General features: G+C 32.3%; 13 protein-coding genes and 2 long non-coding RNA genes across 20 annotated transcripts; 11 read left to right on the top strand and 4 right to left on the bottom strand.

Moving 5' to 3' along the window:
* Window positions 1-12,287: 12,287 nt before the first annotated feature.
* Window positions 12,288-244,367, top strand: cv-c (RhoGTPase activating protein). The gene is made up of 20 exons (XM_090113864.1): window positions 12,288-12,664; window positions 191,059-191,130; window positions 213,958-214,106; window positions 222,601-222,714; window positions 223,027-223,169; window positions 232,270-232,879; window positions 233,059-233,201; window positions 234,993-235,133; window positions 235,454-235,563; window positions 235,843-236,010; window positions 236,198-236,310; window positions 236,614-236,866; window positions 237,150-237,253; window positions 237,689-237,813; window positions 238,190-238,349; window positions 238,728-238,822; window positions 239,821-239,958; window positions 240,343-240,483; window positions 240,965-241,147; window positions 242,163-244,367. The coding sequence occupies exons 1-20, from the start codon at window positions 12,580-12,582 to the stop codon at window positions 242,275-242,277; spliced, it is 3,162 nt and encodes a 1,053-aa protein (XP_089969990.1). The 5' UTR covers window positions 12,288-12,579; the 3' UTR covers window positions 242,278-244,367.
* LOC149899768 (uncharacterized) lies at window positions 43,799-45,803 on the top strand. 2 transcript variants are annotated; one of them, XR_016457909.1, is made up of 3 exons: window positions 43,799-44,247; window positions 44,356-44,435; window positions 44,510-45,803. It is a non-coding gene; the product is annotated as an uncharacterized LOC149899768 (long non-coding RNA). The 2 variants fall into 2 exon arrangements; XR_016457910.1 differs by having other exon boundaries at window positions 44,374-44,435.
* Window positions 196,768-198,187, bottom strand: LOC149899769 (uncharacterized). Its single transcript, XR_016457896.1, has 3 exons — window positions 198,050-198,187; window positions 197,862-197,923; window positions 196,768-197,787 (listed from the first exon to the last, which is right to left on the bottom strand). It is a non-coding gene; the product is annotated as an uncharacterized LOC149899769 (long non-coding RNA).
* A 1,254-nt stretch (window positions 244,368-245,621) lies between the features above and the next one.
* LOC149899770 (putative glutathione-specific gamma-glutamylcyclotransferase 2) lies at window positions 245,622-257,212 on the top strand. The gene is made up of 3 exons (XM_090113890.1): window positions 245,622-246,133; window positions 248,363-248,398; window positions 256,277-257,212. The coding sequence occupies exons 1-3, from the start codon at window positions 245,879-245,881 to the stop codon at window positions 256,790-256,792; spliced, it is 807 nt and encodes a 268-aa protein (XP_089970016.1). The 5' UTR covers window positions 245,622-245,878; the 3' UTR covers window positions 256,793-257,212.
* Window positions 257,213-259,975: 2,763 nt separating this feature from the next.
* LOC149899771 (fibroblast growth factor receptor homolog 1-like) lies at window positions 259,976-327,117 on the bottom strand. Of its 2 annotated transcripts, none has more exons than XM_090113862.1 (15): window positions 326,943-327,117; window positions 304,098-304,242; window positions 270,362-270,518; window positions 269,286-269,407; window positions 267,925-268,200; window positions 267,335-267,526; window positions 266,372-266,589; window positions 265,952-266,087; window positions 265,233-265,489; window positions 264,138-264,375; window positions 263,572-263,761; window positions 263,288-263,399; window positions 262,250-262,443; window positions 261,612-261,749; window positions 259,976-260,498 (listed from the first exon to the last, which is right to left on the bottom strand). In XM_090113862.1, the coding sequence occupies exons 2-15, from the start codon at window positions 304,195-304,197 to the stop codon at window positions 260,294-260,296; spliced, it is 2,535 nt and encodes an 844-aa protein (XP_089969988.1). In that variant the 5' UTR covers window positions 304,198-304,242; window positions 326,943-327,117; the 3' UTR covers window positions 259,976-260,293. The 2 variants fall into 2 exon arrangements, with proteins under 2 accessions (XP_089969988.1, XP_089969989.1); XM_090113863.1 differs by lacking the exon at window positions 266,372-266,589 and adding an exon at window positions 267,033-267,235 and having other exon boundaries at window positions 259,978-260,498.
* A 28,033-nt stretch (window positions 327,118-355,150) lies between these two features.
* Syx13 (syntaxin 13) lies at window positions 355,151-364,866 on the top strand. Of its 3 annotated transcripts, none has more exons than XM_090113530.1 (6): window positions 355,151-355,290; window positions 356,626-356,851; window positions 359,493-359,658; window positions 360,393-360,521; window positions 361,516-361,654; window positions 362,454-364,866. In XM_090113530.1, exons 2-6 carry the CDS (start codon window positions 356,631-356,633, stop codon window positions 362,627-362,629), a joined length of 831 nt encoding a protein of 276 aa, XP_089969656.1. In that variant the 5' UTR covers window positions 355,151-355,290; window positions 356,626-356,630; the 3' UTR covers window positions 362,630-364,866. The 3 variants fall into 3 exon arrangements, with proteins under 3 accessions (XP_089969656.1, XP_089969657.1, XP_089969658.1); XM_090113531.1 differs by having other exon boundaries at window positions 355,214-355,403; XM_090113532.1 differs by having other exon boundaries at window positions 355,214-355,399.
* Window positions 364,867-368,065: 3,199 nt separating this feature from the next.
* Tfb1 (transcription factor B1) lies at window positions 368,066-378,727 on the bottom strand. The gene is made up of 12 exons (XM_090113690.1): window positions 378,711-378,727; window positions 378,163-378,617; window positions 376,067-376,268; window positions 375,298-375,434; window positions 374,234-374,435; window positions 373,493-373,598; window positions 372,823-372,948; window positions 372,152-372,382; window positions 371,161-371,259; window positions 370,023-370,149; window positions 369,006-369,220; window positions 368,066-368,281 (listed from the first exon to the last, which is right to left on the bottom strand). The coding sequence occupies exons 2-12, from the start codon at window positions 378,314-378,316 to the stop codon at window positions 368,159-368,161; spliced, it is 1,722 nt and encodes a 573-aa protein (XP_089969816.1). The 5' UTR covers window positions 378,317-378,617; window positions 378,711-378,727; the 3' UTR covers window positions 368,066-368,158.
* Window positions 378,728-379,463: 736 nt separating this feature from the next.
* On the top strand, window positions 379,464-384,026 carry Taf3 (TBP-associated factor 3). 2 transcript variants are annotated; one of them, XM_090113979.1, is made up of 2 exons: window positions 379,464-379,548; window positions 379,827-384,026. In XM_090113979.1, the coding sequence occupies exons 1-2, from the start codon at window positions 379,464-379,466 to the stop codon at window positions 383,324-383,326; spliced, it is 3,585 nt and encodes a 1,194-aa protein (XP_089970105.1). In that variant the 3' UTR covers window positions 383,327-384,026. The 2 variants fall into 2 exon arrangements, with proteins under 2 accessions (XP_089970105.1, XP_089970104.1); XM_090113978.1 differs by having other exon boundaries at window positions 379,534-379,671.
* Window positions 384,027-384,073: 47 nt separating this feature from the next.
* Window positions 384,074-387,091, bottom strand: Afg3l2 (AFG3 like matrix AAA peptidase subunit 2). The gene is made up of 2 exons (XM_090113980.1): window positions 385,473-387,091; window positions 384,074-385,201 (listed from the first exon to the last, which is right to left on the bottom strand). Exons 1-2 carry the CDS (start codon window positions 386,920-386,922, stop codon window positions 384,345-384,347), a joined length of 2,307 nt encoding a protein of 768 aa, XP_089970106.1. The 5' UTR covers window positions 386,923-387,091; the 3' UTR covers window positions 384,074-384,344.
* A 756-nt stretch (window positions 387,092-387,847) lies between these two features.
* Window positions 387,848-397,084, top strand: LOC149899776 (serine/threonine-protein kinase 40-like). The gene is made up of 7 exons (XM_090113790.1): window positions 387,848-388,507; window positions 389,258-389,491; window positions 390,216-390,348; window positions 391,172-391,352; window positions 393,091-393,184; window positions 393,666-393,839; window positions 394,971-397,084. The coding sequence occupies exons 1-7, from the start codon at window positions 388,022-388,024 to the stop codon at window positions 395,484-395,486; spliced, it is 1,818 nt and encodes a 605-aa protein (XP_089969916.1). The 5' UTR covers window positions 387,848-388,021; the 3' UTR covers window positions 395,487-397,084.
* A 40,340-nt stretch (window positions 397,085-437,424) lies between these two features.
* LOC149899777 (uncharacterized) lies at window positions 437,425-439,201 on the top strand. The gene is made up of 3 exons (XM_090114045.1): window positions 437,425-437,428; window positions 437,786-437,896; window positions 438,870-439,201. The coding sequence occupies exons 1-3, from the start codon at window positions 437,425-437,427 to the stop codon at window positions 439,049-439,051; spliced, it is 297 nt and encodes a 98-aa protein (XP_089970171.1). The 3' UTR covers window positions 439,052-439,201.
* Window positions 439,202-472,093: 32,892 nt separating this feature from the next.
* On the top strand, window positions 472,094-473,753 carry LOC149899778 (uncharacterized). Its single transcript, XM_090113759.1, has 4 exons — window positions 472,094-472,141; window positions 472,393-472,470; window positions 473,108-473,252; window positions 473,572-473,753. The coding sequence occupies exons 1-4, from the start codon at window positions 472,094-472,096 to the stop codon at window positions 473,751-473,753; spliced, it is 453 nt and encodes a 150-aa protein (XP_089969885.1).
* A 10,644-nt stretch (window positions 473,754-484,397) lies between these two features.
* On the top strand, window positions 484,398-486,781 carry LOC149899779 (uncharacterized). Its single transcript, XM_090114046.1, has 3 exons — window positions 484,398-484,553; window positions 485,675-485,810; window positions 486,612-486,781. Exons 1-3 carry the CDS (start codon window positions 484,398-484,400, stop codon window positions 486,779-486,781), a joined length of 462 nt encoding a protein of 153 aa, XP_089970172.1.
* Window positions 486,782-514,047: 27,266 nt separating this feature from the next.
* On the top strand, window positions 514,048-516,061 carry LOC149899780 (uncharacterized). Its single transcript, XM_090114047.1, has 2 exons — window positions 514,048-514,270; window positions 515,898-516,061. Exons 1-2 carry the CDS (start codon window positions 514,048-514,050, stop codon window positions 516,059-516,061), a joined length of 387 nt encoding a protein of 128 aa, XP_089970173.1.
* Window positions 516,062-545,139: 29,078 nt separating this feature from the next.
* Window positions 545,140-547,619, top strand: LOC149899781 (uncharacterized). The gene is made up of 3 exons (XM_090114048.1): window positions 545,140-545,215; window positions 546,580-546,791; window positions 547,434-547,619. Exons 1-3 carry the CDS (start codon window positions 545,140-545,142, stop codon window positions 547,617-547,619), a joined length of 474 nt encoding a protein of 157 aa, XP_089970174.1.
* The last annotated feature ends 29,097 nt before the right edge of the window (window positions 547,620-576,716 follow it).

The following is a 576,716-nucleotide window of genomic DNA, read 5'->3' on the forward strand; positions in this document are numbered from 1 at the left end:
TAGTCCTATAGCAATACGAGATAAGGAATTTTGTTCCAATAAATAAGTAAATGCCCGGCTATGTCGATTTTCATGCGCTTAAAAGGAGCTGAGCGCATAATTCCAAATGAGGTCATAGTTCAGGCTTATCTCAACGGGTGACACGTTATGTGAATTCAGTGTGTTTCAGAACAATTTACTGCAAGTATCGAAACTTCCTAATCTAATATCTATTATAAAGGCGAAAGTTTGTAAGGATGTATGGATGTATGGATGTTTGTTACTCTTTCACGTAAAAACTACTGAACCAATTACAATGAAATTTAGCACACATATAGAGGGTAACTTGGATTAACACATAGGATAGTTTTTATCCCGGAAATCCCACGGGAACGGGAACTATGCGGGTTTTCCTTTGCAAACGCGAGCGAAGCCGCGGGCGGAAATCTAGTATGGGAATATATCGCTTCGTGTTACACTTAAGATTGTACCAGATATACTATTGTTAGCAAGTTTACTATAACTTTATTGTCCTACTTTGCAACTGTTTATAACTCAACTGCAATGCCATCTGGCGAATGCAAGATGCTAGATTAGTCTGAATTATAAAAACACTTAAAAAACTTACATGCATGCTTGTACCTTAAGTGCTAGTATGGAGGGAGCTGTGACGTCACCGGAACGTGGTTTTATTCAAATTCGAATGCGACATCTAGTTGAATATGTATCTTTTATTACACTTGTCCTCTTTGAGGGGGAATTGTCATACAAAATTATAGACTCGTCGAATGATAAATGCCTGAAGTGAAATTTTTATTGTTATAGACGAGGAGCAGTATTTTTATTCAAGTGTTGATCGATATTTATGATCTTTTACCAATGATTTGTGAAGTCCCATTTCCCCCAGTGGGGTAAGGGGCAGATGCATTATATATATATATCTGTTTCGCTGATCTATTTTCTTTAGGGGCAAGTAGGTGATCAGCGTTCTGTGTCCTACCAGACCGAGACATTTTTTTCTTCGTCTCCACCGGGAATCGAACGCTCACGCGTCAACCACTGTACCAAGGAGGCGGTCAACCACCAATGATATAATACGTGGTAAATAATACATAATAAAGTCAATAGGCATGTTATAAATTTATCAGGAAGAGAATAAGCCATACCTAATTAATAAAAAATTCATTCGATCAATTTGAATGAAAGTCATCAATTACGATTCATTCAGTTAAACTTGTTTCTCAAAAATAAATGTTATGATATACCAATGAAAGAATATATAAAGATTTATTAATTTATTTAAATTTACTTACAATATAGTCTTGATGACACATTCAACGGATGAAGTTTCATATTTAATTAAATTTTAAAAGCGTAACGTGATAGCTGACTGAATATGATTCATTGTAAAGAATCGCATATGCTGGTCGCTAATTAATATGGAAATTTAGTATTTATAACACTCGTAGTACTAAAATACGAAATGTATTTTTCTAAGGATATCTCCAATGTTTTCTTTCTTCACATTGTAAAAACTTTTTTAATTTTTTAAATTGTGCTTAAATTTCTGTGCGTTCAGATTGTGATGCTTTCTTTTTACCTCTCTGCCTCATATTCTGGATTATTTTTACGAAGGAATGGAAACCAAACCCGTTAACGTTAATAAATACCTCACTACGTAAGTAGTAAAATATTGGATTCTAGAGTCAATTTATTTATATTTCGCCCGAGTGTACAAAAAGCCTTTTAACTCCGAAAATTACTTGTAATTTAATTGCCACAGTTTAGAACTAATATCAATCTATTCTGACGATAAAATTACAGATATCAGATTATAATAAAGGGAGACCCTTGGGAGACCATTATAAAAACAAAGCATATAAAAAGCAGCCACAAACGTATGCACCCATAATTAATAGGTCAATGTATTAATTAATTTTCAATGAATATATAATTTGCATACTAATTGAATACAAGTGATATATGGTTAAAATTTTCGAGGAAGGAACATCCCATATTTAGATTCAATTATCTTCTTAAATTAAATCATTTTGTATTTTAACGTAACCTTTGTGTAAAGGTTTGGACCTGAATGAAATAATATTTTAAGGGAGTATTATATTATAACTAGCAGCCCGCCCCGGCTTCGCCCGTGGTACATATGAAAAATAGATGTTGGCCGATTCTCAGACTTACCCGATATGCACAGAAAATTTCATGAGAATCGGTCCACCCGTTTCGGAGGAGTATGCAGACTAACATTGTGGCACGAAAATTTTATATATAAGATAATATACTGTACAAAAGAGAAGGTAACGTATGGACTGTTTTACGTATCGATTTTCAGTAGACATAGGTTTTTTTTTTATTAGATAGGGGATTTAATCGAAGACTCTTGATCACAGCTCTACCACTGTACTAAAGATATAATTATACATGTAACATGACAAATGACTAATACAAAACTTATTAATACAAGATTTAATAATTTATAATACTTTACGTAGATTGCTCAGTTTTATAGATAATTTTGCTCCGTCTGAGAACAAAATACATGAAGCAACGTACACTACAAATTTTGAACTTTCGTTTTTAAATAAGGTTTTATTTACATTTTTTAAATGTTCTAACAATAAATTTGAGTGCATTGTTTTAGACTCCAAATAACAAATATTCGTTTGTTGAATCGGAACAACAAATGTTTATCTATGAATGCATATTATGGTTCATTTGGTTTTGATAATTATGTTACGGTCATTGCCACGTATCTAAATGATACGATTAACTAAAATTATTACGTAACAAAACCGTTATTTAGAAGTAAAAAGTTTTGTTGCTTCTCTTTACGAAGCGTGAAGCGGTTTTACGATATTTTTTGCTCGCTTTTGTAGATTTTAATTATTTTATCTTATCTACACTTACTTTAATATTTTAAAGCTGAATTGACTGAAGAGTTGAGACTGATTCTGGTTAGACCGAAGAGTTTGTTTGAACACGCTAATCTCAGGAACTACTGGTCCGATTTGAAAAATTCTTTCGGTGTCAGATAGCCCATTTATCGAGGAAGGCTAAAGGCTATATATCATCACGCTAAGATCAATAGGAACGGAGCAATGCGCCAGAAACCACGGGGAACAGCTAGTTGAGTACCTAATATAAATATACTTACTGTGAATTGAATATTTGAACGTACCTATGTATATTGATAAATAATTAGCATACGTTTCAAAAAAACAATATATAATATTATTCATTATTTCATTGTCTATCATCATTCAATATAATCTGTCCCATTGCCTTTTATCAGTATTTTCAGTATAAAGAAATAAACTTTAAATATCGAGAATTCTCTTAAAAGCAATAAACTATTTGAACTATTTTTTTACTTTTATTTGATGTCAAGCACCCCTCGTTTTACAATCAAACTCTTGAACAATTATTTTCAATTCTTTTTGTATTTTTTTAGTTCAATTGATGCGTTTTTAGTTAACCATTTATTTCAACGTTCGTTTGAAACAAGCATTTTATTTATTTATTTAAATTGATTGAAGTTTAATCATTAACTTTTTGAAGAGTTATTAGGTTGTTTTATAATCTTCCACAATAAGCAGGTAAAGCAGAAAATAGCACTGAGAAGTTTATATGTATTTTTGGGAATTTTTACCGAGATTTTTCAAAAAATCTAAAGCATTGATTCTGGTTAGACTGCAATCGTGTTGTGGGTAATTTCACATCGTAATGAAAATGTAATTATTTGAATTTTTACCTTACCCGACACGATATGTCGACTAATATCGAAAATTCGATAACTTTTTTGATAAACCAATATGAATGAAGTTTTCATATACAATACAATACAAAAAAGATTTATTGCAACCAAACAACACAATGATAAGCTTATAGGTACATTCTAAGACACCATCAAAAAATATATCATCATACTTATGCTATGAACTCAGGAATATGTTACGTATTACAAATTTAAAAAGTTTAACTTATGTGAGAGCAGATGTTATCCAACAAGTAGGTATAAAGATCAATGGAGTCGTGTTTCCAGTCATAGAATAGGTCAAAATCGTCGCCTGAAATGGAGTAGTACATGACGTGACGGTATTGCCATGACGCGACCTTGTAATTTTACTCTCAATGCGCCTAAATAAGTTTAACATTTAGCATGGTATTTGTAGCGTATATCGATTGTATCCGATATCGTATCGGATAGTTTAAAAATACCCATTCTCCGACCAAATATAAAACATTTTCTATTTATGGATATAATTACTATAACTTGATGGTTATTAAGGTCTATAAAAATACCATATACGGAAGGCGCGCCATCAATTTGTGAAAGAATCAATGTTAAACTTTCTATAATAAAATAGTGTTGGCGAAATTTAATTAATTTAAAAGAAACTCCATTAAACTAATGAAGCTTGTAATTAAATTTAATAATTCATTATACAAAGTGGTGTAGTAGCGACGCGATGTGTTGAATATTGATTAAGTCACTTGAAATTTTAAGAATGTGAATATGATTTATCGTTTTTTTTTATCAGAAAGTATAGAGATTTGGAGAGTTTGGATAAGTAGTTGAGAAAAGCCTTATCATTTGAAAAACGACGTAAAGAAAGAAAGACTTTTCGTCCCCCGCTTCCCTTTTGGCTTTTTCATTATTTCTATATTTGTTAGTAAGCGATAGTTATAAATATTTTTTTTACCTCAGCAAAATGAATACTCAAACTATCCCGATACCTCCTTATATCTAGTAACTAGCTTTCCGCCAGCGGCTTCGCCCGCGTTTTCAAAGAAAAACCCGCATGTTCCCGTTTCCGTTGGATTTCCGGGATAAGACCTATCCTATGTGTTAATCCAAGTTACCCCTATATGTGTTCTAAATTTCATTGTAATCAGTAGTACGTGAAAGAGTAACAAACATACACACATACACATACATCTATCCTCACAAACTTTCGCATTCATAATATTAGTAGGATATATAGGGTGATAAATTACTTTATTTTTGTCATGTCACATGTGGCCCATCATTAACTAAAACAGCTACTAAAATAAGGTTTTACAATCCGAGGGTTTCCGTTGCCATGGTTACGTATATAATCAAATATTACCTAAATAAACAAAAGGGTGCCTCAGTTAATATTTTAGTTGGGTGTATGGTTTTCATAATGTTTAATCGTGGTTTTAGAATATCGGACTTAAACTTTGATTGTTAAGTTACGTAATATTTTAGTTCGTTATTTTATGGATCTATTATTATATTATAAGTTTAAGATAATAATTACATTAACAAATATGTTCTACCAGATATAAATGTAGGTATGTCTGTCTGAACGTCAAAAACTCAAAATTACTACAAAATGGATAGAGAGAAAATGGGTGGACTAATGCAAGGAAAATAGAGAGGTATAATTCATTATTTTTTTGTTATTTAGAAACACTTTAAGGCCTGTTAAAAATCCCTGAAAATAGGAAAGGGTTTTTTGGAAGAGAATTATACAAAACTAAAGAATTTTAACTACCTTAATATTGTTTCTATTATTTCCTTCCAAGTTTTTCTTTAGTCAGTCCCTGATTAAGTATAACTAATAATTTATTTTTCATAAAATCAATGTTCAGAATATTAATATGATTATAAAACTGTTTTCGGACGAAACCAATAAACACATTCATAAAAACTAGATAACTTTTATAGTTATCCATTCCCGCGCATAATTAAATTACCTATGCTAATATTTGAGAAAATGATTTATGTTTATACTTATCTATGCCCATTTAAAGATCTAAAAAATACCGACAAAACCAAAGATTACAGACGTTTAGAAGTCATTATATATTCGCGAAGAGCTTATTAGCGGTCGTATAAATTTTATTGATGGACCTACATGTCTCGTTTATATTGGAAAGCTAGATAGAGTTAGAAATCTTTTTTATTGATAAATTGCAGTGTTAAGGGGAAGCGAGTTTGTGGATGTATTTGTTGTGACTTGTGACAGCCGACAAACGGTACGGCATCAGTATCATAAGAAATAATTATTTTGTATGATGTTACGACTATAAATTAATATAAACGACGTGAAAAATGAAAATAAAAGGGTAAACTTTAATAAACATTTTTTTACCGGTCTTGACTCTTGTTAAAAAAGTAGCGCGTGTAAATAGTGATATTATGCAAATTTTTTACTAACTACCTTTTAATTATTAAATTCAATTTAAATTTGAAATATTTTAATTTAATTTGAATACTATTGATTAGTATTATCGCGTAATATAGCAATGTACGAGTAATGTAAAATCGGCGCGTTTAATCTTTATTACGCTCTGTATGTCTTCCCCTTAAGTAATGCGAAATTTCATATGAAATTCAATTTACTATCTAATTTACCAAGTCTTTCTATTTTGATTAACGACTGTTTCTATCACCCGTGTTTAGTGTCCAAGTTACTTTTTAAAACCATTTCTATACAATCGTTTATTTGTATGAAATATAATAAAAAATCCATTAGTTAAGATTTAGATTGAAATCAATTTAGTTTGATCTAAGCTATTCATAATTTATTGTGATTGATTTTTTGTATTTATTTACTTTTATTGGATTTTTATTTATGTTCGTTTAAATTTTAGTTGCTGTCAATTATATTGATGTTGTGGGTTATACAGTTAAATTTTAGTGTAGTAAGTTTTTGAATTCTTTGTTTCTTTTATTCAGTAATGTTATAAGAAACAAGAGCCATTCATCTAAAAACAAGCGAATTTAAACGAAAATTTAAATAAGTGTCACTAATTCATTTTCTTTACAGGCAAATAGATTAGCTTTATTATAAATTTTTCAGGTTTCAATCTATTATTATCTAATATGCACAATTAATTGCTGTTTTCTTTCTTTAAATAAAGAAATTTATAAAAAATAAGTATTGCAAAATGTTACAAATACATGAAGGTAAGTAGGTAATACGAACCTAAATGAAATGTTTTCTATTGAAAATTAACATAGTAGTACGAAATTCGAAGGGTCAAAGGTTCAAAAACTCTCAAATGTCATGTTTAATTCGTTTATTACCTAGGGTTCTACTAAAGTTTACGGAATGACCTTATGGTCGTAATTATCCAATAGCACCCTATAACGGAAGTAATGTTTTTTGCTCATGGCCAGCCCTAACCCTTACATTACGAAATATGCGTCATCATGTGGTTCAATCATAAGAACAAGCGATTTATTGAAACTTTAATAGAAATAAACCTCGATGATTTTACGTGTCCTTACTGTAGTCGATTTATTGTCAAGTTAAAGGCCACTTTTTAGATTTTACACAGGTACCATAAAAATATTTTCTACAATGTCATCCACTATGTTCATTATTCTTTTAATATACATTTCAGAGTGTACATGTAAACATTTATTTACCACTAGTGGTCCGCCCCGGCTTCGCTCGTGGTACATATTTCGCAATAAAAGGTAGCCTATGTCCTTTCTCGTCCTATCAAAATATCTCCATACCAAATTTCATGAAAATTGGTTCAGTAGTTTAGGCGTGATTGAGTAACAGACAGACAGACAGAGTTACTTTCGCATTTATAATATTAGTATGGATTCAACGATTCGAATGATTTTTTTTATAATTATTGCATTTAGCCGATATCAACGGAAACGTCAACGTTTAGCGTTTGTTCCACCGCTGGGCTTCCGGGTATATGGAATTAGGTTACTGGATGTGATTGATTAATTAAAGATATATATTATGTGATATTATGATGAACTTTAGCATGAGATATGTAGTTTAAATTGAATTTCTTATACTTGACTCTACATTTCAAACATTGTTCTTTATGCTGCTTCATATCACGTACTTATTAAATTTTTCTACACATTTTCATGTATAGTGTAATATTTAAACATATATTTTCCTTTTAAATCGCTACATCTCGTCCTGTGCACCACACAGGATCAATTTACGCGAGTCGCACGCGCCGCGTTTCCGAAATACGAGCTTTATGTAACGATGGATCGATTCACGGAAACTGCTGAATGCAACCCTTGCTTGACCGAAACTAGTTTTGATGTTCGATCTATTGAAGCCTGAAGCTTATGAGATGCATCTGCTTAGAAAGGGACACCACTTTCATATCCTAGTAATATAATAAACACAAAGTTTGTATGGATGTATTTGTTAGTGACTCTTTTACGCGAAAACAGATGATTGGATCTGTATGAAACACAGTTTACACAATAGGTAGACTAAGTACAGAGATAGTCTATTCTAGTCTGGATTAGCATATAGGCTGACTACTTTTTGCCTGCCCTACGTTCTAAGGTTCAGAACTGACACCTCGTTTTGCAATAAATGTAGAGTTCAAAATATTTGTAGCATTTCATTATTATAATAAGCATATTTGAAATTAATCTAACGTATATTATGTTAAGCGACGTTGTAAAAACGATTAAATTGATTTAGTTGCGTGGCGTATATTTATTTTATGTAAATGCTAGCAGAACCGGTAAAAGTTGATCTGCTAGTGCACCCTTATCACTTAGGGGTATAAAATTATTTACGACCGATTCGAAAATCAACAGAATATACACAAAAAACTTAATAAAAATATTCCAACCGTAGGAAAACGGAAAACTAAAATTTTGGTTGCAAATACTGTGACAATAAAATTTTATTCATATAGATGACTTATTTTAGAAACAGGTAGAGACGGGGCTGGTCACTAGTACATAAAAATATTCATAACTAGATTTCCGCCCGCGGCTTCGCCCGCGTTTTCAAAGGAAAACCCACATAGTTCCCGTTCCCGTGGGATTTCCGGGATAAAACCTATCCTATGTGTTAATCCAAGTTACACTCTATATGTGTGCTAAATTTCATTGTAATCAGTTCAGTAGTTTTTACGTGAAAGAGTAACAAACATCCATACATCCATACATCCATACATCTATACATCCTTACAAACTTTCGCCTTTATAATAGTACATATTAAGATATAACATGTTATAGCCTGGAGATATAACAGTAAACTATGCACTGTTTTTAGTACCGCATTAAATATGTTATTGATTGTACATACTTACTGTGTACTTAAAATTCCTTTCTCCATATAAGTATAGTTTTTATAGATATGTATGTATGTTTTTGACGTTCAAGGATCCTGTGAATCATCAACCTCGACATTTGGATACAATGAAGGTTGTCTCCCTTCCTTTTTGAAAAAATCTCATTTTTATTACAGGTACGTACTCGGTATTTATTATTCATAATTAGTGAACCTCATTATTTTATTTATCAATGAAAAATATGTAATATTACTATGATATATAAGTCCTTAGATTACAATAAAAGTCATTCTTGAAATGAGTACTTGGGTCAAGGGGCAGATACTATACTAATATATGTTCTGACATTTTTATGACTTTCATTACTAAAGTTTTTCTACTGTAATATTTTATCAATTTCATACTTTCCTTCTAATATTTTCAGAGCAAAACGGTTTATTTTGTTTGAATAAATCCTATTCAAACAAAATAAACCGTTTTGCTCTGAAAATGTATTATTTCTATCTATTAAAGCTAAGCTGGTAGCGCGTATAGAAATTAAAGACTTTTTAACGGATTTTAAACGCGATTTATTCATTCTATTATTTTCCCGACGTTTCGAACACTTTACAGCGAGCGTGGTCACGGGGAGACTGTCTCCCCGTGACCACCAATAATAGAATGAATAAATCGCGATTAAAATCCGTTAAAAAGTCTTTAATTTCTAAATGTATAATACTCGCGTAAAATCAAACATCAGAAAATACTGGTAGCGCGTAGCTACATTAAACTGTTTATAATTATATTTTAATATTATAATCGAACCCACATCAAGTGCAATATCTAAACGAAACCAATCGTTCAAAAACAAATACATAATACAATCGAAGGTCGAATCTGATTCAGTTGTGACGTCATCACCTAATTGATCAGACATGACCTTAGTATTCGGTATTTCCTAATTGTTTGTTTGCTTTGTTGTTAGCTCATACAATTTCACGACCTTAATAGAGGAATTTTCTAGTAAAATAGTTAAAAGGAAAAAAAACGATTTTAGAAAGAAACTAGCAAACGTATTTTCAGTGAACATAGCGTTGTTTTGTTATTTTCAGTTTATTATTTTTAAGCAGTACCTAATTATAAAGAGAAAGAAACCTTTTATATGGAGTAACATTATTTTGCAATATAATGTATTAATTTTCTTTACCCAGCTCTATATTTTCCACGAGTTTCTATATTATAATGTATAAATTAATTTACAATTTAGATATTGAAATCATTTATATACCTTTTTAATAATTGTTTAATTTTTGAAGTGAGTTCTATAGGCTCGTTGAGAGTAAAATTTCAAGATCGCGTCATGGCTATACCGTCACGTCATGGAGTAAGGCGACGATTTTGGTATCTTTGAATCTTGTCAAAGAAGTTTCACATCTTACACGTGTGCTCTTTTTTTTTCTTTAAAATATACTTAAATCTTCAAAAAGCACTACGTTTCTCTACAATCTCTTAATATGATGCAAGTTCCGAGTTCTAATTTGGAGATGTGGTAATGTTTGTGTGTTTGTTCGCGGCTCACTTTCCTCGTTTATTTGATAGTAATGTTTAATTAAGCTGATATCACTAACATTTTAAATCGGGTTACTTGTTTACGAAGAAATATGTATATTTTATAATGCGGTAGAGTGTAATAGCATAAATTCTATAGAATGTATGTTGAAAATCTGCGGTGTGATCGAAAATTAACTTAGGAAAACTTTAAGCAGGGTGCAGCATTATATATAGCATATTATATAATAGTAAATATTATAAACAGATTTAATATTATCAAATCTGTTTATAATATTTACTGGATATATAATATACTTATATTACTCAAATACCAATATATAATAGCTTAGTGAATAAAGAAATCCTTTTGATCTAAAACTTTATAAATAATTTAAGGTTTCTTAAACCTTTTACTATATATTACATACTAATCTTGGAAACTTAGCTGCTTTAATTTTACGTAGGCATATAAGTGCCGTATTGTTTGTTTCCCAAATATTAATAAATAAATAATTAATATATAAAGACTTGCTATAGAGGAAATATTTTTCGCATAGTGAATTCACAGGACTACCACGGTCTTCTTTTAATCAAAAATATATTTTATAGGCTTCATATTATGACGCAATGCCAACTGTACTCAAGAGAGAGTACTAGTTTTGTCAGTTTTTTGTATGAAAACCCAAATACTTACGATTTAACAAGTACTTATGAATATTTATTATTTCCGTATTTTTGCCATTAATTTTAATGATCCAAAGATTCTTCTACCGATAAGAATGGGCAAAAACTTGCTTGTAACTATTTCTTTGAATCGTGTTTTATAAAACTCTACATTATATTATGTACTTATCTTAAATTACCTGCCCAAAATAATATTTCACGAAAATGCTATTTTTAATTTTCTTACCTTTTGATCTTTTGTCATAACAATTAAATTCTATGAATTTTATGTAATCATATTAATTATACGCTATTTAATAACTCCTAAATTAATTAGGTATATAGTGAAGTGCTTCTAGCAAATATAAAAAGCTCTACACAAATTTTAAAATGCAAACATATGCAATTAGATGCCTAATCTGGGACTCTAGGTAGAGATTAAATTCAACTCAATAGAAATAGCTCAAAATAATGTTCTTTTCTTCTAGAAACTGTAGCAAGAACTATAAACGCTTTAGCAACAAAGGTCTGCTCTATTATAATGAATAGTTATAAAATATTAATGATTTCAATGCTAATTGCAACATACGTCCAGAATAAATCCATTATCATTGGTATTTAACAATTATGAGTCAATGATTTATGAGTTTACAACTCTATGAATTATGTACATTGTTTTTATTAATTTGTATTAAATTCCGCATACATCTCTTTAACCACATTTTTCATCCAATAAAATTATTTCCAGTAACAATAACTTTATACGATCCAAAACAAAGTGTTAGCGAGGAAGATGCATAAATCATCGTCAAATGATTCGATAAAATCGTTAAGCATCTTTAATTGGCAAGTAAAACACCCGCAAACCATTAAATCGGTTGCCAATGCAATAAAAATAATTTGGGATTGCACTTGCGACGTAATATTCGGCCGTCGCCCCGCGCTTTTAGGGTTGTGCGAATTCAATTGTAGTTATCGATGATTATGAATGTGATATAACGGCCCCCCGCTTAGTGGCACCATGTCGGTTAGTCAGTGTGCTACAGCGACGCCCGGCGCACGTGGCCCGTGATCGTGCGCAGCCAGTTCGTTCACCCCGACTTTACGATCGAAACGTCAACTGTCAAAAATTGACGGCAAGAACGATCGATTTTTCGTATTTCGAAAAAAAATCCCGTGTGGTATGGCGGCAGATTTTTTGTATGAATGATTGAAGCGCGAAAATGCTCAGGTTCCGCGTGGATTCGTGTTAGTGTTGTGATGATACGAGCATCGCTAGTGTTGTGTACTCGAATTGTGTTTTAGTGCTATTGTAATGCTGTTATCATGACACATTGATGTCGTACGAAGCTGATATGTCTATAATTAGCGAGCTGCGATGGCTGCAAGACGACGAGCTATTTGCTATATCCTTGCAGAACGGTAATTATGTTTTATCTATGTTAATGTTATATTGTTTCCAACCGAAATGACTCTATTACATTGATACTGCTCTTATCAAAGTCAAAGAGTTCAACTATTCGAGTATTCGGTGTGTTTAGAGTTATAGTAGAAAATTAGAAATCAATAAATTGATAAATAGTAGAGACATATGAGTATACATTCTTCATAAAAAGTCGTTAAAAGTAATAAATCTCACTGCCCTTGTCATCTTTTCTTCCTTAATAAATAAAATGGTCAAGTATAAAACCAATCGGAAATGAACATTTTTCTGCGCTTACGCAAATCAAGAATGAATCGATAACGTCATATATCATAAGCTTGAATTTTATTTTACCGGTTCTTGCAATGTCATGTGGTATCATCGTTTTATTTCCTATTAATTATGTTTGTCTCGAACATAAATTCAATAAATTTGAACGTTAAATATGTTTTTGTGAATCGGTAATTACATAATTTATGTCCAGATAGAGTGTGGTTATTTATAAAGCATATTTAAATATTATTATCCATTTAAACGTTGAGATAAGTACTTGAATATAGTCGAGAGGCAAACAGTTTTAATAATATACAAATAGGTGTTTATAACCTCGACCCGAGAGTAACCTTTGAACATCACTAATAATGAATTTTAGCGCTCTTGAAAAATACGATAGAATTTTAAATGATAGCGCAATTTTAGTCAATATTTATTTATCTTTGTTAACACTTTCGTTAATATTATGCAATTTAAATAGAGTTGATTTTTATATATTATAAATTTTGCGAAATACTTTCAAAATATCCGACACTACTGATTATAAATTTCAAGATACCTTTTTGCCGTAACAACAAAATACTTCATTCAATAAGATGATAAACTGTCTTCATGTGTGCAAAATTGAGTTTATTTTCAAATGACGAATTAAATATACATTGAGTCATTTCTCCATAGTACATATATTTATTTCTCTATAGAGTTTAATCGTTAAATATAAATAGAAACGGTAATTAAAGTCAGGTGGCGGTACGATGCAAACAAATAGGAAATAATGGCCAAGGTGAGCGAGATTCCGGTAACCACGAAACAGTAGATATCTCCGTTTATATCTGTATTAAATATTATATATATAATATAATGGACTCTCTTCATATTATATTTAGTTTAAATAGTATAGTTATATTATCTGCGAAATTAGTGAATCTTGTATAAGTATATAAGAAAAAATACACTTCAAAAATAATATATAATGGTTTTTGGAGGGAGGTGAAATGAAGAATAAAATAATTTAGGGCCGATTTTTCAATGCTTGGATAAAACTTATTCGTCAAATAATGTATAAAACTACCATTTTAAAAAGTATTCTAATTGCCCGTATTTGACAGTTTACGTGACATTTTAATATTATCGTGTAATACTTTATTGGACGGATAAGTTTTACCCAACCATTGAAAAATCGGCCCTTAATATAATAATTTAGAAATTTAAGAAAATAGAATAAAATAATTTAATAGAGCATTTGCATTATTTTTTAATACACGTACTTTTTCACTTTTTTTATTTAGGTATAGGTGCTCTATCATTAAAGCTATAATTTTATGATATCGTAATCATATCGTTTATTTTTATAAGATTTTATGTATTTTATGTTTTGCTTATAATATTATGTCATATTCAAAAACAAGAGAATAAAACGTTTCCACAAAAACTTACTGACTCCGATAAGGAAAATAAAATTAACAATGAACTAACTCTACAAGCAAGATTATTATAGAGATAATATTATTTCAAATTAAATGAATAAGCAGTAAATAATACAATAATAAGTAAATACGATCTGAATAAGAAAGAAGTCGAAAAGTAATAAGACAATTCGTTATTAGGCCGACGAATCCAATTAGTATCCACTAATTATTTATTTTTGTGTTAATGTAATAACTAATAAGGTATATGTTACCCAGGAGTGGATTACTGTTGGTTTTATTTCTTAATTATTTCTTCGACGAGTTCAAATATCAAAGAATACTAATATACAAATAATTACGTAATGACTAAATTTAATTTGAAATGAAATGAAATGAAATGCAATGAAATGAAATGAAAATAAGTTTAATATGGTCATAGGGAAAAAAAGATACAATTTAGTGTTAGTAAAAAAAGGAGCTTAAAAATATTAATAACTCTACCATAATAATTTCCAAACGATTCTCTTAAAGGATTCATTAAATGTTTGTTCGTAATATAAAAATACGTGTTCAGTAAAGTAGCTTTTTATTAGACGAATAAAATTGTTATTATTTGCTAGAATTAAAATAAAACATGATGCTATTATGATATTTAAAGTGTACATAGAGCTACGTCATCTGATGGTGTGACGCATGCTGCTTATAAGCATGACGTGTTGGTTAAACCTTATATTATTATAATGGTAAATATTATAGCTTAAACTTCAAAACAGCACTAGATACTCCTGTAAAAACCAAACTTTTATTTATTAAGTTTATATTGTTTATTAAGTATCTAATCCATACTTAATATTATAAATGCGAAAGTAACTCTGTCTGTCTGTCTGTTACTCAATCACGCCTGAACTACTGAACCAATTTGCATGGGTATAGATATATTTTGATACCCGAGAAAGGACATAGGATAGGTTTTATCCCGGAAATCCTACGGGAACGGGTTTTTCTCTGAAAACGCGGTCGAAGCCGCGGGCGGAAAGCTAGTAACTACATAATATTGTAAGGAACAAATATTATCACTACATAGTATAAAGCAAAGTCAGTATCGTAAATTATAGAATGAACTACGCAACCAAAACGCTACTGAATCAAAATAAATAAACCGCGCAAATTACTCCTCCAAATAACTGCTAGAAATCAATCAACAATCGTTCCTATTGTTCAGTCATAAACATAAAAATCTAACGTAGTAATGTTAAAGTAAACAAATTTGAAGTAATATTACACACTTTGTACATGTACCATAAGTATTAAAACAAGGTCATTTGAAATACTGAACTAAGTCGACAGCGATGTTCTTTGTTTGTTCATGATGTTCGAGTCTATAATTATTTACAACACCAAAATAAAGATACGAGAATTCGAAAAAGATGCGATCATAGATAATGATCAATGACATCATCGAATAATTACTTTGTAAGGAGATTGTATTTAACATAATTGGTACAACGCAATGAACAACGCAATGAACAACGCGTTTATTAGCACAAAAATCATGACTACAGACAGAAAATTATCATAACATAGTATAAAACAGTCGCTTCCTCTGTCCCTATATTATAAAAATGTAAGCATACCTAATACTACACAGCGGATTTTGATGCAGTTTTTTAATAGATAGAGCAAGGTTTATATGTATAATTTATTTAATTTTGGGCACAGCGGGCGAAGCCGCGGGCGGATAGCTAGTTAAGTTATGTACATTTGAATGTGTATAATGTTATCAATGAATCGTAAGATCAAAGTAAACAAAAATGATTGAGATTATATTCGCTGACGCTGAGATGTATCAAAATTTACCTCACTCACAGACTATCAACATCTCATAAAATATAATGTATATTGTTTGGTTACCTTGATAATTATCAGCACATAAGCGAATTTTCCATACAGTGTCCATTAGCTGATATGAATTTGTGAGTAGTCTAACATAACTCGCTTTGACATCAAATTATCCAGTGTCTTGGAAAGCTACAATGTAAATGCGTTGTGGAATGGCTCTCCTTAATTGAATTCCATCCATATTAATCTGTTGTTCACATCGTATACATTTACTGCTAAATACTTTGTTGTGTACACTTTAGTATTGATACCTTGTATGGTGCAATATAGTAAGTACCTACAGGTAAATTTGTTGCTGATAAAGCGAAATACTTAACAAATACATATTATATGTTTAACGATACAATTTTCTTCTTTTTTTTGCATTGAGAATAGGGAAGCGCTTGACCCCAATCTCGCCTAATGTTAAGCTGAGATGTGGTCTAAGATGGAACGCGCTTCCATAGAAGGTATCTGTTCTCTCTACACTTGCTCTACAGTTACTAATTTTAGAGGTATTAGAAAAACGTTCAATGGTATCATTTTTATATGCGAACTTAAAATTCATAGAAACAGAGAAATTGCCATTCCAAGATATGATGATCATGCATAACAACATTAATGCAGATAAAAATAGAAAACAGACTATAGAAACATACCATAAAAGCGAATTAAGCAAAATAAATAGTAAAGAAACGGATGTAGCATTTAAAATGAATACTCGAAACTATCTTGCTAATGTTAATGATGATGACTAAACCGCTGCAGGCGTTGTTGGCCAACATGAATTTGCGTATGAATCAAAAGCAGTAGACCCTATGTCAACGCATGAAGACATAAAATTGCATATCATTATAAAAGTTGATGATAACACTAGTATAAAATAAATAGGAAACGAAGTCGTTAAAATCGGTAACAGAGAATCGTCTAAGTAAGTGTGAGGTTGTACTCGGGAAGAAAATTACAGGGGTAATGATATAAAGATAGAAGTCGCTGCAAAATCCCAATGGTTAATGGACATACGGGTTTACATTTAGTGTAGTGTAAAATGTTATAGCGGGTAAGCTCCGATGATTACACGATCGAGCTGTAAATTAAGTTTGACTTTAAATATACGGTGGACGCCGCAAGGTGTAATTTACTTGGAAATATCATTTGTGTATTAACAAAGTTTGTCAAGCAGACTGTAATAATATAAGATATTGTTATGATGAAATGTTTAGTTTTTTAATGTTCTAGGTGTTCGTGATGCTACTACGTTTTTTGCGAAATGTTTGTAACCGTTGATTCGTAGGTGTTTGGGCAAACCACATTAGTTTTTATAGTATCAAAAAACATTACATCTGACTCTTTCTGCGTTTTTTTATACTTTAAATGATCTTTTTAATTTAAGATGGGTCTTTGATATTTTTTTTAGTTTCGATTGAAAAAACTGATTGAAATTAAACGTCTTTGTCTTTATGTCGATGTAAGTGCATTTTTATGTATGTGCATGATTTGAAAATACTTCTCATAGTAAAACTAATTTCCGGTTTCTCACCTGATTAACTACTTAAGAGGTTTTTAGTGTATTTACATTTAACGACACGACATTAAATATTGCAAGGATTTCCCTATCACTCGCCGTGTGATGTGAAAACAAAAACTACCGTAAATGTAAACAGCAATAAAATTAATTTATATTATCTGAGTCATGATAGAAAGGGAAATTTATTGTTTTGAATTTTTGTATTTTGTAGGGAAATTGTATTCTTTGTTACTCGGTATATAAACTATAGTATATCCATTTTTTTTAATAGATTAGTTTTTATTTCGTAAAATTCTTATCTTTGCTATTATAAATGCTAAATTGTGTTTGTTTGTCGGAATTTCACGTACTTTTTACCGCGCCGAAAAATATCACGAGAAGTTCCTTTGACCACACTAATTCCGAAACCGTGGGTGGAAAGCTAGTACGAAAATACAAATATCTTCTCCTCTAAGTATATAATATTTGTGTTTGTGTTCAATATAAGTGTGTGTATAAGTATAGAAGTAGGTACATGTAGTATATTGTAAATTTGTAACAGAGTAGCATTAGCCCGAAGGTTGCTCTAATCATGTGGGGTAACTCATTGAGCATGTGTCCAACATGATGATGTCACGTCGCGCTTAGCCGTTTCTGAATGGATAAGGCGATTCAGATTTATAGTACAGGAGGTGGTGATTAAAATATATTTATAATGTGTCCATAATTGTGAATAGTAGTAATGAAGTAGCTTTTTAGTAGGAAATTATATTATTATCGACAATTACATAGTCAAGTTGCACTAAATATAGGCACGAGAGATATACAGAAAATTAAAAATTATGAAATTAATTTAAAAACAGATGGTATAATATCAAGCGTCATAATGTCTATTATTTACCTTAGTGAGTAAATAAACCGAGGTGCTCTTTATGAAAACAGACGTTAATATTAAAAGATACAATATTTTTAAGTTTGACTCTTACGCTATACGCAAGAGTGTGTTAAATACATTAGCGCTACAATGTGTCCACATACGTCCATATTTCGAACATGTTATAATCGTTTAAAAGTATTACGATTTATTCTCTTGAATGATTCTTTAGTAATATTTATTTTTGTCGTAATATACGCCTTCTTAGTTATGTAGATTTTTGTGGTTTTAATGACGTAGCCATCTCAATTCTCAATGCTATTATGGCGAAATAATATTAAAATATTGTCCAATATTGTCTAGTGGTTTTGATAATAACACATAATAAGTACATTTGTAATCGAACAACAACGGATTCCTTCTCAAATAAAATAAAAATATAACCAATTATTTCGACCCAATTGTTTTAAAATTTTCGCTATTCCCAAACGTAAAAAAAAAAACTTTATATAATGATACATTCACATTTTCATCCCATAGGTACTAAATTCTGAACACCAATAAGGAAAATTGGATGTTAAGCCAATTAATAATATACGCCCCTGGAGTACACGATGTATAGTTAAGTACTTACATTCGCATTCTGCAGGATTAAACTCTAATCGCCTCTGCAATTAGCCTAAGAGTCGTGTACGAGAACGCATTATTCATATTAATGCTTCTTACTTGCAAACTGTTTTAACTTTTTGTAGCGTTTGACTTTGGCGGCGTTCGCTTGGCTCTAATTACCACTTATTACCTTTATGATTACTATAAATCACTGCGGTGTTTTAATATTTTATAGGTTATAATTTTTTGTCGATAAATAGTTTAATATTATTTTAATAGGTAGGTATTTAAACATAAAAAAATATTTAGTTTTTATACTCTAGAGTTATATTTAGTGCATGGTTAAATTTTTATACTTTTAAAATTTTACAATTTTTACCGACTCTACATTAGTAAAACAAAAAAAAATGTTCTATAGAAAGTACAAACACCCTAAGTAAATGTAAATATAGGTAAATTGAAGTATCTGTTTAGACTTATTGTATACTGGTATTAAAAAAAAAGATGTTTAACACACCTTAAAAAATAGATGGACGAAGTTATGTTGAGAAAAATTGTGTAATTGCTTGCAGTAAAGATCTTATTTAATTAGAACAATCTAAAAACAAACACACTTGCTCAGACATTACCTAATTCAAGAGGAAATATGTCATAACGTCAGTGGACAGCCTTATCTCGCTTTTTAATAACTGGGCTTTAGATAATTAAGAGAATATGGCGTGGGATGCTATCTTTATAAAAGATTAAGGCAGGAACACATGATATCTTTATTTTCTAGCATTACATTTATACAGAAAGTATAAGGAACATTATTAGTTATTTGCGTGTTTACAATTTGTAAAGCTTATTTTATGTTGATATTTTGGACTTTCATTTATCTAAAAATAAACAAAGTTCGTAGTTTTTCCCTTTTAGCGCCATTTGGAGAATGAAATGTTAATAATTCATGCCTCCATAGTAATCAAGAATTATTAAAAATTTATCAACAATCCATCTTTTCTGAGTGCCTTCTTTGTTGAACAAAAATATAGTTAAAAAAATCTAAGTATAAAATTCACTGCCAATTTAATTTGTCAGGAATTAAATAATCACTTACTTATTGTATTATCGTTTAAAACTGTTACTTGTACCACGTCCTGTGCATTTTTAAAGTATTTGTTATTTTACATAGGTAGAAACAGAATCTCTGTATCTTATTTCCATTATATTTGATGTACCTATAAAACTGAGTCGTGAAGTCAAAAATAAATATTTTTTGAAGTGAAACTTGACGTCATGGAGTAAGATATAGAGGGTGTCCCACTGTTGGTATACTAAGCTAAAAGGAGGTTTTGTATACGCTGAGTAATTCCAGACGCAGTTTTTTTTCAAATAGATGAATCCTTAAAACTCTCCATAACAAGCAACCCGCCCAGCTTTGCTACCAGCACGTGACCTATCGTTTAAGATTATAATTTCATAGACAAAATGCTCACATTAGTGAAGCGGTATATGCCGGGTGCGCGAAGATAGAGAAGAAAACATGGATCTCAGAAAAAATTAAAAAAATTTTTTTTGATGTAATTTTGTTGTTTAAGTATTTTTTACGTGATCACTTTATGCAAAACTACAATTCCCTTCGCGCTTAGTATGCCGATAGTGGGACACCCTGTATATTTTTAATTTGCCAAAGAAGTTTCACTCCTGACACATGTGCACATTGCGCTTTATTCTTATTATAGGATGTTTATTTCTATCAACAGTTTTATGTAATCTGTAAGTACGCACAGGAATCCATCTATGATGCATGTAATGTATGCAACTTCATTACCATAGGTTTGAAACCAGAGTCACGTCCCGAGATTCCTTTTTGTTTTACATTTCACTCTGACTTGTCTGGATATAGTGTTTGATTTATTTGTAAGTATTATAAATGTGTTTTTCTGTTGTAGGGACGTATTTGTGACTTATTTAGTAACAGTTTCCATTAATATACGTACAAGTACCTATCTAAAGTAGAGTAACATTTATTTATTTTTTATTAAGAGACAGTTAGTAACCTAACATGTGAAATTTTCTGTATTTATTAATATCACGTATAAGTAACTCGAATACTACGTTTAAAACAGTTTTTTACAAAATACAATGCATTTATTTTCAAATTAATAAATGCTAATACTTATATTCCATTTAAAATGTTTCGTTCATCTTCACGAAATTCCACAAACATAAGGCTTAGTCCACATATTTACTATTTACAAATTTCTTTGCACGCAGTGTGTTCACCGCTTTACGCGGTTGTTGACACCAGTCCGTTATCAATCAAGTTAGACGGAGCTGATAACAGATGCACCTGTGTACCACGCAAGATCGGTACTGGACTGGTCTTATTTATTTAATCATTAACATAGTTTAAAGATACTTAAAAATACGCTGAAACAAATTATTGTTGTGTCAGTGTCACCGATTGATAAGTGTACAAAGTTTGAATAAAATCTGTTTAAAGTGGGTCAAAATGGAATCTAAATGAGTTGGTTACATACAAACATACAGGTGAAGCTAATTAAAGCGTGTTAAAAAGAAAGACTCAAGAATTTATCCTGCATTGGCTGTGCCCCGTGGTTTTACCCGCATTGCTCCGCTCGTATTGGTCTAAGCGTGATGATATATAGCCTTCCTTGATAAATGGGCTATCCAACACCGAAAGAATTTGTCAAATCGGACCAGTAGTTCTTTAGATTAGCGCGTTCAAACTAACAAACTCTTCAGCTTTATAGAATTAAGTATAGATTTTATTCTGTTTGTAGCGTTTATAATGAGTAACGGTTTTGATATGTGATACTTGAATTTACGATTCACAACAGTTGATACGTTCTGTTAGAATAACAATCATTCTGTAAAATCGATATGGTTTGCGTTTGCATTAATTTTTTTTTATCATATTATAGTTATAAATACATTATTGTCGCAGGATTCTTCAGCTTCAATTAAACCAGCAAATACTTCAAATAACACTTTTATTAGTATTCTTCACATAAGTTATATAATATTCACAATTTGACAACGTGTGACGCGCGTCGCTGCTCTACGCATAGTCGCATATTGGCGCTCTCTCACCTCCTCTAAGCTTGCAAAGCCCTACGTCTAGGTACATTATATAGATAAATAATAATAGAACCTAACAACATGGACAACCTGGACAGTAATGGTAAAGATTTAAGGTATATATTTCGTATGGTAAAGGCTTTTTTTTTTAATCCGACGAGTATTTCATTGATGCAATGATATTCAATGTTTGTGGCAGGTAGATTAGCTGTGCCCGTAGTTTTACCCGCAGTGCTCCGTTCCTGTTGGTCATAAGTAAATATTACTCGATAAATGGGTTATCTACCACCGAAAGAGTTTTTCAAATCAGACCAGTAGTTCCTGAAATTGGCGTTCAAACAAACAACAAAATATCCTGTACTTTTAAAAATATTGAAATAAAAACTTGTATTTAATTAGTTAAGTTTACAAGACTATAAATTCCCACTTCCTCTTACGCAACGAGTGAATGATATTCGGCTCGTTATCTACAAATTAGCTTGATAGCCGCTGCATAGAGGGTTTATCAATGAAATTGTCCTATCAATTACTTTCCTTGTAATAAAAAGTTCATTAACCCCTTCATTAACTTTTGGGTATCTGTTCTGCGATAAGGGAATTAATGTAGTATTTATTTGAGTGGCTTTTTTACGTAGTGGTTACAGAAATTAGATACCTATTTGTAGGATTTTTCATATAATAAGTAAAAATTTTCAGGTTATGTTCGCAGCTTTGTGCTCTACATTGCATTGGGTTAATGTTTGATGCTTATTATCTACCTATTTAATATTTATACTTATTGTTCTACATACATTTAAATAATCTAATAGTTTTAAGAAATGAATGCTGACCTGTACCAAACAGTCCTTGCAGGTAGACAAAAAGGACGCGAGATTTGGAATGGAAGGATTTTTTTAACATTGATATTTACAGAACACGTAAAAAACATGGTTTATCTCGAAGTATTTGTAAATGCAAATGTGAAATAGAGCCATTATGTCTAGGTACCTACTTGTGTATGTTTGTTATTTGTATCATAATATATTGTATATTATAATCGCAGTATATAAATGATATCATCGACGTCACCACGAATACACAAATTGGTATGCATCCGACCTGACCCACATTGACTCAATGCCGCTCTCATCATATATTATTAACACGCCTACAAATACATTTATTTTGATACAGTAGCAATATTCTTTTAAAATAAATTTTGTATTTTTTTTTAAACAACTTGAATTTTTAAGATATTGCATAGCTTCTATCGCGGGCCTTGAGCGCGGGGACCGAATCCAGAAATTCCGTAACGGAAAAACCTCACGCTCCCCACTCCGACGGGCACGGAGGTGTGGCTTGAAGGCATAGCATGCAATAGCTTTACCGCGGCAGTCCCCGAGTGCCACACGTCTTTTTTTGCGGTTTCCTTCCAAAATCGTTTTGTCAACCTACTTAATTGAAATATGATTACGTTAGTATAAATAAATATATATTGCATAAAGTTTATCAATAAGAGTTTATTGTAAATTGTATAAAACACTTAAATGACACAATATCCAATTGGACGCACATTAAGATTAACTTTAATGTTATTTTTTACTTTCATGTATGTAATACTTAATTTTGGAAAATTACTTGGAAAGTAATTCAACCACATACATCAAAAGGTTATAATACGGTGGGTATGCAAAGAGAATCCCTCTAACATGTTTCAAATTGTGGACACAGCACATAACACAGATATAAGAATATAATTGCGTAGATGTCGCTATCAATATTTTAATCTAGATGTATTTCTAATAATTTCTTACGTAACGACATTAATGATGCTCTACCTAACTCTACCTTTTCTTATTCCTAGACTCCTTGTATTATTTTAGGTATCATAGTATGATGTAATAGTTTCCCTCATAAATATTATAAAGATAACAATGAAACAATGTACAATATATACTTTATTATAGAGGTAAGGTACAAAACGATGGCGAATAAAAGCTCAGCTTTTTTCAAAATGTATTCAATTCCTCAGTCAAAATATGTTCACCATACACTTTAATCTTCTAAATTACAAAATATTACTACAGCGAAATCAACGATTGCATGACGTCACATTTCAATGACTAAGCCATATCTAGGTTTACTAAATCTTTGGTGTCAAATGGTTAGCATATCTGACCCATTTTGGTGCTCAATGAAATCACATAGTATGTGGGACGCCACTGTTTACAAATGATCACAAAAGTTGGACAAATTGAACTATTGTAAGTGCTTGTAATTTATCAGAGTTGAGAGTAAAGATTTGTTCATATAAGTGGGACTGCTGTTTTATAGGTTATGTTTGCTTCTGATTATCTTTTATGCGGTTTAATTTGTTAAATATTTCATAATGTATGTCAAATACAATTTATTGAACTATCTCAACTTGTCTACATATTTTGGAGTGTGGCTGTTGAAGCTTCTTTATGCCCTTATTATCAAAATAACAATTACGTTAATTCTAATAAGACATATGTTTAATTGTGCATTGAGTGTTAATTCTATTAGAGTCAGCATATTGATTTCAGCGTAATTACTTTTTCAAATATTTATTAATTTATGTTTTTATAACTATAACAAAAACATGAGAGTTCAAAAATACTGACCAAAATGTAAACGTGTCTTTACTAAAACAATTCGCAGGGTTTAAATTACAATTCAGATTGAGATAACACTACGATAGTGAATTACATTTGTCCGCTCAGTATTTAGAAAGCCAAATATGAACAAAGCAACTGTCAAACGATTATCACAGTTCATTATTAATTATAATACAGCCATATTTGTTGTGGTTATCGATGGGCAGTCTGTGCTATTGTTAATCTATGACACGCTTTTTAGTGTAATTGATGTGGTTATACGCACACTTCATTCATTGTTGTTTTAGTATGTATCTTCTCTAATATATAAAAATGAATCGCAAAATGTGTTGGTAAGCGCATAACTCGAGAACGGCTGAACCGGTTTCGATAATTCTTTTTTTATTATATTCCTTGAAGTACGAGGATGGTTTTTATGTAGAGAAAACGTAAATATGTACCACGGGCGAAGCCGGGGCGGACCGCTAGTTTAAAATATAAATTATTTTGATATTTATAGAAGACGACAATTATTATGAATTACAATATACCTTTATTAAAATATTTTTAAATAGACTAAAAAAGGAAAGGGACATTTTTATTTTCTTTCTTTAGAAAATCATTGAAAAAGCTAACTAATTAATGAACAATTAAAACTTAATTATGTCGGGTAACGGTTAGTTTTTCCTTATATCAATTTCCATTTTATGAAAGATTCATCAACTTTACTCTTAAGCAGATTCAAAACGAGTTTATGATGAAAATTTAAGTATAATGGTATAATATACGACCTAATACTATGTCATATATTTTTGAGTGTCCCATAAAACTTTATTGTGCCAATAAACACTAAGTTCTGACTGTAAAATCAATTTATTATCTCGTGATATTTCATAATAAATTACGTTAAAATATATTTTATAAGAATGCTATAATAATGTTTTATTTTAATCCATCATCTTTGTTTAGAGAATTGACATCCTCGACGCAGTAGTATGACTACAAAGTTTTTAGTTGTAGGACAGGTTTTGAAACTGATAATATGTTACTTCGCATGAACCTGGTACATTGTCTGGATGCACGTAAATTTGGCACAAAGATGATATGGTAGAGTCGGGAAGACAACATATTGTAGTTTTTATCTCGTTTGCACGTCACTGAAGCCGCACGCTTAATCTAGATTAATTTACTCTGGTAGCTTGTAATGTCAACTGTGGAAATTCGCAAAAAATAAAAAAGACGTGTGGCACTCGGGGACTGCCGCGGTAAAACTATTGCATGCTATGCCTTCAAGCCACACCTCCGCACCCGTCGAAGTGGGGAGCGTGAGGTTTTTCGTTACTAAACTGGATTCGGTCCCCGCGCTCAAGGCCCGCCATAGAAGCTGTGTAATAGCTTAAAAAAACACTTATAAATTGCTTTTATCAATGATTGATCATACTTTTCTTTTCAATTTTTATTGCCTGACATATCTCATAACTTTTTAAATGATGAATAAGTGCATCCACAAAAAAGCTTGGCCCTATTAAATATTAGAGTATGCCATCATTAGCTAATGTTTTCCATCAACTCCCTGCGGACTCCAAGCCATCTGTTTATTTCTTGGAATAAAGCGTTTAATTCAAGATTTTACTGCAATATAAGTATGTGGTTATGAAACTTACAGAAGTGATTTCACAGTATCTATTGTGGTATTTATGAACATTACAGAAGTCGTAAGTACGGATTCAAGTGAAAAGTGTGATGTTTTAATCAGCATGTACAGTAGACTAATAAAAGTGGCTGTAAAAAAAATCAATCAGTAAATAGAATTAAAATATATAGGTTTTTATGTCATCAGGGAATCGGAGACTTTCCTTTTTGAATTTTTATATAAACTCGATAAACAAATATGTAACCATTTTAATGTAATAATAATCTGTGACTGTTTAGTTTTAGGTCATTGAGAAAACTTACTGAATCAGCGATACGGCAGAAGAATAACAACCAAATTTCATTATGATTCTACGCGTGAGAAACAACATCATAACTGGACTATGTATAAACACTTATTGAACTACATGACTAAAAAGTTGATATTGTAGATAACAAATTAAATTAATAGAGTTAGTTCAGCACGTGTGTTAAGGAAGTAATATAGTGATTTGTTTTACGCCTTGAACATGAAACCAACAGCTACTTAGTCCAGGTAAAGGTCCTGTTAAATTCCATAACGGTCACAGTACGTAAAATATTGGGACATTTATACAAAAGAGCAATTCGTTATATACCATATTATGGTGAAGTCGTGAATTCCCATGGAAAATATATTCAAAATGGGGTCAGAGTGTAGCTGTCCCTACTGTTATGGTTAAACTTGGTTCTTTGATTGCTAGATATGGCTTCAATGGTGACTCAGTTTTCGCCTTTAGGTATTACGGTATTTGAAGTGACTGTCGCTTAATATGGGATAAATAGACCACTCTTTAAGTGTATGTACTTGTATTTTATATCATAACTATACATTTAGATGACGGCTCAATAATTTTAGCGTAATATAGAGTTAAGGTAGGTTAAGATTATGAAAATAAGTAATAAATACTTATCTATATATTATTTGTAATTAATTATTAATAATAACAAGGCAAATTATTTTTAGAACTATAAATAATGTTTCAGACTGAAAATCAGCGCTGTTCAGGTGTTAAAACCCGACAGCATGGCTGAGTCTGACCCGTCTGCCATGTAAACTATTGTATGTTTTTTTTAGTAATATAAGTAGTTGTTATGTGTGTAACATGTGGCAATAAATATTTTTCTTTCTTTTCTTTTCTTTTTCTTTTTCATACTTTTTGTTAAATGTAAAATATGTTTGCTCAGTAAATAATTAAATATAGAGGTCACAACGAGTTTTAAATGTATTATGTATGTAGTGAGATTTCAGTAAGGTTCAGTAGGGTTGAAATATTATAAATTAATGTTAGTTCTCTGGGCTGTCTAGAGAAGCTTTAAGTTAGGGATGATATATAAATGTAAAATATGAGAGATTTAAAAGGAAATAAGTATTCATATTAAGAAAATTATGCGGTTTTGCTCATTTGAAGTATTACCCGCAAGCATTTATTGTATTTTAAATTAATAAATATTATAAAGAATTATTTTAATTCGGGAAAATCGTCCCAGACCAGTTAGTACGTAGTTCGTCGGCTAGTTGTTAAAATGATTTCCATTACATAAATGTCAAAGGGTAACCAATTTTCCCGTGAATGAAGCATTGATTTTCACACAAAACGTCAAGCTATAAACTGCATTTGGCAGCCCTATTAACCTCTAAAAGGTACAATATAAGTCGTGGTTACGCCTGTTAAATGAACATTGCTTTGCTTTATAGAAACAATGTTTTAACTCACACGGTACTCGGAATGCTACCTCAAATTATTATAATACCCCTGAGGCTTTTTCACAAAACCCTTCACAATCTTCTGTAAACTCGATGGTACTGTTGAGCATCGAAAATGAAGAAATCCATAAAATTATTTGCAATCTTAAAGACAAATGTGCTGTTGGCTGGGATGGGATACCCACATCTGTCCTTAAATCTGCGAGGCATGTACTCGTCCCTATTCTATGTCACGTTTTTAACCTTTCTATCTCAAAAGGCATATTTCCAACTGTTTTTAAGAGAGCTGTTGTCCACCCGATCTTCAAGAGTGGAGATAGAGATAGTGTCTCTAATTACCGCCCAATATCTGTGCTTTCAGCTATTTCTAAAATCTTCGAAAAAGTGCTAAATAATAGGCTCCTTACTTTTCTGAACTCTAATAATGTACTTTCAAAAAACCAATTCGGTTTTAGACGTGGCCTATCCACAGAAGATGCATTGTTATCTTTGACTAATAGCATTATTAATAATTTTGAACAAAAAATGAAATCTGTCACTCTTTTTTTGGACCTTTCTAAAGCATTTGACACTGTCTCTATCTATATTCTTTTATCTAAATTGGAACGCTGTGGTATTCGAGGCTCTGTTCTAGATATTTTTACAAGTTATCTTTCTGAACGTACGCAGTGTGTAGTTATTAATGATATTCTTAGTGAGCTTGCACCAGTTACTTTTGGCGTACCACAGGGTAGCGTTTTAGGACCTACCCTGTTTCTCATTTACATAAATGATCTATGTAACATGACTATCAACAACTGTCAAATAATTTCGTATGCCGATGATACTGCCTTGATTATCCATGCCCGAACTTGGGAGGAGGTTCGAAGTGTCGCTGAAAATGCCCTAAATATTATTCAAGAGTGGCTCCGACAAAACCTTCTTACTCTAAATATTGTTAAAAGTAAATACATAACTTTTGCCCCGAAACTTTCTTCTTTGCCCCCCTCAAGTTTCAACATATCCGCCCATGATTGTCTCAAGACCGACCCTTGTGTTCAATGCAATTGTATGAGTCTTGAAAAGGCCACTAGCTTGAGATATCTGGGTGTCACAATTGACCAAACGTTCTCGTGGAAGCAACAGATTGATACTGTGTGCTCAAAAATCAGAAAACTAGCATATGTGTTTAAACGCCTCAGAGGAGTCCTAGATTTGTGTTACTTAAAAAATGTTTACTATGCATTGATTCAGTCGGTTACCTCTTATTGCATAACATCCTGGGGAGGTTGTGTCAAATCGTTGATGATACGACTGGAACGAGCCCAACGGGCTATCCTCAAAGCTCTCGTTAACAAACCTCTCCGCTATCCAACCACCGAATTATATGCCCTTTGCCAAGTTCTTACCGTAAGACAATTGTTTATTCTCAAAGTTGTTTTGAGGAAGCACTCAGATACCGTGTATGACTCAGACTTCATAAATTCTAGGCGCAGAAACGACAGGGTTTGTGTTATTAAATTTCGAAGAACAGCAGTAGCTAGTCGCCACTATCCTTTCATTAGTTCTTGTATCTACAATAAAATTAATCGGGTCCTTAATATTTACCCACTTTGTCACCATAAGCTAAAGACAATACTTCTTAAATGGCTTTTATCCCTCTCCTATGAAAAAACTGAAGAAATTATTAAAACCACCATCTAAACTTCTACATTCCTCACACACCTCTACACAACTTACATAATCTCGCTCTCACATATACACACACACACATACAATCTCACACTCTCACATATACATATACACACCTGCACATTTATGTCTTTTTAAATTTGTGTAATCGTCTTACTTACTTTTATTGTTTTCTTGTGTTTTTCTTTTGGAATTATTACTGTAAAAATGTTAGTCACTGGAACTTCTAATGTATGGAGGCGGGCGTTGGCATCTGTGCCACAGCTTTTTTAAGCTTTTATAGGTGCCATCGTTCATAAAGTTTTTTGTATCTGTGTTTTTATTGTTCCAAATAAAGAATTTTGAATTTTTGAATTTTTTTTGAACTATTTCAAACCAAAATTAGTACCTAGAGGACATTATGAAAGACATTCTAAATTGTATTGGCATGTAATTACTAATTATTCAAGTTAACTTTCATACTCACTTAGTAGTGACTTTATTGTAGCCGTTTAATTAAGAGACTAGGTAGGCTATTATTTGATTAGGTAATTTAAGAATGATTTGGTTTTTGATAAATCAAATCCTTTTAAAGAAGTAGGTACAAAGAATCAAAGATTTTATAGGAAGAAAAAAACATAACACGTAAAATCACTTGATGGTTTTATCATACGATTTACAGAATTATTAAACTACTTACGAAATGATTGTAAAATACAGAAAGATTTCACTTCCCAACTCATCATCATCAGCCCATAATATACGTTCCCACTGCTGGGACACGGGCCTGCTATGAGAGTACATCCACCACGCTAGCCAGATGCGAATTGACAGATGTCACATATCATCAAACTTTTGATTCTTCAATATCCAACAAAAATCAGTTTTAAAACTTTCGAATATCTTCGAGAACTTCGTCATACCGACAAGGAAATGCCAATAAAATATAAGTGGTCCCAAACGATATCAGCATCTAAACATTTCAATAGAGCTAGTAATTTGTATCGTTATCAATTTTAGGTGAATTTATGCTATTGGCGTTTCAATAGTTGATTACAAAAGCCCTTAATGTTGTTTACGATACAATGCTTTTCATGGTTGCTTAACTATAGGTATTTTATGACTTGATATAATGAGGTGAAGAAATAAGGATTGTTTGTTTAAAAGAAAAAATGGACTAATTTAAAATTTTAGTAGATCGGGGAAATGGGGATGAGGCTAATTTCTAAAGTAAAAATAAATATATGAAAATATACAGGTTTAATATAAATAACATTCATATTTTTTAACATTCATTTTATTAACCTCAAGTTGTGTACTGATTTCATATTATTAGATTTACTCCTTCTTTTGAGAATTCGTAATCATCACCATCATTATCATCGGCCCATATTCGTTCCCACTGCTGGGACACGGGCCTTCTATGAGGGTACAGGCCATAATCCACCACGCTGGCCAAGTGCGGGTTGGCGGATGACACGTCATGTCGTTGAACTTTTGATTCTTCGACATGTCGGTTTCCTCACGATGTTGTTCTTCACCGTTCGAGCAGTAGCGATGTTATAAATTATATAAATATTCGAAATAACTATATAATATAATTATTTAAGTAGTTTTCATAATGTGATTAAATTATACACACGAGGAAGCTTTATGTCGTGTTTAATTAAATATGATATCCACGTGTAGTTCAGATAAATGAAGCTATATTACTCTACGTCATAGTATATCTACTTACTACTTACTATACCGACATAAATAAGTTTTATTAATAATTAATAAAAAGTTATTTTTAAGAAGAAGTAATGAGAAGAAGCAGGGTCCACAGGGTTTCTGGGCAAAACTGGCGACAACGAGCGAACGACCGGCCTCAGTAGCGTGCCATGACTGAAGCCTATGTCCAGCAGTGGACAAATATAGGCTGATCATGATGATGAAGATGAATGAGAAAAAATTAAAAGGAGTGTGGCACTCGGGGACTGCAGCGGTAAAGCTATTGCATAGCATGCCTTCAAGCCACACCTCCGAGCCCGTCGGAGTTTTTTTTCGTTAAGAGCGTGAGGTTTTTTCGTTACGGAATTTCTCGATTCGGTCTCCGCGCTCAAGGCCCGCGATAGAAGCTATGCAATAGCTTAAAAAATAACTTCTTACTATCTAACACATTTCCATTTTATATTTTAAAGTTCGATACCATATTATTTTCTACTACTACAGTCAGAACTACATATAGAAAAACACGTATGCCTACTATTAGGTAAAAATATTGTTACTCGAAAACAATAATAAAAATAAATGGCGCTTGAAATCTCAAACAAGTTAACATTCCATGGAAACCATTATAAAATTCATATTAAATAGCGTGAATTCATTAATAAGTGGTTTGCATGCAAATTGTGGCACGCCGGACAATCTAAATGGGCTTTTAAATATTTCGTAAATTATGCAAGGAGCTTAGATTGGTTCATAATAGTGTTGATACATTAATTATTATACCAAGTAGCAATGAAAGAGATAAAAATAAATACTGTAAAGCCTATATTAGTGAGTCGTATAAAATGATAATATGAGAAACAATAAGGGAAATTTATTGTTAGTTTTGATGATCTTCCATTTGCAATATTAAAAAATTCTTCATAGGTTTTTAGATATTTGTACAGAACAAAATATCATCATCGTCTGATCATTTAACAAGATTTAATAGTCTACATGTAGTCATCTATATGTAACATTTACAATCTTGTTTATCGGTTGAATAATTTCCCTAAATTTGTATGTTTGTAGGAGGCAATCTCGGGAACTCCTGAGTCCTGGACTGTACACACTTTCACTATCTAATAATAGAAAGCTTCGCTATCTTCAATTGCTATAAGACATATTTTATTTTGATAAACGTCAATGAGTTGCGCGGGTGGAAAGCCAGGAGAGAACTATTTGTTACAAAAATGATCATTTCAATCGTTTGTAGATACATAAATTTATTTTTGATGCCACATTTCGATATTTACATATCTATACTAATATTATAAAGCTGAAGAGTTTGTTTGTTTGTTTGAACGCGCTAATCTCAGGAACTGCTGGTCCGATTTGAAAAATTATTTCGGTGTTAGATAGCCCATTTATCGAGGAAGGCTAGGCTATATATGATCACGCTAAGACCAACAGGAGCGAAGCAACGCGGGTAAAACTGCGGGGCACAACTAGTCTCATAAAAATAGTCGGCTCTTTAATATAAAACTAACCTCATAAGTTGTTAGATAAAGATCGCTCATTAGACGTAAAGGAAACATAAGTAGTATAAAATGTTTATCTAATTCAGTTTCCACTCAATTAGGACGTGTAATCTCTTTGGTTTGTCTTTATGTTCGTCTATCACAGAGCTATTTGATTTTTATAGAATATAAAATAATGCCGTGTGTCCGAAAAAGTCATGATATTTACAAAGTGCATGCCATCTATAACTTTTGTCATGAAATCTACATCGTAATACGAAAAACATTGTTTATATTTATCGATAGTATATTATATCATTTCTTCAATGTTCTTATTCTAAAGACATGTTTCACTGGACTATTTTGTTGCATAAAGTGGGATAGATAGTCAAAAGTTGTAAAAAAAAGTCCCCAAAGGATCTTAACAAGTAAGTAAGTACAAAATCGTGTTAAAGATATTCTTATCGTTTGAATCATATCACACACGAAAAAGTAGAAACTCAAGTCTATGTCGGTCTAGATGTAGGTTTATTAAGTCGACATTGTCAAAGGTCGACACACTGGATTCCACGAAACAGGTTACTAGTTGCCGCTTATACTATGTGCTTTGTTTTTATTGCTAGTGATGTGACCTTCATCGTAATGACTGCGCTAAATGTTGGCACAGCACTATGGGTGAAAATTTTAAGGTATGGATGGGTTACGGAGTACCTTATGTCCAAATTGGATTCTAGTCAAAGAAAAACCTGCATAATTCTCGTTCCTGTTGGATATTCGGGATAAAACCTATCCTATGTCCTTTCTAAGGTCTCAATTAGCTATCCCTGTACCCAATTAGACATTCTAAAAACTATATTTCGTATGTAGATCACGCCCCAAGTATTCTTTAAAAAAATATTCAATGTACAGTTACGATTTTATCATATAAATATAGATTATATAAAACACATAATAATACGAATAAAAGGAAAACCGACACACTGAGCAACCAAAAGTAGAAATGTCACCGAATCCTTATTCCTTACATATACTAACGTAAAAAATATGATTATATTTTAAAATAAATTCAATTATTTATTCAATGAATCTTCATTTCAGCTCTTATTTATTCACAATTTTTTGGCCGACATTCGAGGTTCACTTTTTGCCAATTAACGAGAACCTCTGTTACTTTTGTGTCTTCATTTTACTCAAACTCTGTTTTAATGAATAAAACAATAGCTGTTGTATAATTGTGAATCAATAATAGCAATATTCATGTGCTTCTGCATGTTTTAAAACATTCCGACCATTAGAGTTAACTTGGTAAGCACTATTTGCACCAATGTTTAATATTATAACCTACAGTTTATGAGTTGTGGTTCAAATTTGGGTGGCGAGATAATATTCAAACTCTACAAAACCAAATCAAATCAAATTGTCAAAAAATACAAAAAAAAAGTTTTGGGAAGCGGATAACTCGGAGAACAGATAAACCGATTTCGTTAATTCTTATTTTATAATATTCCCTGAAGTACGAGGATGGTTATAATTTATTATAGCCAGACGTATTGTTGGTAGGTATAATATCTTATATATAAAATTCTCGTGTCACAATGTTAGTCTGCATACTCCTCCGAAACGGGTGGACCGATTCTCATGAAATTTTCTGTGCATATCGGGTAAGTCTGAGAATCGGCCAACATCTATTTTTCATATGTACCACGGGCGAAGCCGGGGCGGACCGCTAGTCTTATATATAAAATTCTCGTGTCACAATGTTAGTCTGCATACTCCTCCGAAACGGGTGGACCGATTCTCATGAAATTTTCTGTGCATATCGGGTAAGTCTGAGAATCGGCCAACATCTATTTTTCATATGTACCACGGGCGAAGCCGGGGCGGGCCGCTAGTCTTATATATAAAATTCTCGTGTCACAATGTTAGTCTGCATACTCCTGCGAAACGGGTGGACCGATTCTCATGAAATTTTCTGTGCATATCGGGTAAGTCTGAGAATCGGCCAACATCTATTTTTCATATGTACCACGGGCGAAGCCGGGGCGGGCCGCTAGTATCTTTATGTTATTTATATAATGTATTATTTTTATTATCTTAGTCAACTAGATTGTTAGTGTTGTGTTACAAACACTCATATAAATTAATACAATTAACCAGACATAAAATGTTCAAGACAAAATATTACGATCTAGTTACATCATTAAGTTTCACAAACTTATTGTTATTTGTTACCAACGTTCACACGTATCATATAAGTGAATTTCACTATTTGGGCAACTTTCCACACAAATTAACGCCTGCTAGAGAAAACAATGTATCGTAAAACTATATTTTCCCGCGGTTTCGCTTTTCTATTGATTTTATTCTATGGAGCAATTAGTTGGTATATTTTCGAGAACTATAATATTGTTTTGTGTAAAGGAAAGTATCAGGTACAAATTGAGTACAAGCATGTACAAGAATAGTTTTGATCTGTCGAAAATTTATTCGTAAACTACCTGCGCTTCGCGGTTTCACCTACGTGGCTCCGCTCCTGTTGGTCTTAGCGTAATGATATTAACTTATGGCCTTCCTCGATAAATAGCCTATCTAACACCGAAAGAATTTTTCAAATCGGACCAATAGTTCCTGAGATTAGCGCGTTCAAACAAACAAACTCTTCAGCTATATAATATTAGTATATTAGTATACAAAGACATAAATAGTATCTATTTGTCCCTGGTTCGCAACTACAGAACTTAAGTTTACTATGTACCTAGTCGTTTATATATTTGGTTACACACATGTACATTGAAATGTGTACGTTCGTTAATATTTACCAAGCTAGGTGAAAATGTGAAGCGTATGTTTGCAATTCATTTCACTTGTTTGTGCCGAAAGTGTGTGTAATTCGGATTGTAATTTATTTGCTTGCCAGTAGAAAGTGCGAATTTTTGATGGTCCTTGTGTGTATTGGGTTCTCGTAATGTTAATTTTGATGTGGGCTGATGTTTACACACGTAATGTATTACTCAATGAGGAATCATTTAGTAAGTGTGAAGAATAATTACTCTAAAGTGCTTACATTTCGAATAAAATGATATGAGCAGTATATCACGTCTGTAATTTCTTATATCAAAAATATAAGTAAGTTTCTTCCTAAGCCTGCATATTTTAATAACACAAATAAAGGTAAATTAACTAATTATTTGCGTAATTTTGAGGAAAATATCATAATTTGCGTAGAATACATTATCATTTCTGGATTTACTTACATATCACGGAAGCAAACTACCCAAAAAGTTCCTAAAACAAAAACGTTTTCCATTTAGATTCAAAATGTTCTGGAATCTTCAAGAAATACCTAAAAGATACATAAGAAGAACATAAATACATAAGAAGAAGATAAATAAGAAGTACCTTCATACGTATATAACCTAAGTATATACCTATATAGGTAACACATACAGGTGAGAATCCTACGATACAATCTTACTTTCAGTCGCTTTAAATCAATTAATCGTACCTATTGGAGCGCTGCCCGATGTTATTTTTGCAATTGCAAATCAAATATCGTATATATAATTTTATTTTGCTCCAGGGTGGTCTAAATATTTATGAGGTCTTATTTTAGAAGCTCATATAGAATCAATGCGTCTACGCTTGAGATTTATTTATATCCTTGCAAAAACGTTTAGAGTACACGCAACTTTGTTTTGCATTTTTATTGTTGTGTTTATTTCTTATTGAGTTAGATCACACATTACGATAGAGAAACCATATATTAATTATTAATACAAAGGTATATGTACTTTATTTCCTCGAAACAATATGTAAACTTACATAGGTAAGTAGATATATGAAAAACAAAATGTTTTTCAGTGATTTCAAATATCGTTTCTTCATATCATAAAAGTGAAGTCCCGTGTCCCCGTAGTGGGGTAAGGGGCAGATGCATTATTCATACATCTGTTTCACTGATCGATTTTCTTTAGGGACAAGTAGGTGATCAGCCTTCTGTGTCCTGCCAGACCGAGACATTTTTTTTTTCTTCGTCTCCACTGGGAATCGAACCCAGGACCCCTCGGTTCTACGCTCACGCGTCAACCACTGTACCAAGGAGGCGGTCAATATATTCTTCATATCATACTGTACTGTTATACCTGTCGATAATTTTGTTATTATTTTCATAACTTTGTTCTATAAAATACACCTTATAATTTTAACTACAAAAATAGTAAATTGCACTCCGAGTCCGAGCCGTGACCGAACGAAAACTTTTAATAATATTTGCTGGGCCAATTATTTTCATGAAAGTGGTAATTAATTTTATACTTCCTAGGTTTTGCAATTTTAATGCAATGCTTTCTGAAATAACTTTTGCATCCGTCCATTTTGTCTGGTGATTTTGAACATTAAACAAATGTAAGCAATATTAGAAACCAATACATTTTTTTATAATATTTTAATCTTCTTGTTTATTTTGTTTGTTGTTACACACAACATGTAAAATAACTGTGTGTTATGGCGTGCAGTTTTCAGCGCTATAACTGAACATCGAAAAATATCTGCTACTAGCTGTGCCCCGCGGTTTTACCCGCAGTGCTCCGCTCCTGTTGGGCTCGCTCCCGTGATGATATATAGCCTCAAGCTTTCCTCGATAAATGGACTATCTAATACCGAAGGAATTCTTCAAATCGGATCAGTAGTTCCTGAAATTAGCGCGTTCAAACAAACAAACAAACTTTTCAGCTTTATAATATTAGTGTAGATATTTGAAAGAAAGAAAAAAAAAACATTTATTATGCACGTAAGTGCAAATAAAATTTGATACATGACACTTTTACTACGCGGATGAAGCCAGAAACTCCATACTACAACTATGTATCCATAGCTTTAAAATTAAACGTATTCACAACACACTACGTGTAGACAAAGCATTACTTCCTCGTATGAATCCTTCATTAATTCATTCACGTGTGAATATTAATGCTTCTCCGTCACGATTAGTCATTACTCAGGTTTAGCTTTTCGTGATTACGACTTTGCTTGTCATAGCAGACTGTAACACGTGGGTTTATAATGTCTGGATAGTATTATGATTTTCTTTTTTCTGTTTCTTAGATAAAAAAAATAGATTAATTTACTCGGTTTTTAAGTAGATCTTTACAAACAAACTTACAAACAAACAAAGGTAGAAATGTGACCTTTACATTTAACATTACAAAACAAATTTCCGCTCAAAATATTCTTCTGTCATAATATTTGTTGTGATATTTGAAATTCAATTCAATATAATAAATAATAGTTACCATAATATAACATCTACATTGTATAAAACAAAGTCGAATATGTCCGTCTCTATATACCTACAGCTATGCTTAAATCTTTAAAACTACGCAACATATTTTGATGTGTTTTTTTAGTAGATAGAGTGATTCAAGAGGAAGGTTTTTGTATATTTTTTTTAAGTTTTAGACTACGCGGATGAAGCCGTGGGCGGAAAGCTAGTTAAGATATTATTTTTTAAGCGCATCCAGTACTCTATATTTATAAAATCACGAACAGGTTTAATTCTACTTTGAAACATAATATTCGACATTGAGACGTCAAATCGATAATTTCGTAATTCGTTTATTAATTTACATGCAAGTTATCGGTTTACTTAAGTGAATGCTTAATAGTAGTGAGAAAAGCTGTCTCTGCATACTTATTAAGTTAAAATGACGCTTTAATTGTATTATTATTTTCTTTTTACTTATTCCAGTGAGTAGTATAATTGATATTAAGAATGCAGTCCAACTTCCTGTTCATATTATGAACGTAGAAAATAAAGTTCATTTTTGCTTCTGAATGACTCCGAAACGGATGGAGGGGTGTTGATATTATTTACTTTTTATCATATTATTGTGGATGACCTAAAATGACTCATCGTTCGATTTTTTGATTAGTATAGTATTAAGTTCATGTATTACGTGACGTAATATAATATTCTTTGCAATGTTTGAAACGTTGTTGTAAACATTTTTAATGACTAATAGTTAAAATATGGAAATGTGTTTAGGTATTAATTTTAAGGTGCAGTTGGTATAGTTTATGATTTATGTTTAGTCGGCGTTTAAAGCGTATTTTATTTATGATTGTTTTTTTGTTATTTTTTGTATAATACTTTATTGGAATGCATCCAGTACTCTATATCTGCAGTTTATAAAATCACGAATATTGTACATAAATAAATGTAATTTCAACGACTTATTATACAAATCTTTGGATGTGTATGAAATATTTAATTTTTGATCATAAGAAATGGGTACACCCTGTCGAAAGTTCTGAGGTAATAAATCCAAAAAATAGTGTCGTATTGAGAACCTACTTTTTCAAAGTCGGTTGAAATCTACAGTTTCATAGAATTAGCAGCTAAAAAAGTGTTAATTTGACATTAAACATATAATGATGCGGTCGTTTAGTTCCGGGGAGCACTTTCAAAAATTTCGCTTCACTACGTGATTGAGCGCTCAATGTCAACATTTTTGTTGCTCCGTTTTTGGGGTTCCGTGGGGACAAACGAAAACCAAAAATTTGTTCGGAACCTAATAAATAGAATAAATTCTAATAAGTATACAGTCGCATGATAAATCAGTTACTTATCACGTTATTTTATAAAACATGAAATACTTAAGTATGTTTATGTTAATTTTTACTGTTTTATATAATGAAGTACATAATATGTATTAGCTCTCATGATGATTAAAAATAACAATTAAAAAACAACACAAAAAATAGAGACAATACGAGGACCGAATTTTTAATGATATCTAAATAATATCTTTTAACTAACATGTTTTTATGAAAGAGGGTACAAACCTACTTACAGAACCCATTGGTCACGATTCCGACTCGCACTTAGCCGGTTTTATTGGAAATTATATACTGTAGTATGTAAAGAATTTGACTTTCTTACGTTGGAATCTTCATTGCGGTCAAAATATTATTTTTCTTGACATAAATGAAACAAGTTTCTTTTGGTGATATAACGATTGATTTAACTAGTGATTGCCTACAGCTTTACTTGCGACTGTTGCTTCATTTGAGCCATACGTTCTTTAAATCCGCTTTTGGTTCACTCACGCGTTTGATGAATCTTTCTCAGATTTGTATTCTTATTTAAGTACATATATTATTTTAACACTTCACAGTGTATTGAGAGTAATTGCCATGGGATAGCAAAATAATAATAATTTTAACTTTTGACTGATCCACGCTCGTTTTATATAGGTACCTACTCGTACCTAAACTCTTGCATTTATAACGAAAATATATACCTTACATGTACCTTTGAAGTAATTTTTATTCCATATATTTAGTTATACAGGAAGCCTTTTAATATTATTATGAACTTCGATTTAAGCTACTCCATCTACGAGACAAAAAAAGTTAACAATTGAAAATCAACTCCAATTCTTCAGATTATAACATTACCGAAAAAAAAACACATCATATTATCCTTACATAACAGATCTATTTTACACCTTATTCCTTTGAAAAAAAGTGTATTTTTAAACAAACTAAATTTTGATCCTCCGTACTTAATATGCAGATAATGTAAAAAAGGCGAATGTATAATTTAGAAGCTACATATAAAACGAATATGGTGTTCATTTGTATTTATCCGTGTTACTTCAGAATAATATCTGTGGCTGAGTCATAGGTCATTAAACATATGTTTTAATTTTTTCTGGAATGACCGACTTTATGGTAGGTTATTAATAGAGCGTTATAAATGAAGTTAAATTCTAACACATTGTTCTTTGTATATTTTTAATAAATAAGGTCATGACTCATGACGATCTCACATCTCACATCTTCAATCATAGACCAACTTGACCTAGGAAATAAGTGTTTAACTGTCTTTCTGGACCTAAAAAAGGCCTTCGATACCGTCTCTTTTCCCACTCTTGTTCACAAATTAGAGCGTGTAGGAATTCGGGGAACACCTCTTAAATTGTTAACGGATTATTTATTAAACCGCACCCAAAGAGTTAAAATTGATAATCAAGTGAGTCGGGATATGGACATTACTTTTGGTGTACCCCAGGGTAGTGTCCTTGGCCCGACTCTGTTTCTAATTTACATTAACGATCTTACTAACCTTCCTATTGATGGTGGTAAAATCATTTCGTACGCAGATGACACCGCTATAGTGTTTTCTGGGCGCTCATGGAATATGGTGTACTCAATTGCTCAACTGGGTCTCTCAAAGATTTATGATTGGCTTAAATTGAATCTACTTACATTAAACATTAAAAAAACGAATTATATTTGTTTCTCAATTAACAATAGAATTCAACCTAATAATAACTTTTCTTTAAAACTTCATGAATGTAATAATATAAATAACTTGAATTGTAATTGTAATTTAATTGAAAAAGTTTCCTTTACTAAATATTTAGGCATAATCTTAGATTATCGCCTCTCTTGGTATTGCCATCTAGACTATATTAATGAAAGAACCCGAAAATTTATATGGATTTTTAAAATGTTAAGACATATAACCACTCCTGAACTCATTAACCAAATTTATAAATCTCTTGTGCAATCTGTAATTAACTATTGTATCCCTATATGGGGTGGAGCAAATAAAACTAAACTCTTGGACGTGGAACGTGGCCATCGTTGTCTACTTAAAGTGATGTACTTTAAACCGCGAAGGTTTTCAACCTCGCACTGTGTTTCATTAGATCAAAAAAATTTCCCTGTGCTGTTTATTGTATTTATCGATCAAGGGATGTATTTTTAATGTAAGAGTAGAACACCCACGTGTCAATTTCTTATACTTTATTTTAAAAAAAATGACAAACTTTAGGTGAATTTTTCATGAAATATATTGAAATGTATTCTGAAATCGTAACTGTCTAAGATATTTATTTTAAATAAATATAGACTTATAAAGCATCTTTGGGCGCATATTATCCAGTTTTTATTTTTTGAAAACTACCTCCGAATACCGAGAAATATATTTTTTTCAGATTTTCGTTTTTATTTTTTTTCTCCCTAAAAACGCAAAAGTGCGGCTTGTCACTAGCATAGAATTATTGCTCGTAATAAGGCCTATCACTCATAAAAAAACCACGCCGCACTATTGCGGTTTTTAGAAGGAATCCAATTTCTAAACATAGTGTAAGGGTTGTCAATAAATTTGACCATCATTCTTTTTATTTTGTTTTGTACTATATTTTTTACCATATTACAATAAATGAGATATTTAGGCAGGAAATCTAATGACCTGCTTGGGGAACCTTTTTTTAATTTTTTTTATTTATACTAATTTTTTTTAAATAAATAAATATTATAGGACATTATTACAATTAATATACAGGGTTACTTGTAAAACACCAGCAACCTCGCAGGACAAGATAGCTAACATCATAAGTAACAACATTTGTTCTACGACTTTTGGCATAACGCAATAAATTATTTTTAAATGATTTTTTAAACTTTTATTGTACTCTCCTTACATTTGTAAGTCTATGTTCTATTCATTATCGGATGGACGACGCGACGCCCCCTTCCCCCTCTCGTTCGCTTTTTGTTTACGTAATTTTTGGGAGGCGTAGAGTTTATAATATTCAGACGGAAAATTAAATGAATATTTATTTTTGTATGAAAATAAAATCTAACAAATTATCAAAAGTCGTAGAACAAATGTTGTTACTTATGATGTTAGCTATCTTGTCCTGCGAGGTTGCCGGTGTTTTACAAGTAACCCTGTATAAATTCGGGCTTGCGATGTGATAAGTATGTAAGTTATATCTCTTTTTATTCCTTGTATATCCACACTTAGAAAAAAAAAACTGGTTTGACCTTTTGGCGACAACCCTATATTGTGTTTTTTGACCTTTTTGAAAATAGCGTATTATTCCCGAAAACCGCAATAGTGCGGCGTGGTTTTTTTATGAGTGATAGGCCTTATTACGAGCAATAATTCTATGCTAGTGACAAGCCGCACTTTTGCGTTTTTAGGGAGAAAAAAAATAAAAACGAAAATCTGAAAAAAATATATTTCTCGGTATTCGGAGGTAGTTTTCAAAAAATAAAAACTGGATAATATGCGCCCAAAGATGCTTTATAAGTCTATATTTATTTAAAATAAATATCTTAGACAGTTACTATTTCAGAATACATTTCAATATTTTTCATGAAAAATTCACCTAAAGTTTGTCATTTTTTTAAAAATAAAGTATAAGAAATTGACACGTGGGTGTTCTACTCTTACATTATAAATACATCCCTTGATCGATAAATACAATAAACAGCACAGGGAAATTTTTTTGATCTAATGAAACACAGTGCCTCGGAACTATATAAAATCTGCGATGTTCTAACAGTTAGACAGTTGTACATTCTTTTGGTTACTACTAAAATTCGTAAAATGGCTCCTTTTGACAAATCAACTGAAAATAGAAGGAGAAAGAAAGACGTTTTTAACACTATATGTACTAAAACAGTTTTTGCTAAACACCAATTTAAAGCAAGGTCCATCTACCTCTATAATCGTCTTAAGGTGATGAATTAATTTTTCTAACATTTACGGCCCTTTTCAAACCTTCGTAATTTTTATATTATTAAAGTTGTCATGATGAAAATTCTTGACAAGAAAGTTCAATAGTAACACAATACGTCTACCGTTTTAGAAACATGATTCCATGATATTTTCTCGATAGAAAAAAAATACAAAGTTATCATTGTTATTTTTTTTTAATCTCTGGCATCTTCAAAATAACAAACGTAAAGTTACGACTTTTTGGATATTAACTATAAAATATACAACCTATACGTCTACCGTGTTAGAATTTTGAAATATGCGATGGTTTTGAAATAAACAAGAAATACTTGAAATTAGCGCGCGACCAGCCAATATATCGAGAGCCGCCCTGTACCTTCCTACCCCGATCGCTGCACGAGTCATTCCCGCTACGGCCGTCACACGGGGAACTTGTGTCGCTCGCGCAATCGTAAAAAAGGGTGATAACACGATAAGACAAAATGAGACAAATGGGGACAATAAAGAAAATAAGAAGAAGAAACATAAAGGTTGGAGGAAAAAGAATGCTTACAATTGGAACAAATTAATGAAGTAAGTTGGTTTTATTTTAAATTTGATGATAATTGTATTATAGACGATGTTTGATATGTACCCCTGTTTTAAGTACATAACGAATGTGAAAGATTTTTTCATTTATAGCATAAATAATCTGTTCAGAAATCCGGAATCCAGAAGGAAAATAAACCCACTGATTGTTCACAATGTGAATCCACTCCTTCGTAAGTACCTTTATTCAGTCAAAAATGTATGTTATCAAAGCTCTACTGGTTTTATCGTATGATTCCATTTTTAGCAAAAAGCAACAAAGTGCAAAGAAATAAAAAATCATGGTGAACTTAGTGGAAGTATGGTGGACATAATATGGAACAGGAGCTCATTGGAGTAGTATTATATTTAAAAAAAATACGAAATAATTTCAAGAATTACATTTCTTAGAAGGTGGTAGATAAGTATGTTGTATAAAGAATTTGATGTTGATATTTATTTCATTTATACTTACTACACCTGTGCGGGAAATTGCTTAGTAATAAAACAGGTTTGTATTCATATTTACATAGTAATGTGAGTTTTCATTTCGAAAAATTTTGTGTAAGTACATATATTACATTGAGTTCCTGGGTGATCTGGAAACACAATTGGGCCCGGAAGATGGCGCTGCAGTCACTCCTCCTAATGACATGAACCGATTTGGATGAATATTTGTGTGCACATTTCATTTTTGTGGGATGATTGGTTGATTCGCTTTCACATTAGCTAATATTATGTATTTTTGTTGTTAGAAAGTAAACTTAATTTAATGTTTATAATACATTATTATTGGTATAAATAAGCCAGTATGTTCGTCTCACATTGCTGTACCTGCCTACCTACCCTACCAGGGCCTAACTTTGTTCTGGCTATTTTATTTTGATTATTTGTAATGAATAATTACAATTATAATAGAGTGCAAAAAATAAATACATGCGTCAATATATTTTGTGTTTTTTTTAAACAATTTTTTTATTTAAAAAAATATCATTCCGACCGCGGCTTTGCCCGCGTGGAATTAGATTATATCGTGAATTCTGTCTTATCCCACAGAAGTGTTCAGTTCGGATAAAAAGTATCCTATGTGTAAATCCAGGCAATTAGCTATATTTTATCAAAATTGGTAATGTAGTCTTGACGTGATTAAGTAACAACTAACAAAAAAATATACAAATTAACATCCAAAGTTTCGCATCAGTTTTACTGTATTAGTGATATCTTCCACTCTTGACTTTGACTGAGAAGAATTAGGGTTTATAACTTCTTTCAGAAATATTACCTTTCATTTCTGGGCATGACGTAATATCTACGTCAGCATCAAATTCTATCTAAATCCATTCAGTAGTCCGCGTTATTGAGTACCATTTCATTTTTTCAGAGTAACAATATTTTTTGTTATTTTAAAGATTATTTATAACCTGTATTATTTTGTAATAAAGTAAACATTACGAAATAATAATAATTATTAATAATGTCTAAGTAGTTGTTAAAAAGAAGATTATTTGTTTATAAGCAAGAAAATAAAACCAATAAATCAACAATTAAATATATGTATAAGAATATTATAACTATTTATTTATTATTATTTATTTTATTTAACACTTTAATAATTGTACAGAAGCCTTAGAACTACTTACACAATACACATAGAACAGAGTACAACTATTTTGGCGGCCTTATCACTTAATAGTGATCTCTTCCAGGCAACCACGGTAAAAGGTAAACAAGCAAAAAGATCACTAATTGGCGGGACGAGAACAGAAAAAGAATAATTAATAGCAAGAAAACAAAAAAAAAAATAATAATATATATCTACCTTAAATAATACATATCCATATACAATATCACATATACTATACATATACATACACAATATATAAATATACATATACATAAATAAAATAAACAGATATACATACCAATTACATATTATATATAATAAACATAAATAAATATATACTTAGAGGGAAACACACTGATATTGAATAAGATAAAATTGTTATACGAATACCATCTATATCTAATACAGAGTACCACGTACATATTGTAACATAATGAAAATATGAAAGAAAAATAAAAAGTTAATAAAATATTACTGGTCCGGATCAGCAGCGGAAAGAAAATGTTGTCGCACAAGATTTTTAAAACCCGAAGGGGTCTGGGCTTGACGAATATTTAATGGCAGAGAGTTCCATAACTTAACTGATATCGCTGCAAAAGACTTGCCATAAAAATTTGTGCGTCGGCTTGGAACACGCAAGATGAGTCTATCCTCAGAGCGAAGTGAGTAGCTTTCACTGTGCAAGAAGGAAAAATTGGACTTGAGGTAGGAAGGAGCGGAGGGATTAAAAAGGATACGGAACAGTAGTTGCAAATAGTGTAGATTCCGGCGAAGTCGGATAGGGAGCCACTTGAGCCTTTTCCTGAAAGAAGAAACGTGGTCATATTTTCGAAGGCCGAAAATAAATCTAATACAGAAATTTTGGAGACGCTCAAGTTTATCAAGATGCTCGACTGCTAAATCAGGAAAACATGCATCTGCGTAATCAAGTATAGGAAGGAGAAGGGATTGTGCTAGCGTAATTTTGGTAGGAATAGGCAAGAAGTTACGAAGCCGCCGGAGCGTAGCAGAAGCAGCATAGATCCTACGGCTTAATTCCTGAATATGGTGAGACCAGGACAAGGTTTGGTCAAAAACCACACCTAAGTTTCTAACTACCGTTTTGTAAGGTATAACAACGTCACCGATTTTGATGTTTGGCAAAATACCCCAGTCGATTTCCGAAATTAGATAAGGACTACCGATTATGATGACATTGCTTTTAGCTGGGTTGAGTTTTAGTCCAAATTCGTTACACCAGCTGGTTATGTTAGCTAATTCGGAATTGGAAAAATGGATAGCCATAGGTAAGTCAGCAAGGGAGGACTGGGTGTAAATCTGTAAGTCGTCAGCATACATATGGTACAGAGACGTCAGCCGGGAACATAAGGAGTTAATGAAGATGGAAAAGAGGAGAGGAGACAAAACGCCGCCCTGAGGCACACCGGCAGAGACCGCACACCAAGATGAGTACTTAGTATCCACCAAGATACGCTGCCTCCGGCCGTGTAGGTAGGAATGGAACCAGTCAATTACGGAAGGAGAAATGTTAAGAACACGCAGCAGACCCAGCAGTACGTCAAAGTCCACAGTTGTAAAAGCGTTGCTGAAATCTAAAAGAGTAAGTACTGTGAGCTGCTTATTGTCCATACCAGCACGAATATCGTCAGTAACCTTGACCAGGGCTGTAGTCGTACTATGACCGGGACGGAATCCGGATTGAAAATCACTAAGGATATTATGTTTGTTCAGGAAAGAGGTAAGTTGCTGATGTATTATACGTTCAAGGACTTTGGATAGGAAAGGTAATATGGAAATTGGACGGAAATCTGAAAAGGAATTCGGGTTGGATTTTTTGGGTAAAGGGATGACTTGAGCATCTTTCCAAACAGTTGGGAGTGTACCGGTGGACATGGAGAAGTTCAGAATGTGAGTAAGGGAGGGAATAATGATATCAAGGATGGGAATGATCATAGTACGGCTAACAAGGTCACAGCCAACAGCATTTGATGAGATGGACAATATGTGTTTCTTAACATCCCGTTCGGAGACTTGCTTAAAAAGGAAAGGAGGATAAGCAGGAGTAGGAAAGGTGGAGAGGTTTTTGAGAGTACGGTGTTTCATATTGGGGTCAAGCGAGGAGGATGATGTAAAGTGCATATTGAGTTGGCTTATATCAATAGTATTAGGAAAAGCATTAGACTCTTTACCAATCCCCAAGCTTTTCAGAAATTTCCAATTTGTACCTGAATCACCGCTCTCAAGGGATTTGTGGATATGGCGTCGCTGAGCGTCTCTACACAATACATTGCAACGATTACGTATCCTATTATACTTTGCCCGCGCTTCATCCGTTTGTGCGGTTTTTAACTTAGACTTGGCACGGTTTCTTTTTAAAGAAAGAGATTTTAATTCCGGAGTAAGCCAAGGTGCCGGTGTGTGCTTCTTTTTGACAGGTCGGAGTGGCGCAAATTTGTCGTATAGATTTAAAACAAATGTGTTGAATAAGGAGACTTTCTCATCTATAGACTGCGCATCAAACACCTCTTCCCATCTAATGTTATGCGCATCGCAGCGAAGCAAATTCACGTCCATTCCCCCAAAATTACGCAGCAAAATGGTAGACGGTTTAAGTTTCGGAGAATGGAGCTTGTAGGAAAGGTAAATGAGGTCATGAAAGGAAAAAGCATCGGCTGAACACTGACCATGCTTGGATATGAAGTTGGGTAAGGAGACTATCATTAGGTCAAGTAGAGAAGGATTGCAGCCAGGAAAGTAGTGAGTTGGATTTGAGGAAAGGGCATGGAGATTGTGGGAATTCAGGATGGAAAGCAGCTTATTACTACGGCTATCACCTTTAAGCAGACAAGTGTTGAAATCACCCATGAAAATTAAATGCTCATATTGGGGAGAGAGGTAATCTACAAGGGTTTCGAAGGAGGAAAAGTAATCTATGGAGAGAGAAGGACAATAAAAAACACCAAGAAGGATTTTAGCTTGCGGCAAAAGGACTTCAATAAGGAGATGTTCAGTGGAAGAAGCAGGAGGAGGTTGCGAGGAAGAGCAAATTAATTTAAACGGAATGTGAGAGCGAAGGTAGATAGCTACTCCACCACCGCCCTTGCCAACACGATCATTGCGTATAAGGTGAAAGCCGGGGAGAGAATAAGCTGAGGAGGAATGACACGGCTTGAGCCAGGATTCTGATACAAGGATGGCATGGATATTACTTGATATAAACGATGAAAGCATGTCGGGATAATGTGCCGGAATACTTTGCGCATTAATATGGATGGTATTAAAGTTTTTAGGGACGTTGTTGAAAAAGGAGTCAAGGGTAGCATCTAGAGGAGGGGAAATAGCACTGTGAAAACTATCATCACTACTGAGAGATGAATTGGACCAGTGTGAGAAAAGATCATCATTAAAATTCAAATTTGTATCGACTGACATTTAAATATAAATAAATAAAAAGTATATATATAAATAATAAATAAGTTATATACTAAAATTTCTTATAATAAATAAAAAAAAAAAAAAATAATAATAATATAGATTAAAATTAAGCAAATATTATTTTTATGCAAGTTCACGCTTGGTTACCTTGTACCCACCTTTACAGTTATAACAATTTAGAGCATAATATATAAACCGTTAATTGACTCAAAAATGATATATATAAACTTAAAAAAAGAATAAAAAGAAATAAAAAATAATAATAATTAAGAGCAGTACGATTAGCAAGGATTATACTGTATAGCTGATATAGTCTATGGTAGTAACAACTTAGGACAAATGACAAACGACATTTGACAGCTGACATAAAGTAACAAATGAATAACAACAACAAGTGACAGTCCAAAGTCCAAACTTATAACATAGAAATAATTAAAACTTGAAACATTTTGTGAATACCTCATATTTACAGTTTAAAAAAAAAAATAAGTTATGATGAAAGAAATTACAGATTGGATAGATTCAATAAGAACAGCAAGTTAATTGATATAATTAAAGAGGTAGTCAGAGAGAAAAGATGATTTAAATAGTGAGAGAACTTGAACATTGAATAAAACCGAACAAATTTACTGTTAGGACAATCACTTAGCTCTTGTTGGCCTCCTAGAGCGTGATACACCCCTGATGGGTTTTGAAGGGTCACCAGAGGACGTTGAAGCACTTGGATGAGCCTTGTTACTTTCTGCCGCACTGGAGGGGATGTTCTTGAGGTCACCCATACTATCCACACGGTGGCGGACTCCGTCAGCAGCCATAACAAAGATCCTACCATCCCTGGTCCAGCACTTGGGCACTCCAAACTGATTTCTGGCAGCCATGAAGATTTCATGCCGACCCTTGGTCAAGAATTCAGATAGTGTAATACCCGAACCCTTGAACTTTGTCTTGGAGGACCAGATCTGTTGTTTCATTTGAAGTTCCCGAAATTTGATAAGAACAGGTCTAGGTTTGCCTTCCTTAATTGAGCCCATCCGATGGCAGCGGCTGATGTCATTACCAGACAGTTGGGATGCATTTAAGTGTTTGGATATAGCAGCAATAGTGACAGAGGTTGAGTTTTCATCCCTGCCTTCGGGTATTCCATGCACCAAAAGAATTTTGCGCCTGTATTTCATCTCCAGGTTGTCGTGCAATTGAGTCAGAGCATCAACTTGAGCCTGCAGACACTGAAGCGAGGTTACAACGAACGCTCGGAAAGCAGTGAAATCTGATGCTAGTCTTGATGGAGGACTAGCCAAGGATGAAGTAGTGCTGGTCTTCTGCAGATCGTTTTGGAACTCCATCATATTTATTTATTTATTTATTTATTCTTTATTGTACATTAGGTTTAATCTTATTTTATAATATCTTAATGGATTTAAATGTACAAAAGGCGGCCTTATGGCTCTAAGCCATCTCTGCCAGGCAACCTTCAGGTAAAGGACAGAGCATAATATTATACCAAAGGCTAGGAAGCCAAATAACTAATAAATTTAAAATAATTAATTTGAAGAAAAAAAAAATAATAATAATAATAAAATAAAAATAAAGCACAACGTCACACATAATTTATAAATACAACATAAATTTATATATAAAAATTACTTATATTTATATACATATAAAATGCATAAACATAATTATACATAAGATTACAATATATAAATACTTCACTATAAATAGATAACATACATACTATATATACATACTATACAAAATATACAATATACATATAATATACAATATACATACAATATTTATATAGATAGATAGTAGTCTTTAAGCATTTTTTTAAAGGATCTTATCGTCTGGGCGCCACGAATCGTTTCAGGAAGGGCATTCCATAAACGGATACCCGATACAGTAAACGATGTACCGAATAATTTACTACCATGCACAGGAAAACGGAGTAGAAAGTTATTAGAGGATCGGAGAGTATAGGATTCAGAAGCAAGGTAATGGAAATTGGATTTCAAGTAGGAGGGAGTACTGGGATGAAAAAGAATGGAATAGAGGAGATGGAGAGTGTGAGCATTCCGACGCAGGCGTATAGGTAGCCACTTGAGCTTCTTGCGAAATTCTGACACGTGATCAAATTTACGTAGACCATATATAAATCTGATGCAGAAATTTTGCAATCGTTCAAGTTTATTGAGCTGATCTTCGCTCAGGTTCGTGTAACAAGAGTCCGCGTAGTCTAAAAGGGGAAGGAGAAGGGATTGAGCTAGCATAACTTTGGTGGGTATAGGCAAGAAACGACTCAAGCGCTTCAAAGAGTTTGCGGCAGCAAATACTCTTTTACTAACTGCTTTGACTTGAGGCACCCATGATAACACCTCGTCGAAAGTTATGCCTAGATTTTTTACTTCAGAACTATAGGGTATGACAATTCCATTCAAGTGCACAGGGGGTAAATCGGCCCAGCTTATTTTTGAGCGGAGTTGTGGACTTCCAATTATAATGACTTGACTTTTGCGTGGGTTGATCTGAATTCCAAAAAGTGTACTCCACTTACTGATGGAAGCTAAATCAGTGTTGGTCGCTCTGATAGCCTCCGGCAGAGACCCTGCGTCTGAGTGAGTGTAAATTTGAAGATCATCTGCATACATATGGTAGAGAGACGTTATATGAGGAGTCAAAGAATTTATGAAAATGGCAAAAAGGAGTGGAGACAACACGCCACCCTGTGGTACACCAGCAACGAGATTACACCACGATGAATATTGATCATCATTCATAATACGCTGCCGACGACCAATCAGGTAACTACGAAACCAATCAATTGCCGAAGGAGAGATATTAATAGATTTTAGCAAACTCAACAGGATTTCAAAGTCAACGGAGTTAAAAGCTTGACTGAAGTCTAACAATGTTAGAACTGTGAGATGCTGCTTGTCCATACTTAAACGAATATCATCGGCGACTTTGACTAGGGCAGTTACCGTGCTATGACCAGGGCGGAAACCGGACTGGTAAGGACTTAGGATGTTGTGACTGTACAAGAACTGGCTCAACTGTTTATGAATTAAGCGTTCCAGTACTTTGGACAGAAAAGGTAGGATAGAGATAGGACGATACTCATTGAAGGATGTTGGATTGTTTTTTTTAGGTAGGGGGATGACATGAGCATCTTTCCAGATGGACGGGAAGCTGTGGGACGTAATGGAAAAGTTGAGGATGTGAGTAATGATGGAATCAATTATATCAAGGATTGGGATGATCATGTTACGGCAAATGCGGTCAGTGCCAACGGCCTTCGAAGTTATGGACAAGATAATCTTCTTAACATCACCAATCAACCAACCACATACGTTTATTAAAAGTCTCAGACATTTGAGCAACAGATTGTTTAATAGACTCCATAGTGACAAAGTGAAGTAAAGTTTATATAGTTGAGATTGTATTATTTAAGAGCTCTTTTTATGTAGTTTTGAAGGAAAAAGTACAGGTGAGTATATTAGACACTTTAAAGCATAGTTTGATAAAAGTTATTAATATTAATTAAAAAATAAATTTGGGAGCAATTTAAAACACGTGTTTATTTATTTTCTGCCTACCGCCGAAAAAAGTACCGCCGAAAAACTATATGACGACTCCATACATGTTTGTCCCGAGTCGGCCAGCGGCAGCGCGGCGAGTTTGCAAGAATGACTTCGCGCACACCCGCGTTCGCGATAGCGAGCTATTAGACTCCGCCCGCCAAGCAGTAGATTTTTTTTTTTGTGTATCGTCTTAATAATATTTTGGATATTCATAGACTTAATCATCGTGATTTTAAAAAAACAGTTATTCATTATTTAAAAACACTTTCCTATGAGGATACTGAGGCGCTTTTACACTACATTAAATAATATTCTGTAATAGCTTAAACATACCCAAACACACACACACACACACACACACACACACACACACACTCACACACACGAACGCACGCACACACACACGCACGCACGCACACACACACACACACACTCACTCACTTATACACGCACACGTATTATATTTGTAAACTTTAGTTAAGGAAGAGCGGGTCCTCCTGACACAGGTTTTTGTAAACTTACTAGGAGGACTCATCCACTTTCTGTTTTTGAAAATTGTGTGTATGAAATAAATATATTTTTCATTTTTTTCATTTTCATCTGATGATTTTTATTATTATTATTAATTTACTAGCGGTCCGCCCCGGCTTCGCCCGTGGTACATATTTACGTTTTCTCTACATAAAAACCATCCTCGTACTTCAAGGAATATAATAAAAAAAGAATTACCGAAATCGGTTCAGCCGTTCTCGAGTTATGCGCTTACCAACACATTTTGCGATTCATTTTTATATATAAAGACTAGCGGTCCGCCCCGGCTTCGCCCGTGGTACATATTTATGTTTTCTTTACATAAGAACCATCCTGGGACTTCAAGGAATATAATAAAAAAAGAACTATCGAAATCGGTCCACCCGTTCTCGAGTTAGGTATGCGCTTACCAACACATTTTGCGATTCATTTTTATATATAAGAATTGGTACAACTTTGCAAACTATGGGCGTTTTAAAAAATTTTTGGAACGTTATTTTTTTGATTTTATGACAATAGAGCAACTACCTCTCCGATGTGTGCAAAAACACCTAGAGTCACTATTTAAAACTTCAAACTTAAAAATTGATGGATTCGTTTTGTTTATTAAAGACAAAATATCATAGAATAGTAGGTATGTTTCAATATAACAAAAATATAATATTTTATGCTAGATTGACCTCAAACTACAGAGCATAATGTATGTATTTTACGATACCTTTTTCTAGTAAAGGAGGGATAATACAAAATTAACATAAAATATCTTTACAGTCATTAATTACAAAATTTACAACTCAATTAATGACTCATTAACTCCACAAAGAACACAAAGAATTACTTCCTTGTGTAATTAATGAATATCTTAATTTGGTATCGAATAGACAGTAAAATATCGATTAATGTCCTTTTTGTTCGTAAAATAAAGTTTTTACGGTTATTCCGTATGCGTCATTAATTTATGAAACTATTTAACTATACCTATAACTTTTCGCTTACAAAGAAATAGTAATAAAAGAAGAAATAGTAGTAAAATATAAAACAACGTCAGGCTAAAGTTATAGAGGGCTAGACGGATTTTTACGATCCTTAATTTGTAGGTTTTGTCTTCGTTTACAAGAATAACTATCATAATTCATACGATAAAAACATTTACGATGAAAATTCGTGAGAATTCCAAATAAAGGATTCTTAGTAGGTACATGATTGGATATCATAGAGCAATTTATTATTAAGAAGTAGGTACATAGATTTGTTACAATTATTATCGACTAGATTGCCGCCCGCGGCTTCGCCCGCGTTTGCAAAGGAAAACCCGCATAGTTCCCGTTCCCGTGGGATTTCCGGGATAAAAACTATGCTATGTGTTAATCCAAGTTACCCTCTATATGTGTGCTAAATTTCATTGTAATCGGTTCAGTAGTTTTTACGTGAAAGAGTAACAAACATCCATACATCCATACATCCATACATCCATACATCCTTACAAACTTTCGCCTTTATAATATATATTAGAATATTAGATCTATTTTGGAAATATAATTTTTTATTCAATTAAAACTTTAATAGAGTTCTGACTCTGTACAAACAGGAAACCTAACAACTACTTACAGAAAAAGTAGAGTATCTACCTACATTTTGAACTTGTACATTAGTACTCGTCAAAATTTATGGAAAATAGAATAATAGACTAGATATAGGTAATTAATAATCTCAATCAATCTCAATATTATTTTTAACATTTTAAGGAAACTGGGACAATCCATACTCTCTCGTTAAATGTTGTTGTATTCCCACTGAAAAGAGATACCTATATGTATTTCTGATTGCGTTAAATTATCACATAAAGTAGTGAAAGCCACATTGTTTATTTCAATAACGACAACATTATTTTAATTTTTACGATAACCTCGTAATGTAACATCATTATTTAAAACTCAACCGTTTTCGAGTGAATATTACCATACATACATATTTATTTCTCATACAATCAATACGATGCCCAAAACTTTAACATTTGTGAATAATGTATCGACAACCATTTTTGTATTGAACAGATGTTTTCTTGACATTTAAACCATATTTTAATCTTCTTATTTGCTGCTGTGTATGCTTATGTAAGGGCCGATTTTTCAATGCTTGGATAAAACTTATTCGTCGAATAATGTATAAAACTACCATTTTAAAAACGTATTATAATTGCCCGTATTTGACAGTTTACGTGACATTTTAATATTATCGTGTAATACTTTATTGGACAGATAAGTTTTATCCAAGCATTGAAAAATCGGCCCTAAATGGAATTAAATTCATCTTTAAATACACGCATTTTCTGTGTTGTGTAATGTTCGAATTACAGTAAGTATAGGTATTTTTTTATAAAATTTCGTAAAATAGGTACCTACCTACTAATTACATAATACATTGAGGCTAAATATAACAAGAGTTTTACTTTCGGTTTAGCATCGATGGTATAATTAAATCTTATGTGATAATTGACCTAACAACGTATTTATATTTTGATTAAAATTGTTCCTAATCCTAATTTATTTTAAATTGCTATCGTTGATAAATACGGATTAACTTTCACATCTAAATTATAAATTAATTTAATAGCTAAAACTAATATGTATTTTATGAATAAGGTTGCTTAAGCACTGAACTATAATTTGTCCGTATTTATTGCAGTTATAAGCTGATATAATTATATGATAATTTAAAGAAATACTCCATTTACTGTTACATAATTACACTGTTACATATTAATTTCATAGCTTGGTCTATAATTTATTTTATTAAACAAACTTTGGCTAAACATTTCGATTCTTATGCATTAATGAACCAATTGCTGGCGGGTAACAACAAATTACGATCTATCTTGTGATATATTTACGCATAAATAGTTCTTAACGCTTTGCAATAAATACTATGATATCCTGCACGTATTTGCTCTGGGAATGTTGATGAGTGTATGTAATAACAAGAAGGCATAAACTTTTAACGGCTCCGAAGTTATAACAAGCTAAAATACAGCTATAAAAGTTACTTGTATAATTAAATGCATATGAACTCATTGTGGAAGGGTAGCATGATCTACCTATCTATACTAATATTATAAAGAGGAAAGGTTTGTATGTATGTATGTATGGTTTTCACGCATAAACTACTGGACCGATTTTGATGAAATTTGGCACAAATAATCTTTAGACCTACTCGGGCGAAGCCGGGGCGGACCGCTAGTACTAATAATAAAAAGCTGAAGAGTTTGTTAGCTTAAACGCGCTTATCTCAGGAACCACAGCTCTGATTTGAACAATTGTTTCACTTTAATAGAAAAATAAAGAATAGTCCATTTATTGAGGGTGGATATAGATAGCATCACGGCAAGACAAATAGGAGCGGAACAATGCGGGTAAAACCGCGGGGCACAGTTGTATAATAATATTAAGCAACTTTTTCATGTCAGTTGAAAACTCTATTGAACTGCGAATCATTAGAGCAAACACAATTTAAAAAATATAAAAGCAAGCGAGAATAGTATAGGTTATAAATACTACTGTCTTTCATTCTTTATTGACAAAACACCTTTAACTATATAGCTCTTTAATATTAGTCCTTACCACGGTGTTTAATAAATAAATAGTTATTATAATTAATAGCATAAGAATAAAAACACGTTTCAATGCATTAGATCGTGCCAATGTATTTTTTTTTTCTGTCTATATCTTATATCGATTTCCTCTTCCGGCTCGAGAGTACTTAATGAATTTGAACAAATCGTGATAATATTACCTACATAATAGTTTTATTTAAATTATATATTGGCAACAAGTTAAAGATAAAAAATTATTTGAAACCAGAAATGGTCACGTGTAGATAATATGCAAATTTTGCTGACTATTACCTAAATTAAACAATCAAAACTTATAGTTGGTTTATTTAAATAGAAGAAACTTCTCACCCTCCCGGACCGATATATTTTTGGTAATCTTTAAATAAGATATAACCTATGTCCTATATTATTATTTAGGTAAAACATAAAAATACGACAAGCCGTTTGGGCTCTCAGAAACATACATACGCTTGAAAAACATAATACTCCTTCTGTCCCAGACGTGTTCTGTCCAACCCTGGGTTCTTGTCCTTTACGTTGAACATTATACTATTATGTATTTTATTTATTAATGAGGTTCTTAACTAAAAGTTAAGCGACTGTTCTCACGCGATACTCTAGCCGAACATGTCTTTCACTCAAACTGATTGATATTCACCAAAAAGTTCATATGATTTATCAATTGTACAGTTACGAATCCCACGCACAGCCAGCTGATTCTACTAGATTCAAGGTTATACCGGAATAAGGAATGTGGTACAACTCGTTTTATTCGCACTTTGTTTTCTAATGTTATTGTTTGTGTAATTAATCCTATTTCTATACTAATATCATAAATGCGAAAGTTTGTGAGGATGGATGTATATGTATGTTTGTTACTCTTTCACACAAATACTACTGAACCGATTACAATTAAATTTAGCACACATATAGAGGGTAACTTTAATTAATATATATGATAGGTTTTATCCCGGTTATCCCACGGGAACGGGAAATATGCGGGTTTTTATTTGAAAACGCGGGCGAATCTCGGGCAGAAATCTAGTATATTATAATAAACAGTCGTTTGATAAGACAATGAGATTTGTTTAATCTGTTTTATATTTTATGTTAATTATATTTTTGCACTTCACGCTTTTAGATTCTCCTTTATTATATTTTGTTGATTGTTTAAAAGTATACCCTATCTCTGAGACACAATATATCGAACAATAAAATTATCTACAAATGCATAGGTAATTTCTAAAGTGACCTTTTACCTTCAAACAAAGAAAGAAAGAAAGAAACGAAAAGAAGAAGTTTGTTTGGCTGTTTTTTTTTGGCAATAAATTTCTTTTCTTTCTTTCTTTCTTTCAAACAAGCTTTTAAACTTGAAATAGAGTTCTTTAGCTATTTATTTAAATTCTTTAAAACATTATTCTCAAGTTGAATAGTTATTCAATAAGAGTCTATTAACCTCACAAGTAAGTGCTCTTGCATTTGCAATTTAAATGTATGTACTTGTAAAGGTACTGCTTAATATTTCTTTTAAAACCTTTCAATTTTGTATGAATCACGTTTCTTTTGTTCAACTACATTAATTCGTTTTTAAAACAATCGTTGAAAGGTCATTTGTTCACGTGTACTTATAAGTATAGCTATAATTATGTTGTTACTAGATTTCCTGCCGCGGCTTCGCCCGCGTTTTCAAAGGAAAACCCGCATAGTTCCCGTTCCCGGGGGATTTCCGGGATAAAACCTATCCTATATGTTAATCCAAGTTACCCTCTATATGTGTGTTAAATTTCATTGTAATGGGTTCAGTAGTATTTGCGTGAGAGAGTAACGAACACACACACACATCCTCACAAATTTTCGCATTTATAATATTAGTAGGATGTTATTGTTGCATCTAGGTATGATAAAAAATTAAATATCATTTTGTTGTGTCAAATCAAAAAGCTTAGCTAAAGAATTATTTCTGTACAGTTCTGTATATAATGTTTGTTTCGGCTCATCATTGAAACATTTTGTTGCATACTATTATGTCATCAAGGTTCATAATATTATTATAACCAACATAAGTAATATGTAATATAAACTTACAAATAATGAAATAAATAAAAAATTACGTGCTTTCATAATTTTTAACCCTCTCATTTCCCATAATAAAAGTATTTCAGTCTATATAATTTTGAAAAACTTTCGATATAAAAGGCATAATCAACTTTATTTGATTTTACTTTGTAAAAACCGCAATTTAGAATCCATTAGAACTTTTCTTAATTGTCATTATTGTGTTTTCTTCTTGAAAGAAAACCTTTTAGAAATTATTACAACACTGCTGCTAATTATTATTATTTGGTATTTATTAATTAAAGTTAACGTTTCTTTCATTCAAATCGGTTCAGTAGATTTTGCGTGTCTGAGAAACAGATATACTTGATTCATGGTTCATATAAAACTTCCCATATTTTGTATTAGAAACTATCATTCAGTTTAGGAACTATGAATATATTGTATTTCAAATAAAAATTATGGTAAATAATTAATTGTTTAAAACACAAAAAATGCTGCATTGAACCCCGCATTAGGTTCTTCTGCGTTGTGGGGTTCAATCTTCTTTACATACAAATTACATAAAACATAATAATTAAGTACATTAAAACGCTTTATACCTCGATATTTAGTTGGAATATTCAAATAACTCCAATTAAAGTAGTAATTATAAATACGGTGTAAAAATAACATCAAAATGCTCCCACAAAGTGGCTTATCATGCTATTAACCACACTATTAACGATGCAGTCACGAGGATAATTTCTTTGAAGGTCACAATTGTACCTAATGACACTAATAATTAAGTGTTAAATTACACGCAGCATTGTAGTCTCGCAGGTTCAGTGGTTAGCATGAATACAGATCGGTCTCAGGTTCGAATCCTGTGAAAGAAATTTTTTTCAAAGTTATAGTAGCTATTGTTATACTTCCATGAAAATAAATAATTACAGTAGTCAGCACAGAACATTTTAGTATAACATTGAATTCTATTTTTCTCCAATTATACGGGAACCTCCTTGCTGCATTTGGAAATAACAATTATTATCAGGTCTAATCGCTAGAATAGTCCTGTCTGTGGTGATGGGCCGATCCCAGTACAATTTGGCACAATTATTATTGTTAACATTCTTCTATATTTAAAATCTCTGAAACACAATAACTATACTCTAATTAAGTCTAAATATCAATAGCCTAATCTTTGTGCAGATCGTAATATAATCATACAAATAAAAGTAATTAATCTTCAACATCTGACAACACGACCTCATCTTTCATTTCAATCAAGACATGGACCTTGGGAAAACTAGAAATAAAGCAAAAAGATCACATTACATACATATCTCTCGTTCAACGAAGCTAAACAAGTGAACATAGAAAGTGAACGAATTGAATTACAGTTTATTAAGGTTATATTTTATAATGAGACCTGTGATTCTGTTTTGTAACATTTAATATAGACTACAGGCCCATGTTGAAAAAATTATTGGGTGATTTGAACCACCAGGTGACCTACCGTCATATACCGTCATACAACTACAAGTGACGGCATAGTGCTGAATCTTATTATTTTATGCTCATATATCGTTCTACATTGGTCACCTGCAGGTGGTTCAAATGACCCATAATTTTTTCAACATGGGCCTGTAGCTGTAGTCTAATACACACACTAAGCAATCTGATTCGGAAAAGATCAAGGCATAAATAATGTTTCAGAATACATCTCAGGAACTACTGGTCCGATTTGAAAAATTTTCAAAAATTCAATTTCAATTTTAAAATTTCGGTGTTAGATAGCCCATTGATCGAGGAAGGCTATAGGGCATAGGCTATATATCATCACGTTAAGACCAACAGGGGCGAAGCCATGCGGTTGAAACCGCGAAGCGCAGCTAGTAACTAAAATATATAAAGAGATTCACAAATGCCTGTCCCTGGAATTACAATGTTGACATCAAATTTCTAATAGCGCAAACTTTATTTATCAGGGACATTTATGAAATAATTAAACTTTAAAATATATTGAGGAATTAGAAAAGATCTATTTGTTAATAAAGAAACACGGTCGTTTATTTCTCTAGTCCCTAGTTTTCCTAAATTAAATACTTAAACAAAATTTATTTTATTTCCTTGAAGACAGAGCAATCTACGTAAGTCAACATTAACTTATGTAGATTGAAGACAACTTTTCCATTCGCAAATACTTTTAAATGTACATCGTTCTAAAACAGTAGATACCTGTTTGATCTTATATTTTAACTTAATTTAATTGAAAAAATAGGGAATGAAAATACACAATTAATTATTTTAATATTATTATGACACTTTACTATCAGTTGGTGTTGATTGGTCTTTTCTCTGATTTTTAAATAGTTATTTGAAAAAATAACAATATAAATTGCTCACGTTTTTATTTAAATTGCGAACCGTCCATCCTACATTTTTTTATTTTAAGCTATTGCATAGCTTCTATCGCGGGCCTTGAGCGCGGGGACCGAATCGAGAAATTCCGTAACGAAAAACCTCACGCTCCCCACTCCGACGGGCTCTGAGGTGTGGCTTGAAGGCATGCTATGCAATAGCTTTACCGCGGCAGTCCCCGAGTGCCACACGTCTTTTTTCTTTTTCTAATCGTATTTGTCGCATCCTCAACTCTCCTCTTAAAACAGTATATAAAATAAAATGTTTATCTAAAAACATATAACAGAAAACCATTCAACACCTGTGCTAACGAAGTTTGTTAGCGTTTAGCCACTGTTTCTTACATAAGTATTGTTTGTTCGTAGGAAAGAATTTACATGTGTTCTGACGATGTAACGTTATGACTTATTCAAAGGAATCGTTAATTGTATACTTAAATTTCAATGTACATTCTCAACAAAAATGAACAGATATTTTGTATTTATTCTGCCCAGAAGCATGTAAAATTATTTCAAGATATTATATTTTTTAGTTCTACTCAAACATTATTTTAATCAAGTAGGTATATCGTAGGTATATACTTAAATTATGACTATCTCGATTCACGACGATTTTCACAAGGACTCAAATATGTCGAAAATTAGAAGAAAACCTTAAATTACATAGGTATCGATGCAAGTAGTCTCTAACAATACCTAATTATAATATTATTATAGATTTTATAATAAACTAGCGGTCCGCCCCGGCTTCGCCCGTGGTACATAATATTTACGTTTTCTCTACATAAGAACCATCCTCGTACTTCAAGGAATATAATAAAAAAAGAATTATCGAAATCGGTTCAGCCGTTCTCGAGTTATGCGCTTACCATCACATTTTGCGATTCATTTGTATATATAAAGACTAGGTAGGTATCTGTTTACTAAACTACAACCAAATCAGTTTCTAATATCAGCATTCAAAGTTTTCTGATTAACTCAATCTCAAAGTCATTGACCGTAGTCTAAGTACAGCACCTATGCAATGGTAAATAATTTGTGTTTTTAAATTACTTCAACCGGAAAATAACGGACGCCTATTTGTTTCACTGGGAACGGTTTTTCATTGTCAGTACTGATTCGTTTTACAGTGACAGATTGGTAGATTGCTTATTGCTGGCTCTGTTCATTGTTATAGATTTATCTAAAATCAAATTATCAAAGTTAAAATCAAAAACATAGTAATCTTTTAATGTCTGCGTAACGTTTAACATAGGTACTCTATTATAGCCGATTTTGACAGATTGTTGGCTTATCTGTTAGTTAATATGACAAATAATTAATGAAAATATGCGTAAAAGTTGAAATAAATTGCGAAACCCATCAGCAAAGACCAACTCGCCCTTAAAGTTTCTCCTAGCAAGGGTCATTAATCAAAAAGTTTTTATCAAAAACTAATAATAATTAATAATAATTAATCAAAAACTCATATTATAGTCTAAATTTCATAATATAATAGGTGTTATTGGAATATTATTTAATGGATTATACATTTTTTTTATTCATAATCCTGTTTGATTTAAATTAAGGCGATTTTTTATATAAAAAAATGCACACATCATATATTTAGAAGACGTACGTGAGCTAAACCATGGAGGAAAAGTATTCCAAAGCTTACGCAGAGATGAAATCTGGTATTTGCCCGTTGATATTTTAGTGTGATGACGTCATCGGGAATTATAGAAACCCTTATAAGTTTCAGATGCATTCTTGATACCGGATGCGTAGTAAAATTTGTCGAGAGAGCTTCCATCCGTTGAAGATGAAAATAGTTCGAAGAAATCCATTTAAATAGTTTCACTACTTCTTTAATTAAAAGTATGTTTTTGTTTAGATAATATCAATTGAAATATTATGATGAGAATGAGATATAGAGTAATTTATTTAATTATTTAGAAAGTAAAATAATTATAAACATAAAATTTTACTTTACACTTAATTATTTCAAAATATGTTTACGTAATTAAAAATTATAAAATTGCATGATTGCAAGTTTTGAACAGCACTGCAGATATACATAAAATTGAATCCAGACACAGCTTTATTTTGATGACAGCTCTAGCTGTTTTAGGAAAGTGGGCTTTCCTGAAAAAATGACAGAAAGGTTATTATATTATATTACAGAATCATCTTAAATGAATAATAATATAATTGTAATTAAAATAAAACGCATCAATCATTAATTAAAATTACAACACATCTTTCAACAATTTTAATAAAATTCATAAAACAGTTTCTCTATCTCTCCAATATATTATCCTAAGTACATCAATTTATTGTTAATCCTACCATCTTAAAGTTGTTAAAAATACTTAATAAAGTAACGTTATAACTAGTAACTATTGGCAAGTAAAACAAACTAATGACTAACACCGGAACGAGAGCATTGTGTGGTGAAACAATGAAAAAATAATAGCAACAGTACGTACAAGAAAATTGGGTAAAGAAACGCAATCCGCTCCAAATCTTAGCCCCAATGATGCAATGATTGCTAGTGATGTTCTGGTATCGGTATTTTTAACGATATCGATGTTTTTAAAATCGTAGTTTCTGATATCGATAGTTTTAGTGATATCGATGTTTTTAACTAATCTAATGCTTTTATCTTTTTACAGGTAAGAATTATATTTCCCTGACCTGGATGTTCGGTTGGTACGTTATAATTAGAGCTTATGTTTCTATTGTAATAGAAGTAAATTACAGCTTTAATATTTGCTCTTGAATAAGGAATATGTTACGTAAACAATAATTAATTCTATTGTCTACGTATAAACGTGTAAGTACTTGAAACGGTAATTTGCGTTCAAAATTTACATTTTTATTATATTTTATGTTGTTTTTATGCTAATTCATAATCGTTCCATTTAAATTATGGTCTACCACAGTTCACAAGATTGCAAAAGTTTTACTTTAACAAGATCATTTTATTAAAATCTCAGTAAGTAGTTGTACTAGATATTTTTATACAGTCCTATAGTGTGGCTAAACTTTACCATTCGTTAAAATTGTTTTTATTGAATCGAAACATTTATTGTTTACTAATTTACAAATTTATCGGCAATTCTGCAAACAATAAGAAACTGCAAAATACTGCCATTAGTTGCACCAAATGTACACACTATCGATAAACATGACACATCCCTAAGTTCAAAGTTGACCTATATCGTTTTAAAACACGCTTCCTCGTCTCACAATCGCCTACTGTTCGAGTGTTGTGCCGTAACAAGTATTTGGGTCGATGACATTCGGTTTCGGTAACTGTGATGTCAAGTACATGTATTGCTCTTTATTTACATCTAATATTACTGGTAAATGCCAAGTTTTGGTAGTTTGGTTATAGAAAAATGCTGAGTAGATTTTGGTGTTATTATTTTATGAAGATGTCAGATAGAGTATATACAGGTTGGTTATTGGTTAGGCGAAAACGTATTTTGTATAATAAATAATAATATTATAAATTAGTATGTAAGAGCTTTTTTTATATTATGACTGTAAATCTTTTTCAGTAATTATAGAAATGCTCTAATTTAGGCAACATTTATAAGCATACTTAGTAAACCAACTAACACAAACATTTAAACCATTTGAAGTAAACATAGTAACAACGCATATTTCAAAATGTACGCTATAGGTCAATAAATTTAATAAATTAATCCGCATTAAACAATACTTCAGATAGAGTGAAATTCGATACGTATTCATTGCTCTACTCTATTGTCCAATAAAATGTTTAACAGAGACAATATGTTAGATAAGGCAAAGTAATAATATACCGTATACAATTTCTAGGGATAATAATTTTTGATCTATGTTGCAACATTGTTGAATTTTGTATTAGGGCGATCTCATAGCGTATCTGTTACAAATTACAATGCAAATGGGAAATTATGAAACTTTTGTGGTTTCTAAAAGTGCAATATTTTTCATTTAAATAGTATACATTAAAAAATGGTTTAAAATGTGACTTTAACGAGATATTATTAATCATGTCAATTGAAAAATTAAATAAGTAATTAGGTACTTGGCTGTGGCATAGATTAAAAAAAAATTGGGTTTAAAATGTGACATATTAACTTGAACGTGATATAACACGCCAATTGAAGAATTTAATAAGTAGGTACTTAGGCTACTTTTAATAGCGTTATACTATCTTTCTCCCACGTAAAGTGTAAGTTGTTTTCATGTAAACAAATATTAATCTATAATCGTTTTAAGATAGTACTAATTACCTATAATTAATGACCTTTTAATGTACAGTTTTTTAAATAAACAGATAGTAGGTATCTACCTATGTTATAAATCAAACATTATCTATACATACTGTCAAAATAATACCACAGTATAAAATTTACGATACTGTACGTAGTGTTATAAGCCACGGATAACAATATTGTTCCCTGCTACTTGGTTATCTATGACAATAGACATCAGGCTATATTTTATGTACATTATCATCAAGGTACATTGTATAAGGATTCAATTGATAACACTCGATCATAAAGACAGCTTTTAGCTCTATTCATAATGTATTCATCATTGAGAATATTGATATGTAATACATTGTTATTTATGACTTTATTTATGAGTCACTAGATTTCCGCCCGCGGCTTCGCCCGCGTTTTCAAAGGAAAACCCGCATAGTTCCCGTTCCCGTGGGATTTCCGGGATAAAACCTATCCTATGTGTTAATCCAAGTTACCCTCTATATGTGTGCTAAATTTCATTGTAATCGGTTCAGTAGTTTTTACGTGAAAGAGTTACAAACATCCATACATCCATACATCCATACATCCATACATCCTTACAAACTTTCGCCTTTATAATAATATGTATTAGATATTGGAATATATTTGGGTCACACAGAATATGTATATTAAAACAATTATTAATATGTAAAGTTTTTGAAATTATTAAGTTTCTAGTCCTTTGACAAACGCTTGAAGCATATGCGAAAAAATGTCATTTAGTAAAATAATGACAATTATTATGGTCCGGGAGCCAGCAGCAGATTTTATGACCAAGTTCCTCTCAAGCGGTAATTAGTAAAATGCATCAAAGTATAGTATTATGAAGCCTCGTGAACGTCAGCTGGAGCTCGGTTGGGGGGAAGAGCGGTTGTAGCCTCCCGTATCAGCTGACGGTTTTTCCACCAAGATACAGCCAGCTGACATATATATTTATCCACAGTTACATATAAGCTATCATCAGGTAAATTTTTGTTTGAGAGGAAATAACGGAAAATAAATTTTTCTTTAAATTTAACTTTCATGTTCGAGACTCCAGCTGACGTATAATACACCATGTTGTAACCAGCTGACTATTTTTTTTCGTTGAGATATTGGGTTAGCTACAATTTGACAAACTTTTAGCTGAGAGGAAATGAATGAATGAATGTATTTTTTTTTCCTATGTGCGTGGGAGGCTACAACCGCTCACCCCCCCAACCGAGCGCCAGCTGACGTTCACGAGGCTTTATAATACTATACTCTCATGCGTCTGACGAATTATCTCTTGAGAGGAAATAGTTAACCAAATTTGCACCTGGCTCCCTAACCATTATGAAATTCATTAACGTATACGTTGTAATACGTAGATATATGTTAAATGTTTCATGCTCTTGTAAATATTTATTTGAATTTCTTAATTCATATTTCAAGTAAAATATCTGTGCAATATCTTCACAGATTGTACCATAAAATCCATACTAATATTATAAATGCGAAAGTAACTCTGTCTGTCTGTCTGTCTGTTACTCAATCACGCCTAAACTACTGAACCAATTTGCATGAAATTTGGTATGTAGATATTTTGATACCTGAGAAAGGACATAGGCTACCTTTTATTGCGAAATATGTACCACGGGCGAAGCTGGGGCGGACCACTAGTATACTATAAAATATAACTTTCCTAATGATTTTCTACTTTCCAACGCCTGTCATATTCCCCTTGTTAACGTTGGAAATGTCAAGTTGTTAAATAACTAATTGTGTTTTAAATATACAGAGTAATTTTATTTATTTTGCATTGTCGAGTACTGGGCTTAATGGACTACAATATAAGTTGTGTGCTACTCTGTGACATGTTTTGCTTCCCGGTATCATTTGGAAAGTAAATTTTCTATTATTATCTTGTAGAAAGTTTAATTCTATATTTTGCACCTTTTCTGCCAAAACATGCCTTTTTAGCCGACTTTTAAAAAAAGGAGGAGGTTGTCAATTCGCCTGACAATTTCGTACTACGAAAACTCTTTGTTTCTTAACTACTTTACCAAAAAAGCTTGATTGGGAATTTTATCATATCTCCAATATAAATATATCAATTCCAAAAACCATCTTCCTGGATAAAACTTTAAAATTCTTGAATAATGTCAAAAATATTGTCGCAGTCGGTTAAAAATATGCAGACAAACATTGGTATCACATGACATTCACACAGAATACAGATATGTAGTTTAAGACTCCAAGTACTTGTCTCAGTTATTTAAAGCGGTCCCTTAAATATTGACTCGTCAGTTACTCAACACTTGTTAACATCAAAATAAATATACCGTATTTATAATGACGTCATATTGAGTTTGCACGACCTTAAGCTAACCCCGCGGTTCGACTTGATTATCGAACAATTGTATCAATTTATACGTGATTCTAATCTGGATCTGCTTTAGAGGTCACTGTTATACAGATTTCTATTCTTTATTATTGTTTGAAGGACATTTTTTCGTCACGATTGTAAGGTTTCTATTGCTGTGTACTTTAATGGTAGAAAAAATGATAATTTTATGTATAACTTGCGTTTTTATGGCAGCAAAGCACATGCTATTACATAGCCGAAATGTTAGATTGCACAAGTAACAAATTACGTTCTTCCACAGTAAATTTTATAACACATAAATCAATGTATGCAACTGTAGATAAATCCACAATTTCCAATAATTCGTCGAAGCCACATAATAATTTTTGTAAATCAAGTGAAACATCGCGCAAAGACGCGCCGGCCTTTGATGTGTTGCGCAAACAAATAATTCCGAATCCAAGATGGCCGACGTCACTGCATCAAGTTGTCACTTCAATTACGAAAGGTGGTACTTAGCACGCGCATCACACTGTTATTAATACCGATGATAATCGACTTTATAAATTGTCATCGGATATCGTGTTGAAAACCACACGAGTAATTGTCGTTTTAATTAATGCACTTTTGAGAATTTTTGACAAATGATGCTTGGTTGCGAAATGTTGATTTGTTTTTATTTTTGCATTTATATTTTATGTATAAACTGATACCTAGCATGTATAACTTTGTTTAAAGTGAAACTTCTTTATCAGGGGTTGGAAAAAAATTTAGTGTAACATTTTTTCGTTAGGCGTGACATTTTTCCGTTACGCGCCATCTTTTTCTTATCCCTACCACGCGTGGTTCGACGTATTTCTGTAAAGTTGCATATAGTAAATTATTTTTTTGAAAAATAAGGTCATTAAGAAGTTTCACTTCTTACGTGTGTACACTAGTACACGCACACATTTTTGAAGTGAAACTTCTTTATCGGGGTTGGACAAAAATATAGTGTAACATTTTTGCGTTACGCCGTACGCGTGACATTTTTGCGTTACACCGTACGCGTGACATTTTTGCGTTACGCCGTACGCCTGACATTTTTGCGTTACGCCATACTCGTGACATTTTTAAGGTCATAAAGAAGTTTCACTTCTTACGTGTGTTAGTGTGTCTAGTTCACGCATACATTTTTAGGGTTCCGTAGCCAAAATGGCAAAAACGGAACCCTTATAGTTTCGTCATGTCCGTCTGTCCGTCTGTCCGTCTGTCCGTCTGTCACAGCCGATTTACTCGGAAACTATAAGTACTACAGTGATGAAATTTGATGGGAATATGTGTTGTATGAACCGCTACAAAAATATGACACTAAATAGTAAAAAAAAGAATTGGGGGTGGGGCCCCCCATACATGTAACTGAGGGATGAAATTTTTTTTTTCGATGTACATACCCGTGTGGGGTATCAATGGAAAGGTCTTTTAAAATGATATAAAGTTTTCTAAAAAACATTTTTCTTAAAGTGAACGGTTTTTGAGATATCAGCTCTCAAAGTCGTAAAAAGTATGTCCCCCCCCCTCTATTTTTATAACTACGGGGTATAAAATTCTAAAAAAAATAGAGGTGATGCATGCTAATTAACTCTTTCAACGATTTTTGGTTTGATCAAAGTATCTCTTATAGTTTTTGAGATAGGTTGATTTAACTGTAATTTATTATATTTGCTGCTACGGAACCCTTTGTGCGCGAGCCCGACTCGCACTTGGCCGGTTTTTTATTTTTATAGATAAATGTGTATTAATATAAAAATAAATACTTAGTTGATTATTGTTTTTAGGCATTTGTCACCAATGCTCTACATGTAATTTTAATTTCATGAAATATAATACTTAATATATCCATTTTCTAGACTCACAATTGAAAAATTGGTGAATATTGAATAATAAAGAATTCCGTAACATACTGTTAAATTATTACCATTGTGACATAAACAAAAGCATTCAATACAACACACCGTAAAATTGCCACCATAAAAAATCAGCCGGTTGAATGGCAACGAATTTTTTAAGTCAGTAAGCGAGTTTATTCAATTACGTTTTACGGTCATAGTGGCAACACTGAACTGTACTGCGTTTTGATTTATCGCTTCGTTTATTCTCGAGTTATTGTAGTGGGCAACACTAACGGTGTATAGTAGGGCTTGTTATAATTTGTTTTGGTGTGGATATTTATGACACTGTTTAAGCAGTGGATTTCTGCTATTAAGTTACTGGTGCAAATGTAGATTGTTTAGGAGGGCAATAACGGTTCTGAGTTATTTCTTATTTTAGTACTTATTAGCTGATTCGAATTGGATATAATTATTTTTGTTGAATAGTCAATTAATCGGTTAAGTATATAGGTATATTGTTTTATCACAGTAGGACTAGTTATAGAAGCAGTTTAAAAATCAGAGCACAGCTAATGATATCAATAACTTCACATAGGTACCTAGTACCTACATACCTAAACAGTGAAGTATGAAAGTACCATTCATCTGAAGAGTCTCTTATAAGTACTCAATTATACTTCCAAACCCAAACTGAAGTAATGTTGTAATAACTATAGAAATAACGTTAAGTTTTAGAAATACCATTGAAATGAAAATTATATATCACATAATCATTTTTCGATCCGATCTCAAAATTTACAATGAACAAATTCACGAATGAACATTCCAACCTCCACAGCTAGATGCAGTTGTATTGCTTCACGTCGTGTGGGAGCATGTGTTGGACTATAATTATACCATAATAACACGTGTTCGTGTGTCTGTGTGTTCTGTATTTTAACAATAGTATGGAATGTGATATTATTCTTTAGGTAATGGATTTTCATGTTTTTCTATGGATTGGAAAGTTTGGGAGATATGTGTATCGTGATCCGATTTTCTCGTCCTAGGACGGTACAATTTACTAGGAATACTTTAATACAATAGTTCCAGATGGTACTACTCATCTTCTTACCAATTCATTCGACCATAATATTATTATACTTCTGACTTAAGACGATGTTGAAGCTAATCTTCTTTCTTATATATAAAAATGAATCGCAAAATGTGTTGGTAAGCGCATAACTCGAACCGATTTCGATAATTCTTTTTTTATTATATTCCTTGAAGTACGAGGATGGTTTTTATGTAGAGAAAACGTAAATATGTACCTACCACGGGCGAAGCCGGGGCGGACCGCTAGTCTTATATATAAAAATGAATCGCAAAATGTGTTGGTATTTGGTAAGCGCATAACTCGAGAACGGCTGAACCAATTTCGATAATTCTTTTTTTAATATATTCCTTGAAGTACGAGGATGGTTTTTATGTAGAGAAAACGTAAATATGTACCACGGGCGAAGCCGGGGCGGACCGCTAGTTATTAAATAAAAAGCTACCGAATATATCAAACATTCGATCGGTGATGTTTAAACGTAAATATTACTCAGCAAAAAGAGCGGCAACAACAAATTATCAATATGACAGCTGTCAAAATTCTGTTAACAGCACTCGGGACTTATAAGGCCGATGTTTCGTAACGGCCATATGGCCCAATGCGCCTACAGTTTTTCGTAATAGTCTATTTTTATTAGTCCATTTTGTATGTGAAATAACCCTTTCCTATGATAGTTTACATATGCCATACGTTGTATCATGTATGGTTTCTTAAACAATGGATAAGATTTGGTTGAGAATGGTACAACGGTAGTTTTAGGACTGATTCCTAAAAGCACAGACTAATAATAATATACTACGTATACAACTAAAAGAAATCCTGAATAAAATGTAATATTCTGTAAAGATTATAGATGCATTTAGAAGGCAATACTTAAGGGAATAGAAAGCAGATAAATAAATAGTTACTTTTTCAAGGAGTTCTGAAAGTCGAAGTCTATATTATCAATGTCACTTATTGAACAGGATTTATCTTTACAGCCACTATTTATGTTTACGTAAAAGGCATTATTTTCCCATCATCTCTCAAAATATCAAAGAGTAGGTGCACCAGCGTTCACGCAGTTATGAATCGTCTGTTTACAATAATATAGGCTATATTTGTTTCACTTAGGACCTGCATAAAAATGTGTCGGCGTGGGATAGAGGAGATCGTGTCATGAATGCATAATATGACGTCATTGTATCGAGATCTAAGATGCGTGGTATCTGATTAAGCTCTGCTCTCTAAGGCATGGCCGTGAACGGTTCATACACTTTGGGATCTATTGTAAATATTGTATTAAGTAGACGTTCAACGCCTGCGGTTATGAATGGGTGACGTAATGTTATATACAATAGATTGTTGATTTATGTTTGTATCGTGTGTTTGACTTGTAGGACTGGTGGACACGATGTTAGACCTTCGTCACATCTGTTTCATTCCAGGATCAGATTATGTTGACATTCACTTTATGGAATTTTTCAGAGACAGTCTGAAGTTTGGATTTGTGCTTCTGTTAACAAAGTGTGTTCCCTGTTTATTAAAAGTGCAGTAGATTGGATTTAAAATCTCATGGGAGCTTTTAGCTTGCGTTTTAACATCGTCCTTATTCTTGTCCCTTTTGATTCTAACACTAAATTCCTTCAGGTCCTTGCAAATTGGTATGTCCATTAAATTAGTTAATCGGAATTCAATTGCGCAAAGAGAGTTTGACACAATAATAAGAATGTCTTAAATTTCACAGCACGTAACAAATAGTGGGAACAAAACTGCATTGTTAGTGACTACGAAACACGACATTCCAGCCACCTGTACTTCGGCAAACTCGTTCAAGGATTTTGGCGGTGAAATTCCTTATACTTTTATCAGGAAGTATATTTTTTGAAGAAACGTTTTGTTCGTCAAGATCTTGAATGAATGCTGAAATTTACATCATGGGCATCATTTATTTATTATTGGTCATGACGCCAGAGAAATTGGCTATCGAATGCAATGAAAGATCATGTTTGGAGAACACTAGAGTTAACTATTATAAGATTTTGAAGGAAGTTCTACAGATAAGAGGATATAACAAAATTAATTATTTATGACTGTCCTCTTCGACCGGGAGATACTGACACAAAATTTCGAGTCATTTGTAACAGGATGGCGGTTCTACAGGGGTCTTAGTACGCAATGACAAAAAGAAAAACGATGGTGTGAACACTGGTACCGGCGGCTTAATCGCGTGGGCGTTAGTCGAACTCGTCGTAAAAAAAGCGAAAGTCAAACGATTTGTAACACAAAAATTTTAGAATTTACCGATAGCCCATAAAAAAGAAGTAGGCGGTAGTGTCATGCCATACTTTTCCGGTGTGACTTACAGCCCGCCATACCGACGCAAATGTGTTGATTTAAAAAAAAACAATTCAACCATTTGTACCAGGCTAACTTTTGCACAGGTAACCATCGTCGTGTAGCCATTTACGAAAATCATCATACCATACTTTTCGGACGATTCCAAATGGTCGCCATACCGCCGAAAATCTGCAAAAATTTTTTTTTTCGCCAAACTTTTTGTACCAGTATTGCATTTGGATTTTTGGAGAGTATTTGATAAAATGTGACCATTATTATATTTGCCATACTTCTAGTAGGGGGAAAAAGTACTGCCATACTTCATAAATAAATTTATTATTAATTTATAGAAGTGAAGATTTCTACCACCTAGATCTTTGAAATTTTGTATTTATATTTGTTGAACCTCAAACTTATAGGAAAGATTAATGCCATACTGTTACAAATCGTTCAAAATACGAATAAAATCATACAATTAAAAAAAATCTTATACACATTCGCCACCTCCCACAGGTATGGCATTATCACACTTCTATTTATAATCATTCAGGAGTTGTTGAAAAAAAATTTTGGGTGTTACAAATGGTTCGGCGAAAAAAAAAATTTGCAGATTTTCGGCGGTATGGCGACCATTTGGAATCGTCCGAAAAGTATGGCATGGCGATTTTCGTAAATGGCTGCACGACGATGGTTACCTGTGCAAATGTTAGCCTGGTACAAATGGTTGAATTGTTTTTTTTAAATCAACACATTCGCGTCGGTATGGCGGGCTGTAAGTCACACCGGAAAAGTATGGCATGACACTACCGCCTACTTCTTTTTTATGGGCTTTCGGTAAATTCTAAAATTTTTGTGTTACAAATCGTTTGACTTCGCTATTTTTCCGACGAGTTCGACTAACGCCCACGCGACTAAGCCGCCGGTACCAGCGTTCACACCATCGTTTTTCTTTTTGTCATTGCGTACTAAGACCCCTGTAGAACCGCCATCCTGTTACAAATGACTCGAAATTTTGTGTCAGTATCTCCCGGTCTATGTTGCAGCGGCTCTTGACTCTTTTTTATTGACTTCATTTTAGTCTGTCGGAGTGCTATTTTCCCATCGTCAATCAAAATTTCGTGGAAATATCGCTTGGAATAAACAAACAGGATATAGACAGACAGAGAATTATTATAAAAATTGTTTCTGGTATCTTTAGCTTGTGAAAAAACAGCTATTACGACAGAGACACCTACATTTTAAATTTACGAATCTAGATTTGGAACACCCATTAATCAGAAGTAGAAGACTGAAGGACATCACTAATGTACAATAATTTATTCGCTTTGTTTGTTGAAATACCGTCATGTTCGAGTATGTTGGTATCGCCGCATCTATATTAGTCCATTTCTGTCAAACCGTGGGCCGACAAAGCGGTATGCGCACTGCTTTTGAATTTTAAATTCATTTAATCATCTAAAGGGCCGATACTGGTTTCAATTTCTCCGTATTCGAAGCAATAAAGATGATTTGATACTGACCTAGTTTTATGGGTGTTCTTCATATTTGCGGAATTTCGGTTTTATCGCATTAACTGGTTTGCAGATCGCAAAAATGTTTATTGTGATCTCGTATGCGATCAGATAAGGTATTAATTGCTGTGTTTAATGTTGTATCGTTAAAATTATCAAGAACTTATGTTTGTAGGACATTGAGTATTTATGAGAATATTTAATGTAGAACCGAAGCAATTTGAAGACATTCAACTTAAATTGTAACATAATATATTCCTGTAAATCGTTATTAAACTAAATGAGATTTTTTTTTTTTGTAATTTTCTCTTACCTAATTCAATTTAAACTTTTCAACAAGACCATAGATACATCCGTGACACGACACAAACGTTGCATTGAAAGTAAAAATACTGTCCATTCACAACAAAGCCGAGGTCACAGTACAGTTGAAAATCATTTTTCTCGTCTAACTGGACTTGTCAACGTATTGTTGTGTGACTTTAAGGCCATTTCAGATGGTGGCATTTGCAAGTATTATTTATGACCCGGATTGACCGCGGGTAAAAAGTATCAGAAATTCCGTAGCTGGTGATATTTCCAAAATTGTTTGTGGATGTTGGTGTTGTGGATAATTTTACATTACTAAAAAAAAATATAAATATTGTAAAGGATGAACAATCTCGTTGATTTAAGTCTAACAATCAGATCCTCAAAATGGTATAATTATAAAGTCCTAAAAAAATCACTAAAATTTACGCTGAATTGTCTTTTAAATTAAAAGTTTCAGGACTGACCTATTTAGATATCGTCTCTAAGTCATGGCGTGATTATATCAATTTTTCCAAATACCTCATATTATATACAACGTTATAATCTTTTTATACTTCTAGAAGGTTTAAACAATAATATCTAATACTCTCTATTAAAATCAACTGTTTAACATGGACAGACGTGACAATTATATAAGAATTAAGAACTAATTGCTATTTCCTTTGATAATAATCATGTGTCCCGCATCACGTCATGCGGGTTTTATCTTTGGCAGAAATCTACATGAATATTAGTTCATCCATTCCCTAGTTGCATAACTGTGTGCAAGAAGTGTTCTTTAAAGTAATAATTAATTTATAGGTACAGGAACTACGTAGCATAATATATGGTTATGTAATTTTTATATGCTGTTATATACAATAAGTAATTATACTTTTTAATTAGTATTAAAACTTTAATGTTTCCACATTGTTTTGTCTTCGCTTACGTAGTTAAAGTGTAATATTTATAGCTTATTTAAGAATAGAAACGACTGCAAGTTTTGCTGTATGGTTTAATAAGGAAAGGGTGTTCGCACTGATTTATATTTTATATATTTTACGTAACGTCAAGAAGTATTAATATTAAAATATTCAGCGTAAGTAATTTTAACATTACACCTAGATTTCCAGTGAAGATAAAATTTGTTAAAGTTGTAACTTATGGAAATATATAGCTACTTGAATGATTGTCTATACTATATTAACATGGTAACTGTAACATGGGAAAGAAAAAATTATATTATTATACTGGCTGGTCTGTTTTATTGCGATAAAGTTCTAGGTACTAAATTTTTCCAAATAATTACATTTCTATTCTATTACAATACTATGTTATTACTTGTAGAATTTTTTACATTATTATAAGTCAAAGCTTGCCTCAAATTTTAATAAGTCACAATGCGTACAACCGTTCTGAAAGACCTTCGTACAATCGTCGATCCCAGATCTAACGGGACCACATTGCGTAACAGTGTTTTTGCTATTGGTAGTGAATTTTTAATAGAACCTTCATTGTTAAGTATTGGTTACAATAGAACAGATCATAGATATAGTTCGGTAAACATCAAGACGTGTTTTCATAGTAATATACAATAATTTGCTTCGTTGATAGATGGCTTTCGTGACGTTGCGATTTTAAGGTTCAAAGTGTTAAGGCCCCTCTTCACAATGGGCAGCGTTGGCCCAACAAATGATCGTCGATGTTTCCCATTACGGCGATTATGATTTAGCATCTACAATGATGGCCGATTAATTGATTTTAGACATAGACCCTCTACACTATCGTGATTGCCTCTACTGGCCCAACGCTGCCAATTGTGAAGATGGCCCAATACGTTGAAATTACGTGGTAATATGTAATTAGATACAATGACCTTTGACAGAACAGGTTAAAATAAATAGACATCGCTTCTGATAGCGTAATGGATTGGTTGGCATTCGAAAAGATTGATTAAGTCTTGCCGATTGCGCATGTCAAAGGTAGTTACGCGTGTTTTTTTTTTATTTGTTGAATTATAGTAGAAAAAGGTGGTTTAGTTTATTTATGCTTATTGGAAGTAGGGAAAATTGGCTGAGGTCATAATTATCATACTTTAAACTTATGTTGTCTACATTATTGCATTTCTTAGTTTTAACATGTTAGTTAAGTTAGCAGTGATGCCTTCATTGTACCCAGATATTTGACAAAAAGAAGAGGTTTTGTAAATGATACATAAGCACTTTATTTCCACGTAGACATTTTATCCCAATTTGATTCACAATATTGAGGAAAAATATTAAAGTCACGTCACACGCTTCTGTTGAGAGAAGGTAAGGGAATAATTCAATTTTCTTAAAAGGACCACTGAGAAATTACTGACGTTTCCTGTTATTATAGAAATTATTGAAGCACAAGTGATGTATTTTATTAGAAAGAGATAATGCGTTGATGTGAAAAAAAAGGAAGAGGGAATGTAGAAACCGAACTTCGTTTCATAAAAAAGAATTTATATTAAAAAAAATCAAATATATTTTATGCTAAACATTGAATACTAAATCCAACTTCTAAGTCATGGCCTCTGTCAACAATAGATCTTTTTCTGTCGGTTACTAACAACAACATGTTGCTATGAGCAATATTTTGGGGCTTGTCACGTTCAGGCACGGAATTAGGGAATAGCACCAATATTTGTTCTGGTTTAATCAGCTATACCTGTTTTTTTTTATTACTTATGGACTGCGTCTCCTTGTCCACCAGGTTGTCTGGAGGAGATCGCTGTCTGAGCGATAAGACCACCTGTTGTCCTATTTTATCTATACTAATATTATAAAGCTGAAGAGTTTGTTTGTTTGTTTGTTTGAACGCGCTAATCTCGGGAACTACTGGGCCGATTTGAAAAATTCTTTCGGTGTTAGATAGCCCATTTATCGAGGAAGGTTATAGGCTATATATCATCACGCTACGACCAACAGGGGTGTAGCCACGGGGGTGAAACCGCGCGGAGCAGCTAGTTACTAATATATGTATCCTTATTTGTTCTTTTCAATAAAGAATTTTTGTTTGTTTGTTATACTGCTGACTCTCCTCTATTCACCATATAGAATCTAGATGATGCTCTCTGGTGTAAGCAACACAGGATGAAATGTCTAAAGGATTGAAAGAAACAAAGAAAACACAGTTACAGTCACACGCATATGAAGAAAAAATTAAGAAAATTTTAAGACTATAGAAATAAAAATTCCATTAATTCAAACAATAATTATTATCAAAAGTCCAAAAGTTATCTTCAAGATATCTTTACTCAGTGGAAAAGTATGGCAAAGTATATTTCTGAACACAATATGTTTGAGCCTGGGTCAATGTTTACGCCTAATCTGATGCTTATTTACGAGATCTTTCGGAGAATTTCTGATATTTTTAAAACTTATTGGTTTTGGTCATGCGAATTTGAGAATATTTAGTTACACTTCGGCTTCCATTATTTTTACTGTTTAAAATTAATGTCTGTTACAATCTTCTATACTTTTTTAGGAGTGTGATAATTTCAGTCTTCATTGTAAATACTCTTTTTGTCATATAATAAAAAGTTTATTAGGCTATTCCTTTCATTTTTTTCATAATTGTTGAAACTACAGTCAAGAACAATATTATCGGTATAAAATTCAGTAATTATAGGCCAATTCTATCGAATCTATACCTACTAATATTTATAAAGCTGAAGCTGGACGCGCTAATCTCGGGAACTACTGGTCCGATTTGAAAAATTCTTTCGGTGTTAGATAGCCCATTTATCGAGGAAGGCTTAATATCATCTCGCTAAGACCAACAGCGCGGAGCACAGCTAGTATTATGTAAGAGTAAATCTCGGAATCCCTATGGTTCCCTTAAAAGCCTCTACGGGAGGTAGGTAATACATTACTACAGTCTTCCATCATTATTATATAATATTTCATGTTGATTTTTACGGTTTGAGGAAAATACTCTGGAAGTTTAGAAATTCTGGATGTTTTAACAAACTTATGACAGTCGTAAAGTTTGTGAACGTAAAATTTTAATTTGGGGCAAAAAGGTTTTCAAGGAAAGAGTATAAAAAGTTATTATTGTAGTGACATTTTCTGTATGCTATGAATAAATAATTATAACGTACTAAAATATTGTTATTTTGTCTAGGTATACTTTGGTAATCAGTTGATTTATATTCCATTTAATATCTCTCTATTATGACGAGAAACAATAACATAATAGATACATATATGCACACATATTAAAATTTTACATTTGATAGTTTTGTATTACTTTTCGTCTAAAATTAAATATTTATCCATCAACTATTTTGCAATAGATTTATATTATTGTTTAAATCTTTATTGATCTGTAAATGTAAGGCGGTTATTTTATATTATCTAAATTTCAAATAGTTTAATCTAACAACGTTTTGATTTAGTAATTTTTCATTAAGTTCTATTCACAAAGGCTTATCACGTTTTAAGAGCTTCAGTCAACCGAGAAGCCCTTTGTGTCTTTTGATACAATAAAATGGTCAAGTACGTTAAGGAAAATAAAGCTAGAGGTTCCGTATAAAATACATTAATGGATTCCTGCTCTTTACAGTATAAGGTGATGGATGTGGATCGAGGTTTTATGAATTTGAGCAATTTGTGATTAATAAAGGAAACAGTTTCTTACATTTTAAAAACATGTTGGCTCATTTATTTCTATGTGTATGTTATATATAATTTTGGCATTTTTAATGTTGTAAAGTTGTACGCAACACTTGCACCAATGAGTGATTATGCATCTCAATTAATATGCTTCACTTAGAATTTTTTATGAGTAAAGAAATAGTTTCACTACGTACCGATATTTTTAGCTCCAAGGCCGAATCCTCCTTTCAATGTTAAATCTAACGCATCAATTACCTTTAGCATTCCAACAAATAAGCATGAAAGTTTTATTCCCATGAACTACGGAACTCTAATAACAATAGTCCACAACCAATCTGGGATTAACTTAATAGCCAATAAAGATTAAAATTAGATAACTCGGAGCATCCTCGCTTGGAAAAAATGTCATCATCCGTCACTTTGTAGTTTTGGGGGTGTTTCGAAATGGTTGATATATAACTCTTGATTTACATAAAATGGATTGAACAGCCTTTAAAGGTCATGTTGGGTGCTTTGTCAGAAATGGAGTTCGGTAATAGTGCAGTAGTAGCATTTATAATTAAAGACATTGGTAATATTATTTACTAGCTGTGCCCCGCGGTTTTACCCGCAGTTCTCCACTCTTGTTGGTCTTAGAGTGATAATATATAGCTTATAGCCTCCCTCGATAAATGGGCTATCTAACACCGAAATAATTTTGCAAATCGGACCAGTAGTTCCTGAGATTAGCGCATTCAAACAAACTCTTCAGCTTTATGGTATTAGTATAGATTTAAGAATTTGGTTGCAATTAAAATCTGCTGGAATATGGTAGTTTATAAAATCATATGAAATGAAGTTCCGTGGGGCATGTGGCATGATGCATTATGCATATTCACTGGTCGATTTTCTTCATCAGTTTTCTGTGTTATACCAGATCGAGACATTATTTTTTTCGTTGTCACTGGGAACACAAAATCAACCTTATACACTGTACTAAAGAGGCAGTCGGATAAATTTATATAGGTCAAGTCTTAGTTTATCAAATCATCAATGATTTGAATGTACGCAATACGCAAAGATTTTTGAGTCTCGTAGAGCGAACCTTTAGGAGTATCCTTAGCTATAATGAGGTACGATACGGTACACTCATCTATAAAATACTTGAATTTATGGTTATGTTAGGTACCTAATAATATAATTATATTATAAAACCTTCTATAGACACTTGTGTAGTAATAATTCTATCAATTTTTTGTCATTGAAAAATTGTGTGTATGAAATAAATATAATATTATCATAAGATTATCATTTTCAATAATAACTTTTTTATCAAATTTAATTACAGTCCTGTCATTATAAAGGCGTAATTACATATTATATAGGTCTAGCAAAACACCTCATAAACAAATACATTTGAAATCCGCTCCTTCATTGTAATTAATCAATTCAACTGAAAGCAAACAGAAACAAAGCAAAGTTTCATATTGTATCCATTGTTTATTTTAAATATTAAAGCAACAATCTGGCGACCATTTACAGAAATAGCTGTTCGTTCTCATGTGTGGGCCCTCACATTTAGATATTTGTTTTGAACTTAAAACGGTTTTATAAAAATAAACTCGACGTGATTGTTTTTATTCATACTTGATGGATTTATCTTGGTTTGCTGTGAGATGTTGCTTAATGTTGTTTATTGGATGTATTGATATGGGATTTATAAATTTTATTAAATTTAAGTTAGAAGCACAGCGTAGTTATATTGTTAGAGAAAATTACGTAAAATGTTTTTTGAGTAGGTATGTTTGCTTAATTTATTTATTGGCTATTCGTCGAAAGAAGAAAAGCAAAAACAATGTGTTTTTGGTGTTCTTCTTAGCGTCAAAATGCTCAACTTTTTCTTAATTGTATCTGAAGAATTTATCCACGAATTAAAGTTATCCGTTCGTTAATCAATTTATGTAATTCATATAGTAGTATAGTAGTAGTAGTTTCTATATTGAACAGTAGGTCTATCTCTATCTACATCAAAGAATATCTATGAAAAGACATTCAATAAACTACACAAAGATACGCGGTGCTTATAAAAACAACACGTTTATGCTTAGATCATTAAGTAACGTTTATTCGATTCCACTTTAACGTGCTAAATGGAAAGTTAATTAAAGATTTTATTAAATTAGCCGTCGTGTACCGACAGCATTTCTAATGACCTTCAATAAATACGATATTACATACTGTCATAGTACCTATTATAGCCAGCATGGGGTATAGACACTGAGTAGATTGGGTTACTTTTGTGTTATACAGGTGTTAAGAATAGCTAACAAAATATATTATTAAAGTTATTTATTTTTATTTATAGCTTAGAAAACAGACGTTGACCTGTCTTCGCAGGAACCAAAGCAGACACTGTCAAACTGGCAACTGAAATGATCTTACTTTTTCTTTCGAATTTCGGTTCAATTTTGACATTCTAAAAATGTTTGAATTAGAAAACTAAGAAAAGGAGTGATAGAGTAGGTAAGGGTACGTTAAATGTTTAAAAAAAGACATATATTTTTCTCTTTATTTCTAGAGAATTTAATTAAAATTATAAAGAAATAAGTTAAAAATGCATTATATAACAAGTTAAAAATAACTGAAAAGATAAAATTTACTGCAGAAAACGACATTAAATTTGCAAGCAAATAGCAATGTTGAAAATCCTTTTATGCATCCTGATAGAAAAACAATCTCGCAAATAATTTTGTTTGCGTATTTCTGTGAATTCAAGGTCTAGACCCATGCGATTATATCTAATGAGAATGAGCAGAAAAACATAATAGAACTACATTAAAAGCCTTTCGTAATTACTAACCTTTAAAACAAGAATTTGAAAACAAAAACTTGTCTGAGTCAACGTTTTTAGATCATAATTATGATAGTTTATTGTCAAGGTGCAGTTAACCTGCTGCATTTACTTTCACTATAAAACAAACAAGTGAAATATGTTTATTTTTATAATTTTAATGCCAACTGCCTTCAGCATGTAAAGATGCTCGATATGATAACGTCACTTCCCTGTTCCATAAACACGGTATTAAATTTAAAAGCACACAGTTAACATACCTTTATGTCTTCTGTAAAAAGACTAAAACATTTGTTTGACGTCATACATAATGCAATTAGTAATTTTGTGTTCTGCAGATTCTGATAACGAGTTATTAATTTTATGAAAGATTAAATGTAAGAGAATACATAGGAAACATACAGGAAAAGGGCATGGATAGCCATTGTATTAAAAAAATACTTTGTTTTTGAAATTATATCATCATCAATGAAAATATAATTTTCATTTTCATTCATTTCTTAGTACCTAACAATATTATTTTATAGCTCTTATACTCATGCCGCTTTTATCTATTATGTAAATAATATTTATTGTTCATTTTGAATCACCGTGTGTCCACCCATACTCAAGTTTTATAAAATATATCCTCATTCATTATTTTATAAAATATATCCTCATTCATTATTATTTATTTCTAAGTCCATAATAATTCTCCATAATTAATAAAACAGGCAATAAGTGAAAGTCCCACTCCATTGATAGGTTCAATATTTATTGATTTAATTATTTATCTTGGAGAGTTTCTTTGATAACGATATGATAATTAAATAATGGTGTTTCATAATATTATTTTCTAGTGTTCGCTGTTTCTAAACTTGTCTTGATGATATACTACCTAGAGATAAAACTTGTTGCAAAACTTTGAATTTTATGCATTCTGTTAGTAGAAGTTAGTTCTTTCGTTTTGTTACATTTTACAATATTTACAGGTTTAGAAATTGAACTCATTTCAAGAGCAATTTTTACGTGATTTATTAATTATATTATTTTACCCGACTAAATGTACACAGTATTACAATACTCGCATAAAATCAAACGTATCAGTTTGTTCTATTTTATTTTATTCTCAATAGTAACGAATACTTTACTTGAAGATGTAACTAATGATACAAAGACTACAAAAGCTTTAATAGCGAGTCGAGTAACAAAAACAAAAGTAATGTTTCAGTTCCATTTAGCAGAGCGATTAGTTATTGTGAAAATGAATCCAGTGATAAAACAAATATCAATTTGCATTTTCTTTAAATCGTTTTGTCGAAAGTTTTTGACAACTATTACTTATATTAATTTATGATATATCTCTGATCATGTAATCTTATATATAAAAATGAATCGCAAAATGTGTTGGTAAGCGCATAACTCGAGAGCGGCTGAACCGATTTCGATAATTCTTTTTTATTATATTCCTTGAAGTACGAGGATGGTTTTTATGTAGAGAGAAAACGTAAATATGTACCACGGGCGAAGCCGGGGCGGACCGCTAGTTATTAATATTTTTATGATATCATTATCTAATAACATGCTTGTAATGATATAATGAGGCGTAAATAATTTTTCTAATTCAATGGAATACATCTAAGTAAAACATTACGTGTGCTACGCCGCAGGGGAGCTGTCTTGGTCACAACTTATTTATTACCTTCATTAATGCTGAGTTCTCCTAATTATACTCTTTAGTGAACGTTTATTACGATTTATGTAAGATAATAAATATCTTAGTAGATACATGTGAGTTAGTTTTAAAAACGTGCTTAGGTTTTATTAATTTACCTCCATTAAATGAAGTGAATGTTGATAAAGATTATAAAGATCATTATTTTACTGTTTTTATGTTAAAAAGCTTAAATATTTATATACTAGCTTTCCGCCCGCGGCTTCGCCCGCGTTTTCAAAGAAAAACCCGTTCCCGTAGGATTTCCGGGATAAAACCTATCCTATGTCCTTTCTCGGGTATCAAAATATCTCTATACCAAATTTCATGCAAATTGGTTCAGTAGTTAAGGCGTGATTGAGTAACAGACAGACAGACAGAGTTACTTTCGCATTTATAATATTAGTATGGATTTACAGATAAGCATAATATTGATAGGCTTTTTGATAGAAATTATGTATATGAAAACGACATTATTTAAATATTTCGAAGATGCCATTATATTATATACTATTAAGTATTCATAAAACAAATTATGCGTATAATTGATTGTTTACATAAAATTATGAAATACATTTCATAAATAACTCATTTATATTCGATACGCTATCGATATGCATAAATTACAATTGACCTATATTCACAAAGATCGTATTGTTCCATTTAAAAATATTACAATACAGCTTTTAATATGTAAATATTTATTAATTGCCAGTTCTATTGTTAACTATTCAACCACACACTTTAAGAATTAAAAGGATTTTTTTTACAATCTTTAAAAATTTTTGCATTTGATATTTAAGTGCATGGAATATGGACATAATACTTGTGTATGAGTAGAAGTAGTTACGGTTACTATAATGTATACCAAGTACCTATCCATATAATAGGAAGAGGTTTGGAAATATGTATTATATTAAATAAAATAATAATTGTAATTAATTGTATTAAATAAAAAGAAAAAAACTAAAGCTAACTTGTGTTGATGCAGAATGTGATTTATTACCACGTTATAAGTGTAAATTTTTCAACTCCAAATATATAAATGTTTGCTCTCGCTCTTGCACAAAGCCATTAGTATTTCTATCTCTTTCCTGCATTTCCGCCACGGATATGGACTTCCTCAATCTCTTCAGATAATTTCAACGTTCGGTATTTATGGATTCAATGCTGTTATGAGATTTTATAGCTGGCCTTAGTATAAGTGTAATATTGTTTACGCTTTTATTTATTCAAGTATTATTTAATTATTGATGACGTTTATTATGGAACACTTTGAAAATATGAATAAAAAGCAACTATTAATTTTCATTTAATTATATTACTTACAACAAATGCAATTATTTAGGTTCGTTTCACTATCAATTAATTTTCAATTAAAATTAACCCCATTAGACAAAATAATGAAGCTACCTTTACTTCATCGGTTTATACTTTACGCATCATAACAGAAATGTTTACTATCAGTAATTGCTAGTTTCTTAATAATATCTTTAGAAAGCAAAATTGAGTGCTAGGGGAAAACTTTATTACCACTCATTTGTATAATTATTTTAATTTGTTCTGTTTACCTTAAACGAAACAACCGTTATTTTGTTTTCATCGGGAAATATTACTCGACTGGTAAATTACTTCATTTTCTGCCCACTCTAATTGTTTCATTCAAGGATTTGTTCATTATAATACAAATTAGTACATTTATTCATTCAATATCTATCAGATAGATATTATATCGATCAGTTATTTTCTCACAATATGCGATTTGTAATAAATTTGCTGCTGATCATGGCTTCACCCGGATAGTCCAGCCCGATCTCAAAATTTTTTCACGGTTTAATATCATAATATCCAATCGGATACTAATCTTATTGAATAAAAACTTATTAAAACCCATTCAACCAAATTTTTTTGAGTTACAAGTTACGTATCTAACACGACCTTCAATAATGACCCAATAGATTGTTGTACAAAATCAAAACTAATTCATTTCTTTCTGTTCCAGGTGAGTTTCCCGTACATTTGGGTACGTCTGATCGTTATCTAAACATCTGTCGATGGCTATCGTCATATCCATTGACCCATATAGAGCGCCTCCACAAATCCAACGACCTTGTAAAAAAGGACCAAAACCCACACCTTTCCTTACTGATTATCCATACAATACCAACGGTCTTCGAGACGCTGCATGATATTTAGAATTGTATTTCTAATTGTTTAGGGTCCATATTCCAATGTGTATTCAAACTGTGTTCGGCGCCTGTAGGCACGCGAGTTGAGAAGCCATCTGCCACCTAATTAGGACCTTTGATACAGAGCGGCCTTGTCCTATCTGTTTGTTTTTCCTTTATTGTATTTTGTGAATAGAGTTTTTAAACAAGAATGTTCATTGAGATAGGATCACATAAAGACGGCTTTCACGGGATAATAAACATTTCTGCGGCTGAATAGGAAATAAAATGCCATGAAGTTTTAATTGCAAGTGCGATTTGAAGTTCATGAACGGCAGCTGTTTTTGCGCTTTGTGCGAATTGTGGCTTTATTCTGTAGATGATAGAAGTGAATTTCTAATATATTGTAAGATTAAGAGATACCAACTGCGCCGTGAGTTAAATATGTGGCATAAACATCTGCCCTATGCATAAATAATCTGCACGCTTTAAAATTAATCAAGTGGTAGCAGTAAAAAGCTGTATGGAATTTTTGTTGAGTTTGTAAAACATGCACGAAAGCTTTAATGAGAAGTATATTTATATATCGATTGTGATTTATAAAGACTTACATTAAATAAAGGTATTGTTATTTTGCTCAAGAAATCCGGTTTCTCTGTGACAATTTTATCCTATTTCGTAGTTAAACTATCATTTTGAGAGCATACCTAACCATTGTACCTATAAAACATACCTACTAGCTCTCCGCTCGCGGCTTCTACCTCGTTTTCAAAGAAAAACCCGCATATTTCCCGTGGGATTTCCGGGATAAAACCTATCCCATGTGTTAATCCAAGTTACCCTCTATATGTGTGCTAAATTTCATTGTAATCGGTTCAGTAGTATTTACGTGAACGAGTAACAAACATACATACATACACATACATCCATCCTCACAAACTTTCGCATTTATAATATTATATGTAGTAGGATAAATAGACAACAAACTCTGATATGACCCAAATGTCTCAAGAACACAACAGAGGTCTTGTTGAATAAAGACATACAATTTTATAACCTAGATGCATGCATGCGTGGGTGAGAGCATTGTCTAAACATGTCCCATTTAACGAAACGGTTGCATTAGCCCTTTACGGGATTATCAGGGCGTATCCAACAATGAAACATCAATAACGTAGCGTTATCTCAATGTCGGACAAATTTAATCGTTTTGTTCGCGATCGTAGGGTTGCCAAAAAACAGTTTAGGTTATAAATTATAATGCATGATGATTTTCCTCAAATATGTATTTACTCAAATTCTACTGAACAAATTCTCACGTAATTTGGTTTTTCGCTTACATATCATAATAAAACATAAGCTGTAGAAATACTCATTTTTAAGCATGGTTTTATTAACCACTCAAACGGCGACGTACATAAACGTTTACTTGTTATTGTATGTATAGGAAAATTTTTTGCCATGGTTTCACTTCAAAGTATATTCCATGATAATAAATAAGTTCTGTAATATCACACTAGTCTCTACAAAACGTTATATTGATGTATTTAATATATTATTCATATTAAAAAAATTCGCACATAAAAACAAATAAGTTGACAACCCTAAACATGCCTGAATATTTGTAATGCAACCGATCCAATTTATGGTATTTTCATAGTTCAAATATATTTTTGTCACGTAAATTTTTGGGATGACATATTGCGTTTTTGGATGTTTTGTTTGTACTGTCGTTTGTTATAGGCGTGTTAAAATCAAAGGGAAAATTAATGGTGTTTGTTTTATGTGCTTTGAATACCATTACTTATATAAAAGAGTGAGTTTTGGGGAATTTGTATGAATTGTAGATAAATAGAGATAAACTACGATAACATGGCGCGCCCCTCCAAATTACTGTTTCAACGTGTGTAGTGACATCCTTACGAAGGAGTTTGTATGTAGTTGTACGTATTCGTCTTTAGTACTTTACGTCCAGATTTGTTGGTCAACTAATCATAAGTTGCCGAGCGCCCAAGACAACGCACGTGTCGTTTTCATAGAATACGTCAGTGCAGCGCCATTACTAATAATAATGAGCGATTAGAGCGTGACTAGTCGAGCAACAAATCCGGGGATTTGTTTTTGTTTGACGGCCGTCTCATTACGCACACATGCGTTGTGAATCTTGGTGGTGCATTGTAAATACTTTCACAAATACTTTCAAACGTTTTGAATTTTGGAGGGGCGCGCCATGTTATCGTAGTTTATCTCTACATGATTTAAGAACTGTTTAATAAATCATAAACTCTACTAAATTCTACGACTTCTACAAGCAACAAAAAAATATTTATAACATAATATCTAAAGTATGCAAAACTGCACCAGAAACAAGCTAAAATTAAAAAACGGGAATCTATAACCATAAAGATTTCATCTTAAAATTTCCTAGAAAGTATGATTAGTGTATAACATTTGCAGACACTTAGATAAACAAACAGTAGCTATGAATCATGAAGCATGTGGTAATAGACTGAGTCATTTAATGTTAAACAAAATTTAACATCAAATCTTAACTATATAATCTTGCAAAACTATGGGTGTATTATCACCATAATGCAGACCGTACAAATGTGTATACTCTTACTAAGGTTCATGTTTTTCTGTAGAGAAACAAAGCAAATATTGCGTATGTAGGTATATCATACTTTCTGACATCTGCTTAGTTATTGAATACTAGCTTTCCGCCTGCGGCTTCGCCCGCGTTTTCAAAAAAAAACCCGCATAGTTCCCGTTTCCGTGGGATTTCCGGGATAAAACCTAGCCTATGTCACTCAGAAATGATGTAGCTTTCCAACAGTGAAAGAATTTTTCAAATCTGCCAAGTAGTTTCGGAGCCTATTCAATTCATACAAACAAACAAACAAAAAATCAAACCTTTCCTCTTTATAATATTTGTATAGATTAATCTAAAGTGTGTAGAGCCAAATTGGCTTCCGATGAAAATAATTTATTAATATTGAACTGAATGATACAAGTGGATGTCAGTATCATCCTAAAGCTAAAGAGTTAATTTTTAAGTGCTAAATGATCAAACAGGATCGATTAAAAAAAAGTATTTCATCGTTGGTCATATGATCCTTGGATGCTGTAGATATGAAGGAGGTATCCTCCATACATTTTTGATGATAATTACTTAACAAAATAAACGTAGCGCTTTTAACATTATTACATGCTACATATTATTTGAATAAGATGCATCATACAAGCATGTCACATAGAAGCTGAACATTAAAGTGAAATTGCAAATGTACCTCATAAGATATTAATATAAATAATGGCATACAAGACGAGCAAATACGAGCGCCTTACATAGTTTATTAGCTCCTCTGAAACAGTCATAAGAAACGTTCTACCATGTTATGTCATTCATTCCTCCATGCTAGGTAAAAAAACTTGTCTAATTTACTCAAACTCAAACTCAAACATTTATTTATTTCATGAGACTTCTTCTAGAAGCACGTTTGAATCGTCATAAATTTTTTTAACATTTACCACCGATTCGGAAAGCAGTATCTATGGAGAAGAACTGGCAAAAAAACTCTATAGTAGCTCTTTACTCCGACAACACCTTAAATATATTCAACTAGCTTTCCGCCCGCGGCTGCGCCTGGTTTGCCTAAAACCGCATAAATTATATAGGTACTAAAACCTTCCTCTTGAATTACATTATCAATTAAAAAAACCGCATCAAAATCTGTTGCGTAATTTTAAATATTTAAGCAGACACAGGGACAAAGAAAGCGACTTTGTTTGATACTATGTAGTGAGCTTTCCTTAAAGACATGTCCAAGTGACAAATAATGGTCTACATGGATGTACATCCATATATACCCTAATATGGGTCACAGATGTAATATGTTGAGACAATCTGTGGGAAACTTGGTTGTAAAATTTAAACAATTTTTAACGACGAAAGTTTGGAATAAGTAATGATCTTTGATTAACTACTAATTCGACGGATTGATTAATTTTCTCTCATCATGACTGATTATTATTTATACTACATATTTTTATAGATTATTTTGATACTTCTGAAGTCTTTATAGAGCAACCTAATATTCATAATTTTTTATTAATTCAATTTCTACTTAAGTTTGCATTTTTTATATATTCGTTTTATATAATAATATAATAACTGTAATATTAAAAAAATAAAATGTATAGTAGGTAGCAGGATGATAGAAAATTAATATAAGTTGAAAATATAGGAATAAGTCTAATGTATACCTACTACAAAATAAACTACAATTTGTAACCACAGTCTCCTTAACATATTCAATAAGTACCTACTTTGCATACGTTTTTGAAATCGCTGATAATGTCATATCAAAATGGAAAAGTACATTCAATTATTGTTCAGCCGTATACGCGTATCATATAAACGAATTAACAATCTCATTTTCTATATAGAGGCTGAATTATCTTTACATCTCAACGTAATGGTTGACGCTCTTAATTCATTCCGTTTTATCACCTATTCAACTTTCTAGACGCCATTTTTGGCTAAACTATAGCATTAAAACAAATGAACGATTGTTTTTTTTAAACGATACAATGAAAACCCTTTTAGAGGTCTTTAGATCGTATTGTTGGGTAAGCGACCCACGCGCTAAACGGTTAACTGTCAGTTATTTTAGACCTAGCGTAAATTCAATTGTGTTATTATATTACTGAGGAATATGTTTAATATTCATTTGTTTTATTATTTAAGAATATTGTTTATTGTAAAATCTGATTCTTATACATCAAACTTTAATTGAAATTCGTAGATTTAATGAGCTAAAAAATCTATGTGTTATGTCGAACTTAATTTTATTTAACACTAGAGGTCCGCCCCGGCTTCGCCCGTGGTACATATTTCGCAATAAAAGGTAGCCTATGTCCTTTCTCGGGTATCAAAATATCTCCATACCAAATTTCATGCAAATTGGTTCAGTAGTTTAGGCGTGATTGAGTAACAGACAGACAGACAGAGTTACTTTCGCATTTATAATATTAGTATGGATAATCATAAAAGTACGGCAATAGACTTGATTATTAACTAATCTTATGATATTTAAACACGTTTTTAATCGCACTAATGATATTTGTACACGTTTGATGAATAATTCTCTTTGGATGACGTATCACTGAATTACATATGGGGTTCCTGGCTTAAATTCAGTATAAAGAGAGCCCTCTTCAGAGATGTAGGCATATGCTTCAGCATATTATAATGCCTACATATTATATGTGTTGTATGAAAGTTTAAAAAGGTCAGAAATTCTCGTTTTATCGAAAACTTTTGATCACTATGAAGTAGAAGTACATACCTATATTAAAACCAATTGTCAATACTGAATACATTTTTTTTATAAGTCATAAATAGCTTTAACAACGCAACAGGCAATCGGTACCTTCACCAGTTAAACTTCTAAACAAACTGTACCCCGATTAAACAATCAAAAACCGCACTAAAGCCAAGCATGTAGTAGCCACTAACCCATGTTAGCTTCAGGGTCACGCTGACCTCTAACTGTTTCACAATTGGTTCAAAGAAACCCGAATGGAAAGGTACGAGAATATAATGTCGAATTGACGGCGAGAATCAATATATTTCTATGAGCAGAATCTAAAATGGCGCGAACAATAGATCGTTTCGGCTTCCGTCGTGGTGTGGTGCAAGTGTTGAGCTTTACATTTTATAATTTCTTTGTTTATACCAGTTCTTAGTATAATTGAGTTATAACAAATTATTTGCGCATACAAATAATTGCTATGCAATTAATAAATATTTTATTCTTATGAGAAAAAAATGGCGTGAACTTAAAGCTTAATTATTTCAATTTTCGTTCATTTCACAATCAATGTAAATGTAATCTAATATACTTACCTAGAGCCCACGCTTAGTAACTAAATGCTGCTAAAACGTTTTTAGTAGGTACTAATAATATCCCATTTTGTATTAGATTTAATATATGTATTTGTAAAGCTCTACATTGTAGAGTTTACATCATAGATGGCATAAAACTTAACAATGAGCGTAATGCTCTACAATGTAAAGTCTACATGCGTGTATATAAATGGCATCAGAAATGTACAATCGTTAATTCAATAGTTAACTAAAACGCTACCGCTCATGCCTTGTATAGTAAATATCGTGTAAACCACAAATTATTGCCTCCCCGCGGTTATTATAATGGACACTATAATAATTACTTCCCGTAAATGACAGTTTACGTGCCGACTCGCATGTTAACTCACAGTTCATCAGAGTTTTACTTTATTATTTTGAGTAATAGATTATTGTACTGAATTTCAGCCAACAACGCAGGAGGAAGAACGCGCATACACTAGTAAACAGGGTAGAATTTTATAATGCCACATGGAAGAGAAAGTAATACTGTAGATAGAAAAATTTGGACAATTTTGAAGAAATTATTTCATTTTACTGAAAAGGAGGAATGCTGCAGTGAAAGATTTCCAGAATTCACTTAGTATAACCGGAAATCGAATTGGCGAATTGATTGAAATCTGTTAAAATTGCGCCTTTTTGCAACAAGTATAAGGATATATAACAAATTCGATAAATTAAATTGAAATGATAACCATAAAATCTTTGAAACCATGATCAATCACTTCTGAATTATAATTAAATTATTAAAGAAAACAATATTTTCTCAATCATGAATTAATCATTTCATTAAATCTGTGCCTCCAGTGAATAAGGGAATAACTCAAAATAAAACAGCACTTTTCAGGAGAGACAAAAAACTATATATCAATACCAAATCTTTATAAATTCAAAATTTTAAGCTTGTATGGGTAAGATATGACGTTAGCGGTTAGACTATGGAAAAATATGTGGACCGATTTTTATATTTAATATAAACATCGGTCCACATATTTTTGATAAACAATTGAATATGCCTAAACATTTATTACCAGAGGCTCAGTCAATTCATGTTAAATTATTTATTCATTCATGTAACATGATATTATTTAACCTTCTTGGTTTCATCCAAATATAAATACGCAAGGGATTTTCGGTATGATACACAAGATCCTTACTTCGAGGAAAGGTATTTATGAAATAAAACATTTTCATTCAAACATACAACGAAATAAAACCAGCATAATCTAACTAATATTATAAATACGAAAGTAACTCTGACCGTTTCTTCTTCGATTTCGATGAAATTTGGTATAGAGATTGAGATTGATACCTAACATAGGATAGGTTTTATCCCGGATATCTAACGAGGCGACTACGCTGGCAAAGCCGCGGACGGAAAAAGAGTATGGGATCAGATCATGCCGTGTGTGAAAATTGTCCTGAATTATAAAAAAATATATATAAAATATATTTAAAAAATAGATGCATAAATAGCTGCTATCCTATCCGTCGATATAAATCTGTCTGTATGGTCTGTAATTTTTTAATTTCGAAACAAAAACAAGAGCTTAATGCTCGGCATTTCAAAGGGGATGGCTTTAAAATTAATGACCAGTCAACTCTGTATGACTCAATTAAGAGTCTTGAGTATTACAGTGAAATTATTTATTCGAGAATGTACTTTTGAGAGAAACAACGAACCACGAGACCCAGCTTAATTCAATTGTAGCTTGAGTAATTCATACAAAATTGACTCTGACATATTATTACATATGAACGTGTTAGATCAACTCTGGATGTTTCCTTTGCTTTGGATAGACCTAAAGCTTATTGCGTTTAGTATGCGGCTTAGTGAAGCTATAAGATGTGACGTCACATTCGTAACTATGAAAATACAACAAGTATTTAATTTATAGTAATAATGTAAATGTAGCACAGTTGCCATATTTTTGGCTTATGTACTAGATAACGCTTAAATTATTTACATGTAGGTACCCGAGACATCATCATCAGCTCATTATGTTCCCACTGCTGGGACACGGGCTCTACTGTTGGGATCTACTGTAATTATTATAAAGTGAACATAAAAGCGAAAGAAAAAATAAAAGTGAGTAAAATTTTACATTTTTTTACTAAGCTTTCGTTCTTTATCCTTGACAGAAGACAGCAGACAGCTATATATAACAAATATACACATAAGATAATCTAATAAGTTTGCTATAGTGTAATCAAGTTTGTACAACGTAGGCGACCGTTTGGCACCAAACACACTTATGCAAATGCTGACATGTTGGCCAATGATGGAGTTGATTAGCAAACGTGTTGCCGCTCACCTTGACATAAAGCCGATGTGATTGAATGATTCGTGTGTTGTTTGTTTTGTCTGTGTTTCTTTGTTTACTGTTTGGACGTAATTAAGCTGCTATTTGACAGCTGCTGTTTACCACTGGGAATTGGAATTGACGGTTAAACTACAAACAAATTGAATAGGGAGGCGCTCAGATAAATTATCATCGACATGGGCATGTGCCGTCAATTTCAGACTATTTTCATTTGTCTTTGTGGGTCGTACTGAGCGGTAACACTTCAAAAATATGACTTATTAAATATATTTACCAGAAAAATAGGTGACTAGCTCTTACTGAATGAAAAATAGTAGGCATTTATATGCTACTATTTCTCGTTGATCTTCTGTGGGGGTGTGATACTTTTCCCGGTGCAAGCTGGATCAATTCATGCCGAAGAAAGCGTAAAAAGTTTGAATGTTATTTTTTGAAGTTTGGTTTGAGAAAAAAAGAATTAGATACGACGTTATAAATAACTTGTGTATTTTTTAGAAAAAAGATCTCATGAATAACGATCTATTTTAGGATAATACAACTAATGAAACGATTAAAAACAAACCGGGCTGATATAAAACCAATTTCCAAGAAAGAAATTGCGGTGAAAGTATTAAAGATTCATCAAAAATTGATTTTTATTGCGTTGTAATATCGTATGAGAGCAATTTTCTACCGAGTTTGGTGCAGACATGTTGTTGAAATAATGTGGTATATAATTTGCTAATTGATTATTGATTTATCATAATTTTCGTGAAATGATCCGATATGAAAAGTATACTTATATTATTATAGCGAAAGTTTATTGTGTTTGGTTATTTACGACTAGCTGCGCTTCGCAGTTTCACTCGCGTGGCTCCACTTCTGTTGGTCTTAGCGTGATTATATAATATAGCCTATTATTGCCAGTCTCGATAAATGGGCTATCCAACACCGAAAGAATTTTTCAAATCGGACCAGTAGTGAGATTAGCGCGTTCAAACAAACAAACAAATTCTTCAGCTTTATAATATTAGTATAGATTAACCGCTGTAGGGGTTTGGATAAAATTTGGTATAAATATACTTAGTTCTGAATGAAAATTATGTTATTTCTTGGGTTATAAACAAAACTGTTCAGAGCAAATAAAGATGGGAAGAATAGTTAGTTTAAATATTATAGTGTTAAATGATTGTGGGCCAAATTGAGAGCTTTAAAGCAAAAAGTAAAGTTTGAACTTAATGTATCCCTTGAGTATTACTCAATTTTTAAATATGTATAAATAAGTAAGGGTTTTTATCCATTTCTGAGCGATTAATTTATAAAAACTCTGTTTAACAATTATCAACTCAACTATTTCAGAATTAATCGAGTTATGAATACGTTTTTAGGTTTTAATCTCAAATTGAATTTTGTTATTGAACAACTTGTTTTGATCTAGGTCTCAAATACAGAGATTACAGGATCACTACAATAATTATTCTAGCAAATTAATAATTTATTCCTACTGAAATTTCAAATTTAATTAGATTTTAGCAACTTATAAATAATAAATCCAAATGGACTTAAAGCTTTGTAATATTGAAAGCCAGCCTCATTTTTTATGAACTAAGAACGTACTTAATTATGTACTCAAACTCAAAACTTTTATTTGGTTTATTTTTTTAATGTAGGTACATATTTATAAAAAGAAGTTAGACAGCATCTGAACTAAGCATCAACTAATCTTATAGTTAATTTTTAAATAATTTACCTATTTATTCCTTGTAAAGTTGCAAATTTCAGAATAACAGTCTATAATCTTAATATATACATATAAATCTCGTGTCACAATGTTTGTCCTCAATGGACTCCTAAACCACTTAACCGGTTATAATAAAATTCGCACACCATGTGCAGTTCGATCCAACTTGAGAGATAGGATAGTTTAAACATGTAGGTACCACGGGCGAAGCCGGGGCGGAAAGCTAGTAATTTATAAATTTTGTACCATCCCAAAAAGATGTTCTCCAGTTATTAATCTTCCATAAAACCTTTAATTGAAAGTAAAATCCACAATAAGCCGATGTCGAACATAAAAATTATCTGCAAAGCCTTCAATAAATCTTCGACTTTCACAGGCTCCTTTATACGGAGTAATTGTACATAAACAAAGTTGTTACCTTACTGGAAAAACAAAAGAAAGTATCTTCTCTCTAAGGCTCATGTGATGTAGGACAAGCGACGGCGGAGTAGCCCTATTACCTATATTAATACTGAGAAAGAACTTTAACGAAGTAACTATCAATTAATCTGTACATTAACTGACCGTTTGGCTTGGTTGGTTGTAGCCCTGCCTTTAAAGCCAGAGGTCGTGGGCTCGATTCCCACCTGGGGCAAATATTTATGTGATGAACATAATGTTTGCTCTGTGTGTGGGTGTTAATTATTATATAAGTATTTATTTAAAATTATATGTATATGTATGTTTATCAGCCATCTGGTTTCCATAACACAAGCGAAAGCTTAGTATGGGATCAGATCGTGCCGAGTGTGAAAATTGTCCATAAAAAAAAATAACAACGCGACGTTATGAAAGACAATTAAAAACATTTTTAAAGAAAAATATTTAAACATGCCAAAAACTGTAGTAATAGGTACAGAATTGTGTTTTTTTCGTGTTTAATATATGTACATTTAAACATATGATGAAAGATTAGTATAAAGCAAGTGCATTTGTAATTTGCATAGCATATAAACTTTAGTGATCGATATTAAGTATAGACAAATTTGTAACTGATTAAAACACAGTAAAGTCCTACTATTTAAATATGAACTAGTAATTATTTTTGCAAACTTATTATCTTCTTATCTTATCTTATCTTATCTTATATCTTATCTTATCTTATATATAAAATTCTCGTGTCACAATGTTAGTCTGCATACTCCTCCGAAACGGGTGGACCGATTCTCATGAAATTTTCTGTGCATATCGGGTAAGTCTGAGAATCGGCCAACATCTATTTTTCATATGTACCACGGGCGAAGCCGGGGCGGACCGCTAGTATTATTATAAAATTATTATTCCGTTATCGCTTCCACTCATACATTATCATCATGAACTTGGCCTTAATGCTATTCATGTGGAATGAGTTAAAATAATATATCGTATATGTTAACAGACTTTAACTATGTTAAGTTCATTGCTAAGCCATTTTGTATGGAAAAATATGAGCTGTTGCAGTGTTGACACCATCACATTTTATGTTCAGCCATAGTAGGTCTTGAATAAATGAATAAATGAATGAATATTTTATTCATTATGTATAAATATGTTTCAATGGTTATTTCATTTAAAAGTTGTCGAATATATTTGATCGAACAAAAATTTTCATATTCTGTTTCATCAACTTGTATGTGTGAATGAAAGCACCCTTTTCTCAGTCCATAATTATCTGACGAACTATTCATAATATATTTATTGAAATCCGTACAATATAGCTAAATTAATAAATAGACCAACTGTAAAAGTTGCTCTATTATATTAATATGGTTGGTGCTTTCAAAGTTAGAAAATGTACCTATTATTTAGAAAAGAAAGCTAATTCAGTCGGCTCTTTGTTCCCTCCGAAAAGTCCGTCAAAATAAATAAATGATGACATGCCTGAATAATAATTATATGCAAATCCCTTAATTATTATTAACCATAATAAAAATGTTAATATCACATACATTATGTATAAATTCTACCTGATGTAAGAAACCCTGTCTCTGCGTGCGGTCCTTTCTTGAGTCGTAAAACAACCGAAATTAAGTTATTAAGCAATGCAAATGAAGGCGATATGGTAATTCAACTATATGGGTACAACATACGGTAAATCTGTTCGAATTGAATAATAATGTAAGGTAATAAAGCCCTTGTTCCAGACGCGTAAAGGCCTAAGTCCCGTGTGATATGCCGCTTAATGTAATCGTCGTATTTTATTGTACTACATGTCATTGCTGCTTGATACTTTTTTAGTATCAATAATCAAACTATATGAGAACTTTCTTTTATGTCTAATAAAGCTTCGTGCCGGTATCATGGAAGTTAAATTTAACAGCATTGTAGAGCTCGAATTCTTTGTTTATTTACTTGCTTGTTACATAAAAATATTTTACACCTACTTATTATATAACGATTGATTATAAGAATCATTATCAATTAAGGGTTAAGTGATATTTAAGGGCCATTGAATTTCCTTATTCATGTACGTAGCATGCACCAAAACTATAACTTTCTCAAGCTTAATTATTTGAATAATTACCTAAATATATAAAAATAATAAAGGCCTTTAGATGGACATTTAGTAGCCGAGGAATAATAAGTATAGATTTGACTCTATAACAAATACAATGCTGACTCTCCCATGTAGAAATGAGTCAATTATCTCTACATATATAAAATTCTCGTGTCACAATTTTAGTTACCATACTCCTCTGAAACGGCTGGATCGAATCTCATGAAATTTTGTGTGCATATTAAGTAGATCTGAGAACTAGCCAATATCTATTTTTCATATCTCTCAATGATGTAAGGCAACATTTGCCGGGACAGCTAGCGTATAATATATAAACACATGCAATTCTTGAACAATTGTGAAATAAAATCAAAAACATTAAGTCATTCCTAACGGTTAAATAAATAAAAGATGAAAGATAATCGCAAACAATTCTATTTAATACTTTGTTTGTCCGTGAACTTGAACTTATAACAATGAAATACGATAAAATATCATCGTGAGAGATCGTTATGAAATCGTTTGAACGTCACTATTGAACGATGTAACGATTACGTAGGTAGTGTTGTTTATATCGATATTGTTATCGATTCATCCTTATAAAATGAAATTATGCAACTATCGATATTAGTATTTTAATTAGTCTTCAAGTTAAAAGAAAAATAACAATTCAGTTCTTTGAACAGAGCTTTTTATAGTGATAAATTGGATGTAAAAAAGCATTTTCAAAGCAGTTGTTCGTAACTTTCAATACTAAAATTCTCGCTTCAATATTTTTAATTGTGTTTGCTCTAACGATTCGAAGTTTAATATAGTTTTCAACTGACATGAAAAAGGTGCTCAATTTTATTATACAACTAACTGTGCCCCGCGGTTTTACCCGCATTGCTCCGCTCCAGTTGGTCTTAGCGTGATGATATTATAATATTATATAGCCTTCCTCGATAAATGGGCTATCTAAGAATTTTTCAAATCGGACCTGTAGTTCCTGAGATTAGCGCGTTCAAACAAACAAACACACTCTTCAGCTTTATAATATTAAAATAATATAGAATAGATTTAATGTGATATTACATGTTTAATATTTGAAATATGCTACTGAAACAATAGGTTTTGTCACAGAATACATAATAGTAGCTAAACGTTACAGAACGGACACTCTCCGCCTCCCGCCAAAATTAAACTTACCTCACCCCCGCGCGATCAGACATAAAATGGGCCATATTTTTCTGCAAGGACGATACGCAACGAAGATTGACAACATTATCAAATTGACTTAAAGTAATTTTATTATTTTGGATTTGTGATTATCGTTTTTCGTAGAAAATGGTTAGATATTGTGCTGTTTACGGATGTATTTCATCAGAAAAACGCGAATTTTTTTTTACGCTAGCCACAAATGTGCCAACCATAAAGCGTTAACACACACATTTGCAGTCTCTACAGTGTGACTGTCAAAACGATCATTTTGTATGGAGTGTCCGGGGTGTGGTTTTGTTAAAATTATTTCACACTATGTTATTAACATGAAATTTGGAGACAGTTTTTAATAAAACCGATTTCATTTGTATTTATACCAGTATTTCTAAAACTTTATATCACTGGTTTTATTTTTTACCTCATTCAAATCTTTGTTATTATTTTATCTTCAACCGTATTTCATATATTAATAGTTTTATTGATGAGAAAGCTATATTTTATGTTTTGTTTTTAATCTATTTTATAATATGTAAGGAACGAAGTAATGTTACGCTTCCAATATCAACCTCTATCCAGAGTCAATAGCCAAGAAAGGGCACAAGTTATAAGCTTTTAGATGATTGAATAATAATTCTATTAAAAAGAGATCGTTGAAAGTTTACCTATCTAATAATAATTAGATAAGATAATGCATAAAGTTCATAATAACATTAAGTATTTTGTTGCGAATTACTAACCTATATATTTTACTCCTGTCTATCGTGTCATAGACGAAAATTGCAGTATTTATTGATAATTTAAAATTGTAATAAGATAAACGGTGTAACCAATTTAAAAATATCTCACTTGCTCACATTTTTCAAGATAACTAAAAGGACGGGACCAAGTTAATTGCTGTTTGTTTATTCCTTGATTTCTCTGAATCTTTCCCAAAAGCATTAATAATACTTTCCATCTTCGTCTTGTCATTTGATAGGACAATATCTGTTAGGGAGTGAAACATATTCTTTACTAGAAATTAAAGATTTTAACAGATAAACGTGATTTATTCATTACTTATATTATTATTATTATTAATTATAGAGGGAAAATAATATTTATGTTATAGTCAAAGTCCGATACACAGTCTCTTCGCGGAAGGACTGGTTTATCCTAGGTTTGGCCAAAGTCATCAGGCCATCCCCGAAATACATTTCAATTTCGCCCTTTGCCTGAAGTATTTTTAGTCAAACCCAGGAGCTCCTAACTTTTCAGTCAAACGTCGAAAGTAAATTATTCTGTTTCGGTTTTGGCCTAGTCAATCCTAGAAGTGACTGCAATTCTCGGTCAAACGTTGAAAAATTTCTTAAGATCGAAGATGTGCCTGACGTTCGGCTGTCTCTTAGAGAAATCAGTGCAAAGGATTCAAAATTTGGTGGCCAAGGCTTTATAAAATGCCACTGCAATAAAAAATGCTCTTCAAAATTATGCAAATGTAAAAGGTCTAATGTATTGTGCAATTCTAAATGTCATAATGCCTCACCATGCCAGAATAAAGATTAATTTTTCATTTTAATTACCTAAGAAATTATTAAAACAATTAACATGCCTCACCATGTCAGAAAAATGATTAATTTGTCACTTTAATTACCTAAGAAATTATTAAAACAATTAACATTAAAGTTAATGCCTCACCATGTCAGAAAAATGATTAATTTTTCATTTTAATTACTTAAGAAATTATTAAAACAATAAACATCAAAATTTTAAAAATGTTATTTTTTAATACTTAATCTTATACAAACTAACCTTCGTATATTCCAAAGCATTTATTTATTTATTTTATACTTTATTGCACATCGTACAAAAGGCGGGCCTAATGCCACACGGCATTCTCTCAAAGCATCTCAAATATAAAAGTGAAAATCACGTAAGCTGACCAATCAGGTGTCAGAACTGGCAGAGTTAAGCGGTTCTTAAGACTTGAAAGCTGCTTAAATGATAAAATGCTTCCAAATATACGAAGATAAGACACTTCATACCTATATCGGAGTTTGACTCGTCAAACCCCGATTTAATAAAATTGTGTTTTGACGTTTGCCTGACCAAATTAGTCTCTCCCAGGTTTGACGAAAATTGTTTAGTCAAAGGCCGAAAATTTACATTTGTTTGGGCTTTGACTAAGTCATTCAGTCTGACCTGAGGATTGACCAGTCCAACCTAGGAGCGCCGGAGCTTCGGAGTTTGCCTATAACATTTATACTAATATTATAAAGCAGAAGAGTTTGTTTGTTTGAACGCGCTAATCTCAAGAACTACGGGCCCGATTTGAAAAATTATTTCGGTGTTGGATAGCCCATTTATCGAGGAAGGCTTATAGGCTATACAATGTATATATCATCACGCTAAGACCAATAGAGGTGAACACAAGTGGAGCCTCGCGGGTCATACCGCGGAGCGCAGCTAGTACTGAATAAATCGCGTTTAAAATCCGTTAAAATCTTTAATTTCTAAAATATGTACAATACTCGCGTAAAATCAAACACTAGAAAATACTATATTCTTTACTATTACGATACATACTTTCGAACTTTTAAACTGGACAGAATACAATATTTCACATTATCAGTACATTATTATATCCCTTACACCACAGGCCACTGAGTCACAGATACAGCCGCTTCTTGTGTTACAGTCAACACTTCCTATTTCACAAGCGTTGAGAAATGGAGCTAGCTCGCGCGCCCGGCGTCGCTCGTCTGATGTATGGCCAGATAAATCTTATCGGGGTATTGTTTTCTGTTCTTTGGTACTTTGTGAATACGTGAGTACTGTTTGTATTGTAGGAAACTAAAGTTTACTTGTGTGTAAAAATTTTAACTATTTAAAAGGATTTTTATCATATACATATTTTTGTGTGTGATGGTTATGTATCATTGTACATTTTAAGTTAATTTTTTAATCAAAATCTCTAGTATTCTATCATGATCTATTTTTTTTAAACTAATATTAATTATTAATAATTTTTATATGTACTTGATAAAAACAAGAAAGAGTGATAGATTTTAATAAATTTAGCTATTAATAAATACATAGGTAAGTCTATACTTTGTATCACTGTAGAATTAAAACATTATTCATGAAATTTTATATTCAAAGTACAATTCCTGTGGATATAATATTATATTTTTAGTTATATTATAGATCTTTTCGATAAATGAAAAGATATCATAATTTTAAGCTATCATGACATGAAAGTAATATCTACCTATCCATATAACTTTGAACGTTTGAAATAACTATCACCATAATAATTTTAACTAGTAATACGTTTGAAAGAAGTGCCCTATCACCATATCACTCGTAATGAAACCAAAAAAGCATTGACATTGAAATGTAAAAACAACCTTGAGTATCTTTTACATTTTTTAACAATTAATTACGCACATCGAACGGATATCTCACATCATCATCTCGGGAAATATTTATAAGCGTCGGAATGGTCACGAAACTCGATCTTTAGTGGCGTATCGGATTTAATTAAAAACAACGTTTAATTAAGAATGTCTCGTTTTGTAAAAGCCTTTCAGTTATTGATACAAGTCATCATTAATTTATTTTATGTTGCCAGGTCAACCAGGTGCTGTGTTCTTAAGGGATTTTGACTTGGGTGGTATTTTTGTTTTTTAAATTGAAGTGAATTAAATAATTGTTGTATCAAAATTTATAGATGTTTAATTTAAAACAGGTTGAGAAATAACATTGATTTAATTAATTAAAGTTTAAACAAATGCATTGTTCAAAAGTTTGAATTGAATATGTATGACTTATACTATACGAAGTATTAGTCAGTTAGTAGTAAGTTATTAGTCTGTGGTATGACCATTTAAAGTGGGTCAAAATCGAGTCGATTAAACACAAACATAACAGGTGAAGCTAATAAAAACGTGTTTTAGAGGGAATATTTACGCATTATTTATTGACAAGACAACTTTGATGTATAAAAAGTCGTCTAAAAATAAAATCGATATCGATTAAATGTCGGCTACAAACACGTTCTAAATTTATCGACTCGACTCTTCCAATCGACTCGGTGCCTTTGATCGTTACCTATTGAACATCGATGTTTCGAAAATGTTTATTTTGTAAACATTGATTTATTCGAATTCTCGATTAAACGATTTTTATGGCTAATTTATTCATAGTAAAGTTTGCCGATGCTAAATTTATTTGCGATATCTTTGTCTGAAGATTTATTAGAGTTTTCTCTTGTGTAGAAATTAAATATCATTTATTTTGGATTATTAAATGTGACAAATGTTAGTCACGTAATGTTTTCGAGTTTGACATTTTGCAATAGATTATGTTAATTTAATTATGTGTAATTTAGTATAAAGATAACTTAAAAGCATAATATTTGATAATATTGCAACTTTCTTTTATATTAAAGAGAAATAGAAATGAAATCCATTAATTAAGAAGCATTTAATCAATCAAATGACCGTATAGGCAGTTTTATTATTATATACGATGAAACTCTATAATATATTATGGTTTCAAGCGACTTAATTATATAAACAAATTAATAAAAATTTATGTTGAATAAAATTATACAGAATGCGACCATTTTCAACGATAACATCGTGTCGAAATTAAAGACCGACGGATTTTAAACGCGATTTATTCATTTATATTACTACGATGGCTGAAGAGAGAGATGGATAATATTTGTAATAAAATGATTAAATCGCGTTTAAAATCCGTTAAAATCTTTAATATCTAAATGTATAATATTCGCCTAAAATCAAACACAAAATACGATAATATTATCGTGGTATATTCAGCATTCTTTTATTTTTACTTACAAAAATAAACAAATCCTATCCATCTTATAAAATAAACAATTTTGTATCAATACAAGGAAATAAAAACAAACAACATTATGAATAGACTTTCCTCACCAGATTGGTCCCAAATCAAATATTAAACGTTCAAGAGAAAGTGCTACAAAATAAGAAATAACCTCAAGGACTCGAAGTAATTGCCGAAACTTTTCAAATAAGTTTCCTTATCTTCCCTTTGTCTTTCAACCAGATATTTAACATTGGAGGAGATTTATCCGTTCCTAATAAAATTGTTGAATGTTGAACAGTTATATACCTACTTTATTATATTTTGATATAGGAGAGCAATAGTACTAATGTTTTTTTTTTGTAACTTGGCATAGTAAAATGAAAGAAGCTTGTAAAATGGCATAATTGACTGAACATAAAAATATATTATTGATAGATGTCACTCACAGGAGGTGCCACCACAGGCCGAAAACATCTACCCGTGCTGAATGAAAGACCCTTTATAAAAGTATCTACAATTTTATAGTTCCTACCGGTATAAGAATGTAGTGGTTCAAAATAATATTATACTATTGGAGATATTATTATCTACAATCTTCTATTTATTTATTCATAAAAAATACTTATTTAAAGTAGGTAGTGTTTTCTGCATTATTTGTGTCCCAAATAAAATAAAATAAAAATTATTTATTTCTATTTTATAAATAGACCTTAAAATTGAATCTAGAAAATTATATAGGTAATTCCGTTTCCTAACCAATAAAACAGACTTTCAGACGTCAACTTTATACCATAAATTGTCCTGTATCAAACATAAAACATTGGCAATCTAGAATCTTCATTCCCTTATGAATTTTATGCAAACAAACTCGTTGGACATATCAATAGGTTCAATACATTATTTGCTACTAAACATATTCATGAGATAGCTACAGGCGATTGTCAATCACAGCTGGAATAATTCTCGCTTGACGCAATGACGCCCTACGCACTTGGGTCACTCGGTGTTTATCTATACTAATATTATAAAGCTGAAGAGTTTGTTTGTTTGAACCGCTAGTCTCAGCAAATACTGGTCCGATTAGAAAAATTCTTTCGTTAGATTAAATTGTTAGATAGCTCATTTATCGAGGAAGGCTTAAGGCTATATATCATCACGCAGACCAACAGGAGCGCAGTAGTGCGGGTAAAATCGTGGGCCACAGCTAGTAAATATTATTTTATTTCAAAATCAGTCATATATACTTGCCTGCGAAAAATCATACTTAAAAGTACTGTTAAAAAAAATAGCCATGACCACTTTTCGATAGACAAGCAATTATAGGCATATTTGTTAATAAAAAATATTTAATAAAAAATGCGTCTCATCTGGTTATCAGATCGGTGAAGGACGATCTCCCACGGGCTCTCTTACAAAAAGTAAAACTTAGTATAAAGCAAAATAATGTTACAACTCTACACTACTCTTTTATAACATTCATTCCTTTTAGATGTTTTTTTTAATTCTACGAAGAGAAAGATATCTATTCTCGGATACAATGTTTTTATATTTTTAATATTGGTTGTAACTCAAACATTTCAAGTGCTTCAATAAATAAGTGAAAAATAAAAGTGGCGCAAAATATTATTCGTCCATTGTTTTTCAAATCGATACACTACAAAAAAATATAACAGCCGAATTGAGAACCTCATCCTTTTTTTGAAGTCGGTTAAAAACAGGGTTTCAATACTTTAATAAATCTATCTAAATTCTTAGCAATAATCTCTTAACCCAGTTTACCATGATAGGCCAGCTGTATTTCCTCTCAAGTAAAAACGCAGTTGGATTTATTAGATTGAATGACACCATATCTATACAAATATTATAAAGAGGAAAGGTTTGATTTTTTGTTTGTTTGTTTGTTTGTTTGTATGAATTGAATAGGCTCCGAAACTACTTGGCAGATTTGAAAAATTCTTTCACTGTTGGAAAGCTACATCATTTTTGAGTGACATAGGCTAGGTTTTATCCCGGAAATCCCACGGGAACGGGAACTATGCGGGTTTTTTTTTGAAAACGCGGGCGAAGCCGCAGGCGGAAAGCTAGTTCTAACATAACTTTGAACACATTGTACGATTCAATATCAATATCAATTATGGTAGTTATGTTAATTCAACACTATAGTATAAGTTATTTTATCTTATATATAAAAATGAATCGCAAAATGTGTTGGTAAGCGCATAACTCGAGAACGGCTGAACCGATTTCGATCATTCTTTTTTTATTATATTCCTTGAAGTACGAGGATGGTTTTTATGTAGAGAAAACGTAAATATTATGTACCACGGGCGAAGCCGGGGCGGACCGCTAGTTTCCGATAAAATTAAACATTAATTGACCGGAATTCCGACCGCTTTTCGAATTTCGATAAATCCCTTGAATCGGTTCTGTTTTTTTTATATATTTAAGCACAGGGCTATCAAAAAGTAACAATATAGTATAAATTACAAGTAGAACTTCCCAGGAAGTAGACATTATATAATTTCTAGGCTGTCAAGCAAAAAACATACGTTGATTGGCGGCAAAGTATGTCGGTATTGCCATAAAAGCACATCACGAAATATGGCTGCCCCTATATGAACAAATCGGTCGACCGCTTGTCACTATATCATTAGCTAGTGTGTACATCTGGGTTTGGCTTCTTTGTAACCTGTTTTCCAATGTGTTTTCATTTGTTTTCTTTATATTTTATTTGAAGATTAGATGCAGAGCTGCATTGAATTATACCTATTTCTCTTTTGTAAAAACTTCAAACGTTATAATAACACCTTGAAAACACATGTAAGACATGTTAGTAGCTAGGTTAACATAATTTCAAGAAAAGAGTAATACATTTACCTATCGTGAACTTAATAATGATATAAATGTACAACAAAAATAAAAGTTCTGAAATTTATGGTCCGAAGTTTACTGTGGAATTTATGCCTAAATTTTCATTTTGGTAATCCAGAAAATATAGATATTATATTATTAATAAATGTCGTTGTAGATATGTGTTAAAAACTCGAAGTTAAATTAATGAATTCTCAAACATATCTGCAAATTCAATATTTCGCTCGTTAACCCAGTTTTTATTGTTTTTCACGTTTTTTCTTCTTTTAAATTGTATTACGTAGAAACTATTTCTTGTTCCAATCAAGTGTTTAATACGATTAATTGCTATTTGCTGTCACGTTGAATATTTTGTTTGGAGTAAAGTTTTACACTGATGTTGTCACGTGTTGTATGCACTCTACTGCTATTTACTCTATAAAAAAGCGTTCAATAAACAAATAGGTTTTTATCACATAATATTTATACTTGTATGTGCATGTATATAAGTAATCGTTATGATGGAACATCAAATTAAAACTGTACCTAAATAGCTTAGTAAATATAAAATAGACATTCAAATTTTAACCTTCAGGTATCAAAGTTGATTGATTTAAAGTTATCAGATATAAAATATTTAAATATATACACATAACAAACCGTCGTAATTGAAGAAATTACCTGCAATACTACCTAGCTTTTACCAAGTGTTAGTCATCATTAGCTTACTATGTATGTAACCTGCCTCTGTTTTAACAGTAATACCATAGTATAAAGAGAATAAGTAAGTTATCTTCGAATAAAGGTACATCGCGTCGTTTGTATGTACGCGGTGCGCTTGGCCACGCCCCCCGTTCATGTACGTACAAGCTTGACGCACGCACACAACGCCGCTCGGTTCCTTCTCATGAACCGTTCTCGTGTGGGCCACGCCATTGCTGTGAGCGGTCTGTGTTTGTTTATACAATTATTTAAAATTAGCTTTCCCCTCTCGGCTTTTCCTGCGTTTTCAAAGCTTAATGTGTTAATCCAAGTTACCCTCTGTATGTGTGCTAAATTTCATTGTAATCGGTTCAGTAGTATTGGCGTGAAAGAGTAACAAACATACATACACATATATCCATCCTCACAAAATTTCGCATTTATAATATTAGTTGGATATCAACGTGACAAGTGACAACCCTACGCTCGCGAGTTTAGGCACTTGTTCTCTTTATACTATGGTAATATCTCATACATTAGCCAACTTATCTAATCTTACAGATATTAATCAAACGATTAAGTTAATGTGCATTAATCATAGCTTGCCACTTAATACTTTATATGGGAGTTGCGAAATATAGCAGTTAAACGCTTTTATGATTTAATGAATTAGTAGAATTGAATTCGAAATTCAAAGTGAGGATATTTTTTATCATTATTTGCTAAAATTGTATAAGTACAAAATGACAATATTTGTATAAGTACAAAGGTATCAAAAATTACATAAATTAAGTATGAAATCGAATGTAGGTACATCCGTTCTTTAGAAGGTATGTGGCAAAAATAATAAAAAGTTATTTTTATAACCTTAGGAGGTCTACTTATTCGACCTTGGAGGTGAATGACTAATGAATACTGCAAATAATTCTTCTTGTATCTTTCGATTTAATTCTCATAATACCATTTCATATATTAGACGTTATTATCTACAAAATTATACCAATTACTATTATTGCCAAAATAACGAATTACAACACAACAGAAAAATATGTATGTACATTGTAAACTTGTCTATCTTAAATGTCAGAGATCGTAAACCCAATAATAAAATATTCAGTTATTATAATCTATGAAAACATATTGAATCTAGAGGAGTCAGCGGAAAGGTATTGAAGAATAAGATTTAAATCAGTTTCTGGAAGTATAAAAGTTTTCTTAGCATTGTAAATATCTAGATGTATCGTATTAAAGTTGAAGCGAAAACTTATTCTTTGTGTGGTGTTTTAGAGTTTGTGTTGTATCTTAGTATTTTGTAATGTATAGGATTTGAAATATGATTTTTAAATCTGGTTTTTAGTAATATTTGACTGTTATTTGATGTTTTAGGTGTTTTGTTGGTGATGATGTAGATAATATTGTATTTTTTTGGAAACGACCCTGAAATAGAGACAGCGATATTGATTAAAAATTAACATTTATGTTGATAAAAGATAAGCAATAATAGGTACGTTATTAAATAAGAATCAAATGAATAATACAAATAAACTCAATATAATATCTCTATTCATAATTTTTCAATGCTTATACTGACGCTGAAATTCAACTTACGTAAAACTATTCAAAATTCAAAAATATAGGTACATATAGATACCGAATTGAGATATAGCCAGCTTAAAGGAACGAATTTCTCTTCTCCGAGAACAAAACAATATTTATAATATGTCTGTGAATTAAATCATTATAATATTATGATGAATAAATTGCAGTGAACTTGACACGCCATGGTTCAACACCCCTGATCTAGATTAATGACTTAGATCAGATAATTATTTTGCAACAATTCGATATTAAAAGTGAAAGGCAATAATGCCCATAAAAAATGAAGGCTATGTGCAAGGCTACTTGATACAAGACTCTTCAGTGAAGTCTTAGTAATGCGATAATGTATTTTAATAGAGTTATTAATTAAATAACTGTTAAATTGGGTGTAAAATTTTATTTTTATTACCAATAAAGGGCTTTTTTAATGTTTGGCTATTAATATTATGTCTATATATCTTAAATATGTATTTGATGTTACACACATGTAAATACATGATACATAGATTTAGGGCGTGTGAACCAAATTTTAAATATTTATTTTTTGTCTCATCTGCTATAATAATATCATCTTAAGAAGCATAATAATGAAGATGGGAAGGGCGTAATTATTGTGTGAATATAGAACCTTTAGAATCAATCGAGTTTCTGGCCGTTTCCTCCTCTTAAATACGACATTCAGAATCTTATACTGAATCAGTTTTAACATTTTTCAGTTTGAGTTGTTTTTTTTGTTTGAGTTTAAACGCAAACATTTATTTATTCAATTAGACTTCTTTCGAATCGTCAATATATTCATTGCTATAGTAGGTGTTTTTACAGATATTTTGTTCTCACATACATTCGATTATAATTATTTTCATATTGTTGTTACCACAGATCTAGGTTGTTACTGTTACTAGATATTAATTGTCAAAGCTATCAAAATATTGCGAGCTTTTTGATAGACGCCTTAATATTCATGTAGTCTAAAAATAAATATTTACAAACTCTACCTTACCTATTTCGAGATACCTACGCTTAAATGAATGGTAACGGCCTCTGCCTTATGTATTTTGAGATATTTAATTATGTATTTAATGTATTTAATTAAATGTATTTATAATTTATGTATTTAATTAATTGTTTTAATTTAATTATAATGCGTCTTTTGTAGTGAAGAAAACATGGTTTCCTTTTAAAGCTCTTTAAACAGAGCATCATTTAAAAATAACTTCTTTAGTCTTTAATCTTAAACAAGGAAAACGTTACTTTGATACAACAGTAGCTAAGGCCTAAGAGGTTTAAAATATTTTCTAACAAAAGTTCTTTTGTTCCAGGTATGTTGAACAGCAGGAGATATACGACGATGTAGAAGTTTATTGTAGAGGTACTTCTGGAAGTTTCTAGAAAAACGTTCTATAAAAATTCTGGAATTAAATGAAGTTGCAATGTAGTTGTGATATATTGAAATCGTATAGTAAATAATATATTTATTGTATAGCAAAAAGTTACTACCGTTGTAATAATAAAGAGTTGATCTATTTATTTTTTGTTTACTTTTTCGTTCTTTATAAGTAAATTGTACCTAATGGTAATGGTTTTGCCGTATTATTAGAGAATGCTTTTCATGAATCATTTCTGATGTGGTCAGGAGGTTTGGAAAAAATATTTAAGTTTTGTATTCATCGCATAACTAATCCTGAATGTAAAATAACGTAATAAAAAATATAGCTAGCAAAGCTACGCTGAAAGAAGACATCCAAGTGGTCAATAATAACAGGTTTCCTAAAAATAAAAAAATGTGTGAGTGTACTAGTTTACACACGTAAGTGAAACTTCTTTATGACCTTATTTTTCAAAAAATAATTTACTATATGCCTTTTACTTTACAGAAATACGTCAATCACGCGTGTAAGGGATAAAAACAAGATGGCGCGTAACGGAAAAATGTCACGCGTAACGAAAAATGTTACACTAAATTTTTTTCCAACCCCGATAAAGAAGTTTCTCTTCAAAAAGCTCTAAGTCAAATATGGCACTTTATCAACAAGACTTCGCGTCACTTATGCAGTGAAACTTATTTGCATACATAACTAAGTTTAACTTGAACGATAAACTCTGTGTCAATCTGTTACTAAATCACTCAATGTATTCGGATACTAGATAAGGCTGGCTATCGACGAATTTCAAAAACGACCATTCATTACTCAGAATAAGAATTTTCCTTTATTTATTTATTTATTTTGGTATTAATGCACTAACAAATTAAAGTATGTTAAACGCTTTTTCACTCTATAATTTATTTTTAAAGCCTTTTTACGACTGTTTATGACAGTTACTGCAAAGTTTTAGCATAACATTATAGTGGTTTATCGGCTTACTTTAAGTTTATTAGACTTCCATTTATTACGTTTCAAATCAACAATGATAAATCTGATTTTTAACAAATATAATAAAAAACGATCTAGATATCTATAATATAAGAAAATATAAAACTAAAATCTTTAATTTCTCATTCGTGAGTTCTAAACCTTAACTCAAGTACGTTTACAAACCAACATTCCCAAGCATGACTTGTCGAAGCACGTCAAACTAGCTTTTGAAGGAGCAAATTTCATTTTAGCATTCGTTTTTATGTATCGGTAATAGAGATCAAGGTTTCGCAAATCTGTGATTGGATAAGTGACAGGGATATAGGTCTTATCGCGTGTACTTAAGGTCGATTACGGTATATCTTGCAAATAGAGTTGTTATTTTTTACTCGTTTTGCAACTGCGGCCGTCTTGATGTAGACTGCATGACGCGCAGATCGTGCGGTTTTTGCAACTATGGTCTTGCATAGTTATAGTGATGTGCTGTGTTCGGCTTATCGATGTTTTTTTTATCGAATAGGAATAAGTTATTGAAAAAATTTAGACTATTTCTAACTCAGTTTATTGTAATTTGTAGTGTTGACTTCAATTTTGCTATTAAATCGTAAATATAGATGCTGATATTTGAAAAAGGAATCTTGTGAATACACCACGTTTATTATTAGAGACAAACTCAATTTACGGGGCCTCTTAACCTTTCACTTTCGCCTAATGAAAATATTAAAATTGTATAATTGAGTTTCAAGATTACCTTTTCTCCTTGACACTTAAATAAGTCGGATTGTGATAATTAAATCGTCTTTCGTATTATGCCATTAAAATGAAACAAAATTTAATTTCACACTTATTTCTAAGCAAAATTAGTCTTTCTATTTTAGTGAGATCAATTTTTTAAAATATAATACTGAAAAAACCGTCAATTAAAATATCTCACTCAAATTTTCATTTAAAAATTGTCTACTTAACTTGCCTGATTCAACTGACCTATAAAAATCCGAGCCTACTTTAAATTGTGTTTATTATTTATAATATAAACGGATATTATGATTTATAAAACATAATTACATCTTATTTATCTAATATAAATTATAATAAGTTACAAATTAACACGCTTCCATTTGTAAATAAAAGATAATAAGGAAGGTTATCAAAAGAACACATGTACAAGTTTACATTCATTAACAGACTTGAATGAAGACTCTAATCCATAATTAATCTGTGTATCCATACACAATAATTCCTTTTAATGTTTCACACTAAACATAAAAAAGAAAGATCTAAACTAGTGTTGTAAAGAGTTTCAATATGTGTTTGTTATACTATGTTTTAAGTAAAATTCCAAAGTAATTGGAGTGATTTTGTAAAATCTACAAATTTATTTCTGAATTCTTTGAACGTTAATATTTTGAGCAGAATTTAAGTAACCGTAATGATGATAATCAAAACATTTCATCGTCAAAGAGTCTTGATTTTGAAATATTCATTAATTTAGCCCTTTAAGTGCGCTTTGATCTCAAATCGTTTGTTATGTAAATACAGCTAAAATGGCGTTGTAGTTCGATTAAAATTAGAATATTCCATTTTAACCTCAATTATTGCTCGATGTAATCAGCCCAATTGATGCTTTTATGCTTCAACGAACACATAAGAAATAAAAGTGGATTGCAAAGAATATCGATCGATCGATCGATATTCTTTGCAATATCGATCGATCGATATGTCTTGTTTATGAAATAAAAATTGTCGACTTACTTAGTTTTGTAAATTAATGAATTTATACTTTATAAGAAGCACAAAAACTAATAATACACGGAACACAATTTTCCTATTTGCAATGTCGTGACATATACTATTTAATGTTTTAACAATTTCACAGTCAGATATAGACTAAAAAAAATCAAAATAAAAACATCGATAACACCGCCGCACATCACTACCATGAAGTAACATCAGGCCACCGGTTGCACAGCAAATAAAACGGTACAGACGTTTAGTTTTTCCACGTCCCTGCATCTAGTGTTTGTGCAAGCTAGGCTTTTAGCGCGGCACGTGTTGTGTATATCTTGATTAAGTAGTTTGTTTACGTAATGAAGACAAAGGTTTATGTGCGACATGGTTCTGAAATCTGTTGATTTACTAGCAGGGTTTGGATGGAAGGTTCGAGAATAAATGAGGAAAATTTTCATTTTAGTACCTACTCTTTTCAATTTTCTACTAATATCACAAAAAGTGAAGTCATATGACCAAATACACTATGTCAAATGCAGTATATTTGTTTCATTCTATAATTATCTTGTCGGAACAGTCTGACATGTTTTTACTTTTTATACTCTCTCGTGTCGAAGATCGAACACAGGACATAATCTTCAATTAAAGAAACGCAATAACATATTTTATCTTGTATTCTACTTGTCGTACTTACTTGTGTTACGTATCTCAATTAAGCTTCAAGGCAATTGTATTTAACATTTAAGATTAAAGATATAATTTAAGAAATACTATCTACCATATTACCCGCCCTTAAGTACGTCTAATCGCGAAACTTTCAAAGGATTAATTAAAACAATAAGGTCATACCAATTACAGTTTTTATCGTGCTTTACGATGACCAAGTTACTTTAAGTATCCAGTTAAGCGCGATTAAGTTTAAGTCTCTACTTAGCTAGCTATTAGTCCAACTTATTTACGGAGAACATAAAATGTGCGGGCGTAAGCTGTTTATTTGAAGAGATTTATTAGCATCGCACTAATTGGGAATTGAATGGATCAATGCGATTAAATAATAGTTGGACTTTACGTGTTTGTGCTAAGTACTAAAAGATCTACTGGGTGGTGATGAAGTTACTAGAATTATCCGGTAATCCATAGCACCGATTATTATCAATCTAAGTATCCTACTATAATCCTACTTCCTATCCTATCCTACTAATATTATAAATGCGAAAGTTTGTGAGGATGTGTGTGTGTGTGTTTGTTACTCTTTCACGCAAATACTACTGAACCAATTACAATGAAATTTAGCACACACATAGAGGGTAACTTGGATTAACACATAGGATAGGTTTTATCCCGTAAATCCTACGGGAACGGGAACTATGCGGAAAGCTAGTAATTTAAAAAATATAATTATGAATAGTTTTTTTATTTTAATGCGCTAATTTCATGAACTGCTGATTCCTTCATCAAGTAGTCCGAGTGCTGTTATGAACACTAGTATATATACAAGTCACAAAACTGTATTGCACCGACTACTAACAAATCTTTGTATCATCAAAATGTACTCATCCCTTTATAGGGCTTGTAGAAATTAGTTTGTATGTGTAGTGTTGTATGTTTACTGCTTACTTAAAAGTGGGTTTTATAGTCAGTTCTAAACAGCAACCATCAAGAACAGACAGACGAATTTGTTTCGTTTATTCCATATGTACACATACACAACAAACATCATTCTCCTGATGCAATGTTACAAAATGCTAATCAAAACAGTACATAAACTGTAAAAACCTTTTTACGCCATCACCCTGTTGAGGTCGTTAAAGCGTCGCGTTTTGACGGAAAATAAAAGTTTTCATGACAAAAGATTCTTAAAGTTAGAATTAGATTAGTAATGATGGAAACACGTAGTGCGCTGTGCGACGTGTCTTTTTGTTTTTACAGAGTTTCTAGAAACGTTCGTTCGTTATTATTTTAACGAAACACACTGTTAGCTTACTTTACTTTTAAGAATGTAGTAATTGTTTATTACAAGTCAAACTTTTGTGTGAGAATCTGATTGGTCGTATTTTAACCATCTTACTAAAATAAACTGTCTAAAATAGTAGTGGTCTGTGGTAGTATGCTTAAATGCTATAACAGAAATTAAGACATTAATAGCGATCTACAACATGTATTAATTCTAAAATGACCAGGGTTGTAATGCCAGCATATTGACCATACCTATGCCCACATCTTTGCAATGTAAATAGCATCTGTTTCCCTTCTAAATCTAATATATTATGTTAACAAATCTAAAGAAAAACGTACCTAACCTCACGCCCCTATACAATGCAGCAGGTGTGCACAATTGCACATGCAGTTAATTTACATTACCTAGGGATCGATCAGCTGCCAACTACTAAAGCCTTACTTTATTGATAGAACATGTATTTCTTCTACATTTGTACGGTAGAGGTAAATTTTTATGTACTTAGATCTCGTTATTAATAAGGCATCTTCCTTTATTAACTTTATTTACTTTGAAGATATTACTATACTTATGCATTCATAATTGACTTGACTTTTATAATATTCAGATTATTGAAAAATCGAAAATCATTCCAATATGGAAGACTCACGAAACTATGTTAGAAAATAATAATCAAACAATTATAAGTTCTACCTTATAGCCAAGTATGCCGTACGTGAATACATTTTCATATCTATATTTAAGCAGATACTTTACTAAGTTTATTCTATCTTAATCCATAAGGTACACATGCGTATATTTTTGGTTGGATCAGAAGTATACACTCAAAATAGAACCTTCCGAGCGTTTTCTTTTGTGACGACAGAATAATATCATCATAATATTATTCTTTTGTTAACGGATAAGCCAGACATCACCGATCTTAGTAATAACTTTTTTCGGTTATTTTAATTTGATACGCAGTCAAGTAAAATAGCCGTAAACGGTAAACGTATAGTCTATGTATGTAAAAATTAAACACTTATTAGGCTTTTAAGGAGCCTATGTTTTATGCTATTATTACCAGAACAAAATTAAAAAAAAATTTGTCACGTAGTAACAAAAGCAGGAATATAATAAATGTATTGATCATATAGGTAACAAAACAAAGGTATATACTACCAAAATCAATTAATATTTATCTTATCTTCACTACATAATTCACAAAGTCGCTTTCTCTGTCCCTATGTCCCTATCTATGTCCCTTTGTATGCTTAAATCTTTAAAACTACGCAACGGATTTTGATGCGGTTTTTTTTAATAGATAGAGTGATTCAAGAGGAAGGTTTTAGTATATAATTTATTATGTTTTAGACAAAGCGGGCGAAGCCGCGGGCGGAAAGCTAGTTAACCTATATCAAACAAAATCGTATCCTTTGCTATCACTACTAACATTAGCACAGATTTCACCTCACTAAGGCCGATCCAAAGCAAAATACAAGAACCACGCTAAGTGGCTCGTCACTAGACAACTTCTAGGAAATGCAGTATTCACGTGTCCCGCCTAGTTCTGATTCCGTTTGACAGTTCCACATTAATGAGGAAAGTTTCCATTGTCATAGCAACACAGATGTCCAATAGTGTTGGGACAGTGTCGATATCGATTTTGGTAGATTGTGTCTATTGTAGAATGAGGATAGTGTGGGAATTTATTTGGTAGTAAGATAACTAAATTTAAAATCCGCTGTTTTCTTTTGGTATCTGCAACAGAAAGTACCTAAAAGATCAACACCTTTGTACAATAACCATTTTTCAATAGAAATGTTTTACATACATGTATAGATATGTAATTACAAAAGATATGTATTGTACATAGAACCGATTTATTTATACACCACCGTACCGGGTAAGGTACCACACCCTCACAGAATATCGGCGCCATAGTGACAGTTTACTGTCGCGTTCCGTACGGTGAGTGAGGGGTCCGGAGGCCCACATCCCTTCCTATCCCCTACCCATCCTCTCCTCCCCTATCCTTAATCCCTCCCATCCTCGCCCCTTTCTCCCTAATTCCTTCCAAATCCCTTAATCCTGGTAGGCAACAACCATAACCTCTGTTATGGTCTATGGGCGACGCAACCTGCTTACCACCAGGCAGTGCGTCCGCTCGTTTGCCTTCCCATAACATAAAAAAAAAATAAAAAAACCAGTGTGTTAAACAAGAAAACTAAAAGAGATACAGTATCTTAATATAATATCATTTTTGATGGTGCTACATCATACAAATGTTTTGATTAATTGCATAAAAAGGCAATTCACTAATGTATATATACCAAAATATTTAACATACAAAATGATGTAAAAGTTTAAATTCCGCACATGTAATATCTCTTTATCGTCGTATTTTGCGAATTTCATCAGAAACGGAAAGCTTTTCAAAGTCGTTTGTAAATAGGAACCCAGATGTCAGGCGGGATTATAAAACAGCTTTGTGACACGAATGAATAAGTCTCTGAGCCCTCAATTATTGTACAAAACGTATGTATCTGGTAATAAGGAGTATATTGAAATATAGATGATCATCTAAATAATAGAGTAAATGATTGACTGGTTGGCTCGGTTGGTAGTGGCCCTGCCTTCCAAGCCATTCAAGTCGTCGGTTCGATTCCCACCCGGGGCAAATATTTTTGTGATGAACATAGATGTTTGCTCTGTGTCTGGGTGTTAATTATCTATATAAGTATTTATTTAAAATTACATATGTATGTCATAACACAAGCGAAAGCTTAGTATGGGATCAGATCGTGCCGTGTGTGAAAATTGTCCTGAATATTTTTTTTTTAAATTTACTTTGACTTTTAAGATATTTAAATTCACTAATAGAGTAAGAAGCTTCTACACGTCATACTTACACATACAACTTTGTAGTAAATTTTATTTATTTCCATCTATGGTGCTCTACATTCAGAGATAATACCTTTTCAAATCAATTATTTATTGTATAAAACATTTAAATAAATAAAGAACACTGAGAAATAATAGTGCCTATTAACTTTTCACAGATAACTTCAATAAACAGTTTCGATATAACAAGTTGACATCTATTTCAATTCATTATACTAGATATTTGTTCTTAATGCCCAGTCTATGGCGAGATGTCTGCATTGCTAGAGTTGTGACGTTATCGATAAACTAGTGATGGCTTATCGATATACGAAGAAACATCGGAAGCTTTATTGTAAGTTATTTATTTATAGTCTCCTTGACAGAGATGTGCTATCAGATATAATGTATCGGCTACATACAAGCCGTAATATAAAACAATATATCAAACATAATATGGATGGGACAGATATATTTTATTTATATTTATATGAATTTCAATGAGTATTTTTTATAATGGATGTGTTATGATTCCACGAAACTTTTTCAATACCTATTAGTTAGTTAAATAAACATATTTTTTGTATGAAATACCAGACCAGATTGTTATCATAACAATCAATTATTTATTCAAATTTTATTTTAATTATATACGATTGCAATACGTCAGAAAATCGGCCATTTTGTTGCTATTTTTAATTACTACCTTTCAAACCTTATACGGTGGCCATGAGATATCAGAAATTAATTGCTTACTAAATACTCTACGTGGAATTCTTATTTAATTAACGAAATTCCATACACAAATTAAGACAATTTAAGGTTTTGTTAAGTATTTAGCGTTCCTATACGCACTAACTGCTCGCCTTGGTTTGCGCAAGCTGTAAGTGTAACAAGGTTATAGCATATGAAATGATTACTTTGTGACTGTCAGCTAACGCCGTGCGGTGACAGTGATGTATCGATATCGATACTTTTACAGGCGTGTCACTAATTTATGGGTAATTGTTTGAATTGAAGCGAATGATAGATTTAAACGGAGTTATGTGTGATTGGTGTATTTTTCGATTCTTTTGAATTAATTTGATAGATAAATTTGAAGCAAAGATAACTTGGATAACTTTAAAAAATAGAATTTATAAGAACCAAATACACACACACGCACACACACACAATATTTTTCGTAACACAATGTTTATATAAAATTGGAAAAAAATGACTCTACATGTATGTTTTGTAGCCGCAACTGTCCGTTTATATTACAAATCCCGAAACTTATTCCTTTAACCACAGAAAACACCAAAAAAGAAACTAATTACATTAAACAAACGACTACCCACATGCAGTATCGATAAGATTTTCGATAAAAATGAAAACCGAACGCATCCGCACGTCCAATTAACAGATAAGAGTTTTAGGCATCACGACAATGTAGATAAAGCCATACATTTTCCTGGTTCCTCCAGTACCTGTTCCCATACAACAGCTGTCACTGCACGTTCATATATCACTATCTGTGATCTAGCTACCGTCCTATGTGTGACAATGATTGTGGATAATTTGGGAATATTTTGAGTTGTGTTGTCTTCGACTTTTAACAGTAATTTGTTTATTATTTTCTGAATTGATTGTCTTGCGTAGATTTTCTTTCTAGTGCTCGTGAATTTGACAAACATGAGGCGCAGGATTTGACCAGCAATGGACGCCTTAAAAAGTTCTCATTCTGAACAGGATGCAAATCACCTTGCGAATAAATAAATGATGATCAATCAAATATATATGTCATACAAGGGATGTTTTATTGAAACAGTGTTGTTAAAATCATGGTTGCGATCTCCAGAACAATAGATATACATGATAGAATTTTACATATGTATACGTATATGTATAATCTATCTCGTGGGAGCGGTTCCAGTATTCTACCAGTGCAACAAACGTGCAAGCACACTACCATACGAAGCCTTCACGTTTAATAAGACGAGATATGAAATTCCCACAATTGAATTCTAACCCCACAGCATGGTCACCGCATTCCTTATCTATCTTTCTGCCAAGTTAATCGCAGGCACAATCTTATCTCGACATCGTTAGGTAAAAGTGATTGCAATCGTGTGTGTTGATTTGTGAGCTTGACTGAGCTTTCTTAGCTGTTAAATAGAATAGAAAATTTTGACAGTCTTTTGTTATCTAATATGAGAAATCGGTTACAGGGGGGTAGGTTTCAATCTCGTCTTGTTACGAATACACATTCTGACAATTTATAATCATTTTAAATAATAATCATGGGACGATATTATATTATGGTACTCTGTGTAAGTATCTTACAAAAGTTAAGGTATGTGGTAGATACTAATTAAGGTAAAATCTATTAGAATACATACATACATACCATAACATGTCAAGAATAACGAAAATATTAAAAATAGATAATATTATCTTGATTCTGTTTGTTTAGAGTGTAGCAAAAGTATCATTCCCATAATCAACCCGCAGTTTTAATCCTGCTCCTTTTGAACATGGACTACCAGGATCTCTAGTCTCAAAGGTCAACTATGAAGCACATAATAACTCAAGTATAATTGACATAACGTAACGGGCCAGCAAAATGTAATTCACACATTTCAATAGCAAAATAAAGCTATGCGACGTGCAATTACAAGATCTCAGGCAACCAATTATCTTCCTAGCTTTGTTTAGCTGAAGCATTGTCTTGACTCTCGAGTTAATTAAAACTCAACCCACCTTGGGATCATCGTGACCTGACGTTATAATTGTGTCTTCAGTTTTAATGTGCTGTTTTAGTTTTTGTTTGATTGAACTTTTCAATTCGTTCTCTTGTTCTGGCTGTGCTGTTTATTTGTAGAATTTTAAAATGATATTCATTTGTCAAGCAATGTTTTATTTTTTAAAATTGTCTGATTTGGATGAAATTTCTAACATAGCATACAACAGTTGTAATGTTTATTTAACACTAATTCTTTTCATCTAAGCATATTCATCATAAAGTAAAACATCAGATAACAAAATTAAGTTCTTCTAAACAAATCAAAACATTTTTAACCCTTAGACGATTTCCTGACCTGGCCATTACCAGTACAATTTCGATTGTATCGTAATGGTATTTCAGTATTCGTTCTATCAATTGACGATACTTCCACATAACCAGTTAAAAGTCGTTCACAAATTACACCCTCTAATAAGCAGCTTTCGCCACACGTTGTGGTACTCATAAAAAGCCCAGATAGCATCAGCGGCACAATCCATACATATAATAATCTGAAATAAAATCTCGCGACACTATCGCCGTTGGGAGATCGGAATCTCGAGTGTCAATATTATATAAATTGTTTAGAAATAGTGTTAGATAACTGTTGCTTATTAATTTTGCAAGCTGTATGAGTGCCGGTATGTGTTTTGTGTGTTTGTGTACTAAACATGACGTATGTATTGTTTACCTGGTAATGTGATAAATGCGAAAGTATTTTTTGATTTCACGCGTGATTTGCAAATCGAATTTGAGGATTATACGTGGAAATGATTAATGAAAGTTTAATTTTAAACATTATCTACTTTTCGATGCAAAGACACTACCTAAGTAGCAGGAAGTTTTAATAGCTTTTTAAAGCTTACAATATTATTTTAAAAGGTTAAATCTCTAATCGCTTCGTCTTTATACAGCGATTATGACACTAACAAAACCATTAAAGATGATATATCGATACTTTTATTTCATTATGCACAACACTAATTAGCGCATAGGCGTATATCTTCAGCTATGCGTGATGCGACTGTCAAAATGATAGACATCGCGACGCCAGCATTAATCGAAATCAATCAATCGACGAATAGAGAATTAGTGGTGCGAGCGTATATCGATAAACGGTAGTGGGCGGCAAATCGACTGCGAATACATTTGATCTCGCCTGCGGCTACGTTTTCACTTTTAGTACCAACAACGTATTTTAATTGATTATTGTATAGAAAAGGAGATTGTATTCAATTGATGGGCAATTTTTAGAAATTATCGAATCGCTTAATTGGCTTAGTTGGATTTTTTTGTAATCTGTTATGATGTACTTTTTATACATGTCAATTTGTAGCGATCATTATAATTGGCATGTTTTCATTAATGGTTTGAAATTATTTTCTATAAACCTTATATGTTCGGCCAATTATATTTATCTTAGATATATCATAATACATGCCTGCTAAATTTACTTTTTAATCAATTATGTGCTATTATGTCTTGATACAATGCTTACAACAAAACAATTTAAAATTTCCAAACTTGTCCATTTGAAACTACTTCAAATACCTATGATCAATTCCATTCAAACCGTATACTTTCACGACGCTCGCAATTTGAGAACAAGCCAGCTATTCTCTATAGGAATTGATTGAGAAGCGATGCAGTAGTTAGCTGTCAGCGGAGTGATGCAAACCGTTCTGTGACACGCAATTTCACACTGATTGTGGGAACGTTTGTACATATTACTCTCTTCCGTTTAAACAGTGGATTAAGTACGCGAGAACACGACATTGTAAATGACTGGATTATGGAAAAGGATGGAGTGACGTAATTGGCGGTTGTTATCGTGTTGGCGTGTGTATTTTTCTTGATGGATGCAACTTAAATTTAAATGCCTAATAGTTATGTATGAGTGGGAAATAAGGAAAGTGCAAAATTGTCATCTTTATATTTTTTATCGATAAATACTGCATACAACACTAGATAGTATTGAATATTTTTGTTAATAAATTATTAATGATACTTATTACAACGACCTTGTAATAATTACAATGATGTAGTTAAGTACCTACATTTGAATAAGCAAGATTAAAGAATTCAATAAAACATACTCAATGTAAGATCACAAAATATTCCAAAATTGTAGAGCAGCGTTTTTAGCAAAATAACACCGCTGTAAGCTTTAGTATCTTTGAACGGGGCTTCGATTATTATCGAGGCTTATTCAAGCACTTTATTAAGCGCTTGAAATGTTTGAAATCGCATAAATTCTTCACAGTTTGCAGTCATTTGTCAATCACATCACTGTCGTCTAAATGTCGAGCTAACCTTATAGTAATTATTGTTAATCTCAGTCCTCAATTACTGACATAGAATGGGCATAATAACTCCATGAATTATTTCTCCGGGTTTCATAGTGTGAAACTGTTTATAAAGAAATCAAGGACGCTATTAAGGTTCGTTTGTGCTTGTAACAGCGAAACGCTGTACTGATTTGAATGAATTATACCGATATAATATCTAGTTTTTGTCGTAAAATAAAATGTTACAAAGAGGAAACAAAGTATGGTGGTGTAAGAAATTAGAAAAGTAATTTGTGATCTCCTTATTGCTATATAATTCAACATACTAAAAGTAAAAAGCTAGTGAAGACGCGTGGTAACGCTAGTATAGATATAGAAATACATCAAGCAAATAAAGCTATTACAAACTATGTAATGTGCAATTGTAGTCAAAATACAAAAAATTTACTAATAATAATAAAAATCTTTTATTTGTTATGAAACAAATAAAAGAATTTTATTTATTTATTTATTTAATAGTAGATGTGATGACTTTCATTCACATCATTTTCCCAACAAGTTTAGTTAATAAATTCGATCACGAAAACTGGAACTCCAGCGAAGCCTACCTTTGTTTCAGATAATAGTTTCATTTCCTAGTCTATAGGTTTTCACTTCATTACCTGCTAGCGCTAACAGCCAGACACTTCAATGGTCCGATCCATTATACCCTTGAATGAATAACATTCACACATAAATTTCGTATTTGAAATTAGCTCTGGCACCGTTATATGCAAAGGAGTTTGACAGATTGCTTTATCGATACATCGTAGTGACATCTCTATTGGTTGCCGTTTATGGTTTTGTTAAGGCTCTATAGTCTATGGTTGAATGTATAGACTAGATTCTAGTGTTGTGTCAAAGATTAAGTTGTTGTTTTATTTGATTTATTTTTTTAATCAATAAAATTTATATTGCTTACCTTTTAATTGTACCGATATGAGTAATATTCGTGTATGTTATAATATTGTTGCGATAGATATAAAAATTATAACAACAAATTAAGAATCTCTCATTATTTCAAAAATCTTTAAAAAATTGCATAACATTTTTAACTAAACATCCTGACCACGTTCTCACTTTATTATTATCACACAAAAAGTAAAAGTTACTCTAACTGGCTGAAAACAAGTGACTAATTAAAAAAGTAAAAGGCCAATGACCGCGGGCATTGTTGTGATAGCAATTCGCTATCAATTAAAATGTAGAGGAAATATAGAATTAGGAAGTTAAATGTGGGCCTTGTTAATAAACTTAATTGATGTTTATTGCAAGCGTAATTTGTGTGCGCGGTTCTATGAAGCTTGTTACTTTGTGATGGATTAAAGGGACACCGAGACATGGACAACGTTATATAATACTAGCTGTGCTCCGCGGTTTTACCCGCAGTGCTCCGCTCCTGTTGGTCTTAGCGAGATGATATAATATGCCCTATAGCCTTCCACGATAAATGGGCTATCTAACACCGAAATAATTTTTCAAATCGGACAAGATTAGCGTTCAAACAAACAAACAAACTCTTCAGCTTTATAATATTAAGTATAGATAGTATAGATTATGTATATTTAAAAACTAGTATTTCCACCCGGATTTACTCGAGATATAGTTAATATCTTAGGATATACAGAATAAAATAATGGTCTCTTGGTGACAGAATGTTCGAAATCATTCAAGTGGATCCGACACAACCATTTAAAAAATCTTTTCTTATTATCAGATTTAAGAAAGGAACCAATTTTATAATATCGTCTATAATGTTTCTATAGGTTCTGATAGACAGATAGCATTACTGAAATCTATTATGAGTACAAAAATAAATAAGATTGATTGCTATTTATAGTGTGGCTCGATAGATGCATATTTTAAAATCACAAACATATTAACATACCCTTTATGTCACCATTTTCCCTCTACCAGTCGAAAAAAAATTATATTGCGGCTGAAAATATTATTTACACGACGTAAAATATATTACTCGTAATAAGTCTTTTCAATTTAATTATTGATTCAAAAGAAAACATAAGTTTAAAAAAATTAATATACATACTTACATCAATAATTACTTACATCGTATTTAAAACACCTCGAATAATTGTAAACATTACATTGAATAAAAGTAATCACGGAGTTTTCAGACAAGTCAATTTTACTGATTTGCAATTCTAAACAGCTTTCCTAAGCTTTTATAGATAAGTGTTACATTGAACAGAATAATTTGCGTGTATAAATGCCAATTACAGACGCTATACGTTAAATCATTTATGGATGAAATTACTTTTTAGTAAAGAAAGTGTGTTTTTTATGTAATTTTTATTAGAAAAAGAGAGTATGCAAAGGCCGGCCTTATTACTATAAAGAGAAAGAAAATTAAAACATCTTACCTTCGTTAAACTATCTCATGTCGTTGCATTATTTGAAGCTGCTTTTTGAACACAATATTTGATCAACAAACAAATCAATGAAAAGTGTTCTACAAATAAACTGCTCTCACTTCTCAAACGAAAAGCTTCTAATACAGCAATTCCAATTATTCCAATCAAGAACTGATAGGATTCGTTTATTGCTTTAATTGAATATCTGGTTGTTTTAGAAAATGAATAAATTGAATACAGCTTCAGTTCTTAACGAATGTTTGAAGTTCTAATGATTAGGTTAGATATTGGCTTTAATTTTAAAGGTCAAAAGATTCAATTTGGTTTTTGTTTACATATAAATATAAAATTACGAATGTTAATTCTAGTCTATGGGTCTGTACAATTGTTCTTTATTTTATCATCTCCAAAGTTACAATATTAAAAAAAAAATATATAATATTAAATCTTTTAAATAAAAAGCTAATAGATTTAGGCGTGAAACGTTACAGACAGACAGACATACACATTAATATCAGTTGATTTATGGCACAAATTACCATTACACACATAGACACTTAGTGATTATGAGCGTGGGTTTAACAATTGAGTGTACTCAACTCATCAACGCGTTGTACTCAGAAATTGAACTTTCAACGTTTTGCAATAACATAGAAATTGATATTGAATTATAATAGCACATTTTGATGAGCTTTATTCAAGAACTAGCTTTCCGCCCGCGGCTTCGCCCGCATTTTCAAAGAAAAACCCGCAAAGTTCCCGTTCCCGTGGGATTTTCGGGATAAAACCTATCTATGTGTTAATCCAAGTTACCCTCTATATGTGTGCTTAATTTCATTGTAATCGGTTCAGTAGTATTTGCGTGAAAGAGTAACAAACACACACACACACATCCTCACAAACTTTCGCATTTATAATATTAGTAGGATTACATAATATTTTGAAAATAACTTTAGTCTTTGAATCTTTTTAAAAAGAAGTAAGTTTTTTCCGTTTCTGTGTCTTCAGCATACACAGCAGTAGCGTAGGTAGGTACCTATAGTTATAAAATTTGTATTTATGGTATTTTCTTTAAATAAGTTGTATTTATGGTTTAAAAGATTGTCCCCAAGTATAAAAAATAAATGTTTAGGCCTGTTTTCCTTTGGTTTTGCGGAAATTAACTTTTTTTCACTTCAGTATTTTTTACAGGCAAGAAGTTAATCAACTGTCACTGCCAGACTAATCTTGAAAGATAGTTCATAACGAGCCTAATAATTTAGATCCCAAAAAACACACTTGAACTCTACCTACAGAAAACATAGCAAAATAAAAGCAAAATAAATTAGATAGCTCATTTATCGAGGAAGGCTATATATCATCACGCTACGACCAACAAGAGTGGAGCTACGGGGGTGATACCGCGCGGAACAACTAGTTGTAGTATAATTAACTTGCAGTATCACTATCACTACATAGAATAAAACAAAGTCGATTTCCGCTGTCTGTCTGTCCCTGTATGCTAAGATCTTGAAAACTACACAACATATAATTTTAGTAAGCTTGTTACCGGCTCCGTCCGGTTGCCTGGAAGAGTTTACTTCTAATTGATAAGGCCGTCTAATAAACTATACTGTACTTTGCTTTGTATACATTAATTATGAGTTACCCATGTATAATTGTATAGTTTTAATAAAGAGTAATAAATAAAAACAAATAAAAATAAACATTTTGGTGCATCGTTTTTTTTAGTAGATAAGAGTAAATCAAGAGGAAGTTTCCTATGTCTATAACATGCATTTCTGTACAAAAACGTATGTTAGCAGCTACTTAGTACTTATCAATACTATATCCACATAATAACGAATCGCAAGTCATTTAGAAAACAGATGTGATCTCTACGGGGAATTAGCCGCAAATAAAATTGCAATCACCTTTCAACGGATGCTATAAAAAGATATGACACGCGTGCTTAGCATGGCGTGTCGATTATTGTGTTATGTTTTATGGCCAATCTTCACAATGGGCAGCGTTGGCCCAACAAATCGATGTTTGCCGCGAATACCTAACCTAATCGACAATGACGGCTAATCATAACCATTTAGGCCCTCTACACTATCGTGATTGCCCCTACTCGCCCAACGCTGCCCATAATTGTGAAGAAGGCCCATTGTAGAGCTTCTGCCTGCTGCTTTGCTCGTTTGATGACACCTAGTTAGTATATAAAACATATTTCAAAAGGTATAAATAACATATTTCGTAACTATACAAGTTTCTTTATATTTTGTATACAGATGCATCCAAATTTCTGATGCATCCTAACATCGTTCTTCTCCTACATTATACGTAACTTAATAAAATACTATAACTTATAAGTAGTACATTAAAATATATGTTTTATCTAAAAAGGGCTTTATCGCTTTGCGATAACTTAAATAAATAAATAAATAACATTGCCCTGATCAGGTAAAATATTTTATTTGTAGTTTCCTTCTTAAAATTATGAATATATAAAACACTACAATAATGGCTACATAATTGAAACTTTGTGTATTCAAATCTAGTTCTGTGACACGACCTTTGCAAGAAACTTCGTCCGCATATAAACGATGTAATTATATCTATAATTCACAACAATCTTACAATCGCAACGAAAAACGAAAGTATAGAAAGCAGTTTTTGCATAAACGCCACATAAAAATATTATTATAACTACAGAAACGTCAAATATATTTTCACAACACTGGTCGTGCAAGGAAATTATTATACGACTAAATTAAATGTCGCGTCGTATTAATCAAAATAAACTTTCATTACGAACAAATTGTGTTTAGATTAAGCAATATTTTATGGCCACTTAGTGTTAATTCTGGTGATTTTTTACGTTTCTAATTTGCATAATGGGGCCGGGTATTTGGAATAAAAACTAACACGATGAATGTATGTTTTGCTCATCAATGTAATTGATCGTATACATCGATACTGGTACGAATCGATCAAAATATCATTACGAGTGTGGTCTAAGTTATATGCGTTTACTTTCCTGAACTAGGAGTGGTTTAAATTTGTTTATGCTTTAAAAAATTGCGTATCATTTTGTTATGTTTTAAACTAATTGACTAATTTGACTTGAGATTTCAATGTGAAATTCTAAATTAAAGCATCGAAAAAATCTGTAATAAATTTTATAAACTACATATTCTGCAAGTACGTATGACATTTATTTAAGCGCCTACTTCAAATTTATGTATATTTCATATTATGTAAATTGTAATGTTTCACTTACATCTGATAAATGTCATACAAAGCCCACTTCTAATTTCATAATTCAAATATCATTAAAGTACTTTTCGCTAGTCACCCATACCTTGCGCCATCATCAAAACCCACTTACTCTTATTTACATAGCGCGCGTACAATGGATCACATCCTGTATTACAGCTACGACCTCATGTGAACAATAGAAAATGTAGTTACATTTTTTATAATGATATTTTAAGTTTTAAATATAATATACCCCGCGGCGACTTAGAAATCAAAACCATTTTGCGACTGTACTAATGTTGTAGATTTCATTTGCATGTTCGTATTTAAGACTAGATTTCCGCCCGCGGCTTCGCCCGCGTTTTCAAAGGAAAACCCGCATAGTTCCCGTTCCCGTGGGATTTCCGGGATAAAACCTATCCTATGTGTTAATCCAAGTTACCCTGTATATGTGTGCTAAATTTCATTGTAATCGGTTCAGTAGTTTTTACGTGAAAGAGTAACAAACATCCATACATCCATATATCCATACATCCATACAAACTTTCGCCTTTATAATAGTATTAAGATATTAAGATTTATAAATTTCTCTCTTTTTACCTATTTATTGCATTTGAATTTTGGTGAAGCCACTCAATGCGTGATAAAGTAAAAATATTTTTCAAGCCACTTTTCCCTTTCTAGTCATGTACATATTATGTTTGAAGCTAATATCATATCACATCATCTCATAGACCCACGAAAAAAAACAAAAATCATTCGAGAAACATCGCTTTTTGCCTTGTAACCAAGCCATCGTAAGTTCATTCACTTGGACGTAATTAGGGCAAAACAGACGCTCTATAAACAGTCAAGCCCCATTAATTTGTCGTTAAGAGATATAACAATTGTTTTTATACAGAGATAAAACTGGCTAAGATCGCGTTATAGTCCGGGATACATCGCCCATTTTTGCAAGTGATTACTATCAAGCTAATTTTTCGTGAGTAGCTTTATTTTGATGAGATGCCCAATAATTTCATGTACAAAACTCTCGATTGTGGTAGCTACCAGAGGAAACAAGGATAAAATATTTTGATTTGATGGTTCTCAAATATTAATTACTAACTGAATGTTTTTTTTTTTTGTTCAATCTCAAGATAATTATCTAAATTATTCGAAAAAATATTTGTCCTACAAAATCTATGGTTTGATCAAAGAGTCCCCCTTTCCAATGTGTATCGATAACGAAGTCATCATAAATGATTAATAACCAGCTGATTTTTTTATTTTCACTTATTTAATACTTATATAATTCAACAGACATATTGTCCTACAAATTGCGTAATAAATATTTGAGAACCGTCAAATCAAAAATTTTTATCCTTGTTACCTCTGTAAGCTACCACAATCGAGAGTTTCGTACATGAAATTATTGGGCATCTCATCAAAATAAAGCTACTCACGAAAAATTAGCTTGATAGTAATCACTTGCAAAAATGGGCGATGTATCCCGGACTATTATATCTTTTCATAATAGAAACCAGCACAAGACATCGTTGTTCCTTTAAAAGATTGTCTTTTTTAGATACCATAACGCTGATGTGCTTCTTTTCGGTTTTCGGTTAGCCTGGAGGGTCTTATTTTGGTCCTTTCAAGGAGTGATTTTTACCTTTTTGATTTCATTATTTTTATAACAATTCACACAGGCGAACAGAAGTAGGTAATCTACGTGTAGGTAGTCTATAGACTAAAATATGCCTGTATAACAAGTTTTAGCGAATTTATTCAGTAACTTCAGCTGAATAACTTTCTTTATAGGAACTTTGTACCTTTATAATAATATTATTTACCAGTTTAGTCTTGCGTTCATAACACTGATATTGACGAGTAAAACAGTTATTTACAATGATTTCCTATCTTTTAGTTATGATATCAATATTTTGCTAGAAGCAAAAAGTTTTTCTCTTCACACCGAGCTCGCTCTACCACCACCTATATCTATGGCGAATCAAGCCATTCATACAGACCATCTAATTGCGCCTAGGTTGTGTACTCACGATCTCGTTTCCCGCAATTTGCGTAGCAAGTAAACGTACGCCACCAAGCCGTGTAATTACGAACGAGTGGTCACGAACAATGGCGAGTGGTAATTGTCGCTTGTGCACCCAGCCTTACAACCGATTCGTTTGTAATTATGTTATTATGGGCGGTAATAAATGTGTCGTAATATCGGATTTTTTAACGTCTGGAAGAGTAAAAAGTATATCAAGAGATGAGTAAGTAATAGAAGCCGCAGCTCTTGCATAATTTTGATACTAGCTATGCTAAGATGATGAATTCAGGTTTCGTTCCCATAATTTTACTACTAAGTGTTCAAAACCCTTGGACTTTTCATTCGCTGATCCAAATTATATCTCGAATAATTTCAATGACCAGGCTAATAACGATTGTTATTTCCATACTAAGAAAACGAACTTTACAGTCATACATCAACTTCCCTAAACTTTAGCACCTCAAACAAGAACCACGCACATAACAACATTCGGCAGATCGATGTGATTAGATACATGCAGTTCCGTTACACACGTGTTCATCGCTATTCCACCAGCGTCAGATCCGTGAATGACTTTGTTAACCATACAAACAATAAATTCAATAGTTGATGTCAACTAGGTACCCCGAACTTCAGCACCTTTTCAAACAAGAATCACGCACATAACAACATTCTGCATCCCCATTGCAAATTCCAACCAATTTCCGTGGCCCCATCATAGCGGCTCGACGGAACAGGGCGCAGTGGCATTTTAAATTAAATTAAATTAAATATATCTTTATTTCAGACACAATATCCATATTTATATAATTACAATTAGAATGTTGCATAATTATGTTTAGGATTTTTAATTATTTCAATTAAAAAAAAGCATTGGTATTTAACTATTTACGGTTCTTACTCAGATGCTTAAACCTCATTCGCACGAGAGTTAAAAAAGCGTTGCGTTAAAACCCGGCGTTGGCGCTTTTTAAACGTTCTCTCTGTGGTTGTTCATACTAACGCTTTAAAATCACTCATGTCTCGTCTCTGGCTTCAGTAAGACGTGGAAATGGTTTCTGATAAAATAATTACGTAATGTCAGTTGCGTAATATCTTTATTATATTTAAATTAAGTATTATATTTGCTTAGAATTCCTCGGAAAGTTTGTTCTTAATAAACCACTTGTAGGTACCTACTTAGGTATTTGTTCAAACTCGTCATCGATAAACATGTTTTAAAGGAATATGATAAAAATACCTACTGTTTTAATTTTTATATGTTAGGTATATTTGAAAGAAAGAAAGAAAGAAAGATTGGCACTAGCGATTTGTGTTATTAAAAGACGAAAAAGAAAACAAAAGGCATTCTGGGTACATCCTCTGAATGAACAGAGATACTTAAAAGGGCAGTTTGTGACACTGTACGAAGAGTTATAGACCGGGAGATACTGACACAAAATTTCGAGTCATTTGTAACAAGGATGGCGGTTCTACAGGGGTCTTAGTACGCAATGACAAAAAGAAAAATGATGGTGTGAACGCTGGTACCGGTGGCTTAGTCGCGTGGGCGTTTGTCGAACTCGTCGGAAAAATAGCGAAAGTCAAACGATTTGTAACACAAAAATTTTAGAATTTACCGATAGCCCATAAAAAAGTAGTAGGCGGTAGTGTCATGCCATACTTTTCCGGTGTGACTAAAAGCCCGCCATACCGACGCGAATGTGTTGATTTAAATAAAACAATCATTCAACCATTTGTACCAGGCTAACTTTTGCACAGGTAACTATCGTCGTGCAGCCATTTACGAAAATCGCCATGCCATACTTTTCGGACGATTCCAAATGGTCGCCATACCGCCGAAAATCTGCAAAAAATTTTTATTTCGCCAAACTTTTTGTACCAGTATTGCATTTGGATTTTTGGAGAGTATTTGATAAAATGTGACCATTATTATATTTGCCATACTTCTAGTAGGGGGAAAAAGTGCTGTCATACTTGAAAACTTAATTTATTATTAATTTATATAAGTGAAGATTTCCAACACATAGATCTTTGAAATTTTGTATTTATATTTGTTGATCCTCAAACTTACAGGAAAAATAAGTGCCATACTGTTACAAATCGTTTGACTTTCGCTATTTTCCGACGAGTTCGACTAACGCCCACGCGACTAAGCCGCCGGTACCAGCGTTCACGCCATCGTTTTTCTTTTTGTCATTGCGTACTAAGACCCCTGTAGAACCGCCATCCTGTTACAAATGACTCGAAATTTTGTGTCAGTATCTCCCGGTCTATTAAGGCAATACCCCGGAATTTTTTTAATTATTTTCAAATGTCTATAACGATTTTGAATACAGGAACGGACGAGACTCCACATCTATAATTAATAGTTCGGGATCAACAATCCACGACATCGTATCGATTTTCTGATGATTATAAGCACAACAAACACGTGCTACCGCTGAGCGAGCGTGCGGCATACTGAACGCAGCGCCGGCGCTTTTTTAGCGCTCGTCTGAATAATAGTAAGAAGTTTCCTATGGTCTATTTTATTTAACGCCCAACGCCGAGCGTTGAAAATAGAACACTGCGCGATAAAAAAGCGTCGCGCTTTAAAAGCGCTGACGTGTGAACATATACTTGGGAATGCATTTGTTCTATTTGGACGCTTTTTTAACGGACGTTAAAAAAGCTCTCGTGCGAATGAGGTCTTAAGAACCCATACCCAATGCTTAAGAATGGGACTGTTCAAGTACTCGGAGAGCGTATGTATAATTTTGTTATTAGAGGAGCGTATACGCGACCAAAAAGATGCTAGTTGTGTTAGTCGGATATAACCCACGGCTCCTTCCCCGGCCGTGGATATCTATGCAAGATTTCCCCACTAAAAGGACCATCAATATGAATACATGTGATGCCGTTACACACGTGTTCATCGCTATTCCACCAGCGTCAGGTCCGTGAATGACTCCGTTTTTTGTATTGTTGCACGGCGAGGCCATGTATATTTATCTTTGCACGATCTAGCGTGGTGTGCATACAGAGTCATGTGCATTCTTGAATGGGGCGTAATTAATTCGTGGTGTGTTTGCTGTACGAATGGTACCAATTATTGAATTCTGTGGTATTTGGTACGTACCACTTAAGTGCAAAATGGTGATTTTTGAGTATGAGCGTTTGAAAGTTTTCACGGTTGCGGTTCTAGTTCAAGAGTAATTGTTACTTAACATGTTTGTACCAAAAGAAAAAAATGTGAAAATGATGTGAAAATGTCTAAAACGTGTGTACTTAAGTGGATTAGAGCATATTTATTTGTACTCATAATTAGTATTTATTCCTATTTTTACCCTAATGGAAAGGATTTTTCATTTTTTTTTCGACGGAGACATAAACAGACATTAAAAAACAAATATTATGGGGAAACGTCTTCCATACAAATAGATTTAACCATATATAAAAATAAAAACGAATAGGAGTGTGATTTGCCACAAATAAGTACTCATAAAAAAGCCAAGAAATATTGTGATTTTCGTGCAATATGCAATTCTCTGATACTCTCTCTACAAAGTAAAATCCTAAAAGTAGTGTGTATGTGCGTGTGTGGTTCAGAAGTCACGGTAGTTCGCTTGTCTGCCGTGCTAGATGCTGCGGGATCGATCCCATCAACCGACATCTACGAATGTGTCTTTTTCGGATGCATAAGTAGATTCTCTAATAACCAGAGATACATCTTCTATAACAAGAAAACATCATCATTTCTAATAACAGGAAAACATCGTGATGGCAACCGGGATTTTGGTCTGAAATCACCAACCAGCAGTGGACAAGCGTGGTGACTACTGCTCATGCCTTATCCTTGTGAGAAGATGCCCTTACCCTGCAAATAGTTACGAGTTGGATCAAGTCAAATAAAATTTGTTTGTAAAACGTACCACTACAACATTCATTCATAGTCCTCATCACTGTCACTGAAAGTCATAAGATTGTTTCTAGTCGGACCATGAGACAATGATTTGAAATAATCATCATAAATTGGATCACTTATTGGCAGGAGATCGAAGAGATCTTTGAATTTCAGAGCATCGATATTGATAGGCTCATTAGAGGCCAATGGCAAAGCCACTTCGGAGACTTCTCTCTTTTCTCAGTTCTCTTAAACCAGAAATACAGCAACTCTTCATTTTCACTCAAAGAGTATTTAAAATCTACGTCATTAGACTTTTCATACATCAACCAGAAAATACAGTTCTAACCAAATGCAGTTTTGTCTGTTACAGTATTTCTTTTGATAAAATGAGTAGGCAGTCAATAGTTTAGAAAATGGAAGATCAGATTCATTCGTTAATTTTACATCATGGCGATTGCTGGTCATTTTCATTTATCTCGGGGAACGGAGATGCTGTTTCTTTTTTGAAAATGAATCTTTCAATATCTGCTTAACAGGCAAGATATTATACCGATTTTGACCTGGACAACACTGAATATAAAATAAGCTACTCTATTTCTTCTGCCAAACCGTTAATAAAATGCCATAAGCATGATGCGATTTCATCCGCACCTCTTTGAGCTATTCCTTCATAAATAACATAATGGAATGTTCGTTTAGTAATAACTTTGCGGATTTTTAAATTAAAAGTCCAAAGTTTCTTTTATAAAAGGCTACAGATGCAGTTAAATTTGGAATCTGTAAACAAACAGCTTTTATCTTTTAGTTTCATAGTGAAATGTTGCCTTATGCTCCGATTTTTCTAAATCTATTCCAATCTGACACGAAAGAATGAATTTGAAGAGACAAAGAATCTAACCTTGTGCATGTAGGTATCGTTACTTGGCTTTTTAAACGTTTACCAATCTTTAAATCGATTTAAAGATTGGTAAACGTTTCTGAACACACTTCTAAGTCTAAGAGATCTTGCATCACATGCTTTATAGATAATAGGCTTCAGACCTAATGTCTGAAGATTTAAATTATGTGCCAAATAACGTTATATTTAAGTAAGGGAGAAAACCTGTTAAGTTCACAAATAATTTTATTTGATTTGGTACAAATAAGTTAAGTGATGATAATAATTATTCAAGTTTGGTCTAATTATGTTAAGTGCTCTTACGTTGTAAATGGCCGTTCGTTGAATTGAGTATTCGTTTTACAAGTCTATGTTAAGTTATATTAATATATTTGTATCAAATAAAAATATTTTTTTTTGTACTTAAGGGGTTTTGATACAATCTATTTGAGGTATTTCTACTATCAGTAGGCTTATGTGACATAGACCAAACGAAAGAGGACGTTTTTATCAGTATAGATGGCCAGAAAACAAAAAATGGCCATTTTTGCACTTACGAGGTATATACCAAACACCACAGAATTTCTCTTAATTCCTCATGTTTTATAAACTGTTGTTTAGAACTAAAGTAAAGGCTCAAACTGGAAACTCAAACGAGAACATTTATTAGGTACTTATAGAAGACTTTGGCTAGAAGCGCTTATGCATCGTCTAAAAGAAAAATAATTTACCACTGGTTTATGGCAAGCAGTTACCTGCAATACCTGCAAGCAACTCTGTAGTTGCTCGTCATATTACTTTTTACATTAAACATAAATTTTATATTATACAGAAATCATTGTTATCACTGAAATGGCTTACCATTTCAGTTACTTATAACTATAAGGTACCGACTCTCTGGAGGCATAAGCGCGAAGCCATCATCAATCTTTATTTTTGTACGTCATCCCTTCTATGTATAGAATAAGCTCGTAGCTGTTTTTACATAAATAAGAATGCTCTACATTTATTTTACTGTCGTAATTCTTAAAATAACAACATCCATACAAAATTTTCACATACTTTACAATTTGCTCAACTGCCTATTCCTATTTTCCTAAATAAATTTTACCTTGATATTGCTATTTTCCTAAATAAATTTGATGGTATTTTTGGTAGCATACCCAGATTCCGTTTATAGGAACCCGCATGGCATACGTCCATTAACCACAAATGATTTTTCGAATGCCAGCCGACGTCTGAAGCAATTTTATTGTTTTTATTAATGGTAGTGCGGCAGAATTTTTCGCATTTTAAAGGTATATTGTGATAAACACGCTTGAATGTCCAACAAAAAGGTTTGGTGTTTTCTAAAGAATATTTCTAGGTATTTCAAAGTATCGGAAAATATGTTGTTTTTTGGATTAACACGCATGTGTGGAGTTAAGTACGTTCTCAATTAAGGATAAGTAATGTAAATCCAAAAAGCAGTCAAATGTTATATGACTACTAATTTGATCACTATCAATTTCAGAAACAGATAACTCAGAAAAATAAAATAATAATTACCAAATAATAATTATGCTCACCAAAACTTTAACAAAAGCCTGTTTATTTATTACACAATTTATCTAAATACTCCCATCCAAAACTACAAGACTAGTGCAACATAATAAGCTAGTAGCTAAATACAGTAATGGTATAATTTGCATTTCCACTAAAGCCCGTAAAAGCACGTTAAGGTTTCACCGCTTTGGAAAATTGATGGTATTGTATGCCCCCAGGCGAACCATTTGAGATAACACTTGAACGCTTTTAGCTGCCTGTGAATAAGTTTTCAAATGGTTGGATTTTACTTTTTATTATGTAGTTACCGCGAAAAATTATTCCCTTTTATTTTGCATAATTTCCATTCCCAAATTTACACGAAAAGAAGGTAGAATATTTAAATAATTTGGAAAATCCAAAAGTGCACGCCTCATAATTTTTTTTAATAAATATTTATTAATTATTTTTGTTTATTTAATAACAATTAAACCACATCGAATCAGACCCTGAAAAATGAAAGGGTTCTATTCCTGAGCATACTCAAGCGTGAGAGAAAAAAAAAGACTCGATTAGTAAAGTATTTCGGTCGCTATCGTGTTAACAAGAAAAAGGATCCGCACATACAGACACACGGACGTCCAAGACAGAACTTTTTTAAACTGTTTTTTAACTAGTTTAAATAACAAAAGTGACATCAAAAATATCATGAACGTTAAAAATAGTGTTTTTTCTTAATATGTGTGTGTATGTATTAGGGTTGTAACGGAACTCCGCCTCCGCCTCCGTTACTGCGGAACTTCCGCAAAGAATTGAACCTCCGCCTCCGCATCCGCTTCCGCAAAATTTATGCGGAGTCATATCGGAAGTTCATTTACGATCACAAACAACGCGCAAGGAGCGACGCTAGGCGACGCGGCCGCTCGGCTGCGTGTTTTCAAGTGAAATGGTCGAGAGTTTGCTTAAGCCGCGGGAGCCGGGAACACGGCCAAGCGGGTGGTGGGAGTGTGAGTGAATGAATAACAGGAATCAACTTGTCAAAGCGTTCGGTACCGCGTAGTTGCAATTGAGCCGTGATTGTTTGAAGTAATTTTGTGCGTAATTATTAGTTATTGTTATTTAAATAACGTGATGAAGCCGAAAACTAGTGAAATTTGGAAGTACTTTGTAGAAGTAGACGATAATTATGCAAAATGCAAAAGTTATGGGAAAAATTATTAAATATAATTTGCCTCTTGTCAATTTTGATTACTAAGATGAATCATGAACATGTATGTACAATTGTACACATCATAAATTTATTTATATTTTCCCAACAAATTTCACCTCCGCCTCCGCCTCCGTTAACCTCCGCATCCGCGGAGGCGAACCTCTTCACCTCCGCATCCGCCTCCGCCTCCGCTAAGTAGGCCTCCGTTACAACCTTAGTATGTATTATCTTACAAGTGCAATGTATGATACATAAAGACATTTTAAGTTTGAAAAATCAGATGTTTTGCGCGAAGTGACAGTAGTACCCACCTCAACGCTTCGCTTATGAGGCGTGCAACACCTCAACGCTTCGCTTATGAGGCGTGCAAAAATAATACTAATTTTATAACGACATCAAGTAAAACCACTTTTGGGCTAGTTATGTAAAATACCTATATTAGGTAACTACGTTAAAAATCAGTAAATAAATAAACGATTATATCCTTCCATAGTAAATAAATTAATTAAAACATCAATCACATCCAACTTACACACACACAATATTGTAATAAACCACGCCGTTGAATATCAATATAACTATATAATCGGATATAGGAAGCATCTAGAAAGCGCATATGCATGCATCCGCTTCCTAGCACGATCTCATGCGTTATGCATGCGGCCTATCCATGTACATGCTATTGTAGACAGTCGATCAGCATATGCTAGGTATATATGGGTACGTCAATTGTTAATTATAATGCTAGCAAGCCCGCTGCTTCGCCCGTTTTATTTGTAACTTTACAAGAAACACTTTGCCTGTAAAACAACTGCATCAAAATATGTTGCGTAGTTTGAAATGTCTGCACAGACAGACAAACAGTGGGAAGCGATTTTGTTTTATACAATGTAGTGACGTAGTGATTACAGGAGTTATAATATTTTCTTATATTATTAAGATTATTAAGATGTGTTTTTTAAGAACTTACTAGCTTATCCGACAGACATTATCTTGACACCTTTAAGGATGAGTGTATATCTTTTGAAAGTTTCATAATTATCCGCGTAACTTTCCCAATTTTCTTGAAAACTTCGCATTATAAAATTAAAGTTACAGTCTGCAAAGAGTTTTCTCTCTTAAATAATTCTTAAATAAACAACTGTTTTAGAGCGCCCAGTAACAGGTCAGATAAAATAAAATTTGAAGGACGATGGCCGTAAGATTCAACTCACGTAGGAATTTCAAAGGTTACCTGCGACCCATTGTGATAAAAGAGTAAATTATGGCTTATCTAACCGACTTCAGAAATTAAATAAAGTACAAATGCAATGGTCTTCTTATGTGCTATATTTAAAATTCAAAAAATTCAAAAGGAGTTTTTGATATTTTTATTTGTTTTAGAATTGAGAGATGATTTCGTTCAGATTAAAGTGAGACAATGAAGTGAAATTCGACAAAGAATACGTTGAGCAATTGAAAACAAAATATTAGTCAAAAATCTTAGTTGAGCTGTGTTGCAGAGTACCTGTAGATTTATATTACAACATACAAACACATTATTTTTAAATTACATAGTAAAACTACCAGCCAAGTACGAGAATTTAATTTTACAACACAATAACATTGTTCAATATTAAAATTACGTAATGAAGAATAATTTATATAATAAAATATATAAGGGAATGAAAAAAAACACACTTTTGTATTTCATTATGTCATCTTGTTTACCATTATAAAAGAAAATATATCCTCAACGTTATTACGTTATTTAATGTTCAACTCATTAACCTCAGGAGCACTTTATTTAAAAGCTTTTCTGTTTAAATTTAATAATAAACCGCACATGAACCCTCGTTATATTTCAGGAAAATCTGAGAAAACGTCAACAATAATATGGCAAAAAATATGTTAAGCTTATTCCAAAATTTAATCTTAGGTAGGTACATAATTATATAATGTATAATTATTTTAAATTGTTATCAAGAATCAAAAAACAATTTTGAAATTTGAAAGCATTTCTTTTTTCTATTTATCTGCACCGTCTTTGCTAAAATATGGTGAAAAATAAGGTTGGTACTACGTTACCTCGTTAGCACGCAAGGGAGTCAGTTGATCAATAATAAGATCATACAACTAAGATTAATTAGTTTTTATCTATTTTGCAGCGCTTGCCAAAAATGGTTAGTTATATACTTACATCTATCTCTTGTTCAATGAATATTATATTTTTAAACATAACGTTGAATAACAACGTAAACTCAATACTGATTCAGCACCAACTTCCCTTCAAATATCATTAATGTCGAAACTATCGATGAAAACCAAACGAGATTTACTAAAGCAATATTTACGACGTGCTAAATACATTTCCCACGCAAATTACATTACGAAAACATTAAGAAGTGCAACATCTTAGTTTCAAAATCCATCCGATCAGTCGTGACCCTGCGAACGCCTACAGTCCATTGTCCTAAACATTACGAGCATAACACCATTACTGTAACTTAGCCTTTAAAGTTTTGGGTTTAAGGGTGTTTTTCCCTTGGTAGTATTTAAGAAAGTGTAGTTGGTTGTGTAGTGTTTTGGTGAATTAGCGTCGTAGTTCGGTCATTAATTCATCATAGGTTTCAACATCGTGTAGTCATTACTTGTATCTGCGTATCTCTGTCTTATTATCAAGCGCTTAGTTTATTGTGATCGATTGTTTTGATGTTAAGTTATATGATAAGGCCATGTTTAGGAAGATTATTTTGGTATGTGAAACTGTTTGGCTAAATATAATGACGGTGTAGTCGGTGTAGACGGTGTAATGAAAGTAGAAACTGAAAGCTGTACTAACAAACAAGTGATGTCTTCTTGGAATAACATCTTTTAATTTCTTCTCTTTGCTTTTTCTTTATGAATATACAAGTGGAAAGAGAACTATATTCAAAGGTTAACAAATTTCAATCAACCACCTTCATAAACTTTCTCTTAGTTTTAGTGGGTTCCATCTAAAAGCGAATTAAATATAATATTGAAAGTCAAAGAATACAAATTGGTAGAGGCGATACGCAATTGATTTGACACTAGCTGCGCCCCGCGGTTTGCTGCTTCTGTTAACCTTATCGTTATGTTATATAGCCTCTAGCCTTCCTTGATAAATGGGCTATCTAACACCGTAAGAATTTTGAAAATCAGACCAGTAGTTCCTGAGATTAATGCGTTCAAACAAACAAATTCTTCAGCTTTATAATGTTAAGTATAGATTTTAAATTTCCTATCAATATTTGCTTACCATTAATTACGTTCATCACCCTGGAAGTCCTGATTAAAGTATTAATAGCATTAACAAGTCTCCATAGGATATAGGATATTTGACCTCATTTTAGCGGAAGCTCGTTAGTTCTAGTTATTTCACCCTTAGACCACATCAAAGGAGGCTTAAATTGAGTTATACTCGTGTCGTCAGCCTTAATGTTAAACAAGCTTATAGTAGAGATGAGCCGTTCATATTATGCTCCTAGTTTTTTTGTGTGGTTGAAATGTTTGAATTTATACTATTTACTAGCTTTCCGCTCGCGGCTTCGCCTGCTTTGTTTAAAACCATATAAATTATATACTAAAATCTTCCTCTTGAATATGCTATCTATTAAAAAAACCGCATCAAAATCCGTTGCGTAGTTTTAAAATTTAAGCATACATAGAGACATAGGGACAGAAAAAGCGACTTTGTTTTATACTATGTACCTAGTGATTACAATTAATTCGGAAACATCAATCACATCAATTAAAACATCAAAAGCAAGAATTATGAATTGTTAAATGTTTGTTACTCTAAATATGAATACTGCTTATGGGATATTGATGAAATTTGGCTTAAAGATAGATTTAAGTCTACATCAGTACATATTATGATTATATTGTTATCTGCGTACTATACGAATGCCTATGGATTGAAGCTAGATATTCACAAAATAACTCAATATACTCGCAATTACATGTTATATTCATGCCTCAGTTATTATATGAAATCTTTTTTATAGCTATAGATACATACAGAAATTTACGATGTTATTCATAAACGTAGCTACTATATTAAGCTGGCAATAACTATTGAAAGTGTTGTCGCTATCATACTCACATGCCTTTTTAAGATTCAATAAAGTTGACAAAAAATAACTAGATATTAGAACATATTAGAACACTAGTAGGTATCTTACAGAAAGTGTATAAAAGAGGAAATGTATATTGTACTAGCTGTACCGCGCGGTTTCACCCGCGTGGCTCCGCTCCTGTCGGTCTTAGCGTGATGATATATAGCCTATAGCCTTCCTCGATAAATGGACTATCTAACACCGAAAGAATTTTTCAAATCGGACCAGTAGTTCCCGAGATTAGCGCGTTCAAACAAACAAACTCTTCAGCTTTATAATATTAGTATAGATGTATAAAATTGTATTCACAGTATAGCAAAACATTTAAAAAGGCACATATGTAGTCTAAAGTAAATAGTAAGTCTCTTCTTAATTGTAAGGTATTTTTCTATTGGAAAAAACGTAGAAAATACACTGAGAGTATGCAGAAAATATGTGTTCATGCACAACAAACTATAAGGGTTCTTTTTCATCATTAAAAGGAACCCTAAAACACAATAGTGGTTCATAGTAAATTGCCAAATCTCTATCCGATTGAAGAGTACTCTGAAATTAGGTTAGCGTATTTTTGTTCGCTAGACATATAAGGCCAAGTGGCTTCGTTTATTATTCTTCTAAAGTATTACCACAGGTATTACGTCATTACCTCTAAAGATTAGATTTTTAAAGTGTTTTTGACCCGGCCATAAGGTTCATTTCAAGTAAATAGCATCGAAAATTGCATTATGTTGTGTAAAATGCCGCGGTAATGTAGCTGTATTTATGGAAATTTAATCACGATGAGTAAATCCAGTCTTATTTATTTACCTATCATTATTTGCAATAATCAATCGTGGAGTACCACGAATATTTGGCTATCATCATTTCATGCAATTCCAATTAAACCTTAAAACGCACCTGAATTACCACAAACAAATCCTGCAAACAAGATATTACATACATTACCAACATGATCCACTCAAACACTGAACACAACGATGGATTGGACGTATGCAAATTGAAAATCCATTTTCATTTAGTATGCAAATTCGAAGTTGTAGAGCTTGTAATCTCTGTGTACTATGAATACTGAAATGGCAGACTTAAATGGGCTTTCTGTAAGCCCAATGTTATAGATTTCCGTGGGAGCCTGGATTTGAAAAATATCCGGTATTTACCGGAGTACTGAAGTGAATCTGGTTAAGCTATTGCAGTTATTTTTTACGCGATTTAAGGGTAAATAAAATTGATAGTAAATGGGTAAAATTGGAAACAGTTTTGGTTTTGTTTTCTTTGTTGCTTGTGTGGTTAATTGCATTTGTTAATTCAAGTAATAATAGAGGTTATTTAGGTTTAAACTCTTTTAATATATTTTTAGTAAATGAAATGAAACGATAGGTATTAGCCATTAGGTATACATAAAGATTTATTTTCTTACAACGTGTACATTATACATTTGGTACACACAATATATACATAGATAACTAATAACTTTATAATTCAATAAATCAAAATTTATAGTGCAAAGATATAAATATTGTAAAACAAAACCTTCGCCTTAAACATTTAAAACAAATTTGTAAAATATACCACAATCAAACAAATTGGATACAAGTGCTCCAACTGCCAATAACACCGTTTTATTTTCATAAATTATACATCAAATAACACTTACATTCGAATTTATTATGTTAATGTTAAAAAACCACACCCTCTTTTATCCGATCTCGCACTGAATTCTTAACCCCGATTTGTAACCTGACAATATCTTAAGGCGATTAAGGCAATTTATAAACATAATGATTTTTGTATTACATTTTTCGACATGTAATCGGGCTTAGAATATATTATTTAATAATTTTAAAGAAGATAAACTTGAATATCGTAAGGCAAGGATTATAAATGATAGTTTTATAGAGGGTTGGTTTTTAAACTCTAGAATATATATGGTTAAATCAGACAATCATATTATTATAATAAAAAAAATTGGTTGTCTGTAAAGTCGGTTTACTGACGATAGTTGAACGTGACAACGTCCGATTGTGCTTCTTTGTCGCTCGTTCCGCGCTCTCGCTTGCACTTCAAGCCATACATGGAACGCCTCAGAGCGAGGTAACGCCGCATGAGTCATGTTTTTTCGTGCGTGCAGCCGGCTCTATCGAATTATAAGACGTTGTCACGTCAACAGGTGTAAATTGTACAAACTTTATTAAGTAGAAAATCAAGCGCTTTTTACCAATGTCTTACAGGTCTTTTATTTTTATGGTTGCCTGGAAGAGATTGCTTTTAAGCAATAAGGCCGCCTATTGTACTTTCCAATTTTATGTATTCATTCATTTTAAATCCCTGTTATATGTAGTGTCATAAATAAATAAATAAATCAAGTACCTACCTATATTTTAAATTATGGTTGCTGTTGTCAAAAATCTAAAGATCACTTACCATGCTATAACGGTTACCATGAAAAATATTTTTTCATATTATTATTATATCGTGTATCAACAGCCTAAGCGATAGAAGATAAGGCAATTTAAAAGTGTACGAAGGGTTATAATTACGTATCTTCGGAACACTTAATTTGTCGGTTTACTGTGAATTATCGAGATTGTACTCAATAAAATTATCGAAAATCGCTTAAAAAACGGGGCTTTATGATGTAAATATAGTGAGATTATTTGCTTTGAGATATTGGTATATCCTCTCAGTGTAATGTTTATTATTTTTGAGAAATGTAATGTAATACATGAACAGTTTTTTTCTTTAAACTTATTAAATACGCAGCAATCAGAGGATTTTAAAGCTCTGATAAATAATATGTGTTTTTAGATCATTAGCTCTATTCAATTTTTTGAGATGATGTAGGTATTAGATTATTTAAAAATAATTGAATTCAGGATAAAAAAAACAATTTTTGTTTTTGTACATTGTATTAAATATATCTATAGGTATGTATATTATTTATAACATATAATTTATAGGATGCATTGCATTAATGTCCGTTTTATACATATAAAATAATAACAAATCTGAGTACCTGCAAATAATATGAAGCGAGGAAAATTAAATCCTAAGATCGAATCGAATTACCCATCCATCTAAGTTTTATTAGTTTTGAACAATCTATAAACTCAATTCGATCTGCAGATTATTTCACACTTAGATTCATTTTAAATCAATTTACTTTACCGCAAGATAAATTAAAACTAAGCGTCTTCTTAGAAAAAATATTTACCAAATAAATACAATTCTTTGTAATCTTGATGTTTTAATACTATAGTTAAATCTTCGTCTCATCCCGTTTAATATTATATAAATCTAAAAGTAACTCTGTCTGTCTGTCTTTTCAGCACGACTATACAACCAGAATGAAATTTGGTACAGAGATAGATTAAGACATGAGAAAGGACACATTTCATCAAAAAGCTTAAATCATAGGGAAAGTTAAATTTAACAAAAAGCTCAAATCACATGGAGAGCTTAATGTTTACAACAATATTTATTATCTAATTTAATTTTACAGTAAGAATATAATTATTTCCTCTATCTCTTATGATTTTCATAAAATACTAGCAAACCGGGCGAACTCCGTTTCGCCACCAGAGACACTTTGTCTTTGCTATAAACCTCACGGAGCCCGAGACCTTTCCAACGAATGCAAAACCGTGGAAATCGGTTCGTGCATTCTGGAGTTATAGCGTCAGGAAGGAAAACCCTTATTTTTATATAGTAGATCTATAACTAAAATTCTAAAACTCACAACCCATATGCAGAAACATACACATACCTTATCTAATAATAGATTATGAAAAAAGGGTGGATGCGGGGCATAAACACACAAGGGTCTATTAAATATTAAATATACACACAATGCTGTATCCGGCTGTCACAAAATGATAACAATAGTATCTGTATCGTATTGAAAAATTCGTTTTATTTTTTACAATCCTATTTGACTTTAAATGGAGCTTAATAAGTTGTTAAAATGGAGTGGTTGATATAAGTAATATCCAGGAGAATTAAACTTCTTATTAAGAATTTTAATCTTCAAAAATTGTAAGGAAGAGATGTTCAAAAAATGATATAGTTTCGCTCAACAACAGGTCGTTATTCCTTAAAACTGTTTCTCTCTTCAAACTTGCTCTTATGGGTCAGTCTCTTGTAGCGTTGATCTGGTCGTCTACCTCCTGGATGATGGAATGATTAGATCTGCTGCCTGAAACATTCATAAGCTTTAGCAAAAAAATTGCTTGGAAATCTTAATACTATTATAAAGGCGAAAGTTTGTAAGTATGGATGTATGGATGTTTGTTACTCTTTCACGTAAAAAATACTGAACCGATTACAATGAAATTTAGCACACATATAGAGGGTAACTTGGATTAACACATAAGATAGGTTTTATCCCGGAAATCCCACGGGAACGGGAACTATGCGGGTTTTCCTTTAAAAACGCGGGCGAAGCCGCGGGCGGAAATCTAGTAGTTTATATAATTGGTCTTTAATTAATTAAATATCTTAAACTTATTGATCATTCAGTCTTGTCCTGTTAAAACTGGACCAATTCATTTGGTATATAACGTACCAAAACCTATTACACTAAAACTATTACATTACACTAAAACTAAAACTTAACTTCTTATCATCGAGATAGAATGTACTAGAGGGGTTATTCCAAACAAAAACATTGCGCGCGGCCGATGTGGTGGGGTACGTGTGGAACGAGCGAGGCGTGGCTTCAAGTTCAAAGATTAAGCAATGCGTGCAGATGCGACACATTGTGCAATCTGTTTACTCGGTACTATCTGGTGGTACTGATACTAGGGAATTAATAAAACGAGGATTTTATATTAAACTATGTATTTTAATTTCCTTTAAATAATATCAATTTATTAAGCTTTTGTCGTTTTGTGTAGTAATCAATAGTTTTATCAGTTTTTGCTTCATGATGTAATTTAAATGGATACGATGATTCAATGTTGATGGCGTTTACGTATAAGAAACTCACATTTTGAAAAATCTCACGCGAGATTCGAGGATGGGGGAGGGGTTGAATAAATTCTCACGACATCTCACCAGGGGGGGAGGGAGGTGCAGAAAATTTAAAAAAACACCTCACGTAATTTATGGACGCCCCCTTACTCGATCACAATTTTTGTAACTTTACTATAAACGGAACTACATTTAAAAATATACTTTATTTATTGAGTTATAAGGTTGCTTCCATTCTGTTTATTTACATTCTCAAAAACATCAATCGCTGCAGAGGTGGCTTGCGACAAAGGCGGCTTGTGTCAAAGGCCTCGGCGATATCATTTAAGAACATAATATTATGTACTTTAGGCAAACTTGTTATAAGATCTATTTTACTTTCTTATTAGTCCATTTGACAAGGATATTGGGTAAGATACCTATTGGAATAATTTTATTATTATGTATGTACTTATTAAATCCGCGAATAAAAAAAATTTTTAGTCGTGAATATAGAAATTGGGTCGCATTTTTTTAATCCGCGAATAGTGAAAACACGAATAAAGGAAGCGCGATTAAGGAACTTTTACTGTATTAGTTTCTGTGAATGTTGTGTTTATTTGTAATTGTTGTGCATAATAATTTATAAATCCTATTGGAACAACTATTGATTAGGCTTTTTTTAATAAATAAAAATAGGTAAATAAATAAATATTACTTAATATAACCTACCGTTTTACTTTGCGTAGTCGGGTAAAAGTATAAATATTTAAGTACTACACCACGGTAATCTTTCCTAGTAGATATTGTATATACATAGTTAAAAAAATCCAGTTACATTTTTTTAACAGACTCATCGATAGTGTCACGTCTGTGCTGTTAGTCTATGAAAAATGGCGCGAAACGCAGAACGCGTGGTGATTTTTCGCAAAATGATAACAATATTAGTAAAATGCATGACTAACTCATAATAAGGAAACTTACTGGTGAAAAGTCACTCCTCGGGCTTTGTTTGTATTATGGGAACTGTTAAAACAATATCTAAGCAAACACGAAGGCATTTTGAACAGAGCAATAACACGTGTTGACGCGGCAAGCGGGGGGCACAGTCCGACACAGACTAAAGAGACTTGTGATTCTTACCTCTAGCTCGTGTTAAAGAGAGTGTAGTAGCGATCGCCTCTCTAGTACGTAGTACATTCTATCTCGATGCTTCTTATCGATATAATGCATTGGATAAATAACCAAAACTTCTTATAAAAATAACGGCAAACCTATGTTAAAAGCATTCAAAGAATAACCAGACAATATGCCAACACGCGTTAGTCGCTATAAAATTAATACAGGTACAAATAAAAAATAAGGTCAACCCACTTTAAACCAACAATAACCATAACAATATGTTAATAAACAAAGATTTAAAGATACCAGTAATAGGATAGGGGTGTAATTGTAAAAACGGTTATAACAAAAACCTTTTATTCGTCGAGTTGAACTCCATGCGTCAGTTTTTATGACTCCATGATGGATTTATGCGTGGACGTATATCTTATATGGGATTTTAATCTTTACTCGCATGATAATGTTCAATTTTTTGTTACAGGTAATGTCCTAGATTCGCTGCGTCATGTAGAGGTGTTTTTGCTCTGGCACCCATTTTGGCTGTATGTTCTGAAAACAGATAACAAAAGATGAGTGCAAAAATAAGTCAGTAAGGATACAGGAGTACCTATTGCACTAAGGATATTAAACTATTACAACAATACGAGTAACGAGATATAGATTACTCAGTGCGAATAATTTAAAAGATTACTACTATAGCGATGTTTTCTAATTTGGTTTGAAGAGTTTATAGTATAGGTACAAATAACTACAAAAGCTGCTAAATTAGAAGGATATTTATATATTAAATGCAAATTTGTATTTGCATTATATTTATATAATATTTGAAAAGTTAATCGTTTCGAAAACAACCTGAATTCGCAACCAGGAATTCCTTTCAACAAAATCGAGCTCGAAACATGACGCTCAAGTATTTTAAACGACGGGTGGCCTCAATTATTCCTACAGTATAAACCCCCAAATATTTCTCTTCACCTCTACTTTACAATAAACCGCATTGAAAAAGGATCACCCTGTATTATCAAAACAAAGACGAAAGGCATAGAAACCTATATTCGAAGCTTCTATCTAAAGCCATCAGCTATCAGATTACTAGACAGGATTAAAACATTCTTAACGTAAAATAAGAAAGGCCGACAAATAACATTTTATATAGTCGCTACCGGCGGTTTTTAATGCTCCTCGATAAAGCTCTTTAAAGCCATAAAGAATGACTTTGAAGTCACCCTACTTTATACAGGGTGTTGTTTTAATGGGATGATAAATATATTGATTGAGCTTATTAAATAATAATAATCAGTACTTTCATTATTGTAGGTTGTCGGACGTCAAATATATATGGCATATTTTACTTGCCATTGTTATTATATCCGTATTATGAATGGATATTTTTTGGCTTTTATATCCATTCGTTTCTTATCCTATGTCCCTGTGTTCATTTCCTAGCACGACTTAGGTTTTATATTCAATATTGCATCATTGTTCGACCAAATTTCCAACTTAACAATGCATATTATAGTGCTTATATATTTGGTACTTATTATCAAAATGTTCCCTAAACACAAATTGAACACCCTGTATACACTCGTAAACCGTAGAGCACACGTCTACATCATAAGCAGATTATCCTAATAAATATCCGCACTGCACTTAAGCCCTTTCAAATACCTCAATATATCTATTTGAGTATATTATATCGTATTACGTATTACATATTTAACACTAATGATTTATTGGAACTTATTTCGATTTTTATTGATAGGACTTTGAATAGATTTTATCGTAATCTGCTTATTTTAACAGTTAAATTAAACAAGTTTTATGTTATAGCTAGAGAGCTAGCGCAAAGCTACCTGTATGTATTTGACCAGACTTGGATTTTTGTGTGTTGATTCCCCTATACCTACTATACATGAGATGAGGAGTCACTAAGCCCAGAGTGGTGGACGGGGCGCGCGCTCGGGTAAGACAGGTGGAAATTTTTGGTGAACTTTGAAACCATTTGACCACGTCTGCCATTTTGATATTTGAAAATAGATGATTATTACTATCGGAAAATAACAATGGCAGACCATTATCACGCGGATAACATTCTGGCAGACACTTACGAAAGTGCTGAAAAAAATACAATTTTGAAAGTATTTGACCAGATCTGCCATTCATATATTTTATTTATTAGGGTCTTGAAAACTTATTTTCGAAACGGCAGACATTTTCATTGCGTACAGACTTCAGCAGACAACAAAACTTTACAGACTTCAGCAGTCAACAAGACTTAGCTTCTACATGGTCAGATGTATATATGTATGTATTACGTTCCCTGACCTTACATCAATGATTTACTTTATTAATGTTTTTATGGTCATTTACATTTAATTTTGAAAACTATGGAATAAAATTTATAAATTTGATGATACAAAACTAAATACATTCGTAAAGAATCTCAAATATAAAGTTGTGTTGCAAATCATCATTTAAATATTTAGTTTATATTTTCTTTATTTAAGAAACAATTAACAATTACAAAACAACATAAAAAAACACGCATGCATTTATTGAAATGTTCATACATCATCACTATCGTATGGCGTTGTGTGACTCGTCTTCATAATCCATTGAATCGGATTCTGTAAAAGTAAAACGTAAATTATATAATAAAAGAAATGAGTAAAGTCAAAAATAATTATTAAAGAATTAATCATTATAAACTTACCTAGTAAGGCAATGCCTTTGATGTCGCACGATGCCGCCGCGCCGCCAGTGTAGGTACTTCTGCTGCTACATGAAAATATGCTAGGGTTGCAACAAATGGGAAATAAAACAATTGTGATCATAACTATTATGATGTAATCATTTATTCATATGTACATTCAAAACAATTGCGATTATTAAATCTGATGTAATTATTTTTTCATAAATATATAATTATTATTAATTACATAATATATTGCACTGTGAAATATTTACGTATCACTTTATTTTTGATGTTCTTAATTGTCTTTTATAAAATTTAAGTGACGCATTCGCATTGGGATCAACAATCCGATAAGAAAAGAATGGAGACAACATATAGGTACATAGCTTTGATTTCAATTCTACAGATACAAAATATACAATCTATCTAAAATGATACAACGGATGTTTCCTGCGTTTTCTCGTCAAAATACCGAAAAAACGTAATTATTGTATAGTAGTTGGGCGTGAAAGTAAAAAAACAAATGAAAAGTGTTTTCCATATGATTATTTATTAAATTTACGCGGATAAGAATAATTTCAACGATACAATTTAGTAACCGAGAATTCAGAGAAGGATTAAAGAAAATACCTGCCTGATCATTTTATCAAACTCTAAAAGAATTATGGTTATTTCGCATCACTCGGTTTATTAGTTTGGTAATAATTATTAAAGGTAGTTACAACCCTAGCCATTGAGTCGAACGGTAGGCAACACAATATGGACTTTGTGCGGGTACATATGGTACATTTCTTCTTGCTGTGAAGCGTAATTATTATTATTAAAATTTTTTAGGCTATTTATAGCGTAGTAATTTTCACTTTTGCATGGAAGTGATGTATCTGCTAGTATCTAATCTGTACTGAAAACATCTGGCAATAACCGTTAGAGTGGGAACCGAAAAGAGCCCTCTCAGGTATAAAACCTAGACTATTTGAATGCTAGTAACAATATAAAATAAAAATACTATAGGCTAGAGTGAGAATAATATTGATATATATGGAAAAAAATAGCTACAGAGATAGTACTGTATGCATAGATCTGACGATGTATTAGCTAGTTTTTGTTGTCTGCTGAAGTCTGTACGCAATGAAAATGTCTGCCGTTACGAAAATAAGTTTTTAAGACCCTAATAAATAAAATATATGAATGGCAGATCTGGTCAAATACTTTCAAAATTGTATTTTTTTCAGCACTTTCATAAGTGTCTGCCAGAATTTTATCCGCGTGATAATGGTCTGCCATTGTTATTTTCCGATACTAATAATAATCTATTTTCAAATATCAAAATGGCAGACGTGGTCAAATGGTTTCAAAGTTCGCCAAAAATTTCCACCTGTCTTACCCGAGCGCGCGCCCCGTCCACCACTCTGGGCTTAGTGACTCCTCATCTCATGTATAGTAGGTATAGGGGAATCAACACACAAAAATCCAGGTCTGGTCAAATACATTCAGGTAGCTTTGCGCTAGCTCTCTAGCTATTAGTTAAGTACTTCGCAGATATCTTTGTTTGGGACTTAATACATACATACAAGACAAATATATTATTGTAAGTCCTGGGGCCGTATTATGACCACTTATTTCCAGACAGTTTACGCCGTGGATTGAACTGACTGGCAAATTCATATTATGAATGATTGCGTTTTGCCCCAGAAAATAAAACGTCATCCACGTACCATGATGTATTATAGCAGTATTATTTCCAGTGTACCTACAAAAATGACAGCGCTATAATATAGGTCGTCTAGCGCCATCACTTCCCCATATTGGGAATAATACTGCTAAAAGACATCATGGTAACTCCCATGAACACAGCACTATAAAACTTTACTAAGAATAAATCATACAAATACTGAACCGATGACAATGAAATTTGGCACACACATAGAGGGTAATTTGGATTAGCACATAGGATAGGTTTAGAACGGGAACTACGCGGGCTTTCCTTTGAAATTGCAGGCGAAGCCGCGGGCGGAAAGCTATTAGTTATTAAATTACGACCTGAGATACGTATAAACAAACAATTTTAAAACAACATGTTTTTGTTTATAGTCAGCAGGTGCATCTATAACTAAAAACGTAATTAAATGCCTACATTTAGCCAAATAACTTTCCACTAAAGAACCAGTAACACAAGCTTGACGAAATGTCACCGCTTGCATTATTCAATGGTAAATTCAATGGAATCGATGGTCAGGTTTTTATATGAGGTGATCTGCAATTTAGATTATGGTACAAATACATAATATAATAGTTTTGTTTGTCAATAGTCAATACACAAGTACAAACGTGAACTGCAAACTGAATAGTGGAAATTCGGGGCAGTAACATTTTAAAGGATCTAATTAATACAGTATAAACACTAAGACATATTATAGGTCATAAATTATACGTAGATAGGTATATCAAATTATTGTAATAGTTTTGCATTTAAGATTGAATTTTATCTTACGCGATTTATAATATAGGTAAGAGAATGTGACGACGTTACTTTCAAAAAAATTTCAGACAGTTATTGCGTAAAAGAGCAGTAAAAATTCTCACAATTATAGAAACTTCCGTGTGTCTTTAAATAATAAAGTGTTGACAACACTTCGCAAGAAATTATGAAAAAAAAATTAAATTAATTATTTATTACGAATCGATGTCGTTTCCCGTGTGAATGAATAACAGTTATGTTTTCAAATATTTATAGATCTCACTTTACCGTATACGAAGAATTAAATTCGGCTTTTTATTTAATCCATAAACCCTTTGCTATTTAAGATGGTAAATTCCTTACTATATTTGGTACACGTTTGACACATAAGAAAATTATTACTATTTTTATTGCGTTTTATTGTAATTACTGCGTGGCCAGAATATTAAATTGAGTGGATAATGTTAATCGGTCTAAAATAGTCTTTTAAATTACGTTTACTTTTTGTTAAATGAAGAACTGGGTAATTAAATTTATTCATTGATAATATATATCTGTTTAAATTTTGTATTGAATAATTACGTTCTTACCTAACGAATTTACTATTTACCTAAAAAGTGTTTCTTTATAATTTTTGTGCTTTTTTTGGAAACTTATAGGTAACTCTCTAGAAAACCTTATTATAAGAATGGTTATAGCTTCATAATTTAGTAAATAAACAATCTTTTTCCATTCCATCCAATCCAACAACAATTTACTAAATAAATTCGACACAAAATACAAAAAAGAACATTTCGACTAATTTAAAACACATTAAACAATTTCTTTTTGTCCTGTTTTAAGACAACGGGGATTCTTCATGATTATTTAGTAAGCTCCATTCAAAAGTCCTTTCTACTGTTTTTTTGTTAACGCTACTTAAATACAGCTACTGTTTTAAAGTCATCAGCCATTGAATTCAATGCGATTCGACAAGTACGGTCGGCATATTTGGTTGTATTAAAATGCTACACTGGGTATTTAAATAATATTTTTATTACAGAATTTTAAGCTTTCTTCTACTATCTATTTAATACTTGTGACGATAATTGTTCAATTCATATGTACATGTGAAAATATTCTGATGAAGAAAATATTAAGTATATGGAAAACATACCTAAATTATCAATGAAATTGTTTATAGTAGTCGGTAGACATCGCGCAAAACGTTTTGTATAATCAATTCCATACTCATCATACTCAGTTTTTTTCCAACAGCAGATTTATGTTTTTATTTGTAATCAATGTAAATACAACAAACGCCTAGATATAAATCACAGAATCAGTATATCAACTAATAACTAACACTACAAAATATATCAAATTAAAAAAATATGTTTTCCCTTTATTTGCTAACCGTGCATAACATACGAACTTTTGAAGAGGATGTATCGTCCGATTCAACTGTACGCACGAAAATTTCTCATCGCATTGTACATACTTTACAATACACAAAAAGCAATAATCGTTTTGGGAAATGAATTAAACATCACCACTTACCGTTATGATACCATATACGTATTTAATTTATTGTGGTCATTATGTTTCAAATTTTTGGTTAAGCGTCGGTTGGTGTAGTCTGTTAATGGATGGGTCAATTTGCAATGACCAAACTAGACTAAATAGTGTTGTTTATCGAAGCCACTTTACTAGTATGTCTGATTATGAATCTAGGTTATTACATAGGTAGGTATGTACATATTTATTATATGCAATAGCATAGTTATAACAAAGTAAAATAATTTATTCCGTCAAGCATCTCAACAGCTTTTTATTCACATAAAAATCACGTCCAGATCATTGAGAAAATTTATTCCAGGGCTGCACAGTTTTTTCGTCCGTGTTGGTTTTTACAATTAGGTTAGTAATTGCATTAATAATATATCAATTATGGACCCCATTCATTGGGAGAGTATCGGTTTTCATTGCGACTCGTCGTTACTGAAGAATTCTGTATAATTTACTGTGGTCCAATTGAAAAGAGATTGAGTGTAGGTATGTGTACGATAAATAATGTAAAATATATCTGAATATATGAATGAAGATTCTATCTTTTGAATTAGCTTTAATAGGAATAAAGTAGCCGTATAATTTTTAAAGATGCTCAAATAGTATAGTCAAGGTGAATAAAACAACGAATAAACCTATTGGTACAGAAACCGCTACTAGACAAAATTATTTTGTCTAACTTTCTAAGTTAAAAAAGTTATAGAATAGCTTGCTCTCACACAAATGAGTTATTTAATAAAATATTTAGACAGAATTACTAATTTAAAGCATACAAAGCGCTGCTTTACTAATCAGTCATCTCTTGCAACCTTAATAACAATCTATACCTATTCCGATGAAAAATAATACTATGATTAAAGCCTAAAAGTTAAAACGCTACCTCCTCTATTTTAAAACCATATGACGTTTAAAAAACAGGCGACACAGCCGTTCCCGACTGACGGCAACAAAAAGACGCATTGACAGCTAGCCAGGCTTAAACGGGTTGCCATTTAATGATAATTACAAGCAATAATAATAAGTTTTCGCGACAATTACCGCGTAATTGCAATTTCACTGGACAATAAGTATTTTGATCGCTAATTATACACGTCCGTTCGAGTTATAACAAATGTGCAATAATTGATATTTATTAGCTTTATCTTTAGTGTATTTAATATTAGTGCGAAGGTAAGCAAGATAAAATAAAATTATTGAAAGAACTTTTAAATCTCAAGCTTTTTCATAATCTTATCTCATATTCTGAGAGAATAATTTAAAGGTAGGTATAATTTGCGGCAAAGCAAATTTTTTGGATTTAAACGATGGTAGTGTCGGGATTATTAAATATATCTTACTAGTTACTATTCAACGAAAATGTATGTTTACAATGAGCCTAATTATTATAAAAATTCGTCTCTACACATTTAGGTACAAGTTCATTAATGCCGTTCTTTTACATTGACTCCAATAGGTTATTGATAGAGAAAGTCTAGACTCTTCTAACCGACATATTATCCGTATATATTACAGAATATTAAACAGTAGAAACCGTAGCATTTAAACCATCTGTAATCTGACGTACTCAATAAACTTATACACACATCTAGTCACATCTCTTGTCATGAGTATCAACACCCACAAACGAATCTCAAAAGTTATAGTCATTGCATAAAAACATGCATTATTCATAGTGCATATATCGCATTGTATTCTAATGTGGACTTTCGCCAATTATATCGGGTTAGTGCTTTAAGCTCTCATGGTAATGATGACAATTTTGGTATTGTCATAGAAAGTGGGTTGACGGTTGCGAGATATCAGGGCATTATCCTTGTAAGGATGGACATGAAAGTACTGTCCTTTACAATTCAATGATTGAAATAATATATCTCTATTTGCAACGGCTTATTTGGTATAGCTTTGTGAGTACAGAAAGCAGAATTAATTGTGGGGCAATGTATTCCATGGGCTATTCTGTTTGGCACAATTCGACTTAGTGTGACCAAATGTTACCAGGAAAGTGATATTTAAGCTCACTTTATTAATTTTATAATTACATATAGGTACATCAGATCGTATATAGGTACCTACATAGCTTTGATCATATTGTGTTGTAACAACTGAAATCTGCCTACGTTTTCCAGTTTGTCTCTTCCAGGACAACGTTAATCCCTGAATAATATTTACAAACTAAATAACAACATTTTCGAAGAAAAATGATCAAGTTTCCTATTTTAAAATCATTTCGTCACGCTAATTCAAATTCAAAATGTTTTGTTTCGAAGCATTTTGTAGCTTTTTCCTCCAATTTAAGTGGTTTTAGCATTATTCAAATTTGAAATCTATCGATACAATTGTAACAATAAAACCTTTACGATTATTACATACCTATATCTAGCAGTATATTTCCGTATCGGCGTAAGCAGGCCAGTGGCGGACGATAAATTACAATTTATCGTATTATCTCGCTCCCGGTGGGCCCTATGGTTCAAGCGCGGGATTTTGACAAATCACACGATGTTGACAAATCGATGGTGTTGCCAGTTTTCATCGGTCTATTGTTTATGGTTTATATTTATTATTTGGGAAGTATTAAGCACGATACGTTGGAGGAGATAGGCGATTAGAGGGATCAACCGAGTAAATAAAACTAGAAAAAAAATGGTAGTAATATAATTTGACAAATCACATTGTTGACACATTGATAGTGTCATCGGTCTAAAGCTAAATTGCTCCTGAATTACAGTTTTCATTCATAATATTTACTAATTTGAGGCTGGACATTAGGGTGGAGTGATAATGTATGAAAGAATTTTTTTTTTGTTTTTTTCAAACGGCATAGCGAAAGAAAGGTGCCTTTTAATGAGTGAATTCAGCATACAAAATATTGTTTACCTGTCTTGATGTTTTGAGGTGCCCCAACCCAATTGAAAATTAGAAAAATATGATTTTTTCGCAAACTTTGATTTATTTTTTAATCACAGTATTTTTATGGCCGTCAAGTCTATTATATAACAAACTTCTTTGTGATACACTAAATAATAGCCTGATTAGTTGTTTTAACGTATTTCATTAATGAAAATGATATTATAGAGGTATGAAAATATCAGAAATAAGTAATTATTTAGTACTAGCTGCGCTCGCGGTTGCCTCGCGCTTTCACCCGCGTGGCTCCGCTCCTGTTAATCTTAGCGTAATGATATGTAACCTATAGCCTTCCTCGATAAATGGGCTATCTAACACCGAAAGAACTTTTCAAATCGGACCAGTAGTTCTTGAGATTAACGCGTTCAAACAAACAATATCTTCAGCTTTATAATATTAGTATAGATTATAATATTAGTATAGATAACGCTGTTTTTTTTTTTTCAAAATTAGGCATTAGCAGTCGTGATACTGATGCTCTTGCCATTATAAAATCATTTTGTTAACTTTTTCAGCAAACTGCACTTGAAGCTTATGTCACCAATTTGATAATATGCTTTACGGCCTGGGCAAGGCATAGAAAATCTTTGATATTCTGAAACGTAGTCAAACCGCTTTTCACGATGTCTTTTAAGGTTTCTTCAGATAAATTAGAAGTCAGAGGCTCAGTTTTCTTACATTCTTGCCACATAGTTAAGTCGGTATAATCTTTTGAGCAAGTACAAGAGAGTTAAAAAAAATGGCATTTGCAACTTCAAATATCAAATAACCTTTGGTACTGAGTGACAAAATACTTCAGTTATCTTTTCTTGTTCTTTTTTGTTAGTTTGTCGGTCTTGATAAGGTTTTAATAAGCGTCTATATTCATCGAACATGGTGTGTCGAATACGTTGTAGTCTATTAAAGCTAATATAGTGGGAAGCGATGCTTTTCGCCACACATCAAACATTTCCGTAGCTAATCTTTCGGATAAATCATGAATTTTGTTATTTTATCAGGTTTAAATTCATATCTAATAAATAAGTAATAGTTTCTTAGCATCAGTACAAGTTGATAATTGAGACACTGGGTACTTCTCTGGCAAACAAAATACAGGACAACATGTCGTTTGTCGTATTTTGACTTGCAACACTTTACTGTAACAAAGCGAAATTATAGATAGAACTCACATCAAAAATATTAAATTATGATCTTAATTGTATTTACGTGTAAAATGTAATTAAGAAATATTACTAACATTAGTGTTATTTCCTTAACGGCACTGTTTAAAATCAACGTTTCCTACAATAAGAGTCGGCGCAAACGGGCCACCGACCAGAGCCACTGGTAGCCAGCGATAGCCACTTTTTTATATATTGAAATATTATGTATTCTGTGTCTTCCTGTTGGCAACCAACGAGATAACACAGAATCTGATTTAGCGTTAATTTGTCAAAATTAAACTTTACTGATTTTCGACTAAATTTTTTGAATTTCTGAAAGTTCATGATGTTGGGGGCACCTCTAAATGTATCATCTGCAAAGTATAATTTTGCATGTGTATTTATGAGCAATAATGACATCTTTTTACAGGTATGCCGAAACGAAAATGAAAAAAAATATTTTTCACTCCACCCTACTGGACATTCCGGATAAACGGCTAACAGGTCATCGCAACAGTAAATATTGCATAAAGCAAGATTGTATAGCTGGATCTTAAATCCAAGGACAAAAATTCGCTTCAAAATCCTATATTTAAGGCATAGACAACTTTACCGGACATTGAAACTGCAAACCATAGCCTCCTCTAGCATCAATGGACCTATTTATGAACCTCACTACAAAACCTGTCCGAAATAATAATTCAATATAGCTCTCACATCAATGAACGACATGTCATCGATAATGCATTTCTGTGAGAATTCATTGGACAATTGTGAGAATTTGTTGTTTATCGGCTTTTATTCGATCGAGATAATTAATTGTAAGAGAAATTTTATCATACGGTAGACCACCATGGCGCCAAAGTGTGTCTGATTAATCAAGCTGGACTGTTTTACGTTACATTGCTTGTTATGTTCGAGGATTTGGACATATTGTCTTTTCTGTTGGTAGTAAGCCAGTAATGGACTGTTAAATTTATGCATTTTTGCCGCAGAATATTTTGCAATTATAATACGCTCATAATTCGAAGCCCGTATGGGGTAGTATATTGTTATCGTTAATTGCAGTTTTCTGAAAAGATAAAGGAAAATTAAATTATTGTTATATCGATTTATGTAAAAGACATTTTTAAATAAGTTATTTTTTAAATGTCATTAATTTTGATAAGATATTTTAAAATCGGAATAAGGATTAAAATAATAAAATAAAACTGCAACATTGTAAACATGGATATAATCAGCTCAATAAGCATATTGTAATATTGACATGATTTTAAGAGAGAAACTATGGAGTTTCTTGCCGGTTCTTCTCCATAGATACTGCTTTCCGAATCGGTAAATGTAAAAAAATGTTGTGACGGTACAAAAGTACTTCTAGAAGAGGTCTAATTTAGTAAATATATGTTTGAGTTTGAGTTATTTGAACAGCTTCATGCCCATCATCATTTAAAATAACTTTAGTATAAATTTTCATTAAAATACAATATTATGAGTCTGTAAAGCTGTATCATTGTTGCCATGTCAACGACCATTATTCGACATCAAACGAACAAAAAACAGAAACAACCACCAAATACAAAATCTTTCTACCAACTTACTAAATAACGAAACCATAGTTCTTAATACCCGGTAATAAAGGTGAAAATCGCCTAGCAAGATATATTTAAAAACCTTTAAGAAATCTTTAGAATTCGCATGTCTCTCGCACAATGTCCTTTGTCCACATTTTATGCAAATAAGTTAAAAAAATAAGGGACTGTATGTCAACAGTTGCAATGGAAAAATGTTCAACTCTTTTGGTTAACATAAACATATCTACATAACATATTGTTAACATAAATGTAACAGAAATACATATATAGGTAACTAGCTTCGCCCGCGCAGTCAAAGAAAAACCCGCATAGTTCCCGTTCCCGTGGGATTTCCGGGATAAAACCTATCCTATGTCCCGGGGTAAAAAGTAGCCTATGTCCTTTCTCGGGTATCAAAATATCTCTATACCAAATTTCATGCAAATTGGTTCAGTAGTTAAGGCGTGTTTGAGTAACAGACAGGCAGACAGAGTTACTTTCGCATTTATATTTTGCTTGAAAATGAAATAGATTCTTGATTTGCTCCGGCGATTACGCGTCGCCCTGGAATAGCGAAAGACGCGGGATCGAATCCCGCCTCGTGATCGAATTTTTCCTATTCTTTAAAAAATTATAATAAAATTGAACAAAAAAGATACCTTCTTATTAAATATGCATAATACTTATTTAATAATATATAATCTACTGAAAAAAATGTTAGAAATAAAAGTTTAAAGAAAAAATGGACATTATGACATAATTTTAATAAAAATTAAATATCATAGTTCTTATTGATATAAATTAAATAATGAGTACTTGCAACGGATGTCATTAATCAAGTAATATTGTAATATCCTTAGAATGTACTTAATTGGTTGATATTTGCATATTAATTATAATTTATTGTATTGTAGTAGTATTGTAGCATATAAGTATTGTATAAATTGTTTTTCATTATGTACGTGTGAGGCTATGTGTCATGTTAAATAAACGTTTTTTCTTTCTTTCTTTCTTTATTGCCAACTAGATCTAATCTATAGTTCTCTGATTTTATAGTTTTAAATTGGTAATTCTAAATAGTATACAGTACGCTATTTAGTCTAAAATAATTAGTTATTATGATTAAGAAATTAAACTATATAAAAAGGACTAGCTTTCCAACCCTGGCTTCGCCCACGTTTTTAAAGAAATACCCACATAGTTCCCGTCCCCGTGGGATTTCCGTAATAAAACCTGTCCTATGGGTTAATCCAAGTTACCCTTTATATGTGTGCTAAATTTCATTGTAATCGGTTCGTACGTATTTGCGTAGAAGAGTAACAAACAATATACATACACATACACATACATCCAAACTCACAAACTTTCGCATTTATAATATTCGTAGGATATGATTTGAATATTAATTGATTTATCATCTTCGCCAATTATTTCCAAGTTGGAATTTAAATTAGAAAATTTTCAATTTTCGCCGGATTGGGGATTGGGGCTTGTCATTTGAATTGGCAGATTTCAATATCATTTATATAGTACATTTCAGTTTTTGTTCTATACGTTTTCTATTTCGACTTAATTTACATTTTATGGTATTTTTGAGAGCATACCGAAGTAAGGGTGTTTCATAATATTATGTTCTTGATATAAGATAATTTATTAATATATAAAGCTTATCAATATACGAGACGAAAATAGAAATACAATATTATATTAAAAACATTGATCAACAACATCTTCTTATATATAAAATTCTCGTGTCACAATGTCTGCATACTCCTCCGAAACGGGTGAACCGATTCTCATGAAATTTTCTGTGCATATCGGCAGTGGCGTGCATTCCATAAAGACATAAAGACACTGCCTACCCTACCATTTACCAAACTCTGATCAATATTTAATATGCATAAATGAAATTCACAGCGTCATTAAATTTTATTAATTGCGCAATGTAGTTATGAAATAAAAATATATTTCAAATATATTTTAGATCCATCTATCGGTATTTTGGTAGCATTATTATCTAATTTCTATAACACGTCCGGCTCGGCTCAAGTCACTATTCATGCGCTGCACTAGCGCCGCCACAGGACCCAGTACGTCACGGGACGGCAAAGACACAAACTATCCGTGTCTAAGTTTTTATATGTGTGCTCTGCGTGTCTACGCATATTTTATATGTGTGCGTGCCTATAAACACGGCACACTGATGTAATAAAACCACGCACACAAACACACAAGGTAGGCAGTGTCTTTTTACGAAGATATACGAATTAGGTACGAACCGAATTCGGAACTACATCGAAAGTCGAAACTGAAGTTGAATATGCGACCAATTTAAGAAGTGTGATAATGTATACAATTTTGTAGCGGTAAAGACCATCTGCAAATAGTATCATTATTCGTTTGTTTTGTTTTGGAAATAACAAACGTTTACTTTGAGGTTAAATTTGTTTTTTGAGAAAATTAATAATGTTTACTACGACAATTTGCAAGTGAAGTGTTTTGAGAGTAACTAAATAGATTATGTATATCATCAGTGTATTTTGGAAGATAATAAGGCATACCTAATTTAACGAAAAATTCTTATTTTTGTTTTATGAATAAACTTTTATCAAACAGAGAGTGATAGGAAAAAGGCCGATCTATAAATGGATCTATACCGGAATTTGTAATACACAAAGGTAAAGTTAATCATTAATTACATAATATAGAATACTAGTTAGGATATCATACCTAGGTACTTTGACAATTATTTTATAGATAATACCTATGACCTATGTTCGTGATATGTTTTCCATTATTTTGCGGAAATACTATATGTATCTCCAATCAAATATCAGTACTGCAATATGAAATATTAGTTTTTATGACTTATTATCGCAATATTTCTGCCTACCCTGTCCAAAAACTCTGTGCACGCCCCTGCATATCGGGTAAGTCTGAGAATCGGCCAACATCTATTTTTCATTTGTACCACGGGCGAAGCCGGGGCGGACCGCTAGTATTATTATAATACAAAATCAACCACAAAGCAATATAATACAATACAAAATTCTTTCAAATACAAATCAAATATCATGAATTTTTTAGACTCAACAACCAAAGTATAAAGAGAACTTTATTATACTATGTAATTTATATCTACTATGTATCATTTGTTAAACTATGTAATTTATACTATGTAACAACTTGACACTCCAAGATTCCCAAAATAGAAGGAATTCCGAGAATAAACAAAAATAATCTCTTGGGTTCACATTACGTGATATTACGTCAATGTATAAACAAATGTGAGATAATTAGGACGCGAGCATTCTAGCGAACATTTACGTTTAATTTCATTGTGAAAACATTTTCGGTGTTTTATACTGCTAAATATAATGCATAATATGAAGCGTGCAATAGCATAATTTAATTAATAATAACTACATCCTAAAATACATTTACCGTAAAAGGCGGTAAAGCTAATTGGCATACATTTTATACAGAACACATACATTTATTTATATTAGTACGCGTAATTGTGTGAAGTTATTCCAAAATACTAAGTTAATATTAATTTTAAGTTTTGCTTTCGCGTGCTTTGCTTTGAATTCCTTCGCCAAGGTTTCAGCAAATTTTTATATCAAATTCCATTACAAATTGTCACCAAAAGAGTTACATTTGAACCGTAATCACAATAATATTCATATAAATAAATAGAAGTCCTTTAAATTCACACAACAAATAAGTATTTTCACACGTAAAATCCTGCCTCCTAATGAACCAAGCGAAGGTGATGTCATCTCATTACTGTTTACTAACCATGTTTGTTGAACGTTTGAGAGCGTAAAAAATTACTTTATTCCCATATTTACATAGCTTTAATTAAGTAAATATCGCACTTGTTTCTTAATTTTTATATGAGCGTGTTGAAGCATCGTATTTGACCTTTTTAATGTTTAATAATACGTATTGTGTTCTGTGTATTGATGATGTTAAAAATACATTGTGATGCAATCTATACTTAAATATTGTTGAAATATATTTGATATTTAGTTTTTTCTGACATTCACATGCTCATATACATTTTTAAAGAATAGAAAAAATTAGATCACGAGGCGGGAATTTGCTGTATTTCAGAATCATTTTAGTAGACACGAAAGTTAGTAGAGTAGGTATAATAAAGATTTATCAATGAATGCACCTAAAATCTTCTTACATTTTTTATTCGAACATTCGACCTCCTCATTGTATTGTATACGTATGTATCTTGACGACACGTGGAGTAAACCTTAACTATCTTCCACCTAAAATATGTAAGAGAAGACGACGCATTCTAACTATACTATTTTATATGCGAATGTAACTATCTGTCTATCTCTTCTTCACGCCTCAACCACTAAACTGATTTGGATGCTTGGTAAAGCTTAAGACCTGAGAAAGGACATAGGATAAGTTTAATACCGGTATTGCCACGGAATTGGGAACTATATGGTCTACGCGGGCGAAGTCGCGGGCAGAAAGCTACATAATACACAAATGTTCCAAACAGACAACCCTTTTATGCAGATAATAGATAGTAAAGGCCAATAAAGAGAAATGAGCGTTAAATCTACATAGATGCAAATTATGATGTTGTAATATTTCGCGTACCCAGCAAAATTACGTTCGTCCTACGTCCGCCTACGTCAATGTTGTAATGTATTATTAATCATCGATTCTTGACGCTTTCAAATCGATTGTTCTTTGAAGCGAGATAGATGTAATTAGCATAATTATCGATGTATCGATGCATGTGCAATCGATTCGTGGTTAGCGTTTGATACTTTTACTCGATGAAATGTTCGTTGTATTCGCAATAGAAATTGACTGACTTTAATATTGGTAGGTATTTTTGTTTAGGTTGTAAGTAAATTATTTTAATTAGTTTTTTAAAGTGAAACTTTTATTACATCGTCTCAAACTTTTTGGTCTGTGTAGCGCATGTCGCGTGTATCGCGGCTGCCGAGTAGGTATACCTACTCGGCAGCCGACCGACACGCGACATGCGCTACACAAAGCAGTGTTCGGAACCGTTCGAACAGTTTCACTTTTACCGTGGTTTCATAAAACCACACAACATTTTTATATATAATTAATGAATATTTTATTTAAGTAGTTGATGTTAAATCACAAACTGCATTTTTTCGAAACTAATGAAAATCCTGTCTTTGTTGTAAAAGAGATTGCATAACAATGTTAATGAGAAAATTGTATCCAGAGAAACTAATTACATTCTTCTACAAAGCTTAAACGAGTTTAGAAATTGTATGAAAAATTATAAAAACCTTCCAACAGAAAATGTAGGTAGGTATGTACTCAAAGGACATAGTTGTATTTTACGAGAAGATAAAACTGTTTATTAAGCTCTCAATTCTAGAACATTCCCGTTTGACATTTTTGAAACGTTGAAATTAAATCTATAAAGCGCACTCAACCAAGCTGGGAATTTGTAAACATTTAATTATCGTTCTGTATAAAATGATGGAAATTAAAATTAACTTTGCCGCCTTTTACTGTGTAAAATGTAGCAGTTTCGGGATATATTTATTTATTATTTATTCGGGATTTATTTATATTTATAATGTGTAAGATTCATGTATGACATTAAAATAAATATTTTCATTTTGATATTATATAACGTCATACACTTTTAACAATATGTTATAAGTACTCCTGAATGGATTCAAGTACTTACGACTTATTTACCTAATGTTATGTAAGGAAAGCAAATTTGTCTAGAAAACGAAGAGCACATAATAGTTTGCAAACTAACAAACAAACTAATCTCTAACATCAAATAAAACTTCATCTAAGGTCAGTTTCTAAGATAAAGACCTAAATCTACTGGTTGTTGATCTATATGGTTATTAAGTTAATATCCATAAAGCTTTTGTTTAACTTGTTTACACGTTTACACGTTTATCTTCCCTTGTATAAGAGCAGAAATTGTAAACAAACTTTTACCTGTAACATACAATTTAAAAGAAAAACAACATAACCACTGAACTGGATAACACAAAGAAAATTCACTCAACGTAAAACGAGCAAGAAATCTGTTAGAAATTGCATAGAAAGCTACAAACGCAAACAAGGGACGTTATCTTTGGGAATGTAAAAACAACAGACGTGCTTTAGATAAGCCAGTTCACTGCCTATGTGTGTCTTATAAGAACTCTTTTATAAATGTTCAAGAGAGTGGAGACTTTGAAATTGTATTTAAGGAAAGAGCTATGTTGATCAAGATAGCTTTGTTGCAATATGTTAAATGTTACAAAAAAGTTGATGTATATAATAAATGGTTTGGTGTTGAACCTAAAATTAGTAATCCGAATTTTCGGAATAAACGTAGGATAATGTTAATAAATTGATATTAAACCCTACTTCAAAATTTATTATATTTGAAAATAAGATACTTAAATAATAATCTTTAATACAAATAACATTTGTATTAAAAATTTGGTACCTCATAGCTAATTATTCAATAACGATAGACTTAAGCTTTCAAAACTACGGACATTTTAAATATATATTTGTTATTTTCGATTACAGACAGAGAGTACCCTACTATCTCATCAAGTTTATCCGCTAGTAACGAGCTAAACTAAACGCGCCTTCAAAAAAGTAAAAGTCGATGCGCAGTCGCGTGCCAAACGACGATGCGTTTCAATGTAATAAACCTTCGTCATATAAGTGATTTACAGCAAGTGAGGTCACGTGAACCGCACGGGCTAGTACAAGGCTAGTGCACTAAGCGTACCCACTAGCCATAAATTGCCCATAAATTCGACGCGTTAACTCCCCTGTCACTTTCTTTGGCGAAGAAATATGTTTATTAGACTTGAAAAATGTGCATTTAAATTAAAATTAGTTGCGGAGTTTAAAATTGGGAGTCAAAGATCAATTGAGTTTCGGAATGTTGGTCGAAATTTGAATGTTTAATAAATTACGTTATTTCGCTCCAATCTTATAAATCTTGTTACACTTATGATCTATTACCATGGTAACACTGTTTCTGTAGGGAAACACTTTGTTAATTCACTTATCAATTACCAAAACTCTAATATATTTTTTTTCAGTATAGACACTTTATATTGTGTATTTTCTACTTAATTTTTTAATCTTTGTCTTCACAGTGTAGACAACTTAATTCTCCATACATGTCTTCATACCTGGCACCGTTTTACAAACCACATCATAAAACCAGGCATCAACACGCTTACAACGAAGGGTTGATACGTTGGGCCATAACGTTTCATCTGATGCTGGAATTTTGGGACATAAAATAAGGATCTCGTATAGTGGTCAGTCACGATGTATCGTAAAAATGTCGTGTCGATGTTTATGGCTGTAGCCTACGTGGTGATGTGTGTTTTCGTTAAATTGTTGAACTTATATGGGTTTCTAGATCTTATAATAAAACTGTCTTCTATTATCTAGTCTATAGTCTATAACCCTGCCTACCTGCATTACGATAATTGTTAAAATTATGAGTTTCTGGATCAGATAATTATATCTTATATTAATAATAGAACTGTCTAAGAAAAGAAAACTTGGTATAACGCATCTAGAATGTTATGTATATTGATGAAATTCTACATTATACAAGAGTAGATGTGCCGCGCCGCGCGCGGTTTCACGCTAAATCGAGTAGGTACCTAGGTTCATGTGTAGCTAATTTATAACCTTTACTATACTTTACTTTACTATACTATACTAATGCAATTCCGTCCAGTATTTTTCCTGAAATTGTAACAAACATACATACATCCATCCGTACTCATTTATAATACCTATGAATAAAATATTCTGCTCAGATAGCCACTTCCGTACGTAAAAAGTTGTTACAATAAAAAAGGCCATTACGTGATGGACCCATATCTCAATATACTATGACATAAGTCTATCAAAAGACCGGAGACATCCTTACCTTTGATTCGTTGTACCCGACTCCTATTGAAATATAGAAACGTTATGGGTACGCGCAGACAGAGAGCGTTCTGCGTTCCGCGTTCTACGTTCTGCGTTCCGCGTTCTTTGTAATATGAAGGATCTATAGCGCCGGCGCACACAGAACGCAGTTAGACCGCGGCGGTCATTCGGAACGCTTGCGTTCTCGCGTTCTCTGTACAGAATTACAAAGAACTCGCGTTCTCGCTATGGCTGGTCCGTCTTCTCCAATTGGTATCTTGTTTTTCTATTTCAGATTTTACATAGTCATGTAACTCATTGAAGCTATTTATTGACATTCGAAAATAAATATGTCGGCGAAAGGTGTAGAATGTGGATCTATTTTCAAGCTGTGGGCGTTGCGTTGGGTAATCGAGCAAAGAAACACCTCTAACTCAAACATTTCTTTATTTACCACCGATTCGGAATGCAGTATCTACAGAGAAGAACCGGCAAGAAACTCCATAGTTGCTCTTTTAAATCATGTCAGTTTTACAATACAGTCATTTCTAATACAATTACTTGGTATTACAATATTATGACCACTAATAAAATAAATATCACAAATAAGTTATAGTAAGCTCGTAATAGATGTGCACTCGGCAACGGTCGGCGAGCGAATGACCCGAGTCGTGCGCGCGCGCTGCTTTATATCGGTTCGCCGTTCGTTATTTTTTAAAGCTTCGACGGTGGCGCCGTCAAATATAAAATCTCTCTTCATCTTGAAGCAGCTCAGGGATAAGAATACTAAATTATCCCATATCATCTCGTTTCGTGTTGATAGGGTGTACCCAACATTTTCTACTTTTTTTTGACTCCTCTAGACTCCACAAAAGCAAGGCTTCATCTTCGGAAGATGAACTTTCGAGAGACATGTTTCTCGTGCGGAGAGTCACGAAATAGAACGCAAATGTCTAGAACGGCTCCTGTGTGCGCTAGAACGCAGAACGCAGAACTGACGAACGCAGAACATAGAACGCGGAACGCAGAACGCTGTATGTCTGCGCGTAGCCTATGATGATAATAATTTACACGTAACAATAATAAATTGTCAACATACTCCACATAAAGCAATAAAAATATGAAAAGTATCAATCCATACTAATATTATAAATGCGAAAGTAACTCTGTCTGTCTGTCTGTCACTCAATCACGCCTAAACTACTGAACCAATTTTCGTGAAATTTGGTATGGAGATATTTTGATACCCGAGAAAGGACATAGGCTACTTTTTATCCCGGGAAAATGACGCAATCCCGGAAATCCCACGGAAACGGGAACTATGCGGGATTTTCTTTGAATGCGCGGGCGAAGCCGCGGGCGGAAACCTAGTAATAAAATATATCTAATTTCATGGTATTTAAGCACTCCTCAAAAACTAAACACATGAAGCATATTTTAATCTGTGAAATGAAAATTTTATAGGCATTTGATTGTTTTTCAATACATTGCTAAATAATACTTGTAAGATGTAACTACAGCTTTGAAAACTTTAAAATTGTATAAGCCAATACCTAATAAAAATATACCCTTGCATCTATAGGTATTTTTCAATCAACAAATTTTCTTTGAAGAATGAAATTAAGTCGTAAGCTTTCGGTTTTCCAAATTGACCTCTTACAGTAAAAGCATTTTATTTAAGGAGACCTGCTAATAACGTGGAATTTAATTATGTTAGTTCAAAGTATTTTCGTGGCTTTTTATAGTATATTGAGTGAGTTTCAATTCATTTTCTTCGCTATTTGATCGTTTTTCCTTAAAAGTAAAAATATATTTAAAAATATCAATTTTACTTTTACAAAATAATGTAATGTAATGTAATGAATGAATCCAATTTTTTATCCGTTAAAAAACATTTTGCGTATAGGTACTTTTTAAACCTATTCAAATTAGAATAAACTATCTGAACTAACAACATAAATTATTTTCTTTCTTATAATTGCGTGAATTAATTTTGATAGATATTATTTAATTTATAAATAAGTACATGCAACAATTCTGCCGTCCTTTAACTAAAAAGCCGTTAACCAACAAATGGTCAATTTTCAGTTTTCAATGTAGGGTGACAGAGTTCAAAATTCTCTATCTTTCTGTCTAAGAATCATTTCTCTAGCATTAATAGTTATAGAGATATGAAAATATTGTAAGCCGTTAAATAACACAATTTTCAGCGATTCCATAACTTGAAAGCGTCTAACCAACACTACTTCGCTAAATTTCCTTTAAAGTACCTTAACCGCCAGATTTAATAATTATTTTTTAGCTTTTTACTTGACTATAAGTACGTTATCAGATTATACTTGACTATAGGGACGCAAAAGGACTATAACTGCTTTATGATAAGCTTTCATATAACTATTCCAATGGAAATCCTTACCTTATTTGCAGTTACTCGCCCTTAACGCTTTTTTAGTTAAGTAATTTTATTTAGGACAAATTCTAATAACACTTTTTTGCTTAGCTACAAAGCAGCTAACCCTCATTTTTTAGCTAAAAGGCAGTTATCCGATTCTGGTGATGCATCAGTTTTGGGGATGAGAGTGATGATGAAATAATGTCGCCCCCAAGCAGAGTACCGATTGCTTTTGATTTTCTTTTACAAGACGTATTATTTCTGATCAAGTTTACTAAGTTTTAAACAATCTAGCAGCTAAATTACGGAAAATATAACAAGTCAAAGTTACGAAAATTTGGTAGGTAATGGTTACGACGGTGCGAACTTTCAATCGTACTTCTCTGTTTAGACTCTGATTTGTCTCTGTAACCGAGAAAGAAGACATAGGCAGTCTATACTATGTATTTAATTTTTAAAACGATTTATTAATTATTATGTAATTTACCCCTTGGGTGGAATAAGTAATCGACTGTCAAGCAATGTACTAGAGATGGTAATACAAAAATTGTTATGCCCGCCCGCGGGAGACCATTTTGCCACTATTGCTATTTTTTCTTTTCTTTATTAGATTATTAAGATTTGTATTTTTTTACATGGTAGCAAATAAAAAGTTTTCTACCTCCTGCTATTTTCCACATATTCTGGTATATTAAGTATATTTTCTAAATGTGGATGAAAGACAAAGAGTCTTCTAATCATTTGATAAGCGGTTCTACATTATTTATTAAGAGCATCCCACATGTAAGAGCTTGAAGCCCTATTGATACCAGGGTGTTTTTTTTTTAAAACCTCTTGCACAAGTCTTAATTTTTTTTCAGGAAACGATTTATGTTTACATTGTTTGTGGTTCTATATGTACTCACATATCCGTGACTCGTATGATGGCTTCGCAGAAGAGTATTTATAAAATAACGTTATAATTGCAATTCTAAATGAAAATACGGTTCCAAAAAGAAAAGCGAGAAGATTTATCTATAATCTTAACCCCTTAATGAGCCTTTGTAATGAAATAAACGTGAACATGACGAGAAATAAAGGTTAATTTTATCAACAACTTAAAAGAGTCATTTAGTAAAAGAGTTACAATACTTGTTACTCACAAACAGACGCAAAAACCATTAATTTAGATAGTGTTTAAATCCTTAATACTTAAACCTAAAAGCTTTTGATCCTTTTCCTTTCCATTGGTTGACCTAGAGGATGTAATTCCCGAGAGCAAAGCCTCAGACAGCAGCAAATTTTTAGCATTAGTAAGATTAAAATTTAGTACAACTATATAGAATCATAGTACAAAAGCATCTAAAAGCCCTTAACCGTTGATTATTAAGTTTTTGAAATTTAAATTAAAGCGAAAGTCATAGCTTAAAAGTAGTTATAGTAGCTTAACGACGTTTTAGGTAAGCATTTTATTACTAAATAAAAAAAAATCACAAAATGAAAATAAAAATACTAAATTACTTAGCTAAAAAGTCGCTATAGTATGTTAACGGCCGTCTTGTCCAGTAAATAGTTAAAATTTTCAGATTATATGCTGAACTAAACGAGAAAAATTGAATTTAAAAATAAATTATAACAGTTTCTGGGTAAAAACTATTATTTATATATAATATAATTAAATTTCGATCGATGTATCTCACAATAATTATTCTAAGTGTCATAATTTTTAAGAAATAACGATTTCCGTGTTTTTTGCCATTTACTCGAAACTCACTTCGTGGGCTTAACGGCTTTCTAGTTAAAGGACGGCAGAATTGCGACCCCTCATTAATTTTTGAAAATTAAACAGACATGACAATTCTGATAAATTTTGAAGTAAATTAAATACGAGTTCACCCGACGCATAACTTAATTAACTAAATAAATCGTGTTCATTTTACATTATAAATGTGTTGTTATAGAGCGAATTAAATCTAGAGGTCACGTACTTTTAATACTTACTTTTTGTTTTTTAAATACATTGGGTAAAACATTTATTTGTTGATTAGATACCTAGTAACTTTGAGATACAAAACACGTTTTAATATCACTATCGCAGTATTGTCTAGTCTGTCTGTCTGTGGTATTGTCTAGTCTGTGGTATTGTCCAGTTTGTTCAGATATTGTTTGACTACGTCCACTTACTTACTTACTGTTCTTACTTACTTATTATTTGATTATTATTGAAGCTAATTTATAAGTAAAGTGGTAAAAATACACACCAAACATTGCTTTCAAAAATTCTAAAGAATAATATTTTAAGATTTATTGACGTACAAATAAATGATTCTTCTTTTCCATTTTTTTCCTAGTTCATAAATTCCTATGAAAATTTATAAAAATGTAATTACCTTATAACAACCTTTTACCATAAAACCAAAAGTCCAAACAAATTTCCAAAACTACGTTCCCAGCGTAAAAACATTGCAAAACTACTTCTCCAGTACAACATCGTACAATAATTGATATACCTCGCTAAGTAGTCTATGTCTGTCTGTCCGTTCAGTAAGATAAGTCTGTATGAAACGACCTCAGCCGCAAAGGTTAACGTGGATATTTTGAATAGGTCAGCCTCATGTTTCCTGCCCACCCAGTGAGCATAAAGGTATGGTGTTTTGTGAAGCGGTAGCGGATTGCGATTATATGGCGTTACAATTCATTTATGTGGTAGTTAATTCATTAACTTGAAGAGAGATTGTACATGATTTGTTTTAGTAAATAAATGTTATTTATTAGTTTAATTTTAAAATAGAAAACGTTTGTCACATTTATTGTTATTTCTGTAAATCTTATACGTTCGTAATTAATGAATTTTATAATTTTGAAACAGAAAAATAGCAACATAACCAATTGTTATACATTGTACGTAAGTTAGAAATTTATTCGTCACCATTTTCGTGTTACTTCTAGTAATTGTAACTATTTTTTACTTCAATTTATTGTTCGTCAATGCCGTTTTAAATAATCAGCAATCTAAACCGCTCGCCTTTCCCTAACTCAATGTGCTTATAAAATTTAATATGGGTAATTAATACTAATCAAGTAATTAACGATAAACACTGAGATAAAATGAATAATAACACCATTTAACTTGAACTTACTCGTAATCCATACTAATATTATAAATGCGAAAGTAACTCTGTCTGTCTGTCTGTTACTCAATCACGCCTAAACTACTGAACCAATTTGCATGAAATTTGGTATGGAGATATTTTGATACCCGAGAAAGGCCACCTTTTATTGCGAAATATGTACCACGGGCGAAGCCGGGGCGGACCTCTAGTGTTAAAATAAATGTTATAATCTTATTAAAAAAAGCAAACTTCATTTATGAAATTATTTTATCGTCAACGATCTTTAATTATTAGTGTATAAAGTTTGAAGTCTAAAGAAGTAGGTTGCCTACAAACATACAGGTGAAGCTACTACAAGCGTGTTCAAAAAGAAAAGACAAATCGCTTTCTCATTTACTGTAGTAGCTTCCTAATCGGTATTTAAAGGATTATGTCAAATTTGGCGTAAAATCTCGGATTATCGCGTAACAACGTCTCGCTTCACTTCGATTTCGCGTAATTACATCAACTTTTATTTTCATATTATGACGATAAAATTTATACTTGTTCACCGGACCGTGAGAATATTACTATATATTACGATAGTAATGTTGGAATATGTTGTTTTATTAGTTTAACACTGACATAATTTAACGTTGATTTTTTAATTTATATATAAGATCTTTTCCGCGTAGACACATCGACCGCTTTGATCAAATGCATACCAAATATATTGAATAAAAACATCATTTACAAACATACAATGTTTATTTATTTAACACTTTATTATGCAAGTTACAAAAACAAAATAAAAGCACAAAGAGTGGCCAAACACTATACACTAATACAGTGATCTCTGCCAGGCAACCACGGGGAGAAAGGTAAAAAGCAAAATATGTTGAGTAAAACAAAATATATAAACATTTTTAGAATGTGGTGTATATGTTATTTTATTTATATGTATACTAGATTTCCGCCCGCGGCTTCGCCCGCGTTTTTAAAGGAAAGCCCGCATAGTTCCTGTTCCCGTGGGATTTCCGGGATAAAACCTATCCTATGTGTTGATCCAAGTTACCCTCTATATGTGTGCTAAATTTCATTGTAATCGGTTCAGTAGTTTTTACGTGAAAGAGTAACAAACATCCATACATCCATACTTACAAACTTTCGCCTTTATAATAGTATTAAGATCATATAAGGCGATACTAACACAAACTTATATTATTATTGCCTTTAGGTCAGTCTAAAACATCTTGATATTACGAAAAAAAAATATTATTCAAGGGAATTCAATAGGTCTCCGCCTCAGGGATTTCTGATTAAAATCACCATTACACAGAAGTTACTAAGAACATGTCAAGTACATGAATTTGCATATTTTTCCGACGACCTTTCCTGAATTCCTAACAAAGCAATTGTCATGGTAATTTAATTAAAAATACAAATCTATAGTCAGAGGAAAATTTCCTTTTACCGTGGGTTGTTTCAATAGAATCCTATTATAAATACATTGTTCTTTTTCAATCGATTTTATTTAAAAACAAATAAAGGTGAAAATGGGACAGCATGTGCGTTTTATATCCATTTATTACGTTTAAATATAAATTCAGAAGTGTTGAAGCAGATAAATTTTATATTTAGTTCACTACTTATCTATTTTTATTTATTTTTATAGATATTTGTTGTTCAAAGAAAATTATAGAGAGTAGGTACCTAGATTACTAGTATTATAGTCTAAAAAAGCACATAGACTGCTTATAACCAAAGCTCAACTCATATAAGTATCAGATTATGAAATAAAAACTATCCAACCTATATTAAAATACCCAAATAGGTAAACTAAATTTTAAAATAGCTCCTAATTGACCGCAGATAGCCACATCGTGACCTAAATCGTATTTCTAGCGCATCTGGCTAAGCTAGACACTAGCTTTATTGGTGAACCACAGCTCAAAATATATTATTTATGTCTTTAGTTTATAGTCTGTCTGGACGAGAGTATAAAAATTTTGTATGTATTTAAATATCATCAGAAATATACAGAATTCATCATTAATATAAATTCTGGAAATATTTCGTTTTTAATTATGAAAATTGCATAAGTAACAGCTAAAATTATATTCGGTATTAGCTGTGCCGCGTGGTTTCATCTGCGGACAAACTATGCGGGCAAAACATATACAGGGTGTAATCGTTAAGTGTGCACAGGCGATTTTTCCGTAAGTATTACAGATAACAAAAACCTTTAAACCGATATCGAAAGTACTTAACCTAATGAGTAAAATGGCCGTAATAAATTTTTAAAAATAAATCGAGAAATATCAAAAAAATTATCTTTAAACCCTCCCATACATTAAGTATGAAATATGAATATCCCATATACATTTAATATGAAAGATTTTAGCTTTCCTTTTCTTTTTTTGGTTTTCTGCTTTAATTACTTCGCAAATTTGAAGTGACATTTTCCACGTTCTTCCGGACATTTTGACGTATTTTCCGGATATTTTCCACGAATTTTCCGGACATTTTCACGCATTTTCCGGGTATTTTCCAGATATTTACCAGGCATTTTCCGGACATTTCCCTGACATAGCCTGTAAATGTCTGGAAAATCCCCGTGAAATGCTCGGAAAATCCCCGGAAAATGCCTAGGAAATGCCCGGAAAATAACCGGGAAATGCCTGGGAAATGTCTGGAAAATATCCGGAAAATGCGTGGAAATTTCCGGAAAAACCGTTGAAAATGCCTGGAATATGCCTGGAAAATATCCGGAAAATGCGTGAAAATGCCTGGAAAATATCCGGAAAATGCGTGAAAATGTCCGGAAAATATCTGGAAAATGCGTGAAAATGTCCGGAAAATATCCGGAAAATGCGTGAAAGTGTCCGGGAGAAGCGTGGAAAATGCTCCGAAAATCCCCGGAAAATGCCTGGGAAATTCCCGGAAAATAACCGGAAAATGCCTGGAAAATATCCGGAAAATGCGTGAAAATGTCCGGAAAATGTCCGGAAAATGCGTGAAAATGTCCGGGAGAAGCGTGGAAAATGCCTGGAAAATCCCCGAAAAATGCCTGAGAAATGTCCGGAAAATATTGGGACATGCGTGGCAAATGCCTGGCAAATCCCCGGAAAATGCCAGGGAAATGTCCGGAAAATGTCTGGAAAACACCCGGAAAATCCCCGGGAAATGCTCGGTAAATCCCCGGAAGATGCTTGGGAAATTCCCGGGAAATAACCGGAAAATGCCTGGGAAATTCTCTGAAAATGTCTGGAAAATATCCGGAAAATGCGTGGAAATTTCCGAAAAAACCGTGGAAAATGCCTGGAAAATATCCGGTAAATGCGTGGAAAATCCCCGGAAAATGCCTGAGAAATGTCCGGAAAATGTCTGGTAAATGCGTGGAAAATCCCCGGAAAATGCCAGGGAAATGCTCGGAAAATCCCCGGAAAATATCCGGAAAATGCGTGAAAATGTCCGGAAAAAGCGTGGAAAATGCCACTTCAAATTTGCGAAGTAATAAAAGCAGAAAACCAAAAAAGAAAAAGAAATCTAAAATCTTTCATACTTAATGTATGGGAGGGTTTAAAGATAATTTTTTTGATATTTCTCGATTTATTTTTAAAAATTTATTACGGCCATTTTACTCATTAGGTTAAGTACTTTCGATATCAGTTTAAAGTTTTTTGTTATCTGTAATACTTACGGAAAAATCGCCTGTGCACACTTAACGATTACACCCTGTATATTTATATAGCTCATGTGTCATTCTGATGTTTAACCTAGATATTACTGCACAGTTTTATCCAAATCCGTTCAGTACTTTTTGAGCCAATTCGTTACAAACATACAAATATTTTCTATATATTATATAAAATGTTAACTGCGCTTCGCGGTTTCACCCGCGTGGCTCCGCAGTCCGCAGTTAGTCTTAGCGTACCTAATGATATAATATTATATCCCATAGCCTTCTTCGACAAATGGGCTATCTAAAACCGAAAGAATTTTTCAAATCCGACCAGTAGTGCGTGAGATTAGCGCGTTCAAACAAACAAACTCTACAGCTTTATAATATTAGTAGGTAAACATTAGTAGATATAGAAGTACAAATAATTTAATACAATTTTGTACAAAACAACATAATATTTATTACATAGGTACTATTCATTTATATTAATAATAGTATCATAATTTAAAAAATGTTCAGCCAATCTAGTTTTTCTTGACGTTAATGATTGTACCTATATGATAATTGTAAATTCTATCGATATAATTACACGATACTAATACATAAATAAATAATAGTTTAGAAACCAGTATAAAAATCTACTAGTAATTAATAACTAACATCAATGATCAATATTTCATGTTTTTACTGTTTATATTTATCTGTTACGTATATTTTTTTATATAAGAAGTGGATTTAGTCTATTCTAAATTTAATTTTGTGTAAAATACAATCACACATAGTTTACTTTTTGTGTTTATATACAAAACTAGCTGTGCCCGCGACTTCGTCCGCGTGGAATAGTGACTGTATAGTAGTTACTACTTAATTTTTGAAGTGAAAACTTCTTTAGCGGCGTTGAGCACTTTTTCTGTAATGGGTATAAAATCTTAAACTCGCGTCAGGACACGTGACCTGATCGAAAAAGCGTAAGACGAATACCATTCCAAAATATCAAACATGCTCAACGTTAATAATCAAGTATTCACTTCTGCCGGCACTCCCGGAGTGCAACCCGTCTTTTTTATTGAATTGAAAGGAAAAACACGTACTACCATAAATAATACAAAGAACTGTTAGTAAAATTTATTACTAAACTGAGCTAAAAAATAAAAAAATAAATACCTAATTAATTTTCTACGTATAATTTATTTTTAGGCACCAGAGGGGAAGGGAGCAAATTTATTTTTCTTCCTTCCTTGTATGGATGTTTTTGATAATAAATCGTGAAGCAACTGAGCGCCGAGACAAACGTCAAAACGCAAAGGAATAGAATCCGCTATCGATACTAATAATAATTGACATAAGCGTATGATGTTTTGCTAAGGATTTGTTCACCCTACCAACGACGACGACGACCACGAACAAAATTTTCATCCAGTCGCAATTTAACAAAATAGTGCTAAACACAATTAGAATAAAATATTAAAATTTCCTGTCGTTCTGGTGCTTGGAATTTTTTTTTTGAGATCAATGAATGAAAAAATAGATTTTTCGTAGAAACGGTAGCTCCTAGAAAATCGAAAAAAATCTATTTTTTATTAATTGACCTCGAAATTTTTTTCTTCCGAGTACCAGTATGACGGGAAATTTTAATATTTTATTTTGAACGAAATTGGTCTGGATGAGAATTTTGGTCGTTGTCGTCGTCGTAATTTTGGTAGTGTGACCGAACCATTACTAAAATGTGATGAGCTTATGTCAATAATAATTAGCGATAGCAGTTTCTATTCCTTAGCGTTTATTCTAATCTCTGCCGTCTCAGCCTCCAGATCTTTCCTGTCTCACGCCTGTAGAAACTAAACCGTTTAGACCGTGCAATAAAAATTAATAAATACCATTTTAAATATTTATAAAAATAAAAAAACAAAGTCGTCGGAGCTGCCATACCATCATTATCATATCATATATTATATTTTTTTTATAATGGTACTTAATTTTAAAGATCGTCGGGAAGTTTGTAAAATTATTATTTATTCCTTTACATTCGTTGCATTGCTTTTTTTTTAATTTTTAAATTTTTAACTTCGGTTTCTTATTTTCAAGTAAGCGAGACCTACCTCCATTTTACATTCCTACATCATATTGATATCTATAAGTTTGTTGCTCCTTGACATCTTTCAATTTGTGCACGGTAACGGTGCCCGTAACCGTGCACAAATTGTAATGGACCACAGTGACAAAAGAAGTGGTATCTTTAGGAAAAAAATTGCCAAAGGCCAGGCCTATGTGGCTTTGAGTAGAGTTCAAAATTTCCAGTGTGTGGCTATCCTCTCGCTCCCATATCCCCCTCTTCTTTAATAGACTTTCAACCCATTCCCTTTCCACCCCTAGTAAATGGGATAACCGATTTTGATGTAAACCATATTATCTAATTGTACCTATATGTACACGTCATATCCTATCGTTTGATGCTCCATTTGGTTTATTTATCTAACCACTGTCACCCCTAAAGTGCCCTATATGTAATAAACGGATGAATCGATTTCGGTAAAACATTATTAATTGTAATTCACACGTTGCTCTTTCATATTTTGATATATCTACCGCTTGAGTATATTATTTGACAACATTCCATTATTGTTCATTCCCACTTTTACCGCTGTAATCTAATAGAAGCTGTAATGGATAAACCGAATTGGATAAAAATATAACTAATATTTTTTCCCACATTCCCACTTTTACCCCTATAAAGGTATAATAAATGGATGAACCGATTTTGATACACTTTATCTAAGAACCAGCGTCGGAAAATATGCTGCCTAACATGAAAACCGCATCTAATTCGGATTACACACACAAACACACACACACATAGCGGTAAAACACTTATCACCCATCTTTTTGCGTCGGGGGTTAAAAATATAATACGAAATAATTTAAAGGACATTTTATGTAGAAAATTTACCTAGAAGTAAGCATAATTCTAATTTGACCCCTCCCCCTACTACCTCAGCTTAAGTTAAATTTTTAACTACAGTTTTGGGTTTGGGATCGATTTAATAATTAACCCCTGCTAATTTTTTTTACATATTTTCATTGTACAGACATCACTTTTCTAGAATTTTATTATATGTATATTGATGATTGATGATTGACCACGCGCAAGGTTACTAATTTCCACTACATCGGTACATCCTCACGCATATCGTCAATTTTTATTAACATTGAATCTGTAAATAAAAAAAAATCAAAAGATAACTGTACCTTATTTTATTAAAAAGCTACTAACAAATAAAGTTTTATCAAGAACTAAAGTGACCTTTCGGCGTTTAATATAGTCTTGTAAAAGTTATACCTAACTACATAAAAATAAAATTTCATCATTTTCTTATTTTGTCATACTTAACTTTAACTAATTAAAAACATGAGTCTAAACTATATAATTATAATTATAAGGAATAAATACAAAAGCTACAACTTACCTTTTGTGGGAACGCAAGAAGGCGAAAATTTAAAAAAAAGCCGAAGATTTATAACAATGTAACGAATGAACACAATCACTGTTATCTACTATTACCTATATTAACTGTAATGGTGTCTTGTTTGACATCAAATAATAAACATCTACCCTCACTTATAAAAATTTAGTACATATATTCACATGAAATATAAGCGCACCTGAAATGGACTCTGGGAAGATATGAATTATTTATTTAACTTTAAAAAAAAAAACAACCTCACCAACATCATAATATTTAAATTATGAATTTCCAAGAAGCGTTAATATTATGTAAATTGATTTGATTTTAATGAAATCTCATAGATGGCGCTGTTTTAAATTTGTCTTTATACTACTAAGATTCATTATACTGTTTCTCTGCCAAAATTACTTAAATGACGTAGTTTTTATAGTGTAAAGGTAGACAATAGCATGGCTTACTCAAAAACAACATTTAAACATGAGTCTTTAGATTGTACGCTATCGTAGTACAGAGAATACGTAAGAAAAATAAAGGTTCACAGCTCCTCCCCCGCAGGTGATAGCTTGATAATATGTAGCCTATAACCTGACCCGACCTGTTAGTAATATTCATGCAAAATTTGAAGTCAATCTATGCAGTACTTTTCGAGATTAGCCCGGTCAAACATACAGACAAACAGACAAACAGACAAACAGACAAAAATTCTAAAAACTATGTTTTTGGCTTCTATATCAATTATAGATCATGGATTATGTATTCTTTTAAAAAAATATTCAATGTACAGTTTTGACTTTCCTACGATTTTATTATATGTATAGATAATAACCGTTTAACTGCTGATACGTTTATCAATCCATTTGATTATCATAATCGATATCTATAGCATCCTAAAATGCAGAATAAAATCAAACGTTAAACTTACCTTGTAGATTACAGAGGGATTAACTTCGGCTTCTTATAATAATGATTAACCTCATTAAAATGTAATGTATTCACCAGTAAAACAAATATTAAATCTACTCCATAGAATGAAATACCTACATCTTCCTTGCTGAAATTATTAAAACATGTTCTTAAGTAAAACAGAGCAAGCACCCCACGAATTCACAGCAAGGCGCAACGTTTAGTTTATTTTACTTATATCATATTATTATGATAAGTAAAATCTGGCTACTTAGCCATTTTGACGTCACACGTCAAAATGGCTAAGTAGCCAGATTTTACTTAAGTTGTCCCTTTCGCTCACAATAGTTGAATCATGCCATCTTTGACGTTTCGATTCATGTGTGCGTGATGTATTGACGTCAAAAAAGGTCCTGAAATATTTATTTCTTTATATAATTAAGATTGCAATTTGCCTTTTAATTAGAGGGAAGTAGAAACATGGCGCTCATGATGTAGATTTGAGATGAATCATGCTAACTGGAATCGATAGAAATCAGCCATTGTGACGTTTATATGAGTAAGGAAAAGTCCGTGAGTCAGGCTGTATGGTTGTTTACCTAAAGGATAGGTTTTTAGTGCTCTTGATTTGGTTGTTTTAATAGGACGATTAAAAAGATAATATCGCAAACGTATGTTTAACCACAATTTAAATAACCAGGTATTTTATATTTAAAAAAAGACCGTAATATTTCTATTGATTAAGGGGAATTCATCACCAAAATATACTTCCTAATAGAATATATAAGTACCTCTGTTCTCGTCTCAATTAAGTCTTACGATATCATAAACTTAAATAGTTTATTATAACATAAAAATAATTAAAGTGGTATAATTTAAAGAGTTTAGTCAATGACAGCTAAGATAGTAACTTAAATATTTCCCTAATCTTGAAAGTCATTTCGTACGAAATGAGGAGCTATTAAAGGATGGATGCGGTAAACAAAAAATTTCGAAATTCTTTGGAAAATATACAAACATTCACATTCACACAAAACCCACATCATTTAACCACAATACTAATTCATTACACAAACTAAAACATATTTTTCCACCTCACAAGTCACAACGCAATACATATAAAGACCAGCAGGAAAAATCCATAAATACCGCACTATAAATATAATTAATCACCGTAACATTGACTGCTCATTACGCGAATAATTAAAACATTTATCAATAAAACAAAGCTTCCACGAATGAGAGAATGACATTACGAAAAAAATATCTTTATATGGTACTACAGCATACCAGAATCCAACCCAGTTATCGCTCGCCTTCAATAAATTCCTGTTAAAACCTATTTTATATAATTATGTATTTATTTTACATAATATTTATATCAAAATAGAGATAAAAAGACAATTATTTGATTTCAAAATGACATGCAGACCAATATATACGGCAAAAAAGCAAAAAGGCCGCTTGATATTACTAGCTCACCACGGGTGGCTTCGCACGTTTTGTAAAAAACTAACAAACTACTACTATATATATACTAAAACCTTCCCTAATAAACGATCTATCTATTAAAAAAAACATCAAAATCCGTTGCGTAGTTTTAAATATTACATAGGGACGAACAGACAGCGACAGCGACTTTGTTTTATATACTATGTGATATATCTTAGCATATAGAACACCTATGTATTCCATTACGATTGGCATTAATATTTCTTTATAAGGCTCGCCTGGTTGACAAGTATTATATCAGTCAAGTTGGTTTACATAACGAATTTATTGCTCGAACCACCAGTCAGACCGTATAATGCTCAATGAATATAGATATACTTTTTATAGTGTGTTACGAAACTATGTTATTTCTACAATGTTCAAGTAGAAGACCTGTATTATACTTTGTCTGAAATTGCGCTCTGAAATGTCTCGTTTTGTGATACTTACGCATATTGTTTAAAAGTCTTGTAAGTAATTTCTTAAACAGACCCGATCCATCCTGAAATAAATAAACATTCGCTTTATTTTCTTACTAGTCTGACATATTTTATCTACTCTAAATATTGTATATAAGTAGGTACAACAAAACAATACCATTCACACACTAATCATTTTACCGGTAAAAGCTGTTTTGAGACGCTCTACCAACTATTCTTGACTTCTCTCGCTGTTTTAGTTTAAATTTAATTTTTCTCCTGAAAGTTCTTTCACGTAATAAACGACATTAAAGAAGTTGTGCAACACTCATTTTGCACATTGCAGCGTTCCACGCTTTTGCATTTTGACTCAAGAATTTAATATAATGTAAGCAGCCGTCTGTCTTGTCAGTTCTCATTTGAACTAAAAGTGTATATTATTTGCATCTTCAGCTTCCTGAGTATAAAATAGTAAAGCATTAGCAATATCATGCTGTTCAAAATAGGTAATATTTTCTTACCTGACTTACATTAGGCAACTTAAATACCGACGAAGATTTGTATCCATATGTTAAGCCGCAAGGGACATCTGTATATAGTTGTTTCAAATTATTAATATCTGTTACAAGAAACCACAACGATTATTCAAATAAATTACCCTATCAATACAACACTAGTTTTTCCTAACTCGGAGTTGTGGCTATCGGTGACGTGTCCAGCGATTAAAGGACGTAAGTACTCACTAGTTATGATAAACACTGATAATCTCATTCTAGAGCAACGCCTCAAGCTCGCGCGTTTGTTTCTTGCATTTGACGAAATTCCTTTTTTAAATTATTTTTTTTTTTAAGTGACAGTGACAGATAGTATACAGCCAGTATTTTTATTAATTCGAGTGTTGTCATCGACTTGTAGGTTATAGGGCTATGTCACACCGTTATATGTAAACGAGCGATTCGTATGCACAAAATAGGGAATTGAACAGGTGTCAGTGAAATTTATAACACTGGTTTGTTGTGTAACGCTAGAAACGAACGTAAAAACGTGTTAATTCATCGAAAACTGTTGTTAGTGGATTTCCTATGAAAGTGTTATGATTCAGTGTTTATGGCGATGCGCGGGCGCGTGTGCGATCGATTTTTAGTGTTTAGTGATCGTTAACGTAAGCAATGAGTGTCCCTAATTTGAGTGCTGACCAAATCACTGGTATGTTTCTGTTTATAGTATCTACTAATGATGTTGTGTTTTGTTTACATTGAATGGGTGTGCCGCTGTGTATAAATATGTATGTCAACTGTCAAAATGTTAAAATAGTAGATACTAGGTAGAAATCGAATCTGAGATATTTAGTTTGAATATGAAACGTGTTTATGGACGGATCCATTTTCGCTTTAACGTTCAATTGGTATATGTATAGCAATAAAAAAAATAATACCTAAGTTATTATTGTGATTATAAGAGATTGATAATGTTACATAGGTACTAAATGCATCATAAATTCCATTAAATAAAATATTGTTTTTTTAAAGTCAAACTTTTATTACATCGTCTCAAACTTTTTGGTCTGTGTAGCGCATGTCGCGTGTATCGCGGCTGCCGAGTAGGTATACCTACTCGGCAGCCGACCGTCACGCGACATGCGCTACACAAAGCAGTGTTCGGAACCGTTCGAACAGTTTCACTTTTACCGTGGTTTCATAAAACCACACAACATTTTTTTTCTGCGTGTATTATTATCTAGACTAAATAATATTCATGGTAATGTGATTATGATGATAATGGTAAATTGAATATGCTTATTGTTAAAAGAACTAAAATATTAATTTGTATGTAGAGCATCAATTAACGGAGACATTTTATACCGAAATTCCTTTATCGGTAAAAACTGAAACCGTACGAGTAATATAAGTTTAAAAATTACGAAATTAAATGTCATTGGTATAAATTGCTGACTTGTGAATAAATTTAAATAGTACGTGGAATAATTGTTTCTACATTTGCATTTTGCGATGACATTACTATAATAATACAGCACTATGAAATAATATTTTGCGTTTAAAGACGAGTAGCTTTCCGCCCGCGGCTTCGCCCGGATTTTCAAAGAAAATCCCGCATAGTTCCCGTTTCCAGGATAAAATGTTATTACAAAATCCAAGTTTCCCCCTATATATGTACTTAATTTAATTTTAATCGGTTCAGTAGTACATATTTGCGTGAAAGAGTAGCAAACATACATACATACACATACATCCATCCTCACAAACTTTCGCATTTATAATAATAATAGGATAGGATTTAATAAAAACCTAATAAGTAAATATCGTACTCGAATAGATAGATCCATTACCTACCTAGGAGTACCTAGTCGTAGTTATTAAAAAAAAACGCTTGACAATTAATATGTAGAGTCGTCTTTCATTTGTTTTCGTGTTGCTATACTTTTAACTAAAAAAAAATTGAAACGAATGAATACATAAGAAATAAACTACCTAGGAATATCGAAGTTTATTTTCACTACAACATGATCCTAATTGAGAACAAAACTTATCTTTTGTTTAACCTTTCTTGATAAATCAAAGGTCAAAGTAATTAGTATTTTGTAATAATGCTTCTAACTTATTATTCTATGATGAAAAATATTCCTTTACTTTTTTGATAATATAAGTTTACATTCCGTTTTAAGTTTTCTTTGATGATTTGATTTAGTTTATTATTTTTCAGTTAGGCCTTGACTAATTTACCTAAGGTAACGTTTTTTTTTTAATTTTGAAAATCATTTTATATTGATACTAGCTTTCCGCCCGCGGCTTCGCCCGCTTTGTCTAAAACTTAATAATTTATATACTAAAACCTTCCTCTTGAATCACTCTATCTATTAAAAAAAACCGCATCAAAATCCGTTGCGTAGTTTTAAAGATTAAAGCATACATAGCGACATAGGGACAGAGAATGCGACTTTGTTTTATACTATGTAGTGATACCGCATTTATCATAATTCATTTCATATCATGATACCAACCTTTTGTTTTATTGTATTAGTTACTCTATTCCACTGAAAATAAACAGCCTAAATAACTACAACTCTCTTTTATGATTAAGGTCGCCCTTTTTAGCTTCCAAGTTCCACTAACACATTTATAAACAACGTCTAATTGCCTCAAAGTATAACTAAATTTTTCATTAATTTTATATACCATACCATATTCGCCCGCGTAGTCAAAGAAAAAGTCGCATAGTTCCCGTTCCCGTGGGATTTCCGGGATAAAACCTATCCTATGTCCTTCCTCAGGTCTCAAGCTATATCTGTTCTAAATTTGAAGTAAATCTATTCTGTACTTTTTGAGATTAGCCGGGTCATACATACAGGCAAACAGACAAAAATTCTAAAAACTATATTTTTGGCTTCGGTATCTATTGTAAATCACGCCCCAAGTATTCTTTAAAAAATGTACAGTTTCCATTTTCCTACAACTATTTTATTATTTATGTACCTACGTGTATCGATTTTATTATATGTATAGATAATAAATAGCATTGATATTATGTAGCAAACTATGTGATTGACCTTCAATATAGTATTTCTACGCTTTATACGCATTTATAGTGAACCTAATTGTCCATATTTAGTTAGTAATTCGCATCCGTTCATCATTTGAATCTAAGGATAGAAGACGACAAATTACCACGTAATGATTATGCTAATTAGATGAACCTAATATGTTTCTGATTTAATATAGCAGCAAGACAAAATACGATATAACAGGACAACTTCATTTGAACATTACAAGGATACAATCCGGGAGAGATGTTTGTCAATGTGTACAGTATTATTATCTTGTATAAGTAGGTAATATCACAGATAATATAATTCTGTATATGTAATTCTGTAGACCACTATAAGCCAAACCCAACAATAGAACAACAGTCGCTGATAAGTCATCAATCAGAGAGAAGCTCTACAATCTACAATCAATATCTAAAACACTATGATATAATTTTAAATTAAAAAGGAATGCATAAGACTGTGATCGACTAATTCATACAACTAAAACTAACGCTCTTCACGACTTGTACTAAAGTTTGAGGAATGTAAGAAATAGCCAGTTAGATTTCAAATTACTTGACAAAATCAACAATCTTACGTAGGTAAAATATTTATTCTTACCTCAGGTATTTAATCTAAATTAATCATTAATCTTTCAAATCACCTAAAAGCCTTGATACAATTATAATGGTTTTAAATCTAATGATACAATTGAATGCCTTAAAAGCATCCCATAGTTATCACAATGTTTGATGTGGTCCATTCAACATCCAGAAGAAAGTTGCGATAGTAAACATCTTTAATGTATTTTGGTGAAAAATCGACTTTACCTACTAGCGTAGTTAATGTTAATTCTTGAACATTAGATTGAATAATATGAGGTTGAACTTTAAATCTACGTTTTAAGTAAGCTCGAAAGAATTTACTGGTCTTTTGTTAAAAGTTTTAACATTAAAGTATTACGCTAAAGTTAGCTACTATTAAGTATTCTGTGGCTAAAATACAATTTGAAAATATGTCATTTTAAAGTCAAAAATATTTTTTTGCATAATATTACACCTTATTAAGCTATAATATCTATCAAGAGTCCTCTTTGTGTAAATAAAGAGGACCCTTGATAGATTATTATACAAATATTTTGAAACCAAAACATCGATGAACATTAATCAGAATATGTATTGCCCTTTAATATGTCTAATAAGAAAAGCATATTATTATCCACAATATCTTTGGTAGATCGATTCCTGCTTTTCTCTATTACGTCCACATTAGTTTACGTCAGTAGCACAATACTTCTGATTGGCTGACGCATAATTTCGTTAATACCCGACCGTTATTCCTAGACCCTAACAAATTGGATTTTCGTTCATCATATCTATGATTTAATACCCTTTGAAGGGTCTTGTAAGCTGGCGGTATTATATTAATATTTATTAGGAGAGAGGCATTTTATTTTCAACCATTGTTTACTTTAGTCCGTTTTTTCTATTTGCTTTGCGTAACAGAGTCCGCGTGGAATTTTAATGACCCCACTTGAGGGAACGTCACTTTTTGACGAGTTTTTTTGACCTTTTTAAATTAACATTTTTCTATTTTTGAGAAGGGCGTGTTATGTTTTAAACGGTGTTTAATCTGAGCTTCGTTTTCAAGCGTATAATATACGTAGAGTAAGATTATTTTGGTGTATTTTTAAATGATAGGCTGTGCTTACTTGAAAGTAAATTGTAATTACATTCACTTTGTCACTAACACATGATAAAGGGATTATTAGTGGGGTCATTAGAGGTCGCTTTACTGTTCAGGCCATTAATCTGTGTATACTCACATAGAAATAGACAGAGCCCTACAAAAAAGTCGACAAATAGAGGTTTTTACCGCTACTAGTAGCTAGCTTCGTGTTATTTTGACCGGTCACCCTTATGTTATACCACACGCAATCGTTTAAATGAAAAAAATAATGACTATAAATGTTCAAAGTTAATATGGGAACTTTAAATATACAAACAGTATGTGTCATGTAAATAAAAGGTGTTGCTCTTCTTAACTGGCTGAAGCCGGCATCACCCACATACCTACATACAAGATATCAGCTGAAATATACTCAGTTCATTTTCTATTATTAAACGTAATTTCAAACACAGTCGATCAGCTGCTTCTACATGAAGGAAACAAACATCAATCCTTACAATTTCACGTTTACAATATTGCTATCTAATATTAAATTATAGGGATAGGAAGTATCAATTTCAAAGATAACAAATCTTTTATACATGGGCACGCTTCTATACATTTATTTTCTAAAATTGTAATTCTTTGTTACAGAAATCGAAGCAGCCGAAGCTTGCAAATGGCTGAGAGCAGCTGGTTTTCCGCAGTATGCGCAGATGTACGAAGGTGAGTTCTTTAATTATTATAGAAAGCTGCGAAATTGAAATGTTTTCTATGTATAAGAAAAATTATAAATGTTTCTATAGGTACTATGATCAGAATTTAGTATGACGTTTTTGATTCAAATGAATAGCAATAACTTATAAACAATTCAACGATGATTAAGCTTTTAAAACTGTCAACATAAATGATTATAAATATGAACTACCGAAGACAGCTTCAAATTCTAATCCACTTGGAAACATAAGTTAACAAGATTGTAATATTACTACTATCATCCTCATGCACTTAAAATATAACTAACTGATATTATTCAACTTTCAAAAATAAAAATACTTACATCCTGTATATGATAGTTTGTATACGAAGCACAAGCCACACAGCTGTCCGGGGCGCGCGAACCTGACCTGTCCCACGAATCTATTAATCATACTTACAGACTGTTTTGTCTGCAAACTATACAGGGTGTGCTCGAACATCAATATTTGTTATCTAACACAACCGAGCATAAACTACCTGTCTGCTATTACACGTCAATTTTTGTTTATTACGAGAATGACTTGAATGAATAGACTTGATCTTTTTAATTATTACTTACTGGTTGTTATACTGGGCATGTTTTAATTATTTCGTTGAGATACTGTGTATTACGACATCTTTACATACTTTTCTCGTATGTAATTATATTACAAAATCTATGAAATATAATAAATAATAAATAAGCTCACACTTATAACAACGAAGCAATGTAACGGGTATCGTACATTTTCAAGATGCTCTATATTAGATTTTTATGTCTTTCTTTCTGCTTGCAAATGTATAGATAGATACATCTACTTGTAACACCCTGTATATATGGCTAGCGATGCTCAGCTGTGTTATAGATGGGTCCAAATCCTCTTCAATTGACCGCCATTCTTTACATGCGACGTTCACATTAATATGGATACGATTAAGTTTTATCAAACACTATTTTATATTTACATCATATTATAGCTGAAGTGAAAATATTGTGGATTGGTTTACTTTTGTTTTAACATTTCAATGCGTAATGAAATAACTTCGATATTAATATAAATTTTAATAGTGTGAGAGTTGGTACTTAATAGGTAAGTATTTTTTACTTACCTGTATGCTTCTTCTGATGAAGGTAAATTAAATCAAATATTCGCAATATAATAAGCAAAAAACAATATCAATAAATAATCCAGCCAAAAATACCAATCGACTTATTATCATCCAGGAAAACTAAAGAAATTCACAGTAACGATATAAACACCAGATTTAAAACTGATAAGTTATCACAGATTATATCATCTAGATAACATTTATAGTCTGTACATCACTATTACGGTGACTCATTTATTATCTGCACCTAGATATTTATATTATCTGTGATTGTACTACGTTTCCCTTGTCATTTGTATGCATGAATTTCTACTGGGTATTCGCTAGAATGCATCGTTGGCACGTGACGTCATAGATACACAAGTACTGGGAATTACAATTAGAATATTCGATATCAAACAGAGTCACGTAAAGTATATTATATACGTTATTATGTATATAAATGTACTATTCCTTAATTAAAAGCTTCAATCAAATGGATTGGGATTAGAATTCAAATTCGTGCGAGGATATTTTAATTGAATAATGCGGCGATTCGAGAATATTTTAAAGTAGTAATGCCGTTTGTAAATGCTCTAATACTAGCATAATTTATAAAAATATACAATATTAGCTTTATTGCATCAGTCTTTCTTTTAAAGAAATTTTAAAAATGTATCATACAAAATTTATTATCACGAAATAACGAAAATTTATATTCATAAAGATATTTTTTAACTTCTAGATGTTGTTTATTGGAATTATTTGTTTGAATAAAAATAATAGATAGATAATATAAGTGATAAAAACTATAAGCTGAACTTGGATATAAGTAAATACGATTTTTTATAGACTAGAAAAGTTCGATCACGAGGCGGGATTCGAACCCGCGTTTTTCTGCTTTTCCGAGGCGACGCCTGACCTCTCCGCAACCCGTGATCCCGCCTATGCAAACGAATTATTTCTACTCTTTCGGATTTATGAGCTCGAAAATTTAATATTCTTTTCAAAATCGTATTTTATTATTTATAATGCACTGAATGCTATAAAACTAAACATACAATATGTTGGCAATAACATTATGCTTGTTATTCAACCAAAGGTTTCTTAGTTAATTATATAACTTGTTATGGTTTCTGTACTAGAAGCCCAGAAGTTATTAATTTTTATTATCCTAGCAACATTAGCTGTTACTTTTATAAGCCCTAACTGCGGAATATTAGCATACGATACTTTAGTGTTACTTCTTAATTGTTCCTTCCTTTACGTGTTATTTCATTTAGATTTATAAAAGGCATAAATTTTATATCTTTAGTGAAATATTCAATATTCAGATTTTTTTAATAGTACACCAGCGTTACGTGTTTCTAAAAAAAAATACAAACACGTTCATAAACGCATTAATAGAATTATAGGAGAATGTTGCACCTTTATAAAACACGAAAATAAACGAAAATAAATTCACATTCTGATCTAATACCGTATGAAAACAACCACCATTATTAATTATTAAAAAAACACAGGAATATCCACATTAACCTATACACCATGACAATATAAACTAAATTATCCTTAAATAGGAGCAAAGGAAGATGTGCTGTCACTCTTTAAATGCTGTGACATACGCATTCCCGTATAAGGACCATAGCGTATCTATATTTTTTCTTTCTTTTTAAAAACAGTTAGGTACATTTTTTTATGAACGGTGAAACATTGATTTAAATATTATTATGTATATGTAATATGATGGTAATATGTATCATCGGTAAAATATTGTAAGTATTAGGAATTACGATCACTATTGGATATAGGCACTATTTTATTTACCTACCTGATCCTTTTTGACGACTGTATGCGTATGAAATTAAAAAAATTAAATCAACTTTAATAATATAGGTACATATTTCACTTTACGTTACAATGTTTTGTAGCTAATAATCAATAACAGAACGTATGAGTCCAAAGTCTTTTAAAGTATAATACTTTTTGTCCAAATACGATATGGAACATTTTTTTTAACTAACAAAAAAGCAAAGATCACTCACAAGGTCTTCAGATTTACCGTAATCCCTGATAAGATAAGCCATGTTTACTCACTCTGTTGACATTATAATGATAGTATCTAAAACCTATGGGTGGTTTTTTGCTTTCAAATATCGCCAAATATTTGCCTTCGGATTTTGTTTGCTTTATTGTTCCTTCATAAGTTATAAGTGGCAGAGATAATATCGCCGGAGCTAAAATAAAAATGAGAATTTGTTACTGTTATGCTAACATTTTTTATATTTTTAAAGTAAGTAGTAAATTACGATAAAAATATAAGCTATAAATCAATGTTTAAATTCTCCTTTTTTACATAGTCATAAATTGCATTTAATTTGCATGCCGTGCGAAATAATGAACAAGCTTTTAAGACGAGATAACATAAAATGGGATTTTTCGGGCTAATTCTACCCAAATCTAATCTCACCTTGTCGAGACACTCGTTTTGTTAATAAAAAATACAATTTGCATAATGCCATTCAGTCCTTTGAAAATGTATAAAAAGGTGGATGACTTTATTTACAATACCTTTGCCGCCACTGTTCCGATGAACAAAAACAATCCCCATTATTACTCTCAAATGACGTAATTTACTTAAAATTTTAGTCAAAACGTGCCGTAAAAATGTAACGAAAGTATGGTCCTAAAGAAGACAAATATGATATACGTCATGCTTTTACCAAACAAAACATAACCGATTAGAGTTATCGTGTTCAGGTAAACGATTCTTTTTAAATGACTGTGTAAACAACGCAAGGAAGATGTGACCTTATTAAATTGGAATTAGGTGTATAGTTCATTGTACGAAATTTCGCGCCAAAGCATAGACACAATAAAAACGTCACAGATTACCCAAAAATGTGTCGATATTCTAATATGTGGCTTATTTGGTTGCATTGAAAATTCATATTTCTGTGAAATATGAAACAACATTTATAAGAATTATCGTGGCATGGGGTCCGTACGTTTGACAGCAAACGAAAACAGATATGTCAAATTTTTTATCTGTGCCGATTAGGTTTGGTAGGACAGTATTAAATTGTGTGCCTGTGTGGAAGCACATTTTTGTGGTTTCTAAATTTAAAGTTTGATCGTTGTTTGGTTTTGTTTGAAAAAATTGTGTGAAAAAAATACTTTTGGATATCTAATCATTATTATGGTGAGTGGCTGTTGATAATGTTTTTCTAGTGTTTAGCTTTTATTTATATTTGCGTTATGCTATAAAATTAATGATTAATATATTTAAATGTCTTGATGTGATTCATAACATATTAATATTAAATGGATACTTACCTATTTAGCAATAACTACATACACATTTAGAGATAAATTTAAACAAAAGTTATAATAATATAAAAAATGTTATAACGCATTAATTCCAATTCAATAAACCACGTCATAATTGATAGAAATATTACGAATCATTCAATCGTAGATATAATGACGTTGTTAAGATAATAATGAATACATTTAAATGAGATAATACATTTTCTTGTTATTAATTATTATATTAGATTCACACGTTGCAAAACTTCGTATACAATCCAGTTAGTCTCATTTGAATGACGGTCATTACAGCTGACTGTCGTTTTATTTTACGAAGAAAAATATTTAAATGAAGCTAATATATTTTTTATTATAATTTATTATGCTTTTTATTCCATCATAACTTTTATGCCAGGAATAAAAATTGTTTTAATGTTGTTTTATTGTTTAGTATATTCAGTACTGTTCTATTAACACGATTTATACATATTCTGCAAGATATATATGATTATACCAATGCTGTTGGCGGTTTCACAGCTTCTGGATATGTTCTGGTTAGCTTATCCGTCAGTTAAAGTAACAAAATTTGTCACTTTACTTTATTTATTTAATAATGTATGAAAACAAAACGTCAAAAATAAAGGCTATTAAGACGATACACAAAAAAAATCCACTGCTTGGCGGGCGGAGTCTAATATCTCGCTATCGCGAACGCGGATGTGCGCGAAGTCATTCTTGCAAACTCGCCGCGCTGCCGCTGGCCGACTCGGGACAAACATGTATGGAGTCGTCATACAGTTATAATCTTCTTATATATAAAAATGAATCGCAAAATGTGTTGGTAAGCGCATAACTCGAGAACGGCTGAACCGATTTCGATAATTCTTTTTTTATTATATTCCTTGAAGTACGAGGATGGTTCTTATGTAGAGAAAACGTTAATATGTACCACAGGCGAAGCCGGTGCGGACCGCTAGTATTGTTATACATTTATTTAATTGTTGATTTATTGGTTTTATTTTCTTGCTTATAAACAAATAATCTTCTTTTTAACAACTACTTAGACATAATTAATAATTATTATTATTTCGTAATGTTTACTTTATTACATAATAATACAGGTTATAAATAATCTTTAAAATAACAAAAAATATTGTTACTCTGAAAAAATGAAATGGTAGGTACTCAATAACGCGGACTACTGAATTCATTAGATATTATATTACATCATGCCCAGAAATGAAAGGTACTATTTCTGAAAGAAGTTATAAACCCTAATTCTTCTCAGTCAAAGTCAAGAGTGGAAGATATCACTAATACAGTAAAACTGATGCGAAACTTTGGATGTTAATTTGTATATTTTTTTGTTAGTTGTTACTTAATCACGTCAAGACTACATTACCAATTTTGATAAAATATAGCTAATTGCCTGGATTTACACATAGGATACTTTTTATCCGAACTGAACACTTCTGTGGGAAAAAACAGGATTCACGATATAACCTAATTCCACGCGGGCAAAGCCGCGGTCGGAATGATATTTTTTTAAATAAAAAAATTGTTTTAAAAAAAACACAAAATATATTGACGCATGTATTTATTTTTTGCACTCTATTATAATTGTAATTATTCATTACAAATAATCAAAATAAAATAGCCAGAACAAAGTTAGGCCCTGGTAGGGTAGGTAGGCAGGTACAGCAATGTGAGACGAACACTGGCTTATTTATACCAATAATAATGTATTATAAACATTAAATTAAGTTTACAACAAAAATACATAATATTAGCTAATGTGAAAACGAATCAACCAATCATCCCACAACAATGAAATGTGCACACAAATATTCATCCAAATCGGTTCATGTGATTAGGAGGAGTGACTGCAGCGCCATCTTCCGGGCCCAATTGTGTTTCCAGATCACCCAGGAACTCAATTTAATATACTTACACAAAATTATTCGAAATGAAAACTCACATTACTATGTAAATATGAATATAAACCTGTTTTAGTACTAAGCAATTTCCCGCACAGGTGTAGTAAGTATAAATGAAATAAATATCAACATCAAATTCTTTATACAACATACTTATCTACCACCTACTAAGAAATGTAATTCTTGAAATTTATTCGTATTTTTTTTAAATATAATACTACTCCAATGAGCTCCTGTTCCATATTATGTCCACCATACTTCCACTAAGTTCACCATGATTTTTTATTTCTTTGCACTTTGTTGCTTTTTGCTAAAAATGGAATCATGCGATAAAACCAGTAGAGCGTTGATAACATACATTTTTGACTGAATAAAGGTACTTACGAAAGAGTGGGTTCACATTGTGAACAATCAGTGGGTTTATTTTCCTTCTGGATTCCGGATTTCTGAAAAGATTATCTATGCTATAAATGAAAAAATCTTACACGTTCGTTATGTACTTAAAACAGGGGTACATATCAAACATCGTCTATAATACAATTATCATCAAATTTAAAATAAAACCAACTTACTTCATTAATTTGTTCCAATTGTAAGCATTCTTTTTCCTCCAACCTTTATGTTTCTTCTTCTTATTTTCTTTATTGTCCCCATTTGTCTTATCGTGTTGTCACCCTTTGTTACGATTGCGCGAGCGACACAAGTTCCCCGTGTGACGGCCGTAGCGAGAATGACTCGTGCAGCGATCGGGGTAGGAAGGTACAGGGCGGCTCTCGCTATATTGGCTGGTCGCGCGCTAATTTCAAGTATTTCTTGTTTATTTCAAAACCATCGCATATTTCAAAATTCTAAATCGGTAGACGTATCGGTTGTATATTTTATAGTTAATATCCAAAAAGTCGTAACTTTACGTTTGTTATTTTGAAGATGCCAGAGATTAAAAAAAAATAACAATGAGAACTTTGTATTTTTTTTCTATCGAGAAAATATTATGGAATCATGTTTCTAAAACGGTAGACGTATTGTGTTACTATTGAACTTTCTTGTCAAGAATTTTCATCACGACAACTTTAATAATATAAAAATTACGAAGGTTTAAAAAGGGCCGTAAATGTTAGAAAAATTAATTCATCACCTTAAGGACGCTGTCAGCAAGTGGTGAAACCGGCCCTTAAATATTAAAGATATTTTATTTGTTATTGCACTTTAAATTAAGTACAATAATTAATTTGAAAACCAGTTTTTCAATTAGGAACCCTATTTAGTGCGGTTGTATTCTAATTATGGTTTAATGGCATACAATCGTGAAGATCAGTGGAAAGTTTATACCTATATATCAATTAAAATCGTTAATTGGGCAATAATAAGCTTACCTTTTATTAGTATGAATAAAAGAGTAGTGTGAGATCTCTGAAGAAGTAAATAACACCAATAAAGATTTCCATTAATAAGTTACGACATTGATACCTGATAAGTATGAATCAATTGTGATTCATAAAATATTAGAAATGTTTTATAACCAAAATTTAGAGAAATATTATTTTGGAAATACCTTTTTTGAGAAATGAGTTACATAATATACAATTATGTTTAACTAGATTTCCACCCGCGGCTTCGCCCGCGTTTTCTAAGGAAAATCCGCATAGTTCCCGTTCCCGTGGGATTTCCGGGATAAAATCTATCCTTTATGTTAATCCAAGTCACCCTCTATATGTGTGCTAAATTTTATTGTAATCGATTCAGTAGTATTTGCGTGAAAAAGTAACAAATTTCGCATTTTTAATAATAGTAGGATTTGTTGAAAGATGTGATTGAAAGAAATTGTTATCTAATCTAACTCAAGATTTTGCACGCTCTGGCCATTTTTGCAATAATCTTTACAAAAATAAAGTTTATGAAACAAACGTATCAAATATTTATATGAATGAAAATTATTAATTTGATTTTTTGAAGTGAAACAAGGTCGCGTAATGGCAAGACCGTCACGTCATGGAGTAAGACGACGATTTTGGTATCAATGAATCTTGCCAAAGAAGTTTCACTTCTGACACGTCGTGTGCTCGGCACTCACGGTATTTTTTTTATTCGTAGAAGAAACAAGCAAATCGAATTTTGCAACAGATAACGTAATACAATATTTCACTGCAAAAATAACTGCTTATCATTCAGTATCGATATAATAGGTAGGTACTTGAGATGCAATTCAAGTATATTTGATGGAAACACTTATCTATTACGAAACGTTATCATTTAGCCAAGTTGTTTACGTAATATTTTACGTATTTTGTTTACGGTGTGATAGAAAATTTAGGTGTGGGCGGTTATTTATATTTTAGAGCGTTAATATTTTATCTTTCTGGAAAATGCAGACTACCGAAACGTTGGATTAACATGTAGAAAGTTAAGATTAAAAATTAGTAAAATTTTTAGTCTCAAACATGCCATGAAAAGGCCTTACATTAATCAAAAGAAAGAAGTTATACGATCCTAAAATTGATTAAGATCGTGCACCTCAATTCGTGATTTTCGAAGCAAAACTGCAGTGTGTAATAGCAGGCCTCCGTCACTCGCTCAAGGTCGCGCTATAAGTGCCTACCGTACAGTAGGTCGGTACCGACCCAAGCGGCAGTTGGTTGGCACACGCGAGACTGCGCACCCGCGTTACGTTTCCCGCGCTCGCTACCAAGATGCCCGATTTTTGCGATGTGGACGGGTGTCGGAGTTCAAGAGTGAATATCAAGGAATTGTCTTTTTTTCAATTGCCTAAACAGGAACAAACCTACCAGGCTACTTTTTATCCAGGAGACACATATAGCGGGTCCACGCGGGTGAAACCGAAGGTAACAACTACTATCAATAAGATTTCATTTTTTTTTATTGTATAATGTAACAAATATAATTAACAATAAAAAATTAAGTGTTTCAGCAACTCTGTGTTTAATTTTCGCGCTCGGTACAACCCTAAAGTTTTCGTTTGATGACGCAATCACGCGGCGTGCGCGGGAAACTCGCTTCTCGATGCGTGTTCGTAGAGTACATTTCTTACTGCAGCCGAGTTGCGGCGCATTTTGTAGGTAAATATAGCGTAGGTATTTTAGTTTTTGTATGGGAGTGATGTATCTGTTACGAAGTAACTATTCTCTAATCTGTGGTAATAGTGAGTATGTAAACTTCATTTTAGTCAGAAGAACATGTACAAAAAAATTAGTATTTCAACGCAAAATATCTAGTTAAGTATACGTTTTCCAAATATTACCTATATGATGATCATTTTAATTTGATTACTTCAAATCATTCAAAGGATTTATATAGATATACAAACCAGTCCGAATACTGTTTAATAATTCAATACAAATTAATTTAGAGCATCCGAGTACGAGTAGCGACAGTTATTAGTAATCTGTGGTCTAGAGTCTAGACTCTAGACGAGCTGCAATAGTTCTGTATATAGCAGGCCTGTGGTAAGCTACAACTAGCTACCTATACATATATTAAACTATACAGTACTAGCTGTCCCGTAAAACATTGTTCTGCCTTACTTTTATCAATATGGGCGTAAAAAATTGGCCGATTCTCAGACCTACCATATGCGTACAAAATTTCATGAAAGTCGGTGTAGCCGTTTTGGAGAAATATGGTAACTAACACGTGTGACACGAACATTTAATATATATTAGATAGAGATTTATATAGCTATATATGATATATCGTATATTTCGAACTGAAACTTATGAAAACTTATCAACTGACTTCAAAAAAAGAAGGTTCTCGATTCGAATGTACTTATTATTTTTACTTCAATTCCTTATATAAACTGGAAACTATTTTGCGTGAATAATATTTGTTACAATCAAAGATAATACGTACTATTGTAGATAATACACGTTGTGTATATGAATCAGAATATGTAATTCACAAGTAAGATGACGTAGAAATGTACCTACATACTTTATTGGCATACAAATAATGAATGATAAATAAAATTGATATTCTTTATCATGATTCATACTTTCTTTACATTATCTGTGGTAAGAGGAAAACACATAATACAAATATTTTTGGAACTGTAAATAGGTACTCATTTCATCACTACATTAATAATATTATTTTATTTAAGTAGGTACGTTTACCAGAGTTGTGTTTAAGCCCCGTGTGAATTTTTTAAATGTAATGTCAGCCGTTCGTGTAGGCTTAGGAAAAAAATATATTTAGCACATTTCTACATTAAATTTTGATATTTTCAACCATATTTTCCATCACAATCACACAATTGAATTGTATGTACAAAGCGTCAACATTTATACCGTTAATATTTTTATAATAATTTTGCCGCGCACGGAAAATTACTCGTCATAAATAAAGCTGCCCACTAAAGCAGGTGGCATTAACATCTATAACTCATTCTTAATATTTCTTGCTAATACATTGTAACTGCAAATGCAATAATTCAAGATGAACAATGTCAATACGTCGTTTATTGCGTGAATGCACCGCCAATTCAATTCTTCCACTATTCAATTGAACCCACATGGAGAGGTCTTGAGGTCGTAATACAACTCATACTGTGTTATTTAGGATGTTTGAGTTAGGAGCGGTAGCAGATTTTACGCGATTAAAGGATTTTTTGCATCTGCTACAAATTTCTTTCTGTAGGACTAGAATAAATTATATGGTAGAGCAAATAATAACGTATGTAGTTCCAATAGTATAGATACACTTTAAAAACCTGTATAAGTAGATCGAAATTGCAATAGAATGAACAACAACAAACCACTTATGAATTTGGGCGGTAATAAAGACGATCATTAATTAGGCAGAGGGCTAAATTATTTGAGTTTTATGAAGATGCGACATATTTTATGTACACTTACGCTTATAGAAGTAATTACATAGTCAAATCTATACTTAATATTATAAAGCTGAAGAGTTTGTTTGAACGCGCTAATCTTAGGAACTACTCATCTAATCTACTCACTCACTAATCTTAGGTCCAATTTGAAAAATTCTTTCGGTGGTAGATAGCCCATTTATCGAGGATAGCTATATATCATCACCCAACAGGGGCGGAGCAATGCGGATGAGACCGCGGGGAATAGCTAGTTTAGTTTAAATTATTAGTTCTCTGTCTACAATCGCTGCAGCTCGTAACCAAGACCAATCGTGAATTTTACGCGAAACATCCAAGGTTATTCAGCACATGTGCTCAGCGCAAATAAGTGCTGTGTTGATGATTGATTGCTCTACTTCCTTTGCAATACCGCGAAAATAAAAACAAATTAACGTACTGTAATTAAAACAATTTTAAATGTATTTTTATGTGTGTATGATTTTTATGCGATTAAGATATCTCCGTCCATAATTGAGTGTAATGCGTAATTCATTACTTATTAAAATATTTCACACTCAAACTCAAACATTTATTTATTCAACTAGACTACGTTTATAAGACTTTTGAATCGTCAAAATATAGAAAAATAATAATTTACAACCGGTTCGTGATGCATTTTTTGTAATTGCTCTTCTAAAATCTTATCGCTGAAAAACTTTACGAATTTTAAAATCGTGCCAGAGAACTATTCTGTAGTGCTTAAAGCTAATCCATACTAATATTATAAATGCGAAAGTAACTCTGTCTGTCTGTCTGTCTGTTACTCAATCACGCCTCAACTACTGAACCAATTTGCATGAAATTTGGTATGGAGATATTTTGATACCCGAGAAAGGACATAGGCTACCTTTTATTGCGAAATATGTACCACGGGCGAAGCCGGGGCGGACCACTAGTTTATTATAAATGCTTCATGTTCAATTGGTTGAGTTGATCTACGTTCATTTTAGGTGTTTTTTGTAAAACGAGCTCAAGACATTTTTAGCAACCGAATTACAACAATGAAAGTTCAACATGCTCTTTACCTATTATACGTTCATCAACAAATTCGTAACAAAGACTACCAAAAAGATTAAATAAAAATACACGAACGGACATACAAAAAGACCTAATTTTCTACAGCTTCGCTCCATTAAGCACAAATTGTCTGCTCTCTCTTCTATTATAAAGGGTTCTTGAATTACGCATAATAAAAACGTTAAGTAAAAACATGATGCTGGAAAAAATATTTATGTAACGTAGTATTAGTGTAATCTATACATTACTAGCGGTCCGCCCCGGCTTCGCCCGTGGTACATATGAAAAATAGATGTTGGCCGATTCTCAGACTTACCCGATATGCACAGAAAATTTCATGAGAATCGGTCCACCCGTTTCGGAGGAGTATGCAGACTAACATTGTGACACGAGAATTTTATATATAAGATATATACATTATTATGGAAGTCAATATCAAGCTGTGATTAGAAACTTTGTTCTTATGTCAGGTTGTCTTTAAAACATTAAACTGTTTCATATATCCTTTGATTTGCATCATCTGGTGAACTAAAATTATAAACAACCATTTTTTAATAAATACCGTTTAAATAACTAACTATAACTAATTTACTTTTATCAAAAGAGTTTCATAATGTTGAATTTAATTAAACTGAAATCGCGAATGTCAAAAATATACTTAACTAACTGAAAAATAATATTTTCTCAAAACAACTTTTCCCATTCAACGAATTTAATTGTTATTCGTTTCTATCATTACGAAAGCTTTCATTCATTTCGTTCATTCAAAAGCAATACTCATTCACATGTTGAACTAAAAAACAAGGAAAGTAGAATAAAAGGTTAGCCATTTATAAGTTAATCGAATGTACGCCTGAGTGGTCAGCGGCCTTTGTCAATATTCAATTTACCAACGGATATATCTATGTATGTATTGCTCTTTCGACCAAACGGTTTGAAGCGAGAATGATAAACGAATATTTTTTCTGAGACAATACAAAAGTTTATGAAATGGATAGGGTATTGCGTTACTAAATGAATATGGTATTTTGAAATTAATTTTTTGTTGAAAATTTCTTGTCGGTAGTTAGTTAATACAAAAATATTATTTTACGAACCAGGGGCCTTAGACAAAGTAACAATTGACAACATTTCAAAATTTTAAGCTACTTATTTTTTTATTTTAATGAAAACTAGATCAAAAATTATTATACATGTATTTTTTGCTTTTTCTAAATTTGGAAGTTTTCATTCATCTTTTTGAGTTTTAAAATCATCTCATTCTAAAATGTCGTAAGCGCCAAATGACGTCATACATACGGAGGAATACATTTTTTCCTTTGCCACATACCTAGTTTAAATTAAAAAAAAATCTTGACAGTTTACATTTTGGCACATTTGTCACTTTGATTCGCCAAGCTTTGTAAATATTGTTATTTGTTATTTGCTGATCCAAATTTTAAACAAAAGAAACTTATTCACAAATACTGATGATGATGACTTCATGCAGGATTTGTTAAGGGGTGCTGAAAATTTCTAGGAAACAAATATACTATCCCAAAAACGTTGGAAAGTGTTAAATAAATACAACTTTTAGTAAGTAAACAAAGTCTTTTATTTCAAGAAAATTATGAACACTATAGGCACTATTTGTATAATATAAATGAATTAGTCCAACTCCAATCAAATAAATATCACGCTAATGAGATTAAATTAGAAAACCAAAACACAATAACACGATATAAAGTTTGTTTACATGAATAATTCACAAAAATGACATTAATATGAAATTTGACACATGCCATAACCTGTAAATGTCAGTGATAGTTTTTTTTTTAACTTTTTTTAAATTAGGCTAAGGCGCATTTTTATTCCTCCGTATGTATGACGTCATCATCACATTTATCGTTTTTATTTAATTTCTCTTAAAATATGCGATTAAAAAATGAAATAAATTTTTTTCTGTAATCGCAAGAGCAAAATAAAGAAACGGTTTTTTTCTTTCATGGCCTTATAAAAAATGAAATGTTGTCAATTAAAAAACGATAACGAAGTTAGAAAAGGCAAAAATGTATAGGATTGACATACGCCGCGTTAGATCACGTGGTCTATCTAATGTCAATCCCATACATTTTTCCTTTTCTAACTTCGTTATCGTTTTTTAATTGTTACTTTGTCTAAGGCCCCTTACTACATAAAATAGCACGATAAAATTAAAATTCCTCTCAATGGTTTGAACTAAAAGTTACTAAAATGATCAGCTTACCAAATCTATAAAATATTATAAATTAATATATTTTATAATTTTATTCGTAAATCATCTACTTACAATATATTTTTTGATAAACTATACTTACCTAAAAATAATAAAAAAGACAATACATACTTTATTTGCTAAGCACACTATATAAGTAAAACATAGTCGTATTTTCCGTGTGTATGTTGCTAATGGAAGCATACTCTAGCTTCAAGAGCTCTCAACTCTAGTGTTGGCTAAGTCTAGACTTTTGCAATATCTGCTAACGAACAAATGGCACTTTGGATCGGTATAAAGAGCACGTATTTAGCTATAATATAATAGATATATATTTAAATATATTCAAGTGTATGTAGTTACATAATTTCGCCAATATTATTTAAAACAATGCTCAAAATGAATTAATCGCTAATCACATTGATTAAACTGCAGAGTATTGATTAATTATAATATAATACATATTATAATATGCTAGAAATATAACCATATACCATATGGATACACAATATTATCGTAAGTCTAAACCTATTGGAGCTTCGCTACATAGTCAATGTCGAACATCGAACAAAGTCGCTTTCTCTGTCCCTATATCCCTATGTATGCTTAAATCTCTAAAACTACGCAACAGATTTTGATGCGGTTTTTTTAATAGATAGAGTGATTGAAGAGGAAGGTTTATATGTATAATAACAGCAGTTAATAGATATAGTATCAGTATTGTACCCGTGCGAAGCCGGGGCGGGTCGCTACTCGCTAGTATACTATATTTCATTTTTATATTGTACTTATAGCACAGAAGGATCTATCATTTACATTTAAAAAGCCATACATTTTCAACCTCACAGAAACATCGGCCTATCAATATACCTACTATATCTATACAACATATTGTATGTATATCTGCATGTTAATTTTAACCCGTGTCCACTGAACTGTTTTACACAGGCGACTGTGTTCGCTTTCAACCCAGCGTATGGGCTCAAATTGGTGGATTACCCTGGAGAATTACGTATCCCGATAGTTACTGTATATTCCCTTTATGTTGCAGGCATTTTGGCGCTTTGTCTTAACTACGAGGAGCACAGTAATAGCTTTCCGCATCGCTAATGCTATTTCACTTAAAATTAATCCCCATTTTAGACAATTCGAATTAGTTTTGTTAACAAAGAGTCCTTTTGCAAGGTTCCATTAGGTCATCTATCAAAATAGGTTGACTGATTCACTTTTAAGCTATAGGTAGATAGTACTTGTATTGTAATAATACAGCTACTAACATACGATGTATTTTATAAATATTTCTACCGATAAACAGAGTTATTATTTTAATTTGGCTTCCCTTTGATTTACAGAATTCTTATGAAAAGACAGGTTACTACGATATACTTTTTAATGTTTCCCAGAAGGTATGTCCTTACAGTTGGTATGCAGGAAAATGTCAGAGTTTATTTTTCAGTAGGTAGATATCGCTTCAAATACCTCTTTTATCATGATTTTTCCCAGAATTGTAACATTGTTCATAGTCTAATTATTCCCTTGTTGGTAGTTGAAATAAAATTAAATTATGTGAACTTTAAAATTTTAAATATAATTTTCGTACCGTGTATTAAAGTATAGTGTGAAGTTTCATAGCTATTTGAATTATGGATTTTTCTAGTGTTGAACAGAAACTCATGTTGTTGTTTGTATTATAATATAAGAAAAGAATAAAAATACAAATGTTTAGGATTTGTATACTTGGTACGAATTTATGCAAAACACAAACCTACGCAAGCTCACATAAATATTTTTTAAAGAAAATCATTTTAAAACAAACATTAATTACTTGAAAATATAATTAAAAATTTCCTCTTGTTTTTCAAACGCTTTGTTTCCCGCTAAAAATGTTCAATGCTTTCAACTTTCAAATGAGTTTTGAACACGTCATAAACACAATATGCATGGGAGTAATTGAAAATCGTGAATACATATCCAAGCTTTATTTCAACAAAGGCCGGAAACATTTTGAAGATTTAATGGTTATTCTTTTGCCTTAATCTATATTCTATACTAATATTATAAAGAGGAAAGGTTTGTAATTATGTATGTATGTATGTATGGTTTTCACGCATAAACTACTGGACCGATTTTGATGAAATTTGGCACAGATAATCTTTAGACCCTGAGAAAGAACATAGGCTACCTTTTATTGCGAAATATGTACCACGGGCGAAGCCGGACCGCTAGTTTCATATAAAACACATAATTATTACAAGATTGATGGGTAAAACGTAGTAACTATTTAGTATTCTGTGGTAAAACCGTAATACACTGATGTCAGAAAGACTAATCGTTTACCACATAACTAGTAAGTAGTAACACGTAGTTATTAGTAACTAGCTGCGCTCCGCGGTTTCAACTGCGTGGCTCCCCTTCTGTTGGTTTTAGCGTGATGATATAATATAGCCTATACCCTTCCCCAATGAATGGGCTATCCAACACCGAAAGAATTTTTCAAATCGGACCAGTAGTTCTTGAGATTAGCGCGTTCAAACAAACAAACAAACTCTTCAGCTTTATAATATTTGTATATGTAGATGTAATAAACCGTAAATTCTTAATGTAAATAATATTGCACGACTCTTGATTCGAAGCATCAGAGAGTGCTTTACGATCGAAAAATTTTTTTCGCCTCATTTTTGCAGCAAGATATTTTGCATACTATTGTCGAGATAATTTAATGGAGAGTAATCCCATACTTTTTAAAAATTGATTTACTTCAATAGAATTGGAAAAAAACACCGAAATAGGTCAAAAAATTTTCCTGTCCGTCATGTGTGAAACCTGAAAACACTATAACTTGTGAAAAAATCCATCATTTGAGTTAAATTTTTTTTTTAAATATTCTAATCGACGATTGTAGGGCACTGAATGCGAATGATTAATTAATTCAGTGTCGTTTAATTGCAATTAATAAAAAACGAAAACTACAATTTTTTTTTTTATTTTTTATTTTATATTTCATAATTAAATGAGCATTATGAGTCGTGCGCTTTTGGATTTTCCAAACTTTTACATTTATCCTTACTTCTAACTACATAATTAAGAACTAATAATATTTTCATCAAATATATCACGGGAAAATGAAGGAAAGCCAGTTTTTCCAAATAACATTTACTATAACTTTAACAATACTTTTTCGTAGCTACATTCAACGTAGCAAAGTGAGACAAAAGTTTAATTGGCAGTGTTCGGAACATAAATAACTCAATCAAATCCAACTTTTCTATTGAAAAAAGAAATGTTAGATTTCGCGCCAAACTTTATTATATTGTAACAATTTATTTGAGGTAGGGTTGTCATAATTTATATTGTAAATTCAATACGGTCATGTCAATTATTAATTGAATTAATTTATTTATTTTCAATAATAGTATAATCTTGTAGGTAGACAAACAACATAACTAAAAAGGATAAATACAGTTTATTGCATTACTTACTATTTGATGAGAATGATAAGAAAAAATATATGAAACATGTAATTAAACACAATAAAATGAAATGACGGCGACACAACTTAAATTATAGAAATTATACATCTTACCTTATCACATTATAAAATACATAGTATTCCGTATCAAATATACAAATATCAATGCACAAACTATCTCATCATCTTTAGTTTCCATTCATCCACGCTATTATATCCCTCTTCAAAGAAGTGGCAACTGTCGGGGATAAAACAACACGATAACAAACTTACTGTGAATACATTACCTTCGTTCTATCTGATATTATTCTTAGTGTCTATCCCATGGATTGTTTAAAAACTATACAATCTGGACGGAAAATACATTTTGTAGATAGGTATTGAAAGAATACGCACTTTACTATATTGTTATAGTTCAAATGTTGAGAAGATGTTGTTGTAGCTATTGATTATAAAGATGAATCTGTCAAAATACACAAATACTTTTTTATAAGTAGTAGTATTGAAACTTTTAGGAACCAGAAGCATGAATCTCTGACCATTATAATATTTATAACTAGGTACCTATACTTTCCGCACCAACAGAAGTCTAAACTTTATTCACAAGGCCAAAAGCCTATTTATTCGAATTAAATTGCATATAAAAGTAAACAATACATTCACAACCGCGTATTAATTTGAAATGCCCAACCCAACGTTCTTTTAAAAAATTACACGCCTCGCAAACCTGACTTATAATTTTAAACAATACAATTTTGTACCAGGACTACACGAGCGCTAGCACGTGGATGACCTAGCCTTTATTGTGAACAAAATTTTCAGAGGCCAGCGAATCGGGACAAATCGGTCGCATACGGGCGTTTAATTAAAGCTTCCAACTGACGCCAGGGAAATGAAAAAGCGGGAACGTTCTTGAACATTCTAGAATGTTTTAAAATCGATTCAATTGCGTTTCTGTTTCGCCAGTATATTAATTGTTATAGATCAAGAGCCCACGACGGCCAGACTTTCCTTATTTTAGAAAAGTTTAAAGTTTCTCTGTATATGTCTCCTATTCAGATAAGAACGACCAGCGACTATCAAGTTTGGGTTGTGGTTACTTTGGCAGGAAATAGGTATTAGAGGTGTATAAAATAGTACCTAACTTTCATTATAGTTTAAAAGCTAAATTTTATATATGTTACTTGGGGACCTATAAAAAGATGGTACCTAAGGAGCCGGACAGTTTTCATGGTTCTTACATCTTGCCAGACACATTTAAAAATAACTATCATATCATCAAATTCACATAACTACCTAAAAGTGTATCAAATATGAAATAACCATCGAGATAGTATGTACTACTAGAGGGGTTATTCCAAACAAAAACATTGCGCGCGGCCGATGTGGTGGGGTACGTGTGGAACGAGCGAGGCGTGGCTTCAAGTTCAAAGATTAAGCAATGCGTGCAGATGCGACACATTGTGCAATCTGTTTACTCGGTACTATCTGGTGGTACTGATACTAGGGAATTAATAAAACGAGGATTTTATATTAAACTATGTATTTTAATTTCCTTTAAATTTTAAATATTTATTTTATTTAATTTAAATTTAAAAGTTTTTGCTTCATGATGTAATCGAATTTTGGAGTATTGGTTTATAATAGCCCTAATTAAATGGATACGATGATTCAATGTTGATGGCGTTTACGTATAAGAAACTCACATTTTGAAAAATCTCACGTGAGATTCGAGGATGGGGGAGGGGTTGAATAAATTCTCACGACATCTCACCAGGGGGGGAGGGAGGTGCAGAAAATTTAAAAAAACACCTCACGTAATTTATGGACGCCCCCTTACTCGATCACAATTTTTGTAATGAATGTGAAAGACGAAACAATAAATACGCAAAGCGGCTTTTACTATAGACGGAACTACATTTAAAAATATACTTTATTTATTGAGTTATAAGGTTGCTTCCATTCTGTTTATTTACATTCTCAAAAACATCAATCGCCGCAGAGGTGGCTTGCGACAAAGGCGGCTTGTGTCAAAGGCCTCGGCGATATCATTTAAGAACATAATATTATGTACTTTAGGCAAACTTGTAATACGATCTATTTTACTTTCCTATTATTCCATTTGACAAGGATATTGGGTAAGATACCTATTGGAATAATTTTTACTGTATTAGTTTCTGTGAATGTTGTGTTTATTTGTAATTGTTGTGCATAATAATTTATAAATCCTATTGGAACAACTGTTGATTAACCTTTTTTTAATAAATAAAAATAGGTAAATAAATAAATATTACTTAATATAACCTACCGTTTTACTTTGCGTAGTCGGGTAAAAGTATAAATATTTAGGTACTACACCACGGTAATCTTTCCTAGTATATATACATAGTTAAAAAAATCCAGTTACATTTTTTTAACAGACTCATCGATAGTGTCACGTCTGTGCTGTTAGTCTATGAAAAATGGCGCGAAACGCAGAACGCGTGGTGATTTTTCGCAAAATGATAACAATATTAGTAAAATGCATGACTTACTCATAATAAGGAAACTTACTGGTGAAAAGTCACTCCTCGGGCTTTGTTTGTATTATGAGAACTTGTAAAACAATATCTAAGCAAACACGAAGGCATTTTGAACAGAGCAATAACACGTGTTGACGCGGCAAGCGGGGGGCACAGTCCGGCACAGACTAAAGAGACTTGTGATTCTTACCTCTAGCTCGTGTTAAAGAGAGTGTAGTAGCGATCGCCTCTCTAGTACGTAGTACATACTATCTCGATGGAAATAACCCACTAAAAACATTAGTTTACTATAATTAATTATTAAAAAATAATAGTATCTAAGTATAAAGTAATAAAGTTATTACTTATCTTTTACGGGGACTTATGTTGATGGAATTCCACGTATCTCGATGACTTTTTAAGTTTTTAGTTATTGTGTCATCGATCGATTTGTTGCAAATCAGATGGACAGTACCTACCTAAAAAAACAAACACAGAATAGTAGGAAAACTTTAATTATAAAACCTTTGACGTTAAAAACTATTCTCCTAATCCTATTTGAACACTAAAGCTCATGTAGAAACAATTAGCAAACTTCAATTGAGTCGACAAAGTAACAGTGGTTTACCGCGTCTGTTGACATAATCTGTGGTTGAAACCAACCCAATTATAAGCATTCTGATGTCAAAATATTTCTGTGTTTTTCTAATTCGCGGAAAACGAAGCTAACTGCTTTATTTTACGCCACATTTCCTCTGGTTAACGGAGATAATATTTTTTCAGAGGACCCTTTAAAGGGATGAATACGACAAAATTATGTTTAGATTTGAATTTATGCGTCGTTTATTTATTTTTCGCTGAAGCTCTCGTACAATTAGCTTCTCCTCTACTACGTAGTAGGTAGGTACTATTAGGTATATATTCTGTGCCTCTACTATGTAGTCAATGAATATACTAATGTAAAATAAATCTAGTAAATTTATTTAAGTACTACATTCATGTAATCAATTACTAATGCAAACCAATTACATTTACATTAGTATTGGTTATTTATTATGATTACTCCAACCTAGTTAAAGAAATTAAATAATTTGCAAATGAAATACGTAATTTGTAAACTATATTGCTAATGACAAACCTAGTACATTCCCAGAACATCGTTAAAATTGGCTTACACGATCGCCGCCTCGATTTTTAGTTCAATAACGATTCACTCATACATAAGCTTTATTTATATTTTAAAAAATGTTTTGATTAATGATCGTAATTTCATGGAAATCAAATCATCATTCGAATGTTTTCTTTCAACGACAATACCCCGCCGAAACCTGCTAAATGCACAAATCAAAATGACTTAAAATTGTTTGTTACATAACGTTTTACCCGTACGTCAATCATTATATTATATTATCTGGTTATAGTGACAATTGTCAACGATATTTTGGATGATGTAGGGTTCGTTGAGTGACATTTCTATTGTTACGGAGATAATACGAAAATAATTGCGTGTTTCGGACGTGTGTGTATTTGTGCTAAACGATGGATTGTTCTAGTGTATGGGATTTTGGCTGTCAAGTGTTTTTGCAAAAAAAAATAGAACATCGTAGTTTTTTTTTATACCTATTTACGAGTGTTTTTATGATGTCAAGAGAAACAATAAAAACTTTCTTATACTATAAGTAAGGAATTATAATTAATAGGTGAAATTAATAGATGTTGTATTAATGTTAAAATAATTGTTTATTTCTTTTTTGGTGTGTTTACGTAACATTTATATAAACAGACTTAAAAATATATTTATTATTTATGAAATTTTCGGAAAATACTTATCTATTTGTAGCTTCTCTTCTAAATGCCCAATAAATAGGTTGAAAATCATATAAAACATTTATCAATACAACATCAGAAAATACCTCCCAAAAGCCTTGTTATTCTGTTCATTGGGCCGGTAACAATTACTGGCGCGATTCACTGTTGTCTGTTACGTTACGTCCTTTGATCTATTACAAATACTTTGAGATTTCCAATCATGAGCTTCTGTTGTTTAATGGGAATACACTTTCTATTGTTTCATTTTGCAAGTCTTGTTTTGTTCGGTCTTTCAGAAAATTTACAAGAATAGCTCGACAAGAGATGTTTGAAATTTTGCTAGCTTAATTAGTGGGATTCGATAAATTAAGAGCTTGTAGTGGCTTTTTGTAGGTAAATACTAAAAAGGTGTATAAAAATCATACATCATGGATTATTACTTTATTCTCAAACGAATTAATTTGCCTAGTTGTTTATATTTTGTATTTCAACCCATTTCATTTTATAAACTTCACAAACTTTGCATATAATTTATAAGATTTCAAATCAAAATTTTGTTCCAGACCTCCAATTCCCGATCGACGTGTCTGGCGTGCAGAACGACCACCCGTTCCTAGACGCAGACTCGTTACAGTCCCTGTTCCGGCGGCTGACCGCGCTCAACAGATGTGCCAACATGAAGCTAGAGCACCATCACCATCAGAAGAGATCGGTAAGTTTGTTTAAGTGAAATGCAGCAGACCTTCAATTCCAGAACGAAGCGTCTGGTGTGCCGTTGACGTTTATCGCGTCGACGGGTCATTTTGTAACCAATCAAAATATAGAAATGTACGCGACGAAGGAAAATAAATAATGTTAATGCTTTACAAATTTTCTGAATTACAACCAAATACGCTGCAATTGATGACGTACTACACGAAAATTCAGCCAATACAGTTCTCAATATATAGTTCGTATCGGAAACAACTTCCTATACTATGTTACACGACCTAAACGTCGTCCCCCGCATTTGTGCAAATAAGAACTCGTTTTTACAATGTCCATTATTTAACAAGCTTCTTTAGTACATTTGCTAAAAGCTCGCCGATAACTTGAATAAAACTTGAGCGTTTACGACTTGCTATCTAAAGTCTAGATTTAATGACATCCCTATGCTCTGTTTAGATGTGTGTTTTACTAGCTTATGTGAAAACTCGTGTTTGTAGACTGACCTTAACAAATTTTATGAAGTTAAATTACAATTTGCATCAAATAATAATGGTTAATATCGTATGAATAGACATATTATGTATTTTCAATACATCAATATTTCTTTAGACATTATGCGAGCAGATTATTAAATTTGCTTCATAAATTAAAATATAAAGATCTTTAAACATACCTCGAATAGCTATCTATTATTTGAATAACAGAAGCTTAATTTAAAATTCAATTTTGGATTATTAAATTAAATATAAGCGAACATGCTTAATTATATTTGAAAAAGATAAGAGCAAATTTACTTTTATAAAACACTTTAAATAGGTGTCTGATGTTTTTAAACCATTTAAGGTTATTATTATTGATTCTGTATTTTAATGGGAACTAAATTTATGTTTGCTTAATTTAGCGGCAAATATAATGTTATAAAATCGGTTCCAGATTTTATACCACATTGACATCGATAGATAAGGATCAGTTTTATTGATACTTACTATATTATTTTGCAACATCATTCGATTGTAACTTCGATACGATACAATCAACGTAATCTGGTACTCGAGACTTCTTAAAGCATTTGCTTGCGATTTATTTGACTGAATCGCATTTTAAATCCAATAATATGCCTTAAATTACGGGTTTTAAAGTCCAGTTTTAAATAAAATTACTCAAAAGTGTCTGTCATAACTTTGAACAGTTTATTTCTTACTGAAATGTGTGAGAAGGGCGGATTTTTTTTATTATAATGGTAAAAGTAACATGTGACGTAAAATGTGTAAAAAAACTTCCCGGAAACCTTCAAGTAAAAATAATAAAATTTATACATTTTATTACAATTAAATAGACGAGAAAAGCATCGAAATCAGATTCGTGTCTCTTACATTTCCTTTGTGACTAATATTTTGTACTATTATCCGTTTTATTACAATTAAATGGACGAGAAAAGCATCGAAATTAGATTCGGTCTCTTACCTTTGTGACTAATATTCTGTACTATTACGGTATCCGTTTTATTAAAAAAACAACCTCCAATTCTTAATAACTAACGTAAAAAGAGGAAAATCAATTATCAAATGCATAGAATAGTAGATGTGAACGCAGCACGGACTAATCGTAATAGTGCTAGTGAAAACCGATATAGGAATGAAATCAACTCCAACTTTCCGTTTCCAACCTAATCGTTTTTACATAATCATCTTTTACTCTTATTTAAGTGCGGTTTCATTGACAACATTGAGCATTGAGTGTTGGATATACTTTCTATTTACTTGTTTGTATTTGTTTAGATAATATGTTCTATTAATCGCTTTGGCTTTTGGTTGTTTTGATAACATAAGTGTATCATTGTTATACTTACATTCATTTTTATAAAGTTGGCTAGTAAAAACTTATTTGCATGATCTGCCTATAAAAATATTATTAAATCGATATCTCTCTTTCGGCTTTCGCTAGGACACATCTTCATACTCAAATACAATATTTTTAATTTTATAATCTTAGCAGTAAGGATTTAAAAAATCATTACATACATACACTCTGTAGTCTGTAACTTATCGCAATATCGTTAAACCCGAAAGGTATTTGGTACGTATAAACTTTATTTCAAAGCTATATCTTATAATATAGTATATAAAAAAAATGAAAACAAAATCAAAAAAAAGAATCAACAAATTTGAATGTACAATGCCCTTTCATTGTACATTCAAATTTGTTTCACTTATAAAAAACCCAGCGCCCAATAGAAGAACTAAATCCTGAAGTGAATAAAACTATCCTCATTCTTACCGTGTCAACATTAAGTTGCGATCAGAGCACTTCATTAATACCTATCCAGATCCCGAATTAATACATCCCCTGCCACGCAGAAAACGCAATTAATCAACTCACGAAGGATATATTTACCTCCAAATTGAATGGTATGACGAAGACGGAGTACCGAGATGTTAATGAAATTAAATTTCGTTATCCCTTGTTCTATTGAATTGCATTGTATATGTATGTCGGGATGTTAACATAGGTGGGTAAACCAATTAACAACATACATAAATTATTGTGGTTAGTTATTTTAAAAACAAATTAAAAAAATGCGCGTTAGGTTTCCATTTTGCAAGCAAATCTTTATTTGCGCGTTTAGTTTACAAATGCAAATTGTAGCACGCTTTAATGATATTTACAAAAAAATACATGTTTTAAGTTATTAAATACAAAAAATACCATTTTTAAAACCTAGGAATAATAATCTCACAACAAAATAATATCGCCTACCTTAAAATGTGATTATTAATAACAAATTTTAAACATGACAGTATCCTTTTACTTACTTCACAAACCTATAAATTCCTAGTCTTAAAGGTCTCTCTAACTAAGCACCTACGTAGTTAAAGGTATAAAACACGCGCAGTAAAAACTGCAACCGACGTGACCCGTATAACAAACCATTATATGGTTACAAAAACGTTTTATCAACGAAGTATCATTCCAAAGCTGCATTCGGCGTTAACCACATTGCATTAGATACAGTATCCAATCAATGGAAAACGAAGAAACCCCGTGGTAGCAAATGCGAAGTGCTTAACGATAACCCGCTGAGACACTTCTAGTTTGATTTAAACCTATATGAATTTATGTATTTGAGTTGCAAGTGAGATTCCACGAAGGAAAAGCTATTGCAACTTTTATCTGATAATTAACAGTATCGTAAGCATAAAGGTCCTTTGCAATCAGTATTTCCTGTAATAAACTCATAGTTTCAACATGAATCTGAGATGAACATCCACCTGAAGAGTTTAAAGTAAATATGCACCGTGACGGAGTTACAAAAATTACATAACCACGTTACAACGCTCAATCTCTAGCGTAATATCCTATCTAGTAGCCTAAATGTCAGCGGCGTCGTTTAATAGGATTGGAATTGCATTTTAAACCCGTTAAATAAGTTGTGGTACTAAAAGCATTCGGTAAGCACCGCGCCGTAGTTAGGTTAGGTTATTTTGTCTTTGAGACTTGTTCACCGTTAGTTTGATAATATGTGTGAACTCTGCTGTTATAAACAGGATACTATCTACATAATATGAACTTGTGAAAAATACATACATGATAATAAGAAAAAGCTCCGTATTAGAACGAGTTTATAGAATACCTGTCTTACAAAACGTAGGGAAACATCCGTGGAAGAAAATCATTAAATTTTTAAAAAGTAATTTTATTTTTAAATTTGAAAATAGATTTATGAAATAACGACTGAATTTGTATATCCAAATTCTTTTCGTCAAATAAATTGAGAAGAAATAGTAATTTTATAACATATACTTCATCCTTTTTAAATTTATAAGCTCTCGTGCAAACTTGACCTAAATAGTGTATCGATTGCTGCATACTATACGGTATGTTGCAATATTTCATACGTAGTTTAGGAAAGCATTTCAAACGCTAGGTATACATACACACATATTATAAATTATACCTGACCTGTCTTTTTTCACTAAATCCTTCAGAACTTCGACACTTTAACTATGAAAAATATTATATTGTAAGTTTTTTGAAGAAACTTAATCGTTTTACATCTTTAATTTCTTCTCACCATAAATTTTGTTGTAGAAATCTACAATAATTAATACGACCGTTCATCATACTTTATGTATTCGTAAGAAAATCTTAATAAGATTAGTCATGAATTTCGCTTTCATTAGAATGATACAACGTGTTGATAAATATGTTGAAAGAAAGCGTGAAGTCATTATGTTCTATCATAGAGGTACTCTACCTTTGGTCCTAAAAAATAATTAAAAATAATATATTATGTGTTTAAGTATTAAGACGTAATGTGAAATTAATTGCATCAAAAAGTGTTGCAAATATAATTTGTTAATGATAAACAACAGATAATTGTTGTGATAATTTAAACTGATAAATTAATCCAAATTATATATGCATTCATTTATATGTAGGTACCTACTTAAACCGTTAGTATATATTAGGTTACTATCCAAAATATTTACAATACCATCAATCAAAAACGTGCATTGTTCCCACAACATGCATAAATACCACAGATAATATCAGAACACAAATAACAGGTTATCAAGCAATTACGTATTTGTGAAATTCACACCATCTAAAGGTTGCCAACCACTGGCCTATCACGTACTTTCGGGTGTCAGTAAGGTCATTACTCAGTAATCATGCGATGGAACGCTATTTGCATAATAATTTCACGATTTAGAATGAGATGTTAATTTTTAAATTGTTTCCTTTAGTGTTTTGGGATGTAGCCTGCAGTCTTCGATGTTTGAGATTGTTATCCGATTGCAGATATGAATAAATTTTGGTTATCGTTATAACATTTTGAGAAGAAGATTATGGAGGATCTCTTGTAGATTATTTTTTGTATAATTTTCTTATAAATAATTTTTGGCAAAAGTATAAGCTTGCTAAGATCCTACATTAGATTAAGATGCATTTTCTTGACTCAGGTATTATATAAAGATAAATTTTCATTGGAATAGAACTATAGAATATATTTTAACTGTACCACTAATTAATAAAATAGATCTTTATTTTCTACTTTAAAAAAACCTTCATTTTTATTGTAAAATTCAGTTTCATATACCGCCTATAACTTTTTGCAGAGCACTTCAAAAGCAACCCTCATTTTCGAATATACAAAATGGAACATAATTAAAACCACATGGCGAACATTACAAATTACTATAGATACAAAGCTCGCCGGTAAAAAAGAGAAGCACAATATAATCCATCACGCTGTTTCGAGTCAATGAACTTGTAACAGGATGCAAGGTTAAAAATACTAATTTTGCAATTACCTTCAAATTATTTCAAGATTGCAGAGTCACTTGCGCCGTACACTGTACAGTCGTTATGTAATGTTTGATACAATTATTTTGATATTTAAGGTCATGTTACATGTATGTAATAGACTGTCTAATTAATAAACGAAAAAAACTCAGATTGACTTGAACATGTTTTTTATTTCACGAACAAGCTACTGAATTTCATATGATGCAGCTTGATTGTGTCTTAATAACTTTTAATAAGTACTTGATCTAATAAAACTTTTTATACGAAAAACAATCTATTTTTTATCAACACATAGCTACTTAATGAAGTACATAACGTCCAAACAAAATCAATTACCGTCCCTTCAAAATTTCGCCGATAGGAACGATTAACAAAAAGTAAAAGTTTGTCCATTCAAGATTTAACGACCTAACGAATCACATCAATCAAAAGCGAATAAATCCAACGACACATTAAATTCGATTATTAAAATTCTAAACACTTTCTTGCTCGATTATCCTCGTATCATGGATCTGGCCCGTCATTCTTACAAATTGGTGCGAGCGAAAAATAAGATGATTAAATGGCTCATTCACACTAACAAGGCTTTGACGGACAACAAGAGGTGTGTCCATCTGTGAGGATACATTGCTCTTATGTAGTATGGATGGTTAAATATGAATGAGCACTAACAATCAATGCTATAACACATCTAGTTAATAGGTACGTTGAGATAGTCTGGTTAATTATTTTGTGTAGACACTGATTCGGTCGATTATAAAAATGAAATATTAGTTTTAGCTTAATTAAGAAATTGTGCAAAATACAAAGCCTTCATAGATATAAAAAATAAATTATATTTAATTAACCCTTGAAATTTAGCTTCGTCAAGTGCCAATACAATACCAGGATAAATTGAAATAACACACAAAAGCACTTAGAACGTGTCTTGAGCTTAATAACGTCAAGATCAATCTAGAACTTCTTGAACGCAACTCAAGTTTTAATAAAGCCGTTTAAATGAAACTTAAGAATGTAATATCCTTCACGACTAGACCTTTAACTTTTTCTAAACTAAAGCTAGCTGTCGTCGCTTCAATCAAGTTGTCCTTCCAAGATTTCATTAACCGCCCACTGATTTCCCAGAAGGCTTTTATTAAGACCATCCGTACTATATCATACGTATTACAGAGATTAAAATATTTTTGCCGCGGTTTTTAATTTACTCAACTGTAAGATTATTGATATAACTAGTTGACCTCTCTTCTGCAAATTAGGACTATGGTTCTGTTAGTTGATTTTCATAATGTTTTGTTAGTTCAATTTTACGTTTGAAACTTTTAATGAATTCCTACATTAACAATTTAATTTCCATTACCTATCTGGCTTCTTTTTATATTATGCAGTTTCGTTACTATTTTAATAGTCACGTCTATTATTAATTTTAGTATTAAAATTGTATAACATCCTACTAATCTTTTACAATTCAGTTTAAATAATATTGTTCCACCACTATAAGCAGAAAATATACTTTTCTAACACTAGAAGCTATGAACGATCTGACCTAACCTTCAGCGTCCGCTGGTAATCTAATAAATGTTTGGTCTAACATCAATGATATTCAGGATAGCCTCGGATAATCCGGTTATCGGATTATAACTGTGTTTAGAGCGTCGGATGAAAACGGAGGCAATAATTGATTACAGTATGATCGAATTAGTTTTACTTGGCTATGGCTTAGGAATATATTATCCTTAACAATCCCCTTTTAGGTTAATAGCTTTATAGGCTTTGTGTTACATTGTGAATATGAATATTGATATGAATGTTTTTTAATATTTTATTTAAAGTAACGTATATTTGGGAATAGGAAGAAGAATATAAATTAATTACTTAGAGTATGTTACGATAATGTCATGACTATAATGACCATTTTTGTTTTATTTTATTTTCTTTTTGTGAATGAGATATACAAATAATGAGTTATAAATTGGTTTTATTTTATTAATAATAATTACGCGATCAAAAAAAAATATGTACTCAATTACATATCAAATTATAATAGTAGGTAGGTAGTTCATGCGAAAAATATGTATTCACATTACAATAGATACCTAAACGTTTACAATATACATTTATACGGTCTGCAAAACAAGACAGACGAATAATGTCTGTATCTAAAGTCTGAATAGAAGTTCTTTAGTGTATCTCATAAAATGTAAACAATTGAGAAATGTCGCGAGTCTAGACGGTCCTCTGCCATCTGCTTTAATAAACGTCTAAGATTTATACACGTAGAGTATTGGAATAATACTCTTCGAACAGTAGGAAATAAATAGTTTTACGAATCTTTACTAAAACTTTTGAATGAAAATCCATTTATCGTGATTGATCATTCCTAACCTTAAATTCAGATGTTGTTACTATAAGGATAATCTTTGTATAATCCAAATGACTTTATAAATTACTAGCTTTCCGCCTGCGGCTTCGCCCGCGTTTTCAAAAAAAAAACCCGCATAGTTCCCGTTCCCGTGGGATTTCCGGGATAAAACCTAGCCTATGTCACTCAGAAATGATGTAGCTTTCCAACAGTGAAAGAATTTTTCAAATCTGCCAAGTAGTTTCGGAGCCTATTCAATTCATACAAACAAACAAACAAACAAAAAATCAAACCTTTCCTCTTTATAATATTTGTATAGATGTATAGAAGTCCGCATATTATAAAGGCTGGTATTCAATCAAAATACCTTACTGAACATAAACGTCACATCCACCCAACACCTAAATCTATACAGACGTTAGTTAAATTTAATATCTCAATATTTCACAACACCAATATACCAGCAATTCACAATAGTGAATATGGAATGCAAGATGCCATTCGCATGCCGCAAAATCTACGTAATCTAGACGGAAAATAGTTTTCATACAATGGAGCTTCGACTAGACTTAAGCTATTGCAGTATTTCAATAGTTAACCAACATATCTTGAGCTCTAGCGCTGGCGTAATTAATAAAGTTATTCATAGTTAGTGCTTATTTATATTATTTGGTTATTTTATACGTCAGTTAACATCTTAACTCTATAATAATATTGTATTATGCACGTGGTGCAATATATTATTGTGATGAAATTTGTCTTCATGAATCGGTTAAATTAAGATTTAAAGTAGACATTCAAATACAATATAAAATGTGTTTGTTTGCAGAACGACTCTGACGATGAGCAGTGTGCTTTGAGTGATAAATGGCAATACGAAAGGAAGTCGAGAAGATGGTCGAGGGTTGTGGAGATCACACCGCAAGCACAGAGGAGACTTCAGGTTTGTTTTATAGTTAAATTGAATTTTTTATCGCGTGATATTTTCTAGTGTTAGATTGCTATTTGTATAATGTAGATCTTGTATGACAGGTAATTTAAATGATGAAAGTTTAAAGTAAAATATAAGACTAGTTGTATTAAAACAATCCACCGTTGTTAACGAGTTGAATAAAAATGGTTTGGGAACGAGAACAGAAAACTTGACTTGATATCAATTCATATTCAATTCGAAATCGGTTTCATCATGATAATTCAGTAGTAGACATTGCCAAAATTCAATTAATATTGATAAATATATGTTTAACAATTCTAGGTCATAGCAGCCCGGGCGCTCGCGGAGAGAGAAGCGAGAGAAGCCCGGGGGGAAATAGAAGATGACGAGGATGAAACCCTACCCACTATCAGAGTGGGGTTGGTAGACGCGGATGGGCATTATACTGACGTTGAACCAGATCTGTAAGTTTAAATTACATAGGTATTATATTTAAATGTTAAAGATAGTTAGTTGAGTAAAAATGTTTGTATGTTTGTTGAGTAAAAGTAAAATTTTTTTATTTTAAAAATTACTTTAAATGTAAAAGACGCACACGCAAAATAGGCGCTTGAGGTCGAGAGGAGGCATGCCCGTATTATAGTTTATTATTATGTGGATGAATCGAAAGATAAATTAAAATTATCGAGAAGATAAGTTGTAACTCGCAAGGTTTGGTTTCTCCGTAGCGACTGTTTACATAGGTCTCTTGGTAATCAAAATGTTTAGTAGTTTGCTAAAATGCTTGTGGAATACTTACTGTTCAAAATATGATAAATTTTGATAAATGAAACGTAACAAAAGGCATTAGCTGTTTTTAGGACAGCGGAAAATTTGTACACGAACTAAAGTGTAGAGCGTAGCCGCGAGCATTGCTTCTAGGTCTTATAAACAAAACAAGTTGTGGTTAAAGAACATTTATTTAGTTAATTAATATTCTATGTACTCTGGCTGTCTCTTTAATGTAGTTTGATGATACAATTAATTGTTAATTATATACAATTTTAGAAAGGATTTGGAGTTCTTGCTTATAGCTAACTGTTATATTTCTTAATTTACGATTAATTATACAAGTGTTATGTGTTTCATTATTCCTAATTTTTTGTTATATATAAAACATACAGCTACATACAGCTACTTACTGAAATAATACAATATCCTAAATAAACGCAACATAGTTACAACACGACTAAAACTGTAATGCCCTTTTAAGGAACTTAACATGTGCTCATTTGTAGTTATTTTTATCTATTACACAATCTCAACCGATACTAACCTCCTAACATCGATAGCTAATACATACTAACTGGTACATGTCAATTATACAAGTATACACAATTATAAAGTGTACAGCCAATCAAGTGCACGAAACATATTACTCTACATGAAAATTTTAATAACAAACAACACTCAAGCGTTTTAATTTCATACATAATCATCCAGCATCAGACAAGGCATCAATCAATAAACCAACAAAGAAATTAATAAAATATCTCATACAATAGCCCTAATCACCCGCTGTCGTGTTAATGAGAGTACGAAATAGGGCTGCTACTTAACACTTGTATAATGCTCCCATTAAATTGGAATGCATATGACTGACAGCATGATAATTAATAAATATCCTTATACGTCCTTGCAGTCTTTAATATGGTTTGAAATTTTAATTAATTTTTGATCCGAAATGATTGATATTAAATGAATATTAACATATTTCAATACGTTGCATAATGTATGATTTCACATTCTTACGATTTCAGCTTTCCCAAATTAATATTTCTGCTCCAATCTTAGGATTGGTTTTTAGTCAGGATTAATCTTCACTTCGTTAACTAATAACAAAGTTCGTCAAATCGTGAAACATAATATCTAGACTATGCATAGTATTTCACTATTTCGACAACCCTATTAGAGAACATGAAAGGTGAGCCATCAAATTGGCCCTTGATTGCGCAAAGCTGATTGAAATGTTAGATACAAAGGCTCGTCTTTCTTTTAACAACGACCAGTTTACGTTGACCCCTTTTACACCTTGCATTTATGTGTTAGGGTGAATGTTCATGTTAACATTTTGTTTATTAGGAAAATAAACAGCCTTTTGATAATTTTATATCTGATATTTTAGTTTTTATAGCATTCAAATGCATTAAAAATATTTTTTTTAAAGAATATAAAAATTCGGGTTCCCGAGTGGCCAGGCGTCGCGGTCGCCCCGGTAGGGCAGAAGACGCGGGTTCGAATATAATATAATGGAACTCGTACATTCTACTTCAATTTACGGAAATGATGACTATTTATATTTCTAAATTAGCTCCTATATAACGTATATTTCTTGGACTTTATAAAAATAAACAATCTATTGATCTACTTTCTATATATTATTTGCAATCCAATAAACATCTTGCATTTGCACTTATGAAACCTTCCTTCAGTCCTTTCTATGAAATAGATATAAAATAGTAATTATATGTGCTAAGCTTTAGGTACAAATTTTACCTACACATAAATATTAATCAACTCTCACTACAACTATAAAACTAACGAGTATTTCATAAATATGATACATACATAGTTACGTAGTATAATTTCTTAATTGAATTAAACTCTAAAATATAATTGGTACCTATAGCCGTGCGTAAAATCACGTCACTTAGTCGAAATTGCTTTGCAAACTCCGGGAAAGCTTAATATTAATATTAGTTATACGTTAGTTGCTAATAGCTTCTCAATTAGAAAACTTTGGTGATGAACCGATACATAATTTTATGGTGAACGAAATCGTGACCAGAGATTATAAGGGGTTTTAGCTAAAGTTAAATAAGTATGAATTTGACTTTGAATAATGTTTTGTGGTTACGTACCTATAGAGACAAAGAAAATTCAGGAAAAAAAACTCAAATTATTTTTATGTAGGTATCTATATAATGTGTATATATATATTATGTAATATTATATGCTATTTTTAAGTCGCTTTTATAACTTTAATTATATCATTTTAAGATATTGGCTACAACAGAAAGTTTCATCCAAACAGTACCTACTTAGACTATATCTTTACCTGTATCGTTAACCTACCTACGTAAAGCTCCCTATACAGTTCCTCTAATGTTAAATCTAACGTTCACCACAAACGTGCATGTAAAATACCCTTAACGCGACCACGAATTTAAAGTTCAACCAAATTTGGTTGACCATTGTCAATTACTAACCCGTAATGGCCGACCGGCGCTCGCTACTTGACTCTTGTAATTGTTATGTACAGACAGCAGCACAATACTTGCGTAATAGAAATATACTTTTATGCTGACCGTATCGTGCGTTGTATGTTGTGAATTGTTATGTTGTGTGTACTTTGGACAGATAACATCGCGATGATGCTTATCGTAATTTGATAGTTGTTCTGAAAATAAAGACATAAAAAAACAATAAATTTGCGGAGAATTTGGAATATCCGTTTTTGGGAATATCAGCTAAAAATAAGATGTTCGATTTATAAACGTCGCTCGCGTCGTAAAATTCAAAAAGACATTGGAAAAAGTTCTTATTTTTAAGTAAATCCTCTTTAACCACGTCGTTTTATATAATTTGATCATTACCTTCATTACATAGCACACTTTGATTAACTGCCTTTTCATCACATCTAATAACCGCACCACTTAATATATGACATGTCTCACATAATATAATTAATTTGTTACACTTATTTTTCGCACAACTTCTCAGTTCTTATTGATAGGTGTATAGTTACATTTTTTAATAATTTATCTTTATATTTTTAAACGTTTTCAACACAAAATATTCAAGATTCTAACAATATTTGTACAATGATCTGTGACTTTGTTTGTCTGTTGTACTCGACCTGTCAAAATTAATGGACCCGGTATTCTGTTATTTCTCACGTGTTTATTTTATAGGTATTTTAAGTTTGTCGTGTTGAAAGTGTCGTGTATTTTTACGACTTACAACAATTTTATTAATGCAGTTTTATCGATCTTTAAGCAGAATTTATTTAAAATTTGTTTCCTTGAAAGTAAAACTTTTATGTTCCTATTATTATACATAATATGAAAGAAAAGGCAGAAATTAATAAAAATAAGCAGACTATATTAAGATTATTTAAAAAGAAAATTAACAAAAATGCAGAATTCGACGATGCAGATGCTAGGTACCTGCTTACTGTTAAATTTTATCGAAACAAAATATAAAAAACATTAAGTTAATAATATTAACAAAGTATTCCAACAAATTCTGCAGAAAGTTAATTTTATATTTATATGGATAATCGAATTTATTCATTCACTGTTAAAATAAAGCCATAAAACTTATTCAATAATCATTTCGTAACACCATAGCACCAACTATTAATTCTCAGTACTAAATTTCCCAAACAAATTATATATAATTATGCCTACCGGCTGTTTGCTCTAGTTACAATTTGGGGTACTCAGCCCTTCACCTATCACGTTTCTATGTCTTATTGCCAAACCGGAGGAAATAATGCCCTGCCTTCCGCATGGCTGTATTGATAGCGGTTTGAAAAGTTAGTGGAAAAGTTGTATGGAGTTATTGTAGAGCCAGTTGGAGCTGATTGAAAAACAATCGGTTGTGACTGTTTATTTCAATGGAACCTAGCTTTTGACACACTTTGGATTTTCCTGAATATCTCATCGATATTGTGGTAGGTACATGATACACATCGCCACATTATTAGGACTACGAACCGTACTCTTTAATTGTAAAAGGTATAGTATTATATTATCTGTGGTACAAGTTAATTAAACTCATGTAGCTATTTATGTAAAAGCAATACTTAACTATAGGGAAAAAAATAAACATCTTTGAAACTCCTCAAACATTATATTCAATAAAAAAAAAATCAATATTTTAACAACAAAAAAAACGCGTAAACTGGCAACTCACCAAAACGCATTGCGCCACGACAATAACCTACAAAAGGGCGTTAGATTTTTAGAGCGGAAAGCTTTTAAACATGATTAATTGTTCAAATTTCGAATTACTTAATGGCCGGACGGGCAACACCAAAAATCTGTTCTTCACACGACCAACGATTTGTAAATTAAAACACCGTTTTTAATTAAAGGGCATGTTATAATTTTGATGGCAACACCGTTCAGTCTGTTATTAATTTTGATGATCCGCTTTTAAATTTGAAATCAACATTGTGAAATGATTAATCAAAGGTTGAATGAACACTCCGAGCATTAGATTGCAATAAACGGTTAGTTTATTTTCATTTGTATATTATAAAACGATTACTCGGTTAATATTATAGGTTCTAAATTGATTTCGGAGTGAGTTGTTTCTTGCTTTAATTAAGCCGAAAAAATTCTGATATTATGTATTAATTAAATTTTAATCGTAAATAATAATGAAGCATTACCGTTATACTTTTCTTTTATTGATTTAGGTAATGTTTTTCTTGTATGTCATAGTTCACACGTTAAAAAAGTAAATACTTATGTATAAATCATTTAAATGGTCCTTGAGTTTGCACCTTGGCTGTTTGATTCTGCATAAAAACTATTTGTCCACATTCTTCAAAGTTCAGTCTTCCACGACAAAGTACGACAAAGAATGCCTTAAGTGCGCTAAAGTATTCGGGGTTATTGTGCTTTTCACTTAGCGACCTTCTAAAGTTATAAAATTAAGGTTTTGTTTAACTTTCCCTAAACTCGACGCTTGAGGACATTCATTTTAGTGAATGACCTTTAAAAATTAACGTTACACTTGTGGAATGGAACAACGTATCAGAATTTACTATTAAAATATATTTTCAAGTTTTAATTACGTCGAATGTATAGTGAATGCTATGCTATTTTTAATTTTGAAAGTCGAAGTCATAAATTTATTACCAACACTTTTGAATTTATCTTTTCTTTCCTTATACTAGGCACAGCATGTCGCTCCAAAACATCGATACTATCATCAACAAAATAGTAACAGACATCTTTAAATGGCTGCATCATAAATCATAACGCTAACGTGACCAAATGTTACGTTTAATATTCGCAACCATTATATAAGGAATGAAATAACAAATCTCATTCAATTATTTGTAACGTGTAATTAATTTATCTATATCCGACTTTCTCCGTCCAAAATTTCGAGTACAATATATTGCATTAATAGCAATAACGTCGTTTGCCTTATAAATCGTCGTTAATTGCTACCTTTCAGAGCAATCTGATCAAACAGATTTACATTCGAGATGAAAACCTTCAATTCGTTCGCATGACGCGATAATTTTACCTTCGTTACGGGCCTTTGATGTTCTTTTATTTGTAAATCATATTTGATTCGCAGCAAATAAATTATAAGCTGACTGATACTTTTGTATTGTGATGTATCGAACGTCGCAAAAGACAACGACACCGATTTTTTTATTCTGTAGGTCTAAGCTGTAGGTAGTCTGTAGGTAACTTAAACAATACTTCTTAATGAAATGTACTTTTCCGACGTAAATAGAAAAAATATGAAACGCAGCACAGATAAAATCTTCTTTGTGTTGTGCGTAGTCTATCTTCAAATTGTTGTTTGGATTGTGAAAAGCTGGAGTAGCCATATCTTTTGCTTAGAAAAAGCGTTTAATTCCTTTTACTTTTATTTTATTACAAGGCTGAAAATAACATGGCTTACCCGAGATCATCCTTTGTTCTACAAGAAAGTTAATTAAAGTTCTATATTCGACCCCGAGTTTGTAAGTTGTAGAATGAATCTATTCATTCGTAGCTTGGATTGGATTATAGACTACAAGCCCGCATATGAAAAAAATATGGGTCAAATGAACCACCAGGGGTCATATCTAGAACGAAAGAAGAGCAAAAAATAATAAGATTCATCACTATGCCGTCACTTGTAAGCTGTCCAACTGAGTGCAGATGAGAATTGAAAAGTACAGGTAGACTCGGTAAATTTTGGTCATATATTTTTGTACGGCATTCTTAACCATCGATAGATCCATTAAAAATAATAAGAAACCGCTCAGTGCCGTACAAAAATGTGGGTCCACCAAGTCGGAATTTTTATTTAATTTCCGAGAGTTACCGGGGGTAAATTTGGTCATTTGACCATGTACGGCATCTGTGTCATACTATTGCTATACTGCTTTTAATCCATTATTCCGCAACGCCGTACAAAAATCATGGGGACAAGGGGAAAAAATCGAGAGTTGCAATCCCCTCTCTTTCCCCACTCCAGGGGGTCATTTGACTAAGTACGGCTTCGGTTCCAAAACATTATCTAGCACTCAAAAGTACTATTAAAAGCAATGCCGTCAAAAAATAATTGTTCTTTTAAATGTATACCAATAATCATCTTAATTTCATCGAATTCTTGATATAAAGAGCTGTAAGGTCATTTGACCCTGTACGGGAACTTTTTTTTTAACATGATATTGTAAAATTCAATTGTTGTATAGTATTGCCGTTCAAAAGAAACCGTTCAAAAAAAAGTTATAGAGAAATGCAAACCCAGAAATTTTGTTAAAGTTTAAACATCGTAGATTAGTGAAATATAATAGTTTTCTACACTTTATTCGTTGTTTTAAATAGTATTAACATAGATAAATTAGGAAAAAACGATGCCGTACATTTTTGTGCAGACCACATCTTTTAGGCTGATGAAAGCGACGAAAGCTACAATTTTAAGGGTGCTTTATGGCCATTTGATACAGTACGGCATTAACATATTTTTACCCAACTACGGCAAAGCAAAAGGAGGGTTATGGTTTTGACAGGTCATGTATGTATGTTCATCTATTCCCTCGTAACTTCTAAACTACTTATCAGAATTCGACAAATGACATATCATTAGAAGCGTCTGAATTGTTCACTGGATAATCAGTGACCAGCTAGCTAAAGGCTATATGGGGTTTCACAAAATCTAATGTGGCGCCCTCTAGCGGACAAAACATACAGAGTAAAAAAATAAAGTTAAGATAAATATGCCGTGTTTGGTGTCATTTGAAAGCGCTTTACTTGTACATTTTGAATATGTATATATTACTAGCATTTGCTTGTGACTTTACCTGTATTCATGGGCTGATTGAATATAATTCACATCTTTTCGTTCATAGCTTTTTTATTAGTTCATCAATTTAACGGAGTCCATTCCACTTGACTCCGACTTTCCAAGGTGATAATTAACCACCTCGAGCTTCTTAATATTAATGTATATTTATATTTTATTAGAAAAATATAAAGCAAACATTTCGTTATATGGATTTTTTCTTTTTCAGATTTTTCCCCTTTGAACCAACGAAAATGTACGGCACATGAAAAAATATTATCTATGCATAAAATACTTTAAAAATAAATTTATTTCGTGTTGTGTCAAATGACCCCCTGGAGTGGGGAAAGAGAGGGGATTACAACTCTCGATTTTTTCCCCTTGTCCCCATGATTTTTGTACGGCGTTGCGGAATAATGGATTAAAAGCAGTATAGCAATAGTATGACACAGATGCCGTACATGGTCAAATGACCAAATTTACCCCCGGTAACTCTCGGAAATTAAATAAAAATTCCGACTTGGTGGACCCACATTTTTGTACGGCACTGAGCGGTTTCTTATTATTTTTAATGGATCTATCGATGGTTAAGAATGCCGTACAAAAATATATGACCAAAATTTACCGAGTCTACCTGTACTTTTCAATTCTCATCTGCACTCAGTTGGACAGCTTACAAGTGACGGCATAGTGATGAATCTTATTATTTTTTGCTCTGCTATCGTTCTAGATATGTTCCCTGGTGGTTCATTTGACCCATATTTTTGTCCTATGCGGGCTTGTAGTCTATTACTAAGATCTTTTAATTAAATGTCAAAATGAAATATTATGTGTTTGAATCGACTTTACTCATTGTTTTTAATAGATTCCAGTTAAAGAATTCGCTTTATATTCAAAATTCGATAGGGTTTATGTTAATTATATAATTTAGAATGCTACGTAGTTAAAATTATTATAAACTAGCGGTTCGCCCCGGCTTCGCCCGTGGTACATGTTTACGTTTTCTCTACATAAGAACCATCCTCGTACTTCAAGGAATATAATAAAAAAAGAATTATCGAAATCGGTTCAGCCGTTCTCGCGCTTACCAACACATTTTGCGATTCATTTTTATATATAACTAGCGGTCCGCCCCGGCTTCGCCCGTGGTACATAATATTTACGTTTTCTCTACATAAGAACCATCCTCGTACTTCAAGGAATATAATAAAAAAAGAATTATCGAAATCGGTTCAGCCGTTCTCGAGTTATGCGCTTACCAACACATTTTGCGATTCATTTTTATATATAAGACAAGCGGTCCGCCCCGGCTTCGCCCGTGGTACATATTTACGTTTACTCTACATAAAAACCATCCTCATACTTCAAGGAATATAATAAAAAAAGAATTATCGAAATCGGTTCAGCCGTTCTCGAGTTATGCGCTTACCAACACATTTAGCGATTCATTTTTATATATAAAGAAGATTATTATTATAAATATGTATATTTTTCCAGATTAACAGTACCAGGTCAACAGACACACATACAGTTACCAAGCGATAAAGAAGATGAAGAAGACACAGGAACTAGGTTTAGGCGAACAGGATCTGAAAGGTTACGGGACGGAGCGAAAGCTCTCCTCCGACGAGTCGAATCTCTCAAAACAAGAAGAAGAAAACGGCAGAATAGAACAGAAGTTATAGTCTCGTCGCCGCATTTTCTGGACGTGCAGGATAAATACCCGGATTTGAATTACATAGACATGACGCCGACGACACCATCGGCGTTTCCCTTCCCAGACTTCCATAGTTCGCCTTTACACACGCCAGCTATTAGAACCCAGCCTCCTTCGCCAATGACAATCATGCCACCGTCTCCTATAGCTCCAGTAGAACAATCTTTCGTCATCCACGCGCCGTTTGGTGACGACAGTTCAAGTTACGCGTCAGATGGCAGCATGGGTTCTAGCAATAAAAGTTCTAAGTCAAAACTAGGTAGAGCGAAGAGGATATTCCATAGAGGGCTGAAGAGTGATGATTCGAGTGCATTGAGTGACTCGGAATGTCAGCCGGCCAGTTGGAGACATAATTACTATAAGGAGCATAATACTCATCATACTACAGAGGTAAGTTAACAATCCATTATTTAGCAAACATCCTTTTAATTTATTTTTTAGATAATGCATAGGTATCTTTTTTCTATCTCGTTTATATACTAGCGTATATAAAGTGTAGTAAGAACTTTCAATTCATAAATAAAGCACCGTAGATAGAGCTCAAATTATATTATTTGTAAAAAATGCAGGTATACGTAGAGCCACCATCACCAATAGACCTGAAACCGGACCCAGAAGTGTTGCGCGAAGTCCAAAAGTCACCAGGCCATACACCACATCGACGGCAAGCCATTAGAACCAGTTCACTCAATTTAGGAAAAGACGGCCAAAAGTAAGTAACAAATAGTTTGGAAAATCCAAAAGTGCACGCCTCATATTTTTTTTTTAATAATTATTTATTAATTATTATTTTTGTTTATTTAATAACAATTAAACCACATCGAATCAGACCCTGAAAAATGAAAGGGTTCTATTCCTGAGCATACTCAAGCGTAAGAGAAAAAAAAAGACTCGATTAGTAAAGTATTTCGGTCGCTATCGTGTTAACAAGAAAATCCTCCGCACATACAGACACACGGACGTCCAAGACAGAACTTTTTTAAACTGTTTTTTAACTAGTTTAAATAACAAAAATGACATCAAAAATATCATGAATGTTAAAAATAGTGTTTTTTTCTTAATATGTGTGTGTATGTATTATCTTACAAGTGCAATGTATGATACATAAAGACATTTTAAGTTTGAAAAATCAGATGTTTTGCGCGAAGTGACAGTAGTACCCACCTCAACGCTTCGCTTATGAGGCGTGCAAAATAATTTATCATTTCGAATATGAATACTTACCTAATCTACCATGACACTATGACGTATTTCGTTAAGTAAATTTTCCCTTTAAAGAGGTCATAGGGCACGTAACTTTTCTTTGACTAAGTATTTGATTTATTTTAGGGCAAGTAATTAGCCTTCACCTGACTTTTGAACCTAACACCGCTTTGACACGAAACCTAAACGAGGTGAAACTTAATCTATGAAGCTTTTTAAATAGTACAAAATACGTACACGTTCTCCTTTAATAAAGCTTGATAATACGAGAAACGTTAAAGGTCGTTTGAAATACGTTTAAATTACTATACTTAAGTCTTAAGCTCACAATAATTCCACCCCAGTAATTATTCTTACGGACTCATTTCGAATTCCGGCCGCTTAAACAAACTCCACAAGCGATGGATTGAAACCCTGAAACTCATCGAGTACGCATAATTACTCAACATTGTTCACTTTTGGAGTTGTCAAGTTGGGAAGATACTCAAGGGGATAGCGTTTGAAAGTTTCTAGCCTGTAAATTTGCTCAGACTAAAGGCCTCGGGTCGAGATGCGCATAAAGACTATTCGCACTTGCTAGTTTATACTCGGTTAAGTTAATTATCTGTTAGTGAACTATTATTGATGATGAATGTATGGAACTAATTGATAGATTCTCTTCGCATTATTCATGCGAATTTTTGGTTTTCAGTTCACGTTATAAGATAACAGTCATTCTCTATATTAATTTTCTCCCAAATGACATAAGAGGTGATTGCTATAAGCTCTCCATTCAAATTTTTTTCGTAAAAAAAACTTCTCCAAGATTCCACATAATATATTATGTCGGTAGGTATGTATAATTTAAGAAATTACAGTTGTTTTTGTTTATTAAAATAGTAGGAAGTTATAAATTCGATCGTCACGTGTGAGATCTCATAAACGTTTCCAAAACGAATCTATGTCATTTATAAGGAAACGATTAGTCCGCGTCTAATTGCCCCAAGCAGACACAATAAGTAACTTGTAATGGACATAGAACATTGGACAATAGTGTATTGGTATGCTAATACGCGCCGACCACGACTAATGTGCGTTTTTCTCTGCTATTTTGTGGGGCAATGAACTGGATTTGTACCGTGAAGATTCCATTTTAATGTAGCTTAGGAACTTGGAGTTAGTTGATTTTGTTGGCTAATGTACGAAGAATAACGAAATTGAGGTTTTTGATTAACTTACGTGATACATATATTTTTTTTTATCATCTGCAAACTTTCGTTTTTAATATATTAAATAAATGTATTAATAAAAACCTTTTCAGATTTCGCGATCGCAGCTTAAAAAGGGATAAATCAGCGTCCAGAAGTTCAGAACTCGATAGCAGTCCGAACTCAGCTGGATCCAGGTCTCATGATGGTGACCACGACGATGATGACGATAGCCTTGATCTTAAGACTAAAAAGTAAGTTCTCCTCATTTTGTTCTCCAAGATCTCTGAAAATGTAGAAAAAAAAATTTAATACCTAACCTAACATATGATTATTTTGTGATGATTTCGCTCCACCATAATAGAATTTGGTTTTCTTTGTATATTTATGAAGAAAACTAATTTATACAAAATTAAATTCGCATCTCGTTACGTAGATTGCGATACTCTGTATTTTATTTTTGATAGAAAAATGTAAAAAATATGTTAGGTACTTTTCTATTTGCTCGACTTTCCCCAGTCCGTATGTTCCTTCATTTATTTTCCTTGTGTAAATATTTGTTGAAATCTTTCAGAAACAACATACAAAGGTGGTATTCATTTAGAACGAGTGCTCTCAACGGCGGGCCGAAAGCAAACAACACGTTACAGCCAGCGCCGAATCAGAAAAACCCCGAAGCGTATTGTGAGTTCGATTTCTATATTTGTACCAGCATTTTTAATACAATAGGCATATTGTCTTATAATTTAATTTTATTTCCATGATGAGATTTTTTTCTATTCTTTGATAAAGTCGCTTAAAAAAATTTCACGTATATTTTCATACATTAATTGTACATTACTGACAGATATTATAATAATTTATGCCAAGAACATAATATTTATTATACAGAAGTTCTGAAATTGCCCAATCTTTCTGTTTTTTATATTTCCCATATAAATCTTAACAATCTCTAATTTTCAGTATCACGACCGATGTCATCACTATCGTGTGGCCAACTGCACATATTGAGGAAACTAGCTCTATTGCGGCTCACCGCGTGTATGGAGCGATATTGTCCGTCGCACAAATCTGGGTGGAACTGGGAATTACCGAAGTTGATAAGGAAGATTAAAACGCCTGATTATAAAGGTAAGAACCTGAAAATTAATCATGAAAAAATTATCTTATATCTTCGTGTATAATATTTACCTAACTAGATGATATTTTTATTGCCGTACTAACAAAAATTAAAAGCCAAAAGCAATCTTTGTCGTAGTCCTTTTTTAGTTCCAGAATAATGCTTTAATGTAATTATTTCCGTGTAAATTAATTACAGACAAAACAGTATTCGGAGTACCTCTCACAGTGTCGCTGCAGAGGACAGGACACTCCTTGCCGAAGCCTATACAATGCGCACTAAACTGGTTGAAACAGAACGCTATGGATCAGGTAATTTCTATCATCTTATAAATTATAAAATATTCACAGCATTCGCTGATGTCAATAGAAAAATAGATTTAAGGCAAAAAAATCTGCTTTATTTTCCAAGTAAATGCTAATAATTTTATCAGAAGTTCATAATTTATTTATGTAATCCAACGCGATAACAAAAATAGTCGAACGCATTGCTGTTAAAATCTCGAAAAGAAAATCGTAGTGTCACATTCCACGAAAAACGTACAAAATCACAAAAAAACGAAGTAAATTAAGGCGACATAAGTTTATCTTTCTCTATTGAATTTTCCATTCCAGATGGGTATATTCCGGAAAGCCGGGGTAAAATCCCGTATAGCCAAACTCCGCACAATGGTAGAATCAGCGGGCGCTACAAACGGCGCCTTTGCGATTGAGAACATTAACACAACAGAACCCGGTCTATGCAGTTTGAGCTTTGACGGTGCGCAGGCGCATGACGTAGCTGATGTCGTGAAACAGTACTTTAGGGAATTACCGGATGCATTGCTCACTAATAAACTTAGTGAGACGTTCATTGCTATATTTCAACGTGAGTTTTTTTGTAATTACTATTCTCAGTGTTTTTAGTACTGCTGGGGAAATTTATCCATCAATGTTAATCTCGCTAGAAGCATAACTTCTGGAAACTGTGTGTGCTGCGCTCTTTGCACAAAGCTCTTAGGTCATTTAATTTCAATTTTTTTTTACAAATTAGTTTTTCCTTTATTCTAGTAAAACGAAGGTGGTTCCGATTCGACTCCATCCTCATTCCATGTTATCCAATAGTAATTTCTGCCAGAAAAAATAAATAAAGAACTTTATTATCATTTCAGATGTTCCCGAACCCTTACGGCCAGATGCAGTGCAATGCGCTTTGCTATTGTTACCTGAAGAACACTTGGAGGCTTTGCAGTCTTTGTTGATATTCTTAGCAGAGGTAATTACACATTTTTTGTCCTAATAGCCATCAAATTTAGATGGATGATGATGATGATGATGGAAGTACCTGTGTAAGTTTTTACGGTTTTTCCAACAGATTCAATTCCATTCCTCGAAAATCAAATATTAATTATAAGAGGATAATTCCATCCAACTCATTCCAGTTACTTTGTCCAAGGTTTTTTTAAAACTGCAAGCATATAGCTGACTGCCGATAGAATATCCTATGTTATTTCCCCTCATATAGCAGTATACAGCAAAGCAATAGAAATTTATTGCATATCATATTTAATATAATAAAATAATTATTGCATATCATATTTTATATAATAAAATAATTATTGCATATCATATTTTATATAATAAAATAATTATTGCATATCATATTTAATATAATAAATAAACTATAACTTAATTATAATTTAAATTCCAGGTGGCAGAACACTCAGCAGTGAACCAAATGACGGCCTCTAACTTAGCAGTCTGCTTCGCGCCGACACTGCTGCGGCTGCACCACGCGCCGCCCGCTGGTAGCACTAAGGAGGGCAACTCTAATCGGTATGTATTTAATTGTAAAAGACGCGTGTTAAAACAAAAATAAAAAAATAAAAACAAGAAATTAAACCTTCAAATAGGAAAAAACCAGAAATTAAACCATCAAATGGTCAGAACAGGTCAAAATTTAATTACAACCAACTGGAAGACACTACCTTTCCAATAAAAAAGAACCATCAAAATCAGTTCACCTAGTCGACATTCTGAAAAACAAACGCAACAAATAAAGTCTCCTTACCTCCTCCTTTTTTAAAAAAACTTTTGTTGAAATACGTACCTTCTATCCAGCTTTTGTATTCAATATTTTGAATTAATTTCCATTCTCCATATCCACACTAAAATTCCAAATATAATAATAAATAAAATATAATAATTACAGGATGATAATAGAAAGCGTAGCCGACCAACGCCAGATCAGCGAAAGCAGAGCAGCACACGCCTGTCTCTTATTACTCATACAGAAACACGCACAGTTGTTCTTAGCGCCCGCTGATATGCTCGCACGATGCAAGTTCAACTACTTCGAGGAAAGTGTGCCCGTAAGTATATGGGGATAAGGACTATAATTTTTTGGCTTGCCGCATTAAAGAAAAAAATTACAACTATAACACAACTATGGAACAGGTTTTCATGCAAATGAGTATATAGGAATAGACTATAATTCTTTGGCTTGCTGCATTAAAGAAAAAAATTGCAACTAAAGGAACAGGTTTTCATGTAAATTGCAATTAAACCAATAGTTGAAATAGAAATCATACAACAACTATCATTTTAATTGGATATGAGATAGATATGCTATTTATAGTGTTATAATTTAAAAAGCTATTGTATATTTAAATGTAAATAGTAGGTAAATACTATTTTTATTCTTACCTTAAATTTATGATACTTTATAATTTATAATACTCTAATTACAGGTGGCGCTTGAAGAATTAGGCGCAGACTTCAATCAAGACTGGAAGGGATTCCAGCAAGCCTGCATCAAAGCACTTTTAAAAGAAGCCAAAGAAAAGTAAGTGCCTTGTATTCACTTTGTTACTTTTCTTATTCTAACATGTATTATCTTATCCTAACAACATAATTTTCTTTCCATTCTAACATATTTCGTGCTTTTTTAGAGTCAGTGGGAGATCAGGGAAGAGGTGAGACGTGGATGTTAGATGAATGATCATAGATCTCATACTTTCACCTATCTGTTCTTTGCTTTCTAACTTTTTTATTCTTAACTTAAACTTTAACCAAATGTAACAATCTTCAAGTGGGGATCAGATGTCTACAGAAAATATATTTTAAAGTATGATGAAAGGTTTCTGACATATAAAATGATGTAGCTGCACCAGATACAGATAACCGTGTAATGCAGAAAATATGAAAGTAAAGAACAGATTTCACTATCACCTTCATTCTAGCTGTCTTGTGGGCACTTAGCCTTTAGGTGTTAGTGATATTGGTGTTATTAAAATAATAAATAATTCCTGAACAATATTGGTAAATTGTCTACAAAACTTCGAATACAATAAAATATTTTCTAATAAATTATTTTGCTCGGCGATATATTACCACGGCTAACAATGGCAAAAGCACAACTTTTACTTCGAATACAATAAAATATTTTCTAATAAATTATTTTGCTCGGCGATATATTACCACGGCTAATAATGGCAAAAGCACAACTTTTTGTACAATTTAAAGGCGGAATTGATTTAAATATGATAAACCTTAATCACAAATATAAATTGTTGTGTTAATATCAAATTATATTAACAAATACCCGCATTTAATCTAAAAAGACACAGTATTATAACTACCCTCAACAACAAAACAATCAAAATCAATTATTTATAATTTGAACTGGTGCTTGGATGCTCCATGCATAAAGCCACAATTCCCAATTTGATCTATTTTTTACGCAAGAAAACCTGACGGTACTTTTGCGCAAGTAATTTTTTCTAACTACTAAATACACCTAAATTCTCACAAGCAAAAACCAATTTATAATTTATAACACAGAACCCGCGGTTGGATGTCCGTATCGGGCGCAGCTACACACGTGGAGTTGTGCTGCAAGAAAGTGGGAGATGGTCATCCGTTACGCTTGTGGCGGGCCACGACTGATGTGGAGGCGCCGCCGCAGGAGGTTATGCAGAGGTATTGTATAGTTTACACTTTAGAATGAAATAGTTCGGTTTTTGGGTGTTAAATGATAGTTCAGTTGGCTGATTTGTCGGATTTCAAATAATATAATATGTAGTGAGTCAAGTAACAGATATTTTGAATAGTAATTCGCACTTTAAATCCATTAGATTCGAAATTGAATGGCGCGTAGGGGTTGTGTCTGATAATAATTTTATTATTGTGCATAGAAATTAAATATTAAATCGTCCAAAGCTGTTATTACTTTTTCATGAATGAAATTACATATAATGTTCCTATAATAATCATAATCATAGTATAGAATAAGTTGTAAAATGATTGTATAAATTCAATATCTTCACATTCAACTTGAAACTGAAACTATCTTATGCTTTGCAGGATACTCCGAGAGCGACATATTTGGGACGATTCGTTGGTGAAATGGAGGGTAGTTGAAAAGTTAGGGCCCAATGCAGAAGTGTTTCAGTATATTACAGCTTCGAGTTTCAATTTGCCACCGAGAGATTATTGCGTTTTAAGGTGAGTTTTTATACACGACTTTCTTGTATTTTTCTCATCTATTTTTGTCTTCTGTTTTTTGTCCATTCTGTGACAATAACATATTTTAACAGACTTCCTCATCAATGAAAATTTATTATAAGCATAATCAGATATAAACACATCGTCAGTATTTATGTGCACCTTGTTTTCCAAGGATTTTCAGTTTACACATTAATAAACAATCCAAATAATATTAAATCTCCCAATTCATTTTTTAAGCTATTGCATAGCTTCTATCGCGGGCCTTGAGCGCGGGGACTGAATCGAGAAATTCCGTAACGAAAAAACCTCACGCTCCCCACTCCGACGGACACGGAGGTGTGGCTTGAAGGCATAGCATGCAATACAAAGAATATACTACTCTCTAACGAGAGATGCAATAGCTTTACCGCGGCAGTCCCCGAGTGCCACACGTCCTTTTTTTTTTAATTTTCACTAAAATAAAACTTATTCTTTACAGATCATGGCAAGGCGGTGGTGGGGGTGGGGGTTGGTGTGCGGTCGCCGAAACGTCCGTCGCACACACTGGCGCTGAGTCAAGTGGAGCGGGGGCGAGGGGAGTGGTGCTCGCTTCACGGTACCTTGCGCAACCGGCGGGGAAGGGGAGAAGCCGGCTGGTGCATCTTGCGAGAGTGGATACTATGTAAGTACATATTATATACTACATGTATACTGGAATTACTCCTGATATAAGTCATCATTTTCATTTTTGCAATCAAACATGGTTACAACACAACAGACAACTTACATAATATAATAACTATAATATGTGGTACATTTATTGTTACATTTTGAACAATGTCTCCTATGCTAGGAAAAAAACCTGTGTTATAGGAGACATTCATCCGTCCTTTGTTACAATTAACAAAGGTCATGTAGGTCAAAAAAAGTCATGGTAGTTAGATGGCAAAATAGAATTTACATGTTTAGCATTGCTGAACTTGTTACAACCGACTTATTGTTGTCCTTTACTGCCAACATGAAAAACAAAAGAAAGAATGAAATTCAACATTTTATCAGGAAATTATCACATCAAATTAACATTAGGAATAGTCCGGGATACATCGCCCATTTTTGCAAGTGATTACTATCAAGCTAATTTTTCGTGAGTAGCTTTATTTTGATGAGATGCCCAATAATTTCATGTACGAAACTCTCGATTGTGGTAGCTTACAGAGATAACAAGGATAAAATATTTTGATTTGATGGTTCTCAAATATTAATTACTAACTGAATGTTTTTTTTTGTTCAATCTCAAGATAATTATCTAAATTATTCGAAAAAATATTTGTCCTACAAAATCTATGGTTTGATCAAAGAGTCCCCCTTTCCAATGTGTATCGATAACGAAGTCATCATAAATGATTACTAACCAGCAGATTTTTTTATTTTCACTTATTTAATACTTATATAATTCAACAAACATATTGTCCTACAAATTGCGTAATAAATATTTGAGAACCGTCAAATCAAAATTTTTTATCCTTGTTACCTCTGTAAGCTACCACAATCGAGAGTTTTGTACATGAAATTATTGGGCATCTCATCAAAATAAAGCTACTCACGAAAAATTAGCTGGAAAGTAATCACTTGCAAAAATGGGCGATGTATCCCGTACTAGAATAATACTAACTTTACATCTTATTCTCTCATTACAGGGGCAGAACACCGGAATGGTATAACAAATGCTACGGCCACATCTGCGCGCTGTATCTAGCTCGCATCCGAGCCTCCTTCAAGCACAATACAGAAGGCCCCGAATCAAATGTATGATCAAAACATTCCACTTAAGTCCAGTCATTTGACTCGACTTAAGTTTGACAACAATTGTGTGTCTACAGCCTAATATGGCAATCATGTAAAATACTTTACATTGTGGTTTTGATGATATTATCCATACTCAATAAATATTTTTAAATGTTTATTACCAGCAAAATGGTAATATAGGCGATGCATAATATTTTTATTGAAATATACTTTTAGATTTACAAAGTGTATTTACCTACCTCTATCTATGCTCTGTTTACATGAGACCAATTATTTTGACCATGACAGAAAAATGCCAAAACAATAATAATTTTGAAGATAATTAGTGGCATATTTTCAAGTTGGTTTCAATTTTGTGTCTCAAGCTAGTCAAATAATTTAACACTTTTTATAATGCAATAATAGACGTAAAATTTATTAAAAGAAAGAAAGTATTTGTATATGGCAATACCAGAAATATGTAAATAATTAATGTTATTTCTGATTAAGCAGTTGGTCATCTAGTGTAAACTGGGCATAACTAAAGTTTATCACAACCCACTCATGGGACCTACCAAAAATCCTGACTATTTGTATTTTTAATACTTTTTAGTGAAGTATTTAAATTCCCCTGGTGCATAATGTATATAGTTACAACCTACATAATTAATATAACATATAAGCATCACAATTTTCAATATATTATGATGGATATAATCTCATTATATTTATTAAAAGTAAATGTTTTACCAATCATTAAGAAGTTATCATAACATATCGCTAGTCATAATATATCTATGAAGTAATAAAAAATGTTGTGTGGTTTTATGAAACCACGGTAAAAGTGAAACTGTTCGAACGCTTCCGAACACTGCTTTGTGTAGCGCATGTCGCGTGACGGTCGGCTGCTGAGTAGGTATACCTACTTACAGTTGCGATACACGCGACATGCGCTACACAGACCAAAAAGTTTGAGACGATGTAATAAAAGTTTCACTTTAAAAAACATTATAACACATTAACCGTACCTGCCCTGTGTTCAGGAAAATATATAGTATTATATAAAATTATTTGTATATTCAATATTGTACTTACCACACTGGTGGGAGCTTTCAAGCTTTTGAAATGTAATTGTTGATGTTGTATGGACGTTTATGTAAAAAGTCTGATTGTAAATAGTTTAGATAGTAAAATGTGACCATCACAAAATTCTAGATTTATAAAAAGGTCTTTAGGGAGTGTGACATAATGACTACCCAATATATTATGAACTACAAAACAATATTTGTATAGTATTAAATGTAGTTTAAATAATATAAATAAATCTCGTGCAATTTTATGTCACATTTCATAAAGACAATTTATTTTTATTCCTGTTGTGGAAGAAAATGAAAGCCAAATATCACAATATTAGGTTAAGATAATGTTTGTAAATATGATGCAATGATATTTTGATGTAGTAATCTCAATAATTTATGTGTTGTTAGTTACCTGTGGAATCACAATTTTAATATAAATGTTGGTGCCCGTAAGAATAAGATATTTTTCCTTAACTATGTATTAAGTAATATTATTATATAAAGAAATATTTGTCTGCACATTATCTAAATAACACAATTTAAAATATATTATGTGCTTGCAGTATAAAGTAATAATTTATTAGTACAAGTTCAAAATAAATGCAGCCATACCAAATAATGTCCATTGTGAATCCATACTTCATTTTCATTCCGTGTATAATAGACTTACCAATAATTGTAAATGATTTTTAATATTTACCCACTTTGTCATTCCAATTCACTGATAAATTACAATTAGTGTAAAACTCACTTCAATAAGCCATATATTTTTTCACTTTTGTCCATAGGAAGTAAATCAGTAAATAAAGAAATATACAGAATGTAACACATGCAGAATGTATGATGGAAATTATTCGTGGAATTAGTAAAAATCTTTTTTCACGTTAGATATTATTATAAAATATTACAAAGGAATTTTTGAATTCATTGAATTTTCAAATCATAAACTAAACTGCCGCGTAAAATGTTGTCAAATTCCCTGACAATGGCAACAGATAAGTTTGCGATAAAATAATTATTATCTGTGTTTCAAAATAAGTATACGTCTTGAACCTCTTGAACTTATACATTGACTCCAAAATCATTATAAAACCTAGCTTTTGGTGTTTTTAATGTAACATTTTTAAAATTAACTATATCAATATAATATTAAATTGTGTAATATAATACTTATCTAGTACTTTACAAAAATACAAGTGATAATAATTATTATATTGACTGTTTAAATTTTGCCATCGCATGCACTCAATGTTACTGCTGGACTACATAATTATTATTATTCATTCTTATAATACTCCATGTTTCCATAATGTACGTTATCAGTGTGTAAAATAATATTATAAACTAATGCATTGTGATTTTATTCTTTATGAATTAAATGGACCATTATAAAGTGAAATTATGTTTTTTTTACTCCTTTCCATATTCCTACGACTAAGAAACTTATTAATCACTAGCTGCTCCGCGCGGTTTCACCCCCGTGGCTCCACTCCTGTTGGTCGTAGCGTGATGGTATATAGCCTATAGCCTTCCTCGATAAATGAGCTATCTAACACCGAAAGAATTTTTCAAATCGTACCAGTAGTTCCCGAGATTAGCGCGTTCAAACAAACAAACAAACAAACTCTTCAGCTTTATAATATTAGTATAGATAATAATATTAATTCATACTTGACACTGGCAAATAGTTATATCTTTTTGCCATAACAGGAAAAAATATTAGTATTATTAATTACTTAATATTATGCATACTGAGGAGGGTAATAATAAAATCGGTATGCAAAAAAAATCGTTAAAACTGATGTTTTTTATCATTCATTTTTTAATACACGCAGACATGCATGCATACACATAGAAATAATTGTGAGTACCTAGGTAGGTATAGACCTACCTACTCACAATAATTAAGTATTCTTGTAATGACAATGTTGTAGGTATAATACCAGTCTAAAGTCTTTTATGCATAAATATAAACTATTAATATAATATATTTTATTATTTTATTCTTACAGTAAGTACCTACATCTTTTAAATACAAGCGGCCAATGGATGTTTCTGAATGTTTAGAATTATCGATAGGTATAATTATTAGATTTATCATTATTATGTCCACATAACAAATGGAACGAAATTTATTTTTAACTACAATAATTTAAAATCGTAACAGAGCGCGGGAAACAGCTGCCGTGTCAACTGTCAATGTCATTAATAGACGTATGTCATTTCAATTCCGTATCCGATTTTCACTGGACGTCTCACCGCTCACGTCATCGGTGATCGGTCATTCGTCAGTCGTCACTCAGTTCACGATCATATGGCGAGATGGGTGGTGAAATTATAAAATTATTATCATTTATTTTATAGTATACGATTAACTTCTAAGTGCATTTAGCGAAAGTTCATGATGAGACAGTAGTATAAAAGATAGTTCAAATCTGTGATACTTTAATTATAAGAAGCCTTCATTGGCACTTTCACCTGCTTTTCCCTTATATTATCGGTGTCAATAAAAAGTATTTTTAAGAAAGTTCCGTGGTATAAATTCAAAAATGGAAACAACACAAAATTTTAAATCGGAGGCGAGCACTTCGTACTCTAAATCAGAAGAAAACAGTATAAATCCCAAAATTTCTGCTGATAAAGCTGAAGAAGTAATTCGTAAAGAACCTTTTTGGGTCTTCGGATATGGATCTCTTTGCTGGAATCCTGGTTTTGAATATCAGCAGTCGATAACTGGATACGTAAAGGGATTTTCTAGAAGATTTTGGCAAGGAAATACAACACATCGCGGGACTGATACTCATGTAAGTACCTATATTGAATTGAAATAGAATTAATTACTAAAATAACTGTTTAAAAATATCACGAAAAAGATAAAATACCACGAATACTCGATTCAAATTTTGAAGATAAGTAAAGAAGTATTTTCAAATGAAGACATTCCATACATAAAACGAATTTAATTCATTTTTAAATTTCGAATCTTCACGTCTGGCTGATGCAACTTTTGCGCGTCCTTTCACATTTTTGCACCTTGATCATGCGCCTTGATTATGAAGTTCCGACTTCCAATTTTATTTTAAGAAATATTACCATAAATAATTGGAAAAGAAGACATGTACATGTACAGTAGGTAAAAATAGCTTGAGTATTGTCTGTACAGTAGGTATGTATATTATACACAATGTCTCATCTCATACTCTTCATGTTTTATTTCATTAATAGATATACAAAATATATTTAGTTAATTCAAACTATCTTCATTAATTGTGTGAATAATTGTAACACCATTTATGATGTGTTCTTATAGATAAGAGTAAGTGGCACTCCAATACATTAATGTGCTTAATGGACTGATAAAATCTAAGCTTATAGTCAATAAATAATTTGGAAAATCCAAAAGTGCACGCCTCATAATTTTTTTTTAATAAATATTTATTAATTATTATTTTTGTTTATTTAATAACAATTAAACCACATCGAATCAGACCCTGAAAAATGAAAGGGTTCTATTCCTGAGCATACTCAAGCGTAAGAGAAAAAAAAAGACTCGATTAGTAAAGTATTTCGGTCGCTATCGTGTTAACAAGAAAAAGGATCTGCACATACAGACACACGGACGTCCAAGACAGAACTTTTTTAAACTGTTTTTTAACTAGTTTAAATAACAAAAATGACATCAAAAATATCATGAACGTTAAAAATAGTGTTTTTTCTTAATATGTGTGTGTATGTATTATCTTACAAGTGCAATGTATGATACATAAAGACATTTTAAGTTTGAAAAATCAGATGTTTTGCGCGAAGTGACAGTAGTACCCACCTCAACGCTTCGCTTATGAGGCGTGCAATACTTTGAAAACAAATTAGCAACTGTGTTTGATCTATATTATGTAGACATCAATCCAATATTTCATTTAAGTAATGTTCTATTTCTGTGCAGAATCTATACTTCTATACTAATATAATAAAGCTGAAGAGTTTGTTTGTTTGAATGCACTAATCTCAAGAACAACTGGTCCGATTTGAAAAATTGTTTCAGTGTTAGATAGCCCGTTTATCGAGGAAGGCTATAGGCTATAATATATCATCTCGCTAAGACCAACAGGAGTGGAGCACTGCGTATAAAACCGCAGGGCACAGCTAGTTAAAAATAAAATAAGACCATATATAATATATTCAAATATAATATAGTTAAGTTTTGTTTCAAGAACTCGGCTCTCAACTAAAAAAGTGCATATGTCAGTACTTACTAAAGGTCTCAATACTAATTTCCAATCATTACTTTTGCAGCACAAGCACCTTTGTATTTTCAGATGTGACAAATAATAAAATTATACATACTGAGTTAGTTACATTTACTATGTGCTCAAACATTAACATTTGGCTTTGATGAATATATCTAGCGATTTTTTAGTAACAAGAATATGTAACTTTTTCTTACAAAAATATTTACAAATTTGGTTTATTCTATTTATTTGACATTGTAATAAAAAATAAAACATATTATAAACCTTCAGATTGAGATATTTATTATCAAGTGTTGAAGATGCCTTGAATTAAATTATAATATTAATCAGATGTTAATATGACAACAGTAACACATATTACAATAATTAATTATAGACCAAGTAGATATATTATAATAGATTGCATATTGATTGAAATATTTTCTTTGTTAAGCTTTACTTCAAATTTCAAAATAAGCACAATATACAGACTACATATAATTGATATTATTATTTATTATGATAGTATGACAAAAAATATAGGCCGAACATGTGTCAGAAGTGAAACTTCCATGGCAAGATTAAAAGATACCAAAATCATCGCCTAACTCCATTACGTGACGGTATTGCCATAATGCGACAATGAAATTTTACTTTCAACGTGCCTAAAAAAATTTCACTACAAAAAAAATGTTTTTGTAAAATTGGTATTATTTTCTTTAGCTTGTAAAACTAAACTAACCATATCTTTCTAAAATTCATATTCGTTAAAAAAAATCCTAATAAAAAAATATTTTGTTACAGCCTGGCCGTGTCGCTACTTTAATCGAAGACAATGAGGTATGTAAACATATTCAATGCAATTAGCAATTTTACACATTAAACAGTTGTCAGGATGTTTAAACTTTCCTAGCTAAACACTGGCATTTACGAAAAGAACTAATTTCTAGAATAAAGCGACCTACATTTTGTTAAAATTAAAATTAATATGCGCTCTAAACGATCTTGTAATAATCCTACATAGATTTAATCTTTTATTAGGATTTAATAATGAAAAATATAGTAGTCTGAATATAATCTCTATACAAGACTACAAAAATCAGCGTTCAAAGTTTGCTTGCGAATCAATAAACGTATGATAGTAACAAATAGACTACCAATAGCGATTTTACGTAGATTTTTTTCACAAAAAATAGGTTATTTATTGGCATAAAAATGTTGATGTTGGTGAGCATAATATATAGTCTGTATGAGTTATGTGCATTTCTTAATATGTACATTACTTCTAGCCTCTAGGTACTGACACTTCGCAATATCTTCGTTACCCATTTCTCATATTCTATACTTAGTATCTTAATATCTACACATACAGATATAAATAAAATAAGATGGCGAATAGTTCGTTGAACCTAGAGCATTAGTTACAGCCCTTTTCTCATAGAAGTTTACAAAATAAGATTACAAGACAATTTACCATAACTGTTGAAATAATTTCCAAACGGTCAATTAGCCTCATTACGAAAACGTTTGATCACAATTCGGGATTTCCTAATAAACCGAAAATTGCCAATTGTTCTAATTTTTAACCAATTTTATGGTCAAACTGATTGGGTGGTTTCTATGCCCAATCTCACTGCCTTCTAATTTAACATTAACTTGCACAATAAATTGTACCCTAGGAAATATAATCGATGTAGATATGCTACGTTGTTTATGTGGTCATGTCAGGTGTTAATAATAAAAGATCAGCCTTCATCTGTCACAAGAACAATGAAATAACCACAAAGTACAACACATGCTCTAAGATACAATTAATGTATATCTAATTACATTCTTAAAACTATCTTTATAACTACTTGAATAGGCTTTAGAATCGTTACATATATTACAGAGCTGATGAACGGTAAATTTTGGTATCTCTATAGGAGCTATTTTTGCATTATTATTAAGTGATATGTTTTCCCTAACTACGTAAATCATAATACCACGTATTTGTATGACGTAAGCATATTTGCAACTGCACTGGGGTTCTTGAGAAGAGCCAAGGACTGAAGACCTTCACCTCTTCTTTATGTTGGAACAACATATTCATTACATTTATGAGACATCCGTTTTATAAGTTTGGTGATTTAATATTGTAACCTAATTACCATATAAGTATCCACACGCCGCGTCTGCAGTCTGTTCGCGAATTTTATTGCACCGATTTTCATTCTCTTTTAATCAATGGATAGCGTGGTTCTAGATGTAGGTTTACCAACATTTATTCTATTCGTATAAAACGAAAAATAAATAATTTGGAAAATCCAAAAGTGCACGCCTCATAATTTTTTTTTAATAAATATTTATTAATTATTATTTTTGTTTATTTAATAACAATTAAACCACTTCGAATCAGACCCTGAAAAATGAAAGGGTTCTATTCCTGAGCATACTCAAGCGTAAGATAAAAAAAAAGACTCGATTAGTAAAGTATTTCGGTCGCCATCGTGTTAACAAGAAAAAGGATCCGCACATACAGACACACGGACGTCCAAGACAGAACTTTTTTAAACTGTTTTTTAACTAGTTTAAATAACAAAAATGACATCAAAAATATCATGAACGTAAAAAATAGTGTTTTTTCTTAATATTATGTGTGTGTATGTATTATCTTACAAGTGCAATGTATGATACATAAAGACATTTTAAGTTTGAAAAATCAGATGTTTTGCGCGAAGTGACAGTAGTACCCACCTCAACGCTTCGCTTATGAGGCGTGCAATAATGCTAAAGTACCTTTAAGTATGCCGTAAAGAATGACCATCGGGTGCTCCAATTACTCGATACTTACCGTAATATACAATTTTAATGAACTTGTGGACAATCGTGTTTCAATTGACGACTGATACATTACAAACTTCTCATAGAATTAACACACAACAATAAAAACAAAATCTTATGTTTCATTTAAGCCCAAAGTATCTTACTTAAAAATAATAAAATAATCTTTAAAATCGATCACCCAGTCGAAAGTTCTGAGACAACAAACCTAAAAAATTGGACGAATTGAGAACTTGTCCCCCCTTTTTAAATCGGTTGAAAAAAGGCAATATTATGCATCTAACATGCCCAGTAGGGGGAGTCCGGGAGACTTGAACCGCTTTTTACTAAAAACTCTATAAAATCCGATCAGTGACCTTGAGAGCTTTAAGATCTACACCATATGGAAGCCTTATTATCTAGCTAAGATTTTATACTATTCTGAAAATAAAAATTGTAACCAGAACGTAGTAAACTAAGTTGTAATGAAAAATGAGTTTTGATTCAAGTCTCCCCAACCGGCGGGACACTTGCCCATCAGGTGCGGGACACTTGCCCATGCCTTTTTAGAGAGGGGAAATGAAGCAAATAAAGCATATTATCCATTAGTTATGTATTATTTAGACACATTTAACAATAACTAGATTATTCATAATCATCTTGTAAACAATTTAGAGAAAATAATTAACCAAATGTTTTCAGAACAACTCCTAAACATAACATTCGCTTCTTTTTATTAATTAAATGCTCGTTTTGAGGTATCTACTGCTATATAAATCTACCAAAACTAATTTAAAGACATTCATTCTTACAATTAATTAAGAATAGCTATCAGTCTCAAAGATTGCATATGCAAAATCAACATAGGTTTAGTAATTCAATTTGTTGCTCGTTACATTTTATTGCACTTGTGACAAGTTAACTCTTCTACGCCATTTTTAGTGAGGCCGACACATAATGGATGTACCTACAACAAGAAACACAAAGACGCTTATATCCAATATCTCATCTTTTGTTCACCTAACAGGTAATACCGTAAAGTGGTTCTGTCTATCCCATACGTGATTGCAATTTAACGAATAGATTTGCCACTCTTTATTTCTCTGACTGCGCTTTTCATCTCAGACTTAGTAAATGGTTTCCTGCGACGACTAGGTACCTTCCTTAGGCTTATTCTGAAATGGCATTTTCTTTCTGAAACAAAACAAAAGCTAACTTAATTGTACCTATACAAACTGCAAAAGGAGAGTTGAACCACTGTTTAAGTCTCCCGACTGCAGAATGGTTCAACTCTCCCGAACCCGACACAAGGCCATATCTTGATTTTTTCCAAGAAATCCACTATCAACTGGAGAACAAAACTGAACATACGACAAAATATGATAATCTAGTAATGCAATAACGTAGGTGTTTGATACATACCGTCATAAATGCGTGCATAGCAATTAAAACACCAAATCCAAAAAAATTCACTCCGCGACGATGAAACCACTTTTTCGGAACTCACGTTCGAACGCATCTGTTATAACTCAAAATTGGGAGTTGCTTGGGATTGGCGGGTTACGCGCGTTTATTTGTTTGCCACTTGGCGTAATTTGGAGCCTAATTTAAAAAGTTATTGAAAGTGGTTCAACTCTCCCACCTGGGCAAGTCTCCCGGTTTCCCCCTACATAAATAATCAGCCGTGAATAATTTCGAAACAACGGCGTATTGTTTATACCTACATTTAATTCCATTATCAGCGGCTATGGTAGCACGTGCCTTTGTTTATTGTGGTTATCGTCTAAGTTATTTCAATTTATGCTATTCAAATATTAATGTTTATTCAAGAGTGATAAACTGACTATGCTACTTACAACGTTACTAGAGCAATAGAAATGAGAAATGAGGATTGAGGATTATACTATTTTAGTAATAAAAAGTTTGTGAGTATGATTCGTGACCTTATTGCTCATAGTTTCTAATACAGATAAAGAGTCAGACGAACAGCGTCTCGTCAGCGACAAAGTCTAAAGATTAGTAATACTTACTAATAGCACACTATTACAATTCCTAGTGTTTTTAAACATTGCAATAGTATAATATGTAGTACTTTTGGTACGGAACCCTACACATAAACCGCAGTTCTTACATAGTTATAGTTCGATTCGATTCAAACTTAATGGCGATTCGGAAGTTAGGTGCAGGTGGGAGTGCGGGTGCACAAAAGTCACTTAACCTAGTATCTAATATGTGCCAAAATTGTTTTCTGCGCATCGGAACGTACCTACGATGTTCCGAGGTTTCAATCTTACTATAACTCGTCACCAATTTGATATCTCTCCGTCTCTCGATAAAGGGTATCCGGTGCTTTGCGAATTGAAGGCAAGTGTCGGCTGTCGTGCCACGTGACCCTACACATAATCCTGTTATGGTTTTATTTCTATAAATGTCGCTTGCTATCGGATAAAATGCAATCCTATAATGAAGACGTTGTAACGTATTTAAATTGTTAGTGTCAGTTGATAACTTGTACAATGTACATACTCTTATTTAACGCTACATTTTCTAACACAATTGATATAAAACTACACATTCGATAAATTATAATTTAAATTGAAATTTTTTTAACGTTTTTTGAACAATGAAAACTCGAATGCACATTTCAAATTAAAATTAATATCTAAATCAAACCGCGATAATGACCTAGAGCGAAAATATAAATATTTAAAAATATATTTTTAGGTTTTGCAAAATCAAGTATCAAGAAGCTTATATTTGTATTTTTATCAACAGCTGTTCTGATGAATGACAAGAAAATATCGTGTCTAGACTGGATTAAGCCCATTCATCGTGATGACAGAAAAATTGCCTGTCTATATTTTACGTAAACACTCAATGCAATGACATCTTTAATCTTATATTTCAATCATTTCATCTTCAAAGAAAGTACAAAAAGCCTACAGACTTGTTTCTTGAGTTTGAATCTTCGGAACTACGTTTCCGATTTGTGAACTCTTTCAGTGAAAGATAGCCCATTTATCGAGGAAGGCAATAGGCTATATATATATATACATCATCACGCTGACCAACAGGAGCGGAGCAATGCGGGTAAAACTACAATGCACAGCAAGTTATTACAACTAGGTAATAGGAACGTACATAGAGCATATTGCATATATGGAGGCAATAGGTTCATAATATCAAACAAAGCACGTTACAATAATAGAGCTATTATAAACGATATCGAAACTATAACAATCATATTTTTATACAAAGGTTGGTAGTTTGAACAATGGACATATAAAACAATATCTCCTTATGTGAATCGTATAGGTACATCCTTTATCTTCTATACATACTAATATTATATAGCTGAAGAGTTTGTTTGTTTGAACGCGCTAACCTCCGGAAGTACCGGTGCGATTTGAAAAATTATTTCACTGTTAGATTGTCCATTTATCGTGTAAGGCTATCATCACGCTAAGATCAATCAATGTGGTAAAACTGCGGTTCAAGCAATTCGGACAAAACCGCGGTGCACAGCTGTTTAGATAAATTCGTAACATCTTGACCTGGTTCATTTCTAGTGTATTTAGGTTCGACGACAGTTTCGTCGTGATAAAAATTTGCGCAGTTGTCTTCGCTAAAACAAAAATAAACTGTTCTACGCAAAAATGCTACTTTTTGTGACGTCACTTGTTTAATTCTTGACGCGTTATCTCAAGACAAATCATACAAACGTTTTAAACAACAATATTATGTTTAGGTCAAAGCTATGTTGTACACATAGATTAGGGGAAAACATAATCGCGATTAGAATTTTAATCCCTACTAATATAATGCGAACGTCTTTCTACCTATTTGTTACGCTTTCACGGCTAAACCAGAGCAACGTTTTGTATTAAATTTGCAGACCAGGTTAAAACAAACACTACTTTTTTCCAATGATCAATCCCTAAAGAATTTGAAATGGTGCTTACTGCATTGTCAGCAGCTTGTCTCAGGTTCAGTTGTTAGTCTTCAACAAATTGATTAAAACTACGGCGCGTGTATGGTAACACGCTTTTGCATTCAAAAGCTTCTTATAGTATTGACGTAGGTATGGTAGAAATAAGAATTTTATATAACACAGTAGCACCACACTTTCTTCTAACAAGATCATCCATATTATCTAATAGTATATTTATATAACGTCTTATTTTATGTTGTCGACTGCGATAACGCTTATCATGGGACTATTTGGGTGTCTAGACTACTTGTACTATGTATTTATCATAATATGATAGCAAAAAGCCAAATATAGATTGCCATAGTATGCATATTCTATGTAATTAATCTCGCTTTTATTGTTAACTAGCTGCGCCGCACGGTTTCACCCGCGTGGTTCAGCACCTGTGGATCTTAGTGTGATGATAAGCCTATTAGCTTTCCTCGATAGATGGGCTATCTAACACCGAAAGATTTTTTCAAATCGGACCTGATTCCTGAGATTAGCGCATTCAAACAAACTCTTCAGCTTTATTATATGGAGTATAGAAGATAATAGCATCCATCAAAATAGTAGAGTAGCTGTAGTAAAGTTCAATTTCAGAAGTTCACCTTGAACAACAAGTTTTTGAGGATTTAATAATAACGTAGATGCTATGACACACGTGAGAAAATTCTCATAAACCCTAGAAAATATCGTGGGCCTCATCTATCTTTAGACGATACTTCCGCGCGCCCTTTTCCCTCATAAAATGTTCATATAATAGAAAAGGTTTAAATATCTGTGATGTTTTGATTCTAAATTAGTACCTAGTAGTAGAGTTCAATGTTATACAATACGTAGGTATCGGTGAAAATACTTTTGTAACCGTTCCAAAATTTATTGGCACGTAGCATTTCATTCACTACGTTAAAACTTAGAATCAATATCGTTCAATAATAATCAATATCAATATTATTGAATCCAAATATGTAAATGGCCGCTCCTGCGAATTTATAAATAAATAAAATTTCACCCGAATTCTAAAGACCTCGGATTAAGTATTTTTAACACGGGACAAAGGCCGTGACACATATTGAGGCCAGACTGATAAAACTGGCCAGACCAAATATCAGCTATTTGTAAATTCCTGCACACTCGTATCAAAATATTAATTGATGTTATTATGTCTAGCTAAATAATGTAAATGTGTGTCGTAATTTCTCTTGTTTTTTATCATAAAAACATGTTGACGATGTAAGTTTTATATGTATTGTACCATTAAAATAATCAATTAATCACTTGCTCCATCTGAGTGATTGTAATTCCTTCCTCTTATTTTCTTTAAATCAACCCATGTATAGACAGTTTTTTTTCCCAATCATATATTAATACTATCCATCGTGATTAATCGCATACATCTTCAGGATATATGCGATAGATAATAATTTTATTTCGCAAATTAGAATTAAGACCAATAGGGTTTATTTCACAATTTACAACGATATCGTCAAGTACCTAAGGTTACGAAAACTTGCGACACGTTCACAGTGGATGCTAATATGATGTTATCAGCAAGTTAATAGCTCCACGTGTTTCACTAATGCCAACTATCACCGACCCTTGCTATCGTATCTTTTTATTACTAGGAAATAAAGGAAAGTTACCTAATTTCCCTGTAACATCAACTGTAAAAACCATTAAAGTACTCTTATAAAGAGAAACGTTTGTAAAAACTACAAAAATGCCACACAAAAAATTCTAGAAGTAAGAAAATAAAACGGAATCTTGTTTACGGAAAATCAACAATAATTCATTTTGAATTGATCCTCACAAACCACGTAATCGAGTTTTTATGCATTCCTAGTCTTATCAAGGTTCAATCGATTGAATGCACTACTGACCAATTCGTTTACGTTTATATTCCTACAAAACATATTTAAACAGACGTGTTTTTATTGTTGCAGGGTATCACATGGGGAAAAGCGTTCCTAGTTGCTGCGGATAACAGCGCTGCGTTACCTTACCTCTCAACCAGAGAGTGCCAGCTCGGAGGCTACCGGACCTACACCGTAAATTTCCACCCACGAACTTCCCAATTCCTTCCAGGAAATAGCAATAACAAAAAGGACGCTCTCCTCTACATAGCAATTCCTGAAAACCGACATTGGTTGGGTGCAGCACCGCTTCCAGAAATCGCAAAGCAAATTCTAGAATGCCGTGGTTCTGCCGGTTCCAATGTAGAATACCTTCTGAGATTAGCGGACTTCATGCGGGAAGAAGTGCCTGAAGCTCTGGACGAGCATTTGTTTTCCCTAGAACGGTTAGTTAGGAAATTCGCAGCGGACATGAAGATAGGGTTACAGTCTCTCATGGGAGAGGCAAGGGAAAGGGAAGAAGAGAAGGAAGCTAAAGCGGTTGTTCCCAGCTCGTATTATGCGTCACGTATTCCGGATAAGAAATTGCGTTGCGTCAATATGTGATTTAGCCTTTATTTCTTCAATTGTGAAATGCCAGGCATTTGTGGCCTAACCTTTGATACTGACATACAAATTGTTTCGTTTCATTGGAACTGTATTTAAGTGAAATATAAAATGGATTAAAATTGTTTGTATTCGAAGTGCCCTTTGGTTGCCGATTCGCTTTCTTTAGTAAAAAGTTTAGGAAAATATATGTATAGCTGTAAGGAAACAAGCTTTAAGCCGGAATAAGATGTTTCTAGTATTTAAGCTTCTGTTTTGTTTCACATGTGATAGTTTATGCGAGTTCATTGTTTTAATATTTCGTAATAACATTATCTCGAATAATAGTCATATTTTGTAAATAAACTTGACATTACATGTAATTATGACTAAAATACTTTTCTTTGTTATTGACATTAAAGTATTAGTGTGTGTTTTAAATTTTTAAACTATAAAGTGTAATTTCTGATAATTTCTATAATTTTTTTCTGTCTCATAGACCACTCAGTGGGGACTGGGGTTCTCTGTATTCTAACGGTCAAAAATAAGGAAAAAATACCAGTGATTATATTCATGACAAATGCCATTAATTTTCTAATTTATTGCGCATTGAGTAATTTAAATCGACATAATTAGATTGATCATAGACAGCTTATTATTTTGTAAATATTAATGTTAAAAGTAATATACCAAAAAACGAAAAGTATTATGTATGTTCGAATCTGTTAGGTTAAGTTGGAGATTTTAGCTATTATATTATTATTTCAAATTGTATATTTTACTTGTGTTTTAGTTAAATCATTGTTATATGGTATTTAAAATACTAATGAGTCAACATGCTTCAGAAATTGTGTTATTTGAAACCACGAATGTATGTCAATGAACTGTAAACTTAATTATAAAGAAAACACATATTTAAGGTATTATTGTAAATTGACACCGTTTCCTCGAAGGGGACTCAAATATTGAAGCTAGCGTGATTTGTATGACTTTAATATTTTGTAACTAAAATAAGACCTGCATGAGGCGTAAATAAATGAAATTGAATTATATATGAAGTTTTATTTAATACAAAATCTATCTAAATACCTAGAAAAAACACACCAAAAATACTTGATACTCAGATCGAGCAAGTGATTTACCTGATAAATGTTTCTAAATATTGATTCATTATGTACACATACGATTTTAAACTTTTTGAATGAAAAAATTATAAAATGCTTATAGCACAGAGAATATAATACTAACTTTTATAAGCATAGTATTAAAGTACCTACAAAAGTATTGGTACTTTTTCGCATACGTAGTTGCGCTAGTCTATCTATTATCAATCCTTACGCTACTAATTTTACATACACAAGCCATTAGGTACTCTTCACAATTAAACGAATTCCATTACCCAACGATACTTTTTTGGTCTGCGGCTGCCCTTTATCCAAATTCAACTTAGTAAAATATCTTCCATCCCTAGACCTACCTACATTGTTCTATAATTGCTTAGTAAGGTTCAACTTAAAAACTTCTCATATATATTTTCATTCTATAATATTATTCATTCTGGTCACAATTAACACTAAACACGTGTTCATACGATTATTACACGTGTGGTTTTGAGTCAACTCAGCGTATCACAATATGGCGAGGCGCAGCGCAGCGCATTTTTCATTATCTTACTATTATCGACATTGTCCTAATTAAAATAATGTTCAAAATTAAATAACAACAATTTATTCCTGAGGAGCATCGAAGCGTCAGGGAGCGTCTCAGGAACTTTTGGGGCTGATTATAAAAATTAAAAACCCTTTCACTGTTGTATACGCTAAATATATACCACGGGCGAATCAGGGACACACCTAGCGGTAGGTACTAAGTATAAAACTTGATTAATTGCTAGTAATAACTAAATATTAAGTAGGTGGTCTTATATGTAGTATCATTCTAATTTCTAAATACAGGGATTAAAAAGAAAACAAATTTATCATTTGCACTAGCATTCTTTATTCACATCATAGTCCCATACAACATAAAATAACATACAATCAAAAGAATTATCAAATATACAAACAATTTGGTACGTATTTCGTCTCTCCACGAATTAAACATCATCTATATTTCTTAATACCAATTTTAACTTTTTTCTTCTAAACACAATAGACAATAAACTATATAATTTACTAAAATAATTATTTACTGATTATTGTGAAATGCATATTTTATGGACTCATACATTCGCTCCATTTATTTATAATACAGTAATTTATATTTACAGGACAATATAAACATACATTAATATTATTAGATATTAATCAGTTTTTATTATTTAAAATTGAAATACCAAAGAGAGAAATATTATTTGAAGTGTTTGTGGTATAAATGTGAATCTAATATATTTACATTATTAATAATTTCTATATAATATCAATTCAATAGCAATTATAACTTACAACTAGTTAAGTACAAAAATAATTTGGTGGTGAAATGCATTAATAACATAAACTGGTGATGTCATAGACTAGAGATTCCAGAGATACAACACTTAAAAATATAAAATTAAGAAAACAAGTGCTCTACTGCTTATATCATCATGTCAATAATTTACTCACAGAATCTACTATTCGATTTTTAATGAAAAAAAATAAGATCAATTTTATTTTGAATGAAATAACATACCATAATTTAAAATACCATAATAATTATTATGCTAGTTACTGTTTCCAATTTATAAGGCACAATACAATCTCACAGTCACAAAATACTTGACTATCCTAATTTTTAAAATAATACTTTTATAATACATCGATTCGTTCAAGCTTTGGTTTAATATGTACAATTTAATAACGCATGCACACAAAATAAAAGAATATTTACAACAATACCTATGCATATAATATGGTAAATAAATAAAAAATTATAAAAAAGAATAATGTTAATAATTATTCAGTCAATAAATATGTGACGCCTTGCGTAAAAGTAATATAGGTACTTAATTCTAAGATTTTTCGTAAAAATCATCATTCGTGATTTAGGTGGGCATTTTCAAAAGTTTAAAAATGTTTTACATTTCTCATAATCAATTGCGTACATTATTTTGTCAGGAGTGACATTCTTTATCATTTCGAGTAAGCACGATATCTTCAAATATAGTCAGGTAATAAAAACCTTAGAATAATTATTAATTGTGTAATTATCAGTTACTAAATAACATTAAAATATAAACTATATTAATTTATTGTCATGTATAAGTAAGAAATACTCTGTGCTCAAATTCAATAAGAAGTATTTACAGGCGCTTAAACTTTTGTTCTTATTTGCTTTTGACAATACTAACTCGAAATATAAATTATTACCTATCTCATGATCAGCCAGCACAATAGTCAATAACCGCAGAAAGTTAACCATCTTGAATACGCAAAAGACAACCACGTAATAATTCCTAGAGCATGCTCCAGTATTATCAATGTCGAACTCCAAAATTGACATGTTCCCTTCAAAATCCTATAAAAATCCTATTATACCAATAGTTTATTTTATAAAAGGAAATTCACTGTCACTTTCATCCCCAGAGCCATCGTAACTTGAAGGTGGGGTGTCTAACTGTGGAAGCCCTAGATCCAGGTATTCCTGGTTCGCTGTGACTGTTAGTATTTTATCTAGGTCTTCTACTAATTCTGTGAAGGAAGGTCTGTCGCCCGGAGAGAAGGACCAGCATTCCCGCATTAACATGTAACTGAAATAGAATAAAACTTATTAATTATGTAGCTAGAAGATGTTTATAGTAATGTTAGGTTCATATAAAAACAGTACAAGTAATTTTTGTAGGGAAAAATAGTTATCTTTTTTAATATACTAGCAGTCCGCCCCGGCTTCGCCCGTGGTACATATTTACGTTTTCTCTACATAAAAACCATCCTCGTACTTCAAGGAATATAATAAGAAAAGAATTATCGAAATCGGTTCAGCCGTTCTCGAGTTATGCGCTTACCAACACATTTTGCGATTCATTTTTATAATATATAAAAGAAGATATAAATTTCGTGTCACAATGATTGTCCTCATTGGACTCCTAAACCACTTAACCGATTATAATAAAATTCGCACATCATGTGCAGTTCGATCCAACTTGAGAGATAGGATAGTTTAAACATGTAGGTACAAGGGCGAAGCCGGGGCGGACCACTAGTTAATATTATGAATGCAAAACTACGAGTAACTCAGTCAATTATATTTAAGTAACTAATACTGAATAGTGCTACAAAATTTTGATGTATTTATTTTGTTCTGAACAAATAAGGTTTTTTAAAGGGAAAGAAGACAAACATACAACACACGAACTAGTTGGCTAATAAAGATATGTGCAAAATTGCAAAGCAAATAATATTGAGCTCAACTCACTTCTACCTCTAGGTATTCTTCTAGTATAGAAATCGAACAAATCACAAGACATATATGAGAAAATTATAAGGAATAGAAAAAATTCTTTCACGATTTGATTGATTGATGCAGGATTTGAACCCGCGTCTTTTTATTAATAATATTTTCCCATAATAAACAAAAATAAATAATATTAATAAGTCATGTTTCAAGTTATTTTGTTAATCTTAATATATGATAAAGGCGAAAGTTTGTAAGTATGGATGTATGGATGTTTGTTACTCTTTCACGTAAAAACTACTGAACCGATTACAATGAAATTTAGCACACATATAGAGGGTAACTTGGATTAACACATAGGATAGGTTTTATCCTGTAAATCTCACGGGAAGGGAACTATGCGGGTTTTCCTTTGAAAACGCGCGGGCGGAAATCTAGTGGGGTAATAAGTCCAATAATGGCAACTCACATCTCCAGGCTGCAGCAGGGCGGCTTCTCCATGCGGTGGCCCGCGCTGAGGTGCTGGTACATGTACTGCCCCGCCACCGTGGGGTACGGCGTGCCGCCCAGCGTCATTATCTCCCACAGCAGCACGCCGAACGACCAGCTGCAGACAATATTCGATGTTATTGAAAATGTATTGAATTAAAATTACAGAACAGACGCGAGTCATAAACTTAAGTGCGTATAATTATTAATTATATCAACAATCATCTTTGAGTAATATTTAAATAATCCGAAAAAATCGATCATGAGGCGGAATTCGAATCCGCGTCTTTCGACTTGTCAGTCGGGCCTTTCTTGGCCATCCGTTTAAAAAATTCTAATATTTAAAGTAGATATTTTAATGTTATAAAACAAAATATGTTTTCTATTTTAAAAAAATATAGGAATAATAAAACTAAGGTAGTTACGTACTATTTTTAAAAGGGAACTCCCGTGTCCTGGTGGATAAGTGGAAAATGTATTATTCATCTGTTTAACTTTCTTTAAAGGCTAAGGTGATCAAAGGTTTCCTTGCGATAATATACATTACTGGCAAGCGCCTCGCGAGCCCGAAGTGTTGCTACTCCGGTCGCTACTACGACTACTACTGCAGCTACTCACACGTCAGTCTGCGTGGTGAACACCTTGTGGTAGAGCGACTCGGGCGCCATCCACCGCACGGGCAGGCGGCCCTCCGTCTTCTTGCGGTAGTAGTCGTTGCTGTGCACGTCTTTGGCGAGACCGAAGTCCGCGATCTTGAGCACACAGTCGTCGGAGACTAGTACGTTGCGGGCGGCTAAGTCGCGGTGGATACACTGAAATTATGGTAAATAATTATTAAATGACATCCACAGGGTTGCTGGCCACAATTGGCGGCAAAGAGCCATTGACCAGACTCAGTCTAGTATCTAATCTGTGGCTCATTGGACAACTGGCAGCAAAAAACCATCGACCGTCTCAGTCTAGTATCTAATCTGTGGCTCATTGGCGTGCATTGGGATAGGTCCAGCAGTGGACAAAAAAAGGCTGGTGATGATTATGATGATGAAGTATTAAATGTTAATTATGTTCCCGAACAACTACGCCATTAGGGCTTTCAAGAAAAGAACGAATTTATCATTAAAAACTTGTGTAACAAACATGACAACATGAGGTGGATCTTCCCCCTTTGCTTGCTCTGACATCATATTAATAAAATCATATAAAATATTATAAACTAGGTTCCTAACAATAATTTGCGTGCATAACTTTGGTAATAAATTTCATGTTCTCTCTAATCTTTACTAAATTCATTCAGTTTATTTCGAGCCTGACAATTTTGCGTGCTAATTTGTGCACATACAGTTAATAAGGAGAAAGTTTCAATGTTGGGTGTAGGAAAAGATTGTAACTATATTGTATAAGTATCGCAGATTGACTTGCTATTTTTACCCTGCTCGAGGGATACTAAAGGCTTTAAGCTTATGACGTCATATTATGGTTCTTTAGCTATTTATATCTTAAATATCATATTATTATGATAATATGTGTGTATAATGGAAGCATAATTTCCAATATTAAGGTAATATTTTTCCCTACTCATGAAAATAAGTTAATTTCTTGCTACTCAATAGGAGCTTTGTAAAATTTGCTAACAATTAAAATACACTAAAATCTTACCCGTCTTGAAGCTAAATACTCCATGCCTCTCGCCACTTGATATGAAAATGATACTAAATCCTTCTGCGTTAACGTTTTCTTTTCTTTCAGATCTTCAGTTGGAGATTCATATCTAAATAATAAAACATTTTCATATTGGTAATTAGTTATCTAGAACTATTACCGGTAATTTGAATGGAAAAATTTTATCTAGCGCCATCTATTGCTCTACTAATGTTACTAATTGCTAATTTGATTTCAGCGCCATCTATGTATTTTCTATTGTACTATTACAACAAACATACCTATTGCCCGGTCTATGGTTCCTAAGGAATTCTCTCAAATTCCCATTTGGAGCGTATTCAACAATAACATATAGAGGTCCGTCTTGTGTACAGCATCCGAGCAAGTTGATGATGTTCACGTGTTTGCCGATCATCTTCATCATCTCCATTTCTGACACTAATGCCATCATTTCGGCGTCTGTGTGGCCCTCTGTGAAAAATAATTGGAACTTCATTAAATACTGGAAATGCAGGAAACATAGGAAAATATATGTAAAGAGGAAAATCTTTATATTTTTAACGTTTAAAAAATTTAAATGATTTGAAGTGTCCGTCACATAACAGAAATTATTGTTTTCTTAAACAGAGTTTCACGAACATATAAGTCATGTTAGATATCTTGAATATCATAAAATCATTAAAATGTTTTTTATTAAGATACTTTTTATAATATGTCTATTTGAACAGTATTCTTTAATTAAATATCGTAGGTCATAGATGCATAGCTTCAAATAATTCCAAAATAGCAACATTGAACAACAAGCTTTATCGTTTTACACAACCACATCTATCCCAAACAACTTTACCTTTCAACATCTTAACAGCGACCACAGATTGCACAGATGGCTTCACAATCCCCACACAATCCGCCTTCACCACTTTCCCGAACTCTCCCTCTCCCAGCACTTTGCCAAGAGAGAGAGATTCCCTCGGGACCTCCCAGTCGATGTCCACGGGTAACTCGTATTCCGACATCAACATTGATTCCGTATTGTTTTGTACTTGGGACAGCTTTTGTTTCTCTATTTTTACTACTGGCATGAGCTGAAAAAGTATATATTTTTCATTTAAATTTTTACATGATAATTTTATTTATTGTTCAGTTTTAAGTCATTGTTTTTGTTTTAATAGTATGGTAAAGAATAAACGTTTTTCTTTCTTTCTTTCTTACACATTTAGTTACCTAATGTTATATATAGATTGCGAAAAAATCAATGGTAAGACACAATTCAACAACAGAATATAAGAAAAACAGGATCAATTTTATCACTCGTATTTAATAATTGTTATTACTCGCAGGCTTAACTTTTACTAAGGTACTTAATCGTTAATCCTAATTAACAATAACTGTTAATTAATTGTATAACAGTAGAAAACGGTGAACATGATTCGAGTTATAATATTAATATAAATATAAACTTACTAATTTATGCCCAATGTCATCTACAAAGTCTTTTATTAGAAGTGAATCAATGGTTGGTATATTTTACAAGTAACTGTACTGTTTTTATCATAGGACCGATAATATAAAAGAAAGACAATGCTGACTTAGCTACAAATGTCAGTACTGAGTATAAACATAAGCTTCCTCCTTCATCTTTATAGCTTCTTGATCCTGCTAATATGTTTTTAACTACTAGATTTACGAAACAGAAAAATAAATCCTACGTATATTATAAATGCAAAAGTTTGTGAGGATGGACGAATAAAATTTGGTATATAGGTAGCTGAAGACAATACATACCAAATTTTAACAGAAGAATTTTTTGTAACTGAATAAGACATATTTTTCCACGGGAACGGGAAATATACGGGTTTTTTCTTTGAAAACGCGGGCGAAGCCGCAGGCGGAAAGCTAGTAAAACTGGTCATTACTTATTTACTATCATAAAAATACTCACCAAGCCCTCTCCACTCGCAATCTGTTCCCCGTTCATCTGCGGCTTCTCCACCGTGACCTTCTTCGTCCAGTGCGTAACGATCACGGCTCGAGCTGTTTCTATCGCTAACTGCTTCTTTAGTTTCTCCTGTTTCAGCTTCTTGAAGATCATCACCACTATGATCGCTGCTACGAAGAACATCGCGCCTAGTACTGCTGTTAGAATGTTTATCAGCAGTGTGTGCTTGCCGTGGTCTAATGCTTCTGGCACGGGAAATGCTGTGGAAGATAAGATCTTTAGTTTTTTAGCCTATTTCGTAGTTTGTGTGAAATTAAAGGCAATTTATTGTTAACAAAATGAGTATTCTTACTAGAGCATTATACAGTGTTTTACTAGTTCCAATATAAAATAAATAAATAAATATTCAGGACAATTTTCACACACGGCACGATCTGATCCCATACTAAGCTTTCGCTTGTGTTATGGAAACCAGATGGCTGATAAACATACATATATAATTTTTAAATAAATACTTATATAGATAATTAACGCCCAAACATCTATGTTCATCACACAAATATTTGCCCCGGGTGGGAATCGAACCCACGACCTCTGGCTAAATAAATAAAAATAATAATAATATCATTTAATATCATAAAATTCATGCGATTGTCACAAAATAAGCCTTTTTGCAAATATTGTTTATATGCCTACAGAATGAAAGATCAGAATGTACTTACAATCAAGAACAGTCAAATATCCTTTGGCTGTAGTATTTCCCAATGAATTCAATGCAACGCAAACATACCAGCCTTCATCTTCTTTAGTTACATTGTAAATGGTTAGCTGTTCTGGCATGTCTGAAGGATTTTCCGTCTAAAATAATGAGAAAAATATTAATAAAAACGCTTAGTATTTAAAAACGCTTTCCATGCGACACGAAAACACCTTGTAATATAAAACTACATAAAACAAACCTTTTTGAATTTAGCGTCTTTCTACCAAGCAACCAAGAGGCCTTAGTATGTAGTAATATTATAGTTTATTCATTAGAATAAGATATTGAAATCGATAATACATATAATAAATCAGAAACAAGATAGAAGCGATCATGCATCCACATTCCACACCACACACATGCGTTAATAACAAGCCCTCACCAGAACGACTTTAGATACATCATTATACACGATCAGCTCTTTGCTAGCCGGGTCCGAAGTAGACTCATTATAAATGTACTCGTGTTTATTAAAATACATCCAATAAACAGACGGATGTAGGTCTGAGAGGAATTCGCAGCTGAATTTCGCCGTTTGGCCAACGAGCTTCGTCTGATTGACGGCGCCTTGTGTTAGCACCGGTTTTGCGTATAGTCGTTCTAGGAACAAACAACATACCATTAATCTCCACGTTAATAATCGTAAGATAGATGCATCCAATTTATAAATGCCTACACAATCTGCGCAGATTGCTCGCTGATAAGACAAATAGGCGAAGTAATCTATCGCGACAGGAGCATCTATAATAATCGAAATTCCCGTTCTGCGGAAACTAAATTGCGGTTATAAATTTTCCCATCAACCGTCGTTATCTTGCAGGAAGGAGTGTACATAGAGTTAGATTAACCTTTAGCCTTAGAAAATAATGAGTTATGGGAAAGTGAACCATCACCGAGAACCGTCACCAGTTAGTGCTTGATTACAATAGTGCTTCTATGAAAATTGCTGTGATCCTATTCTTCCACCATCATTTAAGTGTCTATATACTTATGTAAGTTACGATTTGAAGACTTAAACCTCCACCTAATTCAAAAATAAAGACCTCAATTCGATCGCCAACAGGAGTGGGCGCGTCACTAGGGCCGACTTCTGCGTCTTTCAACGATGTGTTGTATGGCCTTAGCCAGTAGACTAGAGGCTCTAGATCTGATACTGGTGGACATTGGAGCTGTACCGTATCGTTTACTAGCACTGTGATGTTTCCAGGATATCCCTCTTTTATGTACGGACTTGAAGGATACCGTTCTACGAAGTATGTTTTTAGTTAGATTTCTATTCTTTCTATGCGCTTATTTAACTCTATATTAAAAAGTATGTTAGTAAGTAGTCAATTAGTAGTCTTACCTTGAATATGAAGGGAGTAGGTATGCTGAACACACCCTAATTCATTGCAAACTTTGCAGGTGTAATTACCATTGTCAGCTTTGGTCAGTTCATCCAACGACATGGACCATTTACCATAAGATGGTTTGAAGTAACTCCTGGATATCGGCGTCACATTATTTTTATACCACGTTATGTTCGGCATAGGATTACCTGTGAAAGTTTACGACGTTGTAAAGTATTTATAACTACAGCTGTTTGCTTTACGGTTTGGAATATCATTTTAGTTAACGTGGGTTAATGCCTCCCTTGGCGTAAACAGCGGTTATTTGTAAACATGTCGTTATCGTTATAGTTTTAATGTAGTCTTACGAGAGATAATATTATGGTTCATAATTTAGTTTGAACGAGAAACTGTTCTGTAATGATTTGATGCCAATTTTAATATTACATTAGATATGATTAAGTTTAGAAAGATAGAAGAATTTATACTGTATAATAAAGGACGTTTTCCTTTCTTAACATTATTATACTATTTCGAAGATCAAAATAATGATTTACAACAAAACTAAACAAAGAAAACACTAAGAAACAGTGGAACATTGTCTTACCTTCAGCAGCACATTTGAACCGAATGGAGCTACCAGCGGGTTTCATTTCCATATTAAACATTTTCAATGGATGCTTAAATTTCGGTGCATATTTCGATTTAGTGTTATCCACGTGGCCATAGTTAAGATGTTCTTTTTCATTCCTATCGTCTAGATCATCATCTTTTACGTCGTATTCTCTATGTGTTTCTACGATAGTGTTATTGTCAACTAATTGAGCTGAATGCTGCGCTAATATTTCTGGCATTGGTCGTTGACTGTCGTCTGCTTGGTATTCTGGAATATTATGCAGGAGTGTTAGTTATGTCACTACATAGCATAAAACAAAGTCGTCCTATATCCCTATGTATGCTTAAATCTTTAAAACTACACAAGAGATGTTGATGCAGATTTTTAATATGATATTTTTGCAAAAACTTTTTTAACTCTATAATATAGCTTTATCTCTAAAAATAAAAAATAAATAAAAGTCATTGTAAAGACTTTGATATTATAGATCGTTTTACCCTTATTAAAAAATAATATACTCAATGCATCATCCCCATATCTGACTCTGATATTTAAGATATTCACGTGCTCTATTAAAAATACTTCCATTTTTAAAGTCTAAACATATACATCGCATTTCAAGAACAGGAAACAATAATCGTGAAATCCAGACGCATGCGACAAAATCCAAATCCGCAAGTTCAAAAACATGGAAATATTTATATTCAAAACATTTCATCGCTTCGGTGCAATTTAAAGGCATTCAGTTGGTATGTTTACACATCTGGAGAGCCAATAAAGATGCCAATTAAATATCATATCAAAATATCTGAGGACTTACTACGAGTTCACGTGCTTACAGTTTTAATGAATTATTTACGCTGATTAAACGATTAATGTTATTAATAACATCGTTAACTTTTAAAATTCCTGTCAGTGAAATACTTTTCCAAAAATGCACATTGTATTGTTTCGCCTTTTGTATTAACCAACGTAATAATAGGTGCTTATTATTTTAGTATAACCAATTTTTTATTATTTTTTGAGCTAGCTTTTCTCACTGATCCGGTTAAAAAATATATATATAAATATATATTTATGCTATTAAAGAGAACGAGTTTAAGATTTTTTTGACTTTTATAAAAAACTAGCGGTCCACCCCGGCTTCACCCGTGGTACATGTTTACATTTTCTCTACATAAGAACCATCCTCGTACTTCAAGGAATATAATAAAAAAAGAATTACTTATCGAAATCGGTTCAGCCGTTCTCGAGTTATGCGCTTACCAACACATTTTGCGATTCATTTTTATATATAAGAAAGATTGCTTTGCTTCTTTAAAACTAAACAAAATTAGGTTATAAATAGTTACCTTCAATATCTCCCAGATCGCGCTTGTATTTGATGGTGACGCTCATTTCTTTAGTGTTATCTTCTTCGTTCTGACAAGCGTATACACCGGCGTCCTTTGCACGGAACCCTTTTATTCGTAACCTGTGAATAACAAATAATTCTATAATCATTGTTAGAAAATATGGATAAATCTTGAAGAAACAAAAAAACTATCACCTGCGAAAATGTCCAGATTTGTACTAAATTTATAGGAATTTAAAAATGGCAAAGTAAAAGGTAATTGTTTATTAATCTATCTAAAGTAATTATTAATTAATCTTCTGCGCTATGCGTAGCAAATCATAGAAACGTCTTAGAAACAGTATCATACACAGAAAATTCCTAACTATAACCACTTAAATCCAGATAATCTCTCTAAAATTACAAGCACGCAACGCTCTGCGCTACAAGAAATATGTGATATTTTCATGTTTACATTTCCAAAACCCCCGCTCTAAGCATTAATGTAATACCATTATCCAGTCAATTCCACACATCATGATCGACAGTTTGTTTTCATTGACTTTGACCAGTTGCATTTGATTTATTGCCTGTATTTTCAGATTCGACATAGCAATGCGTAAATATTGATGTAAATTCTGATCGAATTAGATTTAGTTCAATATCGTTTTCGAGAATTCTAATTCTAGGATGATGTGCCACGATTTTCATGGTTCATAGAATTTTTATTATTGGTGGATTTTATGAGTGTTTAATACGCCTTCCTATAATATAAATCAAGTGGGTTTTTCGCATATTGTAATAGAGTATAAACAGAAATCTAAGCAATAAGCTGGTGACTATTTTTAAACTGAATTGTGAAAATAAATCGAACAAATTAATCCAGTAAAGATTTATGCTCTCTCAAATATAAAGAGATCATCCATCAATTTCATCACACATTAAGGGCTGGTCGGTGACTTCCGTTTTAGTATTACAAGCAACAAATAATATCCTATCTCTGCAGTAGTAATCAAACAATTTATATACCTAAATGATAACATTAGCCATATAATTCAAGTGAAATAATTAAATCTATTAGTCAATTATACTAACCATTGCCGCTGCTGAACCAACCGCGTCCTACTTTGATAATCAATTGGTTTTCCATCAAAGTACCATCTCACGGCTGGTAACTGATTTCTTGGCTTCAGGCCACAGATTAGACGCAGCCTCTCATTCGAAGGCGCTTCTATAACAGCGTATGCGTCATCTGAAACAAATATGAATAATAATTATTAATGCGATTCAATCATACAGGCTACTCGAAAAATTGGCTACAGAACTGTTCATATCAAAACTTGGATGCATTAATCTTGTGATCAATTTGTGCTATTTCTTGTTATTACTACCATAATTTAGAAATTGCAGTATCTGTTGGTCTTTTGACTCATCATTAGCTCTATGAAGTTCAGACATACATAGTTCCTAGTTCTGCATTAACTATCGTATATACATATTAGTTGTAGATAACCTAATAGTTATATTTTTTAGAAATTTTGAATATTTCATAAAAAATCGGGTTAAAAATAATTACAACAGTAATAAAAACAAAAACGTGTCGCACATGCGAAAGCCAAATTTTACGTCTCACGTTCCCTGAACATTTCGTTTTAAATTTCGCGATATTTCAATGTTTTATGAGCAATCAACTTAAAAACAATCTCCGTTAAATGTTTATGCAAATAATATTTACAATGTTATTATGGAGCACTCGAGAATCAAAAGAAATGTTTTAATTTAGCCAAGTTTCAAAATATCGTCTTTCTGCAGTGTTTGTTCCACGTATTTCGACCATTTGTAATTATTCATTACTTCCCTCATGTTGCAAAAATATTTCGGAGGTTCTTATGTTTTAATATGTATTCATATACAGAATTAGCGGGTGTAGTAAGTATTTATGTAATTAATTGGTACGAAAATATCAGAACCGTGCAAAAAAGTGACTATCCGTGGAATTATTATAATAGTGTACGAAAAGACATATCTATACTTGATATAAACTCTCTCGATACCTACGTTTAGTAGAATATAGAGACAAGGCAAATAAATGTAATTATTCTAGTTAACAAAATTGTTATAAGAGAATTAATATTTGCATTTGCCCTTTCAGCATATGCATCTTAGAGATCAGCATAAGATTCACTAAAATTAAGTCAATGGCACAGTTTCTATGCCTGCCATTTTTTGTCCCATTTTACGAGAGACACTGTTGCATTTCTTTGTTTCGAAAGTGGGCTCGGTTGAAACATTAACGGCCGCACAGATTTGTGGCCTGTGAAATATTGCTTTTGAACAGTGATGCGCTTTGTTCCTTCCAACGTCGATGAATTCACTCGGATGTGTTTCGCGACCTTTGTTTACCAAGTTCGTTGCGCTGAAGTATAAATAAGTCGGATAATATAGAATGGGATATGTGTTGAAGTTTCAGATGAGATACGGCCGATTGGTAATTTGGCTGCACGTTTTGATTTAACGCGAAAACAATATTGTTGATGCACGGTTTCAATTAGATTGCTTTATTTGCGATACGGGTATTAATTTCAAGGGTAGTGTGAGATTTCAGTGGTGAAAAGGTTTTTCTATGAGATTTTAGATATAAATTTTCTTTAGTTACATTGATGATGTTTAAGGGCTTTTATAAACTTATTGAAATATTGTACAGTGACTTAATTACTTATTTGCTTGACATAAATTTTTATTTATCGGCAGATCATTTCGAGATTTAAATAATATAAAAATTCTTACTCTTTTATATAATTAAATATCGAACATAAACCTTTCCATTTATTTTAAATAAAATATCGATAAATTAACCCATCACTAGTCATTTCGCGAACGTAAGGTCGACTCGGGTGCATGTGCTGAACAGATGCAAGCCTACGCCCTTGGACCCGAAAAGCTTTCTCAATGGGATATTTTTGTTTTCAAAAACAATACACAATCGTGAGAACATACGTCGTTATTGACCAGTCTACTTTATTAATGAAATTGTGACATTTTTACGTTGGAACATTATTTTGAAGTGGTGCTTAGCAAGTTATAGACATATACTTATTGGTAGTGAAATTTAAGCTTAATTGGTGATTTGGTGGTTTATGAGCAATTACTCGTAATTCTCAAGTGTCGACTGAGAGTAAGCGATTTATAATATTTTGATAGTCATAAAAAATTGCATAAACCGACGAATATTCATATTTAAATGACACTGAGCCGTAAATTAAATCAAAAGTATAATAATTATACATTCCTGTAAATTATAATTATTTATTCATGCATTTTATAATTATTTTTAAAACCAAGGAATATATTATTAGGTTTGTAGATTGTAGGTATATCAGACCCTATAATTTGTTGAACACTCAATGAAATAAAATTAACAGTAAAAAATAAAATTAACAGTTATTTCATATTCAACACAAAACGAACACATACGAGTACCATTGTCTCAAGACCATTGTCAAATTATTCGCCCACCAAAATGTACCTAATTTCATAGTAACAATGAATTTCTTGCATCCTTCACAATTTTTCGATTGTATTCAAATTATGATGCAACGCTTTCTTTAATAATCGGATCAAAACTGTCATCGTCTTTTATTTTTAAACAAATGAAGCCTTAAACAATGAAGGTATAATTTTTAAATGCTTATTTTTAAGTTGTAAAAAAGGTTTAGAAAAGGATAATACTATGTCATTAAATACATTCATTTAATGGATTCAAAACAAAACCAAAAACTCTCGTAAGTTTGTAAATAAAACTTAAAAGACAAAATTAAATTTCTATTGTAGATTTTATTATATACCTACCTGAATAAAATAGAACAACTATAGAGATCTATTTTATAACCTCAACAGCAAGTTAGTCTGTGTACTGCATTAGAGTTGACATTATAAATCCAACACACTTGTAATATAAATATAAATTATGCAATTTTGACACATCCACTGCGTCAAAGGTGAACATCCGAAGGAAATGGCAAAGCGTCAAAAATATAATTAAGGAGCAGTCAAGCGTGTGTCTGCCAAACGGTTGAGTGTTCCGTATTTTTAAAAAATTGCAATTTTGTTAAAATAGCTACTAACTTTATTTTAATTTGCCGTTATAACCCTATATATTATATGAGTCGTATTAATAAGAAATGTAGCATATAAAAATATATAGTTAAGCAAAATAATACTTCGTTCTTCTAAGCGTTTTAGCATATCATAGAAAATATTCTCCATTCTTCAATTCTCATAAAAAAATTACTTCGAAATTTGAAACAGCACAACACGGGTAAAGCGGTCACATCAGCATTTTATTATTTATCATTTCACTAAAATTACTCTTTATAATAAGACGTATGAAATACGAATCTTTTGTATATCAAACATTGTATGAGTTTTTGATTGCTTGGATTCAATCCAAAACGCGTGGGAGCCAAAATGAAATGGTAAAGTGTATAACATTTTTACGTAATGGTCATAAAAGTAATGTATATTTTTATATCGATTTATTTTTAAAATATTTTAATGGATTAATAATGCTAACCTCAAGTTCAATAAATTCTATGATTAATGTGCTCGATTGATGTGTAAATCATTTTAGTGGATTTATTTTAGACATGAGATTTAGTGGAGTTGTATTGTAAGCTCGGAATTAAAAATAAAAAGTTCTAAGAATTTATTTTAGATTGTTTTGCTATTTTTTTTTTGTGGCGTTATAAATATTTTTTTAAAAGTAGTTATCCCGAGTAACAATAATCAAGTATCATCAAGTAACAAATCATATCTATACTAATATTATAAAGCTGAAGAGTTTGTTTGTTTGTTTGAACGCACTAATCTCGGGAACTAATGGTCCGATTTGAAAAATTCTTTCGGTGTTAGATAGCCCATTTATCGAGGAAGGTTATAGGCTATATTTCATCACGCTACGGGCAACAGGAGTGGAGCCACGGGGGTGAAACCGCGCGGAGCAGCTAGTATTTTATAATTGCACAATGCAAAGATTTACAGAAGTTTCAACATTTTTTCGCAATCTCCACTTAAAACAAGAATTCCACAAAAACACGTCGAAGATTATTTTATTAAAAATGAGGATTGCTATTTGCTATCACATATTATATACAAAATGACAATAGAAGGAAACCACCACACCAATCAACTACAAATTTCAAAGAACTTTTTGTATGTAAATAGCTATCCACAAAAGCAAGGAGTCGTTTAACTGGGAAGTCATTAAACTGATGAAGTTGACCCTTGTTTAAGTGAATGTCAATGCAGTAATTAATGTGAACGGACTTTATGCTCCCGTATCAGATGAAGGGGTCGATTATTTACAAAATATTCAATGTCTCGATGTAATTCATCGTTGTGTATTTTATGAGAATAAGGTTTTTACCTAGCCTCTAGAGGTATGTGTAGAGAAACTAATGGAATAGGTATTGAATCTTATAAAGCGTATTTTGGATGGTTATAATGTGAAGTTTGATTCTGATGATCTGATGATGATTTTATAGCACCTATTCATGTTCATTTTACTCTATTCTAGTAGCATAATCTTCTGAGAACTGATGAAGTAGTCTGCCTTTACCCGAATATCAGGAAATTTTCAAATAACACTTATATACTATAGTTTCTGATATGGGAAATCGCAGAAAAAAAATGTTTAAATAATAGCGAAGAGAGAAATACAGCAAAAAATGACATTCTTTCAAAATTAAAATCGAACGGTAACGGTATACCTGAAGCGTCAAATATCGATGTCATTAATTCCAAAATAGATACCGTAACGACTGGCTGCCCTTCAAAAATACTGTGCACAATTTTCAACCTTATTACCAAAGCAATAAGTATTAAAATATTTCATAGTGTGTATTCACAGTAAGGGAGTCAAATGACAGTGTCAGTTTTGGCGTATGACATTTAGAAATAGCATCATTTCCTGCGCAAGTGATGGTGTAATTTTCTGTCATAACTAATCTAAGTATTTGATCCCTTTCTAATTACACGTCAAACTTTGCAAACTTCAATTTTGTGAAGGGTTTAATTTTTCACCTTGGGGCTGATCTTTAAGGAAGGACAAAAGCTATATTACATAGAAGTGGTGAAATACACACTTCAACAAAGTCTAGGGATATTTTGTAATGTACAAATATCTTAAAATCTATGAAGAATTTTGTGATATTGTAAATGAAAGAATTATAGCTCATGTTAAGATCTTTAATAAAAAATGAAAACATTCCATGATTTTTATTTAATGTTATTTTTTCTCACCATCGCAATAGATATTCTTAAAATTCCATCAAAATTGTTCTTTGAGAAAAGATTAAAGCTTATCCTTTATCTACATTTTGATTTAAATTTCTTCAATCAATTAAAGTTTTAAGATGTTCAATCCACAATTTCCGAACCGAAACACATCAATGAGTTAATCGACTTCCCGAAGTGTGGACAGCTGTCAAAACTGGAAGTTCCACTCTAACCGCCAATACAAAATATTAAAAATTTAAAACTGAATTATGAACATTTGTGGGAAGTGGGAAAACTTCAAAAGCAAATAGTTTTGAAGACGAAGCGGTCGAGATGAAAAGAATTTTTATTTTTAATCACCACTATGCTAGACGCGAGCGGAATATCAAATAAAATGGTAATATTAAAAAGGCGACAACGACACATCCGTTTCCTCTGTTCGGATTTCGGTTACGTTTCGGTATTCGAATTTTAAAAGTTTTCTAAATTTGTATTCCGGTGCACCAATATATATAGTAATTCGAATGGAATACTTAATATGCCTTAATTTACCTTAGAATCCAGTCTCCTTTACAGGTGAGCTTTACAAATGAGCTACTTAACGTAGCTATAATATATATTATAAGCTAAATAGGAACGATTTTTCTATGAATCGTTGTTAATTCATTTGAAAATGACTGTTAATCGAAAGTCTATATTAGAGAATATTTGAACCACATACCGTTATTTGGAAATAATGGGTCCTAACTCCTATGTTATATTGAAAAAATATGGCCGTAAGTGAAATTACTTCCATCCCTATTCATTTCCGTCTGCTCATTATTATAAAATATGACTAAATTTAACAAGCGAAACCACATTTCTGCTAATAGTTAGAGCGACGTAATTTTTTGTTTGCACCTTGAAGGGTCGTCGGCCATCTTGGTTTAATTTTAGACGCGCGTGCCGCGTTTTCTTACTTTCAATTAGTTTGATTTGTTGGAAATCAATTTCACAGCCACATGTGATGTACATTACTCATTGAAAAAGCAGTGTTTTTCTATAGCATGTGGTTCGAGTAAATGCCTTGTTTTAATCACATGTTTGTAAGCCATGATTAACTCGGATTACCTAAATAGAACTAACAGTTTATTGAAACGAAGTTTCCGTTTTATGGTTATTCATTTTCAAATAAGTACCGATTATTATTTTATAGAGTATTTTACTATGCTTAGACTAGCTAGAGCTATGTATCGATAATTTTAAGGCTTTGCTTGGTAAATATTCATTTATCCAGGTTTTGTGACTTTACTTTTTTCATTCACCTTTTCTTCTGTAATTTAAGTAGGTACATACCAATTTCCCTTTAATATCAGACCTATGTTAATAACGTTAAGTTTTCTTTCTTTGTTCAAACGAAAACTAATCTTAATTTTGCAACTAACGGTAAATTGTAGATCTTACCTACTTTAGAGCAATAGTACAAGGATCCTATATCCAATACTTTCAACTAATTTATCCGTCGGCGTCCCAAATAACGGTCAGGAAGCATTAGTCACGGACACTTTCCGGGTCATTACCGGCACACGTCCGGGTATCCCGGTAAGATTTAAAACTAGGCAAGGATGTTATTAATAAAAAGAAAATAAATATTTAATTCAAACGGTTTGGAATAAGTCAATTTGGAAATATTGGAGGAAATCAAAAGTTTAACCTAAATAACAATTAGATAGTTAAATTCGCATCGTTGAAAGAAATAATTGATAGCTTGCCAACTGCGGACCGGTCGTATGATCTGTATAAAGTATAATTTATATAATCTGTGTCAAACCGTATAAAATTACTACTATCGCGAAAATCTTCATTGGTTATGCAGTCCTCTGAAGCAGCCTTTCCCAACCTGTGGTCCGCGGAACCCAAGCATATCCCGAAGCGTCCGCAGACAAATCAAGAAAATTACGAAAGCTAATGACCAGACTATTCTGACGGCCAGGCTTTGTATTTTTCAGTTTTAGGATGGAATAATCTGTTAAGTGTATCTGTTAAATTAATAAAAATTAACCTATGGGAGAACTGCGAAAACGTTTTTAAGGCGTCCGCGAATCATAACAAGGTGGCGCTAGGGGTCCGCCTTTGGAAAAGGTTGGGAAAGGCTGCTCTAAAGCAATAATTATAAAGACTATAAGATAAACGACATAATACTATAATTGCGGTGCACAAGAGATTATGTCGGGATACCAGAACCGATTAGAGAAGATCTATCTACTATTCAATTAAATACTATAGATTTTCTATCTTCCTTTATTTGTGGTCACATCCTTTAGATATCGATAGCGAGTCTACAATTAAGCCTATTAATGATGATTGCTTATGGATTTATAGGTAGGGTATTGTCATGTTTATGGTATACCGTAGATAATAATTGAATCGATTCAATAAATTTTCAAGCAAGTATCGAGTAACATATTATACAGTTTATTTCAGAGAGATTGAAACAAAATATAACTGTGAAAACGAGTCCACGTCTAATAAAAAAGAGCGTGTGTGCTGAGCACACGTGCCAGAAGTAAAACTTCTTTGGCAAGATTCAAAGATATACCGAAATCGTCGCCTTACTCCATGACGTGACGGTATTGCCAAGACGCGACCTTGAAATTTTACTCTCAACGCGCCTAAATAAGTTTCCCTTCAACAAAGCAATATAAAAGATTCAATAACACTAGCAAATAAATAAGCGAAAAATCTATAAATAATTGTAATGCGTTGATCCGTCATAATTCGCGGGAATCAAGCAGTTTTGGAGCGAATGCGTCACGATTAACAATAAGATGGTGTGTACGATTGTTTGACATACAAATATGCGAAGCGTTGAGGTGGGTACTACTGTCACTTCGCGCAAAACATCTGATTTTTCAAACTTAAAATGTCTTTATGCATGGGCGTAGCTAGCCATGGGCACAGGGTGGGGCAAAAAAAACCGGCCAAGTGCGAGTCGGAGTTGCGCACCGAGGGCTTCGAACAAACCTACTTTTTATTATGTTGTAACTCTAAAATGTATGTTTTAGCAATTTTTCCTTTATCTGTGCTATAAGACATTGCTTTTAACCATGGAAATATATTATAGTATGACTATATTTCCATGCTTTTAACCAAATTTCAAGACTTTGTGTTCACGGGAAGTACAATGTAGGTTTTGATTCCCTTGCGAATGTCGAAATTTGCGATAATTTGCAGCATAAAACGGCTGTATCTTTTGATTTTGATTTTTTCACAGCCTTAAGATACCGTAGACTTGAGTATTCGATATAAATTTCAGCTTGATACCTCCATGCGTTCCTGAGAAAAAGGGTGTTGACAGACAAACAGACAGGCAGACTTTGTTGTCTGTCTATCTGTCTGTCTAAAAATACCTTTTTTTTTTCAAGAACGCGTGGCGGTATCAAGCTGAAATAATAATGAATAAATCAACACAAAAGATACAGTTGTTTATGTTGCAAATTTCATCCCTATATTATATAGTTTATCTTTCTAATACAATAATATGATTCCTTTTTATCCGAAACATGTCCTATGTAAATGGAAAAATAAACCATTTCAAATCTTAGAGCATTAAAATGCTCTAAGTTTCAAATGGTAGACATAACTCAGTAAATAAAGCATTAATTAACCTTGCACTTCCGATTCAATTTCATTTTTGTTTTAGGTTAAGGGTCACTTATTGACCATAAAAACACAAAATGCTGATAGATCCAGGTGGAGCTTTGCTCGCAATCTTATAGTTTTTGACCGATATCTCGAAAACTATCCACTTTAGGGCAAAAGTTACATAGACTATTTTGTAGAAAGTCAAATTTCGCATCTTTAATATTCTGTAAACTTTTTGTAAAACTTACTGCTTACGGTTTATGGACTATTTAATGAACCGGTTTATCGTTTTTGGCTAATAAATCGTAAAATATTGGATTAATCAATAAAATTCATGTATGTAGTTTTTAGATAACTTTATTCTCTACAATTTTTGTTTGAAATTTTTTCTAGTGCCCATATTTTTTGAGTTGTTGTACGTTCACTGTAGAAATGCCGCCGCTCGGCGGGTGACGTGGCAGGCCAAGTTGTTTTACGGATGTAATGAAAACGAAGAAGAAATTTCCAATACAAGTGGATTTTCGCCGTTTTCGAAACGGCAAAATTTTAGATTTTTTTTTACTTATAGAAATTTTTTAAATACATTTTTGAAATATTTGCCTTTCATTTCCTTTTATTTTCTTGCATCCGAAATTCTCTTGCATCCGAATATAAAATAACTACTCAATATTATTTAGTTGTACGAAATATATACGAAACATACATACCTTGAAATTTTCTATTTTTCACCCGGTAATCCAACATTAAACGTTAAAACTCAAAAAGCATTAGAAAAAAGTTTCAAATAAAGTAATCTTAAAAAAATGGATATATGCATTTCATTGATTAATCCAATATTTAAAGAGTTACTTGCCAAAAACGATTAACCGGCTCATTAAATAGGCCATAAATCGTAAACGGAAAGTTTTACAAAAAAGTCTACAACGTATAAAAGATGTGAAATTTTACTATCTTCAAAAATATCCAAATATTTTTTGCCTTAAAGTGGATAGTTTCCGAGATATCGGCCAAAAACTTTTATTTAAGATTGCGAGCGAAGCTCCACCTGGATCTGTCAGCTTTTTGTGCTTTTATGGTCAGTAAGTGACCCTTAACCTAAAACAAAAGTGAAATTGGATGGGAAATTTAGTGCGAATTTGGCTAAATAAAAACAGCTTTATTTAATGGGGTAACAGTACTACACTACTTTTTCTGTCACCAAAGGTGGTTTAAATCATGCAACATAGAAGCGCAAGCTTTTTGTGTCGACTGACAACTTTCGAATGAGAATTTTTTAACGGATATTAAGTTTTGTAGTAGGTAGTTAGAGATTGTCTAATCTAAAAATGAACGCCCCTCCACTAAACTTAATTGTTTCAATGTGTGAGGACAAATAATTATTGAACCACTTTATATGTGTGCGCGCGTCGATTCTACTGCAAACTTTGACACTCGCGCACTGATTTGTCAACTAATCGGGCGATCAGTTCAGGTGCCTAGCATTGTATGGCGGGGAGAGCGCGCTATGTACGGAATGACACGTCCGTTCTGTCGTGCATCGCGTCATTTATGCACTAGTTGGCCAACTGGTCCTGTCGTTCGGGCATGGACGGGACTGGAGGACTGAACGACCAATGAGGCAGACCAATTTGTGTGTATTGCGTCTATACACGTACTTTGAATGTGAGCGTAAACACAGTGGAGGGGCGTTCATTTTTAGATTAGACAATCTATACCTAGATAATTAAGTTTTTTAGATTTGGTTAGGTACCTTCAAGGTCAGAGCCAGGGTGGGGCAAGCGCCCCACCCTGCCCCACCGTGGCTACGCCCATGTCTTTATGTATTCATACATTGCACTTGTAAGATAATACATACACACACATATTAAGAAAAAACACTATTTTTAACGTTCATGATATTTTTGATGTCATTTTTGTTATTTAAACTAGTTAAAAAACAGTTTAAAAAAGTTCTGTCTTGGACGTCCGTGTGTCTGTATGTGCGGATCCTTTTTCTTGTTAACACGATAGCGACCGAAATACTTTACTAATCGAGTCTTTTTTTTTCTCTTACGCTTGAGTATGCTCAGGAATAGAACCCTTTCATTTTTCAGGGTCTGATTCGATGTGGTTTAATTGTTATTAAATAAACAAAAATAATAATTAATAAATATTTATTAAAAAAAAATTATGAGGCGTGCACTTTTGGATTTTCCAAATTATTTAAACCTACCATGTGTGCATTTGTTTCTGTTTATGTCCCTCCCTATATATAAAATTATCCTCCACGGCTTCGCCCGTGGTACATGTTGACGTTTTCTCTCCATAAGAACTATCCACGTACTTCAAGGAATATTATAAAAAAATAATTAATGAAATCGGTTCAGCCGTTCTCGAGTTTTGCTTACCAACACATTTAGCGATTGATTTTTTCTAATAAAAGATGTGAGTGTAAATATATGTATGCGTTAATCTATTGTGTGTGTCTGTCTTTCCATAAACATCAAAAATGTGTAACATCTAGCGGGGGAGCGTGCACGTGTGATATATTATAATGCAAAGATTAGGCATTTCCGTGCGTACTCCCGCGCATCGCGAATGTCTGATGTCTGACTCAGAGAATACTTTCAGTTTCGACTAAATAAATATGTATGTAGTTGCGTGTAGATTTACATTGATAAGGTTGTTCTTGAGAGGGAAAGTCTAAATAAAGAAAAAGATGAAATTGTTACTGTAGATTATTTGTAGAGCCAAATGAACTCGGAACAAAACAATTAAACGATTTTTATTAATGTATCGAACTGAGAAACATTTATCTCTGATAAAATAAGATATACCTAGTTCATTTACGTAGGGTACGGCAATTTCATCGAAAATGCAGTATAAATCTTCATTTATAAATATATACTCAAGTAAAAACCCACACAGGAAACCTAATTTAATATTAGATAATGAAACAAAGCGGTCACGTTAAAACCCATATAAGAGAACATCAATATAACAATGCATATAACATTAGATAACAAATCATAACTTTATCAAATTGCTTATAAAAATAACTAAAATATTAAACTAGTAGTCACATTAACCCCAAGTGATATTTTTGTAAATGAATCACATGACCTCGTAGCCGAGACAGCGACCAGACGAAAAACAAGACTATACTTAGTCACCCGGTGTCATGTGCAAATAGATAGCATTACTCATAAGTTAATGAGGATTTGTATATTAATTTTATGACGTTTATGACTCGGATTGAAAGATTTAACTTGGACATAAATTGTAGAGTTTATTATCAGATAAATGAGTGAATAGTTAAGTTTCAATTGTCTGTGGTTTTGTGGTTTTTGTAGTTGTATATTCATTTTGAATCTTAAAATATCATACAAATGACACATACAGTTGAAATTTAAAAGTTTTAATTTTTGAAGCGAAACTTCTTTATCGGGGTTGGAAAAAAATTTTGTGTAACATTTTTTCGTTACGCGTGATATTTTTCCGTTACGCGCCATCTTTTTCTTATCCCTACCACGCGTGATTCGACGTATTTCTGTAAAGTTGCTTATAGTAAATTATTTTTTGAAAAATAAGGTCATAAAGAAGTTTTACTTCTTACGTGTGTACACTAGTAAGTACACGCACACATTTTTTATAATTTTTCAAGCATTATTATTTTGTGTTTTCGTAAATGTTTTCTTAATTGTATGTGGTAAATGGTTAATCTATTTTATGACGATTTTAATTTTTAAGGTACTTCTAGAAGAAATCTAATTGAATAAATGCAAAATCATCATCACAAATCCGAACATAAAAGATAACAAGACGACAATAATTATTTGTTGAATGAATAATTTTATGTTAAAAGTTCACAAAAAATAAACAAACATTAAAAAGAGAATTCGAACGATTAATTACTACAGAAGACAAATGTGTTGCGATTTTAAAAATGAAAGTGACGCAAAGTCTCTTAATTAATTATATTCCTTTCAATGTTTTTTACTTCTTGGATTTGTTCATTTCGTTATATTTTTTAGAATTAAAGCCTCCGAGGAGGCCTGTGTCCCAGCAGTGGGAAGATATATGGGCTGAAGATGATGCTGCCTTAAATGATGCTATTGCTTTAAAAGTACATATTTAATCGTTATGCCATACTAATGTACCTAGTTAATTGGCAAGATCCTCATCAGTACCTAGTACTTTTCCTAATTAATTTAAATGGTGATTTTATTAGGATGTATGCGTTATACCTCATGTTGTCTAGTTTAACAGTAGTATTAACTAGCTATTAGTAGATATATTAAATCGTTATAACTAATTGAAACAAAAAAAAACATACCGGCCGAATTGATAACCTCCTCCTTTTTTTGAAGTCGGTTAAAAACAACGCTCTAGTACTCAGTAAAAATCTTCTATTGAAAAGCTGGGTCAAATTATTCATTCCAATGATAATTTTGTAAAATTAAAACAATTTTCCAGACTGTAGTAACTTTGAACCAGATACAAAATTCCGGTTAATTTAATATCTCATATGAAATTTATGTTACATAAAATATGTTGAAATTAGTAAAGTTTTTTACCGTAATTATTTTACTTCCATGCCATAAACGACTGTACTAACATTTTATGCACCATAAATTATCTTTATTTTATATACGTAATAAATGGTCATAGTTCATAAAATAAAATTACAAAATATATATTTGGTGGAAAACCAAAACGAAATGTTCCTATTTCTTAAGGTTTTTTTCAAATAAATGATTAAATTAATGCAATTTAACTTAAAATATGTGGCATAAAATATCATAAAAATTATATTATAAAGTTTAATTTATATACGTGACAAAAAATGACTTAAAATATTGTAAAGATCAAACAAAAGAGTCTTTACTAAAGAAATAGGCGCCACTCATAGCTGTCACTTGCAGTACTGTCAGAAGTGGAAGGCAAACAGTATTAACATCTGTATAGTTTGCTAATTGCCCACATCGAGTATCTTACCTTTACTTATACTTAGCGTGTAAATATATCTTTGCACCTTGGCTGTACGTGGTGCAATTAGTTGGTATTTATATTTGTATGTCTTGTCATGTGTACAGTGTAGATGCAATAACAATTACGTTTTTATTTGTTACTAGCTGCGCTTCGCGGTTTCACTTGCATAGCTCCGTTCCTGTTGGTCTTAGCGTGATGACTAGGGCCCGGATTAATATGTATTTACATATATTTATTTGAAATTGTTTTCGTAATTAATCATGGTGTCCACAGTAAATGTGTTATTTAGATCATGAAAATTCAGGTTTTATTTTCCATATTTTTCCATATTTTAAATGAAAATCCATATTCCACAAAGTATCAATAAATTTATCCATATTTTTATCAGCGCTATGAGTTTTCTAAAAATTCTGGCAAAACCGCTCGCACTACCCGTCCGTATGCGCATTATTTCCATATCTGGAAAAAAATTAACAACATGCCGTGTGGAAGATTAGAATAGACATAGACATGCCCTACTCACTTGCAGAATTATGCAAATTTAAATATGCTCCAATCACATCCTGTGATGTTAAAAGATCATTCAGTTAGTACAAAGCAATATTACATCCAAATAGAAAAAGTTTCAATTTCGAAAATTAAAAAAAAAACGTGATTATTTACTGCATTTCAAATGTTAATGAAATGGAAGTTGAATTAAATTGTAATTTTTTACTTTTTTCACTATTTTTTTTTTTTTTTTTTTTATTAATTTACCATTTAGTAACACTATATAACCTTTACAAATTTTCGCCAAACTGTAAAACAGTTTGTTGGCGTTGCACTCCTACTTATTATAGATTAACCTAGGTTATACATTGCCAAATTAGTTAGTTGATAAACAAACACTTAAATACCGCTATAAATGACATACATAGTATAAAACAAAGTTTACATAGTATAAAACAAAGTCACATTTCTCTGTACCTATAGGTTATACATTGCCAAATTAGTTAGTTGATAAACAAACACTTAAATACCGCTATAAATGACATACATAGTATAAAACAAAGTCACATTTCTCTGTACCTCTAGGTTATACATTGCCAAATTAGTTAGTTGATAAACAAACACTTAAATACCGCTATAAATGACATACATAGCATAAAACAAAGTTTACATAGTATAAAACAAGGTTACCTATCTTAATCTCGAATTTTAATATTCCGAATATCATAATCCAGAAAACGTTTGGACATTTTTTCATAACCCCGAATTTTAAAATTTCGAAGTTTTGTTTGCCATATAATCGCAACTCCGAATTTCATTTGCCCATTTCTTCATTTGTACGACGTTTTACAATCCAGACGAATGAGTTCCAGACATACGAAATCTAAATGCACAAAATCCAGATGACCGTAATCCATATGCACGAAAGCCAGATTTTTAAAACACAAATTTTTGAAATACAGTTGATTGATATCCAGACAAACAATGTCCAGATTTTTGAAATTCAAATAAGCGATATCCAGAAAAACGAAATCCTTCCAGGGGGTCGCAGCACGAACCTAACCTAACCTTCTGAATAGATTTTAACACTTTAACCTTTCTGTAATGGGCAAGTGAAACAATAGCGAGTCGGTTCTGGCACTCGCCGGCCGCTGCCGCGGCACGCTCGCTTCGCTCGCTCGGCTCGTGCATGGGAGGTCACAGTTCAAACCTAACCTAACCTACTGAGTCGAATTTGACACTTAAACCTTTCTGTAATGGGCAAGTGAAACAATAGCGAGTCGGTTCTGGCACTCGCCGGCCGCTGCCGCGGCACGCTCGCTTCGCTCGCTCGGCTCGTGCATGGGAGGTCACAGTTCAAACCTAACCTAACCTACTGAGTCGAATTTGACACTTAAACCTTTCTGTAATGGGCAAGTGAAACAATAGCGAGTCGGTTCTGGCACTCGCCGGCCGCTGCCGCGGCACGCTCGCTTCGCTCGCTCGGCTCGTGCATGGGAGGTCACAGTTCAAACCTAACCTAACCTACTGAGTCGAATTTGACACTTAAACCTTTCTATAATGGGCAAGTAAAACAATTTACTTACTGGTAATGTTTATTTTCAGGCAATAGTAAAAGGTATACCTAATTACGATTGTATGGGAACCAAATAAAGAGATTATGAAAATCTGGCAATAGTTTATCTGCTATACGATTATATGGGAACCAAATAAAAAGATTATGAAAAGTTGGTAATAGTTTATTTGGAAAATGGTACGATGGGAAACAAAAAAAAGTATTCTGAGAATCTGGTATAACTATATCTGGATTATGAGAATACGGGAAACAAAAAAATACTTTTTAAAAATCTGGTTTTGGTGTATCTGGAAATTGATTCATCTGGGAAATTAAAAAAGGAATTTTAAAAAGTTGTCATTCATAACATCTGTCTTTTAAAAGTTCTAACAACCGTTTTCGGGATTTTAAGATTCGGGTAATAGAAATTCGAGTTTTTAATAGGTTACCATAAAACAAAGTCACATTTCTCTGTACCTATGTATGCTTAAATCTACAAAACTAAGCAACTGATTTTGATGCAGTTTTTTTTTTTTTTTTCTGTTAGAGTGATTCGACAAGATGAAGGCTTCAGTATAATATAAATAATCTATATTATGTTAAGCTAATACTAGATATTTGACAAAATGTATTTTTTTAATTTACTCTTTACAGATCCTATTTTTAATTTATTATCGTCTAGTAAACTCGGGTACATGTTACAAATTTTTGGTATATAATATTTTCTAGTTCGCTGGTCGTAACAATTTTTTGTTATTGGTACATAAAATTTTCTTACTTTTGACGCTCTTGTATTAAATCTTAACTGTTTAACAATCTTAAATTCGTTACTATAGTACGTGTCTATTGCATTTAAATATATAGCCTTATAATTTACAGGTAAGATGTTACAATGGGGAAATAATTTGTCATAATTATTTTTAAATTTCTTTCGAACTTTCTTATGAACTAAATACTTAAGTAATCTTACTTGTAGGTTCTTTATTTGATCTAAGTATGTTTTAAAAGTTAGGCCATAACAACTCAGTCCATAACTTATTATTGAGTCAGCAAGTGCATAGTAAACAACGTACAGAGTATGTTTATTTAAAATCCGACTTAGGTAGTAAAACTGTCCCAAGACTGATCTCAAACGATTACACACATAATTTACATGTAATTTCCAATTAAAGTGTTTATCAATTGTCAACCCCAAATATTTAATATTGTCAACGACATCCAACTTACTACATACACAGTTAGTTTTATTATTATGAAAACATTCATATGTGTGGCCTATTAAATTAATTTGAAAAGCTGAATTTTTAGCATTTTTATTGTGTGGTGAATAAATATATAGACATTTTGTTTTTTGTATATTGAGAATTATACCATTGTCATGTGCCCACTTACACACGTTCTCGAAATCCCTCTGTACTCTGTCCACCATGACTGCTGTGTCGTTGCCGGCGAGCAGCAGGCACATGTCATCTGCATACATACAAACCCTACAGTTCTTGACCACATTCGACACGCTGTTCACGTGCATAATATAACCAACCGGGCCGAAAACGGAGCCGGTCGGGACTCCTAACTCCACAGGTATCTCAGCTCCAGTCGTTCCATTGATGACGGTACGTAAAGTTCTATTCGCCAAATATTCTCGGAACCATTGGTTAATTGGTCCCCTTACCCCACATTCGTACATAGCCTGTAAAAGCTGCTCGTGGCCCAGCGTGTCGAATGCTTTTTTATAATCTATAAACAGTGCCAGGACCCGCTGCCCACCGCCAAGCCCTGTGTTTACATAATCTGAAAAGTCAGTTAAAGCCGACGCAGTACTACGACCCTTCCGGAAACCATGCTGTGTTTTAGACAATACATTATTACTTTCCAAAAAAGAAGTTATTTGTTGAATAATTATTTTTTCTACAATTTTATTAATTACGCACAAGATGGCTATAGGTCTGTAATTAGAATAATCCAAATGACTACCATGTTTATATATTGGCCTAATTAGAGATTTCTTTAATTCTGTTGGGTATTTTCCATTTGATATACACATATTTATAAAATTTGCCAAAACGGGACTGACTTTTTCTTTAACATATTTTAAATCTTGAACCCTAATTTTGTCTATGCCTGGGGCTTTATCACAGCTTAATTTGTCAATAACCTTCTCAACCTTCTCTTTGCTCACTTTTAAAAATCTAAAAGAAACATTACTCGTTTTAACATATTCATTACGATCTAAAAATTTTTGATTACATTTATGTTTTATACTTACAATTTCTTGTGTAAATGTTTTTGAAAAATTATTACATATACTCTCAATGTTCTCATTCTCGCCCAAATATTTCATTATTGTCGCATCTACATTATTTTTGCTACGTCCCATCCATTCATTAATTTTACACCATATTTTTCTAAAATCCCCTTCACATTTCTGTAGTTCCCCCTGCTTATATTTATTTTTGGCAGCATTTATAATTTTATTTGTTTTATTTCTATACCTAGTATATTCTAACCTCTTATTCATATTTTTAGGATATTTTTTCCAAGTTCTGAATAGTTCATCTCTTCGCTCAATCATTCCCTTAATTTTTTTAGTTACCCATGGTTGTGTTTCCCTATGAGAATTTTGTACAATTGCTACTTTAGAAGAATTATAAATGCTGCCAAACAACGAACTCAATGTTTCATACAACATCAATGGGCAATTTAATGTCAACAATTCCGACCAATCAACATTATCTAATTTACTTTTAACTAATTTATTACACAAAGTATACTTTAATGTCGGTACATACGGTTCACAAACGTTTGGCACGAGATCTAAGCGCGTTCCTATCAGGTGATGATCTGACAGCTTACAGGTGAGCATGTGTGCAGAGACGCTCGCCGCGTTGCGCGTACGCACCCACACATGGTCAATGCACGACGACTGCACGACGCGGACGCCGTCAACGATCGCCTCGCGCGTAATCTCACTCGCCGGTATTGCACATCTTAAGCCGTATTCACACATCATATTCTTATATTGTGAAATTGTGTTATTCAGTCTGTTGTTTAACAAGTCCAAGTTTACGTCACCTATGAATAATATATCATCCGATGGTAATATCTGCTTAAGTAGAAGATCACACTCACTCAAAAATTGCAATCTATTAGAGTTCGGCGGTCGGTACGTTGCAATTATGTGAACTATGTTTTTATCTGTTTTTAATTTTCCAACTAGTATTTCCGAGGCTGAAGTTTCTTTTATGTCTGCGTAAAAATTCAATGAGTTCTTAGAGTATATCAATAAGCCCCCTCCCCTTTTATTTTCTCTTGTATTTGCATGTAAGTTGTATTGCGGTATTTTATAAAACGATAATTCTTCTTTTTTTACATTTACTTCCGATAGTATTATTATATCTATTTTTTCATCGCAAAGTTGTAGTAAGACCATAAATTCACTAAAGTGTTTTCTTAATGATCTTATATTTAGGTGTACTATATCTAATTGTTTTTGTTTGCCTTTAAAATATTTGCTCCAATCATTCGTATCATTGTATCGAGTATATTGTATTCCATCATCCAAATTGTCAAATGAAGTATCCATAAAAGATTATAAAATATATTTTAATACTGTATGTATGAGCCTTAACACAGTAACGGTAAATAATAGAATAATACAGTATTACGTTGCTAATTACTCGACTTGTGTTTCTTCGGTTTGAATCAGGGACTTAATATCTTCTTCACATCTTATATTAAAAATTTGTTTTTCAGACTCATTTTTTTTTACTAATATGCTACAATTTTGAAACCATATATATGAATATTTTGATCTTAGCTGCTGCTTGGCGGTCCAAAAAAGTTTGCGTTTTAATGGGGTCATTTCTTCGTTAATAAAAATCCTTTGTTGATTTTCATTACCATAAATGTTGTGGTTAGTAAGAAGAATTTTTCGTTTCTTTATCCACCGGTCCCTAGCCGCCTTAGACCGCAGCGTAAGAAGGATCGGGCGCGGTCGACGCGGCTTATCGTCGAGTTTTGTCACTACCTTCTTTTCTGGCGCGCCTACCCTCTTTACCTCTTGTATGTCTTCAACTGGAAGGTTTAATTTTTTGGCGATAGACTCGACCACCACTTTCAGATCTTCATTTTCGTGACACTCCACAAATGCTAGTTCTACATTTCTCTCCAATTCTTTTTGTTCAATCTTCTCCAATCTCTCCTCTAATGCCATGTTACATTTTTCTAAATAAACATTGCGTCTTTCTAAGGCTGTTATTCGCCTATCTGCTTTATGTTTGAATTCTAAAAGTTCCCCGTAGCACTCAGAATAAAATTCGACTAGTCCTGTCAGCTCCTGTAGTTTGTTTTCTATTTTAAACACTGTTTCTAGCTTTTTGTTGACTTCCGTCAAGAGATTCTCTATTGTAAGATTACCAGAATCAATGGCGATTTTCGGTGATTTGGGTGTTGAATCTATTTTCACACAATCTTCACATAAATCGTTATGCGGCAATTTCTTTGCACATTTTTTGTGAAATAATCCACCACAGGTCCCTTTACACTTAACTACATCGTCCTTTGTCGCTGACAAGAACAGTTTACATTTCTTACACTGCACCATCGTCGATAATAATTATTAATTACTACACATCCGCACTCGGAGCGCGCGCGAGCGGAACTGTTGTTTATGTATTAACAATATGTTTATTAAAAATGTTGTTACTTTTATTGTACATATTTTTTCCATATTTTAGTTTTTTCACTCCATTTTATATTTACATATTTCGAGATTTTTAATACATATTTATCCGGGCCCTAGTGATGACATATAGCCTTCCTCGATAAATGGGTTATCTAACACCGTAACAATTTTTCGAATCGGACCCGTAGTTCCTGAGATAAGCGCATTCAAACAAACAAACAAACTCTTCGGCTTTATAATTAGTTTAGATTGAACAGAAAACCGCGTACATCCTCCTAGAAAAACATAATTCAGTATCAAACCATTAAAATCAGGATAATAGCCCATACTTTGTACCGTAACAAGGCATACAAACTTCGCAGAAAACCGCAGTAACACAAACACAACTATATATAGCGTTTAATAGCTGAAAGAAAACATTTAGCCACAAAGTAAATATGCCCTTGAGATGTGGGGTGGGTTCACTGAAATAGATTGAGTTTAATGCACGTACTATGGGTTATTGGGTATTTTTAGGTATGCAGAACTGTTAATCGGCTTTCTATAGATAACATTGTATAGTTCATGGTTAATTGATACTTTTTTTTATTGTTCTAGGTAGATGTAATATTCACGAACTATGAGTGGAATTAATTGTCTGAAAGGTTTTAGTCGAGTTTTCACTGCTGCTTTATTTAGATATTTTATATTAAAATACATATTTTAAAGGGAGTATAAAAAGTCTTTATGATTAGAATTGTTGATGTTTTGTGGGTCAGATAAATTTTAATTCCATACATTAAGTGTTTTTGCATAAAATATTTTTAAGTATCGTCACCAGATAGCCTTATTTAGAAGTAGTTCGACCCTTTTTTGCGTAAGCGGTTGACTTTTAAGATTCATAATTATATCGTCCTAAACAGATGGTTTAAATTATCTAGGTACCTAAGACCTAAATCGATTTCCAAGTAATTTTTGTCAATATTATTATGAGATAGGTATCTAATAATATAATGTGGCTGTTATCCTTATTTTAAGAACGTTTCTTTAAACGTGTCAGGTAAAAGATTTTTTTATAGAATTCAGACATACTAGGTAGTAGGTACCTACTTAAAATTATTTTTAAATAAACATACAGCTAAATATAATGCAACAATTTAAAGTTTTAAAAACTTCATGACCTTTCAAATTATTTTAAAATATCTTTACTACATGAGAAAGCATATCAATAATTTCAAAAATAAGTCGTCACGGGTATCGAATAATATTACAAACATTTAAGAAAGATGTCAGACAACCAATAAAAACACATCATTCGAAGCATCCGTAACCCTGAAGCATGCGTCTACGAGACGGCTAGACCACTTCAAATTTCTGGACAAACTCACTTTTTGTGGCCACTTCAATGACCTCCAACAACAGTTACCCACTGCAGACAGATAAAAAATATGCGGAACAATCAAAGTTATTATGCGATTATTTGCGCGTCACGGTGCACTATAATCCTTTTAAATTGCACCAAATTACAAATACCTGCAATACATTTTCAATCTTAAAATAAGGAACAAAAGTCTAAATTACCATAGCAAGAAGATTATAGGTTTTGCCGCGCGAAAATCGTAATAGATTTTGTAATATCTGTGGTTATGGTAGACGTCTGAACGTTTTATTGAATATTTTATTAGATAATGATATGCTTGATGAACTCTTGGACGAAGTTTTAAATTCTTAACCTATTCATTAAGTGGAGATTGAAGCATTTATTATTATTGTCAAATAAACAAGTAAATTATAATTATTGTAACATGGTCTTCAAGAAAAGAGTCAACGGGTAGCTTCAAGGGAAGCGCGCTCCATCTTTAGGCCACATCTCAGCTTACTACCAGGCGAGATCGTAGATAGCGCTTCTCTATCATACAGTAAAAAAAATGTTTTTCGTATTTGGATACATCTACAGCATCTAGAAAGCAAAAGCTGGTGGATCGCCTGATAGCGCTACCACCGCCTATGAACATTTGCAGAGACATTATGTTATTTGTAGGCAATAATATCCCGACTTATTTTGAATACATATTATAATACTTATGCAGTTTTGAAGGTCCAGGTAAGTATGGAAATACTTCTTCATGCCCTAATTTATTTTATCAACTCAATGAGATTATGATTATATTTTTTTTATCACCGACCTTTCTTAGATTCTATATTCTATATTGTATAACATTACTTATAAAAATCCTATAACAATCGTATTTTACAATGAACCGATAAATTAAACTTATACAGCTTCTGCTAGTAAGACTAGCGTGTAGAGGCGGAACGGTTGTTTTTATTGTAACTTGAGAAAGAAGTTATGTGATATGTTTGTCTGTTTGCTTTAAAAACAACGGTTCCGGATACAATATAAATGTTTCATTTTACTAGGAATCTTTAGGGATATACGCCGTTTTTGTATGTCTTGATGATAGGTGAAACTGATGGATTTTTCGACTAACTACGGTATGAAAATCTACGAGTTTATCTAAAATTGGATAAACAGAAATTATTATCACATTAAGAAATACCAAATCACGCAATAATTTTAACCAGTTATGTATTTTGTTATTATTTACACAAAAATGCTGCGACATAAAAAAAACCTCTGTAGTTTTGGTCTGTGTTGGTTTCTAATACGAGGACTTTTAAAAGCACGGAAAGTCAAAAGTTCACGTTAATGCTTTATTTTAACGTTTTTGTGCCAATTTTTGTGCAACTTGACGCCTCGGGTTTTTTAATGTAAATAAAGTTGACAAAAAAACGACAGGCTATAAATCTGTGCGCTAAATCAGGTTACAGAAATACATTGAGTGTATTTTGCATTTTAAATTTGATGCAAGTTTTGTAAGTACATATTTTGCTTAATATAATATGTTAAATTTTTATAATAGATTTACCAATTACAGTTTATTATAACCAAATACAACGTTTATTGGGAGTATTTGTATTTATATTACTTATTTGTTAAAATCAACTGAAAATAAAATTACTTACATTATTTATAATAATTCAGTGGTATGTAAAATTTTCGGTACCTATATGTACCGAAAATTTTATACCTATAGTAAAAACATTATCAAATAAATTAATTTTCACATCAAAACTAACCACACGACGCTATAAACAGATTAACTAAAAACATAGGTCCATTGCCTCCATATAAAACGTTCGAATAAACAACTGCATAGGATTGCTGTTCCATGCACACGTGTTCGTGAGAATATCGTGATATACAAACATCATGTTTCTTTGAAACGCCGCAACTGTATTGCAAAAACATTTTACTCTAGTGCTAACATAATGCATTTCAATTATTTTTCAAATGCAAAACACGAACCTTACATGTTATGCTTTCTCGCTGATGTTAAATGGATATCGGAAATAATGTGGCAGATTTAGAGAAAAACAGAAACGTAAATATACAGATGCATAAAGAAAAGATACCTGTTTAAGACATTAGTCACCAGAATTGTTATTCGTTACAATTTACAACAATAAAATTTATTCTCCATTAGACGTGAATCTTAAAACAAAATTAAGAATACCAACTAGGTATATGAATTAAGAACTTGCAAACAAGGCATAGTAGCAACCACATAATTAGGTAAACACTAAATTTAGCTAACCCCTACACTGACACTGAAATCAGTATCCAACAATTAGTCAGAAGCAGTTAATTAGGAGCGCAAATAAAACCGCCAATAAATCCGGACATGTGCGACTCATGCGACAAAACGAAACAAACCACCTTCGACATCTGGTCACCTGTGCCGAAAATACATCAAAATATGGTGGAATATTCCTAGAATAGCAACAGACTGTAAAATGAACTCGGAGACACCATGTGCCTGTAAGAATACCATGAAAGAAATGCTAACAGGCAAATTTCGACCACCTTACAATGACAATAGAGTTGATATTTGTATAGAATGATATTTGCTGAATAATTTATCATCTTCTTTGGCCAGCGTTGACATAGCTCGGCCCATTGCTAATGGTCTTTAGGTTACCCATTTAACGCGAGATGGAAAAGTTTTCGAGGAAATTTTTTGCCCTTTGATGATCTTACATTAAATCTAAGCTTGCAAAATTTAATTATTTATAATGTTTTTGACACGGCTGTCGACATTATTAAATAATTATGCATGCAATAGTATCTATGTCAGCCGTAGGTACTTACCATAGAACAAAATAGAAATAGTTTGCTCAGCTTGTAAATCATTCTATTCCAAAAACGTTATTCGTGTACAGAAATAAATCAACTTATTATTTACTTTTTAAAATTTCTAGGGCATGTAATAATAATAGGAAACCATTTTACGATAATTGCTAAATCGGGTTAACCAGATCTTCTTTTATTAATATCATTTTATTGTTCAAAAAATTTTAGGGCTACTACAGTCTCCAAAGCACTAGTAGGTCTAATACATTTGGCCTATCTTTACACACAACTATTCCCAACTCAATTCTAGTCATATTGTGGATGTTACCAGAACAGTTAATTTGAGGATATCCCTGTAGTCTCAAATAGCAACAAGTTTAATGAACTGAATCACGGCATAGCAAATATTTACCGCGGGCAGCTGCCCGTTGGACGTATATCAATGACATCGTCTTTGAACATTCTATGGAACTATGCAACTTATATTTTGATCTCGTTTTCTATTTTGTAGAAGCGCTATTTAAAAGTGTATGAAGGTTGAAAATCTATGGGACTGTTTTTTAAGCATTAAACAACAAAGGAAGACTACATCGAAAGTAACTTTTTCGGCATTGTTTTGATAAAAAGAAGCGAATGTATGGAAGTTATTTAAACAATATTCATAGGATAACAGCAGGCTGTAATTACAATCCTCATATTACTATTTTAAAAATTAATATTAACCAATAACCATATAAAAATGTTTAGGGTATCTCTTCAAAATAACATTACGCATAACTATTACCTACCTCAAAACACGAATGAAGCTAGGGAATGTGCACAATGCACATGAAAGCAGCCACGTCACATGAAATATGTTATGTTAAATATACGTCGCAATATTTTACCTATATTTGACGACTGCAAGCTCATTGCATTATCTGATGACGTTATAACTTCGCTCCGTTGAATTATAACTAGAATCTAAATGAGTAATGAAAGCCATACATCATTAGGTTATGTGAGAAAGGGAAGACAAAGATATTCTTCAGAATTGAAATATGTAAGTAAATTGGATGACGTCTATTTAGAGAATGTAACGATGGTTGTAGAATTTGGATGTGTTTAAGAAGAAAGTGAATGCAGGAATCATAAACGCACTTTGTAAGAACCTCTGTAATTGCTGATAGAGATAAGGTATTGACGAAAAAGTAGGTAAAGAATATCAAAGAGAAAACATAGGTAGAGAATATTAAAAAGAACGAAAAGAATTACGTGCCTATTTTTGTTATGTACTGATGATGTTAGTAAAAGAAAAAACATTATAAAATATTATAAGACAGTTCAGGTAAATTATTAATTTAATATCTGATCATATCGTGAAAAATTTACCCTTATTTCCTATACTTACTATTCAATTTGTCTTATTCCATATAATTTTGTGTAAAACGAACGTGCATTAAACAAATTATTGGCAGGTGCCTGAAAATGCAATGAGCAGCTGTTTTGAAATATGTCCGGATGATATTTAACACTGTTCTATTAATACGCAAATGTTTGCGCTTGCATATTTGTAGAAGCTTATCTTGCTTTAAAATATGGAATTATTAACATATTTAAGTATTATGAGGATAAAACTTATCATGTTAATAATAATTAGATAATTCAAAGTGTTTGAGATGTAAAAAAATAAAAATCAATATTAGATATAAGTGTGGTTGTGAAACATGACGTATTTTAGAACCAACCAACGCTATCTGCATGGTATGAACTATCTATATTTGAATAGGCCACAACAAAATAAGCTAATAGACTAATTCTCGTTAAAACTAAGTAAGTGAGAATTTAATTTCATTTTCTACAATACAAAATCAAGCCAGTTTCTTCGTGATCAGTCAAAATTATCTATAACGAATCAATATTTACCAAATAAACTTTACCCAGGTATTAATCATTAATATGACTTCGGAGTATTTTGTACTCGCAACATTAATCATCAACCAGGAGCCACATGACTGGACAATTTCAAGTATTTATTGCTTCTTCATACTATTACGAATGAATTATAATCTGTATTCCGATCCAGCCCATGATAACATTTGTCTTCTGAAGTCACAACTACCAAACAAGCTTTATTGACTAATCGCTTCTTTAATCTTGGTTTACATTTCAAAATATATGTTCACTTTGAAAGAAATTTACTGTTACATTAACATAATATAAGACGTATTTATTTCTTTAAAGTTTTGTAAAAATTGGTCATTGGTCGGGTCACTTTAACTGAATTTAATGACAAAGTTCTTATACTAAGAAAACTATTAATAGGCATTTTAAACAATGGAAGTATTGGCCTTTGAATATGTTACTATTCCACAACTTATTCCTCCTTTTTTTGTCTGCAGACTAGGAGATCCTAAAGCCATATACAAAGCTCAAAGAATGATCATTTTCACACAAAGCCATGAAAACCAAATTTACAACGATCAAGAGAACATATTGTACACTATGTTGTGTAAATCATGTTTCCCTGTTTGTATTTATATGTAAATGAGAGAAAATAATTCTAATTTATGGCATGCACAAGGGCATATACTAAATCGGGCGTGACTTGATGAATTTGTTTGAAAACAAACATCGATTTGAATTATGCGATCGGCTGGGCAATGCATCATATTCTTGTATAGAGGTTTGCTGTGAAAATTGTTTTTATTGTGGTTTTATTTACCATTCCGATAGGCTTTATTTAAAACTAGAGGTCCGCCCCGGCTTCGCCCGTGGTACATATTTCGCAATAAAAGGCCTATGTCCTTTCTCGGGTATCAAAATATCTCCATACCAAATTTCATGCAAATTGGTTCAGTAGTTTAGGCGTGATTGAGTAACAGACAGACAGACAGAGTTACTTTCGCATTTATAATATTAGTATGGATGCTTAATTTCATTGATAATACAAAGCAATTAAAATATATCTCATAAGTGATATTTTTCCATCTGTGAGTCAAATGTTGATCAATTTTTCGGTTAGCTGTCGGAAGGAAAATAAGTTGATTTCACATAAATATGCGTCACAAAAATTGTCTTCAATCAGGAAAGTTTAAACATTTTTCCAATAACCTTTACCTTTCACCAATGAAACATTGCATAATTGCAAAGAATATTCACCCACAAGTATTTAAAAATAACCTCCAAATTCCGTATTATTGCAAAATAGCCTAGATCAACTAGAAGTACGATGCCTAATAAATCTCCAGCTAGTTTACACGTGGTAACATGCGTAACATTGACCATCTACTCTATTTTCCTACCAGATATAAACTTTTTATTGTACAACTCTTATACTGAGCACGCCGAAGCTATTTATTTTTCTATCAGCTGTAAATTTTTTACGACCGTTTAAGTCCACCCTTATATACTCATCGCGGAATCTGTTTTTCTCATTTCACTAAGATTTTGATGCCCTATTACTAGAGTTTAACTGCGTGTTTCTTAGAATAACAATTAAGTGCGGTAGGGAAATTGGGTGTCAAAGGATTGGGTTGTAAAATGACATTAGTTTTACAACCATTCGTTTTTAAACAATGCAATAACAGTTATATGGTCGTAGGTGATTTAATGATGATTTTTATTGCGTGATTATGATTGGTGAATTTTAGTTTGAAAAAGAGGATTATCCTAATTTATATTGCCTTACAAAGTTCAATATATTTTATTCACGTACGTCAACATACTGGGATTATAGAGAATACTCCCACGTGTATAGAAAAAGTATTTTTAAACATATTGCTCCATCTAAATCACGTACCATGGATTTCTAATGAAAACTGAAAACGGATTAACATAACCATTAGAATTGAATAGCCATCATATCAACGGAAGTCGGTGTCCTTTATAGGGCCAGAGTGCATCCTATAGAATATATCTGGGATCGGTACGTAGTTTGCATGTGCAATATGTTGAGATCGTGATGATCCCATCGTGACGTCCTCCCCATCTGCTGGTTTGAGCGCGACTGATTTGTATTCTGCACGAGCGCGAGAACGCTGCGTTTTATGCGATGCGAGATGCACAAAGACACAGAAAGATGATCGATAGAATGGCAACAATATCTAGATAGGTGATACCTACTACCTAAAGAAACATGTATCAATGTTTTCAGATTGCTTATAAAATCATAGCGTGAAATATTATCAAAATTGATAATTCGATAGATTAGCTTAATTGAGTCGAAAAAGGAAACAAAATTATCGGCACGAAAGCTTACTTATAGTTATATATCATATTATAAGAAATAACAGGCGAGGCCGGTTTAAATATTAGTTTGAATGTAATAAGAATGTACTGCGATTCTTCACAGCTACCTAATTGATGTAGGTAGTTGATAACAAAACGCAGCAAGTCAACGACTATTAGCAATGTGAAGGTAGTTGGGTCTAACGTCCGCGTCGTATAGACAACGGTGACAACTATATTGACAACTACTCATCCACAAAAATATTAAATCAAAAGTTAAATCTAACAATATAGATTCGAGTTTAATAATAAGAATATGCAATAACAATATAAACAATCAGTGTTTAATGCAACAAATATATTCAAATGTCTATGTAAATAAAATGATTACCTGAACGCTCGTGTACAACAAGCTTATAGCTTACAAATGTTCTATGAATATTACCCAATGTCATGTAAATTATAGCTTACCTTAACATCCTATTATAGAGACGTTACCATAATCATAATATCATAGGATATTGTGAGACAGTCTTGAATAAGAATTACCACTAAATCCAAAGCCATGAACAAATAATAGTAAAGCTTCGATAGCCGGATAGAAAATATCATGGAAATAATTTAATGGATATATGTATTATGTAGTGTTTGGCAGTTGATATATATTTTTTCACTTCTTGTTTGTTAAGATTTGGCTTATAATATAAGTGATTAGTTTACTTGGTGGTCTCATGTTTATATAAATATTTGCTATGTTTTCGAATCTCGTGTCCTTCTAATTTGTCAGAATAAATATGTGTAACATATTGCTGTATTTATCAAGATATTTTGTTCCATTTTTTAGTTGTCTTATTTTGCAGTGATTGTACCTAGAAACTAGGTGTCCAACTAATTCTGCCCACAACAAGTTAATGGTCGCGAATAGCTGTGATTTATTAACTACCTCAATTGGCCGGTTGTGTAGAATCACAGTACGTTTTTATTGCGTTCATCCTTTTTTCAACCGACTTCAGAAAAGGAGGATAATTCAAATTTATTTTTTGAGTTTGTTACCCCAGAACTTCCGACTGAGTGAACGGATTATAATTAATTATTTTATTTAAAAGCTGGCTCACATTTTTGGTTCAGTTTTTTGTTAAAAAATAATTCTAGTCCCTTTGTTCGCAGCAATATATAATGGTTATATAAGAGGAAAGATTTAAAGATAGCGAATCTAAATGTTATTTCTAGCACTGGCGAATTAATAACACCTGTTTTGTATCTTATGCCTCGCTTTTCTGTGAATAGTAAACAACGTAATCTTTCTTCTTAGTTCGTAATATAAATTTCTTATAAACGAATAAGGATAGTCAAAAATATTTTAAATCTTATAGGCTACCTACCTATAGTTATGCTTGTTTTTTGGACAAAAGGGAAGCGCTTGATATGGCCTAAGATGGAGCGCGCTTCCCTTTACAAACCTTACAAATTTTAACGATAATCTGCCATTATGCTTGGCGTTTGTGGACTATGAAAAAGCCTTTGATTCGATCGAGACTTGGGCCGTATTGAGGTCTCTTCAGCGTTGCCGCATTGACTATCGGTATATCGAAGTGTTGAGAAGCTTGTATGAAAACGCCACTATGTCAGTCCGGGTTCAGGAGCATTGCACAAAGGCAATTCCTCTGCAGCGCGGGGTCAGACAAGGAGATGTAATTTCTCCGAAACTGTTTACCGCTGCTTTGGAAGACGTCTTCAAGCTCCTGGATTGGCAAGGATTTGGCATCAATGTTAATGGCGAGTACATCACTCACCTTCGATTTGCGGACGATATCGTGGTCATGGCAGAATCCCTGGAAGACCTCAATACAATGCTCGGTGACCTCTACAGAGTTTCACAACAAGTGGGCCTTAGCATGAACATGGACAAGACGAAAATCATGTCAAATGTCCATGTTGTGCCCACTCCGGTATCAGTTGGAAACTCTATTCTCGAAATTGTTGACGAATACGTTTACCTGGGACAAACCGTCCAATTAGGTAAGTCCAATTTCGGGAAAGAGGTCAATCGTCGAATCCGACTCGGCTGGGCAGCGTTCGGGAAACTACGCAACATCTTTTCGTCCAAAATCCCTCAGTGCCTGAAGACGAAAGTCTTCGAGCAGTGTGTGTTACCAGTGTTGACATACGGATCTGAGACGTGGTCCCTAACCGCGGGTATTGTGCACAAACTCCGCGTCGCTCAACGAGCTATGGAAAGGGCTATGCTCGGGGTTTCTTTGCGTGATCGAATCAGAAATGAGGAGATCCGCAAAAGAACTAAAGTCACCGACATAGCCCACCGTATTAGTACGTTGAAGTGGCGTTGGGCCGGGCATATAGCCCGCAGAACCGATGGCCGTTGGGGCAAAAAGGTTCTCGAATGGCGACCACGTACAGGACGTCGCAGTGTGGGACGGCCTTCAACGAGGTGGACAGACGACCTGATCAAAGTGGCGGGGAGCCGCTGGAGTCAGGCCGCTGGTGATCGGTCGTTATGGAAATCTTTGGGGGAGGCCTATGTCCTGCAGTGGACGTCTTAAAAGGCTGGAACGAACGAACGAACACCACACTATATATGTTTCTCTCTCTAAATTCTTATCACAAGATGTTTACCAAGTACCCACATACATATTGACAAATTCGCAAAAACCAACGCTTATCAGATCATATTTGTTTAGGGTCGAATCGAGATGACTCGCACATTGCCATCACTGCAAATGTTTACCGACTTTCGATAAAGAGTATTTGTTGAGCTCTCGTTAATGTCACAGAATCGTAAAACGAAAATAAGTTAATGCCACACAACTTGCGGGGGATCTTGAAATAGCATATTATGAGTAAGGAATATAGTTTATTTTATTTAGGGGTTTTTGTTTTTAAAAAATATTGTTTGTAGATGGCATGATTTTTTTGTAAGATACCAACACCATCGAACCATCTATCAGTCGATAGTGACGACAGACGGATAATCAATGTTACTGATTTATTGGTATAAGCGATAATAATTTCGGTGGAGACAATCTCGCGAGAAATAAAAAACAAATATCTTCATATCGCATAATACCGATCTGTGACCACATCTATACTAATATTATAGAGCTGAAGAGTTTTTTTGTTTGTTTGAAGGCACGAATCTCAAGAACTACTGGTCCGATTTGAAAAATTCTTTCGTTGTTGGATAGCCCATTTATCGAGGAAGGCTATAGGCTATATATCATCACGCTAAGATCAGCAGAAGCGCAGCCACGCGGGTGAAACCGCGGAGAACAGCTAGTAGGTATATTATAAATTTTATCGTTTGTTAATTTATATTACATTTTATACAAATCCATACTAATATTATAAATGCGAAAGTAACTCTGTCTGCCTGTCTGTTACTCAATCACGCCTTAACTACTGAACCAATTTGCATGAAATTTGGTATGGAGATATGTATTTTGATATCCGAGAAAGGACATAGGCTACTTTTTATCCCGGATATCCCACGGGAACTATGCGGGTTTTTCTTTGACTGCGCGGGCGAAGCCGGGGGCGGAAAGCTAGTAATAAATAATTATCATGAATATGTATCTAAAAGCCTTTCATGTACACTAATAGCCATAATAATCCACATCTACGTAAATTACTTGTAATAAGTTCATTTACATAAACCGAGCTGATTGGACCAAGCAATGTAAATTATAAATATGACGTCCGGTAACGACCAATGAGAATAGACCCCCACCCTTCCGATCAAAGCGAAGGATATGTACGTCGTGAAGGAAAACTAAAGGCCACGTTAGATTGGTCATTTATATAATTGTCTATGCATCCGGACCCTAATGAGGACCAAATGAGAGGGTGATGCGACAATCGATTGCGCCCGTGACGTAATTACATTTTCCGCTGTGAGATTTTTGTTTATGGCCATTATTATTTGAATTTCGAATTTGATTTTTTTTCGAACGCTATGACGAAAAAAGTTTATGAACATTATTTGAATATTTAGTCTGTGATAGAACATTTTTGAATATAGAATTGATGAAGACTAAATAATGTTTGTTTTAATTGTAGCTATGTTTCAATTTAACTGTCATGATTCGGTCGAAAAACTCTATCCACGGCAACGGAGTAAAGAAAGTTGCATTTTGCATACAATCGCATTTGCATAAATATTATTATGCAATATTTTCATACGGCAACTCAGGGTACAATCAAATACAATCAAACACACGTATGGCACCTTTTCCAATGCCAAAAAATCATCGTTCAAAAATGGATTTTGACATTTGTATGCAGATCGTAACGTTTAACTTTAAATTCTTTGCGTGACTTTAAATTTTTGTTAATATATCAAAGACGGATGTTAGAAGAATATTTAATTCACCCAATTGATATTGTTAATGTTAATAAAAATTCAATGAGTGTTTTGGTCCATTGTTAGCGTTGTTTTTTGGTTTTACTAGTGATTTTTAAAAATGGCGACCAGATCTTTTTGTATGATTTAGCACTTCCTAACAATAACGTCTATATCCGGTTATTATCGTTGATGCATGTTTAATAACTGCTGTATATGAATACTGATGAGTTTTTGGAAAAATTTCAACCGCAATTACTGTAAAATTATTGTATTGTTTCGTTATGACAGCATGTTTAAATTTAACTTTACATTTATTTTTATTATTACCCCTATACTGGAATTGAACACCACTTAGGGTTAAAACATCACTAATTTTTAAAACATTAAACTTCAGAAAGTTAATTCTAACTACGAAAAATCATAGTTCTTTAAACTATACAAAATATAAAATAAAATTTATAGAAACATGCAAATGCTTTTTAAACTTACCCAAAACGATGTCCCTGGCTGAAACGCAAGCCAAAATCGCAAACGTCAAAGTGACAGCAATAGGCAGTTCGCGCCAAAACGCAATGGCGGCGCGCTTCATGTTTCACTCAGAAGCTCAACTCGTCTTGTTGGGATCCATTAGCCTCTGAAACAATGAAACACGCTATTTGAACCCTTTTTGTCCTCATACACATACCCGCTTTGTGAGCAGTTATTTCTGTAGAAATTCATAGAATATTTGCGCCGTAGTTTAGATCGTCTGCGATGTAAAAAGACAATTGTGCTTAAATAATTGTTCAAATTCTTGTAGTATTTCATTCTTACCTAAAATCCTGGATTTACTTCAACTCTGAAGCTATAATTAGTTGTAACTTGTATCCTTGGAATAATTAGTTTCTAAATTGAGTGCTGCAAATGAACGTAGACAATAAGTCATAGGTATGTTGTTAGCTACTAAGAAATATGTTTTGCAACAATGTTACCAACCATCTGGTGAAAGTCCAAAAATAGACCTACTTACCCAGGCAATAAAATTCAAAACGTAACGGACATAAAACAGTAAGCACTGATATACGGGGTGCGTGAAATGCAATAACCGTCAAAACGCAATCCCTTTATTTCTGGCTTGAGGTACATAATTTACTGGTAAATCTTCAAGTTCTTCCTTTACGCATATGAAGTGCATAAGCGTTAAGCAATTTATCGATATTTCCTTTCCTAATTCCATCGTCGATAAATCTGATCTCACCTTATAAGCTAACGTAACTAGAAAGTTCGTGTACTTATTCCTTTTCCACTATCCAATTTATGAAAGTAGTAGAAACAGAAGCGTAAAGTCAGATTAGCAACATTAACAAAAGCGATGATCCAATAAAACGTAGGTATTACGATAATAGTACCAGAATAACCAGAGATTCCTGAACTTCTAAATGTTCCATCAACGATCGACTAAATCCAGCGAGCAGTTAAAAAACTGTTATTTAAAGTATTTATTTTTAATGATGACCACAACACATTTTGATTCCGCATTCTATTCACGTGATTTTGACTTAAAACTCATCTGATTAAGATATAAAATTGCGTGCATCATTAAATGGGACAGATTCAAAAGTACGTGACGTTGTGAGGAAATTTTTAATGCATTTTCTGCATTCGGATAATTTTAAATATAATCTCTGGTCCGGAGTTCATTGGCACCGTATAAAATTAAGCATTAAATAAACAAAGTATAAAATAACGCTGCATTTGATACAGTGACATACAAGGGGTTGATTAAATAATGTAGTTTGGATTAGTCACAGCACGTGTGGCGTGTTGAAGGTTTTACAGTAAAAAGTATGTAATTAGATATACCCTTTGGATTGATTTATCTAACGTTGGTCTAATTCAAATAATATATTTACCTTTTTTCATATTCTTTTCGTATAATTTTGTAATTTCAAGAAAATATTACTTTAAATCAGAGGAAAATTAATCTTAACTGCGTAGCTTTTCTTCTAAAGCCAAGATACATTCACTCCTCAGGTATTTCGCTCGTATCTTTTTTATATTGTTATAAAAACACTATAAACACATATCTAATGAAATGCAATTAACTATAATATTTTCTTCCATAATAGCGTTAGTTTGAAATAACCGTTGCTAAAAGCATATTATCTATTATAGAAGATAGTGATTCTCATCGTCATGATGAAGTAACAGTACCAAAGCTTTGATACTTGAAGTTTAAAATCTGTTCAATGTTACAGTTCACACGTGCCGTAAAATCATATATCATAGCGAGGAAGGGTTACCATTTAAATATGGCCCAGGAATTTGAGGGTAACATTGCTTTTTTATTGTTTTACCCTCGAATGAAAATAGAACTTTCAACGATTCGTTTTCAGTTGATTTATTTTCGTGCCGTGTTTTATAATATGTGGTATAAATAAATGAAGTGTAAATAATTGGGTACAAGGGCGGTGATAGCCCTTTATTAATAGAGAAATATATTGTGTTCGAAATATTCTGTGGGTGAAAGGTTAAAAGCTAATTCGATTAGTACTTACATCTGTGAACTTTAGCGCGTTTTAGTAGTATAGAAATGTGATAGAAAGAGGAATTTTATATATTTTTCGCATAATTTTTCCTTTTTAATTATTGCACATGCTTCCAAAATGATCATTTTATGAAATATTCGACTTGACTGTTAAAGTTGTTACAAGAATAAAGTCGAGAAAATTTCGAACCTTTTTTCCCAAAATTTGAGAGACTAAAAACCGCCAAGTAAAATCAAGTTTAGTTTCTCTACTCACTGAAAAATCCTCAAAGCTTTTTTATCAACTCCTGTTCGTTTATTGGTTTTTATTGTATGCATAACGCAGAACATTGGTGCAAGTAAAATAAACAATTATATAACAAAGTAGTTGTTCCGACGCGCCGCCAGATGGCGGGCGTGGCTGTTTTTATTTTAATATTCCTGAGCTGTTCCTCGTAGAGGGTGTTTGAAGTTCTCATTTTAATTATAAATTAATTTAATTTAATTATTTCATAGTCTGTGATGATGTGAATGTACTGTGTGAGGAGTAGGTTACAGAAGTCATTATTATATGTCTACCAATTATTATAACATTGGAAAATGCAATTTAAATTTATCTCTTCATTTTTATTTAGTTATCAAATTTCTATTAATTTAATGGAGTTGGAAGGAATTTGATACGAGAAATACCAATTGATTCATATTACATACATATTTAAATGTTGCTAAAAGCTGGTAGCTACGCTGAAACAGGCCGCACAAAAAACTATTTTCTAAGTAAAGATACAAGGTTACAAGAACAACTAAGTAACATAATAAATTATAGGCATTTGCACTTATGTCACACGTTGAATGTACTTTTGTGGTCGCAATGAATTATTTATAATTTATTTTTCTCAATAATATATTATTACAAAACCACAAACCGCTAAAACCTCAATTACACCTTTTATACCTTTTGATTGATAAAAATGTCATCACATTGCTCGTTTTAATACCTTGTAGTATTTGGAATACTAATAACGTATGTAAATAATCTTCTTATATATAAAAATGAATCGCAAAATGTGTTGGTAAGCGCATAACTCGAGAACGGCTGAACCGATTTCGATAATTCTTTTTTTATTATATTCCTTGAAGTACGAGAATGGTTCTTATGTATCTACATATTTTATCGTTTTATCTAAAACGTAAACATGTACCACGGGCGAAGCCGGGGCGGACCGCTAGTAAGTTATACAATTGAAGAGGTGTAGTAATTCTTATTGCGGTTTGCTATTAGCCTTATTATATTTTTTATCGCAATTAATGTGCAATTTTGTATGTAACAACTTTGCTTACTAAGATGTGTGTTATGCACCCATTGTTCTAAGCTTATTTCTATCTAAAACAAATCTATATTATGACAAAGAAATCGACATTATTTCATTTTAAACCTATCCAAATATCAAATTAACGCCAATTGACAAAAATTTGGACATTGGCGAAGTCCCATTTTATTGGGTGGAGCCATTAATTAAGAGAAGAAGAAAAATTTAAAATGTATTATTCTTAACTTGCGTTTAATTTTGCACAACATAAACTGCCACATCCAAACGCACAAAACACGCGTTCATTTATAAACCAACTCGCCAATTAAACTGTAGCCAGTAACTAGCGCAAGTCGTAGCGGAGTCAACATCCTGTGCAATGAACACGTGCTGTAAACTTCCTGCACACCTTTTTGTTTGACGAAAAAACGTTTGTATTTGTATTTTGGATGCGGCAGTTTTAGTTTTTAATGCTAGTGGATAAAATGCGCGCGAATTGGGATGCGTTGTTTATTTTAATATCAAACTTTTTAAATTATTTATTACAACGTTTGGATAGTAGACTTATTATAGGATTTATAAAGTTATGTTTAAGAGATATTTGTTCGAGGAAGAACGGGATGTAGTCTGTAGATACAACATCTTACATCTTAATATACAATACTTAGGTACATCTTAAAAATAAATAGAAAAAAGTTCAAAGGCGAAGAAGAAGTTCAGGTGTTAGGTATATCCAAAATATTTTAAATTCTTTGTTATTATTCAATCCATACAAATAAATTAAATATGTTAAATATCACATCTTGATTGTTTATTTATCATTAATATTATCTCCAATGGATTTTCTCCGTTATAATTTAAAGCAAGTTAAATTCAAAATGCATACAGCAAAACTAAAAATAATATCAAAACAAGAAACTGCATTGAGCTTGCGATTCGCCCTTGACCGTAAATTCTTATCTCTTGAGAATAAACAATGCGTATATTATCTCGAAAACACGCATTCATGTTTGCATTGATATATTGATGTTACAGCTTTAACGAGAAACTGTCAACTTGTATAAAAACTTAACATATTTATTTTATAAGAATTGTACCTATGCATTTTTTTGAAGTGAAACTTCTTTAGGCGCGTTGAGAGTAAAATTTGTTATTTAAACTAGTTAAAAAACAGTTTAAAAAAGTTCTGTCTTGGACGTCCGTGTGTCTGTATGTGCGGATCCTTTTTCTTGTTAACACGATAGCGACCGAAATACTTTACTAATCGAGTCTTTTTTTTTCTCTTACGCTTGAGTATGCTCAGGAATAGAACCCTTTCATTTTTCAGGGTCTGATTCGATGTGGTTTAATTGTTATTAAATAAACAAAAATAATAAATAATAAATATTTATTAAAAAAAAATTATGAGGCGTGCACTTTTGGATTTTCCAAATTATTTAAGTAATATGAATATCGATCAAACTCATTCGAGAAACATTATTCGTAACAGTAGCTGCCTATTGCAAACAAAATTATACTATTCATATTTAAAATAACCCCAAATCCCAAATGGAAGTAACATATTTACTAACTTCTAATTTAATATATGGGTACACTCAACACTGATTTACCCACAACAAACCGCATAAATAAATTACTCTTTTTTCACATGTATCGACAATACCCACGCACAACACTAACCATTAATCTATAATTGACATCGGGACAGACCAATTGATTTATTTATATTTAAGAAGGGTTGTACTTCAATAAAGTGCTTGTGTTTTTGAGTGCTACACATTGCTACTTGACGATAACTTTGAACTTAGTGTACCATTTAGATTGTTGTAGATAATGAGTTGTTTGTTTTTTTTTTGAAGTGAAACTTCTTAAAGCGCGTTGAGAATGAAATTTCAAGGTCGCGTCATGGCAATACCGTCACGTCATGGAATTAGGCGACGATTTTGATATCTATGAATCTAGACAAAGAAGTTTCATTTCTGACAAGTGTGCTCCGCACACACGCCCTTATTTACTAACATCTTGAATTGTTGAGTAGGTATTTTGAAGAAAAGATAAATATAGGTACGTAGGCACCCAGTAGCATAATTAGTATTATGCTTATTAGTAGTATATTTAGTAGTATATTATGTAGTCATAATTCAAACTGCGAGTCATTCATCGATAAATGGCTAGGAAGCTCCGATAAATCGAAATCAGATTATCGTTAGAAATACAAAATATTTTACTTCATATTATTTGCCAACCGTGTCTTATACAAGAAACGTAGTTTAAATTCTAGAACGTTTTATAAACACTAAAATAAACAAATCCGTGACGTTTTAAACATTTTAAACTTCCATTCAAACAATAGTTTTCCAAGAAATTGCCCAGCAGATACATCTTGTTCATCTAATTCGTCCAAATTGTCTTCACAACAGAATCAATAAGGAGCATGTGAATAATTCAGTTTCCAAAGAAATTAATGGATATCTTAGTAAATGTTATTTATCCGTACGTAGAAACATTTACGTCTAAATATAAAACATTCTTTGGAATTACTCAGTATTCACATGCTGTAGAGGAATTGTAAATCGAATGCATATATCAGATGACTGATAAGTAAGATTAGTAGTTATTTACATAGCCTGAGATTGTTTTTGACCCGCGGTTTCTTCTGCATTGAACATAAAACAGAACATTTATCAACAAAAAAAACTATGACTCTAATCTTCATTATGTAGCTTTGCGTGTGAAATACGTGTGATCTTGAGTTTATCCGAGGTAAAATATTATAAGGTCTATTATAAGACAGTCATGTAAACAAAATATTTTCATCTAAAAGATCAACGATATGCGTGACGATAGACGTGGTAAGATCACCCTAAAATACTCACGATAAAGCGACTTTCCTACTGCGTAATTTTTATAATACATTTAAATATATATTATAAGTACCTATACCTAATATAAAATATAGATACATATCGATATCACACAATATCACGGAAAACCAGAACATACATTACCGTCACATTAAAACTACGTCGCATTATCTTCATCTAATTTTATGTACGCGGTCAAATCTTGGACGCAATACGCTATTTTCGTATTGTATATATGGTGCTTCGTTTACATCGTTTAGTAGCTAAGTAATGCTGTTACTAACTGTATTCATCTGAAGCGGATTTGTTTATGATTATATTACATATGTAATTTGTAAAATTGTAAATCTGACATGATTAAAAAGAGCAACTATGGAGTTTCTTGCCGATTCTTCTCCGTAGATACTGCTTTCCGAATCGGTGGTAAATGTTAAAAATATGTACTTTCAAAAGTGCTTCTAGAAGAAGTCTAATTGAATAAATAAATGTTTAAGTTTGAGTTTTGAGTTTGAGTTTGATTTGATAATGTAAAGAACATTACTAAATGGGATACATATTCCAATTATACCATTTAATTGGATCATATTTTGAATACCTACTTTAGATTCCATAATACATTTGAGCGACTCAATTTTAATGTCATATAGTCCGGATTTCTCCTTTTACTCTGGGTAAAAGGAGAAATTACGCTGTAGGTACTAATTTAATTCAAATCTTCAGGGTAATCAAAATAAACACTTTAAAAAATTATATCTCCAAAATTGCAGAATTAAATTTTGCGGTCATTCAACCTTTTGCTAAATCAACTGAATAATTATGTATAATTACTCCACCCAGGAGTATTTTGAACTATTAGGTGTTTTAGTGACTAACACTGTAGCAAGTAACTCGCATAAACAAACGAACGAACTGCTGTTTTCAATCTGTTCATGGGATCTGCAAAATCGTAGCCCAAATAATACTGCCGAGTTATGACCTGATAATAGCCCTGTATATATTTAGTTTTTCACTAAACACTTAGTAAATTCAAGTTTACTATGCTGTCTTAATTTTTCACTGTTTTCTAATTATGACTTTTAAAACTATGTATTTTGATCAGTTTCAAAAATAACTTTTACGATATTGTTTCTATTTATTGCATCGATTTACATCTAACATCTACTGTCATGTCCAACATCATTGAAACTACACCAACCAAAAATATCATCAAAATCGGTCCAGTATCAAATGCAACCCTCGCTAATATACAATGCTATTTCTGTAAGCGGTACACAATAACAAAGAGCTTTACAAATTGACCGTTTAACTTGCTTTCAATTACAACTAAGTATTATCTAAAATATTCGCTATAGACCCCCATTTCCCACAAACACATAAATACACATTTAATTCTCCATTGAAACCCCATAAAATCATTGTAACAAAAAACTTCCGTACACGTTTATACAAAACTATAGAAATACTCCCCCATACGTAAAGTTAATAATTTTTAAATCAACGCTAAATTTACTAGTGATGTTCGAAATAATATTAAATATCGACTATATGTAACAATATAATCTGGTTTACACCGGCGATGATTCACATAACCTTGTTTTATTTAAGGTTTGTAAATGTTTGTTTTTTCGTGTAAATAACGTGATGTACTTACGATGGATTTCTTGGGAACTAATACGAAATAGTTTATGATTTTTTTACATGTTTGTAACATGGTGGTAAAAGAAAATCATTTTTCCGTTTTTGTGTCGAATACTGATTCTCTGGTTTGTGTTTTTGTGTGTTCTCATTTTTATGAACTACATATCATCATAAGTACCTAATCTTTTATGAAAACAATCTATAGATAATCTGTAGATATATCTACAAAGTTTTTTTCTTATTCAAATAAAATAATTAAATAAATCGCACACAGTCTCAATTGACTGTGTGCGATTTATTCGATCTGACACATAAAACAATCACATAAATATCGATAAACGTCCCCGCTATCGACAAGTGGACATCACTAGTGACCCGCGGCGAATATTTATTCAATTGTAGTGCCCGTTACGAGCTACGAGGTGCTACGTGATGTGAATTGGCTTTGCAAATTGATAACAATTTTGCGAAATACAGTAGTTCGGTAGCAGAGCCAAACATTTGATGATAAAATCGTAGGAGGTACTAGGGCTGTACGTTATATCGGTAACATGTAACTGTATTAAAGGAATTGTTTATAAAACATTGTGTCATACTTTAATAAGTTAAATTTATATTATGCAAATTGTAATAATATTTATAGCAAGGATAATAACTCAAGGAAAATCATATTATTACCAGCCAAAATTTACTTTTTAGATTGGAAAACATAATCAAATTTAATCGACTAAAACTGCCATTTCAGTCATCTTTTTACTACCATAAAAAACCTTTTTCATTCCATAAAACATACACACGCGGCAATTATTTCAACACCTCAAGACTAATGAATGCGCACAAAATTAGCTTGTGTCGACTTAATTACGAATTAAATGTGTTTATTTAACCGTTATTCTGTCCACACTGACATAAATTGTGCGTAATTTGTCTGTCAGACATAAATGTACACAAATAATAATAATATACACATCCCGATATGGTATACCTATTTAATCTGTGAAAAAATTTGCTAGTTTGATATGACTTTTAATCCGATCAAAAGAGGCCAAATAGACAATCTGATATCTTTGGACGAATTCTATTTAATCTGTGATTGTAATTACACCCGGAAAAATAGCCCGTGCATAATATGCATAATATTATAAAAACTAACTTTCAGTTAAATCTGGATGTGTCGTTACTTATGAATATTAATTGAATATTTTCCCATATATCCAAATAAAGTGTGGAAAAATCATAGAGATAGTATGTACGTAGTACATATTAGGGAGCGTCCATAAATTACGTGAGGTGTTTTTGTCCATTTTTGACCCTCCCTCCCCCTCTGGTGAGATATCATGAGATTTTATTGAACCCCCTCCCCCATCTCACGTGAGATTTTTCAAAATGTGGGTTTCTTATGTTTATTTGTCATTGTAAAAAGAAAAAAAATTGCTTCGTGCTTTTGTTTACGATTAGTTAAAAATAGTTATTAATATGTATTGCTGAAAGTTATGAAAAAGTGTTATAACAAGGTAACAATAGAATATCCGTAACATTAAAATCTTAAGCATGTTATTTGGATTAAATGGACCAAAAGAGTATAATTTGTTTTGTTTCAATTAAAAAAAAATTGCGTGATATTTGCCGACACCCCCCCTCTCCCCAACGTAAGGTTAGATGAGATTTTACTCGACCCCTTCCCCCCCTAAAACAACTCACGTAATTTATGGACACCCCCTTATCTCGATGGGAAAAATAAAGTTTTTTAGTCAATATAGTTTACCTATGTCATAAAGATCATCTCCGCAATACATAACGAAAACTATTCATAGGGGCATGTAGATCAGGCAAGAAGCTAAATCCAAGTAAAATACGAGATTAATACTCCAAATGTAATGTTAATGAAATCGGAAAGAATTTTTTGTCTTAGAAATTAACCAACCTTTTAACGCAGATCAAGACTTCTTAATATTTAAACTAAATAATAACAAATATTAAAGTATTGGTTACACACAAATAAACACCAAGCGGATATATCAGATGAATTTATAGCCAACATCACAGAGATTTGAGTGCAATCAAAAAGTTTTGAACATAAATCCTTACACTTTGAGGTTATTTTACAAACAAAATGTCAGGTTAAACTAGTTTCTTGTAAATCAAATCAGTTTTAGTAAATTTACAGTAGAATATTAAATTTTAGTTTTGGTCCTATACCAACGGCGTCAGGTATACCCAGATTCAGAAATATAACATGCTCATTTACCTAATTTAAAGACAATATTTTCGATTAAAACAGCTTATACAAGCATTTTAAAAACATTTTATTTAATGAAAGTCACTCATTACTTTTTCATAATTTAAACAAAATCGATTTATTAGTAAAGAAATTACGTATTATAAAACGGGACTAAGCCCAGATTTAACAGACACATTGTTAACAATAACATCCTTTATGTTAAAAACAAAAGGCGAAATGGATCAGCCAAACGCTTTCTTTAAACCAGACACTAAAAATTAGGTTACTAGTTACTAAAGATGATGCAGCGGTTCCGTATAATCTATACTAATATTATATAGCTGAAGCACTGTTTGTTTGTTTGAACGCGCTAATCTCAGGAACTACTGATCTAAATTGAAAAATTATTTCCGTGTTAGATAGCCTATTTATCGATGAAGGCCTCACGCTAAGACCAACAGAAGCGGAGCCAGTAGCCACGTGGGTGAAACTGCGTAGCATAGTATTCAAAATTATGCTACAATTATTTTGGTATTCGCGCCATAAACGCGTAATGTTTCCTGTAGGGCACTGGGCAGTTAGATAAAACATTAACAACCATACTAGTATATTTTAAAGTATTGAATTTAATGAATCATATCAAATGCACTGCATTACATTTGCACACTCATTTGAGATTTTGACTATGCTATCTTCAAATAATTTTTTACATTTATTAATAGAAATAAAACAATTTCAATACCTCAGTAAATTGGTACTAAAATGATTAACTGTTAATAATAAATAATTAAAATGAATAACTAGAGAACTATTTCATCAATGTGTAATGTGTATACCAGGATCTAACGCTATTTAAAATAAATATGTGAACATTATGTACATGGAAGATTATATGGCGCTAATAGTTAGTAGGTTATCTATCCTTAATTACCATTAATCTACTACATTATTCATCTGTATTTTATACCGATTACCTACATGTTGCAATAAATAAGTCATCATAAAGTATTTTCTGTAGAAACATTATTTCCAATTGACAAAGTTAGTTAGACAATAAGGAATTTTTATCAGATAATTAAATAAGTTTTCTATTTTATACACAGTGCTAAAAGAATAAAGAAACAACATTATAGGAACAAAACATACAGAATATTTCAATGAAATTTGAATATTTTGGTGGTTAAAAATATCGATTTCATTAACGTATTTATAAAACACACATATATGCAAAACAGGGATCACAACATAGCTACATTAAACCTATATACCTCCACTAGTACTCAAAGTGTACACAAAATAGATAATTGACCAGGGGACCCTAAAATCGTAACAATAGGGGCGTACGTAGGTGGACCAGCATAGATTAGTTAAATGCGGCTACTTCACTTGATAGTTCGTGTTTACTTCTAAACCTCTTCAGATTGCTATGAATAGACACACTTGAGGTGATTCGTTTTATTATGTGCTCGAATACTTTTAACTGATGGAGTACTGCACCAAGTGCATGATGGGTTTTTTGTTAAATTTTTATTCTATAGAATATTTATACTCAAATCAATTAATTAGATATTAATTCTTGTCACAATTTCTGCAAAATTACAACTATAAAAAATCATCAAAGAATATTTTTTGTCCTTTATGTCTGATAGTCTGATGTAACAAGGACTGACTATAAAACATTTTTTATTTAATTTTTTTTTTCTATATTATTGTGCTAGTGAGGTGTATCAATAATTTAAAGTCGGTAATTTCAAACGCTCCTCCAATGAATTAATATGTGATACAGCGTGATATTAAATATTGTTTACCTATTCATCCCTCGCACGGATCTTACGTTTTTTAACAAAGAACTATTTCTTAGAAGGCGGCCTTATTCCCGATTCATTTCACGACCATACCGGGACAAAACATTACAATACTGAGATAAAATCTCATTGGACAATAGCTGGTGATAAGTCCGACACCTCGTTGGAAATTATTTATACGGCAACACCTAATAAATTCCTTTTTTTGATTTTCATCGAATCGACAGGAAGAAGTGATAACATCGAATGCGAAATATGGGAAACGACACAAAATTTTGAATTATTCAAACTTTATACGGACGTGTGATAAAAATAAATGTCTTGAAACATATATAATATATTATTTAATATTTTTTTTTTATAAATAGTAACAAAGTTCAGACAGATGCAGCACGCTGCATCAACGTAGCAAGCGTAGCACAGAAACGAATAAAAAGATGGAAACGTATTGCTATAAAAATTCAACAGACTAAAAAGTCCAATCAGATGAAATTGAAGAAATAAATTCACTTTAATCACTTCGTTTTAAGATTTTCCGTTGCCTGACAGGCAAGGATCCAATTCCCACAAAGATGCGAGACGCGGCCCAATTCTGGTCTCAAAAACGTAATAACACGCCGTCAATCCAGCACAAATGTGACAGGCATTAGCATTCCCCACATTCGTAATGAATTCTCGGATCTTGTCGTGACAAAATTCTTTCTTGTTAATCGAACGGTTTACAGAATAGCGCCTCGAATTTTAAAACCTCGTGTGTGGCGTTTTATTCATTCAGTGAAAGTTCGTACACGTTACATTGAATTTCGTTTTATATTCAAACGCCAGCTTTATTTATGTTAGCCGACTGAACAATACCAAGTAAGACGTTAATGTTAATGAAGAAATCACCGAGATTAACCGCAACTTCCTTAGAATTTTATTATTAACTAAATCTAAACATTAACTTATTAATTAAAATGTGTAACGACGCGTAAGGAAACAAAAGGACTTCCCTTAAGCCTTTCACAACGTTACCCCCGATCAGGATAAGAATTCATTAACATTATTTGAATACTATGTATAGTAAATTAAACCAACTAGAGTGCAAAACAAGGTCCCAGATAGCAAGCAAGACAAACATAACTAAAACGACATTTAATTAACAAATACAATTAACAATGCTGCAACCGCTCGGTACCGGTTACTAACGGCGCACTCTTATATGGGGAGCGATTAATATTTACAAGGTGTTCTTCATCGTCTTTGCACATGTTAAATACCTTCGATACAAAGCCGTGTTACTTCGGGAGTTCCGCAGGGTTCTATTCTTGGACCACTTGTAACGTGCAACTTTTTATAATAATTGTGATACTTATTTTTGTACTTATAATATATGTATTTGATGTAAAATATCGCATTAATTTTAAGGTTGTATTCGGTATTAGCAATATTTTACCATTCGTAGGTAATTTAATACGTGCATTTTGTCAAATTGGTTGAAGAAAGTCTTTAATTGACATTGTGTCCACTAGCGGAGAAATCGAATAAGAATACGGTATCTTTTCCATGCAGATCTTATTTAAGTAAATTTAAATGAATTTATTTGCATAATTGACACAAGGCGAACTATTTAAACAATACTTCGATTTAATTGTTTTATTTTCGATTTTCGCACGTTCTGCAGCATATTAACAGATTCCAATACATATATGGAAAAAAGAGAGTAGAATAAAAATATCATCACTTGAATTTACTTTGTCAAAAATGTTCCTAGCAATGAGCCTTTTTCAAGTCAATGACTTAACACAACCGGAAGCTTCGATAATATTCCACTAGCCACCACGAATATAGATGATTGACTGCTATAAGACGCTCTTCAAACATTCACCGTCTCTTTCACACGTTTCCAATTAAGGAAGGTACGAATGGGACAGATGTCGATAGAATGCCCTCCACGTACGAGGAAGCGGGAATGATTTCTGATGTCAGTATAGAAATATTAATCGTGCTCACTCAACGGCAAATGAAGTAAAATTTGAATATTCTATCGCATCCATAGCGTTCGCCATTATCATATCCGAGTGGATTGTTATGTGATTTTTAACCCGGGGTGTAATGCGCATGGAAATGATGTAAGATGCTGATGCACTGCGCATATAAAAAGTTTTGATTATAGGGCATTACTTTTAAAATAAGTTGTATTGATTTGTTGGAGGGAATACAAATGATAGATGTTGAAGAAGGTCTTACTTAACATAATTTGCTACTTAAGAGAGCTTTGCATCTTTTTTCAATTTCTTTGTCATTTATATATTTGGATGATATTTCATTTATTTGAGATATCATTGAAGCAGATCAGGCATGTTTATACAATGTTTCTAGTCCTAAATGAACTACATTACATACTGTGCTATGATGGTCTCTCCAAGTTGTTTTTAGGCAATTTCGACAAACGTTTATCTCTCGATCTTTTGCACCCGATCTTTGACCAACACCTTCAGATGTCAACGTCACTTACGAGTGTTACTACTAACTACGTTACAAAAATATTCAAGAAGCGTCAATACTTAAACAAGAAGCGCATTCAAATACAATACTTATGAACCACGTGCACTTTACATAACACCATCACAATAAATCGCAACACAAACAATAGCAGTGAACCGTATAATTAGGTAATATTTTACACTTAGGCATTTTAAAAGGACTTTTCAGAAGCTATTGATACAGTTCGCTTTGAAATATTTTTATATGGTTAAGTGTAAATTAATGGTTGGAATAGCTGTTAAGAAATTTTGATTGGGATGTGTTTTGGTAGTGTTTTTTTGAGGTGATCTTTAGTAGATTAAGATTTAATTGAGTAACTTTTAACATCAATGAGTATCACAGTTTGCTGCTGGACAAATTTATTTCATTGTCAGTTCTTTGTAATGTAAACTATACATTTGTAAGATATTTGCGTATGAAATAAAGGTAAATAAATACTACATTACCAATAAAACAACATTTTTATTTTATTCTTCGTCAATTTAATTTGAATAACATTTTGCAAATTACTCTTCAATATTAGCTATAGAACGTGACTTCAGTTGCTAAAACAAAATATACTGTTAATATTTATTTACAGCTTTTGTTCAATTTTGATAAAATTTAGGTACCTTACCTTAGGTACAAATTACGACGATAACTTGCAATATTTATTAATATTTTTAGCTGCTTTAATCTTGGACACAGCCCAATATTTAAAATACTACCTACAAATCGACAAATTAAAGGTAAGTATTGAATAAAGCACATAATTTATTATATCTATAACTACATATATACTTTTTGTTATAATACACGAATACAAGGCATTGTAAAAAGTTCGCACGATACAACGTTACCAAATCTCGTAAGACAATACCCTGTCATCGTATTAATTGAAATTTATTACAATTTATACTATTGGATTGAATTGAAAAGGTATTCGAATCAAATTGAACTCTAACACTTAACCTTAGGGTCCATGTTGTGTTATGTTTTGACAAGCGTACAGTTTGTCTTCAATAGGATGAAGAGATGGCATAATTTAATACGTTGTACTCATATGACATTTATGTTTTTGATGAAATATATTTTTGATATAATATTTATAGAAAATAAAATATTATAGCTTGTTAATTGGTATTGGGAAGATAGATTGTATCTGCTAATTAATACAAAACTGCAAATAACGTTTAAATTCATTTTAATAATTATAATTAAGTGTTCGGAATTACTACCTACTTGTTTTATTCGTAATTATCTAAGAATAAAAGTTTGCTATTCTTAAAATCCAATCGTAAACAATACATTTTCAATTACAAAAATATACCTAGATATTTATTGGAAAGAGTTCGATAAATTATAATCATCGTGAGCCCTGGCCTCGGTATGGGATAAAAATATCGATAAACCACAGATACATCCCTAGCGGTCAGACAATCGAAGATAATGTTCCTCTCATGTGATTGAGACAATCACTGGCCGCTTTTGTTTTATTGAATTACAACGAGCGTGTTTTGTTCGCTTTATATTTGTCACGTGGCATATTATATTATCTGTGAGTTCTGTGACCATAGATATTGTTAATCCTATTATAATATTATAAATGTCTGATATCTAATAATGCAAATATTATACGTAGGTAAATATAATAATTAACTAAATTTTATATTTCATATACCCATATTCATTGTTTATTTCCCTATTGAAAACGTGTACAAGTTTTTTATTTTCATTTTTTCAAATATACAACATCCAAAAACTAATTTCTTATTCTAGTAATGTCATATACTTTTATTTTGATAAGAATATAAATATAGAACACTTAAAAATTATCTTTATTGAAAGCACCTTTCAAGCTTTACGACTTTTCCGCCATATAACAAAATCATGTAGGTGTCACTTTAGTATTTTGTTTTTATTCTCTAAATTCTTAGCTATAATTTAATTTGATTTCATTTATTAAACTAAAAAAACGTGTCATGGAAAGTATCTTAAACAGATTATTTTAAATTTAATAATAAATAATAATTAAGCATTATAATTTATAAGTAACTGGCTTTCTGACCGCGGCATCGCACACCTTTTAAAAGAAAAACCCGCACAATTCCCGTTCATCCGGGATAAAACCTATCCCATGTCCTTTATCAGTTTTCAAGCTATATCTGTACTAAATTTCATCCAGATCGGTTTAGTAGATAGTGTTTAAGGAGCGTAGTAGTAATTGTTTGTTTGTAAGCGTAACAAACAGACTTACATTCACATTTATAATACTAATCTTTGTAAGACAAATTAATCTCACACACAACTCGTCAATATTTAGAACATCCAATTACGATACTATCAAACATGTATCAAAGAAATTAGAAAATCCTTAGAGATTAAAATTTCGTTACTCACGAATAATATACGTCGGTAAATGTAAAGCAAGTGAACAAAAGGGAATATTATCTATGTCGTGATGCGTGGTCACATTAGTGTCCCATGATTACCGTGAAGCGGTCCCATTTGTGGTCACTCTATTTGATGGCGGCCATGTTTTATTCCAATTTTACACGCATTTAAATGTATTTTGTCTTTATTACCCTCTGCGTTATGGGTGCATTTTTTTTTAATAATTTATAGCCAGCTTTAGATTTTTACTGTATTTTTACTAATGGTAATCAGTATTCAGTACCTAGTACCTACTATAGAAGATTTGTTTATTTCTTTTCTTATACATGAATGCCATACCAAAATAATCATGAAATGCAGTTTTTTTCAGGTAGGTAATTTTCTAACACATGAAATATTTATGTTTGGAAGAGACCAAATATTTTCATGTGCTAAAAAATTGTTCGAATATAAAAAGAAAAAAATACGATCACAAGCAATTTGAAGTAGTAGGACATCATAAATATGAAGGATATTGGATGCGTCAATCAATAGAAAGTGACAAGCAATGATAGTATTCTTATCACCGTCCGGAGGAAGCTGCGACAGGCGGAAATTATTGTACTTTGTTCTCAATCTCATAGAAACCAAGATTTGAACATTCAAATTAAAAAACCTAAAAAGAGCGTGTGTGACGAGCACACGTGTCAGAAGTGAAACTTCTTTGGCAAGATTCAAAGATACCCAAATCCTCGCCTTACTCCATAACGTATTGCAATGACGCGACCTTGAAATTTTACTCTCAACGCGCCTTAAGAAGTTTCACTTCAAAATCTATAACTTTTTTCAATGTTACACACAAACAACTTATGTAGGTACCTCATTATCACTGAAGAACAAGAAAAAGGGTTATGTATGTTCTAATTTAATTTGTTAGTTTATAATTGTTAGAACATAGAACTAACGTTAGGTATTAATTTAAACAAATTACTGGTCGTTTTAAGACGCCGTTATATCTTTGAATCTATATTTGTTAATGTTAATTAATAGGTCGATGTCTAGTTCTATTGTGATCGATTAAACAATAACAGGTTCTAAATAAATAAACAATAACTTATCGTTTGTTTAATTCTATTCTAATATTTACCAATAATTAGATAAAGCTACTAATTTACATCAAAATAAAATAGTTGCCAAGTGAGAAACAGATTTCACTATTTTTTGTGTAATTATTGTAAATGCGTAGATTTTTCGTAAATATACAAAAAAGTATCGCATTTAAAATGACGCAAATAAACAAGTTAAAACCTGAAAACAACCTAGGAGGTTATTCGGTTTAAATTACATAGTAGGTATTAGACATGAAAATTATACGCGAGTACCTATCTCATCTTTTCATCTGTATAGATAATTGACGCTAATTAACTATATGACTTTCACACAAAAATAGTTATAAAGTCCTAAAATAAAAAGCAAACTAATACTTTTACATAAAATATTTTATGATAATCACATTATATTTTCGTCAATACAACACGGAAGGGGCTAGATGACGTTACAATAGAAGTATTTGAAGCTTAAAATATCCATAAATTACCAATTTATTATGCAATACGAGTAGAAGAATCGTTGGTGGAATAAAAACTACTATAACTTTACACTCCACATATGAATTGTTTCGTTAATATTCAAAGACGTATAAAGGTAAGCTTACTATGCTTGTAAAACGGTCGAAAATAAGGTAATTATTTGACTGTTTTATTATCTTCATACATAAGTGCAACGTGGTGAGAAATAATTAACTTTAAAAGGTATGTTTGATGCACTTGCGCTCATAATAAACATACGTTCCTTTGAAAACCTAATAGATATTTTTAACATGTTATTATGAAATTATGAATTATTCTCGTAGTTGGTGTCTACAGTAACCAAAAACTGCACCTGAAGTAAAATAATATCCACAATACCTTTGATTTTAATTAATGGAAATATTGCTGTAACGAATTATCTCAGAAATTGTAAAACAATTTTGATAGTGGACGATGTTGCACGTATGGACGACAACAGGGATCCTCTGCGTCTGCTCGATGGAAAACCAGATGGACGTAGAAATCGAGGAAGACCAAAGCTCCGTTGGCTAGATGGTGTGGAACAGGACTTGGAAGCGATCGGTGTAAAGAATTGGAGATCCCAGGCAAGGGATCGCGGGGTCTGGATGAAAGTACTGGACCAGGCCAGGGCCCACTCGCGGCTGTAGAGCCTCAGATAGGATAGGATAGGATAGGATAGTAGACGATGAGGTTTCGAAAACACCCATCCTATATAAACAGAAAGTACCTAAGATTGAATAGTTCAATTGTCATATCTAAAAATAAAACAAATGATAGGTACATGAAATCACTTATAACCCTAGAATCCCGAAAATGCTTTTACCAGTAGTTTTACGACATGAACAGCTAAAATAAACTCTTCCGATAGTCGACGATTATTTGGGACCATCGGCGGTTTGGCAGCAAACTTTATTAGTATCTTATATGAGATACGTCAAGCAAACAAAACATATGCTAACAATGATATGTGGAAATTGGAATTAAATGTAAAAAAATAGCCGAAATAATTGTATGTAAAATATATAGGTACATGAAAATTTGTAATGTTTGGGTTTTTATCGATTATAATAATGATAGCTTATTCTTCAGTTTCAATAAAAATAGATCTTTGATCTTTTTATTTTACCTTTTTAAGTCCCTTTGATAGGCGGATCATAAATGAATCATCATAACTAAGTAGTATAAAACAATATTCGAGGAAAATCATAACTATAAAATAATATAACAATATCCAAGGAAAATCTACTACAAAACCATATTCGTTTATCTTTCACTGTGTTGTTTATTTTTAACCAGCAAAATTTGCCTTATTATTAAGTAATCAAACGAGTAAATGCGTATTAAGGAAAATTTTACCTACAGAGTACAATGTGGAGTACAAACTAGTTAAAAATAGGTAGGTAGAGACGGAAAACAGGGGTATAATTCATATTATGTTTCAGGATAATACTATCTAACATAATTTCATGTAAGTATTGATCGCATATTTTTAAATATCAAAAATTCCATAAAAAATGAAAATAGAAAAAATGATGATTCGCGAGACCACATAATCGCAAATATTCCTAACTAATTTTTTTATTACATTTTATCAACAATTGATTTTAAAGAAAATCCCTGTGTAAACATTCTTTAGTTTACCATCTACCCTCAAAAATATTGCAGTCAGAAATGTTTCTGGTATGTAATATTCGAAATAAATCATCATAACTATATTATGATCAACAGCGTAGCTCGTTAAAATGATCAAAGAGATACTAAAATATCTGCAGTGAAATTAAAAAACTAAAAAACAACATTGAAATTCTGAGTAAAACTAACCATAAACTCAATTTAGTACGATTAACCTGAATATAATTTTATAAGTGTTTTTCTTCATCTCTTTCATTCATGTCTATCATCTATTCGTAGATTCTTTTCTATAAAAGTAATTCTAATCTATTTTAGTTAATAATAAATTAATTCCCGTATTTAAAAAATAATACAATTTATAGTTATCTAAAGCCGGGTATCCACTTAGGTTCGCCGTGGTTTGCGAACGCGCCCGCTCCGCAAACCAAACATAATGGATACGTCGTGATCGCGGAGCGCGACTGGAGCACGATCGGAGCACGGCCGCGGCGGAGCGCTCCGGAAGCGGTTTTTTGCGCGAACTCAAAGGGGAGCGCAGTTTGTTCGTGGACGCGAGCGTGTGATTGTTAAGTTCGCGAACATGGAGTGGTCCGATGAAATGATGAATATATCCATTATTTCATTATTTCTTCTTCCCTTATTCATATAATCTTGCCAAAATCGAGGAGGTTGTTTGTATTCCATCACAATATAATGATCAAAATATAAGCTGCACTTCCTACTAATTCTGGAGGCGGCATGTTTGCACTGACCGTTTGTCGTGTGTCTATAACTGGAGACCGGAGCGCGGAATTTAGCGCTCCGACAGGAGCACTGATGTTGCAGCCTAAGTGTGTACACTGTACACGTTCACGTTCGCGGAGCACACAGTGTTCGCAATCCACGGCGAACCTAAGTGGATACCCGGCTTAATATGGTTTCTAGTATCATACAATGTTGAATCAATGAAAACTAATTCCTATCCTATTTGAAGATTTTCCGAAATAATTATAATTTTTTTTACAAAAAAGTACACTTATAAATATATCTATTTAATTACCAATTTACTCTACACTAGCCTATGTTAACAGATTAATAAATAGCTGAACATTAGAACATCTTCATTTGTGACTATTTTTTGCGGTTACCACGTGTTTCGGACTACATGCCAGGAGGTAAGGAACAGGGTAAGTTAAAAGCAATGGAGACGCCCTCAAAATATTATTGTCTTCTTATTTATATATTTATACAGGTTATTTGATTCATGTACAACAAATCTTACGTTTAAACTATTTACGTTTAAATGACAATATTGACTTTGAATTATAGGATTGAAAATTGAAAAGCTTTATTTCCATTGCAGATAGAAAAGAAAAATCACATATAATAGAAGTGTTACGTACAATCCATAAGTCATAGTAATTTATTAACGTTCTACATCACCAACTAAACTACGATAATATAATCTGCAAACAAATGATAGTGCGTTAACACAAGTCTCATACAATTAAAACAATTGTAGGACCAACAGCTACTCCACACCTCCCTTGTACTGTAGGCGGCCAAACATATTGTCTGCCACGTGTTACGCTACGCGGGATGAATGCTAAGGGTCCGGTGATGCCCAGCTTCTGGCCTTGCAAGTTGCAACCATACAGGGCCTATCCGTTGCTAGAGAGCTTGTTCAATAACTACATAAACTATAGTAGGTAATAAGTAATAACTTATACCTAAGTATTTATTATGTTGTCTGTATATGGTATGGAAAGTCTTATATTTATTTTTGCATTATAACAAATCTTATACAATAAAAAAATTGTAGGACTTACAGCGACTCCACGCCTCCCTTGTGCCACAGACTACAAAAACATATTGTTTGCCACGTGTTACACTACGCGGGATGAATGCTAAGGGTACGGTGATGCCCAGCTTCTGGCCTTGCAACCATACAGGGCCAGAATATATTCTCAAACGCGACTTCAGGGGCTAATGGGCTATACATTTCTATGCTAGAAAATGCCTTCAATACATAAAGTAATAGGTATTTAGGTACTGTGTAGTCGGTCATACAGGGGCTATTCATTTATTACTAGAGAATGACTTCTATGCATAAAGTATAGGCTTATAGGTATTTTATGTCATTATATTGTAGTCTTATAGGTATTGAATGAACTATTTCTTATGTAGTGAAGATGTAATTTTTTTATATGGCTTTTTTCATATTATACCTACTGTTAAAGTATTCGTCTATATATCTACATATACTCATCAGAGAATTAATAATATTTAAAATAGTAATATGCTAATAGGTACATACTCTAAGAGTAATATGGAAGAAAGTTTTATTTGACTACATAAGTTATTAATATGCTATTGTAGGTTTATTAATTAATAACCTATTTATTAATTAATAAATTATCCTTAAATTTTTATTTAGCATAAATATTAAAATATATTATCTCATAGCATACTTTTTACGTTTGCAAAATGGCCTAAATAACGAATAAGTATTTGTTTGTATTGATTATAATTTTATTTATTTACTTAATTTAAATTTAAGCAAGCATTCAAAGAAAACTCTTCAAATATTTAAAACAAATATTTTACATTTTGAATAGACGATACCTCATACAGAATGTTAAAAATAAAGATAATATGTATGTGTTCCTAAGACCAAAGATTGCCGCGAAAAATTTTGCCGCCAAATTGCGTGCTCATAAAAAACGTGCACCTGATATTTACCCAAACATCTGTTTCTCAACACAAACCGGCGACACCGTCTAACTGTTTCTAGCTAACCATGAATCATTTTAAATATTCAACTAATTATATTTTCATACAGCCGCCGTTCTATATTTAATTATATCTTAAAATAACACAAATCCGCTTACCGACTAAAGAATGAAGAGGAATCCCGCGCAAAATCGCACTTACAAGTCACTATATCGTCAAAATGAAACGTCACGTGCACAAAAAATTCACTGAGAGTCACTTAACACGACTAAGTTCCGAATCGTGTATTTTTCAGGACACGCCGGGGCCTTGACACACAGCCACACACGTCAAAGCTCAAGAAAGGACTGAAGACGGCGCGAGCTTTCAGCCGAGCGATGCGCGCGAGCCCCGTCCCTGACGCCGTTAAATATATTTATCTCTTTCTATTGTATGCACTCTATTTTATCTCTCTCCCTGTCCCGCTGACTGTCTCAGTGGAAATTAAAGAAAACGCTCGGATCGCGCCGTTACATAATTCGTGTGATTTATATCGTCGTCTGATTAACGATCGAATTTTAACGCTTTCGTTTTGTTATGTTAATGTTGGACATATTTTGTATTGTAAAACAATTTAGCGGTAACGGACAGACGTTCGGAAATTAGACCAGTTATATTGCTCCATTAAAATTTTATTTTACTTTCCACTGCTGATTTCATTTTATGAATTCTATCCGAGATTTCAAAAGCATTTCATAGATTTTACGTCTTCATAAAGTTTGTTTGCATGGAAGCGAAAACTGGTAGGTGTATACTGCTTTAATGGAGTTAAGTATTGCATTAAAAAAGTAATTGCATGTAATTCTACAAGATGCGGAAAAGCCTATTTAATTAATTTTACAAGAATTAGAAAGATAATTTCTAGATAATAAGGAGGTTGTGAAAACATTCAAATACCAAAATAATTGCATTACCTAATCATTTTTACTCGTGTATGTTTAATTACGATAAATAGTTCTATTTTAATGTTCTCAATTCAAAATTACATACATTGTTTTGTGTTTTATGGTTAACATCTCAAAAAGTCAAATATGTAACGAAAACTAGAAGGGATGTAAATTAAAATGTGATATAAATAAAACAATACCAAAAGTTATGTTTATAATAATTATTGATACATCCAAAGATGAACTAAGTTTATTATTATTGGTCCCTACAAAATTTAGGATTTATATTATACTAGCTTTCCGCCCGCGGCTTCGCCCGCTTTGTCTAAAACATAATAAATTATATACCCTTACCTTCCTCTTGAATCACTCTATCTATTAAAAAAACCGCATCAAAATCCGTTGCGTAGTTTTAAAGATTTAAGTATACATAGGGATATAGGGACTGGGACAGAGAAAGCGACTTTGTTTTAAAGTATGTAGTGATGATCCTTCAATTACTAAATTTCGTATTCATTCATTCATTCATATATCTATTTATATAATTTGTACGTAACGGCATGTTTAGATGATTATGTTATTAGAAACGATATTCTTGCGAGGAAATGAATTTCCTCTGCCTACAATTCGGAGAACATTTATACGGTTACAACAGCTAATGTGGCATCTCATTTTGTTCCGTCTTCCTTATTATTAATGCGTATTCAATTTCACCGCATTATAATAAAATTAATATTAGTGTTAAAAAGTTTTGAGAACTGGCCGATTTTATCTATTCTTAAATTGAAAAGATGAAACATTTTTGGTTTGTTCGATTTATGTTTCGAAACTAAATAAAACGTTCGATGTTCAAAATTTCACTGCTAAGCTATTTTTTTTTTTAAAGAAGACGATGGCAACTTTTGTACAATTTAGAGGATTTTTTTTAATTGGTAAATAAAAATAAGTTTTGTTTTCTTACTTTTTTTTTCAAATATATAGGTATACGTACTAAACATCGTCGACGAGAGTTTGAATCCCGCCTCACTATTAAAATATATGTTCTTTTTTTATTTTCAAATAAAGATTCTAGATATTAGATATTCCATTTTTCCATTGAAAATTAATTAAGTATAGGTAGTCTATAGGTACTAGAATCTACATAGACTTTGAATAGACTATACTTTGAACTTTCCCTGCAGTACAGCGTTCATTAATTAAAATATACAATGTCAATAATGAATTTATGAATGGCCCACCCCCAGGGATATTCTATTCTCTATGGAGGATAAAAATCTAGACCACGACACAGAAGGCTCTTACTAACTCACCTTGAATTAGATATCTAGTACTATGTTCTTTAGTCTATACCCTGCAGAGGGATAGAAATCACTTCAATTTACTTGAGTGTGTACGTCATTTTTTCTCTGCAACACAGGTGAAAACTATAAAAATTTAGTAGAATAAGTTCCGTAACTATTGTACAGTTAGCTACTATTTACACTATTTAGTATTATGTGCTATTGTCTAACTTATTTAAAAAAAAACATATTAAAGAAACAATCTAGTTATAAGAATTCTTTTAAATTGGTTTACTTTAACACTGCATATTTCGAGAAAATATTTTTCAATGACTTTTCAGCTCATAAAAGCCTATTTTTAATATTCGGATAAACCGTATTACTAAAAAAAACAAAACAAACCTCATCTAGGATCTATACATATATATGTAGGTATAAAAAGATCATTCATCAATCGATGTTCCACAAATTTGTTTTACCACAAAACTGAAGTATCCGCTTCCTGTAGGCACGTGGCAAGGAAGTGGTATTTTTATGTTCCAATATAAATGTGGCTTAAATTATATCAGTCTTCAGCTTATTATAACCTAATACATATATATTGCATTCGTCACTTCTATTGAACGGCTGTTATTGATTTAGTATTAGTGTCTTTTGCTTCGATGTACAGGGCAACATTATATTATTTCTTAATGTTAATGTTATAAAAACTTAACTTTTAATTATGAAAACGTAAAAATTATAATTACTATTTTTAAAAATGGTAATTATTTTGTATTTCATGCATATAATTTTTTTTTAATTTGTTTAAAACAAATTAAAAAAAATATAGAAAAGAAAAAAATGTGACCATGAAGCGCGCGGGATTCGAAATTAGAATGCTAGATTTTTTTATAACAAACGTCAAACTTTTACAATAATTAATGTCGAACTAATAGCCAAGTTGAACCGTAAAGTTTTAAAATTCCACTAAATAAATAATTGAATTGAAGTAAAAGTAGATAAAAATGAGTTTTTATTCAAGAAAAAGAAGAAAAAGGATAATATAATATAATTTAATATATATAATGGTAAGTACAACATCTTCCCAATATCTGAATCTCATTGTGTGGTCTACAAATCCCACGAAGCTTCCTTAGCGATGCTTCATTCACTTAAATTTATGGCACTTCATATACAAAACTATTTGAATTGTAACATAATATGCAATATGTAAATTTTGTAACAATAGCTTCAATATTGTGTTTGTGTGCGTAGGATTTCCGATATATCTGGCAATTTGTATCTATTATGTATATGTGATGCAATAGATTTTTCTGTATCAGTACATTGGTTTTAAACTTTAATTTAAATTAAAGTACCTAATTTAATTTTTAGTTTTATATCCTACTAGCTTTGCGCCCGCGGCTTCGCCCGCGTTTTCGAAGAAAAACCCGCATAGTTCCCGTTCCTGTGGGGTTTCCGGGATAAAACCTATCCTAGGAATGTGATATTCCAAGTAACCCTTTATATATGTGCTATACATGGACGTATAAAAAAAGACGGACGCCGTATTACGAACAAACAACGTGAAGCCACCATAGTAAGCTAGCGATCGTGTAAAGACAATAAACACGCACACACTCTCACCATAGTAAGCTAGTCGGCCGCCATTACGTCGCGAGCTTCCGAATGATTAACCACGTCACTGTTCCAAAATAAATATTTAAAATGCCGTCTTGCGTTGTTAAATGGTGTCGCAACAGTATAATTTTAAATAAGAAGTCTCAGGGTATTACATTCCACAGTTAAGCAAGTTATTTCTTTTATGTTTTAATGACAAAATTATTACGTCAAAATTTATAGAAAAAATACAACCGCCATTGTTGTCACGACAGCTGTTGCCATGGCAACATGGCACACACACATGAATGTGTCGCCGCCATTACTAGGCTTCACTCAATGTTTAGGCGATATACCGTCCGTCTTTTTTTATACGTCCATGGTGCTATAATTAACATCATAATGTAATTTCATTGTAATCGGTTCAGTAGTATTTGCGTGAAAGAGGAACAAACATATAATATACACATACATCCATCCTCACAAACTTTTATATTTACATAATATAATATGTATTATTATTTATTATAGTAAGATAGAATATTAGTAGGATAGGATATTAGTAAAATAGGATAGGATTAGAATAAATATGCTCAGTGTTCATATTATAAAATTCTAGGTAAACTAAACAAAGGCGAAATAAATAACGATTGCAATATTGATCCCACGTTTATCCCAATATCGAATATTACGTGAATTTAATATTCATACATTTAAATAACTGAATAAATCTTTGAATACAATAACAAGTTCTATGGAAATTGAGCAGTTTACGCGAACATCATGATAAATTTATTTGATTTAAGGTTAATAGACGCAGATTATCCTGCACTGGTAATGATCCTTTATATAGTTGCAATTCTTCTGAAGAATCTTTAAACATATATATATATATATAAACTTGCAAAATTAACATTTCATTTCCTTTGATGAATTTTACGAATTTTATTCATCAGAACGCCATACTAAAAGAAATCATTAAAACATAGGTAGGTGTATATAATATAGATTAAAAAATGCCACAAAATAAAGGTCTCTGAAGGCTACAAGTCCAAAATAAACGAAAACATTTACATTTTACACCAATCCACAAAATATCCTGCCACAGATTACTAAAACGTATTGAATGTCAGCACAGGTTAATGCACGTACCAGAGGCAACCCCACATTTTTCCTCACCGTTTCGAACAATTCGGCTACACTTCACTCATCCATTGTACATAGTAGCATATTAATCTTTCCACAACGACATCTCGACACGAATAGGAAATACTGGCTCAAGGAAGCGATTAATTGTTAAAAAGACGCTTTAAGTTCGTCGCGTGCGCATCCGCTAGTGTTTGTAGTTTTTTTCGATTCCCAATATAGATTTTTTGACTATCCGCCGCTTGAAATAGTTCGATTCTTAATGATGTCCTGTTGTTGGTTAAGTGTGGAGGATACTTTTGTTTAAGTTAATATCCAAAAAAATTGTTACATACGATGCGTAATTTTCTTAAAAGTTTGACTAAATTTAAATGTTAAAATCTGTATACTTACTTACTTTTCAACAATTTTGTATGTATTCAGACTACTAAGTATGTATATAGCTATAACTGATGGCACATATTGCAATATTGAGGAATATAAATCATGATTTGGAAAGAGATGCTTAGGTACGTGTTTAGGTACTTCCAAACAGCTCACGATATTAATAAGTAGGTTCATTAGAAAAGCTAAAACTTACGATTGATAAGTATAAGAACATACTTACATACGAAACTACATACAATCAAGTGAAAAAATAAAAAATAAAATGTAGGATGCGATTTTTATTATAACGATTATGCATGGCAATATTACCACAATATATTACATTATACATAATATACTTACCATATCAAAATAAGAATAGCCAAAACGTCTGATCCATACTTACCAACCCCTTCAAAGCCAACCGATACATTGTGACAGACAGACAGTCGCACACATAGGAAGTCATTAGTTACGCGTTGCGGACGCTACCCAACGTACGGTCAACAAAATTGATCACCAACAAAAATACTATTTGCTCACCTGTAAGGGTGCTTTTTCACCAGAGATATGCGAAGGTGCATTGCGAGGAATGTGTTTGAAAAGAACCAAAGTATCGCTTCCACCAGAGCTGTGCTGACAGCTACAGGACAGCTAAAGTGAAGCTAAAGTAAAGCTACAGGACAGCTACAGGACAGATAAACTGACAGCTAAAGCTACAGGATTGGTCCATTACAAACACATTCCTCTCTATGCATCCTCGCATCTCTGGTGGAAACGCAGCCTAATAATACCTTAGTTACATAGTGGATCATTATAAAATCGTTAGCAACAAATGAAGTACAATTTCTATTATTTTCCGGATGTATTAAATTATCCACAACATGTTAGACAAATTGTATTATTAGGAAGTATCTGCGTCAAAGGAAATCCGATTGGTAATAACCGTTGGGTAAATAAATACTTTTCAACAGAGATAAGAGAAAAGAGGAGATTCTAAATTCAACTGAATATTTTTTTTGGGTTTGTTACCTCAGAACTTTTGACTAGGTGAACCGATTTTGATGATTCTTTTTCTATTTGATAGCTATAGTGCTTTGCGGTTGATCCCATTGATGTTGTAGGTAATAAAAATACATGGTTTTAATATTGATAATTTAATACAATATTTAATTTATCTTTCAGAGGCCGAAAGGGTGTTACTGAAATAAATCAGATCTGAGGCGTTATCTTCGCAAATCCTGAGTGGCATCCGTTTAGTGCACATAACAAGTAACTTTTATTCCTTTGGCTTTTTACACATTATTGGTGGATACCTATTTGTGAACACAAATATTTGTACTTACATAGTAATTATCAATAAGAGTACAAACATGCATTAACATCTTAATTGACTCAATATTTTACCGCGAAAAACTTACTTACCAAAAAAAACTACCTGCAACTACTAAAAATTATTTAGTTTTATAAAAAAAAATTGATTTCCTCTTTATATTATCTTACATTTACTAAATCTAAACTAATATAAATTCATACCCTACCCTACCACAAAAGAATTATAAAAAGCTAGAAAAAAACATTGCATAAGTTGTTTTGTATGCAGCGCTCGTGTACATGAGATTATGGCGTGGCCTTGACGATGCATTGTCCACACTTGCCAACATCCAGCCTCTATATTATGAGGGTTTAATTATCGTAATTAGCTAGAGAATAAAACATTTATAATATCTATATGGGTATGGAGGAATGCATGTTATGCCATTGCTTTATATGTATAGATAGACGTAGAAACTGGGATGCTACTATTCTTAATAAGTATACAGTATACGCTTTATTAATTATATTATTTCTCTGACCTGACATTTTCTCAAATTCAAAATTTAAGTTTCGCAGACCTTTAGTTGATCTGCTCTTAAACTTGCAATAACCTATGTTATTTACGCCTATACCTATGTTTATTGTCCCTAATAAAGAAAAATTATTATACCTAGAGATTATCAGCGAAATCCTTAGACTAAAACCCCGTTTCAATCTTAGGTTTTTTCTATTATTTCCCCTTTTTTTTCAATCTTATTATTATATTTATCTTATCAATCTTATTATTATATATCTTATTATTATTAAAGTTTAAGTAAATCGTACCTATATGAATACAGTATGCATACAGATTAGAGCCTTGGATAAAATAAAGGCAAGTTTTATTGAGAACGCGATCAGAAGCTCATATATTTCTGCTGTATGAGTAAGATGCATGAATGAATCACTTCTATAAAAATTACCATTTTATAACAATAAATTCCGATAGATCAAATCCACACTGACGAATAACAAGAGTCTATATTTAAAGGAAAATGTATTAATTAGTTGTCTTCTTGATTACACTTTATAATCTTGTGTTTGTTATGATTTCAATTGTAAAAAAACAATCAAGAAACAATTTTTATTTTTCGTTTACCTAAACGAGGTAAACTCACCGTTCGATTTCAGGATTCGCCCGTATTCAACCAAACTAATAAACGCGTATTTTATTACAGTTTAATTATCTTAAAAATTCAAAAACATATGGGTAAGAAGTGGACCTGAGGACTACAGAAAGCAAAGAGACATTATGTAAGTACTAGTAATTTAGTAAAATACTCTGTAACAACACTATGATGTTTTATACTAGTCACATCGTCTAATACTGACAACAGCATACCTAAATCCAGACCAAAGTTTATTTTGGCATTGCGGAAACCGAAAATGGGTTCTCTCAAATGTCATGATTTCACATTAGTCCATTGAATAAAAAGTTCTAGAGTGCGTGAGTTAGTAACGTAAGATGTTTCTTCGGAAACATGTCAAGAGTCCCTAGGTAATAAACATACTAAAACCCCGGGCTACTAGGAGGAGCCCCGGAGTGGGGGGAGGGGGGAAATGGGTCCATTTTTTCATTTTTCGCTTAAATCTCAAAAACGGTACATGTTAGAGAAAAACTTTCAAGGAAAAGTTGAAAGGCCATAAAATTATCTACAAGTTGTACCTGAATCATTTTTTCCTATATCCTACCGTTTCTGAGTTATACGCAGTAAAACATGATTTTGGCTCAAACAATTTCCACATCTATCGATCAAAAAATATTTCTTTTTTCCAAAAAACTCAAATGTGCAACTTGTGACCGGTACTGATAGATTGCTCTTAATTAGGTCTATAATTGGTAAAATAAACACATTCCTCCATGGAAGCCTTTAGGAGGAATCGATTGTCAAAATATTATATTATGGTAGTTTGAGTTACTGAACTTGATCTTTTTATTTTTTTCTTCCAAAAAACTCAAAAGTGCAACTTGTGACCGGTATAGATAAATTGCTCATAATTGGGTCTATCATTGATAAAAATACCAGATTCCACCACGGAGGCGTTTCCGGGGAATTGAATTTTATTAGGGTAGTTACGATACTTGAACTTTTTATTTTTTTTCTCCAAAAAAACTCAAAAGTGCAACTTGTGACCGATACTGATAGATTGCTCTTAATTAGGTCTATAATTGGTAAAATAAACACATTCCTCCATGGAAGCCTTTAGGAGGAATCGATTGTCAAAATACTATATTAGGGTAGTTTGAGTTACTGAACTTGATCCTTTTATTTTTTTCTTCCAAAAAACTCAAAAGTGCAACTTGTGACCGGTACTGTTAGATTGCTCTTAATTAGGTCTATAATTGGTAAAATAAACACATTCCTCCATGGAAGCCTTTAGGAGGAATCGATTGTCAAAATACTATATTAGGGTAGTTTGAGTTACTGAACTTGATATTTTTATTTTTTTCTTCCAAAAAACTCAAAAGTGCAACTTGTGACCGATACAGATAGATTGCTCATAATAAGGTCTATCATTGATAAAAATACTAGATTCCACCACGGAGGCGTTTACGGGGAATTGAATTTTATTAGGGTAGATACGATACTTGAACTTTTTATTTTTTTTCTTCCAAAAAAACTCAAAAGTGCAACTTGTGACCGGTACCGATAGATTGCTCATAATTAGGTCTATCATTGATAAAAAAACCAGATTCCACCATGGAGGCGTTTAGGAGGTATTGAATTTTATTAGGGTAGTTACGATACATGAACTTTTTAACTAACTACCCTAATAAAATTCAATTCCCCGTAAACGCCTCCATGGTGGAATCTGGTATTTTTATCAATGATAGACCTTATTATGAGCAATCTATCTGTACCGGTCACAAGTTGCACTTTTGAGTTTTTTGGAAGAAAAAAATAAAAAGATCAAGTTCAGTAACTCAAACTGCCCTAATATAATATTTTGACAATCGATTCCTCCTAAAGGCTTCCATGGAGGAATGTGTTTATTTTACCAATTATAGACCTAATTAAGAGCAATCTATCAGTACTGGTCACAAGTTGCACATTTGAGTTTTTTGGAAGAAAGAAATATTTTTTGATCGATTGATGTGGAAATTGTTTGAGCCAAAATCATGTTTTACTGCGTATAACTAAGAAACGGTAGGATATAGGAAAAAATGATTCAGGTACAACTTGTAGATAATTTTATGGCCTTTCAACTTTTCCATGAAAGTTTTTCTCTAACATGTACCGTTTTTGAGATTTAAGCGAAAAATGAAAAAATGGACCCATTTCCCCCCTCCCCCCACTCCGGGGCTCCTCCTAGTGGCCCGGGGTTTTAGTATGTTTATTACCTAGGGACTCTTGACATGTTTCCGAAGAAACATCTTACGTTACTAACTCACGCACTCTAGACCCACCTTGGAGGGACTCATTCAATGGACTACATGCTATGTACAATGTTTACTTTGAAACACTGTGGAAACATAATATTATATCAAATTATTTCATATTAACCCATTGAGCCCCGAACGGCCAGATCCGACCGCGACCGGCGACACAATAGATTTTCTTTTGTGTCTGTGATTCCGGGGCCTGATGGATTAATTACACATACTTCATAACACAAATAAAATTAATCAAAGCAAGATTAATCCATAATGCTAATGCATAAACGTTTAAATTATTTGTTCATCTCTAGAATTTTACTCGGCCTGTTATGTATAGTGAGAATTGTTTTAACTAATTTATGTTCGAAAATGTTTTATTTAAAAATGTTCTAAAAACAATGAGGACTTCGAGGCATCAGCGGAATCAATATAATTACTAAAATTATTTTTCCACGAAAACAACATTCAAATTACAACAATAGGTATAAATGCAAAGGTCCGGTTATAAAACGGTTCCGGTGTCGAAAATTGTTAAAACATCGATATGCCATTGTAATCGATTTTAGTATTCAATCGATTCGCAATCTGTCGGTCTGTAGAGATGCGAGTGCAGATATTGCCTTAATATTGTACCTCTCTTGAATTTTAATTGAATAAATCTGAGAATTTGAATTTGCAAGCCTTGCGGCGGATAAAGTTGTCAAGAAGCTGTAAACTGACGTGATTTTAACATCAAACATTTTTTATTACGAGGTAAACGTTGAAATAATGTTAGTGTACATTTTTAATGTTTCGCACTAAATAGCTATAGGTATCAAAGTATAATATCACTCATACAGCTCAGAATAAGGTTTTATTTTAATTTCTAGTCTCTAAAATATTTGCGTTACCCATTTGAATCTTTATTTTCCTTCCCATGTTGCTTGCACTCCACTCTACAACTGGCTTATTATCGTGTTAATTATTAAACTACTAACTACCACTACTAATCATGTGAAACAATCAAAATTTTCTATAGCATCAATAAGTATCAATAAGTCATGATTTATTCCGAAAGTAGCAATGAAAATTGATACGAATGCTTATGTACAGCACGTTCCTTTTTACACGCTTTATCCTTTATATTAGCTTCACCTGTATGTTTGTGTGTTTGTAACCGACTTCTTTGGGCGCGATTTTGACCCACTTTAAACGGCCAGATTTCGTTCAAACTTTGTAGATTTATTGAGGACTGATGACTAATTTGATAAAATTTTCTATTTTTTAGTTCGGTTTTCTATAAAAAGCGTGTTTTTTTAGTTTTATTAAACTATTATTATTCCCTAAAAGATTCCTTTATCTACCCTACAAGCTATATGATATATCAATAAATTTCTCATACCATTCATTACATAAGCACATTACACATCAATATGAACATTGTGGCGATTCAAAACCATTCAGCATCTTCAATTGGCTTGTGATCGTCTTAATGAGATGCAATTGCCATTCTTACTTCTGAGAACGATGCCCGATGGCCCTTGACTTCTGACTGGATATTGGCTGGTTCATATCGATTAACGATCAGTGTTTACGCTAGTGTAGCCAAAAAGGTAAATCTATATAATAAATGAATCGACAAAATGTGTTGCTAAGCGTAAAACTATAGATCAACTCGACCAATGCGGTTTTGTTCAAAGGATTGTACCTACTGATGGGGACAAAATACGAAATAGGGAATAACAACCGGGGCAGCTAATAATTATTATGTAATAGATAGTGCGAATAAAAAACTTAATAGAGCGAGAGTATTTCTTAGAATACTGTATGGAAATCTTATTTGATTATCTTATTAACCATAAGATGGTACCTACTTCATTTTATTTAGATATTATATTGTATACCAATGTATTGAACAGATATATTGTGTAAACAAAAATCTGTCTATAAATACGTAAACAAACGCTCGCATAAGTAAATGTATCTTGTTAATTTTCTGTTTTATAATTAACACTTAATTAACAGGAATATTTTGTATTTATCGTTCCTAAAAGTCATCTCAACCAGTCGGTAAACGAAAACGACGCAAATATATTATAACTAAGAAGAAATAATTTCTTTGCCGCTATCTAGCATTTAATTTTTAATAAAATAAATTAACATGATGAACTCCACATCCGACCTGACTAATAAATATGAAATATGAGCAATATCGTTCATTCGGATTTCCAGAGCTTTTCATTGCGTTTCTATGTCCCAACCACGTTATCTTCTCTGTTAAAAAACAGTGATGTATGTTACAGAGTTATTTTTATCTCTGGAAAGAAATAATTTAGTAGCAGGCAGCCCGCGGTTCAGGATATACAAATGTTAAATAGAAACCGCATATAAAACTAAGATTAGGTGACGCTAATGTGGTAGCAAAAGAATGAATCTCTGTTGCAACACGGATATCAAAAGTAATGGAGTCAAATCTCGAGAATCGTAAAACTGGATAGCAATCAAGATGAATTATGTATGTGAAGTGTGCCGTTTTTTATTTCATAGGAAATTATTTATGAAATATGTATTTCTTTTAATGTTACTGTAGGCTCTTTATTCGTTTCTGTATAGAATTGACGTATTTTCAATCAATTGAAAAGAGTTTGCATCATTTAGATTGAGATGGATAGAAGTAATGGCTTCAAATGATAGTAACGAAAGTGAAAAATCACGACATTTATTTAGTACATTCTCTATGAACGAAATAAAAACTAAATAATTATGAAATTCTCAAATCGTAAATCGGTATTATATTAGGAGTATACTGATAACTACAGTCCGGTTTTCACATTGTATAGACATAAAATAATAGTTACATAACAAAAAATATGTTTGCAGCTTGAAATACTATTGCTCCAGTCCTTATCTGTTTATTCTATCAACTTTAGCAGCACCATTAAACCATCAGGTATGTTACACGAGAAATATTATCGACATAAAATATCAGCTTATCGAATATTATGTGAGTTTACAGATCCGTGCATTTCCTTTACACTAAATCAAACCAGGCCTATCACTAACATAAATTCATAAGTTTCGATGGCCATAATTCCTGCTTTTGTACAGAGCCGGGCTTGCTTTACTTGGTTCTGCTTTTATAGGAAGAGGAACGGCGCCCCATAGCTACGTTCGAAGTTTGAACATAGTTTTACATTAACAACAATTAAACACAGTTATAGTATTTTTACTGATAACTTAATCAATTCATCAGTCTATTTTATTTTGACACATGACACAGATTAGAGTTACACACAGCGGTGAAGAGACCACATAAAGTCATGCGGGTTGTTTGGCGCTCCTAGCTTGCACAGAGCACTAAATTTTCGTATCAGAAGCAAACACCACCTACTTAATTACCTAATGCATCAAGTATAAGGTATTTCATCCTATTGTCACTTTGGCGCCCTCTACCATTTCGCGCCTTAATTTTAATATCTCTTAATACTTTCTGGATCTGTTTGTATCGGGACCACGGGCAATCTTAGCAACTAGATCATGCCGAGATTTAGTACAATGCCAATAGAGTCCCGTATCCACTCGAAACGGCTATTATGTTGTGCGTCTTTGTTAGTGATGCGGTTTTATCGATAGTTACTAAGTTGTAATTGAAACATGTGTTCAGTTTATTTGCTATTCAGTACATGGTTAAATAATTGTTAAATTATTTCTTTATAGTTATGGGAATATAAAAAAAATAGATGATATTTGCCCTTGTTTGTAATGAAATAATCAAATATGTAAAAACCTTAATTTAAAGACAAAACGTATTTTATTCATAGAATTATAAATAAGCGACATTTTTGTTTACCGGTTACAATAAAAAGATTTTAGAAATACATTTTCCATGTTCCTAAATATTGTTGATATAACCACTTCAAGGCCAATAGCCGCAATAATATCCAGTATTGATAGAATAGATTACTGTGTTTTCTCTAAACCAAAAAACAATATAATCGATAAACAAGGTAACATCAGCACATCACTATTTAGTTTCCCCTGCACACGGCGCGCATTAAAATCGTTATTCAATTGACGAGACCGTATTGTAGACCAATGATGGCACTTTATTTTGACCATGTAGTACAATGCCGTGGGACCTCGGACTTATGTTCAATTAATTAGTTAATGAACATTGCAATGAATTCATTTTGCATTGTACTTGCGATTAAATAGATGCTAAAAAACTTTATATTAAATTCTACTGTATGTACTGTATTTTCACTTTATCTTTGTTTGGTTGCAGAAATGCAAACAAAAATACGTATATTGCTCAGCGTAATTATTTGCAAGTATGTAGGTAGATACTAAGTACGTACCTACATTACAAAATCATTAACTATGTATGAAAATATGAATTATAAATTTTAATTACCTATTACGATCTACGTAGGTACAATTACAGCTATTCAACTTAAAAAAAAATCACAGATTTAGAACAACCGCAGGGGCGTAGCTACCGCCGTATCTGCCGTATCAATTATACGGGGCCCCCCCGCCAAGGGGGCCCCCAACGTGCGCTTTTATGAGAAATCTTTACCCTTCCTAAGGGCCCCCCCACAAAATTTTTTATACGGGGCCCCGCCAAGACACGCTACCACATTACGCTTCTGATTTCTGAACAACCGTCAAGTCTTGCACAATATTCGATAAGAAATAGAGCGCAGTCCCACTTTTACGAATCACTTGCTAATTACAAACTACAATTAATGAACCGTTATAACACATAACAATTAGTGGTAAGAAGGAAGTAGGCTATAGTTTGAGCCACTTAGCATTATTAGCAGGAATTTTGGGAATTACGAGTGTGGAAATTTGTTTGTTTCTATGACTAGCTAATGTTGGGGCTAAATATTTATTTGGTTATGATATGGATTGACAGTTAGTTAAATTTACATAATAATTAATTATCTTCCTTTTACATAATATATCTGTTGACTAGCGATTAACATTATTCATGGACTAGCTTTCCGCCTGCGGCTTCGCCCGCGTTTTCAAAAAAAAACCCGCATAGTTCCCGTTCCCGTGGGATTTCCGGGATAAAACCTAGCCTATGTCACTCAGAAATGATGTAGCTTTCCAACAGTGAAAGAATTTTTCAAATCTGCCAAGTAGTTTCGGAGCCTATTCAATTCATACAAACAAACAAACAAACAAAAAATCAAACCTTTCCTCTTTATAATATTTGTATAGATGTATAGATTGGTTAATATTTCGCGTTAGAAGTTTAATGTAACCATATCCAGGGGTTTTATATGTTATAAGTTATAACACAAATAGAATTATTATCAACATTTGTGTGTTAGTATTATTAAATTTAATGAAATTTCAAATTTGTGAAATATTATTAAAATTTTAAATAACTGGATGTCCCTTAGCATCACGATAACGAAAATTATAATTATAAATATAGATATCTATTTTATTCATGATCCAGTTACAAAAACGCACACAAAATACGACAATTATAGCCATGGTTATTGTTTTGATCAACTGCTAAACGATTTAAATACCCTAATCGATACACAATACATCGATCTACTATCTGGCTTTCAACACATCGCATTACGTTTGTTATCTTCCTGATACAATAGTTTTACATCAATGATCGGGATTTTCCTTTGATGGCACATTGTTTGGTTTCACTTTGATTCCTAGCTACCGTTTGATTGGAGTAAACAATGTCGTAAATTTCTTTGTGGGTTCTTCAGTTAATTGAGGTTATTCTATTTTCGCTTTCATTCACGAATTGATTGACGTGGCTTTCTTTTGTGCGTTTTACAATGTTTTTGATTGGTATTTTTCTTTGTTCATCTACTCCTGGTTTAATTAATGCTGTCTTTGCTTGGTAAATATTGAACTGTCGTTATTAATTCAGGTATTTCTGTACTAAAGCTCATGTTATGATGACGCAGGGACAGATTTTTTGGTAGGTATATTTGATAACTAGCGTTTTGTTTTTTGGTAACTTTCACTCCATCACTTTCAGTTCTTTTAGTTTTTATAAGCATTTCAGTAAGCTTATGCAGCCGTCTCTGTCCATAATTTCGAACCTATAGCTCAGAATATATAATAGTACTCTATAGGTCGAATTAACAGCAATTAACTGTGCATATTTGCGTGAAAGAGTAGCTAACATCCGACCAAAATTAAACGTTCATAGTTATTTATTAATACCACTATGTTTATTCAATGTTTACAATCAAAAAGTACACAAAAATCTTGTAAATAGAAACTTATAATTTATCAGAGTTATCGTCTAAACGGCTGGGAGGTAACAATTCAATTACTATCGTGTCGGAATAAGGCGGTGAGCTTAGCTTTAGATTTATATGTTTGGAGTTGAGTGCCCGACTTAATTACTATGTATCGCTTGGGATGAGATAGAACGGAGAATCTATTTGGGACTCTTGTATGATCCCATTAGATCTGCAAAATTTCACTAGCAAGTATTTATAGGGCTTATCTGATAGACTGGTGTCTGGTACTTGCGACATCACTGAGGAGTTTCACGAAAATTTGTTCAGAGGCTTTCGTGTGAAGAAGTTACAAACGAGTACAAAATTTAGCATATAATTAAAACATTAGTATAGTGGGATATGAAATACAAAGTACGAACTAATCCGTAGCCGTTCACTGTACAATCGAAAGTGTGAATGTTTTTACTGCTTTAAGGAGTGAAAAGATTTAATGAATTTTAGGACAGAGACGGATCCGTGATTGCATTTAGATGGACATTAGATACTAATGAAAATGAAAAATATCGATTTTATCCACACTACAAGTAAGTTCAACCATTACCAGTTTCCACTGATTTAAAGTAATTTAAAATCTTTTCAAACCTCTAGAAGTATTACAACCCTAAATATAATATCATTGTACCATTGTTATATCCAAGTGGACTACACCAATTACTGATAAAGAGATCCGCGTAATTGCTATGTGCAATGCTTACCCTTAAATTTATTGCTTATAAATTATGTTAATGTTTCAATTGCATTACGATAGCCACAATTTGCTTTATCAATAATAGATATTATGATTTTCAAACATTAATTGTCGAGTTAGAATTAGTATTGAGATGTTTGTTTATGTTTCTGTTTTGTTTTATTGTTGAACTTTACGGCTTTTTATATGAGTTAAAATCAATTTAGCGAAGGTGTAATGTACTGTATAGGTATTTATTTGATAATTGATTGTTTAAAATTGCTGTTTAGTCTGATTTTATATTGTCTGTAACTTACTAGAAATATCGGTAATGTCTTAGGTATAATAATATTAATAACAATAATCACAAAAAAGGGTAATATAAACAAAATTGCGTTTTCAAACAACGATTACAGAATACCTACCTTCCGTACAGATAGATTTAATATATATATAGAGTTGGTGGTGAAACTTTAACTTGACAAAGAGCTATAATATGTTATTTTTACAAATACAGCTTTTGACATGTATTCAATAATTCATAACTATTGTTTTCTAATTTCACGGACTTGGGCAGTTCAATGCTCCGGAAGGTAGAGCCCTTGGGAACAATGAATTTGTTCATTAATATTCGGACACAACGTATTTTTTTCTGTGTTTAAAAATGATTATTTAAACCTTGAAAGAAGTTAAGTATAGGTATATTAAGAAGAGCTGGAACGTCAACACATTTACACATTGCACATGTTAGGCCGGGAGATACTGACACAAAATTTCGGGTCATTTGTAACAGGATGGCGGTCTAGAGGGGTCTTAGTACGCAATGACAAAAATAAAAATGATGGTCAGAACGCTGGTACCGGCGGACTAGTCGCGTGGGCGTTAGTCACACTCGTCGGATAAATAGCGAAAGTCCAACGATTTGTAACACAAAAATTTTAGAATTTACCGATAGCCCTTAAAAAAGATGTAGGCGGTAGTGTCATGCCATACAGTTACGATGTGACTTACAGTCCGCCATACCGACGTGAATGCGTTGATTTAAAAAAAACAATTCAACCATTTGTACCGGGCTCACTTTTGCACAGGTAACCATCGTCGTGCAGCCATTTACTAAAATCGCCATGCCATACTTTTCGGACGATTCCAAATGGTCGCCATACCGCGGAAAATCTGCAAATTTTAGAATTTTTTTTTTCTCGCCACCCACGCGACTAGTCCTTTGTGTCAGTATCTCCCGGCCTATGTATGTGTCATATTTTGCAATTGTTTATAAATACAGGGTGATGTAATTGGTGTAGTACGAATATCTAAAAATCTATGAAGAATTTTGTGATACCTACAGTAAATGGAAGAATTATAGACTATTTTACAGTATTTAATAAAATCATTTAATTTTTTGTTCATTTTCATTAGAAATGTCAATTTTACTCACCAAGGTGGAAATTTGGATGATAAGGATCTTGTTAGAAAAATATAAATTTTGACTAAAATCGGCATTTTTTTTTCAAAAATCAAATTACTAATTAATAATCAGAGTTATCACATTATTAAAAAAAATAAGCCAAACTATACCTACACAATTTTTACCTACTTGATGCAATCCTCAAAGATCATGGACATAGTGTATTGCGCCTTCCACCATCCAGAACTCAACCCAATAGAGTTACTATGGGGCATAATTAAAGGGAAAGTAGCATCACAAAATGTGAACTTTAACTTGAAAACTGTGGAAGAATTATTTAGAAAGGAAGCAAATGCTATTAGTCTGGATATGTTTAGTGACGTTTGGAGAAAGACGCGAGAACATGAGGAAAAATATATTCAATTAGAACCAAAAGTAGATAATTACACTGACTCATTTATAATAACATTAAGAAATTCCGACAACGAAACATCGAGTTCTTCGAGCGATGAAAGTTACAGTGAAGTAGAAGATTACGATTATGATTAAATAGATTCTTCTTCTTCTCTATAGATAAGTACTGCTTTCTGAATTGGTGGTAAATGTTAAAACTGTTAAACTGTTATGACGATTCAAAAGTGCTTCTAGAAGAAGTCTAATTGTATAAATGTTTGAGTTTGAGTTTAAAACCAATAGTGTGAAAATTATACAATAAACATGTAACACATATTTGTTAGCGCGTATTGGTAGGTATTACGTACTTACTACAAATATAATATTTCTTAGATATCTTTACTCGACCAAAGTCAGGAATTTAATTATTATTTGATAATTGAATGATTATTAATACTTTTATCCAATAGATTATTATTAGAATAAATAATTAACTTCATCAATTGATTTACTTTTAAATTATAATTTTACAGGTAAATTATGAGAGCTTTCATAAGTAATTATATTTGCATATATATATCTACAACGCACCCATTTTACAATTCAAGTCTAAAATGAAACTAGAGTCGCATTTATTTTTGAACATACTGTAAGTGAAATTGCATAAGTGTGAGTACTGTGAACATGCCAGCTTTCCCTAATTGACCGATACCTAATTAGGATTTAAAATTGAACCATAATTGAGCATCGGAAAATTAGGAATACGAAAGCGTATGTGCCGAGCACGTGTCATCAGTGAAACTTCTTTGGCAAGATTCAAAGATATCAAAATCGTCGCCTTAGGTACTCCATGACGTGACGGTATTGCCATGACGCGACCTTGAAATTTTACTTTCAACGCGCCTAAAGAAGTTTCACTTCAAGAACAAAAAAATATATTCCACCAAAAGTGCTCTTTTAATTTCTAAAAGCCTAGTACATTGTTTTGGATTTCGAGCTTGTTTGTAAACAATATCGGATCCTGTTATCACATGATCTCTTCCTATTTCTGACAACCTGGTACAATGTTTTGGGTTACGGGAGTGTTGTGTAAACAACGGGCGGGGCTTGTGCAGCTATCTCATTCTTATTTATCTATAGCAAAAAATATTGCACTGTCCTTCTTTAGATTTAAAATTATCTATAATAAAATTACTTAATTATATTTTCAATCGGTTTGGTTTGTAATACCTCTACGCAGACTCTCGATTTATAAAGTTCATTTTTAATAAAAGATGTGATTAAAAATATTTTAATGGGATAGATACAATTTCTTTGGACATATAATTTTACATTTTTGTGTAAGCTCAATTTCATATTCAAAAAATATTTATTTTGTGGCTTTACTATTGTTTTAAATACTTTTCCATCACACAAAACTTATCAATTTTAATAACTCAAAACGTAACCTTATATTTTATCGCATTCGTAAATAATTTCTAGTAAGAATAGTGAAAATAAACACGTAAAGCTGCATGCATTAGTTACCTTAAAACTTAAAAGCCTACATTGCACATAATATGGCAGACATTGCACACTGCACAGGCTACACACAACTCACAAGCAAGGACGGGGATGATCTACCTTCCCTTCATATCTGCTAGCCTGGTACACGTTGTTTTGGTTTATAGAGTAACAGCTGTGAATCCATCCTGTGCTTGATTTTTTGCTTTAATTTAATTAATTTTATTGCAACGTAAATCAAACCCCCACTTTGAATTTTATTTTTATTTGCTGCTAGCGGTCCGCCTCGGCTTCGCCCGTGGTACATAATACATATTTCGCAATAAAAGGTAGCCTATGTTCTTTCTCAGGGTCTAAAGATTATCTGTGCCAAATTTCATCAAAATCGGTCCAGTATTTTATGAGCCTATTCATTACAATCAAACAAACAAACAAACAAAGTTTTCCTCTTTATAATATTAGTGTAGACTAGATAGATGATAAAACGATGAAAAGAACTTAAATATGTTTAAAAAGCAAGCAAAACTTTTCTTGAATAGCTCTCGATTAAAATGCAATAAAGCAAATCAATTAATATACCCAACCCGTTTGAAGCATTTGCATTTAACAGTGAGGCTTATCCACATCTTATCACCTCCATGTCTTACCTAAGTTTCGCCGACAAAGTGCATTAAAAAGTGTCAGTCTATAGATTATAGCAAAACCTGTAAATGTATTTTATTTTCCATACTTCATTTAAAAGTTTATATAAGCTAGTACTATAATAATTATTATCTGTGTGACGTAGTAACTATTTAGTAGGTAATCTGTGTCCATAGTATCTAACCTATTTTAATATCTAAGGTATCTTAGAATTAATGCAAAATTACAGTTAACTTAAAAATAATATATCTATAATATAAGGTAAATACTTAATATTTTTTTAACAATACAGTCATCGTTAACAATTAACACATAAAACTATATTCAAAAAAACGTATGTAACCCATATTGTATTTAAAAATGAAATCACTTACAATTGTTATGTATTTTACGACCCTCTTAACTTTTTAAAACGATAAAATTTATGAAGACGAATGATGTGTAATGCATCTAATTTATGCGTCATTAACGGACGGAAATGCGAACAATTGTCCCATCGACTGACCATGGGGTTGGTCATTTGACCAATCAATATTAATAAGTAAAAATCAAACGCGCGTCTGGGATTATGGCTATGTGGCTAACAGATTTTTAGATGAACGATAACAGATTTTGCTGCTACCACAGCTGCTACAATAACTTCTATTTAGTAATCTAGTAGGTAATGTGAAATACAGGTAGAACAACATTTTATTGAAAGTTCTAATTTGATGCAATTACCGTGAATATACGATTGATTATATAGAGTAATGTACGGGAATTTATTTTTGCCGTACAAGTGTTTTATTTTCGCACATTCTTCTACAATTGAAACAGTACGTATAGTTTATTTCGAATGACAGGTTGTATTATTTAGTATCGATAGTTATAGTCCAACATTGAGTAATTTAATAAAAACTTCTAAACAGTTCGAAAGAAATGATCAATTACCAATAACTAGGACGTTCTAAAAACGATTCTTAAAATTTATCTACAGAATCATTTCTATCCCACATCGTAAAAATGTGTATCAAATGTAGATATTGGCGCTTTACAATATTTCCAGTTAGCTCCTAAAATATTTCAGAACACGTAATTTCTATTCACATAGTATAAGTAACATTCGTATGCACTAACCTTGAATCTTGCTACAAAACGCACCTGTCTAACGCAAATAGCTTCGTTTATATAAAATTGGTACTTATTGACCTAAAACAAATCGATGTTTAATGGATCGTGTGTACAATTTCGGTTTTTCATACGAATGCAGGGAAAAAGTTTAGTGTTGCCAATTCATTATCAATTTTTGGTAAGCTTTTTATTGAATGCAAACAATAAAAAGCTAATAGCTCTCTATCATCGACGCGCGACGTTCCACTGTACGCTTGCATACATTCAACAAATCTGTTTTGTAGAAGGAAAATAACGACGTAATATGGCTAATAGGTACCTGGATGAAATCATGTAGTACACTTTGAAAGATGTATAAGAAAACAACGCTACGAATACTTTACTACTATTAATATAGAGGTATTAATACATTATAATTGTTACGGTAAACCAAAGAATCGGCGAGTTAATTCGCAGCATGTTCTATTCGTATCGAATCCCGAGCTATGTACGTAAAACATCCTGCGAGGAAACGGCGCGCGTGCCTGTAAACTTCCTGTTTCGCCGTGCTGTGCATGGATGCGGCAATTTAACAGCATATAGGAATCTACTTCATATTAACAGGGTATTTGTTAGATATTTCTTAGATAGGTGAATTGTTTGGTGTTAGAGTTGAATGAGGCGTGATGCTTGTGTGAAATGTCAATGTACAAACATTTGGCATTTATGAAAGTTGTAAGTAATAATTGTAGTTGCGATAGGATTGTTGATAAAATGCGAGTATCGAGCCTACGCCTACTCGTTGTGTCTCATACACAATCAATTTAAAAGTGCGCTAAAACATAAAAGTTGCCAATTGCCATATAATTGATATTATAAGCATTCAAATTCTATTATATTCGAGTTTACGTAATTATGTAATTTGCATCAACACCAAAAACTCAAAAGCCGCATCCAAATTCCAAATAGTTACCTCATCATCACCCAGATTCTCATTGTTCAACATTCTACATATTAATCTCGGCATAATGAATTATAAATAACTAATATCACGTCCACACAAGGAACACATCATTTTTCCACAAATTACAGTCAATAGAGTTCAAATTCCCGTGCGCGTTTATCTAGGACTAATTGGATTTATTTCTGGATCAAAATGTATGAATATTCACGCCTAGTTACGTGTCAAATATACCCATAAATTGGCTTGATTTAAACATGCGAGTTCTGCGGCTATTTATATGTTGAAAGGGTGGCTTCGACGGGAATAACTTTATGGTAAATTGACCAAGGAATGGTAAGGAGTACTTACACGTATGAGGGACTATCTTAGGGGGCCATCTTACGTTGACGGGATGAGACACAAACCAAATTATGTCTGTGGGATGAGTTATCATAAATCATAGAGATGCTTCACTCATCTCAAATGATGAATATACCTTCCTATTAAAAATTCTCTCTCTAAAAAAATGCTATTCTATGATCATTATTAAAATAGTAGGTATTATAAATAGTCTCTGATTTTGTTTTTAAGTACATACGGGAATATAATGATTAAGGTATAGCTACCAAAAACTTTTTTCTGAACATTTCCTATGAGTTTAACCATGGTTTAACTTAACTATCAATTAAGGCAAGTGATTAATCTATTACGGGATCTGAGAAAGATCCTACAGATAAATTATAAGGTAAAACTTTGTTTATAAACAAGCCTGTTAATTATACAAAATTCTGCGGTTGGTTCCTAAAGAAGGTCACTGTGCCTGAATAAATTGTCGCCTACGCTAATATTATAGATTGGAAATTGATTGTTTGTTACTGATAAACTTAAACTATTTTAGAAAGCCTTTCCTCTGTGAAATGCTTATTATTGGATAGAAGAGCCAAAAAAAATTAGCCTTCTTGTAGGTAATGCTACAAATTGAGTAAAAAATTAAAATTCAGTTTATTGTCTCTATATTTTTATTTCATACAAGTTTATAAAACTATTTTATTTATATTTAAAATAAAAATTATATGCATGGTGCAAGAAAAAATTAAATAAAATAATAATACCTAAATCAAACCTCTTCAGCACAACATCCTATTTCCAATTATTCCTTTATACCTCGCTAATTAGTTACTTGCCAAAGAAATTCAATAATCTTTTTAAAGAATCAGTGTTTACCAATTAGTGTGTAGCGATGGTCAGGCGAAAATACTAGAATATTCTCCCTATTGTTGCGTTGGAAGCGCAAGCCATTTAAGTATTTATGCATTTGACCAATTACCTAATAAAAACGTGCCTACCTACTGTGGGTTATTTATTATAACTGTTTATTCTGCATCATTATAAAATAACTACACGACTAAAAGGATTTATTTTATTTTACTCGCTATTAATAGGCAGATTATTTTATCAAAATACAAAAGAAAAATAAATTACATTTTTTTCTTGTTTATTTTATTGTATATATACCTTTTTCAATATATACCTACAATAATATTATGTCGCTTATAAATTTAATTAAATATCTTCATCTCATTCATCAATTCCTAATTTTTTTTCACAGACTTGTTTTCTTCAATTATCCCGATGCAATTTAATTATGCAGCATAGTCCCTGGTACCTTACTAGTACCTCAATAAATTATCCATACAGCAATAATTTAATGTCATATCGTATTTACTGGTTATTTCCTGTTTGACGGTAGCGCACAAGATGGCTACAACACAGAATGTCGACGCCTACTCGACTCACACTTCGTTAGCGAATGTTCGACATACTGAGGTTAAGGGTTGAATTTTAATGAGATAGGTTTTCAATAGCCTTTAGTTTAATGTATTGTGTGGTAAGAATAAAAGTGGTAATTATATTAGCTTGTTATGTTACGTGGCTGATGTTTTGAGCTTTGACGAAAAATAAGGGGATATGCGGATTTAGTAGGAATCTAATGTTGTTATTAATTTTATGAATATGTACCAGAAAGAGAAAAGAGCGAATAAATAGGTACCTAGTGGTCAGAAAATAAAGAAACATATTTATTTTTCTAGATTCACATGAATATTTCTACTACAAAATAATAAAACAAAACGGTGAAAGCTCCTATGAATACAACATTTCCCAATTGCACAAAATGGAGAGCTATAATATTTTGTGTATTTATTTTAATTATAAGTAGCATATTTCGTTCGTTCATATCAAAATACAAACGGAATGATAATTATTACTATACAAACTTTAAGAAAACAACTTTCTGTCCTACAAAAACCCATCAAGTTTCTCGAAGATTCCAAGAATAGGATTTATAGGACGCCAGCCCGCAAAAATGCTTATAAAACATAACAATTTTAAGATTAAATAACCATCGTCAAATAAAAAGTCAGTCCATTCTCGCAAGACCAAGACAGGAACTTAGCACTTAAGTCTGAATTGCTATTTGCTAGACTTGTCTAGATAGTGGTACTTACATCGCACCGGCTTCAATGGTTAATGGACTCTTTAATTGTTTTTGTTGCTTTATTAAAATAACTTATCGCTGGTGTGAGTTAATAAAATTCAAATGTAATGCCTTTCTTGGTAGCTAAGTGTTTCTTTGGTGTGTGTGGCAAAAGATACATTCGTAGGTACCTACTGACTACTGATATAATTAAATTTTGATGTTTTTGAGACGAAACAAGGATAGAGCTATGTCGAGACGATAATGAAAATTATTATATTATGTACCTACTTAGATCTTAAGATTCGTAAAAAAAAATAATCAAATAATAAAGTTATGTGCGATAGAAAGCCTGGTATTGAAATTTTCTATTACTTGAATAATTGAATTAAACCTCACAACCTCTGAGCTCATGGAATTTATAAAATACTAGCGACCCGCCCCGGCTTCGCACGGGTGCAATGCTGATACTAAATACACTACAGAAAAACTTTAAACGTTGTATATAAAAACATAGCGGCCCGGCCGGCCGGTACCGCTGCAAACGGTACGTCCCGCAATTTTTAAATCTGCAATATCTTCGAAAATATTCACTTAAATCATACGGTGTAAAGGGCCATATAGATCTATATTAAATGAACAATGTATTCAAGGTATTTAATTGGTTATGGATTAATGCTGTATTGGTTTAAATCGCTTCGAAAATTAGCCATTATTTGACGTAAAAAGTAAATGACAAAAAAAAGTTATTGTGGGTAATCCATAAGAGATAGACATATGCCATCTCGGACTTTTCTGTAGACCTTTTCAATGTGTACAATACTTAGTACATTATTTTGATAAAACTCGTAGGGTTCAGCCTGCGTTTGCAATGTAAGCGGAAAAAATGTAATTATTTACGACATCACATTAGAAACCTCAAAAATAACAGTACTTCTCCACGATTTAATGGATGTTATTATACATATAAACCTTCCTCTTGAATCACTCTATCTATTAAAAAAAACCGCATCAAAATCCGTTGTGTAGTTTCAAAGATTTAAGCGTACAAAGGGACATAGGGACATAGGGAAATAGGGACAGAGAATGCGACTTTGTTTTATACTATGTAGTGATCAGTCAGACTTTCCAAATTGTTAAACTAATGGAAAACAATCTTTATTTCTTCAAGCTAAAAGAGCTTGATATGGCTAATTGCTATCAATCATAAAATATAATCACTATTAAAACTGTCATCACTCATGAGCTTGAGAATTATCTTTATGAGTTTATTACATCAAAACGAGTAGTACCTAATTTAATCTGCAAGGCGGAGATTAATATCTATAAATTAAACCACGTCGCCTCACTGAGTTACGCTTTTAATTATTTTTGTAAACTGGACTTTTAATCCCAGGTTCAATAAAAAGGATTATTTATGTAAATGCTTTTATTCGTATGAATATTATTAGGTACTTATAATTATATTCACTAGCTGCTCCGCGCGGTTTCACCCCCGTGGCTCCACCCCTGTTGGTCGTAGCGTGATGATATATAGCCTATAACCTTCCTCGATAAATGGGCTATCTAACACCGAAAGAATTTTTCAAATCGGACCAGTAGTTCCCGAGATTAGCGCGTTCAAACAAACAAACAAACAAACTCTTCAGCTTTATAATATTAGTATAGATTAGTATAGATAACTAGCTGCTCCGCGCGGTTTCACCCCCGTGGCTCCACTCCTGCTGGTCGTAGCATGAGGGTATATTATAGCCTATAGCCTTCCTCGATAAATGAGCTATCTAACACTGAAAGAATTTTTCAAATCGGACCAGTAGTTCCCGAGGACCGAGATTAGCGCGTTCAAACAAACAAACAAACAAACAAACAAACAAACAAACTCTTCAGCTTTATAATATTAGTGTATATTAATTAAAATTGAAAGCTAAATACTAAATACAGTCGTAATAAATAATAACGCGTGCGTGTTAGTATTCACTTGGCAATTTACGAAGGTTCCTTTCTGACGTCGACCTCGCACACTATTTTATTTTCCAAGGATTCACACTTTTTAATCACGCTGCAGGTGTCGAGTGCTTTATGTGTCCTGGCATTCAGCTCGTGTTAAAAAATTTGCTTTGCGCATAATAATTCATACATAAATGTGAACATTATACAGTGAATAAAAACTAGTACGGTAAGGAAGATACCAGACTGTAAGATATACTATATTTTGGATATTTTTAATTTTATTACTTATTAGATTTAAGTTTAAAAAATAATAATAAATAATTATTTTGTACGTTGCAGTTATACGAGTAAAGTAGCTTTCCGCCTGCGGCATCGTCCGCCTATTCAAATAAAAACCCGCTTTATTTCTAATGCGTCTAGAGAACTAACCACGGATAAAGACCCGGGATCGGGACCCGCCTCATGATTGATTATTTTCTATTCTCATTTCAAATTTCTCATTTTTAAATACATATAACTAGCTTTCCGCCCGCTGTTTTACCAGCTTTGTCTAAAACCTAATTATACTATACTCAAACCTTCCAAAATACTAAAACTGAAAACTGCATCTAAATCCGTTGCATAGTGTTAAACATAAGCATACGCAAATGAAGCGACTACTATGTTGAGAAGATTTGAATCACAGGTATTTTTTTCGTGTAATATTGTTTTCGTGTAAGTTCAATGTGTAAAACGTACCAAAACAAAAACAAATCAAATTTAAATGACTATAATATCATCGCGAATCGTTAGCGTAGAAAATATTATTCTTTATCTTATTAATTATTTTTTAATTATTATCTTTTTTAAGTGCTTTTTTATAAACAAACAAGATGCAAAAAATATATTTACTCTATTAAATAGAAACATTTTTACTCTGTTCGGAAATTTGACAGTCAACATCTGACATGACAGCTGACTTTTTGTAAAGTGACATTGTTGACGGAACAACAATTTATCAAGAAAGTGAACAGGCTCAAATATTTTAATGAGCCGATAGGAAATAATTTATTCTTTAATAGTCCAAATATCTGTTTAATAAACCGGTTTAACCACAGAATATAATGTAAGTGTGATGAAATAGTTTAATCCAATTACTTCTTTTATCATATACTATTATATTTTAAAGTGATTCATCGTTACAACAACAATTATTGTTTTACGTCGTAAAAAAAGTCTGTAAGTCTTTTATAAACTAGTACATTAGCACTTACGTAGGAATAGTTGATGCATGTCTTATTTATTATATCATTTAAATACAATGAAAGTTGTAATGAAGACCATTTTAAAAGTATTTCTATTACTATACTATTGTAACTATAGTCTTCTATTTATCAGAGCTTAGGTGTGTGCTGATAAATTTTTCGTTAAAACCCAGTGAAGAATATGTTTTTAGATTATTATATAATGTTTCAATATCAAGGATAAAATATTGGTCATATAAAATAATAAAATACAATGTTTATAAACACAATACTGATATAGTTATCTAATCAGGAAAAAGATTTGATGGAAATGATTCATAACATTCATTATAAAAAAGGGATGAGCTATAAATATTAAATATAAAGTTGCCATACTCATGTTACTAGGCTAGCAGAAATATGAGAATCTGTAGATTACTTTTTCTTAGAAAAAAGTCCAGGTCATGTTCCAGTTAAAGCTAAGCCTATGGAATCAGTATAAAGTAGACATTATTAGTTGAATAGGTAATAAATACATTTTACATTGCTTTTTTCCTTTTGTACTTTTCTGTCATTTGCTAATCTTCTTATATATAAAAATGAATCGCAAAATGTGTTGGTAAGCGCATAACTCGAGAACGAATGAACCGATTTCAATAATTCTTTTTTTATTATATTCCTTGAAGTACGAGGATGGTTTTTATGTAGAGAAAACGTAAATATGTACCACGGGCGAAGCCGGGGCGGACCGCTAGTACACTATAAAAATTATTTGATACTTTATATTTATAAATTACTATAGTTTGTATATTATAATTGAAGTTCAACTATTAAATTACATTTTCCAAAAAATATATTTGGCATGAAATGCACAATGTTACATAACAAATTAAGAGCAAACAAAAAGAGGCAAATAAATAATTTATTATTTTTACATTGGGCAGATACATATTAAATTAGCCCTACTTCTCAGAAATTAAATTTCTTAAAAATTTATTTTGTCTCTTAATAAATAAAATTCTTATTATATAAATACATAATATTGAATTGTGTATAATTAAACATTTTATTCCAATTTCCAAGGAATAACCAGCAATAACATGTACTCTGACTAGACTCACATCATTCAAAAACTGGTGGCACCTATGTGTGATATTAAAGTTTCTTTATTTTTAATTTTATTGCATTAAAACTGTTTTTATCATAATGATTTACAGTCACCATGACAGAACGGGAACCAATTAGCGGATCAAGCCGTGACTACGGCGCCATCGCGGCCCCGCCCTCGGTTGGTTTCGCGGACTTCAGTCCCACGGAACTTTACAACCTGAGCGAGGGTATAGCAGATAATGTTAACACGATTAATAGTGGCCTGCGGGCCTTGGAGAAAATGATGAAGCAGATCGGTGGACCCAATGATAGTGTTCAACTGAGGGATAAAATGTAAGTCATTTCTTTTCTATATAAATTATTCTTAAGGAATGGCGCGAAAGGATGCGGGTTCGAGTCCCGCCTCGTGATCGAATTTTTTCTATTTTTTCTATTCTTTATAAATTTATATTTATAAAGCATTTGAATGCCATAAAACCAAAAATATAAATTCAATAAATTATTCTGTCGGTATAATTGTTGTAAACAAACTCCTGTGAAATGGTTGATCCAATTGTTCTGCTTTTGTTGGCCTATTCAGTTGGTCTATGAACAGGCAGTGTGCTTTTTATATCTCTTTATTATGTAATTAAGGAATCCTGACATAAAAATGTTTACTAGGACAGTATTATTCATATAAAAGTCACAGAAAAATGATAAGAATATATTTTTTTCAAAGGTTATTCAATGTTACATCATGTACAATTACATGAAAAATAATATGCAGCCCTATGACTAAAGATCTATTTTATAATATCAAAAGATATGTGGGACAAATCATTTAACTTTAGTGACACCTTAAAATAACTCATAAATGCAAATGTGGATAATTTGCAGCTATTATAACTGGGGTAATACTAATGATTTCAACTATATCACCTATGTAATAACACAGTAAATATAATATTCAGGCCAGTGCCATTTGTTGGTTTGTAGTTATATGATTTCACTGGACAGGTATGAAATAACTTATAAGCCTATACAGGTAAATTAGCTTGGAGAAATTTTTGCATATGTAGTGGTGTGTATATTACTCAGATCTTAGAGCGCGTTTCCACTATATCGTTCTGGCCTATACAAAAATGTTTCGATATCCTAACATTACTATTTAATTTTATACTTATTCCTAGCAACACTTTTGTTTTCAATAAAAACAAGTTTTTATTTGAAAGAAAATGGTTTTGACTTTATAAAAAAAAATATATCATTCAATTTTACGTCCTTGAGCAAACGACAAGGCGACTACCGTGAAACAATAAAATATCGTGTCCATAATAATTTGTTTCATAATTAATATTTGACCATAATAATTACGAAACAAAACAAATAAATAAATCGTCACTTGATAGTGGAAAGTGGAAACACGCACAAAACCAGAATAAACCAGTTTACGCTGTCCGCAGGTGCCACGTGCAGTCGTTTGGTACCGTTAGAACATAAAGCACATTTCATTCAAAAATTATAATTATTATGTACGTAGTTTAATTGATAAATTTTGTATTTGTTGATTGTTGTTATTATTTGTTATTATTGTTATAATATTTGTTGAAGTGAATTACATGTCCCGCAGCCGGAGGCCCCAAATGAAAACTCAGATGTACTTAAAAACTACATTTAATAGCTAAAATGAGACTTTTACACCCATGTCTGCACGATGCAGACCGGAGTTAAAGAATGAATTTATACAGTTTAATAATTATAAAGACGTAAGCTTGGATGCTAACTAAGGGAAATCGCATCCACATTCTATTCCCGTGCGAACGGCGTATTCAGCAGTTTTGTATGAAGGCAGGGCCATAACTAGTGTTTAATTTGTGTGTAAGTGTTGTAACTTTATATTGTTAATTCAATATGGCTCCAGTGTTAAAACATGGTCGAGGCAAGCCTTTGACTTCTCAAACTAAAGAATTAAACTTTAAATGTCGTTTCTTTTTCAGGTTAGTAAATTTTTCATTTTAGTAACATTGTTAATGTAAAAGTTATATGTATGTTAAATGTGCAAATATTAAAATAAAGTCTCATCTTTTTCAGAGGAGAAACACATATAGTTTAATTTAAAATCCCTTATATATACAGGGTTACTTGTAAAACACCGGCAACCTCGCAGGACAAGATAGCTAACATCATAAGTAACAACATTTCGACTTTTGATAATTTGTTAGATTTTATTTTCATACAAAAATAAATATTCATTTAATTTTCCGTCTGAATATTATAAACTCTACGCCTCCCAAAAATTACGTAAACAAAAAGCGAACGAGAGGGGGAAGGGGGCGTCGCGTCGTCCATCCGATAATTAATAGAACATAGACTTACAAATGTAAGGAGAGTACAATAAAAGTTTAAAAAATCATTTAAAAATAATTTATTGCGTTATGCCAAAAGTCGTAGAACAAATGTTGTTACTTATGATGTTAGCTATCTTGTCCTGCGAGGTTGCTGGTGTTTTACAAGTAACCCTGTATAAAATAAAAACTAAAAATAAAATGTTGTTTTATTTTATCTGCTGACCATACACTACTACAAACGCAAAAATTTCTCCAAGCTAATTTACCTGTATAAATTATATAAATTAGTTACGACTAATTAAGAGTATGTTCTATTATTTCTATTTGTTCTAATATTGTTCGAACTCGAACATTTCTTCACTTTATTAGACGTCAAATACAGAAATTAATTATTATTTATTATGACATTGTTTCGTAAAAAAAATTTCTTCAGAGGAAAATGGTACAAACCCCGCCACACGACAAATTTTTGTTATTTTTTCACAATTTTCGAACACCAGATTTTAACGGTCAAGTGAAACTTAATCTCAAACATTTATTCATTGGACTAGACATAAAAAAGCCAAACTAAAATTACTATCCCTTGGTTCAGAAAGCAGTTTCTAACAACATAACTTCTTTTTCATAAATTTTTAACCATCTTCCAGTCACGATACACAACAAAAGGTAAACAGTTCTGTCTCCGCGACGGCACGAGATATCCAAAGACTGGGCGTGGTCGTGAGACGTGGGGACAAGCCGCAGAAACTGCAAGTGGAGAGATTAACGCAAGCCTTTAGAGATGCACTCGCTAACTATTCTTCTGTTCAGAAGGTATGATTGAGAATTTAGTCGTAAAAGTGAAAGAATAAAGAAGCATGTTCCTTAGATGTTGCTTAAAAAACTATTTAATTACAATTGATAAACATAATATACAAATAGTTGGTGATATTTTAATTTCTTAAAAGGTGTACATTGTTATAACTTGTTTAGTATACCAGCTCTGTAATATTAAGTAATATTCATAATTATGATTTACCAGTCGTAAAGTTTTTTAATTAATGACCTATACAAATAAACTGGACCGATTTAGTTGAATATTAGCACAAAAATAGAAGAAATCCTGTTGTGAAAATATATTGAAAACCAAACTAGCTAAGCCACTGTCAGAAATGTAGTTGAATTCATATACAATATTGTAAGAAATTAAAAAGAGAGAGACAGCCGGGTTAAATATTAGTTTGAATGTAATAAGAATGTACTGCGATTCTACACAGCTACCTAATTGATGCAGGTAGTTGATAACAAATCGCAGCATGTCAACGACTATTAGCAAAGTGTATAAACAACGTCTGAGCCCCTAGGCACGATTCGTACGAATGCGCCACGAGTCAAAGGAACGCGACAATTTATAGTATGCGACAGCTAAGCATGTTCGGACAAGAAACAGTGACAACTATATTGACAACTACTCATCCACAAAAATATTAAATCAAAAGTTACATCTAACAATATTGTTACCTTTGACTACCATCTATTATTCTAAACATAAACCCATTTATTTACAGAAAGTATCAGAAAAGATGGCGGCCCACATGCCCACACAGGCTCGAAACAGGAACGACCCTGAGCTCCTGGAGCGGCAGGCGATCGCTGATGATGAAGAGGCCAGTCTACTTGCTAACCAGCAGGCACAGGTATGATCTGGCTTGGAGGACCAAAAACTTATTGTGGCTTATTGACGTGACAACGTCTTATAATTCGATAGAGCCGGCTGCACGCACGAAAAAACATGACTCATGCCGCGTTACCTCGCTCTGAGGCGTTCCATGTAAGGCTTGAAGTGCAAGCGAGAGCGCGGAACGAGCGACAAAGAAGCACAATCGGACGTTGTCACGTTCAACTATCGTCAGTAGCCCGACTTTACAGACAACCAATTTTTTTTAAGTAAAAAAATGTCTGTCGTCAAATATATAATTTTATATTACACAAATTAATTGGCCAAATGTTATTAAGCTATTGCATAGCTTCTATCGCGGGCCTTGAGCGCGGGGACCGAATCCAGAAATTCCGTAACGAAAAAACCTCACGCTCCCCACTCCGACGGGCGCGGAGGTGTGGCTTGAAGGCATAGCATGCAATAACTTTACCGCGGCAGTCCATGAGTGCCACACGTCTTTTTTTACACCTTAACAGATTTTGGTCAAATTTTATAGTGTTTTATTAGTTACCTGCATTGGTATCTCTATATTTTTATTTTTAAATATATCAATTCTATTGTTATTTGTCACCATGTAAATAATGTAATAAGTTAATTACTTCTAAACACCTTGAAATAAGCTACAATTCTTCCCATTAAATATTTGATGTAGTACAAAATATCCCAAGATTTTGTGGATTTGTGTATATTTAATGTGGTGGTGGCACCATTACACATTTCGAAGATAATTGCTTTATTATTTCATATTTTTTGATATAATTTCATGATTAAAAAGAGCAACTATGGAGTTTCTTGCCGATTCTTCTCCGTAGATACTGCTTTCCGAATCGGTGGTAAATGTTAAAAATATGTACCTAATGACGTTTCAAAAGTGCTTCTAGAAGAAGTCTAATTGAATAAATAAATGTTTGAGTTTGAAATAAAACAAAAAATTAGTCTTTTAAATATTTTTATAAAAATTTTTTTTCCAGGCACGTCTAGTCCAATTCGAGACGAGCATGTTGCTTGAGAAAGAAGCGTATATGAATAAAATAGAAGCGGACGTGTTAGATGTGAATCAGATAATGCAAGAGTTGGCTGATATGGTGAATGCGCAGGCGCAGACTGTTGGTAAGTTATGAGTTTTTATTTTTTACTAGCGGTCCGCCCCGGCTTCGCCCGTGGTACATAATTACGTTTTCTCTACATAAGAACCATCCTCGTACTTCAAGGAATATAATAAACTAGCTTTCCGCCTGCGGCTTCGCCCGCGTTTTCAAAGAAAAACCCGCATAGTTCCCGTTCCCGTAGGATTTCCGGGATAAAACCTAGCCTATGTTACTCGTGGATAATGTAGCTTTCGAATGGTGAAAGAATTTTTAAAATCGGTCCAGTAGTTTATGAGCCTATTCATTACAATCAAACAAACAAACAAAGTTTTCCTCTTTATAATATTAGTGTAGAAAAAGAATTATCAAAATCGGTTCAGTCGTTCTCGAGTTATGCGCTTAATACCAACACATTTTGCGATTCATTTTTATAGTTAAGATTATTACATTATTTATTATATATATATATTTTTAATTATATTTGAAAAGGCTGCATATTTAGATTTAAATTGATAACTTTCTGATTGGTTAACACTGTACTGCAAGATTTGTTTTTTATACACAGCGTAATTATGGGATTGGTTAGTGTAGGAAACTATAAGACAACCAAAGATCAATTGTTAGAATGGTTTCTGTCATAAATTATAGTGACTAAATATTGTATGGAATATGGATACATTAATACAGTTTCAGACTTTCCAATACATACTTTTTTAATGTTTTAATCGATATATTTAATGTATATCTTAAATATATCTGTATATTTTATTTTTTTTGTTACATACGGGATTTATTTATATAAATAATTTTTTGTTCTACAGACACAGTAGAAAGCCACATAGAAGCGGCAAGCGCTACAGTAGAAGCAGGAGTCGACGAATTAGCGAAAGCGGCGGAACAACAACGTAGATATAGAAAGAGAATGTTCTTTTTCATCTCTATTGCGATTATTTTGGCTATAATACTCATCGCGTGGGTTGTAAAGGCGTTTAGATAAAATTTATGAACGATTTTTTTGAAAAAATTACAAAAAAAATGCAAAAAATCATTTGTACTATGTAGCCGTACTTGCTATATGAATCTTAGGCGAAGTTCTAAGGTATAGTAATGTAATACAAAATAGGATTTTCTCAAAAAAATAATTCGGATGTAACGCGACGTAACGTTCAACAAAAAATATAAAATTGATTTTTTCATACTTGCCTTCATTATTACTTAATATGTAGTTACGTAGTAAATATAAACCGAAAGAAAATTATTATCAGACCTATGTAAAAATAATTTAAAAAAATACTTCAGTGGAATACGTAAATAATTGATATTTGTTACTATTAAACATATTTTTCGTCTCGACAACTATCATAGTCGTTCTTAGCTTTCTTTTTGCTCGTGGTGTAGCAAAATTCTTATATTATTTTATCTACTTAAATAGAATGTGTACAATAATGCAATTTTCTCAATTATTTTTTTTAATGTCCAATTCAATGAGTTTTTTTTATTTATGAAAATTATGTCTATGGTGTGTCGAAAAACTTCAATGTTTAAGACACATTTTTTTTCATGTTTATGGCTATACAGTGCTCGAAATAACGCGTAATGTTTATTTATTACCTTAATAAATATATTTAAAACTTAGACTTATTTATATTTTGTTAAAGTGAGACTTCTATAAGTAAAATTTCGAGGTTCATGGCAATACTGGCATATGGCTTTGAATCTTGCCAAAGAAGTTTCATTTCTGACAATCTACTCGGGACACGATAGGCCGCCATTTCGAGTTGAAATTGTTTTATTTATTTCTAAGTTATTTTAGTAAAATGTATTTTATTTGTTTGTTGTCTGTAAATGTTTAAAATAATAATAATTGCTTCTAACGTGTCGTGGCATATTTATTGATAAAAATTGTAATAACTTTGTAATATGTGTCTATGTACCTAAGTAATATGTATATGTATTTTACACACGTTCTCTAAAATTTTGTATAATACGATTACATAATATAATTAAGGAATATTCCTGCCAGATATTTATTTCTGTAAAGTCTAAAGGCTTTTTTATATTGCTCTTATGATTTTTGAAAATAATTTTTGTTTCGCAATTTGGCCCACATATAAATAAGATTTTTTGAAGTGAAAACTTCTTTAGCGGCGTTGGGTATAAAATCTTAAAGTCGCGTCAGGACACGTGGCCTGATCGAAAAAGCGTAAGACGGATTTTTTTTAGCCCTTATATACCATGCGTAAGACGGATAGCATTCCAAAATATCAAACATGCTGAACGTTAATAATCAAGTTTTCACTTCTGCCGGCACTCTCGGAGTGCAACTCGTCTTTTTTTTATCTGTGTATTCCAATGTGTTATTCAATAATAAACTAAATTAAGGCCTTAATAATATGTGATATGTTATTGCTTTCTATTTCATGTAATCGTTTGTCGTAGTGATTTAAAAATTAGATTATATTCACTTTTATCTTTGAAAAGCGTAAGAAATAATGCTAAAATATTGTTTAAATTTGAAATCGATTGAATTTATAAATGTACCTATATGAAATAGATATTGTATATAAAGGATTAATATTGTATTTCATTCAAATTTATTAATTTTTAGCTTTAAGGGTGATGATAACATTCCTATGTTCATGTCTTGAATTAATAGGAATTAGACAAGGAAGTACCTAAATATTTGATGTCGCGTTGTTAGAAAGAGATATCTATAGACTTTAATTTTTATTTGTACCACCCCTTTTGTATGCATCAACAGTATTTATATGGTAACTTTTTTATTTATAATTTTGAGAAGAAATTTTCAAATTTGAGTCAGAACAAAAATATGTTTTACTTTCATTGTTTCTCCAATCTATTAGACAATTTTTATGTAGTTTTTTTATATAGTTTGTAGTAGGATTATATTATTGTTAATGAAATAAACTTAACATTTGTAACCATAGATATTATAAATGTAGACTAGCTGAAAATTCTGAAAATTCTGCCGCATGAAAGTGTATAATATTTGGTAGATGTTATTATTGCATAAAACATCTTTCAAGTATTAAAATAAATCATAATAGTTAAGTAAGTTTTTATATGCAGATTATGCACCATTTTAACCATTATTCACTGTGGTCTAACAGTATATACAGATTGAATATATTTAACAGTATTTTAAGTGTACTAGGAAGGAGCATGTTACATTGTCATAATTATTGACACTAATAAATTTGTTAAATATTTAAATGAGTTTTATTTATTACTAGCCATATACCCAAGATTTCCGGGCAACACCGGAATGCCGATCTTAATTCAGAATCTGATTTGCCAAAGCATGTCTCAAACATATCTTAAAATTTACAATCAGATAGATATAACACCCGCTATTAATTTTGTGTGAGAATCTATTGTGTAAAAGTATCACTACAGAGTTTCTTGCCGGCTCGTCTCTGTAGAAACTGATTTCCGAACCGGTGGTAAATGGTAATTGGTAGGTACTAATATAGTTACATAATATTTATGATAAAACTATGCCATAATGCTAGGGCGATTCAATAGTGCTTTTATAAGAAGTTTTGCTTGAAAACCACCTGAAAACTGAATCATTGCATCTTTAGTCACGAGGTCTCTGAAAATCAGTGCAGTACATTTTGATTAATGGTCGACTCGCTGCTTTAAAATAACAATATTTTATGTCCGATGAGCATCGAAGCGTCACATGCGAAAGGTGACGCTACGCTTTTGAATATTATTTCAATGAGGACAATGTCGATAATAGTTTGACAATGAAAAATGCTCTGCGCCAGCCCTAATTCATAATCTTATTTTTTCAATCCGGAATTCAGAGCGCACTTTATTCTTAGAAATCTATTTGAAAAATTCCTAATCGTAAAAATCTGAATGTGTATATATATAGATAACCGTGAAATAATTGTAGGACACACATCCTTGCAGCATTTCTGGAATTTCAATTTTCAGAAATTTAGCTTCGGAACAACATATTTTTTCAGCTTTTACTTATTTATAAATTTTCCTATATATGACATATTTCCATATTCTTTATTTCCTATATTCCATATTCCTATATTTCCTATATATACAATTTTTAAGCCGGGTTTCCACTGCGAAGGGGCAATGAGCGGGAAATGCTTAAGCGGTAATATGATTATATTTCCACTGTGTATTTCCACTAACATAGACTTGGAAAATGAAACAGAGAAATGAGCATTGAACGGAGAGAACAGAACGGGAACTGAGAAATGAAAAACCTCTGTGTGAAAAACGAATAGTGAATTTCCACAGAGAACGAGTTCAATTGAAGTTTTGAGCTGAAAATGCGTGTTGAAGGTTGTTGCGATGTTATCGAATGACATATTGTGTAACACTTTCTGTGTGGAAATGCCAACTATGTAAATTGTAATTGCGAATGGCGCTCCCTACAACTGAGCGAGCTCATTTCCACTACTTCTACACGCTCGGCTTTTTCCTTCCAGATATTAATTAATTGTTAGTGGAAATACAAGTAGGTACTTATGCAGTTTGCGTTTGCGAGTTTAAGAAGTCATTATGGGTCCGTTCCGCAGTGGAAACAGGCTTTATATGTGTAATGTGGAGATGGGAGGCAAGACTGTGAAATATTAATTATAATAGAAAATGTCTGTTATGTGGCGGGATTCGAACCCGTGACCTTCGCCTTACCATAGCATTATAATATATTTTTATAAATTGCATGTAATCAATTTTAGTAAAATAGAAACATGCACATGTAAAATGTATGTAACTATAGATTACAATAGTATAAACTATAAAGGAAAGGTATGAAAAAAAAAACAAAATGATATTATGTACAAATTTATTTCATTCTATTTGATACAGTACCAGTCTCACCAAATAGAAGTCTGAGGAAGTTATTTCGTACAAATAAATAGTTTTAAATAAACACTGAACGTCATTGAGTAACTGTTTACGATATAATTCTAAAAAGTTAATGTACTCATGATTTGATATTCAAAATCCGGTTAAATTTAAACGAAACTTAACTAATTTAATAACCAATATGGTAACGAGAAATTTTGACTTCCACTTAACCTAAAGTTATTGTCAATTTATTTACATGAACCAAAAGTAACAATATTGGGCAGTTTTCGTGTTATTTCTTGGTTTATATATTAATCAAATTAGAATTTTTGTTTAAAATCGCAAGTCAATGGCAACAATTAATCAGTATTGAGATATATTAATGTTTTGATATAGTATGTAGGTAATGTATACTTTAGGTGGGGGACTATTACATATTATACGACAATTAATGACAATATTACACAGATCTTTCAAGCAATATTTGTACGTTTCAGATATGAAATAATTTACTTGAATAGATGCAATAATTTGATTTTTATATTTGATCTTTCTCGAACATCTTGTACAAAAAGTTTTATATAATAACATATTACAAATAAGATATTAATTTCATACAAATGTGATACATGTCTTTGCTCAATTTAAAAATATCGAATGATACATAATAGCCCCCCTGGGACCACGAACAGTATACATTATTAAAGCTAAACGATGAATCAACTGTTTAACTTTATTTTCATTTTAATAATAAGTTGATATCCCGTTTCTATAATACATATAATAACTTCTTCTTTTTTCAAGTGGCAACTCCCGATCCCAGTGAGGACGGATTCTGCCAATGTCAAGTTTTGAACAGATGATCAGTTTAAGTCAAGAAGCTTGCCAAGTTAGGTGTGAAAGGGATAAAAAAACATACAGGCGTCATTCAAGGTCATATTTTCTAGTTACAAGTTAATGTTCATACTGAAATCTCCAGTGTATTAGATATAAGCTTCTTGGTTTAAGTAAATGCTCATATTAAGCGTACTCTGTGCTGAGGAACAAATAACGGATGAGATGATTCACTTTTTATTTACTCATAAACTTCTTACATGGAGCTGTATAAATATTACTTGAGGAAAATTATTTTATTGACATTTTCAAGGAAAAAAATATAGTAGTATAGAAACGGAATATTAATGTTCGAATGCAAATAACATTGAATGGATTCTAAGTTTCAACAATAATTTTAAGCATTTTCTTTTTAATTTTGAATGATAAATCATATACATTTTTGCTTTACATTTACATAGACTGAGCCCAAAGCTCCTCGTTATAACATAATTCGGTAATAATCGGTAAACAGTTTTGCTATACAAAAATTGTCCTTATGCCGAAGGAATAAGGACGCAGTCTTCGCTAGAACTGATAGATAACATTGACGCACTATAAAAAAACTAGACTTACAACCGGTTGTTAAATGGTGTAAAACATTAATTAAAATGAACACCTTATTTTCGTGGCAGTAATGTTCAAAGTCTATTGTAAGACTCACTTAAAAAACTCTGCCTAATACACACATAGGTAGAGTTTTGTAACGGACATTTTTTGCGTAATTACGAGTCTAGTTGTTTATTGTACGTCAATATTGTTAACGATTTCTAAAATAAAAAACAACTGTTCTTTAATTGTGCGAATACTATCTAAGTTTGGCTTGTCTCTGTTGCCATAGCGCGTATTTGGAACACGCAGCGTCGATCATTTGATTCATATGTCGGGTGAGAGATGTCGCTAGTGGTGTCAAGTCACGGAGCATTTTTTCCTGAAAGCAAAGATTATTATTAAACTAGATTTCCGCCCGCGGCTTCGCCCGCGTTTTCAAAGGAAAACCCGCATAGTTCCCGTGGGATTTCCGGGATAAAACCTATCCTATGTGTTAATCCAAGTTACCCTCTATATGTGTGCTAAATTGCATTGTGTTCAGTAGTTTTTACGTGAAAGAGTAACAAACATCCATACATCCATACTTACAAACTTTCGCCTTTATAATAGTATTAAGATTACATTTCATTAGAGATAGACATAGATAATTTTAAAATTATAATTCATAGACGTGTTCATGGCCCATACAATGTATGGTAAAATCAGATATATAAAATAAAATTAGATACTTCACACACATGGCGTAGTTTGCACGTATGATAGCTTAAACTAGATCCAGAAAAATCTTTGTAATATGACAACTCTTAATAAAAATCTTAATAATGTGTAAAACGATTTCCCCTTTTAAAGTGTTTTGAGATGAGAAGTCTAATTTTCTTTTGAATTCAGAGCAGTCAATTTTTATTTTTAATAACAAATACCTATTGGAAGATTTCACTCAAAAAAATCCTGTCAAATAAAAAATTTTAATCCCTCAGTCCCCGTATCACAGACACAATAGAAAATCTATTGTGTCGCGGCCCGATCGGGCCGCTCGGTGGTCAATGGGTTAATATTGAACTTTCAAATCAATACTTAAAAAAAAACAGCATAAAAAAACAAACCTCAAACGGGCGTAACTTAACGTTCCTAAACCGCAACAGTGCCTCATAGAACTTCTCCGCCTTAGCCGCACACTCGGCGTCCCCCCCCGCGCCCCCCGCCCCGCCCGCCCCCGCGCCGCCCGGCTGCGGGAAGCTGCGCCACAGCTCGCGGAGTAGCTCCCCGCCCGATAGGTAGATGCGGTTCAGCTCTGACTTCACGTCCGCGGGGATTAATTCTGTACACGATGAAATGAGTGTGTAAATTTGTAATGTGTAAGTGTAACATGCCCTCTACAGAATGAGATTTGGGCCAGTAGAGATAATCACAATAGTGTAGAGGGCCTAATTATGTATTAGGCTGTCAATGTCAAACATCGACGGTCATTTGTTGGACCAACGCTGCCCATTGTGTAGATGGCCCATAAAATTAAAAAAAATATAGATAAAGACTCTGTCCATTTATACACTCGCAGAAACAATTGTGTATTTTGCAATTGTTGTTTGGTACAAACATCCCGCTGCCGCTGGGGGCTGGTGCCGCGTGTGCACACATACTCACGCTCGGAGCAATTGCTCCAGGCTTTAACAAGCCTGGACGTCACTGAATTTCTGGATTCGGTCCCCGCGCTCAAGGCCCGCGATAGAAGCTATCCAATAGCTTCAAAAAAATCTCCAGGCTTGTTAATCGGTCCTCGTACTGCCCGTTGCTCCACGCCTGGTACATGCAACAGTACTCACGCGCCATGCACGCCGCGTGGTGGTGCCGCATGAGCGCGCCGCCCGGGCTGAGCTCGCCGAGCGCGCCGACCGCGGCCGCGGCGCCCAGCCGCACCGGCCGCGCGACCTGCTGCCCGTTGCTCCACGCCTGGTACATGCAACAGTACTCACGCGCCATGCACGCCGCGTGGTGGTGCCGCATGAGCGCGCCGCCCGGGCTGAGCTCGCCGAGCGCGCCGACCGCGGCCGCGGCGCCCAGCCGCACCGGCCGCGCGACCTGCTGCCCGTTGCTCCACGCCTGGTACATGCAACAGTACTCACGCGCCATGCACGCCGCGTGGTGGTGCCGCATGAGCGCGCCGCCCGGGCTGAGCTCGCCGAGCGCGCCGACCGCGGCCGCGGCGCCCAGCCGCACCGGCCGCGCGACCTGCTGCCCGTTGCTCCACGCCTGGTACAATACAATTATTATCTCAAACTAGCGGTCCGCCCCGGCTTCGCCCGTGGTACATATTTCGCAATAAAAGGTAGCCTATGTTCTTTCTCGGGTATCAAAATACCACTATACCAAATTTCATGCAAATTGGTTCAGTAGTTAAGGCGTGATTGAGTAACAGACAGACAGACAGAGTTACTTTCTCATTTATAATATTAGTAAAGATAATATGTAATGGCACAGAATACATAATAGTAGCTAAACGCTACAGAACGGACACTCTCCGCCTCCCGCCAAAATTAAACATTTACCTCACCCCGCACGATCAGTTTATTAGATGGCCCCAAGGATGGCCCGCATTTTTAAAAAGGACGATACGCAACAAAGATTAATCAAATTGACTTAAAGTAATTTTATTATTTTGGATTTGTGAATATAGTTTTTCATAGAAAATGGTTAGATATTGTGCTGTTTACGGATGTATTTCATCAGAAAAACGCGAATTTCTTTACGCTAGTCACAATTATTAATGTGCGAACCCTAAAGCGTTAACACACACATTTGCACTCTCTACAGTGTGACTGTCAAAACGATAATTTTGTATGGAGTGTCCGGGGTGTGGTACTGGTACAATACATATTATTTGAGATGAATAAAGGAAAAAAAATATTACAAAAAGACGTGTGGCACTCGGGGACTGCCGCAATAAAGCTATTGCATGCTATGCCTTCAAGCCACACCTCCGTGCCCGTCGGAGTGGGGAGCGTGAGGTTTTTTGTTACAGAATTTCTCGATTCGGTCCCCGCGATTCTACATAGCAAAAACAATTCTCATGGGTGTTCCACCAGGATCATATCTGAGACCATTGCTTTTTCTTTTATTCACAAATGACAAATTTTTAAATTCAGTTAAAATACATAAACAATTTAAACTATAATCTTTTTACATACTGCATTTATTTAAAACGGATATAAATGAACGAATTTAACTCAGTATAGTTAAGAATATAAATAAATAACAAATTACCTGACATATAGAAGATAAGGCTGACAACGGCGGTGGGTTGTTCGTATTCGAAGTAGAGTGGCTGATTTGTGATGACGGCCCTAATAAATATCTTTCTACCTGTAAATGTATTATTTATGAACATTATTAGTATTTCATTTGAACCAAATATTTGAGCTTATGCAGTCAGTTTTAAACTGAAAGTTAGGAGATCCCATAAGGGTATTATTAATAATTACTTGAGATATTGGATTTTAGACTACTGAAATATCAGCTGGGTTGCAAAAATGTGTACATAAATACTTACAGGATCATCAATTAAAGTTGATACTCAGTTTTTTTTGTAAAAAAGATCTTTAAGGGGCTAGTGATGAAACTCCAGTCTATCAAAAATAGTGGTAATCTTGTTTATAATCACCTGAATATTTTTTACAATATCAGACTGAGCCCGTAGGGATTTATAGTTTTGTTTACGATAATAATTATAAAAAAATACAAAAACAACAAAACGACATAACTTTTTTTATTAAAAACAAAAGAAAAAAAAATGCGTCTGGAATTTTTTGAGTATTTTTTACATACTCCACACATGTCCACACAAAACTATAAGTCCCTTTGAGTTTAGTATAATAGTTCCCACTGTTATCATTATGCTTATAAAGTACTAGTGGTCCGCCCCGGCTTCGCCCGTGGTACATATTTCGCAATAAAAAGTAGCCTATGTTCTTTCTCAGGGTCTAAAGATTATTTGTGCCAAAATTCATCAAAATCGATGATTGGGGTTGCATGAACAACCTTTCCGCACTTGCTGCATTCCAATCCTGGTGTTCTTTTCGTTAGGCCCTTGTTACAGTTATCACACTTTGACATTGTAATTATTGCACGAGATGTATTGCACAGCAGAACCGGTCAGCGTAGCGGCGCGTATACGATCCAGTAGTTTATGCGTGAAAACCATACATACATACATACAAACCTTTCCTCTTTATAATATTAGTATAGATAAACATACCTTAGTCAATTTCAACTCTTGCGCACTATTACTATCGCCCGTATTATCCAAATCTTCGTAATGTATCTTTTCTAATATCCTTCTCTTTTTGTCAACTGGTTCAGATTCATCGGCATGTCTCTTGTCCACTCCGTTTGTCTCTTTCACACCGTTCTCCAATACTTTGTTGTTATTCGTTGATTTGTTACTTGAATTACTACTATTGTTTGCCTTTTGACTAGCTTTTAGCACCTGGAATTGAGAATATTTTTAAGCATGCATTATTGAGACATAATTTACATATTTTTACATATTTAACGTTTCTGTAATTGTTTTCCCTAATTATAAGGTATAAATATAAACAGTTTCATTTTTTCATTCTTTGAAGTTTAATTTGTTTTTTTATTTTATTTACAATAATCTCTAATCCCCATTTTAACGCTTTTATAGGTTATAGCAATAATTGAGAAAAAAAAACAGTTATATGCAGGAGAATTACTATCACTACATAGTATAAAACAAAGTCGCTTTCTCTGTTCCTATGTCCCTATGTATGCTTAAATCTTTAAAACTACGCAACGGATTTTGATGCAGTTTTTTTTAATAGATAGAGTGATTCAAGAGGAAGGTTTTAGTATATAATTTAATATGTTAGACAATTTATATAAACAAACATTCAATATACCACATACCATTATTGAGTGTTGGTTAAATCTCTTTATCATACTGCGGTGTATTGAATTACTGTCCTTTTCTTTTTCGACCGTATCGTCTTCAGGTAGTAGCGGTATTGATTCCGTGAATTGAGGTAAGTCGACCTGTAAATTATATAAAATAATTATAATATAACTTTAAGTTAATAAACACTTATATTACAATAACTTTACGACATTTTAGATTTATTCATTTTTACTTTACTTTAACAGAGAATTACATTTTGATGCTATCCCTGCGTTAATTAATCTATACTTATATTATAAAGCTGAAGAGTTTGTTTGTTTGTTTGTTTGAACGCGCTAATCTCGGGAACTACTGGTCCGATTTGAAAAATTCTTTCGGTGTTAGATAGCCCATTTATCGAGGAAGGTTATAGGCTATATATCATCACGCTACGTCCAACAGGGGTGGAGCCACGGGGGTGAAACCGCGCGGAGCAGCTAGTTACAAAAAAGCGTGATTACTTTTCCACTAAATTTTAAATTTACTACCTACACAAATAAACTAATTGATTTTTTAAATTAAACTTCTTTAGGCTCGTTGAGAGTAACATTTTTTTTATTTAGTCGTAATATTCAGTCAAATTTAAATATCAAATTAATGATTAAGAATTTAGATCTTACATTTTTAAGTATTAAAACAAACCGTAAGGTCCAATGTAGTGTGTTTCATAGCAGATGCAATCGCTTGATCGTCCATTTTTGCACATTCACCAAATAGATCCTTACTTGACGATGATGCTATGCGATCCCTGAATTAGGTAAAGAGAAATTATTGATATATTCATGTTAGTATATAATCCCTAATCACTACATAGTATAAAACAAAGTAGCTTTCTCTGTCCCTATGTCCCTTTGTATGCTTAAATCTTTAAAACTACCCAATGGATTTTGATGCGGTTTTTTTAATAGATAGAGTGATTCAAGAGGAAGGTTTTAGTATATAATTTATTAGGTTTTAGGCAAAGCGGGCGAAGCCGCGTGCGGTAAGCTAGTCATATTATAAGTGTAAAAGTGATTGTGTGTGTCTGTCTGTCTCTTCTTCACACCTCACTGATTTAGATGAGATTTGGTACAACAATATTTTGAGACCTAAGTAAGGACATAGGATAATTTATTCGAGAAATGATAGGCATTTAATTTATTAACTAGGAAATCACAACTCCAAAATGATCACGACCCTCAGCAGTGAGGATTTCGACTTAAGGAGGAGGAATATAATAACTATCAACTATGTAGTAGGTCCAATGAAAAATTACTTAATTTTGAAAGTTCAAAAGATAAGCAGCTATTTAAAAGTTATCTTTGGATTATTTTAATTTGATGACAAATCCAGTTTTTACAACTTAAATTTTATAACATATAATTGTATATGGTAGGTATTGACCTATGAAAATAATGTGACTGGAAAAACTTGGTCCAAAACTCGGCTTCTGTCATTTTATTCGGCACATAGTCTATGTGTTTCTTTCTCACTGCAGGATATGTTTTGAATATTGCGTCTATTATATCTTGAGTTAGATTATATTTCAAACCATTACAGCCGTCCGTCTGCGGTTGAATGTCTGCTAAGAATGCTCCGGAAACACCTGGAAATTAAAAATTAAAAAAATAAAATAAGTACAAAAGAAAAGTGCTTAAATCCTTGAAATTATAATATTGACACCAATCCTAAATTACTGTAATTTAATTATGTAATATGGCTGATTTTCGTTAAATTGGACAATATTTTTTAAATGAAATGTATAAATAATGTTTTTTGGGTTTTATATATTATGACATCAGTTTATAAAATAAAAACTACCTATTTTGGTAAGTGAGCAATTGTAATGCTGTTGGTTTTTAAATGTTTTTTTCTTTATATAACTGATGGAAAATTTACGCTTAAAAAATAGCATGTAATCAGTTTTTAATACAGTTCAAGTTCAAGAGAAAGTTAAAACCATTATCTAAATTCTATATTGTCTCTAAAGTAACCCTTGTACCCTGAGAGACTAAACTTTTGATAAATATACATAACCATATCATTTACTAATGATGTTGTCAACATTATTAGTTCACTTCTGATATTGTTTACATCAGTTTTGGGTTGAAACAAATACTTGATAAAACATGTTTAGAAAAATTAACAAACATAATATTATATAACAATAGTATATTTTTTAAATTAATGTACTTAACTGATAACATAGTTACATTAATTAAAAAAATGTGAGCGTGTACTAGTGTACACACGTAAGAAGTGTAACTTCTTTATGACCTTATTTTTTAAAAAATTATTTAATATATGCAACTTTACAGAAATACGTCGAATCACGCGTGGTAGGGATAAGAAAAAGATGGCGCGTAACGGAAAAATGTCACGCGTAACGAAAAAATGTTACACAAAATTTTTTTCCAACCCCGACAAAGAAGTTTCACTTCAATAAAAAATATAATAAAATTTCTTACCAGCCTCTTGTTTAATATTAGTAGATTCTGTGTAATGTTTAAGAGTCGGTGTATTCCAGTACTCTTCACTATTAATTACTTTCGATATAACTAAGTCTTCATATAAATGCTTTAGAATAGGATGCAATGATAATAGTCTGAAAGTAATTACATATTTATTTACATATTATATTATGCATTATGGACAAATTTATCAATTACCTAGCGAAAAATATATTCATGCAACAAGTGAAGATGAATAGTTAGTGTTGAATCTTAAAAAATATGAAATAATAAAAAAATCTTTAAACTTAAAAGCTATGCTTTGACATAAACATCTATAAAGACAACAGGTTAATATAAAGCCTAAATATTAATTTCTGTAAATATACTAAAACTGAGCCTCATGCCTCATATCTAAAGCCCGTACTTGTCCTATGTCGTATACCAACATCATTTCATATATAACAACATAATTGATTAAATCTTGATTAAATGGCACAAATACTGACTGACCGGTTGGCTTGGTTGGTAGTGGCCTTGCCTTCCAAGCCAGAGGTTGTGGGTTCAATTCCCACCCGGGGCAAATATTTGTGTGATGAACATAGATGTTTGCTCTGTGTCTGGGTGTTTATTATCTATATATAAGTATTTATTTAAAATTATATATGTGTTTATCAGCCATCTGGTTTCCATAACACAAGCGAAAGCTTAGTATGGGATCAGAACGTGCCGTGTGTGAAAATTGTCCTGAAATATTTATTTATTATTAATATTAACAAAACCTTACCTAGATTTCATTTCCAACTCCCCGTCGATCTGCCGTTTGAACTTTGGCAACAAGTTCTGCAGCAACATCTTGACCTGATCCCGATCTTTCGCCTGCGCGTCCGCCCCCGCCGGGTTGACGAAGTGAAACGTCGAACACGTGCCATCGTGGAGCACTACTTGTAATTGCACTTTCGGTTTGCCCGCGGGAGATATCTTTTGGGCTGGAACATGTGAATTATTGTATATTTATGACAACTTTGTACATAATATGGTACATGGTACATGGTCTTGACAACACGTGGCATTGTGGAGCACTACTTGTAATTGCACTTTCGGTTTGCCCGCGGGAGATATCTTTTGGGCTGGAACATGTGAATTATTGTATATTTATGACAACTTTGTACATAATATGGTACATGGTACATGGTCTTGACAACACGTGGCATTGTGGAGCACTACTTGTAATTGCACTTTCGGTTTGCCCGCGGGAGATATCTTTTGGGCTGGAACATGTGAATTATTGTATATTTATGACAACTTTGTACATAATATGGTACATGATGGTACATGGTACATGGTCTTGACAACACGTGGCATTGTGGAGCACTACTTGTAATTGCACTTTCGGTTTGCCCGCGGGAGATATCTTTTGAGCTGGAACATGTGAATTATTGTATACTAGCGGTCCGCCCCGGCTTCGCCCGTGGTACATATTTCGCAATAAAAGATAGCCTATGTTCTTTCTCAGGGTCTAAAGATTGTCTGTGCCAAATTTCATCAAAATCGGTTAAGAGGTTTATGTGTGAAAACAATACATAGATAATTACATAACTACAAACTTTTCCTCTTTAAAATATTAGTATAGATAGTATAGATATATATTTATGCAAATATAGTTCATCATATAGTGTGTATGATGAATAACAAGGTAAAATGTGGAACATGGCCCATCATGGAGCACTACTTGTACTTGCACTATCCGTTTTCCCGCGGGAAATATCTTTTCAGCTTTGGCTTTTAAAGTCATTGAAACCGTTCAGCTGTTTTTGAAATAAAAGTGATAGAATTCTTTATAGAATTTGGATTATTTACTATTCAAAGAATGTCTGTTAAAAAGTTCAACCAGCAATAATAAATACATACATATTATGTGCATGCTCTTCTTTTTATTGTGCTCCTGAAAGTCTCTCAAGTATCATACTTGCATTATAATATTATAGTGACTAGTATACTTAATCCATCAGGCCCCGGAATCACAGACACAACAAAAAATCTATTGTGTCGCCGTCGGATCTGGCCGTTCAGGGCTCAATGGGTTAATATTTAAGATAATGTTTGTTACTTTAACACTTGCTTAGGAATATAATTATACACTTGTTTAGGAAAAATTACAATTGCAATTGACTTGGATGGGATTGCAAAATTTTGAATCAAATTACAGTAACTAATATTAGATAGCTACACAGAATTTAAATCTAAATTTTATCCGTTACTAGCGGTCCGCCCCGGCTTCGCCCGTGGTACATATTTACGTTTTCTCTACATAAGAACCATCCTCGTACTTCAAGGAATATAATAAAAAAAGAATTATCGAAATCGGTTCAGCCGTTCTCAAGTTATGCACTTACCAACACATTTTGCAATTCATTTTTATATATAAGATTATCCTGATGGCAGCAGAGAACATTCCAAAAAAAACAAAAACAGTTAAATTCCATTCAGGCATTGCCATTCTTGATTATAATTTATGATTATTAAGTTGGAGTATTAAAATGTTAAGTGTTAATAAATGTTAATAAGAGCATATTTTGAAAATGGTTGTTTATTATGATATTCAGGATATAAGATTTAACCAAGGATTTAATTATATATATGAAAAAATGTGTCAAGTGACTGTCGCTGGCCACTAGTGCCAAAGGTCGGTGATACGTTTGCAAGGACCTTGCATAATCCTGAGAGTTGATTATAAGCAATCACTATTATAGGAATGATCCTAAGAAAAGGCACAAATGTGTACAGTACAATGATTTTGTTAAAATCAACCCAATCATCGTCTATTCCATGAAGAGAATAAAAGTTAACGGTAAGAATTAAAATATCAATAACTGGTCTTACTTTTAATATCTGCATATTTGTGTGAGACGGCCACAGTGTCTCGATTCTCCAGCATCCAGGCCAGTCTTTGATTCATCACGTATAGAGTCCCATCACCTTTTTTGTATCTCACATGATTTACACTAAGTAAAACGTCCTCGGACGAAGTAGTCATGTTTTACTGTTTTAATATTTATTATACAGAACACAACTCAGTCTTCACTTTTAAAAAAATAAGAAATTATTCTCTCGTCCTTGGCATAGACACTGAATTTTCACCAACTTTATGAAAAATATATGAAGGAATTCATTTTTATTACAATGCATTTAAACAAATCTACATTGTTAATACTTCGTTTTTACACAATAACAGCACTACACAACATTATTTAGGTTCGAGTTATGGTCTTAACTTTGCATTTGTCTTCAATCATTAAATACTCGTTTCATGAATTCTTCCGTTTGACAAAAATTATCTGAAATGAAATTGACATATCACTTTTTTAATAAATGGCACAAGGCCTGGCTATGGATATAAAGTTTTTAAGGTTAATTTCATGAGTCCTCACTTTTTGGCTTCTAACTTGGAGGTAGTTATAAGTTATGAAAATTTAAAAAAATTGTTTATATGAAAATAAGTTAATATGTACTTGATTCTTTAGTAAATTATACATTACACTTTACAGTAATACCGGTCTCTCACATTCGCACGCATAAAACAAACGCGCAAGTGTGAGACGGTGAAACCACATAATATTTTGCAAAATACATGAGCGCAAACATTCGTACAGTGTCCAAATGCGTATTGCATGTGGTAAGGTCAACAGTTCCCCCTTATAAATTATAATTATATATATTTTTTTTCATATCATGCAGATTACAAAGAAACTGTACAAGAAAAATTATTTAACAGAATGAGGTTAATGAAAATAGGCTACTTTTCGTTTCAAGAGTAGAACTGTAATAAATATTTTTACGTAAACGTTATCGTATAAATGTTTACAAAAATTCGGAGGTATGTGTCCAGCTCCCGTAGACCGTTTATGTAAAATATATGAAAAGCTTATAATTTTTACACCAAAACACGGTTGGAACGTGGACTGTGGAGGTATTTCACGGCAACATAATTATTATAGTACTACGTATTGTTTTAGGTGTTCATTTTGTTTATCATAGAATTATATTATATTTTTTTAAATAAAATGTATAAAGATATAAATAAAATTTTTACTAAAATATTTAATTAACGAAATGAACGCAATATTATTCGACCGCCATTTTATTTATTATTGCCTTGCAACACCGAACATTGACAACCCAAAATGCAATCATGGCGCACGGGGTACTGTGTTTGTAGAATGCTGAGAAGTTTTTACGTAAACACTTCATTATTTTGCGTTTTGATTGGTAAAAGTTTTATAATAAATTGCCCTTATATAGCGAAGAATCTAAAGAAGCATACTTATGTGTTCTAAGTTTGAAGTTTTCTCTTGTCCGCAATATCGTCTCTGTACTACTAGACACTTGCAGGTATGAAAATCATGAGATTCGCTGTTTTAGCTATCTTAACATATATACAGGTATCAGGTTGCATAGCAAGTATGTTGAATTCGATCAGAAAAATGCAGATATCTCTAATTGGAGTTAGTTTACTCTGTTAATGTTGATATATTCATTTGTTCCAGATAACTTTGTTGGTGTCATAATGTCAGAGGCGTACGCTCGTGAGATACTACGAAGGAATGTTGCGCAAATATGTCAAACTATAGGATGGAATGGAATAAACTCAACGCCACTGGACATTTTAGTTCATGTTTTAGAAAAGTATATTTGTGCATTGGGCACCCAAGCTAACAGGCACGCCGAGGAGTTTAACAGGACTGAACCAAATTTACACGATTTAGGATTAGTGTTTCGTGATTTACATGTACAGCTGCCAGAATTGGCAGAGTACACTCGCTGCGTTCCCCCAGTACCACCTCCTGTCAAAACAGAAAAGTTTCCCAAACCAAAAGAATCAAACTTGAACTTTCTTAAACCTGGTAGTCATGAAGTTGTCACAAGGCCAATGCATGTGCATGAGCACTTGCCTCCGATGTACCCTGAAAAGGAAAGGGATACACCTGTTGTTGCAGGAACTGTGGAGATCTGTCAGAATGGTATTGATAGTATTGATAATAATCCTTCATGTGCAAGCCCAGAAATATCAGTTACAGACAGTCCAGAAAAACCTAAAGATATATTTAAAAGACCCAATGATCCAGTGTCATTGCCGAACAGTAAGAGGCCTAGATTACGGTTGGATGAGGAGGAAAGAACAAGAGAAATCAGCAGTGTCATGATGACTATGTCAGGTTTCTTGTCTCCAGCACGGGAAGGTAAATTACCTGAAGCTAGACCACCCACGCTTGTTTCAGAGAGACATCATGAGAAACATAAAGCTAATTCACATCATTCAAATGCAATGAAACCACCATTGGTAGATAAGTCCGATAAGAAATCTAAGAAAAATAAGTTATTGAATGGTAAAATTATGAAAAGTAAAAGAAAAGATAAAAGTCATAAAGGTGAAAGTAGTAAATCTAGGGATAGTAGTAAATTGGACAGGTTTCCACCTGGACATCTTACACAGAAAAATAAAGATGTACATCCGACACATCATAATCATGTGACAATGCCAGCGCCTAAGGTATTACCACCTCAAGCTAAACCAACAATTTTGCCGCCACCAACACCTTTGGTACCGCCACTAGTTCCTGAACCATTGAGACCAGTAATTAAACAAGAACCTGTTGAAACCCCTCCAACTCCATCTGTTTCTCGAATTAATTTCATTCCCGGGGAAGAAGCAATACCTGTTCCCAGGAAAATACCTATTTCTAAATCTCCACTTGTTTCTAATTCTTTACCTGTAAATAAACATGCAACAAATTCACATATATCAGATGTAGAAATTAAAAAGGAGGTTATTGACGAAGAAGAGAAATTGGCTTCACAGCCTGATAGATCAAAAATTAATATATTTAAAAGAATATCGAACAAATCTAAGGAAGATAAGAGTTCTTCTGAGGTTGTATCAGAAAAATTACAGTCTGAAAGTGTGATCTCAAGGTTGCAGAATTCTGCACATGAAAATAGTAGATTGAAGTCTGATGAAAACATTGTGAACAACAATAATAGTAGTCCAGTAGATTTATCTAAAGAAATTGATATACGAGCCCATGAAGTTATTAGTATTGATGATGATTCCATGGATAATTTACCAATGCCTCAGTCAAGACCATTGTTATATGATCCGAAACCATCTGGGCTCACAATTAACAAAGCACTTCAACAATCACTCTCCAAAGATGTACCTATTGAAAGTCCAAAAGTAAAGAGAGAAAAGAAACATAAAGATAAAAAAGATAAGGCTGCAAAGCTGGAAGCAAAACTTAAGAAACAGCAACAACAATTAGCTTATGAAATGGTGCAAATGGCTGACAAGAAGAAAATGAAATTTCCTAATGAAAAATCTCCTAAAACTGGAAGACCAAAGAATGAATCAAAACTTCCTCAGATGCCACCAGGTTTTCCATTCTTTCACTCAATGCCACCTGGTAGAGGTTTGATGCCAGGTCCAGGCTTAATACCTAATTCAGGACTTATGCCAGGAGGTGATTTCTTAGCTGGCTTAGCAAACAATCCAGCATTAAGGGGGCTCCCTTCACCAAACATGTTAAACAATCCATTTGCTTTAGGAGCAGGGCCAGGTCTTATACCTGGTCCTAGTTTTTTACCTGGTTTACCCAACCATCTAATGCCACTAGGCAACTTTTCACATTCATCAAGATCATCTGCAGTAAAACTTCCTTCAATGTTTAGACGCCCAAGTTTAGAGGTTATACCAGTAGATAATGATGACGATAGAATGATGCATAAATCGCCGGGGACAAGCCGTGAAAAAGATCGACATGACAAGCACAAATCTCCAACCATTCCAAATATTCTACAAAAACAAAAATCTAAATCAAGTAAAGAACACAAAGCAAATCTATATAAAATGCCACCTGTACAGCCAGACATAACAATAGAGTTAAATCCACCAAAGTCAGAACCAGTTCGACAAGAGGTGCCGAGAGAACCTCCCGCTCCACCACCGGTACGATTACCTACTCCTGAACCACCTGCACCAGTCCATCATACTGAACCAACACCCAATGTCGAAGCTACACGTGTTAAAATGTCAACCCCTGAAGTTCCCAAAGATGATATTGATAGCTCAGAGAGGAAAAAAGATAAATCACATAAAAAGGAAAAGAGAGATAAGGATGGTATTAAGATCAAAAAGAAGAAGGACAAAAAAGATAAAAATAAAGATAAGTCTGAAAAGAAAAAAGAAAAAGAAGAAAGGCAAGAAATCAAAGATAGAATTAAGAAAGAGAAGAAGGAGAAGAAAAAAGAAAAATTAGCTGATGGTTTAGTACCTAAACTAACATTAAAATTGGGATCATCTAATTCAAATTCACCTATGCCACCTAGTTCACCTGAAACATTTAAGTTAAATATAAAACCAGTTAAAAGAGAAGAAGAATCGCCAGTTAAAGAAGAGCCGCTATCTAGGGAAAATAGTAGATCACCTGAGTTAGCGCAAATATCAGCGTTGGTAACTCGACCACCAAAACAGAAACATTCGAAGCATAATCATGTAGCAGAACCACAAGAAGCGCAAGCTTCATCGTCGCCGCCAGGCTCTCCACAACGAAAGAATCGTCCGCCGTCAAGTCATTCGAAGTACAGAAGGATATTAATAAAACCTTTATCGAAAAAAGGGCACGGGGACAGCTTAGATGATGAAGCAGCTTCTGTAATCGATGATGTTCCGACGGCGCCGGCTACGCCTGTTGCGGAAAAACCTAGTGGAACATTACCCACGCCATATTATGTCGACGAACACGGGAACAAAATTTGGGTCTGTCCGGCGTGTGGTCGACCCGACAACGGTTCCCCCATGATCGGTTGTGACGGTTGCGACGGGTGGTATCATTGGATATGTGTAGGTATTACGGAAGAACCCGGAGCGACGGAAGATTGGTTCTGCAAGTCATGTCTCGCCAAACGAACCGCGATGGTTCTAGCTGGCGTCACCTCGGGCAAGAAACGGGGCCGAAAACCAAAAGGGGAAAAAGTCAGAGACTGTCATTGATACAGACTTTCGTTGTTACTGAGATTAGTTTTAATTTTCCGTTTTATAGACGCGAGTAAATGGATTGCGATTGTTAATGGATTATTGTTGAATGATATCATGCAGATACGTTTTCATCATTTATAATGTTAATAATATCATAGGCTAGTTTAAGAATAGATAATAATTGAATATTGACATAAAATGTTGAACATGAATATAGTGTAGGTACTTGTAATAATTACCATAATTTTAATTATTTTTGTTAATTTCTTTAATTCTCGTTCGCTCGGTTAGATCAAGTTTAATGAGAGTGCGGGCGTGTTGTACACATTACACATGTAAACATAGATTTAATATAAGATTCTTTTTATATTGTACAAAAGCTGAATTTACTTAAGAAATTGGTGATGTATAAAGTAATGTAGTGAATATTTAAATAAACAGAAAGAAGGCTGAATGTATTTTCAGCCTATATTTGAATATTTTCATATTATAATTTTAATATAACCCTGTTTTTTTTTTGTTAATGTTGTTCCTTCGGATCTATGTACAGGGCTAGCACAATCTCGCATAGCCTCTTGCTCTCCGCGACATCTATTGATCACTAAAGATGGCGTGACGGTGCTTGTCCTAAATTCATTAAACGTGGAGGAGAGGTTAAATGTAAAATTTTTGATTTCAGCCAGTGGCCAATTAAATAATATATTGGTACTCAAAATTGTCGTACATTATTTTGACCTTTCACATACAAGAAAACTACCAAAGTATTTTACATACTGCAATTTATTTAAAAAAACAAGCTCATACAACACGTAAAATGCAACTATCTATACAATCAAAGCCAATATTGAATAAGTTTTTAAATTTTTTAACGGCGCAACTATAGGTGAATGAGTAAAAAACTGCTTTGGCCGATTTCAATGTACCAGATTCTTACATTGTGTCAACAAAAACAAAAAGCCTTATGTCTTATAGGTAATTGTATTTATTACACATAAACTGACTAAAAACTCAACAATCAACTACATAAATAAAGTTAATTTTTACTGGCAGGAGGTATACTTTCTGGTGGGGGAATAGTTGGTTGCTTTTCCTTATTCCAATCCTTCAAGCCCTCTGGTAAAGTTGTATCTTCATCTAATGAACCAGTTCCCTCCACAAATTCTTCATAGGTACTCTTTTCAGGGAATGGTCTGGGACCCAGTAATTCAATCATATCATCCCTGCTCAGAATCTCTTGCTTCAGTAAGCGTTCTGCAACCTTCTCAATGTTTGTCTTATGTTCAACTAACAAGTCTGTTGTGCGTTTATGTGCTGAGTTGATTAAATCTCTCACTTCAGAGTCGATTAATTCAGCTGTTTTTTCAGAGTATGGTTTGTCAATAACCATTTCTCCAGGTTGTGGCATTTCAAAGGAAACATTACCCACTTTAGCATTCATACCGTAGTGAACAATTTGAGCGTATGCACTCTGAGTAATTTTCTTCAAATCATCCTGTGCACCGGTTGTAATTCTACCAAAGAATATTTCCTCGCTCACTCTTCCACCAAGGGTCATGCACATTCTGTCAAATAATTGTTCCTTACTGTATAGATATTGTTCTTTTGGTAGATATTGTGCATATCCAAGACCCTTTCCACGAGGTATGATAGATACTTTGAGAAGGGGGTCAGCATGTTCTAGGAACCAGCCAGCTACAGCATGGCCAGCTTCATGATATGCTACAATCTTTCGCTCCTCTGGTTGTAGGACATTCGATTTTTTTTCCATACCAGCTACTACTCTCTCTATGGCCTGTTCAAAGTTTTTCATGCTTATGTCAGTTGACAACTCCCTAGCTGCAATGAGTGCTGCTTCATTGCATACATTAGCAATATCTGCTCCAGTGAAACCTGAAATATTAAAAGAAAACATTAAAGTACATAGTATTGCATACCAAACTATAGGCTATATATTATTACAATTTACTGTTAAATTCGAAAAAGTTTGTTATGAGAGAACATTGAATAAGTTTAATATGTAACCTAATATTATCCATCTAATTTTTTTCAAAATGTGTTACTAAATGTAGAAAGAATATAAATATTTACAAACAAAGTTTGAACCATGCAAACAAAAATAACCAATATTATAGATATTTAATTGAATATTCATATGACATACCTGGTGTTAAAGCAGCCATTTTTCTGGCTAGATTCTCTTTATTGAGTGTAGTTTTGAGTGGAGTTAAATGCACCTTGAAAATGGAAGCCCTGCCCTTAATATCTGGAGCTGGTACAAATATCTGACGGTCAAAACGACCAGGTCTCAACAGAGCTTTATCCAAAATATCAACTCTGTTGGTTGCAGCTAACACAACAACATTTGTTGTTGTGTTAAAACCATCCATCTCTACCAGCAATTGATTTAGTGTGTTTTCTTGCTCTGAATGTCCACCAAAGCTTCGTCCACCCCTTTTCCTACCGACAGCATCAATTTCATCGATGAACAAAATGCATGGGGCATGCTTACGAGCCATTGCAAACATGTCTCTCACTCTAGATGGACCTACACCAACAAACATCTCTAAGAATTCTGAACCAGATACAGTTAAAAAAGGAACATTGGCCTCTCCAGCTGTAGCTTTGGCAAGTAAAGTTTTACCAGTACCCGGTGGTCCAGTGAGCAAAGCTCCTTTGGGTATTTTAGCTCCCAAGTCAATGTATTGTTGGGGGTTCTTCAAGAAGTTCACGAACTCCATAATTTCGATCTTAGCTTCTTCACAACCGGCTACATCCTGGAACTTAACACCAATGTCTGTTGGGTTGATCAATTTTGCTGTTGATTCCATCACACCACCAAAAAGTCCACCACCTTTGCGACCACCTCTTCCCATCATATCAGCAGACCTTCTCATCATATAAATTAAGAAACCAATTATTAACAATGTTGGTAATATTCCTGTCAGACTGGAAGCCTCCACCTCAGTTCTATAAATAACTGGCAGGAAATTCTGTGGTTCAACATTCATTTCTATTTGCGCATTCTCTAGATTTCTCTCGAATGAATCCACACTGCCAATAGCAAACCAGATAACTTTTCCTTCAAATGTGCCCGGCTGTAATCTTACACGAACCCATTTCTTGTTTATAACCTCTAACTTTTCAACAATGCCTTTTTTTAGATACATGTTAACGAAGTCTCGCCAACTTATTTCTCTGTACTTAAGTTCGAAATATGCAATTGAGGCAATTAGGGCAACTACACCCATGGCACCAAACATCATCCATTTTTCTCGATCTTGTCCATCGTAACCTCCACGGCCAGATCCCCTTCCTCCAGGGGCATTGGAAAACATATTAATATTCCATTTTTCTGGAGACGAGCTCGGTTTTGACGGTGGTGGTGAAGATTTCGACGGTGGAGGAGCGTCATCTTTTTCCGGTTTCTTTTCGTGTTTTTTACTAGTTCCTGGTTGAAAATACTTTTCGAAACCCTTAGGGGGTTTCTTACAGAATTCATACCATTGGTTTAACACAGAATCTAACGCTGGAACTCCTAATGATTGTAGTTTATTTCCTTTAAAATGGAGCTTCGATAGTTGCGATTGCGTTAATCTAAGACCTTTCCACATACTGTTTCGATTCGATTTTTATATACAGTTTATTTATGTTTAAAATAAGTACTTTGCAATACTAAATAATAATTATGTCACATAAAATCGAGAAGATCTTGATCTACTCAAGTCTCAGTAAAAACATGGTTAAAAATATCTGTCAATCTTATCTGTCCGTCACCGTCTCCATCTAATGAGTCTTGCACACAAATCACGAAATATTGTGAAATAAATACTTACACAAATAGTTAACTCAAAGTTAAGTTAAGTTATTCAAATTACATATTATAATCAAGAAAATAATTGTTCATAAATTACTCTTTCATAAATTCTGTGATTATTGTTGAAGTTTAAAAATAATATTATCTTCGTGCATAGCTGTTCTTTCTTATCTGTCTTTATGTTGCCAGACAATATGTACCAATTTTCCTATAATTCACCATTAATTTATGCATGTTTTAAAAATGCTTTTTAATGCAGAAAGAGAAGATAATGATAATAATATGGCATAATAATCATAATCAACGATAACAATCTTAATTTTATTAAATAAATTCTATTCAAGTTGTAGATTTTTAAGCTATTGCATAGCCTTGAGCGCGGGGACCGAATCCAGAAATTCCGTAACGAAAAACCTCACGCTCCCCACTCCGACGGGCGCGGAGGTGTGGCTTGAAGGCATAGCATGCAATAGCTTTACCGCGGCAGTCCCCGAGTGTCACACGTCTTTTTTTTTAACTTTGATAATCTTCCTGTTGGCTCAGTATCTGCATACCGCGATATTTTAATTAAATTGAATGTGCAAATTGAAGATAATTTCGTAAATTATACAATATTATTTAAAATCTACGTGTGGTGATTTATTGAAAATCATAGAAAGATGTACATTAATATTTTTTATAGATCACGGAAAAATAAAATTGAATAATTGTTTCAAGAGCACTGAGCAGGTAACACTGTAATGAACATTTGACCAAGTAAATAAAAGCAGTGAAATTTACAGCTGTATGACCTAACGAATTTTAGAATAACACTAAACTTAATTACAATAGTATTATAAGTCTGATGCTCAATTTTAAATAGTGAAATATAGTGACCGTTACAATCTTCTATAGTTATGGATCAAGAAAAACCTGAAAGTACGAGTAGTCTTAGCCATGGAAAGAGATCACGACCTTTGTTACTCCAACCCAGCCCGAAGATTGCAAGATTGTCAGCCTATGCAAATTCCACGTCAAGTTCTATGCTCAAAAATTCAAAGAAATTGTCGCCCAATTCACCTCGTAAACTTAAAGTGTTGTATAACAAAAGCGATGTCCCACCACCTGGCACTCCTGTCCCAGATAAACTTGTACGAAAAGCAGGTCCCTATTTACTTGGTCCCAAGTTAGGGCCTAGCCCTGTTAAAAGTATAGTTCAATGTTTAGCTCGTAAAGAGAAAACTGATGATTTCTATCAGATCAAAATACTAACATTAAAAAATGAGGGCCAGCCTGAAACACAGGATGATAGACAAGGGAAAATGCTATTACATACTGAGTATTCTTTGCTATCCTTGTTAGAAGATCAAGATGGTGTTGTACACCATCACGGGTTGTTTAAGGTAAGTTTTACATTTCAATATAATTAATTATTACTCGGAAATCGTTATGACTTATATCCATATGTAAATGTCGTCATTATTGCTTAATTGCGCTGTCCATTATGATAGATAATAACCAAAATTGAGATAAATACCTAATTTACCTATTTTTGTGTTTGTGTGATATATTGAAAATGCCTGAAGACTGGCTTGAAGGGAATAATGATTAATTTCTGGGGACTCAATCAAACTCATATTTATATGATATATCTGTTTCTTTAACATTTTGCTTTCCATCTTCTATTATATATTTATTTACTATATTCTTCTTTGCCTAAAAGTAGCATGTGCATATAAAATCTTATGCATTTAAGGCATCTCTACACATTGATAGTTCATACAGGATACACATTTTGCATCAATGTTTATAATTATTATGAAGATATGGAGTTTCTTGCCGGTTCTTCTCCATAGATACTGCTTTTACGAATCGGTCGTAAATGTTAAAATATGTAATGATGTTTCAAAAGTGCTTCTAGCAGAAGTCTAATTGAATAAATAAATGTTTGAGTTTGAGATGATGATAATATGATGTAACAAGGACAAAAATAATTATAAAATAAATTTACTTTATAAATTAATAAATTTTTATTTTATAAATTTACTTTGATTTTACTTTCTATCTTGCACTAATAATCATAAATAAACATTAACCACATAAAATGTTCAAATTTGTTTATGATAAGAATATAATATATTCTTTACTTTCAGGATCATGCTTTAGAAGAGGCCCCAAATCCCAACGGTCCAGGTTTTATATACACTGGCAGAGTTAGACAAAGACTATTTCTAGTTTTAGACTGTGTTAGTGCACACCAATTTAGTGAAAAAGGTAGCGAGTTGATAAACTTGCAGCAATATGTAACTAAAGTAAAGAAAGTACCTGAAAAAGAGGCCATTTTGATATTCTATGATATAGTGAGGGTAGTTGCTAATTTACATAAGGTTTGTATTTACTAATATCTAGGTATTTATTATATATTATTACATTATTTTACAATATTATTAGGTTAAGTATACTGGTATAAGTGGCTTGTATATTATCTATTCTTAATATTATAAAGCGAGAGTTTGTTTGTTTGTTTGAACGCGCTATAATCAGGAACTACTGGTCCGATTGGAAAAATTCTTTCGGTGTTAGATAACCCATTTATCGCGAAAGGCTATATATCATCATGCTATGACCAACATGAGCAGAGCAATGCGGATGAAACCATATAGCACAGCTAGTATAAACTATAAAGCGTTAAGTACAGTTTTAAATTGCTCACATTTCTTTGTTCATAAAATTCTGGTAGATACATAATTTTTAAAGCCCTGGCTGCAATAAAAAATTTGCTATGTTACCCAATTGTTGTTCTGTTGCAACAAATTTGAAATTATACAGAAGGTTATTATTACAAGGGCAAGTCATTATTTGCCAATATTTGTACTTTCTTTAATATAAGGACTGCCTGTGTATTTAAGAAAGTTAAGTTTTCCTTGTAATGTTTCAGTAATGTTTTAAAGATGAAATGAGAATATCAGTTAATTTCATTTCATTTTGTTTCAATTTGTTTCGATATATTTTATTTCATTGCATTTAATTTAATTTAATTTAATTTCCTTTCATTTCATTTTCTAAATTCAATATTATTAACTAAATCTGACAAAATAAATATTTTTTCAGAGAAATATAGTACACAGGGATCTTAAATTAGGCAACATAGTGTTAAACCAAAGGACTGGAAGGGTTGTGTTAACTAATTTCTGCCTGGGGACACATCTAGGTAGCGATAGAGATTTATTGAAGGATCAAAGAGGTAAATATTTCAAAAGTGAATATTTTTTTTTACCATTGAATAATTAATAATTTTACTTAATCAGTTTAGTTTGAGATTCATTTTCCTTATTATTCTTCATATGCAATTTTATTTTCTGTTATTGAAATAATTGACATGAACGGATACATACTTCTAGTTCAGGATCCATTGCCCATTTTTGCAATTGATAGTAATCAAGCTAATTTTCCGTGAGTAGCTTTATTTTGATGAGACGCCCGATAATTTCCTGTACGAAACTCTCGATTGTGGTAGCTTACAGCGGTAACAAGGATACAATGTTTTGATTTGATGGTTCATGGATCCTGAACTGTTCTTAAGATCACATACAAATTTCACAAACAAAATTATAAAACTTGCCTCATACTTTCATTGTATAGAATTTACTTACTTTAAAATCTATAAGAAATTTTAAAGAACGGGACTAGAACCCGTGTTTTCGCCATGCTAGGGGGAAGACGGGGGTTCGAATTGTTTCTATTCTTAAAAAAAATCTCATTTACTAAAGCATTAGCTTTCCACCCGCGGCATCGCCCGCGCAGTCAAAGAAAAACCCGCATAATTCCCGTTCCCGTAGGATTTTCTAGGTTTTACATATCCTATGTCTCAGAGTAAAAAGTAGCCTATGTCCTTTCTCGGGTATCAAAATATCTCTATACCGAATTTCATGCAAATTGGTTCAGTAGTTAAGGCGTGATTGAGTAACAGACAGACAGACAGAGTTACTTTTGCATTTATAATATTAGTATGGATTTGAAAGCTATAAAACTAAATATCATGTTTAATATCTATTAAATTATTACAGGTTCACCAGCCTACATATCACCAGACGTATTACTATGCAAGCCGTACCTTGGAAAGCCGTCAGACATGTGGGCGTTAGGGGTTGTGCTGTACACTATGTTGTACGGACAGTTTCCGTTCTGTGACACGAGCCTTGCGCAGCTGTTTAGTCGTATACAAGCTGCTAATTATAATATACCACCGTGAGTTTTGTTAGTTGTTGTAATTTCTGTTCAGATATTTTAAATATACATTGTTGAAGTGAAACTTCTATATCGGGGTTGGAAAAAAATTTAGTGTAACATTTTTTCGTTACGCGCCATCTTGTTCTTATCCCTACCACGCGTGATTCGACGTATTTCTGTAAAGTTGCATATAGTAAATTATTTTTTGAAAAATAAGGTCATAAAGAAGTTTCACTTCTTACGTGTGTACACTAGTACACGCACCAGGGCCGGATTTAGAGGTCCGGAGGCCTCGGGGCAACAAAGGAGTGGAGGCCCCCTCGCCCCAAATTATTTTCCAAATAAAATGAACAATTTTTCTCAGTCGAGTTTTTCAATAAATAATTTATTGTGAAACCAAGTAGATTCTCTTAGTATTTAACAAACGCATATAAATATAATCGGAAACATGAATTATCTGAACTAAATTTTAGTGATAACGAACGGAACCTTTCGAGCTTTTTTCTCGCCCATTGTGCAATTTATGTGTATTCTATTTTATGTAATGTCTGTAATTTGGTGTGTACAATAAAGTTCTCATTCATTCATTCTTTTTTTGCCGAAAAATCGTTGATGATTTCGCTGAAATCCAGTTCTCGGAGTAAATCGCGTTCGAAGCCTATTTTTTATAATTTTCATTTTTGAAAATGAGCACTCTAAAGTGCAATTTGATACCATCAAGACCAAATACATTCTCAATGCAATTTCGAGGTTTGTGAATGTATCTTTGTTTCGATCTTCAAGAATTTTGTAGTAAAATAGTTCCGGCGATTGATCTTTTCCATAGTCCTTTTTGTATGAATCAATCAAAGACACAAATTGAACCAACTCATTACCAAGACTAGGCTCTAAATCATCCGTATACACTTTCACCAATGCCTCTGCTGCAGCGTGCAAATTTTCACGGAATCGAATACCCAACCTCCGAGGTTGCGGGCAAGTACCACCCCACTGAGCCATTGAGCCATTGGGGTACTCCCTCAAGATGGGTAGTAAATTGGAAGTGCTTATCAGGGCCATTTGAGATTTTGATATTTCACTGATTGCCTGATTAGAGTGAACAAATATAGATCAATGATTTCTGTTAATATTTAAGATTAATAATAATCAAATAATCATGTACTGTAGGCTGTAGGTAAAGGTAAAAGTGAAAAAAAAAATATCAAAGGAAAAGATGTTTACTAGTTTTACTTGTTGGAATTTGAAAGATATTTTTTTTCCGAAGTCTCTATTGTGGGGGCCCCCTGCTTGTGGAGGCCCCGGGCCATCGCCCCGTTTGCCCTCCCCTAAATCCGGCCCTGACACGCACACATTTTTTATTATAGCCGATTCTTGTCAGTTCAGTAATTTTTGAGTACATACTTATACAAAACAGAATTTAAGGTTATGCATATTATAAAATGTTAAATAAGGTCTGATAAATGAAACAACAATCTTTTTGTTGTAGTTTGATTTATAATATTCTAAATATGTGTGTATTCTTTTAAATAATCAGTCTTTACATTGTAATAGCCATTTAAATAGTAAAAGAAATAACTAACCTTTTATTAATTTACTTTAATTCATTTTAATAGAACATTTTAATATTAGCGAAGTAGTTATTAGGGAAAGTCTCTCTGTTGGTCTATCAAGTCTAAACCATAAAAGGTTACTGCAACAATTATTTTGTAGTATTTTATACTTCCTTTTATAAATTTAAAAATATAAATTTTTACAGGGACGGCAATCCAGTACATGTTTCGGATAATACAGTATTTCTAATACAGAGGCTCTTGGTGAAAGATCCTAAACATAGACTAGTTGCTGATCAGGTAAGTTATTTAATACTAGTGGTCCGCCCCGGCTTCGCCCGTGGTACATATTTCGCAATAAAAGGTACTATGTCCTTTCTCGGGTATCAAAATATCTCCATATCAAATTTCATGCAAATTGGTTCAGTAGTTTAGGCGTGATTGAGTAACAGACAGACACGAGTTACTTTCGCATTTATAATATTAATATAGTAAGGATTAAAACTATGTGAAAGTTACGTAAATGTTTTTACGGATATTGATATTACAACAAACATATTAACATTTGTAAAATACAAACCAAAAAGTAAATAAACAACACATCAATATGAGAAAAAATGCTACAAAAGTGTCAATCCTAACTACAACCATAATATAATAATAGTCAATATTTTTCTTAGTCCCAATCTCTCTTTAATTTAAAGTAAAAAAAAAATGTTTTAAAAATAAACCTACACATTATTACACAGAACTATAATCTAATACATACCTAAAATTCCAGGTGTTAGACCAATTATCGAGTATAATAGCGAGTTACATAACTGTGCCAAATCCTCCCGAAGACTTGCAAGTTGTACCGGATATACCGCTAGAGGAGGATAAGGGAAAGGAAAAGGAGCCGGAGGTAGAAAAGAAACCGGCCTTCCCTCTAGAGGGGGAGAGGAGTCCTTCTAGTGTGAGTTTAAATACTTAAGGGCCGATTTTTCAATGCTTGAATAAAACTTATCCGTCGAATAAAGTATTAGGGTGTTTGTGCACTACAAGGAATTTGTACTGTCCGGCATTCCGATTTTTTACGGTCCGGTATGGCACGCCATTAATCTAAATACTAGCTTGTGCACTAAACGTAATTTTACCGTCCGACATTTCACTTTTTCCTATTCCGGATGGTTTTTTGTGTCTACGAGTCGCTATAGGTATAATTGTTTTCGAATGCCCACTTGCTTAGTTTTTACTCTTTTTACTGCATATGCCAATTGAAAGCAAGCTCTTGTTTTACTTTCTTTTAGCTGACAATGTGATTTGAAAAGTCAGTATTGTTATTTTTGATATACATTGACCTATAATTATTATCTAAGTGTTGGTAAGTTAAAGTTCAAGTGGGAATAGCTTTAGCTCCTCGTCACCGATTAAAATAAATAAGTAAAACACGCATTTTAAATCTCTTACGGAACTTTACTTTTTAATATAACGAAGTAATATTATATTTCATCTTCTATATTTTTTACTCGTTTCTTGTAAAATGCAAAAACAATCATTTATGATAGCATTATACCGCCAAACTTCCTTGAACTGTACCGCACTGATCCGAGTAAAGACGGACAGGTGCACAAGCCAATTCATCGGTTTTTTCATGCAACACCGGACCGTAAAAAATCGGAATGCCGGACAGTAAAATTCCTTGTAGTGCACAAGCGCCCTTACACGATAATATTAAAATGTCACGTAAACTGTCAAATACGGGAATTAGAATACGTTTTTAAAATGGTAGTTCTATACATTATTCGACGAATAAGTTTTATCCAAGCATTGAAAAATCGGCCCTTAATAAATTATAAAATACCCATTTTAATAGACTTGATATAAATTTTATAAGAATTTTGTTTGCTAAATTAATTTGTTGTGCAAATAATACTTTTTAATGGCCTCGTACAGTCCCACCATTTTATACCTAAAATATATTTTTTTTACATTAGAGTGTTCAAGAATAGGTTTTTATAGTCTGTAATTTCATAATAATTTTGTTATTCTTGTTGTTACGATTTTTCTTGTGTGTGTAAATAAAATCAACTTTCCTCAATTTCAGGACGAACTCGGTGTATACTGCGTACCATTACCGGATTTCCTCGCACTAAACTTCCCATCACCTACACGAGTTCAACAAAACAGCATCTTAATACACCCAACCACAGATACACAGAACACAAAACAGATATCCATACAGAGAATAGGCAGGGACGCGCGGCCATTGCTCCCGTGCGAAATAGCGAGATATCAACACATGTTTACACGCCAAGATTCTAGAACAGTCCAGAACTTTGTTCCCGAACGTAATCCGGAAAGTTCTAGAATTCGAAATTTGGCGCAACGCATTCCGCGCCTACACGCGGTTCCGTCGACTTCGAATTCCGAATTCCGCGCCATTCCATGGTCCGAGAGACGGTTGCAAATGGATAGATTAGATCAGGATTACGTCATGCGGTTCCCAGATTCTTCTAGAAACAGAATTATGAATCCGGCTCCCGTACATTCGGTGAATCCTGAAGCGGTTGTAAACAATCCTCGCCCGCCCGTTGATAATAATGATCTCGAATATAATTAATTTTGGAAATAAAAATATAAATTTAATAATAGGGTTTGGTTATTTTTAAGGTACGCGGTTTTTGGGAGGCAAGTATTTATACTTAATCGAGTATAATGTCTATACTATATAAATGTTTATTTTTCTTCTGTTTTATTTTTTTTATACATATTTGATACTTAAAACTGATAATAATTGGATATTCAAGACGTGGTAATATAAATAATGTAAAGTGTAAACTATTATTATATTTTTATCTATTCGAATTCAAAGATTTTATAGTCATGAATTTATATATGTACGTGAGTACTTTTTTTGATGAAATGAACCTTTATTGTCCGTCTACCAATATCTATAACAGAAAGATTCTGTTTTTATTTTAAGTTTAATAGTATGCGGCATTTAAATAAAACCAAACACTGCTTAAATTAGAAAAATGTTGTGTGGTTTTATGAAACCACGGTAAAAGTGAAACTGTTCGAACGGTTCCGAACACTGCTTTGTGTAGCGCATGTCGCGTGACGGTCGATACACGCGACATGCGCTACACAGACCAAAAAGTTTGAGACGATGTAAAAAAAAGTTTCACTTTAAAAATTATTGTCCTGCCCAATTTGTACATTTTTGTACAGAAATTAATTTACTTATTTTAATTGATCACTTAAAAATTAACAATAGATATACCTATCTAGAAACAGTTGACGGAATTTTTGTAACTAGTTATCCAAATAACGATTTAAATTATCTGTTACATTGGTACAACCGAGTTAGTATTAGTACATTTTTTGTATAAATATGGTTGTCGTTTTAACTAAATGAATGATTTTTCATAATCTTTCCATTTCAAGCAACAATAATTAAAATAATAAGATTGTTTCCTCCATTTTATAAACTGTAAATATTAGTTAGATATTTTTATATTTATGTATAGATGTAAATAGCGTTATTCCTTATATTATGTAGTTAAGTTTTAATATCAAATTGCATCGATTACTGACTGTTTGACTTAAAATTTGTCGTCCGTTGTTTTATACAGTTGATTTTTATTTGAAAAACCACCAACGCTTATTCCGTTTTCATGCATGGAAATAAACATAAATTATAAATTATTATTGTAGCATGTTGCACAAAATTATTTTCATTTTAAATATTCCCGCCCGTTTAATGTTAAACAATAGTTAAGAAAGAGTGGTGAATGCTAATATAACGATTCTATTTCTATTTTTGTATGTATTAGTTACATTATGTTTTATCTTATCTATATAGTAAATATATAATTGTATTTTAACTATTTCAAACTTACCTTCCGAGTTCAAACAGCACTGATCTTATAAATATATACAAAAATAATAATGTGGAATGGAATAACATCAAAGTAAGTACTTAACCATGTCCTCTCTTTCTTACTTGGCTATTATTTACTCAGTTAGAGCGAGAAAGCATAATTTTAAAGCGCAGTTTAAACTTTTTATCATGTCGGTTAGTCACGTTCAATATTATTTTCTATTTTGTTATTTAGTATTATTATTTTAGCCTCTGTAGTTATATTTTAGATCAATTTTGTTATATGTTAGCGAAAATGTCAGTATGTATGTGAATAAAGATATATTTTAAAAGGTTTTTGTGTTTTATTGAAATCTGAAAAACTGGGAAAGAAATAAATTTCATGTTATTTACTGATTTTATTATAATTAGGTCTTCCAAAAATACAAAGCTTAGTCGATATCATAACATGTGAAAGTCACATCCACTGTCTGGGTTTTGCTTTGTCGTTTTAGTTTTTCCAGAGACCAAATGTTTGTCTTTTTTGACGAGATAGTAAGCTAGAAAGACGGCCATGGCTCCGCTAAGATACGACTAAGGTGTTTTCACACAGACCGAGCAACCTCACGAAGCAATTGTTGCGCGAAGTAGCTGTCTGTGTGGACATAGATCGGTCGAAGAAAGCAGCAGGCATTAATAACAGTATGTTGCACATATAACAGGGATAATTAAAAAATAAGTTTAAGGCCAAGTTCTATTCGACAAAGCCTTTGCTGATATCTCTTGAAGTTTTGTAATTGAGTTCTATAATCCATGTTTTACAATCAATACCTTACCACTTAAACTACTAATACGCCACTACTACTAATACAACTAATACCTATGCCACAACTTACCTAACGCAAAGCTTAAAATAACGCGAAACCTCACAAAATAGGTATTTGGGGGAGGAAATGTATAGGGCATTTATAAAACACATGGTTTTATTGCAATAATACCTAATATCAGAAATTCATCGTCATTTTATTTCAGCAAACTGAACTTCTTTGCCACAGGCTCGCAATAAACGTTACATATTCCGTCCAATTCCAACAAACAATTAATTTATACAACAAAAAAATATTATATCGAAAAGAAATAATTTAACATTTTTATTTCTCCACGTTTTTCATACTAGATTGAAAAATATCTTAGACATGGCGGTAAGCCATTTTTCAGTGTCTGTAAACCGTCCACCCGTCACGGCTAACCCCGCTTAAATGAAAACTAATTTTAATATTAATATTTCGTACAAAGAAACGGAATATAAATCACGTTGTTTGCACAATAGTTTGACGCTTGTTTACAATTTTATTAATTCTTGTGTTGTTGTTCCGTAAATGTTTAATTAAAAATGGCGATTTAGAATGATTTAAGAGAAGATTTATTCTTGGTTAAGTATGACTTTAAACTGAAGTTCTATAATATAATATACATATATATCCTCTTTCAGATTTTAAATAATTTTAACTAAAATTTTATTCTTCTCAGTCTCACTCTATCCATATTTTTTGCTGTGGCATTAATTCCGATCAATCCAATATTATTCACAGACAATTAAACCAATATTTAAATTCAGGTATAAACGGTGCTGCACTAAAACAATCATAAAATCCTATTCAAGTTGAGATCGTAAAGTTTAAAAATTTTCAAACGTATCGGATGGATAGCATTCATGTGGATTTTATATCCCCGTTACGACGATCGTATGAGCGATTTTCCTTGTTTATTCTTTATTGCTATTTTATTTGAAAACGAAGTGAATAATTGGAAATTTGCCGAGCATTGTATATGGGGGCTTATGGGTGTATCTACATGATGAGTTGTGAGTTTTAGATAAGAAAATGGTACACCATTGGTAAATAAATAGTAATAATACATTATCTAGTTTAGTAGTAACACACCGGTTATTCATTTAAGTTATCTTCTTATATATAAAAATGAATCGCAAAATGTGTTGGTAAGCGCATAACTCGAGAACGGCTGAACCGATTTCGATAATTCTTTTTTTATTATATTCCTTGAAGTACGAGGATGGTTCTTATGTAGAGAAAACGTAAACATGTACCACGGGCGAAGCCGGGGCGGACCGCTAGTTTGTAATAAAAATCGCAGAAATGTTGATCAAACCAAAGTTTTCTCTACGCATCAAGCTTTTACTAAGAGGACACAGAAATATTATACATATTACTATTTGCCCATTTCACTAAGAAAACCCTGATGTTATTAATTATTATTATATTATTTATGGCTAAATACCTACCACGTTTAAAAGCGTAATAATATGTTATCATTATAGCAAGTAAAATTCAGATCCAGGGACTCACAGGAGATATTTTCGACGCAATCATTTTTATAAAGCCCCGATAAAGCAAAGCCTTGCGGCGATTCTCTCAATTGGCCGTATTATTTTTTATTTACTTTCGCATATTATTAGGGAGTCATAGGGGAGTCTTTTGTTATTTGATTTATGAGTAATAATATTCTTGGCTTAAAATTGTTATATGATATAATGAAATTTAATCAGATTGATTCTACATTGAGATTTGAAAGAAAATAAAAGTATTTTTTATTCCTCTTATATATTTTGTCAAAATTAAGAAATGGTTATGTATTCACTAAATTATTAAAAATATAAAACATGAAATATCAAGCCTACAATATCTGCAAGACAATGACTAATGTAAAAATCTTTAGATAGATACAGTTATTAACTAATTTACTAACATAACTGACATACTCGTAATAATAAATATAATATTATGATAATATTATGATAATATTATGATATTTATCTAATTACATACCTATGTAAAACTGAGTTAAATGAAGAACACAAGATGAATGAACACAAGAATTATTCAATATTAACTTTACAACACATTCACATTAAAAATACTGAATTTACATTTTAAAATATTGAAAATAGAACGCAACTAAAATGTTCATTAGATTTAAAAATAAAATGGCAAAGGATTTTCTCCATACAGCCAGGAATAATCCCGCTCAATTTTTCATAACGTTCCATTTTCAAACCCTGTCATGTAAGTTTACGCAGCTTCGTTTTCAGTTATTTGGGACCGGCATTAGCATATTAGGCGACGCCGGAGGCGACAGATCCGCTTCATACAACCGGCTTTTTGTCAGCAAAATCGCTTTATACAGAATGTTCTTTTTACAGACTGTTCCTTTTTTAATTTAATACGATACCGGGATTTCATTTTCAGTCTGGTATCGACTTCGCTTCGGTTACAACAGTTTTTTACCGCAAAAAATGTACCTAAGCTTTAATCGGTGTCTGATATCAATTTTTCAATTTTTTTTTTCACATTGGTGTGATAATTATTTAGCTATAGGTAGCTAAATCTGTGGCCTATACCTAAATATAGGATAATATGTATCATAAAATAAATAAAATGTTCCTCAAAAAGAAAACTGGAATAACACCAGTATTTTATTAATCTTGCTAACGAGCAAGAGAAAATATATATTTTTTAAATCTCGTTACTCCGAGCATCCCCTATACATTTTCACGTATGAAAGATTACAGAGCAATCGGGTCGGGAGCGCAGGCGAAGCAAATATATCATTTTATGTCATCAACTCATAAATTATTTATATTATTTTTACATACCTGCTTTCTGATATTATCAAATGCGAAGTAAGATGTTATTTAGAAAGCTTTTGTGAAACAAAAATACGCTAATGTGAAATTTATTGTTTTCAGATGCTTAATGTAAAATTATGAAAATTGATAGGCCTGCATTTATTAATTGTTCCCTTTTATTTCTGACGATGCAAGTAGGTGGTACCTTAACATTTAATTGTCTTTAATACAAAATAAAAGAGAGATAGATACACTTCCATTTTCACACTCAATAATACTAAAATATATAGAAATACGTTTTGATATCATTCACAATTCCAAATTAAAATTTAAATTCGAATTTGAATTTGAAAAATTCCAATACACTTCTATTTATTAAGACTCTTTTCAACATATCACATCAGCAGCTGAGTAAAAGATAAAGGGTGATAGAGTGTAAAATATTATTGCGCAAACAATATAATTTAGCGATACATTCACTTGATGGATGCAGAGTTATTTGTTTTGCATAAATATGTTAGAGGATGTGGTAAACGAAAGTCAATTATGGATGCGGCAGTTTGAAAGAGGGAAATAGAAAGAAAATTAAATAAATGAAAGTTAATAACAAATAGCTGTAAAGCATCTATGTATGTAAAAAAAATAAATAATAAATAAATAAATAAATAGAGGAAAAAAATTCAAAAATCATTGTTGAGGTTGTGAGGAATTTAATCATTGTTGTAGTGTGCCTGTATGATTTTGATGATGATGTAATAGTTTGTCTAAATCATACCTGAATAATCTTTATGTAGTTCCGTGTAAATATTGCATTAATCGTTATGAATTTTTGGGATAAAGGTTGAATCAAGTAGGTACCTATCTATATTTTTTTTCGATTCAATCGTGTTTTTTAACTTAACGTAATATCTGTGTATGTGTATTTTAGATCATGAACCATGTCCACTGTTTGACTCAGCGGCATTATTATATTTTTTTGATGATAAGCCTCAAAAAAAGACATCATCATCGGGTCCGTAGCGGCATAGACTAAATACTCTCGTCACTTAGCAGCGTAGACACGCTAAATATCTACATAGTATTCGGTACATAATTACTACATATCGCCCTTATAAAATACTAGTCGCTTATTCTGGCATTGCCCGTATTAACCAAGATTTAAAAATATATTTGGATTGTGTTATTTAGTCAAGATGTAGTAATATAACATTTTTAGAATATATATATAGATAAAATAATGTTATCATTTCATAACTCGCAGTGCAAATTGAATCGAGTGTGCAAATGTGACGATGCGCATTACATTTTCATTTCACCGGGTGTCGATTGATGGCTGCCATTTATTTGACGAGCATTGTCTATGTACTCATTCTGCTGACACTATTATTCACAGTTTAGTGTATTTATGGTAACATTGGACTTTATTTTCATGAAATTTATGACATAAAAATAACATACACTCTCTGAGTCATAATATTATTATACATCTATATTTTATGTGGGGTTGCTGTTTAAAATCTTCGCACATTGCTAAACCTAAAAAAAAAAATAACATGTTGACAGCTGAAACTGGCTGAAACCAAAAAAAAAATGCGAACACCAATAGAAGGCGGGAACTTTCCATGTTGTTTAAAAATAGAAATTAAAAAAAAATCATGATGTTACTTAGCTTACATGTAAACCCCTTATTAATATTTGAATTTCCACAAAGTATCGTCTTACTATGTAAACATTTTAGCGATATTACCGGATAACAAATCCTTTGCTAATGTTCCGTAAATGTAATTGTGGCCTCAGGCTAACTATTTGACGTAACCATGTTTGAGGATCATGTTTACTTGGATAAGGAAGGTTCTTAGTAATTAATATGTTTTTTAAAACGTTTTATAACGATTGCAAGCTTTTTACTGTAAATGCAGGTTACTTAAACTATAAAGAGGATGTTGGACGCGGCTTCAGCTGAATAGATTTTGGTAAGTTTTTCAAAATTTAAAAGTATTTTATAATTATGAAAGCTAAATCGAGTGAATAAAACAAAATTTATTGGCTAGTTTTAAAGATATACAGGCGTATATAGGGATGGATAAACAGCGATAGCGACTTTGATTTATAGATACTATGCAGTGATTGACACATTAGATAATATAAAATAACACATAAATGCACTAGATTTCAACCCGCGTTTTCAAAGCAATACCTGCATAGTTCCCGTTCCTGTGGGATTTCCGGCATAAAAAGTAGCCATTGTCTTATTCTAGGCAGCTGTATGTTCATTGTAATCCGTTCAGTAGTACCTATTTCCATGAAAGAATAACGAACTGTACCCATCCATCCACCCTCACAAACTTTCGCATTTATAAGTAACTAGCGGTCCGCCCCGGCTTCGCCCGTGGTACATATTTACGTTTTCTCTACATATGAACCATCCTCGTACTTCAAGGAATATAATAAAAAAAGAATTATCGAAATCGGTTCAGCCGTTCTCGAGTTATGCGCTTACCAACACATTTTGCGATTCATTTTTATATTATAGATATTAGTGAAGGATATGAACTCATTTAATAAACTTATCTACTAAATGCAGGTTCATATTACATTGGATTGTACCTAGTACTGCCTTAATGTATTGAGCCCTCAGGCAAGGTTCTGGCTTTATATGATAAACCTAATGAATGCCCTTCTTCAACTATTAGATAATTAATGACATTGTCTGTTTGTATTATCTTAATTGAAACTGTGTAAATACATGGAACTAACTATCGAACCTTTAGTGTATATGTTTAAATATTTTATATAAAACTTAATTATGTAAGTAGATAACTAAACCAACAAAGTAGGCAGGTACGTAATTATATTTTCATTTCAGATGATTTTACAGATATTAGATTACTACAACAAAGTTATCTGAATATTTTTGTAAAAAATTGAAGCAGAAATTTTATTTCGCATTTTTGATTGCGCTGTCTCCTAGACATATTTTTCTCACCATCGTACTAATCATACCTATAGATATACGATTATTCAGTTAAATTGAATAATCGTGTAGGTACTCAAATAATGTTTGTTATTTTCACTTTTTCAAAAATAGTTTGCATCAAAACCTTTTTAAAATGCGCATTTAAAATTGCACCTGCGTCCGCCATTTTGTTTCCTCTGACGGATTACCTTCGCTGATTTAAATTTAAGATGCAATAAAACATCCCTCTGAATAATTATAAGAGTCATTATTAGCGAAAGCAATTATAAAAATTACTTGGATTAAGTTTTAATTAACGTTTTTTTCCTTTGTTCCGTTAATTTAGCTGTCTTCAAATTACAAAAATTTGGATTAGAGCTTTACGACTGTATCCCTTTTAGGGATTAATGTTTTATTTGTTCCGCATTCAGAATATTTTATTTACGCTGATTATTTTATTTATAAAAGGTGTACTTTTGATATAGGTACTTATATAAAGTCCTATATGTATTGCGAAAAATGTGTTAGGTATTTCAAATATAAACAATAGATAATAAATAGTTTGGAAAATCCAAAAGTGCACGCCTCATAATTTTTTTTTAATAATTATTTATTAATTATTATTTTTGTTTATTTAATAACAATTAAACCACATCGAATCAGACCCTGAAAAATGAAAGGGTTCTATTCCTGAGCATACTCAAGCGTAAGAGAAAAAAAAAGACTCGATTAGTAAAGTATTTCGGTCGCTATCGTGTTAACAAGAAAATCCTCCGCACATACAGACACACGGACGTCCAAGACAGAACTTTTTTAAACTGTTTTTTAACTAGTTTAAATAACAAAAATGACATCAAAAATATCATGAATGTTAAAAATAGTGTTTTTTCTTAATATGTGTGTGTATGTATTATCTTACAAGTGCAATGTATGATACATAAAGACATTTTAAGTTTGAAAAATCAGATGTTTTGCGCGAAGTGACAGTAGTACCCACCTCAACGCTTCGCTTATGAGGCGTGCAAAACGAATACGAGACGAGATATTAAACAGAAAAACCATATTATAAATTTTATTACTAACATAATACATTATTATTGTAAGGTTTTCGGATATCTACAAAAACGACAGAATTGCGTTAGTAGAAAAGTATATCTAATTAATATAACATAATATGCTTAATTGATTGTGCATATTAATTTTAATCTAGCCGTAAAATAATACACTTTCTCACAACTCTCTTAACCGTAATAAAGTTCTATGTTTTATGTATGAACTGAAAAGTTACGTAAATCATTTCATATACTATCACTTCAATGTTTTTAATCTGAAATCGCATTAAACTTGATACTTTGTTTCAAATTGCATTTTCTGAAGCCCGTTATAAAATGCTATACATAATGCATGTTTCTCTTGCAGCTGGCTCTACCACTACCATTTTAATCTTATTTATTAAATAAAATTAAATGTTTATAAAAAATTAGCACGATTGAATTAAATATATTTTTTATCTATGTTAGTTAGAGCCAAATGTAAGATATTAAAATGTAAGATTATACGTTCAATAATAGAATGTATTCTTCATAATACCTGGTTATTTGGTACTCACATCAGAACAAAATTCGTTAGGCAGATAGGTTGAATAAAAAATATAGAGTACCTAATAGGTAAAATTTGACTAAAACCTAGTTTTTGTGCAAAGCGAAGATAGATGTTTAAATAATGGGTATTCAAACGAAAGCAAGTTAATTGTATCTATGGTTATGTCTTGTATTCATCAATGCCATGGTTATTTCTTTTAAGATTATACCATCAATTGCAAACAATTTTGTAAAGGAAAACGTTCCAGATGTGATATAATGTTGGTACGAATATATAAGATAGGTCAGTGGTGATAATCTTGTACATATTTACTTTATAATTACTCAAGATACTTACCTATTAATGGCCTGTATAAGATCTATAATTATGTTCTTGCATGCAAAGGTATATTTATCTTAATATTTACTAGTTTAGTCATTAATAATTTTAAAATAAACAGTAAAATCACAGACTAATAATAATATACCTACTACGTATACAAAAAATTATGATAATGGATACCTTCAACCACATGACGGTTAATGATTATGCTGTAAAAAGGTCCGTCAATTATTATTTCTAGCAAGCTTAAAGGCTGGAAATAATTACAGGCTTCATTTTAGTATTTTCCCATCTGTGTTAAAATAACACAGATGGATGCTAAAATATCATAATTTATAAATAAGAATTAAGAATTTAAATTTTGGTTTATTTGGACGATAAACCACGTCATCGAGTGTTATTACACTATATCGATAAAGCATAACGTTAGAAAAACTTTTTAAGTCTATTATGTCAATAAAATTGATATATTTGAAAATTTAAATTAATGTTTCATGCAAAAATATGTTAAGTTCGTTCCATGTAGAGATTTTTAGGTATAAATTTATCAAAAAATTCGTTCGAGAACACATAGTAAGAACCATAAAACAAAGATAGCAACTCCGAGTCAGCAAGTTGAAATACAAGCGAGTTAACCGTTTCTCGATTTCACACGCCCCGGGCGGAGACTGGATGACTTCAGTTTATATTTCAAACGATAATTGTTTCATATTTTTCGTATCTTTTCTTTCCTTTATAAATGTGGGAGTTGAAATAATATTGCTTGTAGATTTTTATTAGTTATGTTCTTAAGAGCATATTATTATACATATATTCTGTACTACATAACTTGTTTCAGCTCATTGTATCTTTCGCGTGAAAATAGGATTCGAAAAATTCGCTTATGTAAAGATTGTAAACTAATTTTGCTCCAAATTGTACAATCAATTTGTCATAAAGTGAAAGTAGTTGATTTTTTTTAGTACATTGATCCAAGATCAACATGATATATCTAAATGTGAACTGGGAAATATTATTTTATTGTGTTAATTTTACAAAAAGAAAGAGCGCAGAATTTAGTTTTAACTATTTTTAAAAGATCATATTAGATACAGTTGCAAGTTATAGTAGTTGAATAACAAATGCTGGAAAAGCGGGTTGCGTAATTTTCCTCGGCCGAGCCACGTCCACACAGAGCGTGTAGCTTCGCGAGGATGCTCGCTCTGTGTGCACCCGCCTAATGATTCATAGTAAATAGTGTCTAGTACATTATGGAAACTAATTGAACGCGACAAATTACTGATTTCCCAGTATCCGGAGGCCATAATTAAGGAAATGAACGTATTATCATTTAATCATAATTGTATGGGAAATTTACTTGCTCATTTATAATTTATGTTAATCATTATTATTAATTATTTCTGTATTACGATTTGGCTGATTACTGATTTACTTTTATAAAAAAAAGTCCTACAGCGTCGTGTCATTGTGTTTATTTATTATTATTAAGTTCACATAGGTCATGGTATCCCTGCAGTAGCATAAAAATAGTACCTAAATGAGAATAAATGTAGCTATACTTAGATAGTATCTATCTCACGTCTAGTGGGTATAAGAAACAATCGAGAAATAAAACAATTGCATAGAAATTTGTAACTTTAATTTTATTTAAGAAAAATACATAAGTGGGTACATATTTCGGGTTGTGCGGCATAAATCGCTTACAGCGATAAGACCGCTCTCTGTACATGTAATTACTAATTACTTGTAAGTATTGCTTTTTTTTGTAATTCTGTATTTAGCGTGCCATAGTTTTTAATAATTCATTCATTTATTCATATTGATATACATTTATGGATATTTTCTTGATATCTATCTAAAAATTCATTCGTTTCGCGAGCCTTGTTTTGGCTATTGTCAAAACAACTAAAGTATTATCAATAGTTCTAATATAATGTTAAATATTTACAGGTATATATCACAACCCTTACTATATTTCAAAGGAACAAATTGTTTACAAAAGCTATAAAACCTGATCTATTGTGTATATCGGCAACGATCTCTGTAAAATTGCTGATTCAAGGTTGTATGTACAGAAATAAATTACGGTTGTAAATTATCTGTATTGAAGGCTATTTTAAAGGTGATTTGGAAAAAGGGAAATCAAATTTTCTCGACTATTTTATACTGTTTTTAGTAAAGTAATACTATCCAGTACCCTGTTTGTTTCTAAGTATGTATATGCATGGACGAATGTATATGTATGTTTGTTTTTATGTATGAATGCGTTTTAACGTATTTTTTTGCTTATAAATTTTTGCTTTATCTACTTCTTATTGGCAAGCTAAAGGTCAAGCTTATTGCAACGTTAGTAATTAACTTGTTGGGCATTTGGTAGTTTAAGGATCTTGATAAATATACAATATGTTAGTTATGTGATGTACTAATTACTTTACTCTTTCATAATTGAAGTGTGAGCTATAAACGTGTCACACTATTTTATTTTGCATTCTTGATTCAATAAGAGTGTATATAATATTGTAATAAAAAGGCTGATATAGCACCTGTTACTAGTGTTTATAGACGGTGTGTGAAGTCCCATGTCCCCTAGTGGGGTAAGGGGCAGATGCATTATAAATCTGTTTCATTGATCGATTTTCTTTAGGGACAAGTTGGTGATCAGCCTTCTGTGTCCTACCAGACTGAGACATTTTTTTTTCTTCATCTCCACTGGGAGTCGAACCCAGGACCCCTCGGTGCTACGCTCACGCGTCAACCACTGTATCAAGGAGGCGGTCGTTTATAGACGGTAGTAACCATTTAATAAAATCAGGTGGCCTACTACTCACTTTGCTTGCCCTACCTTAAAAACCCTGAATACATAGGTACGCATTAACAATCGAATTCTCGAACATTCTACCCAATCTATAACCGTGCATCCGAATAACAATTGAAATACCAAAACAGCATCATAGTGAAGATGTCCAATGCAATGAGTTACTGCGACTTAAGACGATACACAAAAAAAAATCCACTGCTTGGCGGGCGGAGTCTAATAGCTCGCTATCGCGAACGCCGGTGTGCGCGAAGTCATTCTTGCAAACTCGCCGCGCTGCCGCTGGCCGACTCAGGACAAACATGTATGGAGTCGTCATACAGTTATAATATTGTTATACATTTATTCAATTGTTGATTTATTGGTTTTATTTTCTTGCTTATAAACAAATAATCTTCTTTCCAACAACTACTTAGTTATTATTATTTCGTAATGTTTACTTTATTACAAAATAATACAGGTTATAAATAATCTTTAAAATAACAAAAAATATTGTTACTCTGAAAAAATGAAATGGTACTCAATAACGCGGACTACTGAATTGATTTAGATAGAATTTGATGCTGACGTAGATATTACATCATGCCCAGAAATGAAAGGTACTATTTCTGAAAGAAGTTACTTATAAACCCTAATTCTTCTCAGTCAAAGTCAAGAGTGGAAGATATCACTAATACAGTAAAACTGATGCGAAACTTTGGATGTTAATTTGTATATTTTTTTGTTAGTTGTTACTTAATCACGTCAAGACTACATTACCAATTTTGATAAAATATAGCTAATTGCCTGGATTTACACATAGGATACTTTTTATCCGAACTGAACACTTCTGTGGGATAAAACAGGATTCACGATATAACCTAATTCCACGCGGGCAAAGCCGCGGTCGGAATGATATTTTTTTAAATAAAAAAATTGTTTAAAAAAAAACACAAAATATATTGACGCATGTATTTATTTTTTGCACTCTATTATAATTGTAATTATTCATTACAAATAATCAAAATAAAATAGCCAGAACAAAGTTAGGCCCTGGTAGGGTAGGTAGGCAGGTACAGCAATGTGAGACGAACACTGGCTTATTTATACCAATAATAATGTATTATAAACATTAAATTAAGTTTACTTTCTAACAACAAACATACATAATATTAGCTAATGTGAAAGCGAATCAACCAATCATCCCACAAAAATGAAATGTGCACACAAATATTCATCCAAATCGGTTCATGTCATTAGGAGGAGTGACTGCAGCGCCATCTTCCGGGCCCAATTGTGTTTCCAGATCACCCAGGAACTCAATTTAATATACTTACACAAAATTTTTCGAAATGAAAACTCACATTACTATGTAAATATGAATATAAACCTGTTTTATTACTAAGCAATTTCCCGCACAGGTGTAGTAAGTATAAATGAAATAAATATCAACATCAAATTCTTTATACAACATACTTATCTACCACCTTCTAAGAAATGTAATTCTTGAAATTATTTCGTATTTTTTTTAAATATAATACTACTCCAATGAGCTCCTGTTCCATATTATGTCCGCCATACTTCCACTAAGTTCACCATGATTTTTTATTTCTTTGCACTTTGTTGCTTTTTGCTAAAAATGGAATCATGCGATAAAACCAGTAGAACATTGATAACATACATTTTTGACTGAATAAAGGTACTTACGAAGGAGTGGGTTCACATTGTGAACAATCAGTGGGTTTATTTTCCTTCTGGATTCCGGATTTCTGAAAAGATTATCTATGCTATAAATGAAAATATCTTACACATTCGTTATGTACTTAAAACAGGGGTACATATCAAACATCGTCTATAATACAATTATCATCAAATTTAAAATAAAACCAACTTACTTCATTAATTTGTTCCAATTGTAAGCATTCTTTTTCCTCCAACCTTTATGTTTCTTCTTCTTATTTTCTTTATTGTCCCCATTTGTCTCATTTTGTCTTATCGTGTTGTCACCCTTTTTTACGATTGCGCGAGCGACACAAGTTCCCCGTGTGACGGCCGTAGCGGGAATGACTCGTGCAGCGATCGGGGTAGGAAGGTACAGGGCGGCTCTCGCTATATTGGCTGGTCGCGCGCTAATTTCAAGTATTTCTTGTTTATTTCAAAACCATCGCATATTTCAAAATTCTAAATCGGTAGACGTATAGGTTGTATATTTTATAGTTAATATCCAAAAAGTCGTAACTTTACGTTTGTTATTTTGAAGATGCCAGAGATTATAAAAAAATAACAATGAGAACTTTGTATTTTTTTTCTATCGAGAAAATATCATGGAATCATGTTTCTAAAACGGTAGACGTATTGTGTTACTATTGAACTTTCTTGTCAAGAATTTTCATCAGGACAACTTTAATAATATAAAAATTACGAAGGTTTAAAAAGGGCCGTAAATGTTAGAAAAATTAATTCATCACCTTAACAGAATCACTTGGTATTATATATGAGCTTTGGTAGCTCCCTATAAACGGCAGACGGGTGATTCCTTGATATATGGCCTATGAATTATGGAATACCAATAGTTGAATTTAATCGAGGTTAAGATGATGGAGTTTCAAAGGCTTTGGTTTGGTTTTGGTTTATTTATTAAGTGTATCAACATTACAATAATAATATGTCAGAGAATTTAAATAACTCTCCATAATTAATTATAATTAGGTAGGTATGTGAAATAATATAAAATAATAACTCAGTGTGCACACATACACATACACCATAAAACACATAAACCATAGTATGGCCGGTAACCCCATGCATTCCATATCAATTCAATATAGTCATTATATTGTACACCATAAAGTACATTCTAATAGGATTTTATAGGAAGGTATGGCCACATAACAACTACTCTGTTGTAATTCTCACACACGTCTATTGAATATATTTAGTTATCTAGCGGTTTTAAAGGAGAAAGAATTTGAATTACTTGTTATTTAAATACAAACATGTAATTCATGTCATTACATATAAATTTATCACTTAAATTATAATTAATTATATAGAATTTATTTATATAAATCTTGAAAACATCTATATTGCCAATTACAACAGGAACACGTATAGGTCTAATCTAAATGACCTTCATGATAAGTATCTTACTTATTTTGCACAGTCATGGTGCATATTTAAATGGTATGTTTAATAATAGATCATTAGTACTCATCTCAAGGCTAGGACTTCATGCATAGGCTACCATACTTGTCTAATCTAACTTTAATTATAGTATTTAGTAATCTATACTTGTATGTTGACAACTCTGTTTGGATGTATATGTATGAGCAATAACATGGCATAATAAATATATAAATTGAATGATCTGTTGATCACTAGCGTCTTTGTGATGATTATATTATGAGTGACAATAATGAATAGTTTATTATCAGCCTAATTTGTTAATCCTTACGATATATTTTTTAAACTATTGCATAGCTTCTATCGCGGGCCTTGAGCGCGCGGACCGAATCCAGAAATTCCGTAACGAAAAAACCTCACGCTCCCCACTCCGACGGGCACGGAGGTGTGGCTTGAAGGCGCATGCAATAGCTTTACCGCGGCAGTCCCCGAGTGCCACACGTCTTTTTTTAAGTACCTGTCGTTTTGTTGGGTGAGGTTAGTTATTTTAGTTGATTTAGGCATCGGAGCCTAAGTTCTGAATTCTATAATGAAATACGAGAATGTTGAACAAAGTGAAACACTAATGTGATAACACTATCACTCGATTATAAGACAATTTTCTTTTCATATTAGTTCCGGTCCAGAGGTACATAATTAGCTTTTAGCACTCAGGGATCAAGTAATATCATTGGATAGTGAAAATTTCATGGTGAAAGTATTTCTGCAATCGTTCCAGTAGTTTCTGAGATTAGTGTTCAAACAAACAAACTCTTCAGCTTTATATTATAGGTAGAGAGTAATAATAAGCTACGAATAGTAAACATCAGTGAGCAATATGGTTATAGTCCAGTCTGTGGGGAAATGTAAAAGCCTCTGCTCTACAAAAGGTGGCGTAGAAAATGTTTTGAAACGATATTGTTTAGGTATGAAAGGTTAATCAAAATCCAAGTTTTCGACCTTGACGGACCCAGGCGCTAGCCGCCATCTTGAATTAAAGGTGCTAAAATTAGGTATATTTTAAATAACTTCTCAATTGTTTACTAAATCACAAAAGTGTCTATGAGGGGTTCAAAGAAGACAAAATTACCTACATTTTTTTCATACATGATTATTCTGTAAGTCTTAAAGGTAAAAAGTTACAAGCGACGGAAATAATAATATTTACAGAAATCATATAATTTTAATTTTGTTTAAAAATTGTGCAGCAAACTTTTTTTATTCTTTTTGATGGCCCGGGCTGGTTAATGGTGGCTTCTTCATTATCGTCGCTGAAATTTTCTGTTTCATTGTCTGTATTTTTAGTTTCCAACCATGAAATTTCGTCGATTAAATTTACTTTTTATTGATAACTTTATGAATCGTTCATATCGGATATCTTCTAAGGATTCCTTATCCATGTCCCCTCCGTAAAAAGTTACTAGAAAGCGTACTCTAGCGTCTTCGATTTCTTCTGGTCATGATGACGAAATTTCATGGTTGGAAACTAAAAATACAGACAATGAAACAGAAAATTTCAGCGAAGATAATGAAGAAGCCACCATTAACCAGCCCGGGCCATCAAAGAGAATTAAAAAAATGATAGCTGTACAATTTTTAAACAAAATTAAAATTATATGATTTCTGTAAATATTATTATTTCCGTCGCTTGTAACTTTTTACCTTTAAGACTTACAGAATAATCATGTATGAAAAAAATGTAGGTAATTTTGTCTTCTTTGAACCCCTCATAGACACTTTTGTGATTTAGTAAACAATTGAGAAGTTATTTAAAATATACCTAATTTTAGCACCTTTAATTCAAGATGGCGGCTAGCGCCTGGGTCCGTCAAGGTCGAAAACTTGGATTTTGATTAACCTTTCATACCTAAACAATATCGTTTCAAAACATTTTCTACGCCACCTTTTGTAGAGCATAAATACCTACAGACTGGATTATTACTTAATGTTTATTAAAATATTTGTTTGTATTCTAACCGGATAAAATTCCCAGATTTAGGCAAACGTCAATAAAAAAGTATTGTTAAACATGTGTGTAAAAATGTTGTGATATATGTACACTACATACATAAATATTTGCATAAAATACTGGTTTTATTATTTTAGCAGATATTAGGTAAAAATTAAGTGGTTAAGTAATTTTATTTTTGTTTTTTGTTGCCGATATTTCAAACACAAACAAGCCCAAACATTTATCTATTCAACTAGACTTCGTTTAGAAGTGTCTTTGAATCGTCAAAATAAAGAAAAACAACTTACCACCGGTTCGGATAGCAGTTTCTTTTTCTCTCTTTATTCTAAGTAGTCAGTAGATATTGGTACCACAGACATGTATCAAGATAGACTAAGCGAGTGTATGTACTTCCCGTGTCCAAACTAAGATTATGAAACTTACTTGACGCTGGCCTACACTCAGTCCGCGCTTGCAGTTCGCCAAGGAAAGACGTGAAGCTGAATAAAGTAAAATGCCGAATTGCGCCGTTATAAACTGTAGAAACTCCACAACTGTGAGTGGCCGAGTTAGCAGAGATGTTTCCTTCCACCGGTAAGTAATTTTCTAATCAGAATATACACTATTTATTTTAAAATCAAATAAAGAATATCTGTGGAAAACGATCGTGACAAACACGGATACCAACTCATACGAAATGATTCGGAATACATTGCGGCTTTTACTTGGCACGGTAAAGATCGCGTCGTATGATAACAAGCAATGTATAGCGTCTTCTCATTTTTCTGTTCTCATTTTTCTGTCCAATTTTGTGGTTAGTGATGTTCATTTGATGCAACAGTTCTCGATTCTAATCGATTTTATAATCGAACAGAAAAATGATAATTTGAAGGAGCAATTTTTCAGAAAAAAAGGCATAGATTTTTTTTGTCAAAACTCCTTATTGCTTAGACTATGTTTGTTTTTTCAGTTTTCCAAGTAACCCGAACATAAAAGAAAAATGGATTGATGCAACGGTACATAAAGATTGATTGATTGACAGTTTCATTACTTTCTTTCGATGGCCTCTCTAGTACGTAGTACATGGTAACTCAATGGGCATATGTAAGAAAAAGCTAAAACACATTAGTTTACTTGTTAGAATATTAAAAGGTTTATAAATTTATTTTATCATTCCTCTGTCTATGGTAATTATCATTTTTCTGTCTTGAATCGATTTAGTAATCGATTACGATTCATTTATTTAACTACCTCTTAGACATAGATCTAGTTTGATCTGATTTCTTTCGATTTACTTCGATGGGATAGGACGATACTAGAATCGCCGCGCGAGTGGCGTCCTAATCGATTTAGCGTAAAATGAAATTACCATCACTAAAAAGCGCTCGTGACGTCATAACGCGTCAAGGTCAGTACAAAAAATATGACACGCTTGGTTTTCATACAGATCACGGTACTTGCGTAGTCTATCTATGTCTGTGGTTATCTAATTCTTGTAAAATCTCACGTAGGTATTTTAAGTGCTTAGAAATATGGTTATTAATATTATGTGTTTTATTTCAAGTATTCTTGTGGATTCTTGTGTACTGAGGACCTACAAGTAGCAATCGATAATACAGTTAGACAGTTAATCATTGAAATACTTGAAACAACTTTAATATGAACAACAAATTGACAGCATACCGTAATTTTAGCACTAATAAGTACTGCTAGGCTAAAATCGTCACTTTCGGTGAATCATAATATTATGATAATTTTATGAATCTGATTCGAAAAAGAGGCCACTTAAAAATAATTCATAATATGACTAAAACCGTTGAAAAAATATTCATCGTATGAAAAATTGGGGTATTGTTTTGAATCTGCTAGCAATTCACGACAATGATTCATTAGAAACTAATTGTGTTTTAAGGAGTATTACTCTTACTAATAAACTTTCTAAACGATCTAAAACATATTCTGTTTATCGGGTTTTGACTTCGTAACCTTGCTAACCTTACTATGAGGGTCACGGTCGTTTAGTTTTTTATGAATATATATTTCTGTTTTAGCTCTTATCTTTTAATGATAATAGTTGTGTTATCTCTTAAAGAATATTAAGACTTCACAATACTAAACAGTTTCTGTAAAATTTATCTAAGGGCCGATTTTTCATTCCTATGTTAAAATTTATCCGTCCAATAAAGTATTACACGAACATTTTAAAATGTCACCTGTAAACTGTCAAATACGGACAATTAGAATACATATTTGAAATGGTAGTTTAATACGTTATTCGATGAATAAGTTTTAACCAAGGATTGAAAAATCAGCCCTTAGTGAATAGCAATTAGCAACGCCTATCATATAGTATTCTGAACTAATGTTATTCAATTATATAAATAGGTATGTAATTATGTAATAAGGTACCACTATGAACTTAAACTTACAATATTATTTAATTTATTAATTAATGAAATTTAATCCAATTATCATCCACCTCCTTTAATAGATGAAGAATGTCAATCAAATATCTTAAGAATAATATCAAAAAGAAAAAGACACTGGTTTCAAGAGTATAATTTAATGTGTTTTAATACTGTAATAAATCAAATCATCCCAACAATTTACCACCATCAATAGGGTGCGTACATCCAGTAATGCTCTTCGCACAATCACTAGCAAGGAAGGCCACCATAGCTGCAATATCATCGGCTTCAGTCAACTTCTTTAATGGAGTGGTTTCAACTGCTTCTTTGGCAAATGCATCAAAATCAGCATCAGAGAAACCGATGGCACTCAAAATATTAGTTTTCACCAGGCCGGGATTTACTGCATTCACGCGTACGCCGTCTGCAGCTAAATCTAAAGCAATGCATTTTGTAAAGTGGTCCAATGCCGCTTTTGACATGCAGTAGGGTGTCATAGCAGGGAAAGCTTTAGTACTGGCAATGCTGGATATGTTCACAATGTTTCCTTTGGTCTTGATAAGATGAGGAACCGCAAGCATTGTCAGGTGAAGTACTCCTCGAACATTAATAGACATTATCTTATCATATTTTGCCAATGTGGTGTCCTTAATACCACCCATTTCTGTAACACCAGCATTATTAACAAGAACATCCAATTTACCGAAATGGTTTATAGTTTCTTTCACAATTCTTTCCACGTCTGCTTCTTTCGATACATCAGCTATTACAGGGAGAGCTTTGATTCCTTTTGACTTTTCACATTGTTGAGCGACGGCTTTCAAATTTTTCTCATTTCGTCCGACTAATACCAATTTTGCTGATAGCTTTGACATATAAATTGCGATTGCAGCTCCAAGCCCAGAGCTCGCACCGGTGATAAGAACAACTTTATCTTTGAAATCCATTGTTATTATGACACAACTTAGTTGGAGAAACACACCTTATACAAGACACAAGCGCCAGCTATCACAGTCAACGCTAGAGTGCGGAATTAAATTTGCCAACACTCGTATTTAATGACTTCCGCAAATCAAAGCTATGATGACATAATATTGTTGTGCGAGGCGTGATGGTAATCATTCAAATAAATATACATTTTCTATTCAAAGAGCACCGTTTGTGAAGTATGTTTCATTTGCAAATTATTTTTAATATTAAATATGTTATTTTATAAAACAGCTGTTATAAAAACAGAAAACTGCTGTTTGAAAAATCTTGATAAATTCGAAACAACTAAGTAGACAACTAAACCATCATATAAATCCATTGCAAAAATTATAATTTTATTTCCGAGGTCATTTTTATCCATGTAATGTAAGTAAATTAACCTGTTACACCACATCTTTTGAATAAATTTCATTATTTACGTATCGTTAGTATTATCTCATATTTTAAACGTAATATGCATCGCTTAAAATGTATGAATTAGAAATGTAGCTTTTTGATGGATCTGCATGTAAGACTATTAGATTTAGGGCTGATTTTTTAATCCTTGGTTAAAACTTATTCGTCGAATAATGTATAAAACTACCATTTTTAAGACGTATTCTAATTTCCTGTATTTGACAGTTTACGTGACATTTTAATATTATCGTGTAATACTTTATTGGACGGATAAGTTTTATCCAAGCATTGAAAAATCGGCCCTTAAAATATAAAAAAAACTCATTTTACTGATGATAATATTCTAACAATTTAGGTCAGAAATGTCAGAAAATAATGTATAAAATATATACGTGTATTGTGTATTGTGAACGTGTATTCGGTTCCGGGAAAAAATTGTCTTATGAACATGACAAGCGCAGAATCAGGGGTTATAAGAATAGATAAAGGTTACTCTCAACCTTTTCTATTCGGGATAGTGATAAACACTTTCAATACACTTGAGGGGATAGATATGGAAAATCCATGAATAAATGAATTCGTCAAAAAACGTACCAATTTTATCTCAAAAGGTCAATAAAACTTGTAGTAGAGACCGTGGTTTTAAAAATTACAGTTGAATAAAATTAATTTGAAAAAGAATCAAAGTGATGAAAGGAACAAAATAAATTAAATTAAATTAGCCATAATTACTTTTTGTTAGGCAAGTGTTCATAGGCATATTTGTTCCTAAAGTATCATCATCACTACATAGTATAAAACAAAGTCGCTTTTTCTGTCCCTATGTCCCTATGTCCCTATCTATGTATCTATGCTTAAATCTTTAAAACTACGCAACGGATTTTGAAGCGGTTTTTTGTTAGGTTTTAGACAAAGCGGGCGAAGCCGCGGGCGGAAAGCTAGTATGTATTTTATAAAAAATACGCAACGGATTTTGAAGCGGTTTTTTGTTAGGTTTTAGACAAAGCGGGCGAAGCCGCGGGCGGAAAGCTAGTATGTATTTTATAAAAAATACGTCTCATCTTTTTATCAGATCGGTGAAGGTCGCTCTCCCAACATAGACCATAATTGGGAATTAGCCGAATCATCGTGCAGTCAGCAATAGTTTTATACAATACTAGCTTTCCGCCCGCGGCTTCGCCCGCGTTTTCAAAGAAAAACCCGTTCCCGTAGGATTTTCGGGATAAAACCTATCCTATGTCCTTTCTCGGGTATCAAAATATCTCTATACAGAGTTTCATGCAAATTGGTTCAGTAGTTAAGGCGTGATTGAGTAACAGACAGACAGACAGAGTTACTTTTGCATTTATAATATTAGTATGGATTCATACGTGTTTTGAATAGTTTATTGTATGGTTTACGTTTTTATCATACTACTATAGGTGTTTGTTCTATTTTAGGAAAAATAGTTACACAGTTCTGTTGTCTGATTTAACACAGGCAGTATACGTTAACAAGTTAATGTTTGGAAAGCTTTTCAATGTTTATATTTTAAGTAAGACGCCTGTGATAAATGAATAACAACTTAACTTTTTTAACTGTATTATTGTTTTTTTCTTAATTCAACTTTTATGGGCCCTATTCCTAGCAATATTCTTATTTAAATACTGTTATTTACATACGGGGTTACAATAAAATAAAACAATTTAATTGTACTTTGTCAATTTATAATGAAACATTTAAACAATAATATCAAAACAATAAATAATAGTTTTCAAGTGTATAATTGACCGTGTTTTAAAAATATAGAGTAATAATTCACATTATAATAACAATTTACCACCATCGACAGGATGAGTACATCCAGTAATACTCTTAGCACAATCACTAGCAAGGAAGGCCACCATAGCTGCGATATCGTCGGCTTCAGCCAATTTCCTTAACGGTGTAGTTTCAATTGTTTCCTTGGTAAATGCATCCACCTGAGCATCAGAGAAGCCGAAGGTGCTCAAAATATTTGTTTTCACCATACCGGGGTTAACTGCATTCACGCGCACGCCATCCGCTGCTAAATCTAAAGCAATGCACCTCGTGAAGTGGTCCAAAGCCGCTTTTGACATACAGTAGGCCATAAAACTAGGAGCCGCTTTAATACTCACAATACTAGAAATGTTTACAATATTACCTTTGGTCTTGATCAGATGAGGAACAGCAAGCATAGTTAGTTGAAGCACCCCGCGAACATTGATAGACATTATCTTGTCATATTTTTTCAATATTGAGGCTTCCTTGATACCACCTAGTTCTACTACACCAGCATTATTAACAAGAACGTCCAATTTACCGAAATGGTTTATAGTTTCTTTCACAATTCTTTCCACGTCTGCTTCTTTCGATACATCAGCTATTACGAGGAGTGCTTTGATTCCTTTTGACTTTTCACATTGTTGAGCGACGGCTTTCAAATTTTGCTCATTTCGTCCGACTAACACTAATTTAGCTGATAGTTGTGACATATAAATAGCAATTGCAGCTCCAATCCCAGAGCTCGCGCCAGTGATAAGAACTACTTTATCGTTGAAATCCATTTTGTGATAATACGGATTTTGTTTGATAAAAACCTTTGCACAAGACACAACTGTAAGTTATCACAGTCAATGGTATACTGCAAAAAATGCCGCATATTTACTACTAGGTTTCCGCCCGCGGCTTCGCCCGCGCAGTCAAAGAAAAACCCGCATAGTTCCCGTTCCCGTGGGAATTCCGGGATTGCGTCATTTTCCCGGGATAAAAAGTAGCCTATGTCCTTTCTCGGGTATCAAAATATCTCCATACCAAATTTCATGAAAATTGGTTCAGTAGTTTAGGCGTGATTGAGTAAAAGACAGACAGACAGAGTTACTTTCGCATTTATAATATTAGTATGGATAGAGATATGATATCGTATTGTCAGGTGTATCGATATTATCTTAAACAAATAATTTACTTTTTCTTGCAAAAGAGTATACTTGTAAAATGTTTGGTCTTCTTTAGTTTATTTTATAGTGAAAACTATAAGCTGTACTTAATAGAAACAGATTAAACTTTATAGGCATCGTCAAGATTATTATACGTCAGTTATATTAAATAATCACTAAATTACTGAAGGCATTCATACTTGTATCTTATTGATTAGACTTAATGTGGTCATATCTTTGGATTTTAATTATATTTTTTGCAGAACATAGTTTACTACGACTTAAATGAAACATAATTTTTAATTAACTTTTTATAAATAAGAAAGAGGCTACTGACGAAATCTCTCAGAATTTAAAATGAATGACATTTGTAATAGTTAAAATATAACTGTTATTCCTTTTCTGTTAATATTATATGATTGTAAAATTTGTAATGGTACATAAAATTGTTAAATAAATAAATAAATAAAAACTGACTTCGCAATTCGACTGGATTTTTTTGGGTTTATTAACTTTCTTTTCGACTAAGTGAACCGATTTTAATCATTTTTTTTATTAAATAGAATTCGGTTGTCCTGAGTATAGCTTTTCGTATATTTAATAAATGTCTAGTAACAGTTTAAATGCGTGGATGGAAAATTATAACAAATAAATCGCCAAATTATTAACTAGAAATATAAAATATCTAAAAATATCAAAATAACAAGAGCATTGATTTAAAGCGTGTATTTTATTGTGTTTAAATACTGTCATGAATCAAATTAAACTAACACTGCCCCAGCGTCGACAAAATGAATACTTCCAGTAATGCTCTTAGCGCAATCACTCGCAAGGAAGGCCACCATAGCTGCAATATCTTCAGCGTCGACCAATTTTCTTAACGGTGTAGTTTCAATTTTTTCCTTGGCAAAAGCATCAAAATCAGAATCAGACATGCCGATAGTTGTAAAAATATTGGTTTTTACCAGGCCGGGGTTAACTGAATTCACACGAATACCATCCGCAGCTAAATCTATAGCAACGCATTTCGTGAAGTGGTCCAATGCCGCTTTTGACATGCAATAAGGTAGCCCAGAAGGGTACGGTTTAGTGCTAACAACGCTGGATATATTCACAACATTTCCTTTGGTCTTGATCAGATGAGGAACCGCAAGCATTGTCAGGTGAAGCACTCCTCGAACATTAATAGACATTATCCTATCATATTTTTCCAATGAAGTTTCTCTAATACCCCCGTTATCTGTTGCACCAGCATTGTTAACAAGAACGTCCAATTGACCGAAATAGTTTATAGTTTCTTTCACAATTCTTTCCACGTCTGCTTCTTTTGATACATCAGCTATTACAGGGAGGGCTTTTATTCCTTTGGACTTTTCACATTGTTGGGCGACGGCTTTCAAATTTTTCTCATTTCGTCCAATTAATACTAATTTTGCTGATAGATTCGACATGTAAATGGCAATTGCAGCTCCGATCCCAGAACTCGCACCGGTTATAAGAACTACTTTATCCTTGAAATCCATTGTTGTCACAGTTTTGTTGAAGCTTACACAAGACAGAAGCGCAAGATATAACGGTCAATACTTGAGTGCGAATAAAACGGACCAACAATCATATAAAGTAATACAAACACTATACATATATACAATATACATATATACCACTTCCTCAAATAAAGCCTAATCATCATATTCCGATGATAAAAGCATAATCAACTGTGTTATTACAATAAATAAAAAATAGGTTATCCGTTTTTTACAGAATAAGAAGTTTTAAGCTTAAGAGACATTTTATGAAGACAAAGGCAGCTCTCAGCATTTTCTAGTCGGTATACTGATAAACAGAAGACACACAGAACACACAGAAGGCTGACCACCTACTTGTACCTAAAGAAAAATCGATCAGTGAAACAGATGTATGAATAATGCATCTGCCCCCTACCCCACTACGGGGACACGGGACTTCACACTTCTATACTGACGATAAACACTTTCAAAAAATTTGTGCGAAAGATGGTATAGATATTAGATATGGAATATCGATAAATAAATGAATTTGTCAAAGGAATAAACAATTTATCTCGAATTAGTAAAATGCACAATCATTCAGCTAATTGCATTAAAATTTAAAATGTTATCAACAGAGCGATAAACAAAATATATAAATTAAGTTTCTATTTGCAGCACTTATCAATCAAGGCAGGAACAATTTTATAAATATTAAAATCCTATATACCTATGTATATCAATTATCTATACTAATATTATAGAGCTTTGTTTGTTTGTTTGAACGCGCTAATCTCGGGAACTACTGGTCCGATTTGAAAAATTATTTAGTGTTAGATAGCCCATTTATCGATGAAGGCTATAGGCTACATTATATCATCACGCTAAGATCAACAGGAGCGCAGCAATGTGGGTGAAACCGCGCGACACAGCTAGTAAGTAATAACTTGCTACGAGTTGAAGACCTTCATCGTGTTAAGAACGTCGGTTAATAACATCAAATGCCAATGTGGTTTTGGTGTTTTAACACTTATTAATTATGTGCTGTCCACTATATTTTTGTTATTTCATCTTCCACTCCATTAAATGAGTAATGTAAATTTTTCTACTATAAAATAAACAGAAATTACCTTTTACTTTAGTACCAAGTTGCTTGTGAGCCTATCAGGATGGATTCATTGAGTACTCACACTTTGAATATACCTAGAAGAGATTCAAATGTACTCTTTAATATCATGATGTTCTCTAGGTTTTTCGCAGGCCGTTACCATGAGTGTGAAACGTTGAAACAATACAAACTATTAAAACTAGCATATTACCTGGGATATTCTAGTGTAACAGCGGTGGGCCAAAGCCAAAGATATTAAACATATTTGTTTACCCCTACCTGTCGATTCACCGACTTCTGCCATCTTCATGCGTTCAATTTCAGTTGAACAAAACTGAACAAATCAATCGATATCTGTATGTAGTCGATTTGAAAGTAATTTCTATGAAATATCAAACCTTCGTAGATAAAGATTACCTGATTACAGAAATAAAAAAACATCTAATAACGCTACTTTGTTACCCATATCTTTAACATGTACTCAATTATTTGCCTTGTCCAATATGTTTATTATTTAAATCTCCCACTCAACTTAATGAGGTGAAGTCATGTACAATATTCCTATAGATTAGGTTCATAGAAATTACCTTTTACTTCAGTACCGAGTTACTTGTCAGCATAACAAAATGTCGATTTTGAGTACTAATAATTTGAACGAAATTAGAACGGAGTCAAATAAGCTTTTAAATTTTGTGATGCTCTTGAGATTAATCACGGGCCATTACTATGAGTGTGAAACGTTGAAATTGTATAAAATTTTGAAAATAACTTATTGTTTCGGCTTTATTAGTGTCTTTGGCGGGATATGTATTTCTAACTTGATGTCTATTCCTGATAATTATTTATTTTTTCATTATTTTTTTATGTTACAATTCTTTTGCGGTATATTGAAATCTATGTTCTTTGAGAAGTCCATCCTCAAATTGATTACATCTATCCACAAGATAGATTACCTACTAGGCTGTAAAACCGTACTTGTATCGCATCGTACAATATTTATATCGTCGCTATTAATTTTAAATAACGCTGCTGGCTTAACACTCTTCTCCATTATTAATAATCTTAATACTATATGGTACTCAATCCCAATGTCAATATCTTTACTTTTAAGTAATTTACCACATATACTTTTACTGGACATTATTTATATCCGTATGTCGTCACTAAGAAGATTACTTGAACGTAAATTTATTAAATTCAACGTGATCGGTAACGAACAAGTTCACTTTAAAATTATGAATATCCAAACCTGTCTGTTGATTTACAAGACAATGTTAAATGATTTTTCTGAAGCTAGTAATGAGATACAACTCGGGGTAAATGTAGAAATATTATTTATTAGATCATGATTAATAATAAAGATGGTTTGGCACAGTTTTAATCGAACTAAATGAACAATGATTTCAGTTGATGATTATCATACTGGTCAGCTATCCTCAGATGTTAATTTTTGTGTATGAAATTCTATTATTTTATTCTAATAATGTAAGTATGATAAAATTGCACAAAATATGTTTGTATAAACTGTATACAGAAACTGATTCCTAAAATTTGGTAAGTTCATTAAGTCAATCCACCCTTTTTGTCCTATTCACTGCATAGTATAAAACAAAGTCGCTTTCTCTGTCCCTATGTCCCTATGTAATCTTAAATCTTTAAAACTTCGCAACGGATTTTGATGCGTTTTTTTAAAAGATAGAGTGATTCAAGAGGAAGGTTTTAGTATATAATTTATTATGTTTTAGACGAAGCGGGCGAAGCCGCGGGCGAAAAGCTAGTAGCTTAATAAACTTAACTAAAAGTAACTTTCAGGACTACCCTAACGCAATATCATCACTTCTTAGCGTAAATCAAACTCTTATATTACTTTTTGCACCGGCGATTATTTCTGAATTGATACGTAATGAATACGAGAAGATCTTGAAATCTCTGTGGAGGCAAATATTGTTTTGCAAAGGTGAGTATAATTCTCTCCGGCAGGTCTCCAAAAGTGCAACCGAAAGTCATGGGTTTGACCCCCTGTCCAAACATTATAAAATATAACATTGATTTGAATATTTGATAAAAAATATCATTTTATGTGACCCTAAATTATTAAATTAGTTAAGTGTCATGTATGCAAGAATAACTTATACATAGTCTACGTTAACTGCAATACGTTGATAAAATGTTAATTAAGTTATTTTTAAAACTTTATACAATATGACAAAAAAACTCTTAGAGAAACCCACAATGAGACAAGATCGTTGAACAATATTTTATTTGATACTAATTTTTTTTGAAGAAAATATAATAATTTCTTATTAATTTAACAGACGAAGTACTTCAACGGGAGACACAGCAAGCGTACCTGTATATGAAACTGCGACCGTTCGAGATCACAATTTGGCGAGCGATTCGGCTCAACCTCTCCATGCCCATTAGTTACATTAGTGTTTGCGTTAGCCACTTGATTGTCATATTACAGTTCACCAATATTCATAAAACTCTTAACTAATTTTTGGCTCTTTGATAAATTTGTTACTCAGTAAACTAAGTCTAAGAATTACGTAAGATAACCAATTTAGTCATTGTAATAAACGTTTGGCTTTGTTGTTTTGGAATTAATCTCATTTCTACCTCATTATTTTCTACTGCAATAAAATTACATACCCCCACTTGTAATACTTTACTAAGTTAACTATATATGTACATATATACAAAAAATATAAGTATCATTTTTGGTAGATTTTTAATTTACTTTCTTGTAGATCTTTAAACGCCCATTTCTGGCACTCGTAAAGTAAGCGTGGCATGACATGGGATGCAATACTTGCTACAAGTACAACATCACAAGTTATTTCCATGACGTACCAAACCTTCGTAGATTTCAGTAACACAATAACCAAAATTAATTCGATGTTCATATCTGTAACGTATGCTCGTTAATTTTTAATTCATTGTTATTCACCACATTATTTTATTGTTTCAATATTCCACTCAACTTAATTAGAGCTTCGAAGTCATACAATATTCTTTTATAGAAAAATATCCTTTTACTTTAGTACTGAGTTGTCTGTCAGCATAACAAAATGAATTATTTGAGTGCTAACGCTTTGCCCGAAATTTCAAGAGAATCAAATACCCTTTTTAATATTGTAATTCTCTTTAGATTGTTCACCGGCCATTACTATGAATGTGAAACGTCGAATTTGTATAAAATGTTAAAAATAGCATATTGTTTGGGTTTTTCTAGTGTCGTTGCTGGTGGTTATATTACGTATTGGATGTCAAATCCTATAGACGTTAGAATCTCTTTGACAATGGAATTCTTTTGTGGTACAATAGCGTCGATGTTTTTTGAGAATAGAATTCTCAGATTCATAACAGAAATCTATAAAATAGATTATCTTCTAGGTTGTAAAACCGTTCTTGTATCGAGTCGTATGATATTTATGACATTGATATTATTATTTTATATTGTCGTTAGCATAATATTCTTCTACATCAATAATTATGATATTACGTTTGTATTTTTTCTAATTCCAATAACGACATCACGGGTTTTTAGTTATTTACCACATATAATTTTACTGGATATTATTTATATTCGTATGAAGTCTCTCAGATGCTTATTTGAACGTAAATTTCTAAAATTCAATGTGATAGGCGATGAACAAGTTAAACTTAAACTAATTAATATCAAAACCGGTCTGTTGATTTATAAGAAGATGTTAGATAGTTATTCGGAAGCTAGCATGGAGATACAATTTGGGGTAAATGCGTACATCAATTTCTTTAAGTAGGTATTTCTAATTCATTACAAAAAATAAACATATTCAAAATTATTCCAGTTGATGAGAATGTTACTCACGTGCTATCCTCAAATGATGTATTTCGTGTACAAAACAATATCGTTTTATTTTAAGAATGTAAGTATAATAAGTTCTTGTATCTGAATAAAGCACGAATGTCAACAAAGCCAAAGACAACAACTATCATGCTATTATTTAATGGATAAATAAACATTTTTTTTGTAGCGATTAGTATTTTTTTTATTTTGCTGTTGAATTTCAGGACTATATAAATGTTATACCACCAATTACTAAAATAAACATCACTCTCACATTATTTTTGGTGCCAGCGATAATTTCTGAACTGATAAGTAATGAATATGAACAAATACTAAAATCTCTATGGAAGCAAATATTGTTTTGCACAGGTAAGTGTAACCACCCTTGTCAACCACTGAAGTTTATTTGGAAACTTGGACATACCTACATTGCCTGCTTATTTAAAAAAAAGTTTAACTGTACATCGTATTACAAATATCGATTTGTTTTCTTAATAACATTATCGTTCTTTTTTAATTTTCAGACGAAACACTGCTACGGGAGACCCGGCAAGCGTACCTGTATATGAAACTGCGACCGTTCGAGATCACAATTTGGCGAGCGATTCGGCTCAACCTCTCCATGCCCATTAGTTACATTAGTGTTTGCGTTAGCCACTTGATTGTCATAGTACAGTTCACCAATATTCATAAAACTCTTAACTAATTTTTGGCTCTTTGATAAATTTGTTCCTCATTAAACCAAGTCTAAGAATTACGTAAGATAACCAATTTAGTCACTGTAATAAACGTTTGGCTTTGTTGTTTTGGAATCAATCATTTCTACCTCATTATTTTCTACTGCAATAAAATTACATATCCCCACTTGTAATACTTTACTAATTTATTATGTACATAATTATATACAAAAAATAATTTGGAAAATCCAAAAGTGCACGCCTCATAATTTTTTTTTAATAAATATTTATTAATTATTATTTTTGTTTATTTAATAACAATTAAACCACATCGAATCAGACCCTGAAAAATGAAAGGGTTCTATTCCTGAGCATACTCAAGCGTAAGAGAAAAAAAAAGACTCGATTAGTAAAGTATTTCGGTCGCTATCGTGTTAACAAGAAAAAGGATCCGCACATACAGACACACGGACGTCCAAGACAGAACTTTTTTAAACTGTTTTTTAACTAGTTTAAATAACAAAAATGACATCAAAAATATCATGAACGTTAAAAATAGTGTTTTTTCTTAATATGTGTGTGTATGTATTATCTTACAAGTGCAATGTATGATACATAAAGACATTTTAAGTTTGAAAAATCAGATGTTTTGCGCGAAGTGACAGTAGTACCCACCTCAACGCTTCGCTTATGAGGCGTGCAATATAAGTATCATTTTTGGTAGATTTTTAATTTACTTTCTTGTAGATCTTTAAACGCCCATTTCTGGCACTCGTAAAGTAAGCGTGGTATGACAATCTGACATAGTGTTAATTTATGGGATGCAATACTTGCTACAAGTACAACATCACAAGTTATTTCCATGACGTACCAAACCTTCGTAGATTTCAGTAACATAATAACCAAAATTAATTCGATGTTCTTATCTGTAACGTGTGCTCGTGAATTTTTAATTCATTGTTATTCACCACATTATTTTATTGTTTCAATATTCCACTCAACTTATAATAGAGCCATTTTAATAGGCAACATTTGACAGTTCAGCAAAATTCAACAACGTAACCTAGTAACGACGACATAGAATAACATGATATTTCGTTTTGTTAGAACTGCACATTTGCTTAACTTTTTTCAATTACGATTACATATTTATAATAATAATGACCGATGCAACTAATTTAAGGATTTGATTTTACTGATAAACCATTCTAAACATAATAAACATTTTCTTATTTAAAGAACTGACGTCGCTACAATTTTGTGTCAATAAACCTTTTTTCTTTTTAAATACCAGAGACGTTACTCTAAAAATCGAAATCTGACATCTAGAATCGAATGCATTGATTACTTGGGAATAAAAATCATCATAAATTATTGACATGTGTTTCAAGTTCGATTGACAAATGTTTAAAGTCCGTATCGATTAATTCGCTTTAATCGATGTTTTTAAGCAGGTTACCACCCTATGAAGATAAAATTGATAGACGTCAAATGTTGCCTATTAAATTGGCTCAACTATAATTAGAGCTTCGAAGTCATACAATATTCTTTTATAGAAAAATATCCTTTTATTTTAGTGCTGAGTTGTCTGTGAGCATAACAGAATGGATTATTTGAGTGCTAACGCTTTGCCCGAACTTTCAAAAGGATCAAATACCCTTTTTAATATTGTAATTCTCTTTAGATTGTTCGCCGGGCATTACTATGAATGTGAAACTTCGAAATTGTATAAAATGTTAAAAATAGCATATTGTTTGGGTTTTTCTAGTGTCGTTGCTGGTGGTTATATTACGTATTGGATGTCAAATCCTATAGATGTAAGATTCTCTATGACAATAGAATTCTTCTGCGGCACAATAGCGTCGATATTTTTTGAGAATAGAATTCTCAGATTCATAACAGAAATCTATAAAATAGATTATCTTCTAGGTTGTAAAACCGTTCTTGTATCGAGTCGTATGATATTTATGACATTGTTTTTATTATTTTATATTGTTGTTAGCATAATATTCTTCTACATCAATAATTTTGGTATTACATTCGTATTGTACCAAATTGCAATAACGACATCACGGGTTTTTAGTTATTTACCACATATAATTTTACTGGACATTATTTATATTCGTATGAAGTCTCTCAGATGTTTATTTGAACGTGAATTTATAAAATTCAATGATATAGGCGATGAACAAGTTAAACTTAAAATTATTAATATCAAAACCTGTCTGTTGATTTATAAGAAGATGTTAAATAATTATTCTGAAGCTAGCAATCAGATACAATTTGGGGTAAATGCATTTATTAATTTATTTAAATATCACAAATTCGTAATAAAAAAAACTAAATTTAAAATTATTTCAGTTGACGATAATGTTACTCACGTGCTATCCACAAATGATGTTTTTCGTGTACCGAACCATAACATCTTATTTTAAGAATGTAAGTACAGTTGCGCGCGAGCGACGGCATAAGACGCACGTCAGTTGCCCAGTTTCGTATTTCGTGAGCGTTAGCGGCGTTTTATTTTAATTCTACCCTCATGTCAATTTTTATTTTGACTTTGGATTATGGCTAGTTTCAATCGATCTATGAGTGTTGGCTCTGAAAAATCAGAAGGGATGAATGAAGAGAAACAGAAAGAAAAGGAAGTGATAATTGACATGCCCATGGGTCCAGAAAAAAGACACAGGTCAGATAGCGAGGAAGAGATTATAAATGATGATGAGGGATTTATAGCCGTTAAAAGAAAGCCCAAAAGATTATTGCGCAGTTCGTCCGATCAAAATGATGAAACAACAAATATGAAAACAAGAGATGATGAAGCTATTGAAGGTGTTCGGGTCCGTTTATCCTCTATGGAATTGTTACCTAAACAATTTGGTTTGGCAAAGCTCTTAAGCGTGGAAAATATTGGAAATATAATATCAATTAAGTATAGAAGTCCGTATAAAGTAATAATTACATTCAAAAACAAGGAAGATGCGAGCAAACTGTTGAAGTGCAAGAGATTTAATGAGAATAATTATCGGTGTCAAAATATGGATGAAGTGAATATTTCTTATGGTATTGTGAGAGATATAGATTTAGATATTGAAGAGAAGGAAATACTTCAAGAGTCCGCATGTGAATATGAGATTGTCTCAATGAGAAGGTTAAAGCGCTTGACAAGCGACGGCCAGTGGGTAGACAGTACCGTGGTCCGTCTTGGTTTTAAAAGTTCGTCCTTACCCTCGTACGTACATGTTTACGGGTGTCCGTTTAAGGTTGAACGTTACATCTTTCCTGTCACACAATGTGCAGGTTGTTGGAAATTTGGTCATGCAAAAAAGTTTTGTCCAAGTAGAAAGATCATTTGTCCAAAATGTGGCCAAAGGCACGAAAATTGTGAAACTAAAAGGTTTTGGTGCATAAATTGCAAAGGGGAACATATGGCTCTGGACAAAAATTGTCCAGTTTTTATTAAGGAAAAGCGAATTAAAAGAATTATGAGTGAAAATAACTGCACCTACAGCAAGGGCTTATCTCTTTACCTTGAAAGCAATATTCAATCTAGGCTCGACAACAACAACGACTCATCAACTTATATAGATTCACGAGAAAATAATGATGCTAAGGTTGGCACCCCTTCTTATAGAGACATAGTCATCCAGGGTAAGAACAGGACTACAAGTGAAGTAATGGAAGATGAAGATTTAGAAAACAACATAGATAATGAAATGACCTCAGAAATTAGTGGCATGACATCATTTCGGAAAAAAAGAAACAAATTAAAAGGAAAAATATTTACAGAAGACATAATAGAAAGGGACGAAGTACTCGAGTGTAACGATGGAAGAGAACCGGTATCAGAAGGTAAAGGAAAAAGAAAAGAGAGAACATTCACAGCATTTTTGAATAAGATAAAGCAAATAATACTGTCCAGAAAGGATTTTAATGAAAAAATTTATCTGTGCATACGGTTGGTTGTCGACGAGCTTACTTCTTTCTTGTGTGATATATTTAAGGAAGGGAATTTATTACAATTATTTTTTAACAACATAAGTAATGGCTAATAGTTATAGTTTTAAGTTAAACGTTCTTCAGTGGAATGCTCAGAGCCTGGAACCAAAATTGTTTAATTTTGAAGCGCTTCTTAACAGAGAGAAAACTCATATAGCAGTTATTAGTGAGACGTGGCTTAATTCGGAATCAGTTTTAAATCTATCAGGTTATAGTATTTTCCGAGAAGATAGGTCGGATGGTTATGGAGGCGTTGCAATCATTTGCCACAAGTCGCTGAAAGCTTCAAGATCTTCTATTCAACTGCGTAATGCTGGCATTGAGATTGTAGGTATCAACATATTAAATTGTAAGTATTTGCAGCATGTTATTTCCATATACTGTCCATCATCTGTGCGAACGTCCCAAGTAGATTGGGATGATGTCTTTTCTCTTTTCTCTAGGAAAACTTTGATACTAGGAGATTTTAATGGTCACCATAGTAACTGGTCAAATAGGATTGATCCTCGGGGTAGCCAACTTTTTGATAGCTCTCTTGAGTTTGGCTTCATTTCACTTAACAATGGTGACCCTACAAGAGTGAAGCTTGTTAATGGTAGTATCCAGGAAACTTCACCAGATATATCCTTCTGTTCTACTGATATTGCGGTAAATGCCGAATGGAATGTGACCAATGAGAACCTTGGAAGCGATCACTTAATTGTTAGGATTTGTGCTAAATATCAGGAAAGCCTAAAATTTATAGCGAAAAGAAATTTAAAACTGGCTGATTGGACAGAATACTCAAACATAGCAGATAGGTTATTCTCACAAATTAGCAGAAATTTTAACCACGTTCAAGATATGTATGACCATTTTTTAAATATAATTAACGATATAGCAGACAAAAGTATTCCTTACAAAAAAAAGTGTATCAATTCTAACCGTATATTCGTACCTAAAGTATATTGGAATCAAGAACTCTCTAAGGTAATAGCTGAACGACGTCTTGCGCTTAAATGCTTTAGAAGGAATCCCACTCCACAGAATCTGTCAAAACTTAACTTAAAAATAGCAGAGGGTCAACGGTTAATAAGGCAAGCTAAATCTCAAAGCTTTCGTAGTTTCTGTAGTAGTATAGACGAAAATACAAGTCTCTCAGACATGTGGCGTAAAATGAGGTGGATTAAAGGTTTTAGTCAAGCGAAATCTTATGCCTCCGACAAAGCCAAAGAAGAATTATTGTCCACTTTAACACCTGACTTCGTATCTGAACCTCCACCTACTTTTGGTACATCTAGCACCAAACTTGATGACCATTTTGCTATGCATGAGATGGTAAACTGCTTAAAAAAGCAAGATACTTCTCCTGGTTTGGATGGTATTTATTATAGTATGATATATAATCTTCCAGAAAGCGGTAAACGTTTCTTACTAAATCTTTATAATTTAATTTATACCTATGGCTGTGTTCCTGCTCAATGGAGAAATATAAATATATTGCCCATTCCAAAAAATAGTTCCAACGGACATTCAAAACTTCGTCCGATTGCCCTTATGTCATGTTTGTGTAAGACCTTTCATTTAATGTTATGTAGACGACTCGAATGGTATGTCGAACATCACAACATATTATCTCGTAATACAGTCGGATTTAGGAGAGGTCAATCTAGCTTGGATTGTCTAGTGCGCCTTGTCTCAAGCATTCAAATAGGCTTTACCTACAATACTCCAACACTTGCATGTTTCTTAGACATTGAAGGTGCTTATAACAATGTACTGGTTTCTAGAGTAATTAGTATTTTGGATGAACTAAAGGTGGGCATAAGGTTATGCACATATTTATGGGAGTTTTTGCGGTTAAGACACCTTCAAATCCAGTGTGATGATGAGGATAAATTTTTGATACGGTCGACAAATAAAGGTATTCCTCAAGGTGACCCTTTATCGCCTTTATTATTTAATATTGTAACTACTAGTGTTTGTCAGCATATCAATCAAGTATTTATATGTCAATACGCTGATGATTTCGTAATTTTTGAAAAGCAAAGGAAACTTGAAGTTAGTGTTTTAAACATGCAAGAAGCACTTAATAGTTTTGTTAGATTGGTGGAACAACTGGGTTTGGAATTATCTGGTACAAAGTCTAGGTACTGTGTGTTTAGTAGAGCCCGTAGAATGCAACAGGTCCAAATTTATATTAATAAATCTTTATTAAGCCCCGTTGATTGTTTTAAATACTTAGGTTTTTGGTTAGACAGATCTCTTAGGTGGGGAAAACACATAAATGAGTGTTGTGCAAAAGCTTTGAAGTTTTTGAATTGTTTCAAAGTATTAGCTGGGTCCAATTGGGGTCTACATCCCATTCACCTACGTAGGATTTATTTTGCGATTATAAGAAGCCGTTTAGATTATGGCAGCTACATATACGATAATGCAGCCAATTGTCACCTATCTAAGATTGACAGACTGCAAAACCAGGCACTGAGAATTATTGGTGGCTTTTTAAAGACCACTCCTATTCATGTTATGGAATGCGAGCTGAGCATTCCACCGATGAGTGTAAGAAGATTGTATTTAGCTTATAAGTTCTGTTTAAAAACACACTCTTGGAATAGCAATATTAATAATGCACTATTAAGTGAACTGTATAATCTATGTGATAGAAGCTATTGGAATCATAAAAAGAAACCATTGCTTGCAACCTGCTATAAGGATACTCGTGAAGACCCGGTCTCAACATCTGATTTACTCCATACGTTTACTCTAGACACATGGGTGTCCAATATTAATTTACAAAATAACATTTTTACTAACTTAGATTGTATAAATGGTCCAAAGTCTCAATATCTTGATCAACAGATAAAACTAGATATTTTGAATGAACTCCACAATAAATTCATCGGTTACAATTGTATTTATTCTGATGGATCTAAAACTGTAAATGGCCTTGGTTTTGCTTTTTGGGACCCCAATAGAAAATACTCCTATAAATATAAAATTAATAATAGTTACATTTCCATAATGTCAGCGGAATTACTTGCAGTGTCTAAGGCTTTAATCTATGCCGCTGATATAAATGCCCAAAGAATAGTTATTCTCACAGACAGTCAAAGTGCCCTTCATCATCTTAAACGTTGTGTGTCCGGTAAGAGAGGTTTCCCGATAGCATACAAAATAATAGAACAAATTAATAATTTTAATAACTCCAATGTTACTTTGGCACTGCAATGGATTCCTTCCCATATCGGTCTGAGTGGTAACGAAGAGGCTGACAGGCTAGCAAAAACGGCTATTTTAGATGGAGAAGAAATCGATTACTTACCAAATTATTCGGAAGTTCTAACAAAATTCAAATTTAAGTGTTTAAATAGGTTCAAAGAGTATTTTAATGAAAGGTCAAGACTAAAGGGCATTTGGTACAAGAGCATACAATGTGAGCCTCTTCACATACCATGGTTTTATAGCAATAAGTTTAATAGATGCGAAACTGTAACCGCTTTTCGACTTCGTTCCGGACACGTACCGTGCGGAAGTTTTGCTTATCTCCTGAAAAAAGCTGACTCGCCCAACTGCGAATTTTGTCATAAATATGACGATATCCAACACTTCCTCATGGAGTGTGTCCGGAATGATGTCAAAAGAAAAGACTTATTGACAAATTTTAAAATAAATGTTTTGAATGTCGGTGCATATCATAGCATCCTAGCTGCACCACACTCTGATGCAGCTAGAATGCTATTCAAATTTAAATTTAAAATATAGTTAAGATAGTTTCTGAAGTGTTAAATATTTGTATATAAGGTACGATGGGATTGGCATCGTCCTTTAGGACTAAAATCCCTTAATAAAAAAGATTAAAAAAAAAAAAGAATGTAAGTATCACAATTGCTATGTTTTATTAAACAAAGGTCATGAAAGATTATTTTTATTTAACTATCACAGCATTGATTTACCATAGACATTATTTTGCTTCAAACACATTTGAAGCGATACTTTCGGTTCTTTACAAACACATCCCTCGCTACGCATCACACCACACAAAAAAAAAAGCATCCTAGCACATCTCTGGTGGAAAAGCGGTTCCGTTACAAATGTTAATAAGTAAACAATTTAAACATTTGTTGGTAATTTGTATGATTTAAATTTCAGGACTACATAGGTGCTATACCACCATTCACTAAAATAACCCTTACTCTCATATTATTTTTGGCACCAGCCATTATTTCTGAATTGATTAATTATGAATATGAGCAAACCCTTAAATCTCTGTGGAGGCAAATGTCGTCGTGCACAGGTGAGTGTATTCCCTTATTAGAGATATTAATTAAAAAGAGATGCGTTGGAGAAATTAGAAAATTAATGGTGAAGCCAAAAGTTTATTGGTAACATGGAGGCAATCCTACAAATCTAAATAAACATATGTATGTTAAATTGAAAACTGACTTATTTTCTTTATAATTACGTCATATGGATCTTAAATTTTTCAGACGAATTATTGCTACGAGAGACACGGCAAGCGTACATGTATATGAAACTGCGCCCGTTCGAGATCACAATTTGGCGAGCGATTCGGCTCAACCTCTCCATGCCCATTAGTTACATTAGTGTTTGCGTTAGCCACTTGATTGTAATAGTACAGTTCACCAATGTTCATAAAACTATTAATCAATAGTCTTTAAAGTAAGTCAAACAAACACTTTCCCATTTATAATATCAGTAAGGATGCTTTAATTCATTGATAAAATTTAAGAGTTAAATAAATAAATAAATAACATGGTAGTATACAGTAATCATTTTTATTTAATCTAAATTTTAACATCCGATTTTGTATGATAATTTATAAAACCATAGATAATACTGTATATATATAGGAATATATATAGGATGGCGAATGTGAAAAGATTAGGAATGTTTTCATTTAGTTTTAAGATAAAACATTTTAATATTGTACTTGGATTTTATATCACATTTACATTTTTGGTTGGATATAATATCTACACATGTATTCATATATTTTGATACTAGCGGTCCGCCCCGGCTTCGCCCGTGGTACATATTTACGTTTTCTCTACATAAAAACCATCCTCGTACTTCAAGGAATATAATAAAAAAAGAATTATCGAAATCGGTTTAGCCGTTCTCGAGTTATGCGCTTACCAACACATTTTGCGATTCATTTTTATATATAAGAAAGATTATGTACTGATATAAAGGTTACGCTTTAAAAGGTAAGCGTCTTAGTATGGCAATTCTTATCTCTTCTTTTGCTTCTCTTATTGACGTGACAACGTCTTATAATTCAATTGAGCCGGCTGCACGCACGAAAAAACATGACTCATGCGGCGTTACCTCACTCTGAGGCGTTCCATGTATAAGGCTTGAAGTGCAAGCGAGAGCGCGGAACGAGCGACAAAGAAGCACAATCGGACGTTGTCACGTTCAACTATCGTCAGTAAACCGACTTTACAGACAACCAATTTTTTTTTTCGTTAACAATGCGCTGTTCTTCAGCTTTTGAAGTGAAAATTCTTAGGCGCATTGAGAGTAAAATTTCAAGGTCACGTTATGGCAATACCGTCACGTCATGGAATAAGGCGACGATTTTGGTATCTTTGAATCTTCTCTGTCTACGTTGTCAAAGGAGATTCACGTCTGACAGGTTTGGCATACCTACACTCTCTTTTTTTAATTGCTCAGCAGTCAGCACCCATACGTAGGCGGGTCTTGCTGCAATCTTGTAAACTTTTCCTTTGGTATTTATTGGCATCTTTAAATAAACTGCTCCATCCTCGGAAGAAAAATAAATATTTGTCTACATCATATACATCCTAATTATTCTTAGTCATATTATAAATTAACTAGCGGTCCGCCCCGGCTTCGCCCGTGGTACATATGAAAAATAGATGTTGGCCGATTCTCAGACTTACCCGATATGCACAGAAAATTTCATGAGAATCGGTCCACCCGTTTCGGAGGAGTATGCAGACTAACATTGTGACACGAGAATTTTATATATAAGACAAGAAGATATCCTTATGATATCCTTCGATGTTTTCTATGCAGTCGATAAAAAAGTAATTTCTATGAAATACCAACCATTTGTAGATTACGATAACCTGAATATAAACACAAATATTTCAAATAATGTTACTTTATTACCCATATCTTTAACATGTACACAATTATTTATGTTGTCCACTATATTTTACTTTATAAATCTCCCACTCAACTTAATGAGATCGGCAGTCATAATCGGCATAATAAATTTTCCTATAGAATGACTGGAAATTACCTTTTACTTTAGTACTGAGTTGCTTGTCAGCGTAACACGATGAATTCTTTGAGTACCAACACTTTGAACGAACAACGAAAAGATTCAAATGTACTTTTTAACATTGTAATGATTTTAAGATTATTAACGGGCCATTACTATGAGTGCGATACGGCGAACTTATATAAAGTATTGAAAATTACTTATTGTTTCATATTAGGCTGTGTGTGTGGGTTATATTAATTTCTTTATGGCAACATCTATTGATATTAATTTATTTTTTGCAATAGAATTCTACTGCGGTGTAATAAAGTCGTTTTTCTTTGAGAGCTCCATTCTCAAATTCATTAAATCAATACACAAGATGGATTACCTTCTCGGTTGTAAAACTGTACTTGTATCGAACCGTACAATATTTGTGTGGTTATTATTTATATTTTATATTGCTGTTTCACTATCATGTTTGTACATCTTTTATTTCCCGATTACGACTATACTGTACTTAATCCCTGTTTCTTTAGCACTAGCTTGTAGTGTATTACCACATATAATTTTACTGGACATTATTTATATCCGTATGAAGTCGCTGAGAAAATTATTTGAACGTAAATGTATCAAGTTCAACGTGATTGGTAACGAACAAGTCAAATTTAAAATTATTAATATCAGAACCTGTCTGTTTATATATAAGACGATCATAAACAATTTTTCTGAAGCTAGCAAGGAGATACAACTTGGGGTAAATATCTACGTTCATTTGTCAATTACTAATCTCTATTAATATTGTGGTTGTTTGTTTGGTTGAAGATGCTAATCTCAGAAACTTCTATATCGAGTTGAAAAGCAAAATCATTTTTATATAACGAGGAAAGCTAGACTACGTATGTATTGTGTAACATTATGCTACGACTTCAGAGCTGCAATTTAAAACCATGGAAATATATTCCTCCTCAAAACAAGCTAAGTAGCGCAGGTTAGCAAGAAAATTGTAGAGGTAAAGCAAACTCATATTTCCAATTTCAGTTGATGATCATTATATTGACAAGTTATCCGCAGATGATATATTTCGTGAATGAAATTATAATGTTATATTCGGAGACTGTAAGTATTATAGAACTGTAAAATATGTGCATGAATTAGATTTATACATAAGCTTTGCGGTTTAACCCATCTTTTTATAACAACTAATATAAACGCAATCAATTTCATTACGAGAATACATATCTAATATTATAAAACTTTCTTAAAATATTTTCAAATTTTTATTTATAACTGAAATTTATAAGTTGAAAATAAAATTTTCATTCCTTATTTTTCACATTTGCATACGTGTCCATAATTTTTTTTTAATTATTTTCTACAATAGTTTTACATATTTCAGGAATACACAAAAATCATTCCAGGACTTATCAAAATAATTCAAACTCTAACATTACTTTTTATACCAGCGATTATTTCCGAATTGATAAATAACGAATACGAGCAGATCTTAAAATCTTTGTGGAGGCAAATATTGTTTTGCACAGGTGAGTGTATCCCTTGAAAGTGACATACATAATATATTAAAAATAGTTAAATTCTCATTAATTCATCTATTGTATACAGATGAAGCATTGCTACGGGAGACACGGCAAGCGTATGTTTATATGAAGCTTCGGCCATTCAAGATCACAATTTGGCGAGCGATTCGGCTCAACCTCTCCATGCCCATAAGTTACATCAGTATTTGCGTTAGTCACTTGATAGTGGTCGTACAGTTCACCAATGTTCATAAAACGCTTCATTAATCATTCTCTATAATTTAGGTTACTAAGAGCTGATTTTTTAATCCTTGGTCAAAACTTATTCGTCGAATAACGTATTAAACTACTATTTCAAAATGTATTCTAATTGCCCGTATTTGACTGTTTACAGGTGACATTTTAATATTATTACCTACTTTATTGGACGGGTAAGTTTTAATTAGCGATTGAAAAATCGGCCCTAAAATAATATTAAAGCTTTTCATATCAGTCTGTCTCTTTCTAATGCTTTAGCTTCTTTGGCGCGCATTGCAGACGTCAAACCATAGAATAAAAATGGAACACAGAATGAAATTTAAGTTCAGGCACAGATAATATAATATTAAACTAGGTTCAGGCAACTTTTTTTTATTAATACGTGTTAATACCATTTAATTTTCTTTACTTTATTGAAGTGAAACTTCTTTATCGGGGTTGGAAAAAAAATTTAACGTGTAACATATTTTCGTTACGTGTGACATTTTCCGTTACGCGCCATCTTTTTCTTATGGTAGGGACCATGCGTGATTCGACGTGTTTCTGTAAAGTTGCATTTATAGTAAATTATTTTTTGAAATATAAGGTCATAAAGATGTTTCACTGCTTACGTGTGTACACTAGTACACGCACACATTTTTTGAAGTGAAACTTCTTTATCGGGGTTGGACAAAAATTTAGTGTAACATTTTTGCGTTACGCCGTACGCGTGACATTTTTGCGTTACGCCGTACGGGTGACATTTTTGCGTTACGCCATACTCGTGACATTTTTAAGGTCATAAAGAAGTTTCACTTCTTACGTGTGTACTCTAAAACACGCATACATTTTTTTAAATTTCAGGTATTGTTATAAATATTTTAAGGTATGTTTTTTTTGTAACATTGTATTTACTAAACTGTACATGTATAATTAACAATGTAAAGTAAAAATAGATTATAAATGTAATTATTGTACTGCGTTGCTTTTATTACCTTTATGTTTGTTTCATTAATTAGATTCTTAAAAGCATTTGAAAAATATTGATCAATATTTCAACTAAATAAATTAATAGCATCGAACGGCGTACTAAAACGCACGTGTGCAATAAAATTGTTTTAATATCGACATGATTTCTTATAAAAGTAAAAGCGAGACAAAATATATTAATGCTTTAACTCAATTGATGTTTCTTCGAATGCTCTTTGGGCATTATTACGATTTCCAATCTGCAAAACGATACAATATATTGAAAAGGATTTACTGTTCATCTTATATTTTTGTCATAAGCGTGTTTTTATTCCATCGCATTAGCTTCGATGTGACAAATCCCTTTTTGTATACAGGAATTGAATTTTATCTCACTATAATGAAGTCGTTTTTCTTTGAAAAAAAAATTATCATATTCTTCTTTCGGATTCTCGATTCCGATAAGATTTTGGATTTCAACTCGAGGATAGTTAATACCAAAATCTATGTAATGTTGTTTGGTATAATTTTAATACAGATCGCGCTGTTTATTATTGACTCAGATAAATCGTGTTTCGTTTTTATGATTTCTCTGTCGATATCTTTGAGTTATATGCCACAAATAATAGAAATAGATGTTATGCACAGCCGAATAAAGACGCTAAGGAAATTCTTCACTTGTAAGTTTTTTTCTGTTAACGTTATTGGTCGGGATATGATTGAATACAGGAAACAGAATTTGAGAAAGTGCTTGCGAGTTTACGAATGCTTGATAAATAACATGCATCTTGTGGAGAGAGACATGAATATAACGGTAAGTCGAATTGAATATACTATTTAATTAGGTATCTTTTAATAGGTAATTTTAACAAAAAGGTTCACCCAGGCAAAAGGTCTGGGTCATAGAAATCTAAATAACAAGACACATAGAAGTGCTTTAATGTCATAATTCGTATGAAAACCGCTGTCGCCAAAATCAACACATTCAAACCGAAAGCTAAACAGTACACACAAGTAAACTATGCCTTTTATTGGACAGCTTGATTTTAGTGAAAACTAACTTATCTATTAAATTAAGCTTTTGAATATGTATCCTAACGCACGAATTTACGGTTTATTTTAGAATAACATCCTTAAGTATATGAGACTTTTTGCTCCAATACGAACAAACGTGATAATAAGAATGGTCGACTGTGTCATTCATTGTTATTTCGATTACTATGGTGACACTCGTAATACTTGTAAATATTCTATAATTTTAAGGAAAAACGGCATTATTTCTAAAAAAAAATATTTTCCGATGAAATATTATTCCTTTATAATTATAATTACAACTTGTGGAAGAATTTCCGCAATGGGAATTGCTGAAACACACCATGTATACACTCATAGGTCTCCAGAGCAACTGAACAGTGACGAATGCACTGGTGATGTGCAAATCACCTGAGTGGCGACAAGGTCACGCACGCTTACGACTTCTAGTGTCTTGTTATTTAGATTTCTATGGTCTGGGTCAACAATCCCAAAAAACAGTTGAATTAAGAAAATTTATTGAGTTGGTTGAAAAATGCACGTTTTATTGATATAATGGATATATTTTCAATTACCAACTTCCAATTAATTTTGTATAATATGCTTTCAGTTATTTATTTCTATACTGGTTAATTATCCTGAAACTTTATCGCAACTTTGGGAGACTATCGTTCTGTTTGGAAACCCAGTAAGTTGATTTTATTTTTAGAAGTGAAACTTCTTTATCGGGGTTGGAAAAAAATTTAGTGTAAAATTTTTTTGTTACGCGTGACATTCTTCCGTTACGCGCCATCTTTTTCTTTTCCCTACCTACACGTAGTACACGTACACGCACACATTTTTTGAGTATCATTTTTTACCATACACGTGTCGAAATAAATTATATTTACAAACGATGTAATTCTTAGTCTATCTAGTTTCTTTAATAACGCAAAATTTGTAGTATTTATAAGTAAGTTTAAATTTTATAAACTAATTCGAAGAAATGTAACTAAATATGTAATAATTTTTGTAAATACTCCTACCTAATGTTTCTTTTAGATCTGGCCAATAAACGACGTGATATTTTTAGTCTGTTCTGCCCTGCTCATGATAGTTATGTTATTTGTGCCGGCAATTATAGCAGAATTAATTAACGGTGAATGTGAGAGGATTATCAAGATTTTAATGCATCAGGCAGTCTTTTGGAAAGGTATAAAATATGATAGTTATATTCGTAATCGATTATAATATATACTAGTTTTCCACGCGCGGCTTCCTCCGTATTGTCAAAAGAAAACTCGCATATCCTCTGTTCCTTGGGATTTCCGGGATTAAAGCTATATTAATGCTAACTTTTTGCTAAATTTCATCTAAATCGGTGCAGTCTTTTTCAATGAAGGGACAGACAGACAGACCAAGTTTATTTTTCTGTACTCTACTTTCCCAGTATCGTAGAGATAGGGATAAATCGTTTTGCTTATTAATTAAATAACTTTTACTATGGTTCTTTTCCGATTTCAGATGAAACTCTTCGTTCTGAAATACGGCGTGTTCTATTCACGATAACCAATCAACCCATCAAGATGTATATTTTTCGTACAATTCCCTTAAATATCTCTCTACCAATCAACTTTGTTAGCGTTTGTGTCTCACACCTCATCGTTGCTGCGCAGTTCAGAAATAACATATAACACAAGTAAAATGTTATATGTATATTTGAAGAATTATTTAATGTAAATAGCTACTCTGGTCTAAGGATTTTTACATAAAATGTTTTTACTTTTTATCATCTATGCAAAATGCGATTTACCAGATACAACCAAATATTGCACGACTCATAATTCGACTCAATAGAGAGTCCTCTATGATCGAAAAAAATTGTATTGCCTTGGTTCTGCTACTATTTTATTAATTACACGATTAATCCACGTTATCTCCTAAATCTGCGCACCATTTTACAGATGCAGTTTAGTATTTTTTAATTTTTGGTATTCAAATTTTTGTTAAATTGTTAAATGTAATTACTGACTGACCGGTTGTCTTGGTTGGTAGTGGCCATGCCTTCCAAGCCAAAGGTCGTGGGTTCGATTCCCACCCGGGGCAAATGTTTGTGTGATGAACATAGATGTTTGCTCTGTGTCTGGGTGTTAATTATCTATAATATAAGTATTTATTTAAAATAATATATCTATATTTATCAGCCATCTGGTTTCCATAACACAAGCGAAAGCTCAGTATGGGATCAGATCGTGCCGTGTGTGAAAATTGTCCCGAAATATTTATTTATTTATTATTTATTAATGTTAAGTAGAACATTTTAATTAAGAACAATAGTGTATTATGTGCCTCGAACTAAATAGATTCATACATCATGTCATTTGATTGACAGCACAAATTAACTAAAGTTTACTATACGCAAAAGGTATTCACAATATTGGCTAATGGTGAAGCTAATGTAATAATAATATAGAGTTTAGCAGCGATGCATGACAAATCAAATGATTATCAGATCATCAGTGTCAACAAATTAGCATATTGTTTGTTTACACCACAGAATGCTGTCCATGTTATAAACGACGAGCCGTTCTTCCCGGCTCTATAATATACAAGCTATGCTCTGCAGTTTTACACGCATTGTTCCGCTACTATTAGTCTTAGTGTGATGTTATATAGTCTATAACTTACCTCAATAAATGGGCTATCTAACACTGAAATATTTTTTTCAAATCGAACACGTAGTTCTTGAGATTAGCGCGTTCAATTAAACAAACAAACTAAAACTTTTATTAATATTAGTATACTAGCTGCGCTCCGCGATTTCACCCGCGTGGCTCCGCTCCTGTTGGTCTTACTTAGCGTGATGATATAATAGTCTATAGCCTTCCTGAATAAATGGGCTATATAACACTGAAGTTTCGGAGATTAGCGTGTTCAACTTAACAAACTTACTTTTCAGCGTTATAATATTAGTATAGAGGTATAGATTAGTTTAGATAAGAGTATAAACTATTGGAGCTATGTTTTATTTTATAATTTTTATTATAAAACTATGTAACGTAAGAACACAAGGAAAATAAACATTCGTTAGAAGTACGCTCATTTAGAAAGTACATAAATATATTATTATGTACATTACGTGACTAATATTATGTATTCTTACAGTATTATATTATTTATCTGTGGTTCTTACAATACAGAACGTCAAGTCTTATTTGTTTTGTTAATTGTATTTATAATGCAATTGATGAGTTACCTATTTTAGTTACCAAGATATCTACTTCAGCATGGCAAATGCAATTATTCACAAATGAAATGTTTTGTTGTTTACCATCTTGCAAATAATTTAAAACTTATTATAATAACCATAGTTCAGATCACCGAATTACCACAAAAATACTGATCCTTTGAATATTTATGATTGTGACGTTAATTCTTCGTTAAATAATACTTTATTTGGTAAAAACGATTATTCTGTAACCTGGACCATATCTGCCATCTCATGAACATAATATTTAGTGCGCCTAATATCATTCAGCTACTGATTAATCATATATTCTTCTCCTACTCTATAATTACAATTTCATAGTTTTTGTCATAGAACTATAAAATTTCAACATTTTACATATTCTGAAGTGGTATCCTTTTTGCCATTTATTTATGTTTCTGTTGTATTTCATTATTTTATTTCAAATGTATAATTAGTTTGTAACTTAAAAGTACTACATCTATGTCTATAATAAGCATTAAGTAGGGTTCTTGGAGAATTTGGCAGCTTAATGTCTCTACCATTATTATCATGAATATAAGCTTAGCATCCGACACAATCTTGTGATAAAACCACTTATCTTCATATAAAAGTATACAGGGTGTCCCACTGTTGATATACTAAGCTCAAAGGAGGTTCTAGTTTTGCATACGCTGAGTACGTAAAAAACATTTATAAAATTCCAGACGCAGTTTTTTTTCAAATAGATGAATTCTTAAAACTCTATGTGTACACCTATAACAAGCAACCCACCCAGATTTGCTAACATCTTGGACCTATCGTTTAAGATTATGTTTTCACAGACAAAATGCTCACATTAGCGAAGCTTTATATGCCGGCTCCGCGAAGCTAGAGAAGAGAACATGGATTTTCAAGAAAAATTTTGCAAATTTTTTTTAATGTAATTTTGTTGTTGAAGTATTTTTTTCGTGATCAGTGTATGCAAAACTACAAGTCCCTTCGCGCTTAGTATACCAATAGTGGGATACCCTGTATATGTAAAACACAGGCTTTAGCCGAATCAGTGTGGGATTGCATAAGAATAATACGACTAAAATATTAAAGAGCACCCAATTTGTATATGAATATTCCGATTATTATACAACTAATTTAAACGGCACCAAGGGTGCATTCATAACTACATCTATTCAACGTGCTAAAACCGATTCCAATTAACTAAAATATCTCCAAGACATGTATAAACATGTACTACATTAGAGCTCTGAGTTGCGATAACGTCTCAACTCCTTAGCAATTTGCACAAATTGCGCTCAAGTTCAGATGAAATTGAGTCACAGTAGATATCATTAGGAACGGAAACTTTGGCGTTCGAGGGAGAAGCCACATTTTATTGCTGAAGTAAGTTTGGATCAGCGGCTTATTCCCAAGGTGCTTCCAAGGATGTGAACAGAATGGCTAAGTACAGGCAATAGATAACAATGTTGATGTTAGATGTTAGAATACATTTATACATAATTAAAGTTGTGTGTTTTGTTTTATTTATTCATATTACAAGCCCTGCACAATATCGTCACACCTTATTTAGCTTGAATATGATTCCATTTTAAGATTGATGCATTCATCATATACTTAGATAATATTATGCAAAGCAGTGCTGATACATTTAAAAATCGTTGCGAACAAATAAAATATAGGGACTTATATATATGCTACAAATAACAATTATTCAATGAAAGTATACATATTTTACGAAATTACTATAAGTTATGTTATTGTTATAAGATTATTTATAAATTAGTGGATCCATTGGTTGGTTAAAAATTACAATACATGGAATAAAAGATTAATTAAGTTCCAAATTCACACATTCTAATCTATTTAAACATGCGGTATAACACAGATATAATAGTGAAGTATAGATATAATCGTATTCATCTTTCCATATCAATTAAATTTGATTTAATTATTCTTAGATTTGTAATTTAATGTATTTAAAGTTAATGTACCTATTTAAATATTTTCATAAATGTTTAGTTTCTTGTTCTGATGCTACTGTCTATTCATTCTTTCAAATTTGTTCACAATTGATCACTGCGGCATCCAGTCCCCTATATCTTTGTTTACAATACGCATTCAAACTGTCTGTTAAATTTGTCCAGTCCTGCATTCAGTATATTTCTATTCCGGCCTCTAAGGGGTGATTTACATGCCTTCATGAAGACTTCGAATTTAAGGCTGCAATGTCTGTCAGCCTTGCATGGTCCAGGGCAATACATTCGGATGCTACATAAACACTAGTGGTATATTAACCTATTTCTCTTACGATAAACCTTTCAGAGATCTCTGAAATTTAATCTAGCTTGAGATGAATTTGCGACTCATTGTTTTTCATGTAAATTGTGGACTAAACTGTTAACTAGATGGTGATAAATAAGGGCTTTGTTTTAATATTAATTTAGCGATTCGAAAATATAAGAAAGCTTGATATATATATAAAAGAAATTTGAAACATTGCGAAAGATAAAAATGAAAGTAGATAGAGATAGATGTTTAACAAACAGTTTAATTACATTACAAATAGTTAATCTCGTTAAATTGATCTGTGTGTATCATTTTATCCGTTTTAATCTTGAAAACATTCATATATCTTTCGTGTAGTTATTAACTTATTCATAATGTCGTGTCTCTACTTTATTAATTAAAAACCAAAACATACGTGTACATAACGTACGTACAATACAACCAAATACATATATTATTATCTATATATGGACAATTTCAATCAGTAGAGTGGTCATAATGTGCACCAGCTGCGCGCTGACGGGTTCATTTTGTATGCTAATATGCAGCACACGCTTTATTAAAACATACATATAAAATGTATGCTTCATTTGTATGGATAAATGATTAAAATGAATTCCCTTATAAATATCTGTTAGACTTTTTGTTACAAGAGGACATCCTCATAAAATACATATTAATTTCATTTAAAATACCTTTCGAATGAAGAAAGATTTGGTCCCTTGAGGTCGACTTTTGCACGCCTCATAAGCGAAGCGTTGAGGTGGGTACTACTGTCACTTCGCGCAAAACATCTGATTTTTCAAACTTAAAATGTCTTTATGTATCATACATTGCACTTGTAAGATAATACATACACACACATATTAAGAAAAAACACTATTTTTAACATTCATGATATTTTTGATGTCATTTTTGTTAACTAGTTAAAAAACAGTTTAAAAAAGTTCTGTCTTGGACGTCCGTGTGTCTGTATGTGCGGATCCTTTTTCTTGTTAACACGATAGCGACCGAAATACTTTACTAATCGAGTCTTTTTTTTTCTCTTACGCTTGAGTATGCTCAGGAATAGAACCCTTTCATTTTTCAGGGTCTGATTCGATGTGGTTTAATTGTTATTAAATAAACAAAAATAATAATTAATAAATAATTATTAAAAAAAATTATGAGGCGTGCACTTTTGGATTTTCCAAACTATTTATAGTTATAGTGCTTGCTTGATTTGTAAGGGAAATAAATGGCTTAGAAATATTATTATACATCTAATAAATAAAACAAATCAAATATTTAATTATAGAGATACTTAGTTACTTGATTTAGAAAAAAAAAAATTTTGTATCTATTTTATGAAAATTTTCAGTAAGTTTTGTGTTCTAGTGGAAACGATCACTAGAAATTATTCCTAGTGCAAAATATGCGGAAGCATTTTTAAGTGGCCAAATAAATATCTGCAATAAGCCAACGTAGGTGTCTTAGCAGATCAATCTTTTCTTTAATTCCCCGGTTCAGCCAGTTAATCTAAAAAGTATGTGACATTTTTTTATATTCTTCCAAAATAATACGAAATGTACTTAATTATCTGCAATGTTCAAGAGAATGGAAAGCAGAAAGCTTGCGCAAATAAATCATATCAAGTGACAGGAACCACGCCTTTGCATTACCGATGGAATAATTTATTTGCGAATATACGAAAATAAATATAGAAAGGATAGAATTGTGGTTTGAAATTTATAAATATAAAAATACTAGCTGTGCTCCGCAGTTGTGCCCGCAGGGCTTCGCTCCTGTTGGTCTTACCGAGATGATATAGCCGCCTTACTCGATAAATGGGCTATCTAACACCGAATTTTTCAAATCGGACCAGCAGTTCCCGAGATTAGCGCGTTCAAACAAACACTTCAACTTTAGAATATTTAATATTATATAGTATAGATTTTGTCACAGTGATACCATTCTCCTTGATTTTTATGATTTTTTTGTGTAGTTGGGAGCATTCATTTGCCACCACTTTATAAAATGATTTTAAAATTGAATTAACAATGGGTATAACAAGCGATTATTTTTTTAGTTTAACGTGTTTTTTTAATTTAAATTTAATATTATTTTTTTACAATAATATATCTATTATTAAGACTAAGAATGTCTTTTTAAGAAGTATTTTCCAAAGCTTAAAATTTGCGATACTAAAAGTAAAGCAAAAAGCAATTTACATTTCATTGTAAGTTCGGTTCATTAATTAACGACAACAATAGTTAGACGGGTATTGTGTTTGAGAACTAACATTAATCATTATATACAGATAAAGACTAGGGTCTTAAGGATTTCGCTAGCTATTCCTTTTAGCAAAATTTATTATTTAAAAAAAAATATAAACTATACGATATTAGAGAAGCGAGGAAAGAAACTCATGTGTGTGTGAACAAATATTTCTACACTAGCTATCCGCCCCGGCTTCGCCCTTTCTACATGTCTTTATTAGATACTAGCTTACCGCCCGCGGCTTCGCCCGCTTTGTCTGAAACCTAATAAATTATATACTAAAACCTTCCTCTTGAATCACTCTATCTATTAAAAAAAAAACCGCATCAAAATCCGTTGCGTAGTTTTAAAGATTTAAGCATACAAAGGGACATAGGGAAATAGGGACAGAGAAAGCGACTTTGTTTTATACTATGTAGTGATGAAGGTAAGGTAATTCCATGAAAGCTTAAAGTTAAAATAATGAACTTTGCCATTTCATTAAGAATTTATTTCTTATTCATCAGATTCGTTTGAATTATTAAATTATAAAATAGATATTATTATATTATTGAGTTACGGTGAAAATTCTTACCTTTAGTAAAGTTGAACCTAGTAACTCAATCACATGGATGCAATTTACTATAATAATTATTTTTACCTAAGTTCTTTTACAATCAAATTTTACGACATTAATATTGTTTAATAGATCGATCATAAAACTAACTACTTTATAAAAATCGGGATGCACAATACAGTACATAAATAACGCCTAAAATCTATGACATCTTAATTCTTAAAATTTCCTTAATATTTACACAATACAACTATTAATACCGTGTGCTAATCTAACGTATGTGAAAGCATTGACAAATCCCGTCCAATATATCAGTAGGAATGGACCGGAACACAGTAATTACGCGTCAAACAAAGGGACGAATGTAAATATAGTATATCGCGGACAGACAGACGTATGTGAAAATTATACAGTGTGTGATGCAGTTACGGTAATGTCAGGGCATTTGATACGAGAAGAAATTGTTACGTAAAGTGTTCATGTAAAGGGTGTTCATCATAAAGTGTTTCGTATCTGGAATTTTTGTAACATTTTATTTAGATTAATAGTTTCAAGACACTGACAAAACGAAAGCACGAGCAAAGTAAAACTGAAATTCTGTTATAAAAATATTACGGGACAATTCGACAGTAAATAGTGTTCTATTTAACCATTATGATAGGTACAGCCATTATGATAGATAGGGCAAAGATGCGGGCAACAGCTAGTTTTAAATACGTGTCGTATTTCATAAAGTATACAGAAATGAAACTGAAAAAAGTCTTTAAATACAACGAAACTTATGAAAAATAACTTAGAGTCTTCTGCTTAAAACTGTAAGCCATTCAACCGAGCATGAATATACCTACTACGCTATAATAAACAAGAACACACACCTAAATTCTGGTCATTAAATAGGGATTTGGAGGGTCGAGTGGACTAAAATAAAGTTAGTCTCGGCTCTTCAGCACTATTGAGGAGTGCAGGTGATTAATACACCTCTTTATAGCTAATCTTAGATGGGATACGTAATGGCTACGCTATTAACATGGATATTAGATCTAAAGTAAATATGGGCCTGCTTTTATATCCGACTTATATTGTTGGATGTTTTACTTCACGTAAATATAGCCAAATGTGTGTGAAATTTAGCAGCTTTAGAAAATAGTCTAGATTGGCTACTTATTCTTTCGTACTTCATGTTTGGATGTGCATTATAAGCAGTGTACCTACTACACAGAATAATATTCACAGAATTGTTAAAACTGTTTATTTTAAGCGGGTTTGTATAGTGTCAGTATTCGATTCGATATTTGGTATTTCGAATTTATAATATGAGGTTGTAAGTGGACCGATGACCTAACGTGTTCTATAGAAAATACAGTAAACAATTTCTGAAATAAAGGAGATTTTTACCTCGATAAATCTTATTTCACAGGAACAAACCTTTGATAGTTATCCAACGGCCAAAAAATTCCGGTATTACCTACTGTAAATATAATTGCATAGAATTAAAGACAAAGTTGAAGGTGCAAATGTTAGTTTGAATGTGAAAGAAAATAATAATTGAGATAACCTAGAGGAAAATACATCTATCATAACACGTTATATTATCATTTAATTATTAGGTTAACTTTGATGAGTACCATTTAAGTGCAATTTTAACAAACCAAATAATGTTATTGATTAAGAATCTTATGAGCATGGGTAAATTGTATGACCACAATTAAATGGCTAATGCAAACACTAATGTAACTAATGGGCATGGAGAGGTTGAGCCGAATCGCTCGCCAAATTGTGATCTTGAACGGCCGAAGCTTCATATACAGGTACGCTTGCCGTGTCTCCCGTAGTAATGTTTCATCTGAAAAAATAAGAAAAGATGAGTAAATGCGAATTTAAGTATTTTTAATTTTAATTTCTAAGTTATTTTTATTTATAACTTTAGAACTTGACAATTATTTCGAATTCGTATATATGAAAGTTTATTTTCTTCGACTATTGTGTGTATTTTTGTAACCCTAGTTTGCAGAACGATCTCAATTTTCTTTTTCTTTAAACATTTCATTATAAGTGTAGTGCAGTTTCTTAATATAATTAAAACCTACAGAATAAAAGTAGTATAAGTTTTTTTGTATATATAGGTGTGTGATTATTAAATTAAATTAAATTTTTATAGAATATGAAATACAAACTAATTATACACAAAAAAAAAAAATATTTATATGTAGCTACATTTAAAATGAGGTTATCTCCATCACTTTCAAGCGGGTTATACTCACCTGTGCAAGACAATATTTGTTTCCACAGAGATTTTAGGATTTGCTCATATTCGTTATTTATCAATTCAGAAATAATCGCTGGTATAAACAGTAATGTTAGAGTTTGAATTATTTTGATACAGCGCTGTATTGCTTTTAAGTAGTCCTGAAATTGAAATCAATATTAAAAAAAATATAGATTATATGATTATAATTGTATACAATATACATATATACATATATTATACTAGCGGTCCGCCCCGGCTTCGCCGGTCATACCTACATGTTTAAACTATCCTATCTCTCAAGTTGGATCGAACTGCACATGGTGTGTGAATTTTATTAACGGTCAAGTGGTTTAGGAGTCCATTGAGGACAAACATTGTGACACGAGATTTATATATATTAAGATTATATGCATGCAAATGCAAAAAAAAAAATAGATAAAGGTGTGAACACAAGTAATGTTTTTATGGCTTTGTAAAAACGTGTATTGCCTTTATTACAATGGTTATTTTGATAAAATTTGCTTTTGAATTTAACTCAAAGTATGCGAATCTCTAAACATGGTACCTATAATATAGATAAATATTATTTTTACTATTTGATACTTATATTCTTCAGAAAAACTTTAAGGTGCGTATAAATTTAGCGCGCCAGCCTATGTTCGATGGTTTGCCGCGCTTAATTTATACGCGGCTTTACACTTATTTATTTGAAAATAGTAAGTTAGCAAACCAAAAAATATTTGGTCCCTATTAGAAGATAATTATATATTTTGTCTATCTTCAGTAAGAACATTTTAATGATACTCACATGCTTAAAACACAGCTTCATTGTCTCATACACGAAATAGATCATCTGTGGATAACACGTCAGTAAGATTACCATCAACTGAAAAAAATGTAAATTTAGTTAAATTTTGTAAAATACTAATATAATAAAGCTGAAGAGTTTGTTTGTTTTAACGCGCTAATCTCGGGAACTACTGGTCCGATTTAAAAAATTCTTTCGGTGTTAGATAGCCCATTTATCGAGGAAGGCTATAGGATATAATATAGCATCACGCTAAGACCAGCAAGAGCGGAACCATGCGGGTGAAACCGCGGGACACAGCTAGTTAATTATAAAAGATGTATATACATATTTACCCCAAGTTGTATCTCCTTGCTGGCTTTACAAAAATTATTTAATATCGTCTTATAAATCAACAAACAGTTTTTGGTATTCTTAATTTTTATTTTAACTTGCTCGTTGCCAATCACGTTGAATTTAATAAATTTACGTTCAAATAACAATCTCAGTGACTTCATACGGATATAAATAAGGTCCAGTAAAATTATATGAGGTAAATAACTAAAAACTAGTGTTAACGATACTGGTGTTGAGCATAATACAATAATACTCGGGTAATTATTAATGTGGAGGAGTAATATGGTGATAGCGAAAAAAAATATAAACAATAACGATATGAATACCATACGATTTGATACAAGTACAGTTTTACAACCTAGGAGGTAATCTATTTTGTGAATGGATGTAATGAATTTGAGAATAGACGTCTCAAAAAACATAGATGTTATTGTTCCGCAAAACAACTCCACCGTTAAAAACAATCGACCGTCTAAAGGAGTTGCCATCCAATATATAATAAAAGCAAGTGCAATCACACAGGAATATCCAATACAATATGATATTTTTAACATTTTATACAATTTCGAAGTTTTACACTCATAGTAATGGCCCGTTAGTAATCTAAAGAACATCATAACGGTAAAAAGTATACTTGAATCTTTTATTTCTTCGTTCAAAGTATTTGTAATGAAACTATGCATTTTGCTCACGACCACTTTCTACTAAAGTTAGAGACAATTTATATTGTGATTAAAACGATTAATATAATGTTATGTTTGACTTCGCGTATCTCATTAAGTTGAGTGGAAGATAAGTAAAGTAGTGATGAACAAATAAATGTTAGTATTTGATGTTTTAATTTCTTTTATCGAAGTGTAGTAATTATTTTAAAATCTATATCCAAAATGGTTTGGTATTTCATGGAAATGACTTGCGTATCGAATGCATTGCGTCTAAAGATCGATGATATTGCGAATTATTTTTCCAATTATTAAAATTCCCGGAAAGCCAACTTTCTGGGAATTATTGTTGTTAACAAATGTCTTATTTTACCGGACTATAATAATTTAATAAGCTCAACATAAAGGCAAATAGCATAACCAATGAATTATGAAAGCTGATGTGACCTAGTTTTAATTCATTAATTACTTGAATAACCTATATCTTTATAGTTCTGAAGTACAAGTGAAGATACAAATAAGATTACAATAGATATATAGACATAGATTTAGGTACATAGACTAAACGTTTAAGATGAATTTAAAATTGTGTAGATAAATATGAGTTATTGATTAAGAGTTTTATGAACATTGGTGAACTGTACGACTACAATCAAGTGGTTAACGCAAACACTAATATAACTAATGGGCATGGAGAGGTTGAGCCGAATCGCTCGCCAAATTGTGATCTCGAACGGTCGCAGTTTCATATACATGTACGCTTGCCGGGTCTCCCGTAGCAGTGTTTCGTCTGAAAATTAAAAACTAGATTACATAATTGAAATTATTATTTCATGAAATAATATTATGCTGAAGCATTGCGGTTGTAGCACCGAATATGTTCGTAAGTTTTTTTATTGAACTATTATATTACAGGATGCGTTTCAATGCTGTTTGCTGAGCAAACTCTCTTAAATATTAAGACTGAATTTTTATTCAGTTTTTCACCTATAATACAATTTATAGGTGAAGGGCAGTTAGTTAACAACAAGTTTATGTAAGTAAATTACAATTAAATACTCTGTAAGTTGTTTCTTGATTACTTAAAGCTTAATAGAGATACGCTTAAGTTAGTTTATACATAACAGCACTCAGCAGATTTACTTTATTGGCGTTAATTTCTACAACAAGGGGTTACCCTCACCTGTACACAACAATATTTGCCTCCACAGAGATTTTAAGATTTGCTTATATTCACTACTTATCAATTCAGAAAGAATGCAAGGTGCAAAAAGTAATGTTAGAGTTTGAGCCATTTTAAACAATGCTGGCAACGCTTCAACGTATTTCTGAAATTAAAAAACAGAGTGTGTCATTTTCGGAATTAAAAATTTGTCCCAATGCAATGTATGAATGAGTGACTAAAGACGTTTTATGAATAAAATTTTTCGGACACGAAATATAAATACAACGTGTAAACAAGGAAAAGGTTTCGGTCATTAATAATAATCAATTAATGATACCAGAAAAGGGCTATTAGTTAATTGGAGATACATAAAACTGGTACTTATCTGGAAATTAAATTAGCCCATTTTTCAATTATAAAACGTTTAAACAGTTTTACTTAATTAGTTGTCAATCATACTGTAAGCTGTGAAGTTTTCATAAATAAACAAATAGATTATACTTACATTCTTTGAAATTACAAATATCATTTGATACATAAGCAACAACATCTGAGGATAACATGTTAGGATAATAATCATCAACTGAAAATAAAATGGTTTTATAAAAATTATGAAAAATATTTGAAATTAACAAATCAATGAATGTATTTACCCCCAGTTGTATCCCGTTACTAGCTTCAGAAAAATTGTTTATGATCGTCTTATATATCATAATATTCATTATTTTTAATTTAACTTGGTCGTTACCGATCACGTTGAATTTAATAAATTTACGTTCATATAATCTTCTTAGTGACGACATACGGATATATATAATGTCCAGTAAAATTAGATGTGGTAGATAACTCAAAAGCAGTGATAACCCTATAGCAGATCCGTACAATAGATCTTTGATAGTAAATTTATCAAACCCGAAGAATATAAAAGAAAAAGCTATATCAAATATTAATAATGTTAATGTAAGCATTGATCTTTTCGATACTAGTTATAGTTTTACAACCTAGTAGATAGTCAATCCTGTGGATAGATGTTATGAATTTGAGAACAGAGTTCTCAAAGAATATAGATTTAAAGATACCGCAAAAGACTTCTATTGTTAGAAATAATTTAATATTTAAAAAATCTTTCATTAATTCATGGACACAATGCGTACTAATTACACTTAAAAATAACAAGCAATATACAATTTTGAACAGTTTATATAATTTCGACCCTTCACTCTCGTAGTAATGGCCCGTGAATAATCTTAAAACCATAAGAAGGTTAAAAAGTATATTTGAGTTTCTTGTACGTTTGTTTATAGTAGAATCCATCTTGTTATGCTGACAAGCAACTCAGTACTAAAGTGAAAGGTAATTCCAATAAGGATTATTTGTTGTATCACTTCGCCGATCTCATTAAGTTGAGTGGAAGATTTAATAAATAAAACAAAGTGGATAACACAAATAGTTGAACACATGTGAAAGATATGGGCAACAAAGTAAGGCTAATTTATACATTTTTAATTTTATCGGGATTGTTACACCTACTTGCATCCCAAAGATCGATATCGATAGATTATATTGTTGTCGTGTTAATTGAGTTCATTATTTAAAAACGCGGGCGAAGCCGTGAGCGGAAAGCTATTATTTTTATAAACTATGGAGAGGTTCGCTTATACGTTTACTCTATGCTTTAAAAACAAACTTGCTAGTTTTAATTCATGATAGATACATGCAAACAGATCTATACAGGCTGCAGCAAATGTTTTGATCTGTCACTGCTCTTATCGAAATTGTTGTAGGTATCCTTCCAAGATGGTATACATCATACGTCGATGATCTAATACGGGCTTTGTATGTGAATTTACTACTATTTGGAAACTCATATCATCTGGTGTGCCACAGGGTTCTATATTGGGTTGACTTTTATTTTTCATCTCTGATAAAACAAAATTCAATTGAACAGTATTTCGAATTTTCTATAATTATTTGTTAACAAAAAATAAGACGCATCAAAATCAGAAATAAAAAATACAAAAACTGGCAACTTGAATGTTAAAAATAAAGAAATGGTTTTTCTTCTCTATACATCCAATAGACGGTCTATGCTATTGTATAGTGTAAATAAATTATTTGCAGTTATTAATTTACATTCAATTTCGACGTTGATGGACTCATCAACGTCCAGTTACATTCAATTTCGACGTTGATGAGTCCATCAACGTCGAAATTGAATGTAACTGGACTCAGTTCCCGAGTATTTTTATGTGCAAAAAAAGAGAAGAAAAAAAAAAGAAGAAAAAGAGTTACCTCCGCTCATGAAACGCCTCTGCATAAAGATTGCCCACTTTGATAGGAATGCAATGTAGTAAGGAAAGAGATGATGATAGGAACAAAGGAAAGGACTCAGATAGGTAAGGAAGAGGACACACACCTCCGATCTAAAGTGATTAAAATAAAGTCAACGACATAGTTCATAACAATATTTAATGCGGTAGCAGAAAAATGGAGTGAGATAAAATCAATGCCGTGTGATCAATTAAGAGCTTTATGAACACTACTGAATTGTATGAACACAATCAAGTGGCTAACGCAAACACTAATGTAACTAATGGGCATGGAGAGGTTGAGCCGAATCGCTCGCCAAATTGTGATCTCGAACGGGCGCAGTTTCATATACATGTACGCTTGCCTGGTCTCCTTTAGCAGTGCTTTATCTGAAAATTTAACAATAATACAAACAATGCATTTTATAAATTTTATTGGGTACGGGATTTAGAGTGTTATCTTTACAACTTCAAAACGTTTTCATTTAATCACATGTTATTATTACATAATTGCAGTATTTGAGGATTGTTGAGTTATTCAAAATATTTTTAAACCTCATACAAGGATAGGAACAATTTAAATCTATTTTTTGGCTAGGGGTTAAGCTTTAAATTTCGGTTACACCGTTAATGCGCTAAATTCTACAACAAGGGGTTACACTTACCTGTGCAAAACAATATTTGCTTCCACAGAGATTTTAAGATTTGCTCATACTCATAACTTATCAATTCAGAAATGATCGCTGGTGCAAAAAGTAATGCAAGAACTTCATTTATATTCATAATCAACGGTACTGCGTTCAGGTAGTCCTGAAAAAATGAAATTTAAAAAGGTATTTTTTTTAATTTAGAAAATTATAATAAATGCAAAATTTGTGTATTTAGTTCAGGTACATCTTTTGGCACGCAGACAACTCTGACCACACCATCCAACCCACCTCGGCTGTGAAATAAGATTTGCTGGTGCAAAAATCGCCCTTGTTTCAGGAAAATTAGGAACGAACGTGTTTAGTTTCTTATCATATCTTCATCGCTCATGCAGTGTACACTACGATTACGTTATGGGAAAAGTACAAATGAAGTTCATTAATATTTTTTTTCAATTGCATAATACATACTTACTTGCTTAGAAATATGCCATATCATTTCATGAACGAGAAATAACATCTGAGGATAGCATGTCAGTATAATAATCATCAACTGAAATATAAGTAAATTGAGTTTGATAATAGTGTAGCAAAATAACATTTATAATTAACTTGTTCCAGGATAGCCCTGGTTGAACTAGGATATAAAATTAGCCTATCCACTCTAGAATACTGCAACAAACTAAAAACTTTGCTTCTTTATAGTATTAGTATAGATCAATACCCTAGAAATACTATACCCCAAGTTACCCCAAGTATTACCCCAAGTTGTATCTCCTTGCTGGCTTCAGTAAAATTGTTTAATATCGACTTATAAATCAACAAACAAGTTTTCATATTGATAATTTTAAATTTCACTTGTTCGTTGCCAATTACGTTGAGTTTACTGAATTTTCGTTCGAATAATCTTCTCAGGGATTTCATACGCATGTATATCATGTCCAGTAAAATAATATGTGGTAAACAAGCAGAAATCACTGATGAAGCTATTGGAATTCCGAACAATGCAGCTTCAATCCAGTCATTAGCAATGTAGAACAATATTAGGGAAACTGTGTTATTAAATATCAATAACATCAATAAAATTATTGTTCGATTCGACATAAGTACAGTTTTACAACCTAGTAGATAATCTATCTTGTGGATAGATGTAATAAATTGGAGAATGGAGTTCTCAAAGAACATAGACGTGATTATACCGCTGCAGAATTGGATTGCATAGCATATGTTAGAGTCTATAGAATATAATGTGAAGTAATCAATATAGCCCCATAAAATTACAGAGGAATATGCCAAGCAATACGCTATTTTTAATAATTTACACAAATTCGACGTTTCGCTCTCATAGTAATGGCCCGCCAATAATCTAAAGCGCATTAAAATATTGAAAAGTATAGATGAATTTTTTTTACGTTTGCTTAAAGTATTATTAATTGAATGGACCATTGTGTTACACTAACAAGCAACTCAGTACTAAAGTAAAAGGTAATTTCTATTTGTTCTAAAATAATTTTTATTGTACATGACTTCGCCGACCTTATTAAGTTGAGTGGAAGATTCAAATAATCAAATATAGTGGACGACACAAATAATAAGGCGCGTTTTAAAGATATGGGCATTGGGCAACAAAGTAATGCTGGTTTTTGATGTTATTATTTCTGTTATCGGAATTGTTTATCTACTGAATTGCGTGCAAAGATTCATGGTATATTCAATTATCTTGATATGAATTTTAAATTAATATGTCTTAATATAGAAATTGAAAGACAGAAAACAAATAATTATGCGTATAATATACATATTTTTTGTAAACCTTATCTACGTATTATATTTATTGATAGATTATGGGTTGATGTTACCCGCACACGTTATAGAAATTAATGTTTTGATCGTATCTTCTTACCTAATAGAGCGATTACACCTAACGATTATAGCAGTGGCGAGTCAGTGTCCTCGGCTGAGTGCTCGGTTGGTATAAACACTTTAACGAGTGCTCGGCCGAGTACTCGGCCGAGAAGAGCGGCGAGAGAGTAACTAGAATCCCAATTTGTTTACTCGGCCGAGTACCCACCTCCCCGCTTCATTCTTCTGCCCCCGCAGCGACTCGCTATCCCGCTTGGCAGGTATAAACACGCACTCGTCGCGTCACTCGGCCACTCGCCACTCGTTTGTTTCGTCATTGTATTTTTTCAAAGAATTATTGATCGAAAATCTCAATTAAAATGACCGCTAACAAATGGAGCTTGGAAACCACCTTCAAAAATTTCGCCTTAAAATCCATTTTCTGGGCCAAATTCGTTAATCTTCCTCTTCTAATAAATCCTATATCTGGTAACAGCCGATTTAAAACCCGTTTAAATTCTTTTTTTTTCGATCCGTTGCAGACGTCCGCGTCGTGATCAAAACTGAACTGACTCGCCACTAGTGAAATACGTGTAAACACAAACTCGGTTCGGCAACTCTCTCGGCCGAGAGCGTATTTACTGACTCGCCACTGTACTCGTTAGGTGTAATCGCTCCATTAGTACTCCATGTCAAGTATCATAGTCATAGTCTCTCTAAGATGGTTTACAAATTGTAATTTGAATGAATGAATATTTGAAAGAAAAATTCATTGTACACTAAATAATTTGATTGTATTTCTAGAATTTGGCTTAACCTCTGTATGAAAATATCATCTAGTGTACCACAGTGTTCTATATTGGGTCCACTTTTGTTTATTGAGTTACTTTCTAATATAACAAGCTCTGTTTTGTTAAGTTTCAAGCTACTTAATTAGATAGTTTAACCTATTAATTACACACGCACGCTACCACAAATCTCAAAGTTCTTTTATTTCACAACTGATAATGTATAACATGTTGTTTCTTTGTTGTTTGATAGTAAATAAATAAAAAAAACTATTGTACACTGATGATGTCAAATTTCTTAAGCCCATTTCGACCATATCTGCTCTAAATCTGACATACATTTTTATAGTTTACGCTCAAAATTCAAATCTATCTAAAGTTATTTGAGGCGGTAGAAGATGGATTCGGATAAAATCTATGGATAGTGTCGTATTAGTGTTAATAGCCTTCCACAACGTTTAGATGTTTTATTAATTAATAGTTTTATGAACATTAGTGAACTGTACGACTACAATCAAGTGGCTAACGCAATCACTAATATAACTAATGGGCATGGAGAGGTTGAGCCGAATCGCTCGCCAAATTGTGATCTCGAACGGTCGCAGTTTCATATACAGGTACGCTTGCCGTATCTCCCGTAGCAGTGTTTCATTTGAAAATTTTAAAACATAAAGTAGTTTATGTAATAAATTAGAAAATTGAAGGTAGTTTGTGTAATAAATTAGAAAATTTAAATTTTCTCTCTCTTTATAGCTATATCGAATAGAGGGTCTACGCTATTGTATTATGTAAATAAATTATTTGCAGTTATTAATTTACATTCAATTTCGACATTTATGAGTACAGTTCCCTAGTATTTTCTTATGTGCAAAATAGACGCTGGTGCGGCGTCTGATGGTAAGCGTTACCTCCGCTGCATAAAGATTGCCCACTTTGATAGGAATGTAGTAAGGAAAGAGATGATGATATAAACAAAGGAAAGGACTCAGATAGGTAAGAAAGAGGACACACACCTCCGATCTAAAGTGATTAAAATAAAGTCAACGACATAGTTCATAACAATATTTAATGCGGTAGCAGAAAAATGGAGTGAGATAAAATCAATGCCGTGTGATCAATTATGAGCTTTATGAACACTACTGAATTGTATGAACACAATCAAGTGGCTAACGCAAACACTAATGTAACTAATGGGCATGGAGAGGTTGAGCCGAATCGCTCGCCAAATTGTGATCTCGAACGGTCGCAGTTTCATATACATGTACGCTTGCCTGGTCTCCTTTAGCAGTGCTTTATCTGGAAATTTAACAATAATACAAACAATGCATTTTATAAATTTTATTGGGTACGAGATTAAGAGTGTTATCTTTACAACTTCAAAACGTTTTCATTTAATCACATGTTATTATTACATAATTGCAGTATTTGAGGATTGTTGAGTTATTCAAAATATTTTTAAACCTCATACAAGGATAGGAACAATTTAAATCTATTTTTTGGCTAGGGGTTAAGCTTTAAATTTCGGTTACACCGTTAATGCGCTAAATTCTACAACAAGGGGTTACACTTACCTGTGCAAAACAATATTTGCTTCCACAGAGATTTTAAGATTTGCTCATACTCATAACTTATCAATTCAGAAATGATCGCTGGTGCAAAAAGTAATGCAAGAACTTCATTTATATTCATAATCAACGGTACTGCGTTCAGGTAGTCCTGAAAAAATGAAATTTAAAAAGGTATTTTTTTTAATTTAGAAAATTATAATAAATGCAAAATTTGTGTATTTAGTTCAGGTACATCTTTTGGCACGCAGACAACTCTGACCATCCAACCCACCTCGGCTGTGAAATAAGATTTGCTGGTGCAAAAATCGCCCTTGTTTCAGGAAATTTAGGAACGAAGGTGTTTAGTGTCTTATTATATCTTCATCGCTCATACAGTGTACAATACGATTACGTTAGGAGAAAAGTACAAATGAAGTTCATTAATATTTTTTGCAATTGCACAATACCTACTTACTTGCTTAGAAATATGCCGTATCATTTCATGAACGAGAAATAACATCTGAGGATAGCATGTCAGTATAATAATCATCAACTGAAATACAAGTAAATTGAGTTTGATTATAGTGTAGCAAAATAACATTTATAATTAACTTGTTCCAGGATAGCCCTGGTTGAACTAGGATATAAAATTAGCCTATCCACTCTAGAATACTGCAACAAACTAAAAACTTTGCTTCTTTATAGTATTAGTATAGATCAATACCCTAGAAATACTATACCCCAAGTTACCCCAAGTATTACCCCAAGTTGTATCTCCTTGCTGGCTTCAGTAAAATTGTTTAATATCGACTTATAAATCAACAAACAAGTTTTCATATTGATAATTTTAAATTTCACTTGTTCGTTGCCAATTACGTTGAGTTTACTGAATTTTCGTTCGAATAATCTTCTCAGGGATTTCATACGCATGTATATCATGTCCAGTAAAATAATATGTGGTAAACAAGCAGAAATCACTGATGAAGCTATTGGAATTCCGAACAATGCAGCTTCAATCCAGTCATTAGCAATGCAGAACAATATTAGGGAAACTGTGTTATTAAATATCAATAACATCAATAAAATTATTGTTCGATTCGACATAAGTACAGTTTTACAACCTAGTAGATAATCTATCTTGTGGATAGATGTAATAAATTGGAGAATGGAGTTCTCAAAGAACATAGACGTGATTATACCGCTGCAGAATTGGATTGCATAGCATATATTAGAGTCTATAGAATATAATGTGAAGTAATCAATATAGCCCCATAAAATTACAGAGGAATATGCCAAGCAATACGCTATTTTTAATAATTTACACAAATTCGACGTTTCGCTCTCATAGTAATGGCCCGCCAATAATCTAAAGCGCATTAAAATATTGAAAAGTATAGATGAATCTTTTTTACGTTTGCTTAAAGTATTATTAATTGAATGGACCATTGTGTTACACTAACAAGCAACTCAGTACTAAAGCAAAAGGTAATTTCTATTTGTTCTAAAATAATTTTTATTGTACATGACTTCGCCGACCTTATTAAGTTGAGTGGAAGATTCAAATAATCAAATATAGTGGACGACACAAATAATAAGGCGCGTTTTAAAGATATGGGCATTGGGCAACAAAGTAATGCTGGTTTTTGATGTTATTATTTCTGTTATCGGAATTGTTTATCCACTGAATTGCGTGCAAAGATTCATGGTATATTCAATTATCTTGATATGAATTTTAAATTAATATGTCTGAATATAGAAATTGAAAGACAGAAAACAAATAATTATGCGTATAATATACATATTTTTTGTAAACCTTATCTACGTATTATATTTATTGATAGATTATGGGTTGATGTTACCCGCACACGTTATAGAAATTAATGTTTTGATCGTATCTTCTTACCTAATAGAGCGATTACACCTAACGATTATAGCAGTGGCGAGTCAGTGTCCTCGGCCGAGTGCTCGGTTGGTATAAACATTTTAACGAGTGCTCGGCCGAGTACTCGGCCGAGAAGAGCGGCGAGAGAGTAACTAGAATCCCAATTTGTTTACTCGGCCGAGTACCCACCTCCCCGCTTCATTCTTCTGCCCCCGCAGCGACTCGCTATCCCGCTTGGCAGGTATAAACACGCACTCGTCGCGTCACTCGGCCACTCGCCACTCGTTTGTTTCGTCATTGTATTTTTTCAAAGAATTATTGATCGAAAATCTCAATTAAAATGACCGCTAACAAATGGAGCTTGGAAACCACCTTCAAAAATTTCGCCTTAAAATCCATTTTCTGGGCCAAATTCGTTAATCTTCCTCTTCTAATAAATCCTATATCTGGTAACAGCCGATTTAAAACCCGTTTAAATTCTTTTTTTTTCGATCCGTTGCAGACGTCCGCGTCGTGATCAAAACTGAACTGACTCGCCACTAGTGAAATACGTGTAAACACAAACTCGGTTCGGCAACTCTCTCGGCCGAGAGCGTATTTACTGACTCGCCACTGTACTCGTTAGGTGTAATCGCTCCATTAGTACTCCATGTCAAGTATCATAGTCATAGTCTCTCTAAGATGGTTTACAAATTGTAGTTTGAATGAATGAATATTTGAAAGAAAAATTCATTATTGTACACTAATGTATGGTGTAAATAAATTATTTGCAGTTATTAATTTACATTCAATTTCGACATTTATGAGTACAGTTCCCTAGTATTTTCTTATGTGCAAAATAGACGCTGGTCGATGTCTGATGGTAAGCGTTACCTCCGCTGCATAAAGATTGCCCACTTTGATAGGAATGTAGTAAGGAAAGAGATGATGATAGAAACAAAGGAAAGGACTCAGATAGGTAAGAAAGAGGACACACACCTCCGATCTAAAGTGATTAAAATAAAGTCAACGACATAGTTCATAACAATATTTAATGCGGTAGCAGAAAAATGGAGTATGATAAAATCAATGCCGTGTGATCAATTAAGAGCTTTATGAACATTGGTGAACTGTACGATCACAATCAAGTGACTAACGCAAACACTAATGTAATTGATGGGCATGGAGAGTTTGAGCCGAATCACTCGCCATATTGTGAACTCGAACGGTCGCAGTTTCATGTACATGTACGCTTGCCGAGTCTCCCTTAGCAGTGCTTTATCTGAAAATTTTACAATAATACAAACAATGCATTTTATAAATTTTATTGGGTACGGGATTTAGATCAAGTGTTATCTTTACAACTTCATTAGCGTTTTAATTTAATCACATGTACATAATTGCAACATTTGAGGATTGTTGAGTTATTCAAAATATTTTTAAAACTCATACAAGGATTGAAATCTATTTTTTTTTTGGCTAGGGGTTAAGCCATAAATTTCGGTTACACCGTTAATGCGCTAAATTCTCCAACAAAGGGGTTTCAACCATCACTTTTGGCTGTAACGTTAATTTCTACAACAAGGGGTTACACTTACCTGTGCAAAACAATATTTGCTTCCACAGAGATTTTAAGATTTGCTCATACTCATAACTTATCAATTCAGAAATGATCGCTGGTGCAAAAAGTAATGCAAGAACTTGATTTATATTCATAATCGACGGTACTGCGTTCAGGTAGTCCTGAAATTTAAAATAGTATTTTTGAAGTGAAACTTCTTTATCGTGGTTGGAAAAAAATTTAGTGTAACATTTTTTCGTTACGCGTGACATTTTTCCGTTACGCGCCATCTTTCTCTTATCCCTACCACGCGTGATTCGACGTATTTCTGTGAAGTTGCGTATAGTAAATTATTTTTTGAAAAATAAGGTCATAAAGAAGTTTCACTTCTCACGTGTGTACACTAGTACACGCACACATTTTTTTTTTAATTTAGAAAATTATAATAAATGCAAAAGATCTTTTGGCACGCAGACAACAGAACACACCATCCAACCCACCTCGGCTGTGAAATAAGATTTGCTGGTGCAAAAATCGCCCTTGTTTCAGGAAAATTAGGAACGAACGTGTTTTAGTTTCTTATCATATCTTCATCGCTCACGCAGTGTACACTACGTTTACGTTATGGGAAAAGTACAAATGAAGTTCATTAATATTTTTTTTCAATTGCATAATACATACTTACTTGCTTAGAAATATGCCATATCATTTCATGAACGAGAAATAACATCTGTGGATAGCATGTCAGTATAATAATCATCAACTGAAATACAAGTAAATTGAGTTTGATAATAGTGTAGCAAAATAACATTTATAATTAACTTGTTCCAGGATAGCCCTGGTTGAACTAGGATATAAAATTAGCCTATCCACTCTAGAATACTGCAACAAACTAAAAACTTTGCTTCTTTATAGTATTAGTATAGATCAATACCCTAGAAATACTATACCCCAAGTTACCCCAAGTATTACCCCAAGTTGTATCTCCTTGCTGGCTTCAGTAAAATTGTTTAATATCGACTTATAAATCAACAAACAAGTTTTCATATTGATAATTTTAAATTTCACTTGTTCGTTGCCAATTACGTTGAGTTTACTGAATTTTCGTTCGAATAATCTTCTCAGGGATTTCATACGCATGTATATAATGTCCAGTAAAATAATATGTGGTAAACAAGCAGAAGTCGTTGATGAAAGTATTGGAATTCCGAACAATGCAGCTTCAATCCCGTCATTAGCAATGCAGAACAATATTATGGAAACTGTGTTATAAAATATCAATAACATCAATATAATTATTGTTCGATTCGACACAAGTACAGTTTTACAACCTAGTAGATAATCTATCTTGTGGATAGATGTAATAAATTGGAGAATGGAGTTCTCAAAGAACATAGACGTGATTATACCGCTGAAGAATTTGATTGCATAGCATATATTAGAGTCTATAGAATATAATGTGAAATAACCAATATAACCCCATAAAATTACAGAGGAATATGCCAAGCAATACGCTATTTTTAATAATTTACACAAATTCGACGTTTCGCTCTCATAGTAATGGCCCGCCAATAATCTAAAGAGCATTAGAATATTGAAAAGTATAGTTGAATCTTTTTTACGTTCGCTTAAAGTATTATTAATTGAAGGGACCATCGTGTTACACTGACAAGCAACTCAATACTTAAGTAAAAGGTAATTTCTATTTGTTCTAAAATAATTTTAATTGTACATGACTTCACCGACCTTATTAAGTTGAGTGGAAGATTGAAATAATCATAAATATAGTGGACAACACAAATAATAAGGCGCATTTTAAAGATATGGGCAACAAAGTAATGCTGGTTTTTGATGTTATCATTTCTGTTATCGGAATTGTTTATCCACTGAATTGCGTGCAAAGATTCATGGATGTATTCAATTATCTTGATATGAATTTTAAATTAATATGTCTGAATATAGAAATTGAAAGACAGAAAACGCATAATTACGTCCACCCACACCCACCCATCACTTTCATCTGTAAGATTAATTTCTATAAAAAGGGGCACTCCTGTGCACAACAATATTTGCCTCAACAGAGATTTTAATATTCTTTCATATGCATTACTTATCAATTCCGAAATAATGGCTGGTGCAATAAGTTATTGTAGAGTTTGGATGATTTTAATAAATGGCGGGAACGCTTTTATGTAGTCCGAAACTTTTTAAATAGGATAAATATTTGCTCTAATATATACATAAAAATATGAATTGATGAAAGCGCTTAGTACACACAAGAAATTAAGAAAATATAAAAAAGACGGGTTACACTCCGGGAGTGCCGGCAGAAGTGAAAACTTGATTATTAACGTTGAGCATGTTTGTTATCCATCCGTCTTACGCTTTTTCGATCAGGTCACGTGTTAAGATTTTATGCCCAACGCCGTTACTTTCGCATGGAATACTGCTCACATCTCTGGGCCGGCGCCCCGTTATACCAACTCCTTCCACTTGATCGCGTTCAACGTAGAGCAGTCAGAAGAAGGTTGGCGACCCAAGACTTAGCGATCGGCTTGACCCTCTTGCTTTGCGACGAGACATTGCTTCACTGTGTGTCTTTTATCGCATATACCATGGGGAGTGTTCAGAGGAGTTATTCGAGCTCATACCTGCAGCGGAATTTCACCACCGCTCCGCCCGTCACAAAGCATACTTCCATCCACACCATTTGGACCGCTGGCGAACGAGTACCGTACGCTTCTCGCGACACTTTTTACCCCGCACTACCACCTTGTGGAACAGTCTACCCTCTTCTGTATTCCCGCACGTGTATGACTTAAATTCCTTTAAAAAGAGAGCCTACATCCATCTTCGACAGCCGGTAACAGCCTCACAAAGGTAACTTTGTCAGTGCTCATGGGCGGTGGTGTCACTTCATTAGGTGATCCACCTGCTCAGTTACCTGCTCTTACATAAAAAAAAAAAAAAAAAAAAAAAAAATTATAATATTAGTATGGATATACCTAATTTTAGCACCTTTAATTCAAGATGGCGGCTAGCGCCTGGGTCCGTCAAGGCCGAGAACTTGGATTTTTATTCACCTTTCATACCTAAACAATATTATCGTTTCAAAACATTTTCTACGCCACCTTTTGTAGAGCATAAATACCTACTGACTGCATTAATTATGTTAAAGTTAAGTAAGTACAAAAAGTAATGTTAAACAATGACGTTTTAATTTCCGTTATCGGTATGTCAAAAGTTATTTATTGTAATCTAAAAAAGTTTGATGTTTGTAAAAATTATTCAGAAATGTATTATTTTTTACATCGACTTGAATTACAGCCGAGTGAGAACAGAGGGCAACATTATAAAACTCGATTGTATTGTCAGTAAAGTCAAGAATGCCTCATTACTCAATAACAATAATAAATTTGCTAATTATGAAAGTTAACACTAAGTTCTCCAATTATCAATTTAATCTATGTTTAATAAATAGGAATTCTGCGTACATTTGCCTTACCTAACAATTCTCCCAGTACAAACATCCGTATAACCACACACAAAAAGAAAAAAAAAAACTGCAATGATATCTACCATTGTACGTGCTAGCATTATCCACCACCCCGACTATACTATATCACGGCGCTATCCCTCCCGAGATCTAAACACCAAGACGTCAGTGACACACTAACACACAACAGAGGGTCCTTTGCAGTGCAGTGCATTGAACCCGTGTTCATTCATCTGAGTATTTTTTACTGAATCCCTTGATCCACCCCTCCTGAGGCTAACGATTGTGCGTTGGTGACGGTGTGATCTCTATGCGTTCTTAATTCTATGTATGTATGGTGGTTGTTTATGTACTGTAGGTATGTTTATTTGTACATACTAGATGGTTTGGAGAAAAGCATTTCTGAAAAATTTTATCGTTTTTCTGTTTTGCTACAGAACTGCAAAAAATATATTTATATCAAGCACAACTCAAGTGTAAAATTATTTTTCTAATGAATTAAATTATTTTCAATGTAACCAAAAAGAGCATCCCAACAATACCTCAGCGGAATAAATTAAAACCTTCATATTTTGCGAGATAGAGTTATCTGTTTGAACAAAAGAAAAACGCTCCTTGTTTCAGCTATGGAATATGAAACGGGGAAAATTACATAATTAATCTACACGGAAAGCGAGCATTCATTTCAAGATAGTGCAGCGCTAAAAGGAGCAAAACAAAATGTAAGAGCGGTCCTTATGTTAATGGGTTCCGTACTTAGAAGATTAAAATGTTTTAGAAAAACATCTTGGTGTACTTGACTTTAAATAAGTGAGAATTGCTATGCATTTTATACGTGCATTGTACGTACGTCAGTCTTTTTCAGGCTGAATGATTTTAAAATAACACAAAGTTCAACTGAAAAATATAGAAAGTGATGCACTAACATAATATGTGTACTGTCGCTTTAAATTACAATGCAAGTGAATAACGCACTTGTTTTAAAGAATTTTATTTTCAAACTTTTCTTTCCGTCTGTAGAATTTGTTTGTATATATAGGAAAAATAAAATGAAAATTATTTTTTACTGGGAATTCTAGTGTTAGCTATAATTTTCATTCGAAACCGTCATTTTATTTTATGTTTGGTTTGTTCATTTGACTTGTGTATTCACAAAAAGGTCATCATTATCATTATTCAATACCTATCTTCTTAATATATATAAATCTCGTGTCACAATGTTTGTCCTCAATGGACTCCTAAACCACTTAAGCGATTATAATAAAATTCGCACACCATGTGCAGTTCGATCCAACTTGAGAGATAGGATAGTTTAAACATGTAGGTACCACGGGCGAAGCCGGGGCGGACAACTAGTACTTCTATAATTTAAAGAAAATTTGTAGGAACCCTAAAGTACGTTGAGATCGTAAAAGAGGGATCAAGTGTCGAGCTTGTAAGAATAATTAGCAGCTCCTACGTTAATGCTGATCAGAGAATGCGAGCAAAATATTAAATTAGTCCCGACAAAGTATACTGTCAGTACTTTATTTGCAAATAAAGTATAAAATTTATCGTACTATTTTAGGTATAAAAATGTTACATCATGGTTACATCTAACACACAATTTTTTTGTTAGTGAGCTTTATTCTAACATAATTTGTAGATTTGTTTCTTATTGTACGGTTCAAGACCAATACCATTAGTATCTTCTTAGATAATCCTATTAATTCTTCGTTGCTGAAAAATAGAGGATTACAGAGTATGTGATGATTTATGGTATATTATATAGACATTTACATTATATTAATTACCAGTTCAAAAATACATCTATATTTAATCAATTTACAATGTTTTAACAGGACAAACAAACTAACAACTCTGTCTATCCGTTTATTTATTTACTGTTTGATTCATCCACTGCTATGCATTATCCCATAAAAACCCTCGATTGCGAATGTCCGATATCCATTTGTTTTGATGTATCCGAAAACAATGTTGCGCTTGAAGTCCATTAACGAACAGAGCCCAAAGCTGTTACAGAATTACACCATCACAAAATGCTGCTAGTAAAACAACAAAACACCACGCGATTCTAACACGTAACTCGTAGAACACAAAAGCGGTTTTTCCGCAACGTATTTTAGAGTTAGTGAATCTGGGATGATGATTGTTCGACAAATATGCACTCGTGGATAGTCATTTCGAAACAATACAGAATATGCATATTGGCTTTTCAACTCGAGTAAGGCTGTTGTCATGTAAAACTATAACGACTTCTTTGTTATATGAACTTTTACGTTATTATTCACTGGAGAGGCTTTTTCCGTACACGTAATATACGTTACTTATATTAAAATTGTTTTAGAAAGGGTTCATAGCTTGACATTTGAATGTTTAGTATTATACTTACCTTCCGATTTTTCTTTCTCGGTCCGATTTAACCCAAAGTTGAGTATAGGCTTCTTCATGAGCACGCCATTATTTTCTGTTTTTCGCCACCCGCATCCTTTATCTCCCCAAGACCTTCACGATTTCATCAGCGCACCGTCCAATTATTGAAATAGAAATCAAACCATAAAATGATTGATTTAAGTTTAGACAAAAATCTATGTGACTTTGTTAATATTTTCAGACTTTAATATTTTTTTAGGTAATTTAAATATATCATTAAATACGTTTTTGTTAAAAACATTGTAATAAAACTAACATCATTTCATTCATGTCCTTAGTCATACATAATAACGACAACATTTTTTATAATAATACTAGTAATGTTCACTTAACATAATGAGATACAATGGCTTGACGACATTATTGTGTTCAGTATTCTTATTTTAGACGGAAGTTTTGAACAAAATGGATATACCACAACTGGATTACAGTTTTTGGGAGCGAATTTCTAAAAGGCGTTGCGATGTCTACAAAATATTGATGACCTTTAGACTACTCGCCGGTCATTACTACTCAGATAAGTTGAAAATAAGAAAAATATTACGAATGATATATTGTGTAACAGTTTCTATCATTCTAACCGTTTATGGTTCGAAAATGTCGACCTCTGACTATTTGAGTCCATTTTTTTACACTCCGATTGAGTTTTCTTGTGGTGTGATTACATCGATGTTTTTTCGAGACTCAATACTAAGATTTTTTGTATCTATTAAAAAGATAGATGAGTTATTGGGTACCCAATCTGAAATAATATCGAAACGTATGATTGTATACATTATTTTAATTGTTCCGGTAGACATTATTGTAACGATTTATTTCCTTCAATTGACGTTCGATTTGGAACATAAATTTATAGGTGCTGTTATTATGATGTCGTTATCATCCAGTTATATTCCAAATGTTTTATTACTTGACGTAATGCAAAATCGTCTGAGAACCTTGAGGAAGCTGTTCCAACGTAAATATACAAATTGTAATGTGATTGGAAAAGATCAAATAAAATTCAAAATTATACATGTCAGGAAGAGCGTGTTGATTTATGAGATGCTGCTAAATGAGTTTTCTAAAACTGGCAGAGATCAGCAGATTTGGGTAAGGCCTAATAATATTATTAATGCGAAAGCTTGCGTGAGTAGGAGGATGTATGTTTGTTACTCTTCCATGAAACAAGATGGATTTGGATGAAACTTTGCAGCAATGTGTGTTGTAATCAGATTAACACATGAGTGATATAAATACTTTATTGTTCCTGCGGGTGAAACCACGCGGCACATCTAGTACTATTATATTTGTTTTTGAATCTTTCGTTTAAGGGTAAGGTAAAGATTTTGTTTTATTTTCAGATAATGATACTCTTGCTTCAATGTTATCCCAAGGGCTTGTTTTCGGTTTATACGGCAGTTGCTTTTTTCTTAGAGAGTGTAAGTTTTGACAAAGGGATATGATGGATATTTAAAAAATGAATTAATAAGAATGACTAAATAAAATGAATTTGAATGAGTAACATGCACACCTTACAATTACTGTTAGCTGTTTCATATTTTGTTATGTTTGTGAAGTTTCAAAAATTTTAGTTAACATCTTGCTTATATAATATAATATGTATGTACTAGTATTAAGCATTGAGATAATATTACTACGTATGGAGGAGACACCACGAACAAAATCTGTGCGCCATTTTTTTGCTCTAACTAAGTTTTAAAAATTATTATCTAGTTAGGTACTTACCGATGAAAGTTATTCCTTTGCACTTTTCCGTATTATTTGTGCAATATCGTAACACACACGAAGGCATATTTGATGCGTTTCACTTTAAAACAAATTAAAAATGAGCGTGCAGTTACGCCATATGGCGTATGTTGAGCGGAACATAAGTGATGTAGGCGGTGTCCTCTCCATATGTATATCTCAATGGTATTAAGTTACTTTTTGGATAAGACTGTAAGCTATTTTAAATTTGGAAAATATAAATGAATCTATAAAAAAATGTATTCTCTATAGGCATTACGCACCATTATATTTTGTCTAGACAATTTATGATAAATGAAACGTTTTCAGGGTTTAGTAGGGACCATACCATTTCTACTGCAAATAAAAGACACGCTGTTCATGCTCTTTGTCCCGGCATATTTATCTGAATCCATTAATACTGAGTACGAGAAGATTTTGAAGATTCTATGGAAACAGACGCTGTTTTGCAATGGTGAGACATCCATACGAATATTATAAATGCGAAATTAACTGTCTGTCTTTTAATCACGAATCATCTACAGAATCGATTTGGATGAAATTTTGTAGAAATATAATCCTGAGATAAATGACGCAGTATAGTTTTTTTGTAACGATTACTACACAACCGATTTCAAAAATTCGGTCACCTACAGAAAGATTTTTTGAGCCACTCTACGAAGAGCGGCTTGTCTAAAATATTAATACACAATTTTTAATTTTCTACATTACTTAACTCTCTATAAAATGTAGAACAAATAAATGTCAATACATTTACTTTCTTTTATTTTCAGATGAAGATCTTTTGCTTGAAAAACAGCATGCGTATTTGTATGTGAAACATCGGCCAGTACAGTTTAATTTATGTAAAGGAATAGCTATTAATCTATCTTTGCCTATTGGTTTTATAGGTATATGTATCAGTCATTTGGTTGTACTTTTACAATTTAGAAATGTTCGCGTTAAATTTTCTTAAATGTATTTGACCTGCTGCTTCGCCCGCAAAGTCAAAGCAAAATTGACGAGAATATCGCCGTCTCTAGGAATATTATTGTCAGCATATTCATGTATAAACAATGTCCTGTTAATTGAAATAAAATTCTCTTTAATGCTTCTAATATACGTATTTTATTTCATTTCAAACTGCTAAACCTGCTTTGCAAACGGAAAGTAAATTGTTTCTGTTTTCTTTTAATCACCATATTCTATTTGGCAAACCAATGTGCACGTTTAAAAAAATAATATCTTAACTACTTCTATATCGATCTTATTATAAGAAAGTTCTCGAAAAGTAATGTTATACATAAATGTAATTATATGTAGCAGTTGAGGGTCAAAACGTATTCAATTAATGTCATAAAAATCGATTCTTTTTTCAATAGATAACAGAATATTTTATTAAACTACATTATCTGATGCGACTAATAATGATTCATATTATTCAATTTCAGTACGTTCTTTGTTGTTTGCTTGAAACAACTCCACAATGATATTATATACTTCGAATAGTAATTTCACTCAAAATGAAACCTACCAAAGAATTGTATTTAAAGTCATAATATTGCTGAGATTTGCGACTGGCCATTATTATCATGTTGAAACTACCAGAACTAAACAGATACTCAAAATAATCTACTGCGTCGTGTTTCTTGTGTATTCGTGCGCTCAATTTCCTTGCTTAAGCTTCTGTTTAACAGATTCCAGTTTTTATGTGGCATTCGAAGTATTTTGCGGAGGAGTTACATCTATATTTAATGAATCAACGATTCTGAAGTTTATTATGTCCATCAAATCTATAGATGATTTGTTGGGATCCCCGCTGATTCTGATCCCCAATATAACGTTATTCTATGTGATTTTTTTTGTTCTTGAGGTTATTGGCTCAGTTCTTTACTACAAGGTTATTATTCACTATCATCTCGATGTTCATATAATATTAACAGTCCCTTTATCAATGGATTTGAGCTCGTTACCAAGTATTATCTTGTTGGATATTATGTACGACCGAATGAAAAAGCTCAGGGGATTATATGAGTCTAAATATACATATAATTTGAAAGTCATCGGCGAAAATCAAGTGAAATTTAAAATTGAACAAACGAAGAAGCTTTTGGATATTTATAAGAAATTGATGGATAAATTCGATGAAGCCAATATTGAAATGCAGTTAGCGGTAAATATGAATACATAATGTTAAATGTTATCGATTGAAAAATTATTATTAAAATTTTCTTTATTTTATTTAGATGGTTGTTCTCTACGTAACGAGCTATCCACTCATTTTGCTTTTTCTGTATGACGGAATAAGAATGTACAACGCTGGGGTAAGAAATTCCTCTATCCTTGAGTAGAAAACAATATTAACTAAATAATGATTACCTATTTGTAACAAGTTGATTTTATTTTTAGTAGCATAATATTTTTAAGCTATTGCAAAGCTTCTATCGCGGGCCTTGAGCGCGGGGACCGAATTGAGAAATTCTGTAACGAAAAAACCTCACTCTTCCCACTCCGACGGACACGGAGGTGTGGCTTGAAGGCATGCTATGCAACCACTATTACTACACTAACGCTATTACCGCGACAGCCCCCGAGTGCCACACGTCTTTTTTTACTTTTTTTTTCTCTTTATCGATACAATTCGACGACGCGGTTGGCGCAGTGGTAAAGTAACTGCCTACTGAGCCGACGGTCCTGGGTTCGATCCCCGGTCAGGGCAAATATTTGTGTGATGAACTCAATTATATTTTGTTCTTGGGTCTGGGTGTTATTATCTATATATGTATTTATTAAATATTATATTTATCGTCGCCTAGTACCCACAACACAAGCCTTAATTGAGCTTACTGTGGGACTAGGTCGATTTGTGTAATAATGTCCCATAATATTTATTTATTTATTTATTTATTACAATAAAAATATTTGTTACAGGTTTACGTATTCATAATACCATTTATATTAAAATTGCAGCAGTCACTTACAATGATATTTGTTCCGGCAATTTTATCAGATCTTATAAGAAGTGAATATGATGAAATATTAAGAATCCTATGGAAACAAATATTTATTTGTCGAGGTAAGTAGGATATGATAGGGTCGGCTCTAGCCTGAGACACCTGAAGAAGGACATAGGATAGTTTTTATACCAGAAATCCTACAGGATCGGGATGTATGCGAATTTTTCTTTGACAAGGCGGGCAAAGGCGGGCTTCTCTACTCTATTCTTTTCTGTCCTAATTCCCCTTCCTACTTAAAATCTAATTTTAACTTCCTTAGGCGCGGGTCAAACACAAGCGGCGCGGGCGCGGGCGTGCCATAAGCGCACCTCTTGAATCTGTTTTGCACCACGTCCTTCTTATACATTTTGTATGAAATAATTTTGGAAAGGCGACGAGGCGGCACGCCACGGTTGCGCCGCGGGCGTACCGCAGGCGTACCGCAGGCGCGCTTCCCCCATCGCATCCAAATAGAGGTCAATTCACGGTCATACACAATCAAAAACAAATCGGGTGGCAGGAGACGGTAGCCTGTCAGTCAAAAATGTGTTCTCTCTGTGTGGAATTATATAGAGCTGCTATTACATACCCTTCTTCGTTTTGTTTTTAAAGGTGAATTGAATTAATCGATGAAATGATTTACACAGGTGATGGCAGTAGGGAAAGTGAAAATGAAGAAGAGCATAATGAAAGTTCCCATGTATTTACAATGTCAGAAATAAAGATAATCCTGATTTTGATTGTGTTTTTTATTTATTTGTAATTGTAATAATATTGTGGAATGATCAGTACTGTAAATACTTTTGAACTGAGATTTTAATGATAAGATTTATATGGTTTAAATGTAAACGTGTGTTTGAAAACCATATTTTATCTATACTAATATTATAAAGAGGAAAGGTTTGTATGTATGTATGTTTTTTTTTTTTTTTTTTTTTTTATTATAGAGGGAAAAAATACCGTTGAGTATCTCAGGTCTAGATCTGTGACCTGGTATGTCGGTCTCGATCATGGTCTCATGGTCCATACCGACTAAAACAACCCTCTTTCTCCAGTCCGTAACCCCGTGGGATGGCCGTTAGGCTTTACTTCACGGGGGGACGTATAGCATTGCTGCTCTTCCTCTTATTTAGGTATTACGCCACAGCTTTTCGCATCCGCTCCTTGCTTCTTAGGTCTTTTAATACCTCTGTTGCGAAGTTGCTTGTTGCTTCCCATGTTTGCTTAGATGAGAGCATCGCTGCTACTAGCGTTTCAGGACGAACGTCTGCTCCAATGATGTTTTTCCAGGTCTGCCGAGCTTCCTGGTAATCTGGACATGCGAAGAAAACATGCTCAGCGTTTTCGTTCTGTCCGCTGCATGTTGTGCAGTCTGGAGAGTCTTCGTGTTTGAACCGGTGCAGGTATTCTCGGTAACAACCGTGCCCAGAAAGCATCTGGGTCAGGTAGTAATTAACTTCGCCATGTTTACGGTTGACCCATGGTTTAATTTGTGGAATGAGGCGATGGGTCCATCTTCCTTTAGTCGAGGTATCCCATATATGTTGCCACCTTTCGATACTCCTTCGTCTTTCATCCGTTTTCAACTCGGCCATTGTGAGTGTAGTGTCGGTTTTCTTTCGGTTGTACAGGTTCTTCCGTTCTTCTGTTAGGACTTCAATTGGAAGTAACCCTGAGATCACGCATGATGCCTCCACGGACACGGTGCGGAATGCGCTAGCAATACGTAATGCGCTGACCCTGTACGTCGACGCGACCTGTCGTTTGGGTTGTTGTTTTTTCAGCACGTCGGACCAGAGTGGAGCACCATACAGGAGTACCGACGTTGACACAGATGATAATAGTCTTCTTCTATGTTGTTTGGGACCTCCAATATTGGAGTGTATGTATGTATGTATGTATGTATGTATGTATGTATGTATGTATGTATGTATGGTTTTCACGCATAAACTAGGTACTGGACCGATTTTGATGAAATTTGGCACAGATAATCTTTAGACCCTGAGAAAGAACATAGGCTACCTTTTATTGCGAAATATGTACCACGGGCGAAGCCGGGGCGGACCGCTAGTACAATATAAATTTTGTGTTATTTTAACCTTCTTTTCTTCCATCATTACACCAGTACTACTTTGAAATTACTTTAAAAGTACTATAAAATTTTCCAAGTAAATTCCAACATTTCCAACAAAGATATATTTGCAATCGTGGGGTTATCCTCGCTATTTACTTACAAGGAATTATCAAAACAAAATCGTTACTTTCAAATTAATGTTAATCTCTTTTAGCACAAAAAACATAATTTTACTAAATTATGCATGAAGAAAATGCATTTAACCACTCTATATAAATATCATTTTCGGACGCCAACAGCGCGCCCGATGCGCGCCGGCAGCGCGCCCGAGGCGCGCCGGCAGCGCGCCCGAGGCGCGCCGGCAGCGCGCCCGCGGCGCGCCGGCAGTGCGCCCGCGGTGCGCCCGATGCGCGCCGCGCCGCTTGTATATGTCCCGCGCCTTACAACTGATACCTACTCTCTTAGATCTTCCAACAATCTTTTGCTTAGTTTCCCTATACACTCGACTAAATATTACACCTCCTCCTTCACTGTCACTGCAATCCGTTTATGGAACAACCTACCTGAGAGAATTCGTTGTGCTCAAACAATAAACTCTTTCAAGAAAATGCTGAAAGATTATTTCCTTTCCCTCTAATTGTAGTATTTATGTAATTATCGTATTGCTGTTTGTATCTGTTAGTATGTGTATGATATTTGTATATGTATGTATGTATGTGATTATTATATTCTATACGTATATAATATTTATGTATATGTGTTACTATATATTTTATTATTCAAATATTTATAACTCATGTTAATTATGGGCTCACACTACCGAAGTTATTATATTTTTATCCTCTACCCGACGGTTGCCTGGAAGAAATGGCTTATAGCCATAAGGCCGCCCACTGTATGCCGATTGTATCTTTTATCTTGTGTCGTCTTAATCTTGTATTTCCTATACAGTGAAAAATAAATAAATAAATAAATAAAGCTGCGGGCGGAACGCTAGTATTTGAATATTGGAACGAATTTCCTTACCGCGTATTGCCAAAAGAGGCAAGAAGGATAAAATTAAGACCAAAAGTTGTAACGAATCTTTTTGCAATAGTTGTAAACCGCAGCGTGCGCAAAACGAAAGCAAGTCAGATGTTTTAGTAACATACTTCCATCTGGATGGCCCTTAACACCTCTAAAGAATTAATATAAATTTAATTTCAGATGAAAGATTGCTGAGTGAGAAACGTCAAAGCTACACATACATAAAGCACAGGCCATACAAGTTTTATATATGGCGAGCTATACGAATTACCGCGACTATGCCCCTGAGTTACACCACAATTTGCATCAGCCACTTGATTGTTGCTATACAATTCAGCAATACATTTAAAACTAAACAAGGTTAAATTTTTTGTTTGTTTTAAGAAATATAATATTTTTTGGCTATGTTTGTTTTATTGTTTTATTCATATGTGGGTGATGTATGTTTGAAAACGAATTACTCTGTATAATATTATAAGTACAACAAAATGTATTATTTCTTTTGTAGTAAATATCAGTTATAAATATTATGGCGTAGACAGATTGAGTTAGCTGTGAATATAAATTATTGTTAAACATGTGTAAAAATAAATATAGTTGTAAAAGTGGCAATCGATAAATAAAAATACTAGAATTATTGATCTATGGAAATAATTCTTAATCTAGTCGAAACCTATTACATACCAAATTTACCTTAAATAGCATCTAAAAATATCAGTTTCTTCCTTTTTGATTACTCCGAGGGTCACGGCAATTAAGTTTTTGCCAATAAACAATGCTGGTTTAGCTCTTATCTTTTTATAATGATAATTGTGTTATATAACAAAGAATACTCAGTGCTAGCGTATTTTTATTTAATTTACCACAGTTTAAATTTATCAAATAGCATTCTGAACAAATATTATTAAATTTCTTATACATATAAATAATTATGTAAGAAATTAATAAAATTAGATCATAAATTATTAATGTCTGATGATGATGATATCAAAAAGACAAGGACATTGGTTTGAAGCGTATAATTTCAAGTTAAATATATATTAAAATAAATAATAAATTACATTATACCAACGATTTACCACCATCGATAAGGTGGGTACATCCAGTAATACTCTTAGCACAATCACTAGCAAGGAAGGCCACCATAGCTGCAATATCTTCGGCTTCAGTCAGTTTTTTCAATGGAGTTTTTTCAGTTGCTCTTTTGGCAAAAGCATCAGTATCAGCATCAGAGAAACCAGCGGAATTCAACATATTGGTTCTCACCATTCCAGGACTAACTGCATTCACGCGTACGCCATCTCCAGCTAAATCTAAAGCAATGCACCTCGTGAAGTGGTCCAATGCCGCTTTTGACATGGAGTAAGCCAACATACTAGGGGTCGCTTTAGTGCTTACAATGCTAGTTATGTTCACAATAGCGCCTTTGCTCTTGATCAGATGAGGAACAGCAAGCGTAGTTAAATGTAGCACTCCTCGAACATTAATAGACATAATTCTATCAAATTTTGCCAATATTTCTGTATCCTTAATACTATCCAGTCCTATAACACCAGCATTATTAACAAGAACGTCCAATTTACTGAAGTGATTTATAGTTTCTTTCACAATTCTTTCCACGTCTGCTTCATTTGATATATCAGCTATCACCGGGAGAGGTTTGATTCCTTTTGAGTTTTCACATTGTTTGGCGACGGATTCCATATTTTTTGCATTTCGGTCGACTAATACTAATTTTGCTGATAGATGTGACATATAAATTGCAATTGCAGTTCCAATTCCAGAACTCGCACCGGTGACAATAACTACTTTATCTTTGAAATCCATTGTAGTAATATCACAATTTTGTTTGAGTAACCTTATCACAATACACAAGCGCAAGATATCACGGTCAATGCTAGAATGTCGAATAAAATGGGTCAACACTCGTATTTAACCACTTCCGCAAGTCAAGCGTAATCGTCCTAATCTAAATGATAAAAGTATAATCAACGGTTAAAAAGTTGTTAAAAAATCTAGTTTATTTACTATAATTTTTATATAATAAGAATTGGTAGAATCCTCTCAGTAAGTTTAAGAGCAAAATTATCAAGAGATGGCGCCTCTCAACCGTCTCAAGTGTGCACATACTGATAAACACTTTCAATACATTCGATACATTGAGGGAAGATGGGATAGATATGGAAACTCCATGAATAAACGAATTCGTCAAAAGATGTACCAGTTTTATCTCGAAAGGTGAATGGTGCTTGGGATTGTGCTTTTTTATTTTTTATTTATTAGCACAAATAGTCAGCAAATATAAAGAATAAAAAAAAATATTAAAATATTATATTTAAATATTTGTTTTCAATAGTGTATTACCTCAATGTGTTTCTTTACTTATTATTTAACTTAAAGACCCACTTTCGAAAAAGTATACTTTGGAAGCATATTAGTATAGGCTCTATAAAAATATAAAAATTGATTACACAAAATGATTCCGAAATTATTTTCAAGAAGTCCATAACAATGGAAAGAGACAATTTTAAAATCGAAAAAAATTTCGCTGTACGTTTTTTAGGGCACAATTTAATAGCGAATCGATTAAATTCAAAAGCAATTTCGGGACCATTCGTATCAGAGCATGTAAATCACAAAGGAGTCTGCATGTAAATGGTGTTACAGTTGTTTACTCTCCCATTATGGCCTCTGACAAACCAATAGACTCTGCGTTGAAGATATAGGAATGTATAGAACATTCATAATATTTGTTTTGAAATGTCGATTGTTCTTTTGACGTTGTCACGTTCTACTTGCCAAGTTAGGTGTGAAAGCGATAAAAAACATACAGGCGTCATTTAAAGTCATATTTTCTTGTTACAAGTTAATTTTCATACTGAAATCTCCATTGTATTAGATATAAGCTTCTTGATCGTCAGTAAACCGACTTTACAGACAAACAATTTTTCTCTTAATGAATGACTCCACCCAATAAATTGGAACTCGGTCAATATTAATTATATGTGGTAGACGCAGGTCTCAAATTTTAGACAATCAGATTTGTACGATTGATTAAGTTTTAGTTACGTATGTGACGTAGAACAAAACATACTGTTGATTGAATCGGATGATATAAAATTTTAATGTTGTAGTTCTTCTCAGTGTTTATTATTAAGTTATTTTGAAACAGTATCAAAGTTCCTATCTAGATTTTTCTAGTACCTATTTAATTTATCTGTCTATAAGTTGCTAACTCTATACTCTGTTATACCCAAAACGGGCATCAATCAAACACGAAAATTGCTTCTCTCCTCACGACAGGTTTAAAACTCAATCCCTTTTAAAGCCACAACTATAGGAATATGGGGGCGGTGATTGACTTTTAAGTCGAAATAATTGCAATATCATCACTCTAGAGATTAAAATTTGTAAGTGATCTTTGTGTTCCGAAAAAATCATACTTTTTAGGGCTATTTTTAGTAGAATTTCATTACTAACAATTTACTACATTCGTTATTAATTATACAATGTTTGTTTGCTTTATTTGTGCTTACCTCATTCAAAATGTATATTTAATTTATTTATCTACCGGCCGTTTGAATATTTGTTATTCTCTCACGTGGTAACGGAACAATTTAATAGTATGATTGTTGTGTCTAAGTATAGTTACTAGTATGACATTAGCTCCATTGTACCGCGGTGAAATATCTCATTCCCGTGGGTATTCTTTGACCATGCGGACGAAGCCACGTAATGAAAGCTAGTAAAATAATGAATTAAAATATTAATAAAATTTATATTTAGGCATTGAAGTTGTATTTTATTTTGTTATGAGTTAGGTAGATAGCACTTATAGACAAAACATATTGTGATACTTAAATCTTAATCTTATATATAAAAATGAATCGCAAAATGTGTTGGTAAGCGCATAACTCGAGAACGGCTGAACCGATTTCGATAATTCTTTTTTTATTATATTCCTTGAAGTACGAGGATGGTTCTTATGTAGAGAAAACGTAAACATATACCACGGGCGAAGCCGGGGCGGACCGCTAGTATATTATATAAATCTCGTGTCACAATGTTTGTCCTCAATGGACTCCTAAGCCACTTAACCGATTATAATTAAATTCGCGCACCATGTGCAGTTCGATCCAACTTGAGAGATAGGATAGTTTAAACATATAGGTACCACGGGAGAAGCCGGGGCGGACCGCTAGTAGGAACAATAAATTCTGATGTTATTGTTTTGTCTGTTCAAATAATGAAAACATTTACAAAATGACCAAGTTAATGATGATGAATAAGTAACAATGGCTGGATACTGGGATTCGCAAATGTACTTATTAACACAATTAGTACTTCACAAATATTTTGTACATATTATAAATATTAGAGATATAGTATACAGTAAGTAAAATTCATAATCATTCGGCAAATTTTGTTTTAAACGTTATCATCAGTGACAAACAAAATATTTTTAGCTATCATTAACACACTGCAAAACAATGATAATATTACCGACTTATATCTTACTACGTAAATATATATAAAAGTAAGTCGTATACGTTACACAACTTTTATAAATAAAGAACTGCTAAACGAATTTTTAGTTCCTTGGATTTGTATCAGTACAGTTCTTTGGCATATTATGATAATACTATATGCACTATGCAGTTACATATTTTGTAAAATTAAATTGTAATTCTGAGATGATTTAAGAGCAACGATGGAGTTTATTGTCGATTCTTCTCTATAGATAGTGCTTTCCTTGAAATCGAAACGAGGGAAAGGGAGAGGGAGAGGGAATACGAAAATGAAAACTAAAACGAAAATGCATTACAAATTTTTTTAATGGTAATACGATATCAATAGAGTAGGTAGGTACTGATAATATATCATTAGAACGAATTTCTGAAAGTGTGTCCTTCCAACAAAATATAATAATATAGGTACGTCATAGTTTCATTAATCAATCCAGTGAAAATGTATTGATTATGTTCAGAACACTCATATTTTACATTTTGATGACAACTATTGGTGTTGTGTTGTCTTTTAGTTTTGAATTACATGTAGTTTCGATTTAGTTATTAATATGGCGAATAATTTCATTATCTACATGAGGGTGCTGTTTATTTTGCAGTTTCTTTGTGGCTACTATTCGTTTTATTTTAAGAGGATTTCTTTGAACGTCATTGCACGTTTATTTTGTATGTGTATCATTATCGCTGTTTTATATGGAGGATATATTTCTGTAATATATCAAGATATTCCATATTATAAAGTTCTTTCGTTGATGTATTTAATTGACTATTTGATATGTACATCTGTTGCCCTTATCTATGGGAGTCAATACTTCTTCAGTTTTCTAAAAACGTACTTGGCAGTGAAGGATACGACGTTGGAGGTTAAGAACTCGATCGCAACAATTTTGTTTTTCACTGTCCTTTTGAGTGAAAAAGCTTACATTTTTTGGGGTTATTCCGAGAGTGTAAGGATTGTTCTTAAAGATGTGCCATTCGCTTTACTAACGTGGTATGTAATGAAAATCAGCGGTCACGTACTCGCATTCACAAGATTTGTAATTTTCGAAATGATTTGGCATAGAATGAAGGCTTTGCGCGTGTCGTTTCAAAATAATATTTTAGCATGCAAAGATGATGCAAAAACAATACTTGACATTGAAGATTGCCTCAAAGTTTATATCAGTTTATTGGACTGTTTGAATTCAACGGGATTTTACATGAAAATTTCTGTAAGTATCATTGCAAAGACGAAAGAATATTTCACAACTAGGTAGAATATCTACTAACAATTTTGATGATATTTGGCCTGGCGACAATCAAATCTACTTTCTCTTGTCACTACATATCTAGTATAAATCAAAGTCGCTTTCTCTGTCCCTATGTCCCTATGTATGCTTAAATCTTTAAAACTACGCAACGGGTTTTGATGTAGTTTTTTTTTAATAGATAGAGTGATTCAAGAGGAAGGTTTTAGTATATAATTTATAATGTTTTAGACAAAGCGGACGAAGCCGCGGGCGGAAAGCTAGTATTGAATAAAGTATTCTGGCAATTATAATTTAACTTCCTCTTCTGTTTATCTAAACATAATCTTATATATAAAAATGAATCGCAAAATGTGTTGGTAAGCGCATAACTCGAGAACGGCTGAACCGATTTCGATAATTCTTTTTTTATTATATTCCTTGAAGTACGAGGATGGTTTTTATGTAGAGAAAACGTAAATACATATGTACCACGGGCGAAGCCGGGGCGGACCGCTAGTAGTTATAATATTTATAAACATAAATGATATAAATGAATATGACCGTATTTTCAGAGCTTGTTTTTTTGAATATTAAAAAAAAATAATTTTACCTTACAGTTATTACGAGACCTAATCTACACCCTGTTGTATGTGTTGATGCTTACCGTCGGAACAGCTACCAAAAAATCGAGGAGTGAGGGTGTAAGTACCTACTATGTTATATTATGATGCATATCATCTTCGGTCCTTAAACGAACTTCGGTCCAACTTTAAAATTTAAGAGAATAGATGGACTCTGAATAATACTTTTGTATATGATGTTTGTTTGTATTAAGAATACACAGACAGACAGACAGATCATGACTATTTTGTTATCTAGGTACTACGAGTTAAGCCGGGGCCTTCATCTTGTTCTAGCGTAGCGTTCTAAGTAGCATGTCAAATTACAACAAAATACCCAGTTAATTTATTTGAAAAAAAGAAAAGGCAAACTATCAGTAAAATGTGTATTTTTTTCACTCATCACAATTTTTTTTGGTATTTCAGATAAATTATAACATGGTTTTCGAATCATTCTATCAAATTGTCACATTTATTTTTCCGTGTGTCATGATGGAGTTATCACGGGTCGAGATGGAGAAAATAAAATTAACTATCATTGAAGCCTATAAAGTTGATTCAGGTAATATTTTAGAATGCTAAACTTTAAAAAAAAAAACTAATATTTTATCAAACTTTATCCTGATGCTTTAAAATTATAAGGATGGATGATTTGTTAACTTGAAAATCGATAGCAAATAGAGACGTATCATTTTTGTATAACAATATCATGGTATCAACGTCATGGCACCAATAAGACAGGGGCCGTATTATGACCTCTTATTCCCAGTCAGTTTACGCCGTGAATTGAACTGACTTGCAAATTCATATGATCGCAATAACCAGCCATGGTTAATTATGGTATTAATCTATCTGAAAATACGAGATCATAATAGAGAGCAGTAATGAAAAATGTTGCAAAAAAGATTATTTTTTAGTGCAGGCGAAGCCGCGTGTATAATAAACTTTCATCATCATCATCATCAGCCCATATACGTTCCCACCTCTGGGACACGAGCCTCCTATGAGTGTACAGGCCATATTCCACCACGCTGGCCAAGTGCGGGTTAGCGGATGAAACATAAATAAATAAATATTATAGGACATTATTACACAAATCGACCTAGTCCCACAGTAAGCTCAATTAAGGCTTGTGTTGTGGGTACTAGGCGACGATAAATATAATATTTAATAAATACATATATAGATAATAACACCCAGACCCAAGAACAAATAATTGAGTTCATCACACAAATATTTGCCCTGACCGGGGATCGAACCCGGGACTGTCGGCTCAGTAGGCAGTTACTTTACCACTGCGCCAACCGCGTCGTCGAACTTTTGATTCTCATTAAATTCTATAATAAAGTTTATTATATTTCAGGTCAGCTCAGCATAAAAGCAGAAGATGCGATACGAATTTTGGATATTCGTCCCTTTGAATACGTTATCAGCCGCCTGATCTCAATTGACATTAAATTGCCTATTAAGTTCCTTAGCCTTGTCACCACCTATGTGTTTGTGACTGTTCAATTTACACATGTTTTTGGTTAATTTTTAAATTAAATTTAAACATATTAATGGATAATCCATCTTCATTAGTGCAAATTGCAAAAATAAGAGTTGATTGTGCAATTTTAGGTTTGGTTTTTGTGAATTGATATTTTTAATTGCTTGTACATATTATATAATATGATAATTGAAATTAAAGACAATATAAATTAAATGTTTCATTGATACACTAGCTGCACTACACTTGTTTGCTCTTACGAATCGATTCTATGAAGTTAGTACTTATTGTTCAAAAAAATGTTACGTAAGCGTATTTTGAAAAATAAATGAATGAATAACAACAAAATTTAAAATAAAAGTTGTTTTATTCATAAAACTCATAACATCTGTTTGAATTATAACAATAATCCGATTTGTGTGCGCCTCCACAATGTTTTTGCGTTCACAAACACTCTAGATTTCATACTGAAACAAGCAAAAACGTTTGAACGGATTTGGATGGTATTAGTCACTCATTTGAAGAACTAGGTAAGTACAAGCTGGCCCTTGACATTTACAAATTCTCTAATTTAAAGCATTATTCCTGCTTTGATTGTAACAACGTTCCAAAGCCTTGTGTTCTATTCATTTGGTACACACAGACACATTTGATAACATAGACTACCCAAGAGGCATTTCTATATATTACTAGCGGTCCGCCCCGGCTTCGCCCGTGGTACATATGAAAAATAGATGTTGGCCGATTCTCAGACTTACCCGATATGCACAGAAAATTTCATGAGAATCGGTCCACCCGTTTCGGAGGAGTATGCAGATTGCAGACTAACATTGTGACACGAGAATTTTATATATATAAAGATTTAGTACAATGTGTCATTCCTGTACTAATACTATAAAGCTGAAGATTTTTGTTGAACGCACTTATCTCAGGAACTACGAGTCTGATTAAAAAAAATCTTTCAGTGTAACATAGTTCATTTATTACGCTAAGACCAATAAGAGTAGAATGCAGGTAAAACAGGCATAGCTAGCAAATAAATAAACGTCTATAAAAGGCATGTTAGTACAGTTGGCAAACACTCCATTTACCAATAAAGCGTACCGTTTGAACAGTTTCCACTATACAATATTTACACAACCAGGAGCCTTTGATATTCCTACATGGTCAATTAGCTTGTTATCGCGATCAAGCGTCAGTGGTTAGGGTTTCGATTAAAATTTTCAATGCAGCGACGGATCAAAGGGATGACAGGTTTCGTTTAAATGCGTGTGAACTGCTGGATGTGGCTTTGAATGTATATTATTTGAGAAACAGACATGTTGTTGTGAATTTTGGATATAAACTAAAAGGAAAAACCATCATGTAGTTGTATGTTCTATAATGTTAAGTTTTAATGTAAATAAAAATGTTTTGGTATGTTACAGTTAATTTTTGACCCTTATGGTGTTCGCAAAGTCTGACTCTTTTTCCGTGTGGTGTTGGATGTTACGCTGGGACCTGTAAGCTATGATAGGAAAGAAACAAAAATTTGGATAAAAAAAAGTGAAGTCCCATGTAAGGGGCAGATGCATTATACATCTGTTTCACTGATCAATTTTTCTTTAGGGACAAGTAGGTGATCAGCCTTCTGTGTCCTACCAGACCGAGACCTTTTTTTTTCTTCGTCTTCAGCGGGAATCCAACCCAGGACCCCTCGGTGCTAGGCTCACGCGTCAACCACTGTACCAAGGAGACGGCGTGAAAATTTGGATAGAAGTTCATTATTAATGAAACAAAGATTATATAAAAAGTAAAAACAGATATTATTATCACAGATAATATGATAAATGTTAACATCTATTTGACCAAAGGCACTTCCATTTAGTTTTATATCAGCCACTGGTTTAATTTTGATGGAGTGATTATTGCATTAGGATCACCAATGCATTAAAATAGCACTGTATGGTAGATAGGTATTGACATTCAATTTTCTGTACATCAAAAGGTGAATTTTCAATTGAATGGTTAATAATTTATCATTTTGTTTTGATTTTGGCATTTATACTATGTGGCTAAAATTTTGAATCGTCTCTTGATTTATTAGTAAGAATGGATTTAGAAAATTTAAATATGTATTTTTTAGTTCTGTATGTGAAGGATTATTCGAATACTTATATAATAATGTCATCATTTTACTTCTATAAAAATAACAGAACTACCAATCCACAACATTTTTATCCAAACGTATAATATGACTACGTTAGTCTAATATATGGATGGATGTATGGATGTATGGATGTTTGTTACTCTTTCACGTAAAAACTACTGAACCGATTACAATGAAATTTAGCACACATATAGAGGGTAACTTGGATTAACACATAGGATAGTTTTTATCCCTGAAATCCCACGGGAACGGGAACTATGCGAGTTTTCCTTTGCAAACGCGGGCGAAGCCGCGGGCGGAAATCTAGCTTACTATAAAATGTAATGCTAAAGAAAATGCATCATCCCCTACATTTTTCCAGCGTTACATCGAAGCGTAGGAAAATAAAAACATTATTAAAACTTAACCTACGGCGATAATGTGAACTCCCCCAAAGACTTATATACAAAATAGTTAATGCAATATAAAAGCCCTCTGCAATCATGAAGACGTGATGATTTTCAGGCGACTGCGCTCCCCACGTCAAGGGTACCTAGATTCTAGGTACCTATGTAATACCTATGTACTAGAGGTGACGATGATTCATGCACCACGATTATTTTGAATACTGACAACGTATAGTTGGAACTTCATACTTCATCTCAGTTTTATGTGCATGAAGGAGTTCATTATTTGATTTCGTGTTCGTAAACTAGGTGTGAAATCCATACTAATATTATAAATGCGAAAGTAACTCTGTCTGTCTGTCTGTTACTCAATCACGCCTGAACTACTGAACCAATTTGCATGAAATTTGGTATAGATATATTTTGATACCCGAGAAAGGACATAGGATAGGTTTTATCCCGGAAATCCTACGGGAACGGGTTTTTCTCTGAAAACGCGGGCGAAGCCGCGGGTAGAAAGCTAGTGTATAATATTACATTAATATATAGAAGAAATATAGGTATACTATAGAAGAAATAACACAGATTGATACTGTGTTAATACTAACCTAATTTTTCACAATCCAAGTGACATCATAATACATAATATATCAACTTCTTCTTGAACTGTATTTACAACAAAACACTATTTAAAAAAATTTCCCTATCTTAAAGCTTTATGTGGTCGTATTTAGCAGCATAAGTCCCCCAGTGGGGGGCCAACAAAGCAGTGGTGAGTAATTACAGAAAAATGGGGAATAAATAGGTCAATGCGCTTGTGTGTGTCATATAGCACCTGTAGCACACAGACACAGTTTTCTAGAACTATGTGGAAGGATGTTTTGCTGAGGTGTTTGCACGTTTAATTATGGTGTTCTGTACTATATTCAACTAGCTGTGCCACGCGGTTTCGCTCGTAGACGAGCCCAAGACCAAAATATTTCTATATTTCATGTATTGAAATGAAATGAAAATTTATTTGTTAGAATTGTTGTTACAAAGTTTTTATAATAAATTTCACGTCGGCACAATTCGCCAACAAATTGGCATACAAAAGTTGTCCTGATCTTATAACCTAAAATATATTACTGCAAAGTTTCATCTAAATACGTTCAGTATTTTTTTTGTAAGGGTAACATCCATCCATAAGCACAAACTTTCCTATAATAATATTAGTAGGATTAACATCTATGTTCTATGTAGAGCTATAATATAATATACACTGTAAAGATGTTGTTTTATAATTTTAAGCATGGCCGAATAAGGGTTACCTTATATTGCATTTTCATAGTCTCACTATATTATTTTATTTGTTTTTATCTGTTTGATAGTTTATAGGTTTTATCGGCGTTTATTCTTCTTAAAAATAATTGTGTTTTGTTGTTCGTTTTGTCCCGTAAAAAATCATACATACTTACTAACTTTGTGTTTAAACAAAGGTAAATTCGACTGAGTCAGCGTTCTTTGTAATGAAACATTTTCATGCTTTCGTGACCGCTGGCCGAACACTAATTTTATTTTAAGTTAATCTTCATAATAATGTATTTGTAATTTATTAACGTGGAAGTTTAAACGCGAGGTCATTGCCTTGAGATTAGCACTTTCGAGAATTTCTATAAAAATATGGTAATATTAATGCTTCAATAAAATTTAAATGCTTGGTCGCGGTGCTTGTTGTTACAGTTTAAGTTTTCTTATTCATACGTTCGTGAAAGTCCCTGAATTATATAAGTTTATTATATATTTATGTTTATTGCTGCCAGTAATAGAATTTTTAGATTAGTAGATGCAAATTTTTTGAGTTCTAGGAATCCCGTAATAAGCAACATTCTTATAGATACTTTTAAGGGAATATCACCGGTTTCCAGATTATTTAAAATTGCAAGCATCCTTTACATAATTAATGAATACGAATTAGAAACAATCACTGTAGGTATAACACTTGTAAAACCGAAGTTAATTAATTTTGCGAAATCGGACAAAACGTATTGAGAAATAAAATTATTAGTAGGTACCTAGTAACAAATTCCTGCAAATCCCACAATTTTTTTAAATAAATGTCAGTAGGTTATGAGTTATAACTTAGCACCTAAGCACCTAACACAACTGATGAATCCACAAATCTAACCAAAATCTGTTCACGTAGTTGTCTAAAAGCTTACTATACTAAATTATGGTAGTACAAGTATTATATTATTATTTCACAGGTAGTAAGTACCTACTAAATTATTTCCTAAAGAATTATGATTTACAGTTCTGTATTGTTCCGTTTCCAAGCCTGGATTCCACATAATTCCGATATAATTTCCTAATGGAAGTGCAAAGAGACAGGCGGAATGTGAAAGCTGCCGAAACGTCACAAATTACGTTATTCAGGTACAGGTAATGTTTAAATTTGAGACGATTAGGAAATGTCTAGAAATTGAAATTGTTATGGCACTATAATTGATACAAAACAATGAGTATTTATTCTATGCGAGAAAAGCCCATAATTTGAAAAGCAATGAAGTGAGTGAAAATAAAAATTTATAATTGTGTACGTCACTTATGGAAAAGATTAAAATGAAAGGGCTTTCTTATATAATACAATACAAAAAAAAATGAAATTATGACACAATTCATAGATGTACGCAATTATTCTTAAACTAATTAATGTTATATATACACATTCAAAAAGATAAAGATCTCTTATAACCAGACGAAGACTGATTTGGCTGAAAATATCCCAATAATCGTTAATTCTTATTACACTATCAGCTATAGCGATATATTAGATGAGAAGTTTAATTATCCACTAATAATTGTTATGTCCATTTCAACCACATACCTGCAACATACAAAACAGTATAGACAATGTGTATTGCCCTTTCGCCACCCTGTCATTCAGATGCGAAATGACGTCATTGGATCCTGAGATGGATTTGGCCCATAATTCCTGCACGCACCCCGCAATATATCAGCGAAGCCCATTGGAACTATCGCTATGACAACCATACATTGCGTGTTTTGTTCGCGCTTGGAGTATAGTGTGGGAGTAAAACCAGTATTGGACGTTACAACCCTTCCATGGTCATGCAACGCAGAAGCTGTAATTGCAATGACGTGTGTCATTTAAGGCTTTGATGGGCGAACATTAGGGCGTCTGCGTTTTGTGCCGCGTTCATTTGTTAGATGTTCCGCGTAATTTTGCAAATGTACGCAGCGGACTGTCCGGAAAAATTGCAAATATTTCAATCGAAGCCGGAAGGGTTTGTCCTATTTTTTTTTATACCCCTTTCTAACTTACCGTTGTTTATTCAAATATGCACCGAACCGACTTTCTTTTTTTAAATTATACTACTCTGAATTAATTACAGATTAACATTATTTTGATTATGTTTTTTAAAAGAACTTTTAAATACATTATTCACACATCCTTTGATATAAAAAGCCAAAAGTATGTTTCCAAAAAATAATACAAGGCAATAATACCGTACATGAAACGTATTATATTTTAAAAGCCACATGAACTCACTTTTATTGAATAAAGTAAAAAAAAGACAGACTCAAAATATGTAAATACAGTTTGCATAAATATTGCGATAACATCTAATGTTAACATCACATAAGTGTATGTCTTTATATATTTTATTCTCCCTATCTCTACATGGTATCGTATAAAATAAAGTCGCTTTCCGCCGTATGTGTGTCTGTTTAGATCTTTAAAATTACGCAACAGACTTTGATGGGTTTTTTAATACCTAGATAGATGCAAAATCAAGCTTTTAGTTTATAATTTATTAGGAGCGAGCGAAGCTGTGGGCGGAAAGCTAGTTATACAATTATATAAAACCTCGTGAACATAAAATAAAATTTATAGTCTTATCTTCCACTCCCCTCTAAAAGACAACTAAAATGTATCTTTTTGAGAAAACTTTTGAGGTAAAATCCAACTAACACAGAATGAATTCATGAATGAAATTAACTGCCATCTCAAACATAAATTGTAGTAAAAGTATTCTACATCTAAAGATCTTGTTTATCCTGAAACAAGGTCAGTATTAAATGGCTTAAGAAAATGTTAAGCACGTGAAGTTCAAGGTTGTGACGTAATAGAGCTTTCATTTTCTTCTTACATAAATATATTTCCTTTGTGGTGAGATATAAACCTTGGACTTAGCCTTCTAAGATCGCGTAGGAAGCTGTCCTTGTCCTTGGCAATAGTATTGAAAAGTATATTCCTTATTCAACCCCAGATATAATTTACTATTAAAAACTGGAAAAAGCTGGGTAGAAATCTGAAAATTCATAAATTCTCATTCAAAAGAAGCCTTCTTTGTTTACCTACTGTAAAAATAAATAAGCTTTTGAAATTTTATTGTAAGCTTATTAAATTAGACTGTAAGGGAGCAAAATAAATGAAATGTATTTAATAATTATTTATTTGTTACTTGAAATATTAAACACACTTACGAGAGCTTAACCAATGTGATTCTATGTTGGAATTAACAGTAACTGTTTACTCCAATGTTCCATCCTCTTGCGACGATCCGATGAGGAAATTGATACAAAAATATGATTTAAGTGGCATCGCTGCTTTGCCTTTGTTAACGTAATGGTAAAGGAAAACTCTATTTTTTTAATAAGGTCCACCAGGCTTAAGAATGCAGACACGGTACCACGTAACGTGTCTGCATTCTTAATTTCTTAAGGATGTCATAGTGTATTAATAGATAACCTATAATTAGATTATGATAGCCTTCGATCAAGTTAGTATTGATCGAAGATAATAGCGTACATCGATAAATGAATAATTTTTCGTCACAAAAATAACTAATCAGTTCTGAATCGAACGTTCATAAGATAAGCACGTTAGTAAATCAATATTAGCTTCCGATAACACCTTACTAATATAAATATTAACAAATAAAAAAGGTTGAATATGAACTCGACCTAAAATGTCCGTGACATTCAAGCAAGGTTACGATAACTAAGATGTAGAGAGAGAAAAATAAATATTAATTTCTAACTTTCTGATACGGAGTTTGTGGTTGAGTTAAAGTAAGTTTTAATGATTAAGAAAAGGGAATTCAAAAGCCAGTCTATACTATGTGCTGCGAGTATAAATTCGTATTGGTGAATGAATAAACATGACTCAAGTTTAAATAGGATAGAAGGCAGACTAGAAGAGATGATTTTAAAATAATAAAGTATTGAGAAAAAGATAAAATTATGATTTCGTCAATTTCGTCCTCTTCAAATATTTTTCAGCGCCTATTGTATGTAGTCGAGACTACTGTAGGTTCTCTATGTGGATTTTTAAGCTATTGCATAGCTTCTACAGCGAACCTTGAGCGCGGGGACCGAATCGAGAAATTCCGTAACGCAAAAACCTCACGCTCCCCACTCCGACGGGCTCGGAGGTGTGGCTTGAAGGCATAGCATGCAATAGCTTTACCGCGGCAGTCCCCGAGTGCCACACGTCTTTTTTTAAATATTTTTTGTAATATTAATTTTTTTTTAATCTTAACACTTTTTGTAATAACAGAACTTTACGGATAAGCGTAAGTCGCGATTTACATAGACCCTTCCTACACCATAGCTATACTTTACACCTTTTTAACCCTACCCTACACTTTAAATAATTGAAAGCCCTAAGCATGGATACATATAGGTCAGTAGTGCATATAAGGGTAGGGGTGTCAAAGACGTATTTATTCGTGGTTTGTCTTGAAGTGTGGGTTTGTTGGGGGTTAGAAGGTATTGTAGTATAGGAAAAGAGACATAATATAATAGTAGTCGTTAGCAATGAGTATACAAATGAATATTCTTTTTCTTTCTTTCTTTCTAGAAACTATTAAGAAAAATTTCTCTGATATATGACTTGAATTTAACCTTACATTATGGCTATCCACTGGCATTTAATCAGCTCATGAAAGTAGAAACATCTTTCTAAACTCCGATGTAAACAAAAAATATTTCACGCAAAAAAAATTCAATTTACAAAGGGTCCAGCGTTCAAATGTAATGCGAATTAAAAATTAATGTATTAATTTTTCAAAACGTTGCATAGACCCAGGGCATTATGTAAAATACCAAAAACAAAGACAATATTTATGCCCAGTACGGGCCATTGAACAAAAAACGAGGTCTCAAATGAATGCAAATTTACTTGGATATAGCAAAAAATATATTTGCATAAACGCTTCATATTAACTTTCATGTGCAGAATGATTAGGGTGAATCTACAATGCGGACGATATTTCTAAAAATAATAGCGTTTATGAAACGAGCTTAAATATTTATTATGGTGATGTAAACATTTGTGAATGTCTTGAAATAAATAACAGTATAGAAACATGGAATGCTAATGATTTTAATAGAAAAGTAACAGCTTCGGGACCGAAAATTATATAAAGCGAAAACTGTTTTGTGTTGAATGTAGAGAGAATTTTACAAGTTATTCGTATAGGCACAGACTAATAATAATATACTACGTGTATAGGTATAGGTAACACTGGGTAACACATAATTAGCAAAATTTCCTTGTAATTTAAAAGTATATTACAATATAAGTAGGTAGTAAGACAAGAAAGATTTATAAATTAAACAGAACACAATTTCCTTAATTTCATTAATAAAAACATTTCGTTTATCTAAATCAATTAATCGGAGTGGATTGTAGCGGAATTGTTGTTGAGCCTATTTGTAAGCGCGACGTCTTCTTCGCTAAGATGGGCTGCAAGTCACAAGAGATATAGCATGCTAGTTGCTACTAATATAATTAAGTACTAGAGCTCTCCGCCCGCGGATTTGCCCCCGTTTTCAAATAGAGTATTCATAAAAATAATCAAGTAAACGCAGGCCCTATATTTAAATGCATATCCATAAGCATATGCATTTTAATACTTAATTTACTCTAAATATGTTTATTGCTTATCTTCTTATATATAAAAATGAATCGCAAAATGTGTTGGTAAGTGCATAACTCGAGAAAGGCTGAACCGATTTCGATAATTCTTTTTTTATTATATTCCTTGAAGTACGAGGATGGTTTTTATGTAGAGAAAACGTAAATATGTACCACGGGCGAAGCCGGGGCGGACCGCTAGTATAATATAAATACGTTTTATTGAAATTAACAATTCTCTGTCACTAGAAGAAGAATGTGAACAGGGAAAAATAATATTTTATACGTGTACCTAATTATAAATCACGAGAAATTCTTATTGAAGGCCAAACAAATTAATTTTTATTTTCAATTGCAATACCAGTATTACAATACCTGACGAAATTAATAGACATTTTCTCGATGTACCTGGCGACATCACTGCACCCGATTCCGCGGTGGATTTCTTTATGCAGAACAAGAAGGACTTACAATTTTCTCTGAGAACTGTCTCACAAAAAGAGGTTTTAGAACATTTCAGAAGTTTGAAATCCAACGCGGTTGGCTGTGATGGCATGTCGCTAGAGATGCTGAAATTATTGTTGCCATACATCATTGATATAATGACTTTGATTTTCAACGCTTCCATCACATCGAATACCTTTCCTTATCTTTGGCGTAAGGCACTAGTAACACCGCTGCCAAAAAACAATAACCCAGTACATTTCAAGGATTTACGACCGGTTAGTATTTTGCCGTGCCTGTCCAAGGTCTTAGAGAAAATAGTCTGTGACCAGCTTAGAAAGTACTTAGAGTCCAACGATATTTTACCTAACCTTCAATCTGGGTTTAGGAAGTATAGAAGTACCACTAGTGCTTTGATCGATGTCGTCGATAACGTACTGGAGGCACAAGATAAAGGAGAAGGTACCATACTAGTCTTATTAGATTACTCACGTGCCTTTGATTCTATTAATATAAAGTTGCTACTCTCAAAACTTACATATTATGGGTTTGATGCGAACACGGTTATGTGGTTTGAAAGTTACCTTACAAATCGCTCACAGGTCGTTAAAATAGGTGGAGATGATGCATGTACTTCTCAGTGTGTCCGGGTTACTAGAGGCGTTCCGCAAGGCTCCATACTCGGTCCACTGCTATTCATTTTGTACACAGCGGATGTCACAAATGTCATAAAACATTGTAAATATCATATATATGCTGATGACATACAATTATACATTTCTTTTAAAGTGAGTGAGATGGACGTTGCCTTGACAAAGTTTCAAGAAGATCTAAATAATATTGTTTCATGGTCAAAAACTAACTGCCTCGTTTTAAACCCAAGTAAAAGTAAATACATGATTTTAGGAACCAGGTGCCAAGTTAATGCCATCGCAAGCCAAAAACCATGTTTGTCAATAAGCGGAGAACAAATAGAAAGGGTTATGGAAGCACGCAATTTAGGTGTAGTCTTTGACGAATCCTTACGTTTTCATAATCACATAATTCATATTTCAAAAAATTGTTTCTATCGTCTTAAATTATTGTACAGAATAAGAAATTATCTTAATGTAAACGTTCGAAAACTATTATGTGAATCGCTGATCCTCTCAAAATTTAATTATGCTAGCACTGTCATAGGTCCCCGGTTATTAGCATCAACTAAAAAAATAATACAGAGGGTACAAAATGCTTGCACTCGCTTTTGTCACAATATTCCACCACGAGCCCATGTCACCCCGTATTTGAACAGCAGTAACACTTTAAAGATGGAGTATCGACGGCAAATACATCTAGCTACACTTTTATTTAACGTAGTTAAGTACAAAGTACCAGCCTATTTGTACAAAAAGCTAAAGTGGTTGTCGGAGTCAAACATGAGTCACTCAACACGGTACAGGAATGTACTGATGGAAGTGCCCCTCCACAGAACTGCAGCATTTAGGGGTAGCTTTAAATTTAGTGCCTCTAAGTGCTGGAATGACTTGCCACCACCGATCCGCAATAGCAACAATGTATTGGGCTTCAAAAACAAACTGAAGTCCCATTTGCTCTGCTTACAAAAAGGTTCTGAGGTCGGGGCTCCAAACACGTGACTCGGTACGGCTCTGGTGATAATTCTATTTGTAGTTGTTTTTTATTAATTATAATTATGATGTATCGCGTATTAGTATTGTATCTTCTTGTAGAATGTATTATTGTCTGTTATGTAAGTAATAATTCTTTATAATATATATATATATGTTTCCTATCTACTATATTATATTCTTATATATTATATACATAATTACTTTTATTTTTATTTTTTCATAATATGTACACTGCCACTGTCAGGTTGTCAATGTGGTGTCCACTGAAAATCAGTGGAGAATCTAAGTGTCTTATATGTCCTTAGATTCTCAAACCACTGAGTGGATATTATCCATTTTGTGCCGTTGTAACTAGTTATAAGTTAATTTTATTTATTTTTTATGTAAATTAATGTGCATCGGTACAAATAAATGTATTTTCTTTCTTCTTTCTTTCTTTCAGTATAATTATTATATATTCTTTTATCACAATACTACAGTCGTGCTGTCAGAGCTAACAATCCAGCGGTCTCCTCGCTCCATCCTCTAACTTGCACCACCCGCGTTTCCCTACATTGACGGCTATTTATCAAAGTCACGTCTCCAGCCTCCGACCATCCGATTACGGCGTGACATCTTCATTTCCCCTCCCACTCACTTGCTTCTACGCTTTTTGACTTATTATTAATCTCTAACATCATTAATTACCATCAAATCGACTTATCCATTAGGCTTTGTTTTTGATGCGCAGATTAACATTGATTTCGTAAAGGCGTAGAACTCATTTTTCAATTGTTTGGAATGATTAATCTTAAGTATTGTTTAACTCTTTTGTAATTATGGAATGGATAAAGATAATATCAAAATTGTACTGTTTAATGAGAAATTCAGAAAAAGTAGACAGGATAATTAAATATTTTGGCTTGTCTGACGCAGTTAGCTGGGTTAAGTTAACTTATAAATATTCAAGTTCCTTTCCATCATGGTGTTCTTTTTATTCTGCAGCTGTATTAACAACATAATCTTAATATCTTTCTTAATACTATTATAAAGGCGAAAGTTTGTAAGGATGTATGGATGTATGGATGTATGGATGTTTGTTACTCTTTCACGTAAAAACTACTGAACCGATTACAATGAAATTTAGCACACATATAGAGGGTAACTTGGATTAACACATAGGATAGGTTTTATCCCGAAAATCCCACGGGAACGGGAACTATGCGGGTTTTCCTTTGAAAACGCGGGCGAAGCCGCGGGCGGAAATCTAGTATTACTATAATTGTATATTAAGTGATGTATATTGTTAGAGCGGTCGTTTTGATTCGACTGACGGTAAGCTTTGCCGGTTTTTGAAGATTTGCCAAGATTTATAATGAGAGCGAAAGATTAATCGAGAATAAAAAAAAAAGTAATACAAGTGGAAGGGTTTGGCTAGTATGTAAGTACTAAGTACCTACAGGGCGGCAACTCCGCGGGCCAATGGAGACATTCTGAATTGCCAAACTGTGTATAAATGGTACTTCATTTCATACTAAATGAATACTTAACAAACATTAGTATGCACTCTCAATTCCCACGACGTCACACGTAACATTCTAGAAAGTTCTAATCAAATTTTCCAAGTTATTCATTCAGAGTTTCAAAAGTTTTTCATACCTTCAATTTCCCTAATACCACGTAGATTGCATATTGCATAAGGACCAGATGTTCAGATTACATTAGCGTAAGAAACACCTGCGGGTTAAATGTAAAATTTTATCAACCTTAGTATATTGATTTTTAATAAACTATGTTTTATAGCGTTCGATTTGAATAAGTAATCATTAATTAGTGGGGTGGAATTAATATCAAACTTATATAGCCTTAAAATTAATTTTTAAGGGCTCAAAATAAACTAAAATCTCTTTTCAAGTTTGTTTGTTTCTTAGGTAGGTAACTAAAATCTTTGAAATCTTATTACTAAGTGCGCAACTATTATCCATACTAATATTATAAATGCGAAAGTAACTCTGTCTGTCTGTTACTCAATCACGCCTAAACTACTGAACCAATTTGCATGAAATTTGGTATGGAGATATTTTGATACCCGAGAAAGGACATAGGCTACCTTTTGTTGCGAAATATGTACCACGGGCGAAGCCGGGGCGGACCACTAGTATCCAATAAATATTACAGTTGAAAGTAAAAAATAACACATGTGATTAATCAATACCCACTACCGTTCAACCAATAATCAAAAAGCGTTTAAATTAAAAATGAATGCAATGAAGACGTATGAAACTAATTTGAAACCAATGTTACTAATGTCCACAAATTACAGGTCGCAAATCGACAACAGATGTACAGAAACACCAATGAAACATGGATTAGTGAGAAATCGATAATACAGTTTTTTATATGTATGTATCATGGAACATTACTTCGTTACGTATATACGTTGCATTCGTTATAATAAAAGAAAGGGTGATTATAATTTTAATTAACAATTGCAATAAAATAATTTGAGAAAATTGAATTTGTAATTTTAAAATTATTTATCAATCTGTTTATTAATAATCTTTATCATTCTTCGTTTGTTGTATTTATTAATACTTGTTATATTATTATATTATCTGTGATGAATACTTTAATAAATGCTGATTAATACTTTATAATTGGCTTAATTATCTGTACATACATTATGAATCCGCTTCTTAATAATTATGATTGTATCATTTGTAGATTATCGTTATATTAATAATGACGATACATATTATTATTTATAAAAATTACAGTCTATAAAATGTTTAATAATAACTATTAGGTCATTTATTAATTATTTATAGTTCGTTCGTTCGTTCGTTCCAGCCTTTTAAGACGTCCACTGCAGGACATAGGCCTCCCCCAAAGATTTCCATAACGACCGATCACCAGCGGCCTGACTCCAGCGGCTCCCCGCCACTTTGATCAGGTCGTCTGTCCACCATAAAGTATGTAGTAAATATCATAATATATCATCTCCAGTCAAAAAATGAAACCATAAAATAACTAATCAGTCCGATGCGATGTGAAAGAAAGACATACACAACAAATTTTCGGATTTTTTATACAATCCTACCAAGTTGCCTGGTAGAGATTGCTGTTCAGCAATAAGGCCGCCTGTTGTACAAATGTTACCTTTTTGTAATATAGTTCATTTTCTGCTTTGTCATTTCTTGTTTTTAAAATAAATAAATAAACAAGGTTGAATGATAATTAAAATATAAAATAATATTACGGCAACCATTTAATACATTGACCACATACGAAATTGCGATCCAACCGTGTAAATGCGTTCGACGGGTCTTAATGACTTTGGGTGCCTGTTTAATTTAATATGAACTTGCAACAAGACGCTGGCCTAAGACGTTGGCTGATATTTGAAGATCCGGGGTAAACGTGCGACCGAAATACTATTCGGTGTTAAATTTAAACGTAATAAATATATTTGTTGGTGCAATAATGTTAGAGACATTTATTAATATCTATATTTTAAACTTTCGATGAATATCATGATTCGAAATCGAACATCGTTTATGTAGTTCGATGCGGAAAAACTAGGTGCATTGTCACAAGTGACGTAGTAATTTTCGACTAATTTATCTGCTTACCTCAGTATGAACAATGATAATTATTAATTATGATTAGGTACCTAATTATCACGTTCTATAGTGATGTCAGTAGATATCCACCTTTCGATGACAAAAAAGATATAACATTTGTAATTATTTGTCATTTAAAAATAAAGGATTTGCCATTATTTTCTGTGAATTTCGAATTGAAAAAAAATTCAGTTGGATGAAAATCATCATCATCATCATCTCCCTTGCCTTATCCCATTTAGTTGAAGTCGGCAGATCCAACACTCCTTCTCCACAATGTTCTGTCCTTTGCAGCTTCAGGCGTCAGTTGGATGAAAATATGCAGCAAAAAAAATCCTTTTGAATTATCGGCTTATGTATATAAAATAACAATAAGCCTTTAATTTAAAAATAGTAGCATTAGATAAGTAATAAAACTTTGATAAGATAAGGACATGAAGGACATCTTGACTGTACTATCTTTGTCTGTCTCGAGTAATTTCGGTTATTACGTTATAATTTTGGTACAATCGCAGACGTAATTGTGATAGCGTGGATATAGCGCTCTTTCTAATCTATAGATAAAAAATAGCATTGTATAATGAACTAGCATTCTGCCACGACAGTAATGATAATCGATAATGGTGTTGTCAGTAGAAAACCACATTTGGATGATTAAAAAAAGATAATGTACAATTTTTTTAATTTAAACAGACACGTTTTACGTAAATACGAATATTTATACGGCACTTTTTTCGAGTATTCGAAATTATATCTTAAAAATTAACCGTTTTACAGCGTCGCATGTGTTAATGCAAATCAACCGCGACAAATAATCGCACGAGAGTCGCAAGTTTACCAAACCTGCCAAAGTGATTCCCATGAATGTTTGGTCGAGCACAATACTGTCGGCAACAGACGCGTTGTTAATGTGTGGCGGGATTAGACTCATACTGTAATGAAGTTTAAAGTCCGTCACGTTATAACAATACAATGTTATTAAGGATTCAATGTATTGTGAAGCTGGGAAGGCTTTCTTTGTTTTACTTGATCTGCTCTTGGAAGGACTTAAATCTGTGCATTGGACTCATCGCTTGTCGCGATTTAGAGCTAAGCTTGCGGCGTAAAATTTACAATTTGAAAGATGCACAATATTTCAATATATTTCTTTTATCTTTCATATACGTTTTCTATAGGTTTCAACCTTTAGAATAGTAAACTAATAACTGATTCTACTAATTAAAAACATACATTTATTACTTAGGTATACAGCAACATTGAAATTTGAAAATATATAACACACACATGATATCAATCCCAATGTGCTATGATAGCACATTAAATATAAATACATTACGCTGAGTCAACAATATCCAACCCTACAAATGCGATTCATTTCCGTAAAATAAACATCCACATACAGAATTCTAAATCGACCTGTTAATCTAATAAGAGGAGCCAGAAACGACACGGTTCATTTGTGAACAAAAAAATGTAGCAATTTTTTTCTATATTATTCCGAAGCAAGCAATGGGGATGTGACGTTGACAAATATTAAAGCATTTCCGCTGTCTATGGTTTTATATTTGCACAGATAATGTAGATTGGACGTTTGAAAAATTCAAATATGGAACGAGGGTTGGCTTGTCGTTTTTTAGTCTGTATTTGTGTTTGAATCGAGTGAGATATTATAATTCGACGATTTATATATTTTAATTATTTAAGAATGTCGATTTAGGGTTATGTTAAAGTTTATAGCACATCATTAGTTACTTTATATTAGGTACTATTGGGTTACACCAATAATAAATAGGTAAGAAGAAATGATTTCTTGATTGATCTTAACAATTAAACAAAATTGCATCACTTAAAATTCATTAAGAGAAAATAATAAAATAACATAAGAACGTTACTAGGTAATAAAATAAATTATAAATTTATTTCCTACAAAACCAGTCACTCAGAATTCTAATCGGTAAAACAAAAACAAAATGCCCGGGTCTACAAGGTCCCTTTATTAAGCCCGCAATAAAGGGTTAAATGACAAACCATTGAAGCAATACGACTTGCTCATAATCAAATTACGGATAACTCAGTTATTTCTTTAAACGTCGACTCAGTGACGAGTTAACCCTTAAATGCATCTGGGTCCCTGGAACAATTTAATTTGCGGGTGGATATTACTCTAAATTTTAATTATCGCTATCATTTAAAATAATAATGAACTTATGCGTTAAATGAGATGTGTAATGTAATTAATTGATTAAAAAAATAAAGTTCTGCTTAATGATTTTTAATTAAATTTGACTCGGTGCTTTTGTTTCGGTGAATTAATGTTTTCAATATTTTTTTTTTCATCAGATTAAAGTATTTAAGACATATGCCTTACATTTTATCGCGATAAATGTTTTTCAAAATTATTATTTTGTCTATGATTCTTAGGAAGTTTATTTTGGGAATCTTTTTAATACAAATAACTGTGAAATAATAATATACAATCATAATATAATTTGACACTAACATTTTCACGATGCTGAAATTGTATGTACTTACAGAAAGAAATATAGATTGTAATACAAGGATATAGAGTCTAATTTTATCAAAACTACTTTCTATTGTAAAATAGTTTTCATATAAAACGACCACCCGCGGTGTTTGCTACTCAACACAAAAGGTTTTGTAAAGTGGAAATGTGTTTAACAATGTAGTATTTTCATGAAAACTATTTTTTATTATTTATTCAAGCTTTGTTAGTCACTTTGTTTATTTATTATTTTTAAACTCAAACTCAAACATTTATTTATTAAATAGTTTTTTTTCTAGAAGTACTTATGAACATATTTTTAACATTCACCACGTTAATTTTATTATTACCATGTTAATTTTATTTTAATTAACTCTAATAAGTTATAGGTACGTAAATATATAGATTTGTTTGCCAATTGCGATGAGAAATATAAAATCTGTAATCTGTATTACCACAATTCGAAACAAATATATTATTTTGTCAGGAATTTTTCAAAATCCGTTCGAAATTTATGTTTTTCCTCATTAAAACAAATTAATTGCTGCAACTTTTAACTTTGTTTACATTTAAACTTTCAAATTCAAATCTCAGCACCCTTGCCTTATTACACGAAATATATGATTAAATTAACGGAATAATCCCCGGTTCGGTTCCCCGCGGGTGTAATGCGTGCGTTTTATGTGACGTTTAGCAATATCTGTCAAAACCTAATACAATGAAATGTGGAGTGATGGAGCGATACCGTTTGATGATTTTGAGGAGATAAGGGTGGTAACACAGTTAGAGATATGCTATAATTTGCGGCGCATTTTTTTGGAGGTTATTAAGTCATTTTTCGTTTGCAGCATGCAGCAGTTTAGGGTAAAATTTTGTAAGCTAAATCGTTGTGAGGAAATAAGTGATATTTTTTAGGTTATGAAATGTATTTTAATTAAATTGAGTGATTCTATTGAAGAGAACTAACCACTCAGAAATTTGGACTACAAATTACTTAAAGTACCTAAGTGAAGATGTTCATCCATAAAAATCACGACTGTTTTATATAATTTAAATGCATCTTTTGTAACGCTATACGACAGAATAACCATAATTTACTTACTATTCTCATTTTCAAACAATCATTATAAAACTTTAAAATTATTTCTATAATTTGTACCTATACAAAATAACATGTACAAGAACAGAGTTTATCCAAGCTATAATCAATATTATCGCTACAAGTGTAAAACCAACTTTTCCCGGGGTCTAAACGGACCCATCTGTTTTGAAGGGTTAAACTGTTATGTGGCCATTGCAAATAATGAGAAGCATTTAAAGAAATTTACAGGCTCTGGGGTGTTTTTGTCACGATACCACAGGGTTAAGAATAGGTCTTGTGGCAGAGAATTTGGGAAAAAATTATTTTCTTTGACCTTTTTGGATCAAGATAATGATGTGACTGGGGATAATCTAGCGGTCCTTTCTGAGTGAGTGTTTAAAAGGAGCGTATTTTAAATATGTAGGTATTTTAATATCAATGGTTTTGTAACGTACATGACTTGTTGATTTTGTCTTATTTACTTTGGCTACAGACTTATCTTATTTTGTGATGATTATAATATGTATTGAGTGTTTAATATTTAAATATATAGTTTCCACCTTGTCAGGAGTTGGATAATAATAATTTAATTCAATGGAAATCAGATCCATTCGTAAGTTTTCATTCAGAAGCCTAGTCAATAACATTTTACCTGAATAAACTATCTAAACGTTAACTAAATACACAAATTATAGTCAACATCAAAAGAAGGCCTAACATGTATTAACATTATAAAGCTTTCTCGTTCAAAATATTTGTATTTTAACAACGGAAATATATTTGTGTACCATTTCAGATATCCCATTGATTTAGCGTAAGAGCCAAATATTTTTTCTTATAGTTAACATAATATATGTATGATGTATATCCCTGACACATTTTAAACACTTAAGAAAACCAACTTAAAACGCAATATCAAAATAAAATGGCTTATATTTTAATTATTGCTTTAAATTTATGTTTTATTTTCAATACAGAGAAAAAATAAAATACTTCATGTTGAAAAATGAAAATGTTCTAAATTATTCATGTTATTAAATAAGTGTCCCTTGATTACTATAATTGCAAGAGTACATAATCTAGCCTGATTATTTTAAAAACAAATGTAGATAGACGAAAAACATTAAGATATCAAACTATATAAAACAATTTTCATACAAATACAGTCAGCTCTTATTCTATGCGTTGCTTTCAAAAGATTATTTCCACGAAATAGCTAGCAAATAAGGTAAGTTATGTAAATAGCAACGTTTGAATAGAAGGGATACAATTGAAAGCGATATACTAACAAATTGGATGGCTTCTTTTGTGAATTCTCTATAAATATGTATTTCTATCAATTTGTATGGTATTTTATATTTTTATTCGCTAAGCTGGTAAGTTTGCTAATGTAGAAACCAATTTGAATGGCATGTGAAAAAATGTTCTTTTTACAATTATATTATTTAAACAATAGTTTGTCCTTGTACAAAGAAAGAGGAATCAGGAACCACGCTATCCTTTGGTGAAAATGTAATGAAAATCGGTGAAGTAGTTTTGAGTTTTTTGCCAAAAGACAAACGGACACGACGATGGACTGTTTTATAACCCATTGCGCCCCGAACGGCGCGATCGGTCCACGACACAACAGATTTTCTATTGTGTCTGTGATTCCGGGGCCTGAGTTAATAATATGTATTATTGTATTGTAAAGTTAATCATTTTACCATAGTTATATCAAGGCATTAATCTAATAGGAAGTAATTGATTTATGTAATAGTTGAATGTTCGTCGGCAGCGGGTAATGAAGTGGCAGTAAATCACAGGCCGCCGTAAATCATGATGTTTGTATTGACAGGACATGTATATATTCTAGACTAGAGGTCCGCCGTCCGCCCCGGCTTCGCCCGTGGTACATATTTCGCAATAAAAGGTAGCCTATGTCCTTTCTCGGGTATCAAAATATCTCCATACCAAATTTCATGCAAATTGGTTAAGTAGTTTAGGCGTGATTGAGTAACAGACAGACAGACAGAGTTACTTTCGCATTTATAATATTAGTATGGATTATAACCAAGTTAGTGAACCAAATAGGAATGTTAATTTGAGATACTATTGAAAGTGGCTTTTAAAAAGAATTTTAATAAAAACAAAAAACTTGTCCGCAATCTGTTCTTCTGTCACAATCGCGAAAAAAAACAGAATAATGGTTTATCGCGGTTATTGAACAAAAGAGTAGTGGAGATTAGTAATTAAAATTATAATTAATCGTAATCATGTTTTAAATGCTTCATTTTTTTGCGCAGGAACCGAATCCAGAAATTCCGTAACGAAAAAACCTCACGCTCCCCACTCCGACGGACACGGAGGTGTGGCTTGAAGGCATAGCATGCAATAGCTTCACCGCGGCAGTCCCCGAGTGCCACCATCGAAGTACATATTATCTCTATGAGTGCCACACGTCTTTTTTTATTTCAGCGTCTTACCGGATCATACCAATTTTTTTTTACTATTGATAGTACATAATGCCAAAGATTGAACTCAGAACTTTCTCTCTGGCACTGACCACAAGACCATTATGATAGAAGTGTTGCAAAAACATACATACAAAAAGAGAAACTTTTTTATCCATTACTCAATTCGGAAACACAAAATGCCGGTATAAATTAGTAAGAACATTTGTTTGTCCCGCTGTCGATGTATCACTGTTCGCTTTAAGCTCTTTATTAATAACTTTGAAGAGTTGTGAACGTTTAGATGTTCATGCCCTCTACTTGAGAGCTTTTGATAGGACGCTCAACATTTTGAAGTAAGGTAAAAAGTACATAGACATTCGTAAGTATTCTTTTTTACATGTTTGTGAACAAATCCATGTCTTAATTTTTAAACTTATCTGTACTAAATGAATATTATGATGAGTCAAAATATTTGTATATTTTTGTTTATATGTTCACGATATCAAAATATTGAAAGCTTAATTTAGTTTATAGTAGTAAAAATTTATCATTGTAATGAAAACCATCATAACATACACCCTTATTTACAACTATCGATATTTTATATATATAAATATTTTGTCTGGTCTATAGTTTTATAGATCTACACATCGAATTCAGCGTGGAGGTGTCTAGTGGAATTACTGGTAACTCAATAACAATTTATGGCCACACGCGGACTCAGTTTAATTTTGAATAATTTCGTATTAATTCGTGTTTGTCGCGACATTTTATTACCTGATATTTGTCTCGTTTGTACCTAGTAAATATTGTTGTATTACAAACTTGTATTTTTGTGTTACAAAATTGTTATCTATACTATACAAATATTATAAAGCTGAAGTTTGTTTGACTGTTTGAACGCGCTTATCTCAGGAACTACGGTTCCGATTTTATACAAAATTTTCATTTAAATTCAAATTCAATTAAATCTTATAAATTTTTATATAAATACGCTGTCTTCTCTATTAGAACATTCTACGACTCTTAGCTATAAGCTATAATATATTTTATTCCCTATCTCAGAAATAAGAGTTCTTCGAAAACACCTTTCTTTGATTAGAAATTAATTATTATTATTTAATTTTTATAGATAAACTAGCGGTCCGCCCCGGCTTCGCCCGTGGTACATATGAAAAATAGATGTTGGCCGATTCTCAGACTTACCCGATATACACAGAAAATTTCATGAGAATCGGTCCACCCGTTTCGGAGGAGTATGCAGACTAACATTGTGACACGAGAATTTTATATATAAGATAAGATAATATTATGTAGGTAATATGAGTGAAAGCTATTATTATATTATGTGAATTAAAAATATATAAATAAACAATACCACTGTGAATAATATGCAAATTGTTTCATTACCTACAGTCGTAAATTTTCAATTTCCACCAAGTTTCGATTTGAGAGCCAAACAATAACCGCACTCAATTTAAGTTGCGAACTCTGGACTCAGGGGACACGGGATGATTGATGCTTCAAATTTCATCTTGTCACTAGAATTTTGAAAATTTTATAGGTGTTTTGGAAATTGTGTGTTATATTTTAACTAATTGTGTGGTTTTAAAAACATTGGTGTGGTTATGGTAATGAAAATAAGCCTGTGTAATAATCATTTATTATGGTGTTTTTGCGAATCGTTTTTAAAACAAATACAGATGGAATTATTAATTATAAAAATTAGATAATAACCTATTTAATTGCAAGCTTATGGCGTTACTATTTTATGTTCTTTTGTTAAAGTTTTTGAAGCGTTGAAAGGTTTTATGTATAACACTAATATAAGTGAAATTATTAAACCATTCACTTAGACAGGATTTAAATTAAACAACTAAATTGTACCTTGAAGATAAATCCATGCGAAAATTTCAAGTTAACCCAAAAGATAACTCATCACAAACATTTCTTTTACGTGTACAATAACCCATTATAATGTTTGAATACTGAAAACATTTCAAAAGGGGCAAACGGATTTATATGTAATTTTTAGATTAAAGACAACATAAATACGCGCTGCAATTACCCCCTGCAAATAAAAAAATGCGTAGCTGACAGAGATAATCCTTTAAGGGCTTCTTACGATTTTATACCTTCTTTATTATTGCCCTTAAAATTGTTCAAATTTAAGATAGCCATAAAACGAGGATTATATTCATAAGATATAAAATATTTTAATGGCGACTTACGGAATTTTATTTGTTTATACAATCCGAGTTATTGTTCTTTGAAAATTTTATTGTTTATTACGTTAGAGGGTCTGTAATTGGAAATATTGAACAACCGTTACCTACGTTATGTTTTCTGTTAGTTAATAATATTTGAATATCAAGTTCATTTAATATTATGTACTATGAATTTTAAATTAAAATTTTAATGAGCGCTTTTGTGACTTTCTTTTCTGCTACTTTTTCCTGAAGATAAGGTTAGGTAGTAGTTTTCTCTAACTTTTAATTTTATTGTTAATGTTATTACAAGGGACAAACAATTAACAGTTATTTTATAACAAGCATAATCATTGGTATGAAAACAAATTATGAATATATTATACAAAAAAAAAATTGATCTTGGTATTGCACGCCTCATAAGCGAAGCGTTGAGGTGGGTACTACTGTCACTTCGCGCAAAACATCTGATTTTTCAAACTTAAAATGTCTTTATGTATCATACATTGCACTTGTAAGATAATACATACACACACATATTAAGAAAAAACACTATTTTTAACGTTCATGATATTTTTGATGTCATTTTTGTTATTTAAACTAGTTAAAAAACAGTTTAAAAAAGTTCTGTCTTGGACGTCCGTGTGTCTGTATGTGCAGATCCTTTTTATTGTTAACACGATAGCGACCGAAATACTTTACTAATCGAGTCTTTTTTTTTCTCTTACGCTTGAGTATGCTCAGGAATAGAACCCTTTCATTTTTCAGGGTCTGATTCGATGTGGTTTAATTGTTATTAAATAAACAAAAATAATAATTAATAAATATTTATTAAAAAAAAATTATGAGGCGTGCACTTTTGGATTTTCCAAATTATTTTATTATATATGCATGTTAGTTTTCATTTTAGATAACATATTTTACAATAGCATTCCTCATACATAAAAGAATTCATTTCATTCATGTTTCATCCCCAAATTCTTCACTGATTCAAAACGTCAAGCGAGTAATCTCAATAAGATTGATGTATCCATTACTGTAATACAAAACAACGACCAGTATATGTTGACCTGTGTCATCAAATATGGTACAATGGACGTATGTTAAAAAAAAACATTGAATATAGCATGACATATTGTAGGTAGGTATATTAAGAGGGATGAAATAAAACATCAGATTAAATTCACTGCAATGATCATTTTGGTGACCTATCTAAAAAAATTTTTATTTATTAATGACGTAGTTAATAGTTATATTTTTTAAATTGAAATTATTGTATTTTTAAATTGAAATTATTAAAAATATATTTTTTTTTACATTGTTACCAAAGCCGGTGATCAGTATGACACAAAAATACACGTACAACATACACGCCATTTCTAAGATGAAATATGCACTATCTTATCCAGAAAGTTTAATTGAGTCTCTCTTGGGGCGCGTAGAGCGCTCTCAAAATTCGTTACTTTAGCTCAAGTATATAATTAAGTGAATTTAAAAATGTTTTCTTTCAGGAAAGGTTGAAATTATAATATTATATGGACAAACGATGATCTGCGTTTTGTTGTTGTTGCCTGCAATCAGTTTAGAATAAAAACGGATTTAAAATTGCTCTAAAATATTGTTATTTGCTTGTTGAAGGTTGTAACATTTTGTACACAATTTGATTATTATCTTTAAAATAATGAAAACTTTATTGTTTATTTTCATAATATAAACTAGGTAACAAGTCATTAGGTAGCTACTTTAGTTCTAGATTTAGAATTTCTTTATTAAAAGAAAAACGAACTTTCACGGGTCTTGCTATACTGGTTCCGTATCTATCGAAAAGCTGAGTATGAATAATTCATATTATTTCATACATTTTCGCTTCGCTTGTCACGGTGTCGCATTATTCACAATTTGCGAGCGATGACTTAATTTGTTTTCGTGTATGTCATGTAAATTGCGTTTTTAATGTATTTTTGAGTGACAATAAACAAGCGTATTACTGTTTCGATGAAAGGCCTATATTTCATATACAAGTTGATAGCGATGTTGTAATAAATTAAATATTTATAAATCAATTTACGATTATCTTGGAGCCTAAATCCTTGAGATACTTTGCATTCTCTCTCTCTCTTTATTGTCGTCGATCGTGGTCAGCATCAGGGTTGCATCAGTTTAGTTCAGTAATTTCTTCATCCAAATATTAATGAAATATTCCAAATTTTACTCAGACTCTGCACCTGAAAAAACCAAAGGCACCAGTTAAAAACCTAGTAAATAGTTTTATTTTATACAATAGCATAAAATATACTACAACTTCTATCCACACAATTATTAACATACGCCAACCGATTTACATAAGAATGCAGCGAGCAAAAACTACGGGAATAAAGTTAAGCCCTAATTCAAATAACTCAGAGCAGCGCCATCTTTTATTCTCTAGCAACGTAAGGGTTATGAAGGCACTAGTTTCCTCACTGAGCTGGCTCCGGTCATAAATTATGTATTCAAGTTATAAAATCCCGGCGAATGGCAAGATTCAACTGATCCTGCGTGTTTTAATGGTGCTACGGGAGCGTGTCACCTACAAGCTTATAGAACGTCGAGCAAGAATACTGATGAAATAGAAAAATCTACAAACGTTTACGTTTACGAAAATATTAAATTAATTTGAGAAACTTAATAGGCATGGTTTGTGATGATAAAGAAAATTTAAGGGCCTTACTGAAAAGCTTTTAGAACATCGAGCAAGAAGAAAATAATAGAAAAATCGACAAACAATCGAACGTTTACGTTAATAGTTTATTTATTTGAGAAACTTAGTAGGTATGGTTTGTATCGAAGAAAAAATCAAAGGTCTTACGCAACATTTTCCTTGTAAGCGTAGCAATTTTCATAGTAGAACAAGGAAGGTAGCCATTAAATTGCTTGAAGGCTTTAAATGAGATAGCGGTGCAGGTTTTTAATATGTTCAAGCTATTAATTTGTAATGAACGTCGGAATATAATAGTTTGGATGAAATTTGTATAGGAGCGGAAAAAGAGATATTTCATAAAGACCGTATAAAAGTATTATTAGTGGTAAGACTTATTATTTTTTATAAATCTCGAAAAAATATAATGATAACCAGGGGATAGCCAGGATATAAGAAATATTATTCAGGTCTTCAATATTAAAAATGAATTGGTGTTGGGATATTTTCGTAATGTTCCTCATTCTCTACGACTGTGTGTCTCGGTGTCAATGGCATATTCACCATCAGTACTCTCATGAATTTTTCAGATTTTACACCAGTTTGATTAGGGTTTGAGTACCGTACGTAGTTTCCTATTTAAACTTGTTTACACGAATTGTTTTATGTTTTATTTTTCTTTAGGATATTGTTATAAAATTATATCTTTTTAATCATGTTACATAACCATCCATCTACAAACAATGATAAGGTAAATCTATGAAAACACAACAATAGCGTTAAAAGTATTTTTTCGGAGAAGATTTTTTAAAATTTTAACGTAAAAAATATGTTTTCCTTAGGCTCAATGATCATTAAGTGTGGTCTGGCCTAGTTTGATGATGATTATTGATAAGGTGTTTTTGAATTTACTTTTAATTGACCCGCTATACAGTATAAGATATTTATATATTTCAAATGTTATATCTTGTAAAATTCACTACTTATTCTACTGTGTTCCGTCACAGTCCTGAGAAAATAAAACTTATAGACTACAGGCCCATGCTGAAAAAATTAAGGGTCATTTGAACCACCAGATGACTTATCTAGAACGACATAAGAGCATGGTGGTTCAAATGACCCATAATTTCTTCAACATGGGCCTGTAATGTAATTGCTACTAATGAACATTACCTCATGAATCATTTTAATAAAACATACACATGAAACAGTAACAAGTATTGATCATTGCGCCACATGTATCGCTTGTTCCAACTTTTATTAAGTCAATATGTATAAAAAATTGTTCAAAGATATATTTTCTTTAAAAAACTTCATTTATTTTCGAATTATTTTCGGCTATTATTACGAGTTTACCTCAAACAAGATAGTAAATGTGCTGTTCAGATGTTATTGTGTAGCATACCTTATTATCAATACGTACTTTTTAATATTCTACGTTGATTTTATGTCTACCGACTTTTTCGATTATTGCTATGAATATGTTGTGATTGGTAAATTCGTTTTCAATTTGGTGATCGTGCTATGGTATAAGCAAGAATTTATTTTTAAGTTTTCCTCCTGCATTGCTGTTATGGATAATATTATGAAATCTGATATACACTTCTGCTGTGGACATATTTCAATACTATTTTCTCTTTTGATACTTATCGTTTATTTTGTGCATTCCATCTTAAGCTTTTCAGTTGAAAAATTTGTTGAATATATTATAGTTGTAAAGCTTCTAGAAGCAACCGAGTTTGTTTCACATTTACCTGCTTCTATTTTTTTTGAACTACTATGGAGTCGTATGTTATCTCTCCACCGGTATATTACCGATACGGCTTGTCCCGAAGAATTGGATTCCGATATAAGAGTGCATCATTTAAAGAAATTTTTATATATGTACAAAACATTGCTAGATGTAACGCAAGAATCTATAAGTTTTATAAAATTGTTGGTGAGTAATGACATCGCAAAAGTAAAAAAAATCAGATGTTTTGCGCGAAGTGACAGTAGTACCCACCTCAACGCTTCGCTTATGAGGCGTGCAATAGAAATGAGTAAGTATAATATAAAAACTCTATATGTGCTCAAATATTTCAGACTTTTGTTGATGTCGTATATCTTTTCATGAAAGTGAGCTTTGACGTCACTTGGGGAATATCAAGCGCAATTCACGACGTAAGTGAAAATTTTATTTGCAATTTTTTTTAGTTACAAGAAAATCGTATTTTACTCAGCTCAAGCATTTATTATTAACCGCTACTTCGTTTCGTCCATATCAGTTTATTTCACTCCATCATCACGAGCCCATATACGTTGCCACTACTGGGACACGGGCCTCCTGTAAGGGTTCAGACTATTATGATCCACCACGCTGGCCAAGTGCGGGTTGGCGACGACATCTTCGAACTTTTGATTCTTCGACATGCCGTTTTCCCCACTATGTTTGCCTTCACCGTTTGAGCAGTATTGATGTTATCAACATATGCAGAAAAATCGAAAAATTACTTTATATGTCTCGAATTCCCGACTTATCGATTAAAAGTCCGAGGTCCTCACCACTGCATGTTTTTGTACAAATTTTTATCTTAAATATGGGAAAGAGAAGAAGAACGTAAAATTTGTCTAGTCTCAATTTCCTAATACCTTATGACCATACCCCTTAATTCATGGGTATAGTTGTGATGTATATAAATACACAGTTGTAGTGTAGTTCTATTTATTGACCGATAGATTTGATGGACGTTAAATAGATTTATGTTCGTTTTATTTTTAAGGGAATCAACAAGTATACTATAAATTTAATGATTCATACATTGGAAGATACTTATCTTATCTTCTTACCAGCTATATTTCTGGAATTGGCCATGTATGAATATGACAAAATAAAGACGACTTTGTCCATGGAACTCTTATACTGTACTGGTAATAATATTTTATTAAAATGACACCAAAATAAAAATTAAACTAACATCTTTCATTTTTTTTCTACAACGCTAGCTGATTAGCATTAATGAGATTTCAAACTGTAATTATTTTAAATGACATATTTTAAGGATTCGAAAATTGTTATAATATTTAATGTTACGAAATATGATGCTGTTTATTTGTTTTAATTACCTTCTCTTCTTACAGATAAAAATCATCGAGAAGTTATATATGCTACATTAGAGTTCATTGAACGGCGTCCACTAAGCTTCTCTCTTTGGCGAATTTTTCCTATGAATATTAGACTTATTGTAGGTTTTTCTACATGGTCTATAACTTACATAATTACTCTCTTATCGTTTGAGTTTTAAATGAGCAAATTCATTGTGAGAAAGGCAATTTAAATATATTTATATGGCCCTATATTATATCCATAACTGTATAAATAAATAAAGTACCGCTTATAAAATAATGAATTGATTTATTCTTATTCTTCAGACAGATAATAAGACGTATGTATAATAATATGTCTATGAATGTCATGTAATATGTGATTTGAGACAAGAACTTCATCATTTTCTTATAGTAGGGGAGCCCAGGATGCTAAATGTGGATTTACTCGAGCGTCACGGGAACCTATTAGAATTGGTAGATTAGACCATAGCGAGAAAAAAAGGTCCTATAATGTTTTCACTTTTAGCGGTGGGGAAGGGTTTTTTGATTTTTTTTAATTTAAAAAAGAAAAAAATTGGCTTGGAAATACTCAAGCGCGTTAGATATTGATATTTTGCATGCTCCAGGACGTCACTGAAAAAAAGTATACGTTAATCTGACGATTTAAGTGGCGATTTAATCGCTATGAAGAAAGGGTAAAAAATTAAAGTAATATTATTCGAGCGCGTCAGATTAATATATGGGGGGGTTAATTACAATATAAGAAGTCCCCATTTCGCTAATCTGACGATTCGAGCTCAACCTTAGGGAATTATGGATTATTCAAATTTTCTAGCGGGGCCCCTGAGCGCACCCACCAACCATAACTGCTCATATTGACTAGAGGTACTAATGAATAGCTAAGGTACCGTCCCTTATAGTAATCTGACGCGCTCGAGTAAATCCCAAAATCCCCTCTTGGCCTCCCCTACTATTACGTTTATGCATTCACTTTATGTGTAAAAATTAAAAGAGTGAACACTAAACGAATATTCCATCCCATTACTATTTTCCAAACATATTTTATCAGCATTCAGCACTGCTCTATATTGTAAAAAAATGAGATATACTTAAAAATAAACTAACCATTCTTATTAAAACTGTTTAATCAAACAACTTTAGTAATTGTCGGCAAAGTGTATTACTTTCCAATATTACGACGTCCATAACACAAAATTAAAGTAGTTTGGAGCGAGTATTGATCAAAATTGTGTTGTAGTATAAGTTTTCATTTACATACGGAAGCAGCACTAATAATGTTTACCAAAAATTACAATCTAGACGTGTCCATTAGATCGGTCCTTATATTTCGTATAATATTCGCCCATTATTACGAATTTTCGTCCATAAATCGAATTAATATGTTATCCAAATGCTATTGTGTATTATTAATTATAATTCTATTAAGTGTATTACTTGCATCTCTTAATATTTATGTATTCACAAGTGTAATTGGTTCCAGTTATGTAGCAATAGTGTGTATAAAACATATCTATACATATAATAAAATCGTAGGAAAGTCAAAACTGTACATTGAATATTTTTTTAAAAGAATACATAATCCATGATCTATAATCGATATAGAAGCCAAAAATATAGTTTTTAGAATTTTTGTCTGTTTGTCTGTTTGTCTGTTTGTCTGTTTGTCTGTTTGTCTGTATGTTTGACCGAGCTAATCTCGAAAAGTACTGCATAGATTTACTTCAAATTTTGCATGAATATTCCTAAGAGGTCGGGTGAGGATAGTTTAAACATATTATCATGATATCACCTTCGGGGGAGGAGCTGTGAACCTTTATTTTTCTTACATATTCCGTGTACTACGACAGCGTACAATCTAAAGACTCATGTTTAAATGTTGGTTTCGAGTAAGCCATGCTATTATCTAGCTTTACAAAATAAAAACTATGACATTTACGTAATTTGGGCAGAGAAACAGTTTAATGAATTTAGGAGTATAAAGACAAATCTGAAACAGCGCCATCTATGAGATTTCGTAAAAATCAAATCAATTTACATGTTAACACTACTGAAAATACTGTTGAATATTAATAATTTAAATATAATCATGTTATTTATTTAACTCTTTAACCCATATCTTCCCTTCCCTATAAGGTGCGCTTATATTTCGTGTGAATGAACTACATTTTTAAAAGTGAGGGTAGATGTTTATTATTTTAAGTCAAACTAGACACCATTACAATCTCAGAGCAATATTACAATTAATCTAATATTGATTGTGTTCATTGGTTACATTTTTAAAATCTTCGTGTTTTATAAATTTATAAAGAATAGAAAAAATTCGATCACGAGGCGGGACTCGAACCCACATAATTTCGTGATCGAATGTTTCTATTCTTTATAAATTTTTATTATTTATAAATTTATATTTATAAAGCATTTGAATGTCATAAAACCAAAAATATCAAATTCAATCTTTGTGTTTTGTGAATTTTCACCATGCGTTCCCACAAAAGGTAAGTTGTTACTTTTATAGGTATTTATTATTTATAATGATAGCAATTCATGTTTTTTAAAGTGAAACTTTTATTACATCGTCTCAAACTTTTTGGTCTGTGTAGCGCATGTCGCGTGACGGTCGAACCGTACGATAATTATCGTACAAATACGATAATTTTGTGCCTAAGTTTCACTTTTACCGTGGTTTCATAAAACCACACAACATTTTTATTGGTTTTATAGATAAAGGTTTTATATTACACTTTTAGAATGAAATAATAAAATGATGAATTCTTTTTGACTTTTACAAGATTTTGAGGTGCGTTGGGAACAGTAGTTTGTTGATAAAATTTTAATTGTTAGTAGCTTTTTTTATAGATTTACAGTTAACTTTTGATTTTTTATTTACAGATTCAATGTTCATAAAATTATATCGCCTTTGGAAGACGATTTCTGCTGACAATTTTACAACACCACTTGAAAATTGATGATTTGATGATGAAGATAGTGGCAGCGAGGATTAAGTGGAAATTAGTAATCATCCGCTTCGTCAATTTTTGACTGAAGTTAATGTCCAACGTATGGTTCAATCATTGGAAGTATCTCGGGTAATTTTGGAGGATATTTTTCAGGAAGGAGAGAAGGGGCAGCCAACCACATATCAAAGTACTACGTTTTAGTACCGAAAAAAATGTTATTGCCAAATGAAACGTAAATTTTGCACTCACAACTGTACAAGCTATGATTTTTATTCTGACTTTGCTGTTATCTGATTATAATATTTATCGTTATGGCTATCGACCGTACTGGGATGAGAGTACATGATATACTCATCATCCAGGATTGCATAGAGCATTTTCACACTGAAAAAGATGTTTTCTTTGAATCGTAGTTGCTTCATTTATTTATTTTTAATCATTTCATTATATTTTATAAATAAAATGGAACCAACATAACTTTGTTGTGTATCATTTCTCTATTAATAACCCGTAGGCATATTTTCCAAGCGCCCCATTTAAGGTGCGGTCCTGAAATTTTAATGTATACTTTTGCCTAATATAAGCTCAAGCTCATTTTTAGATGAAAATAACAAAGAGAACTTATTTATTAAAATTTAGTAGATAAAAGAAATTATGTTACGATTTTATAAGAAAACACAGTATATTTTTATTAGGCGGCGGTGATTTTCCAGGCAAAAGATATTCATCAGCTCAATAAAATTGAATAGTATGTTGTTAGTTATTCTTTAAATTCACAGATTGTAATGAGCATTTCCGCATGCAAGTTGTATCGTAGTTTAGATATATCATAGTTTTGACACATTAAAGTTCCAACAAAACCCTCAAATTTTTGAGCAGAGTTGAGCAAGATAATTTAAAAAATGTGCTGTGTTAAGTATTATAGAAAAATTATTATTTCTTCATCATTTACATGTTGTTAAATGTTAGTAAAAATAAACTTTGACTGTTAATACTTTTGTTCAGTATTTACCTGTATGATTATTGCTTGGTAATTAATATGTAGGTATATTTTCATGTCGTATAGCTAATTATAAACATAAGTGTGATGTGAAACTAGCTGGATTTATTTTTACACACTCACAGCCATATATTTTATATTAAAATAGTGTTAATAGTGTAAATCATAATATTTTTTCACAATTAAAAATATTTCCTTTTTTCTGATGGTATTGGCATCGAATTAAACCGCGCTGTCGTTTCGTTCACTAAAAGTGATGTTATGAGGACCGAATATGTAGCCGCCTCAACTTACGGAAACGAGAGTAACCTGCGTTGTCTGTTAGTTATTGTATAGTCGAATTTAACGTTACATGGAAATTGGAATCTAAATATGTTATGTATACTTATATTAAATCTGTACATGAAATATATTTCCTAAATAACTATCACGGGGTGATTAGGGATCGACACTGATGCCAACGAAGCAAACAGTAAAATTTTTGTCCGTCTGTCTGTCCGTATAACCGTTATAGAAACAAAAACTACTCGACGGATTTAAACGAAACTTGGTACAATTATTTTACATATTCCTGAGCAGAGCAGTAAAAGTAGAGTTAAAGCTACACAGAAATCATATTGTATGAAAGAAATGTTCTCCTTATTATGTATATGAAAAATATCTCCCGACATCATAAATGTATATCTTTTATGGTTGACTCACAATAACACGTGTAACTTCCGATAGCTTAGGAGTTCGAAGCTTTCTGATTATATTTGTCTATAACACTCTCAGTCCGTTTCAACTCAATTTTTATTTTCATGCATCAGTGCCACCTAAAAAATCTTTATCTCGAAAATCGAGCAAAGCTAAGAAAATGAGAAATAAGAGTTCTCAAGAATCGTTAGAGGTAAGAGGCTTACTATAGGCCGAAAACAACATGTGTTATGCCGAGAACCTGAAACCGCTTCACAACGAGAATTGCGGCTCACAGCTGACCGCGAACGGCATGTACTATCCCGTGAGACCGAAACCTTCACTGAGAGGGTATAATGTCTCACAGCTGATCACGGCCGTCATATTTTATCTCGAGAATCTGAAACTTTTACTCAATATGAAGACCGTTTGACAAATGATAGGGTGCACCATAATATTATTCGATCTCTTGAAGATGAACATGAGCATAAGCAATGACTAGAGTAAGGACGCGAATATTACAATTAATTGAGACAAAAACGATTAATAAGTTTGTTTAATGAAAGATTAAGAATTGAAACTATTCGGTCTCTGGAAACGGACGAATAGCGAGAGGCCCCTCTTACTGCAGACAGATTTCGACATAGTCTTAATGACTTAGATTAGAGGTAAACATAGAAGATCAATCTACGAATTCGGTGGTGGGGTCCGACAAATATAAAAGTGGGTTTGCTTATAACCTCACAATTGATTACAGATCATCTTCTGTATAGGCGATATTAACGTAGTATGTTATTTTTGTAATGCTTTAAAGTGGAGTAAGGACAATTTTAGAACATGTTTCATCAGGTTAATTCGTATGTATGCAGTTTTAAATCGACATTAGAAGCTTTTCCTCAAGATGGTGAATGGTGATATTAATATAAAATTGTTATAAATGCCGATAGACGGACGTCTATCGGCACTCAGGAACTTCCTGGGCGTGTTATAACGCCCAGGCCACAGTATTACAATTTTTTCTACATCAGGGCGACGAATGTATTTTCGCATAGCAACGGAGGGGAACTCGCGGGGGGTCAAGTGACGCGGGCCACGTACCATTAACATGCTTATAGTTTGTGGTACCGAGCGCGAAAGAAAGTCATCGTGTTTTTGTTTTGTTACTATGTAAACTAACGTAATTTAATACTTAGGTACAATATATTCTATAACGGTGCGCGCAAACTGTTAATCTACATTTAATTTAGATTATTATTTGAAATACTAAGTAATGTAGAATAATTTAAATCACATTCATTCATGTTTTCCTCAGATTTTCGATTTCCTCCGATTTTAAGATTTTCTTATCAGTGTTCAATTTTAATTTAGTTAAATTTTATAAGAGACAATTAAGAACATTCAAAAATAAAGTGTCACGTATTTTTTTAAACGACGAATGATGAAAAACGACGTAATCGCGGACGAAGTCGCGGGCAACAGCTAGTTGTTAATATAATCCTGGGTTTGTGGTACAAGCAGAAACACATTTTAAATTTCTACTCATCTATTGCAGTTCTTAATAAATCCAAAACAACGGTTTCTCCTAATGCTCGTATATCCATATATGTAAATGTTTTTACTATATCGATATATCTTATTTACACATTATGTCTAATCCTTTCATACGGTAATAACACAATTATCGTGATATCAGTTCTAGAAGTATCTGAATATTTATCTCATTTACCAACTTCTATTATTTCTGAATTGTTTTGGATGCATATCTCGTTCTGGCAACGGGAACTTTACAAAATGTGCAACAATGAGAGCATGGGTGTAGACGGAAAAATACTACATTTGAAGAAGTTTCTTCGAAATTACAAAATGTTGTTGGACAATATGGGTAATGTGCTACAAATTATAAGGATATTGGTAAGCAAAAAGTGAATTTAGTAGTTATGTATCCATAGATATGTGTTTAAAATCGTCTGTATTTTTCAGATGCTCATTGACGTAATCTACATTTTTTTCAAATTTACATTGGACATCAACTGGGGTGTAGGTGCAATAATAGACAATGTGAGTTTTCATATTAATATTACTACTTAATTAATTCTATTGGTTTAAGATTAACCCTACAGTAGTCGCGTGTAACCCACATGTGATCCAGTGATACAAAATTGCAAATTTCAAAAAATCTAATTACGCCAGTTATTTCATCCTTCGTGTTCTCTAAGTTGAACAATTGCCGCATGCACTCAGTGCAGCGCGGAGAGTCGGTTGCGCGTGGTTGTGCAACAGGAGCTCCGCAAAATTCACGGTCTACGTACGTATGCTGCGCGAACAACTACGTAAGTTTTTTGTTGTGACTGTTTCATTTGTTTTTTACAAACATTATATTGTGATTTTAAAAATTATGTTACAGACTTATAAATTATTATTTTTATAATTAATGTATCTATTAATTTATATTTTCAGGTAACAACAGAGTTATTTAGATAATTATGGACAACAAACGAAAGAGCCTGATCGAGGCTTGGTTGGCCTAAGACCACTGTCGTGATGATCTTGGTGGCGACTAGTCAAGTTCAGATAGTAAAGAAAACCATGTAGAGAAGCAGAATTAGATGCCTATACTTGATATAAATTGAAACCGGAAGTAATATCTCCCTATAATCGCACTAAAAATGAAGAGGATCTGTTTGATAAAAGTGTTCACTGTATTTTTACTTTCTTATATTTTTCAAGTCCAGAAACAAGAAGATGGCTTGTAACCGGGTTCTGTTATCTGATCTACCTCAGCGCATTGAAGCGCTATGCATACATTCAGCAAATAAAGACTTTGAATCTACTCAATAATTTTTAATTAATTTGTGTTTTAAAAATGGTAGACAAAGCGACCTCACATGTCACTTTTAGATACGCGACGACTGTAGGGTTAAGTTACTCAGTCCAGTTATTATTCACTTACTAAATTTAGTTCCTAAAGCAGGATTCACAAACAATTGAAATCAGAGTTGACATACTTCTATCAATTACAATTTACTTAAAACCATTCCCTAGTATAAAATCAAATCCTTTTTATTTCAGGGTATTAGTGGAGAATCTTTCAGTCTAATAATGTCCTCATTAGTAGATGCAATTTCAATATTTTTATCAGCTGTATTCATGGAGTTAAGTAAAAACGAATATGACAAAATGAAAGTTGTTTTATCAGGGGAGATTTTAAAATGTAATGGTAAGTGTAAGGGAATAATACAGTTCTATGATATTTTAATCTTTAACTTCCATAGTTCTGAGATACTTTAATGTTTATTGGACATAATTCAATATTATACTGTGATGAAATGTAATGAATTGTATTTTATGTGATTGAATGTAATGTAGGTATTTATTGATTTTACTGTATTTTATGTGATTTAATGTATTGTAGCTATATTGATATATTTATCTGTACTATAATTTAGATCCAATTTACTTTTTGACATGTATTTAAAAACAAAAAAAATTACTTGATCTATGAATTGTTTGAATTGTTTGAATGAATTGTTGATAATTTAATCTTTGACTGCCATAGTTTCTAAGATACTTTACTAATTGTTAGACATAATTTATTGTTATACTGTGATGGAATGTAACGAATTGTATTTTATGTGATTGAATGTTATGTAGGTATTTATTGATTTAACTATATTTTAAGTGATTTAGTGTACTGTACTTAGCTATATTGATGTGATATTTATCTGTAGGTACTATGATTAATTAGATTCAACTTATTTTATGACATGTATTTTTGGAAATTATTTTACTTGATCTATGAATTGTGCTAATTAATGTAATTTTTAATAATTTTTTTTCCCTCAACTATGCTGTGTGCATACAATTAATTGGTTGGCATTTCACCGCAACATGTAATTAAATTTGTGTTTATCGAGGCAAAATTGTCAGCTGTGGTGTGCACCTTATTAAATAAATAAATAAATAAATAAATTATAATTCGATAGAGCCGCCTGCACGCACGAAAAAACATGACTCATGCGGCGTTACCTCGCTCTGAGGCGTTCCGTGTAAGGCTTGAAGTGCAAGCGAGAGCGCGGAACGAGCGACAAAGAAGCACAATCGGACGTTGTCACGTTCAACTATCGTTAGTAAACCTTTTTTTTTTAAGAAAGTGTCCTCTGAACGCATTGGAACTTTTAAGTTAATTTAATTGATTGAGAAAATGAGGATGGAGAGAAGGAAAGAATTCGTCCATAATATTATGGAAAAACAGATCTTTTTATTTATTTATTTAATTAAAAGACGCACCAACAGTCGCTCAATTTGTAAAAAATCTTATTCTAAATTGGCTACTAATTATAGGTACATCTTAAGCCACAAAAAATGTTTTTCTGTGATCACAACATTTAAGTGGCTCCTAAAAAGAAGCTCAATCATTATTTTAAAGAAGAAATTCTTATCATGTTTGTTATTTTAGATAATCATGAATTATCAGGGAAAATATAATAAAAATGAACAATAGCATCATTATCATCAGTCCATAAAATATATTCCTACTGCCGGGACACAGGTCTCATTAGCGTATTTCTCATTAAATAATAGCTTAGGTGTTTTTCATCACACTATTTTTCTTAATGAATTGAAATACATAATAATTCTGCCATGTCCAATTATTGTTTATTATTTTTGTTTTACCAGATGTGCACTATCGCGAAGTGATCAATTCCACGCTAGAGTACATCGAAGTTCGTCCTCCGAGCTACACTATCTGGAGGATCTTTCCCTTTAACATTAACCTCATTATTGGCTTTATTAACTGTACTGTTACTTATGTTATTGCTCTTCTGTCTTTTAATTTTTAGATCTGTAAAGTATACGATTAAGTAAGTGATAATTTAATTTAAAAATTTATTTATAAAGAGTTCATATTATATTATGAGGATTTTATATGCACTTATAAATATAACAGATAGGAATGTGATAATTTATTTATTTATATTTAAGATTTTCCAACAAAGGATACAGTCTATATTATTTTACATAGCTTACAATTGAATACAATATGGTCTACTGCACCTTCAATAACAGGAAAATACAACATTACATTAAATTAAATTCAATATGTCAATTTGCTGAAAAATCCATACTAATATTATAAATGCGAAAGTAACTCTGTCTGTCTGTCTGTTACTCAATCACGCCTTAACTACTGAACCAATTTGCATGAAATTTGGTACATAGAGATATTTTGATACCCGAGAAAGGACATAGGCCACTTTTTATTGCGAAATATGTACAATAATATTATGTAGTAGTTAGTAATATCAAATCTTTTTTATTTCTTACTTTTCCGTTTTTGAAGTCGGTGGTTTTTAACGCAGCTATTTTTATTTAATACTTTTTAGTGTATTTTTCAACACGAATCAAACGAGCCCAAACTCGATAAAGTTAAGTCAATATATTACTGAGTTCCTATGGCCACCTTCCGATCTCATCATCAAATCAGCTTCATGTCATGATAATGTTTCATCGCTATCAAATTTACATACGTATACAAAATTTCAGCTCAATCGGTTACCGGGAAGTGAATCAAAGTTACTTGCTACATATCAACTTAGTCATCGAGTACAGACAAAAATGCTCATAAAATAAAAACTACTGGGCTTATCCGAAAAAACATACGGTGTACGGTGTACATACATAAAAAAAATATATACCGGCCGAATTGATAACCGCATAAAATCGCATGGAGAGCTTAATTTTCATTAAAGGCTCTAATCGCACGGAAAGCTAAATTTTCACAAAAAAGCTCTAATCGCACGGAGAGCTTAATTTTCACAAAAAACTCTCATCGCACGGAGAGCTTAATTTTCACAAAAAGCTTAAATCGCACGGAAAGCTTAATTTTCAAAAAAGCTCTTATCGCACGGAGAGCTTAATTTTCGCAAAAAGCTCTAATCGCACGGAGAGCTTAATTTTCACAAAAAAGCTCTAATCGCATGGAGAGCTTAATTTTCATAAAAAGCTCTAATCGCACGGAAAGCTTTAAATTCACAAAAAGCTCTATTCACACGGAAAGCTTAATTTTCACAAAAAAGCTCTAATCGCATGGAGAGCTTAATTTTCACAAAAAGCTCTAATCACACGGAAAGCTTAATTTTCACAAGAAGCTCTAATCACACAGAGAGCTTAATTTTCACAAGAAGCTCTAATCACACGGAGAGCTTAATTTTCATAAAAAGCTCTAATCGCACGGAAAGCTTAATATTCACTAAAAACTAATCGCATGGAGAACTTAATTTTCATTAAAGGCTCTAATCGCACGGAGCTTAATTTTCACAAAAAGCTCTAATCGCACGGAGAGCTTAATTTTCACAAAAAAAGCTCTAATCGCATGGAGAGCTTAATTTTCACAAAAAGCTCTAATCGCATAGAGAGCTTAATTTTCACAAAAAGCTCTAATCACACAGAGAGCTTAATTTTCACAAGAAGCTCTAATCACACGGAGAGCTTAATTTTCATAAAAAGCTCTAATCGCACGGAAAGCTTAATATTCACTAAAAACTAATCGCATGGAGAACTTAACTTTCATTAAAGGCGCATCGCACGGAGCTTAATTTTCACAAAAAGCTCTAATCGCACGTAGAGCTTAATTTTCACAAAAAACTCTAATCGCATGGAGAGCTTAATTTTCACAAAAAGCTCATATCGCACGGAAAGCTTAATTTTCACAAAAAGCTATAATCGCACGGAGAGCTTAATTTTCACAAAAAACTCATCGCACGGAGAGCTTAATTTTCACAAAAAGCTCTCATCGCACGGAGAGATAATACGATTCAAGTAGTTTATACCTGGGAAATGAAATACAAGCAGATGGTGAGGCTGTAGCATTTGTTGCATCCGTGTGATTTACCTTAAATCTAGACATTTTTAAAAATATTGTTAATTATTTCTCAAATAATCATTTTCATATTGCTGGTGCGTATGGGCGACGCTGTACACTTACCATCATGTAACGCATCCGCTATTGCCTCCTCTTATAAATAGAAAAATATAATATACATTTTCAATAAATTTTAAAGTAATTTTATATTGTTTTGCTTTTTTACTGGATGATCTATTCCACGTTGGAGTACATCGAAGTTCGTCCTCCGAGCTACACTATCTGGAGGAAATTTCCCTTTAACATTAACCTCATTATTGGCTTTATTAACTGTACTGTTACATACGTCATTGCTATTTTGTCTTTTAAATACTAGATTTCTAAAATATAATTAAAGTTTGTTAGTTATTTTCTATATACGATGTCGATTTTATATTAACGTTGAATACTTATCTTAAATTGTAGTTCTTAATGTATTACTTAAGGAAGAGATATTGTATAAGTTTGAAATAAATGGTAGACTTAATTTAAAACATTAATGAGACAAATTAATGATATACCTACAATCAGTGGCATTAAAATTTATAAAGATAGTATTGTAATAATAATTCTCAGTCTCAATGTGAGAAATCAAACCATTTAATTAAAAAAAATACTACTCATAGTGAAATGTCATGCATAACCTGAGCGTAACTTTAAACACAACTATCACACGATACATAATATAATTTGCACATAACATATACAACATGTGGACGTACAACAGATGGAATAGGCTGCGAATTATTTTTTCATTCCCTTTATATTATGTTTGGGGAGATATATTTCGAGGAGAGAAATGGAGAACATAAAAAAATGCTCGATTAAACACATATAAATCTGTTCTTGTCGAACGATTGAGAACCCAAGGTTGCGTTTAGAAAATATTTTAAAACACGACAAATAGAATCAAAAAAGTTACCGCATACTTGGTGGCCGTAAAGTGAAAAACTCATTATTTTAGTTAATAAAAGTTTCATTAATGTAGAAAGAATCAATAAACTAATAAACACAATACAAGAATGTAAGCGAGTATTGATCATTGCCACGATAGAGGTGCCGGGCCGGTGGTAGCGCCAGTCAATTAATTCGATATTGTGTTCAAAAAATCCTTCTGAAACATGAATTACAAAATATTCAATCGGGATATTTCCACAAAATCTATTCTTCTATTTCGTTTAATCTTTGCACAGTATTATGAGGTTTCGTCAATAAATATTCTCAATGTTTTGTTGAAATGTTACTGTATATTTCTTATTGGGTTTACAATAAGTTTGATACTCTATTTTGAGGCTAATATAATTTTTTCAAGTATATTTTTTTCCATTTATGTTACACTGTTATTTACGAAATATATTATAAATGTTTTCCTTTCATTGTGGCACAAGCAGAAATATTTTGTTGATTTCTCCAATTCGATTGAAGTTCTAGCTTATATTAGCAAATCAACACGCATTCCAAATGGTCGTATATCCGTATATATCATCATAATGGCACTATTTATTAAATTCTTAGTCGTCTTGATAGCCAGTTTATTCTCGTTAATTAACAAGAGGACGGTGGTCGCCACTACAGCGTCTGAAATATCTGAGTACTTATCGCATTTACCAACTTCTATTATTTGCGAAATGTTTTGGGCGCACATGTCGGTCTTACAACGGGAACTTTACAAAATGTGCAACACTGAGAGCATGGATGCAGACCGAAAAATTCTTCATTTAAAGAAGTTCCTTCGAAATTACAAAATGTTGTTAGATAATATGCAAAGTGTGATTAATACTATACGTATTCTGGTGAGCTAAAAATATTTGAATTTTAAAATTTATGGTCAATATTGAAACTGAAACTATATTTTTTTTCAGATGATATTCAATATAAGCTTCATCTTCATCAAAATTACTTTGGACATCAATCTTTGTATATCTCATTTTATAAGTAATGTGAGTAATTTAATACATTTGTTGATGTTGTTATCTATGAAAATAATATAAATTAATTTATTTTTATTTCCATGTGTTACTTTGATAAATTACTGATAGTACAACATTTCTTTATATGTTTCTCGATTCCATAATACTCGGGTACCTCCAGAAGGCAGGTACCCGGTCTTGGAAAATTAAAAAAAAGAGGTACCCGGTCTTTTGGAAGGCTTCCGTGGGTCCACGGATCCAGCACGCAGAGGCCCTTTTTGAGAATTTTAATGTGTTGTGGGACACATTTCGTTATTACTATTAACCGTCTAAGTTTATTTTTTATTTTAGGACCAGTGGATTTATGCTTTTATGTTATTATTAAACTCAATGACAGATTTTATTTTAATATTCGTAGCAGCTATTTTCATGGAGCTTTCTAATAACGAATATGAAAAAATCAAGTTTACTTTATCAGAGGAGATTTTACATGGTAATGGTAAGTGACAATTCACGAGTAATTAATTATTCATTCTACTGAGTTTCCAAAATAAAGAATACTTTAAAATTATTGGTAGCTGCATGTTTAGGTGTCATTTTAATACACGGGGAAGATCCTCAACAAATCAATTCGTCGGCCTGGGGCTGTATTATGGCTGTATTACCTCTTATTTCCAGACAGATTACGCCGTGAAATGAACTGATTGGAAAATTCATATTTAATCGTAATAACCAGCCATGGTCATTTTAATCATAATATGATTTTTTAAAAGAGGTCATAATACGGCCCCTGGATGCTATACTATATAGAAGCTATTGAGAAGTTGTATATGGCGCCGTGAGATTGTATTATATTTATATCTTCCTCGCGATTGTAAACCGTTAAAATTAGTGTTCCTTAACATTTGCTTACAGTTTATTTTTCGGTAGATTATAATTTATCGAAAGTCTCTTTTCGAAATGAATGTAAAATAATGAATTATAATATTTAAAAGAATGTTTTTTTTTTCATTCTAGAAAGGGAAGCGCTTGACCAGAATCTTGCCTGCCCCCTTAGTCAAGTGGCTTTCTGTTAGCGTAGCGTTCAATAGAATAGACTACGAATGTATGAGATTGACGTAGGCTGTAGATAAACGTATCTATAGGTTACGTCAATCTCATACATTCGTAGTCTATTCTATTGAACGCTACGCTAACAGAAAGCCACTTGACTAGGGGGGCTGGAAAGCTAAGATGTGGCCTAAGATGGTACCCGTTTACTCTACGCTTAAATGTGAATAGTTATCTAAAGATTGTTTCGCTTTTTTACAGGTAAGCAATATCGCGACATGGTCAATACAACGCTAGAGTACATCGAAGTACGGCCTCCGAGCTACACTATCTGGAGGATGTTTCCCTTTAACATTAACCTTATTATTAACTTTATTAACTGTACTGTTACATACGTCATTGCTATTTTGTCATTCAACTATTAAATCTATACAATAAAGCAGGAATTTTTAAGTAGTATTTTGAATATTTGGAAGTATATTATTTCTCGAGACTTCAGAGGTACACAAAATATTATGAAAGTAGCATCAAAAACTACTTGATAAGTATTTTAAATTAAATTATCTCCCAGTGTGGCGGTGTCTGATGTATTATATTCAAATGAACGTATTTATGAGAATTTGTGTTCTATTAATAAGATGTTTTAGACTTAGTGGATATATATTATATAATGTTTAAGATAGAAATAAAATATATTTTGTTTGATTTTTATTCCCATTGAAAATACCTGATTATCATTTATTAATAACTAGAGGTCCGCCCAATAAAAGGTAGCCTGTCAATGTCCTTTCTCGGGTATCAAAATATCTCCATACCAAATTTCATGCAAATTGGTTCAGTAGTTTAGGCGTGATTGAGTAACAGACAGACAGACAGAGTTACTTTCGCATTTATAATATTAGTATGGATTTTACGGCTTTTGCTCCTCTACATCATAAAAAGGGAAAGGAATCCATTGACGCAGAATAAATAACTAGACTCGTAATCTGCTTAAAAATTGTCCAAACCAAAACTCTGCGTACGCATGTATGAGGCAGAGTTTTTCTTGTAACGATTCAATAAACTTTGAACATTTCTGCAACGAAATAAGATGCCAATTTCTGCGACATTTTCGATGAACGTAAGCGATTGTTAGTCATTGAGATATACATATGGAGACGACACCGCCTACATCACATATGTTCCGCTCAGCATAAGCCATATGGCTTAACTGCACTCAGTCACTTTAGTTCGATGGTCGCGTTCTTGTCTTGTTTGTTTTTAAGCAAAAAACCAAGAAACTCATCAAATATGTGTTGAGTGTGTTGCGATATTGCAGTTATAATTCAAATAATGCGGCAAAGTGCAAAGAAATAACTTTTCATGGGTAATTAATTAGATAATCATTGTTAAAACTTGATTGGAGCAAAATTTTTGGCGGGCACCATTTTACGTCATTTGTCATAGAAACGGCATTGGGTATGAAAGATGTTTAGATAGTAATATTAGATGTCGTAAATTTTTATAGTGGCAAAAAATAATTTTACACATTTAAAAAATATTGTAGTTACTGTGGATATTATTTGAAAATAAATTAAATCATGAAAGATGAAAATAAATTACCTATGTATCAAATTTTTTTTGTTACATTGATTGATTTTAATTGAAAAGTTTTTAAATGATAAGTTTATTAAGTAATAATTTATTTATTAGATTAATTTTTTATTTACATTGATTGTTCTTAATAATTGATAAGTAATAAGCAAAATATTTACAAAGTTTCGCCTCTATAGCGGTGAATCGATGACATCGCTTAATCTTTGACTCACAAGCTGCCCCGCGCTGCTACGCTTGCAGCACAGATTTTGTTCGTGGTGTCTCCTCTATACGTAGTAATAATAGATCAATGTTGTTAATCTAGCTATTTATCGTCAATGAAGGAACTCAAAATCTAATAATATCGATAGTTGATACCTAATGTAATTGCTACTTACATGGATTAGCCCAGTAAGTAGATAATATAAAACATTACAATAGAAAAGTTCAAGCATTGATCATTGACACAATATAGCTACCGGAAGTGTTCATTTTATACAAATATGAATAACCAAATTAGTCGTCGAGTTAATTTCACACATAAAATTCTTATATTTCGTTTATTCTTCGGGTATTATTATGAGTTTTCATCCAAAAATTGCATAAACGTCTTATTGAGATGCTTCTGTTTAGTATATCTTGTTTTGTTAGTCGGGATCATACGACACTTATCGCATAATGTTACTACAATTAGTGAATACTCCTATCAAATATTAATGTTTACGAAACATATTATTAACACGTTCTTTTCTTTATGGCACAAACAGGAATACGTTGTAAATTTCTGTTCATCGATGGTGGTTCTCGATAATTTAACGAAATTAAAGTTTGTACAAAACCCTCGTATATCTTTATATGTGACGATCATTTCTATGTTTATGGGTTTTATATTTATCTTTTTACTCAATATATATAATTTAGGATATAGTTCGATGCTTCCGGTAGCAATAGCAAATACATCTGAATGCTTAGGGCATTTATCGACATCTGTTATTTTTGAAATCTTTTGGATACGCATGTCGGTTCTGCAACGGGAACTTTACAAAATGTGCACACTGAGAGCATGAGGGTAGAAGAAAAAATGCTTTATTTGAAGAAGTTTCTTCAAAAATACAAAATATTGTTAAATAGTTTTGATTGTGTGATAAAAATAACAAAGACAACGGTGAGCTTCATATACTTGGAAGTGATGAATGTATGTAGGTACTTTGTGTTTAAAATAGGAATGTTTTTATTTTCAGATGCTAGTCGATATAATTTTCCTTTTTTTCCAATTTTCTTTGGACTGTAACTGGGGTATAGCTCATATTATAAGTTCCGTAAGTTATTAATATGGCCAATTTCGATTAATTAGTTCATTTTTCAATATGCATGTGCGTATTTTTTATTTTTTTATGGATTTGTAAGATAGAATAATATGTACGGCGATATGATGCCGCGCTATGACACCGGGCTACGACGTACGGTCAAATTCAAACTCAAAATTTATTTATTTATCGCATAATGTATACATTTAGATGCATACAGTATATTTCAATGTGCGCAGAAATTATAAATCCCTGGTTAACCTAAACTAGGAAAACATGTGGTCAACCAGATAAAATGTGAAATAGGGCGTGAAATAGGGTGTCAGGGCTATCAGTACGCAACGCTCTGTTAAACTGTGGTTTAATGGTATGTTACCGCGTGGTACAGCACTACAGCGCATCATAGCGCGGCGTCAGGTTAGCGTTCTGAAGCGCACTAAGTACGCGATCTATCTAACAAAGCCTTTACTTTAGGGCTTTTACAAACGTCCCATCGGCCTGTTAGTGGCATCGGTCATAAACGGGATTATAACCTTCATGTCAGCTGTATTCGCCGAGTTGTCTAAAGACGAATATGATAAAATGAAAGTTACTTTGTCTTTGGAGAATTTACGATATTATGAGGGTAAGTGGTAAGCATTATTTTCGATCAGACTAGATAGATGCCTAATTCCTTTAAAACCTTTCTTTAATTATGCAGAAAAAAATGAAATCAAGTAGTTAAAGTAAAATTCAGTAGGTACATTATTTTTTTTATTAATGATTCTATTTTGTTATAATAATAGGACATGAATGTTAAATATATAAATTATATTTCTTAAAATTTATAGATATCCATTTTTTCTTATTTTCCACAGATGTGCAGTATCGCGACGTGATCTATTCCACGCTAGAGTACATCGAAGTTCGTCCTCCGAGCTACACTATATGGAGGATCTTTCCCTGTAACATTAACCTCGTTATTGGCTTTATTAACTGTACTACTACTTATATCATTACTGATCTGTCGTTTTCGCATTAGATGTGATATTAGATAAAAATTTCGTTCATAAAATGGTTTCTTATTCAGATACCTACAATCGAAACTTATGAATAGTTGTAGATTGTAATAAAACTAATCAAAAAGTGAATCGGAATTAAGTCTTAAAAGTGAGAGAAAAAGATATAATACCCTATAAAAAATAAACAATGAAACACATGTAAATAGGTCAAAACTGCCTCTTGGCCTTGAGTAGGCGGAACTAAAAAGACTCATTACTATAGCTAAATGTAAGTGCTGTTTATGTATACTCATTATTCTTATTACCAATACATATAAAACGGTAAAAAAGTGTGTCCGTAAGTTGAACATATTTACAAAAAATAATTTAGGAAGGTTATGAAACAGTAATAGAATAGGAAAAGAAAAATTGGATTGGTGGAATTGAACTGGAATATTTTTGTATGGGCCATAATTTACTTTGAAAATTAGCCCACCATATATAGAACCATGATAGACCGTTTAACTAAACTAGAGTAAATAAAAAGTGACGACAATTCTTCGCCTGGGGAGCATTTTCAGATAATTATTTATTTATTTAAAAATCGAGGAGTGCACGTGCATCAAAATTATCAGATAAAAAGATATTACAAATTCATAAGAAAATGTGTAAAACATTACTTAACATTAACGGTTACAGTTCGAGTGTAATATTCGGTTATCATCTTGGAAAGGTTAAATTGCACAGCAAAAGCTGTCATTTAATTTGTCTATGGAGCACAACAAATTATTAAGTCCAAGCAAACATAGTCGGTGGCATCCGCTAGTTAATATGATTATTCTAGTAAACAAACCATAACGTTATTGTTGACCATCACTCGTAGTAACATTTCAGTCGATATTGTGTTTGAAAAATACAAGTATTTCTTCAATAGTATTTCTAATAGCGATATTTCCATGAAACCTATTATAATAATTCGTTCAATATTCGCACATTATTCAGAACTTTCGTCTAAAAGTAGTATAAACATGCTCTTGGGGTGCTACTGTATATTTTTTGTTGTATCTGCGTTAGGATATTTATTGTATTCTGATACTTTTATAACTAGTTCAAATGTGTTGGTTTCCAGTTATACTATACTAGTGTATACGAAGTATATATTTAACGTTCTCTTTTCATTTTGGCACAAGCAGAAATATTTTGTTAAATTCTCGTCTTCGATTGTCGTTTTCGATAATATTACCAAATCAACGCGCATTCCATATGCTCGTCTATCCTTATATATCAATATCATTGTGCTTTTAATTAATCTTACAAGCATCTCCGTAATAGGATTAAAATATTTACCATCGCGAACATTAGTAGCAATAACAGCATTAGATATGTCTGAATATTTATCGCATTTACCAAATTCTATTATTTGTGAAATGTTTTGGATGCGCATGTGGACCCTGCAACGGGAACTTTACAAAATGTGCAACACTGAGAGCATGAGTGCAGACAGAAAAATACTTCATTTGAAGAAGTTCCTTCAGAATTACAAAATGTTGTTGGATAATTTGCAAAATGTGATTTATATCATACGGATAATGGTGAGCTAAGAATACTTGAGATTGACGAATGTCACATGGTCACTACATTTCGACTAAAAACGTATATGTTAAATGTTTCAGATGCTAGCCGATGTTATCTTCATTTTTTTCAAATGTACTTTGGATATCAATTGGAGTATAACTCATGTAATAAATACAGTAAGTTGTTTACATTCGTATTTGCCTAATCAGTTTGAATTATGCGCGGCCTTGTTCTAAACTTGATATTTTTTTAATTATTTGTTTAATTCTTCTATTCATTTTAGGGCGTAAACAGAGGATTGTTGGGCTCAATCATATACTCATCTACGAATACAATTTTAATATTTGTAGCAGCTGTTTTCGTAGAAAATTCTATAAACGAATATTGTAAAATCAAAGTAATTTTATCTGAGGAGATTTTAAAATGTAACGGTACGTATGTACTTTCTCGATAATCAATTTTTGGTATCATGAAATTATCACAATATTTGGAAGTTAGACTATGATATCTCCATTTCATAGGTTGGAAGTCTCGACCAGTTAGTTCGACTGGACTTTCACATTATTTTGCTCTTTGTTACAGATAAGCTGTACCGTGACGTGATCTTTTCAACTTTAGATTACATAGAAATCCGTCCTCCAAACTACACTATTTGGAAGATCTTTCCCTTTAACATGAACCTCATAATCGGCTTCATTAACTGTACCTTTACATACGTCATTGCTCTTTTGTCATTTAATTACTAGATATATAAAAAAAGTATCATAAAATTGATATAAGGTTACTGAGTCGAAATAAAGTTACTATATTTCAATGTAGAAAGTGTTTTATTTATGTATGCTGTATAGCATTATGTATAGTAATTTTTTGATCAATAAAACCAAAAAAAATACGTGTGGCACTCGGGGACTGCCGCGGTAAAGCTATTGAATGCTATGCCTTCAAGCCACACCTCCGTGCCCGTCGGAGTGGGGAGCGTGAGGTTTTTTCGTTACGGAATTTTTGGATTCAGTCCCCGCGCTCAAGGCCCGCGATAGAAGCTATGCAATAGCTTAAAAAAATCTAAATAACAATGAGCAAGCTAAAAAAAATGCAGAGAATTATAAACAAAATAATGTGTACAGTGTTCTTGTAACAAGTTTTCTCAGCATAAAAGACACGACCATTGATTTTCTGGCAACATCATTTCAATGCAGATAACAATAGAGAGAAAATAGTAATAATGTTATGTTTTTGCAAAGCTCAGATTGATGTTTTACATTGAATGCTAAAATAGAGGAAACAGAGGAAATAAATATTCAGAACACAGAAGGCCAGATTGTAGCAGGCCAAGTTGTCTTTCTTCAAAGATTGAAGAAAGACACAGATATTGTTTAAGAATCCGTGGAAGAGTTCAGGACAGTTAATAAAAAACTAGATAATGATAGGTAGGTAATAGGTTTCGTTGATTTTACATATTGAGAAGGTATGCTCGATATATATTTTAAAAGTTACTTTTATACGCAATTGTCAGATAGGTGGAAAAATTTTTTCCCTTCAATACCGTTAGAGGGAAGGGTAGGGTTAAATCGATATCAACTTTGTTGCGATATCTCATGACGCACATGCTAGGAGGTCTACGGTATATTTACCGGTAATGACGCTAATGTAATTGCTGCTTATATGGATTAGCCCAACAATCATTATAATAATATATGAACATTAATTCAAAAGCTTAAACAAAGACCATTGATCATTGCCACGACATAAGTTTCAGTAGTGTCATATAAACAACATCTTTAAAAATATGAATAACCAAAATTATCGACGAGATGTTTCCATGATAAATGCTGTTCTAATATTTCGTTTAATATTCGCGCATTTTTATGAGTTTACGTCCAAAAAATATATCAATGTTTTATTAAGATGCTACTGTATGTTTCTTCTAGTTTTTGCATTGATCTTTTTAATTAATTCTAACGATTTTCAAACTCTTTCAAGCTTCAAAGATGCCTGTTACGTAACATTATTGTTTACGAAATACATTTTTAACGTTCTCATCTCATTGTGGAACAAGCAGAAGTATGTTGTTAATTTCTCCTCTTCGATGGAAGTCCTGGATAATTTTACCAGATATCCACACATCCCAAATGCTCGTATTTCCATATATTTCACTATTATTGTGCTATGTTATAACGTCACAAGCACCTGTATATGGGGTTTAAATGATTTTCCGATGAGTTTAGTTGTAGTTATAACAGCATTAGATATATCTGAATACTTATCGCATTTGCCAATTTCAATTATTTTTGAAATGTTCTGGGCGCGCATGTCGGTTCTTCAACGGGAACTTTTTAAAATGTGCAATAATGAGACCTTGAATGTAGACGAAAAAATACTTCATTTGAAGAAATTTCTTCAAAATTACAAAATGTTGTTGGATATTATGGAAAGCGTGATTAACATTATACGGATTATGGTGAGCGAAGAATACATGAGATTTATCAATGTAACGACATTGTGACTGAAAACGTTATATTATTTTTCAGATGCTAGTCGATGTAATCTTCGCTTTTTTCAAATGTACTTTGGATATCGATTGGTGTATAACCAATATAGTAAAAACAGTTAAGTTATTAACATATACGTAATCGACTGACCTAAGTTCTTTTAAGGTTATTTACGTAATTTTATTTTTATTCATTTTAGGGTCTGAGCAAATCGGTGCTAGGAACAGTTATATACTTGTCTACGGATGCAATTTTAATATTCATAGCAGCTGTTTTTGTAGAGAATTCTATAAATGAATATGACAAAATCAAAGTTATTTTATCTGAGGAGATTTTGCAATGTGATGGTATGTATTGTTAATTGGCCCTTATTTTATGGTATTATTATATTAAAACAATATTCTTAAAATTATTGGAGATGGAGGATAGAACAAACTAATAGATAGAGAACGAATAGATAGATAAGTAACAGTAATTGGCTGTTTGTTACAGGTAAGAACTATCGCGACGTGATCTATTCCACGCTAGAGTACATCGAAGTTCGTCCTCCGAGCTACACTATCTGGAGGATCTTTCCCTTTAACATTAACCTCATTATTGGCTTTATTAACTGTACTCTTACATACGTCATTGCTATTCTCTCATTTAATTTATAGATGTGTAATTATAATATAATGTTAACATATATAAAAAATACTGTTTGTATTTCTTTAGAAAGTATTCAATTTAAAATAAATGTTAAGTAGTTAGGTAAAAATTACAATAATAGTCCGGGATACATCGCCCATTTTTGCAAGTGATTACTATCAAGCTAATTTTTCGTGAGTAGCTTTATTTTGATGAGATGCCCAATAATTTCATGTACGAAACTCTCGATTGTGGTAGCTACCAGAGGAAACAAGGATAAAATATTTTGATTTGATGGTTCTCAAATATTAATTACTAACTGAATGTTTTTTTTTGTTCAATCTCAAGATAATTATCTAAATTATTCGAAAAAATATTTGTCCTACAAAATCTATGGTTTGATCAAAGAGTCCCCCTTTCCAATGTGTATCGATAACGAAGTCATCATAAATGATTACTAACCAGCTGATTTTTTTATTTTCACTTATTTAATACTTATATAATTCAACAGCAATATTGTCCTACAAATTGCGTAATAAATATTTGAGAACCGTCAAATCAAAAATTTTTATCCTTGTTACCTCTGTAAGCTACCACAATCGAGAGTTTCGTACATGAAATTGTTGGGCATCTCATCAAAATAAAGCTACTCACGAAAAATTAGCTTGATAGTAATCACTTGCAAAAATGGGCGATGTATGACTATAAAGGATGTTTGATTTCAGCGTATGATTTTTAAAAAGTATATTATTAGTCGATATTTTTGCAACACCGGTCAATATGAAAGAATTTATGACGTGTACACGTCATAAATTCCTTTCTCCACCACCATTTTTTGGTGACCATTTTTTGGTGATTCTTTGGAGCTATGAATATTAATTGAAGAGCTAGGAATCTTTGAAAATGTGTTGCCCAATTTTAAGAGATGAGGAATAAGGAAAGGATTGACTACAGGAATCAAGGAATGGATTGAATGCACTGAAAATTGAAATGAACGTGCTTTCCTTGCATATAGGCCTTCTCTCCCCCAGTCATCCCACGGAACACGTTACCATCAGCAAGATTTTTTGATTTCACGCTGATCTTCGGCCTTGCCCTAACCTTTCCTGCTATGAGCTGTCCCTAATTTGGATTTAGCCCACGTGCTCGTTTGCCGCAAAATTGCTTTTTGTACCGAAAACAACTATTTTGTATTGCGCATGCTAGGAAGACTATGAAGTACAGCTAATGTAATTGCTTCTTATATGGATTAGCCCACCAATCATTATAAAGTAATAATATACTTCAAAAATTTAGACAAATAACATTGTTCATTGTCACGACACAAGTGCCGGAAGTGCCCGTTTAGTCAACACCTTCAAAAATATGAATAGCCTTTATAATCGAGATATATCCATAAACACTATTCTTATAATTCGTTTAATCTTCGGACATTATTATGAGTTTACATCGAAAAATTGTATTAATGTGTTATCACGATGCTATTGCATATTTTTTATTGGTTTTGCTGTGGGATTTTTATTGTATTCTGATGATTTTAAAACTGATTCCAGTATTGTAGTTACTTGTTATGTTACATTATGGTTTACGAAATATATTTTTAATGTTCTTTTTTCATTGTGGCACAAGCAGAAATATTTTGTTGATTTTTCCTCGTCGATTGTAGTTCTCGATAATATTATCAAATCAACGTGTATTCCAAATACTCGTGTGTGCTTATATGTCAGCATCGCTATGATTTTTAATAGTCTCATAAGCATTTGCATATGGGGTTTAAACAATTTTCCAACGGGTGTAGTATTTGTTGTAACAGCATTAGATATATCGGAATACTTTTCGCATTTACCAACTTCTCTTATTTTTGAAATATTTTGGGCGCGCATGTCGGTTTTGCAACAGGAACTTTCAAAAATGTACACTGAACATGGGGAGAACATGGGTGTTGACGGAAAGATACTTCAATTGAAGAAGTTTCTTCAAAATTACAAAATGTTGTTAGATAACATGCAACGTGTGATTAATATTATACGGATTATGGTGAGCATTTAGACCAAACGAACATAGAGCTAAAGAAAGAGCATTATTTCGTGATATATTTTTAGTGTAAACGAAAACTCGTAGTTTTGTTCAGTATGAAATCGCATCTTTTCGAACGCATTAAGAACAACGAAAGAATGCTCTACGCCTGTTTACACTTAAAAAATTAGACATAGTGTGGGTAGAATGAGCTCGTTTGGTCTAAATGAACCGTAAGAATACTCTCAATGAATGTATCGACATTTTGCCTAAAAACGTAACATTTTCAGATGCTAAGTGATTTAATCTTCATTTTTATCAAATGTACTTTGGATATTAACTGGAGTATAAACAATGTAGTAAATAAAGTAAGTTTATTTGTATATTTGTCCTTGAGAGTGCAGCTTGGCCAAAACTTGAAGTTATTTATAAATTTATAAAGAATAGAAAAAAAATCGATCACGAGGCGGGACTAGAACCCGCATCCTTTCACGCCAATCCGGGGCGGATGCTTGACCAATTCAGCCACTCGTGACCCGCTAGAGCGGTCGAATATATTCTATTCTTTCAGTTTTATATGTCTAAGGGACACACCGCGCGCTATCTATTGAGATGATTAACAACCATCTCAACCAACACGAAACATGTTTCAATGAATACAATATTGAAGTTATTTTACATTCACGCAATTGCATTTTATTCATTTTAGGGCGTAACTGGCGAATTGTTGGGCTCAATTATATACTCATCAACGGATGCAATTTTAATTCTCATAGCAGCTGTTTTCGTGGAAAATTCTGATAATGAATATAATAAAATCAAAGTAACTTTGTCTGAGGAGATCTTAAAATGTAATGGTAAATATTTTTTCCATAATTAGTTACGATTTCGTCCAGGTATCACAACAATATTCTTAAAAATTATTTGAAATTAGAAGGTGACCTTTCTGGTCGGGAATCTTGACCAATCTTGAATCTTGACCAATCTTGAATTTTGACCAACTGGTCGGGAATCTTGACCAATCTTGAATTAACTTCAACTTTGTTACAGATAAGCGTTATCGCGAAGTGATCTATTCCACGCTAGAGTACATCGAAGTTCGTCCTCCGAGCTACACTATCTGGAGGATCTTTCCCTTTAACATTAACCTCATTATTGGCTTTATTAACTGTACTGTTACTTATGTTATTGCTATTCTTTCATTTAAGTACTAGATATGTCAAATATATCTGAAAGTTACTAGATATTTGAAATAAATGTTTTATTTATATAAAGTACTAGCTGTTCGCCCCGGCTTCGCCGCCCCGTTTTCTCTACATAAGAACCATCCTCGTACTTCAAGGAAAATAATAAAAAAAGAATTATCGAAATCGATTCAGCTGTTCACACGTGATGCCGTGACGACGCGAAACGGGTTTCATTTTTTTACATATAGATAGACGGATAAATATAATGTTATAGTTAATTGAAACTAATTGTATTAATTGAAATTGAAAAACTCTTGAATTTATCGGAAACATGATTATTAATTATTAACACCTCATAATGGGTACCTAAATAAAATTTTCTTGTGGCCCTGGGCGGAAAGTAAAAAGCTCATTATTTTAGTTAATGTGATTGCTATTGAAGTATACTCAAACTCATGACACATCAATACAATACATCTATAAAACAGTAATAGAGTGTGTCCGTACATTTAATATTATATTAACAAGGAAAAAGTTGAAGAAACATTTTGAGAAGATCCTATCGACATATTACTGCCAAAACGATGGATTTTTATTGAAAATTTTCGCCTTAGAAGCCCCTTAGAAGACAGAGTTGCAAGCAATATCATACATTGGATCAACTGTTGCTTAACAAATATCAACCATGAAAACGAGACTTTCAAAACCAATTATTTCAAAATTCATACGAAAGAAGAAATGTGGGAATTTAAATGATTTCGGAATCTGGACTATCTTTTTCAGAATCACAATAGTTCTGCTAAGCTTGAGAAAATATAAAAATGGCGCTTAGCCAGAATTGTTCTTGAAGTAGGTACACTTTTTGTTAACTTTCAAAATTTCGAAGATGTGTAATAATAATAAAGCAATAATAATCAGAGATTTTCCTTTTACAAAGTATTACTATGACAATCCTTGAATTTGCTTGTCTAACTTATAATACTCCCCTTGTATAATATTATCTTAATATAAAATAAATTATCATAAAGTCCAAGCGTACTCGGTGGCACCAGCTAGTTACACTAAATACACCTTTTTAATAATGTGTACATCAGTGTTGACATTCACTCGCAGTAGTCCCTACAATCAAGTCGATATTGTGTTTAAAAATGCTTTGAGTATTTTTTTTTAATATGAAGAACAACATTTTTAATCGAGATATTTCCACCAAATCTGTTCTAATATTTCGCTCGATCTTCGCACATTATGCTGAGCATTCAACCAAAAATATTGTAAACGTCTCATTGAAATGCTATTATTAATGTATATTTTATATTGTTTTCATATTAGGATTCTTATTTTATACTGATGATTATAAAACTGATTCGAAGATGTTTGTTATCTGTTATGTAACATTGTCGTTTACGAAATATATTTTGAATGTTCTCATTTCATTGTGGCACAAGCAGAAATATTTTGTTAATTTCGCCTCTTCCCTTCAAATTTTCGATAATATTGCCAAATCAACGCAAACTCCAAATGCTCGTATATCTGTGTATGTCACTATCATTCTAATATTTAATTATTGTATATCTATCTGTATATCGGGTATACATGGTTTTTCAATGAGTGTAGTGGCTGCTTTATTAGCACTTGATATGTCTGAATACGTATCGCATTTACCAAATTCTATTATTTGTGAATTGTTTTGGATGCGCATGTCGGTCCTGCAACGGGAACTTAACAAAATGTGCAACACTGAGAGCATAAGCGTAGATGGAAAAATACTTTATTTGAAGAAGTTTCTTCAAAATTACAAAATGTTGTTGGATAATATGCAAAGTGTGATTAACACTATACGGCTTATGGTGAGCGAAGAATACTTGAGATTTATCAATGCGACATTTCGATTTAAAACGTAATTTGTTTCAGATGCTAGTCGATGTCATCTACATTTTTATCAAATGCACTTTGGACATTAAGTGGAGTATAGGTTACGTAATAGAAAAAGTAAGTTGTATGATAATAATTTATTAGGTGCTTGACTAATCCTACTAATATTATAAATGCGAAAGTTTGTGAGGATGTGTGTGTTTGAAATGAAATGAAATGAAATGATGAAATCACAGGATGAAGTGATAATTTATTTGTCAGCATAATTCGCCAACAAATTGGCATGCAAATATTTATATTATGTTGAATTATAATCTAAAAAATTCGTTTGTTACTCTTTCACACAAAAACTACTGAACCGATTACAATTAAATTTAGCACACATATAAAGGGTAACTTGGATTAACACATAATATGATAGGTTTTATCCCAAAAATGCCACGGGAATGGGAACAATGCGAGTTTTTCTTTGAAAACGCGGGCGAAGCCGCGGGCGGAAAGCTAGTTTATTATAATTTCAATGACATGTTTATTCTAAACTTTATATTTTATATGTTTGCGTAATGTTATTTCATGCATTTTAGGGCATAGATAGAAGAATTTTGGGCTTAACCGTATATTCTGCTTCGGATGCAATTTTAATATTTATAGCAGCTGTTTTCATCGAGTTTTCTAAAAACGAATACAATAAAATAAAAGTTACTTTATCGGAGGAGATTTTACAATGCCATGGTTAGTATTGATTCTCCAAATTAAAAAATGTATGGTATTATCGAGGCATTACAATAATGTGGATTACCTAAATTCATTTAAAACCAATGGGGATATAATATTAATTGTCTCTGTAATATTGTTAAAACCGTTAGATAACAATAGTTTTAACCGTTGTTATCAATTTAATTGCAAACTATCGTAAAATTGTGTTTTCTTTGCAAATTAACAAATTATTTTTCGTAATTTGTTTATAATCTAACGGTGTTTACAAATTTATGGTGACAAAAATGTTATAACTCACAGGTGTGAGTGTCATTGGTGCTCTACACAATGGGTAGCGTTTGGCGAATAGTGGCAATCACGAGAGAGCCTATGACTATAATGATCGGCCGCAATAATTGTAGATGTTTTTTTCATAAATGCCGTTACAGCAACAAACATCGACGATCATTTGTTGGACCAACGCTGCCCATTGTGTCCAACGCCCTTCAGATGGTAAGTAATTTGACGTTATTTTGCTATTTGTTACAGATATTAATTATGGCGATATGCTTCGTTCAACACTGGAGTACATCGAAGTTCGTCCTCCGTGCTACACTATCTGGAGGATCTTTCCCTTTAACATTAACCTCATTATTGGCTTTATTAACTGTACTGTTACATACGTCGTTGCTATCCTGTCTTTTAACTATTAGATGTAAAATATACATTTTCATTATGGTAATGAAGATTTTTATTTAATAAATGGTTTGCACAGAAAATATTTAAACGGAAAAATGTTGTCAATTTTGTGGTTAATGAAACACGATTAATATTACCAATAATTCATAATATAGATATGCGCAAAAGTGCATAGTTCATTTCGTGATTTAAATCATGTATATAATAATTTATTAGGTGCTTGACCACATTAAATATGAATGCGGTATCAACTGTACATATATTTTTTTCATAAATATCTTGCTAATAATGAGTGATGCGTAAGTTTTAAAATGAAGTTACCATTTACTGTATATGGCTTTGCTTAGTTTGGTAATATTGCATGAGATATCAAGAATGCAGATTATTATGAAACAGCCAAAACTCCATTTGATTGCAAAAACCAAGCTTTAAGCTTTTCGTTTAAAACAGTTTCAACTGATATTTGTTGCCGAAAGTGATTTGATTAATTAAACAATATAGAATAAAAAATAATATTTGTAGATAAGAAAAAAACTAGAAATTAACTGCTTCTATACGTCAACTAATGATATTGCTACTATGTATATTAACAGATAATCAATTGAACGTGACATACGATTCAAGAATTTATGCCAGTATTGATCATTACCACGGCACATGTCGGTAGCGTCTCCAATATAATAATATAATGATTAAAAATATTATTGAGTATATTTTTCATAAAAACACGAGTAACAAAATGAAAAGCGATAGTTCTATGAGATCTATTTTTATATTTCGTTTAATATTCGCTCAATATTATGAAGTCTCGTCGATAAATATAATAAATATTATATTGAAATGCTACTGTATATTTTTCGCTGGATTCACAATTGGGTTCATAATATATTTTGATTATTCTGAAATTACTTCAGATATTGTAGAAACCATTTACGTAGCATTAGTGTTTATCAAAATTATCTTTAATATGCTATTTTCTTTGTGGCACAAGCAGAAGCATGTTGTTAATTTTTCGTCATCAATTGCTCTGAGTAAAAGTAGCAAATCAACATACATTTCAAGGGGTCGTCTATCCGTATATATTTTAATCATTGCAGTATTTAATAATATGTTACTTTTGTGTATAACATTTGTATATAAATCCCAAAAAATTACAATATTCGCCATTACCCTGATAGATGTATCTGAATACGTATCGCATTTACCAAATTCAATTATTTGTGAATTGTTTTGGATGCGCATGTCGGCCCTGCAACGGGAACTTTACAAAATGTGCAACACTGAGAGCATGAGTATAGACAGAAAATTATTTAATTTGAAGAAGTTTCTTCAAAATTACAAGATGTTGTTAGATAATATGGAAGAAGTGATTAAAATTGCAAGAATAACGGTAAGCTATAATTGAATTGTATTAATAACTAGCTGCGCCCTGCGGTTTCACCCCCGTGGCTCCGCTCCTGTTGGTCTTAGCGTGATGATATATAGCCTATAGCCTCCATCGATAAATGAGTCCATTTATCGATCTAACACCGAAAGAATTTTTCAAAATGGACCAGTAGTTTCTGAGATAAGCGCATTCAAAAAACAAACAAACTCTTCAGCGTTGTCTTCAGCTTTATAATATTACTAGTGGTCCGCCCCGGCTTCGCCCGTGGTACATATTTCGCAATAAAAGGTAGCCTATGTCCTTTCTCGGGTATCAAAATATCTCCATACCAAATTTCATGCAAATTGGTTCAGTAGTTTAGGCGTGATTGAGTAACAGACAGACAGACAGAGTTACTTTCGCATTTATAATATTAGTATGGATTATAAGATAACAATGACAATGTAATTGAACACTTTTATTTTTCAGATGCTTGTTGATGTAATATTTATGTTTATCAAATTTTCTCTGGACATAAATTGGAGCTTGGGTTTTTTAATCAATTCCGTAAGTTCTTTAAATTGTTCAATAATTTCAAAATATTTTATTTTTTAAAGAACCTGTTGTTTAATATTACTGTACGTTAATCGTTTAACATTATTTTAGGGCTTTCACATATATTCATTTGGTTTAATATTATCAACAATGACGAATGCATTTTTAATTTTCATTTCGGCTGTATTCATAGAGTTTTCTGTGAACGAATATGACAAAGTAAAAGTTACTTTATCTATGGAGCCTTTGAAATATAATGGTGCGTATTTACACTTGATAAGCACAATTTACTCATAACAGCACAAAACACGATTAAATTTATTATAAACAATTTATTTGTGTATAATATCTTTATTTTGTTAAAACATATTATTATCTAAAAAGAGCAGTGGTGGCTCAGTGGTGAGACCTCGGACTTCGAATCGATAAGTCCGGGGTTCGAGACCGGGCGAGCGCGCAGGAAATAAATTGATTTTTCAATTTATCTGCGCATGTTTCACATGTAACATCACCACTGCTCGAACGGTGAAGGAAAACATCGTGAGGAAACCGACATGTCGAAGAATCAAAAGTTCGACGATATGTGTCATCCGCCAACCCGCACTTGGCCAGCGTGGTGGATTATGGCCTGTACCCTCATAGGAGGCCTGTGTCCCAGCAGTGGGAACATAATATATGGGCTGATGATGATTATTATTTAAAACTATATACACTGACTCTGAAACTTTCTAGTTTCTGACTCTTAAACGGGTTTAGTTTTTATTTACCAAATTATCAAGATATTTGAGGGAGGTAGAAGATAATTAATACAATCAAACCCAATACCATTCAGTACCTACTTAAAAAATTATAAATGATACTAGAAAGTTGTATCTGATTGTTTTAAGCTATTGCATAGCTTCTATCGCGGACCTTGAGCGCGGAGACCGAATCCAGAAATTCCGTAATGAAAAAACCTCACGCTGCCCACGGGCGCGGAGATGTGGCTTGAAGGCATGCTATGCAATAGCTTTGCCGCGGCAGTCCCCGAGTGCCACACGTCTTTTTTTTTTTTGTTTCTTGATATTTTAAAGTGTTTGAGTTTTTTCACGTTCATTGGTTATTTTACAGATAGGCAGTATCACGACGCAATCTATTCTACACTGGAGTACATCGAGATCCGTTCGCCTAAATTCACTATATGGAAGATTTTTCCCTTTAATATTAACCTCATTATTGGCTTCATCAACTGTAGTGTTACGCTCGTCATTGCTAATTTATCATTTAGATTCTAGATCTGCAAAAGCAAAGAGTTTAACAATCATTTTTCCATCGTCCGTATTTAACGACTGATCGGATGGCTTGGTTCGTAGTGGCCCTGCCTTCCAAGCCAGAGGTCGTGGGTTCGATTCCCACCCGGGGCAAATATTTGTGTGATGAACATAGATGTTTGCTCTGTGTCTGGATGTTAATTATCTATAATATAAGTATTTATTTAAAAATATATGTTGGTATGTTTATCAGCCATCTGGTTTCCATAACACAAGCGAAAGCTTAGTATGGGATCGGATTGTGCCGTGTGTGAAAATTGTCCTGAAATATATATTTATTGATCATGTTAATTTTAATACAGATATAGATTTGTTACTAAGTGGCTTGTAACGTACCTACATTCGTTACTTTGTTTCTTAATATCGCTATTGTACAATTCAATAATGGTGATTGCTTTAAGTATATTACTATGAACTCCATTACGATTCAAACAATTCACAGTTATATATTATGAGAAGTCGTATTAGTCTAGTATATAATATTATGACAAATAAAACAGTTATTAAATACAATGAATAAATATTTTACAATGAAAAATATTCTTCAGTTACGGGTGTTATGTGGTTATTATTGTGCGCTTAGCAATTCCAAATACGTCAATCTTCTAGTAGCCTTCTATTGTACTGTTGTCGTCCTTTTAACTTCTTTCAGTGTCTACTTATTCATTATTCGTTATAATTTTTGGTTGAGATCTATCCATCTTTACATCTTCATGTTTCAATTAGTTTTCAATGTAGTATTTTCGATGAAACACAAACACGAATTTGTCGTTAGATTTTATTCAGGAATTGTAACAATTGATAATGTTCTCAAATTTGATGGTGAGCATTTCAATCCGTATATATCCATGATAGTTTATTCAATGTTCATATTGATTTTGACAATTTATGATTCTATAAACTCCCCTCACTATCGTGGTGTGGTTTTAAGCAATATTATTGTACTTGCCATGGAAATAATGCACAAACTTCTGACCTTACCATATGTTATAATGGCTGAACTGTATTGGTCCCGCATGGTCTGCTTACGAAAATATTTATTTTTAAACTGCAACAATAAAAACCTAACCACTGAAGAAAATATGCTTTACTTGAAAAGATTTCTAAATATTTATAAACTGCTCCTGAACAATTTTTCGAAAATTAACAATATATACAAATTGCTGGTGAGTATAGTTCTTTTTCTTAATGCCTTTAAAAGACTTGCTAGTTAGTAATTACCTTTAAAAATACATAATTTAATATACTGGTATATTTAATATTTTATCTGTATTTCAGCTGCTCCTAGATATTTTGCACACCTTTTCGAAAGTAATTGCAGACTTTCATTTTTGCATTGTCGTTATACTTTCAGAGGTAATTATAAGAATTTTTTCTTTACATAAGTTTTAAATCTTATGTATTAAATTTTTGGCTTTGATATTTATATTATTATCTATATTTCATGATATAAAAGATGAATCTTTATTTCAGGGCTTCAGTATTTTGTCAATTTCGCTACTAGCACATTCATTTACAGATTTTTTTGTAATGTTCTTGAGGCCAATATTTTTCGAATTGTTATTAAATGAGTATTGTACAATTAAGAAAATTTTAGCGACAGAGTTGCTTCTTCAAAAGGGTTAGTATTATTTTGGAATTAATTATGTTCGTGCCGTTTCTACATTCGACTATCGAATAACCCTTAGGTTAAGGTTGGTTTAAACAGATAGATTGCGAATGTGTACCCGCATCCCGTCTAAAGCAGCGCGTTGGTACACGGTGGCGGTGGGGCTTTAGTCGGTAGGAATCCGACATAACCCACGGCTCCTTCCCCGGGAGCCGTGGGTATCTTAAGCAAGATTTCCCCACTTGAAAAAAAAATGGTTTAAACAGATGTTTTCCAACGTACACAACTTACTACCTCGTAAAATAAACAGTTGAAAATAATAAGAATGTAAAACCAAAAATTAAAAAACAGCAATAGAGGAAAAGGGTAGTTAGGTGGTAGGTAAAATAAACAACCTTTGTGCACCTAGACAAATCTTATACAAATATAATTTTCAAAGTGGAAAAATTTGTGCTGTAGAAGATAAGGTTATTTAAATTATCTAATAATAATATATTTCAACGTTCAATACTTTAAATTTCAGATTCAGAAATTCGGCAACAAATTCGTGATATACTTGATTATCTTGAAGTCCGACCAGCTGTCTACACAATTTGGAGGATGGTGCCCATAAATAATAATCTAGTACTTGCGTTCTCTAATAGTTGTATTGCGTATGTTATTATAATACTTTCATTTCAATATTAAAAGCTATGTAAATTAATTGGATTTTTAAAAACAATAACGCTTGGCTTCATAGAAATATATCTCTCTAATAGTTTCTGTTGTGTGTATACTTATAGTCTTATCTGTATTCGGTTCCTACATTACAATAATGTTAATTATGGCCATACTTTTTATATGTATTATTACATTGTTTGTCTGTGTTACTAACGGTAGAATTCTCATAGTTCTAACGATTTATATTATTTAAAATGTTTATGGATGCTAGAAAATATTTGAATATTAAAAACTTGCTTCTTTTACGTATACTGTTTGGTCATTATTATGAATTCAGTTCTTCAAATTCTATACGTTTATTAACAGCACTTTACTGTTTTTTATTTACTGCGGGGATCATAACTCTTTTGGTAAACTTTTTGACTGCATATATATTTTGGAGTCCAGTACTGTATAATATAGTCTTCTTTATACGATTTGTCATTCATTTCATTTTTTCTTTATTTCATAAACAACAGTTCATAGTTAAATTTTATTCTCATGTTCGGACAGTAGATAACGTAATGCAGATGTTTTCAGCTGCATCATACCCGTATTCTTTACTGTTGAATTTAATCTTATTATTTCTTAGATGTATCTTTTCAATAGTCATTCCTTTTTATGCGGATGGATGTCTTAAAACTTGCTTTGTTTTAACGATGGCTGACACTTCTTCCATAATGTTAATTTTACCCTGTTCTATGATTTCTGAGGCAATTTGGAAACGCTTTGCTTTATTACGGAAATATTTAGATTCAACTTGTAAAGATAATTTATCGAATGAAGAAAAAAAATTTTACTTGAGAAGATTCATTCACCTTTATAAATCGTTGCTGGATATTGTGTCAAGCGTGAGTGGTACATTCAAAGCTTTGGTAAGTGTCAATACAAATACCATTTTTTAATGTTAAAGTTCTGTGGCTATACTCCTAATAATTAGCACTCCCAAGTTCTATAAATAATAATCCTGTTTTATTAGGAGGTAACTGAATTATAAAAAAAATGTAATAAACCTAATAATGTAAGTGTTCAAATATGATATCACCTTGAAACTTGAAAATATTAACAACTAGCGGTCCGCCCCGGCTTCGCCCGTGGTACATAATATTTACGTTTTCTCTACATAAAAACCATCCTCGTACTTCAAGGAATATAATAAAAAAAGAATTATCGAAATCGGTTCAGCCGTTCTCGAGTTATGCGCTTACCAACACATTTTGCGATTCATTTTTATATATAAGACTAGCGGTCCGCCCCGGCTTCGCCCGTGGTACATATTTACGTTTTCTCTACATTAAAACCATCCTCGTACTTCAAGGAATATAATAAAAAAATAATTATCGAAATCGGTTCAGCCGTTCTCGAGTTATGCGCTTACCAACACATTTTGCGATTCATTTTTATATATAAGATGAATACACGAGTGAAGAAAGAAGTCTGAAAGTAAGAATAAGTGAGAAGTTTGCAAGTTTTGAAATCACATTACTAAGCGAGTATTGGATATGAATATCTTCTTATATATAAAATTCTCGTGTCACAATGTTAGTCTGCATACTCCTCCGAAACGGGTGGACCGATTCTCATGAAATTTTCTGTGCATATCGGGTAAGTCTGAGAATCGGCCAACATCTATTTTTCATATGTACCACGGGCGAAGCCGGGGCGGACCGCTAGTAGACTATATAAATTAGTATGAGAAAGTCAGTATGGATGGATTGTGTGAGAAATGATATGCGCATGAAGACAAGATGTGTGATGATTTGGGAATAGTAGGAAGAAAAATGTTTAGTGAGGACAAGAAGAAGAAGAAGAAGAATTAATTGTTTGTACAGTGAACGTTCTGTGATAGATATCTGTTTTAGAATTATTCATGAATGGATCTCGTGAAAATTGTACAAGAGAACTGATTCGACATTACCAGACGCTTATTAACGTTATCTTCATTTATATAATCCTCAACTTGGAGTTTGAATATAATATTTTATTCGTGTTTGTTTCTTCTTTATAATATTCTACTAGCGGTCCGCCCCGGCTTCGCCCGTGGTACATATTTCGCAATAAAAGGTAGCCTATGTCCTTTCTCGGGTATAAAAAAAATCTCCATACTAAATTTCATGCAAATTGGTTCAGTAGTTAAGGCGTGATTGAGTAACAGACAGACAGAGTTACTTTCGCATTTATAATATTAGTATGGACATGTATGGATTAAGTTGGTAGGTATACTATAATATGATCGAAGTGTGTATACTATATTATAACGATCTTTCACTTTAACCTTTAACTCGTCATCGCCTACTGTCTCTTCTCTGACCGATTGGCAATTTGTAAAATATGGGATAAAGTTTCAGAAGATTTTTTTTTATTTTGTTTTTAAAAATACGGTTCCATTCAAAAAAGGTTGTTTTATTTTTACGATTAGATGGCACTGCATATTTAGGCATCTAAAATAGAAACAGATTCGTAATTCGTATATTTTTTTTTAAATAAATAGGTACATACATATGCGTTACTTTCTTTATAATATTGTTCTTGGATTCAATTATGGTTATTGCTTTAAGTATATTGTTATGAACTCCATTACGAACCAACCAATTTAATACGTTCCTATCACTATCCGAAATCATTTAATTCTAGTATACGAAAAGTTATTGACTGACACAATAATAAGAAAAGAAAAGAAGACATTTTTGTGGAAGCGCAATGGAAGTTATAAATAAATATTTTACTTTGAAAAATATCTTACTGTTACGGGTGCTATGTGGTTCTTACTGTGCGGTTAGCAATTCTAAATACGTAAATCTTTTAGTTGCCTGCTATTGTATTGTTGCCTCCCTTATAATTTCGTCTTTGAGTTTCTACATTTTTATGCATCGCAGTAATTTCTGGTTGAGATGTATTTATCTTTTCATCTTTGTTTTTCAAATTGTCTTCAACATGTTATTTTCATTGAAACACAAACATGAATTTGTGTTCAGGTATTATTCAGGCATTGTAACAATTGATAATATTCTCAAATTTGATGGTGAGCATTTTAATCCGTATATATCAACGCTTGTTTATCCAACGTTGTTATTGATTTTGATAAGTTATGATTTTATAAGTTCGTCTCGCTATCATGGTTTGGTTTTACCTAATATGGCTGAACTTTCCATGGATGTAATACACAAACTGATAACTTTACCATATGTTATATTGGTTGAACTCTATTGGTCCCGCATGGTGTGCTTAAGAAGATATTTATTTTCAACCTGTAACAATAAAAACTGACCACCGAAGAAAATATGGTTTACTTAAAAAGATTTCTAAATATTTATAAACTTCTCCTGAACAATTTTGCGAAAATAAGCGATGTGTATAATATATTGGTAAGTCATAGGTTTGCAAGCACTTTTATAAGTGTAAAATTTTTACGTTTATTTAATAATGTTTTTCTCTATTTCAGTTATTTATTGACGTGTTGCATAGTTTTTCGAAAATAATGTCAGACGTTCATTTCTTCATTTTATTAATAATTTGGAACAAAGTAATTATTACGATAATCTATTTTGCCGTTGATGCTTAAATATAAATATAATTTGTAACATTTTTGTTATTTAAGAATCGATCTCTTTTACAGGGCTTTGATAAAAGATCAATTTCTTTACTAGCGCATTCATTTACGGACTTTTTTATAATGTTCTTGAGGCCGATTTTTTTCGACTTATTATTAGACGAGTATTACAAAATTAAGACACTTTTAGCATCGGAGTTGCTATTTCATAATGGTTTGTATTTTAAAGCTGATCAAAATATGTTTGCGTGGATTCTAAATTCGTTTAAAAATTTGATTTTAAAAGGAATGAATGAATGAATGAATGAATGAATGAATGAATGAATGAATGAATGAATGAATGAATGAATGAATACTCTTTATTGTACATACACAGAAATACAGTTTGTTACATGGTTGAGATAACTTATGACTAAATTAACTTATTATATATAAACAAACTTAAAATATATATATGTACAAAGAGCGGCTTTATCGCTCGTGAGCGATTTCTTCCAAGCAACTCTATGTAGACAGATATAGTGAGCAAGAATTAAAGAGTAGAGTAAGAAGAGGAAAGAGGAAACATAGAAAAGGAGTACCCTATAGAGCAGTAATATGATTTTTTCATTACAGATTTACAAATTAAACAACAAATTCGTGTTATTCTTGATTATCTTGAAGTTCGGCCGGCTCTATACACTATTTGGAGGATGGTGCCCATAAACAATAATCTAGTATATTTATTTCTTAACAGTTGTATTGCGTATATTATTGTTATACTTTCATTTCAATATTAATCGTAATAGCAAATTAGTTTTTGCTAGTGATGTGAAATAAAATATTTATTTGATGCATTAGATTTTTTCTGTATGTAGTTTAGTTTACAAACAATAAATAACATTGTTGGCTATATTATCTAATATCATTAATAAGAACTCAGTTGTTTCTGTCTATTTATGTGTTGTCCTTGTTGATAGTGCCGACGTTTTAATTATGTTGATTGTTTGAAGTATAATTAGGTATGTCCATACTTTTTACACGAGTTACTATCATTGTCTGTCTTTGTTGCTGACGGTACGATTCCTCATCGTTCTAACGATCAATTTTCTAAAAATGTTCAAGGGTATAAGAAAATACTTAACTATAAAAAACTTAGTTCTTTTACGTCTTCTGTTTGGTCATTATTATGAATTCAGTTCTTCTAATTTTATACGTTTATTAACAGGGCTATATTGTTTTTTCTTTTCTACGGGGATCACGGCTCTTTCTATATTTACAATGGTTATAAATAGAAGTTTGATTCAGTTAAAGTTTAATATAGCATTTTTTATCCGATATGTTATTTATTTCATATTATCATTATATCATAAACAACTTTTTATAGTTCAATTTTATTCTGACATACGGACAGTGGATTGGGCTATTCTGCTAATTTATACCCATATTCCATTCTGTTCAATTTATTCTTATTTTTTCTTACATCTACTTATTTCCTTATTAGCCTTACTTATCATGACATATTCGTTAAAAGTAATTTAGTTTTAATGTTTGCCGAATTTTGTAACCTCCTGTTTATATTACCCTGTTCTATGATTTCTGAAACAATTTGGAATCGCTTTGCTTTATTACGAAAGTATTTAGATTCAACTTGTAGTTCGAATTTATCAACTGAAGAAAAGATTTTTCGTCTGATACGATTCATTCGTCTTTATAAATCGTTATTGGATATTATATCGCGTGTGAGTGGTATTTTCAAGGTCTTGGTAAGTGTTCAGTATCAATAACATATTCTGTATTCATGTTTATTTCTTTTGGCTCATTTATATAATACTAGGTTTCCGCCCGCGGCTTCGCCCGCGCAAACAAAGAAATATCCGCATAGTTCCCGTTCCCGTGGGATTTCCGGGATTGCGTCATTTTCCCGGGATAAAATGTAGCCTATGTCCTTTCTCGGGTATCAAAATATCTCCATACCAAATTTCATGAAAATTGGTTCAGTAGTTTAGGCGTGATTGAGTAACAGACAGACAGACAGAGTTACTTTCGCATTTATAATATTAGTATGGATTTAATACTTAGCATGCTTGTTAAGAGGCAAGGTAATGAAAGAACTTTGTTCCTTATTGTAATGTATTTTAAAAGAATATCGAGCATTAATTTTGCAACTTTGGTGGTAAGAATAAACTTTAAAGTGGTAAACGTTATGTATGGAATTGGAAAAGTTAAAAAGAGCATGATGTGAATCGGAATGTTGGTTTTTTTGGACAGTACGAGCGTTTGATATAGATGTTGATGAATTTATATGAAGAAAATGTTTAAATGTATGGATAGATTGTGCGAAATTATGTGTGTATAAAAGGTGTGAGTATCAACTCAATGTCAAAAAAAATCAACTCAACTAAAACGTAAAATGTATGGAAGGAAATTCTTGTTGAGTCGTCCTGAATTAGTGAGACAAGAAGATTTATTTAAAAATAAAGCCTTAATCCGTAAAATTATGTTTCAGATGTTTATTGATTTACTATACAGTCTTGCAAAAATAACCGGAGATGTTCAATACAGTGTGGCACGCGTTCTTACATTGACGGTAAGTAAATTACTTCAATATCCTAAGTTCACGTTTTACCAACTTAAGGATATATTTTTTTAAGATTTAATACATAATCTAACCTTTTTTTTATAGTGGGGAAATCTTCCAAAGATACCCACGGCCCCCGGGGAAGGAGCCGTGGGTTATGTCGGATTCTTACCGACTAAAACCCCACTGTGTTCCGTCGAGCCGCTTTAATGATGGGGCCGCGGGTATTTGTTAGAATTCTTCCGCGACACATAATCTAACCTGCCGACAGCAGGATTGGATAATTTTCTATACTTACGACTTATAATCTGGTCAAACTAGACATTACACTACATATTTGACAAAATTTTCCGTCCAGGTGGAAATTAATAAAATTGTTCAAAACTTAATTAACAATTAAATATGATTTTAGAACATAAAAATTACCTGCTACCCCTGGCTGGATGGGTGTTAATTCCCTATCAAATCTTTGACTTTTTAACTTGTAGGTACTCATATCACAGAATACATACACCATGAATGGACACCCTCCGCCTCCCGCCTAAATTAAACACTTACCTCACCCCGCACGATCACGCTATTATAGATGGCCCGCATTTTTCTGCAAGGACGATACGCAACGAAGATTGACAACATTAATCAATTGACTTAAAGTAATTTTATTATTTTGGATTTGTGATTATCGTTTTTCGTAGAAAATGGTTAGATATTGTGCTATTTACGGATGTATTTCAGAAAAACGCGAATTTCTTTACGCTAGTCACAGATGTGCTAACCATAAAGCGTTAACACACAAATTTGCAGTCTCTACAGTGTGACTGTCAAAACGATAATTTCGTATGGAGTGTTAAGGGTGTGCTCATATCTCTAATTAAATTATTTTTATACAAAATAATTAAAATTCGGAGAGATAAATAAAAATTTTATACAATAATTTTGTTTTTCAGTATTTTGACCTGATTTCAATATCAATACTCGCACGTACTGTAATAGATTTCTGCTTTGCCTTCCTGCGTCTGTTATTTCTGGAGTTAACTATGAATGAGTATGATAAAATTAGGAAAATCTTATGTATGGAATTGCTTGTATATAAAGGTAAATTAAATTGCATTAATTATAAATAAATTTATAAATTTATTCATATTTTTTTTCACACACACAGAGCAAACATTCATCACACAAATATTTGCCCCGGGTGGGAATTGAACCCACGACCCCTGGCTTGGAAGGCAGGGTCACTACCAACCAAGCCAACCGGTCAGTCAATACTCTTTCACTTAGCTCTTTCAGTGATGAAAGAGCGCTTGTAATTAGATTAATGTTTTGCTAATACCATTTAGGATATAATTTTAGTAATATTACCTATATCAATATTATGTGTATGACTTCTTTTAATGAGGATTATGTTTCGAAAATTTGTTTACAACATTTTTTAATAATATCTGTCTGTTTTTCATATCTAAAGTGGTTTAGTTTAGGATTAGAGTATTGCTATTCTTATACAATTAAACGTGTGCAATTATTATTTTTTTAGATATTCAAATTCGCCAACAAATTCACACAATTATAAACTACTTAGAGGTTCGTCCACCACGGTTAACAATTTGGAGAGTAATGCCTATGAGTACCAAATTAATTATTGGTTTATTGGACATCTGCATGGCTTATATTATTGTGCTGCTATCATTTCAATATTAATTTAAATACAATAGATTAAGAATTAATGTATTAGGCTAAAAAAATTACCATCATTACAGCATGAATAACAAAACATGCACTCTTAAAGATTATAAAAAATAATACGGATACATTTTAAAACCAAGAATATAATATGCATATTTGTGTGACGAATTAATGTTTTTGTGAGTTTACAATTTAGTTTGTAAGTTATCTCTTTCATCTCAATTAAATCGAAATATCTAAATGTTATGGCTGTTTTATTTTGACATTTTAATTACTGATTTATGTTAAAAGTCACGGTTATTAAGCCCCTATATAGACTAGAGTAGATAATTTTTGAAACAAAAAAAAATCGCAGTCGGATGAAACCCATTAGAAAAGGAGGGGAATATGATAAAAATGTAAGGAAAAATAAATTACGGTCAATCCGAGTTCGGGAAGCGGGAGGGGGGAGCTTTTAAGAGAAAAAAATGGTTTCTCTCAATTTCCGACTAAACTACAAGTCCTATAGAAAAAAGTTCAATGGCAAAGTTGTAGGTAATTAAAAGTTCTACAACTTTTGTATTCACAATTTTTTCACATAACCTCAAAATTTAGGTGAAAAATTCAAAAAACCAAGTTTTTGGTCTTTTATTTTTATCTACTTCAAAATTTATTTTTTTTCTACGAAATTTGCTGGAAACTTACTTTATTATGTCCCAAATACACTGTAATTTATTTGATTGATAATATTTATTTTTTCGCCTTATTTTGAATTAATACCAAAAAAACAACCTAATTTTCAATAGAAAAGTCACCCGTCAAAATATCAGCTTTTTTCAAAAACTTGGGGTGCCTTTTATTCATTGAAATCTCTACTTTCATATGGTGTAAAAAAAATAAACACCACCATAGTAAATGTTCTCAGGAAATGCATACAAACAGTCTGAAAATTAGCTTTTACTAAATCAGGCACACTTCTCGAACTACCTGAAATGTTTTTATCGACATCATTTTGCTTTTGAATATGCTGTAAAATATTAAACTTAGAACAGATAATTATTTTTCTTTTGAAATATTACCGAAAAGCCGATACAAGAGAAGATATAGAGTTCAAGAAGTGTGCCTGATTTAGTAAAAGCTCATTATCACACTGTTTGTATGCATTTCCTGAGAACATTTACTATAGTGGTGTTTATTTTTTTTTACACTATATGAAAGTAGAGATTTCAATGAATAAAAGGCACCCTAAGTTTTTGAAAAAAGCTGATATTTTGACGGGTGACTTTTCGATTGAAAATTAGGTTGTTTTTTTGGTATTAATTCAAAATAAGGCGAAAAAATAAATATTTTCAATCAAATAAATTACAGTGTATTTGGAACATAATAAAGTAAGTTTCCACCAAATTTCGTAGAAAAAAAATAAATTTTGAAGTAGATAGAAATAAAAGACCAAAAACTTGGTTTTTTGAATTTTTCACCTAAATTTTTAGGTTATGTGAAAAAATTGTGAATACAAAAGTTGTAGAACTTTTAATTACCTACAACTTTGCCATTGAACTTTTTTCTATAGGACTTGTAGTTTTGTCGGAAATCGAGAGAAACCATTTTTTTCTCTTAAAAGCTCCCCCCTCCCGCTTCCCGAACTCGGATTGACCGTAATTTATTATTCCTTACATTTTTATCATATTCCCCTCCTTTTCTAATGGGTTTCATCCGACTGCGATTTTTTTTATCTTTTCATTATTTTCAAAGGCTTCTACCCCAGTCTAATACGAAATATTAACGTCTTGATTTCCAAGTTTAACTTATAAAGATAATAGCCTAATTAATTTAATTATATAACATAAATTTAAGACGTAATAGGTAACGTTATGTATGACATTCGGTGACATTATCCTTAGCCCAAAGTCGTAATAAACTATTATATTGTTTTAGTTTATGAGGCTATTTTCGTAAAGGATTAATGTTCAGTTATTACAAACATTACAGGGGACTGGCTTGGAATTTGTTATGATGCATGTGATGTTACGATGCCTAGAATTAACTGTAATCCTTAAATTTGAATGTTTTGACCAAAATATAGATAATTTGTTATATTATAATAGGAATGCAGTTATTATGAAATAATTAATTTTAAGTAAATAAATAAAAATTAATAGAAGAAAGGAAGAAAAATTTGAGTTGGAATGCAACTTACATGGTGCAGACTCCATTCAGAGGGCATCGAATTTCAACCGTAATAAAAACCATAGTAAACATAGTCTTACAAAACTAATTAACAAAGTGAAAAAAATATTATCAAATGAACATAGAGCTAGAGCTGGAGCAAGAGCATTCTTTCGTAATTTTTAAGTGTAAACGAAAACTTGAATACAATGTTGTTCAGTATTAGAACGACGAAATAATGCTCTACGCCTGTTTACACTAAAATAATTTCACGTGGGGTTATAATGAGCATTCATTCGTTTGATGAAAATGCACCGTTATTAGAATGCATCGCGGTAGAAGAAAAGTCTACAGACAGTTCAAGGCTTGCTGATAATATTGAAATATCTTGTGATAATATCTTGTTTGGAATTTTAACTGCACACAGATAAACAAAACATATCCTGAAGTACCTAACCGACTTCAAAAAAGCAGGTACTCAATTTCGTCGGTATATTTTTTTAAATACCATCAAAATGTTCAAAACTGCCTCTAGATATAATTTAATTCGTGTTCAGGCTTATAAACACAAGTGAGATTGTATACGGAACCACACTTAGTCAATTATAGCCTCAGGCTGGGTTGCTCTGTGAATACGTATGTTTTGAGGTTAACTAATCGTATCACGTCCTAATTAATTACAAAATTACATCGTATTAAATAACATAATTATGGTAAAATGATATCGATGGCTGATGTCGATTGATTTATTATGAAAACTTTAAAGAAGGTACTGGTTACATAAATAAATAATAACTTTCAAATTGGTTAAAAAATATATTGCAGACACTTTACGCGTTTGTGAAAATCTCCTTAACATAGTCTTATACTTTAAAGATTGCCTGGTAGAGATGGCTTAGAGCCATAAGGCCGCCATTTGTACATTTAAATCAATTAATATATTTTTAAATTAAGATAAAACCCAATGTACAATAAATAATAAAGAAATAAATACTTCTTTAAAGTGATGATAGCTCAAACATAAAACCTATGGAATAAAACATCAGTTTAATCACAATGAAAGTCTTGTAAAATGCGTCTATGAAACTATGCATAAAACGAGAGTCAAACGCTTTACAATATTTAGCCTTATCATATATCATATTCAGTCTTCTGAAGATATACACAGATAATATTCATCGATCTTTGTGTCAAAGGTACGCTGATACATCAAAGGGAACTAATCGTTGCATACATCGAGTGAATAGCTCTTAATGATATACATTTAAAGTTCAAAATCAAAATGCCCAGGGATCATTTTAAATTGGTCACCTATCTAACCAAATGCAGAATATATGGCTTATTCAATACAAATATGCCTTTTGAATGTCGAATGCGGTCTGTAAACATGATTTGTGTAAAGAGATTAATTAACTGATAAAATATTTCATGATATTTGCTCGTGTGGTTTCCGTGGATTTGTGTCAATATGCTCATATTGTGCTCTTTGATAGAACTAAATGTAATTATCAATGGACGATGAGCTTTTGTAGAAAACCGTTTCACTATCAATTTAAAAACAATATAAACTGTATTATTTATAAGATTTTTAAAAGTTTAAAATTTGTAACAATTAAGAAAGACTCAAAGTGAAATCGAGAAGAACTTCCAATAACGCAAATAGGTATTATAATTATTACTTTTTATTTCTCCACATTTTAAATCTAAAATACAGAATACATAAAAGTACATATTATACTCCTATATTATTTACTATTGCTATGTTTTATTGAATGTTAAAAACAATCGGTGGTGAAGACATCCATCATGCTGCCTGATGCCTTCACCTGCCATCATGGTGAAGACATCCATATGGATGTCTTCACTATGGATGTCTCAGAGTATATACTCTTGATGAAGATTTTTTTATAAAATCCAAAAAGTATAACAAAGGCCAAAAATACTTCATTGTCACATAAATATAAATTATTTCAGCCAAGTCCTCTTTAACAAGAACTTCCCAAATAATATATTTACATATTTAGCGTAAACGAAGTGAAGACAGGCGTTCTTAAGGAGTATGCAAAACAAACGTGTCATAAGCAATATTAAATTCTGGAAGTTCGAGCAGCAAGTCCAAGAACATTAGCGTAAGTTACATTCCAAGTGTGGAACTAGACTTGTGCATTTCCTTGCCATGGAGCTAGGAAACTTTGGATATGCCCTGTGTATTATTTTCTCTAGAAAAACTGCTTTTCAAGCCGGTGGTAAATTATTATTTTTCTGGATTTTGATGATTCAAAAGAGCTTCTGAACGTAGCCTAGCTGAAAAAATAAGTTTGAGTTTGAGTTTTACAATTTTAATGCATTTCGCTCCTATATCGCTTAAATTAACCAGAATAGATAGAGTATTGATCGAGCAAGAGTGATTATTGTAATTGTAGTGTGTAAAATCTTAATCTGAATACTATTATAAAGGCGAAAGTTTGTAAGTATGGATGTATGGATGTTTGTTACTCTTTCACGTAAAAACTACTGAACCGATTACAATGAAATTTAGCACACATATAGAGGGTAACTTGGATTAACACATAGGATAGGTTTTATCCCGGAAATCCCACGGGAACGGGAACTATGCGGGTTTTCCTTTGAAAACGCGGGCGAAGCCGCGGGCGGAAATCTAGTAACAAAATAATCTTAAGCCAGAAATTGGGTGAAAAGTGGAAAACATATTCCTATAATGTTTCATTGTAGACATAAAAATATTTAATGCGTATCTTTTATTAGAAGACATGAATATAAATGTAAAACGGACAAGCCTACAAGGAGCTACATTAAAATGATGATTGTATTTCTTTCGTTATCCATTCTTCGCACTGCCAGGCTTTTCCAGTTCAGTATAAAACGTGTCTCTAAAATCGAAATACGGATTCGATGAACTCTAAATGCAAGGAGAAGGAAATTTATGATTAATGTTGGTTTCAGCATCGCGTGCACGTCTAGTTATTTCCATATTTTTAGTAAGTAACTTTGCTATTTTTAATATTTCTTGGACATAATATTCGGTGACTAAGCGTTTGCGGGACGGAGGTGGCTTAAATTATTGTAGTAAAAGTGGAAAAAATAGGAATGTAGGAATAATTTTGAAATGCTGTGTAAAGTGATTAAGGTATTATGTATTTAAAATGTTATTGAAAAAAATATCAAATACAAGAAATATTTCTCACTAAAACCGTCATGGTAGGTTAATAAAAACCTTAGGTCCGTTTACGCGTGAACTGAACGCGTACCTATGAAACTGACACAAAAGTGAATGTCCGTTAAACTTTACAGGGTGAAAAAAAGTTGCAACGTATAGCTTGAAAATATTGCATTTTTTATTTCGCTGCGAGACTAAACGGCACTATTAAATCACTGAATTTAAAACTACGCAAATGACAATCATAAAGTGCAATATAAAAAGCGGTCAACTATAAAATCACGTCGATTAAACTTATCCATGTGTATGGTTGTATAAAGCGTGTTAAACAGTTATATCGCGTTAGCGCATAAAACTGTTTCCTATAAAGATTTATTGTTAACTGGATACCGCAAACTATGGTTTTTTATCGTGCCTCGAAGTTGGTGATATGCGCATATTTGCAGAGCTTAAATATTATTCAATCATATTAAAAGTATACGCAATCGAATTTTTTAAAATCATGTTAATAGAAATAGTTTCTTTATTGTGTTTAATTTTACCAGTGTTGGCATTTTTCATCGAAGGCTAAAGTATCACAAAATTATAAAGACTGAAGAACATTCCAACAATATCAATCAGATTATAACAATAGCTACTAACATATATAAAGTAATATTAACATGTATAAAGTTCTTCTTGTCTCAATACATTAAATTAATATAAATTATTGTTTATTTACATTATATTGTATGTATCATATAATTTTACTTATTTTATTTATTGATATAGTTAGGTATCTATTTATTTATACTTATTTTTTAAATTTAGTTCATTAGTTGTACTCAATTCATATCTTATATTTAAATTAGTTATTTTAAATCTTTTTAATCAACAATTACGGTACCACGAGCAAATCCATTCTTTATAATCGTACCAGCTCCCACGACACAAGTTCTCTTAGTGTGGGAGCTACAGTTAATAATTATATTGTATAATAAGTGACAGCAAAATATGATGTTGTTAAATTTTGTTTTGTTACATACTGTGTTTTTGCTGAAATAAATAATTTTTCATTTTTTCATTTTCATTTTCAAAGATACGTTTTCTTCAAACAATCATAGGATATCTAGTATCTTTAACTCCCCAGTACCGTAACTGACGCCACGTTATTGGCACTAACCGTTTAACGTTCAAATTTTAACGCTTACACGTGATCCGCATCAGGTACGGTTTATGGAATCGTAAAGGCTTTTCCTAAACTATAATCTGTGTTGGATGTTTGTTAACAGTTTTCATTTGATGTCCGACTATTCACTTTTGTAAACGTATGTTAGTTAAGTTTTTTGTCTATGCGTCAATTAGCTCTTCTTCTTTTTGGAAATAGATTCAACGTCAGTGAGTTATTTTATTGGCATTGTCAATCTTAATACAAAATAATAGGTTGCTTTTCAATATCTTTACTTATTTCATACTGTCAAATCATTTTAATTAATTAACTAAATAAAGTTAATAGCATCCAGATACGACAACAGGATCTTCTCAACGTTATCATAAAGCATTATTTGAAACATATATACACCCTTTATAATTGTAAATACAGACATGTTATTCGGAGGCAGTCTTAACTTTACCGATTCCAATATTCAACTTCAGTTGCCTCAATAGGAACATATCGAAAGCACACTTAATTGGCTCTATCTCTATAACTATATGATATCTACGTCTATACCTGTGGGTTATCATGACGTCTTGTAGCAATATTATTGCCAGTGTTAGAAAGTGATGGCGCTAGATGACCCATATAGCGCTGTCATGTTTCCACACTGGAAATAATACTGCTTTACGACATACTACGGGAGCTGGTCTGGTCTTCAAATTGTCAAACCCAATACTCAAAATAAATTAAAAAGTCACTGTATTCTATGAAACCTAAACAAACACCGCCTCAGGCTGTTACTGTCACAGACGAGAAAAATAAACGAGGATATCGCTCAATTACAATTTGGCCTTTGGATATAGAAACAACGATTCAATTTCACGCTCGGAACGTATTTGTTTGAATATTGTTATTATTATATTAAAGGGACATTTTGTATATCTGAAATTGACAAATAATGCGTGATACGTAATTATTGGTCCACTGTTGAATACTCCACTTGTCCACTCGTGATTTTGGACAATGTTCCAATAAAGAACAAAACATTCTATTTTTAGATATTTTTGTCAGTAGTTAAAGTTATTATTATATTATTAAGTAAACAATACTCTACTTTTTTTAGTACTGCTCGATTGGAAATGTACAAATAGAATATTTTTTTAATATTTTTTATAGAATATTTATATGAGAATATTTTTTTTAATTGATAAAAAATTAGACAGCAGGCTTTAAAATACGTTTAAGTCATGCAAAGTTCAAAACCTACCGATCATTTTTCGTGGAAAGGGATATTGTAAGTGTAGTCAAAAAACTTTTAATCAGATTACTACAACACTACCACACAATGCCACATTGCTTTGTTACGTATATTGTATTGCATTTCAAAACAAGTAGACTTGAATTATTAGATTATTCTAGAGCTAACACACGTAATATATGCTAACTGCGCACCCTTGTACTGTACCTATTACTTCCTTGTATTGGATAATAGAATTAGCTTTCCGTCTTACAGTTGCACTACACTTAAGAATACCTTTGATCTGTTATGCGAAGACTGGAAGTTAGGTATGATAGGATGGTAAATGTCTTTGTTTTTCCTTTATGGCTATAGAAAATTTGGCAATGGCAATGCTTTAGTTTTAAGGAAGAAGAGTTTGAGTATACTTTTTTTTAATTATTAAGAAATATGTATAAATATGCTACGAAATGATGTTTTTCGTAGCATTTCGTAGCATTTCGTAGGGATTCGTAGCTTAAGATAATAAAGCTGATATTATAAGATGTAGTTATTTCTAATCGCTATTTTTTTAGAATTAAATACCTATCTCATCTAATGTGACTGTCATAATTATTATTAGTATCAATACTAAATATTAATTTTATTCCATCAATCTAGAATTGATAAAAAAATCGATCATTCACAAACCCTGCCGTTTCTAATAGTCTTCACCATCATTTATTACGAAACAACCATCTCAATTCATGTACATATTTCTTTGCCTAATGTTTTATTCAATGGGCGCCAGTAAATAAGTTTAGTTCGGACAAAACGCTCCCAAGTGACACAGATACAAAAATTTTACCAATTTCACACGGAACTCTAAAAACCTAACAGTGCGATAAGCAACTCTATGTCAAGGTAGTAAGGTTACGTTTTGTTTAAGCAAGAATAGTTCACAGTAAAGTTAAACATGTATTGGTATTCTTTTCCGAGGGTAACCGGTGATTCGTCAAAGTCTAGTATATTTATCGTTTTAGTTGAATTTTATCGAACTAATAGGTTCGGAGATAAATTTACGATTGGCAACGAATGGAAAGGGTTTTATTGTACTGCTTACGTGTGCTTATTGAGAAAGAATTATGAGTTGTACACATTTTCCTATACCGTTTTGTGTTATCAGTTATCTTAAAGTAGATAAATGAATGATTGAAATATCATTATCAATATTCAATATACAATACAATATTAGTGGCAAATAAACTGGTCAATAACTTATTTAATAATGTTAAGTTCTTCTAATACGAGGTCTTTATTAAATGAAATATTTAATGTAAATCAATAATAATAGGAATTCTAAAACTTTCATAATATTTTTTACAATATATATATCTGGAAAACTTCCCTTTTCCCGCGTATTTCTTTTATTTTTATTTCAGAGGAAAGTTAAATTTAGCCTGAATTTTTTCATTAAGTCACACACTCACTCACTCACTCACAGTATTATGATTGTTATTGGTGTACCTTTTAATTGGCGTATTGAATTGTTAATGTAATACCTAGTGTAAGTTTAGCTGTAAGGTACCTTTACATAAATAAATAAATAAATAAATAAATAAAAGTCTGTCTGTAAAAGAAATGACCATTACTATTACTTACAGAAAAATTCTTGTCATTTATCTAAAGAGAAAAGGCAAGTATTTTATTAAATGTTTTAATAAAGTAAATTAACTTTAGATTCATTTCGATTTAATTGATTGATCAGAGGAAATAAATGTATAGTTTTTCATTATGAGCTGATAAAACTAACCTGAAAATATTTAATAGAAATACATATTAAGATAACCATTTATACAGTAAATATAAAAAAAAATAATGAAAATTTAGTTATTACGCAATTAATAAATCGTGAACGAAGCCGCGGGCACAATTTAGTTTCACATAAACTTTACCTCATTACTTTGTTACTACACAATAAAGATACATGCCATAAATGGTACAATGTAAACTAAATAAGCTTACAAAAACACTAACTTTATACTTCCTAAAATGCAAAGTTTCGTGTCATCAACAAATTCCTAACATTAGTACTAAAATAGTACATCCATTGTGCTTTTATCGCGGGCAAAGTGATCGCCAGACTGTGAAATGTCCTGGTATTTATCAACGTGTGTACAATACCGGGAATTTTAAATAAATCAGTTTTCCGAGTTTTCCGCTGACGCGAGTTCTTACGTAGTTTATGTGTGCGATGTAAATGTACTTGTAGTGTTAAATGAGGATAGTAGAAATGTTTAGTACAAGTTTTGTTTGTATTTTATCTAGGTTTGTCATATTTGACAGTGAGCGATTTTAGGTACTGGAGCCGTATTATATGAATTTGCCAGTCAGTTCAATTCACGGCGTAAACTGTCTGGAAATAAGAGGTCATAATACGGCCCTTGTATAAGATAACCGGTGTACTTACAAATGTTGGTAAAATCTTATTTTATTAAATAGACAAATAGTTAGTACTAGCTGTTGCCCGCGACTTCGTCCGCGATTACGTCGTTTTAGGTCATTCGTCGTTTAAAAAAAATACGTGACACTTTATTTTTGAATGTTCTTAATTGTCTCTTATAAAATTTAACTACATTAAAATTGAACACTCTGAAAATCTTAAAATCGGAGAAAATTGAAAATCTGAGGAAAACATGAAGGAATGTGATTTAAATTCTACATTACTTAGTATTTCAAATAATAATCTAAATTAAATGTAGATTAACAGTTTGAGCGCACCGTTATAGAATATGTACCTAAGTATTAAATTACGTTAGTTTACATAGTAACAAAACAAAAACACGATGACTTTCTTTCGCGCTCGGTACCACAAACTAAGCATGTTAATGGTACGTGGCCCGCGTCACTTGACCCCCCGCGAGTTCCCCTCCTTTGCTATGCGAAAATACATTCGTCGCCCTGCTGTAGGAAAAATTGTAATACTGTGGCCTGGGCGTTATACACGCCCAGGGAGTTCCTGAGTGCCGATAGACGTCCGTCTATCGGCATTTATAACAATCTTATATTAATATCACCATCTTGAGGAAAAGCTTCTAATGTCGATTTAAAACTGCATACATACGAATTAACCTGATGAAACATGTTCTAAAATTGTGAAATGAGTTCAGTTTTAAATTCGAGAAATATTGATAATTCTTGTATTCGACTATTCGTTGTAGTCGAATACAAAATATATTTAAAGAAACTTAGGTTGGCCTTCAGGCAAAAGGGATCCTATCAAATGGTAAACTTGACCTTGTATCTTAAAAGTAAGCATGAAAGGACCTTCTGATAATTGTTGAGCACCAAAGGATCATTTGAAACGCACTACTATAAGAGCGAATATTGTCTAAGAACTGTTTAGATTGCACGTCATGTTCCTCTAAAAGTAGTGATTTCAAAGGTTCCGGTGTATCTTCAAACGAAAGCCGACTCCTTACTCCACTTTAAAGCATTACAAAAATAACATACTACGTTAATATCGCCTATACAGAAGATGATCTGTAATCAATTGTGAGGTTATAAGAAAACCCACTTTTATATTTGTCGGACCCCACCACCGAATTCGTAGATTGATCTTCTATGTTTACCTCTAAGTCATTAAGACTATGCGAAATCTGTCTGCAGTAAGAGGGGCCTCTCGCTATTCGTCCGTTTCCAGAGACCGAATAGTTTCAATTCTTAATCTTTCATTAAACAAACTTAATAATCGTTTTTGTCTCAATTAATTGTAATATTCGCGTCCCTACTCTAGTCATTGCTTATGCTCATGTTCATCTTCAAGAGATCGAATAATATTATGGTGCACCCTATCATTTGTCAAACGGTCTTCATATTGAGTAAAAGTTTCAGATTCTCGAGATAAAATGTGACGGCCGTGATCAGCTGTGAGACGTTATACCCTCTCAGTGAAGGTTTCGGTCTCACGGGACGGTCAGCTGTGAGCCGCAATTCTCGTTGTGAAGCGGTTTCAGGTTCTCGGCATAACACGTGTTGTTTTCGGCCTAGAGTATACCTCTAACGATTCTTGAGAACTCTTATTTCTCATTTTCTTAGCTTTGCTCGAATTTCGAGATAAAGATTTTTTAGGTGGCACTGATACATGAAAATAAAAATTGAGTTAAAACGGACTGAGAGTGTTATAGACAAATATAATCAGAAAGCTTCGAACTCCTAAGCTATCGGAAGTTACACGTGTTATTGTGAGTCAACCATAAAAGATAGACATTTATGATGTCAGGAGATATTTTTTATATAATAAGGAGAACATTTCTTTCATACATGATTTCTGTGTAGCTTTAACCATTAAGGTTGCACACGCGACGAAAGCTTAAAAATGGAGTTACTGCTCTGCTCAGGAATATGAAAAATAATTGTACCAAGTTTCGTTTAAATCCGTCGAGTAGTTTTTGTTTCTATACCGGTTATACGGACAAAAATTTTACTGTTTGCTTCTTTGGCATCAGTGTCGATCCCTAATCACCCCGTGATAGTTATTTAGGAAATATATTTCATGTACAGATTTAATATACCTAAGTATACATAATATATTTAGATTCCAATTTCCATGTAACGTTAAATTCGACTATACAATAACTAACAGACAACGCAGGTTACTCTCGTTTCCGTAAGTTGAGGCGGCTACATATTCGGTCCTCATAACATCACTTTTAGTGAACGAAACGACAGCGCGGTTTAATTCGATGCCAACACCATCAGAAAAAAGGAAATATTTTTAATTGTGAAAAAATATTATGATTTACACTATTTTAATATAAAATATATGGCTGTGAGTGTGTAAAAATAAATCCAGCTAGTTTCACATCACACTTATGTTTATAATTAGCTATACGACATGAAAATATACATATTAATTACCAAGCAATAATCATACAGGTAAATACTGAACAAAAGTATTAACAGTCAAAGTTTATTTTTACTAACATTTAACAACACCCATGTAAATGATGAAGAAATGATAAGCACAGCACATTTTTTAAATTATCTTGCTCAACTCTGCTCAAAAATTTGAGGGTTTTGTTGGAACTGTAATGTGTCAAAACTATGATATATCTAAACTACGATACAACTTGCATGCGGAAATGCTCATTACAATCAGTGAATTTAAAGAATAACTAACAACAACTATTCAATTTTATTGAGCTGATGAATATCTTTTGCCTGGAAGAGATCACCACCGCCTAATAAATATACTGTGTTTTCTTATAAAATCGTAACATAATTTCTTTTATCTACTAAATTTTAATAAATAAGTTCTTTTTGTTATTTTTATCTAAAAATGATCTTGAGCTTATATTAGGCAAAAGTATACATTAACTTTTTATAATTTCAGGACCGCACCTTAAATGGGGTGCTCGGAAAATATGCCTACGGATTATTAATAGAGAAATGATACCTACACAACAAAGTTATGTTGGTTCCATTTTATTTATAAAATATAATGAAAATGGGCAAATATAAAACATATTATGTAAAATGATTAAAAATAAATAAATGAAGCAACTAAGATTCAAAGAAAACATCTTTTTCAGTGTGAAAATGCCCTAAGCAATCCTGGATGATGAGTAGGTATAATATCATGTACTCTCATCCCAGTACGGTCGGTACCTCGATAGCCATAACGATAAATATTATAATCAGATAACAGCAAAGTCAGAATAAAAATCATAACTTGTACAGTTGTGAGTGCAAAATTTATGTTTCATTTGGCAATAACATTTTTTTCGGTACTAAAACGTAGTAGTTTGATATGTGGTTGGCTGCCCCTCCTCTCCTTCCTGAAAAATATCCTCCAAAATTACCCGAGATACTTCCAATGATTGAACCATACGTTGGACATTAACTTCAGTCAAAAATTGACGAAGCGGATGATTACTAATTTCCACTTAACACGTTCGCTGCGAAACAGGGCTTGAAACACCCTGTCCGTGTCTCGTCGTTATAGCGGTAGGAAAAAACTTAAACTTATCTGTCGTGCGGGAGGCATAACTTCCATCTGGTTCAGTGTAGGAAAGTGATATCTATATATCTGAGATGTGCTATTGATTCCTAGTTCAATGGTATACCGACCTTAATACCGGGTTTCTTAGACCTCGTGCCGCACTGAACAAATAAAAATTCTAACACAGTGCGGAACGAGGTTGCGAACACCTCGTACCACCGCGCACCTCGTACCGCACCTTAAGCTAGCTTCACGCGGTTAGTGTTGTGCAACGCATTCGAGACTATTTGTGGAACAACTTATTGAAGCTTTTACAAAGAAGGACCTGAATGTGGATACAGGTAATTTTCAAACATCCTAACTACTCGTTATCCATACTAATATTATAAATGCGAAAGTAACTCTGTCTGTCTGTCTGTTACTCAATCACGCCTAAACTATTGAACCAATTTGCATGAAATGTGGTATGGAGATATTTTGATACCCGAGAAAGGACATAGGCTACCTTTTATTGCGAAATATGTACCACGGGCGAAGCCGGGGCGGACCTCTAGTAATAAATATCGTTAATAGAAACGTGAATGTGACATGTTGAGTAACTTTCTACAAATAGGTTGATAATCATGATTACTATTAGTGTGTTTGTTCATTGAATCAACTAGCGGCAAATCCAAAACACCCGGCAATCGGTGTATGGCTCATCAAAATTTAACTCTTGCCTAAGTCAACAAGCCAACAAACAAGGCACATCATCTCTTAAAGGGATCAAAGAAGAGGAGATGTGTAGGATGTTACGAAAAACTCCGCACCTTCTTAACAAGTCGTAAGGCCGACAAAAAAGTAAAGGAAATTCTCACAGAATGCACTGGTTGCAAACAATATTCTGGTTTGGCCTGTTTTAATAAAAAACATCCATAAGTTTGATAAATAAATACAATTAAATAAAATCGATATTTCTTTTCCCATCACTAAATTATATGAAAAACTGCTATTGTTCAGTGCGGTATGGGGTACATCAGACCCCACATTTTATTTTACCCATAGAATCTAAACTAACTAATCTAACCACGGGCGGCGGTAGATTTAGGTTAATGAACTCATTGTTAATAATAATCACGACAAAAGCCGCACACTTTGTCTTATTTGGCGCCAAAAAAAGGATTTTGGTCTCCTACGGGCGGTGGGGTTTAATATGCCTCGTGCCGCCACAATCTCTGGTATAGGACAAGGTTTAAAACGACCCGTAACGCAGTAATGGAAAGTACAGATATATCTGTGCCGCAGCGAACGTGTTAATCCTTGCTGCCACTATCTTCATCATCAAATCATCAATTTTCAAGTGGTGTTGTAAAATTGTCAGCAGAAATAGTCTTCCAAAGGCGATATAATTTTATGAACATTGAATCTGTAAATAAAAAATCAAACGTTAATAATTGTAAATCAATAAAAAAAGCTACTTACAAATAAAATTTTATCAACAAACTACTGTTCCCAACGCACCTCAAAATCTTGTAAAAGTCAAAAAGAATTCATCATTTTATTATTTCATTCTAAAAGTGTAATATAAAACCATTATAAAACCAATAAAAAACATGAATTGCTATCATTATAAAAATAAATACCTATAAAAGTAACAACTTACCTTTTGTGGGAACGCATGGTGAAAATTCACAAAACACGAAGATTGAATTTGATATTTTTGGTTTTATGACATTTATTTTAATTTTATTTATTTATTTATTTATTTATTCAAATGCTTTATAAATATAAATTTATAAAGAATAGAAACATTCGATCACGAAATTATGTGGGTTCGAGTCCCGCCTCGTGATCGAATTTTTTCTATTCTTTATAAATTTATAAAACACGAAGATTAAAAATGTAACCAATGAACACAATCAATATTAGATTAATTGTAATGGTGTCTAGTTTGACTTAAAATAATAAACATCTACCCTCACTTTTAAAAATGTAGTATATTCACACGAAATATAAGCGCACCTTATAGGGAAGGGAAGATATGGGTTAAAGAGTTAAATAAATAACATGATTATATTTAAATTATTAATTTTCAACAGTTGTTCAGTAGTGATAACATGTAAATTGATTTGATTTTTACGAAATCTCATAGATGGCGCTGTTTCAAATTTGTCTTTAAACTACTAAATTCATTAAACTGTTTCTCTGCCCAAATTACGTAAATGACATAGTTTTTATTTTGTAAAGCTAGATAATAGCATGGCTTACTCGAAACCAACATTTAAACATGAGTCTTTAGATTGTACGCTGTCGTAGTACACGGAATATGTAAGAAAAATAAAGGTTCACAGCTCCTCCCGCGAAGGTGATATCATGATAATATGTTTAAACTATCCTCACCCGACCTCTTAGGAATATTCATGCAAAATTTGAAGTAAATCTATGCAGTACTTTCTGAGATTAGCCCGGAAATACATACAGACAAACAGACAAACAGACAAACCGACAAACAGACAAAAATTCTAAAAACTATATTTTCGGCTTCTATATCGATTATAGATCATGGATCAAGTATTCTTTTAAAAAAATATTCAATGTACAGTTTTGACTTTCCTACGATTTTATTATATGTATAGATATGTACGTAGGTAGGTACATAAGCTATGGTACCTGCGTGTGTGTGTAATAAGTATACTGCGTAGGAACATGTTCCACCTCCTCGGTACAGTGGTTGACGCGTGAGCGTAGAACCGAGGGGTCCTGGGTTCGATTCCCGGTGGAGACGAAAAAAAAAAATGTCTCGGTCTGGCAGGACACAGAAGGCTGATCACCTACTTGTCCCTAAAGAAAAATCGATCAGTGAAACAGATGTATGAATAATGCATCTGCCCCCTACCCCACTACGGGGACACGGGACTTCACTTTTAGGAACATGTTCCACTATGCGTATGTAAGCAATTTTATCATTTAACAATTTTATACAAAACTAGCTTTCCGCCCGCGGCTTCGCATGCGTTTTCAAAGAAAAACCCGCATAGTTCCCGTTCCCGTGGGATTTCCGGGATAAAAACTATCCTATGTGTTAATCCAAGCTATCCTCTATATATTGTGTGCAAAATTTCATTGTAATCGGTTCAGTAGGATTTGCGTGAAAGGGCAACAAACACACACACATCCTCACAAACTTTCGCATTTATAATATTAGTAGGATGTGTAACTATCACTGTGTTAGATTGTACTTTATACAGTAGATGTAAAAACACATTTAAAATTTAATCGTTTAATGTGTTAAGAAATTTTGGTGCTTAATTTCCCCAAAAGTTACCGTACTTCCAAAATGTGGAACATATAAAACAACAGTCAACAGAAACGCAATAATAAGGCCAAGAAACAATAAAATCTTAGGCGTGAAGCAATAAGAAAGACGATATTAATTACCATTAAGGACCAACCCTGTTTTGCAAATTGATACAACCTTATACCTCCAGGAATAAAGATTAATTTCTTCTGGCAAATGTGAATGTTATTTTTGCACGATTGAGCTATCTCCCATACTAAGGGACGGAAGAATGCCCAAATATATGGTGTTTTAGGTAATTAAATGTCACATAGATCTGAGATTAATGATGTGTTACGACACACGACACTACCTTTATATCTTCCGAGTTATACATATTATATCAATTGTATTCATTTGAGAATTCGGACAACAATTCCTTATAAATTTATCTAGTAGGAAAGTATTTTTCCTAACTTACTTTGTTACTATTTGGTTCATTTTCACCTTTACCTATTTCTACTATTAAGATACAATTTTTGCATATTGTCATGTTGATTTTTATTTATTTCTTATTTAAATGAAAAAAAAAACCTTATCAATTGAGTCAAAAGAATTTATATTTAAAAAGTGCTTCGACTATCGAACGTTCTTACGTTTTACTTTATTACTTAAAAAAAACGAAATAATATATAGCACTTGCACTTTATTACAGTTATTAATTATTTATTGTAGCACTAAATCTAATATGAACAATGTATAAATTTAATCACTCAGACCACCCGCAGTGAGGATGTCTTAAGGCGCGAATCTTAAGCAATTAATAATTATTGCATTGACTTCCGGTCGCTTCCGTAATGGCGGCACTTCCGGGGAGCAATGGCGGAGTATATCCTGACATTTACAGCTGGCCGAGTTTGAATTTAGAACTAGCGTTAACTGGTTTTGTTGTCAAGACAATTAATAAAATTAAATATTAATCGTATGAATTTATCAACGAAAATTACAAAGTGAGACATTTTGTCTCTAAAATAATAATCTTGAGA

Source organism: Colias eurytheme, chromosome 20, assembly GCF_061535395.1.
Source record: "Colias eurytheme isolate Ceu_HAF_F1 chromosome 20, ilColEury1 Martin Lab GWU primary, whole genome shotgun sequence".
NCBI classification, from domain to species: Eukaryota; Metazoa; Arthropoda; class Insecta; order Lepidoptera; family Pieridae; genus Colias; species Colias eurytheme.

Bases quoted from the DNA above. Each gene is read 5' to 3' on its own strand.
- Tfb1 (XM_090113690.1), bottom strand. From the start codon at position 378,316: ATGACTACTTCGTCCGAGGACGTTTTACTTAGTGTAAATCATGTGAGA. The intron at 374,436-375,297 runs GTAAGAAATTTT...TTTAATTTCCAG, and splicing joins TAATATTAAACAAGAGGCTG to GTGTTTCCGGAGCATTCTTA. The intron at 371,260-372,151 runs GTATGTTTATCT...ATACATTTACAG, and splicing joins AAGAGTTGAAATTGACTAAG to GTAGAAAGATATTTATTAGG.
- LOC149899778 (XM_090113759.1), top strand. From the start codon at position 472,094: ATGCTGCTAAATGAGTTTTCTAAAACTGGCAGAGATCAGCAGATTTGG. The intron at 472,471-473,107 runs GTAAGTTTTGAC...AAACGTTTTCAG, and splicing joins TTGCTTTTTTCTTAGAGAGT to GGTTTAGTAGGGACCATACC. The intron at 473,253-473,571 runs GTGAGACATCCA...TTTTATTTTCAG, and splicing joins ACAGACGCTGTTTTGCAATG to ATGAAGATCTTTTGCTTGAA.
- Afg3l2 (XM_090113980.1), bottom strand. From the start codon at position 386,922: ATGTGGAAAGGTCTTAGATTAACGCAATCGCAACTATCGAAGCTCCAT. The intron at 385,202-385,472 runs GTATGTCATATG...TTAATATTTCAG, and splicing joins AATGGCTGCTTTAACACCAG to GTTTCACTGGAGCAGATATT.
- LOC149899780 (XM_090114047.1), top strand. From the start codon at position 514,048: ATGTATAAAAAATTGTTCAAAGATATATTTTCTTTAAAAAACTTCATT. The intron at 514,271-515,897 runs GTAAATTCGTTT...CTCTTCTTACAG, and splicing joins CTATGAATATGTTGTGATTG to ATAAAAATCATCGAGAAGTT.
- LOC149899776 (XM_090113790.1), top strand. From the start codon at position 388,022: ATGGATCAAGAAAAACCTGAAAGTACGAGTAGTCTTAGCCATGGAAAG. The intron at 389,492-390,215 runs GTTTGTATTTAC...ATATTTTTTCAG, and splicing joins TAGTTGCTAATTTACATAAG to AGAAATATAGTACACAGGGA. The intron at 390,349-391,171 runs GTAAATATTTCA...AAATTATTACAG, and splicing joins TTTATTGAAGGATCAAAGAG to GTTCACCAGCCTACATATCA.
- LOC149899770 (XM_090113890.1), top strand. From the start codon at position 245,879: ATGGAAACAACACAAAATTTTAAATCGGAGGCGAGCACTTCGTACTCT. The intron at 246,134-248,362 runs GTAAGTACCTAT...ATTTTGTTACAG, and splicing joins ATCGCGGGACTGATACTCAT to CCTGGCCGTGTCGCTACTTT. The intron at 248,399-256,276 runs GTATGTAAACAT...TTATTGTTGCAG, and splicing joins CTTTAATCGAAGACAATGAG to GGTATCACATGGGGAAAAGC.
- cv-c (XM_090113864.1), top strand. From the start codon at position 12,580: ATGTCGTACGAAGCTGATATGTCTATAATTAGCGAGCTGCGATGGCTG. The intron at 235,564-235,842 runs GTGAGTTCGATT...TCTAATTTTCAG, and splicing joins GAAAAACCCCGAAGCGTATT to TATCACGACCGATGTCATCA. The intron at 237,254-237,688 runs GTAATTACACAT...TTTAAATTCCAG, and splicing joins TGTTGATATTCTTAGCAGAG to GTGGCAGAACACTCAGCAGT.
- LOC149899777 (XM_090114045.1), top strand. The intron at 437,897-438,869 runs GTAACGAACAAG...TATTGTATACAG, and splicing joins TATCAAGTTCAACGTGATTG to ATGAAGCATTGCTACGGGAG.
- LOC149899781 (XM_090114048.1), top strand. From the start codon at position 545,140: ATGCCGTTACAGCAACAAACATCGACGATCATTTGTTGGACCAACGCT. The intron at 545,216-546,579 runs GTAAGTAATTTG...TTACCCTGATAG, and splicing joins TGTCCAACGCCCTTCAGATG to ATGTATCTGAATACGTATCG. The intron at 546,792-547,433 runs GTAAGCTATAAT...ACATTATTTTAG, and splicing joins TTAAAATTGCAAGAATAACG to GGCTTTCACATATATTCATT.
- Syx13 (XM_090113530.1), top strand. From the start codon at position 356,631: ATGACAGAACGGGAACCAATTAGCGGATCAAGCCGTGACTACGGCGCC. The intron at 356,852-359,492 runs GTAAGTCATTTC...ACCATCTTCCAG, and splicing joins GTTCAACTGAGGGATAAAAT to TCACGATACACAACAAAAGG. The intron at 361,655-362,453 runs GTAAGTTATGAG...TTTGTTCTACAG, and splicing joins TGCGCAGGCGCAGACTGTTG to ACACAGTAGAAAGCCACATA.
- LOC149899771 (XM_090113862.1), bottom strand. From the start codon at position 304,197: ATGAAGCGCGCCGCCATTGCGTTTTGGCGCGAACTGCCTATTGCTGTC. The intron at 270,519-304,097 runs GTAAGTTTAAAA...TATTTGTTTCAG, and splicing joins AGCCAGGGACATCGTTTTGG to ATGACGCATACGCTGTTATA. The intron at 264,376-265,232 runs GTGAGTATTTTT...ATACTTTTTCAG, and splicing joins TTGCGAGTGGAGAGGGCTTG to CTCATGCCAGTAGTAAAAAT.
- LOC149899779 (XM_090114046.1), top strand. From the start codon at position 484,398: ATGAAAATCAGCGGTCACGTACTCGCATTCACAAGATTTGTAATTTTC. The intron at 484,554-485,674 runs GTTTATATCAGT...TTGGTATTTCAG, and splicing joins ACATTGAAGATTGCCTCAAA to ATAAATTATAACATGGTTTT. The intron at 485,811-486,611 runs GTAATATTTTAG...ATTATATTTCAG, and splicing joins AGCCTATAAAGTTGATTCAG to GTCAGCTCAGCATAAAAGCA.
- Taf3 (XM_090113979.1), top strand. From the start codon at position 379,464: ATGCAATCATGGCGCACGGGGTACTGTGTTTGTAGAATGCTGAGAAGT. The intron at 379,549-379,826 runs GTAAAAGTTTTA...CATTTGTTCCAG, and splicing joins ATTATTTTGCGTTTTGATTG to ATAACTTTGTTGGTGTCATA.